This window comes from Triturus cristatus, chromosome 7 (genome assembly GCF_964204655.1).
Source record: "Triturus cristatus chromosome 7, aTriCri1.1, whole genome shotgun sequence".
In the NCBI taxonomy this organism is placed as follows: Eukaryota; Metazoa; Chordata; class Amphibia; order Caudata; family Salamandridae; genus Triturus; species Triturus cristatus.
The window spans coordinates 91,688,925-92,265,640 of NC_140590.1; the positions used below are offsets into that span (position 1 = coordinate 91,688,925).

The 576,716-nt window shown below is 44.9% G+C and overlaps 2 protein-coding genes and 1 pseudogene across 2 annotated transcripts in view; all 3 read left to right on the top strand.

The window, feature by feature from the left end:
* The first annotated feature begins 19,154 nt into the window (after positions 1-19,154).
* Positions 19,155-281,192, top strand: LOC146808898 (phospholipase A2 inhibitor and Ly6/PLAUR domain-containing protein-like). The gene is made up of 5 exons (XM_085615710.1): positions 19,155-19,237; positions 92,841-92,960; positions 94,021-94,173; positions 141,132-141,281; positions 278,230-281,192. The coding sequence occupies exons 1-5, from the start codon at positions 19,186-19,188 to the stop codon at positions 278,355-278,357; spliced, it is 603 nt and encodes a 200-aa protein (XP_085471836.1). The 5' UTR covers positions 19,155-19,185; the 3' UTR covers positions 278,358-281,192.
* On the top strand, positions 146,931-147,049 carry LOC146808899 (U6atac minor spliceosomal RNA; annotated as a pseudogene).
* Positions 281,193-385,502: 104,310 nt separating the features above from the next.
* Positions 385,503-576,716, top strand: part of LOC146808900 (uncharacterized) — a 193,807-nt gene continuing 2,593 nt past the window's right edge. The window contains exons 1-5 of the mRNA XM_085615711.1: positions 385,503-385,644; positions 417,582-417,701; positions 430,691-430,843; positions 523,042-523,191; positions 574,850-576,716. The exon at positions 574,850-576,716 is cut by the window's right edge and continues 2,593 nt beyond it. Of these exons, the coding sequence (XP_085471837.1) occupies positions 385,593-385,644; positions 417,582-417,701; positions 430,691-430,843; positions 523,042-523,191; positions 574,850-574,983 (609 nt within the window). The 5' untranslated portion in view covers positions 385,503-385,592 and the 3' untranslated portion in view covers positions 574,984-576,716. The remainder of the gene's footprint in view (positions 385,645-417,581; positions 417,702-430,690; positions 430,844-523,041; positions 523,192-574,849) is intronic.

Sequence of the window (576,716 nt, forward strand, 5' to 3'; positions counted from 1 at the left end):
CAAAGCAAGTAAATATATTCTAGTATAAGTTAGCCACATCACCTAAGTATAAATGCAGAAGAATAAAAGGTTAGACAAAGTCGTAATTGATTGACCACGATAGCCCATAACATTTAAACCCAAATTTATAGAGAATGATCTATATAAGATTTATGTACATATCATTAGTACCAGACATGCTTAACATAGGTAGCCACAAACGGCGGATCTCACCTGGTGGGACCATAGTAAAGCGGGCCTTAAGTTCAAATAAAAACTGAATAACAGGAAGTGTAGGGAGACCTGGTAATCTCTTATGAAGGTAGGAGACTGGTACGCTCCTGTAACATGAAAACAACGCTGTTAGAGATAGGTAATTATTTCTCTCCTATACAGAGAATAATGTCTATTTAAGAAAAAGTTAGAGAACAACCTAATAACTTCATAAAAAGGGAGTCCGCCACATGGATATGGTACAGCTTTGTTCATTAGAGACAGAGAGCCTCTTTTGAAGTTTTATGGCCGGCCTATCAGATCACGGGAAAACCACCTGTCATATTTACTAATCCTTGCTAGGCAGGGATTTTACCGCTGTAAATTGGCCACTGTGGTAGCTCCATTGAAAACAGGAAAGCTTTGCTAAGCAGGCCCCGTGTTTGATGCACCCACTCAGCAAAGGTTTTGTTTTTTCAATAATAAACATCAAACATTTATTCTTTAAGCACAAAAATAGGTCAGGGATCCTGTTGCTCAGCCAGTTTTCTTCCTGTACGTTGGGGCCAACAAAAGTATTCAATCCACAATAGCTCTAAGCCCTGCAGAGAACCCTAGTGATGACTGCCCTGTCCTTGATAGGACAAGATGACCATTACTGTGATCTGATAGCCCTGTGGTGGATAGGCCATCAGGTAAGAGTTCTCAGACAGTAGAGCTAGCTAATACTCCCTTAGTTGAAACCCATCACTTCACCTACTGTATATGGGGGGGGCGGAGTTTGGCGTGGCATGTGCACTGTAGATTTACAGTGATGCTATCCCTCTTCCGAACTTTAAATGGCTTACAGAGTTTCCGTTTGCATCAGAGTCATGTATTATTCTGAACATTGCCTCTACACCATTACCTCAGAAATGTCATTCTCTATTATGATATTGTATATCAATTATAAAATAATTTCCATCGTTGTAGCTGAGGGTCATGATTACTCTAGCGTAAACATTCCATTTTGAGAGAAACATTGAATTATTATAAATAATTACATTAAAAATACATCAGTGGGTTAAGGTCTAGGGTATTGAATAACAATACCGTTAGGATTAGTATAGGGTTTTCTTGTTTAGGAAATTATATTAGCAAATGAAAGCCATTTAAAAATAAATGTAATACAAGTAGGGTTAGGCTAATGGTATCTTATTGTCTACAATACATTCAAGCTATTTTATGTATGTTAGACAACAAATGTCTTGGCAGGTTATTTAGAATTCGGCAGACATCATCTTTGCCCTACGTAAATAATGGTACATTAACCAATCCCTGTTGAGTGTCCTGCATTTGCTAGTCTCTGAATAGACTAGCCTCACTGTTGTTTAGGGTTAGGGTTAGCATTATGTTACGGGTCCCATAATAATATCACAACTCCGTTATACCCTGCCGAGGCTTTTCCCATTATCCTACATATTTGTATATTTTATTGTCATGTTTCTTTTAAGCATCCTCTCTGATTTATATTCTGAGATCTTTTGGATTTATCCTTAGTTTCATAGTGCTGTATTATTGGTGCTATTATACAACCAATATCCTCCTTGCTAAGTATGTTTGTGGTTAAAAAAATAAATAATCTAAGACATTATATCGAGTTATTGTAATGAATGTAATGAATTAATACATTCAAAATTATTTTCTACTAGTACGAGTCTACTTATTTTAAATGTATATAGTATAATTATATTATTTAGCCTTTACTTATTATTATTAATTATAATGTATAGGTTAGCATTAGAATTAGGGTTAATATTATATACAGGGTTTATATAATTTTCTTTTTTTTTTTCTTTTTTTTTATTGACATAGAACAATACAGTCATGGCTTTCAGTACTAATATACAAGTACATTGGATATTACATCTCATATTCAATGACATATTCAATGGCAGTAAAGAAGAGAAAGAAGAAAGAAAAATGGAAAATAAAAAAAAGGTAACCAGACAAATAGGTGGAGAAAGGAACGCACTATAGAGCCTTATCCTAACAACAACATAGACATAGCCACTATTTCATCCATTCCTCCACCGGAGCCCATATCTTAGAAGCAAGCTTCCGCCTCCGCCTACCCTTTATTGAATATACTGAGGATTCCAGCTTATGAATGGCAAGCAGTCTAGTTCTCCAATTCATAAATGTCGGGGCTTCGGGGGAAAGCCATTGTGAGGTTATACATAGCCGAATCATAGACATGGCGATAAACAGAAACACAGAGGTGTACCATGAATTACCCGTTGACGCTGCCCCGTCATAGCCCATTATCACCATCTCAGGTGTCAGAGTACACTGAAGCTTGAGTGTAGAGTTGATGAAACGTTCTATATCTGATATAAAATTAGTCACATCTGGACAAAAATAAAACATATCACTTGTATTTGCTGCATATAATCCACACCTAGAGCATTGATCCCCTTTTCTGCTACCCCATTTTGCAATTCTTGCGGGTGTATAATAAAGATCAAACATCGACATATAGCTTTGAGTCCGGAGACTGCCGGATACCAAAACTTCGCTGGCAAACTCCAAGGCCGGATTTCGATCCATAACGGTCTTCCCCAATTTGTCCGCCCACCTTAATCCTTGTGCACTCAAATCATCCGGTGGACTGGAAAGTACATACCGATATATCATTCCTATTCTAGCTTTCTTTTGAATAAGTTCAAAAATAGCTATTTTATCAAATAGTGAGGGAGTTCCATCAAGATGTTTAAGCAAAACACTTCTAACCTGGAGATATTTAAAGAAATCATGAGTATGCAACTGAAATTTATCCTTCAAAGATAAGAAAGGTAATAGTTGACCATCCCCCACCAAATCTCCTATAACCCACAGTCCTTGTACTTGCCATCTAGACATTACCTGATCTTGAAAAATAAGGGGAGGAAGAAGTCGGAATGCTTTGAATGGGGTATATACATTAAGCTGGTAAATAGACAATTTCCGCCGAATTTTCTGCCAGATTAGGAACATAGCATTGATTACCTTAAATCTAGTCATTTTAAAATAACTCGGCTCTAGAACTTCGACCAAGATAACCTTAGCCGCAGTACCTAAGCCAATCTCAAAAATGGTAGGGCGGTTGCATAACGGAACTTCAAATCTGTCACCTAGGAGCGGCACTCCGAAAGCCTGTACAATTGCCGACCAATAATAAAACACCCGATTGGGTACCGCCCACCCGCCTCGATTCCGAGGGAGACACATCCACTTGACAGCCCTACGAGAGTGCCTATACCCCCACAAAAACCTATAGCATATCCTGTCTGCCTTGCCAAACTACTTTGTGACAGTACTAAAGAGATTGTCCTAACGAGATATAAAAACGTTGGCAGTATAAGCATTTTAGTGAAGTACTGGGTATTTTAGACCCAGCGGTGCAGGGGCACACACCCTATGACTTCTGGGTTCTCCCTGTTCCAGACCTACAGAAACACAGAGTCTTCTGGGTGAAGTCAAAGATTCATTTATTGGCTGCAGACCAATTACAGGTATCCTAGAAGTACAACAGCGTGTATGTTCTCAGGAGACTGCTAAAAATCATAGAAACGGACTTCTCCTTAAGTACAGTTTTTCCTGCCACAGGCATACATTCCTAGGTTTATGATACGGCCATATACACGTGTACATTACAAACGAAAAGGCAGAGTCATGATGACCATCCCACATTCCAGCTAAGCCAGCCCACAATTATTTACACAGCAAGGTTCAGATCCCACATCAGATATCGATAGGCCCCAATAAAACACGGGCAGCTCTTGTTGATAGAAACAGGTCATAAAGCAGGAACAGTCAGGTGTGAAAGAGATTAGCCAGAGGCTTGTGTGGGATGAAAGGACTTTATGGCGTGTCAAGCCCTGATGCTAATCACAGGTGGCCGGAGGAAGGGGAGCTCGTGAAACCAGTTTGACCTGGGGCAGCAGAGCCAAGCTGCCCAGGTCACAGAAGAGTCATGGAAAGGCAAATGTGCTGTGAGGCCCGTATTTGCTTCATTATAGCCTATGTGAGGGCAATGACAAGATGGCCACTGCTTCCAAAATGGAACCCGCGTAGTGATGCAGAATAACGTGTACACAGTGCATTCATAGCTAGAATGGTATACAAAGCACTTGTACATACCGCATTAACCATTTGCGGTTCGCTAATACCAGGATAGACAAGGGTGGGGCCCTGTCCCCTACGTGGAAACAGAGATTAAAGTACGACAGACCCTCCTTTTGCCCTTACATAGGCAATCACTATACTCATCTTAATCCGAGTCTAGGTCAATGTTCACAAAGTCATGGAGATGTTGCTGTAGCATCATCCTATTACTTAGCTCGTCCCTTGATACAGGTTTCCTTACACATAATGTAGCACAGAGGCCACATATCGCAGGAGCACACTGTATGCACAGACAGAACAGGAAAAGAATCGCTAAGATCATTCCAATGACCATCAGAACTTTCCAACCCCAGGCAGATATCAGTTCCCAGAACCACCCCACCAGTGACCAATCTCCTTTATCCACGTGTATGGACTCAGATATTTTATGGAGTCTGGAGATGGCTTGATAGACTGTTGGAGCGTTATCTGGTATGAAAATGCAACAACTGGATTGGATAACCTTACATACCCCACCGCGGTCTGCAAGAATAACGTCTAGAACCATGCGGTTCTGCAAAGTCATGAGGCGATCCGCTTGGAGCTCAGCTGTCAAATTACCGAGGGCACCAGCCGTTACATTGACAGTGGATTCAACCACACGAGTCAGTTGTCTCAGGTTCCTACTATTTACCATAGGACCCCAAAACGGCAGGAAACCCAAGAAGAAGTCTCCCGCTTCCTGACCGGCAGTATCCTCCTTACTAATTACGCCCCTCACAACTCCAGTCTTGTGATAGTCAGAGGCAGCAGTAAATGTTGGCGGTAGCAAGTTCGCAATATAACATGTGCCCGAGAAATCAGGGGGCAACCATGTATATGCTCGATCATTGCAGATTAAATATGTGCCCTTGGCAGCCAAAAACGCAGGAGAAAACTGTGATGGGAAAGTGTACGTTTCAGTACAGTCACTTCTCCCTAGTTGAGCTCTAGGATTCTGACCATTACCCTGTAAGCAGAACCGACCTATGTGGGGTACGACCCAGATTGGGGATGAGATTTTTCGCTGTCTTTCACCCAGACTAATACTATACCCCGTTGCGTTCCATCCTACATAAGGTCTCAATTCTTCCTTGGGTATGGACGAGTATGCATCGATATCTCTGCTCATATCGGCAACTCCTTTCATCAAAGCCTTATTATTGGTGATAGGTCTGATGGAACGCGGTTGTCGAGGGGAGTACGTATCTAGAGCATAGAGAAACATGGTCTGGAATGCCCATGACGATCCATTGTAACTGTACGGCAACACTAGATAGGGAATACCCTTATTAATGGTATGTGGCATTAACCCACACACCCAGCAATTAGTTGTATTCATTACTAGTTGGTGTTGGTGCAAGAGCTGAATAAACGAGTTATTTACAAATTCTGATCGTCTGGTTTGCTCATGTTCAGGCAGAGGGTGAAAAGAGTGTGAGGAGGTAGTAGAAAGAGGTATAGGCTGTACAGTGGGTGCAATGGGCTTTTGAGAGGAGAAAAATACAAATCCAACGATGAACATTATTATACTACATAGTATAAATAGGCACAAAAATACAAAACATTTACTCTTTATAATTTTACACATCCTTGCTTTAAAGTTCATTTCCTCAACGGGTCTCTCCATCTTAAAAAACTCCATCCTCTAATCGGGCCGCTCGCGGCGGATGAGTTTCTTCTGCTAAGGAGTACGCCTGTCAGTCCAGGGAAACGCCCTAGACCAACCAGAACCGTTGACCTAACGTCTTCGGCCTGTACCCCAAAGTCTTGGCACCGCGACCCTGCGGCTGAACCCGGATGGTGGTTCGAAAAACAAAAATCAAGAAAGTCCTTCAGATGGGAGAGCTTATAATGTCAACAAGAAAAGATAGTAAGGAAATCTTTATTTGTCCATAGGCCTTGGTCTCAAATTATAGCGGAGACGGCCAGGTGCTGTTTGATCCTGGAACAAAAGTTCAGGCTCTGTGGTGTCCAATCGACTTGATGGTGGCACAGCTTCTTGCAAAATATCGTTACTCTCTTGGTCTGAAACTGTGCCCTTTATGCGCGCATCACTGAATGGTACAAAACGAGGTACAGTGTCTGTTTCAGAGTCAGCGATACCCTCCTGGACCCACTGGTCATATGGCAGGGGCAAGGGGACTACCTTGCAGTGGGTGCCATGGACCCAATTCTTTCTCCCTTTCACCCGGACCGCTGATCTCGTTGACAGGAGCACGAGGTGGGGGCCGATCCAACGAGGCTCATCGTTGCTCTTGCGCTGGAAGTTTCTAATCAGCACCCATGTGCCAGGGTCGATAGGGTGTCCAGGAGTTTCAGAAGCTTGGGGAAGAGTATCATGCACCTGTTGATGTAAAACACGTAGTTTAGCAGTCAAATCATACAAGTAATCGAGTAGTACTGGATGCTCGATCTCACTGAATTTCGTAGGCCTTGGTACACCCCATACGTTGGCCGGGCGGCCAAAAACCACTTCATAAGGACTAAGTCCCACTCGTGAGTGTACGGTCATTCTGGTGGACAGGAGTGCTAAAGGCAGAGCATCAGGCCATTTAAGACCGGTGCTCGCCTGGATTTTGGCCAGTTTAAGTTTTAGAGTGCCGTTGTAGCGCTCTACTAATCCAGCTGATTGGGGGTGATTTGCAGTGTGGAACTTCTGCCTAATACCTAGTCCCTCACACACATTCTTCATCACTTTACCCACAAACTCACTTCCATTATCACACCACATCATTCTTGGCATCCCAAACCTAGGGAAGAACTCTTTCACAAGGGCTTTGGCTGTGGATAGGGCAGTGTTATCCTTTAGAGGATAGGCCTCTACCCATTTTGAAAAAGCGCAGACAACCACCAATACATATTTCAGGTTGTTGCACCTTTCCATGTGGATAAAGTCCAGCTGCAAAACTTCAAATGGGTATGATGGGGTAGCAAAATGAACAGCTGGAGTTGGGGTTCCCCTACCAGGGTTATACTTCAGACATATCATACAATTCTTGACCACATTCTCTGCACACTTGGGAATCCCAGCATTCTGCCATACTGGAGCCAACAACTTACAAATTCCTTTCGTACTGATATGTGCCATTCAATGTGCCATTGTAACTACTGGAAGCACATATGCATCAGGCAACAACCATCGCCTATGTTCTGTCAGATCAATCCAACAACCATTCTCATCCAACTTACCCATACTTTCTCTCCACTTGCTTAATTCTTTCTCTGTAGCTTCAGCTTGAAGCGACTTCACACTCTCTATCGTGTTTACACACATTCCAACATCATCAACCCATCTTGCGGGGCCTGCAACATACATTCTTGTCTTTACATTCTGTGCTGTTTCTTTCGTGATCTCATCAGCAAACGCATTCCCACGTCCAACATCATCCGTGATTTTCCTGTGCGCACTGCATTTCATAATCGCAACTTGCAACGGTAGGGTCAGTGACTCAAGGAGATCATTCACCAACTTGCCATTCTGAATTTTAGCTCCATGCGACGTCAGGAACCCACGTTCTTTCCACAATCGCCCAAAACTATGAGCCACGCCAAAGGCGTACTGGCTATCGGTGTATATATTCACTCTCATTCCTTCAGACAACACGCATGCTCTTGTGAGGGCGATTAATTCTGCTGCTTGGGCCGAATTATGTGGCACTCGTGCAGTTTCCACAACCGTGTGTAAAGTCGTGATAGCATATGCAGCAGTCGTGTCACCATTAGGGAGCTTGAAACACGAACCATCCACCCATAAAGTACCATCACACTCAGTCAGGGGAGTATCTTTTAGATCTACTCTCCCTTTCGTCTCTTCTTCTGTTCTGAACAGACAGTCATGTTGCTCATTCTCATCTAGGTCTGCTGGATTTGGCAATAACGTAGCTGGATTCAGCGTGTTGCATCTCTTTATGTGTATGTGGTTTGCTAACAGTGTGAGCTCATAGCCTGATAATCACGCACTAGTCAAGTGTTGTGTCTTGGTTCTGTTCAATAATGTGTCTACAGCATGTGGAACCATAACGATCAATGTGTTGTCCATTACCAAACTAGCAGATTGTCGGATAGACATAGCTGCAGCAGCTGTCGCTCTCAGACAGCTTGGCAATGCCCTCGCTACAGGGTCCAAGGTTGATGAAAAATATGCGCATGGGCGCGGTCGATCGCCAAAAGGCTGTGTTAACACTGATAATGCACAACCATCTTTCTCGTGAACATACAATGTAAAAGGCTTGCTGTAGTCAGGGGTACCCAACACAGGAGCTGAACATAATGCGTTGCGCAATTCCACAAAACTTTTCTGGCACTCTTCAGACCATGGGATAGGATTCGGTGTGTCTTTGCATGTTAATGCTAACAAAGGTTTTGCCAACAGGGAAAAATTTGGGATCCAGTGCCTACAGTATGAGGTAATGCCCAAGAAGCACGCACTTCTCTCTGTGTTCTTGGCACACTCAACTGTGCAATGGCTTGAATTCTTTCTGAGGTCAGTTTCCTTCCCTCCTTCGATAAGAGATGACCTAAGTAGGTCACTTCTTGTCGACAATATTGCAGCTTTGAGAGAGACACTTTGTGATGGAAAGCAGATAAATGACGTAACAATGATAATGTGGCTTCCTTGCAGATCTTCTCAGTATCCGCGGCAATTAGTAAATCGTCAACGTACTGAATCAGGATAGCGCCACTAGGTAAAACAAGTGCATCAAGCTGCGCTTTCAAAGCTTGGCTGTATATTGATGGACTTTCACAGTAGCCCTGGGGAGCGCGTTTGAAGCGGAAGCTTCGGCCTCCCAGACTGAAGCCAAAAATGTCTCTGCTCTCCTCTGCAATTGGGATGCTAAAGAAAGCATTCTTTAAATCGATCACTGAAAACCATGCAGCAGAGGCTGGAATCATCGTTAACAAGGCAGTTATATCAGGGACAACTGGAAACTGTGGCACAACAATCTTATTAACCTCTCTAAGATCAATCACAAATCTGTAAACAGGTGGCTGTGAAGGATCCGTTCGTTTTAAGACAGGTAAAATCGGACTGTTGCAAACGTTGCCTCTTGTCTCTTCAATTACACCCTTATTAATCAAGTCGCTGACAATCTCTAACAATGCTTTCTGGCCTTCATTAGAGATCTTGTACTGGGGAATGCGTGGCAGTCTGACATTAGCCTTTAAAGTTACCACGTATGGCGGTATCTCCAAGAGGCCCACATCATTGGGACCAGTAGCCCAAAGGACATCCAGAAGGGATGACAATTCAGGCGGCATTGTATTTTTAGACAAGTACATGGGGAAAATCACTTTCCTGCCTAATGTAAGTTGTACTCCTGACGGTGAACAATACAGTGTAGCATGCAATCTTTTTAACAAATCTAATCCTAGCAAATTTTCATTACAACCTGTTGTTAGGATCAGGGGTGCTTTCAGCTCGCAAGGTCCAATAGAAAGTGACATGGGACTAGAAATCGGGTTCCTAACTGGGGCGCCAGAAAAACCTACTGAAACATTTATATCGCCAGACAAAGGTGCGCCAGGGAGTTTTGAATGCATGATTGAACTCTTTGCAGCACCAGTGTCTAGCAGAAAGGGCTCCGTTACATTTGCTGTTGTCACCTCAACATACGGTCCGCTCTGATCCACTGGCACTGAAACAACTCCCTCTCTCTGTCTACGGCTGTCCTAGTAGTCATTATTTTCTGCATCGCTGTCCTCTGCATAATAATCATTATTGTAGTACTGAGCTGTATTACTAGTCGCGTTGGCTTGCTGATCAAAGCTATTGATGGTATTTTGAGGCGGAAGAGGACGCGCGTTCTGGGGAACATTCCCACGCCCTCTGCCTCTAGGAGCTTGCTGACCACCCCTCCCTCTTGCGCCATACATATTGCCGTTACGCTGCATCAATTTAGGGCAACTATATTTAAAATGACCTTCCTCTTTGCAGTATGAACATTGGTTGGGACCTACAGGGACACGTGGTTGATAATACCCATTCATTTGCTGATTGTTCTGAAATTGTTGGGGTTGGTGATAGACACCTTGGGGTTGCCTATAATTATTCTGACCTCCACGTGGCGGATAGGCCTGCTGTAAAAGGACCTTTGTTTTTAGCTCTTTCGTTTTCTTTTCTGTTCTATCTTTCTCGTCTCTATCTCTGTTTTCATAATACTGTGCAGTAGCCAGTATTTGCGCTGAAGAGGAAACAGCCCAAGAACTTTCTGAATCTTTTAACTTTTTACACAGGTCAGGAAGTAAATTCTGCACAAATTTATCCACAAATAACCGTTGGCCACCCTCAGTACTCATATCTTGCCCACTGTGGTCAATAAACGTTTCTTCAAACCTGGTAAAGAAGTCTGACACTGTCTCATCTTTCTTCTGCTTGCATGCAGATAGCTTGTCCCAATTTACCCGCATCGCGGGCATTATTGTCTTCATATACGTGATGATTCTACCAGGAAGTTCTGCTATTAAAGGCTGTGGTTTCGCGCCACCAATCTGTCTAGCGTCAGCAGCGATGATGTTAGCCCATGTGTCCCCTAGTTCTGCAGCATGATCCATATTACGAATGGATCCCCACAAAGGCTGTGGAACCACATTCCCAAACAGCATATCTATATCAGCCAGATTCATTACACAGGATTCTGCAGTTTGTGACAACTCCTTATAATAACCGGTAGGGTTTTTACGGGGATCAGGCAATGTCTGCTTAAGTGCTAGCACCTCAGATCTTTTCCATGGAACATGTACCCAAATACGCTGAAAATGTGCTAAGACAGGTGGATTAGCATTTGGTTCAGCAGGTCTCCAAACTGGGGGAACCTCACGCATCGGATATTGGCGTGCTTTTACCCTTTTTCCCACAGGGACATCAGGTTCAAACAACGACTGTTGACAATCATCATTCCTGAAGGATAATACAACCGCAACTGCTTTATCTACATCGCGATCCACAATGGTACCAGTTCCAAAATCAAATCTCACTCGACACAACTCCTGCGGGCTTGGGTCTCTACCACTATCATCCAATTCCTCACAGAGAATTTCGCACATTTTCTCAAAGACATACCTCTGTTTTGGGGCATCCCATTGATGGAAAACGTTGACAACTGATTCCACATCATATAGTGAAGGGAAAACAATCCATCTACGCGCCATGCGATCTATTACCTTTTTCTCATCGGGGTTAGGCAATTGACTGCGCAATTGCTTACGCTGTAAGCCAGGAGTCGCACCGGATGACTCAAAGAGAGGTGACATTAACGTAGTAACCACATTAGCCAAACGCTGTCGCGCTGAAGGAGAAGTTGAGGCGAAAACAGGGGGATAAACAGAGGGGAGAAAAGAGGATGCAGAAACAGGTACTGGAGTGGTGCAAGGAAGAGTGTCAGGGGAGGCAGCTGCTGAATTAGACAAAGTCGCAGGAAGCGCTGGGGCAGTTGGAAACACAACTGGCGGCCCTTGAGAGGGCTGCGCTATAGGGATAGGAGCCGGCTGCGAAGCAGCTGGCGGTAGCGGCAAAGCTTGCAGTATATTAACTGGAGGCGGCATATTCACAAGCTGGGGAGGCGCCGTGGCATTTTGAGCATACGGGGGTGGCGAACTCAACAAATGCGACATCAGGGGATCATTCTCCTTTTCTTCTAACTCATTCTGTTTAGAGTGCGGTAAAGCTGGGTAACATTTGTCGATCCCTAACTTACGCTGTCTGTGCAATTGCTCATTCATCTGCTCCTCCTCATTGTCTTTGAATTGTACAGCTGCTTGCATTACTGTCATACCTTTCTCTCTCTTATTCTTTTTTGCTAGCTTAATTTCCTTCTGTTTGGCTTCCTTTCGCCATAAGCGGAAGGAATCAAACATCGCCGGCCGGGCTTTCTTTTTAAACAATTTAATTTCCAAATTATCTAAAATATCGGTATCGAAACTACCATTTTGGGGCCATTTTAAAACACCGTCTTTTCTGGTGTAATGGATCCATACTTCGTTATATGCAATGGGGCCTACGTCATGTTTTACATAGAGCTCATAAGTTGGAGTTCCAACCGGAGGAACCGGACATGATTCCTCCAGCTGGAAATCTCTTCCACAACCCAAACAAAACAATCTACCAAATATTCTAGAACCAGGCATCTTCGCTCACTAGTCTAGACCCAAAACATCAAAGGATTATCGATTACGATAGTCTTGTGAATACACGAGTCCTCTGGCTTTGGCGTTTGCAAACTCCAAATTCCCAAATCAAAACGATCCCGAGGGATACCAAACAAATGGGAGAGGCTCCACTTATACTTAACTGAATATTGATGATCAATGGCGTCACCAGAAGACTCTCTCGATTGTTTCGCTCTATCAAAACTCGTCAAGGGTCCAAAACAGGTCGATTAATCAGGGCAGCAGTCCTTCGTAGCCTTCGGGACGCGGAGAACCTCGCAGAAAAGACTTTCGGACCACGTCGACATGCAGGGGTCGATGAAGTGGCAGCCTTCCTCCGGAATTTCCACACGAAGCTCCTCACGAACCTCTGGCTTGGACTGGTACCGCTGAAATCGTCCCGAGTTGGGCGCCAAACTGAAGTACTGGGTATTTTAGACCCAGCGGTGCAGGGGCACACACCCTATGACTTCTGGGTTCTCCCTGTTCCAGACCTACAGAAACACAGAGTCTTCTGGGTGAAGTCAAAGATTCATTTATTGGCTGCAGACCAATTACAGGTATCCTAGAAGTACAACAGCGTGTATGTTCTCAGGAGACTGCTAAAAATCATAGAAACGGACTTCTCCTTAAGTACAGTTTTTCCTGCCACAGGCATACATTCCTAGGTTTATGATACGGCCATATACACGTGTACATTACAAACGAAAAGGCAGAGTCATGATGACCATCCCACATTCCAGCTAAGCCAGCCCACAATTATTTACACAGCAAGGTTCAGATCCCACATCAGATATCGATAGGCCCCAATAAAACATGGGCAGCTCTTGTTGATAGAAACAGGTCATAAAGCAGGAACAGTCAGGTGTGAAAGAGATTAGCCAGAGGCTTGTGTGGGATGAAAGGACTTTATGGCGTGTCAAGCCCTGATGCTAATCACAGGTGGCCGGAGGAAGGGGAGCTCGTGAAACCAGTTTGACCTGGGGCAGCAGAGCCAAGCTGCCCAGGTCACAGAAAAGTCATGGAAAGGCAAATGTGCTGTGAGGCCCGTATTTGCTTCATTATAGCCTATGTGAGGGCAATGACAAGATGGCCACTGCTTCCAAAATGGAACCCGCGTAGTGATGCAGAATAACGTGTACACAGTGCATTCATAGCTAGAATGGTATACAAAGCACTTGTACATACCGCATTAACCATTTGCGGTTCGCTAATACCAGGATAGACAAGGGTGGGGCCCTGTCCCCTACGTGGAAACAGAGATTAAAGTACGACATTAGGAACACTACAGCGGCCATAAAGAGACAAATGTAGGTGATCCAATCGTTCTAATTTGGTATTTACTGCATCTATTACCGGAATGATATATAGTATCAATGATATATAGTATCCACTGCCGCTGAAATTCTTACCCCAAGATACATTGCTTCACTGACCACTGGGGTCCCGGAGTGTGGCATATCTGGTGTTTGAACAACCTGGGTCTTAGCCCAATTTAACTTATACCCAGATACTAAACCAAACTGCGCAGAAGACACCTGAAGTACCCGAAGTGCAGAGGAAACGTCGGAAGTTAACACGACGATATCGTCTGCATAGGCCAAGGCCCGATACTCTGTGGCCCCAACTCTTATAGGTACTATGCTCCTATCCCCTTCAATTTTACTCAAAAACGGATCGATATATAAGGCAAACAATAGGGGTGCCCCTACTAATATTAAAATAACTAGTTTCCTGCCCCGAAATACGAAGTACTGCCTCCGGAGAGATATACAATGCCTGGATAGCTTGTATAAATTCAGTGCTGAAACCCTTCCACCTAAGCAAGACCAACAAGAACCCTCAGGAGACCCTGTTGAACGCCTTCTCAGCGTCCAACAGGATCAACCCGAGGGGAGAGGCCGTGGCCTGAGCCCAATCCAATAAGGCAATAACACGCCGAACATGGTCTACTGGGTCACGGCACGGAATAAATCCATGTTGGCGCAGAGATACTAATGGGACTATTACCTCAACAAGTCTAGAGGCTAATATTTTAGAGAATATTTTAGAGTCACTATTAATAAGGGAAATTGGCCGAAAAGATGACGGGCTCAACTCTGGCTTTCCTTTCTTTTTAAACAGAACAATCGTAGTCCGCCGCCATGAGTCAGGAACCGTACCTTTCTGAGCAGCCCTAAAAACAACAAGAAGATCGTGCCGAATCTCTGCTAAGAAGGTCTTATAGAACTCAAGGGGTATCGCGTCTGGGCCTGTGGCCTTGCCACTGGCAAAGGCTTTGACCGCTGACACCTCCTCCTCCCATGAAATAGGGGCCGATAATATTTCATTCTGTTCTGATGATATCTTCATAAGGCCTCAATCTCTGACTCTACCTGAGCACTCTCAATATCTTCCGAATAGAGCTTTGCGTAGTATTTTTTAAATACTCCATTCACTCCTTCCTGGGTATCCTGAACCGTACCATTTTCGTCCTGAATTCTCATAACACGACTCTGTACACTTTTCTGATGGAGCCTCTTCGCCAGTACCCTTCCAGAATTTTCACCAAATTCAAACATCATCGTCCGATATTGAAGGTACTTAGCGGCCAGGTCCAGGCCAAAAGACTCCAAAAGTTCAGATTTTATTATAGCGACAGCCTGCTGGGAGTGCTCTACATCACAAGCGTTCTTAATTTTAGAAGCCAGTTCTAATTCTGCTACTCTAAGCTCCTCCATACGACCCTTCATTTGCTCTTGCCATTGCTTCCACCGGAATGAGGAAAAACTTTTAGTCTCTCCACGCACTGCGGCCTTTAAGGCATCCCACAACACCTGATATGGGGCAGTACCCTTGTTGATATCAAGAAATTCTGTTAGCCATTTTCTTATATGTGCCTGGTAAGCCTCATCAAGCAAAAGCTTCCTTTCGAAAGACCATTGCCTGGGAGGCTTCCTATTTCGGGGCCAAGAGCACTCAACAATTAATGAATTATGATCAGATAAGATCCTAGGAGAGGCATGGATAGAAGAAACTTCGGCAAGCTGATCTGAAACAAGAAAATAGGCAAGCCTGACCAATTTATTATGAGGGGCTGAATAATATGTATACCCATCATCCATTTTAATGTGTCGATGCCACAAGTCCGTCACCCCATGCTCTTGTGCTAATGCCTGAAGTGCCTTGAACAATTTAGGTTTCCTGCCGCTATAGTTACGATCAGATGCCAAGTTAAAATCACTAAGTAAATTGATATTCAAATCCCCGCAGATAAGGAGTGGATAGGGCCAAGTAGCTAATTCGATATTTAGAAATGTAAGTACTTCCGGATCATCACTGTTGGAGCCATAAATTGGGCAGATGGTTAGTGATCTTTGACCTACTAAAATTTCAGCTATAATCCATCTGCCCATTTTGTCCTGTCGAGATTTTTTACAGAACCCTACCCCGCACTTCATAAGAATAGCCACTCCTCTGATCATAGATGTCTGTTTGGAGCACGCTATTAAGTCATACCCTGGCAACTTCAAACAATCACGCCACCCCCAGGGTATGTGTGTCTCCTGTATACATAATACATCAACATGCATAGCATGCACAATTTTAGAAAATAATGCTCGTTTTTTGGGATCATTAAGACCGCATATATTCCATGAACTAAATTTGAAATCCTCTCCTCGGCTATTCCAATTCTGGAAGCGATGTCAGTACAAGTTTTGGTGACTCTGCGAATAGAATTCGGAACTCTCTGACAGGCCCCCTGGGTTCGGATATTTTCCTGCCTTGCCTCCTCCCGATGCACCATCATCGTATGATAGATTAACGCAAGTGAAATTTCTCCAGGCGGCAGATCGAACTGATTAAATGAAGTGGAGGAGCCAGGCACTATACCACCGCCTGGACCGTGCTGCTGAAAAGAGCTCTCCCCTGGGGATAGTACAGAGACTTCAGGATCCCGAGAGCTTGGCCCATTTATTTTACATACCGTGCCAAGGCGGCAAGAAGTTAGCTCCTCGTTGAGAGCCTCATTCTGCCGCCAATCTCCGACTTCACTGCCGTCGTCAGTCCATTCAGGGTCATGCTCGTCCTCTTCGTCCGGAGAAGAGACAGTATGCTCTGACAAAGAAAATAATTTATCCCCCTCAGGCTCCTTGCAAGATTCATTACCATCAGAAACATAGCGAGTTAGAGGATTGATTACCTATAAGGCCAGAGCGTCGGAGGTAGAGAGAGAGAGCCCAGAGCTTGCGGAATTCTCGCTACTCTGAACTACATCTCCCATAATTCCATTCACAGAGGTGCTTAAACCAGATAGCAGATGGCCATTTCCTACTGCATCTTTATTCATAACATTGTCATTAACTCCCTGTTGCTCCACCACTGAATCTTCTTGACCTATAAAGGTGTTATCCGCCGAGAGGGAACCAGATAAGATTAAAGATGATTCACCCAATACCTGCGGTTCTGCCGATACTTGTACAGCTGCCCCGGCTGCCTCAGCTGATCCATGCTCTTATGGAAGTTTAGTCTTTGAAGTTATATTTTTAAAAAGAGCCAGCACTGTATGTTTACCCTTGCCGGCACCTTTAGAGTAAGAGCCATTACGAGTAGTGCCGCCTTCCGTAGCGACATTTCCGCTAAACCGCGTTCGGCAGACCTCCAGCGCTGATCTGGACCCCTGGATTATTGCCAGAAATTGGAGCAGCTGCCGCTGCTGTGGATCGCGCCCTTGCTGTGGCCACCGCGGCCGTCTTCGACTTCGGGGCCATACTCCCAGGCCAGTACCTCCCGCGGGCAGACTCGCCGGGAGCGAGGGCGGAGTGCCGAGACACCGCGAAGTACAAAGCGGCAGGACACCAGAAGAGACTACACGGTCCGGGTTCCGGCGAAGAACGGAGGATCAGCCTTAGCATGCCACTGCTTTTCCCCGGTTCAAGGAACGGTAGGGGGAATCTCAGTCTTTTCGAAGATCACATTAGAGGGGTGATTAAGTCAAAGGAGAGACGCCAGCTCACACGGCCGGACCTACGGCCGCCATCTTGCCCCCCAATTGGGTTTATATAATTTTAACTGATTTAAAAAGGAGGTAATAATTGAGTAGTATGAAAAAACTAAAATATATATTATTGCTAAGAGATGGAATTCAGGCTAGTTAGGATTGTCTGATTGTCGTTTAATGATGAGGTCATATAAAGGCACAAGAGAAGGAAAACATGTGTCAAGTTTATTTTCAATTGTGTTAAGTTTCTTGAGGGACAGAAGTGTGTACATAAGGATTTAAGATCCTGTGACGAGGCAGATTAGCCAGAAGACCAGTAAGTCCTGGAGTGGACAATAGCAGCAGGTCAGTAGAAAGTCAAGTGGACGATACACTAGCAGGCACACCTAATTCATAGAATCAGAAACAGATGGGGGGCTAGAGGGATTTGGGTCTGTGCGTGAACTAAAGATACAAACATGGTGGTTAGAGTCAGAGTCTGACTGCCCTAGAATAATCGGGCAGTTCCCAAAGGGCTGGTCGAAGATCAGTGTGTGGGCCGTTTTCTTTAGCAATATGTAGACCTGTTTTATGGCCAAGTGGGCTGTTTTTTTGTGTTGATTTTACTGATATTGCCACTAACATAGTCTGCAGCAAACACACAACAATTCAGTTTCCCTTACCTTGCAAAATACCCACAAGTCTGGCCTGATTTGCAAATGTAGTTCCCTTTTTCAACTATCTTATTCTCTAATGGGGGCCACTTTTATTTTGGCGCCTGAACTATTTTTTATACCAGTCTGATGCTGGTTAGGTTTGTTCATTATGGCAGAAAAAGTGTAAAGTTAACAATGTATTAGTTTGATGAGTAGTGCATTATCATGGTGAATGAGTCAATACGTTCTGAGGTATGAGTTTTATCCATTGACAATGAATTGAGTTTTTTAACTGTGGTGGCGTGTCTTGGCTCCTTTCTAAGAGGGGGACTGAATAAAGGGGAGGGACCCCCTTTGTTGTCTGGGCGCAGTGGATCTTGCTTGAAGGCACTCACAGATTCATTTATGCTACTTTTTAGGTTAGTTAGTCAGCTGATGAGATCAATGTGGTGTGTACAAGAGACGAGAAGCAGGCAAGGTCGGCTTTTGGCATGAGCGAGCTGGGTCCGGGCCAGGGCGCTAATCTTCAGCGGGGCTCATGGAGCCCTCTGCATTAAGGACTTGCCCATAGCAGTGCCCCCTACCTTGGCTCCAGTGATTTCGTTTAGAGTTGTTCTAATAATTTTTAACAGGTTGAGAACATTGTATTAAACACCCTGTAAGTCCCCTTCTGTATCCTCACATCTACTTTTCACCCCCTGCCGTTGACACACTAATATCCCCTCCCTACCACAACAAACAACTTAGCATCGACTAGCCTGACAGAAATAAACTGTGGGCGATTAAGGTGACCCAGGAGAGGTGCAAGATGTTTGTGTTCAGACGCAAGTCACAAGATGAAGTGAGGGAAGCAAATGTATTTTCTCCCAGGGCGCGCTCCAAGCGCTAGCTGGCTCTGGCAACAGTTGCCGCATTCAATTGAATGCCAGGTGGGGGGCGTGTAGGGAGGATGTTTGCTTCTCTATGGGAGATAAATGCAGCATCTCCAGAGGTGTAGTTCACAGAAAAGCAGGCGACAGGCTTCAACCAGACCCTCTTCATCACCTGGCACCTTCCTACAGCATCATGACATCACTTCTGACAGTTTTCGGTTTCCTTGCTGCGGTGTTGTATGAGGGTGAGATATGATCACTAAACGTTAAATTTCATTACTTTACAAAGCAAATGATGATTTGCATTGGAAAATTACCTTTAATGCCTCAAGGTAGTGCTCTGTGCAATTGTGTGCTACTTCTGGTTCCCTTTTATCTACCCATGAGTTTTGAAGGAACTCCCGAGCTCCGTATTTATAGACAAACATATGAGGCAGATGTACTAGTGGAACAAGTTTTAAAAGTCTCCATATTTTTCCAGCTTTGCATGTCTATTGCACTGTACAGCACGCATGAAAAGTGGGAAAAGAGACTTTTGCATAGTTTTTGCACACACTGAAACACACACACCCCACCCCCCCCACACACATATAGACACTCACACATTGTGATTCAAGGGTGTTTGTGTTAAGACGTGACAGCTTAAAGTGCACCAAGCAGGGAGAGAGGGAATCATCACTATATCTTAGGAGATCTGGTGTTGTTATGCTCTTCCCCTTTCATGTAACACATCACAGAAACCTTAGGTACTGCACTGCTTTGTATGGAAAGTTAGTAAATCTAACCTTGTATTAACACATAGAGTGGAGTCAGAAACATCTTTTTGCAACACGTGCAACCATGACTGTTCGATGCACTTGCAATTGTTTTAACCCCTTTTTAACAATACCAGATGATCCAGGAAGCCATACTAAATCTTTGAGGCAGGCTCCAAAATAGCGAGGTTTGCAAGATTTCCTTCAATTACATACAATTCCACCAGAACGTTCTGTCTCGGAATGCTCTATTTTCACCTACCTCTTATTCTAGCTTTGTTTGGTGACAATCAAATAAAATCTACTGAAAATATATGTTTCTAAATGAATTACAAAGTTATGTTACACAGCATTTGTACAGAGCGCGTACACCAAAAATGTTTCATTGCGCTGAGTAAGAGGGAAAAAAAACACAAGGAGATGATGGACAGAGTGCTGAAACTTTTCAGACACTCACCCCCAGTCACAGATCTGGGTTGAATCCATCACCGTTCTTTAGCTCACTTCACCACCAGAGTTCACCCCTGTGGCTCATGGGAACAGTCCAGCCCAACCTGCCAAGCCAGGGCTCCCCTGAACCGGAAACAAGCATCCTGGGACAAGTTTCAGGGTAACACCCCTCATCAGCCAGGCTAGCTTGAATCCAGTGGCAAAGTGAGCAAGGGACCCACATCTGGGCATACCTTGCCAATTTAGGGCGAACAAAGCAAACACAAGGAGATGATGGACAGAGCACTGAAACTTTTCAGACACTCACCCCCAGTTACAGATCTGGGTTGATACTATCATCGTTCTTTAGCTCGCCTCTCCACTTCAGCTCAGACCCAGCTATATGCAAATCAGTCTTGACCATGTGCCTCATGGGAACAGTCTAGCTGAACTTCCATGAACTGTAGGCAAGCATCCTAGGACCAGTTTTGGGGTAACACCCTTCATCAGCCAGGCTAGCTTGAATCCAGTGGCAAAGTGAGCAAGGGATCCATGTCTGGGCATACCCTGCCAACTTAGGGTGATCAAAGCAAGCACAAGGAGATGATGGACAGAGCGCTGAAACTTTTCAGACACGATATATAGAAATAATGCCCCGGGATCAATAGTGTAATCATTAATAGAGGGGACAGCTAAGTTACCTCCTCCTATGAATTATCTTCTTTTTCTGTGAGAAATCTTTTTAAATTTTTATTTCCACATAGAAGTCAAAAAACAGTTTCACTAAGAAAAATAGTTATACTCTCAGGTTGAGTGATAGTATGTATATTTATTTCATACTTTACTCATCTCCCATATCTATATCTTGTTTTTTCTTTTTTCTTTTTCATATATATACAAACATATACATTATTTACATACATCAAACGAATTCAACACATCCATATTTGCACCTCTGACAAAGAAATTATATTCTCCTTATTGCATCTTGTCTGAGTAATACCCTAATAGTTAATCAGGATGCTTCTGACCTTATTTCTCTGAAGCATTCCTTACCAAAAGAACACTCTTTTAGAGTCACTTCGAGATCAACTATTGCAACCTCATTCCTTTTGAAGTACTCTCTACTACTTAACACAAAGTCCAAAGTCTCATGAGTGTCTTCACCATTGTTGTCAACAATAAGGTCAGAAGCATCAACAGTTCAAGATTCCCTCACATAAAAAGAAAAGGTATCACAAGGCAACTTTTTTTCATAAGTGGCATCTGGGACACATGTGAGCCTTCCTCACACACATATCAGGTACACAACTAGCATTTGCATTGTAGTGCAAGTCTCCTACTGCACACTTCCTACAGAGAACATAGACTGCATTAACTGAAATGCAGTATTCCATTACACATACCAGGTACGGCATTGGTAACTTAAGATTTAAACTTCACTCACTTACAGACCATATACCATATGGACACTAGTATTACAAGCTGCCAATCTGTGCTTATTTCTAACATGGAATAGTAACATAAGGTATGTATATATACATGTAAGTATATGGAATTTCTGAAAGCAAATTTAACCAAACCGAAGCAGAGAGCTGTACATGGACAAAGACATGCATAAAGTCGACAAGTATTACAAGTGGAAGCTGGATTGTTGACGGTTAATGCATTGTGATTTAGTGTTCTTTAAAGAAGTGTGTCTTCAACTCTTTCCTAAATTGGAGCAGCGTTTTCACAATCCTGATTAATACAGGTGCAGCAGTGGAAGCTACCTCACACTAAAAACAGTCACAGAACTATTATCCAAACTGCAGGCTTCTCTCATACACACAGCAGGTGTGCTGTTTTTCCTGACACAAACAAACACTCATACACACACACATACATGTGATTACCATCTTTGAATGGAGTATGTTTGTACACTTGCCTTTTGAGGAGTAATCAATCTCATAGTTTAAAGAATATACAAATAACAGAAAAACTTTAAGAAAAAATGAATAATACAGGATTTTGCTTCAAATATTTTGTTATTTAATAAGTTTTGCCAGAACCATATTTGTGGGGACTTGAACATGTGCCTCCATCCTTGTGGGTTCTCATTCAATATTTATCATCTGTGATTAAATACAATCATGGGCTAAATGTTAATATTTCCAGCTTTGTACATAATTAGTATCATAATCATTTTCTAGTTGAATTGCTGCATGTCTTCTAGAGGTACATAATAAATGGACAATTTAATGCTATAGAAAATATCATATATCAGGATTATAGAAGTGAAATTAAAACTGTGACTGTTTGTTTAGTTCTCAATTCAATGTTGTTTTTAAATTAAAGATTTGGAACTCCTAGGAGGTCCACATAAAAGTGCATGCATATTATTACCAATAATAAAACTTAACAGAACTCATTCCATGAACCATCATAAAATTATTAGGGACCTGCGTTATCAAGGCTAGAATTCCTTTAGGTAAGAGTAGTCAATATTGTTAGGTATCCCAGTACGCAAAATACTTAAGATTTCAACATTAAAACCATTTAGCTCACGGCAGAAACAGAGGCCCAAGACCTCTACTGTAGAAGTTAACGTTTTTTTTAGGACCATATTAGACAATTGCAGGTACATTTAGGTAAAATTATTTTGCAAAACCTCAGTGTTCAGAGAAGATTTTTCAATGATTTGGACTGCAGCACATAGCCATTTTGAAAGAAAATAACATTTAGGATTAGAATGTGCAAAGGACGTAAAGTAGCTGCCAGTTCGTATACAAAAATAAAGTCCAAAATTCAGTTTCGGCTAAAAGATCAAATAAGATTAGCAGCAAGAAAAAAGGTATAAAAGAGCATCTCCTAAAATGTGCACATGGCAGTAAGTATCAACCTGTACATATACAAGACGGAGTCCAGAGTTCAATTTCGACTAAAAAGTTTAATTTAGAATTAGCAGCAAGAAAAAGAAATAACTGAGCATTTCCAAACCTGTACAAAAAGCAATTCAGTAGTAGCCAGTTCATATGCAGAAAACATCCAAAATCCCACTTTAATTAAGTTTTGAAGTTAACAGCAAGAACATAGTGGGAAATAAACGCAACATATCTGTTGGACTTGGCCCTTTTTGCACGGTCATCCCTGAACTTTTTGCCTTCCTCCTATGTTTTTTCTGACCTGTTGTTGGCTGTTTTATGACTCTGGGCACTTTACCACTGCTGATTAGTGCTAAAGTGCATATGCTCTCCCTATTGTAAATTGATGATGAATTAGTGATTCCATGATTGGTTGGTTTGGTTTACCTGTCAGACCCTAGTACAGTGCACCAGGAGTGCCCAGGCTGGTAATCCAAATTCTGCTGGTGGGACTGCAGCACTGGTTGTGCCACCCACAGAAGCGGCCTGTAAAAGTGTGTCTAAGGTCTGCCATTGCAGAGCCTGCGTGCAGTCTGGTGCTGTCATGCTGACTGGGCAAGTGCACCCACTTGCCAGTCCCTAAACCTTCCTTTTTCTTCATATCAGACACCCCTATGGTAGGCTCAAGGGCAGGGTGCATTGTAAATATAAGGTAGGACATGCCCTGGTGTGTGTGACATGTTCTAATAGTGAATTACAGCCATTTTCGTTTTTCACTATTGCAAGGCTACCTGTTCTCCATAGGCTAGAATGGGCAGTTTGATTATTACATCTTATAATCCTAACTGACTCTGGGAACATGGTAGAAATTCGAATTTAGTATGCCTGAACTCAGAATGATAAAATACATCTTTTAGTGAAGTTGGTTTTAACATTCTGTGTTTGAAAATGCCACTTTTAGAAAGTAGGCATTTTCTTGTCTAACCATTCAAACCTGCCTCTGCTAGGCTGTGTATTCCTTTTCTGAAGTTTGAGTGACAGGGCTGGGGAATTCCAGGAGACAGGGTGAGGTGGCCCAGTGGTGAATAGAGAGATCTGCATCTATATGGGTGGGAGGAGTTGCACCTGGGACCTGAATAGGGCTGTGCCTTCCCTCCACAATGCTGGCTCCCCCTCTTGTGGTGCGTCTGATGTCTCTGCCCTCCACTCTGAAAGGAAAGAAGAAGTCAGGTAAAGAAAGTGCTCCAGGACTGACCAGAACCGGTTTGAACAAGGCAAAGGCCCCTCTGCCTTCAGAGGACAAAGGATTTTGGGGTCTAAGTATTGGGACCCTGATCCCAAGAATTTAGATCACTTTGGGAAAACAAGAAACCGCTGCTGAGGAGAGGAACCAAGAAGAAACTGAGGAGAGACTATCCCTGAAACCTGGGGATTGGCCTGCAGGGGTTGCCTACTGCCAAAGAGAGGAGAAAGGAACTTTGTGTGTACTTTTGCTCAACTTGTGAAGGATCTCCAAGGGCTTGGAAAAGAGCTTGCCTCCTGCTGAAGTCTCAGGGACAACAGACTTCAACCACCAGCTCCCCAGAGTTCTTTGGACGTGCCTGCTGCTGTTTTGGGGCCTTCTGAGGGACTGCGTGTCGCAAGGAGCTGGAAACGCGACTCTAGAAGGAGAAGCGTGCCGCCGTCGGAGCTGTTGTTGTTGCATCGCGTAAAGGGGTGTCGCCGCTGCAGTTGTCGCATTGAGCTGAAGCATCTCGCATCTTCGAAGAAGTGCCTTGCAACGTCGAAGAAGCGTGTCGCCATCGCAGCCATCGTAGCTGACGCATTGCACTGCATCAAGAGAAGAGTCTTGCATCGAGGAAGAAGCGTGTCAACATCGCAGCCACTGCCATTGCATCTTGGATGACGCCGCTGTAGCTGTCGCATTGCACCGCATCAAGAAAGTGCCTCACATCCACGGAGAAGCGTGCCGCCGTTGGAGCTGTTGTTGTCGCATCGCGTAAAGGGTGTAGCCGCTGCAGTTGTCGCATCGAGCAGAAGCGTCTCGCAAACGTCAGAAAAGAGTGTTGCTGCCAAAGCCGCTGTTGTCGCATCGTGTAAAGGGGTGTCGCCGCTGCAGCTGATGCATCCAATCGAGCCTTCTCGCAACATCGGAGAAGCGTGCTGCATCTGGAAGATCTTCACGTCTTTATTTCTTTGCACCAAACTTTCATCTCATCTACATCGTTGCAACACTTTCGCTGCCCTGCGTGTCGCATCTAAAAGGTACATTGACTTAAAGTGTCGCATTTAAGAACTAAAGAGAACTAAGCTAAATTCTACCATCTTAACCCCTTCCCCGCTCATGACGGAACCACTCCGTCATGAGCCACGATTGCGCTGTGCTCATGACGGAGTGGTTCCGTCATGCTACGGCCGTTGGCGGCCGCTCCGCCCACGCGGCGCTAATTCCCCGCCTGTGTGGGCGATTAGCGCAGTGGGCGGAGACGTGACGGAACCACTCCATCATGAGCACAGCTCAACCATGGCTCGTGACGGAGTGGTTCCGTCACGAGCACAGCGCCACCGCACCTGCTCCCAAACCCCCCCAGCGCCACGGCGGAATTCCTGCCGCGGCGAAGGGGTTAAAGTAACAGTATTGTGGATTTTTGTTGTTGATGATCTTGTGGTAAATCTATATAAACAATACTTATTTTTGATATAAAACCTGTGTGGTGTCCATCTGTAGTGTTGTCACTTGATTAGTGTATGTGTTCACAAATGCTTTACACACTGCCTCTAAGATAAGCATGTCTGCTCGTGCCAAGCTACCAAGGTGGTGAGCAGTGGTTATTTTAGGAGTGTACCCCTTTACCCTGACTAGAGGCGAGGCTCCCTATTTGTCACAAGTGCATACCTGTGCCAACTAGAGACCCCCAAGTCTAACAATATCCCTATTGTGCAGAATAGCAGTAAACAGCAGCCAGTCACTGTGCAAAATACAATTTGAGAAAGGACTAACACTTCATAAGAAGATGACAAACAAGGGGGTTAGCCACCCAATTAAAAAGTATGTAAGAGATTTAAACTATATACATAAACTCCTTAAAATAATTTAAAAGTTTTATACATACTGCTTTGTTTTTTGGACAAAAGAGATAGTCTCGGGCTGATGCTACATTTTTAACACAATTTTGTGATAGAGTCACACTCGACCATTATTAAGTGTTGCTAATCTCTTATTAGTGTCGATAAGTGTGCTTTTAATTTGCCATTCGCTTGAGTATTCCAGTGTATTCCACCATTTGTTACATTGAACCCTACTGTGTCACCTTTAAAGTTCCAAGGGCCTACCTTCGCACAAGTGAAATCAAATTTAAAGCGAATCAGCATATGGTCACTGAAAACATTTCCCAGGACTTCCATATTTTAAAGTTTACAGAAAAAATCTGCAGAAACAATTAAATAATCTATAATAGATCTCCCAGTTGGCGCCCTATGAGTGTAGTTTGCTGGAATCTTTTTTTAGCCTTCCATTAGCAATTATGAGATCTAAACTTCTCAAACCTTCGAGTGATAAGACTCCTCTTTTGTCTGCCCTGCTGTTATTCAGAAATTGGGCAATGGGAATATTTAGGGCTTTGTTTTTTTTGGTCTTAGCAAATACCCTTATACTGATGAGACTCTCCAACAAATAATAAGAACCTGCAGTCTTTAATTTCCAGGGCAGAGGAGATAAAAAGAAATAGATCTTTTAGTAGATAAGAATAAGATGCGTCGGGAGGTAAGTATGACATATGATCAACAAGGAGTCTAAGTAAACCTGGCCATCTTTATGATCTAGCTTAATCGCCTGAATTAGGTTAGAGGCATGACAAATTTCTTTATATGACAAACTGAGGCTTGTACTTAACAAAATAGCATTACCTCCTTTAGCGTGACCTCTATTCACAGGGAGCGCAGGCCGGCTCAGCACAATATAATCTTCGATGGACCAGTTTTCTGTGATCCAAGTCTCTTGTAGACAAATTATATCAGCATTCTGTTCTTTCAAGAATAAAAGTTTGTTTTTATTAGTTCTTAAGTAGGCTGCCTTCCAAGATATCACATTAATATCCTTGCTAGGAAGAGTTCCCACATTTAAGGCCTAAAGGTCTATTTGAATTAAGAGTGCCCAACTCCATTTCTTATCTTCCTCCTCTGCAGGAAGCACATACTGAGTACTTTTCTCTGTATGGAGCGAAACCCTCCTATCTTCTTTACCAAGGAAAACCTGCAAAATACTCTCTTTCTCTGAGAAAGGTATGCTTCTTGCGGGGGTTTCTATATTGGTGTTAGGCAGCCTATTTTGGACCACTTTATTTAATGATAGCTCCACTTCTGGTATTAAAACATCAATGCTACAACAATGAAGTTTATCGCTGTGTGCCATTATCAGGTGGGAGATAGCTTTGGATGCAAATGTTATTCTTGCAACCCTAAGATTGTTATATTTTTGAACCTCAACTACAGTGATGTCATTACTTCCGATCATCTGTAGGCCCGAAATATCAGCAAACCAACCCAACAAACAGGACTTATTCATATATAGTTCATGGTCAAAGATAAACGAAAAATCCAGGCTATAAGGGGCAGGATGGGAGTTATTACCTAAGTTAGATACCTCATAAATATTATCATTGGAATTATACATGACATTATTACCTAGAGAGGAAGCAAATAAAGAAGCATTAGGGTTCAAAATACTCTGAACAATAGGAGTAACACTTATATCTAATGTCACTGCATCTTTGGTAGATTGAATAGGTACACTTGAGTTCAGAGAGGAGGAACAAGGAGTCGATAGAATACACTCTGTTTGTCCATCTTCATTCTTCAGAACATTTAAATCCAGCTTTGGTGATATATTATGGATAAAGTTAGGGTCGAAGCGTAACCGTTTTGTCCTTTTTTTATTTATCCTTTGGCGTTTTTTTCCCTTTTTTCCTTCTTCTTTTTCTTACAGACTTTGTTACTTTTGTTCTTGATAGCATTTTTTTTAATAGGAGAGCATCCAACTTTAAGACCTTCCTCTATAGGCTGCTTTGAGGAATTCACACCAGTTTTTAGGAAGATAGGGAAAACCTTTCAAATTGTGTTTGAATTTGTATTTTCCGTCTTAGTTTGCGGGCAGAACGTAGGCACAACCACTGTAGCTTAAGACTCAGAGTTCAAGAGCTGCTGTAGAGTAGAGGACTGTAACTTATCGAGTATATATTCGTTTTCTTTTCTTTCATTTTGATTTTATTATTTCTACGAAAGAAAGGCTTGCCAGCCTGGGTGCCAAAGTCCCGCCCTTTAGCATGTGGAAAAGAGTCTGTTTGGGTAGAATATAGCTTGTCGGGGTCTTCCTTCAAAAGAAGGGGAGTGGAAGATCACTTCCCTGGATTAGACATACTGAGGTGAAATACTCAAGCTTTGCCTGGCAATAGGTTTTGTTCAGAGACTATAAACGTTGTCAAGGCCAAAACAGTGTCTAAAATAGAGTCAGAGTTACTTACTGATTTCTCCATTAGGGCTAGGATGGAAGCCAGCACTCTTTCTAGGCAAAGTAACGATTCCGACATCAACATTTTTGACTCTGAATTATTAATTAAAGGAAGAACGTTCAGGGATAGTTCAGGAGTTAATGAGCTCTGTGAATCCAGTAAGCTTGTTCCGCTGGGTGTACTACTGAACAGTTGCAGTTTCACGGGATGATCCTTGGAAAAAAATGAAGTGGCAGGACTAAGAATCCTGGACGATTCTAGATTATGAACATGAGACATCTTGTGAGGCTGATCTAAATTAATGTCAGGTAGCGTGAAATCTTCCATTATGTCTTCTCCCGCTTTTGGGATTGGTTGAGAAACTCCTTCGGATTCAAAGACTCCATTTACAAGGGAGTGAATGGTTAAATTTGCCACCAAAATATCAGCCACCCTAGATTCTGAGTGTATGATGATCTGTAGGCCATGATCCCCCGATTTTAGACGGTAGTATGGAGGGTTCTACTGGTAATGGTTTTCCAGGAATTGCTTTAGCCTCTACATGATCCGGCATTCCTACTGATTTTAAACTTGTTACTTTTTTAGGAAGAAGGAAGGGATGGTATTAAAACGCTTCACAAAATGTATTTGCAGTGAGTTGTTCCTTAGAGGATTAGCTCTAGTTTTTTTGCAAGCTCTTGTGTACACCAATCTGCCAGAGCGTAATTTTTTTGCGGTCATAACTTTGTTCTTATATCACAAGCCTCTTAGCCAGTTGGCCAGCACAGCCAGAGAGCTATGGCTCCAATGCGCTAGTGCGCCGAGTGGGCCGATGCGTCGATGCGCCGCTTATGCAACACCGAGCGCCGAGTTTCCACTCTCCAACGTACAGCACACAATCTCACAATCTCATGAGCTTGGGCGGGAGATTGAATTACTGGCCCCCAGCGCAGGGCTCTGGGGCTCAGAAAGACGCAGGAAGGCACAGGAAGTGGAGCCGCGCTTGTCTCCAGTAGTCAGCGCGCTTATCTTCAAAGATCTTCAATGATCAGAAGTCACTACAGTTATATGCGCCAGGCACCCTCTAACTCCTGCATACCCCCAGTAGAGCTTTTCACCAGGGACAAATTGCATTTGAAGACTTGGAGATACCAATGTCTAATAGGATCTTAGTGAGGTTGTGGCAGAATTGTAGTGGGGTTAGATAGGATCCTAAGTCCATCAGCTCCTTTTCACCTGTTTTTAGTGCTTGAATCTCCATGTGATTATGCTTTACTTCCTCCAGCAGTACTCCTATTAAGCCCCCCGTTGTTGCTATTCTTTCTGTAATGTCAGCCAGTTTTCCCTCTAGATTTTCCCAAGCCTCCTATATCTTAGCCTGTTTTTTCTTTGAGGTTGCACATTTTTCCTTTATAACATTTGATAGAGATAGCAGGATATAACTATCGTCAGTAGTGATGGTTTCTGAGTTTCCTTAAAGAACTCATTTAGGGGATATTTGGGGACCATCTATTGGAGAGTTATCAACCTGAAACACAGTGGCCAATACTGAAAATTGTGAGGGGTTGAGACTCCCTTGAAACCCTTGATGTTTCCATATCCAATGGGGTTCCGGAGGTAATTGTACCTTTTGTCGGCATAACCTGGGAGTATTCTGAGACTCCATTATTTTAAAATAAGATCTTAATGAGGGAGTGATTTTGATTTCCCCCCAATGGGTTACTAGCTGATACCGGTAATGCAGTTATCCCTCTCTGGGATATCCTTTGCGTTTCTGATTGAAGAAGGTCCTGAGGATGGATGATTTTATGAGATGCCACTGGGACAGGAATGGCTCCCCCTTCTAAACTCTGATTTAGTTGTTACTTCCTTACTGAGATTGGTTACCCCCAAAACCGGCATTCCTTAAAGCATACCTGTTTTTTCCTGGTCTAGAACTGGAACCAGCAGAAGTCGGCTTATTTAGCACTGGCTCTATAAAGTCAGCCGTTGATTTGTCCCTTAGTTGTGGCCCTGCCGCTCCTATCATACAGGGGGGTTTAATCGGTGTCTGAAGTTTTGATTTATTTTGGGCACAAGGCTTGCTAGCTCTCCTTAAGGTCATTGGGGTTCTGTTGGTCTCCCTTCTCGCGAATTCAGCATCAACACAGTTTGGAGTGATCTGGGACTCTGACCAGTATGTGCTGACTCTGCTGGAAAGTTCCCGGAAGCAACAGCGGGCAGTCATTCTCTTATTTACAAGGCATCCAGCGACCAGGAACAGACTGCGTCTGCCACCGCGGTCGCTCTAACTCCGCGTATAGCTGGGATAACTAAGGCAGAGGGGGGAAGAAAGGAGCACATGCGTCCAAACATGATGGTTCACCGAGATGAGATCAAAACTCTATAATGTGCAAGTTAGAGATTCACAAGCTCACGACCGGCATGCTAGCTGACCGCTATGTGCCCCGCATCCTTGTATTATTGCCCTGCTCCTCAGACGTAGGACTTAGATACCCGTATATAGGTTTCCCTGAATCATGTCCTTATATAGGCACAACTCGCTTTGCCCTTATTTAGGTATAGAATCCCAGCCCTTATTTAGGCATTAGCCATAATAACCAAATACAGGCATGGTCACCTACATCCGTCCATCCCACGTTACAGCGAGTTCTGAGAAACTAGACCCTTAAGCCGAACGGGACTTTCCCTAGCTAGGATTTTTGATTTCTCCAAGAACTTATCTATTATGCATGAACTACTATTCCTTAGGGGTTTATCCATGACGTCTTCCTCTGCCCGACTTTACGTCAATGCTAGCATTCCTAAGCACCTTCCAGGTATAAATATGCCTTCTCTTACCATGGCAAACCACTGCTCGACTCAGCACGACTTGACTGCACGGTTCGCCACGGCAAGTTCGGAAGGGACCATATCCCAGCCTGACGCACTGACCAGATGCTGTCATCCCTGCTCGCAGAGAATCCAGCTTCCAGTGTTCTGACTCCCTTCATGAGGTGTTAGAGTTTGAGACTCGGATAGAGATTCCCACCTCGCTCATTCTAAAAGTATGGAGCCGACTAGAACCTAGAAGGACTCTTGGCAAGCTAAACTTAGTGTATACCATGCTATAGAAAACAGCACCTACTTCTTACCTCGTAATACACTTAGGTTAGGTACACTGGGGTAGAACTATTTAGAAGCATCAGATGAGTATTCACTTTTTAGCCTGTGTTATTTATGTATGTATATATGAATATATGTCATAGGTAAAAGACAATGCTATTGCAGTATTATTTCTTCTTACTGCTTACGCTGTGTGTATTATATCTTGCTTTCTGTCTAATGATCGTAACCGCTCATATCTCTTACATGATTGTAATTCGAGAAGTTTCTAGTGACCTCTGAGTTAGCTGGCACACACAAGTAATTAAATTTAATGTACTCGATAGGAGCATACTGACCTTAGTCCTTTGCGAAAACTATAGTGTATATTATTCCAATGCACAGAGCCTGTAAGGGAAATCGGAACTACACTACATGGCGCCCAACGTTTGGTAAGGCACTCATTTAACGCTAGGTACAGAAGTAACTCAGTCGTGCTTTTCTCAGAGACCCCTACTCATAATACTCCATAAGACTTCTGGAGTTGGTAGGGATAATATCCGCCATAGCTGAGTAGGACGAGAATCCTAGGTATTAGCTATTTGGTTTATTCAAGGTTGAAGGATACAGTGTTCTAAAATATTGTGGACCTTATCTTTGTTTCCTTCAAACTTTTTCTGCATTTAAAAAAAAAATGAACCCGATGAGGGTGTTATAAACATCCATCCAAATTTAGGGAGAGCCATCACTCTAAAACTTATAAAACATGGCCTAACACTAAGAGGTGGTAAAGCAGTTTTTGTGATAGAGGCACATGAATATTTTCAGACAGAGGTATTCTATTCATGGATCACAATCCCAGAATCAAATCCAGTAACAAATGTGTTTCACTTCTTCAAAGAAAATGAACCACCTGAGGAATACATTCCACTCGAGGATATTGAAATTCCACTCACATACACTCACATACCAGGAGCATCAACTCTGGTTTAAAGGCGCCCTAAAACATTGCAATCACATTACCAGGCTCGGTCCACTAGGTAGACCAGGAGCAACATGGCCGATTTTAGCCGGCTACACACCTCATTCTGACATTGAGGCAATGTCAGATAAGGAATTACTTAATCAAATACAAGAATTAATAGAATTACACAGTTAAACCACAACTGTCTGAGGGTCCTGAAAAAGACTCAGTTAAAAACAATCCTACATCTTCTAAAAAGAAGTGGGAAAATAAAAAAACTTTCAAAAGAGAAACGTTCTCAATCCCGAGGTAGGTCTCCTCAAAAGGAGCCCTCTGAAAGGAGATATAACCTCAGGAATAGGAATAATTTGAAAAAACCTGACAGGTATCAAGATACTGATACACGTTCCTCTCGTACCTTTCAGCCATCTTCACTGACATCCGAAAGAAGAGGTCGGTCAGATCAGAAAAGAAGAACGCGTGAAGTCCAGAGACGATCAATACGTTCAGAAAAACAAACCAAAACCTCAATTCACTAAAAAGAAGGTAGCAGGTCTGAAGATCAGACATGCAGAAAATCCTGAGGACACAACTCAAGAACGGAGAATGGGCTCAGACAATTCTGGACAGTGCAGCAGAAGTAACAATAGCTCAGAAGAACCTGAAGGAACTTCAGGAGACAGTGGACTTGAATGAGTACATAACACTTCAAACTGTAGACCTCAGGGTTAGTTCTCCACAAAGGCTATATGAGATAACACTCCAGATGGAGGGAGACATACCAAGAAAAGTGAAAGCACTCTTTTGGGAAAAACTTTCAAAGGGTTATGATATACTTCTAGCAGAAAGACTGGCCACCGGAATTTGTCAGGGAGTGCCCACATGGCGAAGACATCATTATGCCAGCGTACTCCAACCATGTTCCTATACTTTTAAAATATACTTATGCCAGGAAATGGGCAGTAGCTAGTAGCCCAGTCCCCTGCATTATACAAAAATCACGTAGGATGGGATGAGCACTCAACTCACCATAAAATCCAATTAAAATATCAACCTACTGCACAAAGGCAGTACCCAATTAAGCAAGAAGCTAAAATACAGGTCAGGGAGATCAACTTGAATACCAAGGGGTGATTGAAACATGCACCTCATCAATGAACAATCCTTTGTTTCCTGTCACCAAACCAGACAACACACATTTTCTAGTTTTGATTACAGACACCTGAACACTTGTTCTAAGACAATTGCAGTGCAAAATGCACACATCACAGTATTAATGAATAACATTGTGCGTAAAAAATATAAAACCACAATGGATATTTCAAATGGTTTCTTTTGTCAAAACATAGCACCTGAAAGTAGGTACTTGACAGCTTTCTTGATAATGGGGACCCAGCGTCATTTCTGTCGGCTCCCACAAGGGTTCAAGAACAGCCCGGGGTTATTCTCAGCAAGAGTAACAGAGTTACTACAAATTTATGATGACGAGGCATTGTCATATGTGGATGATATCCATCTGACAGACGATGACATGGATAGGCACTTGAACACGGTGAACACCATTATACTGGGCTTCGCCTCTGAGGGCTACAAATTTAATTTCAAGAAATCTAGAATTGCCCATCTCAATGTCCTTTTCCTAGGATATGAACTTTCAATGTTTTAGAAAAATGTGCACTGCTCCAACCTCCAAAAACGGTGAAATATTTACAGTCGATTCTAGGTTTCTGGAATTTCGGAAGAACTTGCATTCTAAATTACGCAGAAAGATTTAAACCTCTCTACGAACTAATCAAACCTGATTTCAAAATCAAAGATTGGACACAGGAACACACAGACATCCTGCGTGCAATACTAACTGACTTGTTAGCAACAAATCACTTACAAACATGCTTAAATACACGCACTTTAGTGATCCGAATAATTTCGGATCAATGCGGATTCACCTACTTAACTTTTAATGAAGGTGAAAAAGTACCACTTGCATACAAATCACAGGGCAGATTTATATTGGAGATGTGCCACTTTTACGCCGCCGTTGCGTCACTTTTGTGACGCAGCGGCGGTGTAAACCCTGCGCCACGTTGCGCCATATTTACATCATGACGCATCTATGGAGATGCGTCACGATGTAAAGCCCTGCGCCACGTAAAACCTGCGTCAGGTTTCACGTGGGCTTGTCGACAGAGGGGGGGCGTTCCGTCGCAGGAATGCCCCTGAAAAGTGACTCAGTCAAATCTATAAGATTTGACTGAGTCACTTTCCCAACGCTGATGCGCCAAAACCCTGCGCCTGCTTGAAGCAGGCGTAAGGCTTGATGCACCATGTTAGGGATAGGGTAGGTTGGAACAGTGCTGGTGTTGCGTCGCGCTTGCGACACAACTGAAGCACTGTGCCAACCTTACGCCATCGGATGCGTCACGCATCTGTTTATTCCTGCGCCATGATGCGCCGCATTGTAAATGCGGCGCATCATGTGTGGCGCAAGGGTAAACTTGCGTGACGCATCATTCCTGGCGCATCCTTGCTGATTTGCAGGGATGCGCCAGGAAACATAAATCTGCCCCCACATTTGTATGCACTTGGCACTTTGACAGAAAAAATTCTGACAGCAGTTCAAACTGCTGGAGCAAAAGAAAGAGCTCTAGTTCAGGTGAAACGCATTATTGTTGTGACTCCGGTACCAGCCTTAGAGGCAGTTACAAAAAGCGAGCATTCCAAATGCAAAAGCTTCACATCCAAGATGGATACAATGGGTTAATACTCTTGCTACAACAGATGGTGAATATCTTTTTGATCCTTATTTAAAAACACAAGCATTCCTGCAATACGAACACAAATGTCCTCTGCCTATTGAAATTCTCCCTCTTGACCAGTATGAATTCATAATTTATGCTGACGGATCAGCACATCCCGCTACGGAAAGTAAGGAAGCTTACAGTGCAGCCTGCGCGATCGTTAAAGACCGTATGCGCAATGTTAAATTACAAACGATAGTCACTAAAACTCAATCTCTAGGATATTGTACAGCTCAGCGAGCTGAACTACAAGCATTAAAATTGCCACTTGAAAATACGGATCGCGAATTCCCCACACTTGTAGTGTGCGATTCTTTTTACTCTGTTCAATCATATAATGAATATTTACAGAGTTGGCTTCAAAATGGTTTTAAAGATGCAAAAGGTGGCACAATCAAGCATCAAATGCTTTGGGAACAAGTAGTTCAGTTGCAAAACAGACTACAAAACACTCACGTGATACACACGCTGAGTCATCAACGTGATGGCGTTCACGGTGCAGGGAATTCATTGGCTAACGAAGCAGCAGAGGCGGCTGTGCAAACGGCCTCCGTAGCTGCGATCACTCGTTCAAAAACGAAGATAGAGAGTGAGATATTGTTGGCTGTCAATGCTTCAAGCAAAGGCAGTGCTGCAGAGTTACCTAAAAAGTTTCCACTCAAATACTCGTATATAATTGATGTGAACAACGTTCTGTTTGCTCGAATCCCTGGAGTGGGGGATAGGGTCATTCCAAACGTGGAATGTAGAGCAGCTTTGATTTATGAAGCACATCTGGGAGAGGGTCTGTCACATCAGGGGATCACTGAAACAATTTTAACACTAAAAGAGATGTACTGGTGGCCTGGAATGAATACACTTATTCACATCTTCATCAATAATTGCATAGACTGCAATAGAGATCGCAGGGCAGAATGCCACCAGATACCAGGCTGCAAAGTAACCTGCCCAGTACAGACACCATTGTTAGACAGCATTAGACTATCTACGTGCAGGCGTCCTCTTGGAGGTATGCAATCCCACAAACAATAAGTCAAGGTTCCAATGGATGTGGCCTCAGCGCTCGTCTGACACTCAAAGTGTTATCAAAGATTTACGAGTCTTTATTGGCACATATGCAATTGGCACACTACACTCTGACCAGGGCCCTGTGTTTAGCTCTCGGGCTTACAAATAAGCCATGGCCAGTTTGGGCGTTGCATTGCGGTACTCCTCTCCATTTCATCCTGAGGGAAATTCGGTTGTGGAAAGGAAAAACCGGGACATAAAGCGGTCTATAACAGCTAGGGTATTAGGTTCGGGTGATGGGTGGGTCAAACATCTTTATTGGGTCTAACGCTCAATAAACAATTTGCCAAGAAGTTCTCTAGGGGGGGGGTCACTTCATATGAGGTCCTATTTGAGACAAGAATGTGGGTTCCTGATCTCGAATGTAAAGGCGCAGTGGTGGAAAATAAACCATTTGATATCAAAGGTCATTTGGCTGTTTTACAGGACTTAAATGAACTAAGATCGAAACAAAGCAACGTTTTCCTGAAGCCAACCACCACTGGGGATAATCCAGCCATCCCAGAAAGGCCTGTCTGGATACCAAAGCTTGGGGATCTAGTCAGAGAAAAGATCACGGACAAGAAGGAATTTGGGCCTTCTTACAGACAACCGGTACCTTTCCTAGCAATCCACGGATCAAGAACAGTACTTCTGCCACCCCTTGCTGGTAAAAAGGAGAGAAGATTTGTGTCCATCGACCTAATCGAACCACACTATGTGGCCGATACTAAACAGTAGGCCATGTGGACTCCGACCAAGTAGCAGATGCACTGCTCTAGCTACTATCAAAGCGGTTCAAACTGAAAGACTAATCACCATTGAGAATCCAACAGTAAGAAATGAAGGACTAAGCAACAATGCTATGGAACTCATTCCTCTTGAAACCCAAATAACAGTTCATCCTGATACACCGGTCTACACCAACGTAGCAAGTGATCCACTGGTTCCAGCGATTTCAACAAATGCTGATGCAATTTCAACCTTTGACAGAACTGCTTCTGACTATTTCATTAACTTTAATACGTTTTCTGAGGATCCCAGCGAGCCTGAAATGGCGCCAGCGAAAAGAACTTTCAAAGAACAAGCACAATACTTTTTTAAACACGTGAGAAAGATTTATCTGGTTCCACCAAGGATTGAACTATGGATTATTTCTGGAATATTTTTCTTTCTGCTTTGGCTAGCGTTAGTAATATCTCTGAGCATGTTGATAGATGGAAGATATATTCATTTGGACACAGGAAGTAAAAATGTGAACTTACTTTTGAAACCACATAAATCATCCCATCGTGAAGCAAGAGACTTGTCAGCAGTGAACATCAGAGCCATTTCTATACAAGATGGCATAGTTTGGGACAAAACGGATTATGATATATTCGGTGCGTTGAACCTTTTGAAGATTCCACACTTATTTAAAATTAAGTGACTTTATTACCTCTAGTACCTATTCTGATGATTGGGACTTTGAGACTGTTAATAATATGATGTCTGATCTAGAAAGATCTGCTGCATTCTCTAAACATGAATACTTGGAGGGTACAACAGACTATGAACAGCTTTTTTGTTACAACCACTAAGGTCATCATTTCTTGCATAAAACTGCAAACACCTAGAAATGTATTTATGTATAACCAATGGGAACATTGTCCTACTCCACCGAGGGGTAGCTCAAAAACATTTGCAATGAAGTTTCCATATTTTTCAGGGTACAATATATCCAAGCCAGAAACGTTTTACTTTAAGAATGTGAACAAAACAGGAACGAAAAATATGTTAACAAATACAAAACAGATTTATTCTGCAGCCTTTAATGTCCAACTGCCTAGACAGCAGATAATGTTTTTTAAAGACACTGTCCAACAGACGTCTTGCCTTGGGTTAGCCAAGATCAAAGACATGAACACATACCTACACCTGCAAGTAATAACACTACACAGGGGGTGGTCGACATACATACTATTTTACAAAACAACAGATCAGATTCCGAATGGAAAAAATGGTTGCTCTGGCCCACAGACACAAACATCTGTCAAGGAAGATTCCTGAAAAAGACACAAGGTCTAACAATAAATAGGCCAGACCCACACTATGTTCAAAGACAACATCCATGGGTAGTAACAACATACAGTGTAGAAAAACTATGCCTTGATTGGCTGCATATATCTACACTAGAGGATGTGAAACAACACTTATCTTTACTTAAAGAAGATGCAAACCTTAGGGAATTCTTGCTAGGTCCAAGAAAACCACATCAAAAACATTTCATATATGCCGGCATCTATGCTGCTTATTATGTAATATGGAAGGAGACACAAGCAGACGCCGCAGAAAGAATACGAGAAATTGATCGTATTAATTTAGAGAAATCTCTCGCTTTGGTCGTCAATGGGTTAACGACTCTTTCATCCAGGATATTTTCATTGGGCAACATTGTATCCTCTGCTATAGATATTGTGGAACAAGATATGGTCCTGCTGCGTCAAGGCCAGTTTCAATTACGTTCTATTCTGTCATTAGGCTGGAAGCTACAAAACCTGTGTGCAGGCTATGTGCCTTGGCATTTCATCAACATGTCTTCTCTGTTTTCTGATTACAATCTTACGGAAAAACAGATCGAACTGGAACAAAGGGGAGCGAAGTATACAGTGCTGAGAATTGAGAAACTGGAAAAATTGCCATTTACGGTAGCAGAATAACCAGCTGAAGCGTGAAGTGTTTATTAGCGGTACACACTGTGAAAATGCACTGAGCGTTTCACTCATATATCGTGATATTAGCGGTAGCGGTTCCACTGCAAATTTATCCTGCCACCTACAAGGTTCATTAGCCGCTGTGATTAATCCAACGTTTGAACAACTTTCAAATGGGAGTTACCTCATGTTGAATGATTAGAGCTGTTGTGGCATGTTGCCAGGTATCCCATATCTAGTAACGGTTACTTCCAGGGTCACTTGCTGTATGCAAGTCTTGTTCCCCCACATAGACACAGTCAGGGAGTCAGCTTTATGGCCTTCACCAAACATCTCTTTTATACGAATTGATACTTTAAGCAGAATAAAAGCCATTCTTTTACAACAAACCGTGCCTTTGACCTCGGCCAAAGAAACCTATGATCTACAAGTCGAAAGGACTTCGGCTGACATACAGGCTCTGTTAAGGACAAATTGCCCTACACATTTCACAGAAATGTTGGGACGTATCTTAAACATGTCTGATACGAGCGGTATTGTGCATGTATTTAAGACCGTATGTTCGGGACTGTTAACACCTTTTCAAGCAGTCCTCGGAATCATTCCAAACTTCATGCACTCGGTGTTTGGTGGTCTGCCGCTAATTCTAGCAATAGTCACAGGAATCCTATTTTTATCCCTACTGCTGCGCTATGGCAAGCCAATCCACCAGCGTCACTCCCAGCACCGTGGAGCTTGCTCTCCTGGAAAGGAAGTGTTGTGAATGCATAGTGCAACTATTGGGTTTACCTCGTCTACGAGAACTAAATACCACATGGTTTCTGTCGTTCAGACCAATCTGGCAAGATTACATTTTACCTGCTCTACGCTGCCTGCTTTGCGGTGAAGAATGCATGCTAGACATCTGTCTAGCACTCCCATCAGTCATGCCAACAGATATCGATACTCTGCTGGACCCGATAACGGCCCATGCTCTGTGTTGTCTCCAGCAGCTACCGATCCTGATGACGAGATCTCACAGACGCAACATGCTACTGCTGAGGTACGAGATGGATCAACAGGCACGCAGGTATCATCGAACACTGCTACTGATGATGCATCACATCTATGTGCAGTTAGTCTTCTAAACGAGGTAATCGACCTATTACCGACAACAGTAGACAACTTTTTGTCGGCAGGATTCTAGGATTTCATGTTTTCCCCAGCATCTTCAAATAACTTTTGATTTGGCTCACAGTGTACCATGTAACCTATGAATTCGGCCTTCATTTTTCTAAATAAAAAGACAAAATTTGGAACTTTCCTAAGATCGCACTTTTTGCATATTGACTTTTTTTAATGGCTAAAGGCTCTGCTTACAGTAGAACTATTCATAGAGAACAGACTTCTTTGAAACACTCCCAGTGACGCATTGGAGCCTTTTTCTCAAACGTATGTAATCATAACATGAAATGGCTCTGAAACCTTTTCCTTTCTGTAAACCTGGACCATTTTGTTACATATGTGTATATATATTTCTGTTCATTTTCTGAGCATTCTCTGTAAATATGTGCTTAGAATGCAACATTGCTTTAATATGTACAGCACCTTTGCATTTCATGTGTAGCAAACAACGACATATTTTACAAATGTTTTTAGTGAACATATGATACTCAATTTTATGTGTTTAGCATTTAGTAATATCTATCAGTAGTCATTGGAGCGGGTGTTGTGTTTCGATTTACATACCCGTATATAGGATTCCCTGAATCATGTCCTTATATAGGCACAACTCGCTTTGCCTTTATTTAGGCATAGAATCCCAACCCTTATTTAGGCATTAGCCATCCTAACCAAATACAGGCATGGTCACCTACATCCGTCCATCCCATGTCACAACGAGTTCTTAGAAACCAGACCCTTAATCCGAACGGGACTTTCCCTAGCTTGGAATATTGATTTCTCCAAGAACTCATCTATTATGCATGAACTACTTTTCCTTAGGGGTTCATCCATGACGTCTTCCTCTGCCCGATTTTACAACACTGCTAGCATTGCTAAGCACCTTCCAGGTATAAATATGCCTTCCCTTACCATGGCAAACCACGAAACGACTCAGCACGACTTGACTGCACGGTTCGCCACGGCAAGTTTGGAAGAGACCATATCCCGGCCTGACGCACTGACCAGACTCGCAGAGAATCCAGCTTCCAGCTTCCAGTGTTCTGTCTCCCTTCGCGGGGTGTTAGAGTTTGAGACCCGGATAGAGATACCCACCTCGCACATTCTAAAGGTATGGAGCCGACTAGAACCTAGAGGGGCTCTTGGCATACTAAACTTAGTATATACCATACTATAGAAAACAGCACCTTCTTCTTATCTCGTACTACACTTTGGTTAGGTACACTGGGGTAGAACTATTTAGAAGCATCAGACGAGTATTCACTTTTTAGCCTGTGTTATTTATGTATGTATATATGAATATATGTCATGGTTAAAAGACAATGCTATTGCAGTATTATTTCTTCTTACTGCTTACGCTGTGCATATTCTATCTTGCTTTCTGTCTAATGATCGTAACAGCTCATACCTCTTACACGAGAAACAAGACTGTTCAATAAAACCTCTCATTGAAATGCCCGTCTATCTATTTCTGTGTAACTCCTGAGAAACTAAGCATTCACGATTGACTGAGTGAAACTGTTATCTATTGTTTCCCCGATTCTGAGGCGCGTTCCGATTCTAAGGTAAACAAAGTTGTCATGTTTATGCGGTTGTCAGAAACGAATCCCTTTTTGTTAATTCGAGAAGTTTCTAGTGACCTCTGAGTTAGCTGGCACACACAAGTAATTAAGTTTAATGTACTCGATAGGAGCATATTGACCTTAGTCCTATGCGAAAAGTATAGTGCGCAGAGCCTATAAGTGAAATAGGAACTACACTACAAAACCCTTTATGTTTCCACCCCCTGTGCCATCAGGGACGTTTAGAAGTCTTAGGTTGTTTCGTATAGAGGTATTTTCCAGCACCTCCAACTTACCTCTCAGCTCCTTTTCACCTGTTTGTAGCGCTTGAATCTCCATGTGATTATGCTTTACTTCCTCCAGCAGTACTCCTATTAAGCCCTCCGTTGTTGCTATTCTTTCTGTAATGTCAGCCAGTTTTCCTTCTAAATTTTCCCAAGCCTCCTAAATCTTAGCCTGGTTTTTCTCTGAGGTTGCACCTTTTTCCTTTAAATCTTTTTATAGAGAGAGCAGGATATAACTAACGTCAGTAGTGACGGTTTCTGAGTTTTCTTAAAGCGCTCATTTAGAGGCTATTTGGGGACCATCTATTGGAGAGTTATCAACCTGAAACACAGTGGCCAATACTGAAAATTGGTTAGAAGTAGTGAGGGGTTGAGACTCCCTTGAAGTTTCCATATGCAATGGGGTTCCGGAGGTAATTGTACCTTTTGTCGGGACAAACCTGGGAGTATTCTGAGACTCAGTCTCCATTATTTTAAAATAAGAACTTAATGAGGGAGTGATTTTGATTTCCCCCCAATGGGTTACTAGCTGATACCGGTAATGCATTTATCCCTCTCAGGAATTTCATTTGCGTTTCTGATTGAAGAAGGTCCTGGGGATGGATGATTTTATGAGATGCCAACGGGACAGGAATCGCTCCCCCTTCTAAACTCTGAATTTGGTTGTTACTTCCTATCTCTTGTGTTTGCTGAGATTGGTTACCCCCAAAACCGGCATTCCTTAAAGCATACCTGTTTTTTCCTGGTCTAGAACTGGAACCAGCAGAAGTCGGCTTATTTAGCACTGGCTCTATAAAGTCAGCCGTTGATTTGTCCCTTAGTTGTGGTCCTGCCGCTCCTATCATACAGGGGGGTTTAAAAGGTGTCTGAAGTTTTGATTTATTTTGGGCACAAGGCTTGCTAGCTCTCCTTAAGGTCATTGGGGTTTTGTTGGTCTCCCTTCTCGCGAATTCAGCATCAACACAGTTTGGAGTCATCTGGGACTCCAACCAGTGTGTGCTGACTCTGCTGGAAAGTTCCCGGAAGCAACAGCGGGCAGTCATTTGCTTATTTACAAGGCAGCCAGCAACCAGGAACAGACTGCGTCTGCCACCGTGGTCGCTCTAACTCCGCGTATAGCTGGGATAACTAAGGCAGAGGGGGGAAGAAAGGAGCACATGCGTCCAAACGTGATGGTTCCCTGAGAAGAGATCAAAACTCTATATTGTGCAAGTTGGAGATCCACAAGCTCACGACCGGCTTGCTAGCTGACCGCTATGTGCCCCCACGTCCTTGTACTGTTGCCCTGCTCCTCAGACGGCAGTGCTCAACATCACACCTTTCCTGTCTTGGCTATGTTGAGATCTCCACACATGTAAGTTTACAACTTAGTAGTAAATGTGGGAGGGACCATAGGGAGTATTAGGAAAATGGAGAATATCTAGTAAATGGATGGGGTTTAGTAAGGGATATGGAGGGGGTTAGGACGTGTCAAGAATGGATCGACAGAGGGCATGATAATACAAACACCCATCCACCAAACAAAAAGCCATTACTATTCACAAATTGCACTTCAATGATACTATAGCCCTGTAGGTCACAAAAGAGTAGTAAATGCACTCACGCCAAGCATCAAAGTATGTTTAGCACCACACATTGCCACTCACAGGTGCTGCTGCACACTCCTATCAAGAATAATGGAGGCAGAGACTAAAAATACTGCCCCATAGGAAATAATGTTAAAATCATTTTTTATTATTGTGACTATTAAATTGTGTTTGTAAATACATAATTTGTATTACTAAAAATCATGCAGAATTAATAAGTAAATATTGTAATAGTTTAAAAATCCATAGTTAACTTAAGCAAATAACATTTGAAGTAGGCAGTAAAATGCAAATGTTTTGCAGCTGCATTTCATTTGCAGAACATTCACACATTCCACTGCAGGTCGCTATTAGGAAGAGAGAGACATCCTTAACACGTCCCTTCCTTATACTGAATCGCTAACCCATTTTGTGATTCGTTAATAGGTTACGGAATAACAAAATAGGGTTTTGTACATTTAAAAATGCTTTTTTGCAGTCACAAGCAGCCCGATTCTGTAAATCGGGCCATTTGCTACCTAAAAAAGCTTTTTAGATCTTGCCCAATGTTAAGAGTGAAATAGGACAATGGTAGATGCACTCAGTAGGGTTAGCTGAAGGTTTTTTTTCTAGAGCCGTATTACCTAAGTTAGTTTTCAGATGCCAGGAACAGAGGCCAAGGAAAAAGAAGAATTACATGGGTAGTCACATGGGTCAAGGGGAAATCCTAATTTGTCCTTTGATAAACTAGAATTGCTTTCAGACTCAGAGAGTAATTTGAATGCTCCCAGGGATGGAAGAATATGTCATCTATGTAACTCAAAGAGGACAGTGCCTGTGGAGCTTCAAACTTCATATGAATGAGCAATCCTTTCCATACATAAAGTGTATAACATAGTACAAAGTTCTTGCAAGGAAATGTGAGAGTTAGTACTGACCATGGGATGCACAAAGCATTTTATGTTTTTGAAATTCTCTCAGGCAGGTGTCCCTGCGTTGTCCCTTCTATTCCTGAGGTGAGGCCATTGTGCAAAGGGACTGCAGGTATGGCAAGTCCACATGGTGGACCTCTGAGTAATATTATCTTTCAGAGAATGGAAGACTCTTCACCTCCATTCAGGAGCTTTCCATTTCCCTTTCATAATGCAAAGTTTATCATATACCTTGGAGCTGAGCGGGATTTGCAATGGGAATGGAAGCATTAAAAAGAGACAGTAGTGCCACAAGGTAATGTGATCTAGGTAATTTAGCTGATCTGGCTTAAAGATATGTCATCACTCATCTTATTGAGAGCATCAAGTAGTTTAGGAGCCTGAAATGAAAGGCGGAGCTTGCTCTATAGACACATTTGCTTTAGAAATAAATGTTAATAAATAAAATACACAGCATAATGATTGAAACAAAGATGATTTATTGGAGGTTCTCAGTAATCTTTCAGTCAATGAAGATAAGGACCAATGGATGTGCAGCCTTGGGCATAGGCAGAGAAACAATCTGAGAGATGCCTAGTGAGGCCAGATTCTAGATAGGAGCAACAGAAGTGGGGCAATCCTGATCATCCAAGTGAAAATGCAGGCCTCCTTGTACTGAAAAATGGGATGGCCTCATAATATATGGACTAATGACATCTACAAGATTTCTACTGAACTGAAAGCCTTTTTCCTGGAGGATGACAAATTAATGCACCTGGGAAAGTGATGGTGGGGTCAACTAAAAATCATCTAGTATTGGGAAAAATGGGTTACTGCTTGTCACGGAGTGTAAGTGGATCTATAAATAATTGGCAGGCTGCCACCTTGTCTCATCCATGAGTCATTAAATAACCAGCTAAATAGCTCCACCTACATCAGGAGCAGAAGAAGAGTGAAGACAGGTTTCTAGAGAAAAAGCACATCCAGCTTATAGAATGTAATAAAATCCCCAAAAGTCGAGTTTATGTTCTGGAAGGCATTGCACATTAATGAAAAAACAATTCAGGACATTGGGAAAAGGAATGCATTTAGTGGACATACATGAACCAACTCTTCTATAGAAAGTGAAACTATTGCTTCCAGCAAGGAAGTTCAGAACTGCTATTCAATCCCTGGCACACTTTCATCTTGATAGTGGTGATGCCCTACTCTGTGGCCTACCAGACGCCACACTGGCACCCCTTAATGGCATCTTACAAGCCACAACGTTTCATCCAGGGCCTGAAGAAATATGACCACCTCACCCTCATGCTAATGAACTCCATTGAATCCATCTACCAGACTTCACCGTCTTCAAAACCAACTGCATCATTTGCAAGGCCATCACTACTAGCAACACTGCTTACCTTGAAGACAAGATCACCAATTCTGGTGATTCTTGGCACATCAGTAGCCAGGACACCATCATACTGCAGACTAAAAAAGTGACTGCAGTCTGCGGTGTAAAAAAAGAAAAAACACAGCAGGCTGTTTCTGTTTGTGGACCCAGGATCTGGATCCATCTATCAGGACTGTCCCAACTCTGATCCAATTTAGAAACAATATCAAAACTCACCTCTTTAAAGTACAATACATTAATGGATGACGAACAACGTACCTCTCCGATCACTTGTTGACCTTATGACTCTCCTCGACCATGCACAGTCCTCTACTGCTGTTTTTGGCTAGGTTCACGCTAAAATTATATAAAAAAAACAAATTACTATATGTGACAGGTACACATACATACAGACAGACATGCAGATACACCTAAATACATACATACATTCATAATTCAGTTAACACAGCTAAGCTTAAAGGGCCTGCATGATCTTCATAATTCCCTAAAGAACCATTTTTAACAGTCCGGATGTCGGTCTAACTCTCTGCCTCCATTGCATCATGGATGTAACTAACCTGGTGCATATGTGTGTTGAGTGCAGTGACTTGGATACATGCTGCAGAGGGCTGTTTAGGAGCTAGCTGTCCTTGCGGGCCATACTAAATATATTTAAAATAGCAAATGGCAAATTGGTAGCATTGGGGTACACCAATGACTTATCCATAACACAGAATGGAATCGCGTTTACAATTATTATTGTTTTTCAGCTTTGCACAGATCGATACTAAACTTAATAAAGTCCATCTCCACCTGTGTATTGTTGGATATAAGTATTGGTTATTGAAGATGGAAGCAGCAGTCTTAGAATGCTGGATCATGCTCAACAGGAATACGGTGCACAGAGTTCTAGGGTTCAAACATTCTGATGTGACACTACAGGAAGGCCGCTTTTCAACAAACATGTTCTAATGTTTCTTAGTCTCCGTCAGCCTCTGTTCTCCTGAGGATCGGTGCAGTGCCGGCCCATCATTAGCGCAGGAGGTTTAGGGTTCAGTTTAAAGATCGCCCATAAAATGGCATCTGCTAAAACTGGTTGAGACATGGTCCGAATCTCTCTGCTCCTCTGTCTCATTCAGATGTGGAGGAAGAGTCCTGCTGCTGATGTTCAGACATTCTATGGAGTCAGAAACCCCTTCCTGGCACTCTGTTCATCAATTGTGGGCCTGAAGCAGTCTGCCCAGGGAGGTATAATGTACTTGTGTCATCCATGTTAATGTCTTTTATTAATTAATTAAGCATACAAATGCTTTTCACACTCCATAATGTAAACCGTAGTGTTCACATACATGTCATACCCATGACCATTTGGGCAAATTGAATTTTTTTCAGCATAACAATGTTGGGTAACTAGAAATAAATGAAGCCAAATGAACATTACATTTCACACAGATTAGGATCGTCTGCCATGTCCTGATGAAGGGCAAGGAAATAGGTGGTTGCGAAGAGTAGAGAGAGAACACACAAGACATAGGAAACTGCAATGCAAGTTTTATTTTTCCTTATGACAATGAAGGATTCAAAATGCCATTGAAAGCTTCCAGTTTGCACTCTAATTGTTCTGCTCCTTTTGAGGCCTGTGCCATGCACTGCTGTCCTATGCCTGAGACAACAACAGAGCTCTATCAATGGGGTCAATCCAGACCTGCAGCCGGGGCACAGATATCATTCGTGCAGCAGGTGCAGTGCCACCCAGGCTTATCATTGTGAGTCTCCTGTTCCACCCCAATCATAGCTGACTTTTACCACTAAGCACTTTCTTTCATTGCATAAAGTGCATTGGTGCCTCTGCTACACCATTGACTCATATCATGAGACTTCCCTTGAGCGTTCACAATCAACCGGTGTACTCTAGTGCTGTGTTTAGTATAATCCCAGAATGAGACATGCACAGGGCCCTTGCAAAAGGCCTCAGTCTGGCGTTCAGTACAAACTGCTCGTTCGTCAAATACGTCCCCATCCAGTGTTCACCGCAAACTCAGAATGAGACATCTGAAGACTTTTTCGAACGCAAACTACTTCAGGCCTTGTCGATGGTAAGCAAAGTGCTGCCTTGTCAATGGTAAGCACAGTCTACATAAACATGCACTGATTACATATTTGCATATCCTAGTACAAGCCAGGGAGCGAGACCAGGACATTAACATCAATAATTTTGTAGCAAATTGGAAACCTTCACAACATGTGGGGAGTTGCAGAGCTGTTCATAAAAGTTTGCCAACATTGCAAAAATACTCCTGCACACTCCGACTTGTGGTCAATTTTTCTGGTAAATTGCACAATTCAGTTTCAATTTTCTGAAACTGGTAAAAATAAAATGCCCCTTATTGAAAGCTCCAGTATAGGGGACTGAAAGTAAAGGCTCAAGTACAATCAGGGACATAATAAGGATTTTGAGGGCCCTGGGCATGCATATTTAGGGGGCCCCTGTAAGGAACCATTTTGAATGTATGATCTTATTTCAGCTCTTTCATGCCCTGTTAGGCCAGGTGACTGGCAGTGCACAGACACACTTGTCCAAATTCTAAACATTTCCATGTAATATTCAGGGATAGTGATGTGTGTTTTAACAATTTTAGACTCACAAAGAAGGTAACCAAATGGTCTACCTACTGAACTAACAAAAATATGTTATATATGTGACCTCAGTTCAATAGGGAACATCCATATCCCTATTTTCACTTTGGTCATTTCAGATCTATCCACTGGGGACACTATTAAAAGTTGTCTTTGTCTATCCGGGAGACAGTCTTAACTTACTTTTTGAATATATTTTTGCACTCTGCCCCTCACTCTTATCCACATTGGATGACATAACACAACTCGCGCTCCTCTCCTGAGGGAGAGTTGTAGCCCACACTGTGTATCTTGCAGAGGCGGTGTGTAAGAGGGAACCCAATGATGAAGCATGTCACCTTAGGGTGAGTGAGGGTTGTCGTCTTAACAAATGCAGTTGTCTGTTCCCTCACATATATAACACATTTTTGTTAGTTCAGTAGATAGTCCATCCGGTTCCCTTCTTTGTAAGTCTTGTATTGTGGAGCGGTCCCGTATATGGTAACAATTCCTCCTAAAAAGAACCCCTGCAGTGTGATAATAATGTTATAAATATTGTAACAGCAGCTGCTCGCTAATATTACTGAAAATAATGGCTGTGACCCCCGCCCATTTCTAATACGTGAGGTCCGGATCTGATCTAAAAGAAACTATTTTATGGATGTTGCATGGAAAATAAACACAACATTACAACAGACACACATATCACCCACAATGAAAATAAAGTGAAGGAAAGAGGTATTCAAAACAATCTGTTTAAGAATCATTCAATGACATCAAGGCAAGACTCTGCAGAACTGAGCTGATTCTATCAGGGGGCCCCCTGAAAGCCTGGGGCCCTGGGCCAGAGCCCACTTTGCCCCTGCCTTAAAACATCTTCGAGTAGAATTGACTAAGAGATGAATATAAGTGAAATTGTAGTTTTTTAGGAACTTTGTTAGCTCTCGCTCTGGCAGACACTCTTTGGGGGCCTACCTTCAACAGCATGCACCTGAGAGGAGAAGGACAATTGGATTTTGGTTAAATTCCCCAGTTAAACCGTCCTGACATGTTTCCCAAAATCCCCTTGTGGGCTGAAAAGAGAGCTCTGTTCAAATTGGGACTAAAATTGTGCGCAACTGCCACACACCTGAGTGGTTTTCACCGCGTCCATTTTGGCAGGGAAACTGGCAAACTTTGCATAAGGGAAAAAGTCAAAAGGGGCAAAACACACACAATACAATAGCGCCTTTATGGCTTGATTCTGAGTTTAAATAAACTCGGATTCATTGAATGGGATGATGCCTTGCACAAATCTTGACCCCTGTGGTGTTCCCTCTCTCCCTGGGTGAAACACATCTGTAGTGAAGTAAATTAAGATCAGGTCCACGTAGGTTCTTGTAAGAATAAGTATTTATGTAGTAGATGGCACAAGATAGTAGTCAAGGAATCAAGATGTTAAGAAGGATGAAGAAAAAAAACACCAGGAGCTGTCTCCTAACAGCTCAGCCCCAAGCTCCCAACTGAACTGACAGAGCTAGGAATCCGCAAAACACACAAGATGATGGACAGAATGTTGCACATTGGCAAAACATTCACCCCCAGTCACAGATCTGTGTTTAATCCATCGAGCTAGGAACCCACCATTCTCATGTGTCATCATGGATACCAACATTCCACATGGTGACAGCAGAGGATGAGCAAGAAAGATGAGTAGCAATCCCTACACATCTTCCCCTTTTACACCTTTTATAATAACAACTAAAACGTACAAAGTACACGTAGCATTAGAAAAAGGATACAAAGAGTACAATAGGAAACAACACGAGAAAAGAGAATCACACCGCAGGAAGGAAACTGTGTTAAGAAGGAAAAAAAGATAATTGGAGAATAGAAGAAATGCTAAGTAGAAGATAAGCGAAGGAGAAAGAACATAATGAAGAAGATAAGAGATGGAACTAGAGGAGATACAAGGAGATAGAACATGAAAGACATCTTCTCCCTGAAAAATGACAGAAAAGAAGAGGATAGAACATAGAAGACATCTTCTCCCTGAAAAATGACAGAAAAGAAGAGGAAATTACACAGTAAAGAGGATAATAGACAGGAAAAATAAGGATACGATGCAAAGTTGAGAGTTTCATCAAAGCACAACTGTTGGCCGGACAGGTCTGAAGATGAAAACCAACGAACGTCAGAAATAACATTTAGAATAATAGAAGAAAAAGTACTCTTGACAGAAGAATAAATGAAGTTTAAGAATAACAACAACGGAGTACGAACTTAATTCGAGGAAAACCTCAATTGCCAGGAAATTTCATGAAATAACACTTTTGCACAAAGGAGAAAACTGGCATAAGAATAGAATAAAATAATAGAGCTCTTGAAAATCATAAAAAGGTTTTGTGCACTAAACCTGAGGGCTGACATCAGCAATTAAAATTAGAAACCGGTATATGTAAATAACATACGTACTTTCATCAGAAATACAGATATATGAAATATTTCATTATAACTTAAACAACAGAAGTACGTTTTAAATCACAAAACTGAAATTAGAACCAAATAGTAAATCTGAAGATCACATTTTTAAAGAATAGAAACATGTACCACTATCATTCACAAAAATAGGAATAAAAGAAAATGAAGACACACTCTAACATTTTGAACGAATAAAACATTGAACACCTCAAAGAATTAGAGCACTATGGTGGTGATAATAAATAATTAGCAATAACGTTGAATACATCAAAAATGCACACATCGAAAATGCAAGTGGAAAAAACATTCCTGAAAGCTAATAGAGCAAAACATAGAAAGAACAGAGAATTTCCATTTCTTTCGTTCATTCTATCATTTGAGGCAAAACTCGAACTTATAGAGCCCCAAGGAAATGTACGAAAAGTAAACTGAATATGGGGATATAGCACCTCAATATGTAAATATGAACATCAAAAATGGCTCCAAACAAGAGGTTAGAATGCTCAGCTATGAGCCAACTAGAACTTCGAAGAAGGAATTTTGCAGACATGCATGAAATGATCTGCATAGATCATCAAGTAACAACAATCAATCACAATAAATTATAAAGATCAGACCATCAACAGCACAGTTAGTAAATAAGAAAAAAAAATGTAAGACTGACAAAAATGTCAAACATAAGAAAATGAAGTAATAAAAGTAGTCACCGTTGTCACCATTGTATAATGTTCAGAAACAGGTTATATAAGAACAGCATGGTCGGCGTTAAAGTTGGAAGGACATTGGCATTGAAGTTGAAACAAAGCAAATTAGATCACTGGGACGCTTAACAGCCATAAAACGCATGAATCAAGAACTGGTCACTGTGAAATGGGAGGCACATTCTCCGAAAGTAGCATAGAGAGTCACGAAGAGATGGAGAGGAACTGGAAGTCAGGAAATTAGACTTTATAGAACCAGCCTCTAAAGATAGCAGGAAGTTACAGCAGGACTGTACAGCAAGGACTGGCTTGTTGAGATGAGGGCGACCAGTATGGTGAAATGGTCACTGGTGGGATTTTTTAGCATGCCAGTATGCTAGGAAGTCAATTGAAGAAATTAAAACTTAAATAGGTACCTTGTTGAAGAAAGTCCATTTGTTGTTGCTTGAAATTTAAAGTAAGATAAAGTTGAAGTGCCCAAATCGTCGCCAAATTTGTAGTGAAGTAAATGAAGCTCAGGTCCACCTAGGTTCTTGTAAGAATAAGTATTTATTTAGTAGATGGTACAAGATAGTAGTCAAGGTATGAAGATGTTAAGAAGGATGAAAAAAACAAACACCAGGAGCTGTCCGTTAACAGCTCAGCCCCAAGCTCCCAACTGAACTGACAGAGCTAGGAACCCAACATTCTCATGTGTCATCATGGATACCAACATTCCACATGGTGACAGCGAGCAAGAAAGATGAGCAGCAATCCCTTCTGGTTGGGCCTTAGACATGTTGTAATTGATGTACAATGCTTTTCTTTGATTGTGATTTATATTTTGCTGTTGGTTATATACATTTTGGATCCATCTAGGCTTCCGTTGTGGGCAGTGTCTCTCTAGAGTGGACTGTCCAGCATTGGGCAGTTTGTCCTGTGGTCCAGCTCATGCGCTGAACCATGCCAATGGCTCCAATGTTGGTTCCATCCCATCCACTCTTTAACCTCCTTTGTTAACAAATAGCTTTCAGGCTTATATTGCAGCACATTATTTTACCCAGACCTTTGGGAGGAGACAGATAACTGGAACAAAATGTTGTGGAGAAAGCTTTGGGGAAAGAATCTAGGAATGAAACTCAGGATATGGTGGGAGCTTGGGAGATTACACAATTGATACAGATTTAAACATTACAGACTTAAGAAAGAAGTCTGTCTGACCTCTCTTATTCTCCTCCACATAATTCTTTGAATGATCACCAAAAGACAGGCAGCAGCTCAATGCTCTCAGGGGCTCCGCCTCCCCTGCAAACTTTCACTATCTTTGGTTCAGTGCTTTAAATGGGCCGGTGCTGTCTGGTACCGAGTACTTCAGCTTCTTCAGTTTGTGAAGGAGAGGACCTGCACTTTCAGCTCTGCTGCAAAGCATTATATGTGAGGCTGCCAGCACTTATCAGGAGGAAAAGGGTACTCTAAAGAGTGAGTACCTGCACTTCTGTGTTTCCATGAAAGCACTGCTTTCGATCACAATGATTTGGTCTCAGTCTCGCAAACCTGCCCCTGAAAGATATCGAGAATGTTCAGGGAGTGCAGAGATGCTTTGAATGCTGGAGTCTGTTTCTGGGAGGTTTAAAGGAGGAGAGGGAGGAGGAATGAAGAGATGTCAGCCATGGCACTCGCTCAAGCTGGCATAGCATGTGGAGCTGAGACCCGCAGCCCCTCCCTACCAGCCTGACCCTGCTTCCTGCCTCCCTGTTTCTATAGGATAATCAGACGTGTGTGATGGACCTGAAGACGGAGGAGAGAGTGAGGATGTATTCAGCCTTTACACATGCGCACTGCCTTCTGTCCCTGTCCTGTAGCTCCGGACTGAGATGCAGGGCGTATGTCTTTCACGCTTCACAGAAGCAGAGTGTGTTTGCCCAGCCCAATGGGAACCTGTTAACCCCAGCAACACTTGCAACAATGCAAGCCTCAGTGACAGTATCCTGTTTTAATTGGTTTGATTTGAACCGCAATGTTTGGAAAAAAACATCACACAGCTATTAAATAGAGAACTTCTGACTGAGGGACTGCCTTGATCACATATCTTGGGGCCCCTGGAAGGAAGAGGCCCTGGGCAGTTACTGGTTGCCCATTCCATACAAGGCCTCTGAAGCACACTGTAGGCCTGCAGCTCCTGGGCAGATAGCAAGGATACAAGGATGGAGGCGATGCAGGCCAGGCCGATGCTCTGTCAACACACAGAGTCGTACGCAGTCATCCTTTCTGAATGTCACAGCTCTCACTCCTCTCCTGTGTACACATCCCAAACTTACTGTAGTGTTATCATGGAACTCTTGGGGTCATGTTGTATTGGCCACAGGGTTCTGGTTGGAATGTTGGGTTTTGAATGATTTGTAATGGTGTGGGGAGAGCTGACGAAGCGGACTGCTGCACAGCACCTGTTTTGGATTAAAGCCTATTACTACATTACTTTATATGTGGAGAGTCATCACTACAGAATATTTGGCGACGATTGGGCAAAGGTGCTCCAGAACCCGTGCGGCGACAATCTCGAGGAAAATTGAACATCGGAGTAGTTGAGCTACGGAAAGAAACCGACTAGTGCAACTAATTTCGGAGAATCGAGGTTGTTGATTCTTCGTTTAAAAAAGGTACTGTGTTTAGTTTTAAAAAGAAAAATATCGGCAGCAGCGCACAAAAGATTGAGGGTCAGCTGAAGTGTCCTTACCGTGTTTAAGCTACGAAGCGGCTTTGAATGTGGCAGCAGTGGAAGCGGCGTCTTCTAGCCATAAAAGCGAGTGGCAGTAGCAGTAGAGGGAAGACGAAGGAGTTTGCGTCTTCGATCCTTTAAAGTAAAGCAAGCGGCAGCAGCGGTAGAGGGAAGACGAGGGAGTTATCCCGTTGACCTTGCATGATTTGCTTTGAGGGTGCGTGACGTAGCACGTCGGCGCCATCTTGTGGTTGCTTGTCTAAAAAAAATCAAAATAAAAGTCCGTAGGAAAGTACGGATAGAGAGACAGTTTTGCAACGTATTTAATCTACATCACATTGAGCAGTGTGAACTAAAATAGAGGCATATACACTGGGATGTTGCGGACACGTCTTCAAGATTTGTAGTTTTACTTTTGCGTGTCACGGAACAGTGATACGCACACCTTTACAACTTTTTAGGCGTGGGAAATCTTCTTATCTTCAAAAGTAAAGGGTAGTAGGTTGCACTTTTCAAATTTAAGTGTTGTCATACACACCGTTACATGTATTAGAGTGCACCTACATGTTAAAGATATGTAGACATGAGGATTTAAAAAAAAAATTGTTTGTGTATGTTTATTGGATTCCAAGTGGAATTCCAATACAAGCATTTATTTGTTTCTACATCGGTAAGATGTGGGGAATGCATTTAAAGTTTTTTTTTAATTTGGTATCAAATTCAGTGTCAGGTAATGCACAAATGTTTGTGTTTTAAGGCATTTTTTTGGTAACATTTGTGTATTTTTAGTAAGCATAGTTTAAGATGCAGTCTGTTTCACCACCACCACCACCTTTATTTGAAACACCAGGGGATCCACCTATTTCTTGGAAAAAATGGTATGACGCATTCATAACGTACATTAGTGCTATAGGTGGTTCGCGTTATAGAGCGGAAAGGAAGAAATGTCTTCTTTTAAATGTGTTAGGGTTTGAGGGGAGAGACATCTTTAAGCATCTTCCTCCCTTAGTTAGATATGAGAATGAAGAAGACATGGATGAGTTCCAAGAATGTGTAAAAAAAGTTAGAACTACGTTTTGGTGTTCAATTCAGTCTTGTCGTGGAGAGACACAAGTTCTTCAAAAAGAGCAAAGGTTTGGTGAAAAAGTGGAAGACTTTATTTCTGCATTTCGAGTTCTTAGTGCAGAGTGTCAATTTGAGGGATTTCGTGATCAATTGATAAGAGATCAATATATTTGTAAGTGTACCGACAAAAGTATTCAACAAAAATTACTATCTTTGGGGAACCCTACGTTGGAAGAAACCATTCGTATAGCGAAAAGTATTGAACGTTCAAAAGTCTCGGTCAAGGAACTTGAAGAAAAATCTGCACATTCTAACACCAAAGAAGAAGAACCGATCAATGTTGTAAGATCAAGGGACACTAAGAATAGTGCTAGATATGACAATAAGTTTTTTCAGCAAACTAACATCTGTTTTAAATGCGGAAACTTTCCACATTTTAAATCTGGGAGAATGTGTCCAGCAAGTAATGTCATGTGCAGGGCTTGTGGTAGAATGGGTCATTTTGCAAAAGTGTGCCAAAATGTAAAGAGGGTATCCTCGTCTTTTCAAGATGGTAAAATGGTTTCTCTTCTCCTTCTACATCTTCTGTTGCGAATGTTACCTTGTCTGAATGTAAATCAGAAGACTTCAAAAAGATGATTTGAGAGACATGGTGGTTGTGGTGGGAGATGTATGTAACGATACCAACTTACAATCTGAATGTGTGGATCCGTATGTGGATATAGATATTGGCGAAAAGAGAGTTTGTTTGTTAGTTGACTCAGGTGCAAGGATAACAATGTTAACTCAAGAAAAGTTTAAAGAGGTTTTGGGTTCTCATTCTTTACTTACACCAGATAGGTCTCCTGTTTCTTACGAAGGGAGAACAATTGAGTTAGCAGGATATTTTTAAGACTTTTTAGTTTTTAAAGGTAGGAAGATTTTTGGTAAAGTGTATGTGGCTATTAAAGGATTAAACATTCTTGTTTGGTTTCATCAGGGGTTGTTTAAAATGGTGTTAAGACCTGGCACTAAGGACCAAGTTTCTATTCTTCGCTCTGACGATTTTATTGATTTGTTATCTGAGCGGTTTCCTAGTGTTTTTGGTGATGGACTTGTTCGAGTCGAAGGGTTTACTCACACTATAAAGGTGAAGGATAATGCTGTACCAGTTAAGCATCGCCTCAGAAATGTACCATTTAGTGTGAGAAGTCAATTAGAAAATGAGCTTATGGATCTGTGCAAGAAAGGGATTATCGAACCGATAGAGTCGTCTCTTTGGCTTTCTCCTTTGGTCGTTGCGAAGAAAAGGAATGGTGAGATTCGCGTCTGTGTTGACTTGCGCAGTCTAAATAAAAACATTTGGATAGATTCTCATCCTCTCCTGAAAATCCCCGAGATGTTATCTCTTATCAATGGGTCAAAATGGTTTAGTAAGCTAGATTTAGCTTCAGCTTATCACCAAGTTGTTCTTGATCCTTCTTCTAGGCATTTAACCGCTTTTGTGTCTCCTATTGGCAGTTTCCAATACTGCAGGATGCCTTTTGGTCTGGCTTCTGCAGCGGCAGTATTTCAGAGGATTATGTCAAATCCTCTGAAGGACATTAAAGGTGTTGTTGTATTTCAAGATGACGTTTTAGTTCATGGTGAAACTTGGGAAGCGCATGATGAAACTTTGTTTTGTGTTTTGGAGGCTTTGCGTGATAGTGGTGTTGTTTTAAAGAAAAATAAATGTGTTTTCAGGGTGGAGAAAGTTGAATATTTGGGTCATGTTCTTTCTGAACACGGGGTGGAACCCAGACCAGGACTTGTGAAGGCAATAGTTGAGTCTCCTCCTCCGAAAGATAAAGTGGGGCTTAAGTCATTTATCGGTCTGTGTGAGTTTTACTCACGTTTTGTGCCGGGATATGCCACTAAACTTCAACCTTTGTCCAATATGCTCAAGAGGAGTGTTCCTTTTGAGTGGGATAAACTGTGTGATGAAATTTTCAAATGGATCAAAGGTGAGTTGGTTAGTTCTAAGATACTCAAACCTTTTGATCCTAATGTTGATTGTATAGTTACAGTAGATGCGAGCGGTTTGGGCTTAGGAGCTGTACTTACACAAAATGTAAAAGGCAATGAGCATACCATTGGGTATGCTTCAAGAGTATTGCGTGGGTCAGAGTTAAACTTTTCAGTCATTGAGAGAGAGTTACTAGCATGCTGGTGGGCCATAAGGAAATTTAGTCCATATATTTGGGGTAGACATTTCAAGCTAAAGACTGATCATAGTCCTCTTGTTTCTATTCTTTCTGGGGACAAAATCAAAGAACATACTCCCAGAATTGCACGGTTGTCTACTAAATTGTTACAGTATGATTTTGAAGAGAGTCATATCCCTGGGAACAAGAATGTAAGAGCAGACTATTTTTCGAGGCATCCTGTGGATTCAGAACATGAAACTGTGGATGATGATGATGAAGAATGTTTTGTGTGGCTTCCTTGGGGTTAGATGACATGTGTGCTATAAGTGAGGACGAGTGGAGAGTTTCTCTTTCAAAGGATGTTTTATTAAGAGGTGTCATAAAATATTTAAAGGAAGGTTGGCCTAGGGAGAAGAATGTGGATTTTTCTCTTCAGACTTTTGTCAAAGTTTCCTCAGAACTCTCTGTTGAAGATGGTTTGCTTGTACGTGGCGACAGGTTTTGAGAGCAGGTTATGGTTAGGGGCTCATGAGGGTCATCTGGGAAAGACGCTCACAAAAAGAAGGATTCGTGAACATTTTTGGTGGCCACAGATGGACAAAGACGTTGATTTGTTTGTGGTAGATTGTGTCATTTGTGCGAATTCAGATAAAAGTCTTAAAGTTTGTACTCCTCCTCTTCAACCCATTGAGTTACCTAATAGGCCTTGGGAAAAAAATTGGTATAGATCTAGTTGCTCCATTTAATATGCTTCCGGCTAATTCCAGGTTTGCTGTTGTTGCAATTGACTACTATTCTAAATGGCCGGAAATTCGTTTCATTAATGAACCTAATTCGGAAAATGTCATTGATTTTTTGAAAGATATTTTTTTACGTGAGGGTTTTCCATCCACTATTGTTACTGATAATGGAGTACAATTCACTAGTCATGAGTTTGAGGTATTTTTACATCAAGGAGGGATAAGACATGCCAGGAGCGCACTTTATCATCCTCAAACCAATGGATTGGTGGAGCGGATGAATAGAGTGCTCAATAATTGTATCCAATGGGCTTTAGCGGGGAGGTGTAATGTTCAAAATGCTGTGAGATCCATGTTATGGTTTTTTCGCACGACCCCACATTCCTCTACTGGTGTTTCTCCCTATGAACTTCTGAGAGGAAGGAAGTCTTGTTCCAAGGTTTGTCCAGGGTGGATGTCAAAGTGGGAAGAATGTGGATGAAGTAGTGAGAAACAATGTAATCCAAACTCAGTTTCGTCAGAAATCGTATTTTGATTCAAGAAAAAAATCTCTTTCTAACCCTTTTGCTGTTGGTGATAGGGTACGTATAAAGGTTCCTGTTCACATTAAAAAAGGGAGTTCCAAATTCTTTGAACCTTTCACGGTTGACAAGGTGTACAAGAATGCTGTGAGGGTTAATTCAAAAAATTGGTGGAATGTTGCGAGCGTGGTTAAAATCAACAATGGTGCAGACCAGATTCCCGTGAGTCAACAAAAGGTTGTTCCTTCTGATTCTCCTGTTGCACTAGGTGTACGCAGGAGTTCTCGTCAATGTTTTGTTCCTGCTAAGTACCGTTAAGGTGTCTATTTTGCTTTGTATGATATTTCTTCCTTTACTATTTTGATTTCTTTTTCTACTATTTCAATTATTTATGGTTGTTGTTTTTTGTTTTTTTTTATTTTGTAAAGGAAGAGGATAATGTAGTGTTATCATGGAACTCTTGGGGTCATGTTGTTCTGGCCACAGGGTTCTGGTTGGAATGTTGGGTTTTGAATGATTTGTGTGGGGAGAGCTGACGAAGCGGACTGCTGCGCAGCACCTGCTTTGGATTAAAGACTATTACTACATTACTTTATATGTGGAGGGTCATCAATACACTTACTTTCATGCGAGATGGGGAAACCCACTAGCATCCCAGCTGAAGGGGTTTCAACAGGTGCAGATCACTCCTGGGCCCTAATGTTTGTGCTAAGAACTCTTACCACAGGTACTTGCTTAAAAGCCTGCGCACAGTGTCAGTACAGGAAGGAGTAAAGATTCTTTATTTACACATCACAAGGCATCTGTTGCTGTAGAAGAGTTCACTAGCGTCACCCTCACTCAGCTCTGATTGGGAGTGTAATATGTAAAGTATATGGCAGGACCAGGATTGGTTTGTCCTAATCCCGACGGATTCCAGATACCCTAAGAAGCTGGCTCTTGAAGGAGAACTGGCACTTAGAATTAATGTGGCATAAGATTTCACCTGCTGCAGTTCAGAGTTTAAATTCAGTTTTGCTCACTTGATGATATCAATGAAGCTTCTTACACAGGTTTTGTATGTGCAGCTCTGTGCCTTCTTTGGGTAAGGTCTCTACTGTCTCAGCCGAGTGTGCTGCTTACAATAGTGCATGACACATGATCGATCCCAAGATGCTCGATTCAGATGCCTCACAGCAGAGCTGTGCCCTCTTGCATTCCAGGCTTGCAATGCTTTCCTCCCTGGTAACAGGATCATTAAGGGTTGTCTTAGGACTGCAGGGCTTGACTCCAGATAAAACAGCCATACAAGGCATATGGACTGCTATCGTTCAAATTACAGTGCTCTGATCGATGGTGCGGTGACAGAGAATAGAAACACTGCAGGCAGCTGGACCAGGTAAGTGCCCATCATTCTGAGAAAGACAATAACTAACAAAATAGAGATTACCCAAAGTCAATGTTGTTGTATGTCTATAGTATATGTTATGTTATATACATTTATTACGCGCACGTCTACTCGTGAGTGTCCCGGCGCGAGACCTGCAGGGTGAGGCAGTGGGCTTCAGGTGAATAAATGAGTAATAAATCCAAGGAAGCAGCTGTTCACAGGAAGACTTTATTATTTCCAACCACCAACAGGACTTGCCAACAGGTCCGCACTCCAGTGTCTCCTGAGTCAGAATGCCAGTCTGTCATAGAACCATCAGACTCACATTCTGTCACCAGGACAACCACTGACATAGCACAGAACACAGAAATACAAGCAGATTACAACACATCCCCTTTACCAACAAACAAAAAGAAACAAACCTCCAGAAAACAAAATGAATGAACTAGGAAAGAAAAGCAATATACCAAGCATTTACACAAACAACTAAGTTTTCAATTTACTCTTAAATACAACTGGATCGTGGACGGTGCGCAGGAACAGAGGAAGAGCATTCAATGCAACCACCGCTTTCACTGAGAAAGAGCTGCCCCCTATCCTCTGATGCTTAAAACGTGAGACCTGGGTAAAGCATAAAGACGAAGAGCGCAGGGAGCGTGCAGGAACATAGAAGGATAGACGCCTCTGCAGGTAGAGAGGGCCACACCCATGGAGCGCACGGTGGGCCAAGCTCAGAAGTTTAAATTTCACTCCGGCCGCCATGGGAGCCAGTGGAGAGAGTGCAACTGATGATGCACCCTATCCCTGGCCGGCAGACCCAATAGGAGTCTGGCTGCGGTATTTTGAACCACCTGTAACTTCTTCAGCAGGTAGCCTGGGATACCAGCAAAAAGGGCATAGTTTTATATATGCTCCTAATGAGGGCATAGTTTGAAATGCTGACTAGACCTTTAGAATAAGGGTCCCTTAAGAGATTTTCCAATTAAAAGGATGGATGCATGTGTGCCACTATGCCGTTTCAACTCATGGTTGATGGTATTGTGATGAAAGAGAATGTGTATGATCACAAAAAATATGCTCAAATGTCAGAATGGATCTATCCTGTTGTTCTGTTATTAGGCTACTGATAACACTTTTCATTATGATGATGGGTGAGCCACCAACAACAGGTCATCGGTGGCGGTCCGCCTGACATCTAGGGCAATGGTCCAACCACAGGATTACAATACTGATGGTCAGATCACCAGTATCAGGGTGAGGAAAAAAACAGCCACCTCCAAAAGTCTCAAGGAGCCCATCTGGGAGGTTATCAGACAGTAATCCCTACAATGAAGGTGGTGCCTGCGAAGCCACTGCCATAGGGATTAAGATGCCCATTTCCCACAGCCTTTTCATGGTGGTCCCACTGGCATGGAAAGGCTGTCGTAAAGGGACATTGGGGACCCCTAGCAGGGCCCCTGTCCCCAGTGGGCCACTGCCATGTGGCCAGGAGGGCAAGTGTGGTACCTCCCCCAAACATCCATGCTCTGTATGCCAGGCAGACATGATGCATGGATATTTACAAGGCCGCAGCACAAGCTGCAATAGTAAAAGGCATGTTTTCGACTGCCTACATGGGGGTCTCATCAGAATATGGCGGGTGGAACCTCTGACTATATGTTGACCGGTCTCCATCCCGCTACGATGACGGTCAGACACCCATCTGACCGACATCGTAATGAGGCCCTCTGTGACTTCTTTGAATCGGTATGTGCACAATTTGTTAATTAAAAATGTAGTCGAGTGAACTACCTTGCCAAACAAGCTATTATAATTTCACTCTAATATTTCATTCCATTCAAACCAAATATTAAATAGGGAATGAAACTGCGAAAGACACGGTGTGTGCTAGGACGAGCTATTCCTTTCAGCCCCACACTAAGGCCTGAATACTGTTCTGGCTCAGGGTCCCCACTGGTCACATACTGCAGAGATGACTAAAGCTGCAGTTTAACTTTGCTCCCCAAATCTTTCATAAATACGTATTTAATTCTGAACAGTTCAAAGGCTTGTGGGTGGCTCCGTCCCTGTGACTGAATACTAGGGGTGGGCAGAATTTGCAAAATTCACTTTCGCAAACTATCGCGAAAATTTTAAAAATCTCCGCAAACACGCGGAAATATCGCGAAAACGCTGAAGTTTTTTTCCCACCCGTTCGCGCTATTTTCTGCGTGATCGCGGCTCGCCAACTTACCCATGCGGTTGCTCAAGTGCGCGGCCATCTTGTTTTCACTTGTCCCGCCCGCTCGCATTTGATATGACGTGCCCGCGTCCTCACGCTCTCACTCGTGGTGGAGAATGATATGTTCGAGATCTCAATCATCTCATACTCTCGCGGTGCATGATCGCGAGAAGAAAGACGTGATCGCGCAACGAATTACGTTATCGCGTGACAAATGACGTTAATGCAGGCGCGAACTGTCGCGAGACAGCGCAAATGGCTACCAACAATCCAACATCTCGTGGAGAACGCAACCGGATTGGGAAAACTTGTCTGCGAACGCGGGGATTCAGGTAAGGCGATCGGGCGCACGCGATAATGTATTTTTTTATCAGCGCACTCAGTCGATACTTCAATAAGCACATGTGTATTTATGCAATATATTCCAACATTGAATCTAAGCTCTTGAGGAAAGTGCTTACAACTCCTGCAGATTTACTCGAGTGCCCTGTCCGACTTTAATACTCTAGCATCCTGCCTGCCGCAATAAAGTGCGTTTTAACTGCACTATGGGCAATTTGTCTGCTGCTTTTCGTGAAGATCAGAAGATTTTCAAGTCTGTTCATAATTGTTTCTACGGGTTCAGCTGTTATGAATTTCGCATTTTAAAGCCTTCTCCTTCAGTATTTAATATTGACTTACTGTTGCCAAATGGCTTTCCTCCAAAGAAGTCATTCATAGTACTAAACACAAACACAAACTTCTTTGTATCATATTCCAATTGAGTATTATCAAGGAAACTTCAGATCAGGTAATAGAAGTTATTCTTTACAGGTGAGGTCCCCTGAATTATTAGCTTTTTTTGTCTATTGCACAGGATTAATTACAATTGAGTAACTTGTCATTGGATGTATACAGAGTTTACCATGGGAAGAGTTGGTGAGGTACTCTCACAGGGGCAGATTTACAAGCCCCTTGTGCCACTTTTCCCATGTTAAAAGTGACACAAATGTGGCGCAAGGGGCTTGTAAATCTGCCCCACAGTTTCTTAATAATCTCAGTAATGAGGGCACACTTGTGGAACACATCCAGTAGATTACACATCACTCTAAAGGGGTTTTATACAAGTTCCAGCAACCACCACGGCGCAGGGGCCCTATCAACTCTTCAGGGGACCCTCATTCTGACCAAGGACAGGATTACCGATGCTATTTGAGAGACCGAGGGCCCGCCTTACATTCTGCAGGGGGCCCCATTTTTGTGAAGAAGGACACGTACTCTTCTTATAGTTACCAGTTTTATTAAGTGGTAAGGAACAGACCCCTGGGACACAACTGCTCTGCAATCGAACTGCAACTCCTCTGTCCACTACATTCTAGTTTACAATCAGATAGGTGGTTGCCAAGGAGCAGCAGTGTTCCATGTTATCACGTGACAGCAAATAGAGACGAACAGTAATGTAGACTACCAGTAATGTGAACCATGAAGAATACAACACCTATCATTCAGTGTTACATCACTGGCACCCTGGGCTGGATTTTCAAGTCACCATTAGTCGAAATAGTAATGGAAACCTTTCACAGCCGGAAATGCACTTGAGTCACGAAATATTATTATATGTTGATTAGAACAAGGATCTGGTCTAATAGATGAGAAAATCTGATACATATAAACTGTAGCAGATATAAAAATATGTTCATAGGAACGTTTTCAACCACGACAGGGCTGTCCTGGTCCTCGCGCAGGGCACAGTAGTGTAGACTGTAGCAACAATCAGGCACCAAAAGCCTTGTATGTCAACCCATTGGTAAGATATTCCAAGGGGACACGTCTGTGATGGAATAGTGCACAAGTTTTTGATACAGAGAGCTTGATCTGACTTTGCATCAAGATACTCCAGGCAAAGGCAAGGGGCCACAAAGCACACACCTTGCACAATTGGCCCCTATGCAGTCGTCTACACATTGCAATTTGCACTGGAGCCTTGCCTTTGCGCATTGCACAGGGCTGAGCACCACCACTATGGCCATTTTTAGCATGAGCGCGGTCGAAGACGTCATCGGTGAGCTACTCTTTCTCAATCTGGGATGCAATCTTTTCTGTCTCTTGGACAATACAGCACTGCAGTTTGCACAGACAGCATTTTTTGATGTTATTTTATTTTTGGTGTTTGAGGATGTGTATAATGATAAGCAGCATGGATGTATATTTGGAAAGGTAATCTATAAATGTGTAAAAGGAAGAAGCAGAGGGCCAGATGCATGACGCGCAAAATAGCGCCTCGCAAATTGCGATGTATTTTGTGACTCGCACTTTGCGAGGAGCTATTTTGCATGTTTTACATTGTTTTGACCACTGTTTGCGATTCCCAATGGGGTCGCAAATTGTGAGGCTCAATAATATTAATGAGCCTCTTGCAATTTGCGAGCCCATTGGGAATGACAGGCCTTCCCAGGTATGGTGTCCTGCTGGGCTCAGCAGACCACCATGTCTGGGACTGATTTTAAAATAAAGCCGTTTTTTTTATTTTTTAAATGCAGCCCGTTTTCCTTAAAGGAAACTGGGATGAGAGAGCACACAGAACGCTGGGACGAAGACCAACTCCCGGGGCCCAACCTAGAACAATCCTACCCCACCTGCTCAACTATAGGGATCGGGATACCATCCTAAGGCTGGCCAGGGAGAAAGGAGACCTGAGACACCAAGGGAAATGTGTTGCATTTTACCCCGACTTCACCCAAGCGGTACAGGTGGTGCGACGTGAATTCCTTCCTGCCAAGAAACTATTTTAAAAAGTTGGCACAAAATATGCGATGCTGTATCTGGCGAAGCTGAGAATACAAACGGGTGGTAAACCACTGATATTCACAGAAGCTGCTACGGTGATGAAACATGCCAAGCAGCTGGCAAGACAGCAACAACGCAAGGTCACGGAGGCAGCAGCCTCCCCGAATAGCCAATTGAGTGATAACGACTGAGAATTGGAAGGGGTATGAACTGGTACGAATGGATGTGTATATCATGAAACTGCATAATTTGACATTTTCACTCGTTGTTGTTTTGAACTGTTTGGTTAAGCGCATACAATGCTCGGCCACCCTGTCGAAATGATGATGAGGAGGTATGCTGGCAAAGCCATGCCTTCACGGCATAATTCCCACTGTCTTAATGTTATGTTGGTTGAATTCTGAAGCGGAAGGGGATCAGAGAGATACACAACCTGATTAGGGGGTTGGTGTGGGTGGAGGGAAGGAAGGGGATGTTAAAGGTTTATATTGGCAAATTCATTACACTACAGCTCTGTTGTCTAAAATGGCTGAGGGGATCAACATGTGCCGATTGAGGGAACAAAATGAGACATTACACAAGCAGACAAGAAATTACAGGAAAAGATTAAGGTCAAGCGCGTGGATACTCAACCAGAGGGGTCCTGAGCCAAGTACGGCACTGAGGTGCTCAGACACTAACAGGACAAACTAAATTGTATTACCTGGAACATTCACACTCTTAATGACCACCGCAAGGTGAGATTGGTCCAGACGAATCTTTCTAGGCACAACTCAGATATATGTTTACTACAAGAGACTCATCTGAGAGATAACGCTATGAAGACACTGTCAAATAACAAATGAGGGGAAGTTTATACTTCTTTCTATTCAAGTTACTCCCGCGGGGTGGCCATACTGATCAGGAAGGGAGTGCCCTGGCAGACACACACACAACAATGAGAGACACAGAAGGTCAATATTTAATAGTTAAGGGATTGCTATACCATCAGCCAGTGATCATAGCAAACGCATATGGGCCTAACACAGATGATCCCGCCTTCTTTCAGGATGTTTGCAACAAGATACAATCACAGGGGAATGCTGCACTGCTGTGGGGGAGGATTTCAACATTGTTCTATCACATGAGTTGGACAGAGAAGGAGCATCCCGCACGCATCACCCACGAGCAGCTGCCGTGCTGCGTGGAAAACTACAGGACCATAAACTGGTAGATTTGTGGCACATGTTTCACCCCACGGCCCGAGAGGGCACCTGTGCCACTCCGCACCAAAAAGCATGGTCCAGACTGGACTTCTGGCTGGCGTCAAGGGATTTGCATGCATGGGTGGTAGACACACAACATAAAGCCCGTACGCTATCAGACCACTCCCCTGTTACATTGACCCTGGCGGTCCCACTGCCTTACATACAACCATTCACGTGGCGACTCCCCTCTCATGTCCTCTTAGACTCGACATTCAGGGAAACACTTCTGGTGACTTCTGACCTGCTCGCAGGCCGAGCCGCCTCCCTGACCGCCACTCAGCTCCACCTGCTGACGCCTCGCCGCTGCTGCCTCCCAGAACGAGTCCGCATCCGTGGAGACCGCTGCTGCCACTCTTCTGCGGCTTTTTAAGTAGACCCCCTGATTGTGCTGTGCTGCTTATAGTATCTTTTCTGTTTTTTTTCCCATGTTAAGTTACGTTTTTCGCTAGCCCTACTCACCCCCACCACCTCTTTTTTTCTTCTGTATCCCTTGTCTTTTCCTGCCACCTCGCCCTGAGGCCACGCCCTCTCGCCGCCCCGCCTCCCAGCTGCTCCTCCCTCCCGCCTCAAAATGTGCCTGCTGGCGGGCGATCGTGGTGACTTCTGACCTGCTCGCAGGCCGAGCTGCCTCCACGACCGCCACTCAGCTCCACCTGCTGATGCCTCGCCGCTGCTGCCTCCCAGCGCGAGTCCGCGCCCGTGGAGACCACTGCTGACGCCCTTCTGCCGCTTCTTAAGTAGACCCCCTGATTGTGCTGTGCTGCTTATTGTATCTTTTCTGTTTTTTTCCCCGTGTTAAGCTACATTTTTCGCTAGCCCTACTCACCCCCACCACCCCTTTTTTTCTACTGTATCCCTTGTCTTTTCCCGCCACCTCGCCCTGAGGCCATGCCCCCTCCAGCCCCGCTCCCGCCTCCCAGCAGCTCCTCCCTCCCTCCCTCTCCACGCAGCAGACGCGCAGCGGGTGAGCCGACTGTGCGCCGAAGGCGCGCCAAATGCCAGCCCGTCTGCACCCGTCCGCACCTGGACCGCGCCCAGCGCCGGAACCCCTGGACCCCACGCACCCCACAACGCCAGACTCCGATACGACACCACCACCCTCCATGCTCTCAACACCTACCGAGACCACCACTGCTTCCAGGCCACCCCGAAAGCACCCACGGACCCTTCGCCTACAACTTCACCTGCGACAGAACCACCAAGCCTGCAAGGGCCGGACCCAACCACCTTCGATGCATGCTCCTCAACACCCGCTCCGCACGCAAATACGCCGTCGAGCTCTGGGACCTGCTCGACACCTCCTCCCCAGACGTTGCCTTCCTGACCAAGACCTGGTGGAATGGCACCGGACATTGCCATAGCCATCCCGGACGGCTACAAGGTCTCCCGCAGAGACCGCACCAACAGAATCGGAGGAGGAATAGCCATAGTCCACAAGCCCACCCTCCAGGTCCACACCCTCGCAGACGACTACCTCAACTCCGCCGAACACCTCCAATTCCGGATCCAAACCGATCCCAACACCACCCTCAGAGGAACACTTGTCTACAGACCCCCCGGACCCCGGGCTCAGTTCAGCGACTCCATCGCCGACCTTGCCAGCACCCACGCACTCGCCTCCACGGACAACCTCACTAACCTCGGCCTCTGACAACTTGTCACCGAACCCACCCATGCCGCCGGCCACACGCTCGACCCCATCTTCTCCTCAAGCACCCACGTCACCTTCAACAACACCACCGAACTCCACTGGACCGACCATCGCTGCATCCACTTCACCTTCAAGAAACCAACCACACACCACCGCACCCAACAGCTGCCTCGCCGCTGCTGGAGCAAAGTCATCAAGGACCAGCTGACCTCTACCATCGTCCAGAACCCACCCACCGACCCCACCGACCCAGACGCCGCCGGGTCGGTGGGGTCGCTGTAACCTCAGGCAGTGGATCGAAGACTGTGCCAGCACCCTCGCCCCGCTGAAGATACCCCCCATCAACCACCCCAGCAAGAAAGCCGCCTGGTTCACTGAAGAACTCCAGACCTCCAAACGCACATGCCGGAAGCTGGAGAAGAAATGGCTCCACGAACCGCACCAGACAGCCACACAGCCCACAAGGACGCCACCCGCAGACATCACCACCTCATCAGAACAGCCAAGAGATCTTCCTTCAAAACCCGTCTGGATAACAACGCACATGACAGCAAAGAGCTTTTCAACATAGTGAAGGAACTCTCCAACCCTAGGGCCAACACCAACGACATCTCGCCCTCGCAAGATCTGTGCGACTCACTGGCCGTCTTCTTCCATTGCAAGATCGCCGACATCCACGACAGTTTCAACACCCCGTCCGCTCCGATCCAGACACCTCACCCCGAACGCCACCTGCACCAACCAGCTGACCTCCTGGTCCCACGTCAACGACGACGAGACTCGCAAGGTCATGAACTCCATCCACTCACGATCTCCGTCAGACCCCTGCCCGCACCATGTCCTCAACAAAGCAGACACAACCATCGCACCCCAACTACGGAAGGTCATCAACATCTCCTTCGACACAGTGACATTCCCCAACCCCAAGGACCTCAAGAACTTCCGGCCCATCTCCCTGCTCCCTTTCCCGGCGAAGGTCATCGAGAAAATCGCCAACATACAGCTAACCCACCACCTCGAGGACAACCACATCCTAGACCCATCCCAGTCCGGATTCAGACGAAACCACAGCACCGAGACAGCCCTCATCGCCGCCACAGATGACATCCGGCACCAACTAGACAACGGCAAAACCTCGGCCCTCACTCCTGGACCTGTCATCCGCCTTCGACACAGTCTGCCACCGCACACTAATAACACGCCTCCAAGAAGCCGGAATCCAAGAGAAGGCCCTGGACTGGACCACGTCCTTCCTCTCCGGCAGAACCCAGAGAGTCCACCTCCCACCCTTCCGATCTGAAGCCACTGACCTCATCTGCGGCATACCACAGGGCTCATCCCTCAGCCCGACCCTGCTCAACATCTACATGGCCCCCCTCGCACAAGTGGCCCTCCAACACAACCTGAACATCATCTCCTATGCTGACGACACCAAGCTCATCCTCTCCCTCACCAAGTACCCGCACACTGCCAAAACCAACCTCCATGAGAGAAGGCTGTCGCCGAATGGATGAGGAGCAGCCGCCTGAAACTGAACTCGGACAAGATGGAAGTCCTCATCCTCAGCCCCACCCCCTCTGCTTGGGATGACTCCTGGTGGCCGACCACACTGGGAACAGCACCGACACCCACGGACCACGCACGCAACCTAGGATTCATCCTCGACTCCTCCCTCTCCATGTCGAAGCAGGTCAACGCCGTCTCCTCCTCCTGCTACAACATCCCCAGAAGCTGGCTGGACTACGGCAACGCACTCTAAGCAGGAATCCTGGCCAAACACCTACAATGGCTGCAACGCATCCAGAACGCCTCCGCCCGCCTGATCCTCAACATCCCTCGATGCAGCCACATCATCTCCCACCTAAGAGACCTGCACTGGCTCCCTTTCAACAAGAGGATCACCTTCAATCTCTTCAGCCACGCACACAAAGCACTCAACGACACCGGACCAGCCTACCTGAACAACAGACTCAACTTCTACACCCCCGCCCGCCAGCTCCACTCCACCAGCCTCGCCCTCGCCACTGTCCCGCGCATCCAACAAATTACCTCCGGTGGCAGATCCTTCTCCTTCCTCACCACCAAGACCTGGAACACCCTCCCCACCCACCTGCGGCAGACCCAGGACCTACTCACCTTCAGAAAGCTCCTCAAGACCTGGCTCTTCGAGCAGTAGCAGCACCCCCTCCCATCAGTACCTTCAGACCCTCACGGGTAAGTAGCACGCTTTACAAATTCACTGATTGATTGATTGACACTTAGAACACATATGACCGACTATTTTGGCAGAACACAGGTTCCATAGATGCGATGGGGACCCTGTGGGAGGAGTTCAAAGTGGTGATACGCGGCCACTGTAATGCAGGGCAATCAGGTGTGCTCCAAGACATTAGGGGACGCTTAAATAGACTGGAGGCAGAGTTACACACGCTTGAGACACAGTATTGCCAAGCGCCCACCTCGGAGATCATGGCTGATATCAGAGTAAAACTGACTGAATACCAAGAAGAAGCTGACCGTGAAGCTAAATTTCTACACAAACATGCAAAGGCACGCTGCTATGGGGATGGGGATAGGCCCCGTAAAACGCTAGCAACTATGCTCCATAACCCTTGAGGGTCCACATTCATCACTGAACTCCCACCCCTACAGACACTATAGTGCGCACACCAAGGGACTTTCTAGACACTACGGCAGAATTTTACAAACACTTGTACACCTCAGGGCACCACCCAATGGCAGAAGCCCTGCAGAAATATTTCAACACAGTGGAACTGCTGTGGTTCAGTAGAGCTCACCGCGAGTACATGGACTTTCCCTTCACCGTGGAGGATGTCTGGCAGGCAATAGCCAGCCTAGCAGCTGACAAGGCGCCTGGGGCAGACGGACTGACAGCCAAATTTTATAAAAAATACTCCGAAATATTAGCACCACGACTGCTGGCGGTATACCAGGAGGCTGTGGAGACGGGCATTCTACCAGAATCCATGCGGGAGGCAATAATAGTAACTATATTGAAGCCTGATGAAGACCCCACGCAGTGCGATTCTTACCGGCCACTCTCACTAATTAATCTTGATGCCAAACTTTTTGCCACATTATTAGCCGCTCGCCTTCAGCCATTATTGCCCTTGATAGTTCGACACGATCAATCTGGTTTTTTACCGGGGTGATCCACTTCCCATAACCTGAGAACATTATTCGCGCTTATGCACAACCTCACCCCTCATGTGCCTGCAGTGGCAGCATAATTAGATGCCACCAAGGCCTTTGACTCCCTGGAGTTGGGATTTTTGTTTCCACTCTTGCACAGACTGGGTATGAGCCCTTTATGTATAAATCAAATCAGACTGCTCTACACTAGACCTACGGCACGCTTAAGGATTAACGGACTGATCTCCCACCCGATAGCTATCACGAGGGGAACGCGACAGGGCTGCGCCCTGTCACCGTTATTATTTGCCATAGCCACAGAGCCGCTGGCGGCTTGAATCAGGCAGCACCACACAGAAAGGGGCATAGGATTTACCATGCGCGGGCTCACTGTGTCCATGTACACAGACGATATCACACTGTATATGGTGAATCCAAAGGAAAACCTCCCTCCCATGACACGAGAGCTGGTGCGATATGGGGGGCTGTCGGGATAGAAATATACTGGAGCAAATCGATCATATTCCCATTGACGCCTGGAACTCAGACCTTTGATACTGAATATCTTATAGGCTGGGCGACTGAACCGACACAATATCTGGGTGTATCGATTAGCAATGACGTCCAAGAACTCTGGACACACAACTATGGAAGAATGATAGACTGGATAGCCGACAGAGTACGACGATGGAAGACCTTGCCGCTGTCCCTGATGGGCTGCATACCGGTGGCCAAAATGATCAAACTACCAAAGTTACTGTATGTATTTGTAAATGTCCCCATACCCCTTACGACACACTTCTTCAACAAAATCCGCTCCTTGATGAGCGAGCTGTTCTGGGAGGGATGACAACCAAGGGTCTCTTGGGAAACACTTACACTCCCACAGGCACAGGGTGGACTGGCAGTCCCGGACTTTGCCTTATACTTGTATTGCGCACAGGCGTAATTTCCAGCCCCGTTCCAACCTCACGTGGCCATCGAACTAGACAGGGTAGCTCCCCTGCCACTTAAGATGGCTGTCTACCAATCTTTCAAGCGCCCGCAAAATGAAGTAGAAAAATGTTAAAAATCTCTGCAAACACGCGGAAATATCGCAAAGATGCAAAAGTTTTTTTCCCGCCCGTTTGCGGTATTTTCTGCGTGGTGGCGGCTCACCAACTTACCCATGCGGTTGCTCAAGGGCATGGCCATCTTGTTTTCACTTGTCTCGCGGTGCATGATCACGAGAAGAAAGACGTTACTGCCTGTGCGAACTGTCGCGAGACAGCGCAAATGGCTACCAACAATCCAACATCTCGTGGAGAACGTGACCGGATCGGGAAAACTTGTCGGCGAACGTGGGGATTCAGGTAAGGCGATCGCGCGCACGTGAGAATGTATTATTTTACAGCGCGAGCAAGCAAAATATTTCCGGCAAAATGCGGGCTGCGGAAATTTTGACATTTTCGCGCTCTCCGCGGAACGCCAAAATGTCAAATTATCGCAATTTCTGCGAGCGGAACGGAATTTTAGTCCAGGCCTAATATGCGCCCTCTATGCCCTTGGCGGACAATCCGTTAATTCCACCACTGATGGAGAAGCACGCGCAGGCGCGAGCCCAGATCCAGTGTTCAGCTTCGTCAGGACCTGTACCCTGGGGATACAGTCCTCACATTGCCCACAGCCCCTTCAGCGTCAGACATGCTGCTTTATTATCAGATATGGACAACCTGTAGATGGAAATTTGTAATGTATCCGGCACCCCCCGGAAGCTGGCAGTGTTAGAAAATATTCTCACCGTAGACTCAGTCTGCAGGCTGATCACACGACTATATACCACCACACAAAGAGATCACCCGATTGCAGCGTCAATAGCTCATGCCGCATGGGAGGGGGATTTGGGGGGGAACCTCACAGATGAGCAGTGGGCCTTCAGCTGCAGACAGCCTGAGCAGCTAACCCCAAACTATAGGCTCAGGTTAATTTCAAGCACCTCTACCGGTTCTACAGAACTCCCATACAATTACGATATATGGGTCTGCGCCGAGATGACAACTGTTGGAAATGTGGAGCGTCACAAGCAATGCCGGCCAATAGCAAACTTTTGGGCTCAAATAATACAATATAGGAAACATAACGGGATTAAGCTTGCTCTGTATGCCCCAGTTGGTACTCTTGGGGATTGTCCCTCATATACAGCCAAAGACAAGGAAACTGCCAGCTATTTTATTACTGATGGCAAAGAGACAGCTGGCGATAAACTGGGGGACCGCACACCCTCCGACCCCGAAGTAGTGGGTTAGAGAAGTGACTTATTGTAATACCCAGCTAGAGCATATTGGGGGCTAATACCGATGCGGTGCCGTCCCCGAGACATATGGGAGCCATTTGTGAGCTGGCAGGGAAATGTGGATATAGCTGAAGTATAAGTATAAGTGAGGCCGAGGTGGTGTGGGGCCATGCAGTGAGTGGGGTCCTGGGGAACATGTGGCAGCCATGCGGGACACGATGTATGAGTGGAGGACACACATGTTGATTATTTTCTATCCTACCTGCCTAGATGTGAAACAGAGCCAAATGTCAGTAGTATTGTTGTACTGTCTAATATTAACAATTTACCTCAAACACGACCAACCTAACGAGGAAATACTCATGACACTGTCACATTAGCCGCTCTTTTATTTATTATTGAGATGACAGGCTCAACTGTGCTGTATTACTGTGTATGAAATTGTTGTAGACTTGTATTGTTGTTGTTGTAGACTTGTAAAGCGCACTGCTGCCCTGAGGCGTCGTGGCGCTGTAGACCGCTGGGGAACCCGTCCTGGCTATCCCTGTGAGATGGTCCCTTTCTGGGTATCTCCAAGGTGAAACCAGGCATCCCCGGCGTCTGTGGGGGGCCGTTGTGGGGGGCCGTTGTAGAGATGAGGCAAGCTTAATGCCCAGAGTTGCCGAGTGTGTTCCTGGTTAGAGTAGGTACCGAGGCGAGAATTATCGAGTCTGTTTTGACCCTGGTCCACGACCCTGCCGCGCTGGGAATTGAACCCTGGTCCCTGGCCGATTCTCTGCTTACGGGTCTGCCGCCTCTAACCAGTGAGCCACACCTCTCCACTGGATTGTATTTTTGTTTGAAAATACCCCCCAAAAAAAGGAGACCGGGATGCATTTAAAAAAAAAAAAAGAAAGGTTTTCGTTTCATTTTTTACGGGCAGGTAGTTGTCCCTGGGACCACTGCCTGCCTTCAAAAAATATTTTTAGAGACAGTCACAAAGTGGAAGGGGTCTCCTGAGGACTTCTTCCAAATTACTCCTGCATTACCACCCTCTTGAATTGAGAGTGTTTTGCGACTGCAATTGCGGTCACAAAACATTCGTACATTGATTTGCGGACACAATTAGGAAGGGAACGCCCCTTTCCTAATTGAGACTCGCAATTACTAAATAGAGACTCGCAAATGAATTGTGACTCGCTATTTAGGAATTGTACAAGGCCCAGACTAAAATTGCAGGCGCAAACGGGTCGCAAAACCCATTTGCGCACGCAATTCTAGGTCATACATCTGGCCAAGAATGTATTAGGAAAAGACAGAGAGTGTCTGAAATATGCATTCAAAACTAAGTGAGCATAGCCATTTACATTCATTCTGACATGGTCAAATAGTTACTGTTTTTGACTGTGATTTGCAACTTGAACAAGATATAATTTTTCAGGGAATAAAAACTGTTCTCAGAATTCCTTGGTTAACTTAAAGGGATCCTAGCATTAGCTCAGTCTGGTTAGGACTATTTTTATAATAAGTGGACTGCACTGCTTTTTACAGAAATGGGGCAAATTCACCATAATTTTTTGCTGGGTTTGCATCACAAAAGTGACAGAGCCCGTTGCAAAATGTTTATTTTGAATTTACTATCCAGATCAAAACGTGATTTGTCCAGGAAAACTGCCTGAAAGAAATGCAAAACAACTATTTTCATTACTCTTCATTGAGGTAAAGTTGCCTGAAATTAACGTAAAACAAAATTTTGCATTACTTTGCATTAAGGGAACGTTTCATGGGTAGTACATGGGCCTTTCCATGCAACCATCCATGGTTTGTGATGCAAAACCCTATCTACTAACAATAGTAAATAGAGTTTTGCATGAAAAAATAATGCATACTTCAGGCAGGTGTAAAAAATATATATATTTCTCCAAATATCTGGGATTCAAAACTGATGTGGAATGCTTTTAGCAATGGCGATAAAACTACAAACTATTTTCAGATCCGAAAAGTTTAAATTCAATAGCTTCATGTAGATAAAGAATTATTTTATTTTAATAGAGAAAATGTTAATTTGCATGACAAATATCAGGCTAAAGATAGGATTATGCAACTTTTCCTTTGAAATCTCTATCCTTTCTGCTATTAATGTGTTTCTGGTATGCAAGGTGTGCTTAAATGGAATGTGTGTTTGAGACTGTAGTACCACCTCCTGTCTACATAGAAAATGCTGAGCAAAAATGGAAAAATACTTGATGAAATACATGTGCCCACAAGGGAATTTTTTAAAAAGGTGTAAAAATAGACACATATGTCCCTGAAGAAATTTCATATCATTTAGAAGAAAGTGCCTTGTGGGGACCTGGCTTCAGACATATATACAAAGGCTGTGGGAAGGAAAACCATTACATAACGGTTTGGAACGCAAAAGAGACACTAAGTGTGTCATGAAGAGACAAGAATTTGGACAGCAAAAAGTTCCAGAAGCACTCTAGCAGCTCACATGAGGCCAAACGGCAACATTGACTAAGGCAAGTGGAAACAAAATGAAGTCAAACGTTATCAAATTCATCATCCAATGGTTCATTGATGTAAATATTGAGTAACTATGAGGAAAATGGATGTGCGATGGCGATGTCAGATACAGATCAACATGTGCATGCAAGATTGGCTACTTGCAAGAAAAGACACACATCTGAAAAGAATTACCACATGAAGCACCATTGTTCCTTTGAACATTGTCCTAAAATCATGCTCAAGGTGAATGGTTGCCCTACAAGTTTCATTATAGACAGTGGCTCATCGATCAATATGCCGCCAGAAAAGTACAAAGAACTGTCCCATATACAACATCTCACACCATCAAGAACCAAGGTGTATATCTGGGCAGATTCTACATGCTTGCAGAGTAAAGGATCCCTTGTGGAGACCATGTGGCACAAGAAAATGACAGTGCAAGCTACATTTTATGTACTCCCAGGTGCTTTTTCGAGTGCATGCTTATTAAGCTTTGACATGGCTGCTGACATGGGACTAATTTCTATTAACTACAACTTGAATGCCCATTTTGTAATAGTGAGTCAATTTCTGACATTGTTTCATGGACTTGGGAAACTTAAGACAATCAAGGTACAGCTTCAAATTAAAGAAGATGTTCGTCCCATTGCACAGCAACACCGTCTAATTGCTTTTCACTTACAGGAAGCCGCTGAGAAAGAACTAGAAACACTGTTAAAGTATGGCATCATAGAGAAATCTACTAGCAAAATGTAATTATTAGTTTGTGATTACCACAAAGTGTAAGTTTACCATTGTGAATCAGGTCCTCAGTACTCAGCAAAGTAAATTGTGTCAGTGAACAAATAATTATCCAACCAGTTCTTTTAAAAAAAAGAAAAGTAATTTCATTCTAACCACACAACACAGTACCGTACGTAAAAGTGCAAAGGGCCATCAGAACAAACAAAGACATAGGGGCATATTATCAATGGTTGTAATCGCCGCTTTTTCGGCACATAGAGCCCAAAAAGCGGCAATTGTTTAATCACTCAATCAACAAGGACACGCTAACAAGCGTTAGCGCGTGTTTCCTTGCTACTTTGCATGTCAGCAATCAATATCGCTAATGACATGCAAAGTAGGCGTTCCCATACATAACTCCATGTCAATTCACGCTGACATGGATTCGCAATATTTACTACCCTGCAGACAAAAAAACACGCTAACCGTGTTTATTTTGGAATTTAACGTCTGCTTTTTATTTGACTTAGCTATACTAATAATGGGAGGTGGATTGTATGTTTAGGTCCACACTCCGCTATCAGCAAGCAGGTCTAAAGCACTGTGAAATCTTCGCTGGATTTCACACGTTATTTCTCATTTTCGCCCACTATCGCTGGAATTACATCGCCTGTTAGCAAAGCGTTGATAATATGCCGCTAACACGGTAATGTAATCCGTCGATAGACGCGATAAACAGAATCGCGCTAAGTGCACTTAGCGATGTTTATCGCTATTCTTTGATAATATGCCCCATATATCTGGAGACTATTCACTGTGTTGGGGAATATGTCACCAAGTGCTCAGCTGTCTCTTTAGTTACTAGGAAACTCGTTTAATGCAACTTGGCAGTAGAGCACTATGAGAATGTTCCTTTTGCTTTCAGGTGGTTCAACCCACCCCCTCCTAGTTTTGGGTAGAGACAGTGTTCTAGGTGCAGTGTTGCCTTTAGCCAGGGAGTTGCCCTTTCTCTTGGTCACAGTTTGTGCTGCTCTCATTGGCTTATGGAAGACCTATGCTGCTCCTTCTCACCTGCATTTGGTTTCAGTGTTTGGTGCATTGACTTTATTCAAGCACAGGCAACATCATTGCCATTCTCCAGCTCCAGTTGCTAGTGTGCAGGTGCCCACTCTCCAAACAGGGTAGGTGTGTGACACACAACAGACGAGGAACCTATTTCACTTGACTCCCAGTGATTGTGGGTGACTTTCTCAATTCAATTACCTCTTGTCCTCTTGGGGCATAGCACCACTCAGGGAAGAATGGGGCGAGGGCAGTCCCTGCAGTGCAGATACTTATGTTCCCTTCCCCACACATCTTAGAGTATAATTTACCACCAAGGAATGTGAGTATGCTTAGGCGAGTCGTATAGTCTGCATTTCAGTCTTGCATATAATTGTATATATTTTTGCTCGGGAATTCAAAATAGATTCCAATTTGCCACCGTTTATTTCAGCAAACACACTCCATGCCTACTGTGCTACAGATGTACATGTTCAATAAGCATTCAACATTCATATCCCATATGATCGTAGTCAAGGTAACAGTTGCATCAAACTACCAGTTTAAACCTGAGAGGTAGAAAAACCTGTTCTGATACATTGAAAGTTTCTCAGTACAATTTCCAAGAATTTTAGACACTTGCAACTCTGGTTTTGGATGGGCCAAATCCTCCTCCCACTTTTCTCTTAGACCCACAAGAGGCATTATCATATCACTTCTTATAGCCTGATAAAGGCATGTCACTGCCTTCATGCGACCTATCGTGGTACACAATATTTGACAAGTGCTATTTACTCCGCTAAACCCATACCCATACGCAATGTAGCAAATATAGCGAGCACCGAAAATTCCTCAAGTGATTATATCACCCATTCACTATACAAATCTCTAACATATGTACCCCGTGGTTTGCCCACAATCTTTCCTCTGAATGATTTGTTCCAAACTTCTCAACGGAATGCCCGGGGCACAGGGCCTCTGAGTATGAGTTTGTTGAAGCGCACGGCACCACCAGTGCTGCACAACCTTACCCATAGAGGCCATTCCCTGCGCTGGTCCTCTGACAGGGGCTCAATAACCCTCTGTTGGAGGATTCAATACCCACTAACACCAGCATCTTGGTGACATCGTCCTCGATGCTAGCCCTCACAGTATCAGACAATCTGCAAATGTTGTTCTTCACAGTTGTGCTGTCCCTAGTGTCAACGTCATGGGTACACCATGTAGCGATTTCTGGGGTAAGGGAAAACAAAGTGGCAAATTGCCCCAGAAACTGGCAGCAGTCTCACTGTTGATCTAGGGTCAGTGTGGGTGAGAGGCTGATACCCTCCAATGACCCATCCTGCTCCTTGAAAGATAGGAGGGAGAGGAGAGGCTCACTCTCCTTTTCCATCCCATCCTCAGTGACCAAGAGGATGGTCATTTCTAAAAGTGGGGCTTGAGGCTGTTCACATGTAGGACCCTCAAAGGGGTCCTAGTAGTCTTGTAGTCCACCAAGTAGGTGACATCACTCTGTGGTAAATATTTCGTTACCGGTACTATTTTTATGCGGTAAAGTCTATCAAGAATAACTCAGTAAATATAAGAGGCAGAATCCGTGGTATTAGAGGTTTTAAAGAGCTTTATTCCTATAAAAAGGAAGACAATTCGAATTGTGGGCCTTCTATTCCATCACCACGAAAGTTCAGGAAGGAAGGAACATATATTATTGACAGATAGGCAGTTTTATAGAAAATACATTACAGTAAAACAGATGCAAGAGGCGTAACAGCTGATAAAAGGTGCATACGTAGCTAATAGAGGGCGTAATTTAATAAACGTCATCATACATGATGTCACAAGTGGGTGGATCCATAAAAGAATCCTGCAATGTCAGCAGAAATAGTTGGCAGAGATGCGCGCGCAGCCGCATGACGTGTGATTGACGTGCAACTAGAGGGTGAAGGGGACTTGACATTTAGCTCTACATGTGGAGACAGAAGTCTGGGGTTATGTCAACCTAATCCCAAATCATATCTAATATCCTATGTTTAAAGAACTGTGTTATCCAAAAAGAGAGGTCTCTTAGGATAGAATCTTATTCTATACTGACTATACTGACTGTTAGTGCGTGTACAAGCGTCTGAGTGTCTACACTAGATGCGAGGGGGTAGGAATATTCCATGGTAACGGGGCTATGAATTACTTGCATGAGGGCAGCGAGGCCTGGCCCTTTGCACGGTAGCTGGAGGAATGTTTACCTAAACTACTAGACAGGAATGCATCGGATGAGGAGCGAAGGAGATAATCTCGAAGGTGAAATACAGTTTTTGGCAGGCGACAGGCTGGATCAGGCACCGTTAGCCGCGCAGGGAGTAAGACAAAGTTCATGGTCACAGATGCGGGCTCAGACTGGAGCTTTCAGAGGCAGAAGGCAGGAAAAGGCTTGATGACAGAATTCGGGCCTACTCGCCTGAATCTGTAAAATGTGGAAAGTGAACCATATAAAGTCGGTGGCCTTTCATACTTAGGAATGGAATATCTGACCCATTCATGGCGGATCTGAAAGAGGACATGTTGACGGTGGACGCACATATATTTGCGTCTTCAAAACTGGAGCAGGAGGGAACATACATGTACTTATAGCATGCACATGGAGCCGTTGGGGTCTACGATAGGGGACATAACTGATCACAAAATTCATATTTCCTCATTCCCTCCTTGTCCCCTTCGGACCCTTAGGAGATATCGATCTTCATCAATCCATCGATCTGTTCATATAGCATCATTTGTTCTTCTTTCTTCTTCCGGGATCTCGGACGAATACTTGGATGTGGGATACACGAGGTGGCACACAGACCACAAATCGCTGGCCCACATTGTAAACATAAGCAGCAACTGAATAGTATGAGAAAGCCAATACCTAGGAAGGATAGGATTCTCCATCCCCAGGCTGACAACACGCCCCAGAACCAACCGGACCAAGTCCAGGTGCCTGGACTCTGGTGTATCTGGCTTACAATCTTATGAAGGCGAGTTATGGCTTTATATACTGACGGCGAATTTTCTGGTATGAAAATGCAACAACTTGATCCGATGACCCTACAAGCTCCGCCCCTATCGGCCAGAATGACGTCAAGGACAAGACGATTTTGAAGCACAACAATCCGCATAGCAGACTGCTCTTCTGTTAAATTGCCTAAGGCGGAAATAGTTTCATTCACTACTGCTTCAAGGGTTCTGGTTAATCTACGTATCAACTTACTATTAGTGACTGTACCTATATAGGGAAAGAAACCTTTATTGAAATCTGTGTATTTTTCCCATGCTGTTTCAGTGTAATCGACAATTGGGAGATCTCTCTGCTGTCTATTGTGTACTAAATGGGTATTTCTATGATAATCAGGAGGAGCTAGAAAAACAGGTGGTAGAAGGAATGCTATGTAACAGGTACCATCCCAATCTAAAGGTAGACGTATATATGCGGTCTGGCCACATATAAAGTAGGAATGACGAGAAGCTCTAAATGCAGACTTGCCTTGATCACTGAATTTTATTACAGTGGTGCATTTACTATGGCCCATGTGTATGGAACCATTCTTTCTGATACATAATTCCCCTTTTACTGGGAATACTGACATGGCGGGCAAGATTGGTGTAGCTTCAGATTCAACGTTCAGGATCATAAGGTTAAGTGTAAAATTACCTAATCCATATACTTCATTTTCTAGATCAGTTCCTGTTCTTTTGGGAAGTCCCTCCTGGTTAGGGTAGCAGACTTTAAGCAAAACTAAGTTCAGGTTGCCCCATACCCAGTTGTCTTGATAAACCGCGGAATTTGAATCTAAGGAATTAATCAAACTAAACCATGCTCCACAGGAGCCATTGTGTGTGAACGGATAGGGAAAGAGGGGCAAAACTCCCTTATAGTTCTGATAGGGAGGGAGTCGGCCACATATCCAACAATTTGTGGCATTGCTGGTTTGATGGGAATGATGTAACATACTAATGAATGTGTTGTTGCGCAGCGCAAATCTATAAGACAATTCATGTGGAGGTAATTCACTAAAAGAATGTTCTGCAGTTATATTATAAGCACGCTTAGGAATAGGGTAATACATGTGCAATAGGATGCTGACAATGATGATCAGAAGACTTAGAAAAAACAAAATTAATAATGTTACTGTGCAGTGACTTCGAAATGATTTACAATACGCATGCTTTTTTAGCTGCATCTGATTATTTCTTTCTCTATTCCGGTCTAGAGGATACATGTCAGAGACAAATTCAACCGATTCACCTTGGAGAGGACTTAAACAATCAAATTGTCTGACTTACTAGACCTCAATTTTAGTTTATATAGTTCTGAGTTCGATCGCTCAACCAAGGGGAGCTTTGAGTCTGTCTGTGAGGGAATACAGGGTTGAGTCTCTACATTGGATGGTAGTCCATAAAATTTCTTGATATGACTCGAGTGTAACCACCCTTTTCTTCCCTCGATTTTCACGGCTGTCCTTGTGGTAAGTAGAACCAACTTCGGTGACTTCCACCTAGGATCCAGTTGGGTCTTCCGGTCCAAATTCCTGACCAAAACCAGGTCACCAGGAACCACGTCATGGGGCTTCACCTCAGTATTGTCGGGAAAAGCTGCGGATACCTGTGAACGACAAGATTGTAGTGCAGACATCAAGGAAGCCAGGTAATCTGTCAGCATATTACAGTCAACATCAGTGATTTTGCGAGGTATAGGCGTCCCCCACATATTTGGTGGTCTACCGAAGATCACCTCATACGGGGATAGCCCTGTTCGAGAATGTGCTACCATTCTCATGTAAAAGAGCGCAACTGGTAAGGCTACTATCCAATCGACTCCTTTTTCTCTACATATTTTGGACAATCTAATTTTCAAAGTTTGATTATGGCGTTCTACGAGTCCTGCTGCCTCGGGATGTCGGACACAGTGAAACTTCCATTGATAGCCTAATAGAAGGGAAACGTGTTTCATTAGTTCGGATGAGAACGGCTGGCCGTTATCTGAGTAGACAACACGTGGTAAACCGTACCGTGGGAAGAATTCTCAAACTAACTGTTTGGCAGTAGTCGGGGCAGTGTAATCTGAAACCGGGTATGCTTCTGTCCAACGGGAAAGAGCGCAGACAACTACGAGAACATATTTGAATCCTCGACATCGTTCCATCTGGATATAATCCATCTGGAGGACTTCAAAAGCATGATCGGGAGTTTGGAATCCACCCTGTTCTACGGGGATGCTTTTACCTGGATTAAACTGACAACATATCAAACAGGTACGAACTTTTTGTTTAGCTGCGGCTCGTAAATGTTTGTTGAACCAAATGTGTTGAATGCTGTCTAGCATAGCTTTTTCTCCTAGGTGCGCTGGACTATGTATAGTGTTAATGATGACTTGGACCATTGAGTCGGGAAGAAACCATATAGATTTTTCCTTCGTCATCCATCCTTGATCTGTTTGGATCCCTCCTAATTCAGTCCATTTCTTTATTTCGTCTGGTGTAGCATGTGTCTGTATGTCGATTACATCAAGGGCGGGATCCTTAACTGTCATGCAATGTGTTGGTGTCGGAACTATTGTCTTTGTCAAGTCAGTTGTGTGAGTCTGATTCTGAGCAGTCTGTTTAGCTGTTCTGTCAGCTAGATCATTACCCTGAGAAATGATATCGGTAACTTTTGTGTGGGCTTTGCATTTCATAATCGATATTGCAGTAGGTAGATGAATCGCGTCTAATAGGGCTTGAATGAGGGGTCCGTGTTGGATGTGGGCACCGTGAGAAGTTAAATAACCTCTCTCTCGCCACAGTACGCCGAAGTCATGGACGACTCCGAATGCATAACGTGAATCTGTGTATATGTTGACTTTTTTATTTGTGGCTTGAATACAGGCTTGTGTCAGAGCGGTGAGCTCTGCTGCTTGAGCTGACAAAGTGTTAATACAATTTGTTTCAATGACTTCAGTGTCTGTTGTGACTGCGTAAGCGGCCACTAACTCTCCTGTACTTGTTCTCATACATGACCCATCTACATACAATGTCAAGTCTGGATCTGTCAAAGGGGTATCTGTCAAGTCTTGTCTGGGTTTCGTCGTGATAGTAATGACTTCGACACAATCATGTGCCAATGGATCTGTTCCGCCTACTGGTAACAGTGTGGCAGGATTTAACGTATTACAACGTCTGATTTCTATATGTGGCTGAAACAATGTTAATTCGTAACCGGTGAGTCTTGCTATCGTCAAGTGTTGTGTTTGTGTGCGGTTCAAGAGAACCTCTACTGCGTGTGGTACTTGTACTGTCAATTGATGTCCTAACACTATGGCATCGCTTTGTCTGATTGCTAAAGCTGTTGCTGCCACTGATTTCAGGCACGCTGGAAGTGCCTGAGCTACTGGATCTAATGTACTAGAGAACTGAAACTGGACCGGACTGGATTCGACTCGACTGGACTCGGAACTTCGGAACCTGGCGGGTCTCTGGATACCTCGGATCTTGCTCTCTCAGCTAGGCTCTGGTCGGGATACTTCGCACGTCTCACCGCCTCGTCTGGGTGTTGATCGCAGCCTCAGTCGTCCCCGCTTGGCCGGAAGGAGACACAGGAAATCCTGTAGATACGCGGTTTTTTTTGTCCGTTCAGCTGTGGCAGGAGACCGGGCCTGCAACGCACCGCCGGCGCGTGAGATGAGAAAGTGTCCCTGTTCGGGCGCCAATTTATGTGGTAAATATTTCGTTACCGGTACTATTTTTATGCGGTAAAGTCTATCAAGAATAACTCAGTAAATATAAGAGGCAGAATCCGTGGTATTACAGGTTTTAAAGAGCTTTATTCCTATAAAAAGGAAGACAATTCGAATTGTGGGCCTTCTATTCCATCACCACGAAAGTTCAGGAAGGAAGGAACATATATTATTGACAGATAGGCAGTTTTATAGAAAATACATTACAGTAAAACAGATGCAAGAGGCGTAACAGCTGATAAAAGGTGCATACGTAGCTAATAGAGGGCGTAATTTAATAAACGTCATCATACATGATGTCACAAGTGGGTGGATCCATAAAAGAATCCTGCAATGTCAGCAGAAATAGTTGGCAGAGATGCGCGCGCAGCCGCATGACGTGTGATTGACGTGCAACTAGAGGGTGAAGGGGACTTGACATTTAGCTCTACATGTGGAGACAGAAGTCTGGGGTTATGTCAACCTAATCCCAAATCATATCTAATATCCTATGTTTAAAGAACTGTGTTATCCAAAAAGAGAGGTCTCTTAGGATAGAATCTTATTCTTTACTGACTATACTGACTGTTAGTGCGTGTACAAGCGTCTGAGTGTCTACACTAGATGCGAGGGGGTAGGAATATTCCATGGTAACGGGGCTATGAATTACTTGCATGAGGGCAGCGAGGCCTGGCCCTTTGCACGGTAGCTGGAGGAATGTTTACCTAAACTACTAGACAGGAATGCATCGGATGAGGAGCGAAGGAGATAATCTCGAAGGTGAAATACAGTTTTTGGCAGGCGACAGGCTGGATCAGGCACCGTTAGCCGCGCAGGGAGTAAGACAAAGTTCATGGTCACAGATGCGGGCTCAGACTGGAGCTTTCAGAGGCAGAAGGCAGGAAAAGGCTTGATGACAGAATTCGGGCCTACTCGCCTGAATCTGTAAAATGTGGAAAGTGAACCATATAAAGTCGGTGGCCTTTCATACTTAGGAATGGAATATCTGACCCATTCATGGCGGATCTGAAAGAGGACATGTTGACGGTGGACGCACATATATTTGCGTCTTCAAAACTGGAGCAGGAGGGAACATACATGTACTTATAGCATGCACATGGAGCCGTTGGGGTCTACGATAGGGGACATAACTGATCACAAAATTCATATTTCCTCAACTCTTGCGCTCCTTCACCTCATGAGGCCCAGACCAACGGTCTTGCAGGGCCCGGGGCTCCACTGGCTCTGTTACTGACACTTTTAGATGGGGCTGAAACTAAGCCAGAGTGGTATTTTTTGTTTCATGTCCTCCTGGCTAACTTCAAGGTTCTCCTGAGCAAGCTTCTTGAAGCTGGCTGTCTGGTTGCAGAACACCAGCATGTAGTGGACTACATACTCTGGCGGCTTCTTGGGAGCTTACTCTCAGCCTTCCTTAACCAAACTGAGAGCTCCTCTAGCCAGGAGTCCATAAAGAAATTCAAAAGGGCTGAATCCAATTTGCTTCTGTGGAATCTCCCAGTAGATCAGGTATTACCCAGATACGTCACCAGCTGCCTGGGCCTCCGCCTGCAACCAAAGACCCACAAGAGTAGGAAACTCTTTATGCCCCTTGCAGAATTCTTTCACTGGGGGTACCCCGTTCATCCTGCCAGTTGGTCAGCTCAGGTAGGTTCCCCAGTTTTATCACTTCTTCCCCTGTAAATACCAGGGCATCCCCCTGAGGTTCTGCCTCCACCGAATTGTCGAAATTGCAGGAGTGGGCTTGCTGTGCCCCTTGCCCTTTCTCTTCTTGGCAGGTACCTGGGCTATTAGTCCAGGATCCAGGTCCTTCTGACCACCCTCTCGAGCTGCCATGGGCTGTGTTGTCAGGAACACCCACTCAGGCACCCAAATCATCTCCAAATGTGACCTGAGCTCCACCTCCTTCCAGATGGTGTGTTCCAGGTTGTTGTCCAGCAGGCAATCCACAGGCATGGATGGACTCACAGCTACCTTCAGCAGACCTGAGACCCCCCTACTCAAAGAGAACCTGAGTCAGAGGGTAGTGACTCTCATGGTTGTCAGCAGCCTAAACTTGGTGGAAAGCATTAGGGACTACCTGTTCTGAAGACTCAGTTGAGACCAATGACTTCCCTGTACCATCTCTCCATCACCCAGGGACACTAGGGTCAACTGTACACTCTCACCAGAACTATATAGGGTCATCTCCTCCCCAAGCGCTACACTAGTAAACCTCAGTGACTGCCAACCAGTGGGGGGCTGTGTCTGCTTGGGACACTTGGCATCCCTTGAAGTGTCCTTCCTGTTAATACTAATAAAACCTTATGGGAGCCTTCCCTCCAGACTTACTGGCAGAGTACAATTTCTTCTTTCCAGCAGGAGAATGGGAACCCTGACCCTCCTGTTTCTTCTGGTGAGTACTCTGCCCACCTTTGTTGTGATCGCACAAGATACCTTCCTGTGAATCCTGGGTCTGGCCCAGCGGTCCGCCACCTTATCAAGCACTTTGGGGCCCTTGAGCTTGCTATCAACAAGGTGCTGGCACCTATCTCGAAAACAAAGACTGAACATATGCTCTGTTGCAAACAACATATACATCCCCTGGTAATCTTTTACCTCACTGCCCTTTACCCAACAATCCAATGCCTTGCAAAATGAAACCACACAATCCACCCAAATCTATTGGGAAATCTTCTGAATATCCCTTAATTTCCATATATACCTTTCTGGGGTCAGACCTAACTTTTGTAGGTCCTCCTTCATGGGGGATACCTCATCCTGTCACTCTCTTCTAGGGACAGTATAGTTCTCCTCCCGTCACAAGGGATATGGCGCCACAAACTGCATTCCCAGTCTGCCTCAGGGACCTTGTGCATTTGTTGGGCAATTTTGCAGGCCTCAAACCATCTGTATTTGTCGTCCCTCATTGTGAAATCAGTCAAGACCCTTGGGTGTGTGAACTCTCCTGTCAGAGGGCATGGAAGAATTGCTACCACTGCCACTGCCACCATCTTGACTGGACTCAGGCCTCCTGGTCCTGGTATCCAACTCCTGCAAGCTCAACTCCTCAGCCAAAACCGTTTTTTCTCCTCCATAGCCAACTTATTTTCCTCGATGGCCATGGTTTGATTCTTTTGGTCTATCTCAAAGGCTGTTTCTTTTTCTCTGCCTCCAATTTTAGCTTGGCAACATGGCAATTTAAGTTGCCTTTCTTCCCCTCTGTCCTGCCTTTTACAGGATACATTGCTCCCTGCCCTGGGGGGGTGAGGGGGGGGGGGGGGGTGTACATCTCTCCTTGTACCAGTTCTTGTAAATATATCCCTTTGTTTCTAAAAACGTCATCTAAAATAATTGCCTCACCAGCCAATCTTCACATAATTATGCCCAACCCATCAGTTATTGCAAAATACCCCAATTAGGTCCATACAACTGTAGAACTTGATGCAGTCATTACATATTAAAAGTTCAATACCAGGACCTGTCTAGCCACAGATTATCACAACTATGGCCTTTAAAATACATAAAACAAAGTGCATTGAGCAAAGCGAATATCACTGGAGCCTTTATTGACCTGCCATTTGAAGGACCTAATTGACCTCCGTGGATCTTACTCCCGAGGTCCTCTCATTAAGGTCTGCAGCATATCACAAATAAAGCCAATAAAATGCATAATACAAAGCGCATGCTGCAAAAGACAGAGTTACGAAAATCTTAATTTCACAAGCCATTTTTTAAAGGCTCTGGTTGCCCATCTTATTTCATAAACCAACTTTGTGATTGTTTGCCTAGGAAGCATAGGCATTAGTTTTCCCCCAAGGAAACAATTGTTTAGTTTACTGTGATCCCTGACTAGCTCTTCATACTATAGCGATAGCATCCTGTGCCGAACCATCCACAATTCTCTCCCTGCTCTTTGTAGCCTCCTCAACCGTGAACGGAATTTGTTGTGTCAGACTTTGAGAAGGTAACTTTTCAGTGAGACTAACCTGCTCCCTGTATTCCACCTGCAGTTCATCATGGTTAGCCTGAACCTATGACTTTCCCTTGGTCTACCAGGGCCAGATGACTGGGAGTGGTGCTTTGCGCATTACGGTGCAATATCTATATAAAATTTTAATATTTCATATCTCCAGTTGTACTTATTGGATTTTTGTCATTCTGGTATTATTTTATTTATTAAAATGTTTTATATTTTTCTAAATTGGATTGGGATTTTTCTTGTGTTGTGTTTTCACTCTATTACTGTTTTTGTGTTATATAACTACTTTGTCTCAATGTTAAGCCTCACCTCTTTGTGCCAAACTACCAGGTGTTCTCCTGATCCCATTCTTCGCCCTTCTCCTCCAGGTCTGTCCGTGCCATCTGGTGTTGGTCCACCTCCTGGTCCTGTTTTAAGTCATCCCTTTCTGGGATGTTTTGGTCCTCTAGAGCCTCATTTTGGCCCTGGTTCAACTGCTTCTGGTAGTAGTTTCCTGAATCAGGTGTTCCTGTGTTCTCGCCCTTCCTGACCCTCATCTTCCTGGTCCTTCTTTATATTAGCCCTTCCTGGGCCTCCTGATCATGGTACTACTAATCCTCACCAGGATCCTGACAGTCTGGTCCTTCTCCACCTAAACCTGTTGTCCTGGATCTGGCACTTCTAGTCTTCCTGGTTTGGGACATTGTAATTCTCTTTGCCCTGGTCCCTGTCTTTGTGATCAACCTGGTACTGTGTCCACAGGTCTTGTATTCCTATATTACTTTCATCATAGCAGCCCTTCTAGGTTCCCCCAGCCTTTTCCCATCTGGCTCTGTTCCTTTCTGGCCATCTTGGCCCTGGTCACTTTGTCCTGGTTCTCTTCCTAAACCTCCTAATCCTGATACCACAGGCTCTGGCCCATCTGGCCTCTCGCATCCTGGACTTCTTAGTCTTTGTCCTTCTGGTTTGCGTTTTCCTGGTCCTCCTGCATCTATTGCTTGTTCTCTTAGTCATACTGGCACTGCAGTGTTGATCCTGATCCTCTTGAGCCAGGTTCTCTTTTTTCAGGTCCTCCTGCTCATTTTGGTGCTGGTTCTGGCTATCACTGTCCAGTCTCCTTAGTCTTCTAGATTCGGACTGGCCTTTTTACATCTGGTCCTCTTCACCTTGGTCCAGCTACATGTATTGATGGCTCTGGCCCACTTGGTAATCCGAGCCTTAGTTCACTAGGTCCCGATTTTCATGACCCAATTAGTCCTTTTTCTGGCCCTCTTGCTCAAGATCCTTTTAGTTTACCTTGTACTCACTGCACCGGTGTTCTGGTTGCCTTTGGTGTTAGTCCCCTTGATCTTCCTAGTCCGTGTCCTGCTTATCTTGGTTTCCTGGTCCATATCTTCAAAATCTGGTTCTGATCCTCTTGGTACTTGTCCTCTGCTCATTACCCTCATGGTTCTGCAATACCTTGTCGTGGTTCACCACAGATCATTTTATCCTTTCCTGTTTCTGATATTCCTTGACCTCCAGTTAATTCTAACCATACAACTTCATGTCCCGGTACTTCCTGGTCTTTCTGGTCATTATTCCCATGTACTCCTGCACCTAGTCCTTTGAATACTGGGTCTCCTGTTTCACAGGCTCCCGGTCCTGGACCCTTTCACCCCTTTAATCATAGTTCTCAACCATCAGTCCCGCTAGTCCTGCTCTCCTAATTTATCTAGTTCCCTGACTTGCCTGTTTCTAATCATTCTGCTCCTAGTTCTTCTGGATTATGTAGTACTGGTCCTCCTGTATTAGGTATTTGAGTCCCCTGGTCTTCCCGCCCCATCCTGGTCCTACTAGTGCTCCTAGTCTCCAGGTTTGCCTGTTCCATCTTTTTCTAATTCCCTCTATCATGTTCCTCCTATTAATGGTCCTCCTTTGTAAGGTTTTCCTCACCCCTTCTGGCACTGATCATCCTACTTCCCAGGTTGCGGGTCGCCCTGGTTCATGTAGTCATTGTCACCCCGATTTAGGATCCCACAGTCTGACCCTCATGGACCCTCATATCCTGTCATATTGGGCTTAGACTTCCTGGTCCTTTATGTCTTGCCTTGCCATTTTAATATAGGGTCTCCATGTCCTGCTAGCCCTGATCATTGCTGATTGTGCACTTCCCGAACCCTGTCCCTTTGCTTCTGACCCCTCGGCCATCCTTGATCTGATCTTTGTGGCCCCCCCTGTCTCTGGTCCTTCTTTCCATTGATGTCCTGGTACTGGTCCTCTTTGGGATGTCTACCTAGGCCTGATACTTCTGGCCTGGTTGCCCTCATCCCTCAAGTCCTAGTGGTGCGCTCACGCCCTCAGAGCGCTCCTCATTGTAATGGTCCAGAGCCTAAGGTTACTTCTTACCTATGTAAAGTGGGACACAATCCCCTGTTCCAAATCCTCCTGCTCATTCTCACCCCGCTCTTAATATCCCTAGTCCTTTTTTTTCCTTGTCCTGTTTCTCATTATGTTTGTGTTAACGATCCCCTATGGGGATATACAGATCCCTGATTGATTGATTGATTGATTGATTGATTGATTGATGGCATTGGTAACCCTGGTGCTCGTAGATTAGGTCTCCCTTGGCCTGGTTCTTCTTTTCCTAGGTCTTGTGATTCTGGTCGTCCTAGCCCTCCAGTTGGGCCACGTCCTGGCCCTTATTCTCCTACTTGTCATCATCCTCCTCCTTCTAGTTCTACTACTTCCTTCCCCTTCCACAAATACTTTAGTCAGGTACAGGCTGTTATCCTGTCACTCAGATCTTATTATTAACTTGTTTTTGTCTTCCAGATTTCTTTTGCTGAGACAGCACTGTCAATGACAGAAATGAGGGCTCAGTGGAGACAGGGCCATGCCCACCTAAAACTGTGCACAGCAAATCACAAATACTATTCTCGAAGTACATTCTGTAGGTGACTAAAATGTCAGTCTGGCTGAAGGGGTCACTTATGACGGAAGACCAATAAACATCTATGCGTGAAACCCACTCTCTGCAGGAAAAGTATGATACAGTCTTTATTTATAGACGGCTGGGTGAACATTTCCTGTGTATTACCTAGATGTATTACCTACTTGTCTCCTGCTTTCACTTCCCCATTCCACAAAAGCCTGTCTCACTCAGTTTACCTCATGCAAGTGCCACATAAGCACTGAGACCCTAACCACCAATTGTCTGCTGGACCTGTCCCTCCCGCAGGCGGCCCAGATACAGCCCATCTGTGTCTATTCCCTGTTAGCTAATGCTTCTCAGCAGCTGCTCTGTTGCCAGGTTTGAAATGCTCAGCAAGCACAATCACCCCAAAAAAGAAGCCTAAAGCTAGCATAAGGTTTCATAAAAAGCCCAAAAATTGCCCATCCCTCAAAATACATCAAGGACAATAATGAACATTAAAAAAGACAATGTATTCTCAAGAGTTAATAAAACATTTATGTAACATGGTTTAAAACCATAGTAATTATTATTTGCAGTCAGTCAAATACTTTAGACAGCAGTTCAAAATCTGTGTCATATCCCATTTGACGACTTTATTTCTTAGTTGAATATTACATTTACATAAAAGTGTTCATTCAAAATTGACTTTCGTGTTTTTTCATCTATAAACAGCCTAGTTAACCCTCCTAATTACCATTATAAAAACTACTGTACATTTGTATTTGCACCTACTTCAAATGGTTCATACATGTAGCATCACCATTACAAAATGGCCACCACCCTGCCACTGCCTGGAGTTGTTTTTTTCATGGCTAAATAAAGACCTCCTTTCACACTAGTTATCGGGGCGCCAGTCAAATTGTCCATGATCTCTACTATTTAGTCTTTGGCCAGATAAAAGGCAGAGATTATGTACTATTTGGCCAGCAGCCTTGTAAATAACCACTTCCGTTTTTTATTGCTCAAAGTTGGCACAAGGCCATTAGAGATCTTTGCAAGAGACATGGATTGCATGAGAAGGGTCAGGTTTCTGGGGATTGTCCCAGAATCACAGGATGCTGAACCATCGCTGGGACTCAAATCTGGTTCCCCAATTCCAAAGTCGGCAGCTCTGGCCTTTAGGTCGAATCTCCTCTTGTGCTTGGTGCGCATTGAAATCTGTGTAGGGAGCGCTTTGCATTGCTCGAGATTTGATGATGGGGTTTGTATTTTTGCATTAGAAGTGCTTGCTGTCTTTGCTTCACACGCTTTCATTTGCGGTGAAGGACACTGTATTGGGGCTCTGTACCAGGCAGAGAAGCGGAAGAAGAGGTCTGGTGATAGAACCCTACAAATGACATCTGCCATTCCCTTCCAGGACACTCTTTGAGCTGTAAGACGTGCCTAGGTTATGGTTCGCCCATCTGCCAAAGCTCCGTACAAACGTGCGATAAGGTTGATGACATGTGCATCCAGGGATATGAGAACAACACACTTGGTGAGTGTCCTGATTCATAGTTTTAATGCAAATATTAATTGATTGGATGCAACAAAGAAACACATGCACATATGAACACATTGACATTTCAACTCCTGCTGCCTAGGAGCAGCCTCAAAAGCATAATAACATAAGTGTTTGTAAAGCGCAGGCTCAACCAGAAAGGCCTCTTGGCGCTGAAAAACGGATATTTATAGATACCTAACTCAATGGTACTCATTTTATCGACCTCAGAAGAATGAAAGGCTGAGTGGACCCGCCCTAATGTTAACCTGTGACAGTGCGGGAATGCACAGGCCTTACAATGGAAGCAGTAGTACAGTAAGCCACCAGACCTGGCCACGATGTGGAGGAATCTGGGAGAGTGAAGCTCACAGGGATAAGGAATTTTCCCAAGACAATATGAGTTGTTAAACTGCATTGTCACAGATTCTGCCATCGTGCATATGATGTCATGTTTGTCTCAGGTACCCTTGACTCAATTATGTGACATCTGGCACATTACCTTCTTGTCATCTGAAACACTCACACTGTAATTTTATTTGTGGGTTAGAGCCTGGACACATATCCCACTCAATCAATCAATCAGTGATCTTATAAAGCGTGACTCCTCACCCGTGAGGGTCTCAAGGCGCTCCTTGCTCCTGGACCCATGTATTCTTTTCAAACCCCTGCAGGTCCTAAGTCCACTAGTGCTAATTAAAGGTTTCCTCCATGGCCACTAGAGGGTGCTCAGAGAAACTAAACAGTTTCCTTTTTTTATGGTGGTTATTTGACTCAGAATCTCTTAGATAGAGCTTGGCTGTGGTTTAAAAAACATCATGTGCTAATTGAAAGGGCAGGGATTCTAATATCCCCTGAAGTCCCGTCCCCTGGCTGTCTCAGTCTGTCACCCTTTGAAAAGTGGGTAAACTGAGTACCATTAAACTGGGTAAAAGTAGCATTTGTTATTTACTGGTGTTAGCAGCAGACATGCTATGTAGCAACACGTTATTATGTAATGAATACACATTAGTGGGTATTGTGCATGTTGTGTTCTTACCAAATGCTTTCCCCGCAGATGGTGATATCCGTCTAATGGCTGTGAAGGGTTGTCACAATCCTCAAGAAATGCCTCCAGTTGTCTGTGAAGCTTTGGACCACTACTTCTGGAATTCTCACTTACAACTGCGTTTTCTGGCAGAGTGTGGCGAAGACATGGGAGAATTGGAAGGTAAGTTCTTTCCAAGGTGTAGGGGGAGTTCTTGATACACTTGTGAAGGGCTAAGGTTGCATGCCAGACTGGAAACCTTAACTCACTATGAGAGACAGGGCACACATTTCTTTCTCATGGCTAGTATTTCGAGGGATTTCTAAAAACAATTTCAGAAGGAATTATTGCAGGAAGCTGGCTTTCTGTTTAAAGTCTCCAGTCCTGAGCAGCCCTAGGGACCATTGGAAGGCATGTGAGGGCCTATTAATTGGTGTCCGCCAATGGAACGGCACATCTCCCCAGTCACCAAGGGTCGAAAGAGATATCCTCTACTCACCTCCCCTCACATAATTTAAGCACTGTGTATCAATGTCCTTCCCCACTATGTAACTGACAACACCAGCAACTCTATTTAGCTAATCTGGAGCTGTCTCAGCAAATGAGCAAGGTTAAAAGCCATTTTAAGGTGATGAACCCTGCAGTTCTCAAAACCACTGGGTTTTTGCAATGTAAAAAATCTTTGCAGCTCCTAAAAGGCAGTAAATAGGAGGAGGCATGAAAGGGGCATTTCCCTTTTATATTTGTATTGGAGAATCATCTGTAATTGACCCAGAATTTGTAGTGGTAACTGATTTGCAAAGATGAAATTGTTCTGGAAAATTCTCCTGTGGAAATCATGTCAGTGGTCTTGAGAGAAGCACACTGGGGTTAGCAAAGGGTTTTTAAGTAGTGGTCTGACTTCGGCATGTTTCCAGGTGTTAGGAAATGTTGCAGTGATGATTGAGGTGTTGATCAGGGTGGTTAGTTCATAGCTGATCCTTTGGTCTCTGAGGTTGAAGATGTGGTATGGGTATGGGTCTGTGGGAACTCCAGATGGCTAGATTTCATGAGGTAGGTGGTGTCCTGGGTGGAGAAGTGGTTCCAGCTAGTCAGTCTCTGGCTCATGTCAATTCAGATGGAGGCAGATCTGCTGAGGTTGTCAGTAGATGTAGGTTGGGGTTTGAAGTTTCTGTATATGGTTGAGATATTGTCATGGAAGGAGTTCTTGAGGTTGTCACTAAGCTCTTCTGAAGGTGTTATGTTGTCGCTGGCAGCCAGGTTGGAGAATTGCTTAACGATGTGAAAAAGTTCCTTGCTGTTGTTGACACTCGTGTTGATGCGTGTCGCCAGGTCTATCTTTTTTGATGCCCTTAGCAGGTGGTGTTAAAGCTTTTAGGGAGCTTTTGAATGCTTCCCTGCCAGAAGGGTTTTCACTGGCATATCATCTCCTTTCTAGCTGTTTGCTGTCATGTTTCGCTACTATTAGTTAATGGTGGACCAGCTGGCCATTCTTGAGGATCTTCTCTGATTGTTGCTCTTGATGGGGGCTATGCTTCCGGCGTATTTGGGGATACAGGCATTGAACTTCTTAGTTCCCTTTTCCTGGTTGGTGGCAGCTGGGCTGGAAGTGTTGAAGGCGTCTGTTAGAAATGGGGGTCTCTATTTGGCAATGGCTGGCCACTGTCCAAGTAGGGACCCTTCTTCCTAAGTCAGACTAAGCAGACTACACCCTTTCATAACGCCTGCTCAACCCTGTGGTAACATAGCACGAGCAGCTAGGCTTATCTCAGAGGCAGTGTGTGAAGCATTTATGACCATACACCGTAACACAGTGAAGAACACTACAAAGGGACGCCACACAAGGAGTAATAAAAAATAAGTATCTTTATATATAGACTTAACACAAGACCAATAACAGTAAAAATCCACAATACTAGAAAATAGGGTTACTCTTAAAATGCTGCAGAAATAGTTCAAGGTGTGCAAAGAGGAGTTCAGTTCAAGGCAGTGGTCTGTGAGACCCTTTTACTCACAAGATACCTGGATTCTGTAGCAAAGCAACAAAAATGTCGCTAAGGAGTTGTAGCGATAAATATCCTCACGCTAACCAGCGATGCATTGAATCCTTACCGCAAGGGAGGATGATGCGCTGAGTTGCGGGCAGGACAAAGCATGCTAAGCCGGCGATGCGATAAAATCCTTGCCGCTAAGGGAGGATGATGCGCCGAGCCTGTTGCGTGTGCGATCTTGCTGAGATAAAAGAAAATGGCACTCCGCGAGGGAGCGACGATCCTGGTGCGATGCGGGGAAAATGGCGAACGCACGGCGTCCATGCTGCGAGGAACTTGGTGTGATGATTTTTGGTTAGCGAGCGTTTTGGGGCATGCTAACAAACAATGCGACAATCTTCGGGTTAGCGAGCGTTTTCAGGTCCGCAGTCAGGCGATTCAATACTTTGGGTTAGCGAGCGTTTTGGAACCCCCTGACAGGCTTTGCGATGATCTTCGGGATAGCGGGCGTTTTCAGGCCCACAGACAGGTGATGCGACGTACTTGGGTTAGCAGGCGATTTGGTGCCCGCTGACAGGCAATGTGGTAATCTTCGGGATAGCGAGCACTCTCAGGCCTGCAGTCAGATGATGCGATGCACTTGGGTGAACGGGTGTTTTGGGGCCCGCTGACAGGTAATGCGATAATCTTTGGGGTTAGCAAGCGTTTTCAGGCCCACCGACAGGTGATGCGACGATCTCCGGTAGCGAGCACTTGGCGGCAGCAGAGCGACGATTTTCCTCACGCTTTCAAGCTGCAGCGGCTCGCTAACGGGGGTTAGCGACGATTTTCAGCACTCTTTTCTCAAAAGTAGAACTAGAGGCCCTGGAACTCACAGGAGCCTCACCTGCAGATAGAAATCCTCGCTGGGAGGAAACAGGAGGCTGGTGGTGGAGTCTGATGTGCCTGAGACTCCTGCAGGAGGCTAGCTCTTTTCTAGCCCTTGGGTGATTGCTGTAGCCAAAAATAAAAGTTCCTTCAGAGTCCTTTTCCTCTTCTTCTTAGTCCAGTAGTAACCACTGCAGGCCACTCCAAGAAACAGCACACTAGCACAAGGACAGTCCTTCTCCTGCAGATTCCTGTAGTTACACGGACAGAGGTTCTTCTTGTTGTCCAGGAGCAATACAATTTGTAAGGTTTTGGGCACAAATATTTATACCCCCAAAGTCTTTGTTCTTAGGAGTCACAAGTCCCTGAACCCAGCCAGAACCAGTTCTGCCCAGCCCTGGAGCACTTTGTTTACCAGGCTGCATCCTTCCTTTCAGAAAGAGGGGGTCTGCCTTCAGACGCACAGTGGGAGGTGGAGCCAGCATTCACCTTGCCTGGCACAGCCCTATTCAAGTGCAAGAGCTACCCCTCCCCTTACTCCAAAGCAGATCTCTCTATTCAACCTAGGTCTGACTCAGCCTGCCCTGTCCCTCCAAAACCAGACAGTCAATACACATAATAGCAGAGCACACTGGAAGGCTTAGGCAAGAAAGTACCTATACTCTAAAAGTGGTAGTTTCAAACACAGAATATAAAAATAACCTTCACTAAAAGATGTATTTTAATATTCTGTGCTCAGGCATACTAAATTCGTTTTTCTACCATGTTCTGTGGGTCAGTTAGGACTATAGAATGTAATAGCCAAAACCTCCCATTCTGGCCTATTGAGAACAGGTAGCCTTGCAGTAGTGAAAAACAAAATTGGGTGTAATTCACTACTAGGACATGCTACACACATTAGAGCATATCCTACCTTACACATATAATGCACCCTATCAAAAGGGTGGCTTACAGGATGACAAGGGAAGGTTCAGGGGCTGGGAAGTGGGTGCACTTCTCAGCCAAGATGGCAGTTCTGGACTGCACGCAGACACTGCAGTGGCAGGTCTGAGACACACTTTACAAGCTGCTTCTGTGGGTGGCACAAACCAGTTCTGCAGGCCCACCAGCAGCATTCGGTTTACCAGCCCTGGGCACACACAGGCCACGCTACTAGGGACTAACAGGTAAACCAAATAAGCCAATCATGGATTTTCCAATTCACATGTCATCTTTACAAAGGAAGCATTCGCGCTGTGGCACTGAATGGCAGTGGCACAGACCCCAGAGCATCTATAACCAGCAAAAACAGAGGAGACACAGCGAAAAATGGAAGGGAGACTCACGCCAATGGTGCCAGGTCTAACACGCGTCCCCTCCAGCTGAAATGTGGGGAGAACTACCCATCCCCTTGGAAGTTCTCATCACTAAGGCGGAAAAATCTGAACAGACCATCAGCATTGGCGTGTTCTGTACCAGGGCGATGTTCCACCGTGAAGTCCATACCCTGTAGGGAAATGGACCACCTTAACAACTTGGGATTCTCACCCCTCATCTGCATCAACCATCTGAGGGGCCTGTGGTCTGTCTGAACCCGGAAGTGAGTCCCAAACAGGTAGGGTCTCAGCTTCTTCAGTGCCCAGACCACAGCAAATACCTCACGCTCAATTGCACTCCACCTCTGTTCCCGTGGAAGTAACCTCCTACTGATGAAGGCTACAGGTTGGTCCAGTCCCTCCTCATTCATCTGTGACAGAACAGCCCCCACCCCATGCTCTGAAGCGTCTGTCTGGACAATAAATTCCTTAGCAAAGTTCTGCGCCTGGAGTACGGGTGCTGTACACATGGCAGTCTTGAGGGCATCAAAAGCTTTCTGACAGGTGTCAGTCCAGTTCACAATCTTTGGCTGCTTATTGGAGGTCAGCTCAGTCAAGGGGGCAACAATGTTGCCATACCCCTTGACAAACCTCCTGTAATAACCCGTGAGTCCTAAGAAGGCCGTCACCTGGGTCTGGGTCCTTGGGGGCTCCCAAGCCAGGATGGTTTCAATCTTGGGCTGTAGGGGTGCCACCTGGCCACTCCCTACCTGGTGTCCTAAGTACACCACCGAACCCTGCCCAATCTGGCACTTACTGGCCTTGATTGTGAGGCCTGCTCTGCGCAGCGCCATCAACACTTCCCAGAGGTGGTGCAAGTGGTCCTCCCATGAGGAACTAAACACTGCAATGTCATCCAGGTAGGCGGCACTGAAATCCTCCAGCCCAGCCAACACCTGGTTGACCAACCTCTGAACGGTGGCAGGGGCATTCTTCATTCCAAAGGGCATCACACAGAACTGGTAGTGCCCATCTGGTGTGTATTTATTATATTGTGTGGAGAATGCTGACCTCTCCTTTGCCCCATCAGTTAAGGCGATCTGCCAGTACCCAGACGTTAGATCAAATGTGCTGAGGTACCGTGCAGCCCCTAACCGATCTATGAGCTCATCGGCTCTGGGGATGGGGTGCACGTCAGTCCTTGTGACCATATTGAGATCTTGGTAGTCCACACAGAACCTAAGTTCTGGAGTGTCACCAGGCGCTGCAGCTTTTGGTACCAATACCACGGGGATGGACCAAGGGCTGCTAGAGAACTCAATCACCCCTAGGGCAAACATTTTGGAGACCTCCTTCTTAATGCAGGCCCTTACCCTGTCAGTCACTCTGTAAGCCTTCTGCTTGACAGGAACACTGTCCCCGGTGTCTACCTCATGGACGCACTAATCAGTGACACCAGGCACCAGGGAAAATAAATCAGAGAATTGCCCCAACAGCTGGTGGCAATGTCTCTGCTGCTCAGGGGTCAGTGTGGTGGAGAGGACCACACCCTCCACTGACCCATCCTTCTCTCCTGCACACAGGAGGTCAGGAAGAGGCTCACTCTCCTCCTCCATCCCTGCATCTGTGGCAAGAAGCATGCCCACTTCAGACCTCTCAAAGTGGGGCTTTAGGCTATTCACATGCAGGACCTGCAGGGGGTTCCTGGGAGATAGAACAGTTCAAAGGGACTGAACCCTAAGGACTTCTGTGGCACCTCACGGTATTTCAAAAATCAAAAAAAGGGAGAAAGAAGAGGCTTAGGTCCACTCAGCTTCCTTGTCTCAATTATCGCAAAAATCAATAGGAGAGTGGATCACTGGTCCTGAAAGAACCAGGGTATTGCAAAGTCAGTACATGGTACTGTTTAAGAAAGATGACATAATACACACAAAGACTTATTTCAAACCTACCGCTAAGAACAGCCTTTTGTCATACAAGAGCTTTCACCCACGCCCGCCGAGAGAGAACCTTCCCTATGGGCAATTCCTCAGGTTGAGATGGAATTGCAGTAATGTTCAAGATTACAGTAGTCAGGCAAAGGAACTCAGTGAAAAACTACGCATAAGAGACTATCCCGCCAGGACCATCAAAAAATGCCAAAAGAGGGCTAGAAACCAACAAAGAGATATCCTGCTTGACACCATCACGAAGGAACCAACACCAGACCTAGTTACCTGTGTAAGTACCTACAGCACAGTGTCCAATAACATCAAGAAAATCATAAATAAGAACTGGAACATCCTTACTTCTGGATCCCTGAAATGGCCGAAACCAAGGTTCTCAAATAGAAGAACCAAGAATCTGAAAGACTTACTGGTTCACACAAGACTACCGGAAAAACCTACCCACAATGTCCCACGGGGCCATGGAACAACACACCAATAACTGGACACTTCCCATGCGGTTCATGTTCAGTTTGCCACTTGACAACAGCGACAAAGACACTACAACTGCTGCCCAACTTAAAATGGACAATCAGATCCCACACCAACTGTAACACCACTCATGTTATCTACATGATTACATGCCCTTGCGACCTACGTTATATCGGCATGACGAGTCGCAAAGTCAAACAGAGACTTTGCGAACACAGGAGCAACGTCAAATGCAAAAAGATCACTACCAAAATGAGTTGCCATTTCCTTGAAAAAGGACACACTGTCAATGATCTCCAATAGTTATCCTAGAGACCCTACTCTTCAAGAACCTCAATGCCGAGAAAATATTGTTTGAAAAGGAACAGAGATGGTCTATCGTCTCCAAACACATAAACGAGGTCTGAACGATAACATCCCATGGCTCAGTTTCAAGAACAGATGACTCTGGTCAACCACTCTCTTTTTACTAGCACAACTGTACCAAGAGCTCTGCGAATGCTATAGACATTGAGGTCAATAAGCCCCACAGATGTTTATCTTTGAAAACAAAGATCAACCATTTTCTCTCTAAGAACAACTGCACTATGAGCTTTGTGAACGCTACAGACAGATATGTCAATTAATTTCACGGGTGTTTGGCAGTGTAAATGTAACTGTAAAATTTGTTAATTTAACATATACACTGAAGACGTAAAACAGAAAGATACTTGAAAGATCTCCAACATTTTCCCAATACTCAAATGCAGAACCAAGAATAAGTACCAATAACATCCTTAATATTGAGAAACTTTTGTTTTTGTTCTTGCAACAATAACTTAATTACGAACATTTCAGCCTCTATAACACGCAACAATGAAAATTAAGAATTATGGCTGTACATTTCACAACGAGGAGTCTGTAAGAATGGATGAAACTACGAACAGCGGATAAGCGTACTGATGAAGATATCTTCAGCCCCCCCTCTTCAAAGAACGAAGAGATGCTGAGGAAATAATTTTATTTCTAATAACATAGAGTATTACAATCCTTCAATACGCTCCTGTAAGTATGCATTTCGTTCGTTATTAATGATTAGACCATGAAGAACGTTATCATGTAGTCCATTTTTAGATAGTTACGATTTCATAGTACTATCATTCCATAATCCTTTCATACCTTGAGTTGACACACCTAAAAAACTCTTTAGGGAGAGAACGTTACATACTTGTAGCCCTTTTTCTTTGTTCATGCCCTCTATGCCTTTAAAACAGCTTGTCACGCCAGAACCCGTGTCTTCACTGGGTCCTAGGAGGCAGAGTCAGCACTGGTCTTAGACCGACGCCTAATAGGTAACAGGAAGAAGAGGAGATCGCCAAAACCGTAACGTATACTTTACAGACACCGCTTTAAGAAATGCCTTTTCTCCCCTTGTATCACCGTTAGAGCGTGAGGCGACCCCCCCTAGAGTACCCGCTGTAACCCACAACAAGGGAGACCATGTATGCCTGTTAATTCGATCATTGTATTTCTTCCAAACAACGCAGCTCCCCACATGTACGCCTCCTTTGCAGCGCCTTACGCACGCTCCAATAAACAGCAGCCAAAGCGTTTTTTAGGCTCTTACGCTCAGTGCCCTTAACAAATACCTTAAGACCCACTTTGCACCTTTTGTACTAACAAAGCGCGCTTTACTGTATTGCTAAGCTTACGTCAAGAGTTGGGTCTTACACGCTCGACGTCCATTACTAACTCAGAGCGAACGAAAAGAGTCTCGCACCAACATTCAATCTACCTGTCAGAAGAATTGATTTCTACATGCTTGCTGTTACTTAATTATGCTAAGACTAACTCTATAATATCGAACTAACGTAACGCACTCTGCCCGAATATTGCAATTGTTGTAAGCATTTGTTATAGGTATTAACCTGTTTGACTACTGCCCTCCCTAGTGGGTTTTCCCACAAGTACGTACATTTAACGTTTTCTGATCATGACAATGAGGAGGTACATAGGTACTTTTGTGCGCCTTCTGGCTACAAAGCCCCCCTCCCATGCTTTTATATTTGACAATATGACAAAATGGATTTTATAATGGTCTATTTCTTGCATGAAGGAGGGACAAATTTTGCCATACCGAGTGTTTCTCTAGAAAATGGGATTCACTCCTGAAAAGATTTGCCATTTTTTAGCTGTGTTAATGTTTGATGAAATTAATATATACTGTATACTGTATACACACAAACAGTTGAATACATCTAAGATGATTTATGTTTTGTTATTTTCCCTCCTCTCCCCCTCCCCGGACAATACTAAAAAGAATAGGTTCAAGTTGAACGTATGAACAAGGGAGCAATTACCATCTCCCTGTACTTCCACGAGAGTACCTCTAAATACTAGGTTACTCAACATTGCACTAGGTCCTGAAGAAAGCCCACCTGACCCTTCGGGGCTTATGAGGGCTGAAACATGTCGACCTTTTTTTGGACACCAATTTTAAAAGTGCACTAGACCATAACAAGTCTTATACGTGCACACTTACAATATATTTTTTTTAAAACCATCTCAAACCCAGTATTAATAAAGACATTTACTGGTTTTACGAGATTTTTTACTAAACACTTCTTCACCACAAGTCACCACACTTTTTTTTTTTTTATTCACGATCACTACTGAGACTACCAGTGGTACAACCTCCGGGTGGAGGAAGCATTGGATTAACCCAATGATTATGCGATCACGTTGAAAACAATTAAGCGGAGAACCAAGATATACCGCTTGACTCGATCCTTTGCACCTCACGGTATGCAAACAACAGGCATGGCAAGAGGACGTCCCACTTACCCCTCAGGGGCTGCTCTAGGCCCATGATCATGCCTTTCAAGGTCCGTTGAACCTTTCAACCAGACCGTTACCTTGGGGGTGGTAAGGAGTGGTGAACTTGTAAGTTACCCCACACTCCTTCCACAGAGACTTCATATACTGGGAGATGAAGTTGGTCCCCCTGTCGCTCACCACCTCTCTGGGGAACCCCACATGGGAGAAGATCCCCATCAGTGCACGTTCCACCACGGGGGCCGTCACTGTCCTGAGCGGGATAGCTTCAGGTTACCGGGTGGCATGGTCCACCAAGACCAGGATGTACCTGTTGCCCATGGCTGTCTTGGGGTCCAGAGGCCCCACAATGTCAATGCCTACTCGCTCAAATGGGGTACTAACAACTGGGAAGGGCTGGAGTGGGGCTTTGATCTTTCCCCCACTCTTCCCACTTGCCTGGCAAGTCTCACAGGTCCTACAGTATGTATCTGAGCTCTTGCGCATATGGGGCCAATAAAAGTGGGTAACCAGCCTCTCAAAGGTCTTGGTCTGCCCCAGATGTCCTGCAAATGGAATGTCATGAGCCAACCCCAGTAGGAAGGCTCTGAAGCACTCGGGTACCACCAGCACACAGGCTGACCCTGGCTCAGCAGCCTTCGGCTCGCTATACAGGAGACTGTTCTCCCAATAAATCAGATGTGAACCAGACATATCACCTGCAGCCTGTTGCCGCATACCCTCAAGAGAAGGGCAAATTCTTTGCTGCTCACAAAACTCCTCCCTGGTGGGCCCTCCTTCCTGCTGCCACTGGGTCAGCTCAGGCAGGTCCCCCAGGTCAGCACTCTGCTCCCTGATAGGCTCCAGGGCATCCCCCTCAGGGTCTGCTCCCTCCTGGGCCGTGGGAACCAAGGGGGCCGGCTTCCCGCGCCGCCTGCCCCTTCTCTCTAAGGCAGGGACCTGGGCCATACTTTCAGGCTCCAGGTCTTTCTCAACACCCTTCTTGGCTGCCATGGACAAAGTGGTAGCACACGCCCACTCAGGCAGACCCAACATCTCCAAGTGAGATTTCCTCTCCACCGTAGCTCACGGTGAGTTCTCTAAATCATTGCCCAACAGACAGTCTACAGGCATGGCGGGCCTCACAGCCACCTGAAGAGCTCCTGAGACCAACCCCCACTCAAAGGGAACCAGAGCCACCTCACATTGGCTCTCTGTGTTGTCTGCAGACACTACTGGGTAGAATGCATGGAGAACAACCTGCGCTTTGGAAACCAACCGGGAGCTGACAGCAGTTACACTGGCTCCTGTGTCCCTCAGAACCTCCACTCTATGGCCATTGATGGTTACCCACTGCCTGTACTTTTTAGTGTTATCAGACAGTGCAGGCTTAGGAACCATCTCAAAATCTCCTAGTGAGACAAGGGTCAATTCTACGGGGTCCCACCCACCTTGGACATCCATCTCTTCCTCCCCCAGGGCTACACTAGCAAGCTGGCGGGTTGGTGCACGGGGTGGTGCAGTAGTATCCCTTTGGGGACACTGGGGATCAAAGTACCTGTGGCCCACCTGGCCACACTTAAAACAAGTAGGGGGTCCCCTCTGAACAGGCCTACCTGTTGGGGGCATTGGCTTCTTATCCTGGGGAGGCTGGGACACCACTGCCTGGTTCCCTTGGGAATTATGTTGGGGCCCTCTGTGGAACTCCCTTCGTTTACCCCTGTCCCCCCACCTCTCTGCTGGGGACCATGCCCACCTTTGGCGAAGTCTCCCACTGGACCCTTGCGAACCCGGGTGCTCACCCAGCGGTCCGCCTCCTCAGCAAGCTTCCTAGGGTTAGTTAGCTTGCAATCTATCAGATGTTGGCATAGCTCAGGGAAACAATTACTAGAGAAATGCTCCCATGCAATCAATTTCAATTTATAATCTTTATTCGGTTCTTAAAAAAACACCATAAAAGCGCAAATACAATTTATATTTACACAAATTAAAAACACAGCAAGTGATATTCAGTTTAAAAATATAAATATAAACATTTTTAAAATTTTCTGTACTCAGGTAGAGGGCCAGGGGATTTGAAGAGTTTTAAATGTTCGAATCATTTAGGGGCCAATGTCTCTGGTGTTCCTCAGTCTTGTTGCAATTCGAATAAAATTTATCGTGCAAAACAGAGTGTAAGCGTCCTCCGCTTCCTGTAGGAATCTCAGCGCCAGTTTTGCGTGTTTAAATTTTTGCTCTTTCAGGATTCCCACCAGGAACTTGCGTCTTGGCATCGTGTAAAATGGACACAGTAAAACAAAATGGAGGGTGTCCTGCGGAGATCTAAGATCGCAGCCGCAGGTACCCTTCTCTTCCACTGTGTGGGTAAACCCAGATGGCACTGCAAGGATATGGTGTAACATATTAATTCTGAAACGGGTCATGAGGTAGCGATCCTGCGCGTTGTACATGACCCTCAGATAGGGTTCCATACCTTGCTTCGCAGTGAGGTCGTTATACGAGCGATTAGTGGGTTTATGCTTCTCTTTTTCAGCCCTTAATGTCTTCAGGTGTGTAAGAAAAAGTTTTTTGACCAAGATCTTGCTCTCCTGGGTCAGAGAGTCGGGGGTTGAGAAGTATTTAGAGCAACCAATCTCTATTAACGACTTCTTGACAAATTTCAACCAGGGGATTGCGTGGCCTTTGTCTCTTTTGAGGCAGTCCTCAATGATTTGTCTTGTAAGGGCCGCCTCAGGGTTGGTCCATACTTTCACCCATGCCAGGAGAGGTTTGGATTTGATGTTATCCTCTAAAAAGGGTTCTCCTACCTCTTCGTGTATAATGTGGGCCGAAACACTCTGTGGAACTTTTAGTATTCTTCGTAAGAATTTGTTTTCTTCAGTCTGAAGCGGCTGTGCTTTTTTGCCCAGGAAGCCCCACACTTCTGCCCCATAACTTACTTTCGCACAGCAAATAGATCTATATAAGGTCAGAATTTGTTCCGGGGACCATTTCCCTAATCTTTGCCCATACCCCATGATTGCTCCTACTGCAGCTGCCAGTTTTGTGGAGTGCTTCTCAATCAGGGGTTTGAACGATAAGTCGTGATCGAATAACACCCCCAAGTACGTAAAAGACTTGACTTGGTCTATTTTATGTGACCCGATGTTATAGGTGAAAGTTCCTTTTGTGGGTTTCCCAGATGACATAATATAGGACTTTTCCAGGTTTGTTGCCAGATCCAGTTTGTCCATGAATTTGACAAACCCGTCAATTAGTTTTTGCAGACCCAGAGGTGTTCTAGAGAGCAGGACCGCGTCATCGGCGTAGAGTAGTACGGGCACTGCTCGGTGACCAATTTGGGGTGAGTCAACTTTAAGCTTGAGGAGGTCCTTTTCCAATGCATTAATGTAAATAGAGAAAAGGAAGGGCGCAAGGATGCATCCCTGCCTTACTCCACTATTGCAGGTGAAAGGGTCGGTCTTTTTACCCTCCTGGCTGTACCTTACACTTGCAGAGGTGTTCCGGTGGAGGTTTTGTAGAGTGTCGACTAGTGATTGGTCTACTCCTAGATCCTTTAGCATAGCCCAGAGCTTTCTCCTGTTTACACGATCGAAGGCCGCTGAGAGGTCCATAAACCCCATGTGTATTGTCCCCCTCCCGGCGATGGTATATTTTGCAATCAGGAGGTATAGATTTAGGCATTGATCGGTGGTAGATCTGCCTTTCCTGAACCCGTATTGGATTTCGGAGAGGATTTGTTGCTCCTCTGCCCAAGCTTGCAATCTCGATAGGATGACTCGCCCCAGGACCTTAGCTGTCACGTCGATGAGGGAAATGGGTCGATAGCATTGGGGGTCATCACGGTTGCCTTTTTTATAGATGGGGACTATGGTCGCCGTTGACCAGGACTGTGGGAGACCTACCTCCCCCGCCTCATTTAGCACCCTCGTAAGTAACGGAGCCCATAGTTCAGGTCTACTTAGGAATAGGTCTGGTGGAATTCCGTCCGGGCCCGCCGCTTTATTTTTGCTGAGCCCGGTAATTCCTAGTTCGACCTCCTTCAGGGTAAAATTTAGCTTTACGGACTGATGGGCCTCCGCTAGCTCCTCCTGGGGTGCCTTGTTTGGATGGTTATATAAGCTCTGGAAATGTTTCTGCCATTGTTCCGGCAGAATGGTGTTCATGATTTTAGGAGCCCCTTGGTCCTGGAAACAGGGGGCGTTGATCACTTTCCAGAAGGCAATAGAGTCTTTTCTTTCTGCGGCGTCCCTTAAGTCTTCCCAAGCCTGGTTTTGTATACTTTGCTTTCGTGCCTTCAGAGCTTTTTTGTATTCAGCTCTGTTCCGTGCCACCTTCGTTTTGTCCCTTGGTTGGGCGTGGAGGCTATCCTTCAGGTTTTTCAGCGCCTTTGTACAATTTGAGTCAAACCAACGGGGGTTTAGGGGTATTTTATTCTTAGCTCCTGAGGTATGTAAGGAGTTATTTACAACCTGCGCAATTTCTTCAAATGCCTTCACCACCTCAGCTCCGATTACACAGGGGTCAAGACATTTATCGATTGCTGCTGGGGCTTCGAGTAATAATCTTTTGAGAAAAATGTCCGCATCAATTTTGGCCCATTTGATTCTTCTACCCTGGTCCACTACTCTTTCCATAATGGCAGATCTCTTTTGGAGTGAAAAAACAAATCCTTCCATTTTAATGATCACCGGGTTGTGATCACTGAAGCTGCTGGCCTCTATGATGACTGTACTGATGTTTCTTTTTAGATTGGGAGAGACTAGTGCAAAGTCGATGTAAGAGTGACAACCTCTTCCTTTGAATGTTGGGGTTAGTTCTCCTTTCTCGTTTAGGGTAACAAGGTCTAGAGTTTGGATTAGGTTGTGCCTTTTCATAAGTCTTTCTAAATCCCAGCCCTCTGTTGAATGGGTAAAGTGAGGGCCTTTCATGATCGTGCATCTTGACCAGTCCTTGTTGAAGGGTATTAGTTTCTCACAAAGGTGACAATTGAAATCTCCCATTAGTATTAAATCCGTGAGATTTGGTGTCTTGGATAAAAAGTTCAAACAATTTTCTAGTTCATTTATGGCTATACCCTTCTCCGTTATAGCCGGAGCGTTGTACCAGTTCATTAGCAAGAATGTTAAACTTGGTGAGGTGAACCTTAGTACTTGGAGGTTCTGTGTGGCCCATTTGGTGTTGGACCAGGTGCCCTTAATGTCTAGATTAACGTAGACCGCGAGCCCCCCACTTGCTCTCCCCGAAGTAGCTTTTTTTGCAGGGACAAAGAAGCTTTTATAGCCTTCCAGGCTGTAGGCGTGCGGTTCAGTGGCCCACGTCTCTTGCAGGCATAAAATATGGAATTTGCTTATATAGCTGCACCAGTCCTGGGATGCGAACTTGGCCGCTAGCCCTGCGATGTTCCAGGTAGCTATTAGTAGATTGTCACGGAACATGACCTTGGGTGTTCTTTTTCCCTCGCCTAGCAAAGGCTTTGATTGTTTATCCGTTGCGGGTGCAGCAACCCGGCTTGGTTGCGACCTGTAGGGGGTGACCATTCTTCTATGAGTGGAATGGGAGTTGACTGTTGTGGGATTTATCCCCTCCCCTTTTCCCCAGTTGGTATTCGGTGGTATGCTACTGCCTCCTATGGTATGCACATGATCCAAGGCATCAGTTTGGCCCTGGTCGGTTCCTTCTTTTATCCCTGTTGATGGTAAAGTTGGCTCCTTCCTGTATTTGACTTTTGGAGGTGAACAGCCCAATCTCTGTCAGTCCACCCCTTCAAGTGTACTGAACCTATTCCAGTGGGCGTACTGTGTAATGGAGGAGTCATAAGTTGGAAATGCAGGATTTGGCCTTTGCCATTGGGGTGGGCCATATTGGGAACCCAAATGCGATGTTCTATCAGGGCCAATATTCTGCCTGGGCCTTTGAGGTGCAAAGGGGTAAAAGTAGGATAGATGGACCGGGTGAATTTGTGATCGAGTATAACTCGGGGGAGCGTTGCAGATGAAGTTAACAGCCGCCCTGTCTCTAAAGTTCACCGTAATGATATCCCCTGCAATGGTCTTGATACCTTTGCCGATCCATTCGCCCCTTCTCACTGCAAGGATTTCCCCGTGGATGTTTAGGGGCAAAGGTCTATGTATTTGCAGCCACTGCATACATTTGTTTTTTAATTCAATTTGTGATTCCCGTTGACCCTCCTTTAAAGGAGGAATTCCTGTTAGGACGACTACAAAGGGCAATGCCTCAGGCGGAAGGTTAATTGTCCTGAAGCATGTTGCAGTTTTCTTATCGTTAGTGGTTGTCGCGGTGGGAATCCGTGGGGACTTAGGGTCCACCTTAGGGGTTAGGGCCTTATTTTCTTCTGGCATTTGTGAGGATCCGGGTGGAAGTTTATTATTGCCAGTGGGTGTTTGATTTTTATTTTTGCCTACTTGCGGGGTAGAGGCAACCTTTTGTTTTTCCTGAGCTCCCTTCTGCGTGACACTGTTGTTATTGAGCTTAGCCCCCCCATTGGTTGCTAAGGAGACCTTATCACTTGGTAAACTTATTGGTGTGAGGTCCTTTAGTTTTGTCGAGTCCCGTTCCTGCACAGTATGAGTTTTCGGGCTGATCCCCTTATTATTGACCAGTGATGTCAGTCTATCTATTTTTGCTATGAGGGGTTTTAACAGCACCGTGATGGAGTGCTCCAGGTCAAATTTAAGATCCGCCACCATGTTGGTTATCCAGCATGGTATTCCAGGTGTAGATGGGTTTAAAGGCGTGATCAGATTGTGATTACTGGATTTTACGTGACCTTTTTTCCTCCCTTGTATATGGCCTTCCCTGTGCGGCGTTTTTTCCGCGGGGAATATGTCTTTATCATAAGTATTTATTTGAATGCTTGTTTGTGCACCAGGTCTATCCCTGCTGGTTTCAGCGGGCGCCTGGGCACAAGGGAGGTCAGCAAAAGATGGTGGGGTTATGGGCCGGCTAGTGTCCATCTCCTCAGCCAAGTCAACAGAGGCTTCTGATAGATTAATCAGTGAATCCTGAGTTTCTTGAATAATAGTTACAGGTGGTAAGGACAATCTTCTCTCGGTATTAGCTATGGCATCGGAGACCGCCCCTATAGTCTGTTTGAGCATTTTGTCGATGGCAGTAAGGGTCGGTAGAGGGGGTGGATGATCCGATTTGGTTTTTGTGCTCGATCTTAGGGTAGGCATCCTGGTTTTCTTGGTAGATTTCCTCATTTCTAGGGGTACTATATTGGGGGGTAGCGGGCAGATGTAGCTTGTCTCGAGGGGGTGGCCAGTAATCAGGCTGGTTGCCGTAAAACTGTTAGCGGTGTATTTTTTAAAAGGGCAATTTTGGGGGGCTGGCCCAGCCCAGCCTCTTCTGGCCCCTGAGGGCCACAGAGGGCCCGCCCTTTGCCCGGGCTTCGCTCGGCGTCCCGCTCGCGTCCCGCTAAGCGTTACCGCACTTTGTTTGTAGAGGGTGTTGCGGCCAGGGGCGTGGCTTGCTGGGGGTGCGGCCGTGCACACCTGTGCAGCGCGGGGGCTCCTGGTCTCTGTAGTCCCTGCGTCACTCGCCCCCAATTACCTTGCACAGTTCTTCGTTCCTCCCGGGTGCTGGATGCTGGGTGTAGACCCGCTGCCTCGACCCCACACCTGAGCGCCGCGCAGCGGCACCCGCGAAGCGGGTGCTGCAAGCTGTTAACGCGGGACTCCGGCGGTCAATCCCTCCTGGGACACAGGGAGGCTGCGGGAGCAAATGTCAGTTTTCAACAGTAGGTGAGTCCCCTGGAACTCAGTTAAAAGCTTAACGTGCACCCCGCTGAAAGAGTGGGCAGATCACGCACATGAAAACGCCCATTCTGTACTGAAAGACCCACGATCGCCTGTTACAGGCTGGAGAGAGCAAAATCATACAGTTGCTCAAAAGTTGCTACTTTACTACCTTTTACCCAGCGCTCCATAGCTCTGCAAAAAAAAGACACATATTCAACCCACGTGGTACCCTCTAACTTCTTGCAGGTTCTAAATCTCTGCCTGTACATTTCAAGGGTCAAACCATAGCGGGTAATCAAAACTTCCTTCATGTGGGCATACACCATTCTACTTTCTCGGGGCAGGTCCAACAAGGTATCCCTCCCCTCACTCACAAAGCGCCCCTACAACCCAGCTCCCCAATCCTTCTCAGGGACCTGGTAGGACACTATAGCTAATTCATAAGCGGCAAACCATTGCCCAATATCTTCACTTTTATGGAAATCCTTAATAACCTATTTAGGTATATGTACTCTACTCTCAGTATTCACTACTGGTATGCTGCCACCAGAGGGGGAGATCTCTATACTCTTTGCTTTAATCTCCAACTCCCTCAAAATTCTCTCAGGTTCAAGTTTCACTTTCATCATCTCAAATTCTAACTTGTTATTCTCTAGGTCTCTCTGACCATCCAATTTAAGCTTAGCCATCTCCATATTATGCTGCCTATCTCTCTCTCTGTCCTCCATCTCTTCTGGAGTCAGGCCCCTTGAGGACACACTAGTGCCCGGGCTGGAAACTGCTTTATCTCTTTCCAAATCTACCACTTCATCCTGCTGCTCTCCTGCATTCTCTCCCCCCTCCACAGGCTCTTCCATATCCCTAGGGGCATCCCTGGCTTCTAACCAGGCCTTCAGCGCCTTGTAATACTCTTCCCTTCTAGTGAGACCTGTGATAGGTACTGTGAAGCGTTGCAAAAATATTTGAGCTGCTTGGCATTGCAGGTTTCTAATTTCTCTTCTTCCCAGGAGAGATCCTCAGAGGCATTAGATCTGGGCTTGCCCATTGTAGCAATAACTGTCAATAACAATCAAAAATAGAACAAAAACCTCAAAAACGTATGTGGTTATGTTATGGTCTGCACTCACTAGTAGTGTACACTATAATTACTGTATGCAATCATAAATGCAAGTCCAGATCCTCACCGCTGACACCAATGTTAGAAATGGGGGTCTCTAGTTGGCAGTGGCTGGCCACTGTCCAAGTAGGGACCCTTCTTCCTAAGTCCGAGTTAGCAGACTACACCCTTTGATAACCCCTGCTCAACCCTGTGGTAACGTAGCACGAGCAGCTAGGCTTATCTCAGAGGCAGTGTGTGAAGCATTTATGACCATACACAGTAACACAGTGAAGAACACTACAAAGGGACGCCACACAAGGAGTTATAAAAAATAAGTATCTTTATATATAGACTTAACACAAGACCAATAACAGTAAAAATCCACAATACTAGAAAATACGGTTACTCTTAAAATGCTGTAGAAATAGTTCAAGGTGTGCCAAGAGGAGTTCAGTTCAAGGCAGTGGTCTGTGCGACCCTTTTACTCACAAGATACCTGGATTCTGTAGCAAAGCAACAAAAATGTCGCTAAGGAGTTGTAGCGATAAATTTCCTCACGCTAACCAGCGATGCGTTGAATCCTTACCGCAAGGGAGGATGATGCGCTGGGTTGCGGGCAGAACAAAGCGACAAACTTCTGCACGCTAAGCCAGCGATGCGATAAAATCCTTGCCGCTAAGGGAGGATGATGCGCCGAGCCTGTTGCGTGTGCGATCTTGCTGAGATAAAAGAAAATGGCGCTCCGCGAGGGAGCAACGATCCTGATGCGATGCGGGGAAAATGGTGAACGCACGGCATCCACGCTGCGAGGAACTTGGTGCGATGATTTTTGGTTAGCGAGCGTTTTGGGGCACGCTAACAAACAATGCGACAATCTTCGGGTTAGCGAGCGTTTTCAGGCCCGCAGTCAGGCGATTCAATACTTTTTACTAAACACTTCTTCACCACAAGTCACCACACTTTTTTTTTTTTTATTCACGATCACTACTGAGACTACCAGTGGTACAACCTCCGGGTGGAGGAAGCATTGGATTAACCCAATGATTATGCGATCACGTTGGAAACAATTAAGCGGAGAACCAAGATATACCGCTTGACTCGATCCTTTGCACCTCACGGTATGCAAACAACAGGCATGGCAAGAGGACGTCCCACTTACCCCTCAGGGGCTGCTCTAGGCCCATGATCATGCCTTTCAAGGTCCGGTTGAACCTTTCAACCAGACCGTTACCTTGGGGGTGGTAAGGAGTGGTGAACTTGTAAGTTACCCCACTCTCCTTCCACAGAGACTTCATATACTGGGAGATGAAGTTGGTCCCCCTGTCGCTCACCACCTCTCTGGGGAACCCCACATGGGAGAAGATCCCCATCAGTGCACGTTCCACCACGGGGGCCGTCACTGTCCTGAGCGGGATAGCTTCAGGTTACCGGGTGGCATGGTCCACCAAGACCAGGATGTACCTGTTGCCCATGGCTGTCTTGGGGTCCAGAGGCCCCACAATGTCAATGCCTACTCGCTCAAATGGGGTACTAACAACTGGGAAGGGCTGGAGTGGGGCTTTGATCTTTGTTTTGGATCTTGGTTTTGGAACCCGCTGACAGGCTTTGCGATGATCTTCGGGGATAGCGGGCGTTTTCAAGCCCTCAGACAGGTGATGTGACGTACTTGGGTTAGCGGGTGTTTTGGGGCCCGCTGACAGGCAATGCGGTAATCTTCAAGATAGCGAGCACTCTTAGGCCCGCAGACAGATGATGCGATGCACTCGGGTTAGCGGGCGTTTTGAGGCCCGCTGACAGGTAATGCGATAATCTTCGGGGTTAGCGAGCGTTTTCAGGCCCACCGACAGGTGATGCGACGATCTCCGGTAGCGAGCGCTCGGCGGCAGCAGAGCGACGATTTTCCTCACGCTTTCCAGCTGCAGCGACTCGCTTACGGGGGTTGGCGACAATTTTCAGCACTCTTTTCTCAACAGTAGAACTAGAGGCCCTGGAACTCACAGGAGCCTCATCTGCAGATAGAAATCCTTGCTGGGAGGAAACAGGAGGCTGGTGGTGGAGTCTGATGTGCCTGAGACTCCTGCAGGAGGCTAACTCTTTTCTAGCCCTTGGGTGATTGCTGTAGCCAAAAATAAAAGTTCCTTCAGAGTCCTTTTCCTCTTCTTCTTAGTCCAGTAGTATCCACTGCAGGCCAGTCCAAGAAACAGCACACTAGCACAAGGACAGTCCTTCTCCTGCAGATTCCTGTAGTTACATGGACAGAGGTTCTTCTTGTTGTCCAGGAGTGATACAATTTGTAAGGTTTTGGGCACAAATATGTATGCCCCCAAAGTCTTTGTTCTTAGGAGTCACAAGTCCCTCAACCCAGCCAGAACCAGTTCTGCCCAGCCCTGGAGCACTTTGTTTACCAGGCTGTATCCTTCCTTTCAGAAAGAGGGGGTCTGCCTTCAGACGCACAGTGGGAGGTGGAGCCAGCATTCACCTTGCCAGGCACAGCCCTATTCAAGTGCAGGAGCTACCCCTCCCCTTACTCCAAGGCAGATCTCTCTATTCAACCTAGGTCTGACTCAGCCTGCCCTGTCCCTCCAAAACCAGACAGCCAATACACATAATAGCAGAGCTCCCAGCCAATACACATAATAGCAGAGCACACTGGAAGGCTTAGGCAAGAAAGTACCTATACTCTAAAAGTGGTAGTTTCAAACACAGAATATAAAAATAACCTTCACTAAAAGATGTATTTTAATATTCTGAGCTCAGGCATACTAAATTCGTTTTTCTACCATGTTCTGTGGGTCAGTTAGGACTATAGAAAGTAATAGCCAAAACCTCCCATTCTGGCCTATGGAGAACAGGTAGCCTTACAGTAGTGAAAAACTAAATTGGGTGTAATTCACTACTAGGACATGCTACACACATTAGAGCATGCCCTACCTTACACATACAATGCACCCTATCATAAGGGTGGCTTAAAGGATGACAAGGGAAGGTTCAGGGGCTGGGAAGTGGGTGCACTTCTCAGCCAAGATGGCAGTTCTGGACTGCACTCAGACACTGCAGTGGCAGGTATGAGACACACTTTACAAACTGCTTTGGTGGGTGGCACAAACCAGTGCTGCAGGCCCACCAGCAGCATTCGGTTTACCAGCCCTGGGCACACACAGGCAACACTACTAGGGACTAACAGGTAAACCAAATAAGCCAATCATGATTGTACCAATTCACATGTCATCTTTACAAAGGGTAACACACGTAGATCGCTAACCTAGCGCTCTCACCTGTCGCACTATTGTGTGGGGACTGACCCCTTCACGTAAACAACTTTCTCCATATTTCACCATGTTTTACATCTTTTATCACAATTTTTCATCGTTTAGTGATCTTCTCGGTTATGCAAATCACCACGGAGACAGGATGGTTGTGCCTGAATATCTTTTATTCGCCAGTTTCAAATGCAAACTGCTGCCCATCCAGGCTTTTGACAGTCGCACGTGAGGTCAACCATATATCAAAGTAGGCTCATAACAATTATGCCCAATGCATTTCGAGTCCATTGACTCTTCATCAGGGGCCTCTGAAATAGATATGAAACAAATCAACTTGATGTATGATACAAACTTACTCATGTACAATGAAAACTTACTCATATACAATACATTATTACATCCCCCATTAACTCACCCCTATAGTGTGCTTCATGGCTATCCTAATTACACTACAACTGAAAAAAGCATTTTCTACCCATTGTGTGTCCCTTCAAATAAAACCATGACATCATAAATACGGTAATACTTCAAAAACAGCTCATTTTAATCCCCGATTAAGTGCCGACCTCTCTGCCAGATAACTGATCTACACATCTCCCTCCCGTCAACTTTCAATCCCGAAAAAAGCTCTGCAGCATTTTACCTCTTAAGTGCCTAGAACGGCGATTTTCCACAATGTGTCCGTTTCTCTCTCTCTCTACGGAGCTCCTAACGTTCTCCCTTGTTTGTGACCAGTTATCACAGAAAAGTTTCCCTCCCCAATCTCACCTGATTGGCTAATTCAAAAATAATGAACATGTGATGAAACCCTCCTATCCCAGTGAATGTGCATTACGAAATGTGCTCAAACCAACTCAATATCCCATAATACATTTCACTTACTCATTAAGAACCAAACAAACCCACGTAACTCCCTAAAAAATGATTATCTCATATCGGTGTTGTAAAGTGAAGTGTTGTCTACGAAAATCATAAAAGTTCAATTGTCAAATATGTCATAATCAATCTAAAAATGGAAAAAACACAAAAAACGTACATTTCAATTCATGCAAAAAAATCAATCAAATACGAGCATTTCAAAGTTATAAATATTCCATTTTAACAGTCCACTTAAGTTGTCACATATACCATGCCATGGTATATGTGACAACTTAAGTGGACTGTTAAAATGGAACATTTTTAACTTTGAAATGGCAATGGTTGGAAGCACTAAACACGTCAGGAGCAAGATGGCGGCCGCGACTGTGGCCGGTTAAGCGAGTGCTCTCCACTCTCCACCTCCACAAACGCTAACCATGCACTGCTAGCGCTCAATCAGCTACTCAAGCCCGGGGTCCAGGGATTCGGAGGCTCCAGGGCGTTTGTCCGCTTATGGTTTGCAGACTCCTCAGGGTCGCTGCAGTTTGGAGAGAGCAGCGTCTCCCACGTCTCCTGTATCTACCTTGCTGGTACCTTGTAACGGCCGGCACCGATAGCGGCAGTCCAGGAGGGAACATGCCGGGGAAGAGCGTAACATCGCGATCTGGCCGCGGCAGAGGGGCTGGGCAAACCGCGGGGATGGTTTCAAGAACGAGGCAGATGGCAGCGGGGGAGAAGCCGGCGGAGAAGGTAGCCGATAAGATTAACAAATTCAATCGGCATGAGGAAAACAGTGCACGGCAGTCCCTCCAGCCGGGATCCATCGCTCCTGCTCCAGCGCTGTTGGAGAGAGACGCTGTACACCATATCCCGGCGATGTTCAAAATAAACAATACTCAAGATGATGTGGCCTCACTCAGCACGTTAAGCAACAGTGGGGGGGGGGGTCCCCCCAGAATCTGGTCGTTCAGGACGCGCAACAAGGCATACAGAAAACTCCGGTAAGCCTAATTTTGCCAAACCCTGAAAAGGGGATTCTGGGAGATGTAGTCCGCGAGGGCTCGGTTCAAGGATTGGTGCAAGCGAATGCGAATGTGGAGGCTGAATCTACTCTAAATCAATGGCAGCAGAATATTGAGGGGGTCGAGGGGGTTGCAGCCGTCTCGGACCAGCCTGGAGCCGGGTCCTCAATATTGGAGTCCAATGCTAAGCCTGGAAGCATAGAGGCATCAAGAGAGCTGCGTGATGTACCTGACAAGGCCTCGATAGTCGAGGATTTTTTCTCTCTATCTGATAGGTCTTCAGTCGATAGCGCTGTACAGGAATGGCTGGATGGGGGCAGCTTGGGGGGAGAAGAGGAGCATTTGGAGGGAAACTTGGAGGGGTCTATGGATGTTTCGGCCCAAGGCGATCAAGTACCCAGGGGAGGGGCAGGGAGGGGGTCAGCGGCCTCTTCTGCCTGGGATGAACAGAACTCTCCTAACTACGCTGCCTCTGCCATGTCGGGTGCTCTACAGGACCAATCAGTGCGAAGAAGCTCAATTGTAGTACCAGTTCCAGGACTAGCACCAGAGGGTATCACACTGGCCACCATCTATGATTTAATCATGACTCATAGAGCTGAGACACAGGCTGGGCTCTTACGTACTCAGAACGCATGTAAGCGTCTGCAGAACACGGTTAGATGGGTGGCTAAGACCTGCTCGGAGGTGGCTACAAGGATGAGTGAGGCCGAAACAAGGATCTCTACGCTAGAAGACGAACTATGTGCTCAGAAGGAAACAGTAGGGTCCCTTAAGACACACAGGGATGAACTCCTCTGGAAAATACCGGACCTTGAAAATAGGTCCAGACGGAATAACCTAAGAGTACTGGGGGTGCCGGAGGGGAAAGAGGGTGCGGACCCGTTAAAGTTTATGGTGGTGCTGTTTTCAGAGGCATTCCCAGAGTTGGGGCATTGGGACTGGCAAAGGGAAGTCCAAAGGGCACATAGATTTCCGTTTGTACAAAAAAGGGGGCAGGGCTCAGAATTTCCTAGGGCTATTCTGATCTCGCTGTGTAACTTTAGAGCGAGAGAGGAGCTCTATGATCTAGCACGGCCAAATAAAAGGAGAAGTGCTAAGGGATGTGAGTTTTTTGTCCGACCAGATTTTTGTCAGGACACGGTTGGGCAGCGATGGAGGTTGAGACAGCTTATACCAGAGTTTCAGGCTAAGGGGGCTCAGGTAAAATGTTGTAGACTTGTAAAGCGCACAGCTGCCCCAGCAACGGGGCGTCCCGGCGCTGTAGACCGCTGGGGAACCCGTCCTGGCTATCCCTGTGAGATGGTCCCTTTCTGGGTATCTCCAAGGTGAAACCAGGCATCCCCGGCGTCTGTGGGGGGCCGTTGTAGAGATGAGGCAAGCTTAATGCCCAGAGTTGCCGAGTGTGTTCCTGGTTAGAGTAGGTACCGAGGCGAGAATTATTGAGTCTGTTTTTGACCCTGGTCCACGACCCTGCCGCGTCGGGAATTGAACCCTGGTCTCTGGCCGATTCTCTGCTTACGGATCTGCCACCTCTAACCAGTGAGCCACACCTCTCCACCTCTCCACCTCTCTTCCTGCAAAACCCGGCTAAATTGAAGGTTGTTAAGGGCGGTCGTAGCCAATTCTTTATCTCAGAGATAAAGGCAAAAGAATACCTTCAGTCGATTTGATAAGTCTCTATGGCCTGTGTCTTATACTAGTTGTCTTGTATTACTGTGTTAGAGGTACTCTGTGAGGGTTCCAGGGTACTTTAGAGGGGGGTGACGTATATTTTTATTGGGAGGACCCTTTCAGAGTGTCAACTGATAAAGGCAGGGAAGTCTGAAGGTCGTAGGATATGGAGCCTTGAATGTTCCTTGAGGGTTATTGGCTGTTGGTGGCTGGCTGGGCAAGGATTATTTTTTTTCTTCTTTTACTATGAAGGTGGTTTTGGGAGGTGGAGTATGGGCACTGGTCTTTATCATCACTAAGGGAAGGAATTCCCAATGCTCTTTATGGGTGGTGTGAGGGGAGGTGGGTGGGGGGGCGGTATGGAGGGGTGTTGGGTGGGGGGGGGGAGGGGGTTGCTGGGTGCAGGGGTTAACCGATTCAGCAAGGAGTATAGCTCTTATTTTGTATAGTCTTTATCAGGCCGTCTCAGCTAAAGTTAAAGTATGCAGGTTTATATATGTCAAGATTAAAAATGGCTTTAGTATTTGAAATGAAAATTGCTGTATCAGTTGTATTAACTGTGTTGGATCTATCAGATGTTATATGCCATGCAAGCTGTTGGGAGAAAATTCGATCTCGGTGGGGTAGACAATATAATGTTAGGTTTCTGGTATCAAATATAATAAGGTTATAGGATGAGGAAACTAATATGCTGTACACTCAACATTTGTGGGTTGAACGATCCTGGGAAAAGAAGAGTGCTGTCCAGAATTATATACTTAAGCTCATGGGACCTTTTGTTTCTGCAGGAGACACATATTGCATGGGCGAATAGGGCCTGGCTCGGCTCCTTGGGGCTCAAGCTATTGGCCTGTACTACGCAGACAGCTAATGTTAAGGGTGTTGCGATTCTTGCTAAAAAAGGATTATTTAAACTAAAGAAGTATAAAGTTGATAATTTAGGACGTTGGGTAATGATGGAGGCAGTGGTCTCACAGCAAGTTATTACGTTATGTTCAATATATGCCCCAAACCTGGATGACTCAGGTATCTTTCAATTGATCAACACAGAATTAGCAATGTATCCACATCCTATGATTGTCTGTGGCGATCTAAACATACATCTCCATTCGCAGGTGAATTTAAGGACAGCCGAAACTTACGTCGGTAGGAAGCCGCAAGGCTTTAGGAGTCTGCAGGCGCTCGTTCAGGATCAAGGGTTATATGATGCATGGGCAGAACTCAATGCAGACCAGGATGGATTTACGTATTTCTCTGCCCCACATGGGAAAATGGCGCGGCTAGACTATTTTTTGGTATCTGGTGCTGTTTTATCGAGGGCTTCAATTAAGATACTTCCCAAAATCATATCAGATCACAACCCATTAGTTTTGGAGTTCGACTGCTTGGGTTTAATGGCTAAGTCCCAAAAATGGACATTTGATAGAAAGCTTCTGCTTAGCGAGGACTATTGCAATTGGATGGCTAAATGGATTCCTGAATTTATCCAGACAAATATAGGATCAGCTAGGATAGACATAGTTTGGGATGCATTAAAGGCCGGGATAAGAGGTGAGACACTAAGATTTGCTGCAAGAAAGCGGAAGATAGAGCACTCAAAGGTTATAGATGATTTAGGGACTCTCTCTCGGCTCGAGCATAAATTGGCTCAAGAAATAAATTCTGGAGGGAGTATTAAGGAGGCTCAAGCTGAGGTCGCTGTTTGTCGAGTGAAAATTTATCAGGGCTATGCGGATGTGTCCGCTGCTAGCTACCAGATACATAGGAGAGAGCTCTATGAGTATGGGGAAAGGGTCGGCAAGGTCCTCGCCAAAAGATTACGCCAAAAGGAGGTCGACTCTAAGATAGTTAAGATCAAAGATCTTGATGGAAACATGGTGGAGACCCCTTCTCTGATTCAAGATGCTTTTAAAAAATATTATGAAAAACTGTATACATTAGAACCAGTTGTAAGTGCAGAGAGGTATTTAGCGGGAAAGGTCTGTCAGGGGTTAAAGGAACAGGATAAAGAGGCATTAACGGTGGAGCTCTCTCCGGAGGAGATTGAAAAGGCAATGATGTCTCTAGCATCAGGGAAGGCTATGGGATCAGATTCGATCCCCTTGGAGTTTTACATAAAATTCAAGAAGAAATTAGAGAGGATAATGACCCTAGTATTTCAAGCAGCATTTGCCGGGGTTTCCCCAGCCTCTTGGTCTCAAACTGTCATAGTAGTTTTTAAAAAAAAGGGAAAGGATCCTTTGGAGCTCTCTTCGTATAGACCGATTTCGCTAATAAATGCCGATAATAAAATCTATTCGAAATGTTTGGCAATGAGATTGGGAGATGTGATCGGCCCCCTCGTTTCATTACAACAACATGGGTTCATTGCCGGGAGGGGGACCACGGACCACGTTAGGCGACTCATCTCAGTATTTGATTGGGCCCAGGCGATGAACGTGCCGGTCGGGGTGGCCCTGTTGGATGCTGAAAAAGCATTCAACAGGGTCTCCTGGGAATTTTTATGGGCCGTAATGAGATGGAAGTCGTTCCCTAGCAGGTATATACGGGCAATACAGTCGATGTATTCAACTCCGAGGGCAATTGTCCGATTGGGGGGAGAGGAGTCAGAGACTTTTTTGGTCAACAGGGGTACACGGCAGGGGTGCCCCTGTTCACCACTCCTGTTCGCTCTGTATATAGAACCTCTCATCGAAAGCTTGGAGTCGGACTTGGGAATTTTGCCGGTAACCTCAAGGTTGTACTCAGCTAAAGTCTTGGCATATGCTGACGACCTCGCGGTTTTGTCATCAGATATGAGTAGCGCTATGCCTAGAGTTGAGGTTATAACCAGAGATTTTGGTAGAGTGTCTGGTTATAAACTAAACTTGGGGAAGACTCAAGTGCTGCACTCAGAGGCTGGGTTTCCAGCGGAGCTTGGGGTGGGGGTGGTCACAGAGGCAATGTATCTGGGTATAATTATCTCACCTCAAATCCAAAACATTCCGAGTATCAATGTAGAGCCGATACTTGCCTCTTCAAATAGAACTCTGGAGAGAATTAATCGGCTGCATCTCTCCTTATATGGAAGGGGCAATGTTTTGAAAATGTCCATTTTCCCTAAGTTATTATATTTGTTTCGGGCCATACCTATCCTCTTTCCGAAAGAATTATTTGATAGAAAAGAACGAATGTGCTCACGATTCCTCTGGGGCTACCGCCGCTCTAGGAGGGCAATTAAATGGCTGTATCTGCCATTAGAACATGGTGGTCTGGCTCTCCCAAATTTTTATTTATATTACTCAGTCTCGCTGTTTCAATCAATGGGTGTTTTGATTTGGGGTAAGATGGCTGTGCTGGATCCCGCTTTTTCTCCGCCGATTTACGAGTGGTGTTTGGGAAGTTCAGCACAAGGGTTACTTTTAAAAGTGTTAGAGCCAAGCTACTACAAAAAGACAAGGTTCAAAATTATTCAGGCGGTTTACTCAGTCTGGAAGAGGTTTCGTAGATTGTTATCTATTCCTAGCATTATACGGTATACACCTTTAGACTCGACGGTTCTATCCTCTGTTGTGTTTCAGGATTCTGTTATGCGCAGGTGGTCACAGCTTGGTATTAGGTTAGTAGGAGATCTGCTGGAGCAGGGCGAGATGCTAACTTTCTCAACATTGCAAGATAGATTTGGGGTTGGAAAGGTGGATTTTTTTAAGTATTTGCAACTAAGAAGTGCTCTACAGGCCTCAATTGCGGGGGGGAAATGTCACCCTTCACAAATCCGTATTTTGGATCTAATAAGAGGGAAATGTAAAATAGGGCAATTATATGTGGAGCTCATGTTAAAACAAACGGATGATCTGGCTAGGCAGGAGGCAATATGGGAGGAGAAAGTGTCGATAATCAACTTGGATCTGCAGCTGGTAATGCGAACTGCCAGTTCTATCTTGCTTTCTGGTAGTCTCAGAAGCCAATCATACATGGCTATGTTTAATCTGTACTATACGCCAGCAAGGATAGCCAAGTGGAAGGCTGGTAAGGGGACTAACTGTTCAAGATGTGGACTCGTTGCATATGTTCTATTCCTGCCCTGTTCTACAGCCACTTCTTCGGGATATTGAATGGTTTTTGTCACAATTTTTGGGAATACCAATTACTGTCACGGCGTCTTTGGTTTTGTTCGGAATAGAATTCAGTGCAGATTCGGGTAGGCAGGTGTCATCCAATAGAGGATTTAAGTTCATTTGTATGTCAGTCTTGAGGTCTTGTATAACATCACAGTAGCTGGATTCTGAGCCTCCCGCATTCACAAGCTGGAGGGCAAAACTTGTTGCTATATATAATACGGAATGGGCATTATATAAATTGAAAGGGATTACAAAAAAAAAGCTGGGGGCGGCTATCTGGGAGCCGATTAGAACTTGGATACAGCAATGATATTTAGTAATGTATTACTGTCTGGACTGTTTTTTTTTTTTATGTCAAGAAATTCGAGATGTGTATATTTTGATTTTCTATGTTTTTTTCCTTATGTAATTCTCAGGTATAAATAATGGTCTGTAAATAATGAATTGTGTTGCTGAATCGGGAAAAAAAAAATCAATAAAGATTTAAAAAAAAAAAAAAAAATGAAATGCTCGTGTTTGATTGATTTTTTTGCATAAATTGAAATGTACGTTTTTTGTGTTTTTTCCATTTTTAGATTGATTATGACATATTTGACAATTGAACTTTTATGATTTTCGTAGACAACACTTCACTTTACAACACCGATACGAGATAATAATTTTTTAGGGAGTTACGTGGGTTTCTTTGGTTTTTAATGAGTAAGTGAAATGTATTATGGGATATTGAGTTGGTTTGAGCACATTTCGTAATGCACATTCACTGGGATAGGAGGGTTTCATCACCTGTTCATTATTTTTGAATTAGCCAATCAGGTGAGATTGGGGAGGGAAACTTTTCTGTGATAACTGGTCACAAACAAGGGAGAACGTTAGGAGCTCCGTAGAGAGAGAGAGAAACGGACACATTGTGGAAAATCGCCGTTCTAGGCACTTAAGAGGTAAAATGCTGCAGAGCTTTTTTCGGGATTGAAAGTTGACGGGAGGGAGATGTGTAGATCAGTTATCTGGCAGAGAGGTCGGCACTTAATCGGGGATTAAAATGAGCTGTTTTTGAAGTATTACCGTATTTATGATGTGATGGTTTTATTTGAAGGGACACACAATGGGTAGAAAATGCTTTTTTCAGTTGTAGTGTAATTAGGATAGCCATGAAGCACACTATAGGGGTGAGTTAATGGGGGATGTAATAATGTATTGTATATGAGTAAGTTTTCATTGTACACGAGTAAGTTTGTATCATACATCAAGTTGATTTGTTTCATATCTATTTCAGAGGCCCCTGATGAAGAGTCAATGGACTCGAAATGCATTGGGCATAATTGTTATGAGCCTACTTTGATATATGGTTGACCTCACATGCGACTGTCAAAAGTCTGGATGGGCAGCAGTTTGCATTTGAAACTGGCGAATAAAAGATATTCAGGCACAACCATCCTGTCTCCGTGGTGATTTGCATAACCGAGAAGATCACTAAACAATGAAAAATTGTGATAAAAGATGTAAAACATGGTGAAATATGGAGAAAGTTGTTTACATGAAGGGGTCAGTCCTCACACAGCAGTGCGACAGTTGAGAGCGCTAGGTTAGCGCTCTACGTGTGTTAGTCTTTGACAAAGGCTGAGATTAGGGATGTCTCGGCAGCTGCTCGTACGCACTACAAGTGAAGATTTACAAGAAACGTTTATATTAAAAGGGAAGGAGTGCATTCTCATATGCTGTATTTTATCTTTACAAAGGGAGCATTTGCGCTGTGGCACTCAATGGCAGTGGCACAGCGCCCAGAGCATCTATAACCAGTAAAAACAGAGGAGACACAGCGAAAAATGGAAGGGAGACTCACACCAATGTTGCCAGGTCTAACAGGGTCCGTCCAACTGATCTCTGAAATTGTACTCCAACTGGGGAGGGGTTGCTAGCCATCACACGGAGATGCTGAAGTGAACAATGGAGTTCTCGGTCCATGTGAGTTCTGAGATGTAGCTGTATTTGATGTGGTTGCTGGAGGTGAAGATGAAGTCCACCCTGTACCTTGAAGAGTGCGTACGGTCACAGATGCTCTGGGTCAGTCTCTGGCTATTCATACTGTCGAGGAGGAGGGCAGTGTTGTCATTGTGGTCGTCAATGTGTAAGTTGAGGTAGTCGAGGAAGATGTAGGGCCCGATTCACAGAACAAACTTAAGACTAAATCCTAAACTTAGTACCAATCTGGTATTCACAGAATGCACCTAGTACTTCTGGTATTCACAGAATGAACTTACTACTTCTGCGATTCACAAAATGAACTTAAGACTTTTGCTATTCACAGAATCCATTTACGACCACTAAACTTACGTCCGCACTCGGGCTGGAATTTCCGCACCCGGAGCGGAATTTCCGGGCCCGGAGCGGAAAGTCCGCACGCGGGCCAGAAAGTCCGCTCCGGGCGCGGAATATCCGCTCCCGGGCCGGAAACTCCGGCCTCGGGCCGGAAATCCCGCTTCCGGGCCGGAAGTTCCGATTACGGGCCGGAAGATCCGGTTTGGTGGCCATTGATCATGTGAGCCAAGGGTGAACCTGTCCAAGTCCCTACCATCCCCCACCATGCATCAGCTGACACACTCCAGCCAATCCTAGCTCGGCAGGACGTATAACTGCAGAGCAGACACACACAAACCCTTTCAACATGTCACTGAATGTGTTTGTTGCACTGCCCCTTGCCATGCAGCAAAACCACTTGAGGAGGAGGAGGAGGAGAGCCAGAGCAGAGAGGATCTTCAGACAGAGGATCAACTTATTTGGAATGTCCAGTCAAGATATAAGGGCCAGGTACCGTTTCCCTCCAGAAATCATCTTGGATATGGTATGTGAGTGGGAGCAGGAACTTGACTCCGTGACCTGCTGCTCACATGCAATACCAGCATACCTCAAGATCCTATCAGCGCTCCATTTCTTCGCCACTGGCTCATTCCAAAGGGTCTCCAGGGACCATGTGGGCATATCCCAGGAGAGCCAGTCGCGGTGCCTGCAGCAGGTACTGCGTTGCATCACTGCAAGATCCCACCACCACATACATATGCCACCGACACTGGCCCTGAGACAAAGGGCAGCACGAGATTTCTTTCGCATTGCACAATTTTCACGTGTGCTGGGTGCAATTGACTGTACCCATGTGGCCCTTCAGCCACCCCGCCACATTGCACACATCTTCTGCAATAGACACCGATGGCATTCCATCAACGTGCAAGCTGTCTGTGATGCCAGAGGGAGGTTCATTGATGTGCATGCGGTGTTCCCCGGCAGTACCCATGACAGCTTCATATTCCGCATGTCACCTCTTGCCCGGCGGATAGCTGCGGAAGAATTTGGCAACATGTGGCTACTGGGTAAGTACCAAGCGTTAGAAAGGAGGAATATGTGTTTTTGAAATGTCTGAATGCCCCCCAAAATTAACCATTGTACTATAAGAATCATAAAGCTAGATACAGGGCCCACCTGACAATGCATGTAATACAGTATAGATCATGTCCTGTGCAAGTCAAAGAGGGAAATCTAACCAACTGCCCTTTCCCCTCTTCTCAGGTGACGCTGGGTATGCACTCACCCCACATCTCCTCACCCCTTACAGGCGTGCAGACACTGTACCACAGCGTAGGTACAATAGGGCACACATACGGACTCGAGCCATCATAGAGCGCACTTTTGGTCTGTTGAAGTCGCGATTAAGATGTCTCGACCGTACAGGGGGGGTGCTGCAGTACTCCCCAGAAGTAGTGTGCAAGATCATTTTAGCCTGTTGTGTCTTGCACAACATTGCCTTAACGCATGACGATGCAGCCCCCGAATATGTTAATGTTCCGCCGCCACACACACCACCTGCTAACGGCGCTCGACCCCGAGATAATCTGCCCCCGCCTCTGCAGCAACATACTCCTCCTCCCGTTCCAAACCTTCCACCTGTTCCTCCACTCCTTCCTGCACCTATTCTCCCTACCTTACACCCAACAAATCCTTTTGGACCTGGCACCTCAGGAGGTGCGACAGGAGGTTTTCATACGCCACCACCAACACATCGATTGACTTATAGGGATTTAGCACACCAACGTACACCTCAAACAGCGAATTACGACATACTTAATGAGCCTCTTACAGACTGTAGATATGATCCAGTACCCGGTAAAGACGACAGAATGATGCTATCATCAGTACGTCTACGACGAGTTGCGAACTATTTAATGATACTACCAGGAATGATTGATCATCTAGACAAAATATATCACTTTGTCCAAACAGGGCAAGGTCCTGAAAGTATTGGCGAGGCCATGGCATACCAGAAAGTGGACACGCAAAAACTGTTGTTACGCTTCTTCATAAACTGCTTGATAAGAAACAGAGATAGGCCTGGTGTAGACCCGGAAGAAATGAAAGCACTTAACAAATGGGGTCAGAATATAGCAGACGGAAAACATGATAAACAGAATAGTATAGAAAATATGTACCGAAGGATCCGAAAAACAGTAGAACAAATACATGAAAGAGAACAGCCTGAAAGAGAAATAGATGCAGATTAGACTGAATCCTCGGAGGAGGAGGAACAACCAGAAACGACAACAGGACAATTACAATTACCAGCTAGAGAAATGATAGCTTATGTAGGTAAGGGAAGATCTTTTAATAATTCAATGCGTCCGATACGTCCAGAAAGTAAGAGAATTTTTCAAGCAGCCATGTCAAATCCAAAGACCCCTGAACACTTATTTCAGGCTACTGATAAAATACTTCAAGAACGAATGGGGTACCATGTACTCGATTCTATGGATGAACAAGAATTAGCCAGGTCAGCAGTACAATGGGCTGACAGTTTTGATAAATATAGTGATGACGCGCTAGCACACACGTTTTTGAATCTTTCACCAGACGAACAGCGTTTAGCTGGTATGTACATGATACAACACCTCCTTATATTGTATAAAAGCCAACACTCCGATCCTGGTCCCCTACCTGATATACTGATAGAACTACTCATGAAGAAATGGAGAGGTCTAGGTACCGATCTAATTAAAGTAATTCTAGAACATCGGCACAGATACAGTGCCTTCCTGTGTCCACAGCTTGATCCAGTTCCCTCCATGGAAAGAAAAATGTATTACATAGACAGACAGAATCCCTTACGCGAAGTGCACCCAGTTAAAAATGATGATAATACTTTTAGACGCGTGTTTGTGTACACGCCCATAACTAAAATAGAACTATTGGAAATGAAAAAATTAGTGCCCAGCCATGACAAAGATCCAGCAGGTTTTCACCGTGAAATAAAAGACATGTTACTCATGGGTGATTATACCTATCCTGACATTATGAAAATATTAAAAGTATTATTGCCTGCCGGTATTTACGAGAAACTCAAAGAAAAAGAATGGGAGGTGGGAGAGCAAAAGATTGATTGGGCTGCATTAGAAAACGAAGAAAATACCCGAACTCCAGGCCTAGGGCTTGGGGACAAAACTAAAGCGTTACCAGGATTGTTAGTACAAGTATTGCCACGTTTATTAACTACGAAAAAGGAAGACTGGGGTGCAATCTCAGCCTGCAAACAGAAACCCGATGAAGACACTAGTGATTTTTATTCCCGATTTGAAAAATGTTTAATAGCGGCCTGAAAGCAAGTAGCGATTCATATCCACATCTTTTTGTAACAAAATTAGTCGAGAATTCCCTGCCCCAGGTTAAGAACAGAGTATTGAAAGTCGAGAGCACTTGGCAAGCTAATACCCCTTCACAAATGTTACAAATGTTACAGTACCACCAGAATAGAATTAGAGAAGAACAAGAACACGAACAAAGACGTATGAAAGACACGAAAATGAAAATGCTCGTTGCTCAGTCAGTTCCAGCTGACGGTCATAAAAAGGGTGCGACACAGTCCAGTAATTCAGCGGCTCCTGTTAAAGGGACATGCAACTATTGTAAACAGCCAGGTCATTATATAAACGATTGTGCAGTTCTGAAACACAATATCTCTACGGGTAAAACCAAGGAGAGACCACGTCCACCTAGACAGGATCAGATCCAACCACAAGTACCTCAGAATGTACAGCCTATGCAAGCTTCACAACAGACCGTAGCAGTACCACAGCCACAGCCTATTGCCGCAACACAAAACACGACACAACAGATGTACCAGTATGCACAAAATGACTATCCCGATTATCAGCGATACACATGAAACAGCCTAGAGAGGGAGGTTGGCTTGCCTCTTATTGAGGTTCCTGTAGATCAAGAGGGTTCTTATGTACATAGTCAAGTATTAGGGAAAGACAGAAAGTTTTTAATTGATACAGGGGCAAGCAGAACAACTATAAGTCACGACGAGGTTCCAGGGGCACCCCTCTCAGGCTCACAGAATGTTTCCCTTGGATTTTCAGGAAAGCCTATTGTTAACGAAGTATCGCAACCTCTTCCTCTTGCAGTTGGTCCATTGACACGGACTACAGATTTATTGCTTACAAAATCATGCCCAGAAAACTTGTTAGGTATAAAGACACTGAAAGCTCTAGGAGCTGTAATATGTTGTTCTCCGGAAGGGGTACGACTATTTTTGCGTGACTTTAAAGGTCAATACGTATTGAGAGACATGGATCACCGGTTACAGAATGTCCCTGCACATTTATGGGCACAAGGCCCCACTGATGTAGGTTGTATGCACATTACACCATATCGAGTCACACTCAAAGCAGGAGTGGTATTACCACGACTTCGACAATACAAGTTACCTCCAGATGCTGTAGTGGCTTTGCTGCAAATCATTGACGAGCTCATTGCACAAGGAGTGGTTGTGGAAACCGACTCCAATGTATGTAATTCTCCTATCATTCCAATTCTTAAACGTAGTGATCCAAATGCACCCCCAGTTTATCGATTAATTATTGATCTGCGCGAATTGAATAAATGCATTGTACCACAGTATCCTGTGGTTCCAGATATCTCTTCATTATTGACAGCTATTGATTCAGAAGCAACGTTCTTTACTGTAATTGACCTCAAGAACGCCTTCTTTAGCGTCCCAATCGATCCGGAAAGCCAATATTTGTTCGGATTCTGTTTAAATGGACGAAGCTTCAAATTTGCACGCGCACCTCAAGGATTCACAGAAAGCCCCAGCATCTATAGCCAAGCCCTGAAAAGACAACTTGACAGTATCCACATGCCTGTTAACACTGCCCTGCTTCAGTATGTCGATGATCTGCTGATCACCGCCCGAAGCGAGCCCGAATGTGAAAAAGCATCACTGACGGTTTTACATTTTCTGGCCGACAAGGGGCACAAGGTGTCCCCTTCGAAGCTGCAATTCTGTGTTCAGCAAGTTGTGTACCTTGGGCACTTGCTGTCCAAAGGGGGGAGACAGCTCACACCTGACCGCATCCAGTTAATTGTAAACATGTCACCACCCAAGACACAAAAGGAGGTGCGGGCCTTCATAGGCCTCACTTCGTACTGTAGACAATGGATTCCCCAATATGCATTTCTAGCAAAGCCACTCATTCAGTTGACAACCCAGGAGGCAGCGACATCGACTGTCCTCCCTTGGACTCAGGAACATACACAAGCTTTTGAAGACTTAAAGAAAGCCTTATGTCAAGCACCTGTTTTAGCGACACCATGTTACAGTAAGCCTTTTACACTCTTTGTCACAGAACGCGAAGGTACTGCCTTGTCAGTACTCACTCAGGAACAAGCAGGTTCACACAAACCGTGTGCTTACTTTTCTAGCACATTAGATCCAGTAGCCCAGGCTCTGCCTGCGTGCTTGAAATCAGTCGCAGCGACAGCTTTAGCGATCAGACAAAGCGATTCCATAGTATTAGGACATCAATTGACAGTGCAAGTTCCACATTCCGTGGAAGTTCTTTTAAACGGAACACAGACCCAGCACTTGACTATAGCACGACTGACAGGTTATGAATTGACATTGTTTCAGCCACACATAGAAATCAGACGCTGTAGTACATTAAATCCTGCCACACTTTTGCCATTAAGTGGAACAGACCCATTGGCACATGATTGTATTGAAGTCATTACTATTACGACGAAACCCAGACAAGACTTGACAGACATTCCATTACCAGATCCAGACCTGACACTTTATGTGGATGGTTCATGCATGAGAACAAGTACAGGAGAGTTAGTGGCCGCTTACGCAGTCACGACAGACACCGAAGTTATTGAAACGAATTGTATTGACACCTTGTCAGCTCAAGCAGCAGAGCTCATCGCTCTGACACAAGCCTGTATTCAAGCCAAAAATAAGAGAGTTAACATATACACAGATTCACGTTATGCATTCGGAGTTGTACACGACTTCGGAGTCCTCTGGCGAGAGAGAGGTTATTTAACTTCTCACGGTGCCAACATTCAACACGGTCCCCTCATTCAAGCTCTGTTAGATGCAATACGTCTGCCTACTGCGATATCTATCATGAAGTGCAAGGCCCATACAAAAGTCACCGATATCATTTCCCAGGGTAACGACCTGGCAGACCGAACAGCTAAGCAAACAGCGCAGAATCGGACTCATGCAACTGACTTGACAAAGACAATAGTTCCGACATCGACACACTGCATGACAGTTAGGGATCCCGCCCTTGATGTAATTGACATACAGACACATGCTACACCAGAGGAAATCAAGAAATGGACTGAACTAGGAGGGATCCAAACAGATCAGGGATGGATGACGAAGGGAAAATCTACATGGTTTCTCCCCGACTCCATGGTCCAAGTTATCATTAACACAATACATAGTCCAGCGCATCTAGGAGAGAAAGCTATGCTAGACAGTATTCAAAACATTTGGTTCAATAAACACTTACGAGCAGCAGCCAAACAGAAAGTGCGTACTTGCATGATTTGTTGTCAGTTCAACCCAGGTAAAAGCATTCCTGTAGAGCAAGGTGGATTTCAACCTCCCGATCACCCTTTTGAAGTCCTCCAGATGGATTATATCCAGATGGAACGTTGTCGAGGATTCAAATATGTCCTCGTAGTTGTATGCGCACTTTCCCGATGGACAGAAGCATATCCAGTCCCAGATTACACTGCTCCGACCACTGCCAAGCAGCTGGTTCGTGAATTCTTTCCACGGTATGGTTTGCCCCGTATCGTGTACTCAGATAACGGTCAGCCGTTCTCATCCGAGCTAGTGAAACACATTACACTCCTGTTAGGCTATCAGTGGAAATTCCACTGTGTCCGGCATCCCGAGGCAGCAGGTCTCGTGGAGCGTCATAATCAGACTCTGAAAATTCGACTTTCTAAAATCTGCAGAGAGAAAGGCGTCGACTGGATAGTAGCCTTACCAGTTGCGCTCTTTTACATGAGAATGATAGCACATTCTCGAACAGGGCTATCCCCGTACGAGGTGGTCTTCGGTAGGCCACCAAATATGTGGGGGACGCCTATACCTCATAAAATCACTGATGTTGATTGTAATATGCTGACAGATTACCTTGCCTCCTTGATGTCTGCACTACAATCTTGTCGTTCACAGGTAGCTGCAGCCTTTCCCGACAACACCGAGGTGAAGCCCCATGAAGTGGTTCCCGGCGATTATGTGTTTATAAGAAATTTCGACAGGAGGAGCCCGCTGGAGCCCCGCTGGCAAACGCCGAAATTAGTACTTCTGACCACGAGGACAGCAGTGAAGATTGAGGGTCGCCAGGGTTGGCTGCACTCGAGCCATATCAAGAAATTTCACGGACTGCCTTCTGATTTGAACTCTCAGCCCTGCCCTCCTCCACAGACTGACTCAAAACTCCCCCTGGTCGAGAAAACTGCTTCCCAGGAATATAAACTGAAACTAAGGTCTAGCAAGTCAGACAGTTTAATTGTTTAAGTCCTCCCCTAGGTGAATCGGTTAAATTAGTTTCTGACATGTATCCCCTAGACCGAAATAGAGAGAGAGATAGACAGAAACAGCTCAAGAAACGTGCATATTGTAAATCACTTCGTAGTCACTGTATAGTGACATTATTGATTATGTTTTTTCTAAATCTTCTGATTATTGCTGCAAGTATACTGTTGCACATATACTACCCTATTTTCAAGCGTGCACATTCTGCTTTCAATGTTACTGCCGAACACTCTTTTAGCGAATTACCTCCGCATGAGTTGCCCTACAGACTTGCGCTGCGCAACAACACATTCATTAGTATGTTACATCACTCCCATCAGACCAACAACGCTACAAATTGTTGGATATGTGGCCGACTCCCTCCCTACCAGAAATACAAGGGAGTTCTGCCCCTCTTTCCGTACCCGTTCACACACAATGGTTCCTGTGGTGCATGGTTTAGTTTGATTAATTCTTTAGATTCAAATACCGTAGTTTACCAGGGCAACTGGGTATGGGGAAACCTGAACTTAGTTTTGCTTAAAGCCTGCTACCCTAACAAAGAGGGACTTCCCAAAAGGACAGGAACTGATCTAGAAAATGAAGTATATGGATTAGGTAACTTTACACTTAACCTCATGATTCTGAATGTTGATTCCGAAGCTGCACCAGTCTTGCCTGCTATGTCAGTATTACCAGTCAAAGGTGAATTATGTGCAAGAAAGAATGGTTCAGTACACCTGGGTCATAGTAAATGTACTACTGTGATCGAATTCAGTGATCAAGGCAAGTCTACATTTAGAGCTTCCCGTCATTCCTACTTCATTTGTGGTCATACCGCATATATACGTTTACCTCTAGATTGGGATGGTACCTGTTACATTGCATTCCTTCTGCCACCTGTTTTCCTAGCCCCTCCTGATTATCATAGAAATACCCATCTAGTACACAATAGACCCCAGAGAGATCTCCCGATTGTCAACTACACTGAAACGGCATGGGAGCAATACACAGACTTCAATAAAGGTTTCTTTCCCTACATAGGTGTTGTCTTTAATAGTAAACTGATACGCAAATTAACCAGAACCCTTGAAGCAGTAGTGAATGAAACTACTTCTGCCCTAGGCAACTTAACGGAGGAGCAGTCTGCGATGCGGATTGTTGTTCTCCAAAATCGTCTTGTCCTTGACGTCATCCTGGCCGATAGGGGCGGAGCCTGTAGAGTCATCGGATCGAGCTGCTGTGTTTTCATTCCAGAAAACGCGCCATCAGTATATAAAGCCATAACTCGTCTTCATAAGATTGCAAGTCAGATACACCAGAATCCAGGCACCTGGACTTGGTCCGGTTGGTTCTGGAGTGTGTTGTCAGCCTGGGGATGGAAGGTCCTATCCTTCCTAGGTATTGCCCTTCTCATAGTATTCAGTTGCTGCCTGTGTCTACAATGTGGGCCAGCGATTTGCGGCCTGTGTGCCACATCATGTATTCCACATTCAAGTTCTCATTCAAAATCCCGTAAGAAGAAAGAAGAGCAAATGATGTTACGTGAACAGATTGATAGATTCATGAGGATCGATATATCATGAAGGGTCCGTAGGGGACAAGGAGGGAATGAGGAAATATGAATTTTTATGATCAATTGTGTCCCCTATCTTAGACCCCAACGGCTCCATGTACGTGCTACAAGTACATGTATGTTCCCTCCACTTCCAGCTATGAAGACGCAAATACATTTGCGTCCAACGTTAACATGTCCTCTTTCAGATCCACCATGAATGGGTCGAATATTCCGTTCCTAAGTATGCCTTGCCACCGTCTTTATATGGTGCACCTTTCACGTTTTTCAGCTCTGGCGAGTTAGGCCCTGAATTCTGCCATCGAGCCTTTTCCTGCCTTCTGCCTCTGAATGCTCCAGCCTGGACCTGCATCTGTATCCATGACCTTTGTCTTACTCCCTGCGCGGCTAACGGTGCCTGGCTCGGCCTGTTGCCTGCCAAGACTGTATTTTGCCTTCAAGTTATCTGCTCCGCTCCTCGAAAAATACATTCCTGTCTAGTAGTTTAGGTAAACATCCTTCCAGCTGCAGAGCAAAGGGCCCGGCCTCACTGTCTCCGTGCAAGTAATTCATAGCTCCTGTTACCATGGTAGGCCCATGCCCTCTCGCATCTCATGTAGACACGTAGACGCTTATACACGCACTAGCAGTCAGTATAGAATAGCCTCTGCCCGAGAGACCTTTCCTTCCAGATAATACAGTTCCTTAAACACAAGATATTAGATACGATTTGGGATTAGGTTGTTCTGACATCCCAGACTTCTGTCTCCTCATGTAGGGCTAAATGTCAAGTCCCCTTCACCCTCCAGTTACACGTCAATCACACGTCATGCTGCTGCGCGCGCATCTCTGCCATGTATTTCTGCTGACATTGCAGGATTCTCTTATGGATCCACCCACCTGTGACATCCTCATAATGACGTTTCTAGTACACGCCCTTATGCACGCCTATTGTAACGCCTTTTTCATTACGTATGTGTATTCTTATCTCTCCTCTCAGCTGTTACGCCTTCTGCATCTGCCTTTACTGTAATGCATTGACTATATATATGATAACCTGTCAATAAAGTATGGTCTATCCCTTCCCGAACCTTCGTGGTGACGGAATCCGATTGCCTGGTTCGAACCAATTCCTTTTTAAGGAATAAAACCCCTTTTAAAACCTCAAATATCACGGATTCTGCCTCTTATTTATTCTGAGTTATTCTTATTGAACTTTACCGCATAAATTAAGTATAGGTAATTTAAATTTACCACACTGGGAGGAAGGAGGGGTGCTGTGAGGCGGTGGCATGGCTAGGCAGGAGGTGGAAGAACAGCAACAGAAATCGGGAGGTGGCAAAAATGGGTGGCAAAAGCATAATATTAATTAGTGAAGATGGCACAAGAAATAGGCAAAATAATTAGGCAAGAGAAAAGCAGACAGAAACACATGAATTAAGCAGCAGAATGGCACGCGAAATAGGCAAAGGAATTAAGGAAAGAGAAAGAGAATGATAAAAGCACAAGAAGTTGGCAAATGAATTTAATAAAGAGAAATAGAAAATCACAAGAAATAGGAAAAGAAAATAAGCATAGAGAAAGAAAAAAGTGCAGTCAGACAAGAGCACAAGAGTTGAGGCGAAACAATTAGCGAGGCGGGGGGCTGGCAGCACAATGGAGAGCTGGGTCTGGGTCCAATTTCATTCAAAAGGCCTCTTTTAATGATTTCATTAGTGTTATTCAAATTAACTAGTCTGTTCTTCCACAATCATACCTAATATTTTGGTATTACATAGAACTCAATAGTTACCCTCTCTTCCACCCTCACAATATTCAGTCATTGTAATCTTAACCTTTGGCCTTGTGTTGCTCTTTGGTGCCATTAGCTAAGTTGTGCTGTATAAATAAACACCCACACATATGTGCATAGATACCGGTCATACATAGTGCCCTATTGACAAAACATATTTTTTCCTATTCACATACATTTCCAGTAGTGTACCTTGAAAACTGCGCTATGTGCAGGTTCCAAGGCGTAGCACTGGGAATGTCACGCGACCGGTCCCAGAAGCTCCTGGTCTCTCCAGTGTAGAGTTCTACATACCATTGAACTCAACACAGGGGAAAAGGAGCTTCCTTTGCAAACGCACTATTTTTCTCACCAGTGCAAACATGTGTTCTAGTGGAGAAATTACAATCCATGGATGATCAGCTCCCCTTCCCATCCTGGAAAGAGTAGTACATCTCCAACCATATCCAGAGTGGAAGAGGTCAGATTGAAGTTTGGAAATACCCATGTTTGTAATCATTCTCAAACTTTTAAGCCGTTCCACGCTCACTGCCCACTCCTTGAGTGGCATTTATTGTTTAAAATATCTTTGTACTCATGGTGGAGAAATCCACAGAAGTAAATGTATTTCCTCCTGGCAGGAATGCCAAGACATAGTCTTGGCAGGCATAAATGTGGTATCTTTGACTGTAAACTTACGGTAATAGTCTAAAATGCATTTGTGAATAGGTCTCCTGGTTGGTTAACAAACATATACTTGATGAAATCCAGAGATGTTCTTATGGCTAAATATACCCAACATTATACTCTGAAATTATTAAGTGTGTTACTCATCCCAAGCCTAGGTGTACGTTAAAGTCTGTATGTGTTGGTTTTCCAGTCTCTCTCCTTCTCTAAAACCACTTGAACCACATTTTGAGATTGTTGCTCAAGTTATACCGACGTTGACACACATCTGTATGTTCTCATGGTGCAGAGGAATGTCAGAACAACCACCAGCAAACTTAAAAGAAGCAGAGTTGAGTAAGATGAGGCATTGCTGAAAATGGGCCCTGGTGCAAAGCTCCACTGGTACTGTCCATAGTAGATAATTAAGACGGCACTACAGATTTATCCTTTTCCTTAGTCCTCGTTAGAGAATTTCGTGCATCCTCCCTGGTCCTTTAAATCCCCCACAATTTCATATCTTATATCTATTCTTCATCCGATTAGCTGCAAATCACGCTCTCCTTTTCAGTTCTTTTTAGATTCTTCTATTTGGCACAACCAATATATTAAGCTCTCTAACCATACTATTTTCTGGAAGGATTGGATTTCCAAAGGTGTGTTGCAGGTTAAACATTTACTACTTAATAAGCAATTTCTGTCTCTTCAGGAATTCCAGTCTAAATATAGTATCTTGGTTGCTTCTCCTTCAAAATTCGAGTCTCTGAGACAGACTGAACACCAACAGCTCTCCCTTCTTTCGGATTCTCCCTCTTCTGCCTCTGACTCCTATACTCAAGCTTTATCCTTTTCTCCTGCTCTTAGGGGTTCTCATATTTATAAATTCCTTTTTTTCCCTCTTTCCTCCCGTCCCAAAACTAAGATTGAACTTTTATGGGAAACAGATCTACAAGAAACTTTTCATACTCATACTTGGGACTCTCTTTGGACTCGAATTCATCACACTTCCTGCAATGCTAGTACCACTCAAACACTCTGTTATTTCTATCAGAGACTTTTTTTCACCCCTCTAACTATATTAAATTTAGTTCTGCCCTATCTCCTAACTGCTGGTCATGCCAAACTACCCCTGGTACATATCTACACGCGTTTCTTCTCTGCCCTAATATTTCCACTTTTTGGACAAATGTTTGTAGTTCCATTGCCTCGATTTGTTCTTTGATTTTTCCCTTTGATATCATTTCAATTTTTTGGGGTTGTTCCTCCAGACTGTGGGTTGGTAATCGTAAATTTGGCACTTTCATAGATTTAGCAATTGCAATTGCCTTACAAGTTATCACCTCGAACTGGAAGGATGCCTCCAAAGTTTCCTTTACAGCTTGGTGGAACTTACTCTGCCAGCATCATAGGCTGGATAGAGCTTTTGTAACCACATCTCAGCAACTTATTCGCAAGGAGGCGGTTTGGTCTCCTCTCACCAATTTTGTTTCCTCTTCTGCTTTATATGCTTCTGCTAGTAGTTTTGCTTTTAAACCTCGATGAATTGCATTGTTATTTCTACATTTGTCCTTTATACTTATGCATTACATATTCTATATTGCGTTGTGCTTTCCTATGTTTCTCTAGTCATTGGAAAGTTTTATTAATTATACAGTTTGTGAATGTCAATACCCTCCCTTTATTTTCTTATCTTCTTTTTCTTCTTTTCAACTGCCTCTTTCTTTTTCCTTTTCCTTCTATTTCTCTCTTCTTTTTTTTTTTCTTTTTCTTCTTCTTTTCTCTCTCTCCTTTCCCCATCTTACAACAAAGTAAAATCAAAAATGCTATGTTTAGTATGGGACTTTGTGATTAGGTTTTCCTTTTATAATTAATATCTTTAGTATGTTATGATGTATTAGATTTTTCTTCTTCATAAGTTGCTTTATTGGTAACCTGATGGATTTGCTCTATTTCACAGTATTATATATTTGTACCATGTTTCCTTTCTTGCTTAATAAAGCTTTCTAAACTTAAAAAAAGATTACACTACAGCCCGAACGTCCTCTCTACCTCCAAAGTGGTGTACTGCCCAGAATCTAAAAAAACAAGGCTCACTCACCTTTGAAGAGAATGGAATGCCCTCTGTAAGAACTGACCAGCAGACCAGCCACTGCTGTCAATATTCAGTTTCTCTACAGTTGCAGAGATTTGTTGGGCATGCATTCATTAAAGGGTCTGAATTCCTTTGAATGTGAAGTTACACAGATTGCCTTTACAAAGTATGTGGGTAATACCATTGCACTGCTGTATGTGTGCTGACCCGTCGACTGAACCAACATATTACTGGCACCCTGTCCGACCAATGACTGAAGCGGGCTGATCAAAAACGTATTTTCTGGAAGTTGAACTGCATATTAAATGTAGCATTTTGAGAAAACGTGAGGCTGGTAGGACAACGGAAGCACTCTCTAAGCCAGACCTAAAAATAAATGCATCCAAAATGAAGTAATCATTGAGAAGTGCACGCTTGTCAGTCAGCCCAAAAACGTACACAAAGTCTTACCACTATACAGCTTCACAGTATAAAGAGATTACTCTTTCAGCTCCCTAAACAATGTAAAAAAATAAATTCATAATCACTGTTACAGTAAAAATAACATGTTTTTGGACAGACAAAAACGAAATGACTGGATAGTGTTTCGAAAGGTTTGTGCATCTAAAGTCAATTTGGGTGAATATAAAATCAATTATGATTCTATATTCTGCCTCCTATTTCACATGATCAGTGGAATTTTAGCAATGTGCAAGGCACAAGCAACTCTGGAAAATCTGAGGGTATGGCACATTTAACATCAACATAACCAAGTGGGTGTGTCATGGAGATGGCAGTGGAATGATCATAACACACCCACAGACTCATGGATTTGTGTGACGCTAATCCAGCGCAAAATGTTTGGAAATGTGCCCCTAAGTCTGGAGGATGAGTACTCCATCGGAGCGATGGAGTATTTCGTTCCCTTACCCTCACAGATTAAGGGGCATGTCAACAAGCAGGTGATAAAAAATTATCGACGCTTTTGCGGCCGTTTTCGCCCAGCTTTGCATCTCTAATGAGATGCAAAGTGGGCGTTCCTGACCTGGCATTACAGGAGAAATGTCGCTAAGCGACATTTCTCCTATCAGCAAGCCTAACGCTATGAAGCATAGCGTCAGGAAAAGTAGCGAAAACCCCTGTTATCGCTACTTTCCTGACACCTCTTCAGGACTGACTTAGCCATGATATCCTATGGAAGGTGGGTATCACGGCTAAGTTCGTGAGTCCCTATCAACAAGCTAACGTGAGATTATCGCTGGGTTTCCAGCGATAATCCCACGTTAGCCTGTTAGCGCCAGGATTTTTATCGCTGATGAGATAAGCATTGCTAATAGCACGCTATCTCAGCGATAAAAATCGGTGCTAGCCGGTGATAATTATCCTGGCGCTAAGTGCGCTCAGCGATAATTATCGCCGGTTGTTGTTGATATGCCCCCCAATTCTGTCCTCTGATCTTAGGTCTGTAGTCTCCAAAAAGCAGAAATATACTTCATGTATAGGGAAATAACTGGAGCAGAGGACAGATTTTTTACGCAGGTTTTATGAATTGGAGAAGGATAGGAAACTAATGGTGAAGGGTTTTGCAACTTGGGTAATATTGTAAAGTTTGATGTTTGAACACTGTTTTACTAGGGCAAACAAGTTAACACAGCATGAAGGCATGGGCACTATAGGAAGTGACATCATGCACTCATTCACTTCCTGCTAACGCCACAGGGTAACACCTTGCCTCCCCTCCAAACCACTCAACGGGTTTCTAGTCACTGTGGGCAGGGGATTAGGAAAAGGGCAATCCGTGAAAATGTCAGAGTGTAACTAGGGCTTTCAGAGCCAGGCCTACTTCATCTTCCTACGTGAGTTGATGGAATCCACAGATTTGCCCAAGAAGGGAGACTTATCACTAGGCGGCGTTGCTCCTTGGCCACAGAACTTTTAAATGTTATCATCAATACAGAGTGAAGTTTCGCTTCTGTTATTTTTGTTTTACTATGTGGGTGCCTTCAGTGACTTTTGTTACTTATCTTTGAAAGGGTAGATAGCTAATTCATTTGTTCTGCCTTTTTTTTAGTTCCTCCTATGAACTTGACCTCCAATGGAAAGAAGTGCCCAGACTGCTTCAAAGAAGACACCGTCGAAGAATGTAAAACTGATAAATTAATCGAATGTGTGGGACGGCAGACGGAATGCTTACATTTTCATGGGAAAGCCCAAAGGCCAAGTAAGTGCATCCCTCCTGTTTGGCTGTCACCCAGCAACTGCTCGGCAGTGGGAGGTTTAGATCCTTGCTAGTGAAAGGTCCTTTCAAATATTCTGAAATATGCATGGTGTTAGTAGTGTCCATTTTGTGTCTGTTCTGGTGCCAAATGTTCTGCTTCGTTGATAATTGAATAATTGAGGTTTTTTGACACTGTAGACAGCAGTGGCAGCTGGTAAGGAACAGGGGTAGCAAGGCGGGAGGTTGAAAAAAACCTTACCTCTTCCACTATATCTCCTTGTCATCTATCCGCTTCTCTTCCTGATTCCAGAAGAAGCAGGACGCACAGAGGCTACCCTAAGCCAATCACAATGCTGGAAAGCAGCATTGCTATTGATCTGAGCGTCAATATGAGAGAGCTCAGGTGGGGACTGGGAGCCTGTGCATGTTCTCCACCCAGGCTGTGTATTACAGATCGGTGGAGAACATTCAAAGTGTGCATGTCTCTTCGGTCGGCTCAGGACAGCCGGCAAAACCATCATGCTCTCTTGAGTGCACGAACCACTCCTCCTCCCTGTGCCACCAGCCATGCCCCACTCTAACTCAGCCCCTTAGCTACAAAAAATAAAATGATAATAACATTGTTATTATCATTTTATTTTTTATTTTCCTATTTTTTTTTATTTTTATTTATTTTATTTTTCCTTTTTCCACTGCTCTGGGAGCAGTGGGGCGATGCTCCCCCACCTTAGGGAGTACCCGCCCATGGTAGACAGCAGAATCTCTGACACATTATAGAAATTGGCTTGAGTTAGAGTTGGGTTGGTAACAGAATGTGCTTTGTAATTGAAGTGCTGACCCTGAAGGGAAACATCCTAATCACGCATATGCCTCTACCACACATGGTAAGCTTAGTTAACACATGTGTATGGGTGTGTAGTGTGTATGTGTGTGTGTGTATATATATATATTTTTTATTTATTTTATTTTTAGAGTTTTATATAGGGCAAACTACACCCTAGGTATTTGGTACAAGAGCGCTTTACATGAGTACCAGTTTCGTTACACAAGGACACATTCACCAGAAGAATAAAAGTTGTACTTACCAACTGGAGGAGTGCGTCTTTAATGCAGGGGCATTGTTTGGAGATATTTACACACGGCTTGTCCAGCCGTGAAAGTCCGCACCACCCTCTAAATGGAAGGGACCGTGAAGCCTGACTGACAGGACTTCAAGGATGGCGCAGTTGGTTCTACATAAATTTGGAACAAGTTTACAGCTCTGGAAGCTAATTGAAGGGCTGTAAATGGTCCATGTAATTTCTTTTAATTGCACAGAACTATCGGAGGTTGGAATGAGGCTTGATTTTCACAGCAAGTTCCGGCATGCTCCAGCCCTTCAACGCTGAAACCGGCACTGAGGAAAGTAATTCTACTGAAACGCGTCTGCCTAAGTGTTTCAGTTTTTACAGCGCTTTGCTTCTGTCATGCTAATAAATCAACTATGCAACGAACCTTCGCTGTGTCGGGCTCATTCTTGACGGGAGTGAGTATTGGACTTGAGATATGTATATATATATATATATATATATATATATATATATATATATCCAGGCTCGTTGGGGTGACCACAAGGCAAGCAGCACTCGAACACGACACTCTTTTCCCCAGTAAAAGCATTTATTTGGTATGCACAGCTTCGCTTCTCAGTCTATTAGCATACGACTGCCACCTGACGCGTTTCGTAGTTCACTTCCTCAGAGGCACCGCAGTCGAAGGAAGCAAGCCGGGCCACATCCTCCTTTTTAATCCAATCGTCCGCTGATATGCAGCTGCTCTGGATGAGACAAAACGCAATGATTAATGGGAGATGTAGTCCGTAATTACTTATCCATAGATGGTTGCTTCCTCAATAATTGCAAGTTCATAGCTCTACATTGAGCCCCAAGGAGTGAAGCCGCGCTCAATCCATGCGCCGTGCTCCACATTGAGCCCCGTACCTCGGAACTCGTGGCCCCCTTCACATGGGGTGGTGCTCGCTCAGCGGCTGGCCTGCCGCTTGTTATATCCAGGCTCGTTGGGGTGACCACAAGGCAAGCAGCACCACCCCATGTGAAGGGGGCCACGAGTTCCGAGGTACGGGGCTCAATGTGGAGCACGGCGCATGGATTGAGCGCGGCTTCACTCCTTGGGGCTCAATGTAGAGCTATGAACTTGCAATTATTGAGGAAGCAACCATCTATGGATAAGTAATTACGGACTACATCTCCCATTAATCATTGCGTTTTGTCTCATCCAGAGCAGCTGCATATCAGCGGACAATTGGATTAAAAAGGAGGATGTGGCCCGGCTTGCTTCCTTCGACTGCGGTGCCTCTGAGGAAGTGAACTACGAAACGCGTCAGGTGGCAGTCGTATGCTAATAGACTGAGAAGCGAAGCTGTGCATACCAAATAAATGCTTTTACTGGGGAAAAGAGTGTCGTGTTCGAGTGCTGCTTGCCTTGTGGTCACCCCAACGAGCCTGGATATAACAAGCGGCAGGCCAGCCGCTGAGCGAGCACCACCCCATGTGAAGGGGGCCACGAGTTCCGAGGTACGGGGCTCAATGTGGAGCACGGCGCATGGATTGAGCGCGGCTTCACTCCTTGGGGCTCAATGTAGAGCTATGAACTTGCAATTATTGAGGAAGCAACCATCTATGGATAAGTAATTACGGACTACATCTCCCATTAAACATTGCGTTTTGTCTCATCCAGAGCAGCTGCATATCAGCGGACGATTGGATTAAAAAGGAGGATGTGGCCCGGCTTGCTTCCTTCGACTGCGGTGCCTCTGAGGAAGTGAACTACGAAACGCGTCAGGTGGCAGTCGTATGCTAATAGACTGAGAAGCGAAGCTGTGCATACCAAATAAATGCTTTTACTGGGGAAAAGAGTGTCGTGTTCGAGTGCTGCTTGCCTTGTGGTCACCCCAACGAGCCTGGATATATATATATATATATATATATTACCTACTGGCAGTCGCCAGCAGGTTGTTATAGTTAGGACCCATTTTCCATAGGAAATTCGCATCATTCTATTCCCAATAACTTTGGCGCCGGTCGATTAATCTTCGCAAAATTTTCAAAACTCGTGGGGCGCTCCGGTCTGCTCCTATCTTGAAAGTTTCGGCGTGATTCAGCTAGCGGGGGCCGAGAAAAAAGGAGGGTCCCAAAACGTGATTTCCCCATGCAAGTTTTCATAGGAAACTTTAGACACGGCTACAACCCGAACTGCTAAACGGAATTACTCCAAATTTGGCAAAAAGGTAGCCCTTGGTTCAGAAAGAGCCCTTTTTGTTAAATGGTGTAAATCCATTCAGTAGTTCCTGAGATATTAAAAAACATAAAACGTTTCGATATTTGGGCGGAGCCTAACCCCCGAGCTTGCCTCTAATTGGCTGCCAACACTTCAAACCAGGAAGTGTTGGCAGCCATCTTGTGCCTCGCATCGATCAGTCCATACAATTGCCACTCATCGAGTCACCTTACCAAGTAAGTTGTGCCTCAGTGAGGTATCTCTCTTCTTAAAAATGTGCTTTACATTTTATTTATATAGCTAGTGCGCCACAAGTGCTGCCTGTACCTGTCCATCTGGGCGTGCACAGACGCGGGAACACCCGCACAAGCAGGCGCTCCATTCACAACGTCTTGAGTCTTCCGCGGCCAGACAGGCAAGCGTTAAAAGAGCTACTCAAGAGCTCTAAACTGATCCCTGAAAGTTGGCAGGAAGGAGGCAGAAGCACTGACGGGAGTCTGCGAGGAGGAGCGCCGATCCGAGTCTGCGAGGAGGAGCGCCGATCCGTGCTTTACCACACAACCTGTCTTAAAGCCAAGAAATCGCGGACATGAGGCTTGTGCGCAGGGCAGGGGGTGTGCGCGCCATGGGTTTTACACACCTGGACAAAGGGCGCACCCCCCTCGCATGGCCCCGGAGACAGGTGCGGGCCGGTTGATGGTGGCGGCTGCTGTTTCAAATTTTTTCGGGTACGTTTCCCGCCGGAAGGCAATGAATGGTTGCATGGGGGGTAGCGGAGCTACCTGGGCAGCTTGCGGGGGTGGCAGAACAGCTTAAAAGGCTGTAGATGCTGCTTGATGACTGTGCATGGGCCTGCTTCTTGGGCTCCTGAAAGGCCCTCCTGTTTTGCTGTATACACATCTGTCGTTGGCTATCTGTAGTTTTCTGCTGCCGGCCTATATGGTTGTAGGCGAGTAAGCTGTGTATTGCCTCTTGCACGACCTTTAAAATCAATAAACGTTGGTTAAAAAAAAAAAAAAAAAAAAAGGCTGTAGATCAGCCTCATAAGCACCTTGCTGCCTGCCTGCCCCTGAAGATTCCCGGTGCATGCTGCCCCCACCGTGAAGGAGACTTCTTTCTTTCTTTTCCCTTGATGACTCAACGCGGCCACTGCCCCCCTTTTCAAGCATCGGTCGAGGGCAGCGACCTAATGGAGTTCTTATTTCGATGCGGTTCTCCTTTGGATCAGGGCTGCTTGCGGCTGCCACAGTTTGACGCCAGCCTCACCACCTGTTTGCTCTCTCTCTGGGCCTGCAGAAGGGGCGCCGCTGAGGGTCTCCGGCAGTGGCCACAGTTGCACAGCCTTTTTTCCCCTTATATTCAGAGGCCTCACCAGTTGCCACCGTAGGGTCACTATGTGGATGCGGCCAGTGCAGAGGCAGGGGTGAGGTGGGGATAGTCGGGCCTGTCTGGTGGCGCATGGGCTCTGCATCTGACTGTGGGATTTAGGTGTTATTATATAGGGGCAAAGTGATGTGAGTCTCATCTGTCTCAAGAGCCCTGCGGCCCCCCTTTGTCCAGTCTCAAGCAATGGTCTAGCTAATACTAGTACTGGAACACTTCATGCCCCAAAAATCCATACCACTGGAAAAACCTGGTTAAATGGTGTAGCCCTCAGGCTGGCTTTTAAAATCATCCGGTAATACGTGTTGTTAAATATTAAAACAAAAGTCCTGTTTTTGGGTTCGAACAGCAGCCATGATGCCGAAATTACCCACAAAGCAAAGCTGAAGCACAGATGACATACTCACTCAATAAGTTGATCTATCATTATCGTGCTGACGTAAATAACACATTCTCAGCCTTCGACAAGGAGCCCGTCCTGGTTCTCTCAACCCACCCACTTCTTTAGATAGTCGATTTTTCTGGGCGCGCAGGAGGTTATGTTATAGTTCTAATGCCAGTCTTAGCATATTTAGGAAAGAGCAAGCCATACGTTGTTTCTGTTATTTAAAAATATGGCCGCTTAGCCTGGCCGGTCCGATCTGGCCCAAGCTGGTCTTTGGTGTCTGCCATCCTTGGCCCCGTGTCCAGGAGCAGAGCAGCGTACCAGAGTACAGGGGAGGGGAGGGGGTCGCAGGATTAGAAGGGTCCCATGTAATTGTGACATGGATCCCACCATATGTGCTTATTATTTCGTCAAAATCTGTTGACTTTGAATGTAGGCATCGGGGTTCAAACCTCGGCGGGAGGGTCAACAGCCTGATATTCTTTGCAAATCACCTAACATAAATGTCTTTGTCTGCAATGTGACTAGGGCTCGTGCAAAGCGCTCCAATTCCTTTGGGTCCAGTTCTTGCTATATAAAACTTCAAAATAATGTTCCAATAAGAGCATGTGTGTATAGAAGGAGATCAGGTTAGCACTCACCTTGGCAGGGATGGAAGGGTTCAGGTGGCCTTCATATACAGTTAAGGCACTGCCACTTACTTCATGGCGTTTAACCATGTTGTTGACACTATGAGCATACCAGGGCCCAAAACATTCAGTTCTCTTGGAAAGCACCTCAGCTCTTTCCAGAGGGTGTATTTTCTGCAACACATTTGAGTAACCCACAGAACCCCAGTCGGGCACGTTTACCTTGATGTGCAGTGCATCATGTCGGAGGACAGGCACTCTATTCCTACAATGCATCTCCCTATGTTTCCTTGCTGTACATCTTACGCAGCGGCTGCCTTGATATGCAGACGTGTTCACTAGGCAATTTCATTTAATGGATATAACCGATTCCAGTGGTAGAGTCAGTTTTTCTGATCGCACAGTCATTCCAGTGGGCATGTCCCAGAGCTAACCTGCATGCTCAGTTTCCAGTGTCAGGGGCCCCCCAACTTTTTATCTTTCCTATCTACACCATTAAAATCTCTCAACTGAAGCTTAAGAAATCATTTTAAAATGATAGGATGCAGGCGATAAGTTTTCTAGCCCACTAAAATGCCTTTTTCACAGAGATAGCTTGTGGGGCTGGTCCCCCTGCTGGAGAAAGCTTAATCCGCCTGGCATATGTTTCAAGATCTTTGAGTCATATTGCTTGTCTGGTCAATAATGCACCTGTGGCAGAGATGTATAATTTAGGAGTCGGATAGTGTACCTGCTGCGAACATCTGTGCACAACTTGTACTTTTTACAGTACTAGTGAGAAAGGTACGAAGGAGTGTGCATGTTCTGCGGAGACTCCAAATAATCTTTTAGTGACATATTTATCTTCAAAGAAAAATCATATGCGACTATTGTAAATTTGCAGCAGGATCTCACTGTGTGTGACAACTACGGTTTAAATAGGAAAAATGCAGTGCAGGTCGAGTCCTTAGAGGCCACAGGTTGAGGTTAAGAGGCATGACTTTAAATAGCATTGCCAGTTTTATATGGTTACGCGTGCTCGTGGTCTTCTCCCATGTACAAAACGTGGTGTTCTTATTTCAACAGGAGAATATGCATTTATGGGCCCATTGTCACATGCTTGTGTTCATTTTTAGGAATAATCATTTGTAGCACATAGCATGCCCTTGGAGAGCATAGTTGATGGATGGTGACAGATCTAGCTAAGGAACAATCACTAAGCAACTGATTCTTTAAATTTTATTATGTGACTGGGATTAACATGCCTTTTCCACCGACTGCTATGTAACTTGTGGGCCAGCTAGACAGACAGCACTCAAGTGGCTTCCCTGGTCCCCACTGAGCTGAATGCTATCTCACAAACATGGTGGAGGTGTTTTACCAGATCTTGAGACTGACCAAAATAACAATTAATGAGGCCTGAACATATTCATACCAGAGTTCTTTTCCCATAAGTATGGACCATTGCCCTACACAAATGACTAACACAGCCAGATCAGGTGGCTTAATGAACCAAACCTTTCACTATAGGGACCTGTGTTTGACCTCATTGCCACAGGTTCAATGCCTGACAGGTTCCATTCACCCTTGCATCCTACTGGAGGCGATAAAATGGGTAAAATAAAATTATATAGTCTGTTATTCAGCACCAAGATATCGGTTATGGTGAACTCGCATTTTACACACCTCAAGCCAGTTGTGGGTCATTTACAGCAACAGCTAGGGCCCAAGTATCTAGGTGTGTTGTTAATGAGCACCTTATTATGGAGGGATAAGTCTCTTGCCTACATCTTTGAAGTTCCAACCGAAAATCTTCAGGTAAGGTGCTTATTTACTATTGCCAGAAAAATGCACCTCCCATTGCCTGAGCCATTTTAAATACTTTAATAGATTATAGTGATGCCTTTCCATGAGGGACCTCAATGTGGAAACTCAGTAGGTTTCAAAAACTGGAGATTCTGAAGTATACTTGCCTAAACATTGTTTACTTTGCCACGGCACTAGGAGGCGGACAGCATCCCCAGGTTGCTGCTGAATACAATACAAAGTTCCTACACTAATATGCAAACCGTTTCTTGGCATAGCTTAGCACTACCCAAGCATGTATGGTAGTGCACCATCTCCTTGTCACTACCCATGCACTCCTCCAATCACCCAGCCACTTCCATGTCCTTATCTAATCACTGCGCCAAAACCCAAGCACTTATAAATTCACTATGCACTCTCCTTGCAGTACTCTAATCAGTACTCTAATCATCCAGTCACTACCCATGTACTCATGCCATGACCCAGGCACTAACACATGTACTGCTACAATCCCCTGAGCACTACTGATGCAGTCCAGCCATCTCCTTGTCACTATCCATGCACTCCTCCAATCGCCCAGCCAGTTCCATGTCCTTATCTAATCACTCCGCCAAAACACAAGCACTTACAAATTAACCATGCACTCTCCTTGCAGTACTCTAATCATCCAGTCACTACCCATGTAGTCATTCAATGACTCAGGCACTAACTCATGCACTTCTAAAATCCCTGGAGCACTACCTATACAGTTCAGTAATCTCCCTGTCACTACCTATGCACTCCTCTAATCACCCAGCCGGCACCATGTAGTTATCCAATCACTCCGCCAAAACCCAAGCACTTATAAATTCACCCTGCACTCTCCTTGCTGTACTCTAATCACCCAGTCACTACCCATGTAGTCATGCAATGACCCAGGCACTAACTCATGCACTTCTACAATCCCTGGAGCGCTACCTATTCAGTTCAGTAATCTCCCTGTTACTACCTATGCACTCCTCGAATTACCTAGCTAGTCCCATGTCCTTATCCAATCACTGCGCCAAAACCCAAGCACTTATAAAATCACCATGGACTCTCCTTGCAGTACTCTAATCATCCAGTCAGTATCTAGGTAGTCATGCAATGACTTAGGCACTAACTCATGCATTTCTACAGTCCCTTGAGCACTACCTATACAGTTCAGTAAACTCCCTCTTGCTACCTATGCACTCCTACAATCACCTAGCTAGTCCCATGTCCTTATCCAATCACTGCGCCAAAACCCAAAGCACTTATAAATTCACTATGCACTCTCCTTGCAGTACTCTAATCATCCAGTCACTACCCATGTAGTCATGCAATGACCCAGGCACTAACTAATGCACTTCTACAATCCTTGGAGCACTACCTATACAGTTCAGTAATCTCCCTGTCACTACCCATGCACTCCTCCAATCACCCAGCCGGCACCATGTTCTTATCCAATCACTCCGCCAAAACCCAAGCACTTTTAAATTCACCATACACTCTCCTTGCCGTACTCTAATCATCCAGTCAGAACCTATGTACTCATGCAATGACCCAGGCACTAACTCATTGCAAGTACAGAGGAGGTCATGCTAATCACAGGGGTACCCCAACGCGTAGTCTTCCCTAGTGTATGTAGGTGTCTTCACTGTATTCTAAGTGTCTTTTAGCATAGCACTGGCTCTAGGCCTGGTTATTCAGAGTCAGTTATCACCAGTACCCGTCAGCAAGATGTTGGTGGCACCGGTCTTTCTGCTCCTCTGTTGGTTCTTTCTGCACATCTCTTCCTTCTTCCTACACTTTTCTTCGTCTTTCTGGACTTCTGTTGTTTCTGCGTTTGTCTTTCTTCTTTCTGCGCTTTTCTTCCTCTTTCTTCACATGTCCTACCTTTGTAGGCATAGTTAGAAATTAGCATTTAAAAAACCTTTGAAATTCACTGAAAAAACCATAGGTTTCAGGGACATTATAGTTAGAAATTAGCATTTAAAAAAACCTTAGAAATTCACTGAAAAAAACAGGTTTCAGGGATGTTATAGTTAGTTGGACATTTCACTCATACAAAACCAAATTTGGCCATTATAGTTAGTTCAGCTAACTATAACTCGCGGCCCCGCAATGCACTGATGATAACGTCACATATTACATCATTCATGACATGGTCAGTGACATCACTGATGACATCTCAAATGACATCACTGATGACATCTTCCATGTGATAATCTGATGCACCTCCTCATACCCTAATATAACCTTTGACACACCCACTCTAAAATACAGACTACCATTTTCAAAACCATAGACATACCAATACCAGTTAATACATATCCACTCACTAATTCCTAGGTCTACACACACATCCACTCATTCACCCATTCAGTCACTCATACATGTAGTCAACCATCAATATGACATTATCATATGCACTCACATATCTATACAGACACTCACACACCGCCAGTCATCCATAGACTTACTTACACACCTAGTCAGTCATGCAAAGAATCAATCACACTCAAATTTACTCATCTATACAGTTATACACACACCACGTCACTTATTCAAACATATACTAACACATACTTACACTCTTATACAATAACTAATACAAGCACACACTGATCCATACAGCTACTTTCATTATCACTCACTCTCACATATAGTCATTTATACACTCCAACACTCACATATACTGCCTTTCACATATGCAGTTACTCACACATGTACCACTGAGGCAACCATTCACTCACCAACACACCCATACACACACTCACCCACCCATACAGCTCTTCACAGATGCACCTTTGAACCTATACACCCAGTGAATCATCCACTCACACATCAATGCATAGACTGTCCCCCCCACCCACCCACACAGACACTTAGGCATCCATACAGATACTCAGAAAACGAATCAATAACCCACATAGATCCTCATTTAGCTACTCACCAACCCATGCAACTGCTTACACACCAACTGACAAACTAAACTGTGTGAATGTCTGTATCAGTCACTAACCCATGCATTCAGTAAGACACATTTAATCACTCACTTATACAGTCAGTCACGCAACTACTAAATCATCCATCCAGACACTTATACACCCACTCATTCTTCAATTCACCTTGGCATATATATTAAACATATTTAAACTTTATTGAAACACACTGTCACTGGATGATGTCATCAGTGATGTAATCAGTGATGTCATTTGAGATATCATCAGTGATGTCATGAGTGATGTCACTGACCATGTCATGAATGGTGTAATATGTGACGTTATCATCAGTGCATTGCGGGGGCGCAAGTTATAGTTAGCGGAACTAACTATAACGGCCAAATTTCTCTGGTTCTGTACGAGTGAAATGTCCAAATAACTATAACGTCCCTGAAACCTGTGGTTTTTTCAGTGAATTTCTAAGGTTTTTTAAATGCTAATTTCGAACTATAACATCCCTGAAACCTATGTTTTTTTCAGTAAATATATATATATATATATATATATGCACAGGAGATCACTTCAAAGAAGAGACCAGAGGACACAGCGGGGAATTTTGCGGCAACCCTTTATTCACTGTTGCAAGGCATAATGCATTTCGGCGTGTGCCTTACTCAGATGCCTTTCACACTGGGCAACACTCGCTCCCTGCTTTGAATCTTCAAAGGCCCTCCCATTGGCTGGAGTATAGCTGATTCCACCCATTATTGAATGCAGCTGCAGCCTTCTGGTAGTGACTGCATATCCCAGCATACATCTTTCCGGTGAGTGGGGAAAGCGGAACCACGTTGTGCCACTGTGAGCGCTGTTGTGCCTGGCAAAGGGGGGAGAGGGCTTTATGACTGCTGAGTGGGTCCCATAATAAAAGTGTCCAAGATCGCCTCAAGTCCCCAACGCCTCAACCCCAAATCCAAGTGACAAACCGGGCCATGACGCATAGATGCAGTGATCACGAGTCCCCATGCAGTCACGGGCTGCTGGTTGCAGCGGCCACTTGCTTGTCCTGTATCTGAGGCGGGCTTGCAAAATCCAATCCCTTGGAGAAATATGCCACGATGCCAATGTTGTTCGCAAGCCTCTTTGTAAGACGGGTCCTCTGACACGCGTAACTGGTCAACGTGTGAAAACATGCACAGGAGATCACTTCAAAGAAGAGACCAGAGGACACAGCGGGGAATTTTGCGGCAACCCTTTATTCACTGTTGCAAGGCATAATGCATTTCAGCGTGTATATATATATTTATATTACCTACTGGCGGTCGCCAGTAGGTAGTTATAGTTAGGACCTTGTTTCTATTCCAAATGTTTTTTTCTTTTACAATATCTTTGGCACTGGTTTAACGAATCTTCGTGAAATTTTCAAAACTAATGGGGTGCTCTGGTCAGCTCCTGTCTTGAAAGTTTCAGGGTGATTTGTCAAGTGGGTGGCAAGATAAAAGGGGGTTTCCAAAACACGTTTTCTCCATGTTAATTTCCATAGGAAACTTTTGTCGCAGTTACAGCCCAAACTGCTGAACTGAATTACACTACATTTGGCTGAAATGTAGCTCTTGGTCCAGAGTGCACTCTTTGCTTTAAATGGTGTAAATCCGGTCAGTAGTTCCTGAGAAATTCATATATAAAAAAATATTAGTATCTGGTGACCACGGTGGATCCCCGAACCCTCCCAATCATGAGCTGATTTCTGATTGGCTGCAAACACTTCAAACCAGTTAGTTGCCATCTTGTCACTCGGCTAAACCAAGTCACAAGAAAAAAGGTTCAAAAAAAGAAAAGGGGGCAGGGTAGAAACACCCTGACCCCCTAGGCCTGCTCAGGGGATCCCACAGGGACCACTAGGGCCCAAAAAAAGCATTTTAAAAAATGAGGCGGGATTCGCTTAGGGTACTTTAATCCCACCCCCAAAACAAAAATAAAGCCGGTTTCCCGCGCTACATTTAATTAGGCCCCCGGGTGGACACATTTCTGGGCTCAATGACAAAATATGGTGACGGAGACCACCACTTTCCCAGGGCCATACTGATTACACCTCCCTGGGACTTTTGTTTTATTAAAATGTGTGGGGGGCTAGCGCCACCTCCCCGGGACTCTCCTATAAAAAAATGTAGTGTGGGGAGCTCGAAACCTCCACATGGCCCCGGGGAACACCACCTCATGGGGCTTTAAATAAGATGGAGGGGGACCACGCGGCCCCCCTCCAGGAGCCCTTCATGGCCCTGGGGACCGCTACCCCACAGGGCCAGCTCCAGCAATGTCCCGGGGTGCCCACCCCCGGAACATTGCTGTTTGCTATGGCTGGGTGGGAGCACTGCCCCTGTCCTGCCATAGCAAACAGTGTACTCGCTTTTGAACAAGCAAGTGCACTTTGCCTCTTGCTTGTTCAAAGTGAGTTCACTTTGCTTTTTACCCCCAGGGAGCTGCATGTTAGCAGCTCCTTGGGGGTAAAAAGCTATGCTGGCTGTGCCCGGGGGATGGGGTACCCGTGGCCAAAAATGGCCTGGGAGGGGGTGCAGCAATCCAGCTGTGTGGGGCTTACTAGAGGTAACAGGAGGGCTAGTTGGCCTCCAGGGATCATCAGGAGGCAAGGGGAATTCATCCCCCAACCAGGAGCACGCCAGGAGGTGTGTTTGCAGAGTGGTGGAGAAAGGGTGCATGGCCTGTAAACCCCTCTCAGCACTCCCGCTGGGTGGGGCTTACTGGAGGTAACAGGTACGCTACCTGGCCTTTAAGGATCCCCAGCAGTGAAGGGGACTTCAATCCCCATTCAAGAGCATGCCAGGGAGCGCGTTTGCAGAGTAGTAGGCAAAGGGGGCATGGCTTGCTATGAGAACCTGAATGAATCCTGCTATGTGGGACTTACTGGAAGTAACATTAGTGGTAGTTTGCCCCCAAGGATGCCCTTGGGGACCAACTACCCCTCCTGATACCCCAGTAAGTCCCACACAGTGGGATTGCTAAAAGGTCTTCAGAGGCGACGCCGCTTTGTCCACTACTCTGAAAACGTGCTTGGGGGATAAAGTCCACTTTACTCCTGAGGGACTTTGGGAGCCAAGAAGTCCTCCTGCTAACTCCTGTAAGTCCTATGCAGCGGAATTCCTGATCACTGGTTGGAGGCCTAGCCCCCTTTCTCCACCACTCTGCAAATGTGACTACTAGTTAGAGAAGCATTTGCAATGTAAAAGGTCTCGCCTTTGTGTGAGTCATAGCTATTGGCGTTGTAAATGTAAAAGTTTTTTACTAATGTTTTATGGAGTGGAGTGGATGTACATTGTGTGGAGTGGAATTATGTGGTATGTAGTGCAGATAAATGATGTGGTTAGAAAGTATAAGGCATTTAGTGTACAGGAATTATGTAGAGTGGGATTATGTGTTTTGGAGAGTAATTATGTGATAAGGTAGTCTGTGTTGTGGAGTGATGACCTCTGGTTTAGTCTACCTCGTTTCCATAGAAGCTTAACTATAAACTCAATAAGACAAAAAAAATAAGGAACAACTGAGGAGCACTTCTGGACCTGGTCAGAGGTTTGAGCAGGGCCACTGGAATTATGCGACTGTTCGACTGCACCGATCTTCGCACTATTATACATTTTCCGCATTTGCAACATAATCCATCATCTCCTGCATAATACGCAGATTTGAACACCAAAAACCTTGTTTCTACCTCAAATGGCTCAAACGTTACCAAAAATGCAGTGACAAGTGTTACAGCGTGGTGGAATGCCCTTTGAAAACCTTGGACCTGTTACTTATTGCTAAATGTGGGTGTTGAATTGGTGCTAATGGTCACAAACCACTCTTATTTCTGTCTGCGCCTGTCTTGCCTCTTTCTGCACCCTATTTCTGCCCCTCTCTTGCTTTTTTCTGCACCTATCTTGCCTCTTTCTGCACTTCTCTTGCCTCTTTCTGCACCCCTGTTGCTTCATTCGGCGATTCCCTTGCTTCTTTATGTACCTCTCTTGCTTCTTTCTGTACCTCTCTTGCTTCTTTCTGTACCTCCCTTGCCTCTTTCTGTACCCATCTTCCCTCTTTCTGTACCTCTCTTGCCTCTTCCTGTACTTCCCTTACCTCTTTATACACTTCTCTTGCCTCTTTCTGCACTTCTCTTGCCTTGTTCTGCACATTTCTTACTCTTTCTTTACCTCTCTTGTTTTTTTCTGCAATTCTCTTGCTTCTTATTGTACTTCTCTTGCCTGTTTCTATATCCAAATGGAAAGTGCAAGCTGTCAAGTTTAAAGGTCTGCGTGCTCTAATGACTGAGGTATATGTCTACTTGTACATGGATTTTCACATGTGTTATGCATCTGAATATGGTAGCTTATAAAGCGGGTAACTTCTCTTATAGATGGTCAAATCTTATTAGTTCTGCTCTGTCATTCGGTTTTACAGGCATACATGTCTTATGTATATAGGTGTTATAGAGCCCCTCAAATATTCTATTGAGTTCCCATGTGCCCTGTATTATGAGCAGAAATTAATACATACACCTTCTTGTACACAGATTTACAGAGTATGCTGTTTGAAACACTTGTATTCAAGTATTTTTATGTTTATTTTTATATAACATGTCACTAGGTAAAAGCGCAAACACATGCATGCATAACTTCAAAAAATTGGCCAGACATACAACAGTGATATAGTTAGAATTGCTGTTTGACATTTGGAAGGCCTAACATTCTGAGCAGTCAATGAATAGTGAACCTTGAAGAGGAAAGCGAGGTTTAAGATATCTTGGGAGACGGATTAGTGATTAGGCTACGTTGTATGTGTCTGTGGAAAGGTAAAGTCAATGTAGCCCTCTTTGTGCATCGCTCTTCCCTATTTCTGCACTTCTCTTGCTTCTTTCTGTGCCTTTCTCCTCTTTCTGTACATATTCTACCTGTGTAGACCTAGTTAAAAATAGGCATTTAAAAAACTTTAGAAATTCACTGAAAACAACACAGATTTCAGGGACGTTATAGTTACTAATTAACATTTTAAAAACCTTAGAAATTCACAAAAAAACACAGGTTTCAGGGACATCATAGTTAGAAATTAGCATTAAAAAAACCTTAGATATTCACTGAAAAAAACACAGGATTCAGGGACGTTATAGTTAGGCTGATATTTCACTCCTACAAAACCAGAGAAATTCAGCCGTTATAGTTAGCTGAGCTAACTATAACTCGCGCCCCTGCAATGTACTACTGATGATGTCACATATTACATCACTTATGACATGGTCAGTGACATCACTGATGACATCACTGATGACATCTCAAATGACATTACTGATGACATCTCAAATGACATCACTGATAAAATCAATAATTTCTGATGCACCTCCTCACACACTAATATAACCTTTCATATACCCATTTTAAAATACAGACAAGCATTTCTGAAACCATAGCTATACTAATACCAGTTAGTATATACCCACTCACTGATTCATAGGTCTACACACACATCCAATCACTCACTCATAAATCTACTCATACATGCAGTCACTCAAAAATAGATTACTCATACACCCATGCAGACACTCACACTCCACCACTCACCCACAGAGTTACTTACACACCTAGTCAGTCACCCAAAGAATCAATCACACTGCCATTAACTCACCTATACGGTTATACACACACTACCTCACTTATTCATACAGATAGTAACACATACTTACTCTCTTCTACAATCACTGACAAAAGCACACAATCACCCATATAGCCACTCTCACACTCTGTCACTCACACATACAGTCACTTATATACTCCAACACTCACATATACTGCCTTTCACATATGCAGTTACTCACCCACATACCACTGAGACATCCATACACTCACTGACACAGCCATATTCATACTCACTCAACCATACCATCCCTCACAGACGCACTCATGAACCCATACACCCAGGGATTCACCTACTCATACATCCATGCAGGGAGTCACACAGCCCCTCGCCCACCCACTCAGACACTCAGGCACCCGTACAAGTACTCAGGTAACTAATCAATAACCCATAAAGACACTCATGTACCTACTCACCAACCCATGCATCCACTTACATACCATCTGAAAAACTGATACATACATTTAGACAGAATATTTACTCACCCATACATTCACTAAGACACATTTAATCACTCACTCATACAGTCAGTCACGTACTCAACAAATCATCCATACAGACACTCATACACCCACTCATTTTTTTAATACACCTTGGCATAGATATATATAACATTCTTAAACTTTTTAGAAACACTCACATTCACAGGATGATATCATCAGTGATGTCATGTGATATGTCATTAGTGATATCAGCAGTGATGTCACTCACCATGTCATGAGTGATGTAATACGTGATGTCATCAGCGGTTCATTGAGGGGCGTGAGTTATAGTTAGCTCAGCCAACTATAATGGCTGAATTTCTCTGATTTTGTATGGATGAAATGTCAGCTTAACTATAACGTCCCTGAAACCTGTGTTTTTTCAGTGAACATATATATATTTATAATTGCATTTCCATTTGAAATGCATTTTTTTACTTGCTAATAACTTTGGCGCCATATGATGAATCTCCTGTAAACATTCTGAACAAAGTGCTACTTTTTGAGTAGTTTTTGCATAGAATGTTTCAGTGTGTTCCACCAAGCGTGGGCTGAGAAACAAGGGGTCCCAAAACACGTCTTCTCCATTAATTCTTCTATAAGAATTGTAAATATCCACCAAATTTGGCAGTAACTTAGAACTTGGTCAAGAAAGAATACTTTTTGTGTTTTGGAGTAAATCCTTCCAGTACTTTTTGAGCCATTGATGCTCAAAAACTTTGTATAACTAGGGATGCAGAGCCTCCATGAAGCTGACAGATCTCCTGTTGAGATCTGATTGGCTGCCACCACATCAACAAGGAGGTGGTGGCAGCCATTTTTGGACTAAGTATTTCAACAATAGATTTTATTTTGATGTCTTGCAGATATGCTACTAGAGTTGAGGATTTTTATACCCACGAAATTTCAGTATGCGATCATTTCCCTTTGAGCATATACTTATGGTCTAATAGAAATACAATTGACCAAACATCTTTAACTATTGGGAATCTTAGCAGTCCTTGTAATTTGCCTATTATGGGAATTAAAAAGTCAAGTGGAAAATATAGAATAGTGCAAGATTTGAGGAAAATAAATATAATTGTGGTAGCCTGTTGTCCAATAGTGCCAAATCCAGCAGTTATTCTTTATCAAATTCCCTGTGATACAGAATGGTACACAGTGATTGATCTGTGTCAAACCTTTTTCTCGATTCCTTTACATCTGGATAGTCAATATTTATTTGCATTCCGGTTCGGAGACTGTGTTTTGGCATGGTGCTGAGTTCCTCAAGGGTACAAAGAGAGTCCATTGATTTTCAATCAGATTTTGAAAAAGTGCTTAGAGTCTTTGATTATGCCAGCAAAATGGATTTGCCTTAAAATGGGATAAATTGAACCCTGATATATTTACAGGGAAGTTTATTACAAACTGTAAAGAGGCGGTTAACGTGTGTTTAGATGAAAGTACACCGTACGGGTTTCTGGTAATTACAAAGGACATTAAGCAGGACTTTTCAGGGAAACTTAGCAATAACAAAAAACCTAAGTCAGGTTGGTTTGACGCAACATGTTCTAAGGCCCATGGCAAGCTTAAAAACCATTACACATAGAGCCTAGAGTCGCGGAGGACGTTAGGCTCGCGCCCATAGAGTATAATGCAGCATTAAAGTTAAGGAAAATAACTCTCAAAAAAGAAGCATCAAAGCAAAAGGACTCTTCTGCTTTTTGGAAGGTTGTCAATGCGCCCTTTTTGATGGAGAAAGATAGGGCGACGATTGAGATAGCGATTAGCGAGGCAGACTGGCTGGAGCATTTTGAAAAATTATATAGTAACTCTATTCCCACATTAGAGGTAGAGACAGTGACTGAAGAGACCTTGGCCACTAGACAAGGCACTGAGGGTAACAATTTGAGATTCGAGCTGAGCGAAGTCATTTTAGCTATTGAATCGAGCCTGGGAGGAAAGGCACTGGGAACGGATGGCATTCCTGCCGATCTTTTTAAACATAATACTTTACTGTGGGGTCCTCTTTTAACTCCAGTTTTAAATGCGTGCAGTGTAACTGGCCTTTCACCCTCCTGGTATGAATCAATCGTGGTTCCCATTTTCAAAAAAGGGGATAGGTCGGACCCAGCCTGTTATAGGCCGATATCATTATTAGATTCAACAATCAAGATTATTGGCAGAGTCTTGTTATTAAGGTTATAAGTCGGGGCGGAACACCACTCGATTCTTAGTGATGTACAGTTTGGGTACAATCGACCAGGGTTTAAATTTGAATATGATGATTGGTAACTACACGAAGGCAAAAAGGGGAAGGTTGTATGTAACGTTTGTATATTTAACTGCAGCGTGTGATTGTGTAATGCATGAGGAACTTAGGAGAATCTTAATGAACTTGGTGGTGGAAAGCTCCATAGTCTTATTTCTAAGACAATTATATGTGGGGGCAAAAGCTAGGATTCGCTACGGGGTTGGAGGGGAATGCACTAAGCACTTTACGGTAAGGAGGGGCGTGAGACAAGGATGCGTCCTGGCACCCTTCCTGTTTTTATTATATATGATTGATTTGGGTAGTACCCTGGAGAAAGAGTGTCAGGATCTTCCACAAGTTGGTAAGAGACCCATACCCGCAATAATGTACGCCGATGATGTGGTCCTTATGTCATGGACCCCAGTAGGCATGCAGAGGTTAGTCGGCTGTTTTACTAATTATATGGACAAACTAGGGTTAAAAGTTAATATCGCTAAATCTTTTGTGATGAAATGCGGGGCAGGTAATAGGAATTTTAGACCCATCTCAATAGGCAAGAATCATATCAAGTGTTGTAATACCTTCTCATATTTGTGAATATTTTTCGATAAGAGGGGGTCTTGTACCCAGTCAATCAGGACTAGGAGACTACTGTTCTCCAAAGCGGTAGCTGCACTTTTAAACTTTAGTAGGAAGCTCGGGATAAAGGCCCTGGAGATCCTATTACAGATTTACAAGGCTAAATGTATTTCTATAGTCACTTATGGGGCAGGTATTTGGGGCTTTGAGAATGTTAACTCATTTCAATGTATCGAGAATAGGTTTTTAAGATTTTTATTGATTGTTCCTGATAGCACTTCACATTTTTTGTATTTAATAGTGTTTAAAAGGGCTGCTTCTGACATTATTAGTTTATTCATACCACCAAATTTCCATTAATATCGACATTCCATCACTTTTACTTTAGCAACATCAGTTCACTTGGAGTAAATAAGTAGTATAGTGCCTATTTTTAATCCTGGTATCAGTTAGAGACTCAATATGTTTCACATTTCATCTTTCCTTGTTTGCAAGTATGTGGTGAAGGAACCCCATTTATCTTTTGGTCAAGATGCATGAGGTAGCTCTTCAGCATAGAGTTCAACTTGATCACAACAATGTGCCATGGCTTTTAACTAGTGTTGGTGCTTCCAAGACAATTTTTTGCCCCAGTGTATTGAGACCCTCCGTTTTGCGAGCTGTAGCGCTATTGTCGTCAATTTACGATTAGTAGGCTGCAGATCTTTAACAAGACCTAATAAACATATATGAGGAGCACATTCTACTTTCTCCATCACTATTGCTGCAAGTGTATGTGTTACTTGTTCCCAGTATTGATTGACCAGGGGGCAGTTTGCTGCTAAATGCAAGTAATAAGCTGACTGTGTCCCACAGTGAACACAGTGCACCTCCTCTCCGAGACCAAAATTGCATAACTGAACCAGTGTATAGTATATTTGGTGTAGATATTTTTACTGGATGATTCTGACGTTACAGTTTGTTGGTAATTTGCCTGTTAGTGTTCAATAGAAGTCCAAGTCCTCTGTACTTAGCATAGCAGCAAGTGTGGAGATCCACCTGTCAAGTGGTCCTGTTAGTATCGGCCCACTATCCACTTGGGACACATTATACAAACTTGTAATTAAGTGCCCACATGTGCCGCCTGTGAGCAATAGCTGGAGTGTCCATAAAGCTTGTGGATCTGTGGGAAAGTGTAGATGTAAAATTCGGAGAGCTGCCCAGAGCCTACTGGAAACAAATATTAGCATTGGGGCTACCTCACCACCATCCTGTAAGTCCACTAGTGTGACAAAGGTTCCTTCAGGGTATGCATCACCCAGTGTTCTCAATCCTACATTCCCCTGAACAGATAGGGATCCAGCTTCTCTCGTCACCAAGATCGCTGGGTGATGCTCTTGAGTCCTCCACCCCCGTGCCTTCCATGCCTATGTAGTACAATGTATGGTATTAATTTCATTGTGTGTGGCACCAGTGCGTATGTGTGGTATCATAGCTTTAAGTGGAATGGGATAGGCGTTGTTGCTTTCTACTGCCACATGGGGGATGTGTTTTGAGGATAGATCCAGTAGTGAGCAAAGTGCGCCTGTGCACATGGTTAATATAAATGCCGGTCTGGAGCTCCAAAGCCCCCTTGACTATATGGTCCTGTCAGTATATCCAAGCCAATCCATGGTTGCTTATATACCCATGCCAGTTTAAATATCAGTGAACACAATGTTTGAAAGAATGTCTGCATCAGGTGTATAAGGATATTTATAAACAAGTACAGAAACGTTGGTAGCACTATCATTTTCATAAGTGCTGTCCTGTCTGTCAGAGATAAAGGTAGTCTTGACCACCGCTTTACCTGATCCTCGAGTCGTGAGACAGCCTTTCCATAATTATAGCTCACAATCAAGTGTGGGTCCCTATGTAACTGTAACCCTAAATACTCTACAGGGTCATCACAACATTTGTTGAGGTTTTCCATCTCATGTGACACCGTGGCTTGTGTGAAGGTAAATATCAATGACCTCATCCAAGTGATACCCTGTCCTGAGTGCCATGCATATCTGAGGTATTGTCGTATGAGGGGCTCTAAGTTGGAACCAGGGTCCATCACATAAAGCACCATGTCACATGCGAACATAGATATTGCCAACAGACATGGCAAAACTGTAGTGCTACTTTTACATGTCATTGCCACAATATACATGCCACTAGTTCCTGTGCAATCGCAAATAGGAGAAGCGACAGTGGACACCCTTGACACTTACCTCTAAAAATCAGGAAGGCATTAGATGTGTGCACCTTCACCCTTACTCTAGCCACCGGAGTACTATATAATAGCTTGATCCAGCGTGAAAAGACGTGTGGTATTCCCATTTGATGCAGTATCCCAAACACATACCTCCATTGGTTTGAATCAAACGTCTTTGCGGCATCTAATAGAACCGATGCAGCTGGGAGCATGGATTCCAACTGATGTAGTGCCGCAAATGAAGTGCACAGTTTGTGTGTCATGGACTAGGCTGGCATAAAGCCACATTGATCAGGCAGGACCATGTTGGCATCAGCAGTCTAGTGGCTAGTATTTATAGCCTATATGACTCACATCGCTGCAGAGGTTTATCAGGCTTTAACAGAGTGATTGTAAGGGCTTCCCCAAGCATCGATGGGAGAATCTGTTTTTGCTTCCAGTTACCTTGCCATTGGACAGTGCACTGATCGACTCCTTTATTTTGTCAATTGTGTTTGGTTGTTCCAGGAATTCTCTTTGACCCAAGCCAAGCCAATGCAATGTCTTCAAGATAGGTTACTGTTTCTACCTCCTCTGCCAATCTGTGATCAGCATACATGCACTCACAAAATTGTACAAAAAGTCCAAGGATGCCCAGCGTATCATGACTCACAGTTCTATCCTCAGACTCAACCTCCACTGCATGTGACCGCGCCCAAGGTTCTTTGATTTCAGTGGCTAATGTACGGCCAGGCCTGACCTGCCCCACTCCCCATACTCTCTGGCCGTCCGTCTCCTTGACATATGATGCACTTCCTGCTCCGCTGTGTCATAATATTCAGTGCAATTCTCCTGTATCTCTGCCAGTGTGATCGGGTGCGGGTTCAATTCATATTATCTTTCTGCTTCCAGAAGTGAGGATTCTATGCTCTATAGATGGCGACGTGGAGATTTAAACACTCAAGCCTGATGACTTTTACATGCACCCCTTATGGTCACCTTGAAACCCACATTAATGTCAAAGTATTCAACTTTTGCACTCCTTCTTCAAAGGCTTGAACTAGTAAGGATGTTGCTTGTAATCTGCATTTAAAATGGCAAAGGGGTATATGTAGGAATGTCGACTGCCAAAAGTACTGGTGCATGTTCAGACAAGGTTTTAGGAAAGTGCTTAATGGAGGTTGTCCATGCATTCATCTCTCTTGTCACCAACCAGTAATCTAATTTTGATTAGGAGTTGTGAACAGTGGAGTGAAAGGTGCCCTCTCTACCCTCAGGGTTTCTCCATCTCCAAAGGTCAATGAGTCCAAGCTCTCACATGCCCTCCCTTATCACTTTTGCTGCCTGCTTACCATCCCCAATTGGTCATAATTAAGTGGTCCTTCTGTGGGTCTAAATGAATGGTTAAATCCCCTCCCCAGACAATAGCGGATAATGACAACGTGTGAAGATGATTCCCAATACGCGTCTAAAAATCTGTACCATCTATATTGGGACCATACACATTAACAATCGTAAGCAAGGTGCTATATAGGCGATACTGTATTATTAAATATGTCCCCTGGTCCTGAGTGCGTCAGGCTAAAGAGTACGCCTTTCCTAATTAGAACCATTACCCTTCGTGAATATGATGAATATGACAAGGCCACCCTCACCGTGCCCATCGAGTCCCAATAGTATGTTCTGTATGGCGCATGAGGTGAGTTTCTTGTAACAGCGCTATTTGAATTTTGTGTCTGTCTAAATATGCCAGTACTTGTCTCATTTTTTGGTTTTTTTTAAGCCCTGTACTTTCCACATGACTAAGAATAGGCAACCTGCATTTAACTCTAGTGTGGTATTGGTGCAGATTGGGTTCTTCAATTCCCCTCTACTTCCACAGACAGAATGAGTTCTCAGTCACACGCACATACACACATCATACGCTGGTGGGGCCCATGACACCAACATTTACTCTATTAATCTACCCGTGTCTTATAAAGGGGAAAACTCATTGAGTTCCTGAACCAAACTGCTGTTAAACTGGTCGACTAAATCATTTAGTTAGGATAGGATATAGTGATTCTTTAACACTTCAAATTATGATTTGATTTTGATTTGATTTGTCAACTTGTAGAGCGTGCGAATGCCCGTGGGCGTCTTGGCGCTATGACAGATCCTCATCTCATAGGAACGGTTTCTAGAGTTATGCAGAGAATAGCCAGGTTTTTACTTCCTTTCTGAAGGATTTCAGAGATGGGCAAGTTTTTATGGCAAGAGACAGCTGATTCCAGGTTCGTGCTGCATGTACAAGGAAGCTTCTTCCACCCCAGTTAGCTCGCCTGAATCTGGGGACACTAATTAGTTTTAATTGGCCGGATCTGGGATGTCTCGTTGGTTCATATATTTTTAAATGAGATCTTAGAAATTGTGATCCTGTTCCCTGAAGTGCCTTGTAGGTCAGGCAGAGTGATTTAAATTTCACCCTTTTTTCAATTGGCAGCCAATGCAGGGTTTTTAGTTTGTGACTGATTGGTTCAAACTTAGGTATGCCTAAAACCAATCTGGCTGCTGCGTTTTGTAGGCGTTGTTGTTTAGCTATGATTTTTTTCGTAGCTCCGGCATATAAACCATTTCCGTAATCCAGTCTTGACAGAGCTAAGGCTGTCACTACTGTCTTACGCGAATCCTGTGGTAGATAAGGCAGTATCTTTTTTATCATTTTTAAAATATACCAGATTGTTGATGACCGCTTGCTGGCTTGGGCTTCAAAAGATAGATTGGTGTCAAGGGTGACGCCCAGATTCTTCACTTTTTCTGATGAGCTTGGGCATCTACCCAAGTCATTAAGCCACCAAGCGGGCGACCAGATGTTTGTGTCACCCCCTAATATCATCACCTCACTTTTGTCTCCATTAAGCTTCAGACAATTTCTTTCCATCCATTGGCTCACCTGTATCATACATAATTGAAATTTTTCTGCTGTGTCCTCCACATCCTTGCTGATGGACACCAGAATTTGGGTGTCGTCAGCATAGGATATTGGAGTGAAACCACAGCTTCTTATGATTTCTGCAAGGGGGGCCACGTACAAGTTAAAAAGGGTGGGACTCAGCGAGGACCCTTGCGGGACCCCGCACGGTGAATTAAAGGATTTAGATTTTGCTTCTCCTACTTCTACCGAAAAAGTTCTGTTTACTAGGTAGGATGCAATGAGGGTGCATGCTGAATCGTGTATTTTTGCATTTTTCAAACGTGTTAGGAGAATCTCGTGACTGACCGTGTCGAAGGCCACCGATAGATCGAGTAATATCAAGGCGGCCTTCGTTCCGTTATCCAGCAGTTTCCTATGCTCTTCCAGAGCTGTAATTAAGGCGGTTTCTGTTCCATGTCCTTCACAGAAACCAAACTGAGAGTGGTCTAACCAGTTTCCATCCATCAGATAACGGGATAGCTGTTTGTTTAAAAGTTTCTCTAAAATCTTTGCAGAAAAAGGTATTCTAGCTATAGGTCTGTAATTACTTGGTTCTTCACAGTCCAGATTTGATTTTTTTTAAAGTGGTCTGATTGATATCTTTTTCCAGTCGTCTGGAAAGGTATTAGTTCCAAGTATTTGAGCGAATAATTTTTCTAATACCAGGCTCAATTGTTCTGCACAGATTTGCATTTTTTTGGGTGGACAAGGGTCCAATGGGCTACCTGAGTTAGTGGTGAGTAATTCCTTCTGGATTTGATCTACTGTTGGATTACTATATTGGAACAATGTAGATTGAGCTGATTGTTCCCCTGATTTTATAAGTTGTGAGGTAGCCTGATCAGCCTGATCTGCCATGTCTGTGTTATGGCTTTTGAAAGATTCGTAAACTGAAGATACTTTGTTTACAAAGAAATCACCTAGTGTGTTACAGAAATCTGATGGCATTTCTTCTAACGTACTGTTTTCAATTTTTGAAAGTTTTTTTAACAGTAGAGAAGAGGGTTTTACTGGAGTTTTTTGACGAAGTATTTGCTTTTCTCTGTTTTTATTAATTTTCTATAGCTGGTTAGGGCTGCTTTATAATAATTTTTTTGCCGGGCGTCGTAGTTGGATCTCCACTTTTTTTTGCTCTTCTACACAACTGTTTTTGTTCCTTCAGAACTTCAGAGAACCATGGTTGTGAGGGTGTCTTTCTTTTAAACGTGACTTTCTTTTGTGGGACAGTAAGACGGACTGCGCACATTTCAATGAAATAATCACCCGACACATTAATTGAAACAATAATTTCTTTATCTAAATCAAATGCAAGTTAAAAGCCTAAATAATGCAAAATCATCTTTGTCGTAATTACCTATTCTGGCTATTTGTCGTTTTCTAAGTCAGAACTGGTCCTCAGCAAATTCAGTCAAAGTCTTGCTTAATCATATGGCGTCACCGTCCTCTCCGTCAGCGTCGGGACCTCTGATCATCAGTTCAAGAAGTGGCGCTAATTCCTCTCTAGTCTACCAATATTTATACTAAAATGTACATAAAAAATGTAACATTCGACGTTTCTCAGACTTCTTATTGGTCGGTTCAAAATAGTCTTTAGGTTTTCGGCAACATTTCCAAATTTTCTCATCCGCCTATAATCCGTAATTGATGATTTGGGAAGACATAGTTCGCTATTTTATTTGTAACAATTTTACAGGAACGGGAAAAGTTCATCAGTTCAACTTTAATGTATCATTCTCTTCACGTTCAGGGGCATTTGGCTTCACTTCCAGAGTAGTCTTCATGGGCATGGCGTGACAGGTCAAATCGAGTGCAGGGTCGATGTCGGTGCAAACGCCTTCTCCATTGTTTGTTTATGAAGTCATTCAATTTCTTACTAGGATTCAGTTGGCGGCCATTTTATGACAGGCCACAATGGTCATCTTAAGCAAAGGAAACACAAAATCGTAATTAATACATGGAAATATTTAAAACAGTGTTATTCCCCTGCTAATACCCATATGTGTATGTATTTATCTAGCCATATGCAACATCTAAAGCCATTAATGCATGTTTATTTTAAGCGCAAATCACAATAACATCACATAAGCAAACGTTTATTTCATTAATATGCGTACCGGCTTAGTTCACTTATTATTTTAGCCATGCAGATGCATTCCCACGTGTATTCTTTCTGTTAATAAGGTTGATTAATTAAACTCTTTAAACAATTAATCATTATAGTTATTTTACTAGTCATTTTAATAAGACATACGAAAATGGAGTGGGTATTTCAATAAAAAGTATTATACCTGCTCCAGCAATCCCCCCTTTGGTGTTTTTATCACCACAAAAACCCCCAAAATAATCAAATTTTCCCCTTTTTCGGAAAATCAAAATGTCTTTTTGCTCGTATTTTATAATCTAGTTTCTTCTTCATCTTCTCTTTTTGCTTCTTTATACATACTTTCCCTCCATTCTTCTAATTCTATTTCTTGTAAATCTCTTTCTTGTTTCTTTTCTCTCTTTTTTATATTTTCTCGTCTCATTTTCTGTTTATTTCTTCTGTATCTACAACACATACATCCTAGTCTAAGAATTAATAATCCAAAAATTACACATGTTAGTGGAAATAATATTTTACCAATAATGGTACTACCTATTCTACCTATGAAATTCTTAATAGCAATCATATTATTAGCAACTCTAGTCCAGATACTTTCAGCTTCCAGTGGTACTATTTCATCATGCAATTCAGTAATGTTTTTGATATAAATTTTTAGATCTTTGCTTTCGTCTGGAATGTAAGTGCAACAATGTTGAACTTTCAGCATTCCACAGACTCCACCCTCTTTTGCCAATATGATATCAAGGGCAAGTCGATTTTGCATTACCATAGCACGCATGGCAACCATTTCAGTGTTTACCAATAGAAATCCTCCAGCGGTGCTTGTTGACAAGCGATCCACTGCAGGTGACAGCTTTCGAATGTTATTTGCATTCAAAGATATTCCCACTGTTGGTATCAAAGCTCCAAAAATATCACCTATAATTTCTGCCCAAGTTTCTCTTTTACTGCGCATTAGTAGGTTATTTTGTCCAGTGTTTTCTACTCTATCCATGTGAAAGATTTTTGGAAAGACCAGGCCAACATAACATGTGCCATACCAATGGTCTGGCAACCTATAATAAACCTTGTTCCCACAAATGTAGTATAATCCAGGAAAGACTGGATCGTTTCCACCTCTATATCCCCATCCGGTTACAATAAAATATGTATCATGGCACTCACTAGTCCCAATGAAATAATAGTCATACTGGGATCTCTTTCTCATAATACATAGTTTGCCCTTCTGTGGTGTATCTAAAGCCATAGTTGAACTGGCTTCATTCTTCAGCTCCTTTTCTTTCTCAATGTCCCACACTGTTTCACTCTTTATTTCCTTCTGCCTTCTTGTGCATGTTTAATCTCCTTTCCTCAACCATGTCTAGAAATGTTTTCTCTTCTTCCTTCAAACTGCAAGTTAAATTATTTCTAAAAATATATTCTAGTGTTAGTACTTTTGTTTCTAAAAAAATCTCATCTAAAACATTAGCTTCTTTAGCAGGATTCGATTCATTGTTCATAGGTAATTGCCCAAGAATATTATCTACATTAGACAAATTGTAATCTAATTTCCCTAGTTGATAAAATATACTAATTAGCACACTACATGAAATTCCATACGTAGCTGGAAGGTGATGATAAGTCACTCCTTCTGAAACAGAGGCAGGTAATTGCATGCAGACGGAGCAATCCCTTACGTCCATTGTCTTTACGTATTCATACAGCAATTTTGAAAACACATTGCTAGAAAAATCATTAATGGGCCTATCCTTATGTATATGTACATTACTGGTTCTAGTTGGAACTACCCTTTGGGAACTTTTCCCTATGTTAGTCATATTCTCAGTATGCCCTCCTAATGTGTCTATTGTTACTTTAAAAGAAATTAGTAGAGCAAGTACACTCCAAAGAAGCATTAATAGTCCTGTACAACAGCAACACATCTTGCACCATCTTTTCATGAAGGTACATCTACTCTGATTATCTTCTGTATTAGCCATCTTGTTAAACTGACCGTGTCTTTTGACTTAGCCTCTTCCACTCCACTACTGTACTTTTAGGGCACCAAGTACCCAACAGGTTATTACAGTCTGTTAGTTTCTATTTTACTCCTATTCACTTTTCTTTCCAAATGACTTCTTTGGATTTACTCAATCTGGTCTCTCATCACTTCTTCCTTGTCATCAAAATGCAGAAATTCCTGAATATCCGCTTCTTCTCCAATATCAGACAAGATAACTCTCAGGATTCCAACTGTTTCTTCTTCTTCAATCACTCTCAGTAAAGTCTCCTCTGGATTTCTTTGACTGTCTGCCTCTTCTCCTTGTTCAGGCAGTGCCACATATGTCCATTCTGGCGACTTGTACTTCTGGTTTGGTTTTCTAATCCTTTTGTTTTCTTCCAATATCTCTGTTTCTCCTTCCTTTGTTTGGTTTTGACTTGACACTTCGTTCACTTGATCAGCTTTTGATGAATTAACTTGTGTCAGTCGATATCTTAATCTCTTTATCTTGTTGGGCCAGAGGTCTCCTTTAGCATTTCTCTTTCCTTATTGTTTTTCTCCTCGATCCAAGTTCTCTTTCTCAGAACTCGACCTTCATGTATCTCATTCTCACTTTCTTCAGATTCTGTTTCAGTTGCCTCTTTTTCCCCAACAGCTTTCTTTCCCACCTGTTCAGATTGCCCTGCTTCTGTCTCTCCTCGGGTCTCCGACACGCAATCTTCTTGCTGTCTACTTGTCCCTTCACCTAACTCAGTGTTGGTTGTCCCTACACCTCCTCGGGGGTTTTCCGCAGAAATCTGTCCCTCTCTTTCTATTTCTGTCCCTTCTTCTTCTTCAAGGATTATCTCAGGTGGAACTTCTCCAATTTTCTCATTTGGTGTGACTGTCACTTCTGTTGGAATGTTCTTTTCTTTCTTTCTTTTTGTGTTCGTTATTGGTAGTTGGAATGTCAGGCACTTCTCCAGAATCTGGACTTGTCTCTGGAGTCTGCAGCGCTCTTTTCAGGATTTCTCCTTGTGGGATTAAAGCCGTTCTTGGCCCTCTTTCCCCCCTTTCAAGATTTCTTTTTGTCTTTGCAGTCCCTTCATCTGGATCATCACTTGATTCTGAATCATCAAAATATTCTTTCCCAATGCTATCACCTGGATTTGGAACTCGCAGAGTGTGACTTGCATGTATCCAGTTTTTCACTCCAACACACTTCACAGCAGTTGTGTGGAACCAAGCAATTTCTTCTTCTGTGGACTTTTATTCTCACCCAGTCCCCTTGGCCCAAATCATGGGCTGGTTTCTTTTCAAGTGTTGTGGCATCCGCTCCAACCTGGTGAAACACAGAATGGACTGCGTCAGCCAGGCCATTACAGTAATCTAAAACCATGTCATCAGTTATAGTCATAAGCTTGTTGACTGGCACAAATACATGCCGCATGGCACGTCCCATGATGATTTCATGGGGACTCAAACCTGTTGTTCTGTCTGGAGTAGACCTAATCGTTATCAAGACTAGAGGCAAGACATCAGGCCATTTCATTCCTGTGGCTAAACACATTTTCCCAATTCTGTTTTTGTTGGTACCATTCATTTGTTCAACCACACCAGAAGCCTCTGGTCGGTAGGCACAGTGCAGTTTCTGTTGTGCACTCAATGCTTCACAGATCAATTTCATGATTTCATTATAAAAGTGTCCTCCTCTGTCTGATTCATTGGTCACTGGGAACCCGAACCTTGGGATGAACTCTCTTAACAATAGCTTGGCTACTGTTATCCCATTATTTCTTCTTGTCGGGAATGCTTCCACCCACCTGGAGAACAGACAGACTATCACCAGGACATACCTCAACCTGTTGACTTGGGGCATTTCAATGAAATCTACCTGCATTCTGGTGAAGGGTCCTCCCTCTCTGCCTATTGTGCCTAGGCTCACCACTGTTTTCCTTCCAGGATTGTACTGCTGACATATCTGGCATCTTTGACAGGGACTCTCTGCTACCAACCTGAATTTCGCATTATACCAGGTTTGCTTAAAGGCTCTTATCATGGCATCTCTTCCCAGGTGTCCCTAGCCATGATACATCCGTGCCATGGTTGACATCATGCTATTTGGCATTACTGGTCTTCCATCCCTATAGACCCACACATGGTCTTTCTCCCTTGGTGCACAACCTGCTTTTACCCATTCTTTAATTTACTCATCTCCTGCTTCATCCTGAAACTGCCTCACTTCATCCCATGTTCCTACAACATTAGTAAACATTAAGGAGCAAGAAGACATTTCCTTCTCTTTAGACCGATTAATCGAATATTGTTTTTTAGCACAATACTGTGCCATGTCATTTGCAAATCGGTTCCCAGTAGTGATGAAATCAGTACCTTGACCATGAGCTGCACATTTTACAACAGCTAGTTCTTTAGGCATTTGTATTGCCTCAAGCAACTTTCCAATGACTTCTGCATTCTTTATAGGAGTTCCACTTGAGGTCAGGAAACCTCTCTGTAGCCATAATTGGCTAAAGTCGTGGACAACTACGAAGCCATACTGGCTATCAGTCATCACAGTCACTCTCACATTCCTCCCAATTTTGCAAGCCTTGGTTATTGCCACTAGTTCTGCCACTTGAGCGGATTTAACTCCTTTCAAGGGTGATGCTTCTATCACTTCTGAAACTGTGCATACTGCATATGCTGCACTCAACACTCCTTCATCCGTTCTCAGACAAGATCCATCCACAAAAAACACACTTTCAGGCAGTGGCAGATCTCTTATGTCTGGTCTGGGTTTTGTACAGTATTCAAGCACATCCAGGCAATCATGATCAACATCATCTCTTACCTCCACACTTTCAGCATCTGGCAACAGTGTTGCTGGATTCACATTCACGCATCTCTCAAGGCTCACGTTTGATGCACCTAGAATGACTTTCTCATACTTAGTCAGCCGACTATGTGACATGAACTGTTTCCGGCTCCTTGTTAAAAGGATTGCCACATCATGAGGTACGAATACCCTTAATGGATATCCCATTACAATTCTCTCACTTTGCTCCAGACTTCGGCATGTAGCAGCTACTGCTTTTAGACATCCTGGCAAACCCACAGCTACTGGGTCAAGTGTCGATGAGAAGTACGCAACTGGTCTCCTCAATCTTCCATGTTTCTGAATTAACACTGAGAGTGCACATCCGTTTCTCTCACTGCAGTAAAACTCAAACTCTTTCTCATAGTCTGGCATACCCAGAGCAGGTGCTTCACAAAGCCTGTTTTTTAATTCTTTAAATGCTGCTAATTCTTCTTTATTTAATTCAAGAGGATCTTTTACCTCACTTTTTGTCAATTTTATCAATGGCTTGGCAATCAGGGAAAAATTACTTATCCACTGTCGACAATAGCCAACCATTCCCAGGAACATTCTCACTTCTCTTTGTGTCATCGGGGCTCTCATTCCTCTGATGATTCTGATTCTATCTATCGTCACCTTTCTCAGCCCTTTCTCAATATTATGTCCTAGGTACTGGACTTCTTTCTTACAGAATTGCAATTTTGCTGGAGATACTTTCAGTCCTCCATCTGCCAAATGATTTAGCAAAGCAATTGTGTCTGTTTCACAAGCTTCACGTGTTTTTGATGCCACTAGCAGGTCATCGATGTATTGGACCAAAACTGAATTTTCAGGCATTGCTAGACTTTCCAGAGATTTCTTCAGCAACTGATTAAATATTGAGGGGCTCTCTGTATACCCCTGTGGGATTCGGCACCATGCCAAAATACGCTCTCCAAACCGAAATGCAAAAATCTGCTGGCTGTCATGATGCAACGGGATTGAAAAGAAAGCATGGCACAAATCAATTACTGTGTACCATTCTGCATCATGGGGAATCTGATATAAAATCACTGACGGATTTGGTACAATGGGACAGCATGACACAACAATTTTGTTTACCTTTCTCAAATCCTGCACTATTCTGAACTTTCCATTAGGTTTCTTCAGTGAATTACATGGACTGCTCAGTATTTCCCTCAACACTTCTTGCTGGATCATTTTCTCTATTAAAGGAGTTACTCCTTCAATTATTTCAGGTGTCAATCTATATTGTGGAATGTTTGGGAAAACTACTCCTTCTTTTACAGAGATCTTCACTGGATCTACATTTCTCATCAGGCCTACATCTTCTCCAGTGAAATCCCAGACTGCTGCTTTCACTGTCTGTTTTAATTCTGGGGGCAATTCATCAGAATTGAATACAGCATTGGTTTCAGCAACATCATTCTCTCTGTTAGCTATGGTCATTTTATATAAGACATCCTTATCTGGTGTCTCAAAAGCTATTCCATCTGGAGTACAGAAAATGGTGCAATTCATCTTGCACAACAAATCCCTACCTAGCAAATTCACAGGACTGGTGCCACACACCACAAATCGGTGCATGTCTGAAAATTTTCTTATTCTGACCTTTACCGGTTCAGTAAGGTACGTTTTGATCTGTGTGTTAGACACACCTACTACTCGGATTGTTTCATCCGAGAGAGGAAGATTCTTTACATCAGCTGACCTGACAGTTGATCGTGTAGCTCCAGTGTCGACTAGAAAAGTAATGTTTTCATCATTAACCTTCCCATCTACAAATGGTCCTGTCTGGTCTATTTCTAGAGTTGCGCCAAGCACGCACTCTTCTTCCTCCCCTCGGCATCGTCAGAAATCTTCCTCTAAATCACTTTCCTCATTCCTCAGCCAATATTGTGACACAGCGCTCGCGCGTTGTGGTTTGTTTACCTGTTCTTCGTTGTACAATCCCGAATCTTGGCTATACTTCTGAGTGTTTCTGCTTTGTGGTAAAGGTGGTTTTGGCACCTGATTCTGTTGGTTAACAGCCTTCTGCTGTTGCCGCTGCTGGCCACCCACCTCACTCTGCACCTGAGGATTCAACGATGGATTTTCATCATTAGTACATGGTGGATTTTTACACTCGGATTTCCAATGCCCCAACCTGCGGCAATTGTGGCAGGGAAACTTCTTTTTGGCTTCTTCTATGTTACCTTTCCCCTTTCCTGGGCCAAATCTTGGTTTATTTCCTAGGTTGTTTGTTTGTTCAACTAACTGAGCTTCCTGTCTTTCTGCAACTTTCACTTGTGCCCACATTGCCTTTTCTTTCAGCTTTCGTTGCTTTGCCTCAATCTCATCACTAAAGTATTTAGCATGTCTCAAGATTTCATCGATCTTTTTGCTCTGCTAGTCTACGGTGTGCTGTCTAATCATTTCACTAATTTCAGGACGTAAACCATATACAAATCTATATACAAAATGTCTCAAGTCCTTTTCACCCAAATGTTCATATCCACTAAACTGCTTGAAAGCCAGTATTAGTCTTTCATAATAGGCATGAACTGATTCTGTCACTTCCTGATGTGTTCGGTCTATTTTAACCAAGTCTGTCTCTTTGGGAGGTACCTTGTTTTTCAAGAATACCATAACCTGCTCATATTTCTTCATTACCTCAGGGTCTGGTGCTCCTGTTTTGGGATCTCTAGGGTATTCCTTTGTTGGCCAATCTATGACTATCTTGCATTCAGCCCATAAGTCTGCTGGTACTATTATATCAAATAGGCTGTTCAGGTCAATCCATAGTACTTTTGACAGCTTCACAAATCTGTCTACCTGCCTGTACCACTCGACGGGCTTTTCTCTCAATCGAGGGAAGTCATTTGTAAATGACAAAATATCCTGTCTGGTCCACGGGACATGCACATATCCCCCGCCTGGAATCTCTTTCATGGGAAATTCTGTCACCACCTTCTCTTTCTCCCTCACAGGAAATGCTGGACAAGTTCTTTCTGAAACATCATCCCGTTTTCTATACCACCTACTTTTCCATTTCTCGACGTCTCCCCATTTTCTCAACAAAGTGATTATGTCCTTAATCTGCCCTATTCGGCCTGTGTTGTTCATATTCTCAATATCTTTGTCAGTGAAATCCACTCGGTAAGGCTTTTGTAAAGCTTTTACCCTGTCTATGTCAATTCCCATTTCGCTTGCTATTTCTTCTAGTCTGTCATGTAGGTTCTTTGCTCTCCATGTGACACTTTTGCACAAAAATAACAGCTCCTCATCCTGGTAATTTTTCAGCTTCTCTATGGGGATCGTCCCTACTATTAATTCCTCTACCACCATACGTAATTTTGCCACATCAATTGTTTGGGATTCTTTTTCCTTTCCCTGTAAGCCCTTCAGCCATTCGCTCAATTCATCTGTGGTTATTCCTGTGGATCTTTCTACACTCCCTTGTTCTGTCAATCTTTGGGGTTCCAATATTGATCCTCCTGCCATTCTGTTCCTTTCTATGGAATCAGGACTCAAGAATGGATTATTTGACACATTCATTTCACCTTCACTCATTGTATGTCTCCACGGGTTCTCTCTTGCTCTCATTTGGGTTTGTTCTGGCTGAACAACCTGCCTATTGCTCACGTACGGAACTGTTAGGCCATGTTCGTTTTCTTTCTGCTTCTCAAAAAGGGGCATAACGGGACCTATTGTTACAGCAACCGTAACTGCTTCTAGATTTTTGGTCAATTCTCTTATTTTCTCTGTCAGTTCTAAAGTGTTTTTTGCTAATTCCATTGAGTTTTCACTCTCAGCCCTGTTTCCCATTTCTTTCTCTCTTTCCCTAAAGGAATTACTTTTTTTTACCTCTGGTGTCATGACTTCTGTTTTGATAATTCGCAGGGTATCTCTCATGGGAGTACCTTGGAGTCCTGTCTCTGGTTCCTCTCTGTACGGAGGTGGATTCTTGAAAAACATGTCATCTAGGACATCGTCCTCAGATTCATTTGCTCCGTACCTTCTAGATTCTACATTATGCTTTTTCTCTACGCATTTTCTCCCTTCAGTCTCCCCTGCAGATCTTACGGGAAACAGTCCTTCAGTCATGCTAGCGTCTCGCCACCTTCTCATCCGATCATGATGAGTTTCACGATCATACTGTCGTCCAAACATATACCTATATCTACCACCGCTTCTCTGTTTTTCTCGCTCATGCATCTCATCTTCCCATTCAATTAATGCATCGAACTGAGTAGCCCTAGGTCGGGGCTCTAAGCTCATCATACGCTCCCGCAGATTTCTTAATATGGCCAGATTAAATGAGCCATGTTCTGGGAAAGCTAGAACTCCATCTTCCCTCGTGTACTTCACCCAATTATCTAACCAAATGCAAGTATGATACCCATATTTCGCAACTATGAAGGATGCGGGGGTTTTTGTTGGAGGAAGTAACTGTCCTTCTCTCGTCACAATCTCTTTGTCTTTCACGAACCATCCCTTAATTTTACTAAGCAGAGACTTCCTCTTCTTTTCTTCAGCGTGGTAATACATTTTCCTGCTTTTCGTAAATCCCTAGTCCTTTCTACAACTGTACAATCTCTTATCCAATTGCAGCGCGACTCACACTAACGCACCAATCCGGAGCGTCTACGTCACTGTCTCAGTCCTCAAATTCCAGCGCGACTCACACCAACGCACCAATCCTGAAGCGTCTACGTCACCCTGTACTTCTTCCAATCCTTGCGCGGCGTACACTAACGCACCAATCAGAGCGCTTCTGCTGTTCTGACCCACTGTCCAATCCCAGCGCAGTCTTTCTGACGTCAACAGTCGCTGCAGTAGCACTTGCTCCAGTCTCCTGTCTCTCGTCTACCCCTCCTTTCCAAAACTACTCGGTAGACTTTGTTTCAATTTCTACAATTCTGTTAGTTACAACATATAAACATCTCCATTGTCCGCTTCGCTAACCAAAGAATAGCAATAGACCTTTCTCACGGGAATTCCGTCTTTCCCGAGAGCAGTGCTTACCTCTGCCCTACTACAGAATCGTTACTTCCATTGATAAAGTAGCACATCCCTCTACTTCACCCTTCTAGCAAGCATCAATTAACTGTTTCTCCAGAATTAAGACACATAGTTGGAAATGCAATGCTCCTGAGAAATAAAACCAGAGTTTCGCAATTAACCGGAATGCCTTTTTCATTCACGCACTTTCATACCAGAAAATGTAGCACATTCACACAGAATCCTGTCTTTCCCGAGAACAGCAAACAGTCTGTCCTACTACAGAATTATGACATACGTTAACAAAGCAGCGCTTACCTCTGCCCTGTCCTTCTAACAAGCTCAGAGAGTACCTATTACCTTTCTAGTGATAAGCGTTATCGGAATGCCAATAGGATCCCTGGTACCTAAGACCAGAACTTCACAGGTAACCTTCGCTATCATACACACTTTTCTCACACCGAAAATATGTCTCTAATGGCAACACACGGCGATGCTACCGAATCGAACCCAGACAATGCGACGCGCAACTCCAATTGTCACACGTTTCCCCTGTATGCATACAGGGCCAACAATTCCTCCTTTCCCGAGAGCAGCGCTTTCCTCTGCCCTACTACAGAACTGTCACCGACTTCCTACGTCCCAGAAGCCGTACACGCTACATAAAACTCAATACGACTTCAACATATAGTGTTAGTACACATATCAATACCAATCAATAATCAATAAGCTATATACACGCAAATCATCAAAACAACAATATCATCGTCTTGCTATCGGAAAACTGGTAGCTATATATATTTACACAAAATCACCAAACCTAAACAATAAAAACCATCATACTGCCACCAAGAAACTGGTGCAGATTGGGTTCTTCAATTCCCCTCTACTTCCACGGACAGAATGATTTCTCAGTCACACGCACATACACACATCATACGCTGGTGGGGCCCATAACACCAACATTTACTCTATTAATCTACCCGTGTCTTATAAAGGGGAAAACTCATTGAGTTCCTGAACCAAACTGCTGTTAAACTGGTCGACTAAATCATTTAGTTAGGATAGGATATAGTGATTCGTTAACACTTCAAATTATGCAATAAACATTTCAATGAAATAATCACCCGACACATTAATTCAAACAATAATTTCTTTATCTAAATCAAATGCAAGTTAAAAGCCTAAATAATGCAAAATCATCTTTGTCATAATTACCTATTCTGGCTATTTGTTGTTTTCTAAGTCAGAACTGGTCCTCAGCAAATTCAGTCAAAGTCTTGCTTAATCATATGGTGTCACCGTCCTCTCCGTCAGCGTCTGGACCTCTGATCATCAGTTCAAGAAGTGGCGCTAATTCCTCTCTAGTCTACCAATATTTATACTAAAATTTACATTAAAAATGTAACATTCGACGTTTCTCAGACTTCTTATTGGTCGGTTCAAAATAGTCTTTAGGTTTTCGGCAACATTTTCAAATTTTCTCATCCGCCTATAATTCGTAATTGATGATTTGGGAAGAAATAGTTCGCTATTTTGTTTGTAACAATTTTACAGGAACGGGAAAAGTTCATCAGTTCAACTTTAATGTATCATTCTCTTCACGTTCATGGGCATTTGGCTTCACTCCCAGAGTAGTCTTCATGGGCATGGCGTGACAGGTCAAATCGAGTGCAGGGTCGATGTCAGTGCAAACGCCTTCTCCATTGTTTGTTTATGAAGTCATTCAATTTCTTACTAGGCTTCAGTCGGCGGCCATTTTATGACAGGCCACAATGGTCAACTTAAGCCAAGAAAACACAAAATCGTAATTAATACATGGAAATATTTAAAACAGTGTTATTCCCCTGCTAATACCCATATGTGTATGTATTTATCTAGCCATATGCAACATCTAAAGCCATTAATGCATGTTTATTTTAAGCGCAAATCACAATAACATCACATAAGCAAACGTTTATTTCATTAATATGCGTACCGGCTTAGTTCACTTATTATTTTAGTCATGCAGATGCATTCCCACGTGTATTCTTTCTGTTAATAAGGTTGATTAATTAAACTCTTTAAACAATTAATCATTATAGTTATTTTACTAGTCATTTTAATAAGAAATACGAAAATGGAGTGGGTATTTCAATAAAAAGTATTATACCTTCTCCAGCAGTATTAATTGTGCGTTCAACCAACATCAATTAACAAATACTGCGTCAATGTGTCTGTAACCATGAAATAATCTATGCAATCAGTCGCGATTGTGGCATACGTTTTTTAACACAAACTCCCAGCCCTCCAACATCAGCATCCCAATCATACCAATGTCATCACCATTCAATATTCGAAATTTACAGGTAACATGGTTAACAGGACCACATGTGTACCTGTAGATGTTTACAACATAGTTCACTAACATTCGGGGTGCTCCCTCTGAGGGCTGCTAGTGGCCAGTGCCCCGCCACATTGTGGAGGTGGTCAGGGCTTTGTTTCAGGCACTCTGTCGTCTAAGTGCTGCTTAGGTACACATGATCGGTGTGCCAGCCTCTGCCCCGTCATATGCCATCTCTTACAGTTAACTCAGGCCGTCATTCAAATTTGGCTAGTCACTGAACACATTTTCTGTTATATTGATGAGCCCCATGTCTACAGTACATTTTGTAATCAACATCATCATCCCTCTTCCCCAATACCTCACTGAGAACATACATTGAAGTTCACTGGTCTATCGTTCTAGGTTGCATTGTCCTCATTGTCTGAGTCTCGGTGGATCATATCAGCGCAGTCCAGCGTCTTAAGGAAAGACATTGCTTCTCTAGGAACTGTGAAGATCTTTGGCTTGCCCTTATATTGAATTTTCAATCTGAGACGGGTGCAGCACTGTGTATTGCATATTCAGTTTCTATAGCTTCTTCTTCACTGGTAGGAGCTCTCAGTGTGCCGTTATAACAGCTGCTGTAAAATCGGGATAGAGTGGCACCTCATTTCCCTGATACTTTGTTGTTCCCGATTCATGTGCCAGTCTCAGTGCCGTATCCCAATCTCAATAGTTCAATAGCTCGGCGATTATGGACCTCGGTGATGCCCCAGGGACCGGTTTTGCAGCCAGCGACCTGTGGGCAAGTTAAAAAATGTTACGCTCCAAACATCTCCCTGAGCATGTTTTCAACATTTTGTTCCAGTCTGCCAGTATTTGAGGTCTCCGGAATACTGGTGATGCATAGAATATTCCAAATCGATCCTACTTCCAAGTCTTAATTTTTGCTTGCATCACTAACACTTCTTCCATATTCAAACACTTAGTGCCAGCTGTGCTTCGGCCATCCTCGGCTGTAGATATGTGCTGCTCAGCTTATGTTATATGTGATCCCTGCTTTGCTGCGTTGCTAGCAAAATGTTTTCTATAGTGGCACTACTACCTTTTTCTAAATCTTCCTTCAAATCCGTCTTCATTGATCACTGGGCTTCAAACATCAGTTGTGATTGCTGTTTGTTGTCTTTCTCCATGGCTAAGCTTCTCGCTCATAGACCCTCCAATCCAGAGGTAAGTAGTTATCAATGGCAACAAGTAGTCAGTGGGGTCCATCTCTATTGTCCTGCACTCTTACTCCTGGTGCCTATATTCATTTCTAGGCACCGCATGTATGTCACAGTGTTGCCTTCCCCTTAAGGGTGGGCCTGCCTTAGTAGTAACCACACCATTGCCAATACGCCAATATCTCAGAGTCCACTCCTACAATCAGTCTTTACCAGTGCAGTCCTCCATATATTGAGTCAGAAGTGAATGCGACAGTGGTAAAGGAGAGGTGAATGCCAGGCGCAGTGGGGAAGGTAGCATTTAAAAAACAATATTGATAGAGGCTGCAATATCCCTGACACCAACCCTGTTTGTTCTCAATTACTTGCAGGCCATGCTAGCAGTCTCCTTCTCTCCTTTCCACTATGAAGGCCAATGTAGTTTCTACCTGCTGCATCTGCCAAACCACCATGAGGCCCACAGGACTGTCAGCCAACACACTCAGGGTTAGTATTATCCAGCAGGGCTCCTCCTGTATTTGCAGCATCCAATTTGCATACGATTCCCTCAGGACTCCAGCACTAGCTTCCAGCCTCTCTCGCCAGTGCCAGCTTCACACTTGTTTGGCACTCGGGCTGCCCCGAACCCCGCCAGCAGGCCCGCACCTCTTTTCCCTCACTGCTCAGCCTCTATATGTAAATGTAGTATACTTGTAAAGCGCACAGCTGCCCCAGCAACGGGCGTCCCGGCGCTGTATACCGCTGGGGAACCCATCCTGGCTTTCCCTGTGAGATGGTCCCTACTGGGCATCTCCAAGGTGAAGACAAGCATCCCCGGCGCTGATGGGGCCGTAAGTGGAGATTAAGCAAGCTATTGCCCAGAGTTGCTGAGTGGGATCCATGGTTAGAGTAGGCACCGAGGCGAGAATTATCGAGTCCGCTGACCTTGGCCCGAGACCCTGACGCGTCGGGAATCGAACCCTGGTCCCGGGCTGACCTCTGCTTCCAGGTCTGCCGCCTCTAACCAGTGAGCCACACCACTCCACATATCAGCGTTCCAGCAGGCCTGCTCTGCAGCTTCTCCAGTTATGAGGGGATCGTACATACCCCTACATTTGCAACAATGGTGTCTCTATTACAGGATTTGGGGCGATCTTTAGCCCCAACCAGCAGAGCTCTACAAGGGTGCGGCCATCTTACTGTGGGCTCACTAGCCCCCCAGGCTGCTTGTGACATCAGGCTGTTCAAAGTGTTCACAAACTGATTGTCATTAATTCCACCCAACAACTTTCTTTGGGAATACGTTTTTTCGATGGAATGAAAGTGATATGTTATGGCATTGATCAAAAAGGTTCCTTCTGGAATATTTCAGATTACGAGGATTGCTCGTGTGTGAAGTAAAATGTTCTAGGTATGCACCTACCGCTCGGATCATCCTCCCTCAAGGTGCCTTTTGAGTGAATGTGGCTTTTGCAATCAGGTTAGCATTGGATAGGTGTAGATAAATGTAGTAATTGTATAGTGAAGATGTAGCTAAGAAACAGTGCCCCAAGGTTGCATCTTGCAGTATAATGTGAGTTTGGCTTCTGGTATAACAAGAATGAAAAAACACACTTGTTCAAAAGTAGAACAAAGTAGTTTTACCTTGCCTGTGCCTTTGAGAGTCAGTGCAGTTGGTTAATGGAAATGTGATTCAATTTTTCCAGTTTCAGGCATCCTTTGGAGTTTTATTGGTCCCTTGGTTTAAATCATACTGAGGGTTGCTAAATGCTCATACCCCATAACTCTTTGGGTTTAGCCATGTCAAATGCAGTTTGTGTTCTGTAAATGAAAGTTCTTTTGCAAGTTTGTAGTCATTTTCTTCTCCAGGCATTTCTGTTGTCAGTATCTCATGTGACTTTGAAGACAAGGTATGCTCTGCTCTAAGGTTTTCACAAGAGACACCAGGAAAATATTTTTGGGTATTGTTTGCAAAATGTCACCCAAAACTTTCCCATAATGTGAGGGAGTCTCCATAGCATCATATCTGTGATGACTCTGCTGATCCAGTTGCAGAGTCGCTGGATCCTGTTTATTCAGCAAATATCAATGGTTCTTTTATCTCTCTATAAAAGACAGTGGCCCAGCGAACGACGTTCAATGTGTCCGCGTTAGAAACTCACAATAAATCATAGATGATGTATGAGAGAAAAAATTGCAGCATTAGCTTAGCATCCTATAGGCTGTAGTAAGGTATGCTTATATCTATATAGTCTCTGAAGAAAAAAAAAGCTTAAAGTAATGTTTTCGTGAATATGTTAGTAACAACATGAATGTTTTGAACAAAAAAACCACAGAAATTTACCAACTTAAGCCCCCACCATGCACTGCCTATGAAGTCAAATATTACATCACTCACAACATGTTCTATGACATCGCTGATTACATCTTAAATAGCATCACTGATGGCATCAATAATGACATCATCCAATCAGTGTGCTAGTTGTTTTATAGCTTACATAGTGACAGGCAAGTACCATAGGTATTACTTTTCTACCTAATTTTGTACAGCCTGTGTCCAGCTAATGGGTATAGCTGTTTACCAAACATGTGCTTCTAGTGCATGACAGGTGTCTAGTGGTATTGAACAAATTACAAATCTTTATATTGTGTTCATTATGTGACACACCTTTTTTAGGTCTCGTATAGCGTTGCAGCGCAACGCGGTGCTCGCTTTGCGAGACATGCAGTATACACTATAGTGGCGGAAATCTCCGCCCACTTTCCGGCCATATTTTTGATTGGCTTCAATCATAAATGCTGCATTTTGATTCGTTTTCGGCTTGTTAGTCCCTCCTCCTGACGGCCATGTTGTCATTCATATCCTTCCCTGGCTATTGGCCCCTTTACTCAAAAAGTATTTTTGGCCCTGTGTCACCCCCCCCCCCCCCCCCCCCTCCCGCAGTTCATGCCTTCCTGGACCCCCACTCTCCCGTTTCCAATGCAATAGGTCTCGCGTAAATACGAGTCCTATTGCATTAAGAAATGCTTGTTTGTTGTGGGATTCGCTGGGTGATCGCACTCTTTTTTGGTGTCGCGTGACATTTTGTCTGACCAAAACATGGCAATGTGCACAACACATGCACAATACATTACCTGTCCCCGCACGCGCTCAACACCTCCTCCTTTCAGTAATCCCCATGAAAGCACGTGATCCTACAGGGGTGATAACTGGGACTAGGCGAGGTCTCCAGAGGAGAAGCTGCATGAGGTGGGGATGGCGAGGTAAACACAGGGTAACCGACGTAACCCAAATAATTTCTCTTTGCCCCGCTCGGATGGGGTGACGTCAAATATCATTAACACACCACAGCTGCTTTCAGCCTCGACACCACTCATAACATGACGTCATGCGCGATACACACTCGCCCGTCTTAACGATGTTAAAAATATACTATATATGAGCATTAACGTTCTGTCGTTTAACAACAGCAAAATGTGTTAACAATTTTGAAAACTTCATGTCTGTTAGGCTGGCATACGTAACGAGATATAAACACCCGAATGTGACTCAAATAGATGACTGCCTGAAAGCGCTGTACTAAAAGGAACAGTTGCTGTCATACATGCCAACACTCCCGATTCAGGCGTGAGACTACCGATTTGAAGGCTAGTCTCCCGCCTCCCGATTCCTGCAAGCAAAAACCCGATTCCTCTGGGTTTCAGCTGACAGGGCTTGGTAATGTGTAACGTGCTAATTCTTCCAGCAATAGTCAGAATGGCGATGCAGGGGCTCTAGAAGGGGTGAAAAACCAACAAAGCCCATTAACAACCGAATGGTCTTTTAACCCCTTCGCTGCGGCGGAAATTCTGCCGCAGCGCTGGGGGGTGCGGGGGGGCAGCGCGGTGGCGCGGTGCTCATGACGGAGCCACTCCGTCATGAGCCACGGTTGGGCTGTGCTCATGACGGAGTGGTTCCGTCATGAGTCCGCCCACAGCGCTAATCGCCCGCACAGGCGCCGCGTGGGCAGCATGATGGAACCACTCCGTCATGAGCACACGGCAACCGTGGCTCATGACGGCGTGGTTCCGTCATGAGCACGGAACGAGTTAAACACCTGTGAAGTACTGGGGGGGGGGGTGCGGCTGTGTGTGTGCCCGGAAGCTGTTTCAGCCCGGGCTGACGGGGGAGGGAGGGGGGGTGTATGCACTGACCGCAACCTGCCAGGCCAGTGCACAACTATTGCACTGCCTGCCATTGCGCTCCATGCTTCTGAAAGGTGATAAAAAAAACACGTGAATTTGCTTTCAAATGTCCGATCCTGCAGCAGCACACTTTCAAAGTCCATACATGACAGAAACCCGATTGAAGGCCCCATTCTCCCGATTTTTTTTTTTTTTTTTTTTAAATCTCCCACTTTGCTCTTCTGAAATGTTGGCATGTATGGTTGCTGTGTGAGTTTCACTGAAGCACTGCCGGGAGGGTCACTGATGTGCCTGCCCATGAAGTGGAGGTTATTAACGGCCCGCTCACTCTCAGGGCTCTACATGGGACTGTTGTGCATTGACTGTCTCTGATGGGGTTGCGAGGCACTGTCTCTCGCAAGGATTTCTCTAACTAGGCTGTCCATGATGGGTCGGTCAGATCCCTATTAGAGATATTACATTGCGGCCTGCCATGGATCGGGTTGTAACTGAATGCGTAGACGGTCTCTTTTGAGACAGACTCCGACATGACCCCCGCTTTCTACAGTCAGTAATACCACTGTAACTGGCTGTACTGTCATTAAAGATATTTTAATTTCCGGGACTTCAGGGACAGGACTGTTATTGGCAAGTCTGTCGGTAAAGGGGTGTTTACTGTCCGTCCCGTCATACTAGGACTCTCACTGCCAGGCTGTCTCTATTAGAGTTAGTGACTGCAACTCTTGAGGCTGTCTTTAACAGGGCAGTGACTCACTAATAGGACTGGCGCAGCCACGACTGCTGTTAACAAGTTTCAAGCTGAGACTGTAGCTGTCACTTTTGGACTGTCACTTCTAGGTCTATTACTTCCAGCTCTGCCACAAATGGGGCTGTCATTGCAGGGAACTGTCACTTACTGCTCTGGCACTGACTGGACAGCCACGTTCAGAGCTGTCACGGACGGTATGTCACACTAGTGAGAGCGGAACTGTCACTGTCTGTCAGGGACTGTCACTAATTGCACCTACTAGAACTGCTTCTAATGGGGTTGGGGACTGTCTAAACTGTAATCAACTACCCATCCATCCACCCTTCCCACCAGACATCTGTCCCGTGTCCCTGCACTGTACACCAGTGTGTGAGCAGTCCAGCTGCCGAGGCGCTATTACACTCTGAAGGAGCTCTCAGAGTCAGAGCCGTGACAGGGCTCTCAGTCTGGCAGTGAGAAGTCCATCATTCACTGAGGAAAGACAGGTTTACCAGCTCGGTGCTCTGAGGGTACCACTCGCGAGCAGTGAGATGCCACAGATGTCTGTTTACTGTTTAGCACACAGTTACTCTTGTGCGGTTTCCTTTTGCCCAGATAGCGTCCATAGGCAAAGCGCTGATTGTGTTCACCTTCTTGTTTCTGTGTCATGGTGACATATAGCAGGCACAGGGCGGTTTTCCGAGAGACGCCTTAGTGGGTTAAATGTTTCCCACACTGCCCCATTCGTTTTCGTTAAGTTGTGAAGTGTCGGTATGTGCCTTGGTGTGTGTCGGACGGTCCTTCACAGAGTGTGAAGTGTGCCGTGGGTGTCTCCTTCTGCGATCACATGCAAGGAGGTAGGACAGAGCTAGAGGTTTTAGTTTGGGTGCTTAAAACACCAATAGGAGGGAGCGCCCGGTGGCGGAGACAGCGTAGGGTTGTGAATAATTTTTCCGGGGACCTGGGCGTTGTTCAGTTCCTGCCTGGCCAGGAAGTGTAATTATGTGTGTTTCTTTTGTAGTTTTGACCGCGCAGAGTGTGCAATTTAGATTAGTGTAGCATGTGTTGGAAGGGCGGAAACTATCGTTAATGAGATGGCATGTGTTCTACGATGTGCAGTAGGCCCGTGGCTGATGATGCTCCTTAGAGCCAGCAATACCCAGGCCGAAAGGCAGCACAATAATGTGCAGACACACACACCAGGGGCTTCGTGTAACACATATTTGCTTTTTTAGAATGAATCATTTTTATTACGTGGCCACAAGAAAGCAAATACACAGCTTAACTGCCTACATCAGAGCGCCGGCAGAGCGAAAAATGCAGCGAATAACACAGCGTATAGGTCTACATCCCTGAGGACGACCTCGCAATGAAAGTAAGCCATAGTGAGCCAGTAAGGCGCAAAGTGAGAGTGCCACTTTTATATATAAAAAGAAACAGTAACAAAGAAACAAGCCCCCCACCCACAACCTCCCCCTACCCTCCCTCCGCATCAGTTCGGATCTGGTAAAGCCTTCATTCATGTCTCCAGACATTGGTCAAATAACTAGTAAGTCAATTCATGGATGCACCTGGCGGTTCTAAAGGTATGAGACGCAAAATTTGCAGATATTTCGGGCATGTGACTTCTCTCATATCTTTGGTGAGGATCTGCAAAAAGGGAGCCCACAGTTTTGGAAAGTCCTTGCCTTTCTCATCTACACTCAGTGATAACCGCTCCATAGCTAAGAGATGCCAAAGCCTCTGAATCCAGTCTCGAGAGTCTGGAATCATCAGCGATCCCCAGTGTGCTAAAAGCACCTGTCGCGCTGCCAGCAATGCCATGGCTATTTGCTTACCCTTCAGTGATTTCAGTGGAAAATACTTAGGATGGGGGAGACCTAGCAAGGTGTGCTCGGGAATACGTGGCAAAGTAATCTGGAATGCTACATCAATATCATCAATTATTGCTGTCCAATAGCGCACCTGTTTGGGAAAGCGCCAAAGTAGATGCACCAGAATGCCAACAGAACCACACCCCCACCAGCAGAGGTCTGACTTGGAGCTGTCCTAACTCTTAATGCGCACTGAAGTATAATACCAGTGAGTAACCACCTAATATGCAGATTCCGTCCCTGCTGTGTTGGAAGCGGTATGGTGCGCCCCGTAAAAAATGTGGTCCCACTCTGTGCGACAAGGGCCTCCCCAGGTCAGTTTCCCATCGGACCTGCACTTTGGTGCGGTGTCTCTTCGCTTGTGAAGTGATCAAGGCATAAAGTTCAGAGATGAGTTTGCGATCATCCATTTTACAACCAAGCCATTTTTCGAAGGACGTCAGGGGGCGAGACATTAGCGCGAAATTCTCCAGTCGCGTAACCCAGTGTACAACCTGCGAGTAGTGAAAGGCATCGGACTCAAGCAAATCATAATCCCTATGCAGTTGAGGAAAGGGAATCACACCCCGTGATCAAACAGGGCACCCACCAGTTTGCAACCTTCCTCTTGCCAGTGTTGGAAGATCTGGGATGCGCAACCTGGCGGAAAGTCAGGGTTATCGACTATGGGGGACAGAGGAGAAGGAAACGTCGTCCACCCTTTCGGACCCGCAAATCGATCCCAAACTTTAAGAATCGGAGAAGTAATCAGAGAGAGAGCTCTGTGCCGACGCGGTAGCCACAGCTCCCACCATATGTTCCGACCGGCCACCGTCTGATCCATAAAATTCCAGTGCTTACTGGAAAGAGGCCTATTCCATTCCGTGATGAAGCAAAGACACGTTGCCTGATAATAGGCGCTCACGATCGGAAAGACAAGCCCTTCTTGCGCCTTCAGGGAGGTCACATGCCCAAGGGCGAGACGTAGTTTCTTATTTCCCACAGGAACCTATTAAGAAGTCCCTGGAGTTTGCGAATTGCGCCTGGCGGCGGGCTCAAAGAGAGCTTTTGGAAGATATATAGGATGCGCGGTAACACCGTTATCTTCACTGCCGCCAACCTGCCATACCATGCCAGCTTGAGACGTGACCAGGCTGCCAGTGCCTTGGTCGTCTGCTCCAGCAACAGGGAATAATTAAGAGCGGCCGTTTTAGCAATGGAAGGGGTCAGACGAATGCCGAGGTAGGAAATATTCATGAACACCCACTGGAAGTGAAAATCTTGTTGGAGATCCCGAATCTCAGTCTCCGGGATAGAAATATTAAGAATTTGCGTCTTTGTGAAGTTGACCTTAAACCCCGCCACCTCTCCAAAGGTAGAGAGCTCCTTAGTCAAGTACCACAGAGTCGTGCGGGGGTGCATGAGGGAGAGGATGACGTCATCAGCTTACATACTAATTTTATGAACATCAGCTCCAAACTTCAGACCCACAATGTCAGGGTTGTAGCGGATGTGCTGAGCAAAAAGCTCCATGTAGAGCGCAAATAAGAGGGGGGATAAGGGGCAGCCCTGTCGCGTGCCCCGGGCAGTAGAGAACATGGCTGACTTGCAGCCATTAACCCGCACCGCCACCTTGGGGGAGGCGTATAGACATCGAACCCAACGGATGAAATTCTCCCAAAACCCAAATGTACGGAGCTCCGCAAATAAGTACTCCCAGTCCACCCGATCAAATGCCTTCTCCACGTCTATTGACAGCAGAAAGGCCGGAATATGCGATCGGTGAATAAAATCAATGAGGTGCAACAATCTCTTAGCGTTATCACCCCCTTGTCTTGACGGTATGAAGCCTGCCTGATCCGGGTCTATAATGTTATCCATGAGGGGATTAAGGCGGGAGGCTAACACACCCGCAAACAACTTCGTGTCAATATTAAGGAGCGAGATCGGTCAGTACGATTCACACTCCTTTGGATCCTTCCCAGGTTTGAGAATTACAGAGATGGCCGCCTCAGACATGGAAGGCGTCACCTCCCCAGTGTTAAAAGGGGAGCCAGCTCCACACAAAACTGCTTATAGAACAGGGCTGAAAAGCCATACGGGCCCGGCGACTTATCCACTTTGAGCCGCACAATTGCCGATATCACCTCCTCGAGGCGAATATGGGAGTCCAGATTGTTAGCTGACGATTTGAGTAAGGGGGTGATATTACAGGAGGACAGATAGTCCCCTGGGTCATGCAAAGGGGTATCTCCAGTCGAATAAAGGCGCTGGTAAAACTGACAAAAGTTATCAGCAATCAGGGCATCAGTGGCATGTTCCACTGCATTCGGATCCCATATGGCAGGGATTGCGGACATCTGTGCCTGCGCCCATAATCTATGCGCCAGCATCCTCCCACATTTATCTCCACTGAGGTAGAATTCATGCCGGAGCCGCAGGAGCGCATGCTCAGCCGTATCCAGATCCAGATGCTTCAGCATACGGCGCCGCGTTTCCAATTCCCTCCACAACCTCGGTGCCCCGGTGCGCTTGTGAACCGCTTCCAGTTCACCAACCGCCGCCTCCAGCTCCATTTGTTTCTGTTTGCGGAGTCGCGCGAAAGATGCAGCAACCGCGATAAATTCCCCCTGAACTACTAGTTTTAAGGCTTCCCAAACCGATGCAAGGGGTGCGTCGTCCTGAACATTCTGAGATATAGTGCTTGATAATGGTTCGAATCCTTTGAGTGACGTCATCAGAGTGAAGAAGGGAATCACGAAAGTGCCAGCCCGGAGGAGAAGAACGCGCATAGGGCGCCGGGAGCTGGACTGAGAGGAGGGCATGATCAGAGAGGGATGGAGGAGTAATATCAGCAGCGCACAAGTGAGGGAGAGGAGATGTAGAGGCCAGAAAGTGGTCAAGACGCACGTATGTTTTGTGTACTACTGAAAAATGGGTATAGTCGCGCTCGTTCGGGTGCTGTATTCGCCACACATCACACTGACCGCAGTCAGAGAGCCACTGTTTCCCAGCACGTTACAATGCCCCCGACTGATTAGACCGCAGCCCCGACCTATCAACCTCTGGATCCATTACTAGATTGAAGTCTCCCCCAATCAGGAGTGCTGAATCCGGGGAAGCAAGAGCCTCAGATAGGGCCGAGCGCAAGAAGGGTTCTTGCCACTCATTCGGGGCATATAAGGACCCGACCGTAAAATGCATGTCCCCCCATTGCACCCTGACCGCCAGGAACCGCCCCCTTGAAGAACCAGAACCTTTTGGGCCTGGCGGCGCAGGGTACGCCTTATATCTCCTGGATTCACCTGCACAGCTACACAGAGACACGGGACACTCTGTCGGCGTTAGAAGACCAGATTTATTAGCTGCAGCTAGTGCAGTTATCCCAGAAGTACACAAGGTAGGTTCTCAGGAGACTGCCACTTCCCTCTGTGACGCACAATCTTTTATACAATATAGAAACATATACATTAACCAAATGTACACCCAGAATATACAATAAAGAGCCAATAAGGAAAGTTGGAAAACATGACAGAACCAATAGGAGAGATTGGAAAACAAAAGTGTCAAATGAATCGAAGAAACCTCTCCTCCAACTATGTTTGTCACCCCTCTCTCAAACTAATTTATTAACAGATTCGTAACTAACTTGCAGGTGGCGAGATACATTTGTGTGTGTTGGAGGACAATTGTGAAACGAGAGAATGCTAGCAGAGGACAGTGAAGGCCAGACGATAAGATAAAGTCAGAAAAGAATAGTGTGAATCAACAGATAGTTGAGACGGGGATTAGAAAACCAGACGGGGATTAGTGTACTCGGCCAGTCCTAACACCAGCTTTGCAAATAGAGGCAGAAAGGCTGTTCTTAACACGAAGCTGTAGAAAGAGCAGAATGGACTTTGTTCGCTGTGCTGCCTGAGTGATGGCAACATAAAATGGCGGCGGAGCACAAAATGGCGGTTCGATTCGATCGCGATCGGAAATCGAAGTTCCTCAGACCCTCCTTTTGCCAGAACTCAGGCAAGATAGACTCATGTTAATCTGAGTCAATGTCGATAGCCATGAGGTCATCGAGCTGTTGCTGTAACATCATTCTTATGTTTTCTGTTACTTGTGATTTGGGTTTAGGAAAGCACATAGTAGCACATAGGTCACAGATGGCGGGACCACAGTGCATACAAAGGCAACAGGAAAAGATAATGGTCAGAATTATTCCAAGAAATGTCAATGCTTTCCAACCCCATTTGGACAGTAGTCCCCAAAACCACTCCGTAAAAGACAGATCTCCTTCGTCCTGATGAATCGACTCAGAGATTATGTGCAACTTGGAGATAGCTTGGTATACTGTCGGAGCGTCATTAGGTATGAAAATACAGCAACTTGACCTGATCAATTTGCACATTCCACCACGATCTGCGAGAACAAAATCTAAGGCAACCCGATTTTGTAAGGTTATAAGACGGTCCGCCTGTAGTTCTGCCGTGATATTACTTAAGGCTCCTACAGTGATGTCTATTGTAGTTTCTACAACACAAACCAGTTGCCTTATATTTCTGCTGTTAGCCATTGGACCCCAGAAGGGAAGAAATCCTTTGAGGAAATCTCCTCCCTCTTGTCCTGCTGTGTCCTTTGAATCAATAATCCCTCTGCCGTATCTGTTTCGATGATGATTTGCGGAAGCGGTGTAAGTAGGGGGAAGAAGGAAAGCTATATAGCAAGTACCAGAGAAACCCGTTGGCAACCACGTATAAGCCCTATTGTAACAAATGAAATATGTGCCTTGAGACGGCACTAGAGGAGGCGAGTTTTGAGAGGAGTAAACGTACGTGTGGGAACAGTTATTTCATTGTGTGGTGTCAGAAAAGCGATCGTTAATTTGCAGACAGAAATTTCCCTGATGAGGAATCGTCCAAATTGGTGGAGATTTTCTTTGTTTGACCTTATCATTAAGGCTAGTGACGTAATGGGTGACGTTCCAGTTTGTATACGCTTTTCTTTCATCAAAGGAAATTTTACTATTTTCCATGATTTTAGCCATAGCTACCATTCCCTTAATTAATGAGCTATGACTAAAATCCGGACCACCAATATATGAACTAATGGTTCGTTTAAACTTGCTTTGGTAGGCATTGGAGAAAATGACAAAATAAGCCCAAGCAGAACCCTCATAAGAAAACGGAAGAACTAAAAATGGCATTCCTTTCTCTGTGGTATGTGGCATGAATCCACACACCCAACAGTCAGTCGTGTTAACCACTAATTGGTGATGGTGTAACAATTGGGCAAAGGAATTGTTGTAATATTCAGTTCTTCTAATGAGTTCATGTTGAGGAAGGGTATGGAAGAGATGTGGAGAGACAGTAGAAGAAGATGAAGAGGAAGAAGGGGAGATAACTTTTTGCTGCAGAGCATAAATAATCCAACCTATAAACGCCAAAGCAATACACAATAATATAATAATACATAAGGTTATATTAAAACGACTATACATTAATTTACAGGATTCTTTCTTCATTTCATTCTTTCTCTCTCTTTTGTTTTGTGTAGTTTCCATCTTTCTAATGGATGCTCACGGCAATCTTCCTCGATCACTCAATCACAATTGTCTGCCGTCCTATGACACTGCAAGTCCTGTAGGCCTATTGCCACTACTCAGGTCGCAATTAAGACTCCCACCGTGACCCTGCAACCGGGACAGAATGTTACACAAGAGAGAAATCTTAAGAGTTCTTTGTTCTGGGTCTTAGATTGTAGTGTTCTTTCCCAGGTATGGTCTGATCTTGGAACAATGTTCGTGGATTAGTCGCATTTAAGCGACGATGTTATAGTATTGCTTCCTGTAGGATGTCGTCGTCCTCCTTCTCAGACAGTGTCCCATTCAGGCGTGCATCAATAAAAGGCACGAATTGTGGAACCTTTTCACTTTCAGAGTCACCACTGCCCCTACGCACCCATTGATCGTAAGGTAAAGGCAAAGGCACTTTCTTACAATGCACGCCGTGAATCCAATTTTTCTTTCCTTCGACCTTAACTGCTGTTCTCGTGGTGAGCAAAACCATCCGGGGCTCTCTCCACCTGGGTTCCAAATTTCTCGTCCTCTGGAAATTCTTGGTACAGACCCAGTCACCGGGTCGGATAGAATGAGCTGGGTCGGTGGAAGCCTCCGGTAAAGCACTCTGAACCTGTTGATGGAGAACACGCAATTTAGTCGTAAGATCATGCAAGTAGTCAATCAACATTTGATATGGCAAGTCTGAGTATTTCTTAGGGCGAGGAACTCCCCATACATTAGCCGGGCGTCCAAAAACCACTTCGTAAGGGTTAAGTCCCAAACGAGAGTGTACTGCAGTTCTGGTGGACAGCAAAGCCAATGGTAAAGCATCGGGCCAATTGAGTCCTGTACTAGCCTGAACCTTTGCTAATTTTAACTTTAAGGCTCCGTTGTAGCATTCTACTAAACCCGCTGACTGTGGATGATTTGCCGCATGGAACTTTTGCTTGATACCAAGACCTGCACAGACTTTTTGCATGACTTGGCCAACAAATCTGCTCCCATTGTCACTCCAGACAATGCGCGGCAAACCAAACCTTGGGAAGAACTCTTTTAATAGAACTTTAGCTGTGGATAAGGCTGTGTTGTCTTTTAAAGGGTATGCTTCTATCCATCTTGAAAAGGCACATACTACCACCAGAACGTATTTGAGGTTATTGCATCGCTCCATATCAATATAATCGATCTACAACATCTCAAATAGATATGTCGGAGGAGCAAAGTGACCCGCTAGGGTTGGGGTTCCCTTTCCCGGATTGTACATTAAACAAATAATACAATGTTTCACTACATTGTCTGCGTATTTTGGGATTTGTTCATTTTGCCACACTGGAGCCAGAAGTTTACTTTTGCACTTAAGGGGGCTGGACCATGCGCCATAGTAACCACTAGGAGTACATAGGCATCTGGTAACAGCCAACGTTGGTGTTCAGATAATTCCACCCAACAACCCATCTCATCTAACATTCCCGTACTTTCTCTCCACTTGCTCAACTCTTTCTCTGAAGCCTCTTTTTGAATCGCTCTTACACTTTCCACTGTATCCTCATACATTCCTCTCTCTCTAACCCAATTCGCAGGACCCACCACATACATTCGACTTGCTGCATCTCTCGCTGTCTTTTTCGCTATTTCATCTGCAAATGCATTTCCTCGGCCAACATCATCTGTAATCTTTTTGTGTGCACTACACTTCACAATCGCTATTTGGGTGGGTAAGACAAGTGATTCAAGGAGATCAGTCACTAACTGACCATGTTTTATTTTGGTGCCATGTGAAGTGAGGAATCCCCTTTCCTTCCAAAGACGCCCAAAATTAAACCCTGCACCAAAAGCATATTGGCTGTCGGTGTACACGTTCACTCTCTTCCCTTTTGACAATATACATGCTCTCGTTAATGCTATCAATTCTGCTGCTTGAGCCGAATTGTGTCTGATGCATGCTGTTTCCACAACTGTATGCAAAGTAGTTTTAGCATAGGCTGAAACTGTATCTCCATTTGGCATTTTAAAACAAGAACCGTCTACCCATAGAGTTCCATCCGGATTCTCTAGCGGCGTATCTTTTAAGTCAATTCTTCCTTTTGTCTCTTCCTCAGTACGAAAGAAACAATCATGTTGCTCCTCAACACTTTCCTCATCTGGAAGGGGCAACAGAGTATCCGGATTTAGGGTATTACATCGTTTGATATGTACGTGACTAGCCAAAAGCGTGAGCTCGTATCCAGTTAGACGAGCACTTGTAAGATGCTGCGTTTTCGTTCTGTTTAGTAAGGTATCCACTGCATGTGGTACCATGACAATGAGAGTGTTATCTAACACTATTCCAGCAGAGTGTCGAATAGAAATTGCTGCTGCTGCGGTCGCTTTAAGACAACTGGGCAATGCTTTAGCTACAGGATCTAACGTAGCTGAAAAATAGGCACATGGCCGCTGTTTGTCTCCAAATTGCTGTGTTAAAACTGATAACGCACAACCTTCTCTCTCGTGAACATAGAGCGTAAAAGGCTTACTGTAATCGGGAGTACCCAATACAGGAGCAGAACACAGAGCAGTACGTAAGTCAGTAAAACTCTTTTGGCACTCATCAGTCCAAGGAAGGGGCTGAGGCGTATCTTTCAAAGAGAGTGCCAACAAAGGCTTGGCCAACAGAGAGAAGTTAGGGATCCACTGCCTACAATAAGAAGTAATACCTAGAAAGGCACGTACTTCCCTTTGTGTGGATGGCACAGATATTTGCGTAATCGCCTGAATTCGTTCTGGTGTTAATCGCCGTCCCTCCTTTGATAGGAGATACCCAAATAGGTAACCTCTCAACAGACATATTGTAATTTGGAAGGTGAAACCTTATGATTCAGATTGAACAAATGGCGTAACAATGCAACAGTGACATTTTTGCAAATATCTTCTGAATCTGCAGCGACCAACAGGTCATCCATGTACTGGATAAGGGCTGCACCAGACGGCAAATGAAAAGTATCAAGATGACATTTTAAAGCTTGGCTGTAAATGGAGGGACTTTCACAATAGCCCTGAGGTGCGTGCTTAAACCGGAAGCATCGGCCTCCAAGAGAGAAGCCAAAAATGTCTCTACTCTCTTCTGCAATGGGAATACGAAAGAAGGCATTCTTTAGATCAATAACAGAGAACCAAGTCGCTGTGGAAGGTATCATCGTCAACAGAGCAGTGATATCTGGCACAACAGGAAATTGTGGCACAACAATTTTCAATTCAAATTTTCTTTATTTCGGCCGATTAGGCCATAAAAGATACAATCATGCAATGTCATATAAAACAGTCACTTGAAGTAAAAACAGTTAATAGAATCAGTAAAACCAGTGTGCAGAGGATTACGGACATAATAAACAAATGAAATTCATTAAACAGGGCAGTCATTAATTAGTTTAGACCTTATCTGCCACATAGCCATTAAAAATTTTGCAACTGCAAAGACTATGTGCGGAGCAGTGCTCGTTTTCAATATTCTGTACACATGCAGATGACTCCTTATGCCCAGGTTTCTGCCTAGCGTAACTAGCCAATATTTTCTTGGTCTATTGTAAGCTGGGCAAAAAAACACAATGTGAGTTTCTTCCTCATCATGAATACAACGCCTGGACATATTTTATAATTCTTTTTTGACCAGTTATGGGTAAAAATTTTGATAGGGAGAGTCCCTAGCCTCCATTGTATGAACAGTTTTCTAGATAAAACAGGGGAAATAATGTCCATAAAACCTTCAAACTGATAACAATCCTTGAAGTTCAAGAATCGATCAGTCAGGGTCCCTTTGTTAGGTGCAGAAACCAGGGAAGCAAAACGTTTCTCCCTATATATACCCACGAGGCGTTTGCGAGGAACCTCATGACAGCCTTGCTCAGGAGACTCCCATAATTCAGGGAGTCCCAACCGATAAATTTCTTTCTTTATAGAGGCTAGCCATGGGATTTTATCGCAAAGGTTCATATTCATAACATGTACAAGCTCTTGTCTATAATGTGAAAGCTCAGCAGTAGACCAGAGCCTATGCCAGAACCTTAGTGGCATAAGTTCCAGGTCGTCTTTTATGGAGGGTAAGCCCATATCTAGTCTTAGGGGGAGGAGGGGTGTACCTCGGGGGAGGGCCAGGAGACGCCTTAAAAAATTGTTTTCTACATTAATAATTCCTGTGCCCACCTTGTATCCCCAGAGTTCTCCACCGTAGGATGCAGCTGCTTTGGCTTGGGACTTGTACATTTCAACTGCCGGGCTAATTGGTTTATAAGTAGAGGAATTTGCCACCTTCAAAATTCCCCCCGACAGTTGAGAGAGCTTTAAGCGACTGGTTGCTACATGAGGTTCCCATGATAGGTTCTCATGCAGCATTACCCCTAAGTACTGAAAGGTTTTTACCCTCTCCAGTGTTACTGAACCCAGGGATGGGTTTGGTCTAGTTTTGGCTGAGGGATTAAATATCATAAACTTGGTCTTCCCTGTGTTTATTTCCGGGCCATGTTGGCTACAGAAAAGGCCAAAACCATCTAAAATCCGTTGGATCCCCATCGGAGATTTAGACAGCAGGAGGGTATCATCCGCAAACATGATAGCCGGTACCCTCTTGCCGGCCAAGGATGGGGCATCATTATCATGAACAGTGTCAAGATGTGCAATGACACTATTAATATAGAGGCAGAACAGGGTTGGGGCTAGGACACAGCCCTGTCTGACCCCTCTAAGAACTGGAAATTTAGATGTCAACGCTCCCGTCCTCCCATACCTGACCTCTGCAAAGTTGTTTTCGTGGAGCCTAATAATGGCATTTAATAAATGGAGCGGGACACCCAGCCCCATTAGCGTCTCCCATAGTTTGTTCCTGGGGACCAGGTCAAAAGCTGACCTCAGGTCCACGAACACCATGTACAGCCTTCCCCTCTCGATACTCACGGTTTTCCAATATAGGAGAACGAGGCGGAAGATCTGGTCCATGGTGGACGTGTTTTTCCTGAAGCCAGCTTGTAGGGGGCTAAGAATTTTATTTTCCTCCATCCACTCCGTAAGATGGTTTAGGAGTAGGCGAGAGTACATTTTTTGGGGGACATCTATGAGACTTATTGGCCTGTAGTTGGCTGGGAGAAGAGGAGAGCCCTTTTTAAAGATAGGCACTATCTCAGCCCCCAGCCAAGTACAGGGGATCTCCATCCCACCCAGAATGGCATTAAAAAGGGTGAGAAGATAAGGGCCCCACATCTCTGGATGTAATCGAAAAAGATCGCCAGGCAACCTATTGAGGCCAGGGGCCTTCCCCCTCGCTAAGGCTACAATGGAACTAACCACCTCAGGAAGAGTGAATTCCAAGACTGTTGCTGGGGCAGGGGCAGCAGTAAAAACCATGTCCCCCCCACCGACATTTTGAGGTGGTTCTTGATAGAGTTGGCCAAAATGGGCCTCCCAAACAGATGCTGCAATGTTTGGCTCTATTGCAACTTTGGGATCTGCCAGGCCAGTATTTACCAGGGACCAGAATTTTCTCAGGTCTTTCGCTTCTAATGCTGATGTTAGGTCCTGCCATTTGTTCCAGTCCCAGTCTGCTCGCGCCACTGCCATAGCTTTCTTATAATTCCGTCTAAGCTCAGCAAGTTTGCACTTGTCCGAACCTTTTTTAACACAATTTAGTAGTTCGGACTTAATCTTTTTACAAGATGAATTATACAAGGTTGGGGTTCGAGTTTTTTTTTCCTTAAAGGTAACACTGGATAAAAGACCTCGCCTAGAAGGGCCACCAGTTCTTCATGGATTAGGGCTAGTTTCTCATTAAATTCCAAATTTCTTGGCTGTATGATTAAGATGTCCATTTCCATTAGCTTCGGGAGTGCTAGCCGATAGATTTTACTTAGGGACTCTTCTGAGCTCGCCAATTTCCCCCATTTAATCCTACGTCTATTAGAACTAATTAGCAGGTTCCCAGGATCTTGACTGGGCACGGCGGCGAGTGATCGGGCAGCACCTTCAGGGTGCACCATGTACATTACAAGTGCATTATGATCACTGTCCGTTCTTGCTATTATTCTAAAATCCTGAATCTTAGGCCAGAGACTAATATCTACAAAAATATAGTCTAACCTAGATTCATGATTCATCCTATTAAAAGTGCATGCAGAGGGAGTATCAGAAATACTGCGACCATTGCATGCCCTTAAGGAGAAATTTAACGTTAAAGACAAAATTTGTACTACTAAGGGGGACCAGATTTTAACATATGGAGATTGACAGGGAGGAACACCCCAAAAATCATCTTCCGCTGCGAGGGCTCCTTCCTTTAGACCTTCCAGGGGCTCAAAGTGGCAATTCAGGTCGCCTCCCAAGACTATCATAAAATCATTAGGGAGACTAGCCAGAAAACAAATAAGATCATCTAGTGTGGGGGATTCCATAGCCAGCTTAGTAGGGCGGGAATACACATTGATTATTGCTAAGTTTAAAACATTAGGCCACTTGAGTAGAACACACTGAATGTCCTGCGAGAGGGTCGGTAGACTCTCCGCAATACACCCAATGTGACTAGCTACCCAAATCGCCAATCCTCCGGAAGGCCTCCCTCTACCAGACCAAATCGCATTTATTTCGAACACTGCGTAGCCCACTCTACATAATGGTTCCCTTGCCCATGTCTCTTGAAAAAGGCAAATATCACTGTTGCCTATTAGGGAGTCCCAGTCGCTCGTATCAAGTTTGTTGGCGATACCAGCGACATTCCAGGAAAGAACCTTTAAAGAGTCAACAGATGGTTCTGGATCATATCCACCAATTTTCAGCGGCACAACTTCCGTCAATGGAGCCAAAGACATAGGCGAGGGTGATTCCGGAGTTGATGGATCTATAGGGTCTGCTTTGGGAAGTGTAGAGACTATCGGTTTTAACTTGTTCTTAGTACAGCGTAATATAGTCTTGGGTAGATCATTTTCTTGACCATGGGGGTTAATAGATGTCAGATTCTCCCCTCGAGGGGCACCGTGTTCTTGAGTGGCGATATCTATTTCTCGTCTACCGTACCCCCGTCCCTTATAAAGTCAATCTACCTTTTCAAGACAGCTGTATCTATTAAGATGTAAGAAATTACCAAAGTTAGTAGTGGGAACAATACAAGTGGGCCTGACTCTACGGCCATCGGCAGCAGATCCGACCCGGGTCCAACCATTGTCATTATTCAAAATTGGGTTATAGATGTTAGGATAAAAGTATGACAAGTGTACCACTTCGATAAATGTAGTTCCTATGTTCCCAGTCCAATTGCAAATATAGGGCACAATTTTAGGGTTCCTGAAATTTACAATTATGCAGTCACCTACACATTTCTTATCAGTATAACCGATCCATGGGACTCTTCTTACCATAAGAATTTCTCCATTGAAATTAAGAGGAAATGGCCTGTGGATATTTAGCCAGCTGGTAACCTTGTTGTGTAGGGAATCATGAGGTTCCACCACACTTCCCTGAAGCGTGGGTACTCCCTTCAGAACAACAGAATAAGCTGCAGCCTCGGGGGGCAGATTTATTACTTTGCGCCAGTTTTGGTGGCTGTCTTGCCTAATTGGAAGGTTACTTACATCATTTAATAGTTTTTCCTGGCCAAGGCCAGAGGCCGAGCCAAGTAAATTCGGCCTACTGGTAGATCCTATGAGGGGTTGTTGGCTACAGGGTATTACGGGAGCAGATTTTGACAAAGGAACTGGGAAAGCATTTTTGAATGGGGTGGCTATGGAAGGAGCAGGAAGCGAGGTAATAGGATTTGTAGGTAAATTAGAGGTCCCTTTAGAGTCCCCAGCTACTACATGCGTACCTGCTCTTTGGTCTGCAACTAGACCTAGCAGTCCCTTACGCAGATCTATTAGACAGATTTCTAAATTGGCCAGGCGGTCTTCCAGAGGAGTAAGCAATTCCCTCAATAGGGTGCGTAAACAAATAAACATAGGGTCATGCATCCCAGCAGCATTTTGTTGGCTAGGCAGATTTTTTGCCGGAATTTGTTGATGCAGGACTTCGGGTTTACGTGATGGAACTAGCCCTTTGCTAACTGTGTCCTGTTGGGTTCCCCTGGGCCTGGAATTGGGTTTAGGGGCTTTAAGTTTTTCCCCCCTTGTCGTGTAACCCCTTTTTTTCATTTTCGAGATAGCTCCCTCCTTCTTCCCCTGTGTTGGCTGCGTCAATTCCTTGTTAATGCTTATATTCAAGTCAGTGACAGCTACCTCAGCAATAGTTTGTGGTATGGGGGCCTTGCAAGTTGGAAGAGGTAGTATACTAAGCTCTACATGCTCAGAGTTGTCACAATCAATAGAAGAGGTAATGGAGCAGTTGGTATCAGATGAAATTGGTGCAACAGACAAACCAACTACCCCCCCCTGCAGGAAATGATGTGCAATTTGGTAACTTAACGGGAGTGGTAACGTGTGCAATGGGTCCCAAAGAAGATATCCTCACCCAGTCAATTTCTTGGGAGATGCGTCTTTCAAGGATGGAGATCTCATCAACAAGAAGAGACCCAGCTTTAGCAAAGTACGTATCCAGTGTACCTATTGGCCTCCCTGTCGCCATGGCAGACTTACTCCTTGTTTCTCTCTTTGTCATAGTGTCACGAACAGCTCCTAAAGTATAGAGGATTACAGACAGCCTGGGGTGCCCCACGCCCTACCTCGCCCGTACTCGAACGGCCTCAAACGGCCCGCTCTTTGCCCGGTCTTCGCCCCGGGCTGCGTCCCGGGCACGTTCCGCTAGCACGTGTGGGCGATAAGCTTAAGCTAAAGGAGGGGTCCGAAAGGGGGGCGGAGCCGGGAAGAGTCACCAGGTGTGCCGAGTAAGTTGATCAGAAAGCACCCTGGTCCTCGCAGTCCCGGATTCTCAACCTCCGCAACGGCCCTTCCACAGACAGCGCAGCTTCCCCTCAGATCGGTGAGCAAAAGCAGGGCAGAGACCAACTCCAAAGTATCCCAATGTCAGTTTCAGCGAGCGGCTCCCGCGAAGCGGGGGCCGCGAGGAGTGGTGTAGTCGATGGGGGCGGGGCCGGGAAGAGTCACCAGGTGTGCCGAGTAAGTTGATCAGAAAGCACCCTGGTCCTCGCAGTCCCGGATTCTCAACCTCCGCAACGGCCCTTCCACAGAGAGCGCAGCTTCCCCTCAGATCGGTGAGCAAAAGCAGGGCAGAGACCAACTCCAAAGTATCCCAATGTCAGTTTCAGCGAGCGGTAAACAATTTTGTTTACCTCCCGCAGATCAATTACGAAACGATATACAGGAGGCTGAGAAGGATCAGTGCATTTAAGGACAGGAAGAATAGGACTATTGCATGTGTTACCTCTTGTTTCTTCAACCACACCCTTTTGAATTAAATCATGAATGATTTCTAAAAGCGCTTTTTCACCTTCAGTAGAAATTCTATACTGCGGGATGCGCGGTAATTCAACATTGGGCTTGAGAGTGACAACATAAGGTGGAATCTCAAGACAGCCCACATCATTCGGACCCGTGGCCCAAAGCGTTGCCGGAAGGGAAAGCAATTCAGGTGGGAACTGATCTTTGGACAAATACATTGGGGAAATCAATTTCTGTCCTAAAGTAAGATGTACACCAGAAGGAGAACAATATATCGTAGCATGCATTCTTTTCAATAGGTCCAAACCCAACAGATTCTCACCACAACCATTCGTTAACAGAAGTGGAGCTTCCAAATCGTAAGGTCCAATTGAAATGGGCAAAGGGCAAGAAACTGGACTGCGAACAGGGGCGCCAGAAAATCCTACAGAAACATTTGTTAAGCCAGACAAAGGTGCCCCAGGGAGTTTAGAATGAAATGGCTCTGAAACACCCATTGTAGTGACGTTAACATAAGGTCCATTCTGATCTACTGGAATCGACACAACTCCCCTACTTTGTCCATGGCTGTCCTAGTTGGCATGAAGACTTTCATTTCCGTCTTCAATGTAATGGTCTTCATTGTAATACTGAGTAGACCTAACATTTTGCTGATCAAAGTAGTTCATGGGATTGGGAGAAGGAAGGGCACGTTGTTCTTGAGTCAACACACCTCGACCTCTACTTCTGTTTGCTGACTGGAGGCCAGCACGACCTCGTGGAGCAGATAATGCTCCATTGCGATGCAATAAAACCGGACAACTTTTCTTAAAATGACCTTCCTCTCTACAATAGGCACATTGATTAGGTCCTAACAAAGGTCGCGGAATGTATGGCTCAGGCTTTTGATACAACCTCTGATACTGCGGAGGCTGTTGAGACTGAGGCTGGACATAACGAGGAGGATAAGCTTGTTGCAAGAGAACCTTCGTTTTTAGTTCTTTCGTCTTTTTCTCTTGTTTTTCTTTTTCTTCTTTGTCCCTGTTTTCATAATATTGTGCAGTAACCAATATCTGGGCAGAAGAAGAAACAGCCCATGAACTTTCAGAATCTTTCAATTTATGTGACAGCTCAGGAAGCAGATTGAATACGAATTTGTCCACAAATAATCGCTGTCCACCTTCTGTAGCCATATCTTGACCACTATGATCAATAAATGTCTCCTCGAAACGAATAAAGAAATCAGAGACACTTTCATCTTTCTTTTGTTTGCATGCTGCTAGTTCATCCCAATTAACTCTCAATGCAGGCATCATAGTTTTCATTAATGTAATAATCCTACCAGGGAGTTCCGAAATCAAAGCGTCAGGCTTTGCACCACCCACTTGGTCTCTATCAGTGGTAGTTATAACATCCCAAGTAGCACCTAGTTCCTGGGCGTGCTCCTCTTTACGAATTTTAGCCCATATTGTCTGTGGAACTACATTTCCCATTAACATATCAATATCAGCTAGGTTCATGATGCAGGCGTCAACTGTCTGTGATAATTCTTTATAATAACCTGCAGGGTTTTTACGAGGATCCGGTAGAGTCTGCTTAAGAGCCAAAACTTCAGATCTCTTCCAAGGGACATGTACCCATATATACGTTGAAAATGAGCAGGAATAGGTGCATTTCCACCTAGTCCCGCAACCTCTTCCTTCCATACTGGAGGAACCTCTCTCATGGGATAATTTTTCAGTGCCAATTTAACCGACGGATCAGAATCAAGAAAAGCTTGAGAGAACAATAAGGATCTATTGGAAATAAGTCTCCTTACAGCTTTCTCAACCTTAGAACCCACAACAAGTCCTTTATCAAAATCAGTCTGAACATCTAACAGATCTTGTGGGATCGGACTCGAATTCACGTCTTCTCATTCTTTAATGAGAGTATCGCACATTGCATTAAAAACATATCTTTGCGTAGGCGCATTCCATTGTGAAAAATTAGACATAATATCGGACACATTGTATTGAGGACCCTTTTTGATCCATTTACGTGCAAGAGAGTCCAACCTTTCTCGTTCTTCAAAATCTGGAAACTGACTACGAGACTGTCTTCGAGCAAAAGCCGGAGACATATTTAAAGCTTCGAAGAAAGGAGATAAAATACCAGTGACAGTGTCTGTGAGACGCTTACGCACAGACGGAGAATTGGACATAAGAATTGGAGACAAAGTATTGGGAGAACTAGCAGAAGGAGAACCGATAATTGCAGGAGGAGCAGAAGGCAAAGGAGATCTAAGATCAGGAGATGAGGACAAAGAAGTTGAAGCTAACGGAAAAACCGGCAACGGCGGTAATACTGGAGGAGGCAAATGCGGAAGAGCCGGAACAGGCGGAGGTACCGCTGGCGGCTGAACAGGCTGTAACAATTGGGGTGCGTTGGCATTTTGTGCATAGGGCGGACGCAACTTTAATAAATGGGACATTAGGGAATCTTCTTCTATTTCTTTCTTGTTTTCAGAAGGGGAAACAGGCAACATTGGATAGCATTTATCTATCGCCATGCGATGCTGTCTCTGAAATTTCAGTCACATTATCAATTTCATCATCTTTGAATTGTTGGGCAGCCTGTATAATTGTCATACCCTGTGCTTTCCTATCTCGTTTTGCTTGCTTAATTTCTTTCTGTTTGGCTTCCTTACGCCAAAGGCGGAAAGAGTCAAACATTGCCGGCCGGGTTTTTCTTTTGAATAAGACTGCTTCTAAATTGTCTAACACATCAGAGTCGAAACTACTATTTTCTGGCCATTTTAGAACACCATCTTTCTTCGTGTATCGGGTCCATGTCTCGTTGAAGGCAATGGGGCCAATACCATGTTTTGAATAGAGCTCATATGTGGGAGTTCCAACCGAAGGAATCGGACAAGAGTCCTCAAGTCGGGAATCCCTATTACAACCAAAGCAACAAATTCTTCCAAACTTAGTCAGACCAGGCATCTCGTGATTTCACCGGACTGTTCACAAACTTCAAGGGGGTAAAACTCAGTTTACGCAGCACAAATTCACTTACCCTCGGCTTCGGCTATTGCAATAGTCGAATCTAAGGACCACAAATACTAAGGTAACAAAGAACAAAAATTGTGGGCGTGACCCACGAAGATACTTAACTAAGGACGTCTTCTTACACCAACAGAGGCCCGTCTATCGTCTCGCCTTACCATACATCACCAAAGGAAGGGCCAAGGCAGGGCGGCAGTCAGGGCAGCGGTTGTTAGTAGCCGTCAGGAAGGAGTAACGGCGCTGCAAAAGACCTTCGGACCACTTTCGACATACAGGGGTCGCTTAACGTGGCTCGTGAACCCTCCGGAATTTTCTTGCGGGGTTCCTCACGACCTTCGGGCAGAACCGGTACCACTGAAGCCGCCCAGCGTTGGGCGCCAGTTAAAGAACCAGAACCTTTTGGGCCTGGCGGCGCAGGGTATGCCTTATATCTCCTGGATTCACCTGCACAGCTACACAGAGACACGGGACGCTCTGTCGGCGTTAGAAGACCAGATTTATTAGCTGCAGCTAGTACAGTTATCCCAGAAGTACACAAGGTAGGTTCTCAGGAGACTGCCACTTCACTCTGTGGCGCACAATCTTTTATACTATATAGAAACATATACATTAACCAAATGTACACCCAGAATATACAAGAAAGAGCCAATAAGGAAAGTTGGAAAACATGACAGAACCAATAGGAGAGACTGGAAAACAAAAGTGTCAGATGACTCGAAGAAACCTCTCCTCCAACTATGTTTATCACCCCTCCCTCAAACTAATTTATTAACGGATTCGTAACTAACTTGCAGGTGGCGAGATACGTTTGTGTGTGTTGGAGGACAGTTGTGAAACGAGAGAATGCTAGCAGAGGACAGTGAAGGCCAGACGATAAGATAAAGTCAGAAAAGAATAGTGTGAATCAACAGATAGTTGAGACTGGGATTAGAAAACCAGACGGGGATTAGTGTACTCGGCCAGTCCTAACACCAGCTTTGCAAATAGAGGCAGAAAGGCTGTTTTTAACATGAAGCTGTAGAAAGAGCAGAATGGACTTTGTTCGCCGTGCTGCCTGAGTGATGGCAACACAAAATGGCGGCGGAGCACAAAATGGTGGGTCAATTCGATCGCGATCGGAAATCGAAGTTCCTCACCCTCATCTCCGCTATTGTAGAGACCAGCTTGCACTGTGACCGTGCACTAAAGAGGATCACCACCCCATTGTGTTTGGACTGGCCAGAGGACCAAAACTGTTGTGGGAAGCGCCTATCCCACATACGCTTGGTGTCTTTAGGCAAAAGGTGGGTTTCTTCAGCAAACAGATATCCCCCACAGCATTCTCAAAAAGGGACAGTATGGCTAACTGCTTGACTGGGTTATTCAGCCCCCGTACATTCAAGCTAACAATGTTCAGGTCCCTACTCATCGGAACAGTGTAGAAGGAAACATCTATGCACTGACTCCAACCCCCCAGGATCAACTCTAGTGGAGGTCAGCCTCCACATTTGGGCTACTAGCCTATCGTGGCCGTGAACTGATGCGGAGCCCCAAAAAAACACCACATAATACCCCCTGTCAATGACATAAAAAATCCCTGAGCAAAATATAACAGAAACAAGGCAAGAAAAACACAAAACCGTAAGCACACAAGGAAACAGGACTAAAGGTCGTCTCCCCAAAACCCCCCCGCCCACTAATAAGAAAAACCACCTAAGCAAAAGGGCAAAAACTGGAAGTCGAAAAAAATGACAGCAGTTCGTCTCATTGGTCAAATGTTCAAGGGGGCGCGGCTCACCCCTAATCCGAACCATGTTGCACATAGTAAGTCACCAGTACGTCAGAGAGCAGAGGTATTGCGCGCCGTCGGACTCCTCCCCCCCTCCAGCGCCAGCAACTGAGCCCAGAGGGATGCCAAGGTCATGTGAATAAAGGGACGTCAGTGTTGTCGGTCACCAGTGACACCAACGAAAGGACCGCCTCTCTCTCCATCTGTCTAGCAGATGCATCAGGTTTAGAGCTAGACGATGATCTCCCAACTCGTTGCCACTCCGAGGAGCGCTGGTGTCGCCGAGCGTGAGCAGGCCCAGGCGGAGTAGAAGGTCGTTCCAGGCCCAGGATGGAGCAGGCGTCCTCTAAGGAGCGGTGCTGCAGGAGTTTGCCGTTGAGCTTGAAGATGAGATGGAATGGATGACCCCAAGAATAAGGGATGCCCCGTTCTCGGAGATGATTGGTGATAGGCTTAAAATCTCTGCGTTTAGCCAGCATGGAGGCCGCCAAGTCCTGGAAGAGAGCGGGCTGATGACCTCGGAATTGCACCGGATGAAGGTCTCTGGCTTTGCGGAGAATTTGTTCCTTAAGTTGGAAATCATGCACACAGACAAGGATATCCGGAGGGGAAGCCTTAGCACCGCGCGGGAGACCCACTCGGTGGACTCGGTCCAGCTGGACCTCCCGATCCCTCTCCTCTCCCTGCTGAAACAGGGCGCTGATGTAACCACGGAGGTCGTCTCCCTCTTCTTTCCACGGAACTGCCCGAATGCGGATGTTATTACGTCTGGAGCGGTTTTCCAAATCCTCCGCATGTGCCTGCAGATCCAGATTCTGTTCTTTGAGCCAAATCATCTCTTGTTGAAGTTGGTGCAAGTCTTCCTCCCTACCCAGGTCATGCTCCTCTAAAGTCGCGACCCGCTCTCCTATGGCGTCGACATCCCGCCTAACATCCCTGAGATCCTATGAGAGTTGGGAGCACAGCTCTTGAATGTCGTCCTTGATGGATGTGAACAACTCAACCATAAATGCTTTGGTCGCTGGTGCATCCTCATCGTCCACTGGTGGTGACCTGGCGTCAGGCTGAGAGGCGGGTTGGCCAGTGACGGTTTGCAAAGGACCCTTCAGGGGCTTGTCTCTCTTACCTTTATTGGATGATATGTTGCAGGAAAGCAGTGGCGGTCTGCTATAAGGCACCCTCTAACTAAATCAAGGGGGGAAGCCGCTCCAGCCCCAGTCAGGACCACCCCTTCAAGGCGAGCCGCTTCATAAGCTAGTTAGGAGGAGAAGGAAGCCTGCTCTGCACCGCAGCATATAGCCAACGATAATGAACTAGTGTAGTGCAGATGTGCCAACTACCAAGATTCCGCCACTGGGAATTTAGATGCGGAAGGATGGGGCAGCCCGCAGCTGTAAGAGTCTGGCTGGTAGAGGAGTCGCCACCCCAGCACTGCAGCGCCGGGGGGCAAGAACAAGTAGCACTGAGGAGGAGGCGCCCCTGAAATCTCCACTACGTTGTGGTGGCAACCAAGCTAGGCCCACAATGTCCTACAAGGGAGGCCCAAGCCACCAGAAATCAAAAGGCAACCCACAGCCCGATGAACCACCTCCGGCCGCCGAATTACGGGCCGACGACAGGCCTCACTGGAATGCAAGCGCGGTAGGTCATGGGCCCCAGGCCGCAGCAGACACTCCTGGCAGGTCCCGCTAGGGTATCTTCATGCCCACCAGTACTGAGTCGAAATTAAGATGGGCAAGGGCCCCCGCTGCAACCAGGGCTAGAGGCCGAGTGCCTCACTCCAGGTTCTGTCCCCAGCACTCGGCCCCAAACTCAGCAGGCACCATCACACTAGGTGAACAGGAAAAGGGGGGGACCCGCAGGAGCCGACAGCCCCCACCCCTCACCCACAACCAGCGCTAACGCTGTCCACCGACACGTGGACTGAACACCACCACAGGCGGCAACTCACCGCCCCTCTATTCACACCCACTCCAGAGTATAGCGCTACACCTGCTCTCCACACTCCCACCAGCGTTGCAGCAAAAGCGTCAAAGGCGTTCGACCCCAAGCACAGTAGGCACCAACACACGGGGAGGGGGACCCGCAAAAGCCCACAGCCCCCACCCTTCACCCGCAACCACTGATGTGCGGACCGAGCACCACCACGGGTGTTAGCTCACCGCCCCTCCACTCCTCACCTCACTCGCTCCGGCATGGAGCGCTACGAGATTCTGCCAGTCGCACTGGTAGGTCTCCACCTCACCGGGGTACATCTCTACAAGGGGGTCTGCCGCTTTTGGGAAGTAGCAGCGGCACAGTTCAAGCAGGCGCCCGCAGCCGCCCGGGGGGTTGCCGACTTGGTTATCCGCAAGCACAAAATGGCGGGCACTTCACAGTTCTCTGTCGCTCCACCACTCGGTCCCGTCAGGAACCGCCACCAGCCTGAGCTCCAACAACAGGGCAGCACAGGGAGGGCTCGGCAGTCAAACGTCCCCTCAGATGTCTCCAAGTGCAGCAACAACCGTCTCACCACTGCCGGGTTCCACACGAGGTCCGCAGGGCCGCAGCAAGGCCGGGGCCGGGCAGACCGGATCGCGATGAGAGCCACCGGGGGAGCAAGAAAGGAGCCCACCGTCGATGCCAGGGCAACAGCAGGCAGCAGTCCAAACACTGGTAAGCGCGGATGGGCATGCAAAAGGGCGATAAAACAAAGCTAATGTCGGACACCGCTGGAGGGATGGGGTAACACGTCCAATCTCTCCGCCATCTTGGCCACGCCCCCATATTTGCTTTTTGATGGAACAATCGAGATGCATGGCAATCACACGTGGAAGGCTAATATACAGAGCATGAATATTGATCAAGATGATCATTGCATGTTGTGTGTAGTATAAGATATGTGTATACAGGAAAACACTTTTCAAATAAGCTTTCTAAGCAGAAGAGGTGTCTCTCATCAAACACTGTAGAGAGAATGAGTAAAATAGGTTTGGTCGTACAGCTGTTACAATGGGAAATGTTATGAACCAATCAAATGCTTTTTTTTAAGGTCACATGGCAACCGATGTCATCAGTGGTGTCACTGACCATGTCATGAGTGATGTAATATGTGACATAATCAGCAGTGCATTGCGGGCGCACGAGTTATAGTTAGCTCAACTAACTATAACAGGCGAATTTCTCTGGTTTTATATGAATCAAATGTTCAACTAACTATACCGTCTCTGAAACCTATGTTTTTTTTATTGAATTTCAAAGGTTTTTTAAATGCTAATTCCTAACTATAACGTTTGTAAAACCTATGTTTTTTTCAGTGAACCTATATATATATATATATATATATATATACATATATATATATATATATATACACACACACACACACATATATATTTCACTGAAAAAAAAAGTTGCAGGGTCTCTATAGTTAGGCTCGGATTTCACTTGTACAAACTACTGAAATTAAGTGGTTATGGTTACCTGAGCTAACTATAACTCACGCCCCTGCAATGCACTGCTTAAGACCTAACATATTACATTACTCATGACATGGTCAGTGACATCATTGATGACATCACTGATGACATCATACAGTGATTGTGAGCGTTTTCAAATAGTTTGAGTGTTAAACACATATACTAAGGTGCAACAAAAGTTCAATTAGTCCACTTTTGTATACTACTAATGAGTGATACTATTTCTAACATATATTATGTGAGTGGATGTGTGACCGTGTGTATCTGTGTGTGAGTGGGTGTGTGAATAAACATATGGTTGTGTGAGTCAGTGTTTGAGTGGCTCTCTGGGTACATATGTGGGTGTGAGTAGCTATTTGGGTGAATAAGTGGGTGTGTGAGTAGCTGTATTGGTGAGTGAGTGGATGTGTGAGTGGCTGAATAGGTGAGTGAGTGGGTGTGTGAGTGGTTGTGTGAGTGGCTGTATGGGTGACTAAGTGGCTGTGTATATGGCTGTATGGGTGAGTGACTGGGTATGTAAGTGGCTGTATGGATGAGTGAGTAGTACTTTCAGTGGGTGTTTAACTGAGTAAGTGTGCGAGTGGCTTTATTGGAGAGTGAGTTGCTGTATTGGAGAGTGAGAGGGAGTGTGAGTGCTTATATGGATGTGTATGTAAGTGGTTGAGTAAGTGTCTGAGTAGTGGTATAGGTGAGTGAGTGGCTCTGTTGAGAGGCTGTATGGGTGAGTGAGTGAATGGGTGTGTGAGTGGCTGTATCAGTGGCTGAGTGGCTGTTTGAGTGAGTGTTTAAGTGAGTTGGTGTGTGAGTAACTGTCTTGGAGAGTGAGTGTCTGTGTGAATGGCTTTATGAGTGAGTGAGTGGATATTTGAGTGCTGGTATGGATGTGTGAATAGGCATGTAAGTGGTTGTGTTGGTGGGGGTGTAGCTTGATGCCGATGGAGTAAGCAGCAGAGCTTATGAGCTCCGGTATGCTGGCTGCTGCTCAGCACCATCCTGATCCTTCATGTAGCATATTTAGATCCCACAACGAAGCCCTGCATGCCTGTGGTGCGATCGGACCAGGTGGGATCAATTTGAAGGAGCCTCCAGGCGAAGGGAATGAAGGAGAAGCTCAGGCGGCCGGAAAAAGAGGTGGGGATCGCAGTGACGTGGTGGGTGAGCATGCTGTACCTTGAACGTGATGAGGCACCTCGAGACATCCCGGACCTGACCCAACAGCAGAGGAGAGATCTGCAGGCTGGGCGTTCGGCTGCTGAGCAGAGGATCAGGAGGAGGATCAACCAGGGAAGAGGGAGTAGCCTAGGAGCCTGCCCACTGTAAGCATAGGCAGGACAGGGGACAGCCCGGGACGTCCTCCCCCTTCTTGGCCTGCATAGCGGAATAGCCACAAAGAGGCTTGTGACCCCGGCCGCAGGGTCACGATAGGGGCCTCCCTGGGTACCCGATCGGAGCCGAGGGCTCCCCCCAGCTACGAGGCCTCTCCTGCTCCAGTGTGTGTACAGTAAAAGTTACATCCCAGAGGGTGGAGAGGGGTACAAGGCAGGGATACCCTCTGTCACCACTGTTATTTGCCCTGTCCATGGAGCCACAGGCGTGCAGTGCCAGGATAGGGCAGGACTATGTAGGGTTGAAGGTAAGGGAGACCCGCCATCATATTGCACTGTATGTGGATGATCTGCTCCTCTTTCTCCAAGAAACAGAAGAGGATTTCTCTGCTATAAGAATTCAGCCATCTCTCGGGACCGAGGGTGAACTGGCAAAAATCTGGACTATTCCCCATGACACCAGATAGGCTTCCTCCGTAGGGATTGGGATGTTTACAATGGGAGCCCACATGCCTAGAGTACCTGGGGTGAAAATATACCATTGAACTACAGGCTTAGTAGAGAGCAATGTAGGCAGAGGAATAAGATCCCTCCGCTCCTCTATGGAGTTTTGGGACTCCCTGCCATGTCTGTGGCAGGCAGAGTAGCCATACTGAAAATGGTGTATCCAGATCGCCTGACTGCTGCCTCTACGTCTACACAGCCACTGTCTACGGAGGAGGGCGGGACTGCGAGGACCAGCCTGCCAAGCACCCACAGCACCATCGGCGCAGCTGGGTCCTCTTCCCAGCCACTCCCCTTGATTACCTCAGCGTCTCGCGGCCCCCGCTTCGCGGGAGCCGCTCGGGGATAAAAACTCCCGTTTTGAGCAGAACTCTGTGTATCCAGATCGCCTGACTGCTGCCTCTACGTCTACACAGCCACTGTCTACGGAGGAGGGCGGGACTGCGAGGACCAGCCTACCAAGCGCCCACACCACCATCGGCGCAGCTGGGTCCTCTTCCCAGCCACTCCCCTTGATTACCTCAGCGTCTCGTGGCCCCCGCTTCGCGGGTGCCGCTCAGGGATAAAAACTCCAGTTTTGAGCAGAACTCTGTGTATCCAGATCGCCTGACTGCTGCCTCTACGTCTACACAGCCACTGTCTACGGAGGAGGGCGGGACTGCGAGGACCAGCCTGCCAAGCGCCCACAGCACCATCGGCGCAGCTGGGTCCTCTTCCCAGCCACCCCCCCTGCGGTCTCCGCCCACATATTAACTGGTCACTGCAATCGCGCTAGCGGAACGCGCGCGGAACGAAGTGCGGTGCGAAGACCGGGCAAAGAGCGGGCCGTTTGAGGCCGTTCGAGGACAGGCGAGCCAGAGCCAGGCCTTTGCACTCAGGCAAATCGTACTGTATTGCTTCCCAAGAAGCATTTGATGATGTCGGCCATAGAAACAAGAAGTAGATCTACGCGTGCTGCAGGACCGGCCAAAGGTACTTTAGACACTTACTTTGCCAAAGCCGGTTCATTGTTAATTGACGAAATATCTATCCTTGAACGGCGAATATCCCAAGAGATTGACTGGGTCAGACGATCGTCGCTAGGTCCTCTTGCACTTGCCACTACCCCTAAACACACTGACGCATCTAATTCTGGGGGGCTTACTGGCACTCATGACCTGGCTGATTTATCAAGCCCTGCCATAACTAACATTGATAGCGATGTGACTGCCATTTCGGAGCTAAGCATTTTGCCTCTTCCCTGTGCTAGGCCTCCCTCACTCCCCTCGAGTTCCACCCTGCGCACTGATGACGCAACTGGCGAGAAATCTACTTCCAACTCTGAGCCTGCACGGAGGGCGAGGGAAGGAGCGTTCCCCAAAAGAAAGACGAAGGCTGGCCCCATCCGAGGCCGAAAGGTGACTGCCCCAAACCGGAACTTAAAAAGTGACCTCAATTTCCACATTCCCAAAACTAAGCCTTTGAATCATCCTGGGAAAAACAGGCCTCCACCTCCCTCCAACATGCCTGAGCAACTTCCCAACCAAAATTCTCCATCCACAACTGAGTCCTTTACTCTCTTGGATATCCAAACCCTCCTAAAGGAAATTCTAAGCCCTACTTAACACTACTATTGGAAATCAGCAAGGGTTTCTCCCATAGGGCAGAGGGGAAACAGTCAACAACCACCAAGACTAGCGACCAAAGCATTAATAAATCTCTGCTCCCACCTAGGAAAAGCTTAATTCCACCTCAGCCCTCCCTAACACGTGAACTCCCTGCACTACCAACAGAGTATCCATTACCTTGCAAGCCAATACATGCAAATATGAATGCCCAAGATGCTTTCACTGTGCCTCATGTTGAGACACAGTTCAAGGCCTTACAGGGCACAATGTTTAATCTCCCACCACAAGCTAATCCATACGTAGTAATCCTAGCTGGTATTCCCGAACTGAATCCCTCTGATAGAGAACCAGTAGGTGCACTAAAAAATAAAATCATTCATTGGTTGTCCAAAAATAGACCCCTGCCAGAGGGAATACACAGTGAGGTTCTCATGGTAAGAAGAGTCCCCTGGGTGGGCACCGCCATTAAGAGCATCCAGGGTGACTGCGCCGTGATTAATTTTAGGGACCCCGCCACTGTGAAGTACATCTGCAGTTGGCCCAGAAATACGCATGGGTCATCCATCCACACACTGCCCCTGTCCTTTTTCTATCCTCTCCCAGGACATGACTCGGATGGAGAGGGATGGACACTGATACCTAGAAGGGACTATAGGCGGAGACCCAATGCAAATTTAGAACACCATACCACTAGAATCACTGCTGACAATCATTTCCCCTTACAAAACAGCTATAGTTGCTTGGACATGCTGGACTGACTGAGCGAGAAAGGGACGGGCGACATGCTGGGATCGAAAAGGCCTCTACTAAATGAGCCACAGTCAGATACTCTCACACAGGGTGATGGTCTAAAGCAGACACAAACTAACGAGGAATTTAGCGTGTCGGTTACTATCACACCTATAATTGAATTTACAGTACAAAAGGCAGTGACAATTGACCCGAAGGTCCCTCTCATGGGCATTCCCCCCTCATCCCCTAAGCCTGCCGAACATCAAATTTCTCTTTTAAATATTCTTTCTTGGAATATTGCGGGCTTGTCCAACAAACTAAATTGTCAGGCTTGGAATAGCTTTATAGCAAATAAGGACATATGTCTATTCCAAGAAACGTGGATGAGGGAGGACAGCACCCGCACTGGCTTTGCTGTCTTTTCCAAAAATGCCAAATGGAGTGGCAAAGGATGCCCCTCTGGTGGGCTCACAACCTGGATAGCCTCTCATCTAGGCTGCAGGGCATCCCCTATGATAGTAAACTCGGAGGATATTTTGGCAGTCCTACTGGAGTGGCCAGGCCTGCACAGTCTCCTGGTAATTAATGTCTACGCAAGGCCAGTTACTAATTCGCAAGAATCTACTACCATTGCTGAGCTTGATTCTGCCCTAACCACAATCCCTCTGGGCACCCCCTACATAGTAGGTCGAGATCTGAATTGTCACTTCGAACCTCTTTTAGGCTTAACGAATGGCCTGTCCCAGGAGGAAGACCACGCCTGGTCTATACCACCGTCTCACTTACCAGCACCAAGAGCGTGGTCCCCCCTGGCGGTGCAAATCACATCTCTCACGCTCAAACATGGGCTTAGGGCCTGCAATGGAAGGCTTCCATCAGACATTCCCCCAAGCTGTACATATCATAGAGAGGGCAAAACATCGAGACTTGATTACATTCTGGTCCCACTAGCCCTTTGGTCACAAATAAGTGACTTTCGGGTACTCCAAAGAGAAGATAGTGACCACAATGCTCTGCAGCTTGAGTTACATTACTCTGGTCTAGAACCAAAGGAGAATAACTGGGACTCACCTGACCCGGGATTACTCCTTTCAACCAACAGACGTAGAATAAAGTGGGAGAATCTAGTAGCCAAAGAAGGGATGCTACCGAATTTATATGCCCTACTTGTCCCGATCCTGGAGAAGGCTCAAACTCTTAACTTGCACCCCAGCACTCCGGGACCCTTTAACAAGTTACGGCAGTTACATGTAGATCTTATTACCTCTACATTAGAAATTCTTACTAGCAAACCCAAAAGGGCCCTTCCTACTTCCGTCCCTTCCTGGTATAACTCAGCTTGCAGGAAGGCTAAGAGTGATCTATTGTCCACAATTAAGTCAGGTCAGGGTAGGTCAGAAATCAGGGAGAGAAGATCAGCATACAAATTATTAATAAAGAATGCAAAACTGGAATGGGAACACGACAAATGGGAGAAACTATCGAAATTCTTGGTAGAAGGAGACTCCAGGAACTTTTGGCGCTGTGTAAATACAGGCTCAGAGGAACTGGTCTCTGCGATTGAACCCAACATTTCAGCTGAGTCCTGGCGAGATCATTTCCAGTCCCTATATACGTCCCCTGAGGGGACTGGAGTCGACTCCGTCCCGACGCAAGCTACTACTACGTCAGGCTTTCTCTTTTCCTTAAAAGAAGTTAGAGTAGCTATCATGGCTCTAGCGACAGGAAAGGCGCCAGGTCTGGATGGATTGCCAGGTGACCTTTTCAAGCAAGAACCCGAAGTCTGGGCACCCTACCTTACGCTTCTATTCAACTCCATCCTGAAGGGTATGGAACTATCAGATACTTGGCTGGGCGCAGAGATTGTCCCAATTTTCAAAAAGGGCTCTCCTCTGCTCCCAGCCAACTATAGACCAATTAGTCTCATCGATGTCTCCCAGAAACTTTTTGGCAGACTCATTCTCAACCATTTGCAGGACTGGATTGAGGATTTTAACATCATGAGTACATACCAGGCTGGTTTTAGAAAGAAAGTTTCGACCATTGACCAGATTTTTCGTCTAAATCTCATTTACTGGAAGACCGTATTAGTAGAGGGCGGCACTCTATATACGGTCTTCGTCGATTTACGCGCCGCATTCGACTTAGTGCCTAGGGAAAAACTGTGGGCCGTTCTTGATGATCTTGGCATTCCAACTGACATCCTAGCTATTTTGAGAAGACTGCACCTGGGGAACTATGCAAGGGTAAGGTGTGGGAGAGGGGGCGCCCTTACGGATCGCTTCCCCGTTGACAGGGGGGTCAGACAGGGTTGTGTGCTTGCACCGACCCTTTTCTGCCTCTTTGTCAACGGGGTGATCAGCCACCTGAATGCGTTGAAAGACACTGATGCCCCGAGGCTTGGAGGCATGAGGGTACCCGCTATTCTCTTCGCGGATGATACCCTCTTGCTCTCCAAGTCTCCTATGGGCATCCAACGGATTCTCGATGGGTTTGCACTCTTCTGTACGTCCCGGGGGTTGGAGATCAATGCGTCAAAAACTAAGTACATGATCTTCAACCCCCCATCAAACACTCGCCCCAATCCTACTCTCGGGCCCTCTAGGTTAGAGAGGGTCCTTACATTTGAGTACCTGGGGATAACATTAAATCAGTCTTTGTCCTGGGACACGCACCGCACTAGGGCGAACCTGAAACTAACCCAAATGACAGGAGGACTGGCAAGGATGTCCCGAGGCCTAACTTACCAACCGATCTCTCCTCGCCTACAAATATACAAGACACAGGCAAAAAGGGCAGTGATTTACGGGGCTGAAATATAGGGACACACTGCCACTCAGACCATTCAGGTGACTGAGAATAACTTTCTCAGACAACTAACAGGTCTTCCCCCCAGCACCCCCCTTCTACCTTTGAGACTTGACCTAGGCCTCAGACCAATTACGGAAGACCTGGGCCTCAAACCCTTACTGTATTGGCGAAAGCTATGGTCTACACCGGAACTGTCTGACTATAGATCTGAGCTTCAGGAAATCTTGACACTTTGTAATCCTGCACGATTTCCTTGGCTCAGACATATCAAACAAACATGTGTGGCACTAGGAAGACAGAATCTATGGTCTCATCTGGAAATCACATGCCCCAGAATCTCAAGGAAAGTCCTAACCAAAGACTATCATGATCACCATCTATGTGTCCAAATTAATAACACACAGGAGAGGTCATTAACGGGCAAATTTTTGGAGTCCAAAGACCTATACTGCCAAGAGCTAGTATATGACAATATAGGCCCTCCGCTTACCAGGAAGCTCTTTATGCAATGGAGGTACAGCACCCTTCCTCTTAAAGCGCACACTGCCTGCTGGACAAACTCCGAGACTTTACCACAATGTCCAGCTTGTGCGCATCCGAGGGAGTGTGACTTGCACATAATATTTTTTTGCCCGGCATACAGAAGAGCAAGACAGTACTGGCTCGTCCCAATCCTCAAAAACCTGGGCTTCAGGAGCTACCTTCCGGCATACAGGATCTTAAAAAGAGATCTCTCGGCCCCAACTGTGTTTGCGGTTTCAAAAATTTTAACGGCAATGTGGCACAGTCGTACTAAATGTATTAAGCTTTTATCAACTGAATGATTGTTTTATACTCTGGTCAATCATCTGAAAATTATTACTGTACCATTTGCTCTTTTAAAATGTTTTATAATGTACTCTTTTATGGTCCTGGCGACCGAAATAAAGATCAAGAATGAAAATGAATGAAAATGGTGGCTGTTCCGTGTTTGCTAAATATTTTTGGAACCCACCCGAGATGGATCCCGAGCGCAAAATTTCAAGACCTTAACTCACAATTAATTATGTTTATTTGGGGGGCAAGTCGCAGACAAGTAGCCCTAGCCACAATGCAGCGCTCCACAGTGAAAGGAGAATTGGCGGTCCCTGACTTTGAGGCATATTACTTCGCAGCGCAGCTCCAATGGCTTGTGAGGTGGTTGGTAGCCAGTAGAAACCCGGTTAAGGGTGCACTGCCCGTTTGCTCCAGAGACTCCAGACCTGGCGAGAATCCTATTAAGACTAAAGTGACGGCTGCACAGGGGAAGGTAAGAGGCAAAACAATAACACAGTGCTGGGCAAGGTGGCTACAGTGAACAAGATGCAGAATCTCCTATTCCCCAGACCTACCCATGGAAATGATCTGGTACTTTCCACATGGAGGGAACTGGGAAGGGCTGGATGACAAAGAGAAAGTGGGGGCGACTGTGGTTGGGAACTATTTAGAGACTCCCAGATGCTTCCTTTTGAAGGATTTCCAAGAAGAGTTTGCCCTACCAAGAGGCCACTTCCTGAGGCACAGAGATCTCATCACGGCGTTCAAGAAACACTGGGGCACTGGATTGACAGAACCCAGGGCACTGGACTGTTGCAGATACGTGGCTCTCTTGGAGGGTAGAATCAAGACGGTCTCCTGCATTTATAGGGCAATCAGAAGCCTATGCAGCGCATGAGGCTTCAATGAGAGGAGGACCTGAGGGTATGGATTGCAGAAGAGAATTGGGGAACCACTGTGAAAAGAACCCTTAAGATATCCAGGAATGCGTGGCTTAAGCTAATAAAGTACTACGTGCTGCATAGAGTGTATCTTACATCAGCACAAATCAGGCGATACTTCAAGGCAGAAGAGGCGGCTTGCCCCGATGCGGGGAAAAAGAGACGCATGTACGGCACATGATTTGGGACTGTCTGGGCCTGAGGGGCTTTTGGGAGGAGGTGAAAAACATAGTGGAAATGGTTATAGATAAAGAGGTACTACATATACCTAGTCACTGCATACTGAGCTGGTTTCAGCCAAGATGAAAGTTACTGGGAGGTTTCAAGACCTGGCATATGTATTAGCCAAGTGGGAAATTACCAAGAACTGGAAGTCGGCAAGGGGGCTGAGAATAGTGACCTGGAAAAGAGAATTAGAAAAGTGGGCGGGAACAGAAAGTAGAATCCTACTAAGGGAAGTAGGGTGAGGTGTGGGGTACCTGGAAACTGTGAGAGCTTGGGGGAGACTGCTAGACAATATGCGGGCACAAGACCTCAATAATGCAGCAGAAGTCCAATTGAACCTACGACCAACAAACAGGGACAATGAGAATAAGGACCCCAAGAGATAAAGATAGGGAGAATAGCACGCAAACTTCCCTGCTCCACACAGACCCCAAATGAGAGCAAGGCACAAAACAGAAGGCGCAAACATTCACTGCTAGAGACACTAAGCTGCAAATAAGCGACTTGTCAGGGGAAGGGGGAGGGAGTTGATTTCTTGATTTCTTGTTACAACAGAAAACAGAGAACAGAAATATAACGTGGGAATATACATCTATATCCTGACACTGTGAAAATGAAAATGATGATAAGTAAAATGCAGATAAAGTCTGCTATAAAAGTGGTTGTGTGGTTGAGTGAGTGTGTGCATAGGTAAATGAGTGGCTGTGTTGAGAGGCTGTATGGATGAGTGAGCGTGTGTGTGTGTGAGTGGCTATATGAGTTAATGAGTAGGGGTGTGTGTAGCTGTATGGCTGAATGACTGGTTGTATGTGTAGCTGTATGGGTGAGTGAGTTGTTGTGTCAGTGGCTATAAGAGTGAGTGAGTGAGTAGGTGTATGAGTGGTTCTTTGGATGAGTGAGTGGTTGTGTGAGTACTTGAATGGGTCTGTGAATGGGTATGTGAGTGGCTGTGTGAGTGGGTTTATGAGGGGCTGTAGCAATGATGTCATGTGGGATATCATCAATGATGTCACTGAGCATTTCATGATCTATGTAATATGTGAGGTCATAAGCAGTACATTGTGGGGGCATAAGTTATAGTTAGCTCAGCTAACCATAACTGCGGAATCACACTGGTTTTGTACAAGTGATTTCTGAGCCTAACTATAACGTCCCTGTAACCCTTGTTTTTTTCAGTGGTCATGGTCAGCTGGTCACTCCAGGAAAAGGGGCTCTTAAAGCTTTTTGTGTTCCTGTAGCTACAGAAGAGGTTAGCCAATTGGCCCTTGGAGTCTGTTTCTCAGTCCGGGCCGTAAGTGAACACAGTTAATTTTCTGATATGTCTACACAGATCACTGCTCACATGCCAACTCCTCCTCTGTTCTTTCATAGGTCAATAAAGTGTTCTGATGAACTGAGGGTAAGGTATTACTTTTGTAATATTTACCAGCCAGTGAGAGGGTTGACTCCTGTACATTCCCTAGCCAAAGGGCACACATTTTTTAAAGGCAAATCCACCCTCTTTTGAAGCACACCTTGATGGTCTTACTGCAAACTGTAGTTAACAAAGCAGCAAAATAATGTGGGTTGTTTGCACCATGTGGCATGGCGTGACAGGTATGCTAGTGCTACGATGTTGTCCATCGTAGAGGTTTTGGGCATGAATTTGGATTGATTCAGCATATACATTATGTAATAGACTCCATGGAGGAAGGAGGAACAAAAAAGACTACTATTGGACTTGGCCCTCTCTGCAGGGTCAGACCCAAACATTTTGCCTTGACCCCTCCTCTCTGCTGAACCCGTTTTTGTTGGGTTTTAAGACTATGTACACTTTACCACTTCTGAAGGGGATCAGCATTGCCTCCTATATATAAAGCCAGGAAGACCTCCTCACCCTCCAACTACAGATTGATAGCCCTAATGGATGTTGAGGCAAAGTTTTTTCCAAAAAGTCTCCCAATTCATCACACGGCCTGGGTGGAACTGAATGTTTGGCTACCAAAAAACCAAACTGTTTTTTTAAGGGAAATTGGTACATCCACTAACATTCAGATGTTGGCTCTATCAGTAGAATAAGCTATGCAGCACTAATTTAAACTTTACCTATGTTACATTGACTTCCATTCAGCATTTGATACCGTCCAGAGAAATATCCTTTGGGAAAAGTTGGTGAACTGAGGAATTTCTTCATCTCTTCTCAGGGCAATTCACTTTTGTATACCAATAACTGGACAAGAGTCAGATTTGGTTGTGGGTTAACAGTCTCAAAATGTTTTTTACAATGGTTTGAAACAAGGCTGTGTCCTGGCCTCCTGTTTGTTTAATTTGATCTTGTGGACATTAAGTTTCCCATCTATTATATGCCGATCATATTGTTTTTGACTAGTTATAAAAAAGTGAGGTTACAGTTAGGCCTGGGCATTGGACTTCACTCCGTTTGCGGAGTTTGCTAAGTTTTCTGCACTCTGCACAGCTTGCGGAGTGCAGAAAACTCTGCTTCGCGATGTGCAGCGGAGTTTTTTCCCTGCTCGCGAGCGGTAAGTTCACGATCGCTAACGGTAAGTTTGTGAGCGTGAACTGTAAGTTTGCTAGAGCGAGCTGCCACTTGGGTAGAATTTCTACCCGAGTGGCAGGAATACCAGCACAAACTGCAGTTCGCACTGCACTCCGCCACTACCTGAACTTTGCGGAGTTTTTTATAACTTCGCGGAGTTCCGCGTAGCAAAACTCCGCGAACTACGCCCAGGCCTAGTTACAGTAATTAATAAACACAATCGCACAGTATGCTGCTCATCATGAGCTAAAGGTTAATTTAAGCAAAACGAAAACCATGTTAGTATCAAGTAGAATAGGTTCCCATCTGACATTTCAAATAGAAGGGTCAGTGTTGGAATCTGTAACAGTGTATAGATATCTGGGGGTAATACTTGATTCGAAAGGTTCATTTAGGAATCAGTGTGTCAAGAAGGAATAATGCACTAGTGGTTGTGTTTGCTTCACTACGGAACATCTTAAGATGTTTGTCTTTAAAACTGCTTTTTCAAGTTATGGCAGCAAAACACACCCATTGTCTGACATATGGTGTGGAGATATTAAGAGAGAAAGCTGATCAAAGTATAGGTAGCCTCATGGTAGGGACTTATCAATGTCTTTTTAACCTACCTCACCTGGCCTCACCAGGCTTAAATTCGGTTAGAATTTGGGCTTAGGAGGCAACACATTAGTAGCCTAGGAGCATACTTGAAATTTTGTTACAAATTAAACAAGCATTGGCATAGGCAATAGGTCTCACCTTTGGGACCTTATAAGTATTTAGTTATGCAGCACAATATCCTTGGTGCAACAACATTAACTGTTGCATGGTTAAACACTTAAAAGGTCCCAAAGGCGAGACCTATTGGCTCTGCCAATGCTTGTTCAATCTGTGTGAGCGCCATTTACTTTGAACATTTATACTATGTCACTATCATAGACATAGAAAAAGATATTGGTTCCAACTTTTTGAAATCAGATACACATCGATTAAAACTGAGAGAAAGTGCACGCAAAATACATACACGTGAAATACATTTGTAAAATAAGTGGTCATAATAATAACTAAACATTTGTAAAAACGCATAGTGCATTTAACATAAATCCATTAACCGCAAAGTGCATCATCGGACCACTGAAATATACATGCAATGTATAGAGTTGACAATTGTAGTGGAAATGTATCTATTTAATTATATAAGAACATCTGCTGTCGTTGTCATATATCTTAAAAAACATGAGACATCAGGGAGATAGGATTAAGTACAGATGATCCCTTAATTAGCATAGAAACCGCTCAAGGCTAAGCCCGTTAAACACACTCGTAATTGAAATAAAATGCATGGCTGCTCAATGCCGAATTAAATATAAACAAGTAGGCGCGATTGAAGCTTAAGGTCAATATAACATATGCCAGACTTTCGGAATGTGACACATAATGTGTGTTTATGATCTCAAGTGCCGATCCACGAATAGCATGTTGAAACAAGCGGGACTGCAAGTCCCATAATGCCTCATTGTAATCACATGCAAAATGTAGAACAGGCATGGAAAAGTCCAAAGGCATCTATAGTATGAATATCGTCCAGACTCAGCAACCAAAGTGTAGCCTACAAAGTTATGCTTGTGTTCAGAAAAATCACGTGCCATGCAACACACTATAAGTGAATGCGCAGCTTCACCACTGAACTCCGGACACGGGCGCCTAGTGGATTCCGGATGGGAAGGAATGTAAATAAAAAAACACCCTAATAGTGTTATTGTCAAGTGTTCTCTGCTGTATAAGCAGAACGCACGAGAGAGGTGATGAAAGAGAGAGGGAAGACCAAATGAGGGAAGGAGGGATGCAAAGGGAGCCTGAGAGACAGGAAAGGGGGACACTTGAAGGAGAGGAAAGGGGGTAGGAGGAGGGGATGGGTGAAGAGAGCAAACAGAAGGGCGCGAAAAGAGAAACAATAGGAAATATGAAAGGATAACCTTTATAGAGAGAAACTTCTCACTCGCAGCCATTTTAGATGTGGGTTCAAGTGGGGGGTATTTATTTTTTCTGGCTACTCACTTATGTGCCACCAAGAAGGAGAGACAAAACGAAGCCCTGATTTCCGTTTGACATCCGAGGAAAATGGGGACTGTGACAAAGGTGGCTGCCTCCAAGGAGACAGGAGACAATAAAAGGTGAGGATAGGTCAGTACGCCTCTCGCATGACGACTTCCGCCCCTGACACCACTCCGCCAGTCTTTTCGATAACCACTTTGAGGCCCAATTACAAACTCGCCCCAGTCGGTGTGCCTAGAGGAGGGATAGTGACATGAGAAAGAGAAAAAAAACACAACCCGGCACGTTTTATTTAATCAGTACGAGACTCCTGTTCCTTCGTGTCCAAGGCACCTCATCTGTGCCACATCTCACATTAGCTCAAGATACCTCGTTCCACGTCATTTATCATCCCATGCTATAAACGCTCCATCACAGTGATCCCAAACATGCCTTCCTGTGAGGCAAGCTAGATTTACAGTAGAAGCGGGCGGAGAGATCATCTTTCCATTCCAATCACGCCTGACCTACATGTGGCACTTTCCAACTAATGTACATTTTGGCTGCACGCCACAAATGTAGCTCTACTAGAGAAAAACGTGGGATCCACAAAAAATACAGGATGGTTTCTTCTGAAGCGCCGCTCAGATTCCTAAGGAGTTCTGCAAGACAAGCGTGTTGATGTTACGCTTGTACGGCTGCCTCGTGGCATTTCATTGCTCTTACAATTACAAGCTGTCAAAGGCGATGAAAGCCTCATCAGAGAAGGGAAGGCTTTCAGCTGTTGTGGACATTGTTGTCTACCCTTTAAAGCAGAGGTAGAGTGTGAGACGAAGGCATGCATGCGCGAGACAATGTACGCGGGCCGTTTCTGTTATTATTCCACACTCAAGTTATTAGATCAATGTGCAAGCCACGTCTACCACCTAGTGGCGAATGAATATGCAACATTACATTACACAGAACGAAAAATAAAGAAGAGAAGCATTGGCCGCGCGGAAAGTGAAAGTAATGGCCCGGAGAAAAAGATAAGAAAGGCAGATGGTGAAGTAATGGCCCGGAGGAAGAGATTAGAAAGGCAGATGGCGTGTGTACGTGAGCGTCCACGCAAGCTTCAGGCCAAGAAAAGCTTGTGGATAGCACTTTGAAAAGCCCCTTACTAAAAGTCGAGCTGCAGCGAATGCGCTGCTCTAGGCTAGACCTAAAAATGACACAGCGTGGACAGGCAATGCAGGATATGAACTTAATGCAACTGCAACAACAGCCAGTGGTGACCGGCAATGCAAAATTCCAACAACGATCATGTTGCCCGACCTGATCTTTGCGCTACAGCAACAACCGCCTGCTCTTCTCACTGCCTCAACAACCATCCCTGACTCTCTCCCTGCGCCTCGTGGCCTACTCCACCACAAATTGTACTCTTCATGCCATAAGATGATTACTTTTTTAGCTGGACTGACCTGGACCCAGTACTTGGCCTTAACTTGTGACTTTCCTCTGGTCTAGCATGACCTAATGATCGCAAATTGTGCTATGTTCTTTTAGGCACTATACTTACCTAAAACGCTGAAATTGAGTATCTCCAGTTCTAGTAATTGAATTTATGTTATTTCGGTCTCATTTTATTTATTGAAAAGTATACAATTGTTCTACATTTTGCTTGTGTTGTATTTTTACTTTGTCACTGTTTGTATGCTGCAGAAGTACTTAGCACAGTGCCTCTGCATTAATCCTGAGTGCTTTTGTGCCAAACAACCAGAGGTTTAAGCACAGGTTAATTTAGTGGCTTTCGTGGTTCAACCTGACAAGGATTGTAGTAGTAGCTTGAGAAGGATTTACACATCTCTCAGCCAATAACCTAATGTCTTCTACCTGCACTTTTCAAAATTACAAAGCTTTGCTGCTGCAAGGACTTATTTAAGGTACAAAATGAGGTCAGGTAGTATAACCCTTAAACATTAAAACTTTCTCACCCCTGGGGCTGAGCCCATTTTGGCTATCTGGGATACTTCATGCGTATGGCTCCATCAAATTTTTTTCACAAATGCTATCCACATAACTTTTCTGAGGAAATAGCCAAACTACAGTTACATTTAGTTTTTTTTAAAAAAAGTGCTCAACAATAGTGTGGTTTCTTTCCTAAAAATGGTTCACTGCTGACCTCCAGACATCCAAGCATACCTGCCGAAGACTAGAGAAAAAATAGTGCCACGAGCAAACACCGGACAACCATGCAGCCCTCAAGAATGCCAGCCGCAAACACCACCAACTCATCTGAACGGCCAAAAGGACCTCCTACAAGGAACGAATCAACAACAATGCACACAGCAGCAAAGAGCTCTTCAACATCGTGAAAGAGCTTGCCAACCCCAGCTCCAGCTCCAATGACATCCCGCCGTCAGAAGACCTCTGTGACTCTCTAGCTACCTTCTTCCACCACAAGATCGCAGACATCCACAACAGCTTCAACTCCCAGACCTCTCCAACAACTGCTGACAACCCAGACTCACCGCCCTCCAGTCACACCAGCCATCAGATCTCCTGGAACCACATCAACGACAAAGACACCATCAAGACCATGAACACCATCCACTCCGGCTCACCATCAGACCCTTGCCCCCATCACATTTCCAACAAAGTGAGCTCCATCATCGCACCCCAACTCCGTAAGATCTTCAACAGCTCATTCGAGACCGCCACCTTCCCAGAAAGCTGGAAACACGCAGAGATCAATGCCCTACTCAAGAAACCCAAGACAGACCCAAAGGACCTCAAGAATTTCCAGCCCATCTCCCTGCTCCCGTTCCCGGCGAAAGTCATTGAGAAGGTCGTCAACAGACAACTGACCCAACTCCTCGAAGACAACAACACCTTGGACTCATCCCAATCCGGATTCTGCAGCAACCACAGCACCGAAACTGCCCTCATTGCCGCCACCGATGACATCAGGGCCCTGCTGGACAATGTCAAAACCACGGCCATCATCCTCCAGGACCTCTCAGCCGCCTTCGACACCGTCTGCCACTACACCCTTCGCACACGCCTCTGCAACGCAGGGATCCACGAAAAAGCCCTGGACTGGATAACCTCCTTCCTCACCAATAGAACTCAGAGAGTCCGCCTCCCCCATTCTGATCTGAAGCCACCAAGATCACCTGCGGCATACACCAAGGATCATCCTTCAGCCCGACTATCTTCAACGTCTACATGACACCGCTCGCCAACATCGTCCAATCGCACAACCTCAACATAGTCTCATACGCCGACGACACCCAGCTGATCCTCTCCCTCACCAAAGACCCTGCTGCCACCAAAACCAACTTCCACGAAGGGATGAAGGCGGTTGCTGAATGGATGAAGAGCAGCCGCCTGAAACTGAACATGGATAAGACGGAAGTCCTCATCCTTGTCTCCACCCCCTCCACCTGCGACGACTCCTGGTGGCCGGCCTCACTGGGAACTGCACCTACACCCACTGACCACACATGCAACCTGGGGTTCATCCTGGACTCCCCTCTGTCAATGACCCAACAAGTCAACGCCGTCTCCTCCTCCTGCTTTAACACCCTCCGTATGCTTCGCAAGATCTACCGATGGATCCCCACCGGAACCAGAAGAACGGTCACCCAGGCCCCTGTCACGAGTAGGTTGGACTACGGCAACGCCCTCTATGTGGGAACCATGGCCAAACTCCAGAAGAGACTCCAACACATACAGAACGCCTCCACATGCCTCATCCTCGACATCCCCCGACACAGCCACATCACGGCCCACCCGAGGGACCTGCACTGGCTCCCCGTCAACAAGAGGATCACCTTCAAGCTACTCACCCACGCTCACAAAGCACTCCACAACGCTGGACCAGCATACCTCAACAAATGACTCACCTTCTACACCTCCAACCGCCATCTCCGCTCCGCTGACCTCGCTCTCGCCACCGTCCCGCGCATCCCCCGAACAACCACCGACGGCAGATCCTTCTCCCACCTCACCGCCAAGACATGGAACACACTCCCCATCCACCTACGACAGACCCAGGACCTGCTGACTTTCAGGAGACTTCTCAATACATGGCTGTTCGACCAGTAGCTGCTCCCTCCCCCCGTCAGCGCCTTGAGACCCTAACAGGTGAGTAGCGCGTTTTACAAATGATTGAATGATTGATTGAATAAACAAAATGATTTCTTTCCTAAAATCAAAAGCTTCCCAGCTTTTAGGAACTTGCAGTGCTGTATAAAACCACAGCTTTGGCAAGAGGTAGTCCATTCTTCCTAATTGTTGTGCTTTCAGCAAACCTCCAGTGTGTGGTGGAAGCAGGTGTGAACCACATGGGTTAGACCAGAAAATTATACATTTGTATAAAGTAGACAACATTAAATTGAACAAAGAGTCATTTTTGTAGATCGTTCAAGCTTCTCCCAAAAAACTAACTTTGAAAATAAGAAAAATATTGAGAATAAGTTGAAAAAGCAGACATTTGTGACACTGTGTTCATCTGTAACTTCTTGTCACTATGGCCGCCTCTTCTGGTCATGGGGTTACATAGGGTTTGGAGATTCTCCAAGAACCCGAGACACCCAGAGCCAACAACGGAACTACACCATACGGTGATTCTCATTGTGTACCGAGTGTGGAAGAATTTTTATGATAAAATTTAAAGAGTGTAAAATATGTATGAAGGAAACCTATACATTTCAAAAAGGTGCACAATGTACTGGCTTCATTAGCAGTGGCTATTTGTACATCTCTGAATATATGGGTACCCTTACTAGCACGTGATTTAGAGGGTATTTTGCATTTTCTTTCTTTCAGTCTGCCTTTCATTTGAAAGGCACAAATCAATCAGATAAATGCAATTGGTAAAAACAAATATTCTACTGTTCTGTGTTACTTCATGGCACACAATAAAAATGGTAGTTCAGTAGTATGGCTGAGCCCAGCACATGTGACTCAATGCACCCCAAAGCTTGACCTTCAGATGTCATATTTTACCCAACAGAATCCATGCTTTTTAATAATGTGGGTAGCTGTAGATTTAAAACCTAGCTCAGATACCATCCAATAAAACCTAATATACCTAGACACATTTCTGAAAACTAGACAGTCAGGGGTGTCCAGGGTGGTATGATTTGAGTGGTTCTAATGTGTTTTGTTTACCCAGAAGCCCTTGCAAACCTTAAACTGTGCCTAAAACTACATTTCTGTGAGGGTAACTTCTTGAAATTGCAGAGTGCCACAAAATGCCTACCACCCAGTGTTTCCTGAAGTTTCCTGATAAAAATGGTAGCTCACTTTTGTAAGTGACCTTAGAGTCCGTGACAAGAAAGGGTCTTATACGCAGCATGGACTGGTAATTTCTTTCCACTTAAAAACCAAGCCTTTACTACAATGCTGGTGGCTGTGGAATTTGAGGCTAGATGTATGTACCTTTAGATTAGGGATTTCCAAATAGCGATTTTTCCAAATTGCCATTTGGTAATCTCTTTAATAAATGTTTGAAAGTTTTCTTATTAAAATAGAGCTTCCTAGTAGATTGCTAATCAACCTACCTTATGAAGTAGGTTGCAGTTTGTGACCCACTAGAAATCATCAATATCACAGGGATCGTGTCTTGGTTCAGTCAGCAGACCACCATGTGTGTGATTGATTTTTAATAAAGCATTGTTTTTTAATGCAGTCTGTTTCCCTTAAAACGTAAGGAACTGTGTTTGAAAAGTAACGTTTTTTAATTGGTTTAAGAAAATGCAGTGGTCCGGTTGACCACTGTCTCTTCTTGATCAAACTTTTTTTTACATTCAGAAAATCCTTGTGAGGGGACTCCCAGTGTCCCTGGATTGATATGTTCCTTTTGTGTGCACTAGACCCAGCCACACAAGTGGGATTGAGTTTTTATCAGCACAAGTGGGGAGTCCCAGGTGGTAGGAATATTGTAGATCCCTGCTGATTCTGGAAGTTTACCTACAGAAAATGCAAGGAAAATGTGCAATTTTATGCACAGTTTATGTTTGCAGGGCATTGTGGGTAAGAAAGCATTGTGTGACCCTTGCAAGGCAAATCGCCCTAGATTCTTTGGGGTATCTAGTATTCTGAAATGTCTCAGTTTGGTATGTTTCCTTGGGTGGCCTTCCAGTCCTGTCCCAAATACCAGCGCTAACACTTTTTTTGATTTTTCCATGTTGTGTTTTTGGACTTTTTGTGCTTTGGTTTTTAGGGTCAGCCACATAAGTAGGGTACAACGATTATCAGAACAAGCAAGGGAATGCTTGATGGTAGGAAAAATTGTCAGTCCCCACAAATTCGGAAACTTTCTTTCACAGAAATGTGTGGGGAAATTTGATTTTAGACAAAGTTTGAAGTTTATAGGGCATTGTAGGAAAAAAACAACATTGTAGAATTCATGCTGCACATACCACCCTAGAGTCCCCTTTGTGTCTAGTTTTCAAAATGTATGTGTTTAGTTTCTTTCAATTTGTGGTAGAACACGGGCCCAAATAGTGGAATCATTCATCATGGCAAGTAGGAGGAAATTTATATTTACTCCTACTCTCCCAGGCCATATGTTAAAACAACGGCCAAACAAATACAAATTTGCTCTTGCTTGTCATACGAATGGGGATTCTAGGCACCCTTGGTAGGTGAGAAAGACTAAATTAGCCCTGAGAAGTGGGGGAGCACTTGACTATGATATGGTGCATGCTTCCCCCGAAAAACACTGCCCTTCAGCTATTCCTGGTGTCTAGTGGGCATTCTCCCCCCACAGGGGGGCAGTGAAAAAAACTGCACCCTGCGCAATGGGAGAGCTCTGGCCAATCTCGTGGGGTGTCACTCCCTCCCCCCAAAAATAAATACTGCCCCTCACCTATCCCTAGTGTATAGTGGGCTTTCTGTCTCGCCAGGAGGCAGATTGGAAGTGAATATTCCTGTACCCCCCCAGGGTGGCAAAAAAACTAACTATCTGGGGTGGGGTGGGTTACTGGCCCATGCCATGGGGACAGCACACTCCACAAAAAATACTGATGTTCACCTATCCCTGTCTAGTGGGCTTTCTGCCCCTCCTCTGGGGGAATCAGATCTGGGGTATACACCCCATCTGTCCTTCGGGGCAGAAAGACTAACTGAGCCCAGCAGAGTAATGCTCAATTAGCTAGTCTGCTTTCATGTTGTTCTGGTGAGAAATAATTGCACTGCATGCATTGACATTATAGCAAAAGAAAAAAAATCCAACTCGGGACACGAAAGAAGCTGCTATCTGATGTCCTGACTAGGATCTTGAAAAAAATATGCTTTTAATTTAAAAAATAGAAGCCGGTGATGTGTGAGGACATCAACAAGTCATCCACCATACTTTAGCAGTTAAGATCTTTCAAAGATCCAACATTGAAACAAAGGAGACAAAAATAATGAGGACATGGCAAATCCTTTACCAAAACACAGCCTCCTAGTGTGAGACAAGGTAATAAAACTATTCAGAGAACACATTCCTAAAATACCATTTTTTCAAGAAGTCGCAAGATACTAATACCTACACTTTATCTCCCCTCAAGGGAAAGCAATGACATGATCCAACTGATGCAGCTCTAAACAGCTATGAGAGGTACTCATAAAGCCTTATGGATCAAATAAATCAAACAAAGGACACAATTTTAAATCTTTCAGAAGAAAGGTTCTATGAGCAGGATGTTCACAACAAGACATATCTCATGTCCATTAGAACAATATGTTAGATCCTATTTGTAGAGGAGACATGAACAAAAAATTAAGGGAAAAGAGCCAAATCCACTCAAAATGGATATCATGGAAACACCTCAAGTTTGAATGGCAAAAGTCAAGATACAGAAAGATAATGCTATTAACCCCGCAGCTAACACACATATACTCTCGGATGATACAGCATATGCAATGTGCAATACAATTTTAGGCCAACCTATCCAGTATGCAAGATATCAGAAATCAGACAACACATGCTGGCCAACATTTAAGAAATCTACGGGGTATATTTATGAAGAAGACATGCAGTGCAGCAAGCCACCATGCTGCTTTGCATGACAGGGAAAGGGCAAGAATGGGCCATATTTGACACTACATGGAGCCCTCCTGCCTTTTCCAAGCAGTGGCGCACAATGTGCCTGCATTGTAAGCAGGATTGTTGTTGTGCAGGTAGGGACATCTGATACATTTTCCTCTTTCTATATGCGCTGCAGAATGCATCACACGTAGAAAGAGGAAACAATGAGGAAAAATAAACATATTTATCCTCGCTAAGCTTCAACTCGGAGGGTATAACATTTTTCACGCATTCCCAGGTCTACCAGTAATGGCAAATCTGGGAATACGCCAACATCCATGGGTATTGGGTGGAAACATCGATGCATCACCCATGGAACGCCTCCCTGAGGCAGAGAAACACAATGCAGCGATTTGCGCACTGCTGCGTTACTCCTGATTCATCAATCCAATCAGGAGCACGCAGCGTGGGCTGATAATTGCACTTTAGGGTTGTGTGATGCATGCACCCCATTGCGTAATGCAAAATCGATGCAGCCCTTTAATGAATATGGTACTAATTCTCTGGGTGAGGAGCGAGGCTAAATTAAAGTTGACAAACCTGTATGTTTTGTTGACTAATAGATACATGAAGTACTTTTTCATCAGCTCAGAACACTTTTTTTTTTATGTAAAAAATATAACCAACAATCAAAGTTATACAATCTTGTAGCGGAATAAAGTTTGGAAGTATACCGTACAAATCAAAGGATGAATCAACCTGTACTTCAAACTAGTTAAATTATGCATCAAGTTGGCAAATCAAGTGAACAAAGTTCTTGATCCCCGTTCTTTGACTAACCCACTGTGGACACATCACTGTACATAGTTGCCTTAAATAAATAAAAACAATTGTGACCCAAGTCATCAAATGAAGTGTATACTGAAATATCTCTGCACGTGGCTTAATTTCTTCTCTCCAGTCTCTCCCCGTTCTCTTTGCCAGTTGGATACTTTCTTTCAATGCCCTGTTAAATCTTTGAAGCATTCCATTTTTCTGAGGGTCATGGAGAGAATTATTTTATTCATAATACCCCTTGCTTCCAAAAAAGATTAAATCTCACAAGATGTTAGTTGGATACCCCTTCTGGTAAGAATGGAAGTGTGGTTGCTCTCTCTTCCGAACTTCTTTAAAAAACCCTGAAAGAGAACCTATCTTCACTTTGCCCACCACTGTCTCTTTAGGTTAAGAGGAGACCATATCCATTAACACTAAAACATAGTTACTCAGGACACATGATATGAGGCCTAAAATATCAAAGACACCTCTTCCCAGGGACCAGAGGGTACATTTCTGCACACCATTGGCAGATTTCTAGTCCTCTTCAACGTATCATCTTGTGTACCTTTCTTTGCACATCTACATTCATCTCTGGCCACCAATAACTTACCCTTATCTGTTGCTTGAGCATACAGGTGCCTTGGTGGCCCATTTGGTCAAAATCAATTAATTCAGGCTTCAAACCGATAGGTGGGACTAATCTTGTACCACGCAGCAGTAATGACTCTTGTATGGGAAGTTCATTCTTCAATTTCTCAAACCCCTCAAGATGTTCAAGATGCTCACCTTTCTTTCTCCAACCATTGCACACTGATTCACATATTTACTTCAGCATGGTATCTTTATTAATTTCTCTCAACCACTCTTTCTTTGTGATGTACCCCTTAGCAACAAGACACACTTAAATAGTGTCATCTGACCATCATTTATTATCATATTCACTCTTTTCATGGCACTCCACCACCAAATGAGAACGGCAATATGCAGCTTTGTTTAGGATCCTAGTAAATATTTAACCATACATTAAAGGTCTTGTAGAGTCACAACCCATTTGCTTATTCTAGATGAGACAGAATCAAGGGCCAGATGTAAATAGATTCAGGTTTGCAATTACCTAATGGCAGATGTTTGTGATACGCTATTCGATAATCGCAAACAGCTAGGTTTCACAGTGTTTGCGATTCCTAGTGAGTCTCATTAAAGGAAAACAGGATGCATTTCAAAAACAAAAATGAAAACGTGTTTTTTTATTTTGTAAGAGATTGTAGTGATCCGGGAGACCCCTACTTGCTCTTAAAATACGTTTTCACGACCATTCGGATAGTGGAAGGGGTCCCTTGGGGGCCCCTTCTCATTTGCGAATGGGTTACCACCTACTTGAAGTATGCAGCACAATGTGAATGTTTTGTGACCACATTTCAGTTGCACAGCACTCACACATACGGCTGCGAGTTGCTAATAGGAAGGAACACCCTTAACACGCCCCTTCCTAATACCGGATTCCTAACCCATTTTGCAATTTGATAATAGTTTGTCAAATTGCAAAACAGGGTTTGGTATATAGGAAAATGCTTTCTTCCAGTCGCAAAGGGCCTGATTCTGTAAATCAGGCTATTTGAAACCTATAAAAGCATAGTACATGTGGACCAAGTCCTTTATTGGCAAAGACTTTTTCTTGTGCTTTGTGATCTTGAGAAAACCTTAAAATGACATTTTCTGATAATCTAAAATAAATGTTTGAGATTTCTTTTAAATAGTAGAACATTTTGTTTTTCACACCTTGTAATCTCCCAAGATGCAAATGCAACTATACATTTAATTCCTTCTCTTACCTGCTTCAAAACTACTCACAAGTATTTTTCACTGGCACCAGGCTCAAAGCTGCTCAGTTTAGGTGCTTCTTGTAAACAATCCCTAGTCAACCTAAAATTTATCTCACAATTTGCAGACCACACAAATTGAGTTCCTTTCTTTAACAATTGGCAAATGACAATAGTTTTGTTGGTAAAATTGGGAATGAAAGAAGACAAAAAACTTGCCATTCCTAGGAACAGCTTCACTTCTTTATTACTTGGACTCAGAAAATTTGGATATGTTAACTTTTCATTCGGTTTAATACCTCCACCTAGAGATATTACGGCCTGAACAACTTATTTCAATTTCAATTTGTCCAAATTTACATTTTGGATCCTTGAAAGTTAAACCTGTTTCACCAAGCATATCTAATATCTTCCTAAGCCTCTTCAGGTGTTATTCAAGAGAATTGTAAAAAAACAAGATCTGTATCCAATTGCATCCTCAAGTAAATAAGTCATAATTCTTTGAAAAACTGATGCAGCAGAGTGTAACCCTAATGGCATGCAAATAAAACAAATGGTTCTAAAAGGTGTTACAAATGCATTTAATTCTTTGGATTACTCAAAATGTCTGACCTGGTCGTATGCTGAGTTTAAATCTAATGTGGTAAAATCTTTCACGCTTGAGCTCATACTAACCAATTTAGTAATATCAGGTAAAGGAAATCTGTCTACTACAGTTCTTTTATAATTCGCTATACCATTGAAGGTTCCATCTACCATTGGATAATGGCAATCTTTACCACCAATACTATTAACATCAATTCATATTTGCGGAATAAAGTCATCCAAATCTTTTGTGACTTCTGCACCATTTCGACATATGCCCTCTTCTCCCAATTTTTTTGCAAAACAGATTGATAACGGGGCATTCTCTGTGATTAACCAAACAGACCTGGAATACTGTTTCAAACTTTATTCTCCTAATTAAAAAGAAAAAACATAAAAGTACATGAAACATAACTAAAACATCACAATGAGTCAAGATAACATATAATACATGATTCGTAATAAAATATAATACAAACACACAATTTACTATTTCCCCCAGTCAATACAATCTAAAATATGATACTTCTCCTTGAATAGATAGCCTTTAGAATAAAAGCAGCAACTTTAAGACACACTTGATTGTCATTTTAGTGTACCAAATAATGCAAGGCCGCCTCGCTATTCCTAATATCCTGTGCAATAAAAAGCAGTTTGAGATAATGGCACCTATAACCATAATAAAATCTACAGAATAGTATGAAGTGCATTGTGCTCTGCTTACTCAAATCAACACAGGGACATGGGGTCAACTCAGGTGGACACAATTTTATTGAGGGAAAGGCTACCAGATGATGTACCGTGCCAAGCCGAAGCCTTGTCAACATATATATGTGTTGCTGATTAGTAACTCAGGACAGATAACATTGATATCCCTCCTCTAAAGAAGGAGACATATACATGGAGACTGTTGTTTTTATCCTTTCTAAACTCATTCTAAGGTCCTCCCTATGCCTAGTTAAAGTAGCTTTAATCAAATTCTTAGTGAGTGTAAGATTTTTCAGAGGATTGTCCCACATTGACAGTTTAAAAAAAAGAGTGCTAAAGAAAGAATTAATATATGACAACTACGAAATACATGAGACATTGACCGAAGTAAAACAGTCTAAAATTATTGATTTGGTGAAACTAGTCTCTGCTTTTGACAATATGGAAAATCAAAAGAGCAAAGGCTTAACCAAGAGTAACTCCTCTGGATATTGTAGTCCCAATTCCCGATGAACAATAAAGTTAGAAACAAAAGTGGGTAGACAAAGTAAACGCTTAGTAAAACTATTCTACTCTAGTTGCATAGGCCGGCACCATAGGTCTCAGTAGCCACTCCTCTAGCCTAGAATAGCTGTACCATTTCCTTAATTGGCCCGCTACCCAACTTAGAGGAAAACTTAAAAATTCCATTGGCATAGCCTGGCCATTTTATCTTTAGCACTAAGAACTTTTTGGGTCCAGCAGCCATTGCTCGAAAATAGGACTGCCAAATAGCAGAAAGAGTTTACACTATCAATAGGTGTATTATCAATGTAAAAAGATCTACATAATTTAGGTTTCTGCCCGCTGATCATTGTTACAGTAAACTTCCCAATGGCATTCAATAAGTTCTGTAGGACTGCAATGATAGCAACCACCTTAAAGCTTCAAATTTTGTCTATAAGATATGCCTAATTTGAGTTGCTTCCTATTGCATTTACACTCACATTTTATGTTTTCTTTTTGTGTAACTCAACTATGCATGCTAGTTAACATTCAAACTGTTTAGCTACCAAAGTACTTCAGGGAGATAGAGAGGGGTTATCTTTGAGTGAAAGCTCTTCTCTGTTGCTACTGCATCATAACATGAATTGGTGTTGTATCCTTTCATTAGTGCTATCATCAAAATTACAAGGGGCAGTCAATTTGCGAAAGGAAGTCATTTTTCCACCGATTTTTTTTTACTCTTACACATGTCCGTCACAGAAGTGCCTTTCCAAATCAGTGGAAAGATTTAGGAATGTAATGCTTGTCCAGTTTCTTAGTACACCTTTCAAATTAATTTAAGTTTTTAGAGACGCTTTCATCTTCCTCATCTTTGAGATAACGGAGATTATCAAAAGCCTCTTCTCCTTCTGATCTTAAGCAATGGATTAGCATAGACTTTTTTCATGCAGTTAAATTAGAAAAACAAACACACACATAATTGAAAAATACTTTCTTCCATTTAAGGGCAGGTTCACCAGAAGAGGCAAGAAGAATTGTGGAGGGGTTATATTCTGCATGGTGACTGCTTGCCTAAACCTTGGAAATGACACTGTGAAAATGCATACCAACACCTAACATGTAGCACTCGTATCTGACCTGATACCCGAAATTCATCTATAAAGAAATTTTGTTTAGTACAAAAGTATTATTTAAAACAAATAACAAATAAAAAAAGTTCTTACAAGTCTAAGACAAATTGCTTGTATCACACTAAAATGTTCTGAAAGCAAGAAAGAAGAAACAAATACAATATAGCAAATCGATTTGAATGCAATACTCCAAACTACCAGTACAAAGTATAGAGTGTTGATTTTGACAAAGAGAAACTAAAGATGATCTTCTTCAACCTCTTCCTGTGTAGATTAATATCCGGTAGGTCAGTCAGAAAAAGGTCATGAGAAACGTTCACCAGTTATAGTTAACTGAGGTAAGTATAACTCAAGGCCCTGCCATGCTTCACTCTCATCAATGATATCATTTCTGATGTCATCAGAGATGTTATGAAAGATATTATAGATCATGTCATCAGTTATAGTTACTACTTTAGTCGCTACTATAACTGTCCTATCTTTTTATGTATGGAGTTGTCTGCCCCGACTGCGGAGCCTCTGCAGTGGTAAAGTTACTATTAAATCATAGTTTGTGAATACCAAGAAAATTGCAAACTTGCACAAAAATGTAAGTTTACGTTTGTGAATCAGGCCCTTTTGGGTAATCTGCATTATGAGACTATCCTCCTGGCACAGCTAAAATGAAACATATCCCAGACCCCCAACACCACAATTTAAGTTACTGGGCCATATCGCAGAAGTATCCACCAGTGTACCATCATATCAAGCAGCTTTGGGAAGAAAGATGCATCTACCACCTACGGTACTTTCACTTTGAGCAGACAGAGGTCCTACAGCCAGAATCCCAAGCAATGCCACATGTTTCTCTCCAGGTTGTTTATGGCTATTGACATTGTATAAGGGACCCCTGTACTAATACATATTGCTACCCCTGAGAAAAAGTAGAACATGAAGATTGGTAATCACTTTTTCCCATTTCCTAGACAGTTTAAAAAGCTCTGCTGTGTCCAAGTGGGTCTCTTGAAGTAACACAATCCCGACATTCTGTCTTATAAAGACTGAAAGCATCCTGTGACGTATTTTACAGTTAGTTATTCATCCCAGGGATGTTCTACGACGACAGTTTCACTCTTCCAGGCAGGCATCGAGAACCACAAAACCTCTCTGCACACAATCATGGGGTCATCACTCTGGGGAAGCTGTATGAGACTTCACCAACAGGGTTTTGTTGACTCCCCGAGTTGCCTAGAAAAACAAGCAAATCTGAAACATATGCTACTCTATAGCGCCATTTTTAGAAACGTGTGATCTGAGGTTGAAGGGGTAATTAGTGATATCTTTCATTTAATTATTGCTCTAAATCCATTTAACAGTATATTTAGCCCCTGGTGTTTGACCCCAGCAATTAAACTTGTGCAGAACAACATTTATCCCATTAATCTTCTTCTAACGGTTGTCAGTGAGACAATTTTATGGTTTGATTTCAGAATATTTCATTTGTTTTTAAAGAAATATAACACATTATATAAAACAATGTATATGCTTGTCAAATATGCAATAAAAATATGATGTCAAATAAAATAGGGTGTAAGTATGATTCTAAGCCTATTAATATAATAGCAATGTTTATGTTTATACTAGAATAAATTGTAACACCATTAGTATATGTAATTGGTTTATTCATGTATGTAAAATGGATCCCCTTAAGAATAAATGAAATAAAAGGAACGGGCTATGAAGTAACAGCATTAGATAAGAGTGAACAAGCATTGGCATAGCAAATAGATCACGCCTTTGGGATCGTTCGGTATTTCCCCATGCAGCACATTATCCTGGGTGCTTAAACGTCTACTGTTATTTCCCCTGCTCCTGGTGAACAGCCATGCTGGAGCTAAAAGCAGTGCTGCCTGTGGACCCTGAGCGTGACAACAATGCCATTAATACGTCCTTTAGCGTTCCGTTCAATAACAGTTCTGGTCACGTTTCATTATTGTTTTTGTTCTGGCTTCCTCTAAATTTCATCCAGCAACAAAAGCACGCATAATTTAAAGGCGGATGGGGCATATTATCAAGTGGCAGCGATAATTATCGCTGGCCGCTCTTAGCGTGATGATTTTTACCGCCGGCTATCACTGGAAATTATCGCAATGCTAGCACTGTATTAACAACGCATAGCGCAATGGCGATAATTATTCCAGCAATAGCGGTGTTTTCCATGGAACGTCGCTGGTTTTCCAGGAAAACGGCGATATCCTTGATGATAGGGCCCGTGGTCTTAGCCACACAATCCACCCCCCATGTTAGGTATGCCGTAGTCAGGAATTTAACAGACGTTAAATTCCTGTGTTAAGGCATACTTTAGGCGATTTCAAATATCGCTATCCCTCGTTGATAATATCGCGAAGCTGCCTTCGCGATATTATCCCATGTTGTTTTCACAATCACGCCTCCTTTGCATCTCATTATTGATGCGAGGCATGTGAAAAAAGGGCACTAAGTCAAGGAATCACACACTAGCATGTCCTTGATGATAATGCGATAAAATGTTATCGCGGCCCCTTGATAATATGACCCATAGTCCTTTATTTTGTATTTAATGGGTCAACCCGAAGAAGAAGTTCATGGACTTCGAAAGGAACAGGTGTGCACACCATGCTAGGTGAATAATAGACTTTGCTTATACATTTTGTCAAAGCACTGGCAAGGACACTTCCCCGGCTCTCTCAGTAATGAAGTTCATTTGTGGAATGTAATTTGCCGGTTGGCTGTTCTGATTGGGCAGACAATGGCCACGTGAGAATTCTACAGCACCATGGGATATTGAGTCCAATCATGGCAGACTAACCGCAGCGTCCACTTCTCAGAAAATAATGTGACATACAGCAGTATTCTGTAATACAAGAGGGGCCTCTTCTCAGAATGGACCAGTTAAAGGATATAAAATCATAACAGTGCTTTGATGAAATGTTTCTTTTTAACTGCTTACGTTACAATCATGCATGTTTATTTTTTGTCTGTCTATGAAATTATCCATATATTTGTTTCCGTGGGAGTTTTTTTGTTGTTGCAATTTGTATATAGCACAAACCTGACCTGTAGGTATTGGAGTGCTTTACATGAGCCCCAGTTACATTGCACAAGGACACATTCATTTTTGGTAGGCACAGTGATATTAAGTGATTTGCCCAGTATCACAGGATGTTGAGCCGACACAGAGATTAGAACCTGGTTTCCCAGTTCCAAAGTTGGCAGCCCTGGCCATTATGCCGCATCCTCTAAAAAGTAATGGGCACATTACTTTATAAATGCATGTTTCAAGCTGAAAAGCTTTGCTTTGCAGTAATTACAATGAGAACCCTGTAACAAAAGGTTGCTTGGTGAAATTATTATTTTGGATGGGGGCAGACCCTGAAGGGCCTTCGAAGCAGACTTACATCTAGGGTGAAGAGCTATGCAAATACTGCCCACCTACATTCCAGTCACGCTTACTTGTGCCAGTTTCAATCACCACAGGCGTATCCCCGCCCCTCCTGTGTAAAATGGATATCAGTAGGACATAAGTTCCTTTCTGCTCAACTGCCATAAAAGAGTTTGTTCAAAATAAAATACAGAAGAATGTTTAAAGGAATAAAAGCATCTGTACTTCAATTCTCATTTCATAACAAATTTCCAGCTAATGACTCAAAGAATCTAAAGTTAACATTTAAAAAACAATATTTCTACGAAAAGAATAAGAAGGGGCAGTTTATTGTTCCCAATTCCTCAGCTGGACCACAATGTTGGTCTAAGCCTCCACGTGTGCAGCAGAAACCAGAAAACAGCAATCAATCAATCAATCAAAGGGATTTATAACGCGCACTACTCACCCGGAGGGTCTCAAGGCGCTTGGGGGGGGCGGGGGGTCCGCTACTGCTCGAACAGCCAGGTCTTGAGCTTCTTCCTGAAGGAGAGGTGGTCTTGGGTCAGGCGTAGGTCGGGAGGGAGGGAGTTCCAGGTCTTGACGGCCAGGTGGGAGAAGGACCTTCCTCCTGTTGTCGCTCTTCGGATGCGGGGGGCGGCGGCGAGGGCGTGACTGGTCGATCGGAGATGGCGTTTGGGAGCGTAGAAGTTGAGGCGGCTGTTGAGGTAACTCGGGCCTTGGTTGTGTAGGGCTTTGTGTGTGTGGGTGAGGAGCCGGAAGGTAATTCTCTTGTTGACCGGGAGCCAGTGCAGGTCTCTCAGGTGTCTGGAGATGTGGCTGTGTCTGGGGATATCGAGGATGAGTCTCGCTGAGGCGTTCTGGATCCGCTGGAGTCTCTTTTGGAGCTTGGCGGTGGTTCCGACGTAGAGGGCGTTGCCGTAGTCCAGACGGCTGGTGACGAGGGCCTGGGTGACCATCTTCCTGGTCTCGGTGGGGATCCACCGGAAGATCTTACGTAGCATGCGCAGGATGTTGAAACAAGACAAGGAGACGGCGTTGACTTGTCTGGTCATGGAGAGGGAGGAGTCCAGGATGAAGCCCAGGTTGCGTGCGTGGTCTGTCGGTTTGGGTGCGGTGCCCAGGGCGGGGGGCCACCAGGAGTCGTCCCAGGCGGAGGGCGAGGAGCCCAGGATGAGGACTTCCGCAACGACAATAGACTACCTAGTATCACTTCTTAATACTCTAAAAACAGTCCTAAAATCCCGAAAACCCAGGTTGTGGGAGACCACCTTCTAAAACCTTGATACGTAGGGCAGAAGAACCCGCACATGCTCAGGTGACTCTACCACCTGTGAGCATAATGGGCCAGAATGGCGTTTCTCTGTGGCTGTAAATGAACCAAGGGGCAGAGTTCCCATACAAAATGTATCAATTTCACTTTAAACAGAGTAAAGTGGAAGGAAGGCCCATTGAAACAGATGAGAGGTCGCTCCTTTGCTGCAGTAGAATGGGGTCCTTGTCTCAGGGTGACGCCTCTTGACACATGCTTCCAATCAGCAGAAGGCAGGGTGTGCAGACATTGGACACCACATTTGCAAACGCTGATATCAGTAGCTGTGAAAGGGAAACTGAAACACACGGCAGCACGCATGTACCACATGGCCTTGAAAGGAAAAAGAAAATTACAGCCTCACTGTCTGACGGCTTAAAGCGGCAGCCACAGCACACCAGCGCCTCAAACAATAATCAGGTATTTATTAAACTATGCAGTCATGCCATCAACGGCACTGTAATAAGAGACGTGAGGCGTTGTGGAGTAAAACTGATGCAATTCTATTTTCCATAAAATCATATGGTAGCAAACTACCACTCGCAAACTGGAACATAACTGTCAGACAAAAAAAAAATCGCATTGTTATTATACAACTTTCATTGTCCATATCTTCAAACTGTTTCTTGAACTAGTGTTGCTTTGGTGGAGGTGGTCACTTTCGTACAGTAACACATACATACACATTTTGGCATGCACGGTGGCAAGATGCTGTGTAAATCTCCACTCGAAAAACAAAACACACCAGCGAGGACAAAACCCGCACTTTTATACGGAGCAAACTTGCTTCACAACACACACGATCTGTGTTTTTAATAATTGAATTACCTTTTATTTAAAGCCATCAGAAACAATGTTCCTAATTCTAAATAAAAGAACTGGGGCAGCAACACTAGGAGTGCCCCGGCTGGGATCACATTTGTAAGCGGCAGGGAATAATAAAGAGCAGAGCTCCGAAAACAAGTAGGAAAATAACAAAAGCATTTGCAATGCAATAGGACTCCCATTTTCGCGAGACCTATTGCATTACAAATGGGAGTCAGGGGGCGAGAAGCCACGAACAACTGGAGTGCGGGGAAGGCGAGAAGGCACGGACTGTGGGAGGGAGGGGAGAAGGCATGGGAAGAAAATAGTGCTCACAATCTAAATAAAACATACCGTGCAACACTCGAAATAAAGGGGCCAGTAGCCATGAAGGAAACAAATGACTACATGGCCAAAGGAGGGACTAACAAGCCTCATAATCAATCAGATGGCTGCATTTACGAAAGACAATGACACAAGTCACTGAAAAAACCATAGGTTTCAGGCACGTTATAGTTAGGGAATTAGCATTTAAAAAACCTTAGAAATTCACTGAAAAAACCATAGGTTTCAGGAGCGTTATTGTTAGCTGGACTTTTCACTCGTTCAAAACCATTGAAATTCCCCCATTATAGTTAGTTCAGCTAACTATAACTCGCGCGCCCGCAATGCACTGCTGATGACGTCACATATTACATCACTCATGACATGGTCAGTGACATCACTCAGGACATCACTCATGACATCTCAAATGACATCACTGAAGACATCACTGATGAAATCATCCAGTGAATGTGTGTTTTTCTGAAAATTACATATGTTTTATATACGTATATCTCAAGGTCGATGGAAGAATAAATGGGTATATAAGTGTCTAAATGGATGATTTGTTTTTGAAAAATTGATTGTATAACTGATTGATTAAGTGTATCTTAGTGAATACATGGCTTAGTGAGTAATGTTTAAATGTGTAAATATCTGTATCAGTCTCTCACTTTGTGTATAAGTGGCTGCATGGGTTGGTGAGTAGCTACATGAGTGTCTATGTAGGTTATTAGTTAGTTTTTTGAGTATAAGTATGAGTGTCTGTATGGTTCGGTGGGGGTATTACGTAGTGCATAGGTGCATGAATGAGTGACTCACTGTTTGTATGTGTTGAAGACAGCATGTGTGCAGGACTGTATGGGTGGATGAGTGTGTGCATGGGTGTGTTAGTGAGTGAATGACTGTCTCAATAGTGTCTTTATGAGTAACTACATATGTTTTAAACTAGTATATGTGACTATTGGAGTATATAAGTGAGTATTTTTATGTGAGAGTGAGAGATTGAAAGAGTTCCTGTGTGAATAAGTATGTGTTTCTATAAGTGATTGTTTAAAAGACTAAGTATGTGTAAGTTTCTGTAGAAGTAAGTGTGGTGATGTGTGTATAACTGTATATACAAGTAAATGGATGTTTGATTCTTTATTAGCATGAGTGACTATGTGCGTGAGTGACTCTATGGATGAGTGGCGTTGTGTAACAGGTTGTATAGGTGTATGAGTACGTATGATGAGTGAGTACATGTATGAGTGGCTGTATAGGACTGTTGGTGAATGAGTGGATATGTATGTGGATCTTAGAATTACTGAATAGGTTGTTGTAACTGGTATTGGTATGTCCATTGTTTTGAAAGTTTTAGTTTCTATTTTTGAATGTGTGTATCAAAGGTTATATTAGGGGGAGAGGAGGTCTGCCACTCTATCACAAGGATGATGTCATCAGTGATGTCATTTGAGATGTCATCAGTGATGTCATGAGTGATGTCACTGACCATGTCATGAGTGATGTAATATGTGACATCATCAGCAGTGCATTGCGGGCACGCGAGTTATAGTTAGCTGAACTAACTATAACGTGGGAATTTCAATGGTTTTGAACGAGTGAAAAGTCCAGCTAACAATAACGCCCCTGAAACCTATGTTTTTTTCAGTGAATATCTAAGGTTTTTTAAATGCTAATTCCTAACTATAACGTGCCTGAAACCTATGGTTCTTTCAGTGAATTTTAAAGGTTTTTTAAATGCTAATTTCTAACTATGCCTACAGAGATAGGACATGTGAAGAAAGAAGAAAAAATGCACAGAAACAAAAAAAAGAAATGCAGAAAGAAGCAACAGAAGTCCTCAAAGACGAAGAAAAGTGCAGGAAGAAGGATAACGTGCAGAAAGAACAAACAGAAGAGCAGAAAGAAGCCTTGTTGCAAAATCATTCAGTACCCTCAACTTTTTCAGACGGATACTGGTGGTAACTGAGTCTGACTAACCAGTCCTAGAGCCAGTGCTATGTTAAAAGACACTCAGAATACATTGAAAACACCTACATACACTAGGGAACACTATGCGTTGGGGTCCCCCTGTGATTAGCATGACCTCCTCTGTAAGCCCCTAGTATATAATAGGGCAGGGGATTAAAACTACCTCTTAAAACGCGCCAAAGGGCGTGTTTGTACACGTCACCTCAGGCCCCGTCCCCTCCCTTCCCCACTGTGTAAACACGCCCTGTGGCTGTTTTAAGTTGGGAGATTAAGTCCCCTTGAATCCTGAGGGTCCCTAGGGTCCAACTAGACCACTAGGTACCTCCAGTAAGCGCCACAGAGCTGCGTTGCAGAGAGATGTAAAAAGGGGCACGGCCTAGACCACCTCTCTGCAACGTAGCGCAGTGGTGCTTACTGGAAGAACCTGGTGGGCTAGTTAGCCCCCAGGGGCCCTCAGGATTGAAGGGGAATTATTTCCCCAACTTAAAACGCGCCATAGGGCGTGTTTGCACACGTCACCTCAGGCCCGTCCCCTCCCTACACCACTGTGTAAACGCGCCCTGTGGCCGTTCTAAATTGAGAGATTAAGTCCCCTTGAATCCTAAGGGTCCCTAGGGTCAATCTAGCCCACTAGGTACCTCCAGTAAGCGCCACAGAGCTGCGTTGCATAGAGGTGTAAAAAGGGGCGTGGCCTCAGAACACCTGTCTGCAACGCAGCTCCCTGGCGCATGCTGGAGATACCTGTTGGGCTAGTTGGCCCTCAGGGACCCTCAGTATTGAAGGGGAATTAATTCCCCAACTTACAACTGGCCAGGGGGCGCGTTAGCAGAGTGCTGCAAGGAGGGGGCGTGGCCTCTGGCGTGATGCCGGTCTTTTATTTATTTTATTTTTTTAAGAAGGAGGGCTGTGTGGCCCCCCTTCTTTTTCTAATTTATTGGCCCTGGGGACCCCATTCCCCAGGGCCCGCACCCTCATTTTTTTTGTTGAAATAAATAAATTTGGCCCTCCCAAGGCCTTAATTGGCCCCGGGGACCCCAACCCCCGGGTCATGGCCTCTTTTTAAAAAAATTCTTTAGGAGGGAGGCTGCGTTGCCCCCCTCCTCAGGCCACTTATGGCCCCGGGGACCCCATCCCCCGGGGCCGGCCTTTGCTTTTTAATATTTTAAAAAAATATATGTGTATAAAAACACCTAGGACATGCTGGACAAACCGTATGTACCTATCACCATGACGATTTACGTGATATTCATTAAAAGGTGACTATGCATACAATGAATCCACATGGAATGTATTTACACCGCTAGTGAAGCTCTGACGTGTCTGACGCCCTACCGTGCCTAATCCCGGCGCCCCCGCCAGTGGGTACTCTCCAAGTAGACACCCTTGTCGTTTATTTATACAAACATGGGTAGCTATTGACGGGCACATTTAATACACATGCACACCAAGCCATTCAAAGGGGATTCGACAAAAATTCGACCAAACTATGCAAGAAACCCCCTCACCGTTAATTAAACACACATCCACTGCCGGATGTGTAATACTTTTTATTTTACTCTCTGGAAAAGAGACAAACCTCACTTGAGAGACACAGCATGCTCCTGGCTGAGCCCAATGCTGTGTTACACCCACCAGTGCCCACCGAGTGCCACACACCTCTGTGTTGTATTCCACCAGCTAGTGCGTATGCTATGACACTCTCTAGCCCATGTGCACGGTAACACCACCCTGTGAATATGTCATGCCACACTTGCCTTCGCACGGGTTATATTGCCCCATCTAACGTGCCTTCCTCGATGCCTGTTATAATGCACAGCGCTATGCCAGACATATTACAATCTGGGATCCATATCTTTGTCACAGTGCATATGCAACCTTACACTTCCCAGCACATATTTTATATTACAACTTTAGAGACTAGTTAGGTTACACAACACTGCCCTGTGCATATTACACTCCAAGGCGCATATCGCATAGCACGCGCTAGTGCCTGTGCTATCTCGCGCTCTCCAATGAATCTGTCATTGCGCACAATGTATTGCATATTATATTTCCCGCCCCGGTTCATCTTATATCACACTTTTTGCTGCATAGTTTATACCATATACTATATCTAGTTTTCATTTTCAATCGTACTCTCAGGGCTATGTTCTATATAACACTGTGTCCACCTACCCTTTTCACGGGCATTACATTTTGCAATGGGGGTGGAGGGTCAGGGGTGTTTCTGCCAAGTGAGCCTGGAGTCAGTCACAAACGTCCTCTTCTTCCTGAATAAAAGTGAGATTATGCTGCATACTTCATATTTTAAGTAGTTCGCACAGACACACATTTTTAAAACAATAAAGTTCCTAATACCCACCTTCTCTGAACAGTTAGCTTGCTGCCCCATCCACCTCCTCCCTATCCTCTGTTGTCTGAATCCATGGACTAGCCTCCTCCCTCCTGCCATGCATGGTCTGATGTGCTGCCACAGCCCTCCATTTAGCACGATGTACCAGTTCACTCCTCCTGCCCTCCATTGCCCAATTATGGGGAACAACCTTTACAACGCAACTTTTACAACGCACTGCCATTACAACGAAACTGTTACAATGCAAATGCATTGACAACGCATGCCATTACAACGCAAGTCTTTACATCGACTTGCACTAGATGGCGTGCTAACATTAAAAATAGTGTAGTTTACTATCCAAACACCTTCCCTACTGTTACGTGGACTGGAGTTAGAATAGTAAATTACACTTTTTTAATGTTAGCACGCCATCTAGTGCAAGTCGATGTAAAGACTTGTGTTGTAAAGACTTGCGTTGTCACTGCATTTGCGTTGTAAAAATTTCGTTGTAACAGCATGCGTTGTAAAAGCATGCGTTGTAACATCATACATCGCCCAATTATATGGCCCATCATTGACCTCCTGCTTAGCCTCTGTGCTTAGCTTGCTGCACCTATTCTCCTTCTCCCTGCCCTCCGACGTCTTTGTGCATGCCCCTGCTCCATCCTTTTTGCCCACCATGTTCCATGGACCTGCCACTCCTATCTACTCTGCGTGTTCTGTTGAGCTGCCACTCCCCTCCCACCTGCCTAGCATTGTCAGATGACTGTAACCTGTCCCTGTCCCTGTCACCTCCACCCTGCCTGTCCACATGCCATGCCCCTATCCCCTTCCTCCTGTCCTCCATGGTCCATTTTACTGCCACACCCTTCTGCCCTCCCTGGTCTGTTGTGCTGCAACTGCTCCTCCTGCCTGCCCGTGCGGTCTGTTGTGAGGCCCCTTCCCCTGAACTCTCTTGTCTGTGCCCAGGTCCTGACCCTCCCTTCTATCCTCCATGGTCCTTTGTGCATGCCCCTGTACCCTCCTTCTTGCCCATCATAGCCATTGTGCTGCCACTAACCCTCCCGCTTGCCATGCATGGACTTCTGTGCTGCCATGGCCCCTCCCACCTTCCCTGTGTGGTCAGCTAGCTGCCCCTGACCCCCTCCCACCTTCCCTCCATGGTCTGTGTGAATGCCATCATAGTCTCATTGTTGCTCTCCATGGTGTGTCTTGTTTCTAGTGCCCATCCTGCCTGACCTCCATGGTCATCTTGCTGCTCCTGCCCTGCCCCCTTGCCCCCAGCCCTCTGTTTCCATGTGCAGACCCTTATTCCCTCCCTCCTGGCTTGTCTGTTCCATTGTAATGCCTCTGATCCGTCCCTCCTGTCCTTTATGGTCTGTTATGCTGCAGCTTTCTCTCCTGTCTGTCCATTATGGTCAGCTAGCTAGCATTGCCTCTTTCCCCTCTGTTCTCTGTTGTCCATGTACATGGTCCTGTCCCCTCCCTATTGCTTTCTATGGATTGTTGTGCTGCACTCCCGTCCCGCATGCCCTGTGTGGTGTATTGTGCTGCTGCAAACCCTGATGCCTGGCCTGTAGGGTCAGTTTGGTGCACCTCTCCATGTCCCTCCTGTCCTCTGTTATCCGAGTCCATGTCCCTACCCCAATTCCTCCTGCCTACCATGATCCAATGTACCATACTTGCGAACATTTTGAACTTGTTAAGAGGGAGATTTTGAAAAAAAACTGGGGTATTGATTTTCCCCTTTGAGTTACATTGAAAAAGAGGAGATTGTAGACAGGAGACAGATAAAATAAAGCCCATTTGAGCTTAAAAACATTGGACGTTTCCTGGCTGAAACGGGTCTGTTGGCATGTATGGTTGTAATACCACTGCCTCTTCCTTCTGCCCACAATGGTCTATTATATTGCCACAGCCTCTCTTGCCAGTCCTGTATTGGTGGTGTGTTGCCCCTGCCCCCCTTTCCACTGCCCTCCACAGTCTGTTGTGCTGCCACTGCCCTTCATGCCTGCCCAGTGTGGTCCAATTGTTGCCTCTGCACTCTCCTACCTGCCTTCAATTTTCAGAGTCCGTGCCCCTGGCCTCTGCCTCTCAACAGTATCCCAATGAACAACTCGTCTTTGACGACAAGTTATCATTCATTCCGCATGTCAACTCTGTTACCTCATCCTCATTCTACACGATTAGAATGATAAAGAAACTTCTACCCTACCTTCCGTCTAATTCAGGAAAAACCCTCATCAGCACCCTTGTTATGACAAAAATAGATTACTGTAATGACCTACTCATCAATGCACAAGAAAAAGTCTCACACAAACTACAGATGGTACAAAATGCCGCAGCTAGAATTCTTTCAGGCACACCCAAATTCAAATCCATCTCGGGAGTCATTCGACAATTACATTGGCTACCCATTAAAAGCAGAACAAAATTTAAGGCATTGTGTATAACCTCCAAAGCAATTCACAACTCAGGCCCAGCATTCTTTAAAAAGAACCTTTGCTTCTACACACCAAATAGGACCTTACGTTCCGGCTCAGATCAGCTGCTAATAGTTCCTAGAACTAAGAAAGTCAGTTGGGGTGACAGAAGATTTATTGAAGCTACAACTAAACTCTAGAACACACTCCCGATACACATCAAAAACTCACCCACCTTATTATCTTTCGGTAAAAATATAAAAACGTGACTATTTCAGTAAATGATTCCCTCCTCTCTTTTCTGCATTAACAGCTGTCCTCAAAGCGCCGAGACACCTCAGGGTATTTGTGCGCTCAATAAATTGCTTAAATAAATAAATAAAATAAACTAGATTGCTAACATTCTATATTTATTACAAAAGTGTGGAACGTCTGACCTCATCTTGATGTAATCAAAACTGTGATACCTAGAGCATTTCCTTTAGAAATTACATATATGAGAGGGTCTTATGTGCATCAAAATTATGGTTAGTGCTCAAAAAAACTAAAATGAGGACATATTTTCTGAGTTTTCAAATAGCCACAAAGAACTTTTAAATTATTTGTAATCTTTCTGTTTTTTTGTATCCAGTTGGCCACTTGATTAAATGTTGCACCTAGGGGAGAGGATGTGGTGTTACTTCCAGAGCTGCAGACTTTGCAACCGGGGAACCAGGTTGGAGTTTCTGCTTCAGCTCAACATTCTGTGATTCTGGTCAAATCACTTAATCTCCCCATGTCTACAACCAAAATGAATTTGATCTTGTGTGATGTAACCAATGCTCATGTAAAGCACTCCAATACCTGACAAGTCTGCACTAGATAAAACTGCAAATACACAAAAAATAAGTGTTCTGCACACTTCTGTCATTGGGCTACATCTGGGCTACATCTGGGTGTCCTTTGTGCTGCATTTGGGCTCTTTTGTCTCTGGTGGCCATCTTGGGAGATTTATTTGTTATGAAGTTTCCTAATGTCCTCATTTACTGCAGTCTCCTCAGTAGGAAATGCTTTCAGTTTTTTACTTTGATTCCATCAAGAAGGTATTCAGATATGTCAAACATTTGAATGTTAGGACTCTAGTTGCTCATTAGATCACTGTAGTAAAGCTACTGCTCACCACGGAAGTCTGCTGCTGCTATTAAAAGTGCATGTTTCAGTCTGCATATCAGAATTTTTTAATGAAATAGAAGAAGATTTGAGTAGTCACTCAAAATGTGCCCTAATTTTTCTTTCTTCAGCACTAATCATAATTTCTATGGCAAAATGAGCCCCCTCATTGTGTTCCTTTTTAAATTAAATGTTTAAGTGTTACCAGTTTATTCCAATCAAGATGGCTTCAGGTGTGCCATACTTTTGTTATAAGTAAGACAGTAAGCGCTCTAGTTGTTCTTAAGAACACTCTGGGACATTCTGTAATTGGGCTATACTTGGGCTACATCTGGGTGATATTTGGGCTACGTTTGGGCTCTTTTGTCTCTGGTGGCCATCTTGGGAGATTTATTTGTTATGAAGTTTCCTAATTTCCTCATTCACTGCAGTCTCCGCAGTAGGAAATACTTTCAGTTTTTTTATTTTGGCTCCATCAAGAAGGCATTCAGATGTGTCACACATTTGCCATAAATTCTGAATGTTAGCACTCTAGTTGCTCATTAGATCACTGTAGTAAAGCTACTGCTCACCCCCCTCCCGGTTAATAAAACACATATCCACCGCCGGATGTGTAATACTTTTTATTTTACTCTCTGGAAAGGAGACGAACCTCACTTGAGAGTCACAGCGTGCTCCTGGCTGAGCCCATTGCTGTGTTACACCCACTAGTGCCCGCCGAGTGCCACACATCTCTGTGTTGTATTCCAGCAGCTAGTGCGTATGCTATGACACTCTCTAGCCCATGTGCATTGAAGATTGGCACTTCTAACAAAGAAGACTTTAAAAATAACCCTGGTGGAACAATGAATTGGTGAACTTGCGTGCTTTAGGCCACATGGTTGTCGGGTGGAATATCACAGTGTACAGGTGACTTGGTAGACAATGTGCCCTCTTGAAGCATCAGATACTTCTATTACTAGCCCATATTAACTGGACTTTCTTAATAATTAAAGCGTTTACCTGAGTGTTCCTAGCAATCATCTTTATAACGTTTTTGCAAAAAGGGGATAGGATTAGGGAGGAATGAGAGGGGTTTGGGGTCGGCCAGGGAGAAGTTTAGGGTGGGGCGTCATCTACCCACACAAAAGTAAATCAATTACAATTCTCAGGGGGTGGAAACATTCACAGTTCACTTTTGTAGTATGTTTAGACTCAAAGTTTGTGAATACTGAAAGGAGCAACCTAACTCAAAAGTGTAAACGTATTCAGAAGTGTAAGTTATTTCTGGGACTCCGGCCCATATTGTAGGGCTTATTACAAGTAGGGGACAGTAGCAGCGTTGAAAGTGGAGAACCATAAAGAAGAAATAATTGCTGAAAACTGTGATATACAATACCATGTTTTGAGGGAACACAATAGATTTAGAGGTAGGGACAAGTAGGAATGTTAGAGGAGAGCATTAAGAAAACAGGTTGCCGAGAGGTTGGATCAATGTTTGGCAGAGAGCTGCATTAATATGATGCACATGATATCATACTGTCAGGGGAAGATGTTTGGGAAGGAGCATGTCCTTAAGAAGGGATCTACAAATCTTGAAGGAGAGAGAATTCATGATGTGAGGAGAGAAGGTATTCCAGATTCTGGGAGTGTTGCCACAGAAGGATCTGTGAAGTCTTGGCTTCTGCTTAAAAAGTGGAGCCGCAAGATATTGTCCTTTTTTTAGCAGGGAAGGGAGTGAAAATCTTATGGATACCTTCTGTCAAGAAATCCTTACTGTGGTTAAGTATTGAACTGCCACAGCTCAGTCTTATCTCATTGGCCCTTGTGTAAGATTGGCGATCGGCAAATCAGACACATAGCACCAGCAGGAGACTCAAACAGCTGCCAACGCTGGTGAGTTATACGGCTTGGAGTTTTGTCATCTGACTCATGTGCTGCACCCTATTTGCTTTATTCCTTACATTTAATCTCTCTAGGAACTAGCAGGTGTTTGCCTCATTCTTCATTTGATCTTACCTGTGTCATTTTACCACTTCATATTTAACACAGTTTCTCAAGTGAGCAACCTGTTAACTTGAATAGTTGTAATTGAGAATCATATTTCTAAACTGCTTCCTTAAAGAATGAGTGATACTAATAGTAGTCTTACCCATTGTATTTTTTTGTGAAGCTTGCAGCAGCTTTATTACCCATTTTATGTGCCAGTGTCCTGATGCCTGAGTTCCTGAAGTAGGGATGACGCCACTACCAGCTGCTTTTTGCTTCCTTTTAAAGTGTTTCGGAGTTTGGAGGCTGAGCTTTGTACATCAGGCAAAGCGATACCAAAGGGGATGCTGGACGGAGTGTTTGAGCAAATCAAACACTCAACCCCAGTCAACTGATCTGGGTTTAATCCATCATCATTCTTTAGCTCACTCTACCACCCCAGTTCAGACATGGCCATATGCAAATCAGTCTGACCCTGTGCCTCATGGGAACAGTCCTTCCCGAACTGCCAAGCCATGTCTTCCACTGGATTCAAGATAGCCTGGCTGATTTATGAACCCGAAACCGGTCCCAGGATGCTTGTTTCCGGTCCAGGGAAGACATGGCTTGATAGTTCGGGCTGGACTGTTCCCAAGAGGCACAGGGTCAGACTGATTTGCATATGGCCATGTCTGAACTGGGGTGGTGGAGTGAGCTAAAGAATGATGATAGATTCAACCCAGATCAGTTGACTGGGGGTGAGTATTTGATTTGCTCAAACGCTCTGTCCATCATCCCCTTTGGTATCGCTTTGTACATCAGGCAGGCAGTTCTCATAGACCACTGTGTACTGATCAGGAGCCATTTGAAGTAGGTAGGGGCTAGGTTGCCCTTTTCTTTTGCTAGTGGGAAATCTGGCAACAGCATAAAGAAGAGCAGCTCTAAATGGGGCAACCCTAGACCCCTGTGCCCCCCCTTTCTGTGCCCATCACTTCCTGGTTCCCCCACCTGCTGCCCGGGAAGTAGTATCCTCAGAGTCCTGGTGTCCACAACAGTTATCACTTGTAGAGTTTGTATCTATTGTGAACAAGAGCAAAATGTCGGAGTCCCCACTAGATATCTGACCTCCTGCTTTATTTAAGGAGCTGATTTAACAACCCATTTCTAATTAAAACTGTCATAGCCCTCATCAACTCTTACTTTAGCACTGCACTGGTAAAGGTTATGGTTGGGCCATTGGTAAAGAAACTTTTGCTAGAGCCTGCCGAAACAGGTAGCTGTAGCTGTGCCCATCTTGCCATGTTAGTCTAAACTCTTTGTCTCGATTCAATTTCATTTGAGGCTCATAATTGTTCCGACCCCAGGGAGGTAGGTTTGCATCCAAGGTTGTGCTGTGATGAGTCCACTGTACCTGATTTACAATGTACAGATGGCAAAACCTTGGTTGCCAAGCAACTTGTTTTCGAAAAAATGCTCCACATTTTATTTTAACTGTGCCCGAATTTCAGACAGACTTTTCCCTCATTTGAGACTCTGTTCTTCGAGTGTGAGTTCACTCAAAAGTGCCCCCTCCAGCATGCACTGCCAGCCACAACATACCTTTTATTTAAAGATTTAGGATTCTCTGCATGGCTGCTAACTGGTCCTACCCTCTTTGTACCAGCATTTTACACTGATTCAGCTATTCTGACCACGCTGTAGGCTTCCTTAGTAGCTTTCTTTAATAGGTGGTGTGGTCTCTCAATGAATTAACTACTTGTATGCCAACATGAATTAAATACTTGTATGCCAACATAAATTAAATACTTGTATGCCAACATGAATGAAATACTTGTATGCCAACATGGATGAAATACTTGTATGCCAACATAAATGAAATACTTGTATGCCAACATGAATGAAATATTTGTATGCCAACATGAATTAACTACTTGCATGCCAACATGAAACATGAATTAACTACTTGTATGCCAACATGAATTAACTACTTGTATGTCAACCTGAATGTTCCCATTATTAGGCTATTAAAAGCACCCATTCCCCATACTGACTAAATTGTCTATAGTAGGCCACTACTATATGGTTAATTTTAAGTCTAGAGAGAGTATCACGGGGACATGTGAGCACACTATATCAACCAACTTATCTCTTTTCCCTTTACTCTCACTAAGGGTTTGGGAATCAATGCCCAATTGATGAGAAAGGGTGCCTTCTTACCGGTACTGGAAATCAGCCTCTCCCAGTTCATCACCCTATTTTCTCCCTTTGATTTTCCCACCCCTCCAGCCTTTCACTCGGACCGTTTTGCCAAGTTATCAGTCCTGATGATGAGCCTCTAATTCCCTTTGGCCGAAACTTGTTGACATAACCCCATGGCGAACTGATATGATTAATCCAATGTCTGTCGGGAAATGCACCTCTTTATGGCACAAAACAAAACCGAGCACACTGTCATGTGTGTTTCTTTTGTGTTTTTAATCATGCAGTGTCTTGAGAGAATCACGTTATGAGCACCAAGCTCTTCCTTTCACACTTGCTCACTTCTCACTGTTTCGTATTTGTAAACCAGAGTGAATAAACATATTGTTTTTGCTACTGCTTTGTTTTGAGTAATAATGAGAAACAATGGGGCATATTATCAAGACAGGCGATAATGGGCTTGATAATATGCTCTGTGGAATTCCAATTGAAGCCCATGTTAGATGTGTTTTGAGTATTAATGAGAAACTCTGTTCTCTATATTTTGCGTATTCTCCCTATTTCACGGTATACAATACCATACTTCTCATTAAGTACAAAGACATTAATTGTACTGTATGTAAATGCATTTAAGGAACCATTGTTCAGTTTTTGAGTTATTGTCCCAGGCTCCGGGTGAAAAACATGGGTAAATCCTTGGAGGCATTGTAGCATTAAGGTAAAGCATGTCACTTGGGCTGACAGATGTCTTCCATATTCCTGACCATCCCATCGCCAAAACCCGTTAAGAATCTTAATAAGCCTCACTTTTCTTTGCTGATTTTGAGCAGATTTGGGACGCCCTGGGCGGTGGTGATTTTCTAATTGGTTAATGTTGGAATTGTTTGACACTTTCCAGTGGAAGCCCCTCCAATACAGAGCTTCCTGCTCACAGCTTGCTCTGTTTGAGGGCCCTTTGCAGTATCCTGTATACTCAAACCATCATCTTCTCCCTCTGCATGGTGCACCTATCGTCATCGCCTCTCCGCATAGCACCTGTCTTTCTACTTTTGTAAACAGCCAGGTGCTGTCAACCTAGGCTGGCACCTTGACTTGTATTTGTTTTGTGCTATGTAAAGCACTCTGCTTCCCCCCGGGGCTTGTAGGACTGTGCTACATGAATGCAAAAATTTAAATAGATAATAAAATAAATATCTTCACTACAGAGACCTTAAAGTACAGTAGCTTGACAGTCTTGGACTCTGAAAATATGTCTCATTGCAGTTCTTTAATTAGCCACTGGTGGCGCCAAAGATCTATCAACAGATTTAGACGTTAATCCATCAGCATTCATTGCTAGAGTCCTGCTTTTCTGAGAGCATTTCTACTGGTGAACAATCAGAGTTGCCACTGTGGCGCACCTTTGGGTCGAAGACTGGAGAGTGACATGTCAAATAGGGGAACTTGGAGGAAATAAGGTTGAGGACAGCAAAGACCCCCAGCTGTGTACATTTTGTCCTTACAACAGCATTTTAAGACCTATATAATAGTGCCGCAGCCAGGTGTCATTGAGAGGCACACTGTGCTGTTTCCACTCAGTTGCTGCATATGACATACCACAAGTTTGCAGGACTGCCTGGAATTATGTATCTTCATATTACTCTCTCTTCTACCTCTTCTGGCCCCTCACCCGTCAAAATGCCATCCGCTTTACTGCAGTGGGATTTCAGCCAAGTTTCTTAACAAATTCCGTAAAGGTTTTTTTAAAATAATGCTCTGCACCAGTAATAGGACTCTGCAACGTCTGCAACACTTAAGATAGTTAAGATTCAATTTTTCTGTGGATGCTCAAACAAATTCCCTTTTCAAATGCGGGAGTATGGATTCTGTAGGACTTGATTAAATTGCTGTAGTCTCTATCTTTTGGCACAATTGGAAGTTTGCTACTAAATCTAAATTCAGCAAATGTCCTCTTCCGATCAAGAGTCCAACAGGCTGGTGGGTCAGTGAGTGCCTCATAAATGACCCTTCTGCCTGTGCCGAGCCCACAATGCTACCTTCTGACGGGGCATGCATAGATGCACCCAGCAGGGTTGCCATAAGAGACCTTGAAAGTGTGTCTTGCAGTCAGCCGAGCAGTCCTTCTGAACAGAAATCTTCCCGTTTTGCCAGGATGAGGTTCCTGTTGGACACTCTGAGTCGGGCGGAGGCAATGGAGGTGTTTTCTCTCCGGCAGGGATTGTGGGCAATGACTAACACAGATACCGCCTCCCTGCACACCAACAAAGCGAACAGGACATTACAGTCCGCCGCTTCCCATTTCAATGAACTCACTAGCTGGAGGGGCAAAAAAACTAAATCAAGCAGCAGCGTACAGGGCCTTTGTGAATGATGAGGAAACCGACGCGTTGTCCCAACTGGCTACAACAATCTTGAGGCGTGAAGAGAAGCAAGCATACACTACCTGAGGGCGTTGCAAATCTGTTTGTATGTCCTCTTCCGATGAGATAGGAGACCCCACAGGCCAGGCCTGTAATGGGAAATGGGTCTTCAGTGACGGAGGTCCCCAGCAGCGACAGATAGGCAGACAGCAATCATAACCAGAGCGAGCTACCACCGATCAGCGGAGCAGGATGGCACGTCACACTGAGCGCCGTTACGAGTGGCAGCTGGGATACTCTGCAGCAAGCAATGGACCTTCAACTTTTATGCTGGTTAAAGATCAATGTGGGATTCTTTTATTAGCATAAAACTAGGCATTATCCCAAACTGTGTAGGCCTGTAGAGAAACAAAACAAGCATTTGCAATGCAATAGTACTCGCATTTACGCGAGACCTATTGCATTGCAAACGGGAGTGCGGGCAGGGGCAGTGGGGTGAGAAGGCAGGGTATAGCATTGTACATCACTGGTAAGTTGTGGGTTAATATCAGAACTTTGCTAATACTCTAGAACCATAGAAATTGATTAAAACTGTATTATGTAGTTAGCGCTCTCCTTGTCTTCAGTTCTGCTTGGAGACCGTTCGTGCTGGTTGTACCTGCTACGCAGGGGTTTGAAAAAGGAAACCTGGTTTTATTCATTCTACGAGTCCTGTGTTAATGCGGAGTTGCTACACCTTTTTGGCGATGAGTTATGGTCCAACCCCTGCCAACTTTCTACTGGGAAATCCACGGAATCCGATTTCACTGCACCGTGAACTTTAACATTTCTACATGGTGTGTCTATTTCAAACTTCATACGAAGTAAACAGAAGAGAAACTCCTCCGAGGGAACTCCGCCAGCTTTCTGTGAGTTAAATTTTACCTTTTTCTCTTCTGCAACATTGTAACGCTGCGCCTTGCTTACCTTCTAACTCTCGGCAACCATTGCTCCACGTGCATTCTCCATTGAACGCGAGGACTAGGATTTCACAATTGTCCTTCTGCGTTCCACTGTTTGAGTTCCAGCCATGGTGAGCATCAAGACGTTTAAACGTACACTGTCACGCCGCGCATTCTTCAGCCGCCATCTTTGCACTGTTCGTTTCTGAGTGCATACTTCATAGCTACAATATTCGTGTTTGCCTCCACTTGTGCTTATTTCATCCGCTTCCTGAGTCAGATCTTGACCAACTTATACAGCGCAGTAAGAACTTCATTTGTGTCTCTTTTCCTTCGTTTTCTCTTCCGCTTCGTTACCATTGTTGACTTTACTCAATAATAAATGGAAGGGAATTCCAGCACAACGTCTGTCGTACCAACCTCTACGCAAAGGTTTGGTGTCAGCATTACCTTCAATACCCCCAAAGAATTTCTAACCAGTCCAGGTGAACCTAATGTAAAATATCTGGAGTGGAAAAAGTATCTTGTCAATTGCATTGCTACCCTAGAAGACAATGGTAGTGTTATGTCACCTGAGAGAAAGAAAAGAATGTAATGCACTATTTGGGACCTGAAGGCCTCAGGGTTTAGAATCAAATGCAGAAAGTGGAAAGAAGCAGCGATTTGGATATTTTCAAATGTGCAATTGCTGATCTTGATGATCATTACTCACCAGTTGTATGTGTAGCTGTTTCCAGATGCACATTTTATAAACGCAAACAAGACTCTAACGAGTCAATTGAGGATTGTGTATCTGCGTTAAAAAAAATAGCTATTAAGTGCAAATTTGGCACTCTATATGATCAGAGATCAGGTTGTCATGTGCACAAAAAACAAGAATATTTAGGACAGGCTGTGGATTGAAGGTGAAGCAAGTCTCAAGGATATCATCACATTTGTCCAAAAAGCTGAACTTTCTGAAAGATGTGCTAAAGCCATAACTCCTTCTAGTGATGTGGTATCTGTTAATAAGATCAGTGACAATAAGAGAGGAAAAACTCCTTTTTATAAAAAACAACAGTCATATCAAAATACCAACGTGAGGAAAGAAGACAACACCAGTCATTCGCGTTTTGTGTGTTATAGATGTGTTAGCACATCGCATACTGCAAGATTTTACAAATGTCCCGCAAAATCAGCTAAATGTCTAGAATGTGGGATTATTGGTCATTTCTCTAAAGTTTGTAGAAAGAAATGTTTTAAGAAGTCTTGTGTCACCTGTGTTACGGATAATGTTGTCAGGTAACGACTCTGATGAGTCTCCTGAGAATTCTGATGTTATTTCCGCTGGTACGAAGAAATATATTGTTGTAAACATTACTGGTGGTCACAGTAACAAACCTCTGTGCATGATTTCTTTTGGTGGTATACCTTTACAGGTTGCAGCAAATTCTGGATCACCATTTACTATTATTGCTCGATCCATCTGGGAAGACAAATTTGCCAACATCATTGGTTCTTACGTACAGCCTACTGATATAAATCCAGAAAGTTTCACAGGAGAAAAATTGAAACGCTGGGATATAGATCCCTGATGTTTCAATTTAAAGGCAGGAGACCTTGTGCAAATTATATGTAGCTGCTGATGGACCTTCTGTTTTTGGATGGAAGGATCAACGTTCACTGAATATTATCTTAGACCCTAATAGCCATGAACAAGTTTTGGTCATGTGCGATGCTGAAGATACAAAAAAATGGGTTTTGAAACAATTTCCTAAAGTTTTTAGTTGTAGTATTGGGAAACTATGAGGATTTTACACACAAGATCCTTGTCAAACCCAATGCTGTTCCCAAAATTCATAAGGTCCACCACATTCCCCTAATTGTATGAGATGAAGTAAAGAAGGAACTTAAAAAATTACAAGATGCTTGTATAATTGAGCCAGTAGAAGCATCTGACTGGATTTCTCCCACTGTGATTGCCAGACGCGCCAATGGTAAAATCTGCATGTGTATTGATTTAAGATATTTAAATGATACAATCATAATAGATCAGTTTCCCCTTCCTAGGATTGATGAGATGCTATCATTAACCAAAGGTGCTAAATGGTTTTCTACCATTGATCTTGATGGAGCGGGTAGTACAAAATTTAGTATACCCCCTATTCTGCATGAATATACTAATTATGTAATCTATTAATTGTAATATTATGAATGAGTTTGCATGTTCAATAATCAATCTTATTAATATACAAAATATACGTGGGATTTGCAATTTGCATGGCTAAATAATCTTTATGACTAAAATCCGTATGTATACTAACAGTAGTATATGTATTAAATAGAATATTGAATGATATATGTGGCTTTTGTAAAGTTTTCGTAATATTGCTCGAGAAGGAAGACCTAAAGGTGAATATGAATGCTTTAAATGTCGCTATACGCTAGATAAATACAAGCACATAGAGGAATTAGTAAGGGGTTAACATTAGATTCATTACTTCTATGTATTAATTACTCTTTTGTGTTTGTTTCGCTTAAGTTATCATTTGGGCCTAAGTTCCAAAATGGATGCTGACGTGACACGACGTGATGGCCACTGTTCCACGAGGTTTGGAGTGAAGTGCGCCTGTGCAACAATAGTTCCTGTGGCCTCGTCATGACCTGTGCCTTAGTGTTCCATTGCAAGGCCACGGTGGGAAGACAGCCAAGGCGCAAAACAATGGACACCCATAAAAAACCAGAATGAACTGAAAGTGTGACCTCACCACCTACAAATTGTAACTTCTTTACCCCATTTTCATTATAAATTGCATGGTAGAATATTGAGGAAAATGATTTGCTACCCTTTCCTTTTTGCTCGATGAAGACGACGGTGACGCTACGCGACGCTACTACCTAGGGTGACTGTTGCGTTCCTGAATCTTTGACGGCCCGCATGCTGCCCCTTATCCGATGAACTGTGAACTTTCTTAATTCTATGGGCACTGATAGATGCTTGCACGTCTTTGGTCCTTGTCCATTCTTTGGGACTGTAGCGTGCTGCACAAAGAATTTTGCTGCTATTGACCGAATGACAGCCAATTTGATTATGACAAGCCAATGACTTAGAGGACGCCCGATAGCCAGATTAGGTAAATATGGTGTTCTGTGATTTACATGCAAATTAATATAAACTTTCTAAATGCAAGCTTAACCTTTTACGATAAAATAGATAAACAATTATTGATTAACAAGCAAATGCGTTTGTGATTTATTGAGGGAGGTAAGATCGAAATCTTGAAATGTGTTTTAGCTGGTTCTAAATCACCATCAACCAAACCAACTAATTTGATTCATCGATCACGTGGGAGGAGTGCCTTTATGATCTGTAGATGGAAGGGTATTAATGTACAGATATGTAATATAACTTTTCTTCCTATAGGTTATAAGGTATTTCCCTACATGTCGAGCGCTTGAACCGCTCATCTCTCCTGTATGTGCAGACCAGTGTGAAGTGACGTGTGAATGTTGGTGTTATGGGCCCCACCAATGACTGCATGTGTGAAAGCGTTAGTGTGATGTCTGGTCTGTGACGAAGGGAAGATATTGGTACGGGCCTCGCCCATTTTCCCCGTTACCTAGGTCTCTGCGCTGCAACAGTTTTAATGGTAGCAGAGTTATGGTTTTTATTGTTTTGGTTTGGTGATTATTGCTTGTAAATTGCTTATTGATTATTGATTGGTATTGGTTTATGTATTAACACTCTATGTTGAGTCGCATCGAGTTCTATGTTGTTTGCACGACTTCTGGGATGTAGGAAGTCGGAAGGTTGTAACGGTTCCATAGTAGAACAGAGGTAAGTACTGCTCTCTGGAAAGACGGAATTGTTGTTGCCCTGTAGGTACACGGGGAAAAGATGTGACGAATGGAGTTGCACGACGCATTGTCTGGGTTCGATTCGGTAACATAGTCTTGTGGTGCCATTAGAGACATTTCCTGTATGAAAGAAATGCATGGTAGGGAAGGTCACCTGTGAAATGTTGGTCTTAGGTACCAGGAGTCCAAAAGGAGCTCTGATTATGCTTATCACTGGAAAGGTAACAGGTGTTCCCTAAGCTTGCTAGAAGGATAAAGTAGAGGAAAGTGCTACTTTGTTAACAAGTGTTATAGGGGCATATCAGCAACAACCGGCGATAATTATAGCTAAGCGCACTTAGAGCTAGGATAATTATCGCCAGCTAGCGTGGATTTTTATCGTTGAGATAGCGTGCTATTAGCAACGCTTATCTCAAAAGCAATAAAAATCCTCACGCTAACTGCCTAACGTGAGATGATCGCTGGAAACCCAGCGATAATCTCACGCAATGTGGCGTTAGCTTGATGATAGGGACTCACAAACTTAGCCATGATATCCACCTTCCATAGGATATCATGGCTAAGTCAGTCCTGAAGCAGGCGTAAGGAAAGTAGCGATAACAGTTGTTATCGCTACTTTTCTTGACGCTATGCTTCAAAGCGTGGGGCTTGATGATAGGAGTAATGTCGCTTAGCGACATTTCTCCTGTCATGTCAGGTCAGGAACGCCCACTTTGCATCTCATTAGAGATGCAAAGCTGGGCGTTAGGAATTCCTATGCTAACGCAAGTTTTCAAGCGTTAGCGTGAGCTTGCTAATTAGGCGATAAAATTATCGCCGCTTTTCGGCTGCAAACGGCCGCAAAAGCAGCGATAATTGTATTGCCTCGCCTTGCTGATATGCCCCATAATTCTGTAGTAGGGTAGACTGTTTGCTACTCTCGGGAAAGACAGAATTCTGTGTGAATGTACTACATTTGTCCGTGTGAAAGTGCGTGAATGAAAAGGCATTCAGGATAATTGCGAAACTCTGGTTTTATTTCTCAGGAGCATTGCGTCTCCAACTAGGTGTCTTAATTCTGGAGAATCGGTTAGCTGATGCTTGCCAGAAGGGTAAGGTAGAGGGATGTGCTACTTTATCAACGGAAGTAACGATTCCGTAGTAGGGCAGAGGTAAACGCTGCTCTCGGGAAAGACGGGATTCTTGTGAGAAAGGTCATAAACTGTTCTTGGTTAGCGAAACAGTCAATGGTGGCGTTTTTATGTTGTTATTAACAGATTTGTGAGTTAAAGAACGTGAAAAAGCTTACCGAGAAAATTTTGTAAAGGAGGGGTCAACAGGAGCAGGAGTGAGAGCCGCGACAGCGAGTAAGGCTGACGTCAGAAGAGCCGCGCTGGGTTCGGCTATCAGTAAGAAAATTTAGACGCTCTTGATTGGTGCGTTAGTGTACGCCGCGCTAGGATTTGAGAATTACAGGGTGATGTCAACCTCCGGATTGGTGCGTTAGTGTGAGTCTCGCTGGGATTGGAGAATCACAGAAGTGACATAGATGCTCCGGATTGGTGCGTTAGTGTGAGTCGCGCTACGATTGGTTAAAACAACAGAATAGTCGTAGGAGGAAACTAGCGATATACAGAATAGACAAAATGATGTATTACGATCCACCTGAAAAAGAGAAAAAGTCCTGGTTTGGGAAAATCAAGAAATTGTTTACAAAGGACAAACCGATTGTGACTAGGGAAGGTGTAGGTGGAATCTTTACAGAAGGACAGTTGCTTCCCCCACGAAAACATCTGCATCCTTTATGGTTACGAAATACGGATATCATACTTGTATTTGGTTAGACAATAGGACGATGGAGTTTTGACATCTCCAGAGCATGAGAAATTTGAGAGAGAGAATGATGAATCTAGAACCGAGACCTAGACCAACACAGTTTGAAGCATTAACAGAATGGGAAGATGAATGCATGACAGAGAGAGAGAGGAGTGGCGGAAGACATAGGTACATGTTTGGTAGATCATATGGACATGAGAATCATGATGACAGAATGAAACGATGGCGAAGTGCAAATATGGCTGATGGTTTGTTTCCTGTGAGACATGCTGAAGAAGTTGGAGGTAGAAAATGTACGGAAAAGAGACATAATGTAGAATCAGGAGGGTATGGAGTGCATGAATCGGAGGATGATGTTCTTGATGACATGTTTTATAAAAATCCACCCCCGTATCAACCAGAATCTGACATGTTAACACCTAGTGCCCCAATGAGAGAAACTTTACGAAACATTAAAATTGAACAAGTACCCCAAGAACTAGGGAAAAATAATTCCTTCAGTGAGAAAGAGAGAAAATCAGATGATAAAGTGAGTGGTGAAAATTTGGCAGAATTAGCAAAAACAACTTTAGAATTAACTGAAAAGATCAGGGAATTGACAAATTTTTTTGAAGCTGTGACTTTTCCCGTAACTGTAGGCCCTGTGATGCTTATTTTTGACAAACAGAAAGATAGTGAACATTGTCTAACGGTCCCTTATAACAGTAATAAACAGATTGAGAGGCCAAAGCAAAATTCAGGCGGAAACCCAAGGAGACAAACTATGAGTACGATCGAGCCAAATGTTTCTAGAAACCTGATATTAAGCCCAAATATAGCAGAAAGACATACAATGACTATGGAATCAGTATTAGAGACTCCAAAAGACCTAGAACGAAGCAATGAAGAGAAACCAGTAGGTCCTACTTCGGAAGGAGCTTGAGGAGCTTACAGAGAAAAGACAGAGAATCCCAATCAATAGATGTGGCCAAGCTAAGAATGGTTCTGGAAGAATTAATAGTAGGGACTATCTCCACAGAGAAGTTAAAAACCTATCAGGATGAAGAATTACTATTTCTGTGCAAAAGTATAACTTGGAGAGCAAAGAATCTGCATGAAAGGCTAGGGGAAGTAGCAAATTAAATGGGTATAGATATTGAAAAGGTAAAAGCTTTACAAAAACCATATCGAGTAGATTTCACTGAAAAGGATATTGAAAATTTGAATACCACAGGATGAATATTTCAGATTAAAGACATAATAGTTTTGGTAAGAAAATGGGGAGATGTGGATAAATGGAGGAGCAGATGGTACCGAAAACGAGATGATGCATCAGATAAAACTTTTTCAGCTTTCCCTGTAAGAGAAAAAGAAAAAGCAGTGACAGAATGCCCTATGAGAGAAATTCCAGGTGGGGGCTATTCACATGTTCCCTGGACAAGGCAAGATATTTTGTCATTTACGAATGATTTCCCTCGACTACGCGAAAAGCCTGTCGATTGGTATAGGCAAGTGGATAGGTTTGTAAAATTATCAAAAGTTTTGTGGATTGATCTAAATAGTTTATTTGACATAAAAGTACCAGCAGATCTATGGACAGAGTGCAAGCTGATGATCAATTGACCTTCACAAGAATACCCTAGGGATCCAAAGACAGGAGCCCCTGACCTGGAAGTCATGAAGAAATATGAACAGGTTATTGCCTTTCTGAAAAATTAAGTACCTCCCAAAGAAACTGATTGGGTAAAAATTGACCGAATTCATCAGGAGAGTAAGGAGTTAGTACACGCATATTATGAAAGGTTAATACTCGCGTTTAAACAGTTCAGTGGTGACGAAAACTTAAGTGAAAAGTATTTGAGTCATTTTGTATACAGATTTGTATATGGTCTACGTCCAGAAATTAGTGAAATGATCAAGCAACACACTGTAGATTGGCAAAATAAGAAAATAGATGAAGTATTAAGACATGCAAAATATTTTAGTGACGAAATTGAAGCCAAACAGCGTAAATTAAAAGAGAAAGCTATGTGGGCACAAGTAAAGGTAGCGGAAAGACAAGAAGCTCAGTTAATCGAGCAAGCAAATAATGCAGGACCCAGACCAAAATTCACTCCTGGGAAAGGTAAGGGACATTTTAATATAGAAGAAGCTAAAAAGAAATGGCCATGTGATAATTGTGGAAGACTAGGGCATTGGAAATCCAAGTGTAAATTTCCCCCAAGTACTAATAATGGAACTGCATCATTGAATCCACAGGTGCAGAATGAGGTGAGTGGTCAACCGCAGCGACAGCAGCAGGTTACCCAACAGAATCAGGTGCCAAAGCCGCCTTTTCCACAGAGCGTAAATTCACAGAAATGAGACAGGATTCTACAATGAAGAACAGGTAACTAAGCTGCCGCGCGCTAGCGCTGTTTCGCAGTATTGGCTACAACGCGATGAGAGTGAGTCAGAAGAAGGTTATTGACGGTGCCGAAGGGAGGAAGAAGAGTGCGTACTTGGCGCAACTCTAGAAGTAAACCAGACAGGCCCATTTGTGGACGGAAAGGTATATAATGAAAATATTACTTTCCTACTAGATACTGGTGCTACTCGATCAACTGTTAGGTAAGCTGATGTTAAGAATCTTCCTCTCTCGGACGAAACAATCCAAGTAGTTTGTGTATCCAACAGACAGATTAAAACGCATCTTACAGAACCAGTGAAAGTTAGTATAGGGAAATTCACTGAAATGCACCGCATTGTTGTGTGCGATTCAAGTCCTGTGAATTTGTTAGGTAGAGATTTGTTGTGCAAAATGAATTGCACTATATTCTGTACCCCTGATGGTATAGCATTTGAGACCTCTGATGAAGACCGTGTGCAGTTATGGCGCTTGCACACTCAGCCTCCACCGCCATGCACTCCTCTATGCATTGCTGGACTTGCCAGTAATAAATGAGATGCACGTGTGCCATGTTCAGCAATTTGCGCCCGAAGTTCAATGAGCACCCTTAGCGCCTTACAAAAGTCATGCCAAATAAATACAGTGTCAGAGCAGACATTCATCCAAGTGATCACGTCCATTCAGCGGCCCGTAAGCCCATAAATGTATCTTATCTGTGCATAAGTGCATCTGTATATTCTGCCTGTTCACTATCATTCCGCTCTCAGTAGACAACCATGCAAGAAACCACTACTTTTCCCTTGTGCACTGAGCTATCGTTCCGCCAGGAAGTGTCAACGCACAATTAGATGTCTTGTGCCATGATTCACGTGTAAGTTAAAAAGTGCAGGCACCCTGGTGGTAGAGCACTATGTACATGCACAGGCTGAGCTCACAATCCATACTATGAGAAAGTGTCAGTGTTTTCCCAGTAACCACGTACCATGATATTGTATGAGGATATCAGTACACAATCCGACGTCGAGTCACTAGTCGGTGTAAGTGCACAATTAAATGCTCTCGAGTCATAATAAACTGTCAGTGTACAATGAGAAGCCCTTGTGTCACCAACACATTCTTCAGCATTGAACAATCAAATGTTTGGGTCATTATGTCAGTGCCACTGTACAATCAGATGCCTGTGTTACAAGAAATCAGTGTCAGCGCACACACCACATAAACAAGCATTGGCATTGCCAATAGGTCTCGCCTTTGGGACCTTATAAGTGTTTAGCCATGCAACACTTGATGTTGTTGCACCAAGGATATTGTACTGGATAACTAAACACTTATATTGTCCCAAAGGTGAGACCTATTGGCTATGCCGATGCTTGTTCTGATGAGTTGGTGGTGGGCGTTGGTGGCAGCTCTGAAGTTGTTGTGGGCTTCTGTGGATTTGGTGTTCCTCCAGACCTTGTCTAGGCGGCAGCAAGTGCATCTGGACTCTCGAAGCTCGGTGGTAATCCATCTAGCTTTATTGGCGTAGGTGTTGTTGTTTTTCTTGAGGGGGTCTATGAGGTGTTGGTGCTGTCAGAGATCCATCTGTGCAGGGTTCGGGCTGTGGTGTTGGGGTCGTTGTTTTCCGCGATGGTTGGGGTGGAGTTGCTGAGTGATGAGGTTAGCTGGTCGTCGGTGAGTCTGGTCCAGTTTTTACGTGGGAGCAGGTGCTGGTGTCTGTGGATTGTGGGTGTTTTGAAGGTGAAGTGGACGCATCAAAGGTCAGTCCATGGGAGTTTGGTGGTGTGGCTGAAGGTGATGGAGTTTCCTGTTGTGAAGAGGAGGTTTAGGGTGTGTCCTGCTGAGTGTGTGGGTTCGGTCACGATCTGGCAGAGTCCCAGTGTTGTGGATGTTGTCTAGGAGGGATGTGGTGCTGCGGTCCAGTTAGTTGTTGAGGTGGAAGTTGAGGTCTCCCAGTAGGGTGTGGTTGGTGGACGCGATGGCATGTGGGGAGATGATGTCAGTGATGGAGTTGGGGAAAAAGTCCACGGGGTCCAGGGGATCGGTAGATGAGTGTTCCTCGGAGGGTGGAGGTACTGCTAGCCAGTATCTTGAAGTGAAGATGTTCCATTAGGTCTATGGCCTCGTTGGGGAGTGTGCTCAGGTGGAGGGTGGATTTGTGGACGATGGCGATTCCTCGTCCCGGGCGGGTGGGGCAGTCCTTCCTGGAGATCATGTATACTTGGGGAATGGCGATGGCGATGTCCGGTCCCGAGGTGGTGTTCGTCCAGGTTTCGGTAAAGAGCGCTATGTCCAGGGTGGCACTGTTGAGGAGGTCCCAGATTTTTATGGCGTGTTTGTGGAGGGATCGGATGTTGAGGAGGATGCATTGCAGGGTCTTCGGTTCGGTTGTGTTCTTGTGGGTGGGTTGCGCCGGGTCCGTGGTCTTGGCGGCAGCAGTGACAGCTTAAGGGTCCATGGGTGTCTGTTGGTGATGCTAGCTTGCAGTTGTTGTTGCGGCCTGGGTTGAGAGAGTGGAGTGCCTCTGGGTCATAGCGTTGGCGGTGCAGAGAACCAGGGGTCCTGGCACTGGTCGGGTCATGGATGGGCGCAGACGGGCTTGCCTTTGGCCCACCGGTGATGTGCCCTGCGACTGCCGCAATTAAGTAGGGGTTGGAGAGGGCTGGACAGCTGGGAGGCGGGAGCGGGGAGGGGAGCTGGATTGGATGGTCGTGCTGGTCATGCAGGGGGAGGGTCCGTGGGTGCAGTGTTGCACATGGAAACTCAAATCCTCCCTTCGTCACAGACCAAATATCACACTAACACGTTCAAACAGCTTCATTCATTTGGTGGGGCCCATATCACCAACATTCATACACCTCTGGTCTGCTCATACAGGAGAGATAGACATTCCAAACGCTGACATGGAAGGAATACCTTTGACCTAAAGGATAATATATACAGGAAACTTTCATTGAACACCCTTCATAAACCTTTGAGATACTCTTTCCATCAAGTCGATGGATCCATTTAGTTGAGATGGATAAGGTGACTAATACTCTAGTTTACGCTCTTACCTTATTCTATCCTCTTTAAATGAATGACCCAACACATTTATCTGTTAATCAAATGATTTTATCTAATCAATTGTAGATTCAGTAAATTTGTTAATCACACCATGAAACATTATATTTACCTAATCTGTCTATCTGTCATCCTCTCGGGTCAGTCAAAACAGCTTGCCACACGCAACAGTCCCAAAGGTTGAGCCAGGACCATAAGCTCGTGCAGACCAATAAATCCCCACTAATTTGAAAGCCTCTGATCCATCAATAATCGGGCAGCGATTCAGTCTGTCAAAGATTCAGGAAACAGCTGTCCAGCAGTGTCACCGTCCTCTCTGTCAGCATAACGTCAGGAAAAATAAAGAGTGCACACACCTCACTATTCTAGCATCTTTTATAAGAAAATCTGTTGGACTTGGCCCTTTTCCCTCAATTTTTTTCGTTTTTTTTTACTTCTCCCAAGATGGCTGCCACAGGCCCCTTCTACTGCAGAGTGGTCTTTATTAGTAGCACCCTAGCTGCCAGGAGCTGGCTGGGACCCCACAACAATGTTGCGACACCAGCCCGCCTTTTTTGTCCCATAGGTAGAATGGGGAAGCTCCTGGAATGTGCTGGTACCTTCTAGAAGGGAGGTGTGGTTTTTACTTTTGCCGCCTTGGCTAGAGGTCACCTGACCTAGGGATACATAAGTGAGGGAGGGAACTTTTTCCAGTTAGTTGGCCAGTTGGGGTGAAGCAGAGCTGGAGAATCCATGCCGAGTTGTAGGCAGTAGGGCCTAGCCAGGGACTTATGCCTCTGAGAGTGACAGGGCTTAGGTGCTGCCTCTTAAGTGAGTGAGGGATCCTGTGAAACCCACTGATCTTGCCCAGCAGTAGGAGGCACCAGGGAACCTCTGCCCAGCCTGACTAGGAAGGACCTAGTCGCTAACTCATCCCCTACCCCCCAAGGAACAGAACCCCAAGGGCGCCAGTATCATCTGCGCCACAAAGACTTAGGGCCTTATGTAGGTGGGCTTGCATTTACCACTTCATAAATACCGAATCATACCGATTCGGTATTTATGAAGTGGTAAATGCAATGTAGGTAATGAGTCGGTAAATATTACCGATTCGGAAAAATTCGGTAATTACCGAATCGGTATTTACCGATTCGGTAATGAGGCATACCTTCCCATTGATGGGAAGGTATGCCTCATTACCGAATCGGTAAATACCGATTCGGTAATGGGGGAGCACATGCAAGGGTGGCAGGGTGTCACATTGACACCCTGTTGCACCCCTGATTCGGCCATGTGTGCACATGTGGCGCACATGTATGTCTGCCACATTGCACACTTAAATGTGCACAAAAATGCTTTTTGTCACCTATTCGTCATTTACCACCAACCTTTAGTTGGTGGTAAATAACGAATCCCCACACCCACCACACACTCCCCCTACATCTCATTTCATTTTACCGATTCGGTAAATACCGAATCATGAAATTCTCCCCCTACATCTCAAAAGCCAAAATACCGGTCGGTAACGGTATAATTACCGAAAATCGGCCGTTACCGACCGGTATTTGGCTTCCTACATGAGGCCCTAAATATTGAAACTGCAGAAGCGGAATCCTGAAACTTCATGCCAAAGCTGAATATTGCAACTTCATGAAACGACTGATTGCCTGACTGCTGGGGATCGACCAGGTACTGGCGCTGTGTCTCCTGCGCTGCCAGACCTGACCTGGGACCCCCTGCGTGGATCTGCTGTCGAGCGCGGAGCTGGCCGAGCTCCCGCTTAATTTGTGACCCCCCCTGGTGCGAGGACCCACAACACGATCACAGCCGCGGCCCGTAGGCCTCAGGGACGTGTCAGTGCCAAGTTGGGGCCTGCGGAGAAGCCCGGGGCCCCGCCGCTGCCGTCGCAGTGTGAGAAGGAAGAGCGAGTGTCCGGGAGCGTCCCGTGCCGTTGCTCGCATCCGACGAAGGTCCCGGAGCGGAACCGAGCGACGTGACCAAGGTAACCCCCGGGGGCTGGGAGGTAGCGCGGCCGTGTGGCGGCCTGAGACTCGCCCCCCCCCCTGCTCCCCGGGAGTCGTGGGAAGGCCCGGTGCGCCCCCTGCTGAGTGGGAGCGACACCGCATGCAGAGACTGTGACTTTCCCCCCTCCGTGGGATTTCCCTCCGTATTTGTGAGTCTCCCCTCCATGGGATTTCCCTCCGTAGTTGTGAGTCTCCCCTCCGTGGGATTACCCTCTCCTGGGATCTGCCGTTCGCAGGACTCACCAGCGCTCAATGCGTTCTATGTCTAAGTAGCGCTGATCATTCCTTTGTATTCAACAGTGCTCAATGCGTTCTATGTTGGAGTTGCGCTGCTCATTCAATTGTATTTACCAGTGCTCAATGCGTTCTATGCCTAAGTAGCGCTGATCATTCCTTTGTATTCGCCAGTGCTCAATGCGTTCTATGTCTAAGTAGCGCTGATCATTCATTTGTATTCCACAGTGCTCAATGCGTTCTATGTTGGAGTAGCGCTGATCATTCAATTTTATTTACCAGTGCTCAATGCGTTCAATGTCTAAGTAGCGCTGATCATTCCATTGTATTTACCAGTGCTCAATGCGTTCTACGTCTAAGTAACGCTGATCTGCCATTTGTATGCATCCGTACTCAATGCGTTCTATGTCTAAGGAGCGCTGACCCTACATGTTGCATTCACAGGTGCTCAGGGCGTGCTAGGTCCAAATAGCGTGTAACCTCAGTTTGTGGTCTCAAGCGCTCCATTCTCCAGTTGAGGTCCCAAGTGCAAGGCGCTCCGTGTATGAGCGGCGCCTCATCTCTAAAGGGTGTCCAGCAGGGCAGTAAGCTCCAAGTGCCACTAACGCTTTATCCTCAGGGTAGGCTTGGAAGTGCTCATGGTATGAGGCAAACATTATTCAACCTCAAGTTATGCTCATGTGCCTTTGTTTCTTCGTAGACACCAGTAGCGCCACGTGTGCAGGCCCCGGCCCGCAGCACTAAGAATGTTCATACTGCAGGGATTGCTGAGGTAACCGTAATGAGATGCTGTAATGCAAATGTTAAAGTGTACAGGTAATGAGATGCTGTAATGCAAATGTTAAAGTGTACAAGTTAAGATACATTGCCCTACAAGATTCCCGTGTGTGCTCCTTTGATTAGATAAATCTGATTAATTTGCATTCACCTTACTGTGTGGCATCCATTATTGTGTGTGTTTACTGCTTCAGAGAATGTGTGTGTTGTATGGTCGCTTAACACATAGGCCTTTGGGTGCCCAGCCGCTCGTGTCACGTTACCCCCTTAGGGCCTGGAGACCCCAGGTCTTACAAAATAAATCACTGTCAAAAAGTAACAAATATTGGTTTTCGCAATCCTGATTGGAGGGTTTAGGGTCATTCGGTAAAGTTCTAACATAGTTCAGTTTATTAAGTCATCACACTTGCTGGTTCCGGTGTAAAGTCACTTCATTGTGTTGTCTCTTGGTTATTCTCCCGTAGCGTCCTTGACTAGTACATATTGGCTGGGGTCAGGACGAGGCCACTGTTACTCTCCGTGGTGCAGGCGCACTTCACCCAGAATCTCATGGACATAATGTCAGTCTCACTAGGTCTGAACGGCAGCCATTTTGTGATAGGCCTCAATGGTCAACTTAAGCAAAACAAACACAAAGAATAATTAAAACATGGAAATAATGAATAAAATGTTTAACCCTCACTAATACCCCTATGTGTATGTAATTATCTAGCACTGTAGCAACATTCAAAGCGTTTTTATTCACCCAGTGATGTCATCTGGTGCAACATACAAATAAACATCACAAAAGCAACACATATCATGCAAATTTCTATTTCCTAATTATTAGTATGCGTACAAATATTAGTAAAAAAATTATTTAGCCAGGCAAATGCAAACCCACGTGTAATTCTTATTACTATAATTGATTTAGTTTCTTCACTTCAACTCATTAATATTATTATAATTAATACATCATTCCTTTTAGTATAAACATGCAAATTGGGGGGGTATACAACATTTTGTACTACCCGCTCCATCAGCAGCAGCGGCAGGGAGAAAATGGCCGGAAAAAGGCAAAAGGAAAAAGGGAGGGAAAAGTGCAAATAAGGCAGCAAAAGTGCAAGAAGAGTGGAGGAAAGACACAAAGGGCACAGAGGGTAAAAAATGAGACACAGAAGAAGAGTGAAGGGGAAGCTTGAAATGAGGGGTAAATGAGAGAAAATGGAGGAAGGACACAGAAGGAGAGTGAAGGGGAAATAGAAATGAGGGAAAAAACGAGTGAGAAAGGAGAGAAAAAGCAGAGCGAGAGAAAGGAGACAGAGGTCCACTGGACAGCAAGGGTTGAGGCGCAGGTAAAACCTGCAGTTGGAGGAGGGCCTCGAACACCAACACTCGAGAGTACAGGGGCTTGGGGGAAGGCCTCACTTAATGGTGGAGCTGCGAGGGAGGGAGAGCAATTTCGCTGACAATGAGTCAGTGGTCTTGGGACATGAAATCAGCTAATTAGGCATTAGACCCAAAGCCAGTTTAGTGAATGTCATCACTGATGCACCTGCACCCAAGTCCAAGGAAGATCTCAGATCCTTCTTGGGACTTGCAGAATTTTATGCCAAGTTTGTCGAAACGTTTTCAGAAAAAACTCATGTCATGAGGTCCCTACTTAAGAACAAAGTACAGTTCACTTAGTGTGCTGCTTGTCAACAGTCATTTGAAGAGATTAAAAAGGCAATTGCTCAAGCGACCAATCTTCAGGGTTTTGACCCCCTCGCAAACACTATCGTCACCACCAATGCCAGTAGTAAAGGTGTGGGTAGTGTTTTAACCCAACTAGATGACTATAATAAGGAATTAGTTATAGCCTTTGCATCACGTTCTCTTACTCCTGCTGAGGAAGGTTTCTCTGTAATCAAACATGAAACTCCAGTGTGTGTTTGGGCCCTGGAGCATTTCAGGAAGTATCTATGGGGTAGAATATGCATCTTACGTTGTGACCACAAGCCCCTTACTAAACTACTTACTAATGAATGTCTTACCAATGCCACAGCTAGAATTCCTAGACTTTCCATGAGACTACATGATTTCATGTATGATATGCAATATGTGCCTGGTGTCAAAAATGTTACTGCTGATTTTTTAAGTCGTATGTCCTTGCCACTGACTGAAGTGGACAACACTCAGAGTAGTTTCAGTAAGGAACAATGGCTTGAAGCGGAAAGTTCTGACGAAATCTTACTTGAACTTAAACAATTAATTGTGAGTGGTGGGAGTGGTATGGACAAGAAGTTGGTCAGTGATGAACTTAGAGGTGTCTTGGAGGTACGTGATGAACTCAGTTTGTGTGATTCATTAGTTTTACTAGGTGACAAAGTAGTTCCACCGAAGAGTTTCAGAAGCAAAATACTTGATTGATGCCACAAGGGACATGTAGGCATTACACGCACCAAACTCCGTTTGAAAGAACTGTATTGGTGGCCCAAAATAGACATTGAACGTTTGAGGTTGTGCATCAAGTGTGAAGTCTCTGATAAAACCCTCAAAACATTTAATCAACTTTTAGCTTCTCCTACCTGTCCAAGACTTCCTTGGGAAATAGTTGGTGTAGATTTCATGGGACCTTTCTTATGGCAAGACGGTTCCAAAAAATACATTTAATTCGTGTATACACCTTTTCCAGATGGTTAGAAGTACGTGTAGTAGATGTAGTCAACACGAGAACTGTAATCACATTCTTATATTAATTTTCTTAACAGAAGGGTTCCCCAGTGTTATTTTGTCCGGCAATGACTTGCAATTCAAGTCTTCTGAAATGATGAATTATTTAGTAGCTTCCGATATTCAGCAAAAGTTCACTGCACTGTACCACCCCAGCGGAAATGGTATCATTGAGAGAGCCAACCGCTGTGTTAAAGGAGTTCTTCAGCTAGCTAATAAAAGTAATTTGTATTGGAATGAGGAGTTGAAGAAGTTGCTTTGGGTCTATAGGAGTGCAATCCATTGAACTGTAGGTAAGAGCCTCTTTTCTTTGATGAGGGGTAGAATTCCTCATTCCAAAATTAATCCTGGTTGGTTGAACAGAAATGGAATGGCTCAATGTGACATACCTGAAGTGAGAGAGTGCATTAATGAATCTCAGATGAAAAACAAAATTTACTATGACCAAAAGCAAGATACTAAGCAAGTGAATTTGTGTGAAGGTCATTGTGTTCGTGTGAAAAACGCCAAGAAGGTTCCCAAATGAAAAGCAAATTTAGTGACCCCAGGCTGGTTGTTAAGGTCATGAATAACACTGCTTTACTACAAAATGATGAAGTTTAACACTTTAGCCGCCTGGCACCGGTTAAGTTTAGATATGAAAAAAAAATGGAGAGTGTTGTGAGTAATGCAAAAAAGTGTTGGTGGTCAGATACTTTTGATCTCAATCGAGAAAATTCAGAGGTTGAAAACTCGGGTCACACTGATTCGGACAGTGGCAATACTGTTCCAGAACTTGCTGACACTCAAGATATCTCTCCCACTCTAAAACCTGTGCAAGATGAGAACCTACAATGTGCTTCTAACTCTACTACAGCCTCCTGTGCAGGCAGGGGAGGGGAAACAAATAGTGCTCTAAATAACAGGTCTGTACAGCGTATGACTCGAAGTAAAGGGGCCAATAGCCATGGTAGGGTACAAATGATGACATGGCATAATAAGGCGGGACTAAAAAGCCTCATAATCAATCAGAAGACAGAATTTACGAAGGACAAACACAGAAGCCAATGAAAAATATGGGCAGAGAGTGAGGGCAGCTTGTTTCCCATACTCTACCACGGCATGCCTCGCAGAGCGAGCAGCCCATGCGCGCTGCCGTTAAAGCTCGACTGAAAAAATATGAGAAGAGAAAAAAGAGGGTGATGATCAGAGGAATTGGGTAAAAGGGAGTGAAGGAGGGAAACAAAAACATTGGGGGATTCCATATTGGTAGAGATATAAATATATGTATGAATATCTATGAAAGCTTAATCTTTTGTAAATATAAATCTGAAATGTTTCATAAGGATTTAGCAGATCTAGTATTGCAGTTGTCATTAGATAGAATATTATATGAGCTTCTTAATGTATTTTACATGCAATAATGTTAGGTTTTGTAGAATGGTATATGTTATGAAGTGAATTTTTATAATGGTTCTAAGATGTTTCGCAATAATTTGACTGACCATAGCCCCAATAAACTTAATTTCTTGACTGATGGCTCACTACTGTGTTTGCAAAGTGGTGTTCTTTAAAGAGGTTTGTCTTTAGCTTTAAACTGAGGAAGAGTTAAGACACTACTGGTAAATAAAAGGGATGGAATTCCTGATTCTGGGTAGCCTTTGTCTACATTTGCTCCCTGAGTTGATAAAAGAAGTATGCTAATTTGTGCTTGTTGTCCTTTCCTATGATTTCAACCACTAACTTCCCCATCAGCCATTCTGGCACTGGCAGGCATTCGATCTAGATATGCAGTAAATAATCGCTAACCAGCATGGCGTGTGTATGCGGTGTGAGGCCACTGGAGTCTGCATATCTTCTAGTCAAGCTCTAAATCATACCCACATTTTGTAATCTGAATATTTGGTCGTTTCAGTACCAGTTGTGGAGATCTGCCTGCACCTTTTCCATTTCTAATCTCCGTTGTTTAATACTACCAGTATTAACCCCCATGGTGAGGCTGCAGTTTTAATGAACTGAGCTATTCCAGATTTAGATTGCAAGAACTTTAGGTTACACAGTAAATTCAGTTACAACAGTGTACGTTGTGTTGCACTCAGGTGGCAGTAAATGTCTTTCTCTTTTTTTGCAGGATCCGATATGAAGTCCTATTCCTTAGAAGGATGTGCCACGCCTGACCTTTGTTCTATCGTGCCTTTCCTTCCTGGAACACGTGTAGACCTGTCTACAGCTCAGTGCAAGTGCAAACCAGCCTCTTAAGAGTCAAGTGCAGACCCACCCCAGTGCTGAGGAGATGATGATCCAGCCACCTGCATGAGTGCTTCAGCTAATAGGAAACAATAGGAAACAAGCAAGTTGAACCTGCATCTTCGATTGTTGAAATTGGGTTTTATGAAATGGACTATAGGTAACATAACTCTTACTTGGGAGGTCTGCACAGCTTCCAATCTGCTTCATCCTGCTTCATCCTGCACAGCAAGTTACAGCGCTAGGGCAGCACTGGTATGTCTCTATCCAGAACACATGGCAGGCACATCCACCAAGTGGCAGACACAGTTCTGATTTAAGCCTAAGGCCCCAATTACGAGTTGGGTAGAATTGTGGTTTCTTCATCATGGGTGCACTGATTTTTCCTCACCTGTGTTTTCCTGCTGCAGGAGCATGGCAACGGATTTCACCAGGCATTAAATACAGCAGTAAACCACTTGGAGAGAGGGTTGCTGTGTAGCCCGGCCTGGGTCCTTGGCCCCCACCCTCTTTCCACAATCGCAGCAGACGAACATATAATGTTTTCCCGCATGCAACTTACTCCTTTGGGACCTTCTGACCTGGTCCCCTCACACATAATTCGTACCTGCTCAGAACAGGGCTAAATCTCAAGAAATGGTGCAGAATTCCACTTGGTAAATCTGTATTTGCACAATTATTTCCTGTTCTGTGGAGATTCATTGAAAATAAGTGAATGCTGATATTGCATACGGAAACTGAAATTCCTGCTACCTTATGTCTCTTCTCATATATGTCCACCTGACTCGTAATCAGCTGCCAAATGGCTAGCAAAATCACGCATAAAGTGAGACCTCAATAAATCTCTTGCTACCCATAGGCTTCAGTTATCCACCCTGGAGATAGTGGCTCAAAGATGTTCAGAGTACACACTGCCTATATGACTCATCAAGAGTGGGCAGCTTTTCATCCTGTGCAGTGTCATGGCTCATCCACACCGTTTCATCGTATAGTATATCAAACAGGCTCTAAATCTTTGGGTGTCCATAAGATTCGCCAGCAGCAAGAGCTCTAACCTTCTATTACATACAACTTCTTTTCGGCTGGATACTCAAGGGAAGGATGGCTCAAAGACATGAGTGACATAACATTGCATCCAGGTAGTAAGTGGGTCCTGCATCTGCAAATTGAGCAAAATCAATTGTGTACTCTTCTCCCAGGTACAAGGGGCCTACAGTCTTTGAGGAATCATATCTTTCTTATCTCACAAACCAATACATTTTGCGCAGCTATTGCTCTGTCAGCATTTGACACACTCAATTTTATGGTAGGGTGGGAGCATCTCTTGATGACACCAGCTAGAACACTAGAGCCACTGAAATTTCAGGTGGTACGACTTCATCACGGGACCATCTGAAATTCAGTTTGCACATATGAAAAAGTGACAGGACCATCTAGAATGACCAGTAGACCATCACACATGTTCGATGGACCATTAATCATCTCCAGTAGGCCATCTGATATCTTCAGTAGGTCTGGCTATCTCATCTCATGTCAGCTATTCGATCAGTAGCAGATATATCCAACTTGCTATATGGGCATCAGACAACTCCAGCTTGTCTAAAGTCTCCAGTTAACCACCTGATATCTCTACTATGCCATCTGACATCTCCCGTAGGATAGAGTAGAAAACAATGGTCCTTACAGATTTGTTGGGTATGACATATGCAAACTTAGGAAGTGTTGGTACATCTCCGTAAGGACATCAAATATCCTGTAAAGAGTATCTAGAATTTCCAGTGAGCCTGCAAACAATATCAATATGCCAAACAGCATTTCAAAGGTCCAAAAGACTTCACTACTGCACCATTTGAAATCACCATCATGCCATCTGAACTTCTGTGTGGGCCCTCTTCAGAAGTCCCTCTAATAGTTCATGGCGGCCTTATGACATCTTCTGTGGAACCTCTGGCTAGTCATGGTGTTCAACTGCTATCAACCACTGGATACATCAAAGTATGCAAGAATTTATGTTTTGCTCACCATTGTAATGTTGACTCATATACCCAACTGATAGAAAAATGTTTACATCGGTGGAGTCTTTTAGTCTCAAATGGATGCTGATTTGATACAGTAACTTGAAAGAAGATCTTGCTGTTGACACATAGTCCTACATTATGGTCTTGCAAGAAGGATTTTGTTGAGTCAGCAATGGGTGGTGATAGGTAGGAGAGATATTTATGTTTGAGACAGACAGCTCTCATTCCAACGTGTGTCTGCATCCTTAGATACGCGTTCTTGATGAGAGTAAAGTCATGTGAGTGTGTATAAATTGTACCTTCTCCTCCTTCCACACACTCATTGCCTCCTATTTACCCACCCTGAGGATATCTGCAACTGATGGGCTAAAGGGATATATTACATTTTGGTCCCACGAAATATCTTTCAGTGCGGGGGCACAGTTAGTGTCATGTCACACAAGCTTGGACATAAATTTGTAAAAAAGACACCTAATTCACAATGAACAAATATGGATTGAATTCTAGAGGTAATGCCAACCACTCAGATGTTTCTGTGAAGGAATACCATAGAACTACTTTGTGACTGACCTAGATGTTCTGTTTTCTTCTTCCACATCATCCAGAACTCACTCTGTCATGTGCAATCCATGACCCAGTCTTTCATGCTCATGGTTTCATGTTGAACTACTTATGCATGTTGAGTACAGCAATTGATCATGACCAATATGACGGGTTCCCTAAACCCTATTTTTCATGCTTGAGAGCTTTGCCTTGTAGGTCAGTGAAAGCCTGATTGCATTGTCTGTGCTTGAGCAGTGTCGATTAATAAAGCTCATTGTAAAATGAATGATCTGAGTCTGTGTTTCTTATGTGGGATAATGGGGATGGCAAGCAAATGCCAATGTAACTCTTGGCTCCATACTGGTTCTACAAACAATACAAGTACAGATGGCCTGAGTGAGGTCTGATCTCTTCACACCATGAAAAATCCAGGACCCTAAACACAGCACAAAAGATGTTTTAAACAAATAAACATTAAGGGCCCAATTACCATGTTGGCCGGAAACCCTGCGACTAGCTGTCAGAGGCTTTCCATCTGACATCGTGGGTTTCAGTCCACCTACCGTATTAGGATGACGGTGGTCAGAGTGAAACTTGCGGGGGGATTCTGATGCGCTCCTGGAGGGTTGGATGCCATCATAATCCCCTAATGATTGTGGAGCTAAGCTTGGCTCTGCTGTCGGGATTATGATGGCACTTTCTGACAGCCTTTTCATTTAGGCCTGTCCGACATGGAAAGCCTGTCAAAAAGTGCCTTTAGGAGCCACCAGCAGGGCCCTCTCCCCCCCGGCCCTCCGCTATGGTGTCTGGGGAGCACCACATCCCTGCACTGAGTGGCATGCACCACATGGTGCCTGTTGCAAGATGCAGGGATGTTTGAAAACATCAATTTCCCAATAGCAGCTGGTGCTACTCAGCCTTTTCTGCCTGCAGCAGTATCTGCCATTGGGAAATGGATGTTTCCAGCTGCCCATAGGGTGATCACATCAAAATTCGGTGGTCGGAATAGCCGATCTATGGTCTGTCAGTTGAGGACTGCAAAGGTGTTGACATTGTAATTAGGCAGTAAATGCTTATCATGAAAATGATAATCATCTTGATGAAGAATACTGTTCCCTGTCTTCATAAAGGAAAAAAAATAATCAACACATTGGTTGAGAATGCCGTGATAGAGGAAATGAAATCCTCAGAATGGCTCGCCCTTAATGTACTGGCACCAAAAACATGGGGATAAACAAACCAGGATGCATGTGTATCGTAGAGATTTAAATGAGCTCATTTGTGTTGTTCAGTAGCCTCTCATTAATATCTCCGAGCCTTAAACTATGTTTGGGGTGCAAAAGGACTCATTTTTCTGAACCTCTCATCTGCGTATCATCAGGCCAAACTACATGACGGGAAAAGACACCTCGATACCAAAGGGGATGATAGATGGAGCGCTTGAGCAAGTCAAACACTCACCCCCAGTCCCCCAGTCAACTGATCTGGGTTTAACGCATCATCATTCTTTAGCTCACTCCACCACCCCAGTTCAGACATGGCCATATGCAAACCAGTCTGACCCTGTGCCTCATGGGAACAGTCCGGTACAAAAGGGGGTGGTGATGGACGGAGCATCAGAACCAATAAAACACACCCAGTCAAAAGATCTGGGTTTCATCCATCACCGTTCTTTAGCCCACTCTGCCACCCCAGTTCAGACATGGCCATATGCAAATCAGTCTGACCCTGTGCCTCTTGGGAACAGTCCAGCCCGAACTGCCAAGCCATGCCTTCCCTGGACCGAAAACAAGCTTCCCAGGACCGGTTTCTGGCATTTCAGCCGTCTTCAGCCAGGATTGCTTGAATCCAGTGGCAAAGTGAGCAAGGGACTCAACGTCTGAGCATACCCTGCCAACTTAGGGCAAACAAAGCGATACCAAAGGGGATGATGGACGGAGCGCTTGAGCAAATCAAACACTCACCCCCAGTCAACTGATCTGGGTTTAATCCATCATCATTCTTTAGCTCACTCCACCACCCCAGTTCAGACATGGCCATATGCAAATCAGTCTGACCCTGTGCCTCATGGGAACAGGCCAGCCCGAACTGCCAAGCCATGTCTTCCCTGGACCGGAAACAAGCATCCTGGGACCGGTTTCAGGTTCATAACCCTCGTCAGCCAGGCTATCTTGGAAAGACACCTGGCATCATTTGTTACACCTTTGAGTGCAAACCACTTTGTTAGGTTGCCATTTGGATTATTATCCTCAACTGCATGTTTCCAGAGAATCAAGAAAAAAGTGTAACTGGCATATTATTCTTTCAGACTGATTTCCTGCGTTATGGGAAGTATTGTGAGGGTCATATCTGTACACTGGTAATCGTTTTCAAGAGATTGGCAGGAGCAGATTTAACCTTAAAGAAGAAGTGTAAATTTCATGTTGGAGCACACTATCTCTGCTGAAAGAATCAAGCCAAAATGGGAGTTGGTTGAGTTGAATGACCTTACCTGTGACCTGGCACAGGCTCAACGCGGCGCGGGACGCGCTCTTTGAAGACCTTACCTGTGACCTGGCAAACTTGCTGCTGCTATCGCCGTGAGGGGAACGGCCCTGCTGCTGGGGAAATCTGTGCTTGTCACTTCTCGAGGCCACACCGTGAGGGAGGAGAACTACATTACCCAGAGGCCCTGCTGCTGGGCGCCCGGCTGTGAGGAGATCAGCCTGCGCCCAGCCTGTTTAAAACCCACACAGGCTCAACGCGGCGCGGGACGCGCTCTTTGAAGACCTTACCTGTGACCTGGCAAACTTGCTGCTGCTATCGCCGTGAGGGGAACGGCCCTGCTGCTAGGGAAATCTGTGCTTGTCACTTCTCGAGGCCACACCGTGAGGGAGGAGAACTACATTACCCAGAGGCCCTGCTGCTGGGCGCCCGGCTGTGAGGAGATCAGCCTGCGCCCAGCCTGTTTAAAACCCACACAGGCTCAACGCGGCGCGGGACGCGCTCTTTGAAGACCTTACCTGTGACCTGGCAAACTTGCTGCTGCTATCGCCGTGAGGGGAACGGCCCTGCTGCTGGGGAAATCTGTGCTTGTCACTTCTCGAGGCCACACCGTGAGGGAGGAGAACTACATTACCCAGAGGCCCTGCTGCTGGGCGCCCGGCTGTGAGGAGATCAGCCTGCGCCCAGCCTGTTTAAAACCCACACAGGCTCAACGCGGCGCGGGACGCGCTCTTTGAAGACCTTACCTGTGACCTGGCAAACTTGCTGCTGCTATCGCCGTGAGGGGAACGGCCCTGCTGCTAGGGAAATCTGTGCTTGTCACTTCTCGAGGCCACACCGTGAGGGAGGAGAACTACATTACCCAGAGGCCCTGCTGCTGGGCGCCCGGCTGTGAGGAGATCAGCCTGCGCCCAGCCTGTTTAAAACCCACACAGGCTCAACGCGGCGCGGGACGCGCTCTTTGAAGACCTTACCTGTGACCTGGCAAACTTGCTGCTGCTATCGCCGTGAGGGGAACGGCCCTGCTGCTGGGGAAATCTGTGCTTGTCACTTCTCGAGGCCACACCGTGAGGGAGGAGAACTACATTACCCAGAGGCCCTGCTGCTGGGCGCCCGGCTGTGAGGAGATCAGCCTGCGCCCAGCCTGTTTAAAACCCACACAGGCTCAACGCGGCGCGGGACGCGCGCGGGCGACGCCCGGGCGAAGCCCGGGCCAAGGGCGGGCCCGTCCTTGCCCGTCACTGCCTGGAACAGTCTGGGCTGGGCAACTCCTCTAACGTTTCCTGCACTCTACTCCATCTAAGGTACTGTTGCCACATTTTCTTCCACGGGCGCCTTGCGCACAACACTGTTTTGCGAAATTGATTATTTATTAATTATTGCTTTTGCACTTGCTGTACTACCTCTCCTTGCAGTTTGTCCTATTGTCCATCATTATGCCACCAAAGGACAACAAAGCCAGGGCGGCAAACGCTCATTTTACGGGGACAATGGACCAATTTGTGACTAAAGTTAATTGTGTCATTGATCAAGAAATAATGCTTCTGGAGCGCCGCGTCTCCCAGGATCTAGCAGCCGCCAGAAGGTCGTCCTTGGGATACCTTGCTAATGCTCGGTCTCCAGTATGTCAATCTTTATCTCCCACAAGCGTAGCTAGATCTGACACAGATGCATCAGCCCAGGAGCTGCCAGCTAGCGGAACGGTTGCTAATACTTTAGTGGAGGACCAGTCTTTGGTCCTGGACTCTTTGTTATTGTCTCCTTGCCCTCTGCCGTCTGCCCATAACACAGCCCCGGAGTGTAGCACTAGGCAGCTTCGGGAGCGTAACTTGGGGGCTATTCCCAAAACATCACAAGGGCGCCCGCCTAACACTGGCAGAAAGGGCAAACATCCTAAAAACAAACATAAGGTCCCAAGCCAAAAGGGAAAAATGAATAAAACCCCTGATATCATTGAGCAACCCTCACAGGGGGCCTCACTGGATGATCCTGTCCCCCAACCTATTCTTACATCAATAAGGTTAATGAGCCAGGAGGAGGGAGATGGGCAAAGCGTAGCGGCCAAGGGAGGGACCCCTGACCCTCTATGTTTGCACGACATACGGGATTTAATTAGGTCCTCTCTCTGTCCTGTGCAGGATAGACTACTTAAAATCGAAGAACATCTAGCCAAGATCGAATGCATTCTAGGGGGTCTGTCCACTGTTCCAAGCTCCACTCTTAGGTCAGAGGTCCCTAACCCACCTGCCATCCCTAGAGTTAAGAAAGTCCCGTTGGCCCCTAAACCTTTTCCACCAGCCCAAACCGAAAGCCAACCCCAAACCACACCAAACGTCTCCTCTAGAGCAGGCAACTCAAGGAAATCAATTTTGTCCAGCCAAATCGAATTAAAAGAGGCTGCTAGGCTTTTAACTTCAGAGTCTATAACCATGGCTAATACTCCCAACTTGCCTCCTGAAACAGCTCCATATGTTGTAATCTTGGCAGGAGTGCCCGAATTGGAGAGTAATGTACCTGAGTCACCAGCAACCCTAAGGAATAGGGTTGTATACTGGCTCAACACAAATAGACCACTACCCCCACACATCAGCGCCAAAATTCTTATGGTGCGACGGGTTCCATGGATAGGCCACTTAGCTAAAAACATAAAGGGGGACTGCATCCTAATTAACTTTAAGGATACTAGAACAGTTGAGCATATTTGTAATTGGAGTTCGACCACCACAGGCTCAAGTATTTTAACTCTCCCTTTAACCTATTTTTATCCACCTGGTCATTTTACAGAATCTTGGACAGCTGTAAATGGAAAAGGGAGAGGCCATCTACGGGGGAGTCGGCCTATACATCTGCCACCCCTAGACTTTATCCCTACAGCAAATCGCTTCAGCAGTCTTGAAGCTGTCGATTGACTGCAGGTCAGTAAAGTCCCTCCAGCCCCTCCTCCACTTTTCTCAGCAAGTTGTCCCCCAGAGCCCACCTTAGTGACTGATCATTTGGGGCTGAATTCACCAACCATGTCAGCGAGCCTGACGAGGTCCATTAGTAGTTCTGAACCCCCGCAAATTTATCCCTCAAATTCCTCAACTTCCGGGGTATCCACACCTAGTCTTCTCAAGATTGTCTCTTGGAATATTGCTGGTTTACGCAACAAACTAGATCTCCCTGACTGGAATGCATTCATAGAAGAATACGACATATGCATCTTCCAGGAAACCTGGAGCGTAGATCCAATATACAAACCAGGGTTCTGTTGCTTTTTTTTCCCAGCTATTTCGTCAGGTCGTGGGCGCCCTTCTGGCGGCCTAATGGTTTGGATCAAGGCGGATCTCAACCTGATGGTCACCATTGACGGTCGCTCCACGCCTGATATAATGAGGCTTACTATCAAAGACACCCAGAATAGTCCATCCTGGGAACTTCTTAACGTTTATTCCCGTGGCACTCAAGGGGGTGCTAAGTCGCTCACCACTACAGCACTTACAGAGATACTCTCTGCATGCACCCCGAAATCTTATCTTCTTGTCGCCGGTGATTTCAACTGTTCTTTCGAACCACTTGCCGCAGAAGATTTACTGGGTGCACATGATGAGGACACTAGATGGAACATCCCCTCACTTTCCTTGAACCCTGTTAAAAGATGGACCCCTGCCGTAATCCAAATGAACGCCTTAGCGCTGGAATTCGGTTTAAGAGCTGCCAACGGGCGCACCCCTTCTGATCTAGTGGGCGCTAACACTTTTAATAGAGTAGGCAGCCAAAGCAGAATAGATTACATCTTAATTGACAAGAGGGGATGGAAATTTGTTGTCGACATGGTTGTAATTCCATCTACATCCAGTGACCATAACCCCCTGTCCCTCACCATGCGTGAAGTCTGGCATAGACAGGCTACTTCCCCTCTACCAGGCATGCAGCTGTTGACTAAACAGCTTGAGCCTTCTAACTGTGGTAGATCCCTTAAATGGTCTAAAATCGCTCTTAACGATATTAAACTTTTTGAGTTGGAGAATATTCTTGCTGACTATACCACCAGGCTTTCCTCATTATCTGAGGACAACTCCAGCCATACTAAAGTCTATGTGGATTCTATGAATGCAATTGGGGCATTGTTTATTGACCGCAGGAAAAAACCCAACCCCAGAGCTGAAAGAGAGAACGATTGGTTCAATAAAGACTGCAGAACTAAGAAAAATTGCCTAATTTCCGCAATCAAATCTAATAATTCTGCTGAGGTTAGGCAAGCGAGGCTGCTTTATAGGCAAGCCCTCGCATCTGCTAAGAAACTCTGGGAAGAACAGCGTTGGGTCTCCCTGAAATTAGCGAGCCAAGCAAAAAATGGCGAGCTTTTTTGGTCCATTATGAGAAGATCATCCAGCTGTGCCCAGGCGCAAATCCCTAACCACATTACGGATGGGGAATGGTTCAACCACTTCAGGAACTTGTACGCAGATCCTGAGGTTGTGGTAGACCAGCTCTCGAGCCCTGGGACTACAGAAAAATCCCATGACCATGTCTTGTTCCCCAGTATTAAGGAGAAGGAGGTCCAAACTGCAATTGATAAGATTGTATCTGCCAAGGCACCAGGTCCTGATGGCATCCCGGGAGACCTTTTTAAAGCGAATCCAACAGGCTGGGCTGCGTTTTTCACTATTTATATCAACAGCCTATTGAGTGGATCCCCGGTGCCGGAGTCATGGAAGGGTGCAGAAGTAATCCCCATTTTCAAGAAGGGCCTAAGGGGAGACCCGGCGAATTATCGCCCAATCAGCTTAATTGATTCAGGTCAGAAGCTGGTCGGCAGGGTTCTTTTGGAGAGGATACATTCCTGGGTGGACGAGGAAGGGATACTAACCAAGTTCCAGGCGGGTTTTAGGGCATGCACCAGCACCATTGACCAAGCTTTTAGGTTAATGCTTCTTCATTGGAAGACGGTTTCCATCGGCAAGGGTGCTTTATACCTTGCGTTCATTGACCTTAAAACCGCCTTTGACCTGGTCCCCCGCGACCGTTTGTGGTCAATTTTGGAGGAGCTGGGCATCCCTTCCTACATTCTGAAACTCCTCATCCGAATGCACGAAGAGAACTATGCCTGCATTAGATGGGGGTCACAGGGCCAGAAAACAAATAAAATCCCAGTGAATAGAGGGGTTCGACAAGGGTGTGTCATGGCGCCAACACTTTTTACGCTATTTGTCAATGGCGTGGTCTCATTTCTGCTTGAAGTTGAAGCGGATGTTCCCGCTTTGGCGGGCGATAAAGTTCCAGCACTTCTTTTCGCAGACGATACCTTGCTAATATCAAAAACTCCGTCTGGTTTACAGAAGTTGCTACAGCGCTTCTCTCTGTTCTGTGAGCGCAGAGGCCTCGTCATCAACACCGCCAAGACTAAACTCCTCTATTTTAATCCCTCAAAATATTCTGGTTCCATTCTGACCCTAGAAGGGAAACCATTGGAGCGTGTCAGAGAGTTTGACTATCTGGGAATCAGAATCTCCGACAGGCTCAGATGGCAGCCTCATATAGATAAAATGGCACTTAATCTGAAAAGAGTAACTGGTGCTTTGGGTAAGGAATTTCGGGCCTCCACCTCTAAACCTATTACCCCAGTACTAAACATCTATGCTGCAAAGGCTGTGGGTAGTGCACTCTATGGCGCCGAACTATGGGGCTACAGTTGTGTTGACTCACTGACGACCAGTGAAAACAAGTTCTTTAGGGAACTTGTATCACTTCCCAGGGGCACCCCGACTAAACCACTCTTTAGTGATTTTGGCAGGCGTTCAATTAGGGATTTAGCCACCCTCCGCCCTCTGTTATATTGGGCGCGGCTGTGGCGAACCCCTGAGCTCTCTAACTATGCTGAAGGGCTCAGGGAGGTCATGAACCTACAAGGTGCCCATAAAATTGAGTGGCTTGTAAACACAAAAAAACTCCTGATTGCAACCGGCCTTATAACTGACTGGCCAGCGGGGGAACCTTTATCAAAGATCGAAGTTAAGCGAGCCTATTGGGCTTGGGTGGATGCCTCGGAACAAAGAGATCCCAACATTGGAAGGCTGACAGAGGCTTTTTATCAACATAAGTCAACTATCCTCTTAGAACCATATCTTGACTTCATTACTAAGCCCAGGGACAGGTCACTTTTTATTCAGTTTAGGTTCGGGACGCTCCCAGTTCGCAACCATACTAGTAAGTGGAAACCCCCCCACAAGACCCTCCCTGACTGCCCATTCTGTCCTGGTGTCACCGAAAGCGTCTCCCATTTCTTCTTTGCATGCCCAGCCTATCTATTACCTAGGACGAAATGGCTTAAACCTGCCTGTTTACTATTAGGAACAAGGGATCACATAGTTGCTATGCGAATCCTTAAAACCACCACCAATACCACCCTAGTTTGTGGAGTGGCCAAATTCCTAGGTTGGGCATGGCTAATCAGGCAAAAATCTAGCAGTTCCAATTAACATTTTTTACAATATTGTTTTTAATTCCCAAAGCTGCGAAATTTAATACATTTTTAGATATTTATTGTATATTTCAAATTGGTTTTTTTACGACATGTTTTAAAAATAATGAATTTGTAATTGTTTTTATGTGCTTTGTGCTTTTATGACATTATGTGTCGAAATAAAGCTTTATTGATTGATTGATTAAAGCACCATCTGCCAAAGATGAAGTGAGGTCTTTCCTGGGGTTGGAGAAATTGTAGTCCAAATTCAAACCCAATTTTTCTGCGTTAGCTCAACCCATCAGAGCTTTTCTAACAAAATGTTGGCTTGAGTGGTCTGTTGAAAGTGGTAAAGAATTTGAGGCTATCAAATGTTGCATTGGTGAAATGGATACCCTAGGACACTTTGATGCTACTAAGAAAACCATTTTGAACACTGATGCCAGTCTGAAAGGTTTGGGAGCAGTACTTTCACAGTTTCATGGTGGGGAAGAGAAAGTAGTAGAATTTGCATCTCTCAAGGATGCTGAAGGATGGTGTTCTGTCATTGAGAAAGAGGCTTTGGTGTGTGTGTGGGCAATTCAAAATTGGCCATTTAACTTGTGGGGGATGCTGTTTGTGGTTAGGTTTGATCATACATCATTTTCCACTAGAAAAGATGATTAACTTACACCAAGTATTAAAAGGTGACTGGAAGTGTTGAATGACTTAACTTCTAGGTGGAGTACATTAACAGTTCTAGAAATATGATTGTCTGCCAATTGACAGAGACGTGGTGTGGGTGGATTCTGATCAGGTAAGCTGGATCTGTGAAAGTGCATTGCAAAATGATGAGTGTCAGTTGGCAAGAGTAAATTAAGGAGTATATAGTCAGGGGTTGATGTGAACACAAAATGCTTTCTGAGTGAATTAAGGGGCTTAGGAAAAGAAGGGATACATTGAGATGGAATGAGAGTGAGTTGTTCAGAACTACTCGGTTAATTTTACCCACAGTGATGACAGAAAAGATTGTGAATTTGGCACATGTGGGCACATGAGGGCCATATGGGAAGCAATCTCACCAAAGCTAGCGTGAAAGAGTTAGACTGGTGGCCAGGATTAGATCAGCAGTTGAAAGGCGTAGTCAAAGATTGTGTTACATGCGCCAGGAGCAAGAAGAGTAAAACAGTAAATTGGGCATTCACAACAAAAATTGAAAAAAAAATATCACCATTCCAAAATGTTGTATCCAAACTATTGTGATATGGAAAAATCGACAGCAACTATATTGTTGTCAAGAATATCAATTCTAAGGTAAGTAATATCGATTTTTAAAATTTAGAAGTCATGAATATAGTTTGCAAAAATAAAGTTGTTTAAATTAGCATTTTTTAATTATTGTTGTATATTTTAGTATATATTTTAAATGTTTATGATGTCCATTTTGTATATAATTATTGTTTTTGTTAATATATTTGTACATTTGTTGTGAGTTTATAGGGGTATAGGGTGAGAAGTAATTTAGTTATAATATATAATGATTATTTTTTATCCAAAAATATTTATTTAATTGATATTTAATTATGTTAATTGTACTATTAATTTTTTTAATGTACATTTTTCATGCAGGTTGTGGGGTTTATAGGGGTAAAGTGTGGGAAGTAATTTATTAATAATTAATTAATAATTGGGGCCTGATTACGAATGCTGTGAGACCACCACCTACAGCCCGTCGGTGGTGGTCTCACCGGCATCGGAACCATTTTCACCGTCCGCCATATTAGAGGGGTGACTGCGGTAAAACCAACTGTCACGTATCTGACAGGCACCTTGAGCCTGCCAGTGTGGTCGAGGGATTTGTAGTCCCTACCATGTTGGCAGAGCCTGCCAGGCACTGCCGTAGGGATTACAATGTCCCTGTCTGCGAGCCTTTTCATGGCGGTTAACCTACCATGAAAATGCTTGGGGAAAGGGTCTTTGGGGACCCGTAGTGGGCCCCCTTCACCCCAGGCCCTCTGATGTGGGCTTTGGGGTGCACCTATGGTGCCCCCCTACATGGTGTACCAGTGTCAGACATCTTGAGAGTACACTACCCCTCATTCTCAGGACATCACTCTTTCTGGTTTGCTGTTTGAGCTGTGTGGGAAGGCATGTGTGTGGGCCCATGCCTGATGGTAGTTGTAGTGATAGCAAACACTCCTCCTTACACCCATCCAAAATAGCTCATCTGGGCCTAAGGCTACCTTGCAGTGTGGGGAAGTGTACTTGCAAGATGGCTGACACTGCTACATGGTGTTGAACACCAGGCCCCGGTGTCAGCCATCTTACCGGTACATTTCCATTCACAGTCAGGGACTGCATAGTTCCAGGTGTGCTGTGTGGGATGGCTGGGAAGGTGTGTGGAGGACAGGGCATGTTGGGAGTGGAAGTCACTGCAAACACTCCTCCTCCCACCCAGCATAAACAGCCCACTAGGAACCATGGTCACCTGATAGTGAGTGGAAATGTACAGACAAAATGGCTGACACTGTGGATTGGTGTCTGGACAATTACACCCTGCTGGGAGTTATGGACAAATAGGCACCAGTCACCAGTCTCAGACATCTTGCAAGTACATTCCCGCTCATTGTCGGGGAAGCTGAGTCACAGGTAGGCTTTCAGTGCTGGGTGGGAAAGTGTGTGTGGTACCAGGCCTGATGGGAGTTGTAGCCATTGCAAATACTCATCCTCCCACCCAGCCCTGCTAACTCATCTGTGCCTATGCTTAAATCACAGAGAGGGGAAGTGTACTGGCAAGGTGGCTGACACTGGTGCATGGTGTTGATCTTGAAGCCAACTCCCATCAAGGCCCTGTGCACCAAACACCATGCAACTGTGTCAACTATTTTGTTAGTACACTTTCATTCACTGTCAAGTGGTCATTGGCCCAGATTAGGTGTTTGTGCTGGTTGGGAGGAGCAGTGTTTGCTATCACTACAACTCCCATCAGGCTCTGTCAGACACACACCTTCCTACCAATAGAAAATAGCTTACCTGGGACTCTGCTTTCCTGACAGTGAGTGGCAACATGCTGCCAAGATGGCTGATACTGGGGACTGGTGCCTGGTGCAGAAGGCCCTGATGTGTGTTGCAGTCAAGTTAAACAACAGGCACCAGTGTCAGACATATTGTCAGTACATTTCCACTCACTGTCAGGTGAGCATGATTCCTGGTGGGCTGTTTGTGCTGGGTGGGAAGAGGAGTGTCGGCCCTGACTACATCTCCCAGCTAGCCCTGTTCTACACACACTCTTCCCACCGAGCACAACAAGCCCACATGGAACTCTGCTTACCTGACAGTGAGTGGAAATGTACTGACAAAATGGCTGACACTGGGGACTGGTGTTTGGAGCACAAGGCCATGATGGGATTTGTGGTCAGCTGTGACAACAGGTTGGAACATCATCTGAGCTCAATTGACGTGCTTTGCGAGGTGCTACAGGGGCCGTGTACTGCGGAAGCAAGCAACAAAAATGTTGCGTCTACCAGCCAGGCCACATAAACATTTGACTCATTTTGGCTCGTCGTGTGCTGGGGAAAATTCACCCTTTTTTAAACAAGCTCAATTTGGAACTCAGAAGCAAAATTGACATTCCTTTCATTTATTGGGCATAAATGGCTTTCTAATGCTTATAGTAGTTCGGACTATAACTATAGACACTTTTTAGAGCAATAGTTTGCAAACGTTTTTCCTTTTTTTAATGAAACATTTTTAAGCTTTTTAGACGTTTTTAGAAGCTTTAAACATTTTACCAAAATTAATGTTTTATGAAATTTGAGCAAATCTATATCTAGTTAGGCTAGTAGTACGCTATAGGTTACATAGGTCGTCCGCTCAGAAGAGGAGTGGGTGTTATATTGCATATAGGTGCAGGTAAACATCCCAACCTTTCACCTATATTCCTCCCTACATTACATACAAAACGGTTCTTAGGCACTTACTTTTTACCTAGATACGACACTGCATTCAGAACGTGGGTTGTTCCTTGGTTCGATACTCCTACATGATAGATGAGGCTTCTTAGAAGCACAGCAGGACTCCCAAAAGGAAGAAAATCTCCTGTATAATATCTATGTTAAAGTTCAGGCCCCACGTCAACCTTAGGCCAACACAGTAGCCAAGCAAGGTAGGACCCCTCGGGAGACCTTGTGGGTATATATACATCATGTCTTGCTTAAAATGGGGAGAAGTCCGTGACTTCCCGGTTGACACACTGACCAGAAACGTTGAGGTTCCTGCATGCAGATGCTCCGGCTAGCAGTGACTGAATGAATGAATACTTTATTTGTGTGGTTAATCAAAACCATTACAAAATGCAACATACTTAAAGAGGAAGAGAGCAGCATTTTGAAGTGTAAAACAATAAATATTTGATCAAAACATTATTAAAATCTCCATTTGTTTTTGTTTATAAAATAGGACAGAGGTTATAAAAACCTTAATGGGCAGAGCAAGTCAAAAGTTCGATATAGGCCAAGCATCCAAGGCCCAGGCCCTCCCTTTTAAAGAACCCCAAAGAGTGTGCCCCACTCAGCGTGTGGAGAATTTTCCTTCAATAATATGTGGGTATGGTAAACAAATTTCCCAAAACAGGCCATGTGCTTTACAATGTCCAAAGTGTAAAGTTGTTGGACTGCCTCTGTTGCTGTACGTGTGCCCAATTGGAGGAGGATCGGTCTAAGGTAGATTCTACGAACTGACTAAAGGACTGGACAGCAAAGTAGAATATGGGCCAGGGATTTTCATTTGTAATTGCAGAAGCGGCACTCCCTAATGCCTTTTATTCACAGTTGGATATAGTTCTTTTAAAGGGAGAGGGAGTAGTCTGGCAGCTAAAATCCTGTGTAGAGCTTGCCTCCCTGCGGCCTGCGTGAGATGAAGTTTCCGACTGGTCCGTGTATGTGTGAGACTTTGGGTTTCATGAAAGACTCTTGCTGCCAGGGATTCAATATCCAGAGAGCGAGAGCGTAGACGCAATTGCTTTTTTATTGTTGCTTTAATAATAGCGTAATTGGTTATGCTGGGTTCCCAGTTTTCTGGAGCTAGCTGCAGGAGAACTTTGGCTAAGCAAGTCAGGCAGACCATGTGTTGCTGGATTGTAGAAAAATCGATTTTAAAACAGCCTTCATAGAGTTTGTAGGGGCCGCCATTGTTAAGAAGAAGTATTTTGAGACAGTCGGCAGCTCTTCTAGCTTTTGTTGGTTAAGATCAAATTCCAAACGAATTAAGGTATTCCTGGTGCAAGCTGGTAAACGGAATAACTTTTTGTAGGCAGTACAATGTATTTTTTCCAGGTTCTGCACAAATTTCCCTGGGAATGCCTGTTGAGCGTAATTGAGAGACTGTAAAAATTTAGCCCTTAAGACTCTTTGTATGGCCATTGTTGATGGACTGTCCCAAGTCACGTATAATTTGCAAAGTGCGTAGGTGACCATTTTCCCCTTCTGCTGCAGTTCGTGGAGGTGCACCCGTGGGCGGCCCGATTCGCTGATCCAAACCCCAAGGTAATTATAAGATTGGACATTGCCAAAATTCTTGGGATTTTCGCGGTCCCAACAGTTCAAAGATCTTCACCCATTTTGCCTCTGTGAGTTCACGTTTTGCCTTCCAAACCTGTTGTGAATGTTTTTTTGCTGCTAATTTAAGTTCTTCTTGGCGGTCTCTGACCTGGATTTTTGATAGGCCCTTTGTTTGACCTTTAGATGTTTTGGGCATTGCTTTATCACTGGAACTTGACCCAGAGCATATGTTGGTTTTAGGGGGATACTGTATATAGTGTTCCCCTGCAACAGTGTGGCTAGTGCATTTCCGAGTTTGTCTCATTCCCCTATACGACCCCAGTTATTAGGACCGGTCTGCCATCCGATCCATGTTGTTTTCCATGAGGCAAATTCGTTGTCTTTGCCCCCCATTTGATCCTGTGCTGTTCTTCACCCTGGGCCGCTCCGATGCAGCGGGGGGTGTAGCAGATGTCCGCTGTGATGGTTAAATGCAGAATTAAGGCGGCGTGGTCACTTTCACTCCGTGGAAGCACTTTGAAGTTAAGCATATGTTTTTCTAGCCTCTCACCTAGTAAAATATAATCTATAGTGGTCTGATTGTTATAGGTGGGTGCATGGGATACCCATGGCTTGGACTTTGTAGATAGGGAGTGCGTGGTGGCCAGATTGTATGCCCGCATGAAGGTGTTAAATCTCCCAGAGCACCCAGCGGAATGACTTTCCGATACATCCTCTCCTATTTTATGCATGTTAAGATCCTCAAGGATAATAGGTTCCATAGGAGCAAACTGTATGAGCAAAGACTCAAACTGAGCAATCAGCCCAATGAGCTTGCCCTTAGGGACCGGCCCGTAAGGGTTGTAATATACGTTGATTAAATGTAGGGACAGTGGGTCCTCCCCGTATTAAGGCCTTTCAAGGTCCGGGCCAGGAACATATCCGAGGAGTTCTTTATCACGATAAAATTGTCTTTCAAGGCAAGTTTGATGTATATGGAGATGCCCCACGCAGGTCTCCTGGATATAGTGCCTTTGGTTGCAGGTTTAAATTATTCTGCATAACCTCCTATTGGAATGGACGTGGTTGTCCACGTTTCTTGAACGCAGATTAAATCAGCCCCTGCAAGGAGTGTGGTCGCAGAACCTTGGTCACCCCTGCGACATTCCAGGTCATAATACTTAATGATTGGATGTTATCAGAAGGATGTCTGGGTTGGGCAGGGCTGTTGCTTGAGGCGAGCCGGGCTTTTGACGATCCAGACCCCTTACTTGATAAGGCTCTGAGATTTGTTGGCCAAGTTGGCAGCGACCCAGCCCCAATAGGCCGAGTTTGGAGAGGGTGGAGGACAAAAGGGGGGTATTGGATGTAGCAATAACCCGTCTCCCCCCACAAGGCCCATCGACCCTGCACTGAATGTTCAAGTTTGCTTGTGCAAGGGAGCCCTTCCCACCACGAATCCCCTTCAGTATGCTAACCCTGGGGGGATTCTTTGTAGGAGCCTGGAGGATAAATGGATACTTTTCCTGTTCCAACCTCTGCACGTCGATCCCCCATTCTGCAAATTGTTCTTTTTCCATGAGGACTCTGTCGGCAGTGTGCACATTGGCCCAAGTTACAATTGTTTGAACCTTCCCTGGTTGTGAAGGCAGGGAGGCGAATTGGACCCTGACAATGTCCCCGGTTGTGATATGGGAGAGTGTCTGTGTGTGGTGGAGGAGTGTCAAAATGTTTGTTCTATTAAGATTAGGATTGTACAATTTGATTATGAGGGAGCAGATCCTTAATAATTGTCAACAAGCATTGGCATAGCCAATAGGTCTCGCCTTTGGGACCTTATAAGTGTTTAGCCATGCAACAGTTGATGCTGTTGTACCAATGATATTGTGCTGCATAAATAAATACTTATAAGGTCCCAAAGGTGAGACCTAATGACTATGCCAATGCTTGTTAATATAAAGATTGCATCTTCTTGCCCAGCGTGTCCACATTCGTTTGCTGTACACATCAACGTACAGTGCAAGCTAATACTTCTTTGAACGGTTAAAATATTAATTACATTATGGAGGTCAAGTAATACACACCCAGAGTTCACTATATAATGTTTGACACTCACTCACTTACTCACTCCACCACTCGCTCACTCTTTCACAAAAATATGCTTCACTCATTCATTCAGTTGCTAAATCACTCGCTAGCTCACTGACAATGTCTTTCCCTCACCCGCTTGCTGCCTTAGTAGTTTTGTCTGACTCACTCATTCACTCACTGCTCCCTCAATCATTCCTTCACTCACTTGTGGATTTGTTCACCCTTGTTTCCTAGGCACCAGAGTCCTCAACTTATAAATCTTAGCTTAGAATTTTATGAGGTGCAGGTGATGGAGGTTTCTCTTACAAAGTGCAGAGTATTTTTAGTCTGTGGAACATTGGTTGTGGATGGCAACCTGAAACCTTCAGTAAGACAGGATGGGGGGCATGGGCACGCGGGGTGGGGGTGGAGGGGGTGCAACACCAGACGTAACCACTCTTCAGAGGAGAAGGCCTGCGAGTAACTTAATGAAGAATGTGTTCACTCAAATGAAGTCACCAAAATCATAGTGACAGCGTTAGTGCCATCAGATGACCCTTGCCCCTTAATGACATCTACGGAAGTGAAGTCACACAGTCTGTGACCCTGAATACTGCACAGTATACCTGTTTTTAAAGAATCCTTTTTTCGGACACTCTAGATCCAGCCTGTTACTAAACAGTGATGGATAAAAGACGCAAGTGACCACTCACCAAGACAACCAATGCTACAGACGAAGCTAACAGCAAAGGTTCTTTCGTCACAATAGTTAAATCACAGGGTTTAAAAACAACTTTTAATATGACAACCCCTACCCGTTGGTAGAAGCAATGATCCCCTCTGTGTGGGGAATGGTAGGGACCAGTATATAGTGTACAAATTAAAGGCATGAACATGTTATAAGGCCAGGGTGGAGAAGGGCAATGAAAGTACAATGACATCAAACATTCTCTATGTGAGAAAGGTGCCCGGCAGCCAATGTTGGTGTCAGTTCCTGTGTTTTATGCAGGCACTTTTTCGTCTGTTTATGCCCACCTGCATAGAATAATGAGCAGACGTCCCGTCACAGCTGCTACGCTAAATTAGCCCAACTTCTTCTAAAGACAGAGACAGTTCACACCCTGGTGTGTAGTTTAGCGCCGAGGTGTTAAAAGGCGAAAGTGTTGCTCAGTCACATTGTACCACCCTGGTGGCTGTAGCACCCCTCCCCAATGTCCGCTTTACTTTAAGCCCCCAGTGGGAGGCGAGGGGCTGTCAGTACTGTACACTCGCTAATACTGTTTAACTATAGTCAGAAAGTGTTACATTAATGCTGGTGATCCAGCGCATGACTGGGAAAATGGGGAATAACATTTACCGATACCCTCCCTGTGTCGCAGACCCGATGTCACACTAGCTCATTCACACACGCAGTCATTGGTGGGGCCAATAACACCAACACTCATACATCTCTCTCACGAGTCTGCACACAGGAGGGATGAGTAATTCAAGCGCTGGACATGTGGGGGGAACACCTTATAACCTATAGGGAGAGAAGAGTTATTTTACAAAATATACATTAACATCCTTCGCCTATAGCTCCTTAACCCTAAACATCAAGGCACTCCACCCACTTGGTCAATGGACCAATTTAGTTGGATTGGTTGATGGTGATTTAGAACCAGCTAAAACACATTTTAAGACTCAGAATCCTTAACTTTCTTTATGAAAAACCACAAACTCATTATTTCTCGTTAATCAATTTTTGTTAATCTAAATTTTTATAATGACTCAATTTGCATTTGTCTCGTCAAAGTTTAGAATTTCTAGATCAGTTCAAGTAAATCGCAGAACATCATATTTACCTAATCTGGCTATTTGGAGTCCTCTAATTCATTGGCTCTGCATAACCAAATTTTGTCGGAAATTGTCGGAAAAGCAGGCCAAAGCTCAAAGTTCTCTGCTCAGCATGTTTCAGTCCCCAATTTCTCAAAGGACCAGAAATGGTGCAAGCATCTATCATAGTCTGTAGATTTAGAAAAAGTTTGCTGTCATCAAGCGGTCGGGCAGTATCTGGATCATCAGGAAAGGCGTCACAACGAAGGTGGGAAAAATGATGAAAAGCCAGCTCTCTCCTCCCTATTCTACTACTCTTTTTTGTAATAAAGTCAAGTTGAAGAAGATACAATTTTAAGCTCTAGGTCAGTCGTGATTGGCTGGTTGGGATCGTACGATTCATATTCCCAGATTTTCAGTACTGTTCGAGGGGTGAGGTCATTTGTCAGCGAAGTATCGGCTTGTTCCGGTTTACTGTAAGGTTGATTGTTCCCCTATCTTGGCGAATGTCCCATTCCATATCCTTGACCAGGGACACGTTGTGCAAAAGTCACCAAGAGGTTCAGGATACATACTCGCACATGCACAATTGATTCCGCGTCTCATGAGACAGTGGCCACTTCTGCAGGCGATGTTAGCGGCCATATTGGATTTAGGCCCAGATGTCAACTTAAGCGAAACAAACACAAAAGAATAATTAATACATAGAAATGGTGATTCTAATGTTAACCCCTTACTAATCCCTCTATGTGTTTGTATTTATCTAGCATATAGCGACATTTAAAGCCATTATATTCATCTTGGCGAATGTCCCATTCTATATCCTTGACCAGGGACACGTTGTGCAAAAGTCACCAAGAGGTTTAGGATACATACTCGCACATGCGCAATTGATTCCGCGCCTCATGAGACAGTGGCCACTTCTGCGTGCGATGTTAGCGGCCATATTGGATTTAGGCCCAGATGTCAACTTAAGCGTAACAAACACAAAAGAATAATTAATACATAGAAATGGTGATTCTAATGTTAACCCCTTACTAATCCCTCTATGTGTTTGTATTTATCTAGCATACAGCAACATTTAAAGCCATTATATTCATCTTTTTCGATCCTCCTCGAGGATGCAACATCACAAAGGAACATATATCATGCAGTATTCTATTACCACATATACCATTATTAATATGCGTAGAGATTTTAGTTATAAAGGTTATTTAGCCATGCAAAATGCAAATCTCACATGTACTTTAAGTATTAATAATGTTGATTAGTATACATACAACACTCGTTCAATAATATTATGGTTAATAGATTATATAATTAGTATTTTCATGCAAGAATAGAGGAGGTATACAACATTTTGCGTTACCTGCTCCATCAATCCCCCCTTTGGTGATTTTATCACAACAATACCTAAAATGTTGTAAATTTTATAAAAAGAAAATGAATTCATTGATTTTTAGTTCACATTTCTGTTTCCCCAATTTCTTCCCCTCTCGCTTTTCTATACATACTATCTTTCATTTCTTCTAATTCCACTTCTTCAAATTCTCTTTCTCGTCTTTTATTCTCTTTCTTTTTCAAAGTTTCACTTTTTAAATTTTTCTGTATTTTCTTTCTTTTGCAACATAAACATCCTAGTCTTAAAACTATTACTAGAAAAATTACACAGGTTAGTGGAAATAGGATTTTACCTATAAATGTACTACCTAATTTTAATAGAAAATCTTTAATAGAAGATAATTTCTTTCCAATCTTTTCCCAAACACCTTCAACCTCCAGTGGCGCAATTTCCTCATGCAAATCAGTTATATTTTTAATGTATGACTTTAGATCTTGACTTTCGCCAGGAATGTAAGTACAACAATGTTGAACTTTCAGCATTCCACAAACTCCACCCTCTTTCACCAAAATTATATCAAGGGCAAGTCGATTTTGCATTACCATGGCATGCATGGCAACCATTTCTGTATTTATCAATAAAAATCCTCCAGTGGTGCTTGTTGACAAGTGATCCACTACTGTTGATAATTTTCAAATTTTATGTGCTTTCAGAGATATTCCCACTGCTGGTATCAATGCTCCAAAAATGTCTCCCACAATTTCTGACCAAGATTCTCTCTTTCTACATGTTAGTTGTCTATCTAACTCATGTACACCATCTCTTCCTCTTCCCACATGGAATATCTTTGGGAAAACCAGGCCCACGTAACATGTGCCAAACTAGTGATCTGGTAATCGATAATATGCTTTGTTCCCGCAGATAAAATATAATCCAGGAAAAACTGGATCATTTCCTCCTTTAAATCCCCATCCACCCATGATTCGATATGTATCATGGCAATCACTGTTACCTACAAAATAATCATCATATGCGGTTTGATTCCTTCTAATACACAACTTTCCTTTCTGAGGCCAATCTAAAGCCATTGTTGGACTAGCTTCTCCTTTCAAATGTTTTTCTTTTTCAACATCCCAGACTGTCTTTTCCTCTCTTCTCTCAGATGCTTTCTTTTGCATTTTCAATCTCCTTTCTTCAACCATATCCAAGAACACTTTCTCCTCCTTCTGTAAACTACAAGTTAGATTATTTCTAAATATGGATTCTAATGTTAGTTCTTTAGTTTCTAAGAAAAATTCACCTAATACTTTTGCAGGTTTTACTATTTAATTTGTTAATTACATGTACTTGTGAAAATATGTTATCTACATCTGAAAAGTAATATTCTAATTTCCCTATTTTCTAAAACAAACTTGCTATTACACTACATGTTATTCCATATGTTACTGGGAGGTGATGATAGGTCACTCCCTCAGACACAGATGCAGGTAATTGCATGCAGACGTAGCAGTCCCTCACGTCCATCGTCTTTACATATTCATACAGTAATTTTGAAAATACATTGTTACAGAAATCATTTATGGACCTGTCTTTATGTAAGTAATTTCTATCTATTTTAGTCGGCTATACTTCCTGAATCTTTTCTACATTAGTTTTATTCTTACTATGTCCTTCTTTTGTTTCTCGTGTAACCTTAAATGAAACCATTAGCACCAACGCACTCCACAGAAGCATTAGTAATCCTGTACAACAACAACACATTTTGAACCATCTTCTAAAAAATACACATTTAGTTGTTCTACTTTCTGTGTTTGCCATTTCGAAAAATGATCAGTGTCTTTTGACTTAGCATCTTCTACTTCACAACTAGTTTTGTCTAACCCAAGGGTCTAAGCACCTACTTGGTTCTATCAGTTATGTCCTTTCCAGTTATTTATTGTCTTTCCATTGGTATCACTTTTGGTCTTTTCAGTTTGGCATTTGATCGTCTTTCACTTTTCTTTCAAAATCTTGATACAGGACTTCCTGAACATCCGTTTCTTCTCCAATGTCGGACAAGATATCTCTCAGGATTTCCGATTCTTCGTTTTCCTCAACCACTTCTGGTACAGTCACCTCGGGATTTTCTTGGCTATCCGCCTCTTCTTTTATTTCAGGCAGCGCCACATATGACCATTCCGGCGACTTATACTTCTGGTTAGGTTTTCTTGTTCTCTTATTCTCGTCTTTCAATTTTTCTTGACTAGATACTTCATTCACTTGTTCAGCTCTAGGTGAATTCACTTGTGTCAATCGGTATCCCAATCTCTTTATTTTGTTTGGCCAAATGTAATCTTTTGCTGATCTTTTCAATTTATTTCCTTTATCATTCTTCTCAGCTCTCCATGCTCTTTTCCTCAGAACTCGACCTTCTGGTACTTCTTCATGACTGTCTTCTGATTCTGTTTTTACCTTCAACTGTTTTTCTTTCCACCACCTTTTTAATTTTCCCTACTTCTGTCCCTCCTCATGGTTCTTCCAAACAATCTTCTTGCTGACTAACTGTCCCTTCCCTACCACTACTCGGGGGTTTTCCGCAAAAATCTTTCCCTCACTATCTGTATCTGGCACCTGACCATCTGCTTCTGTTACTTCAGGTGGAATTTATCTCAACTTTCCATCAGGGACTTCATTATCAAATTTCTTTTTAATTGTCTCTTCACTGCTTTTCTCTTGTCCAGTATGTACTTGTGCTTGTTCAGTTTCTGAGTCTGAGCTGGTGTCTGAGATCTGCAACTTACTTCTCAAGGGAATGTTATCTGGGGCAATGGTCAAATTTGGTTCTGACTCCCCCCTTTCAGGATTTTGTCTTGTTCTGGTGTCCTCAGTATCAGATTCAGAACCAGTTTCTGACTCTTCAAAGTACTCTCCTTCCTGGTTATCCACTGGGTTTGGAATTCGCAAGGTATGACTAGCATGGATCCAGTTCTTTACTCCTGCACACTTCACAGCTGTGGTCCTAGTTAGAATCACTTGTCGTGGTTTTCCCCAACGTGGGACCAAACAGTTCCTTCGTCTGTGCACGTTAATTCTCACCCAGTCACCTGGGCTTAGATCGTGAGCTGGCTTCTTTTCAAGGGTGGTGGCATCCGATCCAACCTGATGAAACACAGAATGTACGGCGGCAGCCAGCCCTAACAGTAATCCAACACCAAGTCATCAGAGATAGCCAATACCTTGTTGACTGGTATGAATACATGCCTCATTGCTCTCCCCATCACAATCTCGTGAGGACTCAAACCAGTGTTCCTATCTGGAATTGATCTAATAGTCATGAGTACCAGAGGCAAGACATCAGGCCATTTCAGTCCTGTGGCTAAACACATTTTTCCTAATCTGTTTTTAATAGTGCCATTTACCTTTTCCACCACACCAGAAGCCTCTGGGCGATAGGCACAATGCAATTTTTGTTGTACATTCAATGCTTCACAAATTAGCTTCATGATTTCATTATGGAAATGTTTTCCTCTATCTGACTCAATTGTGACTGGAAATCCAAATCTAGGGATGAATTCCCTCAAAAGCAGTGTTGCTACTGTAATTCCATCACTTCTTGTGGGATATGCTTCTACCCATCTAGAAAAAAGGCAGACCATCACTAAAACATACCTCAACCTGTTACAGGGAGGCATCTCAATGAAGTCGATTTGCATTCTGGTGAAAGGCCCTTCTTCTCGACCTATCGTTCCTAGACTTACAACTGTTTTTCTTCCAGGATTGAACTGTTGACATATAAGGCATCTTTGACAAAGGCTCTCAGCTACAAGTCTGAATTTTGCATTATACCATGTCTGCTTAAATAATCTAATCATTGCATCTCTTCCTACATGTGCTTGTCCATGATACATCCGTGCCATGGCTGACACCATGCTATCAGACATAACTGGTCTTCCATCCTGATAAACCCACACATGATCTGTTTCTCTTGGTGCACATCCTGCTTTTACCCACTGTCTCATTTCCTCATCTCCTGCTTCTTCCTGTAACTGCCTCACTTCTTCCCATGTATTCACAATGTTAGTAAACAACAAGGGACATGAATTCATTTCCTTTTCCTTTGCCCTATTTACTGAATTCTGGTTTCTCACACAATATTGAGCCATATCGTTTGCATATTTATTCCCTACTGCGATATAATCTCCAGTCTTTGAATGTGCAGCACACTTCACAACAGCCAATTGCTTAGGCAGCTGTATCTCCTCAAGCAATTTACCAACCACTTCAGCATTCTTTATAGGGGTTCCACTTGAAGTCAAAAATCCCCTCTGTGACCAAATTTGGCCAAAGTCATGCACGACACCAAAGCCATATTGACTATCAGTTATCACAGTCACTCTCACATTCTTTCCCAACTTACATGCTCTTGTTACACAAACATCACTTAGATAAAAGTGGCTGATCAGGGACTGGTCTTTTCCCTAGTATAAAAGTGCAAGATTGCCATACACGCGGCTGGAGTTCACATAAATAGATCGCTATAGATAATTAAAGAGCTTATGTGCAGGACTGAGGCGGGTATATATACAATGCCAGATTGGCTAAGGTTCCCAATGTAAAGTTGCAGGTGTGCAAAACTACACGTCCTAAAAATGCCAGATTAAACAAAGTAGTTACCTGATGTAGCAGGATAGGGAGCAGCTAATTATCGTGATCGCTAGCAGCTCATTAAGGTTTGCCTTAACAGCTACTGGTTTATCACGTCCTAAGGTTAGAATTGGGAACCCCCTCCAGATTACTCACCGCTCAACCTATAAGCTGATCGTCTTTTTGAAAAAATGGGTTAGTCAATTGTTCAGCATTGTGTTTCATGGGCCCATGGACTCCACCACTGCAGGCCTACATGACCTAATTCCCAGGTCGAGGAACTCCCTTCTTAATAGAGATATTCGTTGGATCTTCAATACAGGACAAATGAATTCATTGTGGAGCAATGTCTCATTCCCCAGATGCCATAGGCGGCAGGATCAATCTTCACTTAAATCAGCCATCCTCCATTTTGGCATGAGGTCTAGTTTGGGTATTTCTCCAACTCTTAAAGCAAGAAATGACTGCTTGATCTTCTGGTGCAAGGGTGCTGCCAACAGGGGGGATTCTCTCAAAATGGAGTATGATTTCAACACCCGCCACCCATGTCGACCTCTGGACAGGCTTTCCTTATCGGCTACCCAGCTTTGCAGTTTGGTTGATTTATTTACTAATTTCTTGAAGGTTTGCCCAGAGGTATTAGAGGTCCATAAGTCATCCAATTCAAGCATCCTTATGCTATTTTCAAAATATTTCTTGTGAGTGCAATTTCCCCGTTGTAAGTTGATTTCGATCCTGACTAAATTAGCCAGGGTGTTTTCAGATGCTGCACGCAGATTATGACAAAGCTTTACGAACGCCGCCGGCCAAGCAAGTGTCTGTTTTGTGAGTAGGAATTGTAACCGGAGCTGTGCAGGCAAGGCCGGCCTAGGGAGCCTGAAGGTTTGTTTGTAGGATCTTATCAACAGTTTGTCTAGCAGAGGAGCCTCATCACCTAGCATTATCTCCAATCCATATGCGAGAGTTGGCAATAATTTGGCTTTCATAACTGATCCCATGGGTTTCAGATCATGGCCTCGAATTTGATCTGGCCAGTGAAGAGAAGCCATAATTAATGGCCTGTGCTTTCGCCCTTATCACCCTCATGATGTCATGCAAGAAAAAAAGATATATTTTTATTGTTTGAAGCTTTTTATCCTGTATACTTTTATGGATAGATAAAACGATTCTGTATAAAGTTATTTGATTGATTGACACGAGACAATGTGCCACGTGCCTCTCACCATAGCTATGCCTACTACCTCGGTGTCTCCACAATAAGAGTCAGATGCATGACCTGACAGCAGAGTACCTAAGTTACAGGACAAATGAGCACAATCACTGTTATCTGTGTGACATGCCTCATGCAATGAGTACGCCAGCTTAAAGTTTGACAAAGAAGTCATTTGACCTGTGTCATTAGAGCCAATGGTTCCCAATTTGATGACTAGGGGTTGCAGAATGGATACCATGTCCCAATTCAATTGTGTGAATTCTATTCCCATTGTGAGCTCTAAACTCCCTTGCAGGAGATGAGACAGGTATGCCAGGACACCTGTAATTTTCTCAGATATAGCACCAATGATTAACCTCAGCGCCATTTATTCCTCTAGTTTGAGGCCTCATTGAATCGGCCTCTGGATCCTTTTCTAAATCCCACCTCTTTCAAGGTGGGTCCTTCAAATCAGCAGAATAAATACAGACCACATGACCAGGACTCATTTTTCCTCTGGTCGGATCCTCCACTTGACTCTGGTATTGTCTCAGCCACTCGCAAGGTTCAAGCTATGGCTCCATCCTCTACAATTACTTCTGACAAGGAGAGCTAAAAACGGAAGTCAGTAGGAACAAAAGTATAGGGCACATCTGCCACCACTATGAAAGAAGTGAGCACTTGTGCACATGTAGGAAGGTAGAATAGGTTGCATTGAGACTCACTACAACGGTTCCTACATGACCTCCCAAGGGAAAGACATGATGACAGATTAGAAATGAAGGAATGATGATTTGCAAACAAGTTATCAGTGTTGCAGCGGATACATCTCTTCCAGCAGCCCTTGTTACTGTAATGGTTTAGCTTTACTCTGGTCGTCTGCTTGGAGAAGGTAGTAAAGAGCTCGTACCAGACTCTTCTCCCTTTCTGCCTGCACTGCCACCTTCTCAGTTATCTGTGAAGTCCTCTTCTCTTCCTTTGAAAATTCCTGTAGAAATTCCTCCAACCAAATTCCTCCAACAGGACTCTCTACAACAGTTCATAGATGACCTCTCAAGGGAAAGACATGATGACAGATTACAAATGAAGGAATGATGATTTGTAAACAAGTCATCAGTGCGGCAGCGGATACATTCCCTCCAGCAGCCCTTGTTACTGTAATGGTTTGGCTTTACACTGGTCGTCTGCTTGGAGAAGGTAGTAAATAGCTCTGGGGCGCCCTTTGAGGGTCAATAGGTGTTAGGCATCTGGGGGTTGGGTAGGCTGAGCACTATATGGTGGAGCATTGCCTTGTACTGATGTAGTGTTGTCATCATTTTCATATTTGGATCTGCACCTGGTAAAACTGGTTTTGTGTTTCCGGAATGCTGCAGGGAGAGAGCAGTAATATGCCATCTCTAATAAGATATGATACATTCCTACTCATTCCCTGTGCTGGAGCACTGAGTGCTGCCTAGCACCAACTGGATTGTTTTTGTGCAAGGAAGGGAGATCACAAAAAACAACCCTTTGAGGAATTTTCTCCTTGCTACTCCTCTTTTGGGATGGCATATAATGTTGATGCAATCCCAGATTGACTAATCTTACTTAATCTGGCATTAAACCAAAATCCATTGGTGAATGAATGCCAACTGTAGGAAAGTAGGATCAGCTTCAATGGTTACCCCCACTTTTTGCCTGGTGCTAAGCTGTTACTGACTAGACTGACTGGGATCCTGCTAACCAGGACCCCAGTCTATCTGCTTTTTCCCTTACATTGGTATGATCAGTACTTCGGTACATCCCAGACTGGATACTGGGGTGTCCTTATCAGTCCCTAGTATATGGAACTAAGGCAACCCAGAGACCCCCATGGGCTGAAGAATGCATTATGCCACCCATGGGAGAGCATTCAAAATGGAACTACAGGCCTGCCATTGCAGCCTGTTTAAGCTGGTGCTAGCACTGCTTACTACAGGCATAAGTTTCCTATATCTAGGGTCACTGCACTTAAAACCTATAAGTCACCCCTATAGCAGGCCTTAGTTCTAAGTGTGAGGGTACATGAGTAGGTCACCCCCACAGCCTAAAGAGTCCATTCTCTCGGGTTGTAAGTGAAGCAGCCATATACTATATAGAGGGGCATCTTGAAACTGGATGCAACAAATCCTATCATATTTGGTATCAAACATGTTGGAATCATACCTCTCAGTGCTCCCGGTACCAGCCTTTTTGACCCAGACAGCACAAAATGTTTGCTGCCGACCAGAGACATGATTCTGCCCTCCTGCTGCTGAGTCAAGCTCGAGCAGTGGAAGACAGAACAATCCTGTCACATGAAGGTGTGACCACCTCCCAGACAGGATTTAGTGTATTGGGACAGGGTGGATGCATTTGCCAGTGCCACTCAGTCTGCATGAGGGGCACATTTGGTGTCCCCATGCATAGTTCAGTTCAAACCAGCTCTGGAAGTGAAGGAGTCACTCCCCTGCATTCGCAGGCATCGCAACTAAGTCTACCGGTCTGCTGATCCTGAGCTCCATAAGGTTATGCAACACAGGCGGTGGTTCTCCACAGCTCCCGAGGCTGGCCCTGCTCTCTCACCAAGTTTGAAGCCAGTATCCCTTGTGTGGGTTGTAATAACCGAACCCCTGTGCACCGCATCAACTTACGGTTGCAAAGGCTTGTTGACTTCATTCCAAGAAGATCTTTGGGATCCAAGTAGCACCAACCTCGAGCACCCCTAGTGACCAGATTTTTCAACCACACAACTTCATGTGCATCATAGCCTGCATCTTTAGGGGAGCTGCTTAAGGTCCTCTCGCAAATCCAGTGCCTCCGGCCTGGGGGGTCTATTTGAGGGTCACCTTTTTTTTCTTTTAGGCTCCCCTGATTGCTTGGGACAATGTATTGTTCTTCAGCAGTGGCACTTTCCTGACGTTCTTCATTGAGTTCAACTGTGGTTTCTGGCACCACTTCACACCTATGCACCCGGCTTCCCTGGTGTAGGTAACGTTGGTACTAGGGTATACACGGATAGGGTGGCTCTCCAACCTTCTGTCTTCCATGGGATTTCTACAGGGTCCACTGGGAAGGGTCCTTAATCTTTAAACATTCCAACCACAACTTACACAGAGTTGTACGGAGCAAGCGGTCATGTTCCCACATTGCACACGCTCTCGTGGGGTTCCTAGTCACTCACGTTGGGTGGTTCCTTGGGTCCCCAGCACTTCTATGTCCTCTTGACATTGTCTTGACCCAAGTCATGGTTCATATACCACTTTCTTTTCCAGTATGAATGCATTAGGCCTGGACCAGTTGGTAACCGGCCCCACCCATTCTGCCGGCCATACTCTGGATCTCCTTTTCACTAATTCAGATAAGATGACGATTGATTGCTCCTTACCCGTTCTTTGGTCGGATCACTTCAAGATATATTTCCATATTCAGCTTACCTTACCCACTCCTCAACCCAGCAGAGACTCCACCATGAGTCGACCTTGGAATATGATTAGCTCTGAAGCATTTTTCTCCCATTTTTCCCCCCCTCACACTGAATTGCTTAATGATCCTAACCTGGCAGCCATCAATTTAGACCAAGCTATCACCACTACCCTCGACATAATCGCTCCTAATAAACTAAAGAGATGCCCCAACAAACTGTCCCCATGGTTTACTGTGGAACTTAAGGCCACGAAACTGGCTGTAAGAACTCATGAACGCAAATGGCGTCGCACCAAAGACCCTAGTGATAGATCTCTCTACAAAAAGCTCCACCACCAATACATGAGCGATATAGCACTAGCCAAAAAAGTCTACTTGGGAAATAGGATAGACCAGGCCGCAAATTCACATAAAGAACTGTACAAAATAGTAAAAGAGTTCTCCAACCCCCTATCCTGCCAACCTGTCACTAACGCGTCTCGGAATTGGGTCGATACTCTCATCTTTTTTCTACAACAAAATAAATGATATCTATAAATCATTTACCGAGTCCACCACTTTGTCTCTTTCTCCTGATCTTTCCACCAATATAGCCCCGCCTATCCCCATTACTATCCTAAATCAATTTCACCCATTTTCGAATGACGAAGTCACCTTGACTATGAATAGAATCAAGTCTGGCTCTCCTATTGACCCAGCCAGTTCTGATCCCTCACTTAACAAAAATTTTCAATCTCTCACTCTCCCACTCAACGGTTCCCTTACATTGGAAAGAAGCCATCGTTAGACCGATTCTGAAGAAACCTTCTGCTGACCCAGCCCTACCCCTGAACTACAGGCCCATCTCCCTTCTTCCGATGTTCGGCAAGATCATTGAATCCCTTGTCAACACCCAACTCACTAATCACCTTGAGTCGAACAAACTGCTAGACCCTTCCCAGTCAGGTTTTAGGGCGTTCCATAGCACCGAAACAGCCCTACTTGAAATGGTCGACAACATCAGGCTTGCCTTGGATGCCAAAAAATCGGCCATCTTAATATTACTCGACCTATCCGCAGCCTTCGACACCATCTCACACAGCATCTTGATAGAACGGCTGGCAGAGGCTGGTGTCGAAGGTCCTGCTTTGGCTTGGATCAAAAGCTACCTGACTGGTCGGAGTTCCAAGGTCCAGATTGGCAAATTTTCTTCAGCTAATCAGCCAGTTGACAAAGGTGTACCTCAGGGTTCTATCCTGAGCCCTACACTTTTCAATCTTTACGTCTCCCCTCTTGCAAGACTAATTAAAGCTCATGGATTCGAGACAGTGTCATATGCCGACGACACTCAAATCCTCATTACCTTGGGTCCCAACTCCACTCACATCAAATTAAGGTTCCAAAAATGTATGCTAGCAGTAAAAGACTGGATGTCAGACAACTACCTCCTACTCAATGCGGCTAAGACGGAAATTGTGCTATTCGGAAATGCTCATAAGCACTGGTCAGAAGAATGGTGGCCAGCACAGTTGGGTGCCTGTCCCTCCCCCAAGACAGCTGCCCGCAACTTAGGGATAATGCTCGATAATAAACTAACCTTGGCTGATCACATCAAAAATATCTCTCACACCAGCTTCGGACTCCTACGCAGCCTAAAGAAGATCTTTAAGTGGATCCCTCTCTCCTCTCGTCTACCTTTAATCCAGGGGCTAATTATTAGTCGCCTAGACTACGGCAATGCTCTTTTCGCCTCTATTAGCGAGACTCTCCTGAGCAAGCTCCAGGTCCTTCAAAATACTGTAGCCAGATTGGCCCTTGATCTACCGGCCCGCACTTCTTCCGCCCCTTGTCTGAAGGCGCTTCTCTGGCTTCCCATAAAAAAACGCATTAAGTTTAAAATGTGCTGTCTGGTTCATAAATCTCTGAACGGCAACGGCCCAGTCTATCTAGCAAATAAACTAATAGACTATCGCCCAACGAGAACTCTGAGATCCTCCAGCTCGCACCTCTTAAGGGTGCCCAAAGTACGAACCGTCAAAAATGGAGACAGGTCCTTCTCTAAAATTGCCCCTGAAAGCTGGAATGCTCTCCCCCTACATTTAAGACTGGAACCCAGCCATCAGAAATTCCGCAAACTCTTGAAAACATGGCTTTTCTAAATTCTGCATGTCTTACACCTTACCTTTGAGTGTCTGCTGGCGCTATGAGACCTTCGGGTGATATATGCGCCTTACAAATACCAATACATAGACATAGACATATGGTTTTGTCCCCCCCCTGGGGTCCACTGTGCTTTCTTTGCTATTTACTGTGTTTTCTTTGCAAAGAATTGTGTGCATTGTGATTATGTCCGGGTAGGAGATATCGAAACGTGTTAGAGAGTATATTATAATAAATACATATTTTTATAAATTCTTTCTGTTTTTCTTTTTCACTTAATCTATACTACAAGGTTGCATTCTGGTGAAACAAGCTGCTTTACACTTCTTCTGGACTGAGCATGAAGGCTGCTCTCAACAGCTACCACTTAGGGAGCATTCAAAGGTTGTCTAAGACCTCTTAAATCACCATAAGGTCTGCCTGGACTGGTGCAAGGTGCCCACTCACACTAGTGGACATCATATACCAGTCCAGCTTCTCACAGTAGCACCTATGCTCCACCCATTGAATGCCTTCCCAATGCAGAATAATAGAAGCCAGAGGTTTGCACTACTTTGTGTTACTCTGGATTTACTAAGCAAGGCAGAGCCACCCAAGGTGGCTTTGAGAGACTTAATAAATCTCACTAACGGGCTTGCATTGCCTTGTGTAACCTAGTGTGACGAACGGGTAAGGTAAGAACTTTGTAAATTTAGGCCTAGATTTAGAGTTGCCTAGAGCAGCATGCCGTACACTGGAGATAAAACTTGTAATTGACACAAAAGACAGGAAGAACATACTCCAACTGTTTCAGCCCTCCTATACAGAACAAGCTAGTTAGTTGTGTAGGTCACTTCTGTTCTCATAAAAACCTCAGGTGGCCAGTGGTGGTGGTGGGAATGATGCTGCTTGATTCTTCTAACCACATAGAACATAGTACATTTTGTAATGCTAATACTTGTAGACTTACACACCTCACAGGGTGATGTGGGCTTCTTGCCAAGACATGCACAGAATAACATGCGTGTGGCACTAATGAAGCTCACTTCAACAATTTTGGTGGCAATCACATGGATGTGTTGTTGGGAACAGTGATAAGCAGAGAGATTGGAGTGGTCCTACATAACAATGGGGCATATCAGCAACAACCGGCGATAATTATCGCTAAGTGCACTTAGCGCTAGGATAATTATCGCCGGCTAGCGTGGATTTTTATCGCTGAGATAGCGTGCTATTAGAAACGCTTATCTCAAAAGCGATAAAAATCCTCACGCTCACTGCCCAACGTGAGATTATTGCTGGAAACCCAGCGATAATCTCACGTAGTGTGGCGTTAGCTTGCTGATAGGGACTCACAAACTTAGCCATGATATCCACCTTCCATAGGATATCATGGCTAAGTCAGTCGTGAAGCAGGCGTAAGGAAATTAGCGATAACAGGGGTTATCGCTACTATTCTTGCCGCCATGCTTCATAGCTTGGGGCTTGATGATAGGAGAAATGTCGCTTAGCGACATTTCTCCTGTCAGGTCAGGTCAGGAACGTCCACTTTGCATCTCATTAGAGATGCAAAGCTGGGCGTTAGGATTTCCTACGCTAACACAGGTTTTCACGCGTTAGCGTGAGCTTGCTAATTAGGCGATAAAATTATCACTGCTTTTCGGCCGAAAATGGCCACAAAAGCGGCGATAATTCTATCGCCTCGCCTTGCTGATATGCCCCAATATTTGTTTGAAATAGAGATGCGAAGTGTCTCCCAGAAAACCAATTTTTGTTGGAGATCACGTTGACATGGTATAATACACAACCGTTCTTACAGAGATATATCATGCAGAAGAATTTACTTAGTGGGACATGCTTGTGCCCTGCAATTTAAATAGGAATCTCCCCCACCCACGATGAAGCCCCCAAAGCCCAGTCATCTCTGTAGGTCGCCCTAAAGTGAGCAAAACCAGGGGCAGATTTATAAGCCCCTTGCGCCTCATTTACGCCGCCGTTGCGTCACTTTTGCTACGCAGCGGCGGCGCAAATCCTGCGCCATGCTGCGGGGTATTTACAACGTGATGCATCTGGCAGATGCGTCACGTTGTAAAGCCCTGCGCCACCTGTAGACGTTCTGGAGCAGGGGGGGCGTTCCGGCGGAGGAACGCCTCCTAAAAGTGGCTGAGTGAAATCTACAAGATTTTACTCAGTCACTTTTAAGGCCATGCTGCGTCAAAACCCTGCGCCTGCTTGAAGCAGGCATAAGGATTGACGCAGCATGTAAGGGATAGGGCACCCCGAGCCTTGCTGGAGCTGCGTCGCGCTTGCGATGCAACTCCAGCAATGCGCCGCCTTTCCGACAGGAGCTGCGTCACGCATCTGCCCATCCGAGTGCCACGGTGCGCCGCATTGTAAATGCGGCGCATCAATGGTGGCGCACGGGTGGGCAGATGCGTCGCAACTTTTCTGGCGCATCTCTGCTGATTAGCAGAGATGCGCCAGACGTCATAAATCTACCCCCTGGTGTACTAAAGATTTTCCAACCAATTCTGTCATGTGCTGTTTATTGGACAGAATGTGTAAGCAAATTGTAATCTCCACTGGAGTACTGATATGACTGCAGTAGGTTTCAGAAGATAAATAAATACTTCATATGTGCTTTGATTTATTTATACATAATGATGGCCTAATATAGCTTTTAGTTTTGTTTCAGCGCCTTAAACATTCTATATCAATAAATATTCTGACAAGTTGTTTCACCTTTTGTAAGTTATGGGCCCATCCCTCAGAGCACAATTGTCGCGTCTTCAGCAAGAGTGTTTAAGAAGCGCATCATGTCTGCTCCTGGTCTAGTTCTGCATTGCAGCAGTGACTTCTTTCTGCTATTGACACCCCTGTCCCATCCTCTGATTCGCAGTAATGGGCCAGTCCGTAGGGTTTGCTGAAGACACACATGTGGTTCAAACCAAATTTAAGAATGTGAATACCCAGTAAACGAGGCATCTCCAACGAGTAGCTTGTCAGACAATGGTAACTCTCCGGCTACAAATAAGCAGTTCTTCCCACGGGAAACAGACTTTTTACTCCCAAGTTTTTCGGAGAAGATTCAGCACTCATTTTATATACATCGATAATACTGTTTCCTCGCTAGTCTTTACATTGCAAGACTTTACTACGCATTTTGAACACTAGGTGGCAGTGTTCAACTATAAAACAGGATGGAATACAGAAGATATATTAACTAGAATAAACAGTATATTTACAATAAATGTATGAAAAACTGGTACGCATCCAGGTCGAGTTTTCAGGGCTTTGGGGTGTGGAAGGGTATTTGGGTGGCAAGGAAGAGATTAATATGTGACACGCTAACTTCAAGAGCACTGTTCCGGGGAATTAAGCTCTATCTCTCTTCTGTGCTTCAAAGGCTTACTGCCCCCTTCACTTAGAAAGCATTAGGGACAAGTGGGAAAAGTAACAGATAACATCAAAATAAAAAAAATAAAAAAACGCACATCTCGGGGAGAGAGTAGCACTTCAGATTTGTTGAGCAAATTAAGTTATTAACATGCCATTGACATTAACACAAAACAAGGTGCCCCTTCTTCAGACGAAAAGAATGTTCACAGAAAAGATGATATTCTCAGGCATTTAATTAATTTTAGTTATTGCTGATATTCTTTGCAACTCTACTGTTTTGAAAATTCGCAGTCCAGTAGGTGTCAGTGTTACTCTGTCAGTGAAATTCCGGTACTGGTTAGCACGCCCGATCATAAAATATTATTAACCCCTTCCATGCGCACGGCGGCTGGGAGTCGTCATGTGCAAAGGTGCTTGTGTGCACACGACGCCTCCAGGCCGTCATAGCACATGGCCCCGAAAATCCCTCTGGTGCAGGCAGAAGAGGCATTTCTATTTCACCCCTGTAGCCTAGGGAGCTGGGGAAGAGCTTCCCGAGCTCCCGAGGCCCCCCCCAGTTTCAGTGAAATGACGATCAGCGTGCGCGTCGCGCTGACATCATTTCACTGAAACCGAAATTAAAGGCTCATTTTAGTTTCACTTTCTAAGTGCTCAGGGGGCTATCTCAACCCCCTGAGCACGTATAAAGATGGGAGAGGTATCATTGGAGAGTGGATCCCTGCTTGGGGATCACCCCAGGAGGGCGATCCCCAAGCAGGGATCCACTCACTAGACACCAGGGAGGGGGGAGCGGCCCCTTGGGCAAGGGCCTTAGGTCCCCCCATAAACAAATTGTCATAATTCAGTCTTTCTGCCCCAGGGGGGCAGATGGGGGCGGAAGCCCTCAATCTGGCTCCCGGGGGCGGGGGGGGGGGCAGAAAGCCCACTAAACGCCAGGGATTTTTTTTGCCACAATTTGTTACAGGGTGGGGGCTGCTCGAAACGGACACGCCAATGCCCCCACCCCCTGCCACCATTACAGTCTTTGGGGGCAGTAGCCCCCAATCTGCCCACCGGGGGGCAGAAAGCCCACTTGACGCCAGGGATTTTTTTTGTGCATTTGTTTTTAGAGTGGGGGCTGCCCGAAACGGGCATGCCAATGCCCCTACACCCGCCACCATTACAGCCTTTCTGCCCCCCCTGGGGGGCAGTAGCTCCCAATCTGTCCCCCGGGGGGGGGGGGCAGAAAGCCCACTAAATGGCAGGGATTATTTTTGCACATTTTGTTTTAGGCTGGGGGCTGCCCAAAATGGGCACACCAATGCCCCCACCCCCTGCCACCATTACAGCCTTTCTGCCCCCACTGGGGGGCAGATGGGGGCAGTAGCCCTGAATCTGCACCCCCAGGGGGGCAGAAAGCCCACTAAACACCAGGGATTTTTTTCCTTGCCATATATAATTAAGGTGGGGGCTGCCCAAAATGGGCCCGCCAATGCCCCCATCCCCTACAACCATTACAGCATTTCTGCCCCCACTGGGGGGCAGATGGGGGCAGTAGCTCCCGAAAGCCCACTAAACGCCAGGGACTTTTTTTGCGGATTTGTTTTTAGGGTGGGGGCTGCCCGAAACGGGCACACCAATGCCCCGCCACCATTACAGCCTTTCTGCCCCCACTGGGGGCCAGATGGGGGCAGTAGATCCAAATCTACCCCCCCGGGTGGGCAGAAAGCCCACTTGACACCAGGGTTTTTTTTGTTGCCATATGTAATTAGAGTGTGGCTGCCCAAAACGGGCCTGCCAATGCCCCCACCCGCCACAATTACAGCCTTTCTGCCCCACCAGGGGGTATACGGGGGCAGTAGCCCTCAATCTGCCCACCCGGGGGGCAGAAAGCCCACTAGACACAAGGGATTTTTTTTGGGGCAAGTTTAATTAGGGTAGGGGCTGCCCAAATCGGGTATGCCAATGCCCCACCCCCCACCAAAATGACAGCCTTTCTGCCCCCTCCTGCGGGGCAGATGGGGCAACAGCCCCCAAACTGCCCCCCCCGGGGGGGGGCAAAAAGCCCACTAGATGCCAGGAATTTTTCACTGGGCAATTTGAATTAGGGTGGGGGCTGCCCAAAACGGGCATGCCAATGCCCCCCCCCAAAAATGACAGTCTTTCTGCTACCATGAGTTTTTGGCCCCAGGCTCGGCGGCCAGCTAGGGAAACCTACCCAACCCACACATTTCTGAAAACTAGACACACGGGGGATTTCAGGGAGGAATGGCTTGCGTGGATCCCCCAACGTTTTCTTACCCAGAATCCCCTGCACACCTCAAATTTAGCTGAAAAAATCACTTTTTCCACACATTTTTGTGTGGGAAAGTTGTGGCATCAATGGGCTGACACAAATTTCTTAACCCCCAGTGTTCCCCAGGTCTCCCGATAAAAATGGTGCCTCACTCGTGTGGGAGGCCCAAGTACCCACGACAGGCAAGGGCCCAAAACTTATTGAGGCAACATCAAATAAGCCTCAATAAGTTTTGGGTCCTTGCCGGTCGCGGGAACTTGGGCCTCCCACACGAGTGAGGCATCATTTTTATTGGGAGACCCGGGGGAATGCTGGGTGGTAGGAAATTTATGTCAGCCCGTTGATGCCACAACTTTCCCACACAAAAATATGACGAAAAAGTGTTTTTTTTCAGCTAAATTTGAGGTTTGCAGGGGATTCTGGGTAAGAAAACTTTGGGAGATCCACAGAAGACATACCTCCCTGGAAATCCCCAGATGTCTAGTTTTAAGAAATGTGTGGATTTGGTAGGATTCCCTATGTGGCCGCCGAGCAGGGGCCAAAAACCCAGGTGACCCCTCTTGCAAAACCAGGTCGTTTTGTGATAGGCAATTTTGATGTCGCCTCAAAATGTTTTGGGCCCTTGCCTGATGCGGGTACTTGGGCCTCCTTCATGAGTAAGGCACCATTTTATCAGGAGACCTGGGGGAATGCTGGGTGGTATGAAATTTGTGTCTGCCCGATGATGCCACAACTTTCCCACACAAAAATGTGTGGAAAAAGTGATTTTTTCCAGCTAAATTTGAGGTTTGCAGGGGATTGTAGGTAAGAAAACGTTGGGGGATCCACTCAAGCTATACCTCCCTTGAATTCCCTGGGTGTCTAGTTTTCAGAAATGTGTGGGTTTGGTAGGTTTCCCTAGCTGGCCGCAGAGCACGGTATCAAAAACCCAGGTGACCCCCCCCTTTCAAAACCAGGTCGTTTTGTGATAGGCAATTTTGATGTTGCCTCAATACGTGTTGGGACCTTGCCTGTCACGGGTACTTGGGCCTCCAACATGAGTGATGCACCATTTTTATCGAGAGACCCGGGGAACGCTGGGTGATAGGAAATTTGTGTCAGCCCGGTGATGCCACAACTTTCTCACACAAAAATATGTGGAAAAAGTGATTTTTTCAGCTAAATTTGAGGTTTGCAGGGGATTCTAGGTAAGAAAACATTAGGGGATCCACGTAAGCCATACCTCCCAGGAAATCCCCAGGTGTCTAGTTTTCAGAAATGTGTGGGTTTGGTAGGTTTCCCTAGCTGGCCGCCGAGCACGGGGCCAAAACCCAGGTGAGCCCCCTTGCAAAACCAGGTCGTTTTGTGATAAGCAATTTTGATGTTGCCTCAATACATTTTGGGCCCTTGCCTCTTGTGGGTACTTGGGACTCCCACACGAGTGAGGCACCATTTCTATTGGGAGACCGGGGAACGCTGGGTGGTAGGAAATTTGTGTCAGCCCGGTGATGCCACAACTTTCCCGCACAAAAATGTGTGGAAAAAGTGATTTTTTCAGCTAAATTTGAGGTTTGCAGGGGATTCTGGGTAGGAAAACGTTGGGGGATCCACGCAAGCCATATCCCCCCTGGAATCCCCCCGGGTGTCTAGTTTTCAGAAATGTGTGGGATTGGTAGGTTTCCCTAGGTGGCCGCTGAGCATGGGGCCAAAAAAACAGGTGACCCCCATTGCAAAACCAGCTTGTTTTGTGATAGGCAATGTTGATTTTGCCTCAAAACTTTTTGGGTCCTTGCCTGTCGCGGGAACTTGGGCCTCCCACACGAATAAGGCACCATTTTTATTGGGGACCCGGGGAAATGCTGGGTGGTAGGAAATCTGTGTCAGCCTGTTGATGCCACAACTTTCCCACACAAAAATGTGAGGAAAAAGTGATTTTTTCAGCTAAATTTGAGGTTTGCAGGGGATTCTGGATAAGAAAACTTTGGGAGATCCACAGAAGACATACCTCCCTGGATATCTCCAGGTGTCTAGTATTCAGAAATGTGTGGATTTGGTAGGATTCCCTAAGTGGCCGCTGAGCAGGGGCCAAAAACCCATGTGACCCCTCTTGCAAAACCAGGTCGTTTTGTGATAGGCAATTTTGATGTCGCCTTAATAAGTTTTGGGCCCTTGCCTGATGCGGGTACTTGGGCCTCCCTCATGAGTGAGGCACCATTTTATCAGGAGACCTGGGGGAACGCTGGGTGGTATGAAATTTGTGTCAGTCCGGTGATGCCACAACTTTCCCACACAAAAATGTGTGGAAAAAGTGATTTTTACAGCTAAATTTGAGGTTTGCAGGGGATTGTAGGTAAGAAAACGTTGGGGGATCCACTCAAGCTATACCTCCCTGGAATTCCCTGGGTGTCTAGTTTTCAGAAATGTGTGGGTTTGGTAGGTTTACCTAGCTGGCCGCCGAGCACGGGGCCAAAAACCCAGGTGACCCCCCTTGCAAAACCAGGTTGTTTTGTGATAGGCAATTTTGATGTTGCCTCAATACGTTTTGGGACCTTGTCGGTCACGGGTATTTGGGCCTCCAACATGAGTAATGCACCATTTTAATCGGGAGACCCGGGGGAGCGCTGGGTGGTAGGAAATTTGTGTCAGCCCAGTGATGCCACTACTTTTCCACACAAAAATATGTGTAGAAAGTGATTTTTTTCAGCTAAAGTTGATGTTTGCTGGGGATTCTGTGTAAGAAAAAGTTGGCGGATCCAAGCAACCCCTAGCAATGTATAGGTTTGCTAGGTTTCCCTAGGTGCCAGCAGAGCTAGGGTTAAAAAACTGCAGCTAGGTAGTTTGCAAAAAAAGGGTAATTTTTCGCAGTCAAAATTTGGTGTGTCCACCTTGCGTTTTGGGCCGTTTCCTGTCGCAGTCACTAGGTCTACCCACACAAGTGAGGTACCATTTTTCTCGGAAGACTTTGGGGAATGCTGAGTGAGTGGAATTTTGTGGATCCACGTAGATGCCAGAACTTTCCACCACAGAAATGTGAGGCGAATGTGTTTTTTTTCACACTTTTTCAGGTTTGCAAGGGATTCCGGGTTACAGAACCTGGTACAGAACTTTCCACCACAGAAATGTGAGGAATTTTTTTTTTATTACAGTTGTTTAGGTTTGCAAGGGATGTTCTGGGTAACGGAAGCTGGTGAGAGCCAGTCAAGTCATGCCATCCTGGGTTCCCCTGGGTGTCTAGTTTAAAAAAATGTATAGGTTTGCTAGGTTTCCCTAGGTGCCGGCAGAGCTAGGGTTCAAAGACTACAGCTAGGCACTTTGCAAAAAATTGGTCATTTTTCACTCTGAAAATGTGGTGTGTCCACCTTGAGTTTTGAGCCGTTTCCTCTCACGGGTACTAGGCCTGTTGAAGAACCAGAACCTTTTGGACCTGGCGGCACAGGGTACGCCTTATATCTCCTGGGTTCACCTGCTTAGCTACACAGAGACACGGGACACTCTGTCGGCGTTAGAAGATTAGGTTTTATTAGCTGCAGCTAGTACAGTTATCCCAGAAGTACACAGGGTAGGTTTTCAGGAGACTGCCACTTCACTCTGTGGCGCACAATCTTATATACTATATAGAAACATATACATTAACCAAATATACACCCAGAATATACAAGAAAGAGCCAATAAGGAAAGTTGGAAAACAGGACAGAACCAATAGGAGAGTTTGGAAAACAAAGTGTCAGATGACTCGAAGAAACCTCTCCTCCAACTATGTTTGTTACCCCTCCCTCCAACTAATTTATTAACGGATTTGTAACTAACTTGCAGGTGGCGAGATACATTTGTGTGTATTGGAGGACAGTTGTGAAACGAGAGAATGCTAGCAGAAGACAGTGAAGGCCAGACGATAAGATAAAATCAGAAAAGAATAGTGTGAATCAACAGATAGTTGAGACGGGGATTAGAAAACCAGACGGGGATTAGTGTACTCGGCCAGTCCTAACACTAGCTTTGCAAATAGAGGCAAAAAGGTTGTTTTTAACATAAAGCTGCAGAAAAAGCAGAATAGACTTTGTTCGCTGTGCTGCCTGAGTGATGGCAACACAAAATGGCGGCGGAGCACAAAAAGGAGGGTCGATCCGAAGCCGATCGGAAATCGAAGTTTCTCAGACCCTCCTTTTGCCAGAACTCAGGCAAGATAGACTCATGTTAATCTGTGTCAATGTCAATAGCCATAAGGTCATCGAGCTGTTACTGTAACATCATTCTTATATTTTCTGTTACTTGTGGTTTGGGTTTAGGGATGCACATAGTAGCACATAGGTAACATATGGCGGGACCACAGTGCATACAAAGGCAACAGGAGAAAATAATGGTCAAAATTATTCCAAGAAATGTCAACGCTTTCCAACCCCATTTGGACAGTAGTCCCCAAAACCACTCCGTAAAAGACCAATCTCCTTCGTCCTGATGAATAGACTCAGAGATTATGTGCAACTTGGAGATAGCTTGGTATACTGTCGGAGCGTCATTTGGTATGAAAATACAGCAACTTGACCCGATCAATTTGCACACTCCACCACGATCTGCAAGATCAAAATCTAAGGCAACTCGATTCTGTAAGGTCATAAGACGATCCGCCTGTAGTTTTGCTGTGATATTACTTAAGGCTCCTACAGTGACGTCTATTGTAGTTTCTACGACACGAACCAGTTGCCTTCTATTTCTGCTGTTAGCCATTGGACCCCAGAAGGGAAGAAATCCTTTGAGGAAATCTCCTCCCTCTTGTCCTGTTGTGTCCTTCGAATCAATAATCCCTCTGCCGTATCTGTTTCGATGATGATTTGCGGAAGCGGTGTAAGTAGGGGGAAGAAGGAAAGATATATAGCAAGTACCAGAGAAACCTGTTGGCAACCACGTATAAGTCCTATTATAACAAATGAAATATGTGCCCTGAGACGGCACCAAAGGAGGCGAGTTTTGAGAGGAGTAGACACACGTGTGGGAACAGCTATTTCTTTGTGTAGTGTCAGAAGAGTGATCGTTAATTTGCAGACAGAAATTTCCTTGATGAGGAATCGTCCAAATTGGTGTAGATTTTCTTTGTTTGACCTTTATCATTAAGGCTAGTGACGTAATGGGTGACATTCCAGTTTGTATATGCTTTTCTTTCACCAATGGAAATCTTACTATTTTCCATGATTTTAGCCATAGCTACCATTCCCTTAATTAATGAGCTATGACTAAAATCTGGACCACCAATATACGAACTAATGGATCGTTTGAACTTTCTTTGGTAGGCATTGTAGAAGATGACTAAATAAGCCCAAGCAGAACCCTCATAAGAAAACGGAAGTACTAAATAGGCATTTCTTTCTCTGTGGTATGTGGCATAAGTCCACACACCCAACAGTCAGTCGTATTGACCACTAACTGGTGTTGGTGTAACAATTGTACAAAGGAATTGTTATAATATTCAGTTCTTCTAATGAGTTCATGTTGAGGAAGGGTATGAAAGAGATGTGGAGAGACAGTAGAAGAAGATGTAGAGGAAGAAGGAGAGACAACGTTTTGCTGCAGAGCATAAATAATCCAACCTATAAACGCCAAAACAATACAAAATAATATTATAATATATAAGGTTATATTAAAATGACTGTACATTAATTTACAGGATTCTTTCTTTATTTCATCCTTTCTTTCTCTTTTCCCTAGTGTAGTTTCCATCTTTCTAATGGATGCTCACGGCAATCTTCCTCGATCGCTCAATTACGATTGTCTGCCATCCTATGACACTGCAAGTCCTGCAGGCCTATTGCCACTACTCAGGTCGTAATCAAGACTCCTACCGTGACCCTGCAATCGGGACAGAATACTACACAAGAGAGAAATGTCAAGAGTTCTTTGTTCTAGGTCTTAGATTGTAGTGTTCCTTTCCAGGTGTGGTCTGATTTTGGAACAATGTTCGAGGATTAGTCGTGTTTAAGCGACGATGTGCCGGTATTGCTTCCTGCAGAATGTCGTCGTCCTCTTTCTCAGACAGTGTTTCTTTCAGGCGTGCATCACTAAAGGGCTCGAATCGTGGAACCTTTTCACTTTCAGAGTCACCAATGCCCCTGCGCACCCATTGATCGTAAGGTAAAGGCAAAGGCACTTTTTTACAATGCACGCCGTGAATCCAATTTTTCTTTCCTTCGACTTCAACTGCTGTTCTCGTGGTGAGCAAAACCAGTCGGGGCTCTCTCCACCTGGGTTCCAAATTTCTCGTCCTTTGGAAATTCTTGGTACAAACCCAGTCACCTGGTCGGATGGAAGGACCTGGGTCGGTGGAAGCCTCTGGTAAAGCACTCTGAACCTGTTGATGGAGAACACGCAATTTAGTCGTAAGATCATGCAAGTAGTTAATCAACATTGGATATGGCAAGTCTGAGTATTTTTTAGGGCGAGGGACTCCCCATACGTTAGCTGGACGTCCAAAAACCACTTCGTAAGGGCTAAGTCCCAAACGAGAGTGTACTGCAGTTCTGGTGGATAGCAGAGCCAATGGCAAAGCATCGGGCCAATTGAGTCCTGTACTAGCCTGAACTTTCGCTAGCTTTAACTTTAATGTACCATTGTAGCATTCTACTAAACCCGCTGACTGTGGATGATTTGCCGCAAGTAACTTTTGCTTGATACCAAGACCTGCACAAACCTTTTGCATGACTTGGCCAACAAATTCGCTCCCATTGTCACTCCAGACAATGCGCGGCAAACCAAACCTAGGGAAGAACTCTTTTAATAGAATTTTGGCTGTGGATAAGGCTGTGTTGTCTTTTAAAGGGTATGCTTCTATCCATTTTGAAAAGGCACATACTACCACCAGAACATATTTAAGGTTGTTGCATCGCTCCATATGAATATAATCGATTTGCAACACCTCAAATGGATATGTTGGAGGAGCAAAGTGACCTGCTGGAGTTGGGGTTCCCTTTCCCGGATTGTACATTATACAAACAATACAATGTTTCACTATATTGTCTGCACATTTTGGGATCTGTTCGTTTTGCCACACTGGAGCCAGAAGTTTGCATATACCCTTTGCACTTAAGTGGGCTGGACCATGCGCCATTGTAACCACTGGAAGTACATAGGCATTTGGTAACAGCCAACGTTGGTGTTCAGATAATTCCACCCAACAACCCATCTCATCCAACATTCCTGTACTTTCTTTCCACTTGCTTAACTCTTTCTCTGAAGCCTCTTTCTGAAGTCACTCTTACACTTTCCACTGTATCCTCATACATTCCTCTCTCTGTAACCCAATTCGCAGGACCCGCCACATACATTCGACTTGTTAAATCTCTTGCTGTCTTTTTCGCTATTTCATCTGCAAATGCATTTCCTTGACCAACATCGTCTGTAATCCTTTTGTGCGCACTACACTTCACAATCGCTATTTGGGTGGGTAAGGCAAGTGATTCAAGGAGATCAGTCACTAACTGACCATGTTGTATTTTGGTGCCATGTGAAGTCAGGAAACCCCTTTCCTTCCAAAGACGCCCAAAGTTGAACGCGCACACCAAAAGCATACTGACTATCGGTGTACACGTTCACTCTCTTGCCTTTTGACAATACACATGCTCTCGTTAAAGCTATCAATTCTGCTGCTTGAGCTGAATTGTGTCTGATGCGTGCTGTTTCCACAATTGTATGCAAAGTAGTTACAGCATAGGCTGAAACTGTATCTCCATTAGGCATTTTAAAGCAAGAACCATCTACCCATAGAGTTCCATCCGGATTCTCTAGCGGTGTGTCTTTCTAATCAATTCTTCCTTTTGTCTCTTCCTCAGTACGGAAGAAACAGTCATGTTGCTCCTCAACACTTGTCTCATCTGGAAGGGCCAACAGAGTAGCTGGATTCAGGGTATTACATCGTTTGATGTGTATCTGACTAGCCAAAAGTGTCAGCTCGTATCCGGTTAAACGAGCACTCGTAAAATGTTGCGTTTTTGTTCTGTTTAGTAAGGTATCCACTGCATGTGGTACCATGACAATGAGAGTGTTATCCAACACTATTCCAGCAGACTGTTGAATAGAAATTGCTGCTGCTGCTGTCGCTTTAAGACAACTAGGCAATGCTTTAGCTACAGGATCTAATGTAGCCGAAAAATAGGTGCATGGCCGCTGTTTGTCCCCAAATTGCCGTGTTAAAACTGACAACGCACAACCTTCTCTCTCGTGAACATAGAGTGTAAAAGGCTTACTGTAATCAAGAGTACCCAATACAGGAGCAGAACACAGAGCAGTACGTAAGTCGATAAAACTCCTTTGGCACTCATCAGTCCATGGAAGGGGCTGAGGCGTATCTTTCAAAGTGAGTGCCAACAAAGGCTTAGCCAACAGAGAGAAGTTAGGGATCCACTGCCTACAATAGGAGGTAATACCCAGAAAGGCACGTACTTCCCTTTGTGTGGATGGCACAGACATTTGCGTGATCGCCTGAATTCGTTCTGGTGTTAATCGCCGTCCCTCCTTTGATAGGAGATGACCCAAGTAGGTAACCTCTCGACAGACATATTGTAATTTGGAAGGTGATTCAGATTAAACAAATGGCGTAACAATGCAACAGTGACATTTTTACAAATATCTTCTGAATCAGCAGCGACTAACAAGTCATCCATGTATTGGATAAGAGCTGCACCAGACGGTAAATGAAAAGTATCAAGATGACATTTTAAAGCTTGGCTGTAAATAGAGGGACTTTCACAATAGCCCTGAGGTGCGCGCTCTAACCGGAAACTTCGGCCTCCAAGAGAGAAGCCAAAAATGTCCCTACTCTCTTCTGCAATGGGAATACTAAAGAAGGCATTCTTTAGATCAATAACAGAGAACCAAGTCGCTGTGGAAGGTATCATCGTCAACAGAGCAGTGATATCTGGAACAACAGGAAATTGTGGTACAACAATTTTGTTTACCTCCCGTAGATCAATTACAAAACGATATACAGGTGGCTCAGAAGGATCAGTGCGTTTAAGAATAGGAAGAATAGGACTATTGCATGTGTTACCTCTTGTTTCTTCAACCACACCCTTCTGGATCAAATCATGAATGATTTCTAAAAGCGCTTTTTCACCTTCAGTGGAAATCCTATACTGCGGGATGCGCGGCAATTCAACATTGGGCTTGAGAGTGACAACATAAGGTGGAATCTCAAGACAACCCACATCATTCGGACCCATGGCCCAAAGTGTTGCTGGAAGAGAAAGCAATTCAGGTGGAAACTGATCTTTGGACAAATACATTGGAGAAGTCAATTTCTGTCCTAAAGTAAGATGTACACCAGAAGGAGAACAATATATTGTAGCATGCATTCTTTTCAATAGGTCTAGACCCAACAGATTCTCACCACAACCATTCGTCAACAGAAGTGAAGTTTCCAAATCGTAAGGGCCAATTGAAATAGGCAAAGGGCAAGAAACCGGATTACGAACAGGGGCGCCAGAAAATCCTACAGAAACATTCGTTAAGCCAGACAAAGGTGCCCCAGGGAGTTTAGAATGAATGATAGAACTTCTCATCGCCCCAGTATCTAGAAGAAATGGCTCTGAAACAACCATTGTAGTGACGTTAACATAAGGTCCATTCTGATCTACTGGAACCGACACAACTCCCTTACTTTGTCCATGGCTGTCCTAGTTAGCATGAAGACTTTCATTTCCGTTTTCAATATAATGGTCTTCATTGTAGTACTGAGTAGACCTAACATTCTGCTGATCAAAGTAGTTCATGGTATTAGGAGAAGGAAGGACACGCTGTTCTTGAGTCAACACACCTTGACCTCTACCTCTATTTGCTGACTGGAGGCCAGCACGACCACGTGGAGCAGATAATGTTACATTGCGCTGCAATAAAACCGGACAACTACTCTTAAAATGACCTTCCTCTCTACAATAGGCACATTGATTAGGTCCTAACAAAGGTCGCGGAATGTATGGCTCAGGCTTTTGATACAACCTCTGAAACTGCGGAGGCTGTTGTGACTGAGGCTGAGCATAGCGAGGAGGATAAGCTTGTTGCAAGAGAACCTTTGTCTTTAGTTCTTTCGTCTTTTTCTCTTGCTTCTCTTTTTCTTCTTTGTCTCTGTTTTCATAATATTGTGCAGAAGCCAATATCTGGGCAGAAGAAGAAACAGCCCATGAACTTTCAGAATGTTTCAATTTGTATGACAGCTCGGGAAGCAAATTAAATACAAATTTGGCCACAAATAATCGCTGTCCACCTTCTGTAGCTATATCTTGACCACTATGATCAATAAATGTCTCCTCGAAACGAGTAAAGAAATCAGAGACACTTTCATCTTTCTTTTGTTTGCATGCTGCTAATTTATCCCAATTGACTCTCAATGCAGGCATCATAGTTTTCATTAATGTAATAATCCTGCCAGGGAGTTCTGAAATAAATGCTTCAGGCTTTGCACCACCCACTTGGTCTCTGTCTGTGGTAGTTATAACATTCCAAGTAGCACCTAGTTCCTGGGCGTGATCCTCTTTACGAATCTTAGCCCATATTGTCTGTGGAACTACATTTCCCATTAACATATCGATATCAGCTAGGTTCATGATGTAAGCATCAACTGTCTGTGACAATTCTTTATAATAACCTGCAGGGTTTTTACGAGGACCCGGTAGAGTCTGCTTAAGGGCCAAAACTTCAGATCCCTTCCAGGGGACATGTACCCATATACGCTGAAAATGAGCAGGAATAAGTGGATTACCACCTGCTGCTGCAATCTCTTCCTTCCATACTGGAGGAACCTCTCTCATGGGATAATTTTTCAGTGTCAATTTGACCAACGGATCAGAATCAAGGAAAGCCTGAGAGAGCAATAAGGATCTATAAGAAATAAGTGTCCTTACAGCTTTCTCAACCTTAGAACCCACAATAAGACCTTAATCAAAATCAATCTGAACATTTAATAGATCTTGTGGGATCGGGCTCAAATTCACGTCTTCCCATTCTTTTAATGAGACTTCGCACATTCCATTAAAAACATATCTTTGCGTAGGCGCATTCCATTGTGAGAAGGTAGGCATAATATCAAGCACACTGTGTTGAGGACCCTTTTTGATCTATTTACGTGCGAGAGAGTCTAATCTTTCTCGTTCTTCAAAATCTGGGAACTGACTACGAGACTGTCTTTGAACAAATGCCACAGAGACACATTAAAAGCTCCAAAGAAAGGAGACAGAATACCAGTGACAGTGTCCGTAAGACGCTTACGCCCAGACGGAGAATTGGACATAAGAATCGGAGACAAAGTATCAGGAGAACCGACAGGAGAAGGACTGATTATTACAGGAGGAGCAGAAGGCAAAGGAGATCTAAGATCAGGAGATGAGGGCAAAGAAGTTGAAGTTAACGGTAAAACCGGAAAAGGCGGTAATACTGGAGGAGGCAAATGCGAAAGAGCCGGAACAGGCGGAGGTACCGCTGGCGGCTGAACAGGCTGTAACAATTGGGGTGCATTGGCACTTTGTGCATAGGGCGGAGGCAACCAAAATAAATGGGACATTAGGGGATCTTCTTCTATTTCATTCTTGTTTTCAGAAGGTGAAACAGGCAACACCAGATAGCATTTATCTATCGCCATGCGATGCTGTCTTTCTGAAATTTCAGTTGCGTTATCCATTTCATCATCTTTGAATTGTTTGGCAACCTGTAAAATTGTCATACACTGTGTTTTTCTATCTCGTTTTGCTTGCTTAATTTCTTTCTGTTTGGCTTCCTTACGCCAAAGGCGGAAAGAGTAAAACATTGCCGGCCGGGCTTTTCTTTTGAATAGAACTGTTTCTAAATTATCTAGCACATCGGGATCAAAACTAACATTTTCTGGCCATTTTAAAACACCATCTTTCTTCGTGTATCGGGTCCATGCCTCGTTAAAGGCAATGGGGACAATACCATGTTTCGAATAGAGCTCATATGTGGGAGTTCCAACCGAAGGAATCGGACAAGAGTCCTCAAGTCGGGAATCCCTATTACAACCAAAGCAACAAATTCTTCCAAACTTAGTCAGACCAGGCATCTTGTGATTTCACCGGACTGTTCACAAACTTCAAGGGGATAAAAACTCAGTTTACGCAGCACAAATGCACTTACCCTCGGCTTCGGCTATTGCAATAGTCGAATCAAAGGACCACAAATACTAAGAAACCAAAGGACAAAAAATGTGTGCGCGACCCACGAAGATACTTAACTAAGGACGTCTTCTCACACCAACAGAGGCCCGTCTATCGTCTCGCCTTACCATACATAATCAAAGGAAGGGCCAAGGCAGGGCAGCAGTCAGGGCAGCGGTCGCGAGTAGCCGTCAGGAAGGAGTAACCACGCTGCAAAAGACCTTCGGACCACTTTCGACATACAGGGGTCGCTTAACGTGGCTCGCGAACCCTCCGGTATTGTCTTGCGGGGTTCCTCACGACCTTCGGGCAGAACCGGTATCAGTGAAGCCGCCCCACGTTGGGCGCCAGTTGAAGAACCAGAACCTTTTGGACCTGGCGGCGCAGGGTACGCCTTATATCTCCTGGGTTCACCTGCTTAGCTACACAGAGACACGGGACACTCTGTCGGCGTTAGAAGATTAGGTTTTATTAGCTGCAGCTAGTACAGTTATCCCAGAAGTACACAAGGTAGGTTCTCAGGAGACTGCCACTTCACTCTGTGGCGCACAATCTTATATACAATATAGAAACATATACATTAACCAAATATACACCCGGAGTATACAAGAAAGAGCCAATAAGGAAAGTTGGAAAACAGGACAGAACCAATAGGAGAGTTTGGAAAACAAAGTGTCAGATAACTCGAAGAAACCTCTCCTCCAACTATGTTTGTCACCCCTCCCTCCAACTAATTTATTAACGGATTCGTAACTAAGTTGCAGGTGGCAAGATACGTTTGTGTGTATTGGAGGACAGTTGTGAAAAGAGAGAATGCTAGCAGAAGACAGTGAAGGCCAGACGATAAGATAAAATCAAAAAAGAATAGTGTGAATCAACAGATAGTTGAGACGGGGATTAGAAAACCAGACGGGGATTAGTGTACTCGGCCAGTCCTAACACTAGCTTTGCAAATAGAGGCAAAAAGGTTGTTTTTAACATGAAGCTGCAGAAAAAGCAGAATAGACTTTGTTCGTCGTGCTGCCTGAGTGATGGCAACACAAAATGGCGGCGCAGCACAAAATGGCGGGTCGATTCGATCGCGATCAGAAATCGAAGTTTCTCACTACCCACACAAGTGAGGTACCATTTTTCTTGGAAGACTTTGGGGAACGTAGAGTGGGTGGAATTTTGTGGATCCACACAGATTCCAGAACTTTCCACCAGAGAAATGTGAGGAAAATGTGTTTTTTTTGTACAAATGTTTAGGTTTGCAAAGGGATTCTAGGTAAGAGAACCTGGTGAGAGCCTGTCAAGTCACCCCATCCTGGATTTTCCTGGGTGTCTAGTTTTTAAGAATGTATAGTTTTGCTAGGTTTCCCTAGGTGCCAGCAAAGCTAGGGTTCAGAAACTACAGCTAGGCACTTTGCAAAAAAGGGGTCATTTTTCACTCTGAAAATGTGGTGAGTCCACCTTGGGTTGTGGGCCGTTCCCTGTCGCGGGCGCTAGGCCCACCCACACAAGTGAGGTACTATTTTTCTTGGAAGACTTTGGGGAATGTGGGCTGGGTGGAATTTTGTGGATCCACGCAGTTTCCAGTACTTTCCAACACAGAAATAAGAGGAAAATGTGTTTTTTTGGACAATGTTTTAGGTTTGCAAGGGATTCTGGGTAACAGAACCTGGTGAGAGCTAGTCACATCACCCCATCCTAGATTCCCCTGGGTGTCTAGTTTTCAAAAATGTTTAGGTTTGCTAAGTTTCCCTAGGTGCCGGCAGAGCTTGGGTTCAAAAACTACAGCTAGGCACTTTGCAAAAAAAGGGTAATTTTTCACTGTGAAAATGTGGTGTGTCCACATTGCGTTTTGGGCCATTTCCTGTCGCAGGCACTAGGACTACCCACACAAGTGAGGTCCCATTTTTCTCGGGAGATTTAGTGTAACACAGAAATGTAGAGCAACTGTTATTACCTATTGACTTTCGCGCATTTCTGCCTTCCAAATGAAAGACAATGTGTAAAAAATAAGTCATTTTGAAAAATGACCTATAATTCTCATGCTAGTATGGGTACTTCCAATTTTGGAAATGTGCAAATATCTACTGTTTCTTAACTCTATGTTTTGTTCCCATTTCTAAGCGCAAACTGCCCCAAATAGCCCAAAAAAGGCATAGGGGGGAGAGGGGGCCTAGCACCGAAGGGGTTAAATAACTGTAGTAATGGAATGCATGGTGACAGCGTGCGTGCTAGTTGTTTGCGTGGCAAGTGTTTTTAAATGTATGTTAATAAAAAAGCGTACTATTGGTATGTGTGGTAAAAACTTCGATGTAAGCCTTGCGTGGTAAGATCACGCAATGTAATGACATACATTCCAGCCCACCCTATTAAATTAGAAGCGTTGCTTGGCTAAATTGATATAAGTATACCAACATTGAAAGGCATGTACTTGAGACGAACATTCATGTATTTTCAGGACTCATTGGCTGAAGTTTGGAGAAAAATAGTTGAATTTATTTAAAACTTAGATGTGACAGACGAATCATGTGCCTCGAGGGTAGAGGTATCCTGCTTTGACTGAGTCTTTTTTTTATTATTTTGCTGCTGGCAGTCCAGACTGATGAGCTGAGCTAATAATAGCTACCTGTAATCTTGCATATTGTGGCTACAAATATAATTTTCCACTGATGACATCACTATTGCAAAACTAACAATGTTAGCTTGGGATGATTTTCATTAAACTCAAGGAGCTCCTATTTCAGAAAAGGTTGGGGACCCCTGAAGTAAAGAAACAGTATAAACCTAAGAATGGAAAAAAGCAGTAGATGTAAAGAATATATTGATGTGAAGAACCAAGGATGTAAAAATCTAGGCTATAATAGGACAAAGGTGTACAAAATAAAAAGATACAACAATTTGACAGTGAAACCCTTCAGCAACTAGCACCTAACCCGCTATCCCAAAGTTATCAAAGAGGGAAATATCCCAAGTTTATGTGCACAAGGTCTAAGCACCCACTGTCAAGGTGCGGTCCTCAACTGGACTTGACAATGTTAAACATGAAGAGCAATCGGTGTACCACCACATAACCAATTAAACAAAGTACAAGGCCTGTGTCCATAGTTGTATTCTCTAAATCTTCCTTTTTATTATAAATCACAATTGATTTGAGCGTGACCTGCAGCAAGTAGAGTGGAACAGACAATGAGTTTTGTCCATTACAATGAACTTCTTCAGGGCTGTAGAATAACAAATATATATATATATATGTATAAATACAAGTAAAACATGGCATACAGTGTGACAAACAGACATAATTACACAGTGATAATACCAACAATATGTACATATGTTTTTGAAATCATACTTCAGACCAATCTTGTCCACTGTGATAGGACAAAAAGAGACCCTCCAAGACATCACATACAAAATAGATAAAGACCAGAATCCTAAGTCACATACATAACATTATAATAAACATTAGACACTGTCCACCATCTGCTTCATAAAGTGTCTTGAGAAGACTCAAGAGGAGAGTTGAGCACCGAAATCAGATTAAAATTGCACCAAGAATGTTATTTAAGAAAGGTAGAAACATAGTAGGTCCTTACAATAAAGGTGAATGGAGAAACCAGCGTGTGCACACCCACAGTTGGAAAAGACCAAAGTGTGAACAGAAACGTGCTCCCTGCATGATCAGGTGTCCAAACGGACCCCACGTGTAGGGGCCTGGAAAATAGTGAGTGTACAAATGAAGGAAATATCATTACCCACCATATGCGGAGTCGTCATACATGAGGCACCGCTGTGTCTGAGACAAATTGCAAGTAGTCCGAGTGTTAATATAACCGGCAACGACACAGATGAACCACTCCGTTTATTAAAGAAAATGAATCGGAAAAAATGTCCTAAGTATCGTCATAGATGATATGTATATAAGTTCAGAACCAGGGAATATCAAAAGATGATACAGGAAACTGACATAAAACAGTTGTAAACAGCTATGTACTAATAACAATTGCAAATAGTATGTGGCGCATCAATAGTCTTTAATATGCCGGGTCACACACAATTAAGGCTGCCCAAGACAGACAAAACCATCAACTAGCACCTAGAAAGAGAGAATTAAGGAATCATCACTGGAGTATAACCTAATATTAAACATCTTGAGTCAAAATAGCCTATATAATTTACAGCGGCAAGTAGAGTGTCCAAAGGATATGCCTCTGCCATGTAGGCAGCAAGACTGTAAATTAACACTTCCAGATCGGGCAGGAAAGCATACACAAAAGAATATTAAAGAGGAAGACTTCCAGCAGACCAGTACCCATTCATCACAGGGCCAGGACCCCTGCAGGATACCATAAGATTACGTTAGGGCCAACCAAATCGCCCTGACCCCCTAAGTGGTAGCGCGGTTTCTGTCCCATGACGTTTCCTAAAGCTGAACTGGGAGTCATTCAGCCAGTGCTGCTATTCTGCAATTTCTCTCAGATGGATATGAAGGTGCTTCTCAAGAATCTTTGCTGGACAGGGAAGCAGAGGGATATTTAAGTAAAGAGGTTTAAATGTGTATTTTATATAGGTTTATATCTATATATTTTGTGGAATTACATTTTGTCCAAACATGCCATGTGATTTTGCTGTTGACCTTTTCAAATTTGCTAGACCTTTAAAGTTGAAACATTTTTCTGCTAACAATGAGAACCATATGTACCTGTTCAAAAGCAAATAAAACATTCTAATTTGACAATATCTTCTACGCATGATGTCCATACTCTCTTGTCTCTCTCAGATGACAGTCATTTGGATGTAAGTGTTCTATGTGCTAGTCTTGATATTGAGATGGATTATACCTGTCCTAATTGTCTAGGGCTTTCTTCTAAGTTTATGCCACAAGGTAGCCAATATGCTGCCTCAGATTGGTTTGTCGAAGAAATCATTGCAGAACTACATAAAATTAAAGATAATCATCACACTAGAAACCGATATGAGAAGACTAATAACAATCTCACACAAGAAGAAAAGCAAGCCCTGACTAACTTAAGTTTGGATACTTCCATTGTTAGCAGAGTAGCTGACAAGGGAGGGAATATTGAGATTGTGAGAAGAACGGATTATGATAATGAGATGAGACAATTGAATAACACACAATGTTACAGAAGGTTGCTAGCAGTCCTTATTATTTTTTGCGTTTTGTATAGCTTGAACTTGACCCGAGAGCATCAGAGCGCTTCAGACTGTTAGCACACTTCGCATATGTTTAAGATACATTTTGGGGGATATTCTCAAGAACGTGTGATAACCATCGCAAAATTAGATTAATGAAACTCTTCACATCGCAGCCTATCGCAGGAAAATAACACAGTGTTAACGTGGTATTCTCAAGCTGGCGGCACCATGTGATAGTCGCACAATAACGCGTCAAATGACCACCCTAAAATCAAAGCGACTCCACAAAAATGCGAAACACCAACGCGAAAAAAGTTGCGATGCCCCAAATCTTCCCTACGAATTTTCGCCCATATTGCTTGTGGAACAACATTCCCAAATAAAATATCAATGTCAGCTAAGTTCATAACGCAAGCCTCAACTGTCTGGGATAGCTCCTTATAATAGCCAGCAGGATTTTTACGTGGGTCTGGAAGTGTTTGTTTAAGGGCTAAAACTTCGGCTCTTTTCCCAGGTTCATGTACCCATATACGCTGGAAATGAGCAGCCACAGGCTGAGCACCACCTACCGCCTCTCTCCATTCTGGGGGGACTTCACGCATTGGATAGTGTTTAGTTTTGCCAATAAGATCAGTTTCAGGGAGTTTTAGAGAGAGAAATGAAGTCCTAAATTCAATCAGCATAATCACAGCTTTCTCAACGTCTGCTCCTACTATAAAACCTTTATCAAAATCGGCTTGGAGCTTCATCAGTTCCATAGGAGCCGTGTCTAATTCCATATCGTCCCAACCCTTAATGAGAGTGTCGCACATTACGTCAAAAACATATCTTTGAATGGGCTCTGTCCATTGACAGAAGGTGCTCAAAATATCCCGTGCACTATATATTGAACCTTTCTCAATCCATTTACAGGCGAGGGAACCTAATACTGCTTTTTCTTCCGTAATAGGAAGCTGACAACGAGATTGTCGTCTAGAAAAAGACGGAGACAGATTCAGGGATCCAATTAAGGGAGAAAAGAAACTTGTGACAGCATTTGTGCGTCTCCTCGGTGTACCTGGAGAGTTTCTCACCAGAGCAGGGGATAGAGAGGAATTTAAAGGAGATGGAATAACAGGAGGAGGAGAAAACAAAGGCTGAGGAAGAAGTGAAGTATTATTTGGCTGAGCAGGTCGCTGAGCAGCTGCTGGCTGAGCCATAGGAGGTGCATTAGGAGTTTGCACATAGGGTGGAGGAGAATTCAACAAACAAGACATTAAAGCGTCTTCCTCTATATCTTTACTCTTCTCTGAAGGGGAAGTAGGCAACACCGGATAGCATCTATCTACTGCCATGCGATGTTGTCTTTCTGATACCTCCCTAGCAGAGTCTACTTTGTTATTTCTGAACTGCTGGGCAGCCTGTAAAATCGACATATTTTTATACTTTTGATCTTCTTGCTTGTTTCATTTCTTTCTGTTTGGCTTCCTTTCGCCAAAGGCGGAACGAGTCAAACATTGCCGGCCGGGCTTTTCTTCTAAACAAAGTGGTTTCTAAATTGTCTAATATATTGGGCTCAAAACTGCCATTTTGTGGCTACTGTAAAACACCGTCTTTTCTGGTATATCGGACCCATGTTTTGTTAAAAGTAATGGGGCCAATACCATGTTTTGAATAGAGCTCATAAGTGGGAGTTCCAACCGGAGGAATCGGACAAGAGTCCTCGAGCTGGGAGTCCCTAGTACAACCTAAGCAACAAAATCGACGAAACTTACTTAGACCAGGCATCGTTATTTCTCTGGACTATTCTACAAACTTCAAAAAGGGGGGGTCTGTCAATTCTTAACAAAAACAGCACAAACGTACTCACCCCTTGGCTTCAATTATTGCAACAATTGAAATACAAAAAGGAAACTCAAAGACCCAAAAAACAAAATTTGTGGGAGCGACCCACCAATCAAATACTTAACTAAGTATCTTCATACGCCAACCGGAGGTCCGTCTATCGTCTCGCTCTACCAAATCGTCACAAAAACCGGGGCCAAGGCAGGACGGCAGTCAGGGCAGCAGTCGCAGCAGCCGTCTGAAAGGAGAAGCCACGCCGCAAAATCCTTCGGTCCACTTCCGACATACAGGGGTCAATCACGTGGGGCGCCTCCTTCGGATTTTCCTTGCGGGGCCCCTCATGATCCTCTGGCTGCACCGCTACCACTGAAGCAGTCCCTTCGTGGCCGCCATTAGAGGAACCTGACCATTAAGGGCCAAGCGGCGCAGAGTACGCCTGAAATCCTCTAGTTCTCCTGCCTTGCAATACAGAGACACAGGACACTCCGTCTGGCGTAAAAGATCGAGTTTTATTAGCGGCAGCTAGGACAGTTGTCCGTGAAGTCACACAGGGATGGGTTCACAAGAGACTGCTCCTTGACCTCCGTGGCGCACAAGCTTTTATACAGTGAAATACAATGGATACAATGGATAACCAAAAACATATAGAATTTGAGACATCGACAAATGTCACCAACAATGGTTTAAGCTAAAAACTGACTCGGGTTCCAGGTGATGTTTGTTGCTGGCCCCTTTAAGCAAATTGCAAAGAGAATCCACATGATACAGTTTATGAGGAGAGAAAACATGGTTGTATGTTCTAGAAGGACAGTCGTGAAGCCAGAGAATGCATGAGATGTGTAGCGAAGGGCAGTAGATAAGATAAGCGAAAGGAAAGAATGGTGTGAGCTAACAGATAGTTCGGGCGGGGGTTATCCAGCTCAGACATGAATTAGTGTATTCGGCCAGACCCTGACACTAGTTAATAAACACGGGACGAAAGGCTACCTGACACGCAAGGGCAGAAATGACAAAAACATCTCGTTTACCAGCTGCCTGAGTGAGGGCAACCTAAGATGGCGGAAAACACAAGATGAAGTCTGGGTGCGATCGAGAAACGACAAATTTCAGAACCTCAGGCACACACACAAGTCATAATCCAGCTCAGCTACCGTTTTGTTGGATTGGCAGACATCCATGGGCCACTCGAATGTGCATGATCAACAGTGGAACTAGGGCTGGAAGCATGTTACGTACGCAAGCCGGAAACTCAGATGGTAACTGATTCGCAAAACTGACACTGGCAGAGCTCCCAACAGATGCAGCATTCGTGCACGGTATAGTTCCACGTGACAAGGGTTGTGCATGTGCCCGGGATTGCCTGCCATTGTGTTGTTGGTCTCGTACCACCGGCACTCCTCAGACCGGCAGCAGTTCTGTGGACGATATTCCACAGCTTGGAACAATGAGTCGTATGTGTGTTCAATGTTTGGATGTATGGGTTGTGTTTTACTAATGTGTCAGGGGCATCCCATGCAGGTATAGCTCGAGCAGGGACAAGTGTGTGTGGGGTGTGGACACATTGGTCTTTCATTAGCGTAGTTTGTGGTGTGGGAGTCGTCAGAGTCTGGTATGGTATCTCACTCAGGGGGTGCCGGGCGCATTAAAGACCAAGGTCGGAGGTTTGGATGTCCTTCCGCCTTGTGTATTGAGACAAAGGAGCTTTCATGCCTAATTTTAGTCTGACTACTGCTTGCATTTCTGAAATGTGATGTGGCCTTTGCACTGAAATTGATGCCAGGCCTTAGATTTAGGGTGCACCAATTGCGAAACACATGCCACAGTTGGCATGTGTGAGCCACGGGCCAGATTGTCTTTGCGCTCCTTGTTCAGTTTCTCTCTCTCTCTTTTTCCCTATCTCTCTGTCCTTTGTGAGTTCCTGACACAGCATCTTATCTTGGATATTGTCTTACAGGCTGTCACTTACAGATTGTCCAGGGATGATCCGCCATGACTCTTCCAAATAGTTGTTTGGAGACAAATTTGATTGTGATATTTTGTTTGGACTTTCAATGGTGTATGATTGATTCAGCTTTTTTTGTACTCACATGACTGTTAGTTGTTGTGATTTTGCGGCATCAGGCGAATGATTTTCTTCATGATTTTGTGACGTTGATGTGCAATCTCTTGGCCCGGGTGAGGTGGCTGGGGTGTGGCCCGGGAGGGGGGGGGTGTGGGAGATGGTCCGGGGGTGGGTGGCGGTGGGTGTTGTGGCCCTCTTGGGGCTCCGAGCTGCATGATCGTTGGCTCCATGGCATCTGTTGTTCTTCAGGCGTGACTCTGGGCTGGGCTCCCATTTCTGGTGCAGGTTGTAGTCCGACTTTGCACCAGGTCAGAGCAGGTGTAGTTTCCTGCTGTTAATGCGCCTTATCGCCTGTTTTGTGATCTTATCGCAGATCTGGCTGGTCGTTGAGAATGTTGTGATATGGTGTTGTCGCGGCTTTTTGCTCGGGAACGCCTACTCTGCATCTCATTAGATAGTTGCCGGGGTCATCTGCGGCTGCTATCACAGGTAAACTGGTAGTATCGGCTGTTAGCACCAGCTTGTGAATGGGGCGATGAATTTATCGTGACTTTGGCTGAGATAGAGTGCTGATAACTCGGCGATAGATCCTTGAGAATATGCCCCTTAGAGTACATACGGATGCACAGTGACCGAGAGTGCCAAGATAAAAGAGGAAATTGCATAGGCAGCCACTAAGTAAGCTACATTTGGTGTTATTACAGATACATGGTGAAAGAAAGTGACATGGTGTAGGCCAATTGATAAGTACGTCAATACAATTTTGAGGTAGATACGGTACTGAAAAAATAAATATTGCTATACAGAGCATAGCGGTAATTGCACAAGGTTACCAAAGGAATAAAACTTAATAAAGCACATAGTAACAGTAAAAGAAGAAGCACAACAAGTTGAACAGTAGTAAGGATGGACAATATCGTTCATACGAAGCTGGCTTAAGGCCTCCTATAGATCGTGGTAATTTTAGGTACCTTTTTCCCAAGATGTAGGCGTACAGATTTGTTTAGCGGGTGTGGGGAGGGAACCAACAGGCTTGTCCGGTACTTTAAGGGGGGGGTGGGGGGGGGGGGTTGCGGTATTTGTTGAGGAGAAGAAGCTTCAGTTTCTTTTTGAAGTGTGGGAAGAATTTATTTTCCAGCAGGTCCTGGGGCAGGGAGTTCCAGAATTTGGGAGCATTCCCAGAGATGTAGTAGGTAATATATTTCTCTCTTAAATTTTAGAGGGATCAAAAGTAGGCTGTATGAGCTCTGTGAAGGTCTCTTTTGGCCCCGTCTTGTGAGAGTTTGTTTATGAGGTAGATTGGGTTTTCAGTGTAGAGCGCTTTATGAGTCATACAAGCCGTTTTAAATGTGGCCCTGGCCTGATTTGGCAGCTAGTTGAGTTGTTTGAAGGTGGGCAAGATGTGAGCAAAGAGCCTTTCCCCTGATATAAGTCTTGATGCATCATGGAGTGTGGCTTTCAATGGGGCTAGGTAAGACTTGGGGCGTCTGCAACCATTGTATTGCCACAATTTAGCTTGGGAAGTAATCAGGTTTACACCACCATCTTTAAGTCTTCAATAGGGTTGAAAGGTTTGATTTTTTGAGGATTTTCAGTGTACTTTTTGCAGAGGCATTAATATGGTATTTCATGCTTAGGTGGCAGTTGGGAGTAATCCCCAGAGATTTAACAAAGTCAGAAATGGACAGTTTGCAATTTCGAGCCATGAGATTGTTGAGCCAGCTGTCTATGGGAAAGGCTGTTTCTTTGTGATGAATGAGAAGGAGTTCAGTTTTGCTAGAGTTGAGTTTGAGGCGTTGGATTTCTTTGCATGATGCAATTTTCATTTAGAGTATGGGTGTCATCTGCATATAGATGGTAGGCTATTCTAGCTTGCTTCAAGATCAATGTAAGGGTTTTTATATAGAGATTGACAGGCATTCCCGTTGTACTTGTAACCTGGTCTCCGATTATCCTTCTGGGTGGAGCTTACGGGACTGCGCAGACTGCTCCTGTGATCCTGCTCCGGAGCCCGGAGCCCTGGGTTCCTGGGTCACGGCCGTCAGAGCCTTGGAGCTGGTCTGGAGAGACGGACAGCGGAGGGGCTAGAGCCGACAGTCTTCTCCCTGCCAAGTAACGCGGAGGGGTGATCAGCTGCTCCTGGTGCCAAGTTGAGCTGCGGAGACCCTCTGAAATCCGGACTGCTGCACGGATCACTTTTTCCTGCTCCCTGACCCCCGGATGGCTGTACGGAGCACTTTCTCCTTTTCCCTGACCCCTGGCTGAGAGGGGAGGGGCCACGCCAGACACCATCAAACTCTTTGTGGTATACCGCATCGTGGCACCCTCGGAAAACCGGACTTCTGCACGGAGCACTTTTTCCTGCTCCCTGACCCCCGGATTGTTGAACGGAGCACTTTCTCCTGCTCCCTGACCCCTGGCTGAGAGGGGTGGGGCCACGCCAGAAACCATAAAACTCTTGGAGGAGTCCCACATCCCGTCAGAGACCCCTTGGTTTCCTGAATTTGGGTACGAGACTGTTAGAATCTTCGGGAGTCAGGTTATTTGCCCTTGCAATTAGCTTGCAGCCTTAACGACCTAGGGGCACATCGCCAAGCACCATATGCAGAAGTGCTGAACAAGATCGGAGTAGAAGTCACTATCTGGCCGGACTCAATAGAGCTATAACACGACGCCCTCACACAAGGCTTCACTGCATTTTTTGACGAGCAGTCCCATCAGGACAAAACGCATTGTGCTACTCTCCAGTTTCCAAGGCAGCAATAGCAGGCAGTCGCAAAATTGTATTTCTCCTAAAGCAGAAGCCGCAAGTTGGCTTCTGATGTGGCATGGATTGTGAAGCCTTTGTCACCAGAGGAGTATAATTAACGCTGCTGCTTTGGTCTCTGTGCTTTGGGGCTGACTCTGGGGGCATATCTGGCAGCATCTTGGTGGGATTGTCGTCCTAGGAAGTACCTTCTGCCGCCGCACCTCACCCTGGTGCAACTACAAGTCCCAGGGTGCATCAGCCTTATCCTCCCACCGCCGCTTACGAGGGGGAGGCATCGCCACCGCGCTCAAAGCGCTGCCTCGCTCCCCCGGCGTGGGATGCAGGACGAGGCAGGGCCGGGTCAGGCCACCCCCCTGACATCAGACATCTTGGTACTAGGGGATACCTGTGATTTTTAGAACGGACCCTAGAGTGGCCAACTAAGGACACAAAAGGTACTGTTCTCTTTTTTAACCTCAAAGAACATTCAGCCCCGCAGAATGAGTAAGCGCAAGGCAACGGGCTCTTTGGTGGGGTCACAGGGACGCTTGATGCTTTCTTAATTGGAGCGGATTCATTATTGGTCCATCAAATCCAGCTCACGGAGAAGAGACTCTCCCCGGACTCCATAGTGACCCAAAAACGATCATCTATGGGTAGTTTAGCCATGTCTAAATCACCTAATGACGGGGTTCTTCCATGCCCAGGAAAGAGGGGAGGTGGTAACAACCAAAAAAGCCCAATTCCCGTTGTTTTGTCCCCACAGGTATCTCCCCCGCTACCCCCTCTTGGTGAGCCGCAGTCTGTGGAAAGTGGCTGCTTGGAGAAATCTGCAAGAGATATTGGGGGGATACTGATTTGGACGTATTGTCATGGCAGGGGGAGGGGACCATCGCACTGGTTGCACCAAACACAAACGCTGAAACCACATCACACTCAGGTGGGGAGGTTATAACTCGCTCCAAAAGGGCCACCAAATTAAATAGCACCACAAAGTCACTGGACAACGATATTGTTCCAGCAAAACGAACGAGGGGTGGGGGGCCCTCTAATTCCAAACAAAACCCAAAACAAAAGCCCAGACCAGTGCCTAAGGCTATTAGACCCCCAGATACAGAGAGCAGTGTAGATAATCACTTGTGTCATAACTGTGTAGGGGATAATGCGGGGCAGGGAGTGGACACTGAACTTTGGACATGGATGGAAATGTTGTTAACCACCCTTTTGGGGCCCGTACTAGAGAAAATCAGGTCAGTAGAAGAAAAATTGTCGCTGCCTTTGACACAGAACAGTACCTCAATTATTGTACAGAAGGGTCCCAATTTACCAGATGTACCAACCACAATAGGCAGAGTGTTATCCCCAGTGCCCCTGGAAGGAAGGGCACCCAGTGTACACATTAACCCCCAGAGGTCATAGGCACACAAGGGAAGGAACTATACGTCACAACACAAATCATCAATTAGCCCCCATTTATGCTGGGGGTAGAGTTTCCACAATCCAAGACTCTGAGCAAATGTCTGCCCTTATTGTTCGGGGTACCCCAGACTTGCCGTCTTTAGATTTGCTGCCTGCTTCATGCCCATACACAGTGGTTCTGACAGGGGTTCTGGCTTGTATAAGTGATGGAGAAGAAACCCCTCCAATGTTGATTAATAAGGCAGCCCACTTGAGGAGTAGAAATGCAGGATTCAACATTATTAATCACAAGCATATTCTAATGGTCAGAAGGGTGTCCTGGATCGGCAAGTCCAGGAAATGTTTTCCAGGGGACTGCGTGATCGTGAATTTAAGGTCCCCTGAGCTTGTACATAACCTGCTCACGCTAAGTAAGGGGTTTCATCATGATGAGGGTGGCTCCAGCATTAAAGTACTACCCCTGGGTTTCTTTTATAGGCATACGATTAACACGAACAACAGTGGTGAACACAAGGGCCACATGGTGGGAACATATGGGGGTGGTTCAACAATCTCAGTATGGAATCGGTATGCTTCACTTAAGAATGCGAGGGATCTAAATGATATTGATTGACTGGATTGGCCGGGGGTAGACTAGGGCACCCATGGTGTGGGGAGTCATCTTTCTAACACAGACTTGGGAGGAACCGCTATGGCAAATCAAAATGAGGACACTTCAAGTCCATCGTATTTAGAGCTTTTGGGACCTGGCACGCAAGAGCATAGTTACCCACTCACAGAACCCCACAGTCCCCTACTTTGCCTTACACCAGATATTCCAGACGGACACAGCCTGAGTGATTTTAAGATAATCTCCTGGAATATAGCAGGTTTAGGTACTAAATTAAAAAATGAGGATTGGCTAGTTTACATTAAAAATGTTCAGGTTATCTGTCTACAGGAGACGTGGGAGGTAAATAATAGTACCCTCCACCTTGAGGGTTATAAACCCTATTTTGTGCCTGCAAGTAAGGCCACATCGGTGGGAGCAAGGGGAGGATTGATCACTTATGTCGACCTCAAGTTACAGGGCAGATGGACCGATCTGGGCTGCAATTCAGATTTTATGCTGGGGATTAAGTTTTATAATAAGGGCCACAAATTAAATTTTATTAATTTCTATAATGCGATTTTACCGGGCCAGAGTACTGCAAGAGTGGACGAGCTGGAGAGTAGGCTCACGAGTATTCAGGAGCAAGGGGCGCAGATGTCCCAGCTGGTTTTAGTTGGCGATTTTAACTGCCACCTGTGCCTACTCCTGAAAGTTAATGGAGGGGACTGGTTGTCGTGCACTCTGGAAGACGGCCCGCACATGGAACATACAAAGGACGGAAGGGCGTTAGGCAAGCTTCTAAACACACATGCCCTCACACATACCATGGACCTGGCTGAAGCTGGAAAGGATACAATTCTGCAACCCACATTTAAAGGCAGAGGAAGTGTTTCTTTTATTGAATTTATCATTGTTTCGAACACACTAAAAAAATGGGTCACGGGTTTCAAAATATGTCTAAGTATTTTCAGTGATCATAACCTCTAGTCATGTCCCTCGTGGAGTTAAATCCCTACAAGAATCCACAGAAAGTGGGGGGGTGGTATGTGCTATAGATCAAGGGAGGAGGCTCAGATGGTCACAGACTAACGGCAAAGCTTTTTACAGAGCATTAGCTGAAAATGGCCAACAGCTTATCGCGGACTGTCTAAACCCAAATGTGGAGGGTATTGAACTGGTCATGGTATTCGAGGGTATTGCCCATCGAACTGATGGTTTGCTTAGGGCTAAAACATACAAAGAAAGAACAAATGACCCAAGGTGGTTCGACCAAAAGTGCTCCCGTGCCCTGAGAGAGCTGAAATTAACATTAAAATCCTCCCCAAGAGATAAGAGGAGGGTGACCCTATGCAGGGCAAATTATAAATCGGCAGTAAAATGCCGTAAAACTAGTTTGCAGCAGCAGGCTTGGGAGGACTTAAGGGAAGCGATGGAGCTAAAGAACACAACTGCTTTCTGGAAAGTTATAAATGACTCTTGCTTCCAAGAGGCAAATAAATCAAGGGTAGCTAATCACATTCTGCCAGAATCATGGTATGGGCATTTCCATGGGCTTTACAATCACTGCCTGAATGAGGCCCAGACGGAAGCAGAAGGGGTGAGCAGTCTATCAACCAGATAAGTTTCACCCTGGGGGAGATCAAGGTAGCAGTTGAAGGACTGACTCGAAACAAGGCACCGGGCCCTGATGGGATTCCTCCTGATCTTTTCTTGTGCCAGGTAGATCTTTGGGCACCAATCCTGGCCAGAGTCATTAATGCAGCAGTAGACACAGGTATGCCACCATCTTGGTCCACAGCCATAATCGTTCCCATTTTCAGAAAAAAAGGAAATAAGAACAGCCCACTTTTCTACCAGCCCATTTACCTAATTGATGTGTCAGCGAAAGTTCTAGGAAGGGCTATCCTCAGCCGGTTAATGGACTGGGCGGAGGATCGACAGATTATCACAGATCATCACTGACACCCAATATGGCTTTAGGACGGGAAAGTCAACCACCGATCAATGTCTTAACCTTTATTTACTGGCACACCATTGCCAGCCAAGAAACTGTGTACTTGGCTTTCATGGACTTGACGGCGGCTTTTGACGGTCGTCTTAATTTTAAGGCCCTTGTAGAAGAGAAATGCCGCACATTAGTGAGCTGCTCTGGGTCGATCATGAACTTTGCACGAAGGTTGGGCCGTTGGTCCCCGGAGCAAATACTGAGATTATATAGCTCTAAATGTTGTGCCAAAATTCTTTATGGAAGCGAGGTATGGGGTTTTATTGATACGCAGCATCTGCAGACCGAGGAAAACAAGTACCTTCGGCGCCTACTGAAAGTGCCTCAGAGCACACCGTCCCACATCATTCACGAAGAACTGGGTGTCAATTATGTTGGAGATAGGCTGACAGCCAAACCCCTAACCTGTTGGGACAAAATATGGGCAAATACAGAGGCCTCATTTAGTAAGCAGATTATAACAGACTGCCTTGCCCGCGACCGGGGGCTGAAAATCCCATGGCTTAAGTATGTAAAGGAGACTTTAGAAGCCATAGGATGCGCAGATCTTTTTGATAACCCCACTAAAATGTCAGTGCATGACAAGACCTTGGTGCAAGCCCGGTTCCAGAAGCATGTTATATCATGCAGGGAAGATAGGGAACTGGTTAAACAGTCAGTTAGAAAACACCTCCTGACTAAATCATGTTTGGGTATCGAGCCCTAATTATCTTATTTCCATAATGCCCATGATAGATTTATAATGACACGGTTTAGGCTCAATCTATTGCACCACATACTAGCTGATCCGGCAGGATACACAACGTCCATAGAGTTGAAGGGTCCGTGTGGCTGCAACCATCGGTCTCCTCAGGATACCCTTCACTTTGTTTTATTATGCCTTTTTTATTCACTACCTAGGAGTTTGTTTTTAAAAAGTATTCTAAAGACTTCTAGATTTAAACATGCAAAGATGGCCCTGTCATTTTTAAAATTGTCTACAGACACACTGACCCTGTTCTGCACTGTAAACTTTTTAAGGGCAGCCATCAGACTCAGAAACACAAGCGGTACCAGATGAACAAATTGTGATGGGAGTGAATATATATCACTTCTAAGCTGTCAAATTATTATGTTCCTCTCTTAATTTTGATGTTTTTTATATGTACCTTTGTGGCCTGTGATGTTAGCCTCTCATTGGTCTTTAATATGAATTTCATGTGATAAGGGGTTCCCACTCATGGAAGGATCGAATATGTATTATTTTATGCTGTTGATTGTTTTGTTTTTATATTATGATGTATTTCTTCTGCACTTTTATGGTATTTTTTTATACCGAATAAAGTATTATTATTATTATCATTATTATATAGAGATTGAATAGTGTAGGCAATAGTACTTACCCTTGAGGGACTCCTTGGGAGACTGGAGTCATTTTTAAGATTGAGTTGTTGAGTTTGATTAGCTGTGAGCATTGGATTAGGAAGGAGATAAACCCACTGATGCCTGCTCACTGTGAGCGGGTGTTTAGGAGGATGTTGTGGATAACAGTGTCAAAGTGAGCAGATTGATTTCAAGTAGATTATTTGTTTGGAAGAAAACTGGTCTTTTGGATGACAGTGAGTTTAGATATCTTAACAATACCCATCCAAAGTTACCATTCATTTATATTCTGCTGAGAATCCATAAGTCATGCAACACTCCCCCTGGGAGACCTACTATATCTAGCATAGGCAGCCCTACAGAACACGTTGAATCTGTCCTTAAACCATTAGTAGTCAACCTGCCATCATACATACATGATGCCACAGATGCACTTAACAAACTACAAGATGTCACATGGGATCCAAGAAAGAGATTTTTAACATTAGATGTTGTTGGGCTTCACACGTGCAATCAGAATGATTTAGGCCAACAAGCATTGAATTTTTTTTTATCAATCGAAGTGCAAGACTCATGGAACATTCGATGATGCTCATTGAAATGAGTGGATTGACCTTAAGTAACTTTTTGATATATGACGGACAATGGTACCATCAGATTCAAGATATGGCCATGGGATACAGATTTGCTCTCTCTAATGCTAATCTATTTAGGTGACTGTTTAAGAGGGAGCATGCATGGGCCACAGCTGCAGGAAAATGGATGGATTGTATTTTCTTCCGGGGTTATTACATTGACAATGTGTTAATCATTTGGACTGAAGGCATTCATGACTGAAATGAACATGTTGAATATTTAAACACTCACAGGTACAATGTCTCATTTACAATGTGTCATAATCAAGAGAAAATCAATTTTTTAGACACCCAGTTACACATCTCGGGAGATAGTATACAAAGCAAACTATGTCATAAAGATAATGCTACTAATAAAATCTTGCGAGCTGACAGTGCACAACGGACATCAGTGACCAATGGGATCGCTTATGGTGAAATGATTAGAATCTGCAGGAACTGTAGCCAGGAAGGAGATTTTCATTAATGTCTAGAAAATCTATTGGACAGATTGAGGACACATGGTTATTGAGTTCTAGTCATGAGGAAAGCCAAAAACATAATTTGAAAAATTGATCGAACCAACACTTTAGTTCTGAAACCTAGACGTGAGCAGCAGGCGAAACTAGCCTTTGTCTTTACATTCATTAAAGAACATCAACTTCTTTTTACGAGTTTGTGTTAAAATTGGTCTCTTTTTAGTAATGTTCAAGGTTTAACCAATATTATTTAAAGGAAACCAAACATTACCTACAGAAAAGGACTTACCATTAGAGATAAAATAATGAGACATTATCTCAAACCAATCAGCCATTCCATCACTAAATGGCCGCCTGCACAACCTCTTGGATTTTTTGTTTATGGTAACTGTATTGCACGTAGTCATGTCCTAGACAAACTATAGACGTTTATGTACAATACTGACAAAACATTCTACATTAATCATTTCAGCAATTGCAATACAAGATTTGCTATATACATTATTGTCTACAGGCCCGATTCACAGAACTAACTTAAGACAAAATCCCAAACTGACTAATTTTGGTATTCACAGAAGGCATTTAGTAGTAGTAAAGTTAGGATGTTGTCTTAAGACAGACTTAATACAGACTTAAGACAGACTTAAAACAGACTTAAGGCAGACAAAATCCTAACTTTACTACTACTAAATGCCTTCTGTGAATACCAAAATTAGTAAGTTTAGCATTTTGTCTTAAATTAGTTCTGTGATTCGGGCCCTACAATTCTTTAAAGATATACATAGGAAGCACAAACAGACCTCTGAAAAATTAGTATATAATTAATAGGAATACTGAAATAATTATGAACGATCTCCATTGGCACAGCACATGAGAGAGTGTCACCCCAAAAACATACATTTAAAATTTCATGGCATACAAAGGGTTGATAAAGATGAAAGAGGAGGTGATTTAGTGCTGAGATTATGACAAGAGGAAGCCAAATGGATACGCAGTTTGAGGTCACTACAGGTTGGTCTAAATGTGGAGAATGAGTTTCACTATTTCTTGTAATTTCCTAATGACGTTTACATATTCTAATGGATGAAGGGGTCTTCCGGCCTGTGAATTGGTAATGTCAGTTTAGATAATATAAATGGTTGCATATGGACTATAATACTGTGCATTACATAGCCAGCTCTCACACACACAAATGTTCAATTCACACCGTATGCACATTGTGGTGACTGATTTGCGATGTAACTCTTCTTCCCATTTTGTAGAAATAAGCAGTGGTTATTTGATTGGGAAATTGGTATTGTGGAGACACACTGCAGGAGATAGGGCTGTATCTGACACGGGCCCTTCAACATTTTTGATTCGCCGAGAGGTGAGGTAAATTTTAATTGGTTATGGCAAAAATCGGTAAATATGTGTTTGCCCTCATAGTAGTAGTTAAATTGGAATCACCATTTCATGTTTCTGGTGATGGGTCCAGCATTACTAAATACCTCCTGCTGCTCATGGGAGAACCCAGCTGTGACGCCTCCACCTTCAACTGTTGGGTTACTGCAGCACTTGACAAAATAGCCCCTATCAAACGCATGAAACTGGCTAGGGATAAACCTTCTGCCCTTGGTTCACAACTGAACTCCATTTGGAGAAAAGCCTCTGTAAAAAGCATGAGCGGGTCTGGTGGAAAAACTATAACTCAGAGACCAAGAGTGCTTATAGAGCAGCACTAAAAAAATCCCATAGGCTAAAACACAACACTGTCAGGGACTATGTCGCTAATCAAATTAAATCCTCGGATAACTCGGCTAAAGAAGTTTTTAAAATTGTTCAGGGCATTATTAAACCAGGGGCCTTGAAAAGCACCATAGCTCCTTCAGCCATCCTGTGTGAAGATCTTTCTGTCAGCTAAACTAATTCAAACACTGAGCTATGGTCCTCCTGTCTTTCCAAGTCAGCTTACTGAAAAACTGCACATAATGGCCTACCTAAAGGTATTCAACCTCCCATACTCAACACGGGGTACATTGATTCAGCTGGAGTTCAATATCTCAATGATTGATATTGGATGTAAAAATCATATAGTCAAATTTTACCATCAAGTGACTAAGGCGGATCCTGACACAATCAGGAGAGCGCTAAAAGCAGTTTTCCAGGACAATACAGCCGCTGGACCAGGTATATCATGAAGGCAAACTATTGGTCACCTGGTGTAAGTGCACCATACTGATTGCCACAAGGACATCTATTGGTCACTTGGTGTATATGCAGCATGCTATGTGCTACAGGGCCATCTATTGGTCACTTGGTGTAAATGCACCATGTTATGTGCCACAGGGACATCTATTGGTCACTTGGCATACCTGCACCATGCTATATGACATAAGGACATGTATTGGTCACCTAGTATAACTGCACCATTCTATGTGCCATTGAGACATCTATTGGTATCTTGGTGTAACTGCACCTTTCTGATAGTCACAGGGACATCTGTTGGTCATCTGGTGTAACTGCACCATGGTATGCACGATTGGGACATCTGTTGATATACTAGTTTACGTGCACCATGCTGAAAGGCCCAGGGACATCTATTGGTCAGCTGGTGTAACTGCACCATGCTATGTGCAATAGAAACATCTATTGGTCACATGGTACTCTCACACCATACTCTCACAGCCAGACTCCACAACGCCGGTATACGAAGAACCTCCCTCGACTGGATCCGCTCCTTTCTCTCTGGCAGAACCCAAAGGATCAGACAGCCTTCCTCTCTGAACCTATAGAGATCAACTGTGGCATACCCCAAGGATCCTCGCTCAGCCCTACGCGCTTCAACATTATAACTGATGCATCTTTACAATGCCCAGCCTGAAAAGTTTGTTAAAGAAACAGGGTAAGCGCATTTCAAGAGAACAGGATCTTGAACAGATTAGATATACTCCTGGCGCAGAGGGCCTTGTCTCCTCACAAGAAATCACAGCAAGTAAACCATATCTGAAGGCTGGGCTGGTAAGGAAAGCTCTACAGAACATACTGAAAAATAGGCTCCTAACACTGCCAATATAAGATTACAGGGCCCACTGTAAAAACACATTGCCTGGAAAAAAGGGATGCTATTTGTGCCAATACCAAACAGTATCAGCCGAGCATAACGTTTGCTGCTGCCCAGTCCTGCTGGGACAAAGATGGTTATACCTAAGAACAATGTTCCTGCAAAATGGTGAAAGAACATGTAAAGAGGCCTTAATGCTCATTTACACCACCACGGTACCAATGGTCCTCGCATGAATTAGCAAGTTTTCCGCTGCCGTAGCAAGGACTTTGCGAACAACCCAAGAAATGGAGACAAAAGATAGCAACATATAAGCTGCTGATCGTCCATTGCTGTAGTAATACCTACTGGGGGAGCACTGCATATGAATTAGCATTAAATGATTTCACACTTGCACCTCACACCTTAGATCCCTGAGGAGCACATTGGTATGCATTAAGGGTGTACTACTCAAGGATGCTGTGCGCGTGCCTGACCTTACACCTAGAGTCTTATATACCTCTGGCATAATTTCTTTGCGGGGTTCTCTGCATAAATATGCGCCACATAGAGTCATGCACATCACCTGTACTTCTGGTTTCAATATCTCATTATCATTGATCTAGTGTCAAGTTAAGCTTCCTTCCTCAGGATCTGGACGTGAAGATACAAGGACCCACCTCTCGATACCTTCAACTCTGATTTTTAGTATTACAGAGGATTGAAGTGATCAAGCGGGGGGAAGGGAATTCGGGAAGGGAACAGCCAGGAAGGAGATCTGTAAGGGAAAAAGGTTACAATTACAACGTAAAACCCTTTTAGCAATATGTAAAACAAAGTTCCCTCGAATGTCTCTCACTATTCTTAAGTTTGCATTAATAAATCAGTAAAATGAGATGGTCTGAAGTCACAAGAGATGCGCTTAAGTTAACATCATTCAAACACCTTCGCCAAAGTTTTTCTCATGTTCACCAGTGAACAAAGGACAAATGCCAAATGGTCCTTCTTGTCTTTAAACTAAACCAGGACTTGGAAATAATCAGGAATACAGATCTTGAATAACCACTCTGCATACCAATCAACATGTACACAAGTGACTGAATCTGCAATGGTGAAACTCTGCAAATGGAAAGAATTAGTAACTGCATAGACTAGAATGAGGAGCCCCTCATTCATAAGAATAATGCTCTTCTTACCTGTTGAGTACGACTTACTCTACATCTGATTAAATACTTACATGCACCAAAGGACAATCAACTATGAGAGCCGGCACAGACCTTCTGCTGACTGCGAGAGGCCAAGCGTGGTCTGCGGGAGCTGGTTCGAACCTTTGAAAGTCAGCGGGGCTCAGAGTGTCATGCGGGAGCTGACGCGAACCTTTCAAAACAGTGGGCGGCCCAGCGGGAACTGCGGGAGCTGGCACGATCCGAACGAAGAACTCCAGATTCCCGAGTCGAAACCAAATCCGAATTCTACCTCAGAAGCCTCTAGGGAAGCCCACAAGACTCCGAACCTGAATAGGAAGGTCCCAGGAGGTCTAGAAGTGCGGGTGTGAAAACCGGTAGGTCCGCACGCTGCGAAATCCAAGGAATAGTGAGCGAGGAGGCAAGGGCGTTACCGCTGCCATCAGCGCGGTCACGCTCGTCATGTTTCGTCCTCAAAGCAGGATGGGAAATATAGGGCCTGATTCACAGAACTAACTTAAGACAAAATCCTAAACTTACTACCATTTTGGTATTCACAGAAGGCACTTACTCATTTTGGTATTCACAGAAGGCACTTACTCATTTCGGTATTCACAGAAGTTAGGAGTCCTAACTTTAGGACACCTAAATGCCTTCTGTGAATACCGAAAGTCTTAAAGTTAGGATTTTTCTCGGTTTAGGAGTAGTAAAGTTAGGACTCCTAACTTTAGGACTCCTAAATGCCTTCTGTGAATAACGAAAGTCTTAAAGTTAGGTTTTTTCTCAGTTTAGAAGTACTAAAGTTAGGAGTCCTAACTTTACTACTCCTAAACTGAGAAAAATCCTAACTTTAGGACTTTCGGTATTCACAGAAGGCATTTAGGTGTCCTAAAGTTAGGACTCCTAACTTCTGTGAATACCGAAATGAGTAAGTGCCTTCTGTGAATACCAAAATGAGTAAGTGCCTTCTGTGAATACCAAAGTGGAAGTAAGTTTAGGATTTTGTCTTAAGTTAGTTCTGTGAATCGGGCCCATAGTCTTCAATCCCAACCTCTCACGTTTCAACAAGGCTGGAAGCGATAAACACGTATCCTGTAAACCTAAAAAGAAACATAAACAGAAAAAACAAAACACAGTGCAAATAGAGTGATTCAGCATACAACCCATCACCGCTGATAAAAGCACAGTACCCAGCGGTGAGCCAAGGAAGCAGCTTCATGTGCTTTGCCACAAAGGTTCTTAGCGCAGGATGGCAAGACTACACAACTGCGCTGCATGATGCATGACATGCGTGATGGGGCGGGCCCTAGACTGCGTGCCGCCCTAATAATCCTGACAGTACTTCCCCCTCCCCAGCGCGGTCTAGGGCCCGGCTTTTGAGGATAACGAAGGTGGAAGTGTCTCACCAAACGTGGAGCATGGACATTACTCGCAGGCTCCCATGAGTCATTTTCAGGTTCATACCCTTTCCAGGATATTAAATACCACAACACAGAACCTCCCAATTTGGAATCCAAAATGTCATGTACTTCATATTCCCACTGTCCACGAACCAGAAGAGGTGCTGGGTGTTCTGGACAGGTGTTACTGGCAGGTTTCAACAAAGAGGTGTGAAACACCGGGTCAATTCGTAAAGAACTGGGTAATTGTAATTTATAGGTAACTGGATTGACTTGACGCACAACCTTGTAAGGTCCAATACATTTGGGATGGAAAGCACTTTTTGTTTTAAACACAAAGTTTTGAGTGGAAAGCCATACTGTGTCCCCTGGATTATAGAGTGGACCTGGTCTATGATGTTTGCCATATTGCAGTTTCTACTTTTGTTTAGCTTGAAGAAGATTCTTGTGAATCTGGTGATGCATCCTTTGCATATGGCGAACAGAATCTTGTACTGCTAGTGTATCGGAACTTGCCTTAGGTAGAGTTACTGGAATAGTATTAGGTTCATATCCATATAAACCAACAAAAGGAGGCTTACCAATAGACGAATGTGGTGAGGTGTTGTACGCTACTTCTGCCATCCATAATAAATCCAACCAAGAACTTTTTGCTTCGGAGACATAGCATCGTAAATACTGTTTTAGTGTCTGATTGAGACATTTGGATTGACCGTCTGTTTGTGGATGGTAACTTGTTGACATGTTTGATGTGATATGTAAAGTGCGACACCATTGTTGCCAGAATTTAGACGAGAATTGAGAGTCACGTGTCTGATACAAGTACTGTAGGCAATCCATGTAATCGCACGATTTACTGCAACAAGATTTGTTCCAATTGACTAGATGTTGGTAAGGATTTACAGGTTTTAAAATGAGCATACTTGGTTAGACTGTCTACAACCACTAAAATAACCGAATGCTGTTGCACTGCAGGCAAACCTGTAATGAAGTCCATGGATACATGTTCCCATGGTGTGGAAGGTGTAGGGAGAACTTGTAATAAACCTTTTGGTTTACTATGATCAGATTTGTTTCGTGTACAAACTTCACAGTCTTGTATCATCCTTGTAATGTCTTTACTCATTGTGGGCCACCAAAAATGTTGTTGTGTTTTCTCCCCAGTCATTTTTAGCCCTGGATGGCCTGCGAACGGGAGAGAATGTAACGAATTAAACACTGTTTCTTGTAATTCTTCAGTTGGTAAATACACCTGTTGTCCATGAAAAAATATTCCCTCTCTAATGGTTTGCAGTTTGCTTTGCTTCATCCATTGAGACCAAGAAGAAGGGGGAAAGTGTGTATGAATGTTTTCTAGAAACTGTTCTGCTCTTAAAACACATAAAATCTTGGCAGGGTTAATAATGGATTGAGGTGAACCTTCTAGTCTATGTAAAGAAGAGTCTCTTCTAGATAAAGCATCAGCTTTTTTATTATCAAGTCCAGGTCGGTAAGTCACGATAAAATCATATTCGGCAAAAAACATCATCCAACACAACTGCCTTGGTGTTAACACTCGAGCTGCACTCATAAACTGAAGGTATCTATGGTCTGTATACACTGTAACAGTAAAACATGCTCCCAAAAGATAATGACGCCATTCTTTGAAAGCATAGTGGATGGCGAGCAACTCTTTTTCAGCTATCATGTAATTCTGTTCAGCAGCATTTAATTTCCTGGACATATAGGCCACAGGGTGCAATTGTCCCATGTTGGGATGTCTTTGAGATAAAATTGCACCAAGGGCTACATTAGACGCATCTGCTTCAATAACAAATGGTTTTTGGACATCTGGATGTCGTAAGATTGGAGCAGCTGTAAAAGCTCCTTTGAGAGCTTGAAAAGCAGAATCAGCTTCAGGAGTCAAATCAAACTTTACCTTTTTTCGCAACAGTCGTGTGATTGGAAATACAACCGAAGAAAAGTGATCAATAAAGCGACGGTAGAAATTTGCAAAGCCTAAACAGCACTGCACGTCCCTAACCGATTTTGGGATTGGCTAATCTGCAACAGCTTGTATTTTCTTGTCCGTCATTTTCATCCCGGATGGTGTCAAAATTACTCCTAGGAATTCGACTTGAGTAACGTGAAAGACACACTTAGATAACTTACAGTATAGATGAGGTTTCAGTAGAGTGGTTAAAACCTTTGTGACATGGTTTGCATGAGCGTTGATAGAATCTGAATAAATCAAGATGTCATCAATATACACGATGACGAAAAGGTCCAAAAATTCTCGTAATACATAATTTAAGAAAAATTGGAACACAGCTGGGGCGTTACAGAGCCCAAAAGGCATAACCAAGTACTCGAAAAGGCCATATCGTGCTTTAAAAGCAGTCTTCCATTCATCTCCTTGTTGAATACGAACCAGGTGATAAGCTCCCCTAAGATCCAATTTCGTGTAAATGACTGCTGTTTTCACCTGGTCCAAAAGAACAGGGATCAATGGAAGGGGATACTTATTTTTAATCGTGATCTTATTTAAGGCTCTGTAATCAATACATGTTCTTAATTCACCATTGGCCTTGGGAATGAAAAAAAGAGGAGACGCTGCTGAAGACCGGGATGGGCGTATAAAACCATTCCTTGATCTAGATATTGTCGTAAATGATGATTTTCAGTTTCAAATAAAGCGTATATTCGACAATTTGGCACACAAGAACCAGGTATCAACAATCATATGTCCGGTGTGGTGGTAAAACAGAGGCTTTGGCTTCACTGAAAACATCATTAAATTGCTGATATTGCGTTGGAAAGGTAATTTCTTTTTCTTTGGCTGTGGCTATCTGGTTGTGTACCTTTGGGTTGACAGATAAACAATGAGAGATACAATAAGTGGAAAGAAATGTCAATTCTCTTTTTTCCCGAACAATCACAGGATTGTGTAAACAGAGCCATGGCATGCCTAAAATGAAACCATATTGTGGGGCCTGGATTACGTCGAATTGCACTTTTTGGAAATGAGTCTGTTCTTTAGCATCAGTACAAGACATATGAATTTTGGATGTTTGCATGGTTACTGGTCCTCCAGATAACATTTTACCATCGACTGCCTGTACGATTTCTGGTGTTTCCTTTTTTTCACATATGATGCGTAAGCGTTGAGCTGTTTCCAAATCAACAAAATTACCTGTGGCTCCAGAGTCCACTAAAATTTCCATTTGGTGCGCTGTGGTGTTCAACGTGAGCTGAACTGATAAATGGAAATGGGACTTATAATTTGAAATGCAAGAATTTACTGAAGGGAAGGCTAGGGTACCCAAGAGATCCCCTTCCAAACATCTTGGGCAAGTCAGTTTTCCGTCACTTTGTCTGTTGTGACAGCCACTGCTTTGGTGTTTGGATTCTTTCCTTTTGGTTTAATCGGACATTCCTTCACAAAATGTCCCTTTCGTCCACAATATAAGCACTGCCTATTCTTGCGACAAGTGTCTTTTTCATCTTTCGATAGCGTTTTAGAGTTTTAACTTTTTCAAAACGCCAACTGGTTTTGTCAAATTTTTTCCTGTCAGACTTTCTCTTAGCGAGTCTGTGATCTAAGCGCAACGTGAGATTTATTAGTTCAGGACATGTTGTTGGTTGAGGATCAATTTGTGCAAGCACATCTTTTAATTCATCCTTCAGACCCGATCAGCCGATAAAGTGACTGCACGTCTGTCAAATATTTTTTCAAACTCTTCCACAAATCATCGCCAATTATATAAAAGCAGGCTATCTTGCCGCACCAAAGGGACAGCACAAGTGGCTGCATCTCCTGACAAATAGGATATCAAAAAGGCTATTTGGATTGCGGATCTGGAACAACTAACAATGTGGACAAGTAAAATGCAGTTCCACTTGAGTCAAGAAGATTTGTACTTTAGAAGGGTCCCCCAAAAAACGCTCAGGAGGAGCCAAAGGAATTTGCGTAGGATCGTCAACAGCAATGTTGGTGGAAGGTTGTGGGTCCATTCTAGACGCCGCTGTTGAGGTCTGAGGAAAAGGACTACCAGTACTTGGTTGTTGCATACAATCAACTTTAGCAGAAAGAGCTGCTGTAGCGGTTTTTGCTTCTGCTAAATATCTCTGCATGTGTGTAATAACTTTTAACAGGTCATCTAAGGTAGCCATTGTACCCTCTTGTGCAGACCGGGAGGAATAGAATTAGTGGGCTCACTATTCTGTCAAGTTAAGCTTCTTTCCAAAGGATCTGAACGTGAAGATACAAGGGCCCACCTCTCGATACCTTCAACTCTGATTTTTAGTATTACAGAGGATTGAAGTGATCAAGGGGGGGGAAGGGAATTCGGGAAGGGAACAGCCAGGAAGGAGATCTGTAAGGGAAAAAGGTTACAATTACAACGCAAAACACTTTTAGCAATATGTAAAACAAAGTTCCCTTAAATGTCTCTCACTATTCTTAAGTTTGCATTAATAATTCAGTAAAATGAGAGGGTCTGAAGTCACAAGAGATGCGCTTAAGTTAGCATAATTCAAACACCTTCGCCGAAGTTTTTCTCATGTTCACCAGTGAACAAAGGACACATGCCAAATGGTCCTTCTTGTCTTTAAACCAAACCAGGACTTGGAAATAATCAGGAATACAAATCTTGAATAACCACTCTGCATACCAATCAACATGTACACAAATGACTGAATCTGCAATGGTGAAACTCTGCAAATGGAAAGAATTAGTAACTGCATAGACTAGAATGAGGAGCCCCTCATTCATAAGAATAATGCTCTTCTTACCTGTAGAGTACGACTTACTCTACATCTGATTAAATACTTGCATGCACCAAAGGATAATCAACTATGAGAGCCGACACGGACCTTCTGCTGCCTGCGAGAGGCCAAGCGTGGTCTGCGGGAGCTGATTCAAACCTTGAAAGTCAGCGGGGCTCAGAGTGTCATGCGGGAGCCGACGCGAACCTTTCAAAACAGTGGGAGGCCCAGCGGGAACGGCGGGAGCTGGCGCAATCCTAACGAAGAACTCCAGGCTCACGAGGCGAAACCAAATCTGAATTCTACTTCGGAAGCCTCTAGGGAACTCCACAAGACTCCTAACCTGAATAGGATGGTCCCATTTGGTCTCAAAGTGCGGGAGTGAAAACCAGGAGGTCCGCACGCTGCAAAATCCAAGGAAAAGTGAGCTAGGAGGCAGGGGCGTTACCGCTGATGTCAGCGCGGTCACGCTCGTCATGTGTCGTCCTCAAGGCAGGATGGGAAATTTAGTCTTCAAACCCGAACTCTCACGTTTCAACAAGGCTGGAAGCGATAAACACGTATCCTGTAAACCTAAAAAGAAACAGAAACAGAAAAAACAAAACACAGTGCAAATAAAGTGATTCAGCATACAACCCATCACCGCTGATGAAAGCACAGTACCCAGCGGTGAGTCAAGGAAGCAGCTTGATGCTTTGCCACAAAGGTTCTTAGCGCAGGATGGCAAGACTACACAACTGCGCTGCGTGATGCATGACATGCGTGATGGGGCGGGCCCTAGACCGCGTGCTGCCCTAATAATCCTGACATCTAGGAAGAGTATTGTTTTTAATTCATATCATATATTGCACCAACTCCGATGCACTCCCACGCACCTTCTGGCTTTTGACTTTGCCCAGCATTGTCTTATTCTGCAATCACTACACTAATCATTTGCTGCTCCCATATCACTGAGTTGTATCACCTCCTGACACAGTCAACCTTGTTTGGGGACAATAAATGTTGTGACATTCTATATTTTTATATTTAGTGTTGTTTTATGACGTAATTTACATTGTCTTTTTATATTTTTATATTTGGTGTCGTTTTATGATGTACATTGCCTTTTGTAAAAGATTTTAGGTAATCAGAAAATACAGATTTTACTTACTCACTCACCTGGTGTAACTTTGCCAAGCTATGTATGTATGCATGCATGTATGTTTGCACTTTACAAATAGGAATTATTATTAGAAGTGGAGGGACCCCCTTTGTTGTCTGGGGACAGTGGGTCCTGGGTGAAGGAGCTCAGAGATTCATTTATGGTACTTCTTAGGTTGGTTGATCTGCTGATGAGATCAGTGTGGTGTGTACACGAGGCGAGAAGCATTCCTTTCCTGCTCGGCTTTTACAATATGCACCCTCCCTCAGGCTGAGGCCCAGGGAGATGTTTCACCCAACATAGCACGCAAGGCTGGCTTTTGGTATGAGCGAGCTGGGCCCGGGTACTAATCTTCAGCCGGGCTCATGGAGCCCTCTGCCTAAAGGACCTGCCCACAGCAGTGCCCCCTACCCTGGCTGAAGTGATTTAGTTTAATGTCGTTCTAATCATTTTTAGGTCTCGCCTACGCAGCGCGCATGCATTGCATAGGAAAAAGACCTTCAGCCATTGAGTCAGTTTTGAGGCCAAAAACGTGCACGCGTTGCATTGCTTTCAATGGCAACGCGTGCACGTTTGGCGATTATATTGCGGGAGTGAGCAGCGGTGCCATATATTAGCAATTATAGTGCCTTGCTGCTCGCTCCCGCAAGGGAATCTGGCGCAGGCCCCCTCCCCCTGCTGCCGCGCGATGCGCGCGCTCTTGTTTTTTTCTCTGATTGCAGGAAGCTGGCTTTTCAAGTGTTGCATTATTTAATTCACTCAATTGTAGTCTAGTCTTTTACTTGGTTTACAAAAGTCGTGATGGAAATCCTTGCATCTTTGCTTTGCATGCCTCCAATCTTCCATAACGTGTTTTTTGTACCCCTCTATGAAAGAGAGAAGTGTTATGGGATAGGACCAACCATGTTTCCTAAACCACATGTTCTTGTTCTGACACAGGGCGATATTCCAATAAAAGTTACAGATTTTCAATGAATAAATATCAGATTTTGTACCCTTGTACGCATTAGGACGAGGCACGTTGGATGCTAGTTTAGACCGTTTCCTCAAGGGCTTACTAGCCTCTGATCCCTGCCCCCGCCATCCGACCTCCCCAGCTATATTGTGCTTTACATATAGCCAAACCATTGGCAGCTTGCCAGAGTTTGTTTTTAGTTCCTTTGCATGTCGTTCTCACCCCTATCGTGGCAAACACCGGGGCCCGATTCACAGAAATAACTTAAGACAAAATCCTAAACTTACTACCATTTTGGTATTCACATAATGCACCTACTACTTTTGGCATTCACAGAATGAACTTACTACGTTTGGTATTCACAGAATGGACTTACGACTATTAACTTTATGTCCGCACTCGGGCCGGAATTTCTGCTCCCGGAGCGGGAATTCCGCACCCGGGAAGGGAATTCCGCTCCCGGGCCGGAATCTCTGCCTACGGGCCGGAATCTCTGATTCTGGGCCGGAATACACAAACTGTGGCTGTTGATCATTTTAGCCAAGGGTAAACACCTGTCCAAGTGCCTACCATCCCCCACCATGCATCAGCTGACACACTGCAGCCAATCCTAGCCCTGTAGCATGTATAAATGCAGAGCAGACACACACAAACCCTTTCAACATGTCACTGAGGGGCAGATTTACAAGAAAATGACGCATCTGTACAGATGCGTCACTTTCCCTGCGCCACCCTTAGAAACCCTTGCACCACCATAGATGTGCCGTATTTACAATACGTTACAACAAACAAATGATGGACGGAATGCTGACAATGCAGACATTCTCCCCCAGTCAAGAGATCTGGGTTAAATCCATCGTTCTTTTGCCCACTACGCCACCCCAGTTCAGACATGGCCATATGCAAATCAGTCTTGACCCTGTGCCTCATGGGAACAGTCCAGCCCGAACTGCCAAGCCATGTCTTCCCTGGACAGGAATCAAGCATCCTAGGACCGGTTTCTGGCTATCAGCCGTCATCAGCCAGGATAGCTTGACTCCAGTGGCGTAGTGAGCACGGGACCTACGTCTGGGCATACCCATCCCACTTAGGGCGAAAAGCGTTACAACAAACAAATGATGGACGGAATGCTGACAATGCAGACATTCTCCCCCAGTCAAGAGATCTGGGTTAAATCCATCATTCTTTTGCCCACTACGCCACCCCAGTTCAGACATGGCCATATGCAAATCAGTCTTGACCCTGTGCCTCATGGGAACAGTTCAGCCCGAACTGCCAAGCCATGTCTTCCCTGGACCGGAATCAAGCATCCTAGGACCGGTTTCTGGCTATCAGCCGTCATCAGCCAGGATAGCTTGACTCCAGTGGCGTAGTGAGCACGGGACCCACGTCTGGGCATACCCATCCCACTTAGGGCGAAAAGCGTTACAACAAACAAATGATGGACGGAATGCTGACAATGCAGACATTCTCCCCCAGTCAAGAGATCTGGGTTAAATCCATCGTTCTTTTGCCCACTACGCCACCCCAGTTCAGACATGGCCATATGCAAATCAGTCTTGACCCTGTGCCTCATGGGAACAGTCCAGCCCGAACTGCCAAGCCATGTCTTCCCTGGACCGGAATCAAGCATCCTAGGACCGGTTTCTGGCTATCAGCCGTCATCAGCCAGGATAGCTTGACTCCAGTGGCGTAGTGAGCACGGGACCCACGTCTGGGCATACCCATCCCATTCAGCGCGAAAAGCGTTACAACAAACAAATGATGGACGGAATGCTGACAATGCAGACATTCTCCCCCAGTCAAGAGATCTGGGTTAAATCCATTGTTCTTTTGCCCACTATGCCACCCCAGTTCAGACATGGCCATATGCAAATCAGTCTTGACCCTGTGCCTCATGGGAACAGTCCAGCCCGAACTGCCAAGCCATGTCTTCCCTGGACCGGAATCAAGCATCCTAGGACCGGTTTCTGGCTTGGCAGTTCGGGCTGGACTGTTCCCATGAGGCACAGGGTCAGACTGATTTGCATATGGCCATGTCTGAACTGGGGTGGCAGAGTGGGCTAAAGAACGGTGATGGATCAAACCCAGATCTGTTGACTGGGTGTGAGTGTTTGATTGGTTCTGATGCTCCGTCCATCACCACGCCCTTTTGTACCGCTTTGTTCGCCATACGTTGGCAGGGTATGCTCAGACGTGAGTCCCTTGCTCACTTTGCCACTGGATTCAAGCAAGCCTTGCTGAAGACGGCTGAAATGCCAGAAACCGGTCCTAGGAAGCTTGTTTCTGGTCCAGGGAAGGCATGGCTTGGCAGTTCGGGCTGGACTGTTCCCATGAGGCACAGGGTCAGACTGATTTGCATATGGCCATGTCTGAACTGGGGTGGCAGAGTGGGCTAAAGATCGGTGATGGATCAAACCCAGATCTGTTGACTGGGTGTGAGTGTTTGATTGGTTCTGATGCTCCGTCCATCACCACCCCCTTTTGTACCGCTTTATTCGCCATACGTTGGCAGGGTATGCTCAGACGTGAGTCCCTTGCTCACTTTGCCACTGGATTCAAGCAAGCCTGGCTGAAGACGGCTGAAATGCCAGAAACGGGCCCTAGGAAGCTTGTTTCTGGTCCAGGGAAGGCATGGCTTGGCAGTTCGGGCTGGACTGTTCCCATGAGGCACAGGGTCAGACTGATTTGCATATGGCCATGTCTGAACTGGGGTGGCAGAGTGGGCTAAAGATCGGTGATGGATCAAACCCAGATCTGTTGACTGGGTGTGAGTGTTTGATTGGTTCTGATGCTCCGTCCATCACCACCCCCTTTTGTACCGTATTTACAATATGGCGCAAGGATTGACAGATGCGTCAGAAATTCTGACGCATCGGTTGGCGAAAAAGTCACGCATTGCTGGAGTCGTGTCGCAAGCACAGCGCAACTCCAGCATTGCATGTTAAGGCCTATTCCCACTACATTACATCACTACTTACGCCTGCTTGAAGCAGGCGTAAGGTTTTGACACAGTGGCATCCTAAAAGTGGCGCAGTGAAATATTGTACATTTCACTGAGTCACTTTTACGAGGCCTTCCTGCGTGGGAACGCCCACCCTGCATACATTATAACTGATGCAGGTATAATGTGACGCAGGGCTTTACAACGTGACGCATCTCCCTAGATGCGTCGCGTTGTAAATAGGCAGCATTGTTTGCGCTGCAGTTGCGTCAAAAAAGTGATGCAACTGCAGCGCAAAAGTCACGCAAGGGGCTTGTAAATCTGCCCCTGAATGTGTTTGTTGCACTGCCCCTTGCCATGCGGCAAAACTACTTGAGGAGGAGGAGGAGAGCAGAGAGGATCTTCAGGCAGAGGATCAACCTATTTGGAATGTCCAGCCAAGATGTAAGGGCCAAGTACAGTTTCCCTCCAGAAGTCATCTTGGATGTGCTATGTGAGTGGGAGCAGGAACTTGACTCTTTGACCTGCTGCTCACATGCAATACCAGCATATCTCAAGATCCTTTCTGCTCTCCATTTCTTTGCCACTGGGTCTTTCCAAAAGGTCTCCAGGCACCATTTGGGCATTTCCTAGGCGAGCCAGTCTCGGTGCCTGCAACAGGTACTGAGATGCATCACTTCTAAAGCCCACAACCACATACAAATGCCACATTTCATAAAACTTTATTCGGTTTTACAATGTAAAAACCATAAAAGTGACAATAAATATACACATCCCATGTAAATATACATTAAAAGAAAGTTTAAAAGTCATAACCTTGAAGCAGGAAGAATCACATGTAAAATATGTCAAGTGTGGTAAGCAGGTTATAATTCATCGAAAGGAGAGCACACTAAAAACATACTTTGGAACTATGAGTGCCACCTCCCCCTAGAAAAATTAAAATTCCAAGCAGGCCCTGGTTCTCACCAGCAATTTCAAATATCCTACAATAAAAATTATAGAATCAGATTTCAGCAACTGCAGATACAGAAGTGCTGGGCGAACCTGGTTAAAATCAAGCCTCTTGAGAAGGGGGAGTATAAAATGTCCCCGTGGTACTTCATAAAATTTGCAGAAGAACATGAAGTGTAGCAAGTCCTGTGGTGACGAGTTATCGCAACCACAGGGTGCTAACACCTGGCCTCTGCTGCTCCCTTTCTGAACAGCAATTAAAAGATGAAAAAAATCTAAACGAAACCTAGACAATAAAAACCGCTCATATGTGGTCAATGTTCCCAAGAGATATGGCTCTGTCTGTGGGTGTGTTTTTAAGGTCAAAAGTTTACGGACACTTGGTTTATATAATTCCTAATCGTCCCTTTCATGTTTCCTTATACAAATAAAAGCTTTTTTGACCAGTTCAACGTCCTTTTTTGTTATAGTTGAGGGTCTTAAAAAATGTTCTGGCCGACCCAACTCTGGAAAGCGATATTTGCCATACTTCAGCCATGGAATTCTGGACGTATGTTCCAGAGACATACAGTCCATTAGAATCTGTTGGGTAAGTTTTAGTTCATTGTTTGGCCAGCACTTAAGCCAAAACACTAAAGAGCGCAAAGCGAGAGTATCACACAAAAAAGGGGCCCCCAGTTATTTGTGGGCTATCAGGCTCGATAAGCCGGTTGACATTCCCAGCAGACGCTTTAGATAGTTGTTCTCTGCCACCTGTAGCGTGTCTGCGTTAACATACCCCCCACTTCGCTGCCATAACATGCAGTTGACACGCCCCTCGCCTGGTAGATTTTCAGCAAAGCTGCAATGGGGTGCGTCCCCATCTTAGCAGCGAAGCTGAAAATAGCAGCAGTTTTTCGTGCGAGCCCCCCCTTTTTCCTTGTAATAAGGGGCCCCCACTTCAGGCGATCATCCAGCACAACCCCTAAATACGAAAAAACTGACGTTGTAGGGACTTTCGCGGAGCCCACAAAGAAAGAAAACTTTTTCATTGGACGGGCCCCTACCTGCATGATGTAAGATTTTGCATTGTTAATTGCTAAATCTCGAGACCCCATAAACTTCAGAAAGGCATCTAGTAAGGATTGAAGTCCTCTAGCGGTTCTCGCTATCAAGACGGCATCATCCTCATATAGGAGAACCGGGAGACCCCGACGACCCACATGCGGATAATCAGCCCCTGTAGATACCAGGGCTCCCTCGAGATCATTAATATATAGATTGAACAAGAAGGGGGCCAAGATACAGCCCTGCCTCACCCCTCTTTCAATGTTAAATTCCCTGGAGACCCGGAGATCCCGTGCAAACCTAATGTTTACCTTGGTGTCCTGATGCAAATCCATTAGAAAGTCCACGATGGGGGCCTCCACCCCCATGGCCCTCATGAACTGCCACAGTTTTACTCGATTTACACAGTCGAACACGGACGATAGGTCCATGAAGCCCATGTAGATCGTACTTGGGCGGGCCATTGTGTACTTACCAAAGATCAAGTACAGGTTTAAACATTTTGCCACCGTGGATCTCCCCGCACAAAACCCATATTGGGTAACTGTGATGATATTACGCTCCTCAACCCACAAAGATAATCTTTGCAGTAATACCCCTCCCACCACCTTAGTTACAGAGTCGATGAGAGAGATTAGCCGATAACAGTGCGTACTGTTCCGGTCCTCCTTTTTGAACACTGGCACAATGGCAGATATGGCCCATGATTCGGGGCTACCGTCCCTGGCCGCTGCATTCAATACAGCCACCAGGATCGGGGCCAGAAGGAAGGATCAGATTTATATAGATCCGGCGGAATTCCGTCCGGGCCGGGAGCTTTATTACTGGTTAAGCCCGCGATTCCCGCCTCTACCTCTGATAACTCAAAGACCGTGTGATCAGTATTTCTTGTCCAAGGAGACTCATCAAGGGAGCCCATAGAACCCTTAAACATTGATTGAAAGTGGGCCACCCATTCATCTTCAGTGATGTTGGAGCTTAGGGTATTGCTTGTATCATCAGAGAGCAGGGGTCTGTTGACGATGCCCCAGAACCGTGTACCGTTCCTTAATGTACTAAGCTCTACCAACTGCCTCCATGTGTCCTCCTTTAATGCTCTCTTACGTGTTGCTAGAGCCTGCTTATATCCTGTACGACAGGCCCGTATGTGTAAGGATTTCTAGGGACTAATTTCAGAGCCTCCTTTAACTTACGTGCTGACTGAGAGCAGGAGGAGTCAAACCATCTCGGGTTTGAGTTAAATGCCTTGCAGGCTGGAGCCCTCAATAGTTCCCCTACTTTATATGAGATGGAACTAAATGCTCTGAGAACATTCCTTGGCAGACTCTCCGGTTGAGTACAAATGACAAGTTCAGCTACACATGATGCTCTCACCTCCCTATAAAAAGCACCTGGATCTATCTGGGACCATTTAAGATGGCGCCCACCGTCTATGGGTCTCAAAATTCCTTTTTCCCCTACCCCTGGGTTTGCTTGATAAAAATACACCACAGAAATATACACAGAGGGGGTTGTGATCGCTGTAACCCGTGTCCTTGATGGTTAACCTCCGAAAGAGGGACTGAGATGGAGAAGAGACTAAAATATGATCTATAAAGGACCCAGTACCTCTTCCTTTGAAGGTGGGAATGAGATTCTTACTATTTGGGGCAGAGAGGGACAACAATGTCAGCAGGTCGAATTTGTTGGCTAAATTGTTTAGTTCATCCCCCTGTGGTGAGTGTTCGAAATGAAACCCCCTCATTTTGTGGCATCCTATATCAGACATATTCGTAGTCTTTGGGTCGCCACAGTGATGGATATTAAAATCTCCCAACACCATCATGGGGTGTGAGCTAAGATCACACAACTCCCTTAGGTGGTGACTCAGCTGGATGATATTACCTTCCCTCTTTTTTCTATTTGGTTGGTTGTAAAAATTAATCAGTGTCATTTTATTTTTTCCCTTCTTAAGTGTGATGGCCTGTAGGCCATGGCCAATAGGGAGGCAGGTTTGTATCTGGCAATCAACAGCCAGGGAAATATAGATAGCCATTCCTCCTTTGGCTCTACCACTAGTTGAAGGGGAAGCAGGGACAAAGTAACTTTTGAAGCCCTCCAAAAACAGGTTGCAGTCCACTGACCAGGTATCCTGAAGGCAAATTACTGAGAATTGCCTAATAAACTGTTGCCATAAGGGGTCCTGAATTCTATCTGCCAGGCCTGCTATGTTCCAGGATACAACGTTACTGTCCACCTCAGATGGCAACACATCTATTTGTAGTGATGGAGGGGGAACCGTTTGCAATGTCGCTGTCTCAATCAAAGGGGTTAGGTAGGCCCCCTGCCGGTACATTGGCTCCACTACGGTCTCAACAGGGGTGTCCAGTCAATCGCATTCCTCCAGCCCTGATAACATAGAAACTCTATTGACTAATGCTAGGGTCGGAGGTGCGGCAGGAGCAAAATTGGGCCCCCATAAATTACTTGTCATATACAATGGTTGTGAAGGCCCATAGTTATTACCTACAGGATTTTTATTAAGCCATCTAGCTTGTGTGGGTTCCCTAACTTTATTCACCATTCTGTGCCCAAGAGGTTCAGCTCTATAAAAGAAACCCAATGGGAGTGCCTGAATTGTGGACCCATGGGGTGACTGGCCTGCATGAACAACACCTGACAAGATTCTTTCAGCTGCGGAGGCCCTATTAAAATTGACTATAACACAATCACCACCTCCAAACTTTTTAGAAATGCCCACCCATGCCACTTGACGTACCATAATAATGCTGCGTTCTACCCTGGGACCCACGGGGTATTAGTTGTTAGCCAATGGAGTACCTTGTTCTTTAAGTTATTATAATCCTCTTTCGCATCTGAGCGAAGAGACGGAACATTCACCAAGACCACTACATAGGGTGTGGATTCTTCGGGAAGATTGATGGTAATATGACTCTGGCAAAACTCCCCTGGTAATGCCACAGGATAGTCTGACTGACCTGCAGTAGTTTGAGGATCCCGTCTATACGTGGGAGCAGCCAAAGACCTACTAGGCGTCATACCGCCCCTTTGGCCATCTTTCTCCCCGTGGGTTAACTGCGCCACATGTCGCTGTGTGGGCTGCTGCGCTTCATATGATTTGGTGAGATATTTTGATGTGCGAGGACCTAGTTTGGCTACTATATCTGGATCACTTGTGACCCCGCTATTTAGACAAATGTCAGATTGTGGCCCCCCTGCAAGACTATTCTCAATTGCCGTCAGCCTATCCAAAATGGGGCTCAATTTGGTGTCCAACAAGGTGGTCATTATATCTTGAAATACCTTGATAACCGTTGTGTCTTGGTCTATGTCTGCTGTTTTGGACACCAAAGATTTGTTGGAGGATTTGGGCACTGGGGTTGGTTTCGGTCTTTTTGCCTTACCCCCGATAGTTTAAACTTTGCGTTTTATACCCCCCTGGCCAGTAGGTTGACTATGCAGGAAAAGCGGATGGGTGGACGTAGGATTCGATATGATAGTACTGTCCTTCCCTTGAGATAGAACAGCACTAGCTCTTCTATCAATTATGATGTCTGGGGAGTGAGGTCTGTGTGGAGTCAGAGGCGGCACCAAAGAAGAAGCTTCATTTACAGGTGGTAAATCTTCCGTAACAGAAGATACTACTAGCAATCCCTGGCAGGTGTCAGAACAGACATATGATGATTCAACCAGGGACATACTGGGTCTGGGTGCAGATGGATGCAAGTAATTAGAAGGTGATCTAGAGAGACATCTGTTTACAAGTTCAATCTCTTTGTCAATAACAGCGGCAGCTCTCTGCAAGAAAGAGTCCATTGTGATGACAGTAGATGAAGGGTTATCCACAATTTTAGCGCTAACAGTCCCTGTCTGAGCCTTTCTTCTCCCCATAATATTGGGTGTCTTTTAATAATACCAGAACTAAATTAAAACAAATACGAGCGTAGATATATAGGTTAAATACAATTGGATAACATATAAACAGATAGGACGAGGGATACTTCTTAGTCGTGATTGGATTTTAATGTGTATCCAGCACTTAGTCCGGGGAAAACTTGCTCCCAACACAATGTTTAAGTGTCAGTATCTATTTTGAGTGCCCCAACAGTGTCTATATGGTAGGTGTTGATGCAAGCCTACCTCCTTTCACGGGTACAGGGACTCCAGCTGTCCAGGTAACAGATGCAATGCAACCAGGCTTGAATGATAGGTTGAATGATAGGAGCCAAGAGGAATGGCCCGGCCCGGCCTCTACCGGTCTCGGACGGGCGCAGACAGGCCCGCCCTTGGCCCAGGTTTGTCCCGGGCATGGCCCGGGCACGTCTGCGCACTTCCCGTGCTGCGGGAGCCCCTACTTGCTTTTACTCGCACCTCCTGGCGCTCCAGCAGTGACAACAGGTGCGCGACGGCGCTATGGACCCTGGGGAGTGTAGTCTACCCGCTCGCTACACTCCCGGTCCCACTTTAGCTGTAGCAGTCATACGGAAAAGGCTGGTTTGCTTTCCGGTGCAGGTGGCAGGCAAGATCCAATTCAAAGGGACGGAATTTCCGCTCCCGGAGGGGAATTCCGCACCTGGGATGGGAATTCCGCTCTCCGCCTACAGGCCGGAATCTCCGATTCTGGGTCGGAATATGCGAACTGTGGCCGTTGATCCTTTTAGCCAAGGGTAAACACCTGTCCAAGTGCCTACCATCACCCACCATGCATCAGCTGACACACTGCAGCCAATCCTACCCTGTAGCATGTATAAATGCAGAGCAGACACACACACACCCTTTCAACATGTAACTGAATGTGTTTGTTGCACTGCCCCTTGCCATGCGGCAAAACTACTTGAGGAGGAGGAGAAGAGCAGAGAGGATCTTCAGACAGAGGATCAACCTATTTGGAATGTCCAGCCAAGATGTAAGGGCCAGGTACTGTTTCCCTCCAGAAGTCATCTTGGATGTGGTATGTGAGTGGGAGCAGGAACTTGACTCTGTGACCTGCTGCTCACATGCAATACCAGCATATCTCAAGATCCTTTCTGCTCTCCATTTCTTTGCCACTGGGTCTTTCCAAAGGGTCTCCAGTGACCATGTGGGCATTTCCCAGGCGAGCCAGTCGCGGTGCCTGCATCAGGTACTGAGATGCATCACTGTTAGAGCCCACAACCACATACAAATGCCACATACACTGGCTAAGAAACAAAGGGCTGCACGAGATTTCTATCTCATTGCACAATTTCTATATGTGCTGGGTGCAATTGATTGTACCCATGTGGCCCTTCAGCCAACCCGCCGCATTGCACACATCTTCTGAAACAGACACCGATGGTATTCCATCAACGTGCAAGCTGCCTGTGATGCCAGTGGGAGGTTCATTAATGTGCATGCGGTGTCCCCAGGCAGTACCCATGACAGCTTCATATTCCGCATGTCACCTCTTGCCCGGCGGATGGCTGCGGGAGAATTTGGCAACATGTGGCTACTGGGTAAGTACCAAGCATTAAAAATGAGGGAAATGTGTTATTGAAATGTCTGAATGCTCCTCAACATTAACCATTGTACAATAAGAATCATAAAGCTACATACATGGCCCAACAGATACTGCATGTACTAAAGTATAGATCATGTCCTGTGCAAATCAAAGAGGAAAATGTAACCAACTGCCCTTTCTTCACTGCTCAGGCGACGCTGGGTATGCACTCTCCCCACATCTCCTCACCCCTGACAGGCGTACAAACACTGTACCTCAGCGTAGGTACAATAGGGCACACATACGGACTTGAGCCATCATAGAGCGCACTTTTGGTCTGTTGAAGTCGGGATTCAGATGTCTCGACTGTACAAAGGGTGCGCTGCTGTACTCCCCAGAAGTCGTGTGCAAGATCATATTAGCCTGTTGTGTTTTGCACAACATTGCTTTAACGCATGGCTTACACATTCCGCTGGAACTTTGGCTAGCTCTGAATCTCGGAAACCGGGCCTTTGCACATAACCGAGGCCAGGGCATGCAAGTCCGTGATCAGCTTGTTGCCACGTTTTTCATATGAGCAACCTGTAGTGTCATGGACAAAATGTAGTTTGCTGTCTGTTGTCAATGAAGCAACTTCGGTATACACGACTGTGTCAATAAATTCGTTCCTGAGACGACTTTGCACGCCACACTAACTACATGTAAATCACAGCTGTTGACAGTAGTCAAAAGGTTGAGCGTGTTTCAGCTCATGTGCCCATGTCAGCGATCAGAGTAGTGGTTGTCCCTAAAGAATCTATTGACGCAGATGAAAAACGATACATGTTCTGCGAGACCTACCCGGACCGTATGAGGATGAGTCACTTAATCACAAAAGGCCATAACCATTGCATTCTCAGGCCTGTGCCCTCAACAGATTTGACTCCCCCACAAATGATGGGCCCACAACTTGAGTGAGGATGTCATGGGTGAATCAGGCACCATGTGTCTGTGAATATATCCACACTGCTCCACCCCAATGTTACGTAACACATCACACAACTCTGGTAATGAGCACTCAATATGGACTACATGTACCATAATGCAAAGTAGGAGAAAATGAAACTGGGGTTTGATGTTGTGTCAGCCCCACCGTCCATGCAGAAATGTCATTAAATGGTCTGTTCCCCCTTTTGTTATATATTCATAATTCTCACCTGCACTGTCATTTCATTTTTTTCCACAACAGAACAGCAGCATGGCAGTGGATTTGATTTCTGATTGTGGATGGATCAGGATGAATACAAAATGGCTACCAACTATTTCCTGTGATGTATTTCCTGCCTCCCACTTCCTGTAAAACATTTCCTGTATGAAATAATGTGTTCTGGGTCATTTTCGGAGTTTACTGCCCAAAACGTAAGTTCCGTTTTCGGAACGTATTGCGCATGTGCGAACCCACCGCTCCGGAACCGGAAACTACTAGCTGCGACTCCATATCAATGGCTAAATTCAAATAAATCTGGACTCTTCATGTTCTCCTTTGGAGGACTGGTTTTGAAACCTGCACGTGTAGCAGTGACAGGACACACAGATCACAAGAATGCCAGGGATGAGGGTTGGCCAATACAGTTGTGTAAGCCACAAACATTCACGTGAGATGTCCATGTCAGACTCAATTCAGTAAATGACAGTGAACATACACGTAATGTGAGCTCATAAACACTGACAACTGTAGAGTGTGATCAGAGGAAAACAAAGTCTGACCTTGGCTCATCTATGTATGTGTCTCGTCCTGCATGAAACAACCACCACATCAGGATTTTGCTTACATTTCAGCAGGCACAGCTGGTGAAATGGAAGAACAGCAGGACCATGTCCGGAGCGGGAGGCCATCAGTGTGCTGGCGGCTACACCCTCTTTCCACCAGCGAGGAAGAAGAGGATGAGGAGGGACCCTCAACATCAGGAGGCAAGGGGAATGCGCCCACCTGGACTGACAAGGAACACAACTCTGGTGCTACCTCCCGGATGGAGGCTGAGGACATTGAAGGTGGGGGGGAAGAACCTGACACCTCTGCCCATGATGTGGTGGAGAGCTACTCTCCCCCAGACTCTTTACCTGTGGGTCCTGAAGAGGTGTCCACGGGGCAGGCCAATACCCAATCTGGGCCTGCCATCAGCCCCTCCCTACCTCTAGAGTCCCCCATTCCATTGGGGGCTCCAGCTGCATCCCCTGCATCCAGTCCCCCTCTTCCTAGCTGCCAGCTCGACCACAACATTGGCTCCGGACCTGAGGCACCACATCGCTCCTGTCCCCCCCAGGACCCTCCCGGTGTTGTTCTTCCTGTGGCTGTGCCACGGGACTTGAGGTGAATGTGTGAGGGTCATTCAGACATGTCCGCTCGCATCATGCTACAAGTGTGTCTGGAGATACGCATAATGCGAGAGGACATTGTCCGATCTCTGGACACCCTCACCACCAGCATCAATTCCATGGCCACAGCCATGTCGTCTGTTGTCTCCCACATCCCTTCCCATACCACTGTCAATGTCTCCCCCTGTACGTTGCCCCACACTGTTTCTCCCCAGACTCCTCGTGTGTCCCAAACCCATGTGGTGCCTGTTCCTGCACCCGCCAACCGTGTGCCTGCATCAGACTCTGAGGATCTGGACATTGTGGTAGTAGAGGATCACCAGAAGGACAGTTGACTTTTGACTGAGACGTCTTCCTGAACAATTATTTCATTTTTCCCTTGTAAATAGACTGGGTTGCCTGACGCTCCCTAATGTGTTATATTTTTGTTGCCCCACCCCAATCCAAGTTGCCTTCTCCAGCTGCATTAAGATCATCATTTGTTTTCCTTTCTCCCTTCCAAACGGACGGTTGTTCTTCTGTTCATACATCATTATCTTTGAGGAATTCTACTTACTTTAACTTGTTTGACTTCATTTTGAATGTCTGGTTCAGAACATGGACACATATTTGGTGAGTCATCTGCTATACACATAATGGCTTGTTGCAATGATGGGTTACACTTGTAACTGTGTCACACACATACATACCTCCTCACATCTCTAGGCCACCTACATCGTTATACAGGACATGATACACAACAGAATCTTAGTTTTGTAGATCTTTATTTTTTCTATACACATATTCACGTGGTCAATTTTCTTGGGGTTCTTGTCACTGGCGATCGTGCTTGCGACATCGTAATTTTGGAGGTGATGATCGCTGTGAGGGGTCAGGTCAGGCTTGTCGCCTACGTGTAGGTGGGTATTGTCCATGTGCCTGTACAGGGTGATCTACATGTGCAGGGGCAGATGGTGTATGCACATTTGGTGTTTGTGCCTGGACATGGGCTGGTTGTGCACGTGGTGGGAGTGCCTGTACAGGGGTTGGTGGTGGTTGTACAGGTGGTGGTAGTACCAGTACAGGGGTTAGTGGTGGTTGTGCAGGTGGTGGCAGTGCCTGTAGAGGGGTTGGTGGTGGTTATGCACGTGGTGGGAGTGCCTGTACAGGGGTTGGTGGTGGTTGTACAGGTGGTGGTAGAACCAGTACAGGGGTAGAGGTTTGTGGTGGTTGTGCAGGTGGTGGCAGTGCCTGTACAGGGGTTGGTGGTGGTTGTGCAGGTGGTGGCAGTGCCTGTGTAGGGGTTGCTGGGGGTTGTGCAGGTGGTGGCAGTGCCTGTGCAGGTGTTGGTGGTGGTTGTGCAGGTGGTGGGAGTGCCTGTTCAGGCCGCCGGTGTGGATGTGTACCTTTGCTTAGGTGCTGTGCAGTTGGTGATACATGTGTGTGGATGTGCTGTCCTGCAGGAAGATATGATGGCTCCCCTCCCTGCGTTGACTGTGAAGGGAGACTTTAGATCACTTTCAGCATGCCCTCCATCATCTTCATGGCCAAGGCATGGTGTCTTGCACTCTCTTCCCTTTGGATGGATATCATGTCTCTCATATTCCTGGACATGTCCTGCCAAGTTCTATCCATCCAATCCAAAACTTGTCTCAGCCTGTTCACCACCTGAGGGAATTGGACCATGTCCTGCAGGGACTCAGACATGTCTGACAGGGTAGCCCCTATGGCACAAATGTCCTGCCTCACATCTGTCTGCTGTTGGAAGAAGTCCTGTTCCCACTGGCCACCATAGCCAGGTGCAGGCCCTCTCTGCGGGTGTCTGCCATGGATGGGACGAGCAGGTCCAACAGCAGGGGAGGGGGTGGCAGGTGGGAGCCTGTGGGCAGGAGAATGGTGCCCAGGGGATACCTGCACCACAACAGGGCTGGTACTTCCCCCTGATGGTGGAGAGGATGGCAGGGACCCACTGTAAAGGGAAGAGCGGGTAGGGGAACCACCACGTCCGTCCTGGACGTGAGAGCTGTGAGGGAGTGAAGTCTGTGTTGGGATGCGTGGGAGCTGTGGCTGGTTTGCTCTATGGTGGGGACAGGCAATTGCTTGCTTGGAAGGAGGCTGACGAACGTTGCTTGGCGGAGGATGTGATGCTGTGGCAATCTGGCACAATAGCTCTCATTGGCATCAGAATGGTCATCCCCGGAATGGATGGACATGTAGTCATCATCATCCACCGACGTCCTCAGGAACTTCCTCCTCCTCTTGAGCAGTTCTTGCTGCCGACATAACTGCTTGGAGGATCAGGAGATTCTCCCCTCTGATTCCCTGTCAGCCCGCACTGGTCGTAGGTCTGTCATCCTTAGCCTTAGCATCCCCTGGAAAACAGAGGTTGCAACCGCATTAGTGACTGACCTGGTATTACATGTGGTGGAACACAAGGGTTGTATTAACTGCACTTTGCATCAACAGCTGAGGATCATTTGACCAGGTTAGGGTACCACCACAAATGACAGCTCACACCATAGCACTGAGGTGATACATGGAGATGCACATGATACAAGCAAACTCACCAGCTCCAGCCACAACTTTCTGTCCCTTCGCGTTCTCCCCTGGTGTCACCTGCTGAACCTGTCTCCTCATAGCTGTTGTAGACATAGCTGTCCCTGATCCAGCAGCTGTAGAGGGAAATGACAACATTGTCAATGATCTGCATCACTAATTGACAGACAGGCACGTGACACTCCTGATTTGTATTTCACTTTGTAAACAACAACTGCTGATTCCATGCAGAAGGGAATCTTGATCTCTGTCATGGTTTAGTAATCTAAGCTAGTGACACACCTCATGCCAGATTTACCTGGAGGACAGGTGCGTGAGGGTTTCACTGCTGCAGCCAGGATGTCATGCATTTCCCGGGATGGTGTCTGCTGCAGTGCTGTCATCCTGTCAGCAGCTGTGATGAGACATACATGTCCATATTTTAGTACAACAGATGGAAGCTATAAGCCAACTAGTCATTCTCAATAACCATTTGCGGATTATCCAGGACAATGTGCAGCATGTTTACCCCATGGACTTTACATGTGGGCCCCTACTCACATGCAACATTTGCCAGCTGTTACCTCCACGCAGCACTGACATCAATAAGATGACATATCAACAGACACACCTCATGCCAGAATTACCTGAAGGACAGGTGTGCAAGGGTTTCACTGCTGCAGCCAGGATGGCATGCATTCCCCTGGATGGTGTCCTCTGCAGTGGTGTCATCCTGTCAGCAGCTGTGATGAGACATACATGTCCATATTTTAGTACAACAGATGGAAGCTATGAGCCAACATGTCATTCTCAATAACCATTTGCGGATAATCCAGGACATTGTGCAGCATGTTTATGCCATGGACTTTACATGTGGGCACCTACTCACATGCAACATTTGCCAGCTGTTACCTCCACGCAGCACTGACATCAATGAGATGACACATCAACAGAGAAACTTGTATGAGAAGGTTACTGATATTTCAAGGAAGGGGATAAATGACCCAGACTCCTCCGCATTACACTGATTTCACCTTTGCCATTAAGACTAACATGTTTCATGAGTGTAATGTTGTCTGTTGACAAGTCAGAAAGGAGTTCAAGTGTGAGATGTGCAGTAGTCAGGGACATGATGTTGCTCATTTGTGCTTCCCTACCCATGAAGTCACACAACTCATTTTTGAATGAGAGAACACAGATTTCTTATGTCCATCCTTTGAATGTCCTCTCTATGCATACTCTATTTCCAACATCATGGTATTACTTATCTGACAACGGATGGTGCTTGTACAGCAGACATCCAAACCTCATATGTCAAACACTCATCTATACATGTGAATACGGTAGAAGAGGAGGCAAGCAGAATGCAACATTTGGTTATGATCACACGTTGCGGATAAGCTGAGAAGCTTTGATGCTTTCCGCCTGCACTGGATTAGCATGTTGCTCTGCAGCCAAATTATTTTGCAGGTGTACCTGCATGAAGATTCACCTTAGCAGCCCCTACACCCATCTCAAAGGTACACAACTGGCATCAATGTGGGCCTCAGCGATACCAATTTCATTATGTTTTAACCATATATATTTTGCTAGGGATATTTCCTATCATTGAATTGCAAGCCTGTTGTGTTTTGGTCACGTCATATGACACATTGTACTATTGTATGTCCATTCTGCACTCACTTGGCATACATTTTGTGTCATCTTTTCATTAGCCACCACGTGAACATATTGTGATGCAGGACAACAGTGTTGTACAACACATCCAACATACGGTGGAGGTGAAAGGCACATTTAATGAGCATTCAGCCTGAATTATTCTTGGGTTTACTTACCTTGGCCCAGCACCGGAACAGCGTGAGGTCCCTGAATAAATGTCACAGCCAACCTTGCAGCAGAAGTCAGTTTGTGTCTTTGATTCTGGGAGGACCTCATTGTACCTACAATGATAAGTGTGTTTTGCAACTTTACATTTGTGCAGCCACATGTGATGCACTCAATTTCTGGCACAAAGGACGAGCACAAGCAGTTGTGGGCACCACCGTTGCAGAAGTGTGTTATACTTAATGTCATGAGTGATCCCACATATAACTTAGAATGGGCCCACTACCTAGATGCAACCTATATCACAAAGACATGACTATGAATCCTGAGGTAAGGTCCACTATCGTGTTTTGTTGATGGCCAACAAAAAAGCCAGCCAATGTAAGAAGTACATGACCAGCTGTGTGGACTGGGCAATTTAATGTATATTGGAAACATTCGAATTTGGACAGTGGATGCACTGTCAATACTACTGACACTGGTATTTCACTTCTTGTTCATCATTACCATATTTGTGCAAATTGGATTTCTTGATTTGGTCTACAGACACTATTACAATATAGTGGGGACACCCTTTTGACTAGTTGTGGCACTCGGTTACAGGATTGGAATCCCAGGTCTGGGACTGTTGGTGAAATACATGTTATGTTCCACAATTACAAAGGTATGATGAGCCAAGACATGTTATATTTTGTCTTTCGCTGTTCACAAATATCATATGCTAAAGGTGAATGTCCATTGACAACTCCAATAGTGATGCAGCTATTTTTTCATCTCTGGTTGACTTTCATATGTGGGCACAATATGTCCCTCTGTCGTCTCCTGACGATATATGCATTTTGACCATCTCCTGGCCAGTTTGACTTACCAGTCAGTGAGGGTGGTATGCCTTTCTCTGTACAATGTCGATTCCTCCCAGTAGATAACAAATCCAGTTGGCCGCACACTCTTCGTCACACCAGCATGTTGCCCCAAGGAACTCTGGTCGATGTAGTGGCGACGGCGAGTACGCCTATGCCACAGTGTTGAAAAAAAGTATGTGTCGCATTAGCCATCCCTGGACACGTGTTTCGAGGTAGTTGCCTCTCGTCAGCAGGGAGTAGGTAAGTGTAAGGGACCTCTGCTACTGCAGTTGTCTGTGCTCTGGCTGAATGTGTCAATGGGTGAGAAGAGAGAAAATTAACCAAATGGGAAATGTGCTTGTGGAACTTTTCAGGGATTTCTCAATTTCTTCTGCATGCTAACAGGGTTGTGAAGTACTGCCGCAGAACGGGGCAGGTAGGAGCAGTGGTGCGTTGGGGATGTAATGGCGTGGCAGGGTGGGAAATGAACAACAGAATATGTGTATGACTATTTTGATCTGATTCTCTCACCTTCTGCTTTGTGATTTAGGCTGGCACAGGGTGATTTACTTCTTGGATAATTTGTGGCAGGTTTACAAGCCCCTTGAAAAACATTTACACCGCCGTTGCGTCACTTCTGTGACACAGCGGTGGTGTAATACAGGTGACACATTTCGACTTATTCACAACGTGATGCATCTATGGGGATGCGGCACATTGTGAAGCCCTGCGCAACATTAAACCTGTGTCAGCTTTGATGTAGGCAGGGTGGGCGTTCCTTTGAGATATGCCTCGTAAAAGTGATGCAGTGTAATTGACGAGATTTCACAGAGTCACTTTTCAGAGGCTGCTGCGACGCAACCTTACGCCTGCTTAAAGCACACGTAAGGAGTGGCACAGAACGTTAGGTATGGGCGGTCCATGGACATTGTTGGAGTTGCGTCACACTTGTGACACGACTCCAGCAAAGCACCCCCCTAATGCCAATAGATGTAACACACATCTGTCTATCCCTGCGCCACAGTGCACCTTATTGTAAATGCGACGCATCCGTGGTGGTGCAAGAGTTGAATTGCATGCCACATTGTTACTGGCGCATCCCTGCTAATATTTGTCAATTGCTACTTAGCAGGGTTGTGTATATACGGCAACAGTACTGTTTCCATGTTTTCAAAAGTGGGGGAGGGATTTGCCATTTCTAATGCAAAGGATTCTGGGACTTGTGGTGCTACATACAGAGGGTGACACATGAGTCTCTGACTGACTATATTTTTAAATACACTTTCGACAACTTCCTTACTCACAATGACAGTGCAACACAGACAATCTTTTCATGCACTTTTTCTTTTCATCTCATTTACCTGGTACCACGTAGCGGACGTCACTAACAGGCAGCCCATGGACCAAGTGGGGGTGTATTGCGGTAAGGATATCCTCTTCCAGTGGGGTGAGACGGATGCGGGGTCCAGATTATGCAGCAGGGAGGAGCCTGTTTAATTCGATCCTGGAGTACTTCTCCTTCACCCTCTGCCTTTCATCTTGCCACTTCTTCTTGATGTCCGCGACTGTGCGCCTTTCCTCCCCCAATGCTGTGACAGCAGTGGCTAATTACTGCCATAGGGCTGCCTTCTGTGTGCCACTGGTGCATTAGGGTGGGAGTCCATAGAGGCGTTTGTGGTGCCTCACGATATACTCCACAAGCATGGTGGTCTCCTCTGCAGTGAAGTTCTTCTTCCTCCTCATTAGTTCCATTTTTCTCTGGCGATGTCAGCGTTGTGAACACAAACTCTCTGTGGCCAAACCTTCAAAGTGTGCTGCTTTTATATGTTTTGTGGTGCTGGTCAATTAGTGTTAATTGGCTTCAGCTGGAGCATGGTGGGGGATGGTAGGCACTTGCAACATCATGGCAAAATAGAGCTATTGGCTGGTATTGGCTGCAGTGTGTCAGCTGATGCATGTGGGGGATGGTAGGCACTTGGACAGGTGTTTACCCTTGGCTAAAATGATCAACGGCCACAGTTCATGTATTCCGGCCCGAAATCGGAGATTCCGGCCCGTAGGCGGAGATTCTGGGAGCAGAATTCCCGCTCCGAGAGCGGAAATTCCGGCCTGCATGCGGACGTAAAGTTAGTAGTCGTAAGTCCATTCTGTGAATACCAAAAGTAGTACGTTCATTCTGTGAATGCCAAAAGTAGTAAGTGCATTCTGTGAATACCAGAAGTAGTAAGTGCATTCTGTGAATACCAAAATGGTAGTAAGTTTAGGATTTTGTCTTAAATTAGTTCTGTGAATCGGGGCCCGGAAGTTTGCCCAGTCTCTAACCGATCCAGTTTATTTCTAGTGAAAGATATTATGGTTTGTTTTCAAATTGCATTTTTTTCCAGACCACTTCACCAGTCAGGGGACGGGGGCACACATGGGAGACAGGCGCCAGATGTGTATTTTTATTTTGCTGTCTTGCTCAAGTTTAGATGCATCGAAGGATCAACAGCTCTAGGATAAATCCTGCATTTCTAGCTGACATTTGGCCTCTCACTAGGCTAACCCATTTAGCAATGATTTTTTCCCTCGCCCTTGTGTTCAACAAATATGGTTTGCCTCATTAGCCCTGTCTCTAGCCCAGAGAACAAGCTGTTCACTTGATTCCTCACCCCCCAGGGATGGCACTGCTAATAAAGCAATTCCCTCTTTGTCCTATGAAGAATGTGTTTTAGGCATTTTTGTCTTATTTTTTTACACAGAAACAGCCTTGAAAAGCACAATGCAATAAGCTCACCAACACGTGCCAGGTGTTTCCCTCCATTAGTTGCATTGAAGACAATAATTGGTACTATCTAACCGCCTAATACTGTCCTCTGGCTCTGCCTAAATTTATCAGTGGTGATGCACTCCGATTCAGTGATAGTGCTTTACTCTTGTTTACACGTTTTTTAACCCCTTCAGTGCCCATGACGAGATAGTCTCGTCATGGAGCGCGGTTGCGCTGTGCCCATGACGAGACTATCTCGTCATGAACCCCACCCGCTAATGAAACGCCCGGCACAGGGCGTGGAAAGGGCGGGGCACTGAAGAGGTTAAGCTCATAGTGTTGTTTTTATTAACTCTTACCTCCTCACTACACTCTTCTTGGGCCGGACTGCGCAAACACACCAGTATTTCACCCTTTGTCCTTGCAAGGGTGTTTTAACCCAAAATATCATTCCACAGAAATAGCGTACATGTGTACATCTTAAAGTTGGAGTGGCTTCTTGGGCAGGTAAAATGGGGGAGTAGTGGTACAAACTAACTTCCAGGTGTCTGTTTATATGTAATTTTGTATGTTTGGATGGTCCACTGTGGGTCGAGAGATGCTAAGGATGTGGTCTATGAGTGTAGCATTGGCTTACCTTTTCAAAGGACACTCGCGTTTTTATTATTTGGAAAATTCACTTTACTTGCAGGTTTTCAATGTTCCTTGAACACAATCCTGTTAATTGTATGTTAATTGTCTGTACCCACTTAGATAGGCTTCAGTCAGTTTAGAGCAGCCTTTTGGAAAAACTTGTTGAACTATTCTTTGCCACACTCACATTGTTCTCTAGTGGGTGCTCCCATTTTGGAACTCCCCCCAACTCAACCATCTTGATCATGGGCAAAAACATTTGTTTGTACCGAGGTCAGAATGCTGTCTAGCAGGTTGTTTGTGCAAATTATTTATCTTTGTCCCTTGTTTATCCAAGTTGACACTATTTAAAAGCACTCTTCTTCACACCTCTATTTGCATTTGCTGTAAACATTTTGTATTTTTTCTTGTATATGATCATTTAAAACCACTAAGCTGAATGTATAGTTTTCCTTGCAAACCTGAGCTGGTGTTGTCTAAAATATATGCCTTTCAATTAACTCCATTGAAGGAAAGACAGTTTTACTCCAGTTCTAAGATTAGCTCATGTTAAATTATTTTTACATTCTAGAAGAACTACCTGCAGGAGTCTACTTGTGTTTGCGGCGACAGTGTTTCAGAAGCACAAGGAAGGATTTAAGCTGGATCCTCCTTTTTTAGGTCTCGCCTGAGCCAGCGCTCATGCGCTTGCTCTGCGAGGCTTTTAGTAAGGGCTTTAAACTCTAAACACACGTTCATGCGTGTGCTTTCTTTTAAAATCTCCCGCTATTGGCCTTTGCATGCGCAATTGGACCAAGGCGGGTGCATGTTCCGCCTTCTCTGTCCCCTGGCCTAGGGTGCTCGGGAGCAAGCAGCGGCCCCGCTGCATTCCTTAAATTGTTTGCAGTGCTCATCTGTTACCAATTAGCGCGTTCGCGGTTGCCGCGCTGCCCCGCTTGTTTTTTTTGTCTCTTCCCGAGCTTCGTAGAACATTCTTAATTGGTATTTCTAAACTAACAAGTTTGTTCCAGTCACTGAGGAGCATGGAGTGAGCAGTGCTTAATTTCTCAGTTGTTTCTGGGGACAGGGACACTAGGTGCTATACTTTGCATGTCTATCGCCTACCTATTGCACGCTGCTATTCCATGCTACTGCTCCTGACAACGCCGGAAGCAATACTGTTTTATGGCCACTTGCTGTCAATGTAAATATTACATCGAGGCCAGGGCAGGCTACGCTGTCCGAAACGGAGTGCAGCCCCAGCAGCCAATCAGCTGTTACCTGTGTGCATGTGCTCCATGACGCTAATGAGGCCTTGAAGGTGAGGGCCTCCTCGATCGCCATGTTACTGGTGGGACAGGGATAGGGCACCCCCATCTGAATACACTGCTGCTGTGCGATCTTCCTAACCTGCAGCCCTCCCCTTGGCCGGTAATGCAGGGGGCAGAGGGTAAGATCATGGCGGGGACGTGACTGGGGTTTTAGCAGCAACCTGGGTTCACCGCTGCAGCACAGTCAGCCCGCCGCTTTGGCAACCTGCTAGGCGCCATGGTGTGAGGGCAGCCCCACCCAAACTCACTGTGCTTCACATCCTGCCAAGGACAGCTGGTTCCTCATTTACCGATAAATTGCATAAACCTCTCCCACCTTTGTGGGATTGGTTCTGAGACGAGGGGTGGGGCTCTGTCAGTGTGGGAAAAGCATTCCAAGGCATTCTGCCTGGAATGCTTTTCCCAGCCCGTATGCGGCATGACATATGCAGACTGGCTCTGGGTGCAGCTGGTGCACCTCGTGGCTCTCGCTGATATAATGGTGCCAGGTCTAGACTCGGTATGCATTCCTGGCAACAATGTTGGTGCTTCCTAGCATTATAGGGGTCCTACCTTGTTGGAGTGGGCATTACAGGGAACCTTCGGTCAAAATAATGCCTTCTCTGTGACGCACATTGTGGGTGTTCCTAACAAAACCACAGCTGTCCATTGCATAGTGGTGGCTCTCACTCTGCGTGGAACGTTTTTGTTTGCTGACATTTTTTGCCTTGGCACATTTGGTGTTGAAATCATCCTGTAAAATGTTTGATATTCAGATCTGATTTGTGCCACAGTGCATTTGTAGGGACTGTTGTACCAGGCGTTGCCTAGGCTTGTCGGTTTTCATGCAGGTTGGTGCCTTTGTCTCTTGGCTCCTTTTGACTCCTTGGAAGTTGTACCACCTGGCTTCCCTTGCCCATTAATGCTTTCCAACTCGATTCATGGCCCGTGTCTGACATGCTCAGTCCAATGTCACGAAACTAGGCCTGTTTTATTAACCCTCCTATTTAATTAAATCTGGACCTCTGTCTTAATTGTTCTCCTCTTTACCCCCTGCACCCCCCCCCCAAAAAAAAAGAATCTGGAGAACAACTGAAGGGCTTGGAGGTTAAGGGTGACTTCCTATGGCTACATTCTTGGTTTGTATTGTTAGGGCCCCTAAGGGCTATAGATGCAACTCTTGACCCTTCGTCTCTACCTCATTAACGCATGACTCCACCTGCTTTACATCTACTTCCACTTGCTTCGATAGTACTGTCATGTTTGTGTCTTCTAATGGGTGCCCTAGCAGCGCCCACTTCTATGGCCTGCGCCTCATTGTTTAATTCTTAAACTCCTTTTACTGTGGTGCCTCTTGATGTCTTTGGGTTGCGCCATCTATGCTTTTGGGTTTGGCCCCATGAAACCATTACTGTCATATTTATGGTTATTGGATTGCTCCAGCAGTGACCTCCTAGACCTAGACCTACTACTGGGATGTCTCTGGTTATCCCTGAGGTGGCGTACCACTGATCCTGGATGGAACCATCCCTAATCCTCATATCGACATAGCCAATTCCAGAAGCTGTAACTTGATAAGATAACTATGGTAAGTATAAGCGTAGGAGACGCTCACACGTTTTTCTGCTAAGCAGCATGCTTTATAGCAGCTACAGATGTGTTACACCAGGTTGAAAGCACACCTCCGAGACACCTGACCAACACCAAAAATGATTCCCATGTAAGAGCACTCTATAAAACCCAATGCATAACTGTTGAACTACCTACTGGACTATCCAGAAAGCACTGTAGGCCTTTTAACTGCTACACATATGCCAGTACGATACAATACAATAGAATATACAATGCAATGAATCGCTTTCACATGTGCGCTGTTATTTGGCTTATTTAATCATTAAAAAAGCCTCCTGCCACACTCAAACAGGCTTTGTCTCTCACTTTCCAGCATGTAGCGCTTGGTCTTTGTGCTTTCAGCTACACTCCACATCCAGTTTCTGAGACGCTAGGTTTGACTCACCCGAAATCCACAGGCTGTCTCACACAATCCTCACGGAGGTGTCAAGTGCGATTGCTCTCTTGTAAGATCCCAAAGGCGAGACCTATTGGCTCTGTCAATGCTTGTTGAATGGGTTGTGAACACTGAATTTACCACCCTTTCAGCCCCCTCCTGTGCTCTTTCATCCACCTTTCACCACCCTGCCGCCCACACGCCAATATCCCCCCCACCACAACAAACCACTTAGCCCCAGCCTGAGGAAAATAAACTGTGGGTGATTCAGGTGACCCGGGGAAGGTGCAATATATTTGTGTTCAGTGGCAAGTCTCCAGCAGAAGTGAGGGAGGCACATTTGTTTTCTCCCAGCGCGTGTTGCGGGCACGTGCATGCTCTGACAGCAGGTGCCACATCCGGTTGGATGCCCGGTAGGGTGGGGGTGTTTAGGCAGGATGTCCCCCTCCTCTCTCGGGTATAAATACAGCATCCCCAGAGGTGCGGTTCACAGAAGAGCAGGAGACAGGCTCCAGCCAAGACCCTCGTCCTTCCTCCAGCATCATGACGTCACTTCTGGCAGTCCTCGGTTTCCTTGCTGCAGTCTTGTACGAGGGTGAGATACGATCACCAAACCTTTATACTCCATTGATTCAGTATTTGTTGCACGTTCCCTGTTAGGTGGGTGGTTTATTGTATATTTATTTCACACGTTTCACTATACAACAAATGCAGGAAAAATTGCAGATTGGAACAAAGAACAAGTAAATGTGCCAAATCTAAGTAACTTACACATTGAAGCAAACAATAACATGCTCGCGTTGCTTGGTTGTTATAGGAAAATGTGCACTGTGTTCAAATGAATATTCCACTTGTAATCTCTTCTTTGGAGTCACACAGGATCTGTACAGCCAGGGTGGCTCCTCCTAAGGGCAGAGGAGAAGCTTCATTCAAGATTCTTCTTTTCAACTCCTGATGAGGTGTCCAACATGAATAATGTTGGAGAGTCAGTAAAACACAAACATGGCTAATACACATTTGTTCCAGACTACGACCACAACAAATGGTCACTTCTCAATGGATAGCAGGTGTCCAAAACTCTCCAAAGTCCAGCCCAGAGTTACAACCAGTTTGCGCAGGGTTTGCGTCATAAACGTTATGCAAACCCAATGCGACATTTTGCGGTGGCATTTACTATCCAAATCAAGTCATGATTGGAAAAAGCTGAAAATTGCTTTTAATGCCACAAAGTAGTGCCCTTTGCACTTTTGTCCTACGTTTGGTTCCCTTTTTTTCTACCCGCCGATTCTGAAGCAAATCCCTATTTCCCATTTTATAGACAAGCATCTGAGGCAGATGTAATAGTGGAACAAGTTTTAAAAGTCTGCAAAATGTTCCCTCTTTGAATGTATATTCCACTTCACGGCATACATGAAACGTGGGAAAAGAGAACAATGCATACATTTTGCACACACTCACACACACACACATACACACTCTCTGTGGTTCAAGGGTGTGTGTGTTAAGGCATGCCAGCTTAAAGTGCTCAAGCAGGGAGAGAGGAAAGCAGAGCTTCTGAGCAGATCTGGTGTTTTCTGCTCTTCCCCTTTCACACAACATAGTACAGCAACTTGTGCTGCTGCGCTGCTTTGTATGTAGTTAGTACATCTGGCCCTGTGCAGTGATTCTTGGTGCAGCAAGTGCAAACATGAATGTTCAATGTACTCATGTTTTTTTTTAACACTATGCACAATACACTACAAAACATTGACTGGATTCAAGCTACCTTGCAAAATTCTTTAAGCAGAGACCAAAATAACCTGGTTTGCAAGATTTCCTCGAACTGTGTAAAATCTCACGTTTACTTTCTTTCTCTGAATACTTTGTTTTCATCTGCCTATTCTAGATTTGTTTGGTGATATTCAACAAAAAGTTCTTTCAAATATATGTTTCTAAACGCATTCCAACTATTATATTAGTATTATTAACTGGAACATTAACAGTTGGCACTTTAATTCAATAGTCTACTTCAAAGTGTATCTTTATTACCTTTTTCAAATTTTTATTTTTAATTTTACGGAGTGTTATATAGCGCAAACTTGACCCATAGGTATTGTGTATCAGAGTGCTTTACATAGCACCAGTTGTGTTACATGAGGACACATTAATTTTTGTTAGGCACCGGGAGAATAAATGATTTGCCCAGAATCACAGGATGTTCAGTGTCAGACTCGAACCCAGTTCCGCAGATTCGAGGTCGACCGCCCTAACCCATTGGCCAACTCCCCTCCCCATTAATATTTAAAATCACCTTTGCAACATACGAAGGATTCCAGTGAAGAAGCAAATTTATATAGTCTATATTTGATACAATTGTTGGTAAAGTGGCATAATAAGTCTTAAAAATTAAATCCAGAATTCACTTGAAAGATGTAAGAAGTTTGCTGATGTGGCAGAGGGGTGATGGATGTTAGGGGGTAATTTCAATTGCTAGAGGTTTATGGGAGAGATTGAAATATGGTCCTTGTGTGATCCTTCTGTTGGGTCTTGTTTTTTGTAATAAGTTAATATATTATGAGTTGGTATGTGGTACTAGAGCACATGGTCTCCCCACGGATGAACATTTTGCTGAGGTGTACTAGTAGCAAAAGAAGGTAATTAGTTCCTTGTGATTGTTGATGTACACAGATTGGTGTGATTTTTGCCTATGTCTTCCATCTATTCCACTCTGTGCTATCTCTACTGGTGTGTAATATATGTGTTACTTGCTACAGCTGAACAGTCTGTATCCTCTCCCCACCCTGCAACTCTGAGGCATTTCATCAGTCATTGCAGTGTTGGAGCGAGGGTTTTGTGGGCAGCTTAACTTGAGCCGGAGCCCATACTAAAATGAAGGAAGCAAACGTGTGAGAAGCAGAAAAAAAAGCCAAAAGGTTCAAACAATTTATTTGAAGGTGCAGCTTCAAGAAATAGATAATTGGATATAAAAACAAGATGGTTTTAGTTTCACAGAGAATCACCATATCAGAAGACACTTTATATCATTTTCAATACAATTCATAAATCAAAGAAAAAGCCTTTAGGAGAGAAACCTTTCAAGAATGCAAAATGAAATGAGCAGTCTAAAGCTTCAAAGACACATCAGTAAATGCAATATGGAAAACACAACTTTGATCAGGAGAAATAAACATACTTTTAACTGAAATGCTATGAAAGGCACAATTTTGATCATAAACGGAACTTTACAATAGCAATGTTAAAATTAACTTCTTAATAGGAGAACACCAATTTAAAGACAAAAATAGCAAATATAGCCAATATATGACAAGTCAAGTTGTATCTTAAAAAGTCATAATCTAGATCAAAAATCAAGAGCTCTTGGGGAGTACCCACACCCTCCGTGACCTACAGCACGAAAGAGTGGCAGTCCGAAGGAGTGACCGGTGGGTCTCATTTTTATATCCCCAAAAGCAATCAATCAATCAATCAAAGCATTTATATAGCGCACTACTCACCCAGAGGGTCTCAAGGCGCTAGGGGAGGGGGGTCCGCTACTGCTCGAACAGCCAGGTCTTGAGTTGCTTCCTGAAGGCGAGGTGGTCCTGGGTCAGGCGGAGGTGGGTCGGGAGGGAGTTCCACGTCCTGGCGGCGAGGAAGGAGAAGGACCGTCCCCCTGTGGTGGCTCTTCGGATGCGGGGGACGGTGGCGAGGGCGTGGCCGGTCGATCGAAGCTGGCGTTTGGGAGCGTAGAAGTTGAGGCGGCTGTTGAGGTATCCTGGGCCTTGGTTGTGTAGGGCTTTGTGTGCGTGGGTGAGGAGACGGAAGGTGATTCTCTTGGTGACCGGGAGCCAGTGCAGGTCTCTCAGGTGTCCGGAGATGTGGCTGCGACGGGGGATGTCCAGGATGAGTCGTGCTGAGGCGTTCTGGATCCGCTGAAGTCTTTTCTGGAGTTTGGCAGTGGTTCCGGCGTAGAGGGAGTTGCCGTAGTCCAGACGGCTGGTGACGAGGGCCTGGGTGACCGTCTTCCTGGTCTCGGTGGGGATCCACCGGAAGATCTTTCGTAGCATGCGCAGGATGTTGAAGCACGACGAGGAGACGGCGTTGACTTGTCTGGTCATGGAGAGGGTGGAGTCCAGGATGAAGCCCAGGTTGCGTGCGTGGTCTGTTGGTTTGGGTGCGCTGCCTAGGGCGGGGGGCCACCAGGAGTCGTCCCAGGTGGAGGGTGAGGATCCCAGGATGAGGACTTCCGTCTTGTCCGAGTTCAGTTTCAGGCGGCTGTTCTTCATCCATTCGGCTACCTCTTTCATCCCTTCGTGGAGGTTGGCTCTGGCGGTGGCGGGGTCGTTGGTGAGGGAGAGAATCAGCTGGGTGTCGTCGGCGTAGGAGATGATGTTGAGGTTGTGCTGGCGTGCGATGTCTGCGAGGGGGCTCATGTACACGTTGAAGAGTGTTGGACTGAGCGAGGAGCCTTGAGGAACGCCGCAGATGACTTCGGTGGCTTCAGATCTGAACGGGGGGAGGCGGACTCTCTGTGTCCTTCCGGCGAGGAAGGAGATGATCCACTCCAGTGCCTTCTCCTGGATTCCGACGTTGCTGAGTCGCTGCACTAGTGTACGGTGGCAGACAGTGTCGAAGGCCGCGGAGAGGTCTAGGAGGATGAGGGCCGCTGTTTCTCCGTTGTCAAGCAGAGCTCGGATGTCATCGGTGGCTGCGATCAGGGCGGTCTCGGTGCTGTGGTTGGCCCGGAAGCCAGACTGCGAGAGGTCGAGGGATCCGTTCGTCTCGAGGAAGGCGGCCAGCTGCTTGTTGACGGTCTTCTCGATGACTTTTGCAGGAAACGGGAGCAGCGAGATGGGGCGGTAGTTCTTGAGGTCGGTGGGGTCGGCTGATGGCTTCTTTAGTAGTGCGCTGAGTTCGGCGTGCTTCCAGCTCTCCGGGAAGGTAGCGGTGTTTTAAGGAGGTGTTGATGATGTCCCGCAGGTGGGGTGCGATGACAGCGTCGGCCTTGTTGAAGACGTGGTGAGGGCAGGGGTCGGTAGGAGATCCGGAGTGGATGGAGTTCATCGTGCGGACGGTGTCTTCGGTGCTGATCGGGGTCCAGGTGCGGAGGGTGGTGGTGGGGGGCGGTGGTTCGGTCGTGGCGTGCGTCGGTTGAGTGCTGAAGCTGTTGTGTATGTCCGCGATCTTGTTGTGGAAGTAGGAGGCGAGGGAGTTGCAGAGGTCTTGTGAAGGGGTGATGTCGTTGTTACCGGCGTTGGGGTTGGAGAGCTCTTTGACGATGTTGAAGAGTTCCTTGCTGTTGTGTGCGTTGTTGTCCAGTCGTTCCTTGAATGCGGTTTTCTTGGTGGCGTGGATGAGTTGGTGGTGTTTTTGGGTGGCGAGCTTGAGGGCAGTCATGTTGTCCGGTGTTGGGTCTCTGCGCCAGGTTCTCTCGAGGGCTCGGCAGTTCTTCTTGGAGCTCTTGAGTTCGTCAGTGAACCATGGGGCTTTCTTGCTACCGGGTCTGCTAGTCGGGGTCTTCAGAGAGGCGAGGTCGTCTGCGCAGTCGCTGATCCACTTCGTGAGGTTGGTGGCTGCTTGGCTGGGGTTCGTTGCGCTGGTGGGTGGGTTCTTGCTCAGGGCGGTCACGAGCTGGTCGGCTGTGATCTTGTTCCAGCTTCTGCGTGCAACCTGTTGCTGGTGGTGGTGGATCGTGGTCCTTCTGAAGCTGAAGTGGACGCAGCTGTGGTCCGTCCAGTGGAGTCCGGTGGCGTGGCTGAAGGCGATGTCCTTGCTGGATGAGAAGACAGGGTCGAGTGTGTGTCCGGCGTAGTGGGTAAGGGTGGTGACCAGCTGCTTGAGTCCGAGGTTGGCGAGGTTGTCCAGCAGGGTGGTGGTGTTGCGGTCGTTGTTGTTCTCCAGGTGGAAGTTGAGGTCCCCGAGGAGGATGTAGTCAGCGGAGGGGAGGGCGTGCGGGCTGATGAAGTCGGCGATGTCTTCGCTGAATTGTGTGCGTGGTCCCGGGGGTCTGTAGATGAGGGTGCCTCTGAGGGTGGTCTTGGGGTTGACGTGGACCTGGAAGTGCAGGTGCTCGGCGGGTGCGAGGGTGTCGTCGGTGTTGGTCGTGATGTGGGTGGTGTTCCTGTGGATGATGGCGATGCCTCCTCCGGTGTGGTTGATGCGGTCCCTTCGGATGATCTTGTAGCCGTCTGGGATGGCGATGGCAATGTCGGGCGTTGAGGAGGCGTTCATCCAGGTTTCCGTGAGGAAGGCGACGTCTGGGGCTGTGGTGTCGAGCAGGTTCCAGAGCTCGACGGTGTGTCTGTGGACGGAGCGGGTGTTGAGCAGGATGCATTTCAGGTGGCTGCTGCTGTTGCTCGTCTTGGTCTTGGTTGGTGCTGGAGTAGTGCAGGTCCGGATGCAGGTGAACTTGCAGGAGTTGCAGCAGAAGGTGTCCGTGGGTGCGTCTCGGGGTGGCTCGGTAGCATCCTGGGCTTCAGCCGGCGTTGAGTGCGTTGAGGGTGGCGGCGTCGTACGTCCGGTGGGTGGGCTGGGGTCTGCGGGGGCCAGGGGTCCTGGAGCTGGGCGCGGTCCAGGCGCGGACGGGCGTAGACGGGCTTACCTTTGGCGCACCTTCGGCGCTCAATCGGTGCTCCCGCTGCGCGTGTCCGCTGCACGGTCGCTCTGGGGACGTCATAAGAAGGGAGCCGGTCGGGAGGGTCTGCGGGGAGGCGGGAGCGCGAGCCAATCGGCTGGAGGGGGGCGGGGCCACGGGCTGGGGCAGCGGGAAAGCTGGAGCGGGCTTGGCGGCCCTCGGGTGGCTGGGGCTGCGGGAGGCTGGTGTGGGCTCGGCGGCCCTCGGGTGGCTGGGGCTGCGGGAGCAGGCACAGGCACAGGAGCGTGGGGGTGACCAGGCCGGAAGGCGCAGTGGTCACTCCCTGGTTCTGGTCAAGCAGAAATTAAATGCAGAACTGGTCAATTATGCAGACGTCAAAAATACCCACAGGGCGTACATTTATCAGAAATTAGGTGATCACTTACAATAAAGCAGAACTTTGCCAGGCCAAAGGTCAATATCTCACGGCTAAGTGCATGTCTTAAGTTTCATATGGCAAGCGAGAAGATGGCGATAATATAAACAACACATAAGTAAAACAACGCCCAATCTTACCACAGTACCTAAGTTTGTTGTTCCCTGCGGTGAGAATCTTTCCAGTCTCATGATCAGATGTTTTATCTGTGGTCAGAACTTCTGTGTTCTTGCGGTGTACGAAGGTGTGAGAAAGAGGAACGATCACTGGGCTTCACATGAGAAAGTCGACCACACGAGAACAGTGGGGGCTGAGGGTCAGGGTGCCTCGCTGAGAGAAGCTGTTTATGATTTTAGGTCACAGAGGCCGGGAGCCAGCTGTGTTCAGAAAAATAGGTACAGAACTCTGGTTAATTTAACAAGGGCCTACACATTAGGCTGGTTAGGCCCATGTAATAGTTTTCAGGCTGGTTGATGTGGCAAGGCTAGGCCAGGGCATGCTATATGGTAACACAGGACCCTGTCTCATTTTCCTCCTCTTGTTCATTTTTGAACAACAACCTTACAGCTTATTTGGCTGGCAGCGTGTCTTGTTGGGGTACGCAGGACGTTTCATTACAATAGGGCTGTTTGTGCTCCTTACCTAAGTTTGCTTTCATTTTGACATATTCCCCCTCGGATCTGGTAGTCAGTGTCTCATATGGATGTAATAGGTCCCTCCCCGAGGGAAGTGGGGGAGCATTAGGCATATGGCAATGGGCATCATCGGGAACCTGTAATGTGTTGGAGTCAGGGATGGTAATCTCCACTATTTTTGACAGTGCTTGTTCCTCCCCATTCCCTGGTCCCTTGTGTGTTTCTGAGTATATTCCTGTCTGTGCGTTGTTCATTCCTAGCACTTTAGTACTGAATCTTTGGACACACTTTATTAAGATCTGTGCATCGCAACACACAAGCATCAACATGCAGCAAATAGGTAGAACAATTTTCAAGATAGCAGACAGCCATGAAGGCATCCAGTAAAAGTTAAACCAATTATGAAAAACGTCTGCTTCGCCACCTTCCTCCTCATGCATCTTTTTTCCCAGATTGTTCAAGTCCTGAATTGCCTTTGAGAGTGTTCCATTATATGCATCGTTAGATGGTATAAACGTGCAGCAGGATTTCCCAATTTTGGCACATACTCCACCCTCCATCACATTCAGCTGATCTAAAGCATAACATTATTCTCAAGGGGCGTAATTCTTCCTTTATTGCGTTGAACCCATCTCGGGTGTTGTTGATGAGCTTCATGAGTTCGTAGCAGGTCACCTGCAGCGATTGAGCGTTGGCTTTCGTCTGAAACAGGGAGACCATGCCTCTGAAGAACACCTGGGCATCGTTGAAGAATCGAAATTCCTGAGGAATTTCATCAAGAGGATCGTTAGCGAAATACTGGGCACTCCGACGGTGCCGGTGGAGCAGGGTGACATCACCTGTCATCGGGTGATTGTGAACGTGGGAAATGTTGGATGCAGGGACAACCAGATGTAGTTCATGCATAGTGACCATGGTACACAGGCCATTCCACTGGGGAGGCAGCTGGAGATAAAGGCGTTCTCCGCAGAACCCAATATATGTCCATGAGGCTGGAGGTACCGTCTTGGAGGTCCAAATTAAAGATGGTGTTATGCAACCCGTGTTGCGGCCCACAGGAATTGTACCATGGCCTAGGAAGCAAAGAAGAGGAGATTTTAGCTTGTATGCTCTTTTCCATTTATATGTTGTGCCCTTACCAAAGGCATACCTTCTAGTTTCCCTTGCCCAAACCCCTTGGCACTCAGTGTCAACGTCCCAATCAGTATCCCTCTCCCAGCTTGTCACTACAAAGGGTGCTCCTAAGGAAGCTGCCTTACAGGTCAGGTTGTGTACAGAGCAAATATAAGGACACACTTCCATCAAAACAGCAAGCGTGCAGTTTGCAAGTTTCCCTAACACAAATCTGGTACCATAGCATGCTTCTCACACATTAGGTACAGAAACAGTAGTCACAACCCAACCTTCAAACGCATCAAACAGGTACAGTTTGTCCTGAGGGAATACTTCTGTAGTTCAAGCTTCAATACCATACAGAAGAGGTAAAATAAACACATCTGCAGTATGAGTACCACTCATACACAGAGAATAGATACATTGCAGACATTCACACTACAAGTTTTACTTCCACAAAGCAGTTTCATGCAAAACATCTTTCACATAACAGGCACATGCCACACATTCACAGTGCAAGCTTTACACTCACTGAACAGGTGTTAGACATAGATGCTCATATTGAGGAAAACATCCACAGTTCAAACTTCCCTAAGACATAAAAAAAGGTATTGCAAGGCAACCTTACCACACAAGTGGCACCTGCAACATGTGTGAGCCTTCTTCATATACAAAGCAGGAACAGAACTAGCATTTGCAGTTCAATACATATCTCCTACTGCACACTTCATGCACAAATCATAGACCGCATTAACGGAAAAGCAGTATTCCATTTCAAATTCCACGTACAGCATTGGTAACTTAAGAATCAAACTTCACTCAAACACAGAACATATGCCATATGGACACTAGTATTACAATCTGTCAAGCTGGGTCTATTTATCACATTGAATAGTAACATAAGGTATGTACTTATGTATGTATGAATGTATGTATATGGTATTTCTTAGAGCAAACATAGCCAAAATACAGCAGAGAGCTCTACATGGTCAAAGGCGAGCATGAAGTCAAGTAATACTAGAGGAAATTGGATTGTATAAGGTTGATGCATGGTGATGTAGTGTTCTTTAAAGAGGTGTGTTTTTAACTCAGTTGGAACGGTGGAAGTTGGTTCACACTAAAAACAGGCACAGCACAATTATCCTCACTTCAGGCTTTTTTCATTGATCCAGCAGGTGAGCCATCTTTCCACACACATACACACTCACAACACACACACACACATAACACACACATGCTCTGAAACGGCACAGTATAGGCATCCATTATACAGCCACACTCAGTAGAGTACATGCAATGCAAGATGCGGAAATATAAGTTTCCCTTAAACACAACAGCTGACATCAAATCTCAAGCAAGAACAAAGCATACAAAGAAAGGGCAGCAGTGCAAGTGTCCATTACAGAGAGCTAAGGCTGGTACAGGCATTTTCAGTGCAAACATACCGAGCACATAATTTCCTTATCACAAGGATGTGGCTTTCATGTCTAGCGATGTTATGGGCTCATACATGATTGATGTTATGTGGAGCTTTGTGATTATGTCATATCTGTTAAGGTCATAGGGGTTATATGTGAAAGTTATGTTGTGGCTTGGTGCAGGTGGTCAGATGTGTAGGGTTCAATACGGCTAGGAGTAAGCATAGTGTGGGTGATCATCCTCGAAGAATTGTGTGTGCAGCTCCTTGTATGATTTTTTGCATGAACACCCATTCTGCACAGATGATTTAGGCAAGTCCTGGTTTATTTATGGTGGTCAGAAACCAGACACCTCAGCTAGGCAAACATTGTTCTTAGAATGGCCTGAGATCCTGATCTGTAGTTGGCAGGGGTGACAGATGGTGGCTATGCAGAAACTGTTGTGCTTGATGTGGCAATGAACACATTCCACATTACTCATGTCCTGCGAATTCTGCATTGGGTCTTGGTTTCAAACTGAACCCAAAGAGCAGTATATAGTCTGCATCTCTTAATTACTACAGATTGACAATTCATTCAATAGAAACCACCCAGATCACAAAAAGTTGCCAATGCCAAATTAATGATCATCCTTGGCCTAAGATAAAAACAAGAGGGCCAATGATTAGTTCCATTATAGAATGGTATCAAGAATGATCTAACCATCTTCTATGGTAATGTTTGTAGGAGTCCCATAGTATTGAAGTGGGCTCAAATTGTAGCAATCAGAGACATTTACCTTTGGTTCCTCAGGCTTCATCTTACTATTGAACCCTCCATTTTGGCACTAACCCTCAGCTTAGCAGTACAATGCTTACACAGGGAAGTGTTGTGGAGTAGATACTTACGGCCTAATTCACAAAGGTAAACTTACACTTTTGTGTACGTTTTCTATCTATTTGGTATTCCCCAACTACAAAAACAGTTTGTGGAGATTTCACATTCAAGGCAGCGACTGTGCACAAAAAAGGAGAGGCCTGTCCTATGTTTTTATGTGTGGAGTTCTCTGTCTCAACTGTGGAGTCTCTGCAGTCATAAAAATACTCTTAGCAAAATTGCATTAATAGTTTGTGAATACCAAAAAAATAGAAAACTTACACAAAGTGAAAGTTTACCTTTGTGAATCAGGCCCTCAGTACTAAGCAAAGTAAATGTCAGTGTAGAATAATTCTCCAACCTGTGCTTTTTCTAAAATGAAAAGCACTTTAATCCTAAGCAAACAACTCAATACGCTACAAGTGCAAAGAGCAATCAGAATAGACAATGAATATAGCTGGAGAATAATCACTGTGTTGGGGAATCTGGCAGTATGTGCCCAGCGGCATATTTAGTTACAAGGCAAGTTAGTAGGGCACTATGAGAGCAATGAATGTTCCCTTTGCTTCCAGAAGGTCCAACCCACTCCTCTCCCACTTTAGGATAGAGGCAGTGTTCTAGGAGCAGGTATCCTCTAGTCAGGTAGTTGTCCTTTCCCTTGTTTACAGTCTGTGCACAGTACCTTATTGGAAGCTTGAGTGGCTCTCATTGGCTTACAGAAGCCCTATGCAGTTCCTTCCCACCTACATTTGGTTCCAGTATGTGGTGCATTGACTTTATCCAAGCCTAGTGTGAGAAAGTGCCAACTTTCTTGCATGGTATGCCCCCAATTTTTGCTGAATTGCTGAATGTACTTTGACTGAGTGTGCCCTGGACTCTTGCCAATCAGGTGTCCACAGCCTATGTTCCTTCCCTAAAACCTAAAACCCAAATTGGCAAACCCTGGCCACATGTCAACCCCTGGTAAATGGTACCCTAGGTACCCAGGGCCTCGTAACCAGGGAAGGCCTCTAAGGACTGCAGCACTTATTGTGCCACCCTTAGAGGCCCTGTACCCTAACACAAAAACACTGCCCTTGCAGGCTGAGTGTCTGGGTACAAGACAAAACACAGAGTCGACATGGCACACATCCCTGTGTGCCATGCCCACAACCTACACTGCCCTGGCATACATCAGCCACCCTTCTAGCTGGGTGCCCTATGCCAGTGGTGTGGGCACAGGTGTCATGGTTCCCGGCTCCGCTGCGCATTACCTCTCAGGCGCATGCGGGATTGGATGGTGATGACGGACACGCAGCTGGCAGTTAGCGGTCTAGTGTTCAGACCGGAACCACTGCTGCGTCATACCAGCGCTTCCGGGGAACGCCGATTTAACCACGGCGGTTCCCGCGGATCAGCGCTTCGAATTAACGCTGCTACTGATTTCCGTCGACTCTGCCTTCCAGACTGCTACGCAGGTTCATACACATCCGGAGGACTCGGCGGACTGCGTACAGGGTCACCGTTCTGAGACTAGTTCAGGACACCGCGCAACAGCGCCTATCTGGACCTGGTGAAGACGCTCTGCTGAGCGTTTCCAAGAGCAAGCTACCAGCACCAGGCTTGAGCATCTTTGGGGACATTGCATAAGTTCCAAGCCGAAGTACTCCTGGGGGGCACTTCACAGATATCGCAGGAGCACTGCCAGAGCCGTAACTGTTTCCTCGCTGGAGCGCTTGGGTTTTCATTTGACACCGCGCAGAGGCGCATGTTATTTCTTTTTCTTAGCGCAGAAGCGCTGGGGCTTTCCTTTTGACACCGCGCAGGAGCGCATGCTGTTTTCAAAGCGCAGGAGCGCTGTTCTTTTCCTTTGCACCACTTATCAGGGGAAACAGCACAACTTCACGGAGAAACCCTTCAGGAGGGCGTGTAGCAAGCACGCGCTGGAGTACCTTCAAAGCCATTGCAGACACCGCGTGGAGCGCTTAATTTTCCTTTACCTCGCGCAGTAGCGCTTACCATTTTCTTTTCACCGCAATCAGAGCGCTGTGTGTACTTTAGTCCTTGGCGCCAGGATACTAGTTGTTGCCACTCCATCTTTCCGTGGAAAGGAAGCCGGACGTGCAGGAGCACTTATCGGAGTGGCTTCTTCCCTGGGTCAACGCGCGTTCTTTCATCAGGTAATTATCCGAGCCCCCTGGCGCATGAGAGGTAACCTAGATAGGGGTTTGCGCGTCCCTGCTCTAACTGGTCTCCCTTGTTTCCTTTACTAGGCTGATACACAGCGGTCTCATCGCAGGGAGGCGCGTCCACGCCTCATTCCTACTGCCTTTGGCTACCTTCCCCAATCCATCTCTATCCCTGTTGGTGTTAGCTCCCTACGGGGGTGAGGTGGGGTTGAGGGCGATAGCTCATGTCGTCTCTGTGAGAAAACTCCGCAAGCTACAGGTGAGCCTTGTGGGGTACGTGACAACAGGAGCATGAGCCCTGTGCCCCTACAGTACCCAGGTCCATTCCTGGGCACTGTAAGTGCAGTGCTGCCATTTAAGAGTATATGGTGCTGGGAGCTCGTCAAACACGAACTCCACAGCACAATAATGGCAACACTGAAGACTGGGAAGTTTGGTATCAAACTTCTCAGCACATTAAACCCGCACTGATGCCAGTGTGGGATTTAATGTACAAAACAGTACAGAGGGCATCTTAGAGATGCCCCCTGACACCTAACCTACAATCCACGTCTTGTCTGAGAGGCTGCCTAGGCTGCCACACAGCAGACATGTTGCTGGACCCCTGGGTGGGGAGCCCCCCGCTCTCCTGGGCCTGCAATAATGCACGTCCTGGGCGAGGTGCTAGGTCTCCTCCCCCAGCATGGGCAGGGGGAAGCTTCAAAGTCATGCCGCCTTTGTGAGCTTCTCCAGGCCGCTTGCTGTACTCAGCAACTGACCCCCACCGATTCTGACCCCCACTCTGGCGGGAAGACTGACCGGAAACTCCAAGTAAGGACAGGGGATGTGCCAGCCCTGCCAACCCCACCCCTCAGGTGGGGGAGGTTAGGTGAAGCACATCTCATCTTGAAGATGGGGAGCCCTACGCAATCAGGACTAGGCCACTGCCCCCCTCCCACAGGAGAGTGGCAGGATAGGGGGTGTACCCACCCCAGGACAGGGACCCAGTGGTCCCTGCCCTTTACCTACCTGTAACACCCCTAAATTTAGTATTTAGGGGCACCCTGAACCTTCCTTCCTCACATTCCAGATTATAAACTAGCAAAGAAGAACAAGAAGAAAGAAGACCTGCGGTGCAGCTGCTAAGAAGAGGAAGACACCAACTGCTTTGGCCCCAGCCCTACTGACCTGTCGACCCTCGAACCTGCTCCTGCTAAATCCCGGCACCTCCTGCGGCCAGTAACCTCACAAACCCCAGAGGACCTGGCTACCTTGTGACTCTGAGCACCTGGGACTCCCACGAGCAGTGGCTCTGCTCAAAACACGTTTCTAAACTCCTGGCATCAGCCTGGAACCGCGAACCTTGCACACTCTGCACCCGCCAAGCATGGCCTGTGCCGGAGTGGACAAAGACCCTGAGGACGTCCCCCCGGCGACTGTGACCCCAAATCCGGCAGCCAAGGACCCACCTCGACGGTCCTGACGACGCCTACAGCCTCAGAATCAGGGACCCCCCAAACATGATCAACAGAGGGTAAGATTTCCCGACATCAAAAGGCACCCCTGCACCCGGCGCCCTGCGGCCCCCTGTGCCCAACTCCTGGGTACCTACCTATCCTCCAACTACCCAACTTACCTCTCGAAGTGGTGGTGGTACCTGAAGAATCTTCGTCCCCGAGCTTGCAGCCTTTGTTCGTCCTTGAGCTTTCCCATTAAAACCCATTGAGCTCCCGAAGGCTCAAAAGCACCCTGCACCCAGCCACCCGAGTGGCCCTAGCAGTGCAACTTCTACTCCTAACTACTTTCCCATTTGCCCTGAGCAAGTGACCAGGAGCCCAGCTCCCACATCCGCGTGGCCTGCCACCAACCAAGGCCCCCCTGCCTCCCATAGTATAACATTGGGCCTAACTCACTCTGCACCTGGCTGCCCCTGTGCCACTGAGGGTGTAACAACAGAACTTCCCTAACCCTGAGAGACGCCTGAGTCTGTGCCCAGAACCTTAACTCTGCCAGTCGAGTACTTACCCAAAAGCCGACAACTCACTTTCCTTCCATAGGGTAACATTGACTGGCTTCTTCTGAAATTTCTTCTGTGTGGAGTTTCTAAACTTTAAAATATTCACCTAAAATCAACCGAGTAACGAAAATGGAAATACTCACCTACTATTAGGAGAGATCTCAGTGCTGGATCGTGGTGCCCAGCACTGACCCTGAAAAGTACTTACAACCGTACTTACCACTAACTCAATTTTCTCCCATGGAAACCATTAACTGTTTTTCTGTGAAATTTCCTCTGTGTCGATTTTGGAAAACTACAAATATTCTTTAAATGACTTACCTGTTATAGATAGATGCCCCAGTACTGAGCCTAGGAGCCCAGCACTGGATTACAAAAGTAACGAGAACATACTTTACCAGTAACTTGAATTTTCTCCCATAGGAAACCATTGACTGTTTTTCTATGAAATTTCTTCTGTCGATTTTGGCAACTCATGAATCTTCCTTAAAACCCACCTGTGTAACTTAAACACAGTTTCTCAACTGCTTAGAAAAAGTAACCATAACCCCACTTACCTGCTAAGTGAATTTCCTTCCATAGGATAACATTGGTAATTTGATTAGAAAAAGTTTCTAAGTGTCAACTTTTAAAATAGCAAAATTTTGCTTAAAAATCACAACAGTAACTACAACGAATGTACTCACTTGTTTCCAAGAACTGTCCCATGACTGAATCTAGGATCCAGTCCTGGAGTTAGAAAAGTAATCCTGAAAGTAATCAATTGCAACAAAACTGTATCTAATATCTTCAAAGGCAATTGCCTATTGCAAAGTATTTAACTAAAGCATCTCATTCTGAGAAAGTATATTTTGATACCTATTGTTGGCTCTAAAATAAAACAACCATATATTTTTTATATAAACCATTGGCCTAGATTTCAGTTCTTGAGTGTGTGAGACCATTCGCTGACTGAGTGTGTACAACAAATGCTTTACACTATCCTCTGATACTGCCTTACTGCTTGACCAAGCTACCACTTTAGAGAGTTAGGTTATATCTAACTTTAACCTCTGCCAAACCTCTGGGGACTGTGGACTCTGTACCGATTTGGGAACAGTATATACAGAGCCACTTTCTCACACCTAGGCATAATAATTGCCATTCTCCAGCTCTATTCGCTAGCGTGCAAGTGCACACTCTTCATATACGGTAGGTTGGTGACACACAATAGATGAGGAACCTATTGCACTTGGCTCCTGATGATCGTGGGAGACTTCCTCACTCAATTATCTCTTGGGGCAATAATACCTCCCAGTGAAGAACGGAGTGATCAAGGGGCAAGGGCAGTCCCTGCAGTACAGAGAGACTTATGTTCTCCTCACATCCTACAGTATAGATCAAGGGAGTACCTAGAAAATTAAAATACCCCAATTTTTGAAACAAACATCTTTTGGCACCAAGCAAGCAAAGTAAGTCATTGTGACCCCCCCTAGAAGAGCTTGCTTGTCTCTACCATCCAAGTATCTATCCATTCCATATCCACATCTTTTCATCTTTCTACCCACCTGCTGGTAATCACTATTTCACCTTTACCTTCTGACATCCATTCAGTCTTTCATGCAACATTCAGTCTGTCACCAGTTCATCCATCTGTCTGCCCCTCCATAGCCAAACCTATCCATCTATCTTCAAACCTATCCATCAAGCATATCCAGTCATTCACTGTTTCACTTATCCATTGATTCACTTATCCATTCCTCTTTTATCCATTCATTTATCCATCCATCTTTCCATTCATCCATCCAGCCACACTTTTGCTCATCCATCCACCCTTTCACTCGTCCATCCATCTTTTGCCTCCATACATCCATACATCCTTCCTTTCACTTATCTATCAATCCTTTCACTCATCCGTCCAACCACCCATCTATCCTTTCACTCAACCATCCAGATTTTCACTCATCCATCCACCCATCCTTACTCCCTTTAAGTACTCCATCCATTCACTCATCCATCCAGGCATCTATCCATCCACCTTTTCATTCACCCATCCATTCACCATTTCACTCACACATCCATCCATCCATTTACCCTTTCTCTCATGTATCCATCCTTTCACTCATTCAGCCTTCCCTCCATTTACCCTTTGATCCAGCCATCCAAGAATCCTCCCTTTTACTCATCCATCCGTATATCCATCCTTTCACTCATCTATTCATCCAACCTTTCAACACATCCAGGCAGATTTTCACTTCATCCATCCGTGCATCCGCTCAACCATCCATTCCTATACCCTTTCACTCATCATCCATCCTTTCACTCAGTCATCCATCCATCCTTTCTCTCATAATCCATCTACCCTTTAACACATCCATTCATTCATCTGTCCTCCCTTTCACTCATGCATCCTTTCAATCATTCATCCATGCATCTATCCATCCGCCCTTGACTCACCCACCCATTCACCATTTCACTCAAAAATCTATCCAGCCGGCCATCCTTTTACTCACCTCCCACCCTTTTAATTAAGAGCTTTTGTCTGTCGACTTGCAGACCGAAGAGGCCCATGAAAAACCCCTCCTAAAGTGAGGTGTTGACGACAACCCTGGTATAGATTACTGCAAGGGAATTTGAGGGTGCTTGGGGGAGCCCTAAAAAATCAGAATTTTATTCTGGCAAGCTCTGTACATCTTTCATCTTGTAGACAATTTGTGCTTATATTCCAATTTGCCACAGTTAATTACGGCAAACATAGTCCATGCCTACTATGCCATGGACGTACATGTTAAATAAGCATGCCACATTTATATCCAATGTGAATGTAGACAAGTAAACAGTTGCCGTAACTACCACTCCACTTTGCACCGGAGAGGTAGGAAGGCCTGTTCCGCAAATGTGAAAGTGCATGTCAATAGACACTCTTAGGTGGGGGTTTCTTTGAAAGTGAAGTGTTCTTTCAACCCAAAAGGACATCTTAAGCTAGCCTAAGCTACTGCATATCTAATAGTCCATCGCTAAGGATGGAAAGATATACCCTTTTCAACCAAATGAAGCACAAGGTGAAGCAATCAGTATTCTTAAGTAATCCGTGATAGCTGTTCCTGACATGCCTAATAAGACTAATGAGAAAGAAACATCCCTCCCACTATGGATTTAACCTTAAAACACAACTCCGAGACTGAGAAAAGAACACCATAGTTAACCTCCCTGATAATTCTCATAGTACAGGAAAGTTGAACTCTGTAAAGTGTACTAGAGCTGTCATACTCATTAGAGGAGGTTGGGCATGGTTTGGTCCTCCAGGCCACAGAGCCCCTTGTCATATGAGTTCTTCAGCACATATGCAGACAGCTCCTGTGTGCTGGGACCTAAAAATCAACGGCCTGTCCAGAACACACCTCAGGGAACTCAGGGTAGGGAAGGATGCTCTTTGTGCCAAGAAGGAGATATTTTCTGTCCCAACATCACACCCTTCTTTCAAATCCACCTTCCTGAGTAGGCTATGCTCGATGTACTCTTGGATAAGCCCGCACCGAAAGACCAGAACTACAAAGTGAAAGATGCACTCAAAAAATAGATCACCATAAAACCCTCTATGGCTGTTGCTTAGTCCTAGTTGGAGGGTCAAAGTCAAAAGGCACTGAGTTTGAGACATCACCCTAGAACAAGCCCAAAACCTGTGCAGATGTGTCAAGTCTCATCAAATGATCCCACTAGAGGGACACTATGAGTACTTCGTAGGCAGTCCCATTTGAAGGTGATACAAGGGCTGGTTAATTTTCCAGAGCACAATGATGAGGCTGTGCATGAGTCTTGGGAATATGGGTTTAACCCCTTGTAATCAAAGTTATGCATTGGTCACATGAGGAAGTGGCACAGGTATGGAGGGTTGATATTTAAGACCTAGTGATGATGTAGCAGGACATCTGCTTTTGAGTGTTTAGTTCCAGCTTTTCAAGCAGGCCAAGTGCCTTGCAAACTTCAGTGATAAACTTCTACGATGAGTGAACCTCACTGCTTTTAACATTGGAATGGAAGTAGAGGTCTTACAGTCTTAATCCATCCAGGAAAGACATCCAGAGGTTAGTGGGGTGCCCTTTAGAACTCTGACACTATTTCTTGAGAGATACAGCAGAAGGATTTGATTTTCGGAATGTATGGCTGTCAAGGCCCAATGTCTTTTGAATTGAAACTCCCTGTGCTGGCAGAATATAACTTACTTTCCTTGTCCCAGCATATCACAGTTGGCCTCTGTGAGGATAGAGGTACCAAAAAGTCTCAACGTCTCTTAGAATCGCCTATACTATTTTCTATATTATCAAAAAAGGAGAAGTGGGACTAGGAGCAAATAAAGGCCTAGTACCCATGCTCCAAAACTATAATCAAATCAAATGGGGGGTAACTGTTCCTCAACTAAAGAGACAGAAAGAAATATCTAGGTTCTAGACAGGACATTAAGGGCAGTCACAAGGACTGTCCGTTGTTGCCCTCACACACCCCTAGGGATGTCATGCTTCATCATCGGGTGGGTGCTCCACGTCAGGCTGGTGCTACAATGCCCTACAGCCCCTCAAAGGGTCACTTTAGCGGAGATCTTTTAGTTTCAGCACCATTTAATAAGTACAGGGGTGTCCAGGTGGGGTGGTTTGGTGTTGTGTGCAACAATGTGAGGTAAAACTGGATAGGGGATGTCAAGGGCTCTTTGCACCCCCTCCAATCAAAACAAGTACACTGGCAAGAGACAGAAACCCAGTGACAAACCTGTAGTTAGACTGTCCCCAAAACAAAAAATTATTGTGAACCTTTAGGACGAAGAAGAAGCAGTTCTACTAAAAGTCCTAGGCTTTCTCCCGATCCCTGGAGAAAATCAATTTTGACTCACAGGTGAACCATACCAATTCTTCAGAAAAATGTGACTGAGATCTTTATTCCTAGACAAGGGAAAATGGACCATTAGGATTCTGGTTTGAAAACACTGTCAAGATTTACCCCTACTGCAGCAATGATACCAAGCGAGATCCTCACGTCTGAGAAATCTGTAGTGATGGAAAACAGAAATCTAGGATCATCAAGACCCTATAACAACTTACAATGAATCACAAAAACACCTCACCTGGACACCCTAGCACTCATCAAACAGCAGTAAAACTAAAAGCTCTCCGTTAAAGGGACCCTTCGGGGAACTCGCAAGGCATTGCATCACTGGCCCAATGAGGAGCACCTGCCCGATAATGAAGCATAACATCCCTAGGGTTATATGAGACCAACAAGAGACAGTCCTGGTGACTGCCCTTATTGTACCCCCATTTGATTTGATTACACTGTTTTCTACCTGCAAAATTGTAATCCCTATTTCAGCCACACATTCAATGACTGGTGTACTGTTGAATTTTATTTGAGTGCTATAACCTGTTTGAGAGAGGGAAGCTTTTCTTTGCCGCTTTCTTTAGTAGCGGCTATTTACCAAGGCAAAAGAGAGAATCGTGAATTTCCACTGCTATTTACATGCCTACTGGATAAAAAGCAGAGATTATGCACTATTTGACCAGTGGTCATGTGAATAGGTAGGAAATGTCATTATTTACTCAGCAGAGATCATGTGCTATTGGTGAGGGCCGTTCAAACAGCAAAGAAGGTTCACTCTTTAAATGACCGCTCCCACTTGCAATTCAGAAATAATCACAAAAGTCATTTTACTAATCAAATACATTTTCAAAATCTTAAAGTTTTTTTTTTTACAGAATGATAAGCACTTTTGTGGTCACATACTTTTGCGACATGAGGACCTTAGTGTTAAAACAGTCTTAGATACAGGTGCTAATTTATACGTTGGCCAGGGTAAAATTTAAATTAGGAAGGAGGAATCTGAGAAATGTCAGTAATTCCAAATTATTCTAGTGAAATTTCCAAAAATTACACGATTACACCGCTTGTGTAATTAGGAGTAATCAGGGGCAATGAACTTAGCTACCGGGAGCGGAACACGTTATTCCGATTCTGTTGCATTTAGCTCTATTTTCTAAGCACAGCTTGCATCCTTAGGTCTATTTTGCATGCAAGTGTACATTTTGCACTAAAAGCTGGCTTACACTGCTCACAGAAATTTACATAATGCTACTGAAATTCTGCATAAATAGGCTACTTCAAGTTACACAGGTTATGCCCACCCGTACCTATAAGTCTTAAGGTCCCACATATTTGAATGTTTCCAAGTTTTTTGTCCGACACGGCGCCGAATGAACCCCACTGCACCATAGGCCAAGACACAGGAACTTGGGAGACCCTTTATGAAACTGTCTCATGCGCTCTACACACTCCAACTCCTTTGAATTCACCTGCAGAGGTGGTTAATGCGAAGGAAGATTCAAAACTTTGCAAGACTAGTTGAAGTTGTTCACTATTCTACAGCTACATTCAAACTCATGGGAATGTACCAGGGCCAGATGTTGGATTACCAAAAGGATACATTTTAACAGGACACATCTTAATGTGCAGCATATCAGTGCATTCTGGTATTATATTTTCTGGTTCAGTTCAATTGATCAAATCAGACTAAAACGCCTGAAAACAGTGATCTGTAAAAGCATAGGCTAGAAGTGGAAATGTTATTTCCTAGTGACATAGTGCCATCCGAAATGTAGGATGATCTTATCAAAATAGAACAATTGCATAAGACTCCTTATGAAGGTACCAGGGCCTGATTTAGAGTTTGGGGGTTGGAGTTAACTCCATCAGGATGATGGAGGACAATTCCTCCACCATCTTGAGGGAACTATGCCTGCCAAATTTAAAGTTGTCCCCCGGCCAGTATACATTTCTCTAAATTGATTGGATCTACTGGCATGGCGCTTCCTGTCTAAGAAGGAAACGTCTGACAGACAATAATGTCAGATATGATAGTGACCGTCTGGCAAAAATTTAAAAAATGTATTTGTTTTTCAAAAACAAACTCTCAAAGTAGGAGTTTATTTTTGGAAAACAAAACACAAATGAGCCCCACATGCTTGGAGGTTTCTCCCAGTGTGTCAATGGTCAGTATTTGCTTTCCAGACCCTTGAAACAAGGTTTTAACTCAAATAGAATGGGCAGTGTAAATTTCATTCTCCAACAACCCCGCCTCTGCCAGAGAAGTATTACATCCAGAAGCCACAAACAATGGAGTGGGGCTATAATTATTGAAACTGAATGTCATTGGAATATGACTGAAAAATCTAAATGAATCAGAGAAAGACAAATAGGTATCAAAGACACAGAAGAAAATAAACTTTTAAGAGATATTCTACTCATTGACCAGTGTATGCAGTCAATACACTTCCACTGTCTAGGAAAGCTGTATATATTGATAAACGACCAAAATATAGAATCCAAAATATAGACGGGACAGAATATCAACTCCAAATTATAGATAGGACAAAATATCGAATTACCAAAATATAGATAGGACAGAATATCGAAATTGGGGTATGAAATATAGATTTCCATAATATCGAATTAAAAAAATTGATTTGCGTAATATCTAATTTTTTTTGGTGTGATGTATGGTAGTATATGTGTTAAAATTAAGTATTATTATTTTGTAATGTATGTTTAATTTTTTTAAAGTAATGAATGTTATGTAATTCCGTCGTGGGTTGTGGGTTTATAGGGGAAAAGGGTGGGAAGTAATTTAATTATAGTAAATTAAATATTAATTTTTATTTATATGTACTGATAATTAATTGATTGATAATTAATTATTAATTGGAAATTAATTTGTATTAATTGGCAATTAATTTGTATTAATTGATAATTATGTTAATTGTATTTTTTATTATTAGGAGCGGGTTGTGGGTTTATAGGGGAATTGGGTGGAAAGTAATTTAATTGTAAGAAAGTAAATATTAATTTGTATTTATGTGTATTGATAATTAACTGATAATTAATTATTAATTGGTAATTAATTGTTATTAATTGCTAATTAATTTGTATTAATTGGTTAATTGATAATGTTAATTGTATTTGTTGTTATTGGGAGCGGGTTGTAGGTTTATAGGGGAATTGGGTGGGAAGTGATTTAATTGCAATAAAGTAAATATTAATTTTTATTTATATGTATTGATAATTATTAGATACTTAACTATTAATTGGTAATACATTTTTATTAATTGGAAATTACATTTTTTCAATGGTAATTAATTTTTAGTAATTGGTAATTATTTTTAATTAATTTTTTATTGGTATTGATAATTAATGTAATCTTATTTTAATATTAAATCATTACTTTCCCTACTATTGCACTCTCAGGAGTGGGAATAGTAATTTTTACCCTCCTGCTATCCAACGCTTTCCCTACTGTTGCACTCTCTGGAGTGGAAATAGTAATTGTTACCCTCCTGCTATCCAACGCTTTCCCTACTGTTGCACTCACTGGAGTGGGAATAGTAATTTTTACCCCCCGCTATTCAACGCTTTCCCTACTGTTGCACTCACTGGAGTGGGAATAGTAATTTTTACCCTCCCGCTATCCAATGCTTTCCCTACTGTTGCACTCTTTGGAGTGGGAATAGTAATGTTTACCCCTACGCTATCCAACGTTTTCCCTACTGTTGCACTCACTGGAGTGGGAATAGTAATATTCACCCCTACGCTGTCCAACGCTTTCCCTACTGTTGCACTCACTGGAGTGGGAATAGTAATTTTTACCTTCCCGCTATCCAACGCTTTCCCTACTGTTGCGCTCTCTGGAGTGGGAATAGTAATTTTTACCCTCCCGCTATCCAACGCTTTCCCTATTTTTTATTGGTATTGATAATGAATGTAATCTTATTTTAATATTAAATCATTACTTTCCCTACTGTTGCACTCTCAGGAGTGGGAATAGTAATTTTTACCCTCCTGCTATCCAACGCTTTCCCTACTGTTGCACTCTCTGGAGTGGAAATAGTAATTGTTACCCTCCTGCTATCCAACGCTTTCCCTACTGTTGCACTCACTGGAGTGGGAATAGTATTTTTTACCCCCCCGCTATTTAACGCTTTCCCTACTGTTGCACTCACTGGAGTGGGAATAGTAATTTTTACCCTCCCGCTATCCAATGCTTTCCCTACTGTTGCACTCTTTGGAGTGGGAATAGTAATTTTTACCCCTACGCTATCCAACGTTTTCCCTACTGTTGCACTCACTGGAGTGGGAATAGTAATTTTTACCCCTACGCTGTCCAATGCTTTCCCTACTGTTGCACGCACTGGAGTGGGAATAGTAATTTTTACCTTCCCGCTATCCAACGCTTTCCCTACTGTTGCGCTCTCTGGAGTGGGAATAGTCATTTTTACCCTCTCGCTATCCAACGCTTTCCCTACTGTTGCACTCTTTGGAGTGGAAATAGTAATTTTTACCCCTACGCTATCCAACATTTTCCCTACTGTTGCACTCACTGGAGTAGGAATAGTAATTTTTACCCCCCCCCCCGCTATTCAACGCTTTCTCTACTGTTGCACTCACTGGAGTGGGAATAGTAATTTTTACCCCTACGCTATCCAACGTTTTCCCTACTGTTGCACTCATTGGAGTGGGAATAGTAATTTTTACCCCTACGCTGTCCAACGCTTTCCCTACTGTTGGGCTCTCTGGAGTGGGAATAGTAATTTTTACCCTCCCGCTGTCCAACGCTTTCCCTACTGTTGCACTCTTTAGAGTGGAAATAGTAATTTTTACCCCTACGCTATCCAACGTTTTCCCTACTGTTGCACTCACTGGAGTGGGAATAGTAATTTGTACGCTCTCACTATCCGACAAAATCTCTACTTTTTTTTACATTCCATTTATTATTTTTACATTTTAAGCTTTTTATATTATTTGAAGTATGTTTTATTTAATTATTTTTAATATTTAATTACTTTTATATTATTTTTAATACATTTAAAAAATTCGATATTTTAGTTAACTATATTTTAGCGTTCTATATTTTGGAATCGATATTTTAGGACTTACCTGTTCGTAGATAGGGATTCTATATTCTGTACTTATTTTGGGCGTTCTATATATATTATGTCCCTCGATATTTAGTCACTGAACCGCATTTATTCTTCATCACATAATGCAAAACGCATCTCAGTGGTCAATGAACTTGGACTTTCACCACACATAGAGGTCTTACTACTACACACTTGCAATATTTCCACCACACATGTATATACAAAGAATGTCTACTCAAAGGCCTGGCAGTCACACAGACTGTTCTGCAGGTCTTAAAACCCATTGTCTCTTTGTTGGTCTTCTAAACACTTCTGCACCTATGTCTCTCTACCATCCTGTGTTGAACCTGGCCCTTTTTTCAGGGATGCTTCAAACTTTTTACCTTCACTCCCTTCCTTTCCTAAACCCGTGGTTGTTGGTAGTTAGAAGTCAGGGCACTCAATGACTGTTAACCAGTACTAAAGTGTTTGGGCTCTCTCCCTAAAACATGGTAAAATTGACCTGATTGGTACATTTAATTCACTTGTACTATCCTTTTACATTTTACTTCAAGGCCTTTAAATTAAATGCTACTAGTGGGCAGCACCACTCATTGTGCCACCCACTAAAGCAGCACTGTAAAACATCTCAGGCCTTCTATTGCAGCCTTTAGTGTAGTTTCAAACTCCCATTTCAATCTGGCAAATTAAACCTTTTACCAAGCCTAAACATTCCTTTTTAGTACTTATAAGTCACCCCTATGGTGTCCCATAAAAGCACACAGGGTTAGCTCCATGGCATTCAAAAAGCAGAACATGTAGGTTTACGTTTTACATGTCTTGGTAGTGAGAAACTCCTGAAGTAATTTATCATTGCTGTAAAACATATGACTCCTGTTGACTAACATTGGGTTACCTTAATATATTTAATACGTGCTAACTTTGAATTGGAAACAGATAGAGATTGCTGTTTACATTGAAACCAATTGTAATCTAAATCCTCTTTAATGGTAAAGTCGAATTTCAAATGATCAATTTTGAATATGCCATATTTTGAAAGTTCATATTTTTTTGCCCAATAGTTTTTGAGGCCTTTAAGGAATTTCAAGCAGCCTAAGCCTTTTATTTGATACCCATCAGGAATGCGTATTGGGCCCAGATAGTGCATATTAGGACCTGGGTAAAGCTTGGTGAGGGCGATCTGCCAAAATGGTTGGAGGCAGAGCTGTTTTCTGCCCTACATACAATTATAAGGGTTGCTTCCAGCACATACACAAATATATGTGACCCTAGTCTTTATCACTCCAGATTTCTTGGAGTCTTGGAAGCGGAGGGGAAGAACGTCCCAGAACCAGACATGGGGCAGCCTAGGAGATTACCCCACTTCAAATACTTGCATCAAGAATAAATTTTGGGCCCTCAGAACACATCTTCAGTACACTCCTGAATAGGCCTGGGCGGTAAATTCCGTTCCGTTTGCGGAATTTGGGTAATTTCGCGTTCCGCGGAGAACGCGAAATTGCCCAAAAATCTGCGTTCCGCGACTTCGCGAAATATTTTGCTTGTTCGCGTTCTCAATATGCGTGTTCGCGAGATATTTCACCCCGAGCACGCAAACAGCGATCGCGAACATGAAAAAAGTATCGCGAACAAGTAATTCCGCGTGTTCGCGGAATTTCTGCGTGTTCGCGGAGATTTTTTACCGTTTCGCGGAGATTTGCGTAACGCGATTACGCAAATTCCGCCCACCCCTACTCCTGAACCTGTGGACACTTTAGAAGAAGGACTGCCTTGTTCCACAAAGGTCTATTATGCTGCTGGAGTCCTGCCATGCCCTCTGGGAAGGAAGACTGGTCTTCCCCCTTACATCCCAGGCTAACCTGTGTGACTTCAAAGATCAGCTTGCTGACATCCTGTTCTGTGTAACAGGGACACAACAAGCTCTACACGCTTCCCTGCAACTGCCCAGCTGTCTTGCTGCCTTTTGACCTGCTTGGACCTGCAACAAGACCTCCCCGAGCCCTGCTGGCTTCTCCTAGATGAGTTCCTGAATGGCAAAAAGTGACTCCTCAGAACTATGGACCTTGGCTGACATCAGAGTGCAATGGTCAGTAGGTCTGGTCGGTGAACTCCGCTCCATCCGGGAGTTTGCCGAGTTGTGAAAAACTCTGCAGTGCGGAGTGGAGTTTTTTTTCTTAGCTTGTGCTTGCCAAATTCTAGTTGGTAGGTGAGAACAACGAAAGTCCACTTCCTGACAAGATTTCACAACAAGGGTGGTTCGATTTTCCAACACGGGCAGCCGTGGATTGTTGCAACTGCTTGTGTTAAAAATCCTTCTATTTGCATTGATAAAGCTGCTGCTCAGGTACAACATCTACTTGAGTGAGAAGAACAGAAGAAGTGCCCTCTTGTGCTGCACATGGTGCTGTTTGTGCTGATTTTACAGCGTGGGACAAGCACCCGGTGCTGAAAATCATCGCGAACAGCATGACCAAGCGCAATCTGTCACTTGTGGAACTCTGTGTAGCACGGCCAATTTTTTTTCTCACTCAACAAACTATGCCCAGGCCTACTGGTCAGCACGAAAAGAAGAAATCCCGAATTTTTGGGCAGCTTGGAACAACAAATGCGCCCATTTGTACCAATACTCTGCTGACCAGCAATGATTGGCAAAGTGAAACTCTGGTCTCTTCACCAACAGTGACAGGGAATGCAGCACCTACACTTTGCACCACAACAATAACCTCCTGCAGTGACTACCAACGCGAAGCTTCAGTAACAACCACCTATGATGCCCGACTATTATTAACAAAATATGGGTGAACCGGGTGTGCCTAGAATCCTGGATAAGTATACAGTAAACTAAACAATGGTTTTCGTCGGGGTTAGCTAATGGCCTAAGTTTCCTAGGCAACCAATCACAGAGTGGCCAAGTTAAACATCAAAGTATTGAAAAAGACCTATCATTTAGTCATTAAACACATATTTCTTTATATGCACATATATGTGCAAACATTGAACACATATATACCTTGATGGTATCTCAAACAGAATATGTTTGTCTTTGTTACTCATAACCCCTCTTTAGACCTTCTGATATAATCTATATGGAGCCTCTTTCACACCCACTTCTTCTTATCTGAGCCCTATAATCCTCCTAGGTTCACCTCTCCAGATAGCAATAGCCCTTAGATCCCCTTTATTAGCCATGACTATTGTTACTGATTGCAGCCATCCGAGTTTCTCAAACTCTTTCTGCCATTCTTCACAGACCACATTCCTTTTCACCCACCCAAATGTATACCCTTCTGTTAAGTTTCAGTCACTCAAACCCATCCTCAGATTACTGTGTCAGCATTAGATAGCATCAGCTATTACCCATAGGTCAGAGTGTAATAGTCCTGACCTTTACTCTTTTTTCATGATCTTATTTTTCATCAAGTATATACCAGTTCTATATGTGAGCTGAAAAAGGTGGCAATTTCTATGGGGGTAGACAGCATAAGAAGCATGAATGAAAACTGTTTACAAAAATGAAATCCTAATGCATGTGACATTGAATCACATAGGTGTTCTCCTGATCTCGTTTTTCGTCCTTCTCTCCAGGTCCTTCTGTGCCATCTAGTGTTGGTCCACCTCCTGGTTCTGTTTCAAATCCTCCTTTTCTGTGTTGTTTTGGTCGACCTGACCCTCATTCTGCTCCTGGTTTAACTACGTCTGGTCACCCTAGTCCTAGGGGCCGATTCACAGAACTAACTTAAGACAAAATCCTAAACTTACTACTTTTGGTATTCACAGAAGTTAGGATTTTGTCTTAAGTTTGTCTTAAGACAAACTTAAGACTGACTTAAGACAGTCTTAAGACAGACTTAAGACAGTCTTAAGACAGACTTAAGACAAACTTAAGATAGACTTAAGACAGACTTAAGACAGACTTAAGACAGAATTAAGACAGACTTAAGACAAAATCCTAACTTAAGTCTGTCTTAAGACTGTCTTAAGTCTGTCTTAAGACTGTCTTAAGTCTGTCTTAAGTCTGTCTTAAGACTGTCTTAAGTCTGTCTTAAGACTGTCTTAAGTTTGTCTTAAGACAAACTTAAGACAAAATCCTAACTTCTGTGCATACCAAAAGTAGTAAGTTTAGGATTTTGTCTTAAGTTAGTTCTGTGAATCGGGCCCCTAGTTTCTTTATTCTGGTGCTCCTGTGTTCTAGTCCATTATGGCCTTCATCTTTGTGGTACTTCCTTGTATTAGTCCATCCTGGGCCTCTTGATCATGGTAACACAAATCCTCACCCGGATCCTGCCAGTCTGATCTTTTTCCACCTAAACCTGCTGTCCTGGTTCTCTTGGATCTGGCACTTCTAGTTTCCATGGCTTGGGTCAGTGTCATTTTCTTTCCATCGTCACTGTCTTTGTGGTCCACCTGGTACTGTGTCCACAGGTCTTGTATTCCAGTATTACCTTGATCTTTGCAGCCCTTCTTGGTTTCTTTAGTCTAGGCCCATCTAACTCTGTTCCTTTCTGTGCATCTTGGGCCTGGTTCTCCTCCTAAGCCTCCTAATTCCACAGGCCCTGGTCCATCTGGCCTCTCATGTCCTGGGATTCTTAGTCTTTGTCATTCTGGTTTGGCCTTCCTGGTCTTTCTGAATCTGTTCCTTTTTCTCTTGGTCCTACTAGCACTGCAGTGCTGATCCTGGCCTTCTTGATCCTGATTCCCTTTGTTCTGGTACTCCTGAAAAGGGTTATTTTGGTGCTGGTCATTCTGGCCATCACTGCACAGTCTCCTTGGTCTTCCAGATTTTGGCTGACCTTCTTGCATCTGATCCTCTTCACCTTGGTCCTGCTACCTACAGTGATTGCTCTGGCCCACTTGGAAATCCGAAACCTGGTTCCCTAAATCGTGATCTTCATGACCTACTTAATCCTGGTTCCAGTCCTCCTGGTCATGATTCCTTTAACTCACCTTGTGCTAAATGCAATGGTCTTCTGGTTGCCCTTGGTCTTGGTCCCCTGGATCTTCCTAGTCCGTATCCTGTGTATCTTGGTTTCCTGGTCCTGATCTTTTAAGTCCTATTTAATATGGTTCTGATCCTCCTTGCCCTTGTCCTCTACTCCTTACCCATATAGTTCTACAATATCTCCTCCCCACTCACCACAGATTGTTCTAGCCTTTCCTAGTTCTAATGTTCCTTGACTTCCAGTTCATATAGTCTGTGTCACCCTCGTTTAGGATCCCACAGTCTCACTCGTATGGACCCTCATCCTGTCATAATGGGCCTAGACTTCTTGGTCCTTTATATCCCACATCAACATTCTAATCTAGGGTCCATAGGGCCTGCTAGCCCTGGTCATTGCTGAATCTGTTCTTCCCAGACCAGGTCCATTTGCAATTGACCCTTTGGCCCTCATGGATCTGATCTCTGTGGCGCGCCTGTCTCTGGTTCTTCTTTCTATTGGTGTCCTGGTACTGATCCTCTTTGCCTATCTACCTGGGTCTGCTACCTCTGGCCTGGTTGCCCTCATCCCTCAAGTTCTAGTGGCACGCTCACACCCTCTGAGCTCTCCTTGTCAGTATGGTTTGGGCCTGGGGTTAATTCATGCCTTTGTAAAGTGGGTCCTGATCCCCTGTTGCATATCATCCTCCTGATACTTCTCACTCTGGTTTCTGTACCCCAAATCCTGTTTTTTCTTGTCCTGTGTCTCATTATCTTACTGTTCCTCAGTCCATATGGCATTAGTAACCCTGGTCTGTGTAGATTAGGTCTCCCTGGGCCTGGTTCTTGTGGCTTTGGTCATTCTAGCCTTCCAGGTTGTCCATGACCTGGCCCTTATTCTTCTACTTGTTATCATCCTCCTCTTACTAGTTCAATAAATTCCTTCCCCAGCCCCCTTCCACAATTCCTTCAGTCAGGTAAAGCCTCTAAAGCCTTTCACTCACATTTTATTGTTTTTTTTGTGTACTTCTATATTTCTTTTGCTGAGACAGCACTGTCAATGATTGAAATGAGGGCTCAGCGGAGACAGTGCCATGCCCACCTAAAACTGTGCTTGGCAAATCAAAACTACTATTTTCAAGGTACATTGTGTAGGTGAATAAAATGTCCATGAAGGGGTCACTTATGACAATGGATCAATAAACATGTATGCATGAAACTCACCCTCTGGATGAATAGTATGAGAAAGTGTGTTTATTCACAGACAGCAGGGTAAACCTTTCCTGTGAATTACCAAGATGCATTACTTACTTGCCTCCGGCTTTCACCTTCCCATTCCACAGAAGCCCCTGTGTCTCACTCAGCTTACCTACTGCAAGTGTCCCAAAGCACTGTGCCCCTAAACACCAATGTCCTGCTGTGCATGTCCCTCCCACTGGGGCCCAGATACCACCTATCTGTCTGCACCCCCTGTCTGCTGCTGCTTGTCAACAGCTGCCGTGTTGCAAGGTTTGAAATACTAAGCAGTGACAATCTCCCAAAAATTGCCCAGCCTTCAAAAACCACCAACAGGAGGATAGCGGACATTAAAAAAAGACAATGTATTCTCATGAGTTAATAAAACATGTATGTAACAAGCGTTAAAACCATTCCAATTTTATTTACAGACAGCGAAATACTTCGAGACTGCAGTCCAAAACACCTGTCTGCCATATCCCGTTTGATACCTTTATTTCTTAGTTGAATATTAAAATTACGTAAATGTTTTTATTCAGAATTGATTTTACTGGCTTAACCCACACACTTATCATCATAAAACAACTGTACATTTGTATTTGCCCCTACTTCAAATGATTCATACATGTAGTATCACCATTACAAAATGGCCAGCACCCTACCATTGCCTTAAGTCTCTTTTTCTTTAAAACCTAAATAAAGACCTCCCTTCACACTCTTTGTCAGGCACCAGTCAAGTTGTACATCATCTCTACTATAAAACATACGCCCAGCTAAACTGAAAAGATGATTTACTATTTTGCCGGCTGCTGGTTAAATGGCAGAAATTATGTACTATTCGGCCAGCAGTCTTGTAAATAGCCACTTCCTTTTCTCATAGCGCATAGTTTTCCCAAGGGCATTTGAGCGCTTTAAAAATGCATTAGATTATATTAGTAAGGTCAGGATTTTTTGATTTACCCAGAATTACAGGAAGTTGAACCGTCGCCAGTACTCGAATCTGGTTCCCCAGTTCCAAAGTCGGCAGCTCTGGCCCTTAGGCCACATCTCCTTTGCTTAGTACACAGTTACATTTGTGTAGGGAGCGCTTTGCATTGCTCGAGATTTTGATAATGGGGTTTGTATTTTGCATTAGACGTGTTTGCTGTCTTTGCTGCACATGCTTTCATTTGCGGTGAAGGAGAATGTATTGGAGTGTTATCCCATATAGAAAAGTTGAAGAACATGTCTGGTGTTAGAACCTTACAAAGGACATCTGCCATTCCCTTCCAGGACACTCTATGAGCTGTAAGACGTGCCTAGGTTATGGTTCGCCCACCTGTCAAGGCTCAATGAAAAGGTGCGATAAGGTTGACGACAAGTGCATCCAGGGATTCGAGAACAACACACTTGGTGAGTGTCCTGAATTATACTTTCAATGTGAATCTTAATTGATTGGATGCAACAAGAGAACACATTCATATACGAACACATTGACACTTCAACTGCTGCTGCCCAGGGGCAGCCTCAAAAGCATCCTCACATAACATGTTTAATTATAAAGCACACACTCACCCAAAAGAGCCTCTGGGTGCTGAATAATAGATGTTTACCCAACTCATTGGTTCTCATTTTAGCCACCCCAGAAGAATGCAAGGTCTGGATGGACCAGAGGTCAAACACAGACCCTACATTGGATTAATTAATCTACTAAACCACCAGACCTGGCCTAGGGTCATGATATTAAGGTAGCTGGGAGAGTAAAGCCCACGAAGATTAAAGGATTTTCTAATATATCAGTTGTAAAACTGAATGGCCACAGATTCTGCCATTGAGCACACACTGTCATGTTTGCCAATCTGCCCTTGACTCAATTGTGTGACATCTGGCACATTACCTTCCTGTAATCTGAAACACTCCAGCTATTAGTAAGCCTTCTCAATTATTTGCATTGGGATTTAACTTGTGGGCCAGGGCCTGGAAGCATGTCCCAGCAGCTGGCAGCTAACCCAAGGCATGTAACTTCTGTTGCCCATCTCACACAAGGTGCTTGCTCCTGGACTCATGTAGGGGCATATCATCAAGTCCAGGTGATAAAATTATCGCCGCTTTAGCGTCTGTTTTCGGACAGAAAGTGGCAATAATTTTATCGCCTTATCAGCAAGGTCACGCTATCGCGTGAATCCTTGCCTTTTCGCCCTTTCCCCCAACGCCCATCTTCGCTTCTCTAATGAGATGCAAAGTGGGTGCTCCACCCCAAGATAAAAGGAGAAATGACGCTAAGCAACATTTCTCCTATTATCTAGCCACACGCTAACTTGCAGAGCGACAAGAAAAGTAGCGATAACCTCGGTTATCACTACTTTCTTTACGCCTGCTTTTCAACTAACTGTGGTAAATAAAAATTCCTTTACCGGGACTGAATTTGATACAGAAACATTATAAAATAGCTCAGTAAAATGAGAGGCAGAATCCGTGATATTAGAGTTTCGGAATGGGCTTTATTCCAATAATCGATTATAATCGGATGCTTCAAGTTCCATCACCACGGGGGTTCAGGAAGTGAAGTACATACTTTATTGACAGAGAAGTAACTTTTATAGTACATACATTATAATGAAGTGAATACAGTAGGCGTGACAATTTGATAAGGACATTGACGTTTGTCTGCGTAACCGAAAATGGGTGTAATAATGAGTAAAAAGGAACATGATTGGTTATGATGTCATGTATAGGTGGATCTATAAGATAATACTTGGCATAGATGCGCGCGCAGCAGTATGACGTGTAATTGACGTGTAACTAGGGGGTGACGAGGACTTGACATTTAGCTCTATATGTGGAGACGAGAAGTCTGGGGGGTCAAGTCAACCTAATCCCAAATCATATCTAACATCCTATGTTTAAAGAACTATGTTATCCACAAAAGAAGGACTCTCGGACAGAATCTACTCTATACTGACTGTGCGTGTATGTACAAGCGTCTAAGTGTCTACACTGAATGCGAGGGGGTAGGAATATTTCCTAGTAACAGGGCTATGAATTACTTGCATGAGGACAGAGAAGATGGGCCTTTTTGCTTGATAACTGGAAGAATGTTTACTTAAACTACTAGGCAGGAATGCATCGGCTGAGGGAGAGGCAGATAATTCGAAGGTGAAATACAGTTCTTGGCAGAGAATAGGCTGATGTCAGGCTTCGTGAGCCGCGCAGAGAATGAGACAAAGTTCATGGTCATAGATGCAGGCTCGGACCGGAGCTTTCAGAGGCAGAAGGGAAAAGGAGTTTTGATGACAGAATCAGGGCCTACTTGCCTGGACTGTAAAATGGCATAAGTGAACCATATTAAGCCGATGGCTTTTCATACTTAGGAATGGAATATCCGGCCTATTCATGGCGGATCTGACAGAGGACATGTTGACAGTGGACGCACATGTATTTGCGTCTTCATAACTGGAACTGTAGGGAACCTACATGTACTTGTGACATGCACATAGAACCGTTGGGGTCCAAGATAGGGGACATAACTGACCAGGAAAATCCATATTTCCACATTCCCTCCTTGTCCCCTACTTGCCCTTCAAGAGATATCAATCTTCATTAATCCATTGACCTGTTCATATAGCATCATTTGTTCTTCTTTCTTCTTCCGGGATCCTGAACGTAAATCTTGATGTGGAATGCACGATGTGGCACACAGACCACAAATCGCTGGTCCACATTGTAGACATAGACAGCAACTGAATAGTATGAGAAGGCCAATACCTAGGAAGGATAAAACTCTCCATCCCCAGGCTGATACCGCATTCCAAAACCAACTGGACCAAGTCCAAGTGCCTGGGTTCTGGTGTATCTGGCTTACAATCTTATGAAGGCGAGTGATGGCTTTATATACAGATGGCGAATTTTCTGGTATGAATACGCAGCAGCTTGATCCGATGACCCTACAAGCTCCGCCCCTATCAGCCAGGATGACGTCAAGGACAAGACGATTTTGAAGCACAACAATCCGCATAGCAGACTGCTCTTCCGTTAAATTGCCTAAGGCGGAAATAGTCTCATTCACTACTGCTTCAAGGGTTCTAGTTAATCTACGTATCAGCTTACTATTAGTAACAGTACCTATATAGGGAAAGATGCCTTTATTAAAATCTACATACTTGTCCCATGCCGTTTCAGTGTAATCGACAATGGGGAGATCTCTCCGTTCTCTGTTGTGTACTAAATGAATATTTCTGTAATAATCAGGAGGAGCTAGGAAAACAGGTGGCAAAAGGAATGCAATGTAGCAGGTACCATCCCAATCTAGGGGTAGACGCATATATGCAATCTGACCACATATGAAGTAGGAGTGGCGAGAAGCTCTAAATGAAGATTTTCCTTGATCACTGAATTCTACTATAGTAGTGCATTTACTATGGCCCATATGTATGGAACCAACCTTTCTTACACACAATTCACCTTTTGCTGGGAATACTGACATGGTGCGTAAGACTAGTTCAACTTCGGATACGACATTTAGAATCATGAGATTAGGTGTAAAATTACCTAATCCATACACTTCATTTTCTAGATCAGTTCCTGTTCTTTTGGGGCGACCCTCCTTGTCAGGGTAGCAGACTTTGAGTAAAACTAGGTTCAGGTTTCCCCATATCCAATGATCTTGGTAAACTGCTGTGTCTGAGTCTATGGAATTGATTAAACTGAACCATGCTCCACAGGAGCCATTGTGTGTAAATGGGTGTGGAAAGAATGGCAGGACTCCTTCATAATTCTGATAGGGAGGGAGTCGGCCACACACCCAACAATTTGTGGCATTACTAGTCTGATGGGAATGATGTAACATACTGATGAAAGTGTTATTGCGCAGCGCAAGTCTATAAGACAATTCATGCGGAGGTAAGTCACTAAAAGAATGTTCAGCAGTAACATTATAAACATGTCTAGAAATAGGTTAATATATGTGCAACAACATACTTGTAATAATTATTAAAAGACTCAATAAAAACAAAATTAATAATGTCACTATACAGTGGCTACGCAGTGATTTACAATACGCCTGTTGTTTCAACATTTTACGGGTATTTCCTCTACTCAGGTCCAAGGGATACATGTCAGAGACAATTCAACCGCTTCACCTTGGAGAGGACTTAAACAATCAAATTGCTCGACTGGTTGGGCCTAAGCTTTAGTTTATAACTTTCAGATTTGTTCGGTTCAACAAAAGGGAGTTTTGAATCAGTCTGTGAAGTAGTGCAGGGCACAGTGTCTATATCCGAGGATAGTCCATGAAATTTCTTAATATGGCTTGAATGAATCCAGCCCTTGCGGCCCTCGATCTTCACGGCTGTTCTTGTGGTCAACAGGACCAACTTGGGTGCTTTCCACCTGGGCTCCAGCTGAGTCTTTCGGTCGAAATTCCTCACAAAGACAAGATTACCCGGAACAACGTCATGGGGTTTCACCTCAGTGTTGTCGGGAAAGGCTGCAGCTACCTGTGAACGAGAAGATTGTAGTGCAGACATCAAGGAAGCCAAGTAATCTGTCAGCATATTACAGTCAATATCAGTTATTTTACGTGGTATAGGCGTCCCCCACATATTTGGTGGTCTACCGAAGATCACCTCATACGGGGATAGCCCTGTTCGAGAGTGTGCTACCATTCTCATGTAAAATAGTGCAACTGGTAACGCTACTACCCAGTCGACACCTTTCTCTCTGCATATTTTGGACATTCTGATTTTCAGTATCTGGTTGTGTCTTTCTACGAGACCTGCTGCCTCGGGGTGTCGGACACAGTGGAATTTCCACTGATATCCTAACAGAAGTGAAACATGTTTCATTAATTCTGATGAGAACGGCTGGCCGTTATCTGAGTAAACAGCACGTGGTAAACCGTATCGTGGGAAAAATTCTCGAACCAACTGTTTGGCAGTAGTCGGAGCAGTGTAATCTGAAACCGGGTATGCCTCCGTCCAACGGGACAGAGCGCAGACAACTACGAGAACATATTTGAATCCTCGACATCGTTCCATCTGGATATAATCCATCTGTAGGACTTCAAAAGGGTGATCAGGAGGATGAAATCCACCCTGTTCTACGGGAACACTTTTTCCTGGGTTGAACTGGCAACAGATCATACAGGTACGGACCTTTTGTTTGGCTGCTGCTCGTAAATGTTTATTAAACCAAATGTGTTGAATGCTGTCTAGCATAGCTTTTTCTCCTAGATGTGCCGGACTATGTATAGTGTTAATTATAACTTGGACCATTGAATCAGGAAGGAACCATACAGACTTTTCCTTCATCATCCATCCTTGGTCCGTTTGGATCCCTCCTAATTCAGTCCATTTCTTTATTTCGTCTGGTGTAGCATGTGTCTGTATGTCAATTACGTCAAGAGTAGGATCTTTAACTGTCATACAATGTGTCGGTGTCAGGACTATTGTCTTTGTCATGTCAGGGGTTTGAGTTTGAGCGGTCAGTTTAGCTGTTCTGTCGGCTAGATCATTGCCTTGGGAAATGATATCAGTAACCTTCGTATGGGCCTTACATTTCATAATTGATATTTCAGTAGGTAGATGTATTGCATCTAATAAGGCATGAATGAGGGGTCCGTGCTGAATGTGGGCACCGTGGGAAGTTAAATAACCTCTCTCTCGCCACAGCACGCCGAAGTCATGTACAACTCCGAATGCATAACGTGAGTCAGTGTATATGTTGACTTTTTTATTCGTGGCTTGAATACAGGCTTGTGTCAGAGCGATGAGCTCTGCGGCTTGAGCTGACAAAGTATTTATACGATTAGTTTCAATGACTTCAGTATCTGTTGTGACTGCATAAGCGGCCACTAATTCTCCTGTACTTGTTCTCATACATGAACCATCGACATAAAATGTCAAGTCTGGATCTGACAATGGAACATCGGTCAAGTCTTGTCTGGGTTTTGTCGTTACAGTAATGACTTCAATACAGTCATGGGCTAGTGGGTCTGTTCCGGTTACTGGCAAAAGTGTGGCAGGATTCAATGTGTTACAGCGTCTTATTTCTATATGTGGCTGAAACAATGTAAGTTCATACCCTGTAAGTCGTGCTATGGTCAAGTGTTGTGTTTGTGTTCTATTTATAAGAACCTCTACTGCGTGTGGTACTTGAACTGTCAATGGATGTCCTAACACTATGGCATCGCTTTGTCTGATTGCTAAAGCTGTCGCTGCCACTGATTTCAGACATGCAGGCAAAGCCTGAGCTACGGGATCTAATGTACTAGAAAAATAAGCACATGGTTTGTGTGCTCCTGCTTGATCCTGTGTGAGTACTGACAAAGCAGTACCTTCACGTTCTGTAACAAAGAGTGTAAACTGTTTTCTGTAACATGGTGTTGCTAAAACAGGTGCTTGACATAAAGTTTTCTTTAGGCTTTCAAAAACTTGTGTATGTTCTTGAGTCCAAGGGAGAACAGTCGATGTGGCTGCCTCCTGGGTTGTCAACTGAATGAGTGGTTTTGCTAGAAATGCATATTGCGGGATCCACTGTCTACAGTATGAAGTGAGGCCTATGAAAGCCCGCACCTCCTTTTGTGTCTTGGGTATCGGCATGTTAGCTATTAACTGAATGCGGTCTGGTGTAAGCTGCCTTCCCTCCTTGGACAGCGAGTGTCCAAGATAAATAACTCGCTGGACACAGAATTGCAGCTTAGAAGGGGACACCTTGTGCCCTTTTTCGGCTAGAAATTGTAAAACTGTCAGTGATGCTTTTTCACATTCAGGTTCGCTTCGGGCGGTGATCAGCAGATCATCGACGTATTGAAGCAGAGCAGTGTTAACTGGCATGTGGATACTATCGAGTTCTCGTTTCAGTGCTTGGCTATAGATGCTGGGGCTTTCTGTAAATCCTTGAGGTGCGCGTGAGAATTTAAAGCTACGTCCATTTAAACTAAATCCGAACAAATATTGGCTTTCCGGATCTATTGGGACGCTGAAAAAGGCATTCTTGAGATCGATTACAGTGAAGAATGTCGCTTCGGAATCAATAGCTGTCAGTAATGACGAGATATCTGGGACCACAGGGAATTGTGGCACAATGCATTTGTTTAACTCGCGCAGATCAATAACCAATCGATATACTGGCGGGGCCTTCGGATCTGTTCGTTTAAGAATCGGTATTATCGGTGAATTACATATATTGGAGTCTGTTTCCACAACTACTCCTTGGGCAATGAGCTCGTCAATGATTTGTAGTAAAGCCACTACAGCATCTGGTGGTAACTTGTATTGTCGCATTCGTGGTAGCACCACTCCTGCCTTTAATGTGACTCGATATGGTGTAATATTCATGCATCCAACATCAGTAGGGCCTTGTGCCCATAGTCGTGTAGGTAAAATCTGTAATCGGGGATCCATGTCTCTAGACACATAGTGACCTTTAAAATCACGTAAAAACAGTCTTACTCCTTCCGGAGAACAACATATTATAGCTCCTAGAGCTTTTAACGTTTTTATTCCTAATAGATTTTCTGGACATGATTTGGTAAGCAATAAATCTGTAGTTCGGGTCAAAGGTCCTATCGTAAGTGGCAGAGGTTGTGACACTTCATTAACAATAGGTTTTCCTGAAAAACCAAGGGAAATATTCTGTGAGCCTGAGAGGGGTGCCCCTGGAACTTCACTACGTTTTATGGTCGTTCGACTTGCCCCTGTATCGAGTAGAAATTTTCTATCTTGGCCTAATAATTCACTATGTACATAAGGTCCTTCTTGGTCTACTGGAATTTCAATAAGGGGTAAGTCAACTTCCCTCTCTAGGCTTGTTCATGCGTAACGCTGATACTCGGGATATTCATACTGTGCGGTCTGATACATTTGTCGTGTTGTTGTTTGTGTGGCAGCAACAGGCAATGGGGGTGCAGCTGGCACAAAGTGTATTGGCTGTTGTGCGGCTGGCATGGCCTGGGCATGCTGCATAGCTCCTTGTTCATTCTGATCTTGTCTGAGTGGCCGTGATCTTTCTTGTGTTTTACCTATGGCGATATTATGTTTTAAGACTGGACAATCGTGTACGTAATGACCTGGCTTTTTACAATAATTGCATGTCCCTTTTACAGGTCCGGTTGAATCGGAATGTGTCATACCCTTTTTATGTCCTTCAGCTGGAACTGTTTGGGAAACTAGCATTTTCATTTTCGTGTCTTTCATGCGTCTGTGTTCATGTTCCTGTTCCTCTTTAATTCTATTGTGGTGGTACTGTAACATTTGTAACATTTGTGTTGGAGTGTTACCTTGCCAGGTACTCTCGAATTTTAATACTCTATTCTTTACTGGGGGCAGGGCATTTTCCACTAATTTTGTTACAAACAGATGCGGGTATGATTCGCTACTTGCTTTTATGCCACTATTTATACCAAAACATTTCTCGAATCGGGCATAGTAATCGCTAGTGTCTTCATCTTGCTTCTGTTTACAGGCTGAAATTGTACCCCAATCTTCCTTTTTAGTAGATAATAAACGTGGCAGTACCTGTACTAGTAGACCTGGTAGTGCTTTAGTTTTATCCCCAAGCCCCGAACCTGGACCTCGGGCCCTTTCTTCTGCTTCTAATGCTGACCATTCTATCTTTTGATCTCCTACCTCCCACTCTTTTTCCTTGAGTTTCTCATAAATGCCAGCAGGCATCAACACCTTTAATATTGTCATAATGTCGGGGTAGGTATACTCTCCCATGAGTAACATGTCTTTAATTTCTCGGTGAAAACCCGCTGGGTCTTTGTCATGACTGGGTACCACTTTCTTCATTTCTAACAATTCTATTTTCGATATGGGCGTATATACAAATACACGTTTAAACTGATTGTCCTCACCCTTTATTGGGTGCACTTCTCGTAAGGGATTCTGCCTATCTATGTGATACGTAGTTCTTTCCTTGACGGACAATGGAACATGTTCTGAACATACAAAAAGAATATACTGCTTTCTTGATTCTAGAATTTCTTTAATTAATTCAGTACCTGGACCTCTCCATTTATTCATAAGTAATTCAGTCAGTATGTCAGGCAAGGGACCAGGGTCCGAATGCCGACTCCGATATAGTATAATGAGTTGTTGAATCATATAAATCCCAGCTAACCTTTGTTCATCTGGGGTAAGATTCAAAAATGTGCGTACTACTGTATCATCGCTATATTTTCCGGGACTGTCCACCCAATGGACAGCTGCCCTGGCTAAATCTTGTTCATCCATAGAATCGAGGAAATGATAACCCCTTCGTTCTCGGAGTAGTTTGTCGGTGGTTTGGAACGAATGCTCGTTAGACCTTATATTAATTATAGGTATTTGGAAATTCCTGTTATTATCTGGACATATCGGATGTATTGAGTCAGTATGATATCTAGTCTGATTCCTATTACAAGATCTTCCTCTACCCACATAGGCTATGGTGTCCGACTGTCCTGTGGGCAGTCCTGACCCTTCTTCCTCGTTTTGTTCGAATTCGTCTACCTCTAATCGCTCTTCGTGTAGGCGTTCTATTTCTTTACGGATCTTTCGACACATGGCTATTATACAATTTTGTTTATCATGTCTCCCTTCTGATATATTCTGGCTCCATCTTGTAAGAATTTTCATTACTTCCGGGTCTACCCCCGGTCGGTCTTGATTTCTGATCACACAGTTTATGAGGAAACGTAACAGTTCCCCCTGTATCTCTACTTTCTGGTATTCCATAGCTCTGTAAATACATTCTGGATCTCGCCCTGTTTGGACAAAATGATATATATTATCTAGATGCGCAGTCATTCCTGGTAACTTCGCTAAATACACTGCGGCTCGTCTGATACGCAATGATGCTAGGGTCATTTCGTCCTCCTTTCCAGGCACCGGGTCATATCTACAATCTATAAGAAGTTCCTTAAGCGCACGGGCACTAAGGAGTTTGGGTGTACGTGAATGCGCTGACTCTTGAAAAGTAAGTTTATTTATTCTGGGTGGCGTAGAAAAAAATATTGGTAGCACCTCCCGTGGCCCCATCTGGGGCGTCGGGTGTGAAAGGATTCGTCGAACGTGACACAGCAACTATAGGTGTGGACTCAGCTATGGAAGCACCTGTAGAAACAGATGCAGAAACAGATGTGCTTGCCGGAACTTGTGACTCGATTTGCTGCTGTAGGGATACGGGCACTGGATCTTGGCGTTGAACCTCCCTGGTATGCGGTCTATGTGGGGCGGAATTAGCATACTCGGGAGCTGCGTCATCTAAATATGAGGAAAGAAAAACATCTTCTGCGGTTCTAGGATGCCCCTTAGGATGTACCTTGATTGGAAATAATGGGGGTGGCAGGTCTTTCGGTATCTCTGGAGTAGCCTTAGGTAATCCTTCGGCCAGAAGGGGATACATACCATTCATAAGGGCATTTCTTTGTCTGTCTACTTGTTCTGATTTCACTCGGATTCCTTCCTCAATTAATAGTTTTTCTTGAACCTTGCTTGAACTTTCTTTACTCTTCTCTTCCTGTCTACGTGCTTTTTCTGTTCGTCTATGTGATTCTTTACGCCATAATTCAACGGCGTCTTTCTGTGACTGTCTGACTTTCCTTTTCCATAACTCTTCCTCGACTTTCATGATGCACTCTGCATCCCAGGTCCCCGCTGTGGGCCACCTCTGACTTTCTGGTAATCCCTTGGTATAGTCTACCCATAAATCAAGAAATAATATAGCGTCTAAGCCATGTTTGTGATACATAAAGTGCCCTGGAGTGTCCCTAGGAGGAATAGGGACGGCTTCTTCGAGAACCCCTTTTCTGGTAGTGATCTGTCTTAATTTCGAAAAGAGCGGCATATTGAGAACTGACCTTATACTTGATTTTGACCTGATACTTGAATTTGAACAGACATAATACAATAAACACGATAATGAACAGTCATTCATACCACGATATACAGAACATACTTAAACACTTTAAACATTAAACATTAAACTTTTAACTGAAACAACAATGATGATCGTCTGCATAACTAATCACCAAGCTTAATTCTCGACAATAACTAGACAATAACTAGACACTTCGGAATACTTCGGAATACTTGATATACTGCTAAACAGTACAGATACACTGCTAAAACAGTGCAGACCGGATTTGTGTACCCAAACCCGTCTTGACCGGCACAACCTATGTGCACGTCAGAAATGCCTCCCCAGCAATGGTACTCACCGGGTAGCTTCGGAAACGGAAGGCCTCAGTAACTTGAACTTGAACCGGACTGGACTCGACTCGACTCGACTCGTCGGACACTGGACTTGACTTCGGACTGGTGGGTCTCTGTATACCTCGGATCTTGCTCTCTCAGCTAGGCTCTGGTCGGGATACTTCGCACTTCTCACCGCCTCGTCTGGGTGTTGATCGCAGTCTCAGTCGCCCCCGCTTGACCGGAGGGAGATACAGGAAATCCTGCTGGTACGCGTTATTGTCCATCCAGCTGTGGCAGGAGACCGAGCCTGCAACGCACCGCCGGCGCGTGAGATGAGAAAGTGTCCCTATTCGGGCGCCATCATGTGGTAAATAAAAATTCCTTTACCGGGACTGAATTTGATACAGAAACATTATAAAATAGCTCAGTAAAATGAGAGGCAGAATCCGTGATATTAGAGTTTCGGAATGGGCTTTATTCCAATAATCGATTATAATCGGATGCTTCAAGTTCCATCACCACGGGGGTTCAGGAAGTGAAGTACATACTTTATTGACAGAGAAGTAACTTTTATAGTACATACATTATAATGAAGTGAATACAGTAGGCGTGACAATTTGATAAGGACATTGACGTTTGTCTGCGTAACCGAAAATGGGTGTAATAATGAGTAAAAAGGAACATGATTGGTTATGATGTCATGTATAGGTGGATCTATAAGATAATACTTGGCATAGATGCGCGCGCAGCAGTATGACGTGTAATTGACGTGTAACTAGGGGGTGACGAGGACTTGACATTTAGCTCTATATGTGGAGACGAGAAGTCTGGGGGGTCAAGTCAACCTAATCCCAAATCATATCTAACATCCTATGTTTAAAGAACTATGTTATCCACAAAAGAAGGACTCTCGGACAGAATCTACTCTATACTGACTGTGCGTGTATGTACAAGCGTCTAAGTGTCTACACTGAATGCGAGGGGGTAGGAATATTTCCTAGTAACAGGGCTATGAATTACTTGCATGAGGACAGAGAAGATGGGCCTTTTTGCTTGATAACTGGAAGAATGTTTACTTAAACTACTAGGCAGGAATGCATCGGCTGAGGGAGAGGCAGATAATTCGAAGGTGAAATACAGTTCTTGGCAGAGAATAGGCTGATGTCAGGCTTCGTGAGCCGCGCAGAGAATGAGACAAAGTTCATGGTCATAGATGCAGGCTCGGACCGGAGCTTTCAGAGGCAGAAGGGAAAAGGAGTTTTGATGACAGAATCAGGGCCTACTTGCCTGGACTGTAAAATGGCATAAGTGAACCATATTAAGCCGATGGCTTTTCATACTTAGGAATGGAATATCCGGCCTATTCATGGCGGATCTGACAGAGGACATGTTGACGGTGGACGCACATGTATTTGCGTCTTCATAACTGGAACTGTAGGGAACCTACATGTACTTGTGACATGCACATAGAACCGTTGGGGTCCAAGATAGGGGACATAACTGACCAGGAAAATCCATATTTCCACAAACTTAGCCATGATATCCTATGGAAGGTGGATATCATGGCTAAGTCTGCCTTGCCCTATTAGCAAGCTTTCACCAAACGTTGTGCGATTATCGCTGGATTTCCAGCGATAATCGCACAGTTGGCAGCTTGCGAGTTGAATTTTATCACTTTGGAGATAAGCGTTGCTGATAGCACGCTATCTCCGCGATAAAATTTAGCGCTGGCTAGCGATAATTATCCTCCCGCTAAGAGCGCTGAGCGATAATTATCGCCTGGTCTTGATGATATTCCCCGTAGTCTTGTCTAACCACTGCAGGTACTAAGTCCACTGATGCCAATCAGAGGGTTCCTTCATGGCCACTAGAGGGTGCTCACAGAAACTAGCAGTTATCTCTTTTTATGGTGGTTATTTGATTCAGAAAATCTTAGATGCAGCTTGGCTGCGGTTTGATGAAAAGCATGTAGCAATTGGAAGGGCAGGGGTTCGAACATCCCCCAAAGTCCCCTCCCCTGTATGTCTCAGTATGCCACCGTTTGAAGGTGGGTAAGTTGGGTACCATTACTTTGGCTAAAAGTAGCATTTGTTATTTACTGGTGTTAGCAGTAGGCGCACTATGTAAAAACATGTTATCATTGAATAAATACAGATTAGTGGGTATAGTGAAAGTCTACATGCAGAGTCCCTGTTGTGTTCTTACCAAATGTTTTCCCAACAGATGGTGATATCCGTCTAACGGCTGTGATGGCATGTCACCATCCTCAGGAAATGCCTCCCGTTGTCTGTGAAGCTTCTGACCACTTCGTCAGGAATTACCAATTTTACTTGCGTTTTGTGGCAAAGTGTGGCCAAGACATGGACGAATTGGAAGGTACGTTATTTCTAAGGTGTGTGGGTATCTCTTGATACACTTGTATACTTGGATACTTACTTACTTACTTACTTACTTACTTACTACTTACTTGTGAAGAGTTAAGGTTGCATGTCAGCCTGGAAACCTTAACTCACAATGAGAGAAAGGGCACATCTATTTTTCTGGCTAGTGTTTCAAGGGATTTCTGAAAACTATTTCAGTAGGAATTATTGCAAAAAGCTGTCTTTGTGCTTAAAGTCTCAAGGCCTGAGCAGCCATGAGGACCACTGGAAGGCTTTCACATGTCCAGTAACTCATGTCAGCCAATAGAACTGCACATCTCTCCAGTCACCAAGGACCTCATCTATAGGATTTTAGTCTATGGAAGCGCAGCAAATCACCTTGCTAAACTTGCCCTACATTAAAGTGAAAGGGCAGGAATGGACAATATTTATCCGATGCAGTGCATTCCTGTCATTTCTTCCTGCACAGGTGCCTTTTCAACAGCTTAGTGATGATGCAGGCGCCCTTTCACTATGGTGCAAGGGTGCCTGTGTTGTCGGCAGGATTGTCTTTGTGCAGAAAGGGGCACATAACTGCACATAAACAACCTTTGGAGGATTTTTCTTCTTTTTATGTGTGCTGTAGAACAAATTAATTTATTTCTCCTTGTTCCGCCTTACCTTGGGAAGCATAAGGTTCTGGTGCATTCCCAGGGTTACATGATCAAAATCTGTGGGTGTTGCATCGGAACACCCACACCAACGTCCATGGAAATCCCCCCATGGACAGAGTAAGGCAACTCAGTGATTTGCGCTGCCTTTCTTTACTCCACATCTCGGTGAACATTCAAAGCCACGCAAATTGGCTTTGCGTGGCCTCGTAGATATGATTTCAAGGTTTGCGCGCTGGAGCGTCACAAAAAGTGATGCTCCAGTGTTGCAAGAGGCTGATAAATTTGCCCCCAGGGGTCTAAAGAGATATCCTCTATCCACCTCTGCCTACATACTTTAAGCACTCTGTTGTAATGGCCTGCCTATTTAACAAATCTGTAGCTGTGTCAGCAAATTGAGGGCATAAGGTTAAAGGCGTTTTTAAGGCGACAAACCCTGCAATTCTCAGAATTTAAAAAACAATTGCAGCTCATAACAGGCAGCAAATAGGAGGAGGCATGAAAGGAGCATTCTCCTTTTCTATTTGAATTGGAAAGGTGTTACCAATTACAGTCGGACATCATTAATCTGCAATGATCCAGAAGTTGAGATGGTAAATGATTTGCAAGACAAAACTGTCCTGAAAAACTCTCCTTTGTAAATCATGTCAGTTGTCTTGAGGGAAACACACACTGCTCAAATACAAACCTCAAAACGTGTTCAAAGCAGACTGTTCAGAATAAAATATTACGTCAAGTGGACTTGGGCTCTCAATAGGAGTGTCCCAGTAAATAGCCCAGATTTTCCTTACTTCCGGAGTGACCAAGACTGGGATTACTGTTATCTCTAAAATGATGGAAAATCTAGCCAATTACAAGGTGGAGTCCTGATGGTTCATTCCAAATGGGGAATTTCACACTGAGATTTCAGCTGCTAGCAGCCCAATTAATCAATCAAAATGTATAAAGCGCTTCTAATCATCAAAAGAGTATCCAATTTCTTGCAGGCCCTGAAAGTTCAGTCGAACAGTAGGTTTTTAGGGCCCTTCGGAATTCCAGAAGTGAGTCGATGGTCCGGAGCTGTGTGGGGAAGCTGTTCTAGGTCTTTGCTGCGATATATGAGAAAGAATGCCCACCACTTCTGCTTTAGTAGATGAGGGGAATGCGAGCAAGTAATAGGGAAGTGGAGTGTAATCTTCTCAACGGTTGGTGGAAGTTCAGGCGGTGCTTAATGTAGGCGGGTCCTTGGTTATGTAGAACCCTCTGTGCATCTGGAGGTAGCTTGAATTGACATCACTTCTGTACAGGGAGCCAATAGAGTTGCCTTATGTGAGCTGGAATGTAGTTTCATCGGGGGAGGTCGAGGATTTATTTTTATTTATTTATTTTGGTATTTATAAAGCGCAACACTCATCCCATGGGATATCACGGCGCTGTAAGAAAAGAAGACTACTGAAACTGTGCTGGGGGGTTAGTTTTTGGGAAAGAGGTAAGTTTTTAATTTTTGGCGGAATTGGAGGTAGTTAGTGGTATGTCTGAGGTCCACAGGTAACTCATTCCATCTTTTAGCCGCCAAGTATGAGAAGGCGCGTCCACCAGTCCTTACTTTGTAAATGCGCTTGGGTTTCGCCAGAGCTGAGTTGTTGGATCTTAGATTCCTGTTGGGGATATAAAATTCAATTTTCTCTTGAAGGATAATGGGGCCTGTTTTATGAAGGGCTCTGTGCGCATGGCAAAGTAATTTGAAGGTGGCCCTCTGACGAATTGGTAGCCAGTGAAGTTTTTTTAGGCATGCAGAGGCCGAATCTCGCTTGCCTTTGTTACAAACCAGTTTAGCCGCCTGGTTTTGTAGGACCTGTAGGCGGGAGAACAGTTGCTCGTTCATCCCGTCGAACAGGGCATTGCCGTAATCTAGGCGGATGAGTCTGCCTGTGGCGTTCTATCTGGTTTGAAGATTCTGTAGGAGGTGTGTGCGGTGATTCCTACACGGAGAGTATAGCCATCATCCAGTCAGCTGGTGATTGGTGCCTGGGTCACTGTGCATCTTGTGTGAAAGAGTAGCCACTTGAAGATCTTATGTAGCATGCAGAGAGTGAGGAGGCTGGTGGAGGAGACAGCCTAAATCTGTAATTTCATGGTGAATGTGTTATCAATGATGACTCTGAGGTTTCTGGCATAGTCAGTAGATATGGTTGCAGCAATTGGAGTCTCTCAATTAGCATAAGGTAAGATACTGTGTTGAAGGCTGGCGAGAGGTCAAGGAGTATCAAAGCTGCTGGTGGCTGTAATCAGAGTTGTTTCAGTGCTGTGAAAGCCAGATTGGGAGGCGTTGAGTAGCTGTTTCTGTTCCAGTGTGTCATGGGTTGCACTTTGGTGGTCTTTTTCAGTATCTTGCTTAGGAATGGGAGCAAATAAATGTTATGGCATGACACGGAGGCCAATATTATGCAATCTCCTTTTATTGCCAGTTCACACAGCAGCAACAATAGAGAAGAATTTAGAACATTGAAAGCATTCTGAGCATCTATGTAGTCCAGCAACAGGCAGCCATCTTCCTTCTTTTATTGCTGCTGTTCACCAGATAAGTAACCCTTACTCTCTCTCCTTCAATTGTATTAACTATAATGCTAACTTTGACATTTATTACCTTTCATACGTCTTATTTGACTATTTCTTTCCCTTTATAATGATAGTATAGCTCAGAAAATGATTTGTTCTGTTTATATCCGTCTAAACGTATTTGACTTTTGATTAATGTAGACTCCCTTGCATTCACAATGTGAACTCCCTCACCTTTAGCGTATCACAACTATCCTAATCCCCACTCCTACCCTTATACTTTTTCCCTTCTAACATAAGCATTTTATAAACACGGACGCACCCGTGCCTCTTACCGTCCCTCATCGCTACCAACCTGCAAACAAGCAAGTCGGCTCACCCGAAGCATTTTACTAACGCCGACGCACACGCGCCTCGCGCTGTCCCCTCATTTTTTTCAACGCACAAATACCCAAGTCGGCTCACCCGACTACTAGCGCATAAATAAATTAACAAAAACTATATTTTCAGCCAGTTTAGCCCTCACCTTGTATCGAGGCATTCACCCGACCTCCTCACTCACGATACCCAATTCCTAGGCTTCATCGTAGACACCCTCCTGACAGAGTTACGTCTCCCCAGAGACAAACTAAACAAGATTACGAAGGAAATAAAAAAGATCTTATTAGAGAAGTCTATTTCTCTAAAAAACTTAGCGAGAATTCTAGGGCTCCTGTCCTCAACTATCCAAGCCATATTTCCAGGCCCACTTTACGATCGGGCCCTACCAATTCTAAAAAAGAGATGCCGTCGCAAAAATCACTCGCACTCTCAAATGCTGTCCATAGACCAAGAATCAAGAGAGGAATTAGAATGGTGGCTCAAGAATTCACAAGCTTGGAATGGAAGGGCAATCTTCGGAGAACATCCCGAATTGGTGATAGATTCAGATGCGAGCCTAGAGGGTTGGGGAGCGATATGTGGAAAATCTTCCACAGGAGGACTATGGTCAGATCAAGAGAGAAGCATGCACATCAACTGCCTGGAACTCTTAGCGGGCTCCTTTGCAGTCCGGAGTTTCACTCAAGAGAGAATGAAATGTTGTGTGATGCTTCGCATGGACAAAATTTCAGCAGTCCAATATGTGAGCAAGATGGGTGGCCCACACTCCAAAGATTTGCCAGACCTGGCAAAGGAGTTTGGGGGATATTGCTTGGGCAAAGCAATTTCAGTTGTAGTCCAACACATTCCTGGTCTGAGCAATGGAGTAGCAGACTGGTTCTCCAGGAACTTCAGAGACTCCAGCAACTGGAGACGGAACAGCCAAATCTTTCTACACATCCAACACCTATGGGGTCCCTTCAATTAAGGTCTGTTTGCAGACAGACTCAATGCTCAACTAACATGCTTCTTCAGCTGGAAACCAGATCCTCTAGCTGCTGGGATAGATGCTTTCCTACAGGACTGGAGAGGTCAGAGGCCATATGCATTCCCTCCGTTTGTGATGCTGCCCAGATTTCTCCTTCAAGTTCGGAGATTCAAAGAAACAGTAGTTCTGGTAACTCCACTTTGGAGATCCCAAGCATGGTTCTCCATAGTCCTGGAAATGTCAATAGACTTCCCTCTCCTCTTACCACATTTCAGAACTCTCCTCCTAAGCCCTTGAGGGGAAATACACCCTCTCCTCGAAGAAGGGTCCCTCACACTGATAGCATGGAAGATTTCCGGAGACAATGGGAAATCCCTGGCCTTTCGCCAGATGCTTTCAGACTCATATCTGAGTCATGGGCTTCAGGCACTAGAAAAGCTTATAGACTGGCATGGAATAGATGGATTTGCCGGTGTCTTCAATGGGGTATCCATCCCATTTCAACAGATGTAGTACACATGATTAACTACCTCTCTGAACTCTTTGACTCAGGGCTGTCCTATAGGACAATAAACGTTTACAGATCAGCAATTTCTGCAGGTCACTGCCTCATAGACGGTCTTCCTGCCAGTCAGAATACTTTAACAAAGAAAATTATGAGAAGCATTAGGGTCCTCAAACCCCCCATACCCAAATACACTTCCCTTTGGGACGTTAAATTAATACTTCAAGTATTAGAAAACTGGGGTGATAATCAACAGTTATCTCTTAAAAAACTCTCTTATAAACTCATGACCCTCCTATGCCTAGTTTCATTTAGGCGAACATCCAATGTTAGGGCTTTAGACGTCACCAGTAGGGCATACCAACCTGAAGGAGTATGTTTCTACATTAAAAGAAGAACTAAGACTCTTTCCTCAACGATCTTCTATCCTTATTTTCAAGGAAACCCAAGGTTATGTGTGGTGCAATGTCTGAAAGAATATGAAAAGAGATCCGCTAATTTCAGAAACAATGTCACTCAACTACTAATTTCTCACAAAAGCCCTCACAAAGCTGTTTCTCCCCCTACCTTGGCTAGATGGGTTATTTTAAACCTATGTCTAATGCAATTAAGAATGCATTAAATGCACTTTGAACTTGCATAATGTTGTCCTCCTTGTCATGCCATAAAATGTAGATTTTCCACAGTCTGATGATCAGAAAATCTGGATTTTATTAAGGACACGGAGGCTAAGATTATCTCACCACTATTACCCACCCAGGTGGAATAACCTATCTTATATTTTTTCTTTCAGACTAACGTGGATTGAATTTGGAAACTTTCTCCTCTTGATTCGTTTTTTGCTCATCAGGAATTTGTTTGGATTTAAAGTTTATCTTATTCGCAGTGCACATAAAAGAAGGAAGATGGCTGCCTTTTGCTGGACTACATAGATGTTCAGAATGTTTTCAATGTTCTAAATTCTTCTCTATTGTTGCTGCTGTGTGAGCTGTCAATAAAAGGAGATTGCATAATCTTAGCCTCCGTGTCCTTAATAAAATCCAGAATTTCTGGTCATCAGGCTGTGGAAAATCTACATTGTCCAATAGTTTTTGAGTTCACTGGAGGGCTTTTCGAGTAGTGGTCTGACTTTGGCATGTTTCCAGTCATTGGGAAATGTTGCAGTGGGGACTGAGGTATTGACCAGGGTGTTTTGACCTTAGCTGATCCTTTGGTTTCAGAGGTTAAAGATGTGGTGTGGGCATGGGTCTGTGGGAGATCCTGAGTGGATGGATTGCATGAAGGAGGCGGTGTTCTGGGTGGAGCAGTGGTTCCAGGTGGTCAGACTGTGGTTCGTGTCAGTTGCAATGGAGGCGGATATGTTGAGGAAGTCTATAGGTGTAGGTTGGGGTTTGAAGTTTCTGTATATGGTTGAGATCTTGTCATCAAGTCAGTGAGGTTGTTGCATAGCCCTTATGAGGGTGGGATGTTGTTTTCACTGGCAGCCAGTTTGAAGAATTCCTTAACAATGTTGAAAAGTTCCTTGCTGTTATTGGTGCTGGTTTTGATGCGTGAGGCTAGGGCTGTCTTCTTTTTGCCATTAGCACTGTGTGGTAATGGGTGTTAGGGAGCTCTTTAAGGCTGCCCTGTGAGAGGTGTCTTTGCTGGCGTGGCATCTCCTTTCCAGCTGTTTGCTGTCACTTTTCACTGTTCTTAGTTCCTGGGTGAACTAGCTGGCCATTCTGGAGCATCTTCTTTGATTGATGCTATTGTTGCGAGTTATGCTGTTGGTGCAGTTGGTGATCCAGGCATTGAAGTTCCTAATTCCCTGTTCTATGTTGGTGGAGACAGCTGGGTTGAAGGTGTTGAGGGCGTCTTTCCTGCTGGTCTCGGAAATTTTGCTACAGTTATGGATGGGATACCGGCCACCTAGGGGGTGGTGGTTTGGGGGCTGGCAATGCTGAAATGGAAGATGGAGTGATTGATCCATATGAGCTCTGTGATGTGGCTGTATTACAGGTGGTTGTTGGAATTGAAGATGTGGTCCAGGGTGTGTCCTGCAGAGTGCGTGGGGTCACAGAGGGTCTGAGTCAGTCTGAGGCTGCTCATATTATTGAGGAGGTGTTAGGTGTTGTTGTTGGGGTCATCAATGTGGAAGTTGAAGCCGCTGAGGAAGATATATTACTTGGAGTCCAGGGTTAAGGGTGTAATGTAGCCTGCTGGGGAGTGAGCCCGGCGTGCAGGTATGCGAGGGCGCCTCTGATGGTCATCTGCTCATCAGTGTGGAGCTTGAAGTTGAGGTGTTCTATGGGGGTGGTGGTCTTATCAGTGGTGGTGGTGCACTGTACGGTCTCCTTGTGGATGATGGCTGTTCCTCCACCTGGCTTGTAGGTATGGTCCTGGTGGGTGATTTCATATCATTCAGGCATCGCTGTGGTGATGTATCAGGCAAATGCAGGATTGAGCAAGATCTTGTTGAGGAAAACGATGTAGGGTGCAAGGGTGGTGTTGAGGTTCCAAAGTGCATTTTGAGGAGTAGGCAGTGGAGGCAGTGGGTCACTTCTGGTGAGGCGACATGATGGTGGCATGATGGTGGTTGTGCTAGTGCAGGAGAGGGTACATCTGGCATAGAAGAAAGGTCCTAGCATTATGTTCAGTGTGGCTTGATAGCAGTGATTGCTGGGTGATTCAAAGTTGAGCACATGGAGGACGGTGGTGTTGTACCTTCAGGTGGGCCAGGAGACAGGTGTCCTGGTACCTGGTGCAGTCCAGGTGCGGAAGAGCGCAGATGGGCTTGTCTTTGGTGCGTCTTTAGAGTGCCGGTGACACAGCTGCTCTGTGGTCTCCTTGAACTAGGTCCTGGGAGGAGGGAGGAAATAGGCAAATGAATTAAGCAAAGAGAGAGAGAAAAACACAAGAAATGGGCAAAGGAGTTAAGCACATAAAAAGGCATTAGGAATAGGCACAGGAGTTAAGCAAAGAGAAGGAGAAAAGCGCAGTCAAACAAGAGCAAAAGAGTTGAGCAGCAGAATTAGTGAGGCAGCGGCGGCTGCTGGCAGCACAGAGAAGTGCTGGATCGCGGACCTTCTCAATGGGGTTATACTCTGGGCTTCATTAAGAAGGTCCTGGGAGGGGCGCTGGGAAGGGGGGGCAGGGCTCAGTGTGTGGCAGGAGAACAGTGTAAGTGATTGGGAAGTGGGAAAAACAGACAACAAAAGCATAAAATTTAGCAGCAGAGATGGCACAGGAAATAGGCAAAGGAATTATGCAAGAGAAAAGCGCAGTCGACAGAAGCCCAAGAATTATGCAGCAGAATGGCACAAGAAGTAGGCATAGGAATTAAGCAAAGAGAACGAAAAAAGCACAATAAATAGGGAAAATATTTAAACAAAGAGAAAGGGAAAATAGACAAAGGAGTTAAACAAAGAGAAATGTACAAGAAATAGGCTAAGGACTTAAGCAAAGAGAAAGAGAAAAGCGCAGTTGAACAAGAGCACAAGAGTTGAGCAGCAGAATTAGCGATGCAGCAGTGGAGGTTAGCAGCACAAGGGAGAGTTGGGTCTGGGACCTTCTCAATGGGGTCGTGCTGCCGCCTCCATTAAGTAGGTCTTGCAAGTAGGACACTCGTACATGGTGGGAGGAGCAAGGTGGGAGACAGGAAAAAATGAGCAGCGCAAGTACAAAATTAAGGAAAGGAATTAAGCAACAGAAAAGCACAGTCAGAAGCACAGGAATTAAGTAACAGAATGGCACAAGAAATGACAAAGGAATTAAGCAAAGAGAAAGAGAAGAGCACAAGAAATAGGCAAAGGAGAAAAGCGCAGTCATTGAGGGCATAAACGTTGAGCAACAGAATTAGCGAAGAGTGGGCTGGCAGAACAATTGAGAGCTGGATCTGGGCCCAATTGCATTTAAAAGTGCACTTAAAATGATTCCATTAGTGTTATTCAAAGTAATTGTGCTCCTCTTCCAGAAACAAATCTTAGATTGTTTTTATTATTTAGAACTCAATAGTTCCCCTCTTTTCCACCCTAAAAATATCCATTGTTTGAAATATTTGCCTTTGTCTTGTGTTGCTCTTTAGTGCCCTTAGTTAGGTTTGTGCTGTATAAATATACACACACACAAACACACACACACACATTCATGCATACAGGTTATAAATAGAGCCCTATTTACACAACATATTTTAAAATATTTTCCTATTGACAGACATTTTATTAGTATACTTTCAGAACGGTGCTAGGTGCAGGGTCGAAGGCGCAGCACTGGGAATGTCATGTGACAGGTCCCATAAGCTCCTGTTCTATCCTGTGAAGTTCTACAAAGCATTGAACTGGGGAAATAGAGCGTCATTTGCAAACACACTTTTTCCAACCGGTGTAGACATTTTCTCAAGCTCATTTACTAATAATCAATATAATCCATGGGTACCTCAAACACTTAGCTGTAGTAAATCTCCAACCATATCTATGGTGGAAGAAGGTTGGACTGAAGTCTGGAAATGCCCACGTTTATAATCATTGTCAAATTTCTTAGGCTAACGGTGCTTACATCCCACTCCTCGAGTGGCATATATTTTTGAAGCTTTTGAAATTTTATTTGCACTTATGGCATAGAAATCCAAAGTAGTAAATGTATTTCCTCCAGCCAGGAATGCCAAGACATATTTTTGGAAGCCATGAATGTTGAAGTTAATGGTCTAAAATGCTTTTGTGAATAATCCTCATAGTTGAATTAACAGACATATACTTGATGAAATCTAAAGATTTTCTTATCACAGCATAAACCCAACATCATGCTGTCAATCAGCAAACAGCTCACCAGCATCCTCAACACCTCCCTCTCCACTGCAACCCTCTAAAGCAGTTGGAAATACATGGAAGTCAGACCCCCTTCCAAAATAATCCTCAGCCGACCCCAGCGAGCTAAAAAATTCTCGTCCAATCTCCCTGCTCCTCTTTCCAGCCAAAGTATTCAAGAAAGCCATCAACCTGCACTGAATTCCTAGAACACAACCACCAACTGGACGTCTCACAACCAGGATTCCGGGCCAAATACATCACCGAGACCAAACTGATTGCTGCCACAGACAAGATCAGAACAAGCCCTTACCATGGCCCTGATCCTCCTCAACCTCCCTGCAGCATTTAACACTGTCTCCCACAACACCCTCATCAACAGACTCAAGCAAGATGCCCTCAAGGGAAACGCCTTCTTCCTCACAGGATGCACACCGAGCATCTGTCTGCCTCCTTTCACCTCCGCACCCAAAGATAAATGCAGCGAACCACAAGGATCATCCCTCAGCCCCCACTGTTCAACATCTATATGACCCCCGTGCAGACATCATCAGATCCCATTGACTAATCGTCTCGCTCACCGAAAACCCCTCTAATGCAAAACTCAACTTCTACAACGCCATGACTAATGTAGCCGAATGGATGAGAGTCAATTGCCTCCAACTCAACTCTGATTAAACTGAAATACTGATCTTCAGGAAGAATATCTTTACATGGGACCATAGTTTGTGGCCTGCAGAACTCAAACCCACACTGATCAACCATGCACACAACCTCTGCACCATCCTTGACATGAAACAACAAGTTAACATAGTTACCTCTTCCTGCTTCCAAACACTTTGCAGGCTCCGCAGAACCTTCAGATGGATCCCAACCAACAACAGAAAGACCGTCACCCAGGCCCTCATCAATAGCCACCTCGACTACGGCTGTGCCCTCTACGCCATCATCTCCACCCAGCTCCTCAGAAGACTCCAGAAAAACACTGCGGCTAGACTTATGCTGGATATCCATATACAAACCCACATCACCCCCAACTGAGAGACCTGCACTGGCTCCCCATCCACAAATGATGCCAGTTTAAGGTTCTAACACACACCTGGGAAGCCCGCCACAACCTAGTACCAGCCTAACTCAACCATCAACTGAACTTCCACTGTGAGAAGTTAGCCTGATATATGCTGTCCACTAGTTATAGTGGGCACATTGTATCAGTCGAAACAACCCCTTATGGTGATAGGTTAAAGACAACCTTTATTGAAAGCTAGCCTAGTGGTAGCTATGGAGAGCAGCCTTCAGGCTAAGTCTTGAAGGAATGTAAAGCAGCTTGTTTTACCAGTCTATAATCTCTTGAATGACCAAATGAGAGGACAACCACACCAGGTATATATTTAAAATATATGTATTTAAGATAAAACACACCCCTCTAGTCTCTTTATGAGACTGGAGTTCAAAGTACTTAAGTTACAAGTCAGTATTCAACAGTAAAAGCACAAATACATGTTTGGGCCCTAGGGGCGTACCAAACCATATACCAATAAAGTGATATAAGAACCATGACTGAACTAGACACAAGGCCTAGAGCCTGTAGAAGTGCTTGGACCACAAGGAACCACCCAAGGTAGTGACACAGGGGACCCACGGGGGACGCGTGCAGTGTGAGAACACAGCCACGAATTGCCGTTAACTTCTAAGGAAAAAAGTCGCTGTTGGAAATTAAGAGTTTAAGGACACTTAGAGGATGACTACGAGCGAACCCCTTTGGACTTAGAGGTGTCTAGGGTCAACACCCACGGGAGCACCGGAGTACTCGAGTTACCTCACCCAGAGAAGCCGGGTGCATAGGTGTCAAATGGTGTTGGGTCGCATCGCTGTTTTCAATGGAAGTGCTGCTGCCGTGAAGAGAAGTGTCCGGAGAGATCCAGGCCTGGATCTAGGATGGAAGGAACCTGAAAGCAGAGGGGACAGAGCCTAGGTCACTTACCAGTGACCAACGGCACGATAGACCAATGCCCACAGATGTCGGGTGCTTCAGGTGAGTTGACGGGTGTCTTGACTCATCAGCCACAAGGTCCAGGAGGCGCCAATGACAACGAGGAGCTGGATTCGAGCTGTCCCACAAAGTCTGTCGAGTGCTGCGGTGTCGGCGACCAGATTTGACCCAACAAGCCTTGGCAACGGCAAGTCACTTGGAAACAGGGAAAGGACGTCGGTGGAGACCAGCAACGTCTGGGGGAGTCACCCAGCGAGGGTAAGTCGGAGCACATCTGGAGCAACCAGGAAAGACCAATGAGAAGAGGGGTCGCCTTCATGGGGACCCACTAGCCAATGGGCTAGCGATCGCGAAGGAGCCTCGAGCGGTCGCACTGGAAACTGGCACACGGGTCACTCGTGGAGTGGAGGCCAGAAATCTTCAGTGCAGGAGGTGCTCAAGGCTGGAGCTACTCAGAGCCCAAAGTACAACTTCGAGGAAGACCAGGAAGATGATGGATCAGCAAAATATCACGGTGTCCAGGGGTTACGGTTCCACGTCACACACGATAGCCACGGGCCTCAGCTTCACTGTGGTCTAATGGTAGCCTCAGGGAAGTCTTGAAATCCACCTCTGGGGATGCAGAGACTTCGGCGTCCAGCAGAAGCTTCAGAATTGATGACTGGACAATTGCTTCTTTGGTGCCTGCCAAGCTGGGGAGTCACTCCTTGACCCCAAGGGAGATTTCTTCAGTCTTCTAGTTAAAGTAGAACATCGAAGGTCCAGGATATATGTTGCAGAGTTTCGTCCAGGGTAATCTAAAGTCGCAAGGACTGGGTTCCCATACCTATAAAAAGTTTGGGGGTTGGACATACTCTAGGGACCCACCTATGGGAGAGTTTGGAAAGAGGGGTGGTTACACCCATTTCCTTTGTCCAGTTTCATGCCAGAGCAGGGGCAGGTAGCCCCTGCAACCGGTTTGAACTGGACTACGCACAGTGACACCAAGTGTGCCCCCAGTGCAGGACTTCCAAGCACCAGAGAGTGCTCCCGCCCAGCCCCAATACACATCTGCCTGGCTGGGGAGGTGGTTACACCTCCCTGGGACAGGAAACCTATTGTCCAGGCCTCCCCTGCTGGAGTTTCGGTCAGCAGCAGGAGGCCAGACCCGTGTCTGTGGCAGTCCGTTTTGTGATGCCAGGGCTTTAGAAAGTCTTTACCGGGTAAACCAGTGTCAACATGTCTCTCCCTTTAGAAGGGTGGAATGCTACCCCCGCCGCCAGAACTGGCTGGGGGTAGTATTCCAAAGCGTTTGACACCAAACATGACATGTTTCCGTGCAGCCAGTCCAAAGATAGCATTTACTGTGAGGTTATAAGACACTTAAGAGTATATGGTCAGGCTGCACCACAAACAGCATCAGAGGAGGTACTCCGAACACTGCAGAGGGGCTCTGCTCATGCAGGGGCACCCTCTCACATAAAAACCAAGCACTCTGCCTTCAGGATTGTTAAGGCCTGCCATAGGAGTGCCTTATAGGTTTTATATGTGTGTGAAATGGTAGTGATATAGGTAGCCTATACCACCGTAAGGGGTGCAAGCACCACCTTACCCAGGCAGTAGAAGACCAGGGGTGGCATAATACATGCTTCAGCCCCTGGTAGGCCTCTGAGGTACCTATGCCCTAGGTACATAGTATACCATACACTAGGGGCGTATAAGGCACTCCAGAATCCAATTAGAAATGTACCTAATGTACATGGAAACCATTTTAGTGAGGAAGCAGCTAGGCTGGGGTCCTGATTATCAGGGCCACAGCCAGACTAAGGTCAAAAAACAGTGAAACACCAGCAAAAAGTGGGGGTACCCATGTGAAGCAGATCCTACTCTCCTACACAACCCCCCCCCCCAAACGCAGGGACATTAAACTAACCTTGACCAGCTGAGTCTTCATGTTCTAAGTGGAAATACCTAGAGAGTCCATCTGCATTGGCATGGTTACTCCCAGGTCTATGTTCTACTGTAAAGTCCATCCCCTGTAGGCAAATGGACCACCTAAGCAGTTTGGGGTTTTCACCCTTCATTTGTTTTAGCCATAAGAAAGACTTATGGTCTGTCTGAACAAGAAAGTGAGTACCAAACAATTATGGCCTCAACTTCTTCAGAGCTCAAACCACAGCAAAGGCCTCCCTCTCAATAGTTGACCAACGTTTCTCTCTAGGGGTCAGCCTTCTGCTTATGAAAGCTACTGGCTCATCCTGACCTTCATTATTCAATTGTGACAGTACAACCCCTACCCCCAATTCAAGATGCGTCTGTTTGGACAATGAACTTTTTGGAGTAATCAGGACTCTGTAGAATGGGAGCAGTGCACATGGCCTGCTTCAGGTCATCAAATGTCTTTTGACAGCTAGCTGTCCACGGAACCTTTTTGGGCATTTTCTTAGAAGTTAAGTCATTCAGGGGTGTCACTATTGATCCATACCCCTTGACAAATCTCATATAGTACCCAGTCAGGCCTAAAAAGGCTCTCACCTGAGTCTGGGTGGTTGGAGCAACCCTGTCCATTATGGTCTGGATTTTTCTCTACAGTGGTTGAACCTGGCTTCCACCTACAAGGTGGCCCAGGTACACAACCTGACTCTGCCCTATCTGGCACTTGGTGGCCTTGATAGTGTGGTGCCTTTTGCAGGGCCTCCAAAACATTCCTTAGGTGGACCAGGTGATCCTCCCAGGTGGAGCTAAAGACAGCAATATCATTTAGATAAGCTGCACTGTAGGCTTCCAGACCTGTGCGAACTGTATTCACCAACCTTTGGAAAGTGGCAGGTGCATTCTTCAAACCAAAGGGTATCACCACAAATTGGTAATGCCCACTGGGGGTCGAAAATGCAGTTTTTGGCTTTGCATAATCAGCTAGTCTGATCTGCCAGTAGCCATCTGTCAAGTCAAATATTTTGTAATGCTTGCGCGGGCATCCCCTGGCTACAACAATAGGCTGCTCTAGCCCCATACAAAAGTCCAAGCCATTCTTCCAAGCGGCCACCAATGGGTCCCGCGGCGCCTTGCATGCCTTGGCAATATCTTGCTTCGCCAATGTGAAGCCCAGTTGCATTAGGTGCCGTTTATTGATATTACCCCCAATTCCTTCCAAAACATGAAGCAGGGCTAGCCGTGGCGTACGAGGGGGGCTCCCACACCAAGACCTCCGACAAGCAGGAAACCCCCCCCTCCAAAAATGATCTAGGGAACGACAGTGCCAGATAGTATGTATAAATGTGCCCTCCTCCTGCCCACATCGAAGACAATCCGGGGAGGCGATCAACCCCACCCGCCACAGTCATACCCGGGTAAAATAGACTTTGTGCAGATATTTAAACTGGACAAGGCGGAGGTGCATCGCTATGGCCGCTCCCCGAGGGGCCTCCAGGGCCTTCCTCCAGTCCTCCTCCTCCAGTGTGCCCACATCTACCTCCCAGTCCCTCCGAAGCTTCTGGAGTGTGGGGGAGCAATGAGTAACCAGGGATTGATAGATCCGGGAGATCTTTTTCCCCCCCCAGGTCTGACATGAAGACTTTCGCTTCCAATGGACTGAAATCAGGGAGGGATTCCAACCCCTCTAGGCTAGGGGCCAGGGTGTGGCAAAATTGTAGATACCAAGAGAATTGCGACCGTGGCATAAGGAATTCCCTCTGCAAATCCTGGAAGGACTTGAGTATCGTGCCCCTCATAACATCCCGGGGGTTGAAATACCAATATCATCCCATCCCCGGAAGCCCTGGAGGGCTGCCAAATGGGGCAGGTGCCCATTATGCCAAAGCGGGGTCTCCTGGGTCAGGGTGTTCCACCAACCCATGCACCGCAACGCCTGCCTCCAAACCAGGAATACCACCCGCGTGGCTGACGGCATCGCGCCCAGTAGCGGCGCCAAGTACAAAAGGGTGTGAAGCATGTGGGACCCCATGAGCCGGTGCTCCAATGCGTAAGCTGGGTCCCCCCTGTCACTGTACCACCACTCATTAAGGACTAGTAGGTGCGAGGCTTGGTAGTACGAGAGAATGTCCGCGGACGCCAGCTCCTCCACAATATGTGGACAGGAAACAGGTGCGCAAGGCCACTCGCACCTTCCCGCCCTCCCACAAAAATTGCCCCAGCACAGAATTCACCAGCCGAAACCATCTGGGCGGGATCGGGTATGGGTGATTGTGTAGTTGGTAAAGCAGCATAGGAAGTGCCACCATCTTGAAGATTGCTGGCCTACCATACAAAGTCAGAGGCATACGGGACCAAGATTTAATGTCTGCGCAAACTCTCTCCCACACCGGAGCCAGGTTCCACTCCCAGGAGATTGCCGGCACATCCGAAAGGAACACCCCTAGGTATTTCATGCCCCCACCGCCAACTGAACTGTGGATGCCCATGTACCCATTCTCACCTGATCCCCCAGAATCCATAGCGTAGATTTATGGGGGTTCATATATAACCCCGATGTCTCCCCAAATATCTGCATGATCCGCAGGAGTCGTAATCCTGTCTTATCGAGTGCTGTAAGGAAAAAGAGGACATCGTCCGCATATAATGCAATCCTGTCGAACAGGCCCAGAGCCCACTCAAAGCCCCGGTCCTGCACATCAATGCGCACCCATGGCGCCAACGGCTCCATGGCCAGGGCAAATAGATATGGGGACAGGGGGCATCCCTGCCGTGTGCCCCGGCTAATGGGGAAGACCGTGCCCGCCATCCGGACCGACCCCGTCAGATCCGCATATAGGAGCAGTAAATAAGAAAAGAAACGTGGGCCAAGATTAAGTCTATGAAGCAATGTGAATAAATACACCCAGCTCAGGGAATCGAATGCCCTATCCATATCGGCCAAGAGGAGCGCCACTGGCTCCCCCGCCTGCTGGGCAGCTGCCACCGCCACATGCGCCCGCCGTATGTTATGCCAGGTCACCCTCTGGGGCATGAACCCGGTCTGGTCGGGGTGTATCAACACTGAGATATGGGGCAAGAGGCGATTGGCCAACGCCTTGGCCAGAATTTTGGCCTCCACATTTAGGAGAGAGATGGGGCAATACAAAGCTTGTTGTTCTGGGGGCCGGCCGGGCTTATGGAACACCACAACCTCCGCATGCCTCCAATCCGGCCAGTCTCGCGCTCCTCCTCCACCACTGCGCGGTAATATGGATCATGCTGTGTATTATAGCGCCGAAAAAATTCACTGGGGAACCCATTGGGTCCAGGCGCCTTCCCGGGATTGAGTTCTCCCAGAGCTGTGCCCAGCTCCTCATCCGACAAGGGTAAATTTAACTGGTCACGCACCTCATCCGAGACCGTTTTGGGCGGTAGATCAGCTATGAATTTATCTATTGTGGCCGCCGACAAACATTCGTGTGGGGAGTAAAGAGCCGCGTAATAAGTAGTGAAGCTCTCCGCTACAGCAATAGAGTCTGTAATTGGCGTTCCCGCCTGGTCCAATATACCCGGAAGAGCCTGGGAGTGAAAAGTACCCTGGCAAAGTCGATGCAGCATCTTACCAGACTTGTCCCCCCATTGATATATCCTGCTACGTGTCGCCAGCCAAACTTGGCGGGCCTCATCCATCAGGAGAGCCGCGCAGGTCTGTTGAGCATGGAGCAGTTGTCTCACAAGCTGATCCTCCCCTGTCTCTCGACTCCGGCGTTCAAGTGCCTCCGCGTCCGCCTCTACCCGAGTCAGTTCCTCTCTGCGCTTCCTGCGGGCCGCCGCACACCAGGAGATGTCTACTCCCCGCAGGGTAGGCTTCAGTGCCTCACATAGGATCTCCGCACTAGAAACGGACCCCTCATTCGTGGTAAGGTATTGAGCAATGGCTTCACCCATGCGCGTACTGTAGTCATCGTTCTGTAGGTGCCACACCGAGAGGCGCCACCTAAACGGTTGTCGACCCCTACCGATATGAATCTCAAGGGACATTGGGGAATGATCCCAGAGGCCGCGGGACAGAATCTCGACTGACTCCACCCTACCAACTGCTACCCGGGGAACAAAAAAGTAGTCAATCCTGGAGAACAAAAAAGTAGTCAATCCTGGAGGAGGACTTATGGACTGACAAGAGGTATGTGAACTCCTGTCTATCGCCGTGAGCATGCCGCCAAACATCTACCCAGTCCAGACCTGTCACCAACGAGTGTAGTTTCGTGGGAAGACCACTCCCAGGGCCTCACCCCACTCAACTCCTATCCCTAACCAAGTCCATAACATCGTTCCAGTCCCCACCCACCACGGACAGCACATCCGGAATATCGGGTGAGCAATCGTTCCACCAGCGCCCATTGTAACGGAGGGGGGCATAAACACAACCCAGCATCAGGGGGTCCTCCCAATCTTGCCCTGGATAAACAAATAGTGCCCCTGCGTATCAGTCCACTGTTGTACATGTGTTTAAGGGACCCTGCGGTGCACCAGAATAGCTGCCCCCCTTGATCCCCTCGTGAACCCGGCGTGGCATACCTGTTGAAATCCATAGCGCTGCAGGCATAGGGCCTTCGTACCCATAAGGTGCGTTTCCTGCAACATAAAGATATCGGCCTTAGCCTTCTTAGCCTGGTGAAGGATAGCCCCACTTTTAACCTTATCTAGTGCCCCACGCACATTCCAACTAAGAATGCGGAGGGCACCCGGGGTCACCTGTCCTCTACTGGGCACCCCAGCCATAGGGGAATGAATTTTCCTATATAACCGGCAGTAGGCCGTGACGCTGTGTGTGTGTGGAGTAGCAGACCCATAGCAAAAGTGCAACTGGTAAACTTATACAACCCCCCCAACAAACCCCCCACCCCATACCTCATAAACACTGAAGACTAGCCCTCAATCCCCAACGGGGGGACGAGGGCCGCCCCAACCAATGGATCCCCAACTTACAGCCCATAGCCACCGACCCCAACCAGCCGACCCCAACCAGCCCAAGACCGGCGGAGATCCAGCCCACTGTAAGACTCCCCTGAATATTACGTATCAGCACATGCACCAGACCAAACCACTGCAGCACCTCATTAACTTTAAATATTATGGTTCAAATATCTGTCGCCCAGGAGCAGGACCCCTCCTAGAGGAAGCCCCACAGGACAAGGGGCGCCGCCTGGATCGTGACCGTCTATTACCCCTCTGCTGCTGACCCCGGGGACCCCTCCTGGCTGCCTCGCTTGATGAGAAATTCGACTCCCTCCCAGGCGGTGTGTGCTCTCTCACTCGCACTGTTTCATCCGTCCATTTGAAGACGTCCTCCGGGGTGTCAAAGAAGTGAGTGCGGGAACGGTACACCACCCGTAGGCAGGCCGGAAACAGGAGGGCGTATGGCAGTTTGAGATCTCTCAGGCGGGCCTTCGCAGCCATAAACGATTGGCACTGTTGCTGCACTTGCCGCGTGTAGGCCGGAAAGATTAGAATGCACGCATTTTCGTAGAGCAGAGGTTCTTTAGCCCGAGCCTGCTTCAGTACGGTGTCACGGTCAAGATAATTCAATAGTTTCGCTATTACCGGCAGTGGACGAGCCCCCGACTGGGGTTTCTGCAGGAGTGCTCTGTGGGCCCGCTCCACAACAAAGCACTGGGACCTGGCCTCCGGGGGGAGCCAGCTATCCAGCCATTGCTTGAGAAAACGTTCCATGTTGCCCCCTTCACAGCCCTCCGGAAAGCCCACAAATCGAAGGTTGTTGCATCGGGCCCGTCCTTCTGCATCCTCGATCCGAAGCGCTAGGCCCTTCTGAGCAGTTTCCATAGTGGCCATCTTCTGTTTCAGGATCGTGACATCGTCCTCCACTCCCGAAACACGGGTCTCAGCTTCAGTGATGCGAGACACTACGTTGCGCAAGTCCTGCCACAACAGCATAACGTCCGAACATACTGCCCCGATCTTGGCATCCAACATGTCCCTGGACTGGGTGATAGCCGCCATGAGGGCCGCATTGTCCGGTATGGCCTCTGACTGGCCCCCTGCTGCACCCGCCGCTATGTCTATGGGCCCATGTTTGGTAGAGCCGCCGCTGCCTTTGTCCCTTGTCATGGCTGCTCCTGGGGTCCCGCCGCAGATTCGGACAGAGCCGGGGAAGGCGCAGATGCCGAGATCACTCTGGGGCAGGCCCACACAGTCTGGCCGGAGCACCACTCATGCGTCCACAAGGAGCGGCCCCGGAGCCAGGGCCTATGGTACCACCAGAGCCCCCCGCAGCGCACGCGGTCCGACTGACCGCTGATGCGATTGCGCATAGGAACGGTTGGGGAGGGCCTGCCCATGCCTCTAGCTATTTATCCCCCCTGCTGGCCGCACCAACCACCAAGCCCAGGGGCCCGCGGTCCGACTGGCCGCCAATATGGGCAACCCCGGGGGGAAGGGAATCGTGGGGGGGAGAAAATACAGAGTCGATGGCAGATCACTGAGCTCCTTCCCCTGCGGCTCGGTTGTGCCGCTGATCCCCTGCAGCAACTCTGGGCATGGGGGAAGGCACTGCCCAACCGCGTCGCCGTCCTCACCCTCTGCTGAGGCGCTAACCACTGGGGAATGTCCCGATGACTGTGGGATTCCGCACACCCCCTTCCAATCCTGTCACCTGCCGCACCGCAGAGTCACAAAGCGGCAGACGCAGTGAGCACCCCGGGGCAGGCCCACTCAGTCCGGCCAGAGCCCCACGCAGGCACCCCCAGGAGCAGCCCCGGATCCAGGGCCTACGGCACCTCCAGAGCCCCCCGCAGCGGCGCGTGGTCTGACTGACCGCCGATGCGACCACACTGAAGAGCAGTAGGGGGGGCCTACTCACGCCTCAAGCTGCACATCCCCACTGCTGGCCATAATAATCACCAAGTACCGGGGCCTCGAGGTCCGACTGGCCGCAGATGTAGAGGACCCCGGGGGGGAAAAGAGGAAATCAAGGGGGGGGGAGAAATACAGGTCCGATGGTAGACCTCTCAGCTCCTCTCCACGCGGCTAGATTCTGCCGTCGGTCCCGACAGCTACCCCGGGGGATAGGGGAAAGCACCGCCCAACCGCACCACCGGCCTCTCCCTCTGCCGAGGCGCTGACCACAGGAAATTGTCCCGAAGGCTAAGGGACTCAAGCACGGGCCGCTGCTCTGGCCCTGCTTGTTGCTCCTCACCTGCACGGCTTGGTTTAGCCGCCGTGTCTCCCCCTCTGCTCCCGTCACAGGCCACGCTGCAGAGTTACAGAGCGGCAGTTAGACTCCTGGCCGCCGTCACCTCCCCTCAAGGACTCCAGGGCACCCCGGGCAGCCCACAGCAACTACCAGCAGGCCAGGATCGCCACGTGTCCTCGTGTCCTCCGGCTCCCCTCAGGCACCCCGAGCGCAACACCCGGGCTCCTCTGCCAGTAGCTAGGCCGCCCTCCACACGGACCTCACTCGCTCCGCCAGCATTCGTCACCAGTGCCTGAAAGTCACACCGAACGTCTCTGGGGGTTTGTGGTGCTGCTGAGTCGTCACAAGGATCTCTTTGAAGTCAGGTAAGCCAGGATACGTGCAGGATAAATAGCGGGCTGGACAGAGCTCGCTCAGCACACGTCCGCCATGATGGCTTGCTAAGCCACGCCCCCATAAATCTTATTTTTAATAGGCAGACAGTCCCCAGTGTCCACTTCATGAGTGCACCAGGAAGTCTGACTTGAAGTCAGAGAAAACATATTTCTGAACTGATTGAGCACCTGTCTGCAATCAGTTTGCTGCTGGGCAGTGAGGCTGCCTGCCAAGGCCACACCATCAACTGACCCATCATCAGGGTTCTGTGAGAGGAGGTCAGGGAGTGGTTCACTCTCTTCCTCCTGTCCCTCATCAGTAGCCATGAGCAAGCCAATGTCAGCCCTGTCTACATATGGCTTTAGCCTGGGGACATGGAGAACCCTGTGGGGACTCCTGGGAGTTCCTAGGTCTACTAGGTAGGTAACCTCTCCCTTCTGTTCAACAATAGTGTGGGGTCCACTCCATTTGTCTTGCTGCTGGGGCCACAGGCTCCAACACCCATACTTTCTGTCCTGGCTGGTAAACAGTCAGTACAGCCTTTTGGTCATGCCAGGATTTTTGCAGTTCCTGGCTAGCCTCAAGGTTTTTAGTTGCCTTTTTCATGTACTCAGCCATCCTGGAGTGGAGACCAAGTACATAGTCCACTATGTATTGCTTTGGGGGCTTGAGAGATAACTGCCATCCCTCCTTCACCAGACACAATGGACCCCAGACAGGGTGTTCAAACAAAAGTTCAAATGGGCTTCAGCCAACCCCCTTTTGTGGCACCTCCAAGTATGCAAACAAAAGGCAGGGCAAGAGAATGTCCCATCTTCACCTAAGCTTCTCTGGGAGTCCTTTGATCATGCCCTTTAAGGTTTTGTTGAATTTCTCAACTAAACCATTGCATTGTGGGTGATAGGGTGTGGTGAACTTGTAGCTCACTCCACACTCCTTCCACATAGCAGTCAAGTACCTAGACATGAAGTTTGCACCCTGTCAGATACTACCTCCTTTGGAAAGCCTACTCTTGTGAACACACTCAAGAGAGCTCTTGCCACTACAGGTGCTGTAGTGGTCCTTATGGGAATTGCTTCTGGATACCAGGTGGCATGATCCACTACCACCAGTATAAATATGTGCCCAGATGCTGTTTGGGGTTCCATGGGACCAACAATGTCAATCTCTACCCTTTCAAAGGGCACCCCCACCACAGGTAGTGGTATCGGGGGACCTTTGTAGTGCCACCTGCTTTGCCACTGGCTTGTCAGGTTACACAGGAGCAACACAACTCCTTTGTGTCTTCAGACATGTGAGGCCAGTGAAAGTGAGGGACAATTCTGTTCTGGCCTAGCTGTCCTGCTAGGGGAATATCATGGGCTAGTGTCAATAGGAAACCCCTAAACTTCAGAGGTATAACTAACCTCCTGGATGCACCAGGCATGGGGTCTCTACTCTCTTAGTAAAGGAGTCCATCATCCCAATAAACATTATGGGTGCCACTAGCATTCCCAGCACCCTCATCAGCAGCTTGCTGTCTGAGAGTTTCAAGAGAGGGGCAGGTTTTCTGCTCCTGGCTCAGATCAGACCTGGACGGGCCCCCTGTCCCCAAGAACTCAACCTGGTCAGGTTCAAGCTCCTCGGGGACAGTTCCTTCTGCAGGCTCAAGATCATCTCCCTGAGGAGACTGATCAGTATCCTGAGACATGTGGGAAGGCTCTGCCTTAACCCTACTGTTCCTCCTCTTGTGAGGCACCTGGTCCATTATTCTAGAATCCAGGGCCTGTCGAGCTTTTGATATTTTTGCCTGTGACCTAGTCACAGCAAAGACATGTGCAGGGATTCCTAACATTTCTGCATGTGTCCTGAGCTCCACTTCAGCCCACGCTGAAGTCTCTAGAACATTGCCAAGCAAGCACTGTACTGGTAGGTCTGCATTTACCACAACCTTCTTAAGGCCAGTTACTCCTCCCCAGGAGAAATTAACAACTGCCAGATAATGGTATGTTCTGACATTGCTAGCATTGGTCACTTGGTACATTTCACCAAGTATAATCTGCCCAGAATCCTCAAGATCTGTTGTCACGATTGTGACACTTGCTCCTGTGTCCCTGAATGTCCAAGCTTCTACTCCATTAATCAAAGGCTGTTGTCTGTATTTGCGCAAGTTACTGGGACTCACAAAGGGGGACATATCCATGCCTCCATCACTGACAAGCACAGCCTGAGTTGGTACTCTGGCCAGGCCAAAGTCCATCTCAGAACCCAGGGTCAACCCTACTACACCCTTATTCTGTGTATTCCCACCACCAATTGTAACTGCACTAGGGGGAGCATGTGCCTTACGGGCATTGGTGGGGCCTTGGTGCAGTCACTAGTCCAGTGAGTTTTCTGTTTACAGATTTTGCACCAAGGATTCCTTTGGCCTTTAACCTTTCCTGACTGTGAATCCCCACCTGAAGAAGATGTTTGGGGTCCTTGAGAAGACTTCTGGTCTTTACCCTTGTACCCACCCTTGTCAGAGTTTTTGGAATCTTGCTTCTTTGGGTCACCACCTTGGTTCTGTACCATCTGCCTCACCCTGGTTATGACCCATTTGTCTGCCTTCTTTTCCAATTCTTGGGGAGAGGTCAGATCAGAGTCTACCAGGTACTGGTGCAACAGCTGATTTTGACAGTTATTAAGAATCTGCTCCCTCATTTTCAGATTGTACAATCCTTTGAAGTCACACACTTTACTGCCCAATAACCAACCTTCCAGAGCCTTAGCAGCACAGTCAACAAAGTCAACCCAGTCCTGATTTAGCGCTTTTTGGGTGTCTCTGAACTTTAACCTGTATTGTTCAGTGGTTAGGCCAAACCCATCTATAAGAGCACTTTTCAAGACTTTGTAATCATCAGCATCCTCTTCTCTTCGGGTGAGGAGCTTGTCTCTACCTTTGTCTGCAAAGGAGAGCCATACGATTGCTGACCACTGACCTTGAGGGACCTTCTGTACTTTACAGGCCCTCTCCAAGGCAGTTATCCATGTGTGGATGTCATCCCCACTCTGGCAGGGAGGGACAATCTTACTTAGGTTTCTATGGTCATAAGACCTTTCCCTATCTCTAGGGAAATTGCTGCCACCAAGGGACTCTAGTCCCTCCATTTTACTAGTTCTTTAGAGCTCTAGGGCTTCCCTATCTAAGGCCATCTGCTGCTTTCTGAGGATGAACTTGTCTTGCTCATAATTCAGCATTCTCTCTTTCCTCTCCTGGGAGCTTTCCCTCCCTATGTGACAAGAAACAGAGGTTCCTATAGAGGAGTTAGACTGGAAAGATCCCCTTGACAGAGATCTATCCCTTCTAGCCCTGTTGTCAGGCCTACCAGGAGGAATAAAGGAAGTGGCATTATTGTCATCCTCCTCCTCCTCATCCTGGTGGTCTGTGTTCACCAGAGTCTGGTCATTATCACCAGTCTGGTCAGCATTAGAGTTAGGGTCAGGGGAGAGTCCACCACTAGACCCACCCTCAGGTGCTGCCCCACCCACACTGTCTACATCATCAGGCCCAGTAGGCCCTGTGATATCATCCAGTTTCAGTATCTTTATGAGATGCTGGGTGGATGGACTTTTGCCTGTCTTCAGCTTCCTAATGGAACATAAGGCCCTTAGCTGAGCAAAGGAGAGATCCTCATATTTATAGGGAAGGAGCTCACTGGTTCCTGGTAGGGACCCACTGGTTCCTGGCTGGTTAGACATTACTAATGTGGTGTGGTGTATTGCACTACCTACACTAGTGTGGCCTACTAAACTCTCTTGAGTTGTAGAAAGGGTGTGCTATCCCTTAACACACAACTCTAAGTTCAGTAGAAGTTACTGTAGCTAAACTTGATATTATATGTACCTTAGATACCTTTAGTGGTTTTCAGTTGATCAATTCATTTGAGATTATCTGGTAACACAATAGCAAGCTGGAATCCCACATGCTGCACACCAGTGTGAGAAGGTGGCCTGATATATGCTGTCCACTAGTTCTAGTGGGCACCTTGTATCAGTCCAAACAACCCCTTATGGTGATAGGTTAAATACAACCTTTATTGAAAGCTATCCTAGTGGTAGCTATGGAGAGCAGCCTTCAGGCTACGTCTTGAAGGAATGTAAAGCAGCTTGTTTACCAGTCTATAATCTCTTGAATGATCAAATGAAGACAACCACACCTGGTATATATTCAAAATATATGTATTTAAGATAAAACATACCCCTCTAGTCTCTTTATGAGACTTTGTTTATCAGTAATAGCACAAATGCACGTTTGGGCCCTAGGGGCGTACCAAACCATATACCAAAAAAGTGGTTTAAGAACCACGACTGGAATAGACACAAGGCCTAGAGCCTGTAGAATCACTGGGACCCCAAGGAACCACCCAAGGTAGAGACACAGGGGACCCACGGGGACTGTATGCATTGTGTAAACACAACCGTGGGCTCCCGTTATCTTCTATGGGCAATGTCGTGGTTGGAAATTTAAAGATTAGGGACACTTCTAATCGAGTCAGGACCAAACCCTTTTGGACTTAAGAAGTTCTAGGGTTAGCACCCACGGGAGCACCAGAGTACTCAAGTTACCTCAACCAGGAAAGCCGGGTGCATAGGTGTCTTTTAGTGTCGGGTTGAGTCGTCGATTGCAATGGAAGCCTGCAAAGAACTGCTGCTGCCGTGAAGAGTAGTGTCCGAAGCGATCCAAGCCTGGATCTAGGATGGAAGGAACCTGAAAGCAGAGGGGACAGAGTCTGGGTCACTAGCCAGTGACCGAGGGCAGGATGGACCAATGCCCACAGATGTCGGGTGCTCCGGGTGAGTTGATGGGTGTCTTGACTCTTCAGCCACGAGGTCCAGGAGGCGTCGACGAAGTCCACAAGCCGGATTCGAGCTGCCCACAAAGTCTGTCGAGTGCTGCGATGTCGGCGACCAGAATGGACCCAACCAGCCTTGGCAATGGCAAGTCACAGGAATTCAGAGAAAGGACTGCAGTACAGACCAGCAAGGTCTCAGGGACTCACCCAGCAAGGGTAAGGTAGGGCACGTCTGGAGCAAACAGGAAAGCCCAAGCAGAAGAGGAGTTGCCTTCGTGGGGACCTGCTAGCCAACGGGCTAGTGATCACAAAGGAGCCTCAAGAGGTCGCACTTGAATCTGGCCCACGGGTCACTCGTGGAGTGAAGGCCAGCAATCTTCGGTGCAGGAGGTGCTAAAGGCTGGGGTACTCGGAGCCCAAAGCACAACTTCAAGGAAGCCCAGGAAGATGCTGTTGCTGCAAAAGATCACGGTGTGCAGGGGTCACGGTTCCACGTCACCCACGATAGACACAGGGTAGCCTCGGCAAAGTCTGGAAATCCGCCTCTGGTGATGCAAAGACTTCGGCGTCCGGTGGGAGCTTCAGCGATGCAGACCAGTCAGTTGCTTCTTTGGTGCCTGCCAAGCAGGGGAGTCACTCCTTGACCAAGGGAGATTTCTTCAGTCTTCTAGTCAGGAAAGAACGTCGAAGGTCCAGGATATATGATGCAGAGTTTCGTCCAGGGTAATCTAAAGTCCTAGGGACTGGATTCCTATACTTATACTAAGTTTAGGGGATGGACTAACTCTAAGGCCCCACCTATGGGTGGGTTTGGAACGAGGGGTGGTTACACCCATTTCCTTTGTCCAGTTTCACCCCAGAGCAGGGGCAGATAGCCCCTGCAGCCGATTTGAACTTTACTATGCACAGGGACACCAAGTGTGACCCCAGTGCAGGACTTCAATGCACCAGAGAGTGCTCCCGCCCAGCCCCAACACACATCTGCCTGTCTAGGGAGGTGGTTACACCTCCCTTCGACAGGAAACCTATTGTCCAGGCCTCCCCTGCCGGAGTTTCGGTCAGCAGCAGGAGACCAGACCCGTGTCTGTGACAGTGGCATCCATTTTGTGATGACTGGGCTCAGGAAAGTCCTACCGGGTTAGGCCAGTGTGAACATGTCTCTCCCTCTAGAAGGGTGGAATGCTACCCCCACTGCCAGAATTGGCGGTGGGGTAGTATTCCAAAGTGTTTGACACCAAACTCGACATGTTTGGATGCAGCTATTCCAAAGTTAGCATTTACCGCGAGGTTGTAATGCACTTAGAGTATATGGTATGGCTGTATCACAGAACAGCCATAAGGAAGTATTTCCGAAAGCTGGGCACCCTCTCACACAAAACCAAGCACTTTGCCTTCAGGATTGTCAAGGCCTGCCATAGGAGTGGCTTATAGGTTTATATGTGTCTGTATATACATGTGGATATAGGTAGCCTATACCACTGTAAGGGTGCAAGCACACCCTTACCCAGGCTGCAGTAGCATACCTGTGGTGCCATTTTGGAGTGCTTCCCAGGGGTGGCATAATACATGCTTCAGCCCCTGGTAGGCCTCTGTGGTACCTATGCCCTAGGAACATAGTATACCATATACTAGTGGCTTATAAGGCACTCCAGAATCCAATTAGTTATGCACCTAATGTACATGCAAACCATTTTAGAGAGGAAGCAGCTATGCTGTTGTCCTGATTAGCAGGGCCACAGCATGACTAAGGTCGAAAAACAGTGAAACACCAGCAAAAAGTGGGGGTACCCATGTGAAGCAGATCGTACTCTCCTACAAAGTGCTATTGATTTTATTTCTCAAATCAATATTGATGATGTTAATTTAATTTTTACCTCTACTATTATTTAAGACCAAGTAACATTTTTAGATGCAGAGGTTCAAGTCAGGTACAACCGCTTGTCTACATCTGTGTTTCGAAAATTGACAGCAGGCAACACAGTGTTGCATGCATCTAGTGCACACCCTCCCCATCTTATAAACAGTATCCCTTATGGGGAAATGCTGCGTATTAGACACATCTGCAGTGATAAGGAAGACACTGTAATCAAGCAAACAGAAAGCCGAGCCTGCTTCTTGGCCAGAGGATATAGGACCGAGACAATAGATGCAGCAATAGCTGGGTCCAAAGAGCACGCAAGAGAGGACCTATTGTAGTACAGTGTCAAATCAAGGGGAAAGGCAAACGGGGGGAGGAGCGGGGCCAAGGAACCCACTAGGCTTATTTTATCTTTCTCTAAGCAGAAAAAACAGCTGAGGGCAATAGTAAAATGTAATTGGCATATTGTCCGGGAGGACCCTGTAATTGGTAGGTTCTTACCGCCCAACCCAGCCATTACATTGAGAAAAACCGTAAGCATGTGTAATGCGCTGGTAAAAAGCAGTCCAGATGATCAGGGCATTGGGATGTGGCTCACAGCTAGGAAAGACTTTTTTAAGTGTTCCACCTGCAAAGCCTGCCAACACGGCATCAATAAAACTTCTTATCAGACTGCAATCAATACCAGAACACAGAATATTAAGCAGCATTTAACTTGCAAATCTATGTATGCAGTATATATTTTAGAATGCAGTTGCAATCTTAAATACATTGGTAGTACGAAGTTAGCCATGCACAAAAGAATATTCCCGCATATAAGAGTCATATTTTACAACAATGCCAGCTACCAGGTATGTCACAACAGTGAAATCAAACACCTTAGGTATTATGCAATAGAGGCAATACCGCTACAAAAAAGAAGTGGATCCGGGAAGCCAAGCTGAGGCACCTTGAGACTAGATATATTTTAGAATTCAATCCCAAGCAACCAGGGGGCCTCAATACCAGTGAAGACCTGCACACATATCTATGAAACAGCTAATTTTTTTTATCATATAGGGCAGTTAATTATTAGAGGTGAATAAACTAATACACATTGCAATGGGTTCAGAAACAGCAATCAAATACCAAGCTTGTGAACCATTGATCGCTATTATGTACAGCAATTCTTACTATGTGTAACTTCAAGTGTCTCCCTCTTTCTATACTGAACATGTTATATCTTTTTATCATAGGTTCTTATTCATGTACATATTTAATTATTTTAGACTGTTGTTTTTTATACATCATATTTATATGGATATTTATTTATGTATTTATGTGTATAGATGGGAATCAACTGCTAATATAATATCTACGATATATTTATGGATAGATCCTTATAACATTATCCACACCTCTTTTGCACTTTACTCATATTCACTGGGCGACTCCAGTACTTCAGGAGTAGGAGATGGCTTGTTGAATAAATCTTTATTGAAATAACAAACCCTGGAAGTGTGCAGAATGTAAATTGTTTTGGTGATAAATAAATAAATATATATTTATATATATATATATATATATATATATATATATATATATATATATATATATATATATATATATATATATATATATATATATATATATATATATATATCCAACACAACAGGAAAGCCCCAAAGGAGTGCAGCCTCAGACAGAAAGTAAAGTTCTCCTTATTTATTGGCACTGTGCAAGCAGGCGAACTTACAGGATACACGCAAAAAAGTTCATCCTACGCCAAACGCGTTTCAAGATTCCTTGATCTCTTCATCAGTGGCGCTTGTAAAGAGTGAAAGCAAAGTTCCTCGTGCAAAACATTAATTAAATCACCTGCCACAGTGGGCGTGGCCGTCACCACGGCCTTCTGGTAATTGTAGTGCGCGAAATAATCCCAAGTGGGCTTGCATTTCTTCTCTTAAAATAAAACACATTTCAACGCGTTTTGGGACCCCCCTTTTATCTCAGCCCCCGCTTGACGAATCCCCCCGAGACTTTCAGGGTAGGAGCGGAGCGTAGCGCCCCACCTATTTTGAAAAATTCGCGAGGATTCGTCGACCGGCGCCAAAGTTATTCAAAATAGAATGTTGCGGATTTCCTATGGAAACGTGGTCCTAACTATAACTACCTACTGGCGACCGCCAGTAGGTAATATACCTATATGTATATGTATATGTATATGTATATATATATATATATTCACTGAAAAAACCATAGGTTTCACACATGTTATAGTTAGCGGAAATTTTACTGATAAAAAACCAATGAAATTCCCCCGTTATAGTTAGTGCAGGCAACTATAACTCACGCGACCGCAATCCTCTGCTGATGCTAATACTGTATTTAGACACTTATTTGCCCATGTCTTCTTCCATACATTTTTAGCTATACATATATTACAAATATTTTTTTTTCATAAAGACACATATGTCATCAGCAGAAGATTGCGGTCGCGTGAGTTATAGTTGCCTGCACTAACTCCATGTGCGCACCGTGCGCACATGGAGGACATATGATGCACTTCGTTTTGAAAGGTAATATTTTAATTTTTCGTAATTTTTATGAGCCATGCACAAATGGTGACCTTCGGGCACCATTTGCACACGGGGTGGACAGAGTGTGGATAATTTATTTATTTATTTTTTTTTTTTTTTTAATATTATAGTTTATCTCAAAAGGTTATAAGCAATGCACAATTGGTGGCCTTCGGCCACCAATTGCACACGGGGTGGGGAGAGTGTGGATAATTTTTTTTTTTATTTTTATTTTTTTTAAATATTATAGTTTATCTCATCTGTTATAAGCCATGCACAATTGGTGGTCTTCGGCCACCAATTGCACACGGGGTGGGGAGAGTGTGGATAATTTTTTTTTTAATTTTTTACCGTACGCGTACGGTAAGCGTAATCGGCGAAATTAGCGAAAAAAAAAAAATCCGTTTTTGGCCTTGGGGGATCTTTGGGGACTCCCTCAACATGGCTATGTGTGTGGTAGCTGTCTAAACAGCCCCTTTACATGTTTTTGTGCTTTGTATTTTCATCATCACTCTCAGTGCGAGAGAGAAAATGGCGGCCGCCGCTTCCTGGTTTCGGCCGATTCGAATGTTTACTAAGATCTAAGAGCCAATCAGAATCGCGCTCGCGCACGCCACCGTACGCGTACGGTAAGCATACCGTAAGCGCACCGTAAGCTGGCTCAGATATATATATTGATTTAAAGGCTATTTTCTCAGAATCTACTGAACAGATTTACACCAAATCTACAAAAGGCACTTCCTTGACCTGAGGACTACCTCTCTGCCAAATTTCAAGTAATTCTGTTCAGCCGTTCGGGCTGTAGCCCTGACTAAAGGTCCTATGGAAAAATGCATGGGAAAAACGCGTTTTGGGACCCCCCTTTTATCTCAGCCCCCGCTTGACGAATCCCCCCGAGACTTTCAGGGTAGGAGCGGAGCGTAGCGCCCCACCTATTTTGAAAAATTCGCGAGGATTCGTCGACCGGCGCCAAAGTTATTCAAAATAGAATGTTGCGGATTTCCTATGGAAACGTGGTCCTAACTATAACTACCTACTGGCAACCGCCAGTAGGTAATATATATATATATATATATATATATATATATATTATCTACTGGCGGTCGCCAGTAGATAGTTACAGTTAGGACCTATTTTCCATAGGAAATCTGCAACATTCTATTCCCAATAAGTCTGGCGCCGGTTGACAAATCCTCGTGAAATGTTCCAGACGTTTGGCCAGCTCCACTCCGCTCCTACCCTGAACGTTTTGTGGTGATTCGTCAAGCGGGGGCTGAGAAAAAAGGGGGGTCCCAAAACACGTTTTCCCATGCTATTTCCCATAGGATCTGTTGTCGCAGCTACAGCCCAAATCCGCTGAACGGAATGACACCAAATTTGGCAAATAGGTAGTCCTCAGTTCAGACTCGTGCCTTTTGCATAAATGGTGTGAATCCGTTCAGTAGTTCCTGAGAAAATTAGAGTTAAAAGTACATAAATATCTATGGCCGCGGAGGATCCGCGGACCGTACACGCACCGTACGCACACCCTCCACGAACCGAGCGCGCACCCTCCCGATTGCGCGCTGTATGCTAATTGGCTGTCGAGTGTCTCTCTACATTTGAAACCAGGAACTGTTGGCGGCCATTTTCTGCTTCGGTAGAAGCGAGGCTGAAGAAGCAAGGGGAAAAAGTGTGTAAAATATATAAAGGGGGCAGAGTGGAAATACTCTGACCCTCTAGAGGTGCTTAGGGGGTCCCAGAAGGACCCTCTGGGCCCCCCATTTTAAAAAAAAGAAAACGGCAAAATGCGCGCACGGTGCGCGCATCCTATCGCGTTGGATGCACGGATTCTCTCGCGGTGGGTTCGCGGATCCAAGGGAAAAAAAATGAAATTGTTGGGAGATAAAGATTAAGCTTAAATGTTTTGTTCTTGAGTGGCTCTAAAAAGAGCCGTTGTGTTCATTGAGAGTTTTTGGTACTTATAAGTAAGTACCTGTACAGAGTCTAAAGTTGTTGAGGAAGACTCTGTTTCCTTCATCAGTAAAGTGTACTCCATCTCTCCTATACATCTCTTGCATATGAAAGCATAGATTGTTATTGTAAATGGACCCCATTCTGTAGTCTCGGAGAAAAGCAGAAACAGATTTATTCACATGTTTCCTAGCTTTCTCAATCTGTGGACAAAAATGATCGGACCAGTTCCATTTCTGCCTTTGGCATATGTTAGAATACACAAAGGCAGTTTTAGGGAAACATGAAATCAGTTCTGCAAAGGTGTCCTTCATAAGCATTTCCAGACCTACCCCAGTCAAAGTGCCTAGGTCATTGCCACCACTGTGCACTATTATGAGGTCAGGGTGTTGGATTTGCATGAAGGATTTCAGCAATGGCATCAATTGGTGCCACTTTAACCTAGGTCTTTGTGAATGTCTTTGTTTTCTGCATACCTTTGGCTCCAGAAAATGTAGCTGTGTCCCACAATCCACACTCTAAGCATCTCGTAAGGAGGTCTGGATGCACTCAGATGGTCTCTGTAAATGAAATGGCAGTTTGGAAAGTCAGATGTTTCTAAAATGGTGGCTAAGATGCAATTTTGAAAAAAGACAAGAAATCATTGGTTGTTTGACAACCTTCTACACTGAAAGGTAGGGTGCATATTTCTCTTTTTTAAACGCATGATTCTTTTTGGTTAACAAAAACTGATTGTATGGAACATTATATATGATAAGCTGATATGTTGAGAAGTCAAGCACACTTGCTGTCTTGATTAGCAACATTGTGCGTGCTGAACTTGTGACCTGTGTGCTCAGTACAGTGTTCAATGACCTGTTTCTATGGTAACGGGCAGAAGGCAGATTGGGGGAAGGGTTGAAGTTTATGTCATTTGGAAAGGGTTGAAATGTTTAACCAATAGAAATGTGTGTTTGCTTTTGAATTTATGTGGGAAGGAATGTGATTTGATGTTTACATGTATATGTGTGGAAAATGAGAGGGAAACTTTGCCATTCTTTGGTTCTGCTGACAGGTGCACAGTGCAGAGATTCTGTATAAGATAATCTGGTGTGTGACTGATATCTGGTGTGTGACTGATATACTTTTTAATCTACAAAACATCTTGAAAGGTGAGTTATTTAATTGTGAGGGGATGTATGTAGACTATTTTTATTTTAATCAGACAAATGTATTTCTTCTGCTAAAGTGTAGGGAGTACTTTTTTTTCTCTACAATCTTATTGACAGTGTGTGTGCATGTAGAAACCATTTTGTGATAAGGATTTGTTTTTTTCATGTGTTTGTAGACAGATAACTATGCAGTTTTTATATTTTGGTAGAATTAGAAACCAGTCATTGTTTGTGAATTTGTGAAATTAGTTATGTTTCTGCACTAAAATGTAGTACTCGTTGTAGATGAATAAATGTGTTTTGGTATAGTGCAAGGGATAGTGTTGTTTGTCTAGAATCACACAGAGAGCCTGTGTGCATTTGGGAACCACTGTGAGAGAAGCGCTTGGTAACATTGTGTATTTGCTGACACATAACTGTTTTAAAACCTGTCATGTTGTCAAGTTTTAGTAGCATTAGAAGCCAGTATTTGCTTATGCATTGATTAAATGAGCCAGGCAGTGACACTAAAGTGCAGTCGTGAAATATGTAGATTGTGTGCAGTTCCCTTACCACTTCCACTGTAGTGAATGAGTTGTGGTAAACTCCTAGGGATAGTGGTGCTTGTCTAGAATCACACTGTGAGTCTGTGTGCATTTGGGAACCACTGTGAGAGAAGTGTTTGGTAACATCGTGTATTTGCTGACAGATAACTGTTTTAAAACAAGTCATGTTGTCAAGTTTTAGTAGCATTAGAAGACAGTTATGGCTTATGCTTTCATTAAATGAGTCAGGTATTGACAGTAAAGTGTAGTCGTGAAATATGTTGATTGTGTGCAGTTCCCTTACCACTTCCACTGTAGTGAATGAGTATTGGTAAACTCCTTGGGATAGTGGTTGTTGTCTAGAATCACACTGTGAGTCTGTGTGCATTTGGGAACCACTGTGAGAGAAGCATTTGGTAACATTGTGTATTTGGTGGCAGATAAGTGTTTTAAAACCTGTCATGTTGTCAAGTTTTAGTAGCATTAGAAGCCAGTGTTTGCTTATGCATTGATAAAATGAGTCATGCGCTGACACTAAAGTGCGGTACCATGTAGTATTGTCTTCACTGCACCAGAACTGAAAATTTAAAAGTTTTACCCAGGCACTGTCCTAGAAGTAGTCTGATGATTTAGTCAGTTTCTAAGTACTTATGTTGTGAACCATTCATTACCAAATAGACTGCTTCAAATGTATATGCAGTATGCATGTAGTTCTCTAACCGCCTACACAGTTGTTTTTCACACCTTCAATTCCCTAGTCAGTATCCATACACTTCCAGGAAACACCCTGTCACTCCCTTTGCAGTCCTCTAGTGACCCATTCAGCACCATGTACTAATGCATTCACTATGCCAAAACCCAAACACTTATAAATTCACCAAGACACTCTCTTTCCAGTACTCTAATGATCCAGTCACTGCCTAAGTATTCATGCACTGAGCCAGGCCTTAGCACATGGACTGCTTCAAACCCCTATGCACTATGCATGCAGTCTTCTAACCACCTAGACACTTGTCTTTCACACTTTCAATTCCCCAGTCAGTATCCATGTAGTCCAGCAACCATCCTGTCACTCCCTTTGCACTCTTCCAGTGACTCATTCAGTACCAAGTACTAATCCATTCCCTGCGCCAAAAGCCTACCACTTATAAATTCACCCAGGCACTCTCCTTGCTGTAGTCTAATCATTCAGTCAGTACCCAAGTACTCCTGCAGTGAGCCAGGCCTTAGCACATGGACTGCTTTAAATGCCTATCCAGTATTCATTCAGTCCTCTAATCAGCTACTCAGTTGTCTTTCACACCTTCATTTCCCCAGTTAGTATTCATACACTTCTAGCAAACACCCTGTTACTCACCCAGTGTGTCTCCTTTTAGTACTGTAATCATTCAGTCAGTTAGCATGTAGTCGTTTAGTGAGGTAGGCTTTAGGGCATGAACTGCTTCAAAGTAGTATGCACTATGTATGCAGTGTTTTAACCATCGTCACCCTTGTGGTTCAGGGCTATAGTTTCTTAGCCAGTTTTTATATAAAATGTGTTTGTACAGTAATAGAATACTGTAAATTTGAAAGTTATTAATATACATTTATTTGTGATTCTTTTTTGCAGATACTGTTTTTCAATGTTAAAATAGAGAAATTATGCCAGAAAAAAAAAGAAAAAGAAAAGAACAGAGACAGGAGGATTATTTGAAGAAACATCAACCACAAGTATTGAATGAACAAGATAATGTGGCTAAAAGGAAAAAATCTTCTGGCAAGATCACAAAGCAATTTATTAAAAATGTTTGTAGGAGCAAACAGAATGTAGATAATGCTGCAACTTCAGAGAATTTTTCAAGTAAGAACAAAATTCAAAATAAGAGGAAAAGTAAAAAAGCAAATGTTCAGTCAAAGGAGATAAAGTATGGTAAAAGAAGACAAAATCAGTATAAGGAATTACGCAAAAAAATATTTTACAAGAGAGTAGCGCATAATTTGCTGAAAGATGTGAAGAAATATAAAAAGAGAGCTTTATTTTATAAAAAGAAGAAGCATATTGAAAGCATTGTGGAAAAGGCTTTTGAAGTAAAAAGGAAACTGTTTATTTTAGTGTTAAACAGAATTCGATCACTAGATAAACCAATATATGTAATGAAGGCCAAAAGTAGGATTAAAAGAGTTATTAATAAAAAAAAATGTTGTGATGTTTTTTTGGGAGAATGGAAACACAGTGCTAGTTCAGAGCCTTTTTTTAATGAAGAGAGTTATTCACTGAGTGAAAAATTATTGTATGCAGTTGACACCAGTGGTAGAGGTTATGAGGTTAGTGATGGTTGTCCAATGGAGAAAGAGAAAATGGTTGAAAGAAATGCAGAAGAAGTGATAGCTGATGAAGTTTTAGGGAGACGTGCTAAAAACCCTGTGTACACTTGGGATTGCAGTAGTGTTTGTAGTGTACGACAGGAATCTATTGAAAAATTATGTCGTTTTTTACGAGCCTATACTAAAAAAAGTGTAAAGGACTAGACCCTTGCAGAGTGAGAAAACATACTGGTTTGCAAGGTCATTCTTTGGCTTGTCTTTCTAGGAAAGTTTGTGAAAGTGTTTTTCACCATTTCAGAATGCTGGCAGTACATCATACTCAAATGCGGAAGTTAGTGCGAAGGTTGTATTATGCAAAAAGTCCAGCACTAAAGTTAAGTGAGTTGAACAGTGCTCTTTTACGTGGGTCAGTTTCAGATGTGAAGCAGGTCTGTGAGGATATTGAGTTTTGTTACTTTGGGCCTCAGCAAGAGAGTGAAGAAACTGACACATTAGTAGAACAAAATGTTGAAGACAATGTAGAACCTGTAATTACAGAAAAATTTGAGGATGAAATCACAAAGTTTAAGGTAATTTCAGGTGAAAGACCAAATGTTTCTTGTATTTGTTGTCGGCGAAGTCACTATAAAAATCAGACTAGGGGTGTCAATCTGTATTTAAAAAGTGAAATAGAAGATAATGATAAGAGGATGGAATTTGCAACTTATTTGTTGGTAGAAGATTGTTTTGATTTGGGATGTGAGCAGCCTATTTGCAAATATTGTTAGAACAAATTAGATGAGAATAAAATGCCTGCTAGAGCTGTTCATAATAATCTAGAGTTGATTGCTATTCCTCCAGAGCTGATAGATTTAAATACGTATGAGTCTATTCTGATACAATGTGTTCACCCGTTTCAGGCTATTGTTCATATGGAGCCCAAAACAAGTAAATTACCTCCATCAGAGTTGCAAAGAGGATTGAAAGGAAGAGTTGTGTATTTACCATTAGATTTAAGGAAAAATATTGAAACTATTGGTGTAGATCATGCAGAAAATGAGCCACTAGTCATTCTAGTTAATGGCGTTCCTACTAAGAATAAGAAAATGTGGCAAGAGTTAGTGGATGTTAGAAAAGTGCAAAAGGCATCATTCTATCTGTGAAAAAATAATGAGTATTATAGAAATGTGTTTGTTGGAGAAGAAGAAATAGATTTAGCAGAAGATAGTGAAACATTAAGTGGACACATTGAAAACGTGGACATGTCCAGATGTGAAGAGATCTATGAACATTACAGAGTACATCCACTTCATTCCAAAGAGGTGATCGGGAATACAATTGAGTTGTTTCAAATGAAAAAAGTAACAGGAAGTCCCATGAGTGTATGGGAAGAGAGCTTGGGAGCTCGTTGTTTCCAACAGGAAAAGGTGGACGATATGATGAACGTCCTGTGCAGATTCCTGCATCTGAATATCGGACAACAAGATTATATGCAGAAGATCCAAGATTTCGACAATGTATCCCTTATATGTTTCATCTTCTGTTTAAAAGTGACTTGTCTGGACTTGCATATGCAGTAAATCACATTTTAAAAACTGGAATGCATCTTCAAAATGTAACTGCAAAGGATTTTATGGATAAAGTGCATCGGAGAGATGATCAATTAGAATCTCAGTTGATTTATCTGATGGCAAGTCAGCGTGGGACTAATAAATATTGGTACCGTCGACATGGAGAACTGAAATGTATGCTACGGAACTTGGGAACTCCTACATGGTTCGTTACACTAAGCTGTGCTGAGTATGTTTGGGATGATTTACTTGAACTTCGAGAGGCAAATTCCAATATAAAAAATATTGACACCTGGAGAATTGTGCTCTGTGGATCCTGTCAATGTATGCAGATATTTCAATCATAGATTTGAAGCTATGATGTGTTTCATCTGCAATAAAAAGAATCCTCCTCTTGGAGAAGTTGTGGATTTCTTTTGGAGAAAGGAGTATCAAGCAAGAGGTGCTCCTCACATACATATGTTGTTATGGGTCAAGGACGCCCCCAAATTTGGAACAGATTCAGATGAAACTGTTTTGTCTTTCATTGAAGATTATGCTACATGTGCTCTTCCAAATAGCAGAGAAGAGAAACATTTAAAACAACAAGTCTTACGATTTCAAAGCCACAGGTGTGGAAAATACTGTCGACAAAAGTACAAGTCAAAGGATAAGTTCTATACCAAATGTCGTTTTGGATTTCCACGTCCTGTATTATCCAAAGGAAGAGTGAACAGTTTTATGTCAGCTGTATGACATACCATCACAAGAAAGTCTCCGAAAAACACCTACAACTTAAGAAGAAGCGAAGACCCAAAATACATAAATAACTACAATCCAGTTATTTTATCCATGTGGAACGGTAACATGGATATTCAGTATGTTGCGGACAATTCCATTGCTGTTGCTCGATATGTAACGTCTTACATTACTAAATCAGAAAAGACTGAATTGAAAGAAATGTGGGAAGAGATTTCTCACGATAAGACTAAGTAAGAAATTATACAGTTTCAGTTTGAAGATGTTATTGCATCGTGAAATCGGAGCATATGAATGTTCAGATCGGTTATCATCTGCAAGTCTATATTCCAAAAGTAGAAGAATCATTTGGGTGAGTCTAGGTCTTGCAGGAATGCGAAATCGGGTACTGAAATCTGTTCAAGAAATTGAATATTTAGCAGAAAATGACCCTGAAAGTACAGATATTTTGAAAACCAATATGTTGAACACATACTATCCAAATAGAAGTCATCATCTTGAGAACATGTGTCTCTATGAAGTGCTGCAAAACTACACTTTTAAACGGAATATTACAGAGAACATCAACAATGGAAAATATGGAGTGATTGGTTCTGAAGGATGTCTGGTGAAACAAAGGAAAGGAAATGTAATTAATCACAGAAAACTGAGTTGCGACACTGGTGACAAAAGGGAATTTTACTATTTAGCCTTTTGCAAATGTTCAAACCATGGCGTTCTGAACTGGAATTACTTGGAGATTTTCCCAGCTATGAAGATTCATTTAATGCTTGTAAAGATAGCATACAATGCAGTGCTTTCGCAAATTATGTCAAAATGTTGAATGATGAAATTGATCAAGAAGCTATAATTGCAGCTGAGATTGCTAGAGACAGTTCTCAAGACAGTCAAAGTTCTGCTGCACTGAGTCAAGATCCACTAGGACAACCAATTGTTGAAAATGAAGCAGCGATTGCAATGAATGAGGTGGAAACAGCAATGTATCAAGCACAAGAAGATGCAATACAGTTAGGAAACTTGGAAGAGCAACTAAATGTTGAACAGAAACAAATATATCAGCAAGTGAAAGAGCAGATTGACCATGGATTACTTAATGAAAAGAGAGTGTGCTATTGTACATCATTTCAACCTATCCGAATGTATGTGAGTGGTCAAGCTGGAACAGGAAAGAGTTTCTTAATTAAAGTAATTACAAGTTATCTGTAAAAAACAACTGAGTCGCATTTGTCTTGTGTTGTCACTGCTCCAACTGGGTTGGCAGCACATAACATTAAAGGAATTACTTTACATCGTTTACTAATGCTGCCAGTAGAGCATGAGAACAAATTGGAATACCACAAGCTATCTGGAGAAGCTTGTTGTGAAGTTTCAAGAGTCCTGAAGAAAATGAAACTTCTCATTATTGATGAGGTGAGCATGGTTTCAAACGTAATGTTTGCCTTTGTGCATTTAAGAATGCAGCAAATTCTTAAAACAGAGTATGACGTGTAATTTGGAGGAAAACACGTCATAGTTTTTGGAGATCTACTGCAACTGACACCGGTAAAAGGACAACCAGTATTTAAAACACTTGCCCATGAAGATACCAGAAAGTCTCTTGCCAGTGTTGGTAATGTGAACATTTGGAGTAATTTTGAATACAAAGAACTGACAACAAATATGCGACAGGCAAATGATGCTGAATATGGAAGTATTCTTCAAGATATAAGAATTGAAATTCTTTCAAAAAAAGGGAAAGAAGCTTTGGAGAGTCCTTTACTTTGCAATGTCTTTCCAAATGAAAATGCAGTTCCTGCAAAAGTGTACGTGGAAATTGCTAAAAATAAGTCAGTGATTTGCTTAATGCCAACACTGCGTGAGTGTTCAATATTCAACGAAGAATTATTAAAATTGGAAAATAAAGAAATTGTAAAAATGGAAGCCATCGATAAAATACTACATGAAGAAATCACTTTTATTTTGACGGGTAAGTTGAGATCAAAACTGGATTGTTTAGAAAAAAAAATATCTAAAACTGCTGGTTTGGAAAAGACACTGTATGCGTGTGTAAACTGTCGGGTAATTTTAAGGCGTAATTTGGATATAGAGAAAGGTTTAGTTAATGGTGCAATGGGCAAAGTGGTGGATTTTGTGAATTATCAGAAAAAAGAAGGAATTGAACTTTTAAAAATTAAATTTGATCAGATTGATGAAGTTAAAGAAATTGGTCGTTGTTCAGTTAGTTTTTTGCTTGTTAAAGATTTATATGTCCGTTGGAAACAATTTCCATTTTCTCTGGCATATGCAGTGACTATTCATAAATCGCAAGGATTAAGTGTAGACAGTGCATTGGTGAACATTGGATCTACCGTATTTAAAGAGGGTATGGCATATGTTGCTTTGCCGCGAGTCAGAACATTATCTGGTTTGTTTTTGATTGATTTTGATGAGACAAAGGTTACTGCAGATGCAAACTGTGTAAAAGAGTATAATAGGTTAAGAAGGGTGTATGCTCCAAATTTACGTCAATATCCTGTATTTGAAAAGCGTATGGTTGTTCGAAAAAGAAGGTTAGAGAATATCTGTTCTGAAGGTATCAAGAAAAGAAAAGAACAAGATAATGTTTTGATTGCAGGTAAAAAGAAATTGGACACTGTTGGAGAGATTGTTGGTTATCAGTTTGAAAATAGTTCTGGTGTCAACCGCTATGCTAATGTAGTGGTCAATGTTGTTTTTTATCTTGAAGGTTTGCAAGAACAAATCATGGAGAATCGGCAAAAAAGATTTTGTTCTCTGTTGCATTCTGTTTATGAAAAATTGACAACAGATAGAAGAAAAATACAATCTGTTTCAGATGTTCGTAATCTTTTGGATGTGTGTTCCGGTTCTACACAATTTACACAAAATATCCAACAAGATGCTCAGGAATTTTTAATGTATATGCTTACCATTTTTGAAAATGAAGGTGTAGAAATAGAAAATATTTTTGGCCTTTCTTACAAATGGGAACATGATTGTGAAAATTGCATGTATACATGTAGCACCAATGTAGACACTGAGAGATTTCTGTAATTAACATTACCAGACTGTAAATTAGTGTCTTTCAATAAATTAGTTAAAGGTGCAAATCAAAACATGGAGTGTAGCCAATGTAAATCAGAAATGTTATCCACATTATTCTTAACAAAATATGCAAAATACATAATTTTAATGATGCAACGTTGTACAGCTGACGGAAGAAAATTGGATACTTTAATAAAGCAATTTGTAGCAGCACAACTATCAATATCAGGAAGGACTTTTGTAGCAATTGCTATAATTTTTCATGATGGTCCTTCCACCACATCTGGACACTACACTGCCTATCTAAAATGTGACAAAGGCTGGACACTTTGTAATGATGCCCAGTTGGTTTTCAAACAACGTTTGCCTAGTGAATTACCAAATTCGTACCTAATATTTTTAAAGCCAAAGTTTTAGGAAGATAATTCACTCTCTGGGGAATTTATTATTATAATTTAATAGGACTACCATTTGACAATTTACATAAAGAAGAAGTGCAAAAATACCATTTGGCCTCAAGGAAAGGTATATTTTTGAATTATGGACTCTTTGGTGGTCATTTATTCGGTGATTATCTTAATGCAGCAACATTTACAGTTTTTATAAGTTAAAGTTATAAAATTTTGTAATCTGTAAGCATTTCATATATGTATGATTTGTATTTTCTGGTATTTTTCTGACAATAGTATGTTGGTTTTTTTTTAACAATCTTTCTGATTGTTTTTTTTTTTGCCCGCCGTTAAGTGATGAGTACGATTGAAATCACTATTTCTAGTGAAAATCAATATATTCTGAGAACAGCAAAAAAGGCAAACACATTACTTTGTGGAAATTATGTTGTGTTGTAAAAAATGTATTATTACATGTTATAATTTTTTTTTTCTTTTCTTTCACAGATCCAAATTTTAAAATAAGCAATTTTTTAAGAATTTAGATTTGAATGCAAATGTGCAAAAAATGTGTACCATTTTTTATTCCTATTACTGTGAAGGTAAGTTTAACTAAGTCTCAATATGCAGAATGAGAAGGTCTGCAAGAAGCTACAAAGTGGAAACATATTTCTAAAAACACTCTGTTTATACCTATGTAGATTTGAATTCTGACCATAATCAGATATCATGTGACCTGCAAAAAAAGAGATTTGAGGGGTTCATATTATTTCCTATTTTAGCTATTGAAGGACCACAATTATTTCAATCATTCTTCTTTGAACATCTTTGCAGACAAAACTCTGTGCTTACTTTTATCATTCGCAAGGAATTTTAAAAACGGAAATATGTCACTTATTGTAACATAGTTATTGTGTAAGATACTGTTTCATATTTACAAAGAGAGGAAAAGGCACTCTGTGCACTTTTTATACTCCATGTAAATACAACCTCATCATGCAGACCACTTTGCGTTGATAGGGTGTTCTATAAGTGTTGTTGTGCATGATTGCACTGAATACTCATAGAACAAGACACATGTCTAGATTTATCAGAAATCATAAATCTCGATATGTGTGTGAATGGTGCACCATTCTAAAATTGGTGTAGGAAAGCACAACAAGGAGAACTGTTTTCATTTCTCCACATTTTTATATCTTCAATGCATGCTGAAATGTTCAGCATACATTGAAGGAGAAAAATGCATTTTCTAATTGTTTTTGTGCAGGAAGGTGTGTCTTCCTGCAAAAAAACAAACAGCACATGACACAGATATCCTTGCACTACGGTGCAAGGGTGCCTGTGTCACCACATGGCTGCAGTTTAAGCAGCCGTGCAGACAGAAGCATAGATTTGCATCAGTGATGTCTTTGACCATGTCATGAGTGATGTAATATGTGACGTCATCAGCAGTGCATTACGGGGGCGCGAGTTATAGTTAGCTGAACTAACTATAACAGGGGAATTTCTAGGGTTTTGTACGAGTGAAAAGTCCAGCTAACTATAACGTCCCTGAAACCTATGGTTTTTTCAGTGAATTTCTAAGGTCTTTTAAATGCCGATTCCTAACTATAACGCCCCTGAAACCTTTGGTTTTTTCAGTGAATTTATTTAGTTGGAATGTTAGCGGCCTGCCCGGTCGCGAAGACGCCCCCCTGCCTTTAGGCAGATCCTGCGTTTGGCAAACACTAAGCGCGTTCAAGGAACGAGGAGGTCCGTGTGGGTGGACAGTACCACAAACAGTTCGAGCAGTGTTTTTCACCCCTCCAGCCCACTGGGGTTAAAACAAGATTTATTTTGAAAGGCACAGCAGCACTCACTCGAGGAAAACTAATGGGAACCACAAGTACCAGCATACCTTGAGACACGCCCACAGGGGCGGGACTTGGAAAGTTTATCAGGTGTTCCCTAGATGCTGCTGACTGCAGTTCTTCAAGCCTGTGATCAAGGACACAGTGGTGTTTGAAACGCGTTGGGCGATTTTATGAATTGGGATGGTGTTCTTTGCTGCCCTGCTGAAGTCCTCCATTAAAGGAAGCAATCCTCCTTGTGAGTCAACGTCTTCTTTTGGGGCAACCTTTACGTTGGAATGTTAGCGGCCTGCCCGGTCGCGAAGACGCCCCCTGCCTTTAGGCAGATCCTGCGTTTGGCAAACAGTAAGCGCGTTCAAGGAACGAGGAGGTCCGTGTGGGTGGACAGTATCACAAACAGTTCGAGCAGTGTTTTTCACCCCTCCAGCCCACTGGGGTTAAAACAAGATTTATTTTCAAAGGCACAGCAGCACTCACTCGAGGAAAACTAATGGGAACCACAAGTACCAGCATGCCTTGAGACACGCCCACAGGGGTGGGACTTGGAAAGTTTATCAGGTGTTCCCTAGATGCTGCTGACTGCAGTTCTTCAAGCCTGTGATCAAGGACACAGTGGTGTTTGAAACGCGTTGGGCGATTTTATGAATTGGGATGGTGTTCTTTGCTGCCCTGCTGAAGTCCTCCATTAAAGGAAGCAATCCTCCTTGTGAGTCGGCGTCTTCTTTTGGGGCAACCTTTACGTTGGAATGTTAGCGGCCTGCCCGGTCGCGAAGACGCCCCCCTGCCTTTAGGCAGATCCTGCGTTTGGCAAACACTAAGCGCGTTCAAGGAACGAGGAGGTCCGTGTGGTTGGACAGTATCACAAACAGTTCGAGCAGTGTTTTTCACCCCTCCAGCCCACTGGGGTTAAAACAAGATTTATTTTGAAAGGCACAGCAGCACTCACTCGAGGAAAACTAATGGGAACCACAAGTACCAGCATACCTTGAGACATGCCCACAGGGGCGGGACTTGGAAAGTTTATCAGGTGTTCCCTAGATGCTGCTGACTGCAGTTCTTCAAGCCTGTGATCAAGGACACAGTGGTGTTTGAAACGCGTTGGGCGATTTTATGAATTGGGATGGTGTTCTTTGCTGCCCTGCTGAAGTCCTCCATTAAAGGAAGCAATCCTCCTTGTGAGTCGGCGTCTTCTTTTGGGGCAACCTTTACGTTGGAATGTTAGCGGCCTGCCCGGTCGCGAAGACGCCCCCCTGCCTTTAGGCAGATCCTGCGTTTGGCAAACACTAAGCGCGTTCAAGGAACGAGGAGGTCCGTGTGGGTGGACAGTATCACAAACAGTTCGAGCAGTGTTTTTCACCCCTCCAGCCCACTGGGGTTAAAACAAGATTTATTTTGAAAGGCACAGCAGCACTCACTCGAGGAAAACTAATGGGAACCACAAGTACCAGCATACCTTGAGACACGCCCACAGGGGCGGGACTTGGAAAGTTTATCAGGTGTTCCCTAGATGCTGCTGACTGCAGTTCTTCAAGCCTGTGATCAAGGACACAGTGGTGTTTGAAACGCGTTGGGCGATTTTATGAATTGGGATGGTGTTCTTTGCTGCCCTGCTCAAGTCCTCCATTAAAGGAAGCAATCCTCCTTGTGAGTCGGCGTCTTCTTTTGGGGCAACCTTTACGTTGGAATGTTAGCGGCCTGCCCGGTCGCAAAGACGCCCCCCTGCCTTTAGGCAGATCCTGCGTTTGGCAAACACTAAGCGCGTTCAAGGAACGAGGAGGTCCGTGTGGGTGGACAGTATCACAAACAGTTCGAGCAGTGTTTTTCACCCCTCCAGCCCACTGGGGTTAAAACAAGATTTATTTTGAAAGGCACAGCAGCACTCACTCGAGGAAAACTAATGGGAACCACAAGTACCAGCATACCTTGAGACACGCCCACAGGGGCGGGACTTGGAAAGTTTATCAGGTGTTCCCTAGATGCTGCTGACTGCAGTTCTTCAAGCCTGTGATCAAGGACACAGTGCTGTTTGAAACGCGTTGGGCGATTTTATGAATTGGGATGGTGTTCTTTGCTGCCCTGCTCAAGTCCTCCATTAAAGGAAGCAATCCTCCTTGTGAGTCGGCGTCTTCTTTTGGGGCAACCTTTACGTTGGAATGTTAGCGGCCTGCCCGGTCGCAAAGACGCCCCCCTGCCTTTAGGCAGATCCTGCGTTTGGCAAACACTAAGCGCGTTCAAGGAACGAGGAGGTCCGTGTGGGTGGACAGTATCACAAACAGTTCGAGCAGTGTTTTTCACCCCTCCAGCCCACTGGGGTTAAAACAAGATTTATTTTAAAAAGGCACAGCAGCACTCACTCGAGGAAAACTAATGGGAACCACACGTACCAGCATACCTTGAAACACGCCCACAGGGGCGGGACTTGGAAAGTTTATCAGGTGTTCCCTAGATGCTGCTGACTGCAGTTCTTCAAGCCTGTGATCAAGGACACAGTGGTGTTTGAAACGCGTTGGGCGATTTTATGAATTGGGATGGTGTTCTTTGCTGCCCTGCTGAAGTCCTCCATTAAAGGAAGCAATCCTCCTTGTGAGTCGGCGTCTTCTTTTGGGGCAACCTTTACGTTGGAATGTTAGCGGCCTGCCCGGTCGCGAAGACGCCCCCCTGCCTTTAGGCAGATCCTGCGTTTGGCAAACACTAAGCGCGTTCAAGGAACGAGGAGGTCCGTGTGGGTGGACCGTATCACAAACAGTTCGAGCAGTGTTTTTCACCCCTCCAGCCCACTGGGGTTAAAACAAGATTTATTTTGAAAGGCACAGCAGCACTCACTCGAGGAAAACTAATGGGAACCACAAGTACCAGCATACCTTGAGACATGCCCACAGGGGCGGGACTTGGAAAGTTTATCAGGTGTTCCCTAGATGCTGCTGACTGCAGTTCTTCAAGCCTGTGATCAAGGACACAGTGGTGTTTGAAACGCGTTGGGCGATTTTATGAATTGGGATGGTGTTCTTTGCTGCCCTGCTGAAGTCCTCCATTAAAGGAAGCAATCCTCCTTGTGAGTCGGCGTCTTCTTTTGGGGCAACCTTTACGTTGGAATGTTAGCGGCCTGCCCGGTCGCGAAGACGCCCCCCTGCCTTTAGGCAGATCCTGCGTTTGGCAAACACTAAGCGCGTTCAAGGAACGAGGAGGTCCGTGTGGGTGGACAGTATCACAAACAGTTCAAGCAGTGTTTTTCACCCCTCCAGCCCACTGGGGTTAAAACAAGATTTATTTTGAAAGGCACAGCAGCACTCACTCGAGGAAAACTAATGGGAACCACAAGTACCAGCATACCTTGAGACACGCCCACAGGGGCGGGACTTGGAAAGTTTATCAGGTGTTCCCTAGATGCTGCTGACTGCAGTTCTTCAAGCCTGTGATCAAGGACACAGTGGTTGAAACGCGTTGGGCGATTTTATGAATTGGGATGGTGTTCTTTGCTGCCCTGCTGAAGTCCTCCATTAAAGGAAGCAATCCTCCTTGTGAGTCGGCGTCTTCTTTTGGGGCAACCTTTACGTTGGAATGTTAGCGGCCTGCCCGGTCGCGAAGACGCCCCCCTGCCTTTAGGCAGATCCTGCGTTTGGCAAACACTAAGCGCGTTCAAGGAACGAGGAGGTCCGTGTGGGTGGACAGTATCACAAACAGTTCGAGCAGTGTTTTCACCCCTCCAGCCCACTGGGGTTAAAACAAGATTTATTTTGAAAGGCACAGCAGCACTCACTCGAGGAAAACTAATGGGAACCACAAGTACCAGCATACCTTGAGACACGCCCACAGGGGCGGGACTTGGAAAGTTTATCAGGTGTTCCCTAGATGCTGCTGACTGCAGTTCTTCAAGCCTGTGATCAAGGACACAGTGGTGTTTGAAACGCGTTGGGCGATTTTATGAATTGGGATGGTGTTCTTTGCTGCCCTGCTGAAGTCCTCCATTAAAGGAAGCAATCCTCCTTGTGAGTCGGCGTCTTCTTTTGGGGCAACCTTTACGTTGGAATGTTAGCGGCCTGCCCGGTCGCGAAGACGCCCCCTGCCTTTAGGCAGATCCTGCGTTTGGCAAACACTAAGCGCGTTCAAGGAACGAGGAGGTCCGTGTGGGTGGACAGTATCACAAACAGTTCGAGCAGTGTTTTTCACCCCTCCAGCCCACTGGGGTTAAAACAAGATTTATTTTGAAAGGCACAGCAGCACTCACTCGAGGAAAACTAATGGGAACCACAAGTACCAGCATACCTTGAGACACGCCCACAGGGGCGGGACTTGGAAAGTTTATCAGGTGTTCCCTAGATGCTGCTGACTGCAGTTCTTCAAGCCTGTGATCAAGGACACAGTGGTGTTTGAAACGCGTTGGGCGATTTTATGAATTGGGATGGTGTTCTTTGCTGCCCTGCTCAAGTCCTCCATTAAAGGAAGCAATCCTCCTTGTGAGTCGGCGTCTTCTTTTGGGGCAACCTTTACGTTGGAATGTTAGCGGCCTGCCCGGTCGCGAAGACGCCCCCCTGCCTTTAGGCAGATCCTGCGTTTGGCAAACACTAAGCGCGTTCAAGGAACGAGGAGGTCCGTGTGGGTGGACCGTATCACAAACAGTTCGAGCAGTGTTTTTCACCCCTCCAGCCCACTGGGGTTAAAACAAGATTTATTTTGAAAGGCACAGCAGCACTCACTCGAGGAAAACTAATGGGAACCACAAGTACCAGCATACCTTGAGACACGCCCACAGGGGCGGGACTTGGAAAGTTTATCAGGTGTTCCCTAGATGCTGCTGACTGCAGTTCTTCAAGCCTGTGATCAAGGACACAGTGGTGTTTGAAACGCTTTGGGCGATTTTATGAATTGGGATGGTGTTCTTTGCTGCCCTGCTGAAGTCCTCCATTAAAGGAAGCAATCCTCCTTGTGAGTCGGCGTCTTCTTTTGGGGCAACCTTTACGTTGGAATGTTAGCGGCCTGCCCGGTCGCGAAGACGCCCCCCTGCCTTTAGGCAGATCCTGCGTTTGGCAAACACTAAGCGCGTTCAAGGAACGAGGAGGTCCGTGTGGGTGGACAGTATCACAAACAGTTCAAGCAGTGTTTTTCACCCCTCCAGCCCACTGGGGTTAAAACAAGATTTATTTTGAAAGGCACAGCAGCACTCACTCGAGGAAAACTAATGGGAACCACAAGTACCAGCATACCTTGAGACACGCCCACAGGGGCGGGACTTGGAAAGTTTATCAGGTGTTCCCTAGATGCTGCTGACTGCAGTTTTTCAAGCCTGTGATCAAGGACACAGTGGTTGAAACGCGTTGGGCGATTTTATGAATTGGGATGGTGTTCTTTGCTGCCCTGCTGAAGTCCTCCATTAAAGGAAGCAATCCTCCTTGTGAGTCGGCGTCTTCTTTTGGGGCAACCTTTACGTTGGAATGTTAGCGGCCTGCCCGGTCGCGAAGACGCCCCCCTGCCTTTAGGCAGATCCTGCGTTTGGCAAACACTAAGCGCGTTCAAGGAACGAGGAGGTCCGTGTGGGTGGACAGTATCACAAACAGTTCGAGCAGTGTTTTCACCCCTCCAGCCCACTGGGGTTAAAACAAGATTTATTTTGAAAGGCACAGCAGCACTCACTCGAGGAAAACTAATGGGAACCACAAGTACCAGCATACCTTGAGACACGCCCACAGGGGCGGGACTTGGAAAGTTTATCAGGTGTTCCCTAGATGCTGCTGACTGCAGTTCTTCAAGCCTGTGATCAAGGACACAGTGGTGTTTGAAACGCGTTGGGCGATTTTATGAATTGGGATGGTGTTCTTTGCTGCCCTGCTGAAGTCCTCCATTAAAGGAAGCAATCCTCCTTGTGAGTCGGCGTCTTCTTTTGGGGCAACCTTTACGTTGGAATGTTAGCGGCCTGCCCGGTCGCGAAGACGCCCCCTGCCTTTAGGCAGATCCTGCGTTTGGCAAACACTAAGCGCGTTCAAGGAACGAGGAGGTCTGTGTGGGTGGACAGTATCACAAACAGTTCGAGCAGTGTTTTTCACCCCTCCAGCCCACTGGGGTTAAAACAAGATTTATTTTGAAAGGCACAGCAGCACTCACTCGAGGAAAACTAATGGGAACCACAAGTACCAGCATACCTTGAGACACGCCCACAGGGGCGGGACTTGGAAAGTTTATCAGGTGTTCCCTAGATGCTGCTGACTGCAGTTCTTCAAGCCTGTGATCAAGGACACAGTGGTGTTTGAAACGCGTTGGGCGATTTTATGAATTGGGATGGTGTTCTTTGCTGCCCTGCTCAAGTCATCCATTAAAGGAAGCAATCCTCCTTGTGAGTCGGCGTCTTCTTTTGGGGCAACCTTTACGTTGGAATGTTAGCGGCCTGCCCGGTCGCGAAGACGCCCCCCTGCCTTTAGGCAGATCCTGTGTTTGGCAAACACTAAGCGCGTTCAAGGAACGAGGAGGTCCGTGTGGGTGGACAGTATCACAAACAGTTCGAGCAGTGTTTTTCACCCCTCCAGCCCACTGGGGTTAAAACAAGATTTATTTTGAAAGGCACAGCAGCACTCACTCGAGGAAAACTAATGGGAACCACAAGTACCAGCATACCTTGAGACACGCCCACAGGGGCGGGACTTGGAAAGTTTATCAGGTGTTCCCTAGATGCTGCTGACTGCAGTTCTTCAAGCCTGTGATCAAGGACACAGTGGTGTTTGAAACGCGTTGGGCGATTTTATGAATTGGGATGGTGTTCTTTGCTGCCCTGCTGAAGTCCTCCATTAAAGGAAGCAATCCTCCTTGTGAGTCGGCGTCTTCTTTTGGGGCAACCTTTACGTTGGAATGTTAGCGGCCTGCCCGGTCGCGAAGACGCCCCCCTGCCTTTAGGCAGATCCTGCGTTTGGCAAACACTAAGCGCGTTCAAGGAACGAGGAAGTCCGTGTGGGTGGACAGTATCACAAACAGTTCGAGCAGTGTTTTTCACCCCTCCAGCCCACTGGGGTTAAAACAAGATTTATTTTCAAAGGCACAGCAGCACTCACTCGAGGAAAACTAATGGGAACCACAAGTACCAGCATGCCTTGAGACACGCCCACAGGGGTGGGACTTGGAAAGTTTATCAGGTGTTCCCTAGATGCTGCTGACTGCAGTTCTTCAAGCCTGTGATCAAGGACACAGTGGTGTTTGAAACGCGTTGGGCGATTTTATGAATTGGGATGGTGTTCTTTGCTGCCCTGCTGAAGTCCTCCATTAAAGGAAGCAATCCTCCTTGTGAGTCGGCGTCTTCTTTTGGGGCAACCTTTACGTTGGAATGTTAGCGGCCTGCCCGGTCGCGAAGACGCCCCCCTGCCTTTAGGCAGATCCTGCGTTTGGCAAACACTAAGCGCGTTCAAGGAACGAGGAGGTCCGTGTGGTTGGACAGTATCACAAACAGTTCGAGCAGTGTTTTTCACCCCTCCAGCCCACTGGGGTTAAAACAAGATTTATTTTGAAAGGCACAGCAGCACTCACTCGAGGAAAACTAATGGGAACCACAAGTACCAGCATACCTTGAGACATGCCCACAGGGGCGGGACTTGGAAAGTTTATCAGGTGTTCCCTAGATGCTGCTGACTGCAGTTCTTCAAGCCTGTGATCAAGGACACAGTGGTGTTTGAAACGCGTTGGGCGATTTTATGAATTGGGATGGTGTTCTTTGCTGCCCTGCTGAAGTCCTCCATTAAAGGAAGCAATCCTCCTTGTGAGTCGGCGTCTTCTTTTGGGGCAACCTTTACGTTGGAATGTTAGCGGCCTGCCCGGTCGCGAAGACGCCCCCCTGCCTTTAGGCAGATCCTGCGTTTGGCAAACACTAAGCGCGTTCAAGGAACGAGGAGGTCCGTGTGGGTGGACAGTATCACAAACAGTTCGAGCAGTGTTTTTCACCCCTCCAGCCCACTGGGGTTAAAACAAGATTTATTTTGAAAGGCACAGCAGCACTCACTCGAGGAAAACTAATGGGAACCACAAGTACCAGCATACCTTGAGACACGCCCACAGGGGCGGGACTTGGAAAGTTTATCAGGTGTTCCCTAGATGCTGCTGACTGCAGTTCTTCAAGCCTGTGATCAAGGACACAGTGCTGTTTGAAACGCGTTGGGCGATTTTATGAATTGGGATGGTGTTCTTTGCTGCCCTGCTCAAGTCCTCCATTAAAGGAAGCAATCCTCCTTGTGAGTCGGCGTCTTCTTTTGGGGCAACCTTTACGTTGGAATGTTAGCGGCCTGCCCAGTCGCAAAGACGCCCCCCTGCCTTTAGGCAGATCCTGCGTTTGGCAAACACTAAGCGCGTTCAAGGAACGAGGAGGTCCGTGTGGGTGGACAGTATCACAAACAGTTCGAGCAGTGTTTTTCACCCCTCCAGCCCACTGGGGTTAAAACAAGATTTATTTTGAAAGGCACAGCAGCACTCACTCGAGGAAAACTAATGGGAACCACAAGTACCAGCATACCTTGAGACACGCCCACAGGGGCGGGACTTGGAAAGTTTATCAGGTGTTCCCTAGATGCTGCTGACTGCAGTTCTTCAAGCCTGTGATCAAGGACACAGTGGTGTTTGAAACGCGTTGGGCGATTTTATGAATTGGGATGGTGTTCTTTGCTGCCCTGCTGAAGTCCTCCATTAAAGGAAGCAATCCTCCTTGTGAGTCGGCGTCTTCTTTTGGGGCAACCTTTACGTTGGAATGTTAGCGGCCTGCCCGGTCGCGAAGACGCCCCCCTGCCTTTAGGCAGATCCTGCGTTTGGCAAACACTAAGCGCGTTCAAGGAACGAGGAGGTCCGTGTGGGTAGACCGTATCACAAACAGTTCGAGCAGTGTTTTTCACCCCTCCAGCCCACTGGGGTTAAAACAAGATTTATTTTGAAAGGCACAGCAGCACTCACTCGAGGAAAACTAATGGGAACCACAAGTACCAGCATACCTTGAGACATGCCCACAGGGGCGGGACTTGGAAAGTTTATCAGGTGTTCCCTAGATGCTGCTGACTGCAGTTCTTCAAGCCTGTGATCAAGGACACAGTGGTGTTTGAAACGCGTTGGGCGATTTTATGAATTGGGATGGTGTTCTTTGCTGCCCTGCTGAAGTCCTCCATTAAAGGAAGCAATCCTCCTTGTGAGTCGGCGTCTTCTTTTGGGGCAACCTTTACGTTGGAATGTTAGCGGCCTGCCCGGTCGCGAAGACGCCCCCCTGCCTTTAGGCAGATCCTGCGTTTGGCAAACACTAAGCGCGTTCAAGGAACGAGGAGGTCCGTGTGGGTGGACAGTATCACAAACAGTTCAAGCAGTGTTTTTCACCCCTCCAGCCCACTGGGGTTAAAACAAGATTTATTTTGAAAGGCACAGCAGCACTCACTCGAGGAAAACTAATGGGAACCACAAGTACCAGCATACCTTGAGACACGCCCACAGGGGCGGGACTTGGAAAGTTTATCAGGTGTTCCCTAGATGCTGCTGACTGCAGTTCTTCAAGCCTGTGATCAAGGACACAGTGGTTGAAACGCGTTGGGCGATTTTATGAATTGGGATGGTGTTCTTTGCTGCCCTGCTGAAGTCCTCCATTAAAGGAAGCAATCCTCCTTGTGAGTCGGCGTCTTCTTTTGGGGCAACCTTTACGTTGGAATGTTAGCGGCCTGCCCGGTCGCGAAGACGCCCCCCTGCCTTTAGGCAGATCCTGCGTTTGGCAAACACTAAGCGCGTTCAAGGAACGAGGAGGTCCGTGTGGGTGGACAGTATCACAAACAGTTCGAGCAGTGTTTTCACCCCTCCAGCCCACTGGGGTTAAAACAAGATTTATTTTGAAAGGCACAGCAGCACTCACTCGAGGAAAACTAATGGGAACCACAAGTACCAGCATACCTTGAGACACGCCCACAGGGGCGGGACTTGGAAAGTTTATCAGGTGTTCCCTAGATGCTGCTGACTGCAGTTCTTCAAGCCTGTGATCAAGGACACAGTGGTGTTTGAAACGCGTTGGGCGATTTTATGAATTGGGATGGTGTTCTTTGCTGCCCTGCTGAAGTCCTCCATTAAAGGAAGCAATCCTCCTTGTGAGTCGGCGTCTTCTTTTGGGGCAACCTTTACGTTGGAATGTTAGCGGCCTGCCCGGTCGCGAAGACGCCCCCTGCCTTTAGGCAGATCCTGCGTTTGGCAAACACTAAGCGCGTTCAAGGAACGAGGAGGTCTGTGTGGGTGGACAGTATCACAAACAGTTCGAGCAGTGTTTTTCACCCCTCCAGCCCACTGGGGTTAAAACAAGATTTATTTTGAAAGGCACAGCAGCACTCACTCGAGGAAAACTAATGGGAACCACAAGTACCAGCATACCTTGAGACACGCCCACAGGGGCGGGACTTGGAAAGTTTATCAGGTGTTCCCTAGATGCTGCTGACTGCAGTTCTTCAAGCCTGTGATCAAGGACACAGTGGTGTTTGAAACGCGTTGGGCGATTTTATGAATTGGGATGGTGTTCTTTGCTGCCCTGCTCAAGTCCTCCATTAAAGGAAGCAATCCTCCTTGTGAGTCGGCGTCTTCTTTTGGGGCAACCTTTACGTTGGAATGTTAGCGGCCTGCCCGGTCGCGAAGACGCCCCCCTGCCTTTAGGCAGATCCTGTGTTTGGCAAACACTAAGCGCGTTCAAGGAACGAGGAGGTCCGTGTGGGTGGACAGTATCACAAACAGTTCGAGCAGTGTTTTTCACCCCTCCAGCCCACTGGGGTTAAAACAAGATTTATTTTGAAAGGCACAGCAGCACTCACTCGAGGAAAACTAATGGGAACCACAAGTACCAGCATACCTTGAGACACGCCCACAGGGGCGGGACTTGGAAAGTTTATCAGGTGTTCCCTAGATGCTGCTGACTGCAGTTCTTCAAGCCTGTGATCAAGGACACAGTGGTGTTTGAAACGCGTTGGGCGATTTTATGAATTGGGATGGTGTTCTTTGCTGCCCTGCTGAAGTCCTCCATTAAAGGAAGCAATCCTCCTTGTGAGTCGGCGTCTTCTTTTGGGGCAACCTTTACGTTGGAATGTTAGCGGCCTGCCCGGTAGCGAAGACGCCCCCCTGCCTTTAGGCAGATCCTGCGTTTGGCAAACACTAAGCGCGTTCAAGGAACGAGGAAGTCCGTGTGGGTGGACAGTATCACAAACAGTTCGAGCAGTGTTTTTCACCCCTCCAGCCCACTGGGGTTAAAACAAGATTTATTTTCAAAGGCACAGCAGCACTCACTCGAGGAAAACTAATGGGAACCACAAGTACCAGCATGCCTTGAGACACGCCCACAGGGGTGGGACTTGGAAAGTTTATCAGGTGTTCCCTAGATGCTGCTGACTGCAGTTCTTCAAGCCTGTGATCAAGGACACAGTGGTGTTTGAAACGCGTTGGGCGATTTTATGAATTGGGATGGTGTTCTTTGCTGCCCTGCTGAAGTCCTCCATTAAAGGAAGCAATCCTCCTTGTGAGTCGGCGTCTTCTTTTGGGGCAACCTTTACGTTGGAATGTTAGCGGCCTGCCCGGTCGCGAAGACGCCCCCCTGCCTTTAGGCAGATCCTGCGTTTGGCAAACACTAAGCGCGTTCAAGGAACGAGGAGGTCCGTGTGGTTGGACAGTATCACAAACAGTTTGAGCAGTGTTTTTCACCCCTCCAGCCCACTGGGGTTAAAACAAGATTTATTTTGAAAGGCACAGCAGCACTCACTCGAGGAAAACTAATGGGAACCACAAGTACCAGCATACCTTGAGACATGCCCACAGGGGCGGGACTTGGAAAGTTTATCAGGTGTTCCCTAGATGCTGCTGACTGCAGTTCTTCAAGCCTGTGATCAAGGACACAGTGGTGTTTGAAACGCGTTGGGCGATTTTATGAATTGGGATGGTGTTCTTTGCTGCCCTGCTGAAGTCCTCCATTAAAGGAAGCAATCCTCCTTGTGAGTCGGCGTCTTCTTTTGGGGCAACCTTTACGTTGGAATGTTAGCGGCCTGCCCGGTCGCGAAGACGCCCCCCTGCCTTTAGGCAGATCCTGCGTTTGGCAAACACTAAGCGCGTTCAAGGAACGAGGAGGTCCGTGTGGGTGGACAGTATCACAAACAGTTCGAGCAGTGTTTTTCACCCCTCCAGCCCACTGGGGTTAAAACAAGATTTATTTTGAAAGGCACAGCAGCACTCACTCGAGGAAAACTAATGGGAACCACAAGTACCAGCATACCTTGAGACACGCCCACAGGGGCGGGACTTGGAAAGTTTATCAGGTGTTCCCTAGATGCTGCTGACTGCAGTTCTTCAAGCCTGTGATCAAGGACACAGTGCTGTTTGAAACGCGTTGGGCGATTTTATGAATTGGGATGGTGTTCTTTGCTGCCCTGCTCAAGTCCTCCATTAAAGGAAGCAATCCTCCTTGTGAGTCGGCGTCTTCTTTTGGGGCAACCTTTACGTTGGAATGTTAGCGGCCTGCCCGGTCGCAAAGACGCCCCCCTGCCTTTAGGCAGATCCTGCGTTTGGCAAACACTAAGCGCGTTCAAGGAACGAGGAGGTCCGTGTGGGTGGACAGTATCACAAACAGTTCGAGCAGTGTTTTTCACCCCTCCAGCCCACTGGGGTTAAAACAAGATTTATTTTGAAAGGCACAGCAGCACTCACTCGAGGAAAACTAATGGGAACCACACATACCAGCATACCTTGAAACACGCCCACAGGGGCGGGACTTGGAAAGTTTATCAGGTGTTCCCTAGATGCTGCTGACTGCAGTTCTTCAAGCCTGTGATCAAGGACACAGTGGTGTTTGAAACGCGTTGGGCGATTTTATGAATTGGGATGGTGTTCTTTGCTGCCCTGCTGAAGTCCTCCATTAAAGGAAGCAATCCTCCTTGTGAGTCGGCGTCTTCTTTTGGGGCAACCTTTACGTTGGAATGTTAGCGGCCTGCCCGGTCGCGAAGACGCCCCCCTGCCTTTAGGCAGATCCTGCGTTTGGCAAACACTAAGCGCGTTCAAGGAACGAGGAGGTCCGTGTGGGTGGACAGTATCACAAACAGTTCAAGCAGTGTTTTTCACCCCTCCAGCCCACTGGGGTTAAAACAAGATTTATTTTGAAAGGCACAGCAGCACTCACTCGAGGAAAACTAATGGGAACCACAAGTACCAGCATACCTTGAGACACGCCCACAGGGGCGGGACTTGGAAAGTTTATCAGGTGTTCCCTAGATGCTGCTGACTGCAGTTCTTCAAGCCTGTGATCAAGGACACAGTGGTTGAAACGCGTTGGGCGATTTTATGAATTGGGATGGTGTTCTTTGCTGCCCTGCTGAAGTCCTCCATTAAAGGAAGCAATCCTCCTTGTGAGTCGGCGTCTTCTTTTGGGGCAACCTTTACGTTGGAATGTTAGCGGCCTGCCCGGTCGCGAAGACGCCCCCCTGCCTTTAGGCAGATCCTGCGTTTGGCAAACACTAAGCGCGTTCAAGGAACGAGGAGGTCCGTGTGGGTGGACAGTATCACAAACAGTTCGAGCAGTGTTTTCACCCCTCCAGCCCACTGGGGTTAAAACAAGATTTATTTTGAAAGGCACAGCAGCACTCACTCGAGGAAAACTAATGGGAACCACAAGTACCAGCATACCTTGAGACACGCCCACAGGGGCGGGACTTGGAAAGTTTATCAGTTGTTCCCTAGATGCTGCTGACTGCAGTTCTTCAAGCCTGTGATCAAGGACACAGTGGTGTTTGAAACGCGTTGGGCGATTTTATGAATTGGGATGGTGTTCTTTGCTGCCCTGCTGAAGTCCTCCATTAAAGGAAGCAATCCTCCTTGTGAGTCGGCGTCTTCTTTTGGGGCAACCTTTACGTTGGAATGTTAGCGGCCTGCCCGGTCGCGAAGACGCCCCCCTGCCTTTAGGCAGATCCTGCGTTTGGCAAACACTAAGCGCGTTCAAGGAACGAGGAGGTCCGTGTGGGTGGACAGTATCACAAACAGTTCGAGCAGTGTTTTTCACCCCTCCAGCCCACTGGGGTTAAAACAAGATTTATTTTGAAAGGCACAGCAGCACTCACTCGAGGAAAACTAATGGGAACCACAAGTACCAGCATACCTTGAGACACGCCCACAGGGGCGGAACTTGGAAAGTTTATCAGGTGTTCCCTAGATGCTGCTGACTGCAGTTCTTCAAGCCTGTGATCAAGGACACAGTGGTGTTTGAAACGCGTTGGGCGATTTTATGAATTGGGATGGTGTTCTTTGCTGCCCTGCTCAAGTCCTCCATTAAAGGAAGCAATCCTCCTTGTGAGTCGGCGTCTTCTTTTGGGGCAACCTTTACGTTGGAATGTTAGCGGCCTGCCCGGTCGCAAAGACGCCCCCCTGCCTTTAGGCAGATCCTGCGTTTGGCAAACACTAAGCGCGTTCAAGGAACAAGGAGGTCCGTGTGGGTGGACAGTATCACAAACAGTTCGAGCAGTGTTTTTCACCCCTCCAGCCCACTGGGGTTAAAACAAGATTTATTTTGAAAGGCACAGCAGCACTCACTCGAGGAAAACTAATGGGAACCACACGTACCAGCATACCTTGAAACACGCCCACAGGGGCGGGACTTGGAAAGTTTATCAGGTGTTCCCTAGATGCTGCTGACTGCAGTTCTTCAAGCCTGTGATCAAGGACACAGTGGTGTTTGAAACGCGTTGGGCGATTTTATGAATTGGGATGGTGTTCTTTGCTGCCCTGCTGAAGTCCTCCATTAAAGGAAGCAATCCTCCTTGTGAGTCGGCGTCTTCTTTTGGGGCAACCTTTACGTTGGAATGTTAGCGGCCTGCCCGGTCGCGAAGACGCCCCCCTGCCTTTAGGCAGATCCTGCGTTTGGCAAACACTAAGCGCGTTCAAGGAACGAGGAGGTCCGTGTGGGTGGACAGTATCACAAACAGTTCAAGCAGTGTTTTTCACCCCTCCAGCCCACTGGGGTTAAAACAAGATTTATTTTGAAAGGCACAGCAGCACTCACTCGAGGAAAACTAATGGGAACCACAAGTACCAGCATACCTTGAGACACGCCCACAGGGGCGGGACTTGGAAAGTTTATCAGGTGTTCCCTAGATGCTGCTGACTGCAGTTCTTCAAGCCTGTGATCAAGGACACAGTGGTTGAAACGCGTTGGGCGATTTTATGAATTGGGATGGTGTTCTTTGCTGCCCTGCTGAAGTCCTCCATTAAAGGAAGCAATCCTCCTTGTGAGTCGGCGTCTTCTTTTGGGGCAACCTTTACGTTGGAATGTTAGCGGCCTGCCCGGTCGCGAAGACGCCCCCCTGCCTTTAGGCAGATCCTGCGTTTGGCAAACACTAAGCGCGTTCAAGGAACGAGGAGGTCCGTGTGGGTGGACAGTATCACAAACAGTTCGAGCAGTGTTTTCACCCCTCCAGCCCACTGGGGTTAAAACAAGATTTATTTTGAAAGGCACAGCAGCACTCACTCGAGGAAAACTAATGGGAACCACAAGTACCAGCATACCTTGAGACACGCCCACAGGGGCGGGACTTGGAAAGTTTATCAGGTGTTCCCTAGATGCTGCTGACTGCAGTTCTTCAAGCCTGTGATCAAGGACACAGTGGTGTTTGAAACGCGTTGGGCGATTTTATGAATTGGGATGGTGTTCTTTGCTGCCCTGCTGAAGTCCTCCATTAAAGGAAGCAATCCTCCTTGTGAGTCGGCGTCTTCTTTTGGGGCAACCTTTACGTTGGAATGTTAGCGGCCTGCCCGGTCGCGAAGACGCCCCCTGCCTTTAGGCAGATCCTGCGTTTGGCAAACACTAAGCGCGTTCAAGGAACGAGGAGGTCTGTGTGGGTGGACAGTATCACAAACAGTTCGAGCAGTGTTTTTCACCCCTCCAGCCCACTGGGGTTAAAACAAGATTTATTTTGAAAGGCACAGCAGCACTCACTCGAGGAAAACTAATGGGAACCACAAGTACCAGCATACCTTGAGACACGCCCACAGGGGCGGGACTTGGAAAGTTTATCAGGTGTTCCCTAGATGCTGCTGACTGCAGTTCTTCAAGCCTGTGATCAAGGACACAGTGGTGTTTGAAACGCGTTGGGCGATTTTATGAATTGGGATGGTGTTCTTTGCTGCCCTGCTCAAGTCCTCCATTAAAGGAAGCAATCCTCCTTGTGAGTCGGCGTCTTCTTTTGGGGCAACCTTTACGTTGGAATGTTAGCGGCCTGCCCGGTCGCGAAGACGCCCCCCTGCCTTTAGGCAGATCCTGTGTTTGGCAAACACTAAGCGCGTTCAAGGAACGAGGAGGTCCGTGTGGGTAGACAGTATCACAAACAGTTCGAGCAGTGTTTTTCACCCCTCCAGCCCACTGGGGTTAAAACAAGATTTATTTTGAAAGGCACAGCAGCACTCACTCGAGGAAAACTAATGGGAACCACAAGTACCAGCATACCTTGAGACACGCCCACAGGGGCGGGACTTGGAAAGTTTATCAGGTGTTCCCTAGATGCTGCTGACTGCAGTTCTTCAAGCCTGTGATCAAGGACACAGTGGTGTTTGAAACGCGTTGGGCGATTTTATGAATTGGGATGGTGTTCTTTGCTGCCCTGCTGAAGTCCTCCATTAAAGGAAGCAATCCTCCTTGTGAGTCGGCGTCTTCTTTTGGGGCAACCTTTACGTTGGAATGTTAGCGGCCTGCCCGGTAGCGAAGACGCCCCCCTGCCTTTAGGCAGATCCTGCGTTTGGCAAACACTAAGCGCGTTCAAGGAACGAGGAAGTCCGTGTGGGTGGACAGTATCACAAACAGTTCGAGCAGTGTTTTTCACCCCTCCAGCCCACTGGGGTTAAAACAAGATTTATTTTCAAAGGCACAGCAGCACTCACTCGAGGAAAACTAATGGGAACCACAAGTACCAGCATGCCTTGAGACACGCCCACAGGGGTGGGACTTGGAAAGTTTATCAGGTGTTCCCTAGATGCTGCTGACTGCAGTTCTTCAAGCCTGTGATCAAGGACACAGTGGTGTTTGAAACGCGTTGGGCGATTTTATGAATTGGGATGGTGTTCTTTGCTGCCCTGCTGAAGTCCTCCATTAAAGGAAGCAATCCTCCTTGTGAGTCGGCGTCTTCTTTTGGGGCAACCTTTACGTTGGAATGTTAGCGGCCTGCCCGGTCGCGAAGACGCCCCCCTGCCTTTAGGCAGATCCTGCGTTTGGCAAACACTAAGCGCGTTCAAGGAACGAGGAGGTCCGTGTGGGTGGACAGTATCACAAACAGTTCGAGCAGTGTTTTTCACCCCTCCAGCCCACTGGGGTTAAAACAAGATTTATTTTGAAAGGCACAGCAGCACTCACTCGAGGAAAACTAATGGGAACCACAAGTACCAGCATACCTTGAGACACGCCCACAGGGGCGGGACTTGGAAAGTTTATCAGGTGTTCCCTAGATGCTGCTGACTGCAGTTCTTCAAGCCTGTGATCAAGGACACAGTGCTGTTTGAAACGCGTTGGGCGATTTTATGAATTGGGATGGTGTTCTTTGCTGCCCTGCTCAAGTCCTCCATTAAAGGAAGCAATCCTCCTTGTGAGTCGGCGTCTTCTTTTGGGGCAACCTTTACGTTGGAATGTTAGCGGCCTGCCCGGTCGCAAAGACGCCCCCCTGCCTTTAGGCAGATCCTGCGTTTGGCAAACACTAAGCGCGTTCAAGGAACGAGGAGGTCCGTGTGGGTGGACAGTATCACAAACAGTTCGAGCAGTGTTTTTCACCCCTCCAGCCCACTGGGGTTAAAACAAGATTTATTTTGAAAGGCACAGCAGCACTCACTCGAGGAAAACTAATGGGAACCACACATACCAGCATACCTTGAAACACGCCCACAGGGGCGGGACTTGGAAAGTTTATCAGGTGTTCCCTAGATGCTGCTGACTGCAGTTCTTCAAGCCTGTGATCAAGGACACAGTGGTGTTTGAAACGCGTTGGGCGATTTTATGAATTGGGATGGTGTTCTTTGCTGCCCTGCTGAAGTCCTCCATTAAAGGAAGCAATCCTCCTTGTGAGTCGGCGTCTTCTTTTGGGGCAACCTTTACGTTGGAATGTTAGCGGCCTGCCCGGTCGCGAAGACGCCCCCCTGCCTTTAGGCAGATCCTGCGTTTGGCAAACACTAAGCGCGTTCAAGGAACGAGGAGGTCCGTGTGGGTGGACAGTATCACAAACAGTTCAAGCAGTGTTTTTCACCCCTCCAGCCCACTGGGGTTAAAACAAGATTTATTTTGAAAGGCACAGCAGCACTCACTCGAGGAAAACTAATGGGAACCACAAGTACCAGCATACCTTGAGACACGCCCACAGGGGCGGGACTTGGAAAGTTTATCAGGTGTTCCCTAGATGCTGCTGACTGCAGTTCTTCAAGCCTGTGATCAAGGACACAGTGGTTGAAACGCGTTGGGCGATTTTATGAATTGGGATGGTGTTCTTTGCTGCCCTGCTGAAGTCCTCCATTAAAGGAAGCAATCCTCCTTGTGAGTCGGCGTCTTCTTTTGGGGCAACCTTTACGTTGGAATGTTAGCGGCCTGCCCGGTCGCGAAGACGCCCCCCTGCCTTTAGGCAGATCCTGCGTTTGGCAAACACTAAGCGCGTTCAAGGAACGAGGAGGTCCGTGTGGGTGGACAGTATCACAAACAGTTCGAGCAGTGTTTTCACCCCTCCAGCCCACTGGGGTTAAAACAAGATTTATTTTGAAAGGCACAGCAGCACTCACTCGAGGAAAACTAATGGGAACCACAAGTACCAGCATACCTTGAGACACGCCCACAGGGGCGGGACTTGGAAAGTTTATCAGTTGTTCCCTAGATGCTGCTGACTGCAGTTCTTCAAGCCTGTGATCAAGGACACAGTGGTGTTTGAAACGCGTTGGGCGATTTTATGAATTGGGATGGTGTTCTTTGCTGCCCTGCTGAAGTCCTCCATTAAAGGAAGCAATCCTCCTTGTGAGTCGGCGTCTTCTTTTGGGGCAACCTTTACGTTGGAATGTTAGCGGCCTGCCCGGTCGCGAAGACGCCCCCCTGCCTTTAGGCAGATCCTGCGTTTGGCAAACACTAAGCGCGTTCAAGGAACGAGGAGGTCCGTGTGGGTGGACAGTATCACAAACAGTTCGAGCAGTGTTTTTCACCCCTCCAGCCCACTGGGGTTAAAACAAGATTTATTTTGAAAGGCACAGCAGCACTCACTCGAGGAAAACTAATGGGAACCACAAGTACCAGCATACCTTGAGACACGCCCACAGGGGCGGAACTTGGAAAGTTTATCAGGTGTTCCCTAGATGCTGCTGACTGCAGTTCTTCAAGCCTGTGATCAAGGACACAGTGGTGTTTGAAACGCGTTGGGCGATTTTATGAATTGGGATGGTGTTCTTTGCTGCCCTGCTCAAGTCCTCCATTAAAGGAAGCAATCCTCCTTGTGAGTCGGCGTCTTCTTTTGGGGCAACCTTTACGTTGGAATGTTAGCGGCCTGCCCGGTCGCAAAGACGCCCCCCTGCCTTTAGGCAGATCCTGCGTTTGGCAAACACTAAGCGCGTTCAAGGAACAAGGAGGTCCGTGTGGGTGGACAGTATCACAAACAGTTCGAGCAGTGTTTTTCACCCCTCCAGCCCACTGGGGTTAAAACAAGATTTATTTTGAAAGGCACAGCAGCACTCACTCGAGGAAAACTAATGGGAACCACACGTACCAGCATACCTTGAAACACGCCCACAGGGGCGGGACTTGGAAAGTTTATCAGGTGTTCCCTAGATGCTGCTGACTGCAGTTCTTCAAGCCTGTGATCAAGGACACAGTGGTGTTTGAAACGCGTTGGGCGATTTTATGAATTGGGATGGTGTTCTTTGCTGCCCTGCTGAAGTCCTCCATTAAAGGAAGCAATCCTCCTTGTGAGTCGGCGTCTTCTTTTGGGGCAACCTTTACGTTGGAATGTTAGCGGCCTGCCCGGTCGCGAAGACGCCCCCCTGCCTTTAGGCAGATCCTGCGTTTGGCAAACACTAAGCGCGTTCAAGGAACGAGGAGGTCCGTGTGGGTGGACAGTATCACAAACAGTTCAAGCAGTGTTTTTCACCCCTCCAGCCCACTGGGGTTAAAACAAGATTTATTTTGAAAGGCACAGCAGCACTCACTCGAGGAAAACTAATGGGAACCACAAGTACCAGCATACCTTGAGACACGCCCACAGGGGCGGGACTTGGAAAGTTTATCAGGTGTTCCCTAGATGCTGCTGACTGCAGTTCTTCAAGCCTGTGATCAAGGACACAGTGGTTGAAACGCGTTGGGCGATTTTATGAATTGGGATGGTGTTCTTTGCTGCCCTGCTGAAGTCCTCCATTAAAGGAAGCAATCCTCCTTGTGAGTCGGCGTCTTCTTTTGGGGCAACCTTTACGTTGGAATGTTAGCGGCCTGCCCGGTCGCGAAGACGCCCCCCTGCCTTTAGGCAGATCCTGCGTTTGGCAAACACTAAGCGCGTTCAAGGAACGAGGAGGTCCGTGTGGGTGGACAGTATCACAAACAGTTCGAGCAGTGTTTTCACCCCTCCAGCCCACTGGGGTTAAAACAAGATTTATTTTGAAAGGCACAGCAGCACTCACTCGAGGAAAACTAATGGGAACCACAAGTACCAGCATACCTTGAGACACGCCCACAGGGGCGGGACTTGGAAAGTTTATCAGGTGTTCCCTAGATGCTGCTGACTGCAGTTCTTCAAGCCTGTGATCAAGGACACAGTGGTGTTTGAAACGCGTTGGGCGATTTTATGAATTGGGATGGTGTTCTTTGCTGCCCTGCTGAAGTCCTCCATTAAAGGAAGCAATCCTCCTTGTGAGTCGGCGTCTTCTTTTGGGGCAACCTTTACGTTGGAATGTTAGCGGCCTGCCCGGTCGCGAAGACGCCCCCTGCCTTTAGGCAGATCCTGCGTTTGGCAAACACTAAGCGCGTTCAAGGAACGAGGAGGTCTGTGTGGGTGGACAGTATCACAAACAGTTCGAGCAGTGTTTTTCACCCCTCCAGCCCACTGGGGTTAAAACAAGATTTATTTTGAAAGGCACAGCAGCACTCACTCGAGGAAAACTAATGGGAACCACAAGTACCAGCATACCTTGAGACACGCCCACAGGGGCGGGACTTGGAAAGTTTATCAGGTGTTCCCTAGATGCTGCTGACTGCAGTTCTTCAAGCCTGTGATCAAGGACACAGTGGTGTTTGAAACGCGTTGGGCGATTTTATGAATTGGGATGGTGTTCTTTGCTGCCCTGCTCAAGTCCTCCATTAAAGGAAGCAATCCTCCTTGTGAGTCGGCGTCTTCTTTTGGGGCAACCTTTACGTTGGAATGTTAGCGGCCTGCCCGGTCGCGAAGACGCCCCCCTGCCTTTAGGCAGATCCTGTGTTTGGCAAACACTAAGCGCGTTCAAGGAACGAGGAGGTCCGTGTGGGTAGACAGTATCACAAACAGTTCGAGCAGTGTTTTTCACCCCTCCAGCCCACTGGGGTTAAAACAAGATTTATTTTGAAAGGCACAGCAGCACTCACTCGAGGAAAACTAATGGGAACCACAAGTACCAGCATACCTTGAGACACGCCCACAGGGGCGGGACTTGGAAAGTTTATCAGGTGTTCCCTAGATGCTGCTGACTGCAGTTCTTCAAGCCTGTGATCAAGGACACAGTGGTGTTTGAAACGCGTTGGGCGATTTTATGAATTGGGATGGTGTTCTTTGCTGCCCTGCTGAAGTCCTCCATTAAAGGAAGCAATCCTCCTTGTGAGTCGGCGTCTTCTTTTGGGGCAACCTTTACGTTGGAATGTTAGCGGCCTGCCCGGTCGCGAAGACGCCCCCCTGCCTTTAGGCAGATCCTGCGTTTGGCAAACACTAAGCGCGTTCAAGGAACGAGGAGGTCCGTGTGGGTGGACAGTATCACAAACAGTTCGAGCAGTGTTTTTCACCCCTCCAGCCCACTGGGGTTAAAACAAGATTTATTTTCAAAGGCACAGCAGCACTCACTCGAGGAAAACTAATGGGAACCACAAGTACCAGCATGCCTTGAGACACGCCCACAGGGGTGGGACTTGGAAAGTTTATCAGGTGTTCCCTAGATGCTGCTGACTGCAGTTCTTCAAGCCTGTGATCAAGGACACAGTGGTGTTTGAAACGCGTTGGGCGATTTTATGAATTGGGATGGTGTTCTTTGCTGTCCTGCTGAAGTCCTCCATTAAAGGAAGCAATCCTCCTTGTGAGTCGGCGTCTTCTTTTGGGGCAACCTTTACGTTGGAATGTTAGCGGCCTGCCCGGTCGCGAAGACGCCCCCCTGCCTTTAGGCAGATCCTGCGTTTGGCAAACACTAAGCGCGTTCAAGGAACGAGGAGGTCCGTGTGGTTGGACAATATCACAAACAGTTCGAGCAGTGTTTTTCACCCCTCCAGCCCACTGGGGTTAAAACAAGATTTATTTTGAAAGGCACAGCAGCACTCACTCGAGGAAAACTAATGGGAACCACAAGTACCAGCATACCTTGAGACATGCCCACAGGGGCGGGACTTGGAAAGTTTATCAGGTGTTCCCTAGATGCTCCTGACTGCAGTTCTTCAAGCCTGTGATCAAGGACACAGTGGTGTTTGAAACACGTTGGGCGATTTTATGAATTTGGGATGGTGTTCTTTGCTGCCCTGCTGAAGTCCTCCATTAAAGGAAGCAATCCTCCTTGTGAGTCGGCGTCTTCTTTTGGGGCAACCTTTACGTTGGAATGTTAGCGGCCTGCCCGGTCGCGAAGACGCCCCCCTGCCTTTAGGCAGATCCTGCGTTTGGCAAACACTAAGCGCGTTCAAGGAACGAGGAGGTCCGTGTGGGTGGACAGTATCACAAACAGTTCGAGCAGTGTTTTTCACCCCTCCAGCCCACTGGGGTTAAAACAAGATTTATTTTGAAAGGCACAGCAGCACTCACTCGAGGAAAACTAATGGGAACCACAAGTACCAGCATACCTTGAGACACGCCCACAGGGGCGGGACTTGGAAAGTTTATCAGGTGTTCCCTAGATGCTGCTGACTGCAGTTCTTCAAGCCTGTGATCAAGGACACAGTGCTGTTTGAAACGCGTTGGGCGATTTTATGAATTGGGATGGTGTTCTTTGCTGCCCTGCTCAAGTCCTCCATTAAAGGAAGCAATCCTCCTTGTGAGTCGGCGTCTTCTTTTGGGGCAACCTTTACGTTGGAATGTTAGCGGCCTGCCCGGTCGCAAAGACGCCCCCCTGCCTTTAGGCAGATCCTGCGTTTGGCAAACACTAAGCGCGTTCAAGGAACGAGGAGGTCCGTGTGGGTGGACAGTATCACAAACAGTTCGAGCAGTGTTTTTCACCCCTCCAGCCCACTGGGGTTAAAACAAGATTTATTTTGAAAGGCACAGCAGCACTCACTCGAGGAAAACTAATGGGAACCACACGTACCAGCATACCTTGAAACACGCCCACAGGGGCGGGACTTGGAAAGTTTATCAGGTGTTCCCTAGATGCTGCTGACTGCAGTTCTTCAAGCCTGTGATCAAGGACACAGTGGTGTTTGAAACGCGTTGGGCGATTTTATGAATTGGGATGGTGTTCTTTGCTGCCCTGCTGAAGTCCTCCATTAAAGGAAGCAATCCTCCTTGTGAGTCGGCGTCTTCTTTTGGGGCAACCTTTACGTTGGAATGTTAGCGGCCTGCCCGGTCGCGAAGACGCCCCCCTGCCTTTAGGCAGATCCTGCGTTTGGCAAACACTAAGCGCGTTCAAGGAACGAGGAGGTCCGTGTGGGTGGACAGTATCACAAACAGTTCAAGCAGTGTTTTTCACCCCTCCAGCCCACTGGGGTTAAAACAAGATTTATTTTGAAAGGCACAGCAGCACTCACTCGAGGAAAACTAATGGGAACCACAAGTACCAGCATACCTTGAGACACGCCCACAGGGGCGGGACTTGGAAAGTTTATCAGGTGTTCCCTAGATGCTGCTGACTGCAGTTCTTCAAGCCTGTGATCAAGGACACAGTGGTTGAAACGCGTTGGGCGATTTTATGAATTGGGATGGTGTTCTTTGCTGCCCTGCTGAAGTCCTCCATTAAAGGAAGCAATCCTCCTTGTGAGTCGGCGTCTTCTTTTGGGGCAACCTTTACGTTGGAATGTTAGCGGCCTGCCCGGTCGCGAAGACGCCCCCCTGCCTTTAGGCAGATCCTGCGTTTGGCAAACACTAAGCGCGTTCAAGGAACGAGGAGGTCCGTGTGGGTGGACAGTATCACAAATAGTTCGAGCAGTGTTTTCACCCCTCCAGCCCACTGGGGTTAAAACAAGATTTATTTTGAAAGGCACAGCAGCACTCACTCGAGGAAAACTAATGGGAACCACAAGTACCAGCATACCTTGAGACACGCCCACAGGGGCGGGACTTGGAAAGTTTATCAGTTGTTCCCTAGATGCTGCTGACTGCAGTTCTTCAAGCCTGTGATCAAGGACACAGTGGTGTTTGAAACGCGTTGGGCGATTTTATGAATTGGGATGGTGTTCTTTGCTGCCCTGCTGAAGTCCTCCATTAAAGGAAGCAATCCTCCTTGTGAGTCGGCGTCTTCTTTTGGGGCAACCTTTACGTTGGAATGTTAGCGGCCTGCCCGGTCGCGAAGACGCCCCCTGCCTTTAGGCAGATCCTGCGTTTGGCAAACACTAAGCGCGTTCAAGGAACGAGGAGGTCTGTGTGGGTGGACAGTATCACAAACAGTTCGAGCAGTGTTTTTCACCCCTCCAGCCCACTGGGGTTAAAACAAGATTTATTTTGAAAGGCACAAGCAGCACTCACTCGAGGAAAACTAATGGGAACCACAAGTACCAGCATACCTTGAGACACGCCCACAGGGGCGGGACTTGGAAAGTTTATCAGGTGTTCCCTAGATGCTGCTGACTGCAGTTCTTCAAGCCTGTGATCAAGGACACAGTGGTGTTTGAAACGCGTTGGGCGATTTTATGAATTGGGATGGTGTTCTTTGCTGCCCTGCTCAAGTCCTCCATTAAAGGAAGCAATCCTCCTTGTGAGTCGGCGTCTTCTTTTGGGGCAACCTTTACGTTGGAATGTTAGCGGCCTGCCCGGTCGCGAAGACGCCCCCCTGCCTTTAGGCAGATCCTGCGTTTGGCAAACACTAAGCGCGTTCAAGGAACGAGGAGGTCCCTGTGGGTGGACAGTATCACAAACAGTTCGAGCAGTGTTTTTCACCCCTCCAGCCCACTGGGGTTAAAACAAGATTTATTTTGAAAGGCACAGCAGCACTCACTCGAGGAAAACTAATGGGAACCACAAGTACCAGCATACCTTGAGACACGCCCACAGGGGCGGGACTTGGAAAGTTTATCAGGTGTTCCCTAGATGCTGCTGACTGCAGTTCTTCAAGCCTGTGATCAAGGACACAGTGGTGTTTGAAACGCGTTGGGCGATTTTATGAATTGGGATGGTGTTCTTTGCTGCCCTGCTGAAGTCCTCCATTAAAGGAAGCAATCCTCCTTGTGAGTCGGCGTCTTCTTTTGGGGCAACCTTTATGTTGGAATATATATATATATATATATTCACTGAAAAAACCATAGGTTTCACACACGTTATAGTTAGGAATTAGCATTTAAAAAACCTTGCAAATTCACTGAAAAAACCATAGGTTTCACACATGTTATAGTTAGCGGAAATTTTACTGATAAAAAACCAATGAAATTGCCCCGTTATAGTTAGTGCTGGCAACTATAACTCACGCGACCGCAATCCTCTGCTGATGCTAATACTGTATTTAGACACTTATTTGCCCATGTCTTCTTCCATACATTTTTAGCTATACATATATTACAAATATTTTTTTTTCATAAAGACACATATGTCATCAGCAGAAGATTGCGGTCGCGTGAGTTATAGTTGCCAGCACTAACTATAACGGGGCAATTTCATTGGTTTTTTATCAGTAAAATTTCCGCTAACTATAACATGTGTGAAACCTATGGTTTTTTCAGTGAATTTGCAAGGTTTTTTAAATGCTAATTCCTAACTATAACGTGTGTGAAACCTATGGTTTTTTCAGTGAATTTGTACGGTTTTTTAAATGCTAAGTGACTTTACGCCATTCGTGGCGTGCGCGCCCACTTAACGCAGTTCGTTCCGTGCGCGCACAGTGAGCACGCGGTGCGCTTCGCGCACCGCGCACCCACTTTACGCAGTTAGTGCCGTGCCCACGTTACGCTAGATGGGCCATGTACGCACGATGCGCTTCGCGCACCGTGCGCACATGGAGGACATATTATGCGCTTCCTTGTGATAGGTAATCTGTTGAAATTTTTTGGGAAAATTTTCTGTGCTCTGATAAGCCATGCACAAATGGTGGCCTTCGGCCACCATTTGCACAAGGGGTGGAGAAAGTGTGGATAGTGTTTTTTTTATTTTTATTTTTTTACCGTACGCTTACGGTAAGCGTACGGTAAGCGTACCCCGCGAAATTGCCGAAAAAAAAATAATGCCGTTTTTGCTCTTGGGGGATGTTTGGGGACTCCCTCAACATGACTATGTGAGAGGGAGTTGTCAAAACATCCCCGTAACATGTTTTTGGCCATCATGTTTGATACATAACACTCAGTGCGGTAGACAAAATGGCGGACGCCGCTTCCTGGTTTCTGCCGATTCGAATGTTTACTAAGATCTAAGAGCCAATCAGAATCGCGCTCGCGCACGCCACCGTACGCTTACCGTAAGCGTACGGTAAGCGTACCGTAAGCGGGCTCAGATATATATATTGATTTAAAGGCTATTTTCTCAGAATCTACTGAACAGATTTACACCAAACCTACAAAAGGCACTTCCTTGACCTAGGGACTACCTCTCTGCCAAATTTCTAGTAATTCTGTTCAGCCGTTCGGGCTGTAGCTCGTTCTAAAGGTCCTATGGAAAAATGCATGGGAAAAACGCGTTTTGGGACCCCCCTTTTATCTCAGCCCCCGCTTGACGAATCCCCCCGAGACTTTCAGGGTAGGAGCGGAGCGTAGCGCCCCACCTATTTTGAGAAATTCGCGAGGATTCGTCGACCGGCGCCAAAGTTATTCAAAATAGAATGTTGAGGTTTTCCTATGGAAACGTGGTCCTAACTATAACTACCTACTGGCGACCGCCAGTAGGTAATATATATATATATATATATATATATATATATATATCAAACCACAAGAACACCATTTGAAAGAGGCCACTTCAACGTAGTACAGCGAAGATTAATTGGCAACAGCTCGGGCAGACAGAAGTGCAGGTAAGTTCATTCTCGAGTCTTTTGGCTTGCCCAGATGCGTTTCGGGAACCCTCGTTCCCTTCTTCAATGGCAGCACAGTCCCGCAATCACAATCTTGCCACACAGACACCAGTTATATTCCTAGGACTGCCCATGTGAGCGAAGCCAAACCTTTGGCATTCTGGTCCCAGTAGTGCGAGTGCATATTTACTCAAGTGAGCGCATTTCGGTGAAGTGCAGTCGATAAATAAAATATTACCCAAGTGGGTTGATGAACCGCCAACTTTCTTCTGCTGACCTTCTTGCAAGCTGCGACCTCGCTCGTTGCTCCCGATATGTAGATGACGCCTCACTGGCTGCATCACTGGCCTGCGCTGGCGGTGGGCCCCTCTCGCGACCGGGCACGGCCACTTCAATTTCAGACCATAAGAACACCCATGTGAAAGAGGCCACTTCAACGTAGTACAGTGAAAATTAATTGGCAACAGCTCAGGCAGACAGAGGTGCAGGTAAGTTCATTCTCGAGTCTTTTGGCTTGCCCAGATGCGTTTCGGGAACCCTCGTTCCCTTCTTCAATGGCAGCACAGTCCCGCAATCACCATCTTGCCACACAGACACCAGTTATATTCCTAGGACTGCCCAGGTGAGCGAAGCCAAACCTTTGGCATTCTGGTCCCAGTAGTGCGAGTGCATATTTACTCAAGTGAGCGCATTTCGGTGAAGTGCAGTCGATAAATAAAATAATACCCAAGTGGGTTGATGAACCGCCAACTTTCTTCTGCTGACCTTCTTGCAAGCTGCAACCTCGCTCGTTGTTCCCGATATGTAGATGACGCCCCACTGGCTGCATCACGGGCCCGCGCTGGCGGTGGGCCCCTCTCGCGGCCGGGCATGGCTGCTTTAATTTCAAACCATAGGAACACCCATGTGAAAGAGTCCACTTCAACGTAGTATAGCGAAAATTAATTGGCAACAGCTCGGGCAGACAGAAGTGCAGGTAAGTTCATTCTCAAGTCTTTTGGCTTGCCCAGACACATTTCGGGAACCCTTGTTCCCTTTTTCAATGGCAGCACAGTCCCGCAATCACCATCTTGCCACACAGACACCAGTTATATTCCTAGGACTGCCCATGTGGGCAGAGCCAATCCTTTGGCATTCTGGTCCCAGTAGTGCGAGGGAATATTTACTCAAGTGAACGGTGAAGTGCAGTCAATATATAAAATAATACCCAAGTGCGTTGATGAACCGCCAGCATTCTTCTGCTGACCTTCTTTCAAGCTGCGACCTCGCTCGTTGTTCCCGATATGTAGATGACGCCTGTGAGAAAGTGGATCTGTATATACTGTTCCCAAATAGGTAGAGTGTGTACAGAGTCCACAGTCCCCAGAGGTTTGGCAGAGGTTAAAGTTATATATAACCTTACTCCCTAAAGTGGTAGCTTGGTCGAGCAGTAAGGCAGTATCAGAGGACAGTGTAAAGCATTTGTTGTACACACTCAGTCAGCAAATGGTCTCACACACTCAAGAACTGAACTCTAGGCCAATGGTTTATATAAAAAATATATGGTTGTTTTATTTTAGAACCAACAATAGGTATCAAAATATACTTTCTCAGAATGAGATGCTTTAGGTAAATACTTTGCAATACGCAATTGACTTTTGCAGATAATAGTTACAGTTTGTTGCAATAGGCAACACAATTTCAAACACAATAATACATTGAGCTCAATGGGAATTTTAAGTTATGTGCAATTGATTACTTTCAGGATAACTTTTTTAACTCCAGGACTAGATCCTAGATTCAGTCCTAGGACAGTTCTTGGAAACAAGTGAGTACATTCGTTTTAGTGATTTTTAAGCAATATTTTGCTATTTTAAAAGTTGACACTTTTTCTAACCAAATTACCAATGTTATCCTATGGAAGGAAATTCACTTAGCAGGTAAGTGGGGTTATGGTCGATTTTTCTAGGTCAGTGTTGGATCCTAGGTCCAGCACTAGTGTACCACCTGTAAGCAGTTAAGAAACTGCGTTTAAGTTATACAGGCGATTTTTAAGGAATATTTATACATTTGCAAAATCGACAGAAGAAATTTCATAGAAAAACAGTCAATGGTTCCCTATGGAAGAAAATTCAAGTTACGGGTTAAGTATGTCCTAGTTACTTTTGTAAACCAGGGCTGGGCTCCTAGGCTCAGTACTGGGACCTCTATCTAAAACAGGTAAGTAAATACGTTTTCACAGTTGGTACGATTTTTAAAGACTATTTGTAGTTTGCAAAAATCGACACTTAGAAGAAATTTCACAGAAAAACAGTCAATGATTTCCTATGGAAGAAAATTGGGTTAGTGGTAAGTACGGTTCAGTGCTGGGCACCAAGTTCCAGCACTGGGATCTCTCCTAATAGCAGGTGAGTATTTCCGTTTTTGTTACTCGGTTACTCGGTTGATTTTAGGAGAATATTTTAAGTTTTAGAAACTCCACACTTGGAAGAAATTTCAGAAGAAACCAGTCAATGTTACCCTATGGAAGAAAAGTGAGTTATCGGCTTTTGGGTAAGTACTCGACTGGCAGAGTTAAGGTTCTGGGCACAGACTCAGGGGTCTCTCAGGGTCAGGTAGGTACAGTTGTTACACCCTCAGCTGCACTGGGGCGGCTAGGTGCAGAGTGAGTTAGGCCCAATGTTATCCTATGGGAGGCAGGGGGGCCTTGGTTGGTGGCTGCTGACTAGCAGGCCACGCGGCTGTGGGAGCTGGGCTCCTGGTCACTTGCTCAGGGCAAATGGGGAAGACGGTAGGAGTAGAGGTTGCACTGCCAGGGCCACTCGGGCAGCTGGGTGCAGGGTGCTTTTGAGCCTTCGGGCGCTCAATGGATTTCAATGGGAAAGCTCAAGGACAAACAAAGGCTGCAAGCTCGGGGACGAAGATTCTTCAGGTGCCACCACCACTTCGAGAGGTAAGCTGGGTAGTTCGAGGATAGGTAGGTACCCAGGAGTCGGGCACAGGGGGCCATCGGGCGCCGGGTGCAGGGGTGCCTTTTGATGTCGGGAAATCTTACCCTCTGTTGATCGCGGTTGGGGGGTCCCTGGTTCTGAGGCTGCAGGCATTGTCAGGAGCATCAAAGTGGGTCCTTGGGTGCTGGATTCGGGGTCACAGTCGCCGGGGGGACGTCCTCGGTGTCTTTGTCCACTCCGGCACAGGCCAGGCTTGGCGGGTGCAGAGTGTGCAGGGTTTGCAGTTCCGGGCTGATGCCAGGGGTTAGAAACTTGCTTTGAGCAGAGCCACTGCTCGCGGGAGTTCCAGGTGCTCAGAGTCACAAGGTAGCCAGGTCCTCTGGGGTTTGTGAGGTTGCTGGCCACAGGAGGTGCCGGGATTTAGCAGGAGCAGGTTCGAGGGTCGACAGGCCGTTAGGGCTGGGGCCAAAGCAGTTGGTGTCTTCCTCTTCTTAGCAGCTGCACGGCAGGTCTTCGTTCTTCTTGTTCTTCTTTGCTAGTATGGAATCTGGAATCTGAGGAAGGAAGGTTCCAGGTGCCCCTAAATACCTGATTTAGCGGCATTACAGGTAGGTAAAGGGCAGGGACCAATGGGTCCCTGCCCTGGGGTGGGTACAACCCCTATCCTGACACTCTCCTGTGGGAGGGGGGCAGTAGCCTCGTCCTGATTGGGCAGGGCTTCCCATCTTCAAGACGGCGAGAGCCCGGGGATGTGCTTCACCTCGCCTCCCCCACCTGAGGGGTGGGTTACTTGGGGTTTCCGGCCAGTCTTCCCGCCAGAGTGGGGGTCAGAACCGGTAAGGGCCAGTTGCTGAGTACAGCAAGTGGCCTGGAGAAGCTCACAAAGGTGGCATGCCTTTGAAGCTTCCCCCTGCCCATCCTGGGGGATGAGACCTAGCACCTCGCCCAGGATGTGCATTGTTGCAGGCCCAGGAGAGCGGGGGCTCTCCACCCAGGGGTCCAGCAACATGTCTGCTGTGTGGCAGCGTAGGCAGCCTCTCAGACAAGACGTGGATTGTAGGTTAGGTTTCAGGGGGCATCTCTAAGATTCCCTCTGTAGTGCTTGGTACATTAAATCCCACACTGGCATCAGTGCGGGTTTAATGTGCTGAGAAGTTTGATACCAAACTTCTCAGTCTTCAGTGTTGCAGTTTTGGGGCTGTGGAGTTCGTGTTTGACGAGCTCCCAGCACCATATACTCTTAAATGGCAGCACTGCCCTTACAGTGCCCAGGAATGGACCTGGGTACTGTAGGGGCACAGGGTTCATGCTCCTGTGCCCACACCACTGGCATAGGGCACCCAGCTAGAGGGGTGGCTGATGTATGCCAGGGCAGTGTAGGTTGTGGGCATGGCACAGGGTTGTGTGCAATGTCGACTCTTTGCTTTGTCTTGTAAGGGCAGTGTGCTTGTGTTAGGGTACAGGGCCTCTAAGGGTGGCCCAATAAGTGCCGCAGCCCTTAGAGGCCTTCCTTGGTCACGAGGCCCTGGGTACCGAGGGTACCATTTACCAGGGGCTGACATGTGGCCAGGGTTTGCCAATTTGGGTTTTAGGTTTTAGGGAAGGAACATAGGCCCTTTGCACCTGATTGGCAGGAGCCTAGGGCACACTCATTCAAAGTACAGTCAGCAATTCAGCAAAAAGTGGGGGCATACCATGCAAGAAAGATGGCTCTTTCTCATACAGCCTCACTGGCTGCATCACGGGCCCGCGCTGGTGGTGGGCCCCTCTCGAGACCGGGCACGACCGCTTCAATTTCAAACCACAAGAACACCCATGTGCAACAAGCAAGTTCGCAGCTTGCAAGAAGGTCAGCAGAAGAAAGCTGGGTATTATTTTATTTATTGACTGCACTTCACCGAAATGCGCTCACTTGAGTAAATATTCACTCACACTACTGGGACCAGAATGCCAAAGGTTTGGCTCCGCCCACATGGGCAGTCCTAGGAATATAACTGGTGTCTGTGTGGCAAGATGGTGATTGCGGGACTGTGCTTCCATTGAAGAAGGGAACGAGGGTTACCGAGACGCGTCTGGGCAAGCCAAAAGACTCGAGAATGAACTTACCTGCACTTCTGTCTGACCCAGCTGTTGCCAATTAATTTTCGCTGTACTACGTTGAAGTGGCCTCTTTCACATGGGTGTTCTTGTGGTTTGATATATATATATATATATATATATATATATATATATATATATATATGTGCATACCTACACATGAAAAAAATGAAAAGTACAACAAATAAACTGCATGTTTTTAAAAATATTTCCAATTGATTTGTACATAAAAAGTAAACAATATGTTTTACTAAGAATTTATTTGAATTACATGAATGTATATATGTATAAAAATGTAACATTTAATTCACAAACACATAATAATAATAATAATATATTTAACCGATATTAGCAAATAAATAAAATGCTATAGAAATTAATAATTAATAAACTATTCCCACTCCAGTGTATACAACAGTAAAGAAACATTGACTCTTCCCACTCCAGTCTGTGCAACAGCAGGGAAATCACTGGACATGGATGGGTCTAAATTTACTATTCTCCCTCCAGTCTTTGCAACAGTAGGGAGAGTGTTTGGCTCAGCAGGGATAACATGTACTATCACTACTCCGGTTTGTACAACAGTAGGGAAACCTTTAAACTCAGGAGGGGTAAAATTCACTATTTCCACTTGACTCTGTGCAACAGTAGGGAAAGCGGTGGACTCAGAAGGGGTAAAATTTACTATTTCCACTCCAGACTGCGCAACTGTTGGGAAAGCACAGCAGGGGTATCATTTACTATTCTCATTCTAGTCTGTGTAACAGTAGGGAAACGTTGGATTCAGGAGGGGTAAAATGCACTATTCCCACTTCAATTGGTGCAAAAATATTGGGAAAGCGTTGGAAACAGGTGGGGTACAATTTATCATTCCCACTACAGTCAATGCAACAGTAGAGAAAGCGTTAAACTCAGGAAGGATAAAAATTACTATTCCCACTCCAGTTGGTGCAACAGTAGGGAAAGAATTGGGTTGGGGAGTGGTTAAATTTGCTATTCCCACTCCAGTCTGCACAACAGTAGAGACAGCACAGGAGCGGTAACATTTATTTTTCTCACTCCAGTCTGTGTAACAGTATTGAAACGTTGGATCCAGGAGGGGTAAAATGTACTATCCCCAATTCAGTTGGTGGAACAGTTGGGAAAGCATTGGAGTTAGGAGGAGTGATAATTACTATTCCCACTCCTGTCGGTGCAACAGTAAAGGGAGAATAGGTCACTTCAAAAAAAAATATTTTTAAAACACTTTTAAATAACAAAAATATCAATATTTAAATGTATATGTCGACAAATTAACAAAATTAAATAATGTACATATTTATTACAGTGATTAAAACAAATAATACTAATGTAACTGAAATACCACACTATATTCTCACAACAAACAAATAAAATGTAATTGAAATAATAAAAAATAGTACAATTAACATATAATGTAATAAATAACACCATTTTCAATAAATTAATGTATATTATTACATTTATTGTTACTTAAATACCTTCCAATGCTACACCTCTACAAATTAAACAATATACACCTTAGATGTAACTAAACAACTATGATGATTTCACAATTTGCATAATTATCAATTAAACAATTAATAACAAATGATTAATTAATTAGCAGTAAGGTTATTTCTTAACTAACTTCCCACCCTGTACCCCAAAAGCCCAACAAACCACACCTAAAATATGTCCTAAAAACTATTACACAATGTACACAATTAATTTTCAAATAAACAATAATATTTAACCAATAAAAAGTTAATTGTATGTAATTGCCTTCCCACCCTTTACCCCTACAAACCAAACAACCGGCACCTGATAGATAACTCAATAAATATCTAAAATACACAATATACATAATTAATTATCAATTAAATATTTATGATTAATTAACATGAATTATTGATGATCAGAATTAATTACTTTGCCACCTCACAGCCCATACCCAAAAATATATAATTAAAAAAATGACACAATTTACACACTTAATTGTAAATTAAATAATTAATAATAATTAATGATTAATTATTTACTAATTATAATTATTTTACTTACCAACCTGTACTGCTACAACCCCACAACCCACACCTAAAACTTATCTTAAAAAAATACACGAACTGCACACTTTACATAATTATTTATCATTGAAATAAGTAATAATGATTAAACATGTATTATTAACTAAATATAATGAATTAACTTCTTCTTCAGTGCACCTACAAACCCCACAATCTGATACAACACTAAAAATAACAGTAAATAATCTAATTACATTTAAAATTAACTACAAATGTACAAACTGTATTAAAAACATTAACAATAATCATACAATTTACAACATGTACAATTAAAATGCACAATAATATGCATACAAATAATTTTAAAATGATTTTATTAACAACATTTTAGTAAATGATATTAACAACATTGATATTTTTACCATCAATTTTAACAACATAGATATTTTTGTAAATTATATTAATAGCATAGATATTTCTGACATTGATATTACTTACCATAGAAAATCAATATTCTTCAGTACACCTACAAACCCCACAATCTGATACAACACTAAAAATAACAGTAAATAATCTAATTACATTTAAAATTAACTACAAATGTACAAACTGTATTAAAAACATTAACAAAAATCATACAATTTACATGTACAATTAAAATGCACAATAAAATGCATAAAAATAATTTTAAAATGATTTTATTAACAACATTTTAGTAAATGATATTAACAACATTGATATTTTTACCATCAATTTTAACAACATAGATATTTTTGTAAATTATATTAATAGCATAGATATTTCTGACATTGATATTACTTACCATAGAAAATCAATATTCTTGTTAATGATATTCTTGTATCACAATATTCGTAGATCACAATGTTTATAACTCAATATTTCGGTATCTTGATATTTGTTACTCAATATTTTCTCTGCATACCTAACACTCTATAGACAATATTCTTTTTTTTTTTTTTTTTTTTTGTCCTCATCTTGCCCTTGGTGAGTCGCATAGAAACTCTAGGAGAGAAAAAAAGATACGATACACTGTCACAGATAAACTGGTAGTGCTCTCACATACTAGGACAGCACTCAGTGTTGTTCAGAAACTCTCCAGAGTGAACACCGCGAAATGTTAATCCATATAGGGGCAATGTTGCTGCTGTTAACTAGCCATATCTGGGAGTATCCAAATATAGGAGGGAGAGCAGACCAAGCAGCGTTAATCAACGGACAATGTGGGGGGAAAAAAAAAAAAACCCCAAGCACACACTTAGGCCCAATTCAAAAGATGCCAAAAGTCTTGTTTTTCGGGATTACCCGATCTTACTAGGTCTATTTTTGATGTACGCAATACTGATAAGCGCCAGTCCAGCAAGGTGGGAGGCAGTGAATCCTTCCATTTCCTACATATCTCTCTTCTTGCAAGTAGGATACAATAAAACAGAAGCTTTTTGACCGAACCTTGAACTTCCAGTGATGTTCCAAAAATTACGAACAGTGCATTAATTGAAATTTGATATCCCACAGATGTTGTCAACAGTGTGCTAATAGCATCCCAAAAAGGTAACACCAGTGGGCATTCATAAAACATATGTAGATCCGAGGCTGCTAACAATCCGCATTTAGGGCATGCCACAGTGGATTCATTAGAAAATTTAGATAGCCGCTGTGGGGAATAATAAGCCCTGTGTAAAGTAAAAAGGTGGTTCCTACATAACCATGATGGCTTCACCGTATCCCATAAGATTTTACAAGAGGAATACCAGATGTTCTCAAGGTCTTCCCCTGGGAAAGAGGAACTCCATAATGTCTCAGGTAAGGCAAACTCCCCGTCAACTTCATCTAGTAACAAGTTGTACCAAAACGAAATCTCTTTAGGTGCAGGGGGTCTATCCATCAACAAGGTCACTATACTACTCTCACCACCTATTTCAAACCTACCTCTGACAGAGCTCCTCATACGGGCCCAACTTGCTATCTGTAGATATTTAAATTTAGAGAGACCTAACCCCACTCTAGCTAGTATGTGGTCCCAAGATAGCAAAACTCCATCAAAAAAAAGATCTCCCCAAATTTCCAGACCCGCCTCTCTCAGAGGTACTGCCAAGCTGTCAAGAAGCCACACCGGGGAACCGGGAGAGTTCCATAATGGTGACCTACCTGAGAAATAACCCACCTTTATTGCACCTCTTATTTTGACCCATGTTTTTGTGAAACCCAACAAAATCTTCAACTTAATCTTTTTAAAAAACTTGGGATCCCCAAATTTAAACAAAAAACCATTCTGGTCTACTCCCCCTCCTCTCAATAATGCAGCAAAAACATGCTTCCTATACCCACATTTGTTGGCATCTTAAGCAGCATCCTGGCATGGGAAAGTTGGAAAGCCCAAGCATATAGCTGTAAATCAGGTGCTGCTAATCCCCCCTTTTCTCTGCGGCGTCTAATCTTTTTCCATGCTATCCGAGGTGTATGCTCGTTCCAAATAAACAAACTAATATAACCTTGCAGTTTTTGTAAAATAGAAGGTTCAAAGTACAATGGAATACTATTGAACAGAAAATAAATTTTAGGTAAAATAAACATCTTTACCAAATTAGCTCTACCCAAGATGGAAAGGGAGAGCGAAGACCACGACCTCATAAGCTTTCTACAATCTCTTGTCACTATGGCTAGATTCAGCGGTACAATTTTGTCTATATCTCTAACGATGGTGAGTCCGAGATACCGCATGGAACAGTTGGGCTGGACCCCTACCACTGGCTCAGCCTCATTCCATATCATCATCTCTGTTTTGGATGCATTAATCTGGTATCCTGACATCTCACCATAGTCGTTGGCCTGTACAATGATCGCGGGTAATGCTGTACTCAAGTCAGAAGAAAAAATAAGAATGTCATCCGCATACAGGGCTACCTTCCTCTCCCATCCCCCATAAGTAAAGGGCTTGATATTAACATCATCCCTCAATCGTTGGGCAAAAGGCTCGATGTATAAATCAAATAGGAGAGGGGAGAGTGGGCAGCCCTGCCTGGTACCCCGAGTGATATTAAAGGGATCTGACAATTCACCATTGACTAATACAGAAGCTGTTGGATTCCGATACAGCAAACCGACCGCTCCACGGAAACCCTCGCCAATATTGAACTTCGCCAAGACCCCCGACAGGAATGTCCAATTCACCCTGTCGAAGGCCTTGGCGGCATCCAACGTGATAACAGCTAAGGGCAAGGAGTCCGTAGTCGCCATGTCGATAGCACCCATCAGATCATAGGTCAACTCAAAGAGCTGGCGACCCTTCACAAAGCCCCGCTGATCCTGATGTAGAATACAGGGTGCCACCTCTCCCAACCTTTTAGCTAGAACAGATGAAAAAAGCTTGTAATCTGAATTTAAAATAGAAATTGGTCTATATGACCCACAGCTGTCAGCCTGTTTACCAGGTTTTAAAATCAAAGTAATAGAGGCTTCGTTCCAAGAATCAGGAGGATACACCCCCTCCAGAAAGATCTGATTAAACAGCTGAGTTAAGAAGGGAACTATTGTTGGTAATAAAACCTGATAAATCTCCGAAGGGAGGCCATCCGGACCTGATGCCTTGCCCTTCTTCCTACCTAAGATAGCTCCAATTACCTCTTCTTTTGTGATAGGTCTATCCAAGGCAACTTTCTGAACAGGAGAAAGAGAGGGAAGAGATACTCCACTCAGCCAGTCCTCAACTTGTCGTGCATCGATGCTCTTATCCTCATGATATATGTTCTTAAAATAATCACGGAAGGCATTTCTGATATCATTATCCGCTGAGTGGACCATACCTTCTGCCGAGATTTGATCAATATTATTTCTAATACGATCCGTTTTTGCTTTCCAAGCCAAAAGCTTTCCAGCACTTTCCCCGTATTCAAAGTGGGCCATCTTACTGGCCTCCCATCTCTGAAGAACTCGTAGGTTCAGTATGGAACCCAGTTCCCCCTTTAATGTAAGTTTTTTATTTTGCCATTCTTCTAATATTTCTGGAGGAGCGACAGGATGTAACAAGATATTATCCTGAACCATAGCTAAATCTGCTTCCAACGAGATGACCCTGTCTCTATAAGTTTTCCTTTTATATGAGACCTTGTTGGTAATTAAGCCACGCAAAAAAGCCTTAAATGCGTCCCATACAGAGCCGGACGAAGCTGAGCCAGTGTTGTTTTCAAAAAAATACTGCGTTTCAGTTCTTAAAAAAGAAATATCATCTGGAACATTTAGGAACGAGCGGTCAAACGACCATGTTCTGGCAGTGACAGTGGTTTCCGACAGCCCAACCAGCTCAAGGCATAGAGCAGCATGGTCAGAAAGATGAAAGGGGAGATAGTAGACCTTTTGCACCAGTTTAACCAATTCCTGACTGACCAGTGCTAGATCTATCCTCGACTGGTGTTGATATTTGTAGTTCCGAAATGAGACGCCCTGTCTTAGACCAGACTTAAGCCTCCATACGTCCACATAACCGAACTCTTTCATTTTTTCAAGTAAAAGAGACCTAGTTTTAGATGAGGATATAGGTCTATTGGATGAAGATTTATCAAGGAGAGGGTCTAAGACCACATTAAAGTCTCCAGCCAGGATGATCGGTTCTGGATAAAGAAGAAGATGTGAGAAGACGGTACTTAGAACTGATGGATCATCCTGGTTAGGCCCATAATAGCCTACTATGGTAACTCGGGCCCCAGCTATAATTACAGAAACAATAATCCACCTCCCACCTGAATCAACAAGTTTTTCAACTAACCTGGCTTTTAATGATTTTTTAAAGATAATCACGACCCCTCTAGTGTTAGAGTTTTGTGTAGTAGATACACAAAAATCGACCCATCTATTTTTTTTAACTAAAGAAAGCATCTCTTTTTCCGTAAGATGCGTCTCTTGTAATATTAATACTTGAGCATCAAAATCTCGGAGATACTGCATAATCTTCCATTTTCTTGGGCTAGAGCGAAGGCCATTAATGTTCCATGAAAGAACTCTAAGCTTATCCATAGAGATAAGTTCCACCCCCCAACCAGATATTCACCCCATAGCTACAAAAAGAAAAACCTATGCTAGCGATACTAATAATACTAACTTTCTCTTGCAGAATCATGATTCTCCATACCCAAAGAATGTAACAACGGGCAAAAAAAGAGGACTTTTTAGAAATTTTTACTAGCACCACCCCCCCGTGCCCACCCAGACCTCCCCCCTCCCCATGGGAAACCCTTACTTTATCTATCTGGAGATTCCAGTAGATAGCACTCCTACTGAGCTCCTGTCCTGTTTTAAACTATCTTTACTGTCTTTACTATCTTTACTGTCTTTACTGTTACAATTACAAATATGCCCATAAGATATGAGAGAGGAGAGGAGAGAAGAAATGGAAAAAAGAAAAGTAGGAAAAGCAGTGAATTATAGATCCTTCCGTGCCCCCAAAACCCCTTTTTTTTTTCCGCTTGATTTGTTTTTTGTTTTTTTCCCTTTTTTTCTCCTTCTTCCTTCCCTCTCTACTCTTTTATAAAACAAAAACAGTACTCTACATCACTCTCACCTGCACCTAATTAGAGCCCCCGTTATCCTTATTCTTCTCTCTGCTCTTCCCCAGAGAAGCTAGGAGTTCATCAGCCGCCTGCACTGATCGAATGTTATGCATAGTATTATTATGCATAACCTTCAGGGTGGCTGGAAATGCTAGCTGAGCCACCGCACCAAGACTCCTAAATGCCTCCAACCTCCTCCCAAACTCCCACTGCTTATCCAATGTGGCCCTTGAGAGGTCTGATCTAACCTGGAAGTTAAACCCCTTCCCACTCAATGACTTCTGCTTTAGGGCCAAACCCAAGATAGATTCCTTCAAAGTATAAGTACGGAAGTTCACTAATATTTTTCTTGGTTTTTCCCTTTGAGGGTTTCTCCTGAAGGGGTCTCTGTGAATGCGCTGGATGTCAACAGATAGATCCTCAACCGACTGATCTAATCTCAAAGAGTCTTTTAGCAACTGGGTGATATATTGCTTAATATATGACCCCTCACTACCTTCCGGAATGTTAAGACAATATTCTTGTAAATAGTTATTACTTACCTTGATATTTTGGTATACCACTATAACTGAATAATGCCCAACATCCCTGGAAATCTACAAATATTATACCTAGGAGCAGATTTAAAGTTTGGCAAAACAGTGATGCAGTACTCTATCTGGCAAACTGAAGGTCTGTCCACTTAATTTACAGTTAGGCAGACCTTATACAAAACAACATAATTAGTAAGGCGCTGCTTATCACCCGGAAGAGTATTAAGGTGCTCGGGGGAGGGTACGCTGCCGGCTACCTGTTGAACAGCCAAGTTTTCAGTTTTTCTCTAAACACTTGGTTAGTGGGTGTTAATCGGAGTTGCAGAGGGAGTTGGTTCCTGTGTTTGGTGGCCATGTGGGAGAAGGTGCATCTGCCCCTCCTGCTTTTTTGGGTGGGGGTGAGGGCCAGGTGGAGGGATGAGGACTGTAGTTGTCTGGTGGGTTGAAGGACGTTAAATCTGAGGTTGAGATAGGTGAAGCCTGAGCTGTGGAGGGCTTTGTAGGTACGGGTGAGTAGTTTGATCTGGCACCATTTATTTACAGAGAGTCAGTGTAGTGTTCAGAAGTGGGCAATCATGTGGGCTTGTCTGGCGAGGTTGAGGGTGAGTATTGCTGCTGCGTTCTGTATGATCTAGTGTCAGTGGGGAGATACTTGAAAAATGTCTTCAGCATGCAAAGTATGTGAAAGCATGCCAAGGATACAGCTTTTATCTGCTTTCTCATAGAGATTGCTGTTGACGATGATGCCTAGATTTTTTGCTTGTTGTGTGGGTGTGGGAAGGGGCCTGAGTTTGGGCCAAGTATCAATACTGGGGCGGGTGGTGCTCTTGAAGATGAGGACCTATGTTGGCTTTGAGCTTGAGGCACTTGTTTTGTATCCAGCTAGCAATATCGGTCATACATATGTGGACGTTGCTTTGGTGCTGGTGTGGTCTGCGGACACGATGAGCTGTGTGTCATCAGTGTAGGACATTATATTCATCTTGTGCATTTTGACCAGAGCAGTTATAGAGGCCAATGTAAGTGTTGAAGAGCTTTGGCCTTAGAGATTACCCTTGGAGGGGCTCATCTAATTATGTCTTTTGGGCCTGAGGAGAAGGGGGAGGCAGATGCTTTGGGTTCTTCATGTAAGGAAGGAAGCAATCCACTTGAGGACTTTCCTTTGTATTCCCATCTGGTAGAATAGAGGGACACAGTATCAAAATATACAGATAGTTCGAGCAGGATCAAGGCTGCGGTTCCTCCCTGTCCATAAGAGCTCTGATATAATCAGTGGCAGCGATCAGGGCCGTCTCCGTGCTGTGGTTTGCATGGAAGCCTGGCTGTGAAGCATCCAGGAGTTTGTTGGTTTCCAGGTGGTTGGTTAGTTGGATGTTTATAGCTTTTTCTAGGACTTTGGCTAGGAAGTGGAGTAGGGATATTGGCTGGTAGTTTTTGAGTTCTGGCGCGTTGGCAGAGGTTTTTTTTGGAGCAGATTGACCTTTGCATTCTTTCTGGTGGCTGGGAAGTTGGCGTCGTTGATAGAGGTGTTGATGATTGTCGTGAGTTCCTTGCTGATGATGTTCTGATTCTTTGTTGAACGTGTGATGGGGCAGAGATCTTTGGGGGCTCCTGAGTGTAAGGAACCCAAAATGTTAGTGGTGGATTGGGGTGAAAGTGGATCCCACATGGTGGTGGTGATTAAGTTGTGGTCATTTTTGGTGGGGAGTTGTTTGAGGATAGCTAGGGATGGTTGGGGGTCAAAGTGTTCAGTTATGGTTTCAATTTTGTCATACACAAATTCTGCAAGAGATTTGCAGAAAACAAGGGAGGGGTGATGGTGTTCTTGGTTTCTGTGATGTTGGAGAATTCCTTGATGATGCAGAAGAGCTACTTGCTGTAGTTGAAAATGGCTTCCAGGTGGGTGTTGAGGGAGTTCTTTTTCAATTGGGAGTGGTATTTGTTTAGTGTTTGATTGAATTATTCTCTGTTGTAGAGAGCTTTGCTGGTTTGCCAGACCCTTTCCAGTCTTTTGCAGTTACGTTTTGAGGCTTTGAGTTAATCTGTGAACCAGTTGGTAGGGGTGTGTGGTTACTGTTGGGTTTGGGGGGTTTTGAGGGGTACAACTTTGTTGGCACAGTCGGTGATCCAAGTGTTGAAGTTGTTGATGGCTTCCTCTGAGTTGGAGGAAGCATGTGGCAGTGAGGACTTGAGGGTGAGTGTCCAGAGGTCCTCTGTTGCTCTCTTCCAGCTCCTGTGGGGGTGCTGGCAGGGATGGGGGTGGCTGGAGCTGAAGATGTAGAAGTGGACAATTGAGTCTAGGAGACTTTGGTGGCATGGCTGTACCAGATCCTGTTGCTGGCTGAGAATATGGGGTCTAGCATGTGTCTGGCTATGTGGGTGGGGTCAGTGACTCACTGGGAGAATCAGAGGATGTCTATTAACTCTAGGAGGTTAGCAGTGTTATTATCGGAGGCATCTCCTAGGTGGAAGTTGAGATTCCCTAGGAAGAGGAAGTCTTTAGAGTTAATGGTTAGTGGGTTGATGGTGTTCGCAATGGCATCCCAGAAGGCTGGTGGGGCTTGGGAGGTCTGTAGGCGAGGGTGCATCTGATGGTGGTTTGGCAGTTGATATTGATCTGCACATTAAGGTTCTCCATGATGAGGGTTGCGGTGTCTGCTGTGGCAGTGCAGTTGATGCTCAATTTATGGATGATTTCTATTCCACTGCCTAGCTTGTTAGTGCGGTCACATTGGATTATTTTGTATACATATGGTATGGCAGTGGCGGTGTCGGGTGCAGATGCCGGGTTCATCCACGTCTCAGTGAGGAAGACGATGTCTGGCATGAGGGAGGTGATGGTGTCCCTGATTGCAATTGGCATGCTTTTGGAGAGTGCGAGTGTTGATTATTAAGCAGAGTAATTGATCCATGAGGGAGGTAGGCAGTGGTTGCTCAGGGGCTGGTGGTATGGTGTAATATTTGCAAGGGAAATGGCGGCAGAACAAGGTTCCTGCTACTGTTCGCTTGGATGTGAGGTAGCAGTTGCTGATGCTCTGTCTGGGGTTGAAAGCTATGAGTTCAGTGCTAGTGTAGGTTTGGAGCGGGGGACCAGGGGTCTGGGTACTGGCTCTATTCAGGTGCAGACGTGTGCAGACAGGCTTGAATTTGGCTCCCTGGAGATTTGCCAGAGGCGCTGTGCGGCTGCACTGAGTCCTCCCTTAAATAGGCTACCCAGGATGGGGCTCTGGGCAGGGTGGAAGTAGGAGAGAGAAGGGCTGAGTGGAAAAAGAGTGATTGAGCCCTGGGCAGGGTGGGCGAGGATGCAAGGAGGAGTGGGTGTGGGGAATCTGTGGAAAAACAAGCAACGCTAAGAGGGAATCTCTAGAAAAAAGAGCAAAGTTATTAACAGAATCTATGGAAAGAAAAGCAAAGTTGAGAGGGAATCTGTGTAAAAATAAGTAAAGTTGAGAGATAAATCCGTGTGAAAGAACAAAGTTATAGGGATAACCTGCTCGCTGGTGCAAGTGGTAGGGGAGAGCTAGCCCAGGGACCTGCTCCCTGGGGCCTTGCTGCAGCCTCCATGAAATGCATTACCCGGGAGGGGGACTGGGTGCTGGGTGTGGTAAGTGGAGGCAGGATGCAGGTGAGGGAAGGGCTGAGCTAGGAAAGAATGGTTTGGCCAGGGGGAGGGTGAGGGTACGAGGAGAAGAGGTGTCAGCAAGTGGCACCTATGAGGGAATCTGTGGAAAAACAAGTACATTTAAGAAGGAATCTGTAGAAAAATGAGCAACCTAAGAGGGACTGAGCAAAGTTAGGAGACAAATCTGTGGAAAGAAGAGCAAAGTAAAAGATGAATCTGTGGAAAAATTAGTAAATTTAAGAGATGAATCTGTGGGGAAATTAGCAAAATTAAGAGGGAATCTTTGAAAAATTATCAAAGTTAGGAGAAGAATCTGGGGGAAAAAAGAGCAAAGTTAAGGTGGTATCCGTTGAAAACAAGCAAAACTAAAAGGGAATCTGTGTAAAAACAAGCAAAGTTAAGAGATAAATTTGTGAGCAAGAACAAAGTTATGGGGTTAAAATGCTGGGTGTTGCGAGTGCCAGGGGAGAGCTGGCCCGGGGACCAGTTCCTTGGGGCAGTGCTGCGGCCTCAATGGAATAGGTTACCCAGAAGGGGGGCGAGAGGCTGGGTGTGGTCAGCAGGGGAGGGCAGAGCTGAGCTGGAAAATAGCTTTTTAGCCTGGGGAGGAGAGTGAGGCTATGTAGAGAAGTGGTGTGGGGAAGAGGAGTCTATGAGGGATTCTGTGGGATAAGAGTCAAGTTAAGATGGAATCTGTGGAAAAATTAGCAAAGTTAAGAGGGAATCTTTAGAAAAGCTAGCAAAGTAAGGAGAGCAATCAGTGGAAAAAACTATTTTAAGAGGGAGTCTGTCCAAAAACAAGTATATTTAAGAGGGAATCCCTGGAAAAAGAAACAAACTTGAAAGGGAATCTGTGGGAAAAAGTAAAATTAGAAGACAAATCTGTGGAAAGAATAGAAAAGTTACGAGGGAATCTGTGGAAAAATGAGAAAAGTTAAGAGAGCAATCTGTGGAGAAACAGGCAAAATTAAGAGGCAAACTTTGAAAAAATGAACAAAGTCAGGAGCAGAATCTGTGTAAAGAAGAGCAAAGTTAAGAAATAAATCTCTGGAAAAGCGAGCAAAGCTAAGGGAGGAATCTTGGGAAAGAACAAAGATATGGGGTTAACCTGCTGGGTGGTGCGAGCGGCAGAGGACAGCTGGTCCGTGGACCTACTCCCTGGGGATGCACTGCAGCTTCCATGAAATAGGTTACCCGAGAGGGGGGTGGTTGCTGGGTGAGGTTAGTGAGAGGTTGGAAGCAGGTGCAGGAAGGGCTGAGCAGGAAAAGAGTAGTTTAGCCCAGGGAGGGGGACAAATGGGAGGGTGAGAGGAGAAACAGGTGTGGGGAAGAAGAGTCTAAGAAGGAATGTGCAGAAAACAAAGCAAAGTTAAGAGGGCATCTGAGGAAAAACAGGCAAAGTTAAAAGGGAATCTGTAGATAAATGAGCACAGTTTAGAGGGAATCTGTAGAAAAGCAAGTAAAGTTAGGAGCATTATCTGTGGAAAGAAGACCAAATTTAAGAGAGAATCTGTGTAAAAATGAGCAAAGCTAAGGGAGTAATCTGTGGGTAACAATGAAGTTATGGGGTTAACCTGCTGGGTGGTGTGAGCAGCAAGAGAGAGCATGGCCTGGGGACCTGCTCACTGGGTGCTGTCCATTTAAATCGGTCACCCAGGAGGGGGGCAGAGTCAGAGGGAGGTGTAAAGAGAATGAGCAAAGGGCTGAATGGGAAAAGAGCAGTTTAGCCCAGGGAAGTGTGGGTGAGGGTACAATTAGAAGCGTCTGTGGGAAGAGGAGTCTAAGAGTGAACCTATGCCAGAGATGAAGCCTATTCCATCTCCCTTGCTGAAATACTTTTCAGATAACACAACAGAGTTCAGACCAGTGGAGGTCTGGCCAATTAACCGCTCAATGGATTTAGAGTGAGTTGTCAAATTACCAGTTTTTATTATCGCTACTATACCTTACCACCTTAAAAAACATGGATGTAAGGGAAAATAAAAATGTTTAAATAATGCCCGCAGTATGGAAGAACTCTTGCATGGTGTGAGGATCATTCGGTTTGGTTTCTTTTGGCCCTCATTCGGATTAGTGATTAGTGTTATCTTCTGGGCTGGCGAATAACTCTAAGGTAGGGGTGGCCAAAAATTGCGTAATCGCGCTACGGAAAGCTCTGCGAAACGGTAAAAAATCTCCACAAGCACGCAGAGTTCTGCAAACTCAGGGAATTGCTTGTTCCGCCCGTTGGTGATGCTTTTTTCCTTTTCGTGAATGCTGTATGCATGCTCGGGGGAAATATCTCACGAACACGCATTTTGAAAGCGCAAACAGGGAAAAAATTCAGTGAAATCACAGGATTTTTGGCAATTCCGCGTACTCTGTGGAACTGCAAATTACCCAAATTCTGCAAAGTCTGACAGCGGAACGGAATTTACCGCCCAGGCCTACTCTAAGGGTGTTTCTTTACAATAAGCCTGCACCTCCAGGGTGTCAATTTTTATGACACTCTGGTGGCGGAAGTCTCTCAATCATATCTTGAGGGGACGCAAATCAACCCAGCATGGCTTTGCATGGTCTCATAGATTTACAGTAAGGCAAGGCAGTTCCAAGTGCTGCCTTGCCTTACTTTAAGTCAACACCTATGGATTTTGACACATTGCCAGATATACAAAGATTTGTAAAGCTGGGAATGTGTCAAAACTGTGTGCCTCCCCAGGGGAAGCATAACAAGGAGAAATACCTTTTTTCCTCTTTCTATGTGCGCTGCATTATTTAATGTGTGCTGCTTGTTTTTTCCTCTTTCTGTATGTGCTGCATTCTGCAGCCAACATAGAAAGAGGAAAACATCTCCACTGGTTGTTCTTTGCACACAAACAATTGTACCAACAATGCAGATACCTTTGTTGGCTCTCAGCTGCAAATTGTGCATCAGCACTGTCTGAAAGGATAAAAATGCACTTTATATTAAACTTATTGTGCCTTCATGCTCTTGCAAACTGGCATAGGGGAGTGCAGCAAGTAGTGCTATCCTACACCAATTTCTTGTAAATGAGGCCCTAAGTTTGGAGGATGGGTACACCGTCAGAGCGATGGAGTATTTTACTGCGTTGGCCTGACAGAATAAATACCGTCCTCCGAGCTTAGGTCCCTAGTTTGCTTTGTTCGCCCTAAGTTGGCAGGGTATGCACCGACGTGGGTTCCTTGCTCACTTTGCCACTGGATTCAAGCTAGCCTGGCTGATGAGGGCTGTTAGCCCAAAACCGGTCCCAGGAGGCTTGTTTCCGGGTCAGGGAAGACCTGGCTTGGCAGTTCGGGCTGGACTGTTCCCATGAGGCACAGGGTCAAGACTGATTTGAGCTAAAGAATGATGATGGATTCAACCCAGATCTGTGACTGGGGATGAGTGTCTGAAAAGATTCAGCACCCCGTCCATAATCTCCTTGTGTTTGCCTAGTCTCCAAAAGACAGAAATATACTTCAAATGTAGGACAGAAATAATTGGAGCCGAGTTCATATTTTTTACGCAGGTTTTATGAATTGGACAGAGCTAAGACACTACTGGTGAGAAGTTTGAATTATTACAGAAGGGTTTGTTGTTTGGGGAAATATTGTAAAAGATGTTGTTTGAATACAGTTTTAATATTGTACACTGTAAACTGAGGAGAGAGAATTCTGGCTGCCAGGCAGGTTTTATAAAACAAAGCACAGCTTGAAGGCATGGGCACTATAGAAAGTGATATCATGCACTCATTCACGTTAACAAACATTACAGGGTAACACCTTACCTCCAAACCACTCAACAGTTTTCTATTTGCTGTGAGGCAGGGGATTAGGAGAAGGGCAATCAGAGTCAGGCCTACTTTATCTTCTTTCTTGAGTTGATGGAGTCCTCAGATTTGTCCAAGATGTGAGCTGTATCACTAGGCGGTGCTCCTTTATGTCCAAGATGTGAGCTGTATCACTAGGCGGTGCTCCTTGCGCCACCCCACTTTTAAAAGTTAGCATCAATACTGAGTCACGTTTTCCTTCTATTATTTATGTTTTATGATGTGGGTGCCTTTTGTTACTTATGTTTGAAAGTGTAAATGTCTAATTAATTAATTTCTTATGTCGATTTTAGTTCCTCCTATAAACTTGATCTCCAATGGATACAAATGCCCAGACTGCTTAAAAATAGACAGTGTCGAGGAATGTAAAACTGATAAAGTAATCGAATGTGTGGGACGGCAGACTGAGTGCTTCAGTTATCGTGGGAAAACAAGCCGGCCAGGTAAGTGCATCCTTCATGTTTGGCTGTCACCCAACATCTGCTCGGCAGTGGGAGGTTTGGATCCTTGCTATTGGAATGTCCTCTCAAATGCCCTGAGATAGGCATGGTGTTAGTAGTGTCCATTTTATGCTTGGTCTGGAGCTAAATGCTCTGCTTTATTGATAATTGAACAATTGAGGTTTCAGGACCTAGTAAACAGCAGAATATCTGCTATATTAAAACAATTGGCTTGGTTTGGAGTTGGGTGGTAGAAGAATGTGCTAACCCTGAAGGAAAACACCCTTTTCAATGCAGTTGTAACCCTGCCCAGTCTTTACCATGCAACACAAATCTTGTAGGCATATACTTTTACCACACATTACTTTACCAACCATGCATGGTAAGTTTACTTAATGTATGTGTGTGTGTGTGTGTATGTGTATATATACATATATTGATCGCAGTTTCCATGTGACAAGAGGTACAATTAATTTGAAGTCTGGAGTGTGAAATTAACTTTTTTAGTTCGTATTGCTAGGAGACGAGCTGCGGTAAATGATGATCAGCTGTAACTCTGATCGATATGGCTGCTGCCATAGTCAATATTGCCTCACATGACTTGGGAAAAAATGATTAGTAGTATCAGCAGTACAGTACTTTTTAAACTCTACCCCCTTCTTCAATAATGATGGGAAGTGTTGGATGAGAGCCTGATGTTTTCTTTCTCTTTCTCCTTGAGAGTAATTTAAAAACATTTTAAATGACAGTGTTTCTGCTCATGGACAACAGACATTTCAGCACAGCATATTGTATGTGTTCTGCCATTGCGAAAAGTTTATATGGGCACATAATATTATAAATAAGTAAATAAATCAACAAACACAATGTTAATGTATATGTGGTTTGCAAATTTACATAATGTATATGCACAGTCTGAGTAGTTTTGCACACACTGGTGTTTTAAATATGAAGATCCCACACTTGTCTTAGTTATTATACCAGAGGTCTTTATTGGTTATAAGCATCAAAAAAGTGCAGTGACAGGATTAAATGAGCTTGCATGATGTTGATGCACCCACTTGTTAGACCATGATGCTTAGAGAAACATATTTTAAATATCATAGTTAAAAAAGGTGAAAGCAATATGACGCTCAAATTGTGCCAAAACACCTCCCAATGGCTGTTCTTACCAGATTAAACACAGGGGTATAGTCTCAAGAATGTGCGATAACTACCGCAAAAGTAGGTCAACGTAACTCTCAACATCGCAGCCCAATGCGGGAAAATTACGCCGTGCCAGCCAAGTATTCACAACGCGACAGTAGCATGCGATAGTCACCAGATTACGCGTCAAATGTCAGCGTGAAACTCAACGCCATGCCGCAAAAATGTGAAATGCGAATGCAAAAAATCATGCGATGAGGTCAATCGCGGTACAAAAATCAGCAAAAAACAGCCACAGGCTAGCAAATCCCACACGTCTGGCGGGAAAATGCACTATAAAAGAAAGAGAGAAAAAAACAATTCAAACTGCGTAGCAACATGGATGCACCCGGACCGAGTGCTGAGGACAAGCCGAACTCCACCAGCCAGGGACATCTTAAGGATTTTGGGGGCCCTGGGCCAAACATATTTTGGGGGCCCCTGTTCAGAACAGCTTTGAATTTATGATCCAATTTGAGCCCCTGTTTAACCACACAGTTTCCGCTTCCTCAGCGGCGTTAGCGATCCTGTTTGCATCATAGGCACTAGCCTATATATTCCCGATCTAAATGGACACGTGCAGCTGACAGCGGTAGGAATTAGTGTTTCCTGCCCTGCTCGTAGTTTTTTTTATACTTTTTAAAATGTATATGTGTGGCTGAATTACTCTGTGCTTTTTAACAATTTCTCCTGCCTACGAGCACTTGCACTTTACTTGATTCTGCTTGCCTACACCTCCTCAGCTGCTTCGATTCACATCTCGCTTTTCCTCCAGTCCTGGTCCGCCACGGCTGATACGCCGATTGTGCGGAGGGCTGTGGCTACTATAAGGCTCCTCACTTCCAACCACGTAGTTTCCACTTCCTCAGCTGTGCTAGCGATCCAGTTTGCATCATAGGCATTAGTCTATATATTCCTGATACAAAAGGATGCGCGCAGTGGGCGCGCCGCCGGCGCGTCGAAGGCGCACCAAAGGCAAGCCTGTCTGCGCCCGGAGGCTTCTGGCGCTGGCCATGCTGCCCAGTTCCCCTCCGGTGAGTTTCTTCCACTATATTACAATAGGGAAACACTGCTTAGCCTTAGGCGGCTACCATTATGTCAGTGTACAGCGGCTGATCCGAGCTTGGAGGTAGACTTTCGATGCAATAAGAGCAACTGGTCTCTCCTCCATCCCAGGAAACCCACACCCAAGATCCTCCCATGCAACAATAAGTGTAAAAACAATAAGAAAACAAAGGACTTAAAGGCCACCCTTTTAAATTGTCGCTCTATGCAAAAGCATGAACCACACATTTATGGTCTACTTTTAGACGAACAGCCTGATCTTTTATTTCTCACTGAGACCTGGCTGTCTGAAGCCTCCAACCCTACTATCACCTCGGCCATCCCTACGGGTTATAAAATCCTTAGGAGGGACCGACCGAGTGGGAAGAGGGCGGTGTCACCATAATTTACAATCAATTACTAGACTGCTCTCCCATCCCAATGGAAAACATTGAGGGCGCTGAGTCCTTAGACTTCGACTGTACCTTCTACCCCCATCATAGCATAGCTGATTTTCTAATTTGCAGACCACCCAGTGCAATTGGAAATGTTATTACTATGCTTAATACAGCCACCACCTCCCTGGCCTTAAAATACAACAACTGCCTTATTCTGGGAGATTTCAATATACATATGGACAATGGAAAAGACCCTAAACCAATTTCCTTGTTGGAGACGCTGCAGGCCTGCAACACGTTTCCATCTATTTCTTCGGCCACCCATGAGAAGGGCCATACCCTAGCCAAATCTTTCACAACTTTGACATATCAGTAAACCTACCTCTTCCCATTATCGGGTCTCACCACCTCCTATTATAATTCGTCATTCCCAACTCTGCCACAGCCCCTCGGGCTAACGCAGGGAAGAGGGTCCCTAATTACAGGACGTTCCATAAAATATCCATCCCGATGTTAGCAGATGCCCTCGGTCGTTCCTCACTGGAGCTGTCTGGCTGCCCCGACTCGGATGCCCTCTCAATAGATTCATGGCTCTGAACTAAAATTGATGCACCTGTACCGGTTGTTTCCCGCTCCTTAAGGAGTTCGCCCCCACCAGCTCCATGGTTTAACGATTCCCTCAGATCTAGCAAAAGAAATTGTAGAAAAATGGAACGTAAATCGCGTAAATCCTATCTACCTGTGGACAGGAAGGTGTATAAAGACAACTTAAAAGCTCATTAGATTCTCGTGAAGGCAGCCAAGAAAAACTTCTTTCAAACCAAGATAGAAAATGCCCAAAATAAGAGTAAGGTAATCTTTAGTATAGTTAATCCTTTAACACCCCAAAAGCTGGCACAAAGGAAGGGCCATGCACGCAAGAATGGTCTAAGCAAATAGCTCAATTCTTCCACAAAAAGATCCCCGTGATCGAACAAGCCTTCACTAACATCTCAGAGGAAGAACTGACCTTCTACCTTAGTTCTAATAGCAAATTTCACCTCTTGGATCCTCCATCTTTACTAGCTTTCCCTGAGTTTCAGCTTGAAGAGTCACTGAACCTTCTCCAAAGCATTAAGTCTGGCTCTCCTACCAACCCATGTCCAGCGAATATCCTGAACCTATTAGCTTCCGCCATAAACCCCACTGTAAACCAGCCCTTTAACCCCTTCCATGCTGCGCAGATTCCGCCGCTGTGCTGCCGGAATCTTGCGCGGGCGGGGTCATGACGGAACGGTTCCGTCATGAGCACAGCTCAACCGTGGCTCATGACGGAACCGTTCCGTCATGAGCACCGAAGGGGTTAATGCTTCCCTCTCCTCAGGCAACATGCCGAAATTAAGGAAGAATGCTAAGATTCTTCCACTGATAAAAAAGACTAACGCCAAACCGACGGACCCTGCCAACTACAGGCCAATCTCCCTTCTTTTGGCCCTCGCCAAAGTATTAGAGAAGCATGTAAACAAGGCGCTCCAAAAACACATTGAAGATGGGAAGCTCCTTCATGTGTCCCATTCCGGTTTTAGGGCTAACTACAGTATGGAGTCCGCTCTGCTGGAATTGACTCAATATCTCAAGGGTAAGCTGGACCAGGGAGGCAAGGCTGTTCAGATACTGTTCGATCTGTTTGCGGCCTTCAATACGGTCCCAATTGAGAGGCTCCTGGAGAGACTTGCTAACATCCAGGAGCCATAACATGGATGTCATCCTTCTTGGCAAATGGATCTCAGGACATCTGGCTCCCCCTTTCTCATCCCCGGTTCCATCCATGAATGTAGGTGTCCCTCAGGGCTCCATTCTTAGTCCTACCCTTTTTAATCTATATCTATCCCCCTTGCATTTCTAGTAGAGGAAGAGGGCGGCAAAATTGTTTCCTATGCTGATGACACTCAGCTGATTTTTATGTGTGAAAAAGGAACCAACTTTGACGGGGCAATGATTAGGTCTTGCCTCACAAAGGTTTTTAACTGGCTGAAGATCAATCAGCTGAAGTGCAATCTTGACAAAAGTGAAGTTGTTTTCTATGGTAATCCAGAAACTTCTGACTGAAGCTCTTGGTGGCCAAAAGATCTGCCATCCCCACCCGCGGAAACGGAGAAAGTAAAAAACTTAGGAATTGTCATAGAAAAGACAATCTCCATGCGCTTTCAAATCTAAAATCTAACTGGTGCTTTGTTTGGCATACTCCGGATGCTAAAAATATTCCTGCCACTGTTGCTGCTTGAGAGCAGAAAGATCGTGATGCAGGCTCTGGTGACATCAAAGCTTGACTATGTCAACAGCTTGTACCTTGGTCTTCCCAAATCCCTTATTCAGCACCTACAAGTGGTACAAAACACGACGACCAGGGCCATCCTGAGACCTAAACCCAGATCTAGTATGACCCCTATTCTCAAGTCTCTACACTGGCTCCACATAAAAGAACGTATCGACTTCAAAGCTAGGACCCTCTTCTTTAAAGCTTTCCACGGCTTAGGAGCTGTCTACCTAAATAAGCGCGTTAATCGCTATACAACAGCTAGACCCCTAAGAACTTCCAATGCCAACCTAGCCCTCGTGCCTAAAAAATGCTGTGCCCGCACTGGAGGCAGATCCCTCGGCTTTCTAGGTGCAAAATTGTGGAATATAGCCTCCCTGAGTCTCTGAGATTAACCACAGACCTACTCTCTTTCAGGAAGAACTTAAAAACCTGGATTTTACTAACTGATGGGTCTTTTACGCACGTTTTCCTCCCGCTGTCACGCGTCAGGACACTCTAATCTGAGTAGTTGCGCACTTTATTAAATACACTATTTCATTTCATTAGTTCCCCGACAGTGCAAAGGAACACTCGTTTAAATTCTAAGGGTCTTATTTATGAGGCCTTGCTTCACTTTTATGCCGCAAGTGCGTCACTTTTTGTGACACACCGGCAGCGTAAAAAATGTGCCATGTTGCTCTATATTTGCAAAGTGACGCATCTAGGCAGATGCATCACTTTGAAACTCCTGCACCACATTATACCTGCACCAGGTATAATGTATGCAGGGTGGGTGTTGCCCCTCAAAAAGCCTTGTAGAAGTGGCGCATTGAAATCTATGAGAACTCAGTGCGTCACTTCTAGGACGGCATTGCCTCAATATTTTACACCTGCCTAACAGCAGGCCTAAGACTGACGCAGGCAAGCCCCATGTGAAAGGACACATTGCTGGAGTTGCGTCTATTTTCAGACACACCCCAGCAATGCATCACTTTTGCGCCTACAGATACGTCAGAAATACTGACATATCTGTAACATGATGCGACATGATGCGTCATACAGTAAATATGACGCATCCATCATGTAGCAAGGAGGGTGCACTAAGAAGTGACGCATTCCTGTTTTCACACAGCCATGCATCACTTCTCATAAATAAGGCCCTAAATGTGTTTACATCCAATATTCAGGGATAGTTATGTGTGTTTTCAATATCGTAACACAGCAGCAGCTCAGCAATATTACTGCAAATAATCTATGTAACGCCCTCCCATTTCTTATATGTAAGGCCTTGTTTTGATCTAAAAGAAACTTTTTTATGTATATTGCATGAAACATAAACACAACATTTCTCTGCAAAATGGCTATACTAGACTCACAAATAAGGTACATAAACAAATAAATTAAAGGAACACAGTATTTAAAACAATCTGTTTAAGAAATATTCAAGGTCATTAGGGCAAAACTCTGAAGAATGGAGCTGACTCTGTCAGGGGGCCCCTTGAAAGGCTGGGGCCCTGGGCCAGAGCCCACTTTGCCCATGCATTAAAACGTCTCTGCCACCAGCACCACGGAGGTCCAGCCAGGAACCCCGTGTTTGGGGAAGGGCAAGGAGAAGAGGAAGAGGAAGACGGGGTTCAGTCCGCAGGAAGACCGGATCATCGTCACAGAGGTGATAGAACACCATCAACAACTGTTCGGCCCAGGTAACCCAAAGGGAAATATGGCAGGCCATCGTCACCAACGTCGATGCAGTCGGAGTGTCGAGGAGGTCACTGGAGGAGGTCAAGAGGTGCTGGCATGAAGTGCACAGCCAAACCAAGGAGAAGCTCTCTGCCAACAGGAAGGCAGCAAGGGCAACTGGAGGCTGGAGTCCTGCGACACAGGAGGAGCTGGATGAGCTGGAGGAAATGGTGGCCACAGTCAGCAGTGTGGAGACGGTGGCAGGATTTGGTGGCCTAGACACAGCTCAATACGACCTGACCCAACAGCAACAGGGTGAGTAACAACCAGGGAAGGGGGGATAGGGGGAGATGGGCACAATGGAACACATGCACAATCATGTGTAGCACACTGCACACCCACAATGATCGTGGAACATGTCCCTGATAGCCTTTGCACACTGCAGAAGACATAGAAACACCAAGTAGGGCCCCGTCCACAATCTGTACAAAGGGCCCCCCTCCATATCACCAATGTCACAACCGACCCATGCACATGTGCTGAATCCAGCAAAGAAGCGGCTCTGTGACCCACACTGACTATGCAAGTAACACTGCATGTCTGATAGCATGGCAGCAGCCCAAAAACATGACATGGTCCACGAATCAACATGGAGGTAGCCCAGTGCGGATCACATCCATAAAGGAGCAGGTTACACTCTGACATGTCCAAGTGCACCCACAACCCATGCTGTTCAATACACGCAGCAGACGAACAATGCAACAGGCCACAAAATCTGTCCGAGAGCACATATGACCCAATTCAAAAACAATTCAGCCCCCGAAAAGCATGCAAGTCAAAGGCACTCCGACTCAAAGGGAGAAGGCTACATGAAATCAGAGCTGCAGGGGCCACTCCCCCACAATGCAGGACACACACATAGCAATCACAGAACATCAGCAATGACGGCAATGTGGTACAAAGTGCAACATCAACGCCACAGGACAGGGCTCACAACAGGTTCCGCACGTGCTTAGTAACTGTCCACTCACATCTGGCATTGCCTGACACTGTGTGATGATAATGCATGGATACTACCACACATCAGTCATGTAGTCGAAAAACTCACTGACTGCCATCAAATAGCCAGCTCCACCAAAACAGTCACAATGTACATTGGCATGCAGTCTGAATGTAAACATCTGCACATCTTCAACATACATGTGTAACTCTGTTAACCTGCATCTCCCCTTTACATTGCAGTGGGACAAACAACACCTCCTGCAGGGCACTCCCCACTTCCCAACATTGATGATGAAGAGGACAACCTGCACATATGTCAAGACACCCACCAACGGATAATGGACAGCCTCCGCACCCCATCCCCAGGAGCAGGGCAGGCTAGCTGCCACGAGGTGAGCCCACCATCTGCACAGAACACGCAGCAGGAAACACACACCACCACGGCTGTCTGCCCAGACCCCCCCGACCAATACATGGAGTTCCAACAACATGTGTGGGGTTGCCAGGTGGAGTTGGTTGAACAGCTGCGGGTGGGTTTCGAGCTCTTGGAAGCCAAACTCGATGCCATACGTGGGTGTCTGAGTCCCATCAGAGACCACATACAGTCCCTATCGGACACCCCCAGTACGCTCTATGCACCACCACAGACCTTGGCTGACCTCACTGGGGCCATTCATGGAATACAAGAACTGTCTGTTCAGACAGGCACCAGCGATGACAGCACATAGTTGGCACAGTTGCGGAGGTCAATGGAGACCATGGAGCAGATGCAGGCTGGAAGTATGGCTTCCACGGCTGGACACCAGCAAGTAGTAGCTGGGAACTTCAATGCCCTGCAGTTCTTCATCTTGCCATTGCTGCCACTGAGCCGGTCCCAGATGACTGCAGTGGGAACATCAACACACACACCTCCGACCCCTGATGTGTCAGTGGGACACAGTGATGCTGCCCCATCACCTTCGCAGTCTGATGTGTCAGTGGCACTCAGTGATACAGCCATCACCCCGCCACACACACCGCACACACCAGACACAGAACACGTATCAGGGGAGTAAGATGGGGATGGCAATTACTGTGTGAGGAAGGAGGCAGTAGCATCCATCACCGCCATATGGCCTCTCGCTGCCTGGTTCTGACCTATACATCATGCCCTGCGACAGTACCTCCCACTTACTCCCGGAACACTCTGCGACATTCACCCGGACCCCGACACAGACTGCCATTTCTTTACTACTGGACAATTACACAGCAATCCTGCTGCCAACTGCACTTCCCCTCTTCCTAATCACTTTTCAATCCCCAAAGGACTCTGGTTGGCCCACCAGTGGGCTTCCATGTGATGTGGGCTTGTATGGCCATGTACAGCAACAGCTCCGTCAATCACCTTAATGTGAATAAAACATTCAAATTACACAGATGTGTCATGACTATGTTCACTCACGTATGGAAGTATGGCTGGATGTAAGGACAATGATTGCACATGAAGGTACACCCTGGTAACTGACATCTATGCGCATGTGTATTCCTGAGACCCATGGCCAATTGGATGACTGTGAAGGTGAGTACTAGCTGTGTCTCCATTGCACATCAACAACAATCTCACAACCCCCCAACGTAGGCACACGTTCATGTGTTAAATAGGGCTGCTGTAGGAATGACCAAATCGGTAGCAGGCCAGGAGTGGTGTCCTACATCACATGTGACAACAGGACTTCACGTTGCATACCTACTTACACACATCTATGTGGACACATTCTGTTATGATATATGATATTGCTCCACATGTTCAGAGGTTGGACAACATACTCACATTGCTGAAGTCACTTAAGTGCACATTTCGGCTACCACCTATGCCAAAACATTGTCTGGCTCACAGAGGTGGAGCTTGCAAAAGGGACATACCCCCATTGCACATGCGTCAGTCAGTTCCTCCCTGTGTAGGGATGATGCTCATTGTGGCACATGAGTGGACAATCTAATCAACACACTTCACAGTTAGACACCAGTGGAGTGGCATAGACTTTATTGGCACGTGCATGTCAGTAGGGACAAGGCAACGACCACAACAGGCAGGGACATGCTTTTTGTTTTTGAAAATCTTTTTATTGACTTTTTCATACACAGAGAATTCGTCATACAATAGATATCAGTACATGTTTTTAAATATAGGAGTACCCCCAGGCTATTTGGCGATTTGCAGCCTGAAAGGCAATACAGTCTGCGAACCTGAGAGTGGGGAAAGCAAATAAGTTTGGACACTCTGATATAAGCTTCAAATCAGTCTTCGCTGAAACCACATATTAACCTCTAACAGGCTAGTCTACACATTACTGTCCGTATGTAAAAAAAAAAAAGGGAGATCATGTCACACCCATAATTAAAACCAAAAACAAAGAGGAAAATAAAAGACAAAACTTAAAAACGACACATGCCCATAAGGCTGTCAAAAGGAAACTTACATACACAACTAAAAAACCCAACAACTGCCAGGGGTCCATGTGCTCTTGTGGGAAAGAGAAAATATGCATCGATTCTCAAGGCAGGGACTGGGGGGAGAAAAAGTGGTGGAGGCTGGAGCGAGGGGGGGGCGGTTGAAGCTCTCAGTTTCATGCACTCAGGACACTCTAGTCTGCAGACTCCGTCGAGTTGTTTCCTTCGGTATGGTCCGATACATGTCGGGCCTCCCAGACTCGAAGAATATCTCCCCATAGTTCTGCATATGGTCGACGCCGTTTGGTAACCCTGTCTTCCGCAATCAGGGTCCTTTTCTCTGCTCTAGTCCAACATGAGATATCCGCCTCCCATAATATCACCAGTGGTGGGTGTGCGGACTTCCAACAAGCGCGATCCGTCTTTTAGCCAGGAGGAAAGCCAGGTCCATAAACCTATGGCTTGTGGGCTTTAGGTCTCAGAAAAAGACCCAACAGGCAGACCTCGGGAGCACACAAAAGGGTACAGGACATCACCTTATTAACCATTTCCACTATTCCAACCCATTAAGCAGTGATCCGCGGGCAGGACCAAATCATGTGATCGAAGTATGCATCTTCTAGCAGCAACCTAGCGCAAGACACATCCACTCTATTATAGACCACATTTAGTCTGTGCGGGGTAAGATATGTTTGATGGAGTATATTGAATTGAAGGACTTTAAAGGCCGTAGTCCTCGAGACTTTCTTGTGGCCTTTCAGGACTTTTTGCCACTCCTTGTCTGACAGACTTCTAGGCAAAGTCTTCTCCCATAGCTCACGTAAGCTTGATAAAGGACCCAGGTTTAACTTCAATATTGCAAGATAGAGCCAGCGCACCAAGTGCCCCGCCGAACCTAATGTCACCACTGTGTCTAAAGCCGGGTGGGTCTTAGGTTCTTCCATGCCATCCCCCCACAGTTCTCGCATTGCTCCTCTTATTTTGTGGTAATTTAAGAATTGCCATGTTGGGAGTTCGTGATATTCTAAAAAGTCATCAAGAGGGAGCAATTCCCTATCTCTATAACAATCTCCAATTGTCAGCACACCAGCTTCCTCCCAACCCACCAGTTGGCGTCATGATAGTGGGGGGCCCATCCCTGTCTGAGGGATACATACAAGCGGGAGACTAGGAGTGTATCACAATCTATGTCTGGAATGCGCCGTGCACCTATCCCAGCATTGCACCGCCACAGAAAGCAACCTGCCCATGTGTTGAAGTGTCCAGCACCTGCTGAGAAGCCTGGGAAAGAGCTTAGCCTGTACAGCACCCACGGGAAGCGGCAGAGTGACCAGGTCTCTGCCATCTAGCCATCTGGCTAGCCACTGAAATTGCCCCGCTAGATAGTAGGCTTCATAGTCGGGGGCCCCCAGACCTCCACCTATAAGCGTAAGCCTCAAAGTCTGCAAGGATACCCTATTGCGGCCACCATCCCATACCAGGTCTCTCAAGAATCTGTCCAGTTGTTTAAACCATGATTGCGGTATCAGCACTGGGAGGTTGTAGTTAGTTGGACATTTCACTCGTACAAAACTAGAGAAATTCCGCCGTTATAGTTAGTTCAGCTAACTATAACCCGTGCCCCCGCAATGCACTGATGATGATGTCACATATTACATCATTCATGACATGGTTAGTGACATCACTGTTGACATCTCAAATGACATCACTGATTGTGTGTTTCTGTAATGTTTAAATATGTTTTATATATATGCCAAGGTTTATTGAAGAATGAGTGGGTGTATAAGTGTCTGGATGGAGGATTTAGTAGGTGCGTGACTGACTGTATAAGTGAGTGATTAAATGTGTCTTACTGAATGCATGGGTTAGTGACTAAACTGTGTGAATGTCTGTATCAGTCTGTCTGTTGTTGTGTAAGCTGCTACATGGGTTGGTCAGTAGCTACATAAGTGTCTATATGGGTTATTGATTGGTTGCCTGAGTATTTGTATGGGAGACTGAGTGTGTGTGTGGGTGGGTGGGAGGTGTGTGACTATGTGCATAGATATGTGAGTGGTTGATTCACTGGGTGTAAGGGTTCAAGAGTACATGTGGAAACAGCTCTATGGGTGGGAGAGTGTGTGTATGGGTTTGTTGGTAAGTGAATGGATGTCTCAGTGGTACATGTCCAAGTAACTACATATGTAAAAGGTAGTGTATGTGAGAGTTGGAGTATATAAATGACTATACGTGAGAGTAAGTGATTGTGAGAGTGGCTGTATGGATGAGTGTGTACTTGTATCAATGATTATATAAGAGAGTAAGTATGCGTTATTATCTGTATGAATAAGTGAGGTGGTGTGTGTATAACTGTATAGGTGAGTAAATGGAACGGTGATTGATTCTTTGCATGACTGACTAGGTGTGTGAGTAACTCCATGGATGAGTGGCGGTGTGTGAGTGTCTGCATAGGTGTATGAGTGCATATGATAGTGTTGGATTGATGAGTGACTGCATGTATGAGTGATTGTATGGGTGAATGAGTGGATGATTGTGTAGACCTAGGAATCAGTGAGTGAGTATGTAGTAACTGGTATTGGTGTGTCGATGGTTTCACAAATGGTATTCCGTATTTTACAGTGGGTGCATCAAAGGTTATATTTTGGTGCGAAGAGGTGCATCAGATTTTCATGTGGATGATGTCATCAGTGATGTCATCAGTGATGTCATTTGAGATGTCATCAGTGATGTCATCAGTGATGTCACTGAACATGTCATGAATGATATAATATGCGACGTCATCAGCAGTGCATTGCGGGGGCGCGATTTAGCTGAACTAACTATAACGGCTCAATTTCTCTGGTTTTGTAAGAGTGAAATGTCCAACTAACTATAATGTCAATGAACCCTATGGTTTTTCAGTGAATTTCTAAGGTTTTTTAAATGCTAATTTCTAACTATAACTTCCCTGAAACCTATGGTTTTTCCAGTGAATTTCAAAGGTTTTTTAAATACTAATTTCTAACTATAACTTCCCTGAAACCTATGGTTTTTTCAGTGAATTTCAAAGGTTTTTTAAATGCTAATTTCTAACTATAGCATACCAGTTGTATTTCCAGAGTGGTGGAGACAGGTGAGCGTGGCCTCAGAAACACCTTTCAGCAATCCCACTGTGTGGGATGTACTGGAGGTAACAGGAGGAGTAATTAGCCTCCAACGTCAACCTTGGGGGCCAACTACCCCTTTTATTACCACCAGTAAGTCCCACACACCAGGATTACTAACTTCTTATATCAGGCCCCACCCCCTCCCTTCACCACTGTGCAAACATGCCTTATAGCATGTTGTAAGTTGGGGGATTAAGTCCCCTTGAATCCTGAGGGTCCCTGGGGGACAACTAGCCCACCAGGTACCTCCAGTAAGCACCACAGAGTTGCTTTGGAGAGAGCTGGTTCAAGGCCATGCCCCTTTTTACACCTCTCTGCAACGCAGCTCTGTGGCACTTACTGCAGGTAGCTGGTGGACTAGATGGACCCAAGGGACCCTCAGGATTCAAGGGGACTTAATTCCCCAACTTACATTGCGCCAGTGGGCTGGTTTGCAAAGTGGTGAAGGGAGGAGGTGGGTCCTGATGTGACAAGTGTGCAAACGCGCCTCGTGGCACGTTTTGAGTTGGGGGATTAAGTTCCCGTGAATCCTGAGGGTCCCTGGGGGCCAGCTAGCCCACAAGGTACCCCCGGTAAGTGCCACAGGGCTGCGTTCATGAGAGGTGGTCCAAGGCCACGCCCCTTTTTACACCTCTCTGCAACGCTACTCTGCGCATACTGAAGGTACCTGGTGGGCTACTTGGCCCCCAGGGACCCTCAGGATACAAAGGGAATTAATCCCCAACTTAAAATGCACCACGGGCCGTGTTTGCACACTTGTCACATCAGGCCCCGCCCCCTGCCTTCACCACTGTGCAAACACACCATGTGGTTCGTTTTAAGTTGGGGTATTAAGTCCCCTTGAATCCTGAGGGTCCAACTAGCCCACCAGGTATCTCCAGTAAGCGCCACAGGGCTGCGTTGCAGAGAGTTGTAAAAAGAGGCGTGGCCTCAGACCACCTCTCTTTAACGCAGCCCCGCTCCCGCCCTGCCATAGCAAACAGCAATGTACCGGGGGTGGGTACCCCGGGACACTGCAGGAACCGGCCCTGGGGGGTTGTGGTCCCCAGGGCCATCAAGGGGTCCAGGAGGGGGACCGCACAGCCCCCCTCCCATCATTTGAAAAGCCCTGGGGTGGTGGTGGTCCCCGGGGCTGCGGGGGCCCCCGCGATCCCCCGCAATTAGGAATTGGCCAATGCCCCTGGGACCTGGGAGCCCGCTCTTCATTATTTTTATAATTTCAGAGGGATTCACGACCCCAACACGAATTCCGCCGAAATTATAAAAATAAAATACTTTTCATGGCTTTGGGGACCACCTGAGCAGGCCTGTTCAATCCTGCCCCCTTTTCTTGTTTTTCATCTTTGTCTCATTGTTTTCTTGTGACTCGGTTCTGCCTACTGGTGGTTAGGACCTAGTTTCCATAGAAAAAGCATTTTTTGACTTGCCTATAACTTGGGTGTGGTTTGACCAATCTGTATGAAATTTTCCCCCAAAAGTTTCAAAGTAAGTTTTGTGTTTCATGGACACTTTGAGGGTGATCTGCGCAGTGGGGACTAGGGAGGTGAAATAAGGGTGCGTTTGTAAAGTTAATTCTAATTGGAACACGTTGTCAACCTACAGCCCAATCCACTGGATGGAATTACACCAAATTTGGCAAAAATGTAGATGTTGTTACACAGATTGTGCTTTTTTTATATTTGGTGCAAATCTGTTCAGTATTTCTTGAGAATTTTAAGCTGAAAATTATAGTGAAATCGCTGGTCACTGATATTTCGTGACATTTCCGAGATTAATCACCAATGCATGCACCACCAGATATTCTGTAATGCAACCTGAACAGAAAGTTTCGGACACTATTTTATCTATTGGGAACGGTCCCGGGACTCAGAATTTCTGTGAAAGCAAACAAATGGGGTCAGAGTCGAGGTACTCTGACCCCATGTTTCAGAAATGTAAGTGTTAGTGACACAAGCATTTGATTTTTGTAATCATGTGCAGTATTCAGGACAACGTCATGATGGCCAGCGCGACCCCCCCATGTACCATCACAGGGACTTAAAGGATATCATGACAGCACTGCAAATATTGGTAAAAATGTAAAAGAAATATATCAGTAAATCATTAACACACATTGTATTATATTGAGATTCTGATAAATGGCTTATAGAGTTCTTTAAATAGTGATTTATCTAGTGTGATGGTTAGGATCAATTATATAGTTATAATTTTTTTATGGGGTGGTGGCAATTGAATTCCTGCTTTTGCTTTTGCTTTCTGCTTTTGCGCTGTACCCACAGGCTTTGTGATTACTGACGTCATTGCGATCTCAGGCCTCACTGCAAAAATGAAAAATTGATTTTAGAGATGGTTGTTCTAGAAATACACTACAAAAACATGAGTTTGAAGAGTACAGTAATCAAGCCCAAATGTGTAAAATACTATAATAGGTGTGAATATATGTGTTTACACTTGATGGAAAAGGAGCAATTGTCGCGGTCTATGGCGTAATCACGAATCACGGAATAACGGAGAAAATGGAAAATAGGTCTTAATAATGGATTTTAAAGAAACATGAGTTTAAACATGTTTTTTAAAAAGCATTTATATAGTAATATGTGTAGCGCAATGTTTACAATGCCTTATTTTTGGATGTGCTAGTGGCGGATTTTTATTTTTTTATTTTACAGAGTTTTATATAGCGCGAACTTGACCCTAATCGGGTATCAGAGCACTTTACATAGCATCAGTTGCATTACATGAGGACACATTTATTTTTTTTGTTAGGCACGGGGAGATTAAGTGATTTGCCCAGAATCACAGGATGTTCAGCTTTATTGCCGAGACTTAAACCCGGTTCCCCAGATTCGAGGTCAACTGCCCTAGCCGTTAGGCCAACTCCTCTCCCGGATGAATGTCTGCTATTGTTTTGAGATCTCGTGACATTTTTGCAGTGATCGCGACGTTGTTACAAAGACACCCAAAACCTAAAAAAAGAATTTGCATAAAGAAAATTAACAATATTTCGGGTACTAGGGTGGCTCTGACAAGAGCCTTTGTGTTGATTGTGTGTAAATGACAGATACACATAAGGCCGGATGCAGAGTTTCAGGTTACTTAGAAACCACCTGTTACCTTTGTCTGTAAAGTGCACTCTATCATTTCTATAAATTCCATGCATGCCAAAAAGAAGATTGTTGGTATAGATACAGCCCATGCGATGGTCTCTGAGGAATGCGGAAAGAGTTTTATTAACATGTTTTTTCTGGCTTTGTCAATCTGTGGACAGAATTGATTTGACCACTACCATTTCTTTCTTTGGCATGTATTAGAGTACACCAAGGCACTGTGAGGGAAAAGCAACATCAGTTCAACAAAGGTATCTTCAATATGGCTACCCCAGTCAATGTGTCTAGGTCATTGCCATCAAATTGCACAATCAAGAGGTTTGGAGCTTGGCAATCCACAAAGGTTTTAACCAAATGCAGCAACTGATGAAACTTTAACCCACTGTGGCCAAACCAAGTAATATCCACATTTGGCAAACCCAAGTCCCTGTTAATATCCCTCTTTTTTTAAACTGTTGTGCAGTTTGTAAATAAAAACAAACCTGAAGCTAAATATAGGTGTGGACTTTTTTTTAACAAATACGCAAAGTAAGGTATCTCATTTTGAAAGCAAGGGAAAGGGTTACAGATGCTAACCATTCAAAAGTGGCGATACATGTAGTCTAAAATGAAAGACATTATTTCATTTGCTGCCTTTCTAATGATCATAAAATGGAAAGTTGAAGAGGTTGCCATTTTATAGTTGCTTTCTATGAGAGTGGTGTACCAATCTTGTGCTTAGTTTTTACACATTTTGACAGTGTTAAAACTATCCAGAAAGAGCCAAAACAACAATATAATCTACAAACTCAATTCACAAGTATGTATATAACGTTTTAATTATTTAACACATTACACTAGAAATTAAGATGTATATGGGAGTTTGATAATAAAAAAAGGGTATCACATTGATATGAAAAGAATATATGAGAACTGTATCTATCAGAAGGTAGGTGTTTAAGATGTTAGTACCAAATGTTTTGGGAAGTAAGAGAAACAATTAATTAGTAGCCCTTTATTCCATTGTGTAGTTTATAGAAACATGGCAGTATATTCTTGAAAGTTAGAATGGGGTATGTATTTAAAGCTAAGAATGTTTTAAATGTCTAAGCATCATCTGTAGAATAGATACATCTATGTTACTTGCATTCTGGGAGTTGTAATACTTTAGTCACATTATTAAACAGGAGTAGAGTAGTTAAAAATAAAAGATAAGAAAATGTTCTGCGTCTATGTATGTATTATAAATAGGGCTCCCAGTTTTAAGGTATTTTTTAAAAAAAAAATTCGTCTGTATTCATCCATACTTATTTTGTGGCCATCTTATTGATATTTTTCCATTTTTAATTTGTATTTGAGAATAAATGGAGTCATAAAATGGTATATTTCCACATTTATTTCACTGATAAACATGCAGTCATACTTTAATTTTTGTTTCATTTCAGCAAATTAAGCAGTCAAATACAGGGAAACAGTACACTCACAGGTAAATATCAGCCTTATAAAACACATGTATGTTAACACATGCCTGTATTCAGGGAAATCTGAACCTGTTTTAAACCTCCCATGCTGTCTATCTGCTCAGCTGTTGTCCTGAAAACACGAAAGACAGCATGGACAGTCACCCATGAGAATCATAATTTTCTGTATTTTTTCACGTTTTAAAATAAATACAGACAGAAAACACATTGTTTTCTGTCTGTTAGTTTTTTTTCTGTAAAAATCTGTAAAAACGGAAAACTGGGAACCTTAATTATAAAGTAGTAATACTTGTTAGGTATGTATTAGGAAGTGTTTGTTAATGTGGTGTTTAACTTATATGACCAGTTTGCATATGCTTAGATGGTGAGATATGTATTTTGTGGTTGCAGATATTTATATGTATGGTGAGGCTCTTGATTTTATTTAAAGAGAACTATGGGCCTTATTTACAACAAAGTGACCCAGCACAGTGCCGCAAGCCATGTTGTTGCACCGCTGCACTGCACTAAGTCACTTATAAAGCACAGGGATGTGTCATATCTTCAATGATATGACAGATCCCTGCGTTCCCCCAGCTCTGGCACACAATTGGCTGCCATGTGCTGATGCAGGCACCCTTGCACCATTGTGCAAGGGTAATTGCGCTGCAGGGAGATTGTTTTTGTACAGGAAGGTACGCCTTCCTGCACAAAAACATTTACAAGAGGTGAGTTCCTCTTTCTTTGTGTGCTTCAGAAAGCAGCACACATAAAAAGAGGAAAAAACTAGGAGAAATGAAAACATTTCTCCTCAATATGACACATTTCCAGGTTTACGATTTCTCATAAATCTGGAAATGCAGCAGAAGCTATGGGTGTTGTCTGGGACCACCCACAGCAACACCCATGGCATTCCTTATTCATGCAAAGTGCTGCATATAAAGGGGCCGTATTTCCAAGGACATGAAAAGCCAGACAGGTTGGCTTTACGTTTCCTTGTAAATATGGGGCAGCAGAATGCGCCGCTAGTGCATCAAAAAAAGTGACACACTGGCAGCCCATGGGGCTCGTAAATATGCCCCTATGTATTTTTGGCTTGAAGGTGTATATCTAATATGGAATCACATATATATTTACATGGTGATCTATGTTTTTAAGGCTAATGAAAAATTCATGCTTGTGGTGAGGGTAGTGTATTTCTTTAAACATGCTATGTTTAAAATTGAGGAGAGTTTATAGTGTAGAATGTCTGTTGAGAGTTCTTGTGCTACCCTTATTTCGCGTGCAACTTTTCTTTGAGAAATGTTGAATATATGTTTTAAACACACAAGAACAATTTGAGAAATGATGTAGATATGCTATTAAGAAAAGGTTTTGTACTTTGAAAAAGTGAGATTTGTTATTTTTAGTTTTAGAAACTTACTGATGCGTGTGCATGCAGAGTAGCAGAGCAATGTATGCTTGTGGAGAGGCATGTATCCAATTATATATGAAGTGTGATATCTAGACTTTTCTGACACATAGGTCATTAGAGAAGGATAGATACACTGAAACAGATAGTTTGATACTGACAGAAGGAGTTAAACAATGAGTTACAGATATAGTCACAACTGTTATGCATGCAGCAGCAATGGAGATACTTTACAGTCACCTAAGTATTACTCAGGCACTCATCCAATCACTCAGCCACTACTGCAGCAGTTATCGAATCACTCTGGCACTATGTACACACTTATTCCATCACCCAGACACTACACATGCACTCTTCCAATCGTGGTGGCAATAACGGTGTACTCATTGAACTAAGCAAGCACACCCTTGCATTTATCCAATCACGCAGATTGTAACAATATAGTCATGCGAATGCCACCCGGCTGATATACAACCTGTCCAAATATGGCAACATCTCCCAGGTGACTATGGGCCTTCATTGGTTGCAAGTCGAACAGAGAACAATGTTCAAAGTATGCTGTTTGATCTTTAAGGCCCTATATCTGGATTTTCCCGCTTTTATAAAATCTCAGACTACTAAATACTGCCCACTAGAGCACTGAGATCCAGCCACCTTTACTATCAGGTGATCCCCTCATGTAAAAAACAAAAGACTGAAGGGTGTAGATTTTCCGTCATTGCCCCGGGAGCATGGAATGCACTGCCTTTGGATCTTAGGACAACCTCTAACTACACTAGATGTAGACAACTCCTGAAGACATGTCTGTTTAGACAGGCTTACCAATAAGTACGGATGTAGGCAGATCAGCTACCTAGCGGCAAGAGACCACCTGGTGAATGTGCGCTTTAGAAAATGACAGTGACATAACATAACATAGGCACTAACTATGCAGGTATGGAACCACTGATGTAGTTTCTACATACTCAGGGAATCATGCAGGCACTACCTAAATTCTGAGGGAATCACCTAGGCACTATCTATGCACTCATTGAATCATCCAGGAAGTATTGTTGTACTCAACCAGAAACACATGTATTTACAAGTCTTAGTGAGGAATGTGAACTGTTTTAGAACCATCTGGTGACTTCTATATGTAACCTGTCACACATTGTTTGCATGTACTCACAAGACTTAAAGAGCTATATGTTGTGACACAGATTAACTTGCAGATATTTATATTCAGTGTTTCTCAAAATTTAAATCTGACACCTCTAAGTAGAAAAGTACTTAAACACTAAATCTACCAGTGAGACAGTGGTAGAGAGGCAGAGAAATAGTTCTTGTGTTGTGTTTTCGGATTTACAGTATTAAGACACCTTTCATCACTTTTACACTTTGGTTGATGTTTATTTTAAAATTTTGTTCAAAAGGGATAAAGTGGTCTTTTAGCGTGTATAAGTGAGAACTGAGATATGGTGCCACTGTGTTGTAGGAGAGGGTGCTATAATATTAAACGTAACTAATGAATTATTTTTGTGTTTTGGTTTAGGTTTGGTTTGGTAAATTGAAGTAAGTGCTTGTAGTTATCTAGCTAGGTTCATCTGTAGATTGGGGGAGCTGGGAGGAAAAGGAACTGAAACAACTATTATCCATGTAGGACTGAGACACAAAAGGGGCAAAAGGAAGAAAAAGTGGTGAAGGAAAAAAGAGCTACTGGTAAGAGGAGAATGTCATTTCCTAAAAATATATGTTGACATTTCCAAAGATTACAAAATAATAAAATTGCAATTCAAATTATGAGAAAGAATAACAGTGAACAAAATCTATTTTACAAGAACAAGACAGAATGTAATAAAGATGAATACACCTTAACCAGGCGACAGAAGCAGTTTAAGGACATCAGAACCACTATGTTTCGTAGTGGAGTAGTTTTAAATCTGATGAGAACTATGAAAAAGTATAGAAGAAGGAGAGAGGCACTGAAACAGAAAGAATGAGAAAGCTGAGAAAGCTGTTGCTTTGAAGAGAAAGTTTTTCATTTTGGTTATAAATAGAATGAAGTCTTGACAAAAGGTGTTGTGAATGAGGAGACAAAACCAGAAAAAAAGATTAGTGATTAGGAGTAATTTATGTACAGTTTTTAGTTGAGAATGCATACAAACTTCTAGTACAGAGCATTTCTTTAACCAAGAAAGCTATCTCCATGATAATAGATTAGTTTATGCTATTGATTACAGAGGACGATGTTATGAAATGAAGAATGGCACTCCTATAGCCAAATAGGTGATGGCATCTACAAATGTAGAACAAGTTATTGGAGAAGAGGTACAAGGAAAGTGGAGCGAGACGCCTGTATACAAATGGAATTGTGTAGTGTTTGGAATATGCGACAGCAATCCATTTATATATTAGGGACATTTCAACATATCTTTCCAAGGCAAAGTTTAAAACAGAAATTAAGTACTTTACAGGGATTAGATCCTTACAAGTTTAGAAAGCACACACATTTCCATTGACACTCACTGGCTTGTTTATCAAAGAAGGTGTGCAAAATCATCTTTCATCATTTCAGGATCTTAGCTGTACATCACACAACAATGCAAACTGTAGTTAGAAGGCTGTACTTTGTGAAAACTCCTGTTTTATGTTTAGAAGAAATTAATAGAGCACATTTGCATGGTACTATGTAGAAAAGGTTTGTTATGATGTGCAGTTCTGTTTCTCTGGTTCTGAGCAGGATTATATGGAAAATGAAGAGTTGTTAAGAGGTGGAGTTGCGGAACAGGGCACAAATATTACAGTTGATAGTTTTGAACAAGAGATTACAAAATGTAACACAGTGTGGTCTTAAGAATTGTAGTATGTTTGTATATGGTGTTGCCACACTCACTACAAGACTCAAACATGGACTGTTAACTTCTATTTAAAAAGTGAAAAAGAAAATAATGATGACTGACAAAAATTAGCTGTGTATTTATTTGTAGAGGAAATCTTTGACTTGTCCATATGGAAAGTTATATGTAAGTACTGTTACAATAAATTCAAAGATATACAATGCCTGCTAATTTAGAATAACTTTGAAGGACCCAAACAAAATCGACATTCATGATTCTTTGCAGCATTTTAAAGGGCTGTTATGGACTGCTCTCCAGCACTCCCTACAAGTCCACAATCTATGCAGTATGATGACATTCAGGATAACTGTGGAGCCAAATCTTGAAGTTGAGATTAGACCTCGGAAGGGACTCTCTGCCACGGTGTTGTTGTGGCTGCTATCAAAGTTGAGGGTCCTTCATCCTCTTGTTGCCTTCTTTTTGGTTTTAGACGATTGCCATGGTGTATTTTTAGATGGTAAGCATGGACATAATCCAGCAAGAATATCCAGTTGTAGAACTGTGCAGAATTATGACATTTCTTTGCTTTGTAATTATGTTCTATTCGTGAGTTCCAATGTTGAAAGTTATTTTTTGAAACAGTTGTTCTTTAACAAATGTGTTGTTGAACCATTATGCTACTAAACAAATAGACTCAATCTTTCTGTAAAATATGTCTATATATCGGTTTTACACTTTGTCATTTGCATATGTGACTACTGACATCACGGCGATCTCTGGTTTTGCTGTGAAGAAGAAAATGTATTTTTTATGTAGTTATTTTGACAAATGAATACAAAGGGGAATGGTAAATTAGTATCTTACTAAATAGCTACACTGAAACGTTATATGCAATATGTGTTTTACAGTTTGTCAAAAATACCTGGTATTCACAGTGTGCCCTTGGCTATTGCACTCATAGAATCACACAGGCACTAGATATGAAATAATACAATAGCCCAGGCACTACTCTTACACGTACATAATCACCCAGATATTACACACTCACTCATAGACCCATTTAGCCCACACACACACAGTCACTGACCTATTCAGTCACTCAAACACCCACTCTCAAAGTTTACAGGTTACAGTTAGGAAATACAATTTAACATACCTACAAAATTCACTGAAAAAAAACCAAAAGGTTACAGGAATGTTATATTTAGGAATTTGGATTTAAAAAACCTTCGAATTTCACTGAAAAACACAAGGGTTATAGAGATGGGGTTATTGTCCCATGGGGTGATTCTTGGCTTCACACTTACACACACCCTAGGTACACTTAGACTAGGGTTTTGCATAGTTGGAGTACACCTGATTGCTACCTTGTTCATATGCCTCCATATATACACTCTTTTATCACTATGGTAGAACTGTATCTCCTATTTATGATTGTGGTGCTTGTAATCACTTTCATCTGCTTCTGTATACTAATTATCACAGACCATGCATTCTATACAAGAATAACATTCGTTCAATAAATATATTGAAAAATGTCCTGCTGTGTATTCCCTGTATATTTCTTGGAGCACAAGTAAGCATGAATGACTGAGCAAAAGGTTCTGATTTTTTTTCATGATCCCTTAGGGGTCAGGGTTGTCATGTTCAGTGGTTGCCTGAAACCATTCGCTTCCTGGTAAGGTTAGAGGGGCTTACAGTGGCACTGTGAACTAGCTGGTCTCTAGGCCAACATATCCTACGGATTTCCGGTCCAGGGAAGACATGGCTTAGCAGTTCAGGTTGGACTGTTAACATGAGGCACAGAGTCAGACTGATTTGCATATGGTCATGTCTGAACTGGGGTGGCGGAGTGAGCTAAAGAATGATGATGGATAGACAGCCGTCTGCATTCCTCGAGGCAAACAACTCGCTCGACCCGTCCCAGTCCGGATTTCGAGCCAACCACAGTCCCGCAACCGCCCTCATCGTAGCCACCGACGACATCAGGACCCTGATGGACAACGGAGAAACAACCGCTCTCATCCTCCTAGACCTCTCGGCAGCCTTTGACACCGTATGCCATCGCACCCTAATAACCCGCCTCTTCAACACTGGAATCCAAGGAAAGGCCCTGGACTGGATCCCCTCATTCCTCTCCGATAGAACCCAGAGAGTCCGCCTCCCTCCCTTCCGCTGAGAGGCCACAAAGACCATCTGCGGCGTACCCCAAGGCTCCTCGCTCAGCCCAACCCTCTTCAATATCTACATGAGCCCCCTCGCTGCCATCGCATGCAGACACAACATCAACATCATCTCCTACGCTGACGACACCCAGCTGATACTCTCCCTCACCAAAGGCCCAGCCACCGCCAAAACCAACCTCCAGGAAGGGATGATAGACGTCGCAGAATGGATGAAGCTCAGTCGCCTGAAGCTGAACTCAGACAAAACGGAAGTCCTCATCCTCGGACAATCCCAATCCGCCTGGGACGACTCGTGGTGGCCCACAGCGCTGGGCACCGCACCGACACCCACGAACCACTCACGCAATCTGGGATTCATCCTGGACTCCTCCCTCACAATGACCAAGCAAGTCAACGCGTCTCATCCTCGTGCTTCAACACCCTGCGCATGCTCCGAAAAAAAGACCGTCACCCAGGCCCTCGTCACCAGCCGATTGGACTACGGAAACGTGCTATACGCAGGAACCACTGCCAAACTTCAGAAACGACTCCAACGCATACAGAACGCCTCCGCACGACTCATCCTCGACATCCCTCGCCACAGCCACATATCCGCCCACCTGAGAAACCTGCACTGGCTCCCCGTCAGCAAGAGGATCACGTTCAGGCTCCTCACCCACACACACAAAGCGTTCCACGACATGGGCTCCGAATACCTCAACAGCCGCCTCTCTTTCTACACCCCCACCTGCCAGCTCCTCCGCTCCACCAACCTCGCCCTCGCCACCATCCCACGGATATGCAGAAACACCACCGGAGGAAGATCGTTCTCCTACCTGACAGCCAAAACATGGAACTCCCTCCCCGCACACCTACGACTGACACAGGACCATCTCACCTTCAGGAAACACCTCAAGACCTGGCTATTTGAGCAGTGGCAGCACCCACCACCCCAGCGCCTTGAGACTCTCGCGGGTGAGTAGCGTGCTATATAAATGTACTGATTGATTGATTAATTGATGGATACAACCCAGATCAGTTGACTGGGGAGGAGTGCTTGCAATTTTCAACACTCCGTCCATCATCCCCTTTGGTTTTGCTTTGTTCACCCTAAGTTGGCAGGGTATGCCCAGACATGGGTCCCTTGCTCACTTTGCCACTGGATTCAAGCTAGCCTGGCTGATGTGGGTTATGAACCCCAAACTGGTGCCAGGTTGCTTGTTTCCGGTCCAGGGAAGAAATGGCTTGGCATTTCAGGCTGGACTGTTCCCATGAGGCACAGGGTCAGACTGATTTGCATATGGCCATTTCCGAACTGGGGTGGTGGAGTGAGCTAAAGAATAATGATGGGTTAAACCCAGATCAGTTGACTGGGGGTGAGTGCTTGCAGTTTTCAACACTCCGTCCATCATCCCCTTTGGTTTTGCTTTGTTGGCCCTAAGTTGGCAGGGTATGCCCAGACGTGGGTCCCTAGCTCACTTTGCCACTGGATTCAAGATAGCCTGGCTGATGAGGGTTATGAACCTGAAACTGGTCCCAGGATGCTTGTTTCTGGTCCAGGGAAGACATGGCTTGGCAGTTCGGGCTGGACTGTTCCCATGAGGCACAGGGTCAGACTGATTTGCATATGGCCATGTCTGAACTGGGGTGGCGGAGTGAGCTAAAGAATGATGATGGATTAAACCCAGGTCAGTTGACTGGGGGTGAGTGCTTGCAATTTTCAACACTCTGTACATCATCCCCTTTTGTTTTGCTTTGTTGGACCTAAGTTGGCAGGGTATGCCCAGACGTGGGTCCCTAGCTCACTTTGCCACTGGATTCAAGATAGCCTGGCTGATGAGGGTTATGAACCTGAAACTGGTCCCAGGATGCTTGTTTCCGGTCCAGTGAAGACATGGCTTGGCAGTTCGGGCTGGACTGTTCGTATGAGGCACAGAGTCAGACTGATTTGCATATGGCCATGTCTGAACTGGGGTGGCGGAGTGAGCTAAAGAATGGTGATGGATTAAACCCAGGTCAGTTGACTGGGGGTGAGTGCTTGCAATTTTTAACACTCCTTCAATCATCCCCTTTGGTTTTACTCTTAGACTACAGACATTTGAACACTTTCACATGCACATTTGCTGCACAAAATGAACATAGTGCCGCACTAATGACTGACGTTGTGCGAAAGAAATACAAAACATCACTAGATATCTCAAATGGATTTTTCTGCCAGAATATAGCTCCTGGAAGCAGATATCTGACTGCATTTTCAGCGCTACTTTCACAGCGTCAATTTTGCCATTTACCTTAAGTGTATAAGAACAGCCCTTGGCCGTTCTCAGCCAGGGCAACAAAGTTAGTTAAAAATCTTGATGAGGACGCATTGTCTTCTGTAGAAGATATTTATCCGATGAACGATGAATTAATGGAACACTTGGTGAGAGTAAACCACATAATTCTTGGATTTGCACATCTGGGTTACAAAATAAAATTTAAAAAATCAAAAATTGCCTATGTCAATGTCGTATTTTTGGGATACAAATTATCAAGTGAAGGCAAAACCCTGGCAGCACATTTTTTAGAAAAATGCATACTGCTCCAACCTCCGAGAACTCCGAAAAGACTACAATCCATTTTAGGATTCCTAAATTTTGACAGAACATACATATTGGATTACGCCAGAACAAGTAAAACAGTTCTACTATTTGACTAAACCTGATTTTTTGATCAATCATTGGACACAGCAAGTACATAGAAACATTTTATGTTCTGTAAAATCTGACATGATAGCTTCCAAATATTTGCACACACATGTAAACACAACTAACCTGGTAATCTGAGTAGTCGCTTGACCAACCAGGTACACATATATCACTTTCTATGAAGGTGATACAGTACTTACAGCATACAAATCACATTTGTACACAAACGCTGAAATGCATTTTACACCCAATGAGAAGATTCTCACAGCGGTTTAGGCTGCTGTAGTGAGAGAGATATAGCACTAGCTTAGGATAAGCAGCTAATTGTTGTTACCCAAGTACCGACCTTAGAGGCCATTGCTAAAGCAAGCATTCATAATGCAAAGCATTACATCCAAAATGGATTCAATGGGCTAACTCTCTCACTGCAACGGATGTAGACTGCAGATTCAATTCTACATTGCAATCACAAGCATTCCTGCAGTATGAACAAGAATATCCTCTATCAAATGAAATATTGCTTCTAGATCAATATGAATACATCATTTACACTGATGGATCTGCTCAGCCTGCAGTAGGGACATGATAACAATATTCTGCCGTGAATTCCCAGGTTTACCACTAATGGTAAATCTCACAATGCTTCGAAATCCGTGAGTGCTGCATGAGAAAGCCTCTCTGAGGCAGAGTAACGCAGTGCAGCGCAGCAATTTGAGCGCCGTTGCTTTTCTCCTGATTTATAAAGTCAATCAGGAACATGCAAGGTGGCCTTAGGTGGCCTTATAAATCTCATCTATAGCCATTCTACCCTTTAATAAATATGACCCTTATTCTCCGGGTAAAGATTGAGGCTAAATTGAGTTGACAAACATATGCACATTTTGGTGACTAATAGATACATTAGGTACTTTGCCATCAGTTTTGGACACTTTATTTACTGAAGTAGAAAAAATATCCAGCGATTAAAGTTATGCAATCTTGTAGTGGAAGACAATTTGCAAGTATACAGTATAAATTATGGGATGCATCAACCTATACCTCAGACTAGTTAAATAACGTAACAAGTTTGCAAATCCAGTGAACAAAGTTCTTGATCCTCATTCTTTGCCTAACCCATGGTGGAAACAATTCAATTCAAAATGTGTGATTCCAGTTATCAAATGAGGTGTATACTGAAACACTCCAGTCGCTCCCCACACTCACTGACAGTGGAATACTTTTTTTCAATGTTCTGTTAAAGTTTTCAAACATACTCTTTGTCTTAGGTTGATAGAGGGGACACTTTTTATGGACTATACCCCTTGCTTCCAAAGAAGACTTAATCTCAAAGGATGTTAGTTGGACACCCATTGTGATAAGAATAGAAGTTTGGTGGCTCTCTCTTCTGAAGACCTCTTTAAATAATCTAACTACAAAGCCTGTCCTCACTTTGATTACCACAGTCTCCTAAGGCCAATTGGCGAACATGTCCATTAACACTAACACATAACACTCCACATGATCTTGTACTGTTCCTTACACATCCACATCCACCTCTGGCCACCAATAACTTACTCTTAACTGTACCTAGGTCTTACAGATGCCTTGGTGGCCCATATAGACAAAATAAATTAACTGGATCTCAAACTGGTAGGTGGTACTAATCTTGCACCACCCTGCAGTAATGGGTCATATATGGAGAGCTCATCCTTTAATTTCTTAAACCTCTTAAGATGTTCTAGATGCTCACCTTTCTTACTCCAGTCGTTACAGACTGATTCACATACTTAGTTCAACAGAGCATCTTTATTTATTTCTCTTAACCAGTCTTGATCTGCGTTGTTTCCCTCAGTAATGAGACACACTTTAATAGTGTCATCTGACTAGTAATGGGTTGGATACTATTCATCTTATTCTCAGCATTTGTGAATACGGTAGATGCCGTTTAAGGATATCTTGATGAAAACTTCCATAATGAAGTGTATTGTTTCGATCTGTTGGTTGTCTAAAGATATCAGTCTCTAGTTTGTCTTTGGTATAATTTGAAGAGCCCACCATAGGGACGTAAGTTGTGCCTAGGGGGACATACCCCTCCCAGGATGTGCTGAAATGTGCATGCTTAAGAGATGTCACTGATTGGAAGACGTTACCCCAGGAGCACACTTAATATTGAGATATTGGACGCAACCTCTCTGAATTTGGAAGTAGCGCGTATTCATCTACAGAGGGGTTATAGTCCACATGATGACTGCTAGTCTAAACCTTGAAAGTGACACAGGAAAAATGCATGCCAATACCTAGCCTAGCACTGGTATCTGATCTGTTACCCGAAATTAATCTATGATGATTTTTTCTTATTACAACTGCATCATTGTCTCTTCAAGCCCAGCATGGGAAGCACTGTCCTCTGTGTCAGACTATGCAGGTACTTGGTGGTCTAACCTGATAGTCACTATACCTCCATACTACTCAAGTCTCATTGTTCTTGGTCTTTGTATATGATGTGGCTCCTTCAATGCATCCAACCTTAATCCTTGAGTGTAGATTTCAACTTTTGCTGAAAATCCATATAACAGTGTATTTGGCCCCTGGCGTATGATCTCATTGATCTTTTTTTAGCGGTTGTCAGCGAGACAATTTAATGTGAATGTCAATATTTCACATCACACATGGTGTTCGTGGTTATGTTTTATAAGAAGGTCGTATAATATTCTATCTGATAACAACTACAATACTTTATACGCTAAATCCTTATGGAACATTTTAGATCTATATCTAAAAAATATTGAACCCCCATAGGAACTGTGCTATTGAGTATTATCTAAAAAGATTAAGGGGCTTATTGCAATGTCGGTCGGAATGCCTCTGACCGACACTGTCTCGGACTCGGGGCCGACCAGCAAGCGGTCACGGTTCCAACTGCCTGATTACGATGCAACCGTAGTATCACAGCCATAAACCGGCCACAATACAGGCTCCTATAGAGAAATGGGGTATGTATGTAAAACCCTGCACCGTGTGCCAGGCACCCTACAACACCTGTTTACAGGGGGGCACCATACCCTAGGTACCCCCTCGGCCACCGACCTTAGGCTGCCACGTTAAGGGGTCCCTGCTAGGTCACTCCCCAACAGCCTTTCCTTGTCAAAAAGGCCAGCATGGAAAGGTTGTCAGAATCTAACATTGTAAACTCGACTGCAAAAACGGTACCATAGGGGACTATGGTGCGGTTCAGACCTACTGGAAGACTCCAAGTGCTGGGTGGAACCGAGTCGGAATGACCGTCCGCTTTAAGTTCCGACCACTGTCATCCTAATCGAGTGGTCGGACCGCAAACCAACCAAGTCTGTCAGAAAGCTTCTGACGCAGTTGGAAAGCTTCCGACTGGCGGTTGGAGGCTTTCCAACTGACATTGTAATCGGCCCCTAAGAATTGTTACAGTCTCAATTTAAACAAAGCTTTCGATGAAAACTTTCAAATGCAAAGATAATAACTTAAATATATAATATTCAACACTAAATGCATATTTACCAATTTATGATATTGTTTTTTAATATAATCAAGAAAAAAGATCCCACCAGATTGGGCTGGGAGTGCAGGATAATGTTAGCCTTTTCGGAAATTTAGATTCTCTTGGCATTTTATTTGGAGAATCACTATTTCATTACAAGACCGGAGGCTACCATTATGCATGTTGGTAGGCCTTTAATACCTTATCACACATGTGTTCAAGAAGCATTAAACCAATCTGTTTTCATAATATCTTCCAGACTTCTACCGTCCAGAAGGTTGAGTAGCCAAAGAGAATGAGCGTGAACCTTTTGGAAATTAATACCATTATGCTGCATGGACCATTTCACCCATCTTGTGATAGTAATTGTGGTAATTGCTTAAAAAGGCTGCAGAAATTAAATCAAAAATTGGTCAAGACGATCAGGTTGAAACTCACTCATTTGAGAATGATAGTAGTAAAGTCAGGAATCCTAACTTTACTACTCCTAAACTGAGAAAAATCCTAACTTTCGGTATTCACAAAAGGCATTTAGGAGTAGCAAAGTTAGGATTCCTAACTTCACTACTCCTAAACTGACAAAAATCCTAACTTTATGATTTTCGATATTCACAAAAGGCATTTTGGAGTAGTAGTTAGGGATGCTTGTTATGCTTTCGGCCTTCTAGTTCTGTGTTGAGGTTCCCCAGGAGAACCAAAGTACGCAGGTGCCAGCCTCCAAGTCTAATGGAAGCCGCTAAAATATGCCTCTTCGGACATACCAATTATCCTTATTGGTGGGCTGACAATGTCAAGGATGCGATCTTGGCATTTGTTTAGGAATATCCCAAGACCCTTCCTGGGGTGCCTACCAACTGGGCGTTAGGTGTACTTGTCAGGGATGACTGGCCTAGGACATTCAGCTTTGAGGACGTTCCTCCCTTCTTTCTCTAGTGGAAATATGATCCACCTCTCAATGAATTTGCCCACATGTTCAACCTTTCAGTGCTTATGGGATGTTTAATACTGTGGGGTGAGAAAATATTCTCTCCTAACAGATTCCTGAAGTCATCTGTGGAGGTAGAGGCGACTTGATCTAGATCCTCTAAGTAGAGGCCATCTCCATCAACATCCCCATGGAGGTAGAGTACATACTCCTCATAAAGCTCATCATCGTCTCTCTGGAGATCTTCTTGCCCATACTAATTTTCTTGGGTGTCCATGTCTTCTGTGTCGTTCAGTTCACCCATTTCCATTCTGCACTTCAGACACCTCTCTTATTTGTGTCGCATAGGACACCATTCTTCCATAGTGCCGCATCAGTCACCTCTCTTTTTTGTGCCACATAGGACACCATTCCCTTGTAAGGTGCTTGGGCCTCCCTTTTAAGGGTATGGACCACTTCTCAATACGATTGGTATTCCTTCTTTCATACCTCCTTTATCCCCACAATTGGAAACTCCCTCGGAGATAGACCATAATTCACTGTCAGAACCATTTTTAGCTTGCTTCTTCAGCATTACTTGCCAATTGCCTTGCGCACACAGATATACTTCTCATGTTGGAATATTTATTTAAAAAGCTCCTCATTAACTTTCCCTTCTGGGATCTCAGAAGGGAAAATTTATGAATACATTTTAATTCTTCATTATATTCTACTTAAGTAGGTCTCTCCCTTAGTTGTGCATACTTTATCTATGATCTACGATCACTTAACATGATACCGTTTATCTCTTTGGTTTTTTGCATCTTTATGATTAGGCTTGTTACTTGCAAGTTTCATGACTCCATTCATGATTATGTTCTTTAGTTCTGGGCCTTGTACTTTTAAGGCTGATGGAGTTTTTGACTTGTGGGATTACACATGTTTATGCAGCTACTTAATTGCTTTGGTACAAAAACTGGGATATATGTTTGCCTTTTAACTTTTGTGGTTGAGGGAAAATGAATGGTTAGTTATAAATGTGTTCGGTTTTTCCTTAGAATTCTTTTTGGTCTTTAACCTTCTGGCGTTATATGATGCACTTTATCTAAAACTGGATTCATTATGTAGCTGATTTTGTACAGTACTTCACTGTTTTAAAATTGCATACGTATTTAACTTGATTTACTTGTTGCGGTAAGGGATCTAACCATGTTATTGTAATTTGTTTTTTGTTATAATATTGAATATTCTTACCTATATCTTTCTATGCTGTGCCATTGCTTGCACCAATTTTCTCGTGGACATTCTTTTTCGGTACTTAATAGGAGAACTTAGTACTGGATATGAAGGATCTTCATATCCTTTTGATGGACTAACTTGCACATACATTGCTGCTGCTATATAGCTGTTACTTAATAAACTGTTAAATTAATTGAACTGATTCCACTTTAATTTTAAAACATCTTCTGTATTTTATTCTTTCTACTGTGGAAAGGATCAGAGTTTGTATTTTAACATACTTATCATGCAATCATTGTGCTCATATTTTATGTGGACCTCATTGGAGATCCAAATCTTAATAATTATATTGAATTAATTGAATTCTGGGTTCTCAGGAGAGGCTCTTTCTTCTCGGGCATAATGTAAATAAGGCAAATGTTTATAAAAATAGGCAAAATTTATAGGCTTACGGTACACCTAAATGAATAAACTCTCCAACATAGAAAGGGGCTTTAACGGAAAGCTAAAATGGAACAAGCTCTGTAAATTGGCTGTAATGAATATCTGTTGGCCATATCTAAGCACCAATTAATTCTATGGAAGTAAAAAGAGATGTATCCCCTAGTGAAACAAAGTTGTAGGATGTCACCTGCGATGATGCCGGATGATTAGCTGCTTTACAGGATAGCTGGAAGCTGTGTTTTGGAGGCAAGTTTTGGGGTTTTCCAAGCTTTTCATGTAAGAGGTATGCATGGACTGTAGGAAGGTCACATATATCTGTCTACATGAGTAATTACACTAATAATAATTTCTCTAGTGCTTACTAATAAGTTCTTATTACCATCCAAAGGAAAAAATGTATGTTTCTACTCCTAAGCCTTATAGGTTGAATGCAGCCCTTACATGCTGGTTCATAATTCACTGAGTTATATTACAAGAATTATAACTAACGACCCACAGATAACACACGAATCTCTGTAGCAAAAGTTGTAGGCCACTGAGAAGTCTACATAAAATACAAATCTTTGACCTGAATGTTGCACGTTATGCTTTGTAACAGGCTCATTAATGCTTAATGCTATTTTATCTAACAAGAGAACTAATGGAAATAAACAGGAAGATGTTTTACATAGATTGGAGACCAAAGTAATGTCAGATAATTATGGCAATAACAATATGAGGAGCTTGTTAAGAAGCTTGTTAAGATAAAGAAGTACTTATTTAAGCAAGGCGCAGCATTTAAAAGAGGAAGATTGTTCAGCGCGTGGATAACTCACACTGTGTGGATCTTCTATTCTATAAGTATTTTATGATGTAATGTTCTTTCAAGTGCGGAATAGAGTCTAATGAAAGGAATAATGTATAATGATAGCCTCCGGGCTTGTAATGAATTTATAAAATGTAGGCTCAATATAAATCCAATATTTTCTTGTAATAAGCTTGTTAATGTTACTCGGAAAGCATGAGGGCATTGTAAATGTGGTATGAATATGAAAAGCTCAAATGCACATATATGATGGATCGGCAATTTTATAAAGCAGAAATCCAGAGATGTTTGATTTTAATCAGATATGATATAAGAACACATATGACAGCTCTGAGCTGTTTTTGCATCCTTGAAAGTAATATGTGGTATTGGAAAGTTTTGACACATGATTTAAAAAAGGGGTATTTAAATATTTGGCGTTACTATGGCGAAATGAAATCGAAAAATAGGTGTGAAAATGTTAATGTGGGAAGGCTGGGCAACAAGAGGGATTAATACTCTCAAGATTTGTAGCAAGGTGACAGCTGTCCTTCCTTCTTTGTTGTGTTGCAATTTAAACACAAACTTTCAAATGGACTTTATAAGCTATCTGTTAGACCTGGCATCTTTGGCGTGGTTACCCCTGACTTTTTGCCTCTACCTCCTGTATTTTTGATGCTATGCTGGATTTCGTTTTTGCTGGTTTAGATGCTTTGGGCACTTTGCCACTGCTGATCAGTGTCAAAGTGCAAGTGCTCCCTTGGTAAATTGTTGTATTGATTGGTTATCCATGATTGGGATATTTGTTTCACCTGTTAGCCCCTAGTAAAGTGCACTGCGTGTGCCATGGCTGGTGATTCAAATGCTACTAGTGGGCTGCAGCACTGATTGTGCCACCCACAGGAGTAGCGCTAAAAGGATGTCTTAGGCCTGCTTGCAGTGCCTATGTGCAGTCCAGGACTGCCATGTCGACCTGGCCAGTGCACCCACTGACCAGGCCTTATCCTTCCCTTTCTGTACATGTCAGGCATCCCTATGGTGGCCCTAGGTACCCCCCTGGGCTGGGTGCAGTGTATCTGAAAGGTAGGGCATGTACTGAGGTGTGTAACATGCCCTGGTAGTGAATTACAGCCATTTTCGTTTTTCACTGCTGAGAGGCTATCTTGCCCATAGGATAGAATGGGGAAGGCTGTTTACATGCCTATCTTCCCATAGGGGCAAGATAGAAAATCCAAGTTTGGTATCTCTGTGTTCAGAATTTAATCATCCATCTTTTTAGCAAGATGGTTTTTAAATTCACTGTGTGAGAATAGCACTTTTTAGAAAGTAGCTATTCTCCTGTTTAACCTTCCTGTGTGCCTGTGTGCTGGTTGGCTGACTGGTGTCAGGTGATGTGCTAGGTGGCTCCAGGAGCCTGGATGAGTCAGCAGCAGGGTGAATAGGGAGATCTGCTTTAGATGGGTGGGAGGAGTAGTCCCTGGGTCTGAATAGGGCTGCCCCTGACAAACACAAAGCTGGCTCCACCCCCTGCTGGCCAGGCTGAGGACTCTGCCTCTGCTGGCACAAAGAAGGCTCCACCTCCTGCTGAGCGTCTAACGACCCTGCCCCTCACTCTGAAAGGAACCAGGTGCTCCAGAGCAGAGCACACCCAGGAACCGGTTTGAGCAGGGGAATCCCCCCACTGAAACACAAGAGACAAAGACTTGGAGGGGTATAAGAAGAGGACCCCAGACACCTAAAACTTTAGATCACTTTGGAACTAAGAAGAAACCTCTGCCAAGGAGAAAGCTGAAAAGAACTGAAGAGGAGAAGACTGCCTGCTTGCTGTTTTGCTTTGCTGCCAAGGAGAGGGGAAGGACTTTGCTGTGTCCCCTTCTTTTGATTCTGATCTCCAAGGGCCTGAGAAGAGCTGGTTCCCTGTTAAGAAGTCCCAGGAACAAAAGGACTTCACCACCAGCTCCCCTGGAACTCTGCTGAAGGAGTTCTGACCTGCCTTGGAGTGCTTGCCCAGTCTTGGGGCCTCAGGAGGTTGTTTTGCTGTGTTTGGGAGCTGGGAAGCAGAAGCGTGAACAAGAGTGACTGGTACCCAACGCATCATCCGATTGCGTGTCGCAAGACGAGAGTGCGTGGAAAATTTCATCGCGGCACCATCGCAACACGCAGGGTCTCCGCATCGCCGAGTGCGTCGAGCATCGTCCCGAAGCGTGAAGCTTCCTGCCATTGCGAGGGTTGTCGCAGAACCAGTTTGCGGGCCGCACCACTGCCGGTGCGTGAAAAGTCTCCAATCGCTGCGTGCGTCGACGCAGAGTCCCGTTCCGTGGCGCATCGAGAGTTGCGGCGCCGGAAGTCAACGCTGCGCCACGCATCGCACCACATCGAAGAGTGTCGCATCGAACCTGTGCGTGAAGCTTCCCCCTAAGAAACCTACGCAACGAAAGCCAAAGGTATCGCATCCTCCCCCTACAGATCGGAGCCGGCGCATCCACCTCTGCTGCGTGAAGCAGGGCTGCTGCAAAGCCTCCCCAGGATCTCAGGAGCATCGCATCGCCTTTGCCATCTTCCTTGTTATAGCTTTTGGGAACCTTATCGCAACTACAGGTACTGTTGGGCACGAGAGTGTCGCATTTTGTGCATTGAGAGTCGCACTGTGCAGGACACTGATTTTGACATCCTGGAGTACTTTCTGCAAACCCTTGAACTATCTTTAAAGTAACCTTTTGAAGTATATGTTGGTTTGTCTGTAATATTTGGTCTTGTGAAGTTTTTAGTAAAGATACCTTATTTTTCTAAAACTGGTGTGGAGTAAATCTGTGGTGTTTTCACTGTGTTACTGTGAGTGTTGGTACAAATACTTTACACATTGCCTTTGATAGCCTAGACTGCTCAGGCCAAGCTACCTAGAGGGTGAGCAGGGGTTATCTTAACAGTGTATCCCCCTTTCCCTGACTAGAAGCAAGGGTCCCTACTTGGAATGGGTTGGTTGAAAGGTTCAACCGGACCCTGAAAGGCATGATCATGGGGCTGACAGAGCCCATGAGACGGAAGTGGGACGTCTTTTTGCCATGCCTATTATTTGCCTACAGGGAGGTACCACAAAAGTCTCTAGGGTTCAGTCCCTTTGAGCTTTTGTACGGGCACCCTGTTAGAGGACCTCTCAGTCTGGTGAAGGAGGGTTGGGAGAAATCCCCGGGGAAAACCCCTCAGGATGTGTTCAGCTATGTGCTGGCCATCCGCAACCAGACACAGCGCTTCCGGGCCCTCGCTCAGGCGAACCTGGAAGCCAGCCAGGATGAGATGAAGAGGTGGTATGACCAGCATACCACTCTGATGGAATTTCAACCTGGGCAGATGGTGTGGGTGATGGCGCCAGTGGAGCCTTGCGCGCTCCAGGACAAGTGGACTGGGCCATATGAGGTGGTGGAGCGCAAGAGTGAGGTGACCTACCTGGTCAACTTGCGATCTCCCAGGAACCCCATGAGGGTCCTACACGTGAACCGCCTCAAACCCCATTTTGAGAGGTCTGAAATAACAATGCTACTGGCTACAGATGCAGGGATGGAGGAGGATAGCGATCCTCTTCCTGACCTCCTGGCAGCTAAGGAGCAAGATGGGTCAGTGGATGGAGTGGTCCTCTCGCCCACCCTGACCCCAGAACAGCAGAGGGACTGCCGCCATGTGTTGGGTCAGTTTGCATCTCTGTTCTCCCTGACCCCCGGTATCACCAACTGGTGTGTCCATGACGTGGACACGGGAGATAGCATGCCTGTGAAACAGAAGTTTTACCGGGTGGCTGACAAGGTCAGGGCCAGCATCAAGAAGGAGGTTTCTAAGATGTTGGAGCTAGGGGTGATTGAGCCCTCCAGCAGCCCCTGGGCTAGCCCAGTGGTACTTGTACCGAAAGCTGCTGCGCCAGGTGCCACTCCAGAACTTAGGTTTTGTGTGGACTACCGTGGGCTCAATGCTGTCACGAAGACTGACGCACACCCCATCCCCAGAGCTGATGAGCTCGTGGATCGGTTGGGAGCTGCCAACTACCTCAGTACGTTTGATTTAACGTCTGGGTACTGGCAGATTGCCTTAACTGATGGGGCCAAGAAGAGGTCTGCGTTTTCAACGCCAGAGGGGCACTTCCAGTTCTGTGTCATGCCCTTTGGGTTGAAGAACGCCCCTGCCACATTCCAGAGACTGGTCAACCAGGTACTGTCCGGGCTGGAGCAATTCAGCGCCGCATATCTGGATGACATCGCTGTGTTCAGCTCCACTTGGGAAGAACACTTGCAACACCTCTGCGCAGTGTTGAAGGCTCTGCATAGTTCAGGCCTCACTATCAAGGCCAGTAAGTGCCAGATAGGGCAGGGTTCGGTGGTGTATTTGGGACACCAGGTAGGAAGCGGCCAGGTGGCGCCCCTACAAGCCAAGATAGATACCATCCAGGCTTGGGAACCCCCCAAAACCCAGACAGCGGTGAGAGCCTTCTTAGGACTCACCGGGTACTATCGCCGTTTTGTCAAGGGGTATGGCACCATTGTTGCTCCCTTGACAGAACTAACTTCTAAGAAGTTACCGAAGAAAGTGATTTGGACCAGTGCCTGCCAAGAAGCTTTTGATGCCCTGAAGGAGGCCATGTGTACAGCACCTGTACTCAAGGCGCCTGACTTCTCCAAGGAGTTCATAGTGCAGACAGACGCTTCTGAGCATGGAGTGGGAGCGGTGCTCTCACAACTAAATGATGAGGACTTGGACCAACCTGTAGCTTTCATTAGTAGGAGGCTACTTCCCAGGGAACAGAGGTGGAGTGCGATTGAAAGGGAAGCTTTTGCTGTGGTCTGGGCGCTGAAGAAGCTGAGGCCCTACTTGTTTGGGACTCACTTCCGGGTTCAGACGGACCACAGGCCCCTCAGATGGTTGATGCAGATGAGGGGTGAGAATCCTAAGCTGTTGAGGTGGTCCATTTCCCTACAGGGGATGGACTTTACGGTGGAACACCGCCCCAGTACAGAACACGCCAACGCTGATGGTCTGTCCAGGTTTTTCCGCCTTAGCGATGAGAACTCCCAAGAGGGTGGGTAGTTCTCCCCACTTTCAGCTGGAGGGGACACGTGTTAGACCTGGCATCTTTGGCGTGGTTACCCCTGACTTTTTGCCTCTACCTCCTGTATTTTTGATGCTATGCTGGATTTCGTTTTTGCTGGTTTAGATGCTTTGGGCACTTTGCCACTGCTGATCAGTGTCAAAGTGCAAGTGCTCCCTTGGTAAATTGTTGTATTGATTGGTTATCCATGATTGGGATATTTGTTTCACCTGTTAGCCCCTAGTAAAGTGCACTGCGTGTGCCAGGGCTGGTGATTCAAATGCTACTAGTGGGCTGCAGCACTGATTGTGCCACCCACAGGAGTAGCGCTAAAAGGATGTCTTAGGCCTGCTTGCAGTGCCTATGTGCAGTCCAGGACTGCCATGTCGACCTGGCCAGTGCACCCACTGACCAGGCCTTATCCTTCCCTTTCTGTACATGTCAGGCATCCCTATGGTGGCCCTAGGTACCCCCCTGGGCTGGGTGCAGTGTATCTGAAAGGTAGGGCATGTACTGAGGTGTGTAACATGCCCTGGTAGTGAATTACAGCCATTTTCGTTTTTCACTGCTGAGAGGCTATCTTGCCCATAGGATAGAATGGGGAAGGCTGTTTACATGCCTATCTTCCCATAGGGGCAAGATAGAAAATCCAAGTTTGGTATCTCTGTGTTCAGAATTTAATCATCCATCTTTTTAGCAAGATGGTTTTTAAATTCACTGTGTGAGAATAGCACTTTTTAGAAAGTAGCTATTCTCCTGTTTAACCTTCCTGTGTGCCTGTGTGCTGGTTGGCTGACTGGTGTCAGGTGATGTGCTAGGTGGCTCCAGGAGCCTGGATGAGTCAGCAGCAGGGTGAATAGGGAGATCTGCTTTAGATGGGTGGGAGGAGTAGTCCCTGGGTCTGAATAGGGCTGCCCCTGACAAACACAAAGCTGGCTCCACCCCCTGCTGGCCAGGCTGAGGACTCTGCCTCTGCTGGCACAAAGAAGGCTCCACCTCCTGCTGAGCGTCTAACGACCCTGCCCCTCACTCTGAAAGGAACCAGGTGCTCCAGAGCAGAGCACACCCAGGAACCGGTTTGAGCAGGGGAATCCCCCCACTGAAACACAAGAGACAAAGACTTGGAGGGGTATAAGAAGAGGACCCCAGACACCTAAAACTTTAGATCACTTTGGAACTAAGAAGAAACCTCTGCCAAGGAGAAAGCTGAAAAGAACTGAAGAGGAGAAGACTGCCTGCTTGCTGTTTTGCTTTGCTGCCAAGGAGAGGGGAAGGACTTTGCTGTGTCCCCTTCTTTTGATTCTGATCTCCAAGGGCCTGAGAAGAGCTGGCTCCCTGTTAAGAAGTCCCAGGAACAAAAGGACTTCACCACCAGCTCCCCTGGAACTCTGCTGAAGGAGTTCTGACCTGCCTTGGAGTGCTTGCCCAGTCTTGGGGCCTCAGGAGGTCGTTTTGCTGTGTTTGGGAGCTGGGAAGCAGAAGCGTGAACAAGAGTGACTGGTACCCAACGCATCATCCGATTGCGTGTCGCAAGACGAGAGTGCGTGGAAAATTTCATCGCGGCACCATCGCAACACGCAGGGTCTCCGCATCGCCGAGTGCGTCGAGCATCGTCCCGAAGCGTGAAGCTTCCTGCCATTGCGAGGGTTGTCGCAGAACCAGTTTGCGGGCCGCACCACTGCCGGTGCGTGAAAAGTCTCCAATCGCTGCGTGCGTCGACGCAGAGTCCCGTTCCGTGGCGCATCGAGAGTTGCGGCGCCGGAAGTCACCGCTGCGCCACGCATCGCACCACATCGAAGAGTGTCGCATCGAACCTGTGCGTGAAGCTTCCCCCTAAGAAACCTACGCAACGAAAGCCAAAGGTATCGCATCCTCCCCCTACAGATCGGAGCCGGCGCATCCACCTCTGCTGCGTGAAGCAGGGCTGCTGCAAAGCCTCCCCAGGATCTCAGGAGCATCGCATCGCCTTTGCCATCTTCCTTGTTATAGCTTTTGGGAACCTTATCGCAACTACAGGTACTGTTGGGCACGAGAGTGTCGCATTTTGTGCATTGAGAGTCGCACTGTGCAGGACACTGATTTTGACATCCTGGAGTACTTTCTGCAAACCCTTGAACTATCTTTAAAGTAACCTTTTGAAGTATATGTTGGTTTGTCTGTAATATTTGGTCTTGTGAAGTTTTTAGTAAAGATACCTTATTTTTCTAAAACTGGTGTGGAGTAAATCTGTGGTGTTTTCACTGTGTTACTGTGAGTGTTGGTACAAATACTTTACACATTGCCTTTGATAGCCTAGACTGCTCAGGCCAAGCTACCTAGAGGGTGAGCAGGGGTTATCTTAACAGTGTATCCCCCTTTCCCTGACTAGAAGCAAGGGTCCCTACTTGGAATGGGTTGGTTGAAAGGTTCAACCGGACCCTGAAAGGCATGATCATGGGGCTGACAGAGCCCATGAGACGGAAGTGGGACGTCTTTTTGCCATGCCTATTATTTGCCTACAGGGAGGTACCACAAAAGTCTCTAGGGTTCAGTCCTTTTGAGCTTTTGTACGGGCACCCTGTTAGAGGACCTCTCAGTCTGGTGAAGGAGGGTTGGGAGAAATCCCCGGGGAAAACCCCTCAGGATGTGTTCAGCTATGTGCTGGCCATCCGCAACCAGACACAGCGCTTCCGGGCCCTCGCTCAGGCGAACCTGGAAGCCAGCCAGGATGAGATGAAGAGGTGGTATGACCAGCATACCACTCTGATGGAATTTCAACCTGGGCAGATGGTGTGGGTGATGGCGCCAGTGGAGCCTTGCGCGCTCCAGGACAAGTGGACTGGGCCATATGAGGTGGTGGAGCGCAAGAGTGAGGTGACCTACCTGGTCAACTTGCGATCTCCCAGGAACCCCATGAGGGTCCTACACGTGAACCGCCTCAAACCCCATTTTGAGAGGTCTGAAATAACAATGCTACTGGCTACAGATGCAGGGATGGAGGAGGATAGCGATCCTCTTCCTGACCTCCTGGCAGCTAAGGAGCAAGATGGGTCAGTGGATGGAGTGGTCCTCTCGCCCACCCTGACCCCAGAACAGCAGAGGGACTGCCGCCATGTGTTGGGTCAGTTTGCATCTCTGTTCTCCCTGACCCCCGGTATCACCAACTGGTGTGTCCATGACGTGGACACGGGAGATAGCATGCCTGTGAAACAGAAGTTTTACCGGGTGGCTGACAAGGTCAGGGCCAGCATCAAGAAGGAGGTTTCTAAGATGTTGGAGCTAGGGGTGATTGAGCCCTCCAGCAGCCCCTGGGCTAGCCCAGTGGTACTTGTACCGAAAGCTGCTGCGCCAGGTGCCACTCCAGAACTTAGGTTTTGTGTGGACTACCGTGGGCTCAATGCTGTCACGAAGACTGACGCACACCCCATCCCCAGAGCTGATGAGCTCGTGGATCGGTTGGGAGCTGCCAACTACCTCAGTACGTTTGATTTAACGTCTGGGTACTGGCAGATTGCCTTAACTGATGGGGCCAAGAAGAGGTCTGCGTTTTCAACGCCAGAGGGGCACTTCCAGTTCCGTGTCATGCCCTTTGGGTTGAAGAACGCCCCTGCCACATTCCAGAGACTGGTCAACCAGGTACTGTCCGGGCTGGAGCAATTCAGCGCCGCATATCTGGATGACATCGCTGTGTTCAGCTCCACTTGGGAAGAACACTTGCAACACCTCTGCGCAGTGTTGAAGGCTCTGCATAGTGCAGGCCTCACTATCAAGGCCAGTAAGTGCCAGATAGGGCAGGGTTCGGTGGTGTATTTGGGACACCAGGTCGGAAGCGGCCAGGTGGCGCCCCTACAAGCCAAGATAGATACCATCCAGGCTTGGGAACCCCCCAAAACCCAGACAGCGGTGAGAGCCTTCTTAGGACTCACCGGGTACTATCGCCGTTTTGTCAAGGGGTATGGCACCATTGTTGCTCCCTTGACAGAACTAACTTCTAAGAAGTTACCGAAGAAAGTGATTTGGACCAGTGCCTGCCAAGAAGCTTTTGATGCCCTGAAGGAGGCCATGTGTACAGCACCTGTACTCAAGGCGCCTGACTTCTCCAAGGAGTTCATAGTGCAGACAGACGCTTCTGAGCATGGAGTGGGAGCGGTGCTCTCACAACTAAATGATGAGGACTTGGACCAACCTGTAGCTTTCATTAGTAGGAGGCTACTTCCCAGGGAACAGAGGTGGAGTGCGATTGAAAGGGAAGCTTTTGCTGTGGTCTGGGCGCTGAAGAAGCTGAGGCCCTACTTGTTTGGGACTCACTTCCGGGTTCAGACGGACCACAGGCCCCTCAGATGGTTGATGCAGATGAGGGGTGAGAATCCTAAGCTGTTGAGGTGGTCCATTTCCCTACAGGGGATGGACTTTACGGTGGAACACCGCCCCAGTACAGAACACGCCAACGCTGATGGTCTGTCCAGGTTTTTCCGCCTTAGCGATGAGAACTCCCAAGAGGGTGGGTAGTTCTCCCCACTTTCAGCTGGAGGGGACACGTGTTAGACCTGGCATCTTTGGCGTGGTTACCCCTGACTTTTTGCCTCTACCTCCTGTATTTTTGATGCTATGCTGGATTTCGTTTTTGCTGGTTTAGATGCTTTGGGCACTTTGCCACTGCTGATCAGTGTCAAAGTGCAAGTGCTCCCTTGGTAAATTGTTGTATTGATTGGTTATCCATGATTGGGATATTTGTTTCACCTGTTAGCCCCTAGTAAAGTGCACTGCGTGTGCCAGGGCTGGTGATTCAAATGCTACTAGTGGGCTGCAGCACTGATTGTGCCACCCACAGGAGTAGCGCTAAAAGGATGTCTTAGGCCTGCTTGCAGTGCCTATGTGCAGTCCAGGACTGCCATGTCGACCTGGCCAGTGCACCCACTGACCAGGCCTTATCCTTCCCTTTCTGTACATGTCAGGCATCCCTATGGTGGCCCTAGGTACCCCCCTGGGCTGGGTGCAGTGTATCTGAAAGGTAGGGCATGTACTGAGGTGTGTAACATGCCCTGGTAGTGAATTACAGCCATTTTCGTTTTTCACTGCTGAGAGGCTATCTTGCCCATAGGATAGAATGGGGAAGGCTGTTTACATGCCTATCTTCCCATAGGGGCAAGATAGAAAATCCAAGTTTGGTATCTCTGTGTTCAGAATTTAATCATCCATCTTTTTAGCAAGATGGTTTTTAAATTCACTGTGTGAGAATAGCACTTTTTAGAAAGTAGCTATTCTCCTGTTTAACCTTCCTGTGTGCCTGTGTGCTGGTTGGCTGACTGGTGTCAGGTGATGTGCTAGGTGGCTCCAGGAGCCTGGATGAGTCAGCAGCAGGGTGAATAGGGAGATCTGCTTTAGATGGGTGGGAGGAGTAGTCCCTGGGTCTGAATAGGGCTGCCCCTGACAAACACAAAGCTGGCTCCACCCCCTGCTGGCCAGGCTGAGGACTCTGCCTCTGCTGGCACAAAGAAGGCTCCACCTCCTGCTGAGCGTCTAACGACCCTGCCCCTCACTCTGAAAGGAACCAGGTGCTCCAGAGCAGAGCACACCCAGGAACCGGTTTGAGCAGGGGAATCCCCCCACTGAAACACAAGAGACAAAGACTTGGAGGGGTATAAGAAGAGGACCCCAGACACCTAAAACTTTAGATCACTTTGGAACTAAGAAGAAACCTCTGCCAAGGAGAAAGCTGAAAAGAACTGAAGAGGAGAAGACTGCCTGCTTGCTGTTTTGCTTTGCTGCCAAGGAGAGGGGAAGGACTTTGCTGTGTCCCCTTCTTTTGATTCTGATCTCCAAGGGCCTGAGAAGAGCTGGCTCCCTGTTAAGAAGTCCCAGGAACAAAAGGACTTCACCACCAGCTCCCCTGGAACTCTGCTGAAGGAGTTCTGACCTGCCTTGGAGTGCTTGCCCAGTCTTGGGGCCTCAGGAGGTCGTTTTGCTGTGTTTGGGAGCTGGGAAGCAGAAGCGTGAACAAGAGTGACTGGTACCCAACGCATCATCCGATTGCGTGTCGCAAGACGAGAGTGCGTGGAAAATTTCATCGCGGCACCATCGCAACACGCAGGGTCTCCGCATCGCCGAGTGCGTCGAGCATCGTCCCGAAGCGTGAAGCTTCCTGCCATTGCGAGGGTTGTCGCAGAACCAGTTTGCGGGCCGCACCACTGCCGGTGCGTGAAAAGTCTCCTATCGCTGCGTGCGTCGACGCAGAGTCCCGTTCCGTGGCGCATCGAGAGTTGCGGCGCCGGAAGTCAACGCTGCGCCACGCATCGCACCACATCGAAGAGTGTCGCATCGAACCTGTGCGTGAAGCTTCCCCCTAAGAAACCTACGCAACGAAAGCCAAAGGTATCGCATCCTCCCCCTACAGATCGGAGCCGGCGCATCCACCTCTGCTGCGTGAAGCAGGGCTGCTGCAAAGCCTCCCCAGGATCTCAGGAGCATCGCATCGCCTTTGCCATCTTCCTTGTTATAGCTTTTGGGAACCTTATCGCAACTACAGGTACTGTTGGGCACGAGAGTGTCGCATTTTGTGCATTGAGAGTCGCACTGTGCAGGACACTGATTTTGACATCCTGGAGTACTTTCTGCAAACCCTTGAACTATCTTTAAAGTAACCTTTTGAAGTATATGTTGGTTTGTCTGTAATATTTGGTCTTGTGAAGTTTTTAGTAAAGATACCTTATTTTTCTAAAACTGGTGTGGAGTAAATCTGTGGTGTTTTCACTGTGTTACTGTGAGTGTTGGTACAAATACTTTACACATTGCCTTTGATAGCCTAGACTGCTCAGGCCAAGCTACCTAGAGGGTGAGCAGGGGTTATCTTAACAGTGTATCCCCCTTTCCCTGACTAGAAGCAAGGGTCCCTACTTGGACAGTGGTACCTACCCTGCCAACTAGAGACCCCCAGATCTAACACTATCACTATACTGAATGCTGTACATATCTCTAAATGTTTCTATTACCTGGAAAAAAACTTCTACAGACAAGCATGTTGCTAGCGATATATATACGAAGAGTTAAGGAAAAATAACAACAGAATAAATAATAATTACTGTCATAAAATAAGTGAAATCTTATTGGGCTACATGTACAACCATCAGATTTGGTGACTCACAGTTTGCAATTTTTTGAAACTCGCAAATTATGAGTCAGTTAATGGTTGCAATTAACTATTGCAGTCACAATTGGGGACCACAAGTTCCAATATTGCCTTTTCGCCTCCTGAAACAAATACAGGAAGTGGTGGCCCTAGTGAAGCCTACACAGCAGCCAGAGTTATGTTATGTTAAAAAATGTATAGAGCTCAGAGTATACCCAAGAGTGTGTTGGCGCTAGCATAGTGGAGAGCGTATATGAGTAAAGGCAGAGATTAATGGCTGAAAAGCCAGGTTTTAAGGAGCTTTCTAAAAATTTGAAGAGAGGAAGCCGATCTGATATGTATAGTCAAGAGATTCCACTTTTTGGTTGCTTTGGCAAAGAAGCTGCTTCCACCCCATTTGGGTTTCTTGTATATGAAGGTTTTATCTTTGTAGGCTCTCCGTGAGCTGAGATTTGTATTGGGGACATACAAAGAAATGGCTTGACTCAGAAATGCTTGTCCCGAACAGGGCCTTCAATGTAAGGCAAAGTACTTTACATTTGATCTGATCCCTAACAGTCAACTAGTGAAAATCTTTGATGGCTTGGGAGACTGAATGATGTTTGGGGAGGCCAAGAAGTAGCCTAGCGGCAGAGTTTTGCAGTACCTGTTGTTTCTTAAGATATTGTGCCTAAAGACTGATATATAAGCCATTACAGTAATCCAATTTGGAGAGAATTATCGTGGGTATGACTGTCTTCCTAGAGTTAATGGGGAGAATGTTTAGAATTTTCTTTAGGATTCCGAGAGTATTATAAGAGGATGATAACATTGCATGTATTTGCTTGCTAAGATTCAGATTGTCATCTAGAATCATCCCAAGACTCTTGGTTTAGGAGTAGGCGAGGGAAGCATGCCCATTTCTGATGGCCAGTTGGCAGTGGACCAGAAATTGGGATTATTTCCCAGGAGGATCACCTCTGTTTTTTCAGAGTTCAATTTGAGACAGTGTTTGTTCCTCCATGTACTAATTTCTTTCATACAGTTGTAAATTTGGAGGCTGGTATAATTAGTATCATTTGTGGCTGATAAAAAAATTGTGTATCATCTGCATATGACGTAAGGGAAATACCAAAGGACTGAATCAGAGGGGCGAGTTCTGTTACATATAAATTGAAAAGAGTTGGGCTGAGTGAAGATCCCTATGACACTCCACAAGGCAAGGAGAAGGTGTTAGAACTAAAAGTATCCAATTTGACCGTGTTGTCCCTGTTATTTAGGAAGAGTTTGAGTAACTCCAAGGCCATATTTTTTATGCCTATGGCTTCCAGGCGAAAACAAAGAGTTGGGTAGTCCACAGTGTCGATAGCTGCCGTCAGATCCAACAGGATCAGAGCAGCCATTCCTCCATCGTCTAAAATGATCTTGAGTTCATCGGTGACCTTAATTAGAGTCATCTCTGTACTATGTTTGGATCTGAACCCAAATTGCATTGGATCCAAGAGATTATTTTCTTTGATAAATTGATGTGGAGTGAAATGGATAGTCCTGCATCACATACCTACAGTGCATCCAGCCTCCAAACAAACCTCTGCAATGGTCAGCCAAAAGAGTGCGTAAGAATCAGGGAAGGGATGACAGAAACCAAAGTTCTTGGAAGGGGAACTTGAAATCATCACAGAGGAATACTACAATCACCACATGCAGCTATTTGGTTATGCTTCCCTGACTGTCCCTAAATCATAGAAAAACAAATATGGAGGGAAATGCAACAAAATAAAAAAGCGCTAGCATGACCAGCACTCTCAGACCAAGGAGAGGGTGGCACCACACCTCCCAGGAAACTGGAGGTGGTCCATCAAATGTACCCCACCCTCAACTGCGGAGACAATGGTCAAAATAACAGTTGAGGCAGAGGTATTTGTGTCCCTCAACATGTCTGCCCCTCCACCAACACCAGGTAAGTGCAAGACTACTACTATGCCAACATTCATACCAAACACCTGCTGTCTACATGCATGCAACACACTCCTACCCAGATATCCAGGGATGGTCCTTCTAGATGAACAAGAAGACACACCTGGTACATTACTGGAAAAAAATAGTCATGTGCATAAATAGTGTTACTGTCAGACATAAGCTGATTAACATAGTACAAACAATGAGATAGTGTTTCACATGCTCATTTTATTAATCCTCCTAATTTGCCACATAGCTACATCTGTGGAAGTACAGGAAAGGGCTGATGATAAAGGAGAAGAACAGGACCAGGCAAAGGTCTAAGAGGAAGAGTAGGCTGCGGTGCCTGTGAATCTGAGGAGTACTTCACATGGCCAGGCCAGTGCTGCATTCCACTCCCCACAGCCAGCTGCAATTGAGGTCCCGAAATTACAACAGCCAGCCATTCCCCGCTTCATTCCTGTCACCAGGGTCTGGCAGCTGAGCCGAAATCAACAATCAATCAATCAATCAATCAAGCATTTGTAAAGCCCGCTACTCACCTGTGCTACGACCTACGAAGACGCGGGAGCATTGAATAGTAGATAATATGTGTGATATAAGAGTGCCAGTGGAAGGGTCAGATATGAATTAGTGAAGTAAGTGGAATAAATAAAAAATACTTGGCTATGTGGAAAGTAAATTGTAATGTTCCTGCTAGCTGGTATCATTAAAAAGTGGGAATAAAGCCGACAACTATGCTACTATGGGCGGCACTTCCTTAGGCAACATGTTTCAAAGCCTTCCCCTGGCTTCTCATCAGGACCTTTGCAGATCCCTTCAACACTCTTAACACTCCTAATGTTAGTGATCAATAATTAAAATCTAACAGAAAAATTATTTAGTACGCATATCGTATTCAACATGCACTTGTTACTGCACCCTAGGCATCAAGGGTTAAGTGCATCACTCGTGATACATCGTATGTTATCTGGCATGTTTGTACGTACATCTTTTGTACCCATCTAGTGCCCCATGAGCCTGTTCATGGGAGGGTAGGAGCACCTGTAGTCAAACACTGTTGAGGAAGAGTTATAATATGGGGTTAATCTTGTATCCGATTACATAATGTACTCCAGGAGTAATTGTTTGTTGCCTAGAGGACGTGCAGCTATGCCGTACTACTCACATCATCAAGGTCACTCTCTCACCTGGATACTACCTCACTGCGGCTCCGTGGAACAAGGAGACAGCGAGAGGAGATTCTTTTATAAACCCTAGTCAAAGTCGCGTTTGTGCGGGACACTGGCTAACTGACAAAAAAGACTAGCGTGTTGAAAAACAAAATGGCTCCCGCTAGTGGGACCGTTATGAGTGAAAGTTTTACCAACTTCCTGTATTTTGTATACCCAGTCATTGTTGCGTTTGCACGGGACACCAGCTGATTGATGAAAAAGGCTAGAGCATTAAAAAACAAAATGGCCACCGCTAGTGGGACCGTTATGAGTGAAAGTTAAAACAACTTCCTGTATTACGCATTGCAAAAACGTTTTACCCCTTTGAATTTTGTCAGGGTAATGGAATATGTAGGGGAGAAAATAAAGGACAGAATGGCAAATGTGACTCGTTTCCTAACATACGATGTATCACGAGTGATGCACTTAACCCTAGATGCCTTTTTTCTGATTTACAGAAACCTCTGTTCCTAGACATAAAGTGTGTGATATATGTTATTTGTTGTGACGTTATGTACTGTTCACATATGTAGTACAGCACTGTACGTTGTACCACACATAAAGTTACCTAGAGAAATATATCACCCATTCTAAAAAGATATCACTCTTTTTTACAGAAAGCCACCACAGGCTGTATAGGGTAACTGCTTCTGGTTTTTAATACCTAATGTTGTTTTTGTTCTTCCAGACCTAAAACGAGAGTCATATCTAATAGGGTACAGTATCAAGTGCCTGTTGAATACGATATGCATACTAAATAATTTTTCTGTTAGATTTTAACATTGAGAGTGTTTAAGGGATCTGCATAGGTCCTTATGAGAAGCCAGGTCAAGGCGAAACATGTCGACTAACGAAGCACCGCCCATAGTAGCATAGTACCTCCGCTTTATCCCCACTTTTTAATGATACCAGCTAGAAGGAACATTACATTTTACTTTTCCACATAGCCAGGTATTTTTTATTTATTCCACTTATTTCACTAATTCACATCTGACCCTTTCTCTCGCACTCCTATAACACACATAGTATCTGCTATTCAGTGCTTCCGTGTCTTCGTAGGATGTATCACGCCCGTCCATGCAGCAGGGTGGGAAGAACCCGATGATGAAGCATGCCACCAAGGGTCCTTTTGGCGGGTGAGGGTTATTTTAACAATGCAGTGTGCTCCCCCAGAGATTAGGAGTGACACAAATTCTGGAAGGAAACTTTTTCTTATTTCCTTGCTCTTGATCAGGGTGAATCCTTGTGTTTATTTCATGTTTATTGGAGGAGGACGTATCCACCACCTATGTTTATTTTGTTCTACCTCTTCACTCCCCTTTTTTGTTTTTGTAGACTCCCCAAGATGCTCAGAAAAGCAAGCAAATCTGAAACATATGCAATTCTATTGCACCATTGTTGGAAATTTTTGATCTGAAATTGAATGGGTATTTTGGGATATCTTTAATTTAAATATTGCACTAAATCCATGTAACAGTGAATTTGGCCCCTGGCGTATGACCCCTGCCATTAAGCCTATGGAGAACAACTTTATCACAGTGATCTACCTCTAATAGTTGTCAAAAAGACAATCTTATGTATTGTGATTTATGAATATTTCATTTGTTTTTAAAGAAATATAACACAGTATATAAAACAGTGTACATTCTCATCATACATGCAATAAAGATATCATGCCAAGTAAAAGAGGGTGTAAGTATCATTCTAAACCTTTTCAAAAATAGCAGTGTTTTTTTATCTTAGAATTGTGACAAAAATTAGTTGATGTAACATGTACATTCACGGATCCATAATGGATCTCTATAAGAATAAATGAAATAAAAGGAAAGGTCAATGAAGTAAGAGCAGTAGAGACAAGAGAATAAAGAGAAAGGAAAAGGGCCCATTACACAGAAGAGGAAAGGATGGAGTTGGGAATTTAGCGAATCTATTTTTGAAGTTGTTATTAGATAGAATATTAAATGAGCCTCTGGATTTATTTTCAAAAATGTTAGTTCTTGTAGATCTTTATGGTAAATGCCATGACATTTTATTTTATAATGGTTCTAAGATGTTTTACAATAATTTAACTGACCACAGTCCAAATAAACAGATTTTTTTGACTGACTGACTACTGTGTATGCAAAGTGGTGTTCTTTAAAGAGGGGTGTCTTTAGCTCTTTCCTAAACTGAAGAAGAGTTAAGTTACTCTTGCTCGATACAAGGGATGACGTTCCTGATTCTGAGTGCATAGATCAAAAAAGCCTATTTCCTACATTTTCCCCCTGAGTTGAATAAAGAAGTATGCTAATTTGTGCTTGTCATCCTTTCCTACAACTTTTACCACTAACTCTCCCACCAGTCACTCTGGCACTGGCAGCCATTCAAACTGGATGTGTGGTAAATAATCCTCAATCAGCATGGTGTATGAATGTGTGTGAGGCCACTGGAGTCTGTATTTCTTCTTTCCAAGCTCTAAATCAGGCCCATATTTTGTCATCTGAATATTTGCTTGTTTCGATACCAGCTGTCGAGATTTGCCTGTTTTAACCCCAATGTTGATGCTGCAGTTCTAATGAAATGAGACATTCCAGAGTTTAAGGAACTGTAGGTTACCCTGTAGGTTGCACAGTGAATGAAGTGATAGCAGTGTACATTGTTTTACACTCAGGTGTGAGTAAGTGTCTTTCTGTTCTTTTTTGCAGGATTGGAAATGGCAGCCTATGCTGCTAAAGGATGTTCCACACCCCATTTTTGTTCTCTCTTGCATCTCCTTCCTGGAACACATATAGACTGGTCTTCATCTCAGTATAATTGCACATCAGCCTCTTATGCGTAATGTGCAAACCCACCCCGGTGCTGAGAAGATGATTAGCCAGCCACCTGCATGAGTGCTTTCGATATTAGGAAACAAGAAAGTTGAACCTGCATCTTCGATTGTTATAATTGGGTTTAATGGAATGGACTAGAGGTTACATAACTCTTACTTGGGAGGTCTACACAGCTTCCAATCTGCTTCATCCCGCAAAGCAAGTTACAGAACTGGTACAGCTCTATTATGTCTCTATCTACACCAAGTGGCAGGCACGGTCCCGCTTTATGCATGGAGGCCCCATCTACAAATTGGGTGGAATTTTCCTTTGCTCATCATAGGTGCACTGATGTCCCACAACTGCGCCGGATTTTACCAGGCAGTAAATACAGCAGTAACATCAGATTTGGAGAGGGTTGCTGTGCAGCCAGGCCTGGGTCCTTGGCTCCTACACCCTGTTTACAATGGCAGGAGACAAACAAGTAATGCTCACCCGCATGCACAATTCTCCTTTTACATCTTCTGCACTGTTCCCCTCACTCTCAATTAGTACCTGCTCAGAACAGGGGCTACATCACAAGAAATTGTGCAGAATTCCACTTGGTAAATTTGTATTTGCTCCATTACTCACTGTTCTGTGGGAATTAATTCATAATAGGTCAATATATGTGTTGATTTTTCATTTAGAAACTGAAATTCCAGCTACCTGGACTCTGCTCATGTATATTAACCTGACTTGTAAGCAGGTGGCAAGTAGTTTTCAAAATCATGCATAAAGTGAGACCTCAATAAACCTTTTGCTGCCTATAGGCTTCATTTATCCACCCTTGAGGTAGTAGCTTAAAGATGTTCAGAGTACACATTGACTATATGCCTCACAGAGAGTGGGCGTATTATTACAGCTTTGGCTCCCCCTGCAGTGTCATGGCTCATTCGCCCAGTTTCATCGTATAGCATATCAAACAGGCTCTATAAACTCTGGAGGCCATCCCATCCCCAGCAGCAAAGGTTTTGCCCTTGTCTTATAATCAACGTCTTTTGAGCTGGGTACTCAAGGGAAGCATGACTCAAAGACATGAGTCATTACCATACCATGCAGACAGATAGTTAGTGGGTCCCACATCTGCAAATTGAGCAAAATCAATTATATACCAGGTATAAGGAGCATACAGTCTTTAAGCAATATTATCTCTCTTATTTTCAAAGCCAATCAACCTGAATACATGGTGGGCAGCTATTGCTCTGTCAGCATTTCATGCACTCTTTTAATGGTATGGTCGAGGCATCTACTGATGCAAAGACCTAAAACACTAGAGCCACTGACATTTCAGGTGGTTCGATTTCATCACAAAGCCATCTGACATCTCACATTGCACATACGAAAACCTAACAGGACCATCAAGAATTACTAGTGGATGATCACACATGTTCCATGGACCATGTATCATCTCCAGTGGGCCATCTGATATCTTCGGTAAGTCTGGCTATCTCATCTTAGCAGTCTGGTCAGCAGCTGATGTAGCCAACTTGTTATATAGATATCAGGCATCTCCAGCAAGGCATCTAACATATTCAGTAAACCACCTGATATCTCTGGTGTGCCATCTGACAGCTCCTGTAGGTTAGGGTTAAAACAATTGTTCCTACAGATTTATTTGGTATTACATATGTAAACTTATAAAGTGTTGGTACATTCCCTATAGGTGATTAGATACCCGTTATTTATGTATTTATTTATTTAAACGGTTTTATATAACGCT

Coding starts and splice junctions, on each gene's coding strand:
- LOC146808898 (XM_085615710.1), top strand. CDS start 19,186: ATGACATCACTTCTGACAGTTTTCGGTTTCCTTGCTGCGGTGTTGTAT. Junction 19,238..92,840: donor TGCTGCGGTGTTGTATGAGG/GTGAGATATGAT, acceptor ATTCCCTTCCAG/GACACTCTTTGAGCTGTAAG. Junction 92,961..94,020: donor ATATGAGAACAACACACTTG/GTGAGTGTCCTG, acceptor CTTTCCCCGCAG/ATGGTGATATCCGTCTAATG.